Source organism: Protomyctophum parallelum (genome assembly GCF_964188405.1).
Source record: "Protomyctophum parallelum genome assembly, chromosome: 1".
Lineage (NCBI taxonomy): Eukaryota > Metazoa > Chordata > Actinopteri > Myctophiformes > Myctophidae > Protomyctophum > Protomyctophum parallelum.
In genome coordinates this window covers 74511233-74986614 of record NC_139697.1, presented here as the reverse complement: position 1 = coordinate 74986614, position 475382 = coordinate 74511233, and the positions used below count along the sequence as shown (strand labels likewise).

Sequence of the window (475382 nt, the reverse complement as noted above, 5' to 3'; positions counted from 1 at the left end):
CACCGCCGAACGGCAAGCCAGGGCATCACAGGAGCAGGACAACACAGCATAACGTTGATGAGACACTGGAACACAGCTCTGACAATTTAAGCCACTTTTTATTAACCCATTAAAGCCGGGAAAGCATCTGTGTCATTTTAGATTTTTGAAACCAAATGGACTCGGGAGGGTCCATTTTACGTTCTCAAGAGTTAAAAATGTATATAAGGGCCCAATTGGTTATCAACTCTCTATCATTTAGCTGGGGACCACCTGGAACCCCCCCCAAGGCCCACTTCTTGAAAACCTCTGGTCTTTATCACACTGTCAGAGCAGTGCATGTGGACTTCACGTCTGCAATGCAATTACAATACCAGCGCTTCTCAAACGTTTTTATTTTATTTCAGGTTCCACCATAACTCTGAGAGTGTACAAATGGAACCAAATGTCCATTTTGGTTCCATTTGTACACGCTCAGTGTTACAGTCCTGTAATGTTTCATGTGGAACCCCCTCTAGGGATCGTTAAAGGGGGTCGTTAAGGAACCGGAATCACGGCGCAGCGCTCCTAGACATGTTTCTCTCATGCGCACTGCCATTCACTTCCTTGTTTACGGCCCAACTGAACAGTCTCTTTACTCTAAATCTACAGCACACAACTAAATATAAACTATAATAAAAACAAAAACGATGACTAAATTAAACTGTATTGTGTGTTTACAAAACTAACTAAAACAAACTGAAATTATTTAAACAAAATGCTTTAGTTTTTCTCGTTACCAAATAGTAAATTAACTTAAATGGTATATTTTGTTGAGTTTTTATTACACAGTAGGCCTACTTACTGACTTCTTTGAATCCTACACTTGACAAATAATCATTTATTAGGATTATTAAATTATTAAAAACTAGTCCTTACCCGTTGTGGCCGTGGGGGGTACTGCGCCCGGGTGCGTTTGTAATTGACCAATACATTAATTAATAATCATGTATGTGTCAAATCGAAAAAAGGGCTTCGTTACGCCCTCCATATTCATATGGTCAATGCATGTGTGAAAAGTGGGAGCGATTGGTGCAGGCAGTAAGGAGCTACGGCAGTGTTTCTGACAGACACACACACAGACACACACTCAGACATTGTTAGAATTATAGTATGATAAGGCCTAAAAAACAACAACTTTGGTTTCCGTTTGCCGACCGACTCTATTAAATATGCGCGACCCATATTATTTTATTGGCATTTGGTGAAAAAAAAAAAAAAAAAAGCTCAGAATACGACCGAGTCAAGACCAAAAAGGTCTTTGATCATTAAAATTCTCTTTGATGAGACCATCGGGACAAGCAACCTCATCCTACGTTATAAAAAATAAAATCCACGTAGGAACCACTATCGTTTGTAACAACACTGTCAACACAGCGCTCTGTGCGCCGTCATGTTGCTCAGCTCTGACCGCGGAGCGGAGCGCAGCCTCTAGACTAGAGCTGTTTAAAGACAGAGAGTGACGACAATGGACTGATCAATGACGCATGCAGCCCCACGAATAAGCAGTGAACGGAGATGTCGCAACTCTCTCAACTAAACCGCGCTGCCTCCGACAGAAATATTTAGGGGAACATGTTTTAACGTGACATGCAGACCCGGTTCAATGGGAAACACAAACACACGCCGATATTGTTGTGTTTCTGTTGCGTGTGTGTTGTGGTGCCACTGCCACCGCACATTAAAATGCCACCAAAGAAATTGCCAAAGCCAACCGCAGGGCAGCAGAAAATATCAGCAACCCTATTTTCTAAACCTGCTGCCTCTACTCCAGGTATGTCACTGTGTAATGAAAACAATGTAAAGTTGTATTAACCATTAAAACTGCCAGTTATTTCACATAGCCAAAATATGAAATATGTAGAAGCCTATCCATCATTGCCGTAGGATCTATTTTTTTTAATCCTTGCTACCCATCCTTCCCACGAAAAATAATAATAATAAAATAAAATAAATTCCTTGCTACCCATCCTTCCCACGAAAAAATAAAATAAAAAATAAAATAAAATAAATTCCCTACCTACTCAGCCCAAAAATGACAGCCAATCGGAAACCAAAGTTGTTGTTTTTTAGGCCTAATACTAAAACTAACACTAAAACTAATAAAAACCTAAGTCAGCGTCACAAAAATAAAAAACTAATAAAACTAGCAAACCCGCTCTAAAAACAATTAAATTAGGGGGGGGGGGGGGGGAGTCAATACTAACTAAAACTAAACTATAATGAAAAATCCAAAACAATTATATCCTTATCTGTAATACGGTAAATTACCCTGTTCTGCACATGGCAGTCTCTGGAATGCAACAATCTATCAATTGACACAGTGTAGGATCTAGGTACATGGTCATGTGGGAAATTACAGTTACAGTAACTACATCTCATTCATTCTATAGTGGATCTCCTTCTATGAAAATATTGAATGTGTTCATGGCCCATCCATCTGACCACTTAACAACACACTCATTATTTTCAAGGTTTTGAAAAATGCCATGAAATGGAAATGAACCTCAGTATACTAGGATATCTCATGCATTACACTAGAATGTATATCATTTCATTCAGTATACTAGAATGTATCATTTCATTCAGTATACTGCCAGAATATCTCATTCAGTTGCCATTGTCATTCACCACATCGTATTGTGTTTTCAGTGTCTCACTTTTCAAAGGTTCTACAAAGCCACAACAAAGGCCCTTTACACGAGAGAGAGAGCACTTGGGGCGAGGGAGAGAGAGCTGAGAGATTCTCAGACAATCAGCTGTATATTTCTGAATGGATTAAAAGCAGTGCAGTCAGTGCTCCGGATGTGTCTTATCTTATCTTAACTGAACATTAAATTGCCAGAGCACTCTCTCTCTCCTGAGGCTTTTCTTTCCTTCTCGACTTTCCTCTATTAGCCTATAACAATGCAGGGGTAATTACAAAAGCCAAAGGCTACACCATAATATGACCATGCTGGACCTGCTTTGTACGTAAACAACTACTCTGACCGCAGCACTAATTGCTTCCTGCCCAAGCTATTGTTAAACGGGGCCGTTGTGCTGCTAACGAAGTGCTTTTTCCGCAGCAGCGCAAAGTGGATGGACCAGACGGCGGGATGCGTGTAGCCTGTCGGCGAGCAGCAGCATCATGGTGCACATACCTCGGATGATCCCGGACCTCCTCCGGGACTTGGACTGGACCTTGGTGAACCTCCCCTTGAAGTCTCTGGGGTTGAACATGTCCACCGGCAGAGAGGCAAAGTGCTCCAGGGCCACCGTCCCCCTGCCCAGCGTTCCGGCGGCGCTCCTGCCTTCGGGGTCGTCGCCAACGTCGCGCGGATCGGGACGGCCCCTGCTCGGGCAGCGGCCGTCGCATCGGTGGTCCAAGCTCCCCCCATCACCACCGAGGCTCTCGAACCCCAGGCTACTGACACTCCTCACGTCCTCCAGAGACATGGCAGTGCCACCACCACCACAGCCCCCCTGGTCTCCTTCTAAAGACCCCCAGGCTCTCCTCCTCACAGGCCGGTACCATGGAGCATCAACCACTCACATCCCAGCTGGACAGAGGAGTCTCCCAAGATAAAGTGCCAAAATGAATAATGGCTCACGTGAAAGCGGGAGCCGTAAAAGTACAGCCGCAGTACTGTCCTACAAAACGATACGGCACAGTCAAACCCACACAAATGATGCCTTATTTTCAACTGTTTGGTGGGAGTTTTTTTCTCGCTTTTTTCCCTTTCTTCTCTACAAAGCAGTGCACCAGAGGGTTCACTTTTGTTGACTGTCTGGCGAGAGAAGAAAAATAATATCCTCGTTCACTATCAGATTTCTGACGCCGTCACAGAAAATCCTATAATTGTTTTGTTTCTTCAATCTTCACATTTTCAGTTGCAATTTCTTCTTCTTCTTCTTCTTCTCCTCCTCACTGGGAGAGAAGGGGCTGAATGGAAGGGGGCGGGGTCCTGGGGGGGTCTTCCAAAGCAGCGTGTTTGTCCAGTCCAGTCCAGGTACAGTGGACAGTAGAGTCCTTGTTTTGTTGTTCTGAGAGAGAGAGAGAGAGAGAGAGAGAGAGAGAGAGAGAGAGAGAGAGAGACACGCACACAAACACACACACAACTCTACAGAGAGTTCAGCTTCTTCTCTCTTGAGAATCCTTACTTCTCTCTCTCTCTCTCTCAAGCTGAACAAATATCCCTCAATTCTCTCGTTTGTGTGAGAGAAGTTTGGTCTTTGTCTTTGTGCAGGCAAGTTTAACAACTCTTCGTCTCTGTTCTCTCAGGCGGTCTGGGATTTTCTCGTGTCTGCTGGCTGCGTTCTCACCTGTTCTTCCTTTCTGTGTGTTTCTCTGTCTCTCCCTTCGCAGACACACAGCTGTGTGCTCCTCTGTGCTCAGGTGGTGTTGAGGAGCAGGGGGGCGGGATCCCATTACAGCCGTGCTACTTGATTGGGTGGTTTGGGAAGTTTTGGGTGTCTCTCTTTTCTTTATTCTCTCTCTCTCTCTCTCTCTCTCTCTCTCCCCAGCTGCCACTGCCCCCCCACACAAACGTACCCTCCCTCTGCCTTCACCGTGCAGTAATGTGATAATTATTTCTTCCTTTCCTCTTTACACACACACACACACACACACACACACACACACACACACACACACACACACACACACACACACACACACACGTGATTTGACTGGCTGAGCACGCAATGTGTGATGTATTATGATGTTTGATGATAAGAGCACCCCTCACTTCACTTCAGTGTGATTTTGTAATCAATCTCTCTCCATTTCTTTGTCCAACAACTTGGTTATCTGACAACTTAGAATGGCATGCGTTTTCAGTTGGCTGCCACATGGCATGTGGGTGTGTGAGTGAGTCTGTGTGTGTGTGTGTGTGTGTGTGTGTGTGTGTGTGTGTGCTGTGCATATGTGTGCGTGTGTGCGTGCGTGCGTGTGTGTGTGTGTGTGTGTGTGTGTGTGTGTGTGCTGTGCATATGTGTGCGTGCGTGCGTGCGTGCGTGCGTGCGTGTGTGTGTGTGTGTGTGCGTGCGTGTGTGTGTGTGTGTGTGCGCCCCTATAGTAGTCACTGGTTGAGGCTGTTTATCCAGTTACAGTAACCTCACATTGTGTAGATGGTGTAGGGTTACCACAGCCAGCCACGCCTCCCTCTCACACTCACACAGCAAGCAGTGTAAACCACAAACAAACAGGAAACTCTTCACAATATACTGTAGTGTACACGCACGCACGCACACACGCACACACACACACACACACTTAGGTTTAGGCCTCTAATCACTAGACAGATGAGATCAAGTGAGACAACTTTTACACACAGACAATAAGTTATACTGGTCGCAACCCGCACGAGCACGATTCAGTGCCCTATATCTTGTGTGCTTCAAATAGCCAATCTACAAGCTCACAACGTGTCGATGTAGTTCGGGTATTTTCACTATTTTAAAATGTTTTTCAAAATAGTAAAAATGCCTAAAAAGTTTAGGCATGAGGGGAATGATAGCGTCCTCAATGCCAAATGATGTAGCACATCATGTAGCACTAAGCATGGGAGAAATTGTACTGTCAAGATAATGTGTTTTATAAAAACACAAAGATTAAATGCCATTGACAGTGAATGAATGACATGTGCCTGAGCAAATCCACTGTCAGTATGTATGTAGGTATGTCTGTCGGTATGTCAGTGGAGACCCTTGGACAATAAGTGAGCGTCGCAGTCCCGCCCCCTTTCATGACGACGCCAGGCCCAGGAAATAGTTTCCAATGCATTTTTCCCATAGACATTTCAAAACTTATTTATTTAAAGACCTTATAAGCGTCGTACAGAGCCATCTCTTGTTGTGACAAATCATGACAACAAACACAATATTTTGGACCAAACAAATAATTACAAAGAAAAACAACAAAAACATTGTTGTAACCTGCCGTTTTCTCCTTCTTTCTAATTATTTGTTCAGCCACAAAAATTTGGTTTGTTGTCATGATTTGTCACGACAAGAGTTGGCTTTGTCCGCGGCGAAAACGTCTTTAAATAAATACTTTCTGAAAAGTCTATGAGGAAAATGAACGGGGATTTATTTTCCGGGTCTCTTGAGGGGGCGGGACTGCGACGCTCTATTGTTGACGTAACTATGGTATGTTTCAAGGTCGGTATAATAATGGGTTTAAAGGATTTAAACCCATTAAATATGTTCGTATTTTTGTTTTACTTGATGATGTACGATGATAAGAGCGTCCCTCACTTCACACGGGTGTGATTTATTTTATCAGTGCAGCCGCTCCTATGCACAGCATTGTGTGTAGGTGTGTTTGAGCACGGAATGTTCTCTCTCTCTCTCTCTCTCTCTCTCTCTCTCTCTCTCTCTCTCTCTCTCTCTCTCTCTCTCTCTCTCTCTCTCTCTCTCTCTCTCTCTCTCTCTCTCTCGTTAGATCATGATTGTCATGACATCAGGTCTCTCTAGAGTAGCTCAACCAAGGGACAATTCCACAGCCAACAACACAACCAGGCCAACAACAGGGTGATGTAACCCTGAATATAAACCCAAGTTGGAAGATGGAAATAATATAAAGGCATCGGAATCGTGAAACATTCCCTGAATAAGCATTTCCCCCTTCTGTAGTGCGTCGCTGCAATCCTTCAAGTCTGATGCTCATGGCCTCCTAATGATTTATTAACACTAGCATGACTGAAGTAAAATGTGACAGAAGTAGCATGTGCTTAAATTCATATTTAAAATCATATTTAAAATCTCTGAGATGATGGAATGATGGTCATGGAAGGGGAACCTTCTGAAAGCTTCATGGACACACACACACACACACACACACACACACACACACAACACTCTAAAAAAGAGGCGTGTTCCATCCTCACAGCTAAATGATTTGCTGCATGATCTCATATACCAGCCAATCGAAAGCAGAGCCGGCGAGGCGGGCTTAGCCAATCAATCTTCAGGAATGTGTCTGTGGGCACAGAGACAGGAAGTGAGCAGGACAATACAAGGCGGTCTACATTTGTGTTATAATAGCATGGTTGGATTCATCCTCCCATGTAAATTAAAGTCAGTATACTGTATTTATGGCAGCCGTGCGTTACTGTATGTGATATGTGTTATTCTGAGGTTGAGAACCCAGTCCCACTGGGTTATGACGTTGAATGTGTGGTGGTGTCCATGGAACAAAGCAAAATAAAATCTCATGACTGAACATGTAAAGATGATGTTTTAGGTATTATCATTCTAAACCTTATGTTGCTGCTATAGCTATTCTACATACAGCCAACCAGTTGGAAGAAATCACAGGTTGAGGCTTTACACTTTTTCTGAAAGCATTCATGTTTATGGAAGATGCTTCAAAACATGAATTTTATTGTTAGTTAGACCATTTAAAATGCTTAATATATGGTAACTAACAACCTATTTGTGGTGTGCGGCATGCTTCCATGGAAGACATGAATGGCTTCTATGAAATCCAAAAGTCTGAAATAATTTGTGGCTGTGAAGTTTAATCCTTGGGTGTCGTGGAAATCTGTCAGCACAACCTCAGAAACAAAGCTCCAGAAACAAAGACACTGATTAGGGGTTAAAATAAAACTGGGGTTCCAAATGGATCCTTAGAGGTCTGTAATTCTGAGAATGTACAAGTGGAACTGGAACCAAATGTACTCATAGGGTCCAACTATAACTAACTGTAAGTTACAGTTTAGAGTTAGGGTTAAAATGAAAAATGAAAGGAAAAATGGCATTTTTACGGTATATAATTGTCTTGTCTTAAAATTCTAATATCATCATGTGTGTGTGTGTGTGTGTGTGTGTGTGTGTGTGTGTGTGTGTGTGTGTGTGTGTGTGTGTGTGTGTGTGCGTGCGTGCGTGCGTGCGTGCGTGCGTGCGTGCGTGCGTGCGTGCGTGTGTGTGTGTGTGTGCGTGTGTGTGCGTGCGTGCGTGCGTGTTTGTGCATGTGTTTTACCTAATTTCCCTGGTGACAGTGGTGAGTAAACAGACATAAATCGGCTTAGAGTTGAATTATGAGCTTAATGTCACCCGTCCGCCCACGAAGAAGACATGAATCAGTAGGACTACACACACACACACACACACACACACACACACACACACACGGCAGTAGTAATTAGCACTAACTGCTTGTTTGTGTGTTTGATGCAATGTCAGCCCGTCTCAACGCCCTGTTAAATCACGCGTGACTTCCTGTCTCCGTTGATTCCTCTTCCTTCACGCTGTTCGCCTCAGCAGCCCCTCCCCCTCCTCCATCTCCCTCGTCTCTCCACTACTCACTGCACTAGACTCTTTATCCCAGTAGCCTCGGTCCCAGGCTTACTTATCTGCGAAAAGACAGACAAGCCTGGTCACAACGTAAGGCAGAGAAGCTATCGGCGGACGTATCCTCCGGAACATCCGTCAAATGTATTTCCCCCGGATACGATATTTCCCCGACCAATCACAACACTTGTTTCATTTGCGGAGAATGTAAACTGATTTGTAAAGCATCAACGTAATTTCCTCGCCCAGGGTGTTATCCCAGTGGTTCCCAACCCCAAATTGACACTCATTAGCCCGAGGAACCCCAGTTGAAAAGATATGCCAGGGCCCCCCATAAGAGAAGATTTTTACAGCTCTAGCAGTGGCATTTAATGGCATTTCTATCTCTGGGACCCCAATTTATATCGTAAAATCAATGTTAATTTAACTCTAAGAGTGTACAAATGGAATTGGAACCACATGGACCCGTTATGCTGACTGCTGAATTTATACTATTTCTCACTCTCAGAACATTAGACCTATACAAATTACAAAATAAATACAACTCAAATTGGAATGACATTACGCCATCATACCAAGCTAGAAACCTATTTGACTAGTCTAATCAGACTAGAGTCCGAGTGTGACGTCGGACAAACTGATAATAGCACGGGTGCCGTGCTATTATCAGTTTGTCCGACGTAGTGTCACATTTTTGGAATGACACTGGTAAAAGTGGTGAAATTTCTTGTGAGCTTACCTCACTTTTTCAGACATAATTTAACCTTATTAGCTTGATTTTGAATAAGTTGGACATTGTAACTTAAGCACCAACCGGCGGTGTCTGGCTGCCACTTGTACTTGTACTTGTACTGTACTTGTATAAGCATGTTACAAATCGTCTCTGTCTGGTGGAAACCTCATATGTCCAAAGTGGTTACTTTTCATGATTCAAAATCGAAAACAGCAAAAGCACCAGATCTACAAGCTCAGATCTGCTACTTTTGATACCGACGTTGTAGTAAGATCAAGTAGGCCGTTAATTTATTATGGTGGAAAAAAACACATAATATGGAGATAAGAGTTTTCTGCCCGACAACGTCATCATAACACGTCCTGATCTTGAACATTGGGATTTCCTGCTTTACCACACAAGCACAATCTGAGCCAAAAGTCTCAGCCACAAGGAATGAGCCACCGTCACTGTCCTTATTGTTAGTATTTTTAACCAAGTTCTTCATTCCTAGCTCTGTTGGTCTACCACCTGCACAGCATTCTGCTATGTAGACAGGCAGGAAGGTAAGAGTCACTTTCACCACATTAAATCCTGGTGGTTATTAGTGAAATTAGGCCATCTACAAGTTTACAAAACAACAACAAAAATCGCAGATTAGCAAAACATTTGCATCACGCTGTTGTGCAAAGAAGCATGAAATAACACTGAAGTTGTTAATTGATTTGTTTGTAAATTACATAAAAATGTAAAATATTCAAAAACATGATTTGCGTTTAAAAAAATGTTTAAGTAATCGATAAAATAATTGCCCCCCCCACCAAAAAAACCCTATCTGCAACCCTAATTATTATTAGTATTCAAATATTTGTATTGAATTTTCCACAAGTATACAAATAAACACAAACACCAGACACCAGTACTCAACTCAAAATAAAATAAAATGTCAAAAACCAAAAACTGTAGAATAGATGAAAAAGACTATAAGAACCTGCAACTCTAATTAACACACAGTTGAATTGTATGGCTATGAAGTAAAACTTGCTTTGCTGCAGACTAGTGGCATTGTATTTTAAAACCAGCTCAAATGTGACTGATTTCAAAACAGGCCTATTTGTATGTCTCTCTCCATCTCTCTCTTTCTCTTCACCTCCCTCCTTCATCCTCAACCGTTGAACCCCACCCACCCATTCCTTATCCCTCCATTAATTATCTCCCTGTTGCTAATCATCTCGTCTCTCTCACAGACCCCTGCTGCTTAGCGTAGCACCAAGCAGTGTTGATTTCGCAGACGAAAACTATGACAAAAGATGTTCGCCAACTACCTTTTTTTCACTGACGAAAAATAAATAAAAACTAAATAGAAACCAAGTTATGATGACTAAAATTAAGACTAAATATACTGACTGAATTTCATCAACAAATACAAACTAGACTAAAAGGGACTGTCTTGTAGAACTAAAAGACAAGTACATTTATGTTTGGTTGTGCTCGGGTGTTGCGCTCTGACAATAGCAGATCAAGCTCACAACGTGTTGCAGCACGACGTGTTGTGACTGAGCGTGTAGATCTGCTATTTTCAGCATGCAACAAAGATCTGATAATCTACCATTACAACACCATCAAGGCACCGCCAAAATATATTTTTGTCGACAAAATCAACTGCAGATTTAGTACCAAGAACCCGAAAACAACTTACAAGCTGTCAGTCAATAAACCAGGCGGTGTGTTGCCAGGGCGACCGTTGCCCGGGTGACCACCAGGGGGACCTGGCGACGACGTGGCCCGACGGGGGAATCCATGGAGTAAACAAGATGACTTTTGGCTTTTGGTTTTTGTGGAGGCTCTGCCAGCATCAAGGTCACACAAGGCTCAGAGAGAGAGAGTCGCACAGAGCCCCTGGCTGCAGTAAACAATAGCATGGAACAACAGCAAGTTACATAGCGCAGCTTTTTAAGGACGACTTCACCCATTGTCAACATACTGTACCTTCATATAATTATTCCTCCTCACCAATGCTTATGATAAAATGGTACCATTTTCTGTCTATTGATCTGTGTCTCAGAGACATCGATGGGGAATCGAAGTTTATAGAACACACAAGAATCCCAAAGGTCATCGGTAGATATAAAGGATTGGAAAGAAGTCAGAGGATTTAACCTATGTAATGAAGCCAGAATTGGAGATGAGTATCATGTTTTGTTGGCATGTAAGAATACTGGCATTATGAATTTCAGGCAAAAATACCTGCCACTTTATTTCTTTTACCCACCCTTTATGTTTAAATTAATTGCATTACTAAAATCTGAAAAACAAAAAGTAATCTATAAATTGGGTGCTTTTCTAAAAAATGTTCTTCCACTGTACAAATAGGGAAAGCCTTCCGATATGTCTATGTATATTGTGTAATCTGTAATGTATTGTATACTTTCGATTGTATACTTTTATGAATCTGTGCTCCAAACCATGTGATCATGGTCGTGAGTTAAATAAATGATGATGATGATGAGAAACGGCAGACTTTCTATTCCTGGAAAATTTGCATGCTAATGGGAGCCATCATTCTTGCATTAATGACAATAAAAAAAAAGTTTTTTAAAACTTTTAGAAAAAATAAATTGGCCAAATTATGTCACTGGTAGGCGGGTTTCTGAAGTGTCCACAGCCCTCCTATGAGACCCAGACCGAGCAGAATATATTTTTTTTTACATTTTATCATGAGCATTAGTGAGGACCAACTATGATGAAATTGAATCTCATCATCATGATGAATTGAAAATGGTGGAAGTCATTTTTTAACCCAATCCCTCCAGACATAGGCAGGGATCGTGAGGCCAGTTCCAGTCAAATGCACGATATACTAACCTAGAATCTAGAAGAAGAGCCCACTGTGTCCACACACAGTGTAAGCAGCGGAGGAACCGTAATGGAGGAGTTTTCACACGATGTAAGAACAGAGAATAATAACCTTCCAAACACTGGATTTTGGCTCATTTTGAGCAGAAAAAGCAGTAATAAGCATGCACGCTTATTGCACGAGCGCTTATTGCAAGCGAAGCACTCGTGCACGTCGGATCCGTATGTAGGCTGTCTAACATTTGAGTAAAAGCAAAACTAAATAAAAAAATAAAAAAATGTAATTACTCAATTAAATTAAAATATAGAAAGACGAGGTCCCTCGTTTTGGCACAGGCGGGTTGTGGAGAGAAGAACAAGGTCCTGCGTTCTTGGCATTAATACGGTTGAAATATTATGTTCATTCGTTCGTCATTTCTATTGAACTTCATAAAAGGGTTATATAAAAGGATGGGAGTGATTCATCACTGCAGCCTGCAGGTGGAAAAAAAAGAAATAACCGTGTGATCAGGACTAATGTCTGAGCTAATGGAACCCTCCTTACTGTGGACTCAGCTTCTGAGCTCCCATGAAAGAATATCTTTGCACCTCTTATCTCCATATTTAAACATTTTGTTAGTTTTTTTCTCGTAATGAGGTTTCCACCTGACAGAGACGATATGAGAAAACACAAATGGAAGTTGGCTAAATGCTACAATAGTACTAACTAGAAAATAAGTTCCTGCAGAAACTGCATGGGCTCGCCAAAAAAAACGCAATGTATGACGTACAGTAGAAAATGTATTAAAGCTGAAGGAAAAAAATATTTAAATACAAAAAGTTAAAAAGTATAAAAATGCAAACAAAATGTATAGATGTGTAAAGGCCAGCCAATAGGAAGACAGAGGGGGTGGGGCTTAAGCAATGTCGCTATTGGTAGTCTACATCCATGTACCACATTTTGAGGCTGGAGCATGTTGTTACTTGTTGTAAACAAACGTTATAGCTGTATAAAGGCCAGCAAATAGGAAGACAGAGGAGCGGGGCTACAGGCTCACAACACATGTATGGCTGCGTCCGAATTCATTCCCTATGCCCCATATAGTGCACTACTTTGGCGTTCCGCCATTTTGTTGTAGTGTCCGAATGTGTAGTGAGCATTTTTGCACCCTAACATAGTGGACTGAAGTATCCCACAATGCACCGGGAATTGTAGGGAGCATCCGATGGTCACTACAAAAACACAGCGAAGCAAATCTGCCCCATAATGCATTGCTCAAGCTCGCTCTTGAGCGCACATGCACGCGTTTGCGCACGTGCGCTGCTTCTGCATGCATGCGCTCATTGCACTCCAACTCAGAAGAGGCAGAAGTTGAACCAGCGAAAGAACTCAACACAAATGTACTTTTTAAACTTTCGCTTTCCCTTCCCTGGCGGATCTCGAAGCTACAGATCTCGAGACAAATGATCTGTGCATTTATTTGATTTATTTTTATTTTTTTATAATAAATTACTCATTTGCAATAGTATTACTGATCCATTGTATCACCCAGGCCCAGCACATGACGTTAGGAGAGGAATCAGTTGCTTGCTGTAGAATATATTTGTGAGATTCTTTATCACAAACGTAGGCTAAATACATGCATGTGAGACACATTAATTGTGTCCGAACATATGTTATATTAATATTCATTAATTCCTGCCATGAAAAAATATGCTATCTAACATTATTTCATTTAATTGCGATAAATACATTAAAACTTCATTATGTAGGCAGTCATTTATTGGACTGCTGTTTCTGTTAACACCAAACGTCCGTATTATTATTGTGAGCAGAGCTTGTAGATCGGCTACTTTTGGTAATTCTTTACCAAAAGTAGGCCTACCCGATACAAGCTCACAACACGGACGTCGCGTTGCTTATAGATCGGCTATTTTTCATAGGCCTATGTTATTTTAAAATAACCTTTTTATCATAGACATATAGGCCTAAATGCCTGCAAACATATTTTCATTGACCTATTTTTTCTTTATTCATTCATGAATTTAAAACTTTAAGAAAATTGTCCTTGCAGGGAGGTGACAGCCTGCAGTCACTTATTTGATACAGTCTGTTCCTAGCGAAAATTCAGCAGCAGCGTTTTGACTGGTTTCTTGTAGTCAGTTGATCTTTCATATCCAAATGATTGAAACGGCCGGGATGATTTGTTTATTTTTCAAACAGTTCTTTATGAGGCGATCTGAAAAAACCTAATGGGGATTTCATGCAAATAAAAAGTACATGAACCCGCGGACCTACAGCGCCCTCTACCGAAATTGACGTCAGAGTCGGTGCTCCCCATACAGCATATATGTCAAACTCAAGGCCCGGGGGCCAAATCAGGCCCGTGAATGAATTATCTTTGGCCCGCGGGATGATATTTAATTAGTATTAGAACTGGCCCTCTGGTATATTGCACGGACCACAATAATACTACAAGTCCCACAATGCACTGCGAGTGCATTGTCACGTATCGAGGGCCCACAAGCGCAAGCATGCGTCTTCTCTTCACTATTGATCAGCAGTGAAAGTATATCACTTGTGGTCAACTTTCAGCTACCTCTCTCCCCAAAAATGGCCCGTGTGTTGAAACACAGTCCGGCCCTCGACTTGTACCAATTTCTTTATTTTGGCCCACTGTGTATTTGAGTTTGACATCCCTGCCATACAGGGAGTATTGTCCGAAATCATCACTATAGAGTCCACTAGAGTCTGGATCCCCGTATGGGGGGTAGGGAGTAGGGAACAACCCTAGCAATTCGGATGCAGCCTATGTTTTCTCATGACAATCTTGAAGCTCCTTTGAATTGAATTGTGTTGCGAGCTTGTAGAGCTGCCACATTATGAATGAATCGTGTAGACCTCTGAGGTCATCTGGGACAGACAGGTCTGCATTCTGTCAAAACAAAATAAAAACTAAATGGAGAAGCATTGATCGGTTTTCATGCAAACTCCCAGAAAACTGCAGGTCTGCTGCCACTCTCTGTTCTTTAAAATCACTGCTCATCTGACATTGTTCTCCCCAAAATTCTGCTCAAATGGGGGTTCTATACTATGCTGCCACCATAATGTGGAATGACCTACCAAAAGACATCAAGGTTATCGACGCCCTGGAGGCTTCACTTCCACTTTATATTATAATTTTACTAATGACCAGAGCTTCCGTTCTCGCATCTGAAAATTGCGAGAGGTCTGGCCATGTGAGACTATAAAGGCCCGATCACCCATCGAGCTTGAAAAGGAGCCAGCCAGCCTGCTTGATGATCTAAGGTTGTGCACAGGCTCATGTCCAGCATGTCTGAAATGTAACTGGGGGCCTGCAGGCCTCGCAAGTATTCAATCAATCAATCAATTAAAAAGTTGAATATCGGTCAATCTGTTTGCCTGATACTGAGGTTTTGGATTCATTTGTTTTGTGCAACACTGTAACTTTATTCTAGTAGCTTGTTCTTATCTTCAATTCTCTTAACTCTTTAATAAAGACTGTAATTGTTTTCAAATGTTCTGTTAATATATTTTTCTGCACTTTAATGCTCTTCATGTTATGTGTAAAGCTCTTTGAATTGCCCTTTGTTATTGTAATACAAATAAACCTGCATTGTCTTGCCTTGTAAGAATACGTTCAGTTCCATACTTTTATAAAATATGCATACAATCCATCATGTTGGATGGGAATCTGAGCCAATACAGCTGACTAATTATTTAAAGATTACAGCACCCCCATCAGGCCAAACGTGGCCGCACATGGAAGGAAACAACCACCACCACCAACATTATCATAATAACACCAACAGTCAGCATTGTGTCCCTTCTCTGCATCTAATCCTACAGACCAGCTATGCAACATTGCCATCTGTAGGCCATGAGAGAAATGGCAACGATCCATGCTGACCAGATCACTCTTGTTGTTTGCAAAGTTCATTATTGTTGCTGGAAGAGAGGAGAGGAGAGGAGAGGAGAGGAGAGGGGAGGGGAGGGGAGGGGAGGGGACACACGCGCACACACACAGGTCAAAACAAAGACATCGAGGAGAAGCTGACATTCAGGAGAGGATCTGAGGCATAACATAAACATCCGTATCTAAGGCAAAAAATTACCCGAGGCACAGTGAGAGAGGAAGGCAGCGGGGCAGTGTGTGTGAGAGAGAGAGTGAGAGAGAGAGACAGTGTGTGTGTGTGTGTGTGTGTGTGTGTGTGTGTGTGTGTGTGTGTGTGTGTGTGTGTGTGTGCGCGCGCACGCGCGCGCGCGCGCGAGTCAAAACACACACGCACGCACGCAGTTATGTAAGCCAGTATGAAGGAGTTCCTGGACCAGCAAGAGCTGCCTGTTGGTATCTATGGCAACGACAAGGATGTAGGACACAAGGGTCCATGGAAGGACAGAGAAGGAGACGAGGTTTCCCTCCTGTCCTGTCCTGAAATCAGTGTCCTGTCCTGTCCCCTACTCTAGTACTGAACCATAAACACATGTTTATCTTTGGAATATATCTTTGGAAGACACCTTAAAAAGGAAAATGTCAATATATCGATACAGAAATATCATTCTCTAAATTATTATTATTATTATTATTATTATTATATTCATCACATTGGAGATACTGTACATCATAAATCGATATCACCATTTATTTTAAACGTTTGCCTCGAATGCGATAAATGAACGATCTAAAACATATATTGTGAAAATCTGCAAGCTCACAAGACGTGTTGTGCAACTTGTTCTACGCATTGCAGTCAAGCTTAAAACACGTATTGTAAGCTTGTAGATCTGCTATTTCTGGAAAATGTTTGATGTATGAACATTTTTCAACATGGAAACAATTATGAAGATTTATGCAGCAAGATTGCGATTATCTCAAATAATTGCAATTGTGTCGAATAATTGCGAATAGACGATTATGTAATAATTGTGACAGGTCTAGGCCTAGTGTGCAGTGAGTTATCAAGATCAGAACCCCATGAAGTAAAGCCTGCAGTTATAACCAGGCTGAGTGGCTGCAACTCAACATGCATGAAGAACACAGGGACTGTAAAAATAGCACACCACGTCACTAGGAACTAATGTAGCCTGATGCTAGAGATGGGGGGAAGTTGAGAGCAGGCGCACTTCTGCATGCCAACAAAGTAGCTCACTTTCTTTACCTTTTTCAGTTGAAATAATGCGTATCATAATTAGACCAGATGAGGTTGTTTGAATGTTTTTTGTATACAAACGTGGTATTTCCAAGTAGAATGTGTATGCATGTGTGATTAAACATCATTCATACTGAAGTATAGGTTGACAAACCAGACATACGTAGGTAACGTTTTCAGAATGTAAAATAAAGAGACCCAGAACTAACTATGTCTATCTTGTCAACCTGTACATACAGTACTATGAATGATGTTTAATCACACGCTGGTCCATCAAGATGTTTCCATGGAGATGGACTGTCATGTGTCATGTTGTCTCTTAATAGCCTGGCTAATAAGCCAGACTCAAATCACACTGTCGTGTGGTATTTTAGTCTGGAGATGCTGTGTATGGATATTGTTTCCTGGGGGGGCGGGTTCAAACATTTTCTTTTTGACGCAATTGGTCAGAGCTACTGTCAGTCAAAGGTCTCAAGCATCGAACGTCACTGTACCAAAGCCTCACTTTGACTATAAACTACAAATTAGCCTTTAGTCATCCGCTGTGCGCACTATGGTTGTGTTATTATTACATGTGTCCTAAACGCTGCCACACACCTTTTAACAGGAACCTGGAAATGAGAACACATCACCCCCATTCTGGCCTCTCTCCACTGGCCTCCCATTACGTCCCCCAGTACAGATCGATTTTATAAGATTTTATTGTTTGTTTTTTAATCTTTAAATGGATTAGCGCCAGTTTATGTCTCTGATCTTCTTGAATTATATGTTCCATCGAGATCACTGAGGTCATCTGACCAATTGCTGCTTGTCGTCCCTAAGACGGGGCTTAAGCAAAGAGGGCGGTAAGCCTTCTCAGTTGTAGCTCCCAAATTGTGGAACCAGCTACACCTCCTCATGTCAGTGCATTGTATTAATTTGTGTTGCATTATGTTTTTATTGTTGTTATGTGTACTGTGCAGCACTTTTGTCGCAACCTTCTGTCACAATTAAGCCCATATATGGAGATCCCTGATGTCATCAATATCTGTATGATATATGTCAGAACCTGTTCTGACATATATCCCTCCCCATCCATCCTTCCTCTTCGATGTCTCCCTTTTGACTGATACCTGCCCATTTAAACTCTAGACGGGCCTCCCCCAAAGTTATTAGTGCAGCTGCGCACGGCAGCCGGCGAAAACTAGAGTTCTTAACAGGCCTAAAAATTAAGTCCCGGCCATACCTGGGCCCTCATCAAACCCTGTACACGCAATGCCAGATCTCCATACACTGTATGGAGCTGACGTGTTCTGACATCCCATATGTTGATCTGACCTCATCAAACCCTGTACACTCAAGACAGGCTCACATATATGGCCAGTGCACGCGACCAGGGCGAGGTCGCTTCTCGCCCTCAGGCGTCTTACTGTATACTCTAAGGATTCTATTGAGCAGACTGAACTACTGTAGTTGTTTCTGCCACTGCCAGTGTGAACGCAACATTACTCTTATCCATTCTATGTACTAGAGGTTAATGGAACAAATCAATTTAATCGATTATAAAATATAATCATTTATTTAATTATATTTATTTTGTACGGTGAAAACCGTACAAAATAAACCGTATAATAATGAGTGAAAATAGGCGACCTGCTATTTTCACAATATTTGCATGGACCTCAAAGTACAAAATAGCACTCAAGTTGATAATTGATTCGATTCTTTTTTAAGATATTTTAAAAAGAAAGCTTCTCAATTATTCAATGAATGCAAAAAGTATAATTGCTAGAATAATCGATCAACACAAAGATAAACGACAGTTGCAGCCCTACTGTCTAGTCTACATCCTCACAATAGTAGAGTAAGGTTTCATGTCCCTAATATGGAATAATAATATGAAGTAGAAGAACAGTACAACATGGGACAAAATGAGGCTAGTGTAAAACATACAAATGATAATATAAAAGACATAGAGGATAAAAGAGTCTGAATGACAGAGAGGGGATGAGTGAAAGTGTGTTTGCGCGCCTGCGTATTTGTGTTTGCTTGTCACGTAAAGTGCAGACAATGCAGTTAACTGGGTCGCCATTAAGAACCGGCTCCTTAAACAGCTGGCGACATCGAGGGCACGACGAGGTCATGTCAGTGTGTGTGTGTGTGTGTGTGTGTGTGTGTGTGTGTACTAAGGAGTAACACACTCTACAACAAAGTTATTGGCATGATCCCACCTGAAAATTTATTTTATGGTTACGAAAGAGCTGGAGAGACAGGGAGACCACAGTCACTGCACAAATACTCTTATAACAATCAGAATATAGAGGGCCGGACTCTGCCCTTTGACCATCTCAATCTGGACTCTGCCCTTTGACCATCTCAATCTGGACTCTGCCCTTTGACCATCTCAATCTGGACTCTGCCCTTTGACCATCTCAATCTGGACTTTGCCCTTTGACCATCTCAATCTGGACTCTGCCCTTTGACCATCTCAATCTGGACTCTGCCCTTTGACCATCTCAATCTGGACTCTGCCCTTTGACCATCTCAATCTGGACTCTGCCCTTTGACCATCTCAATCTGGACTCTGCCCTTTGACCATCTCAATCTGGACTCTGCCCTTTGACCATCTCAATCTGGACTCTGCCCTTTGACCATCTCAATCTGGACTCTGCCCTTTGACCATCTCAATCTGGACTCTGCCCTTTGACCATCTCAATCTGGACTCTGCCCTTTGACCATCTCAATCTGGACTCTGCCCTTTGACCATCTCAATCTGGCTCAAAGTCCCCAAAGAAAAAACAAAATTACCCTCCAAAAATCTACATCTTAATTGGCAGCATTTTATATTAATGGTTTTGACTTGAGAGAAATGAACTAGACTTCAATCAATTATTAGTAATTAATATGTACCATTTGAATACATAATACCTGCATTCCATATTCCATCCATATGGAATAAAAATGTTAAATGTTTATAATGTGACATGAGAAACAGTCGGCCATGAGTCCATATTTATGGAGTGATATACAGTAGTACAGCTGTAAAAGGTTTGCCCTATTGTAAAATAGTCTGTTGTGTCTACCAAATTCATGCAGTTTCAAGTTTCATTCAAATATATATATATAATATTCATTATCCAATGTGTGACCCTTCCCTGACTTTAAAAAGTTAACTTTTTAACTATAAAGCTTTTGTTTGAACCAAAACAGTGCCCTTTTAACCTACAGTACATCAGTTCTGACTATACATTTGTATTTAGAAATGATAAACACCAGCCTCAACATCAAGTCATTATAGTCAGGATAGGACAGATTCAGACAGCAACTTCACCAGCAGTCACAATATTGACTCAATAACTACAGGTCAAAACAGGCCTAATCAATAAACTATTCTTATATAGAATGCATCACAAGCCAATCAATTTCAAAAGACTATGTTGTCTTTTGGTTTTGTGTGATGCATCAATGATTTTGGACAAATATGGATGATATACCATCATCATATTCATTCATCGAGTCAAACAAAGTTTTCTTAACAGTCTATTTCCGGCTTAGAGGTTTGGTATAGAGAGAAAAAGAGTACTGAGAGTTTAAGTGGTTAAAAGTCTGAAAAATACTCTTAATATGAATCCAACATATAAATAGACAAGATAATCTGTAAACAAAATAAATAAAAAAGCAAAAAACACTGAACTGAACACTGACAAACAAGTCTATGAATCTAATCTGCAACACAATTCCTTACAGTATGTATAGGGGTCCCTGCTCTGTCAGCTATTGGCCTAACAAAAAAAAACTTTGGTTTACAGAGTGGCGCGATACGAGCTTGTAGGTCTGCTATTTTTGAAAAATCGAAGAGCGACTGTGACATTTTTAGAATCTGATCTCAGGTCAGAATGGGTTCATCAGACCAGTGTGTGTCCGGCGGAAACCTCGTATGAATCTGATCTCAGGTCAGAATGGGTTAAAATTAAAATGATCTTTGATGAGACCATTGGGACGCGCAAAGTCAAAATAAAGTTTTCTTTCGTCTAAAATATCACATGCGCAAATGTTTTTGGCATGTGTCATCGCGAGGAGACGCACAACCCAACACAACACAACAGTGACTGTCCACTGCCCGTGCAAAGCACCGCCACAGATCATACGATTGAGTACAAAAACATTTGAAGACATAATTAAGGAGGTGAAACCGTGCCGGTGTCGGTTTAAGTCCGCAGAAGGGAGATACAACCGAGCGGATAAATGGACTATCATCTCAGCCGACATACTCTCCCCCCCCACCCTGGAGCCTCTATAGGCGCCCAGGCTGGGCATGTTTGACTTTCGGTATCTAGCCCTGAGATGCGAGGAGGAGGAGGAAACCCATTCGGCTCATGCTTCTACCCCGTCAGAACGTTAGCTTAGCCCCATATATGTGCCCTCTCCCTACGCTCATTCTGTATCTCCGAGCTACAGAATGAGCGTAGGGAGAGGAGAGGGCACATATGGGGCTAACGTTAGCTATGTTTTTGTCTTTTAATAACTATACTATAGCTAGCTATGTTGATGCCAGCAACACGTTCTAACTTTTTATGTCAAAACATGAGCTGGAAAGCAGAGGTTGTTTTACGTTAGGTGGGTTGTTGCTGACACCAATGTAGCCACCGTTAGCCTACCTAAAACTGGATGACCAATAAATGAAGTACGCGTGATTTCACAATGTTTACAAGCATGAAAGATTCATGCCACCCCAAAACACAGGCGCAACTAAATAAAATAGGGGGCTTGCAAATGTAGTCTTAGACCTGCCATGATTCCACAGTTCAAATGAACTGAGTTGCAGGCAGGAGGAGGCGCAGCAGTTTGACGTGACTGTGCATTTCATTACTGTCAGAGCCTTCTAGTTACTGTAAGACAGTACAATTTACAATTTAGGCATTTATCAGACGCTCTTAATCCAGAGCGATTTACATTAAGCAAGAACAAAAAGCATGGGAATACATCACATAAAAATAATTTATCATGAAACATGCGTATTAAGTATTCAACCAGTGTGTGGACATTCTATTCAAAGTTTTCAAATGTTTAGCTGTAGGCATGTAGTGTTATGTGTACTTGAACCATTCATTATTTAAAAGATGGTATTTCAGGCAAATATTGAAGTTATTAAAAAAGAAGCCTATCCATCATTGCCGTAGGAAAAAAAAGTTAAAAAGAATCCTTGCTACCCATCCTTCCCAAGAAAAAATAAATAAATAAAATAAAATAAAATAAATTCCTTGCTACCCATCTTTCCCACGAAAAATAAAATAAAAAAATAAAATAAATTAAATTCCCTACCTACTCAGCCCAAAAATGACAGCCAATCGGAAACCAAAGTTGTTGTTTTTTAGGCCTAAGGGGACCCTCGTCCCTGCCTCATCTCTCTCAGCTAAGGGGTCCCTGCTTCATCTTTCTCAGCTAAGGGGTCCCTGCTTCATCTTTCTCAGCTAAGGGTCCCTGCTCAGATGAAGCAGGCACCCCTTAGCTGAGAGTCTGCTTAGCAGGGACCCCTTAGCTGAGAAAGACGAAGCAGGGACCCATTAGCTGAGAGAGATGAGGCAGGGACGAGGGGCCCCTTAGCTGACAGAGCAGAGACCCCATACATACTGTAAGGAATTGTGGTCCCTGCTTCATATCTCTCAGCTAAGGGGTCCCTGCTTCATCTCTCTCAACTAAGGGGTCCCTGTTTAATCTCTCTCAACTAAGGGGTCCCTGCTTCATCTCTCTCAGCTAAGGGGTCCTTGCCTGAAAAACATTGAGGAGGAACCCTGCCTAAAGCATTATGTAGTTGAGCGGGGTCCCCCAGAGTTCTATACTAGATAATCTAGGATTTCCCACACTACACCAAATAACTTTGCCAAATAGTCAATCTACAAGCTCAGAGGCTTGCTGTGAGTATGTGTAGATCTTATATTTCTGTCTAATGCATTGCATCCAAATACATAATCAATTTGGGGTTCCATGAATGACAAGAAGAGATTTGAGAACCACCCGTCTGATGTTCAGGGGACACTACTATAGGGTTTAAGTGGTGGAAGAACGGTGCTGCCATCCGGTGTGGTGGTGGTGGTGCTTAAAGACAGAGTGGTGTAGAGGTAAATAATTCATCAGTCATACATCAACACACAGTGTCTGACTCTGAACCCAGAACCTCTCCCCGTCTGGAGTCCCAGAGTATACAAACAGTACTGCACTTTGCACTACTAGACCAGAAGAACCCAGCCATGCACACACAGTTATTAAAATACCAACACATCTTAATAAAACACAATACTGAGTTGACACAAGTCTGTCTATCTAGAGCATGTTATTATTGTTATAAAATGACGCGCGCACGCACACGCACACACACACACACACACACACACACACACACACACACACACACACACACACACACACACACACACACACACACACACACACACACACATTGAGTAGCCAAAATACGATAATGTCTGATATTCTGAGCGTTCAAAGAATATCAAAACCAGGCTTGATATACAGGTTTCTGGAAGCGGCAAGTGTGCCCCATATTGTGGAAACAGACTAAGAGAAATTATATTTATACTTTCTTCATATTTGTATGTTTTTGTACGAGGTGATGATGGTGGCTCAAATGTCTTTATGTGTGTGATAATAATCAATTGTAGCGAGACAATACATGTCCATACACGTGTTATGTTAGTACTGTATATATAATCGTATGCGATACGAAATGCAACAAACATGGCTCTCATGAAATTGGCTAACTAGGACAAGATATAGGCCTAGGATAAGATAATATAATAATATGATATGATAATATAAGATCTCTGTGGGTAGATCAGAAAAATGTGATTTAAAAACAAAGGGTCTGACTCTGCAGCCACCTTTTTACAGTAATTTGTCTGATACTGTCTGATACTGTATATTCTATCAATGGAAAATATAAATATACAAGCCAAGGTTCAATGTAGTGTTATTGTATTGAGCCAGCCAGCCAGCCAGCAGGTACAGTAGATCTAGCTCAAGAGGCTAGTGTCACCACCGGCACCATCATCATTCAGTGCCACCATAGTGTTTACTCTCTGTCTGGGCTGAGCTTCTGTGTGTCTACTCTAAACCTAGCCTACTGTATAAGTATACAGCTATAACTGTTGAGCACCGAGGAGCAATTGAGGCGCGCGTTAAAACGCTCGTTTCATCATAATAATAATAATAATGACAGATACAAGTGTATCAAATTCCCAGACCACGTTCGATTCATAACCTCTTTCACAAACAAACCAAACCGACGAGCTACTAAAACAGCTACAGTAGTTGTAACACACACAGAGCGAGAGAGAGAGAGAGAGAGAGAGAGAGAGAGAGAGAGAGAGAGAGAGAGAGAGAGAGAGAGAGAGAGATGGCTGTTTTTTTTTCTTTGTATTCAACCCAGCCAGGCGGCAGCCTCGCAAACAGCGCGAGCGCCTGATATTCCAACTCACCACACCTTCTCTGCTGGCAGTGCTGGGTCGCTGCTCGGCTGCTTTACAGGCTCATGTTGCCACGGACGGACGCTGTGTTGTTGTATTGTGTTTGTTTTTGCTCTCAATCTGGTACAGCAGACAGAAGTCACCAACCCTCCAACCATCCGCCTCCTCCTCCTCCTGCTGTGGGCTTGACAGCTCCGGGTGCTGCTGATGAACGGCGGGCGAGGACACACCCCTTAGCAACCAATCACGGGCCGAGTCTGACCCGAGACCGAGGAGACGGCCGTCGCCTATTGGCTGAAAGCCCCTGTCCGTCAGCCCCGCTTTTGTCGTCGCCAAGGGGCGCACCTTCTCTTTTGGTTTTTGTGGAGGAGGAAAAAAAGGACACCTGCTTGGCTGCTTCCATGGATGGATGGAGCAGGTGTGTGGACTGGGCAAACAGACAGTGGATTGGTAAGGAGATGAGACTGGGCAGACTGGGAAGACTGGGCAGATGGCCGCCGATCGTCGCTCCTTCTATCATTTGACCAATAATGACCTCCAGATTGATAGGATACAGGTCCAGTGGGCACTTAAACCTTGAGGGCATCCACCTCGTCTTTCTGAAGATTTTTTTTGTTTGTTTTAATAAAGAAAGAAAAAAGAAATAAAGGGAAAAGAAAAGAACAAATGTAGGCTTTGGAATATAATAATAATAGGCCTACAGTGTACATGATTTGAACATGGACTGTCATCATTATCAAAATGACTGGCTATAGTGGCTATCAGGTTTTAGCATTTTGCCTTTTCTTTTAGACATATTGGGCCATAAATGTAATTACATCATGTAATTATATCTATCTATCTATCTTATAGATACGTAGATAGATAGATAGATAGATAGATAGATAGATAGATAGATAGATAGATAGATAGAGTGCCAGCCCTGAGCAATTTGGTGCCCTCAGGATTTTTCCCGGCGCCTAATAGTAAATACACATGTTTTTAAATGGTTCCGGATACTAGATTTATTTATTTGTATCTCTGAGACCCCAGGCCCAATCTAACTAAGCATGCTGAAATAGAATCCATTGTTTTTGCATCAATAAAGAATACAAAAAAAAAGTTTGTATTCTTGTTTGTTTGTATATAACCTGAAACATTTTAGTTTGAGGTTTCTGAATCGTCCACAGCTAGCCCTCCTCTTAGAAACAGAGCGAGTAGACAGAAATGGTATGGCACCTTCTAATGAGCATTAGTGAGGATTATAATGAAGAAGGTTGTAAATGGCTGAAGTGGTCCTTTTAAATTCCCGGTCTGTCAGCTATTGTTGCCAAGGGTGCACCTTCTTTGGCTCTCATGAAAAGGACACCTGCCGTGTATAGACTATGCTTGCCCAGTAAGTGTGGAAGCACTGAATTGATGAAAGAACATGTTTTTTGGAAAGTTGACTTACTGAATGTGGAACAAAGAGAAGTAGGCTAATTAAGAACAAATGGCAATGTCAATAAGGACCCAAGTTATATTCGGCCGCAGACCCATTTCAAAAGTAATGTAAACTAATGTATTTATTTTTTACATTACACAAGAATCAATCAAGAAACAAGAATCAAGATAGTTTGTTTATTTACAGAAGCAACAAAATGCAAAAAATTTGGAGGGAAAAAATGTACGGTCCACTATGCTAACAGCAACATAACAAAATACAAGTTATGTTTGTGAATATGCTATGTTTCTAGATATGTTTTAGTTTGGTTTTAGTTTATTAAAATAGCAGTGTATAGTAGAGAGACACATTGAAGTTGCAGAAGATATTACAGCTTTCAGCCCACACAATACAAAAAGGCCCTGTGAGTGCTATAGTGATCTTTTCAAAGTAACCATAACGATTCCCAGACAAATATCGAACAAATAAATGCTTGCAAATAAAAGTTATGCACATGCATCACTTTTCCACCTGGACACTGGAGTTTGGAAGCGCTCGTTGGAAATCACTCAATGGTCCTTCGTACCAACTGTTACTAAATTGCACATAATACAGGAGGCAGCAGGAAGTTGCATTACAGAAAATGAGCGCTTCCAAACTCTGACACTTTTTGTGACACTGAAGCATTTCTTGACAGAAAGTAGCTATTACTACTTCTGAGCGGTGCAAACGTGTGTACTGTATGTCTGATTGAGTATGACCCATTGACCCCTGCAGCTGGGCCATTCACACTGAGCAGTCAGCTGATTGGGGGTCGCATTCCGTTCACACTCGCGCACGCGCACACACAAACACAATCATATAACATAAACATATAAACTGTTATGTCTGAAAAACAAATGTAAACCAAAATTTTGTTTTCCTTTTATTTATTATACTGTAGCTTCATGATACTTCATTTGTGCGTTTCATATGCTACTGTGATATTTTATTACACACACCCACACGCAGACATGCAGCAAAGGTCGTCATGAACATCAAGTGTGGACAAGGGCGGACACATGCACACTGCACAGACTTAGCCTACAGTCTGGTGAGACGTAGCCTTAGGAGGACCCTAGGCATAGTCCGAGAGACCTCCTAGTGCCTGCAATCCCCCAAGAACACACAAGAAGACAAAATGCTTGCAAAGGCTCAATTTATGTAACTTAGATAGAATGTTATGTAGACATAGCACTATACTATACATGCAGTTTCATTATAATATAGATATTCCACTGTTATTTCTTAGCTTACGTATGATTCATGCTAACACATTTTTTCTTTTCTCTTTTTATGTATAATATGATGTATTGCCATGTGTTTTATTTTCTTCTTGCTTAATGTAAATTGCTCTGGATTAAGAGTGTCTGCTAAATGCCTAAATTGTAAGACAGAGAGAGCCTGTTGGTTTTGGCATAAGAGAAAGTACAATAGCTGGAAGCCTGGATGAGAGCTATAGGGGCAGTGAATTGGCCAATCACTGCTGACCCGCTAACTGGAGAGTGTTGTGGTTAAGGGTCGAAACACTTTAAGAAGGTTGGGGACCTTGATGACCTCTCTTCCAGGCCATGGCACTACCCATTAGATGGATTATAATCACATCTTTGATGTATTTACAAACTGAGGAAGTGCTGCTGACCACGAGGATACACCAATATTTAAAAGGAGGTAGATACGACTCAAAACCATTTTATTTTTTAAAGGACAAACATACATTTCGATAAGAATTGTCTTCCTTTTAGAAATAGGTTAGGATGATATAAGGTTGATACTGAAATGTCTTTGCAGACGTGTTACTATTTTCAGATCGCCACTGCCCACTGTGCATCTCAATGCCTGTCCATCATCTAGATATGTGACTGTCAGGATGCGCTCAGAGGATCCAAAAGCAGTACGACAAACGGCAAGAATTAAAGTTCGAGGGGTTTATTTATTTTCCAGGTAAAACAAGGACTGAATAATAAAAAATGGCTTGCGGCCAAAACACAGTACACTAACACTAAACGACGATCTGACAAGGAACTGAACAAACAGGGCCATCTAAAAAAAATCTAATATTGTGTAAAAGTAAATTTTCTTCCCTAATATAATTCAAAAGTGAAACTTTATTCTCAATTCATTGTGCATAAATGCTTATAAATGCATAAATGCTCAATGCTTCTGCTAGCCAACCAAAATCTGACTGCTGTTCTGTGCAATTACTAGCAATATGAAAAAACAACAAACTACAGACAAAAACATTAAGCAGCTTTCTTCAAACAATAATGATTTTTTTCCTTCACATTTGTGAATCGACTCATAGTTGTTCACGTCCGCATTGCGATGCATCTACGAATAGATACTATCTCTGCTCCTAACTGCGTTTTTATTATTATTATTATGTACTATGTAGACTACTGTACTCATGAATATATTTGACAACATCTCACCTGTTTTTACCATTTCATGAATCCACCTCCTTTCTTTTACTTTCTTGAAAACGGGAATGGGAACTTGTATACGGCAATAATAGATATTTTAAAGGACCTATAACATAAAATTAAACTTTTTCAATTTATTTTGTGTTTTTGGGGCTCCCATATGTGTTTTCTATTCCCACAAATAACCAATTTTGAACAATCAGGCTTTCATATCATATAGGTGTTTAATGGAAATTGCTCTCAGGAACAGCTCAACTGATTTTGGCCTCATCGTGATGTCATCAATGTCACCCTACTTGTATAATTCCTCCTCTTCTTCAGTCTTTAGTTCCAAATTTGTATTTCCACTTTGTTTACAATGTCCACCATTGTTGATTTTCCAAGCTGGCATGGAATGGAAACGAGCCTGGTTTTATCTAGCATCAGTATTAAAATGACTCAAATATTAAATAATGTGCATATCAGCACCCCCACCATCTCAGGACATTGTGGTACTGCAGCCAAAACTGCTTTCAAAGTCCAGAAAGAAATGACAAGGCCTGGTTATATCAGAGTGGTGATTGAGGCTCAAACCATTAGAAATAACTTTGAGGGACATAGACAATATGATATTAAATATTAAAAGCAGTTTTAAAATGCATGTTATTTGCGCTTTAAAATATCTGGTTAAAACTGATATGTGGCTGATTAAAACTGATACATGGCTGGTTAAAACCGATATGTGGCTGTTTAAAACTGATACATGGCTGGTTAACGGAGTTGCCCTGGACCACACCCCGGAATACCTGTATGTGTGTCTCAAATCATAGTGGTCTTCTCTCCTGTTCCTAGGAAAAAAGTCAATTTGGGCCTCCCATTTTTATTTCTTATGTTGCTGCTGTGTTTGCAGTTCCGGACAAAACATAAAATATAACATGTCTGTAGGTTCCGTAATGCAATTCCAATGGTGAGGCTGCGTTCTTTAACCCTAAACAATACGGATTTGGCCACACCCCCAAAATACCTGTATCAATGCATCCAGACAGTGGAGTCAGGAAGATGCGGCAGGCGTCTCTTCCGGGTTTTTAGACAGCTGGTGGATGGAAATTAAGCTCCACCCACGCGGCAATTTGCAGCGTCGGCAAAGAGTTTCGGGTTTTCTGGCCGACGCTGCAAGTTGCCACATGGGTGGAGCTTAATTTCCATCCACCAGCTGTCTAAAAACCGATGCCTACCGCTCGCAGCTTTTTGAATCTTCGTGACTCCACAGCTCCACTGTCTGGAAACACCCTGTGTGTGTCATATATCAGAAGGAAATTGGGCCTCTTCCTACTTCCTACCAGTGATACTAATGGGCTCTAAAGGTTCAAAGAGACAATATTTCTATGGAGAATAACATTGGGTAATCTTAGAATTGTCTCATATAAGAATTGTGGTCCAAAAATAAACAAACTGTCCTGGTAATATTGCCAGGGAGTTGGCTCTGTATTGTTTACGATAGTCAGTCATTTGATACAGTCTGTTTCTGGCAAAATGTTGAAGATGGAGTGCTGTGATTTTTGTATTTTTTTCCAGTTTTTCATGTGTTTATGAGGTGACAGACAATACTTCATAAGACAACTTGGTCTGGTTTGTTATATGCAATCATGTCTTCCCTTTGTATTTAGGGTTTCATCCTGGAGACTGAAACCATGACAGTCAAACGTACCAATGAAAAAACAGTGATATAGTCACCTATCATCCCCTCCCCTCACCCCTCCCCGCCCTTTATCATACAACAACAGCTGTCGGTGCGGCTTCAGTTCAGGTGGATCACCACCCACCAGGCAAACCAGGCATACTTAATGAACTGGTGGGCGTGTCCACATAAAAGCGTAATTTTAACAAATACTGTACACTTTCTTGAAATAAATCTTCCTCCTTATATAATAATAATACCTGATGATCATGTTTTAGGGTGGAGAAAAATCACGGTACTCCATCTTTAACTAATTAAGTCATCAGTGATAATATTACCGTTTTCTCGGTCAGTTGATTCTTCATACTGCCGTGCTCATTTTGTTTATTTTTGGAAAAACAGTTCTTATTTGACACAATATTAATTAAACACATCTATAGGAATTCTGAATGGGGACAAAAACGTGACCCGGGTAGGATGAGTGTCCCTTGGATCCCACTTTGAATATAGCACTGCAGAGTGTTTCCAATGAGTCAACATGCACAAGATCAACACCCCGACTCTGTTTGACCAGAATTGGAACACAACCTTATAATTAGCATCATCAAAATCACCTGTGAAGGAAGTGGCTGGCTGCGGTGCATACAAGTCTATTGAAGTTGAAGTAATCTAAAGGCCTAGGTGATAAAAATGACCACCAAAAACTACAACATGATCATGCCGCACTCATAAGCCACTCACCGCTCACCCCAGCACTTCTATGTTTTTACTAACCACCGTTTCGGTGGTGACTGGTGACCTTATCACCTAAGACTGGTGAATGAATAGGCCTTTAGCCGCTAGGAAAGACACATAGCTTTCAGCTGCAATATCAGCCATAGTAGGGATGTCAATTAGCCATCACTCCTCTCTCCCATCCTACTATAAATGCAACACGTCTCTGCGTACATGCGTGCGTGCATGCGTACGTGTGTGTACGGTTGTAACTCGAGAACCGTTTGACCCACCGACTTCACATTCGACACACGCGTTCCACACCCCCACAGGGAGTGCAGTGCCAGGTATCGAGTTGGTTCTCCAGAACCACCACAAAAGACTCTGGTCAGGCTCTGCCAGTGGGCCTAATGAGGCCAACTCCTTTCACCTGGGCCAGGCTCTGCCAGTGGGCCTAATGAGGCCAACTCCTTTCACCTGGGCCAGGCTCTGCCAGTGGGCCTAATGAGGCCAACTCCTTTCACCTGTGCAATTTCCAGCCTCTGCCTTAGCCAATTGAGGCTCAACCAATCAGGCTCTGTCAGTGGGCCGAATTGATTGCCATGTACACTTTTCAGTTTGCAGTCTTCACACACACATCTCCATGTGGCAGCCGAACACATCTGGTACTCACACTGGCTGACAGTTAAAATGGGTGCTATGACAACGTATCATTAGATTCCCAAGTTGCATCGTTCCCAAGTAGGCTGGTGGCGTACAGGTCTAGTGGGTTAAATAAGGCTAAGTAATGTGATATAATTTTCTCCCAAATGGGAGTGGAACTTTATTTTCTGAGATTTCTTTTGCATCAAATTTGAAAATTTCAGAGTAAATTTTTGGCTGTATGACCGCTTTACCTCGTTAAACATCTTGATTGATTGTGATTGCCTTTATCCAACTTAACAGCAATACAACACGTTATACAAATAAATACATGTATTTGCAGAATATGCAGCATAGTATGGCAGTTCTGTATGAAATGATTTGTTCATGTTCTGATTCATGACTATGTTATTTCATACCCAATTCCTTTAAAATATGTACAACATATTATGTAATATTATTAAAAAACTCACTCCACATTGTTGAGACACGCATTCATGAGCAACCAGGCTATGGGTTGACAACAAACTAGCCAGACGTATACACAATCGATTTGTCCCTTTGTGCATTGGAGAGAGACAAAAGTGATATAAAGCATTTGTACATCCCCTCCCCATGTGGCCAGCTTACATAGTCTACCTACCCAGTCTAGTACAGGTGATGAATTGTACCAAGATAGAAAAAACTCAATAATGGATACACTTATGTATGACTTTTAAAGGTAGAGTAAGGGATTTTTCATTTGTTAAAATAAGTGTTAAATAGCTCTGTATTCTGATAGTACTAGAGTGTTTGTTCAGTATCCAATATCCATGTCTCTCCAGCCCTTTAGTAAACACTTACTTAGTAAACAGAAAATCCATTTTCATTTCAGGATACCAATTTTATCCAATCAGGGGAGAGAACTCACACAGGATACAGGATAAACAAATTTTGAAGTGATGACAGAAAGAAATGAACAGTGAAAATTGGAACTGGAACACTATAAAATTGATGTGTTGAAATGTGGCCACCAACCTGAAAATATATTTTATCTTCAAAAAGAGCTGGAGAAACAGGGAGACTCCTGTTAGTGAACAAACACTCCATAGCAATGAATGATTGCTATCACAATAAAAGTTAGTTTTTACCTTTTAACAAAACCAGAAAATATCACTTGGACCTGTCTAAGATTGATACAGTTCACTTCAGTACCTAAAATGTATACAGTCAGGTCAGTTTGCAATATAATTTGGTTCAAAGAGCTGTTGAGCACATGCAACCAGTGGTTGCTGGAGCAAGGCAAAATAAGTAACATTAAAATAGATGCCAGTTATTGAACAAACAGTACACTATCATAGTGAAATTAACATATATTTTACAATATAAATTGGAGTTCCATGAGATAAAAACTTCATTAAATGGTGGTCCGTAGACTAATGCAGGTCAAACTGGGGTTCTTTGAAATTAAAATGGTTGAGAATCACTGCAGAAAAATCATATTTTATAGGGGTCCCTGGCATATCTTTTCAAATGGGGAACCGCGGGCTAATAAATGTCAATGTGGGTCCTTGACATGAAAAAGTTTGAGAACGATCTATACCAAGTATAGATAGATAGAATCTACACAAAGGATTACTACTATCACAATATATAACTAACCGTTTAACCAAAAACTTCTGTTACTTACCCCTCCTTTAAGGCATTGCCCGAGTGCAAAAAATAGGGCTTTATCTTTTACACAGTGTCCGCAGTCAGTACGATGTAATGCCACAGGAATGACGATGGCCAATGAATGACTTGTTGGTCAAACAGAGGCTGAAATGTACAATTAATAATTATGGCCATTTCAAATGCTTCACAATCACAAATCACTTCGGGTCTAAACTGGAGTGTCTAAGTCCAGCCATCTCTATAAGGATAGATTGAAAAAAATGCAGCCATAATTATACAGAGTACTTGTTTGCTTTTGTTGGTGGGGTCCAGGGACCATCCAGGTTCCTTGAGGGGATTTCAAAAGGCCCCTTACAGGGCTGTAACTCTGAGAGTGTACAAATGGAACTCAATTTGGTTCCATTTCCATACGTAGCTTAGCTACATTTTGCTGTAGCTTGTGGTATTTTAGCTATATTCATATTTGTGTACCTCGTCAAGTAGCTCAGCTACTTTTTGGGTCATTTTTTGTAGCTTAGCTACTCAAGTTACAAGCTACAATTTTGGGGAGCAGGGGTCTCCCAGAGGGGAGGAGGGGTCTCCCAGAGGGGAGCAGGGTGAGGAGGGGTCTCCCAGAGGGGAGCAGGGTGGGGGGGTCTCCCAGAGGGGAGCAGGGGGAGGAGGGGTCTCCCAGAGGGGAGCAGGGTGGGGGGGTCTCCCAGAGGGGAGCAGGGTGGGGGGGGTCTCCCAGAGCAGAGCAGGGTGGGAGGAGGGGTCTCCCAGAGGGGAGCAGGGTGGGAGGAGGGGTCTCCCAGAGGGGAGCAGGGTGAGAGGAGGGGTCTCCCAGAGGGGAGCAGGGGGAGGAGGGGTCTCCCAGAGGGGAGCAGGGTGAGAGGAGGGGTCTCCCAGAGGGGAGCAGGGGGAGGAGGGGTCTCCCAGAGGGGAGCAGGGGTAGAGGGGAGGAGGGGTCTCCCAGAGGGGAGGAGGGGTCTCCCGTATGTACATTCTCAATTTAACGCTGAAAAATAAAAAGTAGCTGAGCTACTTTGAGCTACTTTTTCCATGTAGCTGTAGCTTTACAAGCTACATCTCTCCAGGGGTAGCTATGTAGCTTGATCAAGCTACTGCCATGGTGAGCTACTTGTAGCTTTACAAGCTACGCTTTCAAAGTAACTTCCCCAACACTGACAATTATGGCCATTTCAAATGCTTCACAATCACAAATCACTTCGGGTCTAAACTGGAGTGTCTAAGTCCAGCCATCTCTATAAGGATAGATTGAAAAAAATGCAGCCATAATTATACAGAGTACTTGTTTGCTTTTGTTGGTGGGGTCCAGAGACCATCCAGGTTCCTTGAGGGGATTTCAAAAGGCCCCTTACAGGGCTGTAACTCTGAGAGTGTACAAATGGAACTCAATTTGGTTCCATTTGTATATACTCAGTGTTATGGAGGTCCTTCAAATTAAAACGTTTGAGAAACATACTGTCGTTTTCTCCCAATTCATTCATTGTCAATTCAGCCCATGTATACTGCAGTCTTATCTATCAACCAGTAGAGGTCGGTAGAGTATTGCCAAAGACACTGCCTGCTTCCCACTGGCAGTTGTGTTTGTTGGAGCAGTAAGCACTGCTGTCTTTTCCATCCTCTTTATGATCCACATCATGGTTCATAACCGTAATTTGATTACTGGCATTTTAAGATCACCTACTGTGTGATGACAGTCACATTGGCTGGACTTTAAACAGTCATAACTCCAATTCCCTTCTCACTGTATACAGTATAGTTTTTGTATATTATATTAATACCACTTCAACCCCAGCGACCCCAGTAACTTATGGCAGAGATTTGGTGTACTAGAGGGTAAAAAAGTACAGAGACAAATAAGGGACAGTTGGTAACCCTACCTCCTCCCCCCACCGCGACCTCGCTAGACTTTACTGTAGGACAACTAGTGGTATGCACAGTGGTGTAAAGTACATTTCTTAAGTACTGTACTTAGTACAATTTTGAGGGATTTGTACTTTGCTTGAGTATTTCCAATTTCCAATAATTAAATAACTACTCCACTACATCTCAGATCCAAATATTGTACTTTTACTGTACTATATTCATTTGAAGACTTTAGTTACTAGTTACTTTTTAGATTTTGATTACCTACTTTAAATGGGACATTCTGCACAATGAGTACTTTGTGAGTACTTGGGGGAGGGGATGTCACATCTTCATACATAAGACCCCGATCAGGCATGAGGATGAAAGACACAGTGCCATTATTTTATTTTCTGCTTTTCATTAGTCTTAAATACTCAAGTAAACACTACGTGTTGTGTGAGGATGTCTTTCTTTATCTCTGGCAAAATGAGCGAACAGAAACAGACTGTACATGTGGTCCTAATATGTCAGGAGTTCAGTCAGTACCTTCCATTACACTTATTTAGCATCGAACCGCAGAGTGTAATAGTAGTAGGGTATTATACCCTCACAAAAAAAAGGTAATCTCCCCCCCCCCCCCCCCATATGAAAATAAGCGGCTTGGACTCCTCATGCATTGAAGGAAGCATGAGGTCAGTCCTTGCTCTCCGCAGGTTGTCAGAGGGAGTGTAGTGCCCAGGATGTAACAGTAATAATAGCTCGCTCTCTTTGGTACCTTATCGCATGTGATACTTTGTAGTCCTTGCTCATAAAAACATACATAGTACTCCAGGTGCTACTAGTACACCCTGTTCCCTCATGATTTAAGACATACTGTGAGCAGGTGCTAGATGTGTACTGTAGACCTTAAAGTGCCATTGCATGGCCACCCTCTCGCCAGTACTCCACAAAAAAAGAAAAAAGGTTCTGTGTGCCATATGTACGTTCCACTGTGAGCTTGTGTTGTGTACCCGCCTTTCTGAGGTTAGACCTACAAGGCTACAACATCGTGTATGTTCTGATTGATTGTGTGACTAAGCACTTTGTCCACGAGACTCTATCTCTGTTATGAACGTCACACATCGTTAAAGAGATAGACAAAACAGTATTTTGTCAACTAGGATAACAGATTATTTTTTGCTTGACTTTGCCAGATGAACCACCAGTACCGTGGACTCGCTGGGAACAGTCTGTTGAGACTAATTTAATGGCTCTCCATTTCTTCAGGCTCAGTGCTCAGTTGACCTGAGATCAGATTCTAGAAATGTCAGTCGCTCTTCGATTTTTCAAAAATAGCAGACCTACAAGCTCGTATCGCGCCACTCGGTGGCGCGATATGAGCTTGTAGATCTGCTATTTTTCAATAGCTAAAGCATAACATGATGCCGACACCAAAATGGGTGCCCGGTCAGAATGGGTTAAGGTGTGACATTAAAGTCTTTCTGATTCGGACTCCTGTGACCTGCCTTAACTTGGCCGTGGCGCCGTGGCACTCCCTTTTCTTCATCCTAGTTAAATCCACCTCTGACTGCACACATACACGTCCGGTGCTGGCAGGGCGGTTCCGGCAGCACCTCTGTCAGCCGTAGCGCGGGTCCAATTCGCCGAGCGCCGTCTTGGGGAGGTACAGCGACGTCTGGCCGGAGGCTTTGCGTGACATCTCGATGAAGATGGTGTTGGAGGTGATGCTCTTGCGGTTCTCCTTCTTGGACCAGAGGCTCCTCTGCCAGCGACAGAGCAGCACCTCCATCTGCTCCCTGAAGAAGGTGGTGGTCAGGCTGTACAGGATGGGGTTCAGGGCGCTGTTGATGGGCAGGATGAAGATCACCAACCAGCTGGAGATGGTGCCTGCACGCGCACACGCACGCACGCGCACACACACACACACACACACACACACACACACACACACACACACACACACACACACACACACACACACACACACACACACACACACACACACACACACACACACACACACACACACACACACACACACACACGCCCACGCCCACACACACACACACGTGGAGTCACGTCTCGTTACTCCACTGCTGGTTGCAGACAAATCACCACAACAATCTTTTTAACCCCCTAATGGCCAATGACGTAATCTGCGTATTAAATCAACAAATCCCTCGTGGCCAGGGACGTAATTGACGTAATAGACGTACTGCCCTGTCAGTACGTCTTATTATAACAAAATAATGGAACTTTTAAACTTAGACTTTTAGAAAAACTAATAATTATGTAATCTACCAAAAACCGGACGAAATCCGCGCGATCGTGCACGTGCGCCGTCTCTATGTGAATCGCGGCAAAATATCTGACATTTTGAGATGTTCCTGGCCGTTTTTTAGCTTAATTTGACTAAGTTATGAAAAAGCTAGTGTTAGCTTAGCAATCCGGACAGCCAAGCTATCTGCTTGGGGGAAACTACCATCGGATGTTTACCTCCGTTTGACAGGAAGTGATTTAGCCAGATTTGACTGTTTGGCCAAAATCAGCATAATGGTGCGTTCCCGCGGGTATTACAGTGAAAACTAAAGTGAAAAGGGATCTAAATTATTTAGATCGCTGAGCTTTCTTTTTGCATTAAAATGACGAATTAAGAAATGGTCCTCTGGCCAGCATTGGCCAGCTTTGGCGACTTTTTGAATGGCAATCGAAAAATGTGAGACATGACCACAATGTCACGAAATGTCTCATTTTAAAGCTTCAAGTCTCTAGTTTAGAATGAAAAAAGAATTATGACTCTAGCTTGTTCCAACGTTTACTTATAAGCATTTGAGTACACCTTGGTTTCACTACTCGGTTTCACCAAGGTCTACTAAAAAGCTTATAAGTAAACGATGGAACATGCTAGAATCATAATTCTTTTTTCGGTGTAAACTATAGAATTGGGGCTTTAAAATGAGACATTTCGTGACATTGTGGTCATATCTCACATTTTTCGATTGCCATTCAAAAAGTCTCCAAATCTGGCCCAATGCACAATAAGATGTTATTAAATCTAGCAATAAGAGGGTAACTAATAACTTTAGTAGTGAACGTAAAAAATGACCATGTATGGTGCCGTAATTGAGGACAGAAATGGGAAAAGAATAGATTTGACGGATACAAACGAATGACCCAATGTACTCAACCAAATTAGCAAAAGAGATACGGAGATGCTCAAAGATAGACTCACAAAGACAAATTGGGGCCGTGAAAAGACCTCAAGGTCGGATACAAATAGATAACCCAATGTACTACCAAATTAGACCCATTCAGCAAAATAAATGATCCCTAAAGAACAGAGAGTATGTCGAGCTGGGAACACAAGAGTAAATGCACGTTTTGTGGCATGCCTCAATGATGCACAATATTTGATTGAAAATGTATGATATAACACACACTCACTCGGCCTAGTAGTATTTTCAAGTGCCCTATACCCTTCATGTGCATGGCGCCTATTATTGGCAAGAGGAGAGAAAAGGATTCTAATGGTCGTGTCAATCTTAGTCACGATTCTGATAACCCCACACCAGGATCGATACCTCCACAGCCTCCACAAGCCATCAATGGCCTCTATTGGTATGCATGACATCGAGCCACCGGGAGGTGGGCTGTGATTGGCAGAGCATTGCATAACAGGTGTGCCACAGTGGACACCCGTTAGAGAGACATAAGTGGGAGAGAGATTGAGGAGCCGAGAGTGAAGGGGGAGAGAGAGAGAAGGGACGGGGGAGAGAGAGAGAAAGAGAGAGAGCAGGGGTGTAGCACCAAATTCTGGACCCTCAGAAAGGCAATCACCGTGGGCCCCCCACACATTTGTTTTTTATGTGTAATCCAGGCTTTCGAGGCCCCCCACACCCTGGGGCCCTAAGTGTGTCCCACTTTCCCCCCCAGTCTAACACCCCTGAGAGAGATAGAGAGAGAGAGAGAGAGGGATTGGGTACGTCATATCCCCAAACGGGTATGGACTAGTAGTATTAGTAATAGCTGTAGTAGTATAGGAGGAGGTGGTTAGTAGTACTATCAGTAGCAGTAGTAATAGTATAGTAGTAATCCACACGTGTGTGCTGCGTGTCTATGATATAATAGTGTACTCACCGGGGATCTCCACTTCCAGCAGTGAGAGCACTTTGACCAGGAATATGGGTATCCAGCAGAGGGCGTCAGAGAAGACAATGAAGAAGAACCTCTTGGCTATAGCTACGTCTCTGTGCAGCCTGCTCCTCACGTCTGTCACGTTCATGCCCGTCTTGTAGATGGAGAAGAACATGCTGGAGTAGGACACCACGATCACCAGGAACGCCAGCAGGTTCAGGCCTGCATGATTCAGCAAGAATATATCAATACATATCAATGAAAGTGCATAATGCAAAGTACAGAAGGCACGTTATTGCACATAAATAAATGTGGGAGAATAATTAATTCATAAACATATGATTCAATCATAGACCAATCAGTAGCACTGTGTATTTTTTTTTTTTTTTTTTTTACAATTTTATTTATACATTTTCAGGTTTAAAGACAAGACATACTTTACAAACAATGACATCACACACACACATATACACACACACATAAACCCTTCCCACCCCCCCATTCAAAGGAAAGAAAAATACATTTAGCACAGAAACAAAACATACACAAATGAAAATAATACTATACAATAGATCACAGTTGAGTTTTTTAGAAAATAAAAAATGAAATAAAACATTTATGTGCATACATACTTCAGCCTGTTAATGATAGGTGAGAAAAAAACGGTTGCCACATTCTGTCAAATACTTTCGTTTTAAGAGAAACGTCATATCTTATCTTTTCCATTTGTAGCAGGTTGGTCAATTCTGCTAGCCATACATTAAAAGTGGGTACTTCCACTCCTTTCCAATGGGTCAGAATATTCCTTTTTGCAATAACCATGCCATATTGTATGGCTTTATGTTGGTAGTGATTCAGAAATGACAGGTCTTGAAATCCGCCCAGGATAGCACAGTAGGGGTCTGGGATGATAACACAGTCAAACACGTCTGAGAAAAACTTCAAAATTTTGTTAGTTTAGGGCACGACCAAAATAGATGTCCTAGGGAGCCCTCTGCCGTGTCACACTTTGAGCATAGTGGAGAAACAGAGGGATAAAATGAGTGTAGCTTAGTGCAGGAATAATGCAACCTGTGGATTACCTTAAATTGGATCAATTGATGTCTGGAGTTTATGGAGCAACTGTGTATGGTGTTAAGATATGATTCCCAGGCATCATCATCAATTGTTATAACTAGATCTTCCTCCCAGGCCTCTTTCAGGTGTTGTGTAGAGGGAGATTCATATGATGTGAAAAAGTCTACCATTTGTGAAACCAGACCCTTAGAATCACGCTGTTGGTTCATGATTGCATAGAAATCATGTGAGGGAGGTAGAGTAGATTCAAAATGTGGTATATTTCTGCGCGTATAGTCTCTGACCTGGAGGTATCGGAAGAACTGTGAAGTCGGGAGTGTGTAAAAGAGGCAAAGACATTATCAATATACTGTAGAGGTCAGATAAAGTGTTTATGCCATTATTCTTCCAGAGTGTGAAGCTGTTCTTATCCAGTGAAGGGGTGAAAGCATGATTATAATGTATAGGCGTATAAGCAGATATTTCAGGTAGTTTATATGCTTTCCTTATTTGGTACCAGATTCTCAGAGAATGTTTAACCAAGAAAATATTAGAGATGGAAGCCAGGGATTTTTTTGTTGAAAACAAAAGGGACATTTTATGGATATCCTGTTCTATGGTGAGCCATGAGGGGGTTGAGCTGGTGATTTTGCCTGGATAAGCGTCTATCCAGTACATTAAAGCTCTAGAGTTAGCAGTTAGTTATGTGCTTTTTAGATATGCGGTGAACCTTGAAACCCCATATAAATGGCATTATGGTAGAGTCCAATAATTTAAAAAAGGTTTTGGGTAAAAATATAGCAAGATTTTGGAAAAGATATAGCAGTCTGGGCAGTGTCACCATCTTGATCGCGTTAACACGGCCAATCATGGACAAGGGCAATAGTCTCCAGGTTTCGATGTTGGATTTTAATTTTTCAACCGCTTTCAAATAGTTTGTTTTATATATCAAATTAGGGTCCTTAGGTATCGTAAGACCTAAATACTCAATTTGATCGACAGCAATACGGAATGGTACAGTAGCACCGTGTTAACACTCAGTTAAGTCAGTTTAATCAAGCATTGCCCACTAGACACATCCCTGGTGTTATGACTTGATTGGTGTTAATTGATGGCGCACGCACACACGCACACACACACACACACACACACACACACACCCAGGGGCGGCCTTAGGAATCTGGAGGCCCGTTTCAAGACCAAATATGAGGCCCCCATATACCTATGACATCATTATGTTGTTGATAGCCGTATATTGATACGAATAGTTTGACTGTTCAATATCACACCACCAGCCATTACTCTCCACAATTAGCAACAACACCACCTTTCCTCATTCTGTCGTCCCTTCACAATTAAAGTGTCTCCCCTTTACCTCCCAATGCTGCACATTTTAACATGTTATTTACATAAAATAGGTGTAACTTTACTAACTTAACATTAACATTGTGGGAGAGAGCAAGTGAGTGAGCGAGAGAGAGAGAGGGCCAAGAGTGGCGGGGGGTGACTGACGCCTGACGTTCAGTTGGAGCTTGGTGGGCCCCCTGAGGGTCGAGACCCCCCCTGAGGGTGGAGGCCCCCCTGAGGGTGGAGGCCCCCCCTGAGGGTGGAGGCCCCCCTGAGGGTGGAGCCCCCTCCCCTGAGGGTGGAGGCCCCCCTGAGGGTGGAGGCCCCCCCTGAGGGTGGAGGCCCCCCCTGAGGGTGGAGACCCCCCCCTGAGGGTGGAGGCCCCCCTGAGGGTGGAGGCCCGTTTCAATTGAAACTGGTGAAACATACTTAAGGCCTCCTATGCACACACCTTAAAGGGATAATTCACTGCTGGACGAAACTTCAGTCACTCAACTTCAGTCACTCAATGTTAATACACAATTTGAAATTTGTACTAAAATGATTGATGAAATTGATTCAGGAAGCAATTTATGCTCATATTTTGAGCGTATACGGACATTCCCACGTTAGGTGTGGAATTGATCATTTGAACTTGGCCATGACTTTGGTCGTACAGTCTGATCAAGACATGCGTATATTTATTTAGAATGCTTGAGTCTTCATGTTGAATCAATTAATAGTGCCCAACCCTCAAAAAAGATATGTGCCCAACATTTGTCAACACACAAACGTGAGTATGTATTGCTTAGCTTATGTTATGCAGACATGATGCAAATTCCACTGGTTTTTATTTGTATTTATTCTGTAGGCTATCAGTTGCATTCAGATCTGAATTATTAGGTCGCTCAGCATGTTGACAGATTCAGCCAAAGTTTCACGTAATGATTTAAATAGACTACCGTGCCTTAATGTCACTGCATGGGCACATATCCGCATACATTGTGTCATGGTATTAATTTATAATAATGTAGCTATACTGTGTATTGATCACATGAACGCGCCACACAGAATAGCCTAATAGGTCTTACCATTTAATGAGGAAACAGCTGGATGACTCTAACTCTCAGTCCATTATTGCATTTGCATCCGATGTAGTGGGAGAGTGGAGGGCAGGCAATCAATCACCCCAGTAATCAACTAGTCTGCCCCCGACCACGCTCTGCTTGCACAAGTAATAAAGCTCTGATGTAAAATGATCTGATTATATTACCTCTGCAAAGGTGCAGTGCGCAATTCATCAGTACAATGGGCTTTTATAATATCCTTGCAGAGTTTCAATAGCATTTCGTCGTGAGGTTGAACTGTACAAATTTACTTCCTTCTCATTAAACGTGAAAGTAACTTTATTAACATCAGTTATTAACGTTGAGCAAGGAGTGAAGGAATGGCGTGCCAAAATAAGTTGGCAAGTTGAGGGCTGTCTTACTGAGACATATGTATAGTCCAGGAATAAGTGAGACCAGTGTCTATGACATTGCAGGCACTTTAACATATCTCTAAAACCACATATTACACACATTAAAAACCTCAGGAAAGTGTTCTAAATCTTCTAAACGTCATTAACATGTTTTTCTTGCAAAGGGGTGAAGTGGCCCTTTAACCTAAACTTAACTTTAAAAACACCCGCCTTGGTTCTGGACAATATCTGTCACCAGAACCAACTCAAGAGTGTAACCGGAAACGGTTCCAAACAAAGCTCTGATTTCCCCCAGTTTCTCCACTACCACTGCATTATTCACCAGCAAGTCCTCAAAAATAAGAACATGAAGGACATGACAGGGAAAGGGAGAAAAGAGAGATGATGATATTGTTGCGTCGCATCCAAAGGCAGCACGATCTTGAGGTGTCTTGCATTGAGTGCAGGGTGAGCCCAATTATTGTCTGGGCTGTCTTTGACTCTGGGGTTGGCTACCTTTGATCAGAAGTGATAAAAGGATAGGATAATGATTATCCTATCCTTTTATCACTTCTGATCAATAATCTCCACAGACATGCTGGTTTTCAGTTAAAAAATCACACCCGTGTGAAGTGAGGGGCGCTCTTATCAGCGTACATCATCCAATAAAAAAATCAATATACTTCCTCATGAATTTATTTGTCAAGTTATGTTATTATCTTTTAACCATGATACAATGTTTAAAAAAATATTCATTGTAATAAAAAGTTAATTTAATAGATCTGAACAAATCGGCTTTTTGTGTCAACACAAAAACAGTTGCACTGTGTTTAAAAATGCTGAATTGATCAGACACAACGTAAATTATCATCTCAGTGTCAATGGCATTTAATGTTTGTGTTGACACAAAAAGCTGATTTGCTCGGACACATATGACGTAAATTCACCTTTCATTGTCAATGGCAAAAGATGACGAAAAGCCCCTCAAAATAAAAATCACACCCGTGTGAAGTGAGGACCCTCTTATCATTATACATCATCTCATGAATGTTTGTGATAGGTTAGCCGATTTGCTCGTCTACATATGACGTACATTTTCCCTTCATTGTCAATGGCATTTAATGTTTGTGTTGCCACAAATTGACGTCATATTTGACAGACATTTGACCTAATTTCTCCTTTCATTGTCAAAGGCAAATATGAGACGTGTGGACAAAGAAAAATATGTATAGGAGGGCCCTCAAAAATACACTTGTGTGACGCCTTTTATCATGATGAGCAATGAGCATGCATGATGATGAAGTCTTATGTAATTTGCAATGGCAAATGACTTGGCCATTAACTTTGATGAAGGGAAGAAATTTCATCATAAAAAAGTTCATAGACGTGGCAACACACAACGTCACACAAAGCCAGGCGTTGGAGGGGCTAGCTCCCCTCAAAAAGCAGTGGTGTACACAGTTAGATAGAGGTGTGCCAGTTTGCAAGCATTGACCATAATGTTGACTTGACTACTATTCATGTGGTAAATATCAATCTTTCAAAGCACTTTTTTTTCCCTCAAACTTTTTATCCCATGATTTTATAACCTATTTTTCACCCGGGGCCTAAACTGTAATCCTGGGCGCTACACTCCCTCTGCCAACCTGAGGAGAGCCCCGAACTGAGCTCATGCTTCCTTCAATGCATGAGGAGTGAGCAGGCCACTTCTTATCACCTGACAGGGGGAGTTTCGCCGCTAGGATGTACTGAAGCACGTTTAAGGAACACGTTATTCCAACCAGTTATTTTCTTTTCCCCTCCATCAGGCGCCCCGACTGGCCAGGGGGAGGCACTATAGAGACCAGGATTACTGTATGTTTGTGAGGGTAACTTCCCTAAGGGACACGGGGAGAACATGAAAACTCCACACAGGAAGGCCCTTTCGCCAACCCCATGGGCGCTGATGACCCGGTGTAGAGAACACGCCCCCAGCGGACCACATCAGAAATTTCGATCTCTACTACGGAGGCCTCCCGTGGGCCACGGACAAGGTCAGACAGAGAAGGATCAGATGAGGCTGGCTGGGCACGGTGTCAGGCATCCGGAACTGACAGTGAGCAAACAGAGCCTGTGGGAGCCAAGCCAAGGCACCGCTAGGAGGGGAAAGAGGCCGCATCACCGACGTAGATGCACTGCGGAACGACAGCGAGGCAGAGGTAAACACAGTGCAGAGCTAAACACCCTGAGATTAGACGAGGAGGGCGTGGAGGGCAGCGATTCAGTCCCGAGTTGATGTTGGCTATTCAAACTCTCGCACTGCATGTTGAAATGGTGTGAGCACCACTGGTCGAATAGTCCTTCAGATACGGTGTCTGCCTGTGCTCTGGTTTGGAAAGGGAATGCCAGTATCCGGGTACAGTAAACAAACACCACCGCAAGCTCATAAGAGCCGGTTGTTTTCACACATCCTGGGTTTTCATTTCAGGTCTTGAAGTAAAAACAAACAAAGAAAGTAAGTTTGAGAACCACTGATCCATAGCATTGTAGCAATGACCTTATCTCTTCCTTACAACTTTAACAAAAAACGTCCTCACACCTAGATTAAAAGGTATTTTTAAAAGGATAAATACTGTGAACATAAACATCAAACAGCGTTGATGCGCACACGCACACACACACACACACACACACACACACACACACACACACACACACACACACACACACACACACACACACACACTCTCCTTCTTCAATAACGTATCTCTTCAAATTACCCAGGAATATTCCTATGGTGTAACCCTTGGCAATAGGCTTCTCTTCTCGGTCGGAGTGCAGAGGAAAGCATACCCCGTTGCGTCCGTAGTAGTTCCCAAACAGGTCCTCGTTCAGGAGGGGTACGACAGCAATGACGAAGCCCACCAGCCAGATGGAGAGCAGGACAATCTAATAGGAGTAAAACATTGATTGAATATTCAAAGTTCAGGTTTTTGGGGTGCAATTGAGGTCTGAAAAACAAAACAAAACAATAATAATAACTAGAAATGCACTCTGTCGAGGTGCCAACTTGCTCCTTGCACACAAGTAGGCCATACATGGTAATAATGATCATTACAATCCCTATACAGTGCACCTGTAGCCTGTGTTAAAAGCCTTTGGTTTCCAACACGCCTGGGACTTAAACAAGGAGACCTACAATAATGTTTTACTTTATGGCTGAAAGTGAATCTGATGATGAGATGAATGAAAAGATAAGAAAACAAATGTGATTCAATCAATCAACTTTATTTGTTCAGACTCAGGGTCCAATAAAAAACAGACAACATAAAACACTACAGACAGAGAAGAAACTAACCTGACGCTGCCAGATCCAAGAAGCTTGCTACACAAATTTGTTTCACAGCTTATTGGGATCTGGGATCTCGGAAGCAAATTCGATGACGGGGCTGTTCCTTTTTTTCAAGATACTTGGTAGATGATTGGATGGGACCGTCTGTCTATCACCGTGTGGGCGTGCAAACACAACCAATCATATTGACGTGTCTATATAGCTTAACATCCGGTTTCGCACATATCCCGCCCTTAGCTCACGCTGATTGGTTCGGTACGGAACGGATCAGTGTTAGCTGAACTTTGAGAGATCCCAGATGGAAGCTGTGTTGGGGAACATGGTTACCCAATACCGCCCCCATCTGGCAGCATCAGGTTAAGAAGAAACACCCCTCTCCCATAAAAACATAAATTTTACAATAAACTTTCATACCAGTGCCAAAAAGCAGACTAAAAAAAGCAGGTGCTACTGAAGCTGGGGTTACACAGCAGCATAATTATACAGTTTTGAGACTCATTGAGCCGACACATACATTTGTACATTAAGTTTCTCAGTAAGGCATGAAGAGTGTATACTCCCACACTACAGAATAACCCACTTGCACTGCTCCACCTTGTTTTTTCAATAATATCCGAATGCAATCATTATAGGCAACCTGCAGTTTATACACACTTGCTTTCTTAAATTTAACCCACAAGGGGGCGGTATAGAGGGGAGTGCAGTATCCTCTGAAGAGACTTTTACCTCAAGTGAACATGAATGAAATTTCCTCATGTTCGCTTGAGCATATAGTATACGGTGCTGCCTATACAGATCATTCATCATCAGACAGTCGGTCAGTTGTCCCAGATACTTAGATACTTAGCACTGCGAATGGATAACACCTGATCGGATAAACAAAAGGAAGGAAAGGAGAGGTCTTTATCCCCTTTCGTCCTGCATATCATTACTACGCTCTTTTTGGCATTATATTTAATATCATACGCTACCCATAGTCAGAGCATACATTTAGCAGCTGTTGAAAGTCAGCACTACTGGGAGAAAGTATTACAAAGCGTTTAAAAAAAAAAAAAGCTCTCACCTCCTTCCAAAACCCTGTTGCATTATGGTCAAGGAGCTTTTCGGCCATAGAGTCAGCTCTCATAGTAGCTTCTTGCTTGCCAACAAAGTGTATTGCATATTTATACCTGGCATAGTTTGCTTTTCATGGTCCAGGAGAGGTCCCTGTCTGGGCCGACCTGCTAGGACCCAAGCCTTATAGGCCCTCTTTGCCTCTGCATGATGAGCAGCCACATGCTTATTCCAACCTGGCTTAATATTTTTATTCTTATTATATAAAAAAAAAGGTCTACTAGCCTTGTACATAGTCCCCACAATACATTAATTCATATAGGGTACAAAGGTCCTTGTTGTGAGAGTTTACATTACAATTGACATTAGAACATAAAATTGCGTCGTAATATATATATATGAAGAGTGATTTAAGCAATAAGCCACGAGAGGTCTCAGGTTACCGGGTATTTTACACTGCCTGGGGGCGTAGGCAGACCCGACGCGAAGCGGAGGGTCTTCTACCCCCCAGCCAGTGTAAAATACCCGGTAAGCTGGGGCCTCGAGTGGCTTATTGCTTTTCTAAAACGGTTACAAACATATAGCAATATTATCCTAATAAAACTATTAAATTCACAAAAGTAGCTACGCTTTGCGCCACCAGAGCGAGCGAGCCAGAGCCACAACACTTCCTTGTTTTGCACAAGAAAGCTTAGAGAAGGAAAAGACACCACCGTCATGGTGTCACGTGACTGGACGCCAGGGCTGCGCCATGACACCCCACCACGCCCCCATGTGCAAGAACTCGCAGCGGAAGTTCGATGAATACATTGGAGTGGATGGGAGCCCGCTGGACATCTTGTAAAGAAACATTATTTATGAACGATAGCGACCTTTGTCATATAATCGGTCCAGGAATATAATAGAAGACATATCACAGATTGTTTTCCGACTGGGTGTTTTTCGACTTGCTAACTGTTTCATTTTATTCAGAAATTTAAAGAGCACAGGGTACGTTTCTGGGCTGCATAGGCTTAGCCTGACTCCGCCAGCTGGTGGCAGTATTGGGTTCACATCACAATCCTGCCTTCAAAAGCCTATATTGTTTTTAATTCATCAACATTACAAACTAAATAACGCTTTAAAAATGTTGAGAATAAAGGATTTTGCAATATTACAAGTCAGTGGTGTTTGATGAAATACTTTTTTTCACTAAAGTAAAAGTTGCCTAGCAGTATCACAATGTAATATGCTCTACAAGTGGTTAAGTTTCAGAATAAATACGCAAATTAACAGTAGCCTTGGGACCAACCCACCTAGTATAATACAACAGTAGTTTTAAGTAGTACAATACAACTTAATAGTAGTCCAGTAATAACTAATAATTGTAGTGAAAGTATAATATTTGCATGTGAAATGTAGAGGTAATTAAACGATTTAAGAGTCATGTGTCCCTCAAAATATAGTAGGCATAGGCATACCTTAAAGAAGTTAATGCTTGCTCTATCAACTCCAGACATTGCCTTATTCTGTTTCAAGTTAAATATGAATGAATGACTGGATAAATGAAATTGTACTGGTACCACGGAACGTGACGCGCACGCACGCACGCATCGCGGCATGCACACAGAACAGCTGTAGGCTATAGCCTAAGCCTAAAACACAAAAGTAGACTTAAAATGGTCAGACAAACATCCTTACTGGACACTAGCGAAACTAAAAGGTTTGCTTTGGACGAATATATCTGTAGGCCTAACTGTTATTTGATGGAGGAGAACACCACACAGCAGCAGTAGCCTACTGGAGCCATAGCAGTCACACTCCTGTAACTTAAGTCAAGTGTGCATGGCATGCTTACCGGCTACGTGCGCTCACAGTCAGCTCAGGTATATAAACAGTTAAAGCTGTTGTTATGCAAAGTAGTGGCTATTTGAATTCGGCACGGTACTTTACACGGTGTGAAAATAGGGGGAGGTGGGCGGGTTGGTCCTAAGGCTACTGTTAATATGAAAAAAAGTATTTCATCAAACACCACTGACTTGTAATATTGCAAAATCCTTTATTCTCAACATTTTTAAAGCGTTATTTAGTTTGTAATGTTGATGAATTAAAAACAATATAGGCTTTTGAAGGCAGGATTGTGATGTGAACCCAATACTGCCACCAGCTGGCGGAGTCAGGCTAAGCCTATGCAGCCCAGAAACGTACCCTGTGCTCTTTAAATTTCTGAATAAAATGAAACAGTTAGCAAGTCGAAAAACACCCAGTCGGAAAACAATCTGTGATATGTCTTCTATTATATTCCTGGACCGATTATATGACAAAGGTCGCTATCGTTCATAAATAATGTTTCTTTACAAGATGTCCAGCGGGCTCCCATCCACTCCAATGTATTCATCGAACTTCCGCTGCGAGTTCTTGCACATGGGGGCGTGGTGGGGTGTCATGGCGCAGCCCTGGCGTCCAGTCACGTGACACCATGACGGTGGTGTCTTTTCCTTCTCTAAGCTTTCTTGGTTTTGCACCGCAAGTAGACTATGTGACGGGAGAATAGCGCTTGATATCTTTACGGGGCTGCCTGGAGCCACACATTCACAGTCATATGAGCCGGGCGGTGCTTAGACGCCCGCACGGCATGTGTTTGTAAAGCAATCAAGCGCTCCCCTTCCCCAGTTCAGCTACAAGGCTACAAGGCTGCAGGACAAAGTGATTGAAGGAGTGGGTTATCGGTGAAATTTACACCGGTCACGTGACGGTAACCAGCCAATCAGAATGAAGTATTGGGACTACCCGTTTTAGAATAAGCAATAAGCCACGAGAGGTCTCAGGTTACCGGGTATTTTACACTGCCTGGGAGCGTAGGCAGACCCGAGGCGCAGCCGAGGGTCTTCTACCTCCCAGCCAGTGAATTTTTGTGAATTTCTCAAATTTGAAAGCACTATATTTCTAAAACTATGAAACATTTCAAAGATTTCTTTTCAGGCAAACATGTCCACCGTAAGATGAACCTAAATAGGCTAGAATGGGGTTGCTAGGTGTAAGTATGTAGGACTAGTAGCATGCCAAAGTTTGTGCTATTGCCATAGAGAATGCATTGGGCATATGGGGGGGTCATATTTTGACAGCAGAAACTGCCTGTCATAATTTCACCCCCTCCCTATTCCCAACCCCCCCCCCCCCAGGTACATTATATATTTAAACTATTTTCAGCAATGGTACAATTGTGTTTTCAGTGGGTAGATCTTGTTGAGCTCGTCATTTTGAAAGTAGATCTCACGTCATAAATGTGTGGGCACCCCTGATGTAGGACTAGTAGGATGCCAAAGTTTGTGCTATTGCCATTGAGAATGCATGGGGTGTTAAATAAATAAGTACACTCCATAACTCTGAATCTAAGTTCGCTGTCCATGGTGTTTTTGATGCATCCAAGGTTCGGATGTCAGTTGTGATTTTGTACCGCATCGTTCCCGATATGTAAGCGTTTCTGGCGAAAGATAAACAGCGTGAGCTAATGCTAATGATAGCCGATGGTTACAATGAAGGTCTCCATGCCGGTACCACGGAAATTAAGTCAACCCCAAACAAAGCAGAGGTCTATGGATGGCATTCTAGGGAAGTACCTTTTCTCGCCACATGGTGGCAGACAGAGTTGGACAACGCTGTAGATTTAGAGATAATAGCAACATTTATCTGCCCGTAAATAAGGAAGTGAACGGCTGTTTGAATGCGCAAAACCAACACAGCGTGCCTCACCACAGTCAGTCGTTTGTTGGGACGGAGGTTGCTGAAGGGAAAGACGATGACCAGAAACTTCTCCAAGGTCAGGTAGGTCAGGAGGAGCACGGACACCTGCAGGACAGTGGAACACAACATCACAGACAGTCAGTCACTGGTGGAAAGTAGCTATAAGTACATTTACTCGAGTACTGTACTAAAGTAAAATGGTGAGGTAATTGTACTTTACTTGAGTATTTCCAAGTTCCAATACTTTTACTCCCATGTTTAATAATTGTTGAATAAAAGACCAATCCAATATGCGCTCCTCTCTACTATTTGTATCTTCTGCAGCTATATCGCTGTTTTATTAGGCTATAAGCCTAATTCATTGTGCGTCACTGCTCGCCCTCCCCCCTTTTATTTCTTCAAGAATAGATTATTGCAAGTCTTTGTATATTGGCCTCGACCAGGATTCACTCAGGCGTTTACAGCTAGTGCAGAACGCACAGATGCCCGCCTTCTCACGGGACCACATTACTAGTTCTGGCCTCTCTCCACTGGCTCCCTGTGAAGTTTAGAATTGATTTTAAGTTTATTTAGTTTGTTTTTAAATCACGCCACGGCGTGTTGTATCGTTGCTTTGAATTCCTTTGCCTTTACCAGCACAGCACTTTGGTCGGCCTTTGGCTGGAAATGTGATATAGAAATAAAGTTTGATTTGATTTGATGTTCTAGCGAGGAATTTCTCTCTTTGGGTAACGTTATGGCTTGTAGTTCCCGGCTCTCTTCGGATAGCTGCAAAATGCCTAAATTGTAAATTGGTGCATCATTAGTGTGACCTTCACCTCAGAGGAGAGCATGGCGAGGAAGCCGATGGTTCTGCATTCCATGCTTTCCATCCAGGCCAGAGCGTTCCTGTTGTACTGTCCCCGGAACTTGATATCAGACATGCCCACAAAGAACAGGTACACGCCCATCAGACAGTCTGCACCTGGAACAATATAACAGACCACACCCCCATTAGACAGTCTGCACCTGGAACAATATAACAGACCACACCCCCATTAGACAGTCTGCACCTGGAACAATAGAACAGACCACACCCCCATTAGACAGTCTGCACCTGGAACAGAAAAGTACAAAAAAACAAAGAATGTATATGGGGGTGCCCTACATTATTTAGTTATATACCGGACTAGTGGTGTATATATATATATATATATATATATATATATATATATATATAAACGTTTTGAGCTCTTTGATTGAATTTGAATATGTGATCCATGCACCCGACAGAGACTAGATACAATACAACCCATCAGAAGACTATTGTTCCAAAGGATCAAATGCAGATATTATTTTGTTATTGTTAATAGTTGTGCATTAAATTAAATATTTATACAACCTACACTTTAACATTTATTTTAATTTGTTCTTAAAATGGCTCACAACTGCTCGCAGCTATTTACGCTACTTTTGTGTAGCAAAAGGTTGATGGATGGAGATACAAGGTGTTCTGTCTGATAAATGATAGCAATCATAAAATATATTCAATGATGGATGGTCTGTGAGGTCACGGTGTCTACAGTTCTAAATCAATTGTTACCCTACTGCCTGCATGCACACGTGCACACACACACACACACACACACACCGCTAGAAGGTTGTGTTATCGGCAAATATAAAATCTGAAGTGTGTCCGTCCTTTGAAGTTTTAAAGGACACGCATGCACACCTAATAAGCTAACAAACATTGCAGCAAATATAAACTTTAAAGTGTGTCCGACCTTTGAAGTTTCATGGGGCACGCACGCACGCACGCACACACACACACACACACACACACACACACACACACACACACACACACACACACACACACACACACACACACACACACACACACACACACACACACACACACACACACACACACACACAGTATGCACAACAAACAGTGTATCTGTGTGTGAATTTGTGTGTATGAGCCAGATTAACACTCCTGCAGGCTGTGCAGGCTGATGCAGATGACATCAGCCTGCTCTCTGACAATGTGGAACAAGCACAGGAACTCCTGAACAGAGTGAGAGTTTGTCAAGGTTGGCCTCCGGCTGCATGCCAGGAAACTAAGAAGTTATCACCTCCATCTCACCGGAACATCCACCTCTGACAACAACAGGAAGGAAGTCAAGGACTTCTGGGCTCATGGCCACGTAACAAACTCAACAGAGCAAGATCTGAAAGTGAGGAAGTCACTTGCGTGAAGGGCCCTCCATGGCATGGCCAGTGTGTTGGAACTCCAACCTCCCCAAACAAAACAATGCAATGCTAGAGTCTTTTCTTCTATATAGCAGTGAATGCTGGACCCTGAAGCCAACCCTGCAGAGGTCTCTAGACGGGTGCTACACCAGAATGTTGTGTGCAGTACTTAACATCAGCAACAGTGTACATGTTACAAGATCCTTTATTAGGGAATACCAAGGGTGAGACAAAAAATAGCAGCCAGAGGAATGAGACTAAGGACACTGCTATAGACAATCAATTTACAATTTAGGCATTTAGCAGATGCTCTTAATCCAGAGCGATTTACATTAAGCAAGAACAAAAAAAGCATGGGAATACATCACATAAAAATAATTTATCATGAAACATGCCTAAGCTAAGAAAGTAACAGTGGAATATCTATATAATGAAACTATACATATAAACTATACTATGCTATAACATGCGTAAGCTACTGTAAGAAAGTAACAGTGGAATATCTATATAATGAAACTATACATATAAACTATACATATATACTATACTATGCTATACTATACATAATATGTATAGCATACATAGTACATATTATTATATTATTACATAGTACATAGTACATATTATGTACTATGACGTGCTATGACTACATACAATGCAATTATAGTGCTGTCTACATGACATGGTATAAGTCTGTATCAAATGCTATCTAAGTCTACATAAATGCTATCTAACGGGGTGGGGTAAGTGCTATGGGCCATGATGGAGTCTGAAAAGGTGGGTTTTCAGACTACGGCGGAAGATTGGGAGTGATGCTGCAGTTCTGACTGCAATGGGAAGTGCAGTCAGAACTGCAGCATCACTCCCAATCTTCCGCCGACAAGTACTGCCAGTCATTAAATTGGTGCTGTGGGAACCAACACATGGGCATCGATCAAGAGGACGTCCCACATTAACATACGTGGATGTACTCAAGAAAGACATGATGACTGGAAGCAACGATGAAGGGCTCGACGACCTAGAGGGGGCCCCTGGGCGCACGCACGCACGTGTTTTACCTTTGAGTGCCCGGATCGTCTGTTTTTTCTATGGCTTGATCCTGTTTGATCCGTGTGAGCACCTTCTATATACTTTTTACTATAGTTACCTTTTTATCTCTACGATTGATTATATGTTTTTAACCTTGTAGCACTCTGGGATTCCCTGTGAATGAAAAGTGCAATACAAATAAAATTAATTATTATTATTAGTTCATGTTAATGTTTTCCGTTAAAGGAAAACATTAACATTACAGGATCACAATGGAAACAAGCCCCTAGGGCATTTTGTGTTATCCTTTTAGCATCGTTGTAAAATCCTACCACTGTACTATTTGCAAACTGTTAATAAAGTATACAATCAATCAATCAAAACCTTACATTTACATTTTCCAATTTCTCTCATGTACCCCCTGTACTATACCCGTATTCCCTGTAACCCCTGTATCCCTGTAATACTCGTATCCCCATTTGAGGATCGACCACTGCGCTACACAATTGTTTCCAGAAGAACAAATTTAGAATATGTGTTCCAGTCCTTTAAAGTTTAAAGGACACTCACGCACGCAAGAACAAAAGGCCTAGGGAGCCAAGACAGAAAAACAGCACTTGAGTGTCGACAGGTAGTGTGATGAGTGGCGACAGGTAGTGTAAGGAGATTAAGGTGGAGTGGATAGAATGGTGCAGTGGACGGGAAAATAAATTCAAGAAATCCATGACCATTTCTCCTATGTCCTCCATCCTAAACAAGCCTCCTCGCCTCCAATGTCCTCCATCCTAAACAAGCGCTCCTCCATCTGCCATAACTTTCAGCTTTCGGAAATACAGAAGGGCACAGTGGTAAAGTGCCTGCCCACCACCACAGAAGTTGGGGGTTCGAATCCATCGCGGCGCATTTGTCATCTATCTATCTAGTATACCGGTAGATAGATGCTTGAGAAATGCACTGAGACAGATTCAAACCTACAGTAACGAACACAATTGACCCGTGTTTGGAGGAGGGAAGCGGAGCGGGGAGCTGTGGTGGCGAGTGTAGGACGGAGGCCCATAATCCCCCAGCTTTCAGGAAGAGAGGCACTTTTCTGACTTTTTGCTCATTTGCGCAAATGAGCTTTGCGCTTTCTGGGACAGAACAATCAACCATGTTGGAGTGGGCACCCTCATTCTATAGTTTGTAAGGTAGGCAGTGGTCTGTCTGGGAAGGTCTCCTATACTCAGAAGTACAAGTTGTTGCGTAAGCACATGATTCTTTAAAAAAAACATCATCAAGGTGACATCATGAAGGTTTTCTTTTAATTGAACTGACTTAAGCCCTAAACTCAGCAAGAGGAATTTCCAAAACTTTGGGCTAAATTAAAAGACGTGTGTTTCGTTGTATTGTATAATTTTCTGATGTATTGAGTTCGCTGAAGGGGTTTTTTCCTAGCTAGGGCGCAATATCAACAAGCTGGTGTCAATGCCTTGCATGTTCCCTCCGCGGCCGTGGATAAAAGTGTCTGAACCCGGACAGCGAAGGTGTGTGTAATGTGAACTCACAGCAGAGGACTTTGATGCAGGTGGTGTGCAGGCTGTTCTCGGAGCGTATCAGCGACCTCATGCCGATGACGAACAGGTTGCCGACGCAGGTGAGGACGGCCATGACCCAGACGGACACCCTCAGCACCACGTTGGCCAGCAGGTCCTCGAAGGACGAGATCCCGTCCGTGTTGGGCTTGCAGGAGCGGACGTGGGGCGCGTACGAGCAGTACTGGAACGTCTTGAAATAGCTACAGGGTGATGATAATAATAAGGCTCATGTAAAGTACTTTGTCGCTGTGACAAACAGCAATACAAATACCCCCTACCTCTTTGACGAAATTACACTTTGATACAATGTAAAGTAGTCAGTGTACAGCTTGGATATCAGTGTAGATGTTATTTTCCCCTCAAAATAACAAAAGAAACACAGCCATTAATTCCAAACTGCTGGCAACAAAAGTGAGTACCGTACACCCTTAGGTTCAAATTGGGCCCACATTACTTTCCAGCACTGCCTTCACCCTGGGCCGCAGTATTCCAACATGATAATGACCCCAAACACTCCTCCAAGATGACCACTGCCTTGCTAAAGAAGCTGAGAGTAAAGGTGATGGACTGGCCAAGCATGTCTCTAGACATAAACCCTATTGAGTATCTCTGGGGCATACTCAAACGGAAGGTGGAAGAGCGTAGGGTCTCTAACCTCCACCAGCTCTGTGATGTCATCATGGAGGAGTGGGAGATGATTCCAGTGGCAACCTGTGAAGCTCTGGTGAACTCCATGCCCAGGAGGGTGAAGGCACTTGGGCCCAATTTGGACATTTTCACATAAGGGTGTACTCACTTTTGTTGCCATAGGAGTTTGGAATTAATGGCTGTGTTTTTTGTTATTTTGAGGGGAAAATAAAACCTACACTGATATCCAAGCTGTACACTGACTTTATATTGTATCAAAGTGTAATTTCTTCAGTGTTGTCTCATGAAGAGATATAATGAGATATTTGCAAAAATGCGAGGGGTGTATTCACTTTTGTGAGATACTTTTACTTTAAAGTGATTTGTTCTTTTGAAAACAAAATCGCGCTGTGAGCTTGTAGATCAGCTATTTTCAGAATGCAACCAAGTGTAAAATCTGCCATTACGACGCCATCAAGGCACCGACAAATTACATATTTGCCAACAAAATCAACTGTAGATTTTGTCGACTAAAATCACATGACATTTAGTCAACTAAAACTAGACTAACACCAGAGAATTTCAGGTGACAAAAATATGAAGAAAAATAAAACGTGTCAAAATCAACACTTGAAGCATACCATACGTACATATGAGAGAGGTTCTTCATGGGCAGAAACATCCTAGTCTCAATGTCTGGGACGTCGATTCCCTCCAGGGCTCTGTCGTAAACACAGAACAGATAAACAACAAACGTCAACACTATCAACACATGTCCTTCTGTGTGTGTGTGTGTGTGTGTGTGTGTGTGTGTGTGTGTGTGTGTGTGTGTGTGTGTGTGTGTGTGTGTGTATGTGCGTGGCATGTACTTACAGGGACTGCAAATCGGTTAGATGGACAAAGTGATCACTGTGAACCCGCAGGGAGGGATTGTAGGAAATGTTTCTGTCACAAACAGAATACAGGTGGTGAGAATTTGACAAAGGCTGGATGACAGGTGAATGGTGGATTGTAGAGGCTATGAAATGGATGACAAATTAAAGGAAAAACAGAAAAGAGAACTTGATAAAGGCTGGATGACAGGTGAATGATGGATTGTAGACTGTAACAGCCGTTGGCTGTATTTATTATTATTTTGTTTAGCAAGTGGTATGATAAATATATGTATTTATTGCTATATCCATAAATATATTTATATCAGTGAATTACTGGTAATATATATATATATATATATATATATATATATATATATATATATATATATATATATACACACATGTATATTGACAGCCTACTGAGCACTTGTCTAATGGCGCCTACTATGGCTAGTGTGTGTGTTGTTATTACTTTGCTTCCTCCCTGCTGCAGAAGTATGAAATGTCCCCTCTCGCTCGCCATCTCGGGGGCGGGGCCGTCTCTGATCACTTGGGAGTCTGATTAGCTCGCCAGTGGTCAGCCGGTCACGTGACACGCCTTGGTTACCCGGCGTGTCTAACCATTAAATCTCAGTCCCTGCCGGGACTCCAACGAGGGAACACTGCTCGCCGTTCGTTGTGGGTCTTGTCTCCAGACGACTGTGTTAATTTCGTTATTTTACTTTGTTAAGCTTCTGATTGCTTTACCAATTCTGTTTTCCTTTGAGCTCCCTTCAGGAAGGAGTTGGTAAGCTTAAAGATGGAGTGCCATGATTCTTTTCCACCCTAAAACATGAGGGTCTTCAGGTCTTATTGTTATATAAGTAGGAAGAAGTTTTTTTTTTTTTTTAAGTACAGTATTTTTTTTTTCATTGGCACGTTTGACTGTCAAGGGTTCAGCCTCCAGGAATACAACTCTTAATACACCATTGCACATAAAAATGACTCCAGGGTGTCTGATGAAGTACTGTCACCTCATAGACACATGCAAAACTGGAAAAATACAAAAATTGTGGCACTCCATCTTTAAGTTAGTTATTGTTCCTTTGTTATTGGTTAGGGATTTCAGTTAGTTAAGTTTGTTATTATTATTATTATTATTGCCTTATTTTTCTTTTGTGACCATATACCATTGTAAATAGCCTTGACGCCTATAATCTGAAAAGCCATAACCTACGTATGTACGTTGATTCACTTCCAACATTTGTTATTGAGCCATTCTAAGAGAGAAACTGAACATTGTAACTATTCTTGTTGGTTTTTGTTGTTCTTATTGGATAAGTGGTGTCTGTCCTCCCTTTGATATGTTACGGGCAATTGAGAAGCGCCTAGACTGTGTATCAACTGGTCCGTAACAAGACGCTATGAAATGGATGACAAATGCAGGTGGAGCGAAATCCAGACGCGGCGGAGACGTAAGTCGCGATCTATTATTTTCCGTCCCGGCAGAACGGGACTCGTCGCGGCTATATCTACCCGTTTGCGACGTAATAGGTTGACTATTATTTTCCGTGGCGGCAGAACGGGACTCGTCGCGGCTATATCTACCCGTTTGCGACGTATAGGTAATTCGTTGCAGCGTAAAGAATCCGTTGTGGCGTGAGCTGGACTCGTCGCGGCAGAATGGGACTCGTCGCGGCTATATCTACCCGTTTGCGACGTGCGCCTCGCCGGTCCGATTCCGTGGAGCTCTCCGCCGTCTCCAGGCGAGCCTGAGTGGTTCTCTGGGGTTCCAGCAGGCCTTTTTCCGCGCGCATCGTGCCCGGGGAACGGCCCACGCGCCCGGGCCTGGCACCACCGCGTGCACCTTGCCGGTCCAGTTCCGTGGAGCCCTTCGCCGTCCCCAGGCGACCCTGCGTTCCAGAGCTGTCACCTGTTTTGCCCACCGAAAATAGCAGATCTACCAGCTCCTACATACGGGATGGCCCGACCCGCGTCTGTGGACCCCTGGGGATCACGGTAGTCCACGGGGGTCCGTCTGTGTGTGTGTGTGTGTGTGTGTGTGTGTGTGTGTGTGTGTGTGTGTGTGTGTGTGTCGCATGCGTGCGTGCGAACTTCGTGACAGTGGTGCATTACATTGTATTTTGATTTGAAATAAATAATAAATTATTATTAACGAAAAACATCTAATACTATTTTAAATTGGTCTAGTAAAGTTAGTATCAGAAGCAGCAACCATGCAGAGCTATACCAATCAGATTAAATAGGCTATAAGCCTTAAACGTTTGACAAGCAATATTCAAAATACAACTATAGTTGTATTTTGCATATTGCTTGTCAAACGTTTAATGTTTGCTTCTGATTAGTTACTAACTTTACTTTACAGATCCACAAGCTCGAAAACCACCTGACGGGCCGCCCAAACGGGTCCGGGGACCCCCGGGCGGTACGGGTCCCCGTGGACCCTTGGGGATCAAGGGGGGCCACGGGTGTCCACGTTTGCGGAGACGCTGCCTTCATATTATCCTACTTTAATAACAAGCAGCTGATCTACAATTGACAATTTGACATGTCATTGCGTCGTATTCTGTCTGTCTTTCACGCACGCACGCAGACATGTCACAGACCACCACATAACCATATTTGTATGGCCATATCGTTTATAGGCCTTATAGCTGAATAGCGCCGGCCGTCGGGGGTTCATTTGGTTCCAACCGTCCCATTATGGTCAACACTTATGATATGCTATTGCATTCTTCCAACTAAAGATTTAAATATTAATCTGGCAGCTCCGAAAATAGCAGAAGATGTAATGCAGTAAATGACATGGCACGGACTGGCTCAGAAAATCTCCCTGCATCATTATATCAAAACCAGGCCTATACTGAATGTAGGCAATTGAATTCCATTACTTTTGTTTCAATCAACTGAACTAGACCAATAAAATAGTAGGCTAGTATTTAGGTTTTTCGTTAATAATAATACTGCTAATTATTATTGAACGGTAAGTACGCTGGTATGTACGCTATGGTACACTATAAGCTTGTATATCTGTTTATTTTAAGCATGCCGCCGCATTCTGTCAGAATCTCGTGTGTGTGTGTGTGTGTGTGTGTGTGTGTGTCGCACGCGTGCGTGCGTGCGAACTTCATGACAGTGGTGCAGCATTACATTGTATTTTGATTTGAAATAAATAATGATGAATAGATGTCTATACTGTTGCTTGTGTGTGTGTTATGCTATAGGGTTAGCTGGAACACACGCCCTGTATGATCTGTGGTGCGCATCTACAAGCTCCAAGTGTTGTGTCCACATGCAGTGCGTTGTGAGCTTGCAGATAGTCGGTGCCCCACTATAGAGAGATGGTAGGGTAGTGCCCAAGCCTATTCCTATATGATCTGTGGCTATATTAAAGGCCTTTTATATGTGATCTCACATAATGTGCGAGTCAGAGCTAACGTTACTCAATGATCATTTGCCGACTGATTGATATCACAGCACAGCGTGTGCTGAGAGAGAGAGAGAGAGAGAGAGAGAGAGAGAGAGAGAGAGAGAGAGAGAGAGGGGGGGGGGGGGGGGGGGGAATGTGCTCCGTTCATTGGCTCTATATAGGCTGTGCGAGACAGGATTATTTTAAATAAATATGTCTCTGTCTCTGCGTCTCTAGAGCTATAACATATATAGCACACATGTGCACACATGTGTGCTATATGTTATAGCTGTGCTGTGATATCAATCAGTCGGCAAATGATCATTGAGTAACGTTAGCTCTGACTCGCACATTATGTGAGATCACATATAAAAGGCCTTTAATATAGCCACAGATCATATAGGAATAGGCTTGGGCACTACCCTACCATCTCTCTATAGTGGGGCACTGACTATCTGCAAGCTCACAACGCGCTGCATGTGGACGCAACACTTGGAGGTTGTAGATGCGCACCACAGATCATACAGGGCGTGTGTTCCAGCTAACCCTATAGCATAACACACACACAAGCAACAGTATAGACATCTATTCATCATTATTTATTTCAAATCAAAATACAATGTAATGCTGCACCACTGTCATGAAGTTCGCACGCACGCGTGCGACACACACACACACACACACACACACACACACACACACACACACACACACACACACACACACACACACACACACACACACACACACACACACACACACACACACACGAGATTCTGACAGAATGCGGCGGCATGCTTAAAATAAACAGATATACAAGCTTATAGTGTACCATAGCGTACATACCAGCGTACTTACCGTTCAATAATAATTAGCAGTATTATTATTAACGAAAAACATAAATACTAGCCTACTATTTTATTGGTCTAGTTCAGTTGATTGAAACAAAAGTAATGGAATTCAATTGCCTACATTCAGTATAGGCCTGGTTTTGATATAATGATGCAGGGAGATTTTCTGAGCCAGTCCGTGCCATGTCATTTACTGCATTACATCTTCTGCTATTTTCGGAGCTGCCAGATTAATATTTTAATCTTTAGTTGGAAGAATGCAATAGCATATCATAAGTGTTGACCATAATGGGACGGTTGGAACCGAATGAACCCCCGACGGCCGGCGCTATTCAACTATAAGGCCTATAAACGATATGGCCATACAAATATGGTTATGTGGTGGTCTGTGACATGTCTGCGTGCGTGCGTGAAAGACAGACAGAATACGACGCAATGACATGTGAAATTGTCAATTGTAGATCAGCTGCTTGTTATTAAAGTAGGCTAATATGAAGGCAGCGTCTCCGCAAACATGGACACCCGTGGCCCCCCTTGATCCCCAAGGGTCCACGGGGACCCGTACCGCCCGGGGGTCCCCGGACCCGTTTGGGCAGCCCGTCAGGTGGTTTTCGAGCTTGTGGATCTGTAAAGTAAAGTTAGTAACTAATCAGAAGCAAACGTTAAACGTTTGACAAGCAATATGCAAAATACAACTATAGTTGTATTTTGAATATTGCTTTTAACGTTTAAGGCTTATAGCCTATTTAATCTGATTGGTATAGCTCTGCATGGTTGCTGCTTCTGATACTAACTTTACTAGACCAATTTAAAATAGTATTAGATGTTTTTCGTTAATAATAATTTATTATTTATTTCAAATCAAAATACAATGTAATTCACCACTGTCACGAAGTTCGCACGCACGCATGCGACACACACACACACACACACACACACACACACACACACACACACACACACACACACACACACACACACACACACACACACACACACGGACCCCCGTGGACTACCGTGATCCCCAGGGGTCCACAGACACGGGTCGGGCCATCCCGTATGTAGGAGCTGGTAGATCTGCTATTTTCGGTGGGCAAAAGAGGTGACAGCTCTGGAACGCAGGGTCGCCTGGGGACGGCGAAGGGCTCCACGGAACCGGACCGGCAAGGTGGTGCCAGGCCCGGGCGCGTGGGCCGTTCCCCGGGCACAATGCGCGCGGAAAAAGGCCTGCTGGAACCCCAGAGAACCACTCAGGCTCGCCTGGAGACGGCGGAGAGCTCCACGGAATCGGACCGGCGAGGCGCACGTCGCAAACGGGTAGATATAGCCGCGATGAGTCCCATTCTGCCGCGACGAGTCCAGCTCACGCCACAACGGATTCTTTACGCTGCAACGAATTACCTATACGTCGCAAACGGGTAGATATAGCCGCGACGAGTCCCGTTCTGCCGCGACGGAAAATAATAGTCAACCTATTACGTCGCAAACGGGTAGATATAGCCGCGACGAGTCCCGTTCTGCCGGGACGAATTGATATTTACGCCAGAACGTACTCGAATATACGTCGCGACGGAAAATTATAGGTCGCAACCTACGTCGTCCGTCGTGAATGGATTTCGCTGTCTCTCGACAAATGAAAGGAAAAACCAACAGTCTGTGTCTTAAAGTAAAGGTGGTATTGGGCCACCGCGTGTTGCACTTTCAAAGTTTCAATGTGCCGTGGCATGGTATCAATGGTGGAAAGTACATAAGTACATTTATTAAATTACAATACTTAAAGATGGAGTGCCATGATTTTTCTGTATCTATGGAGTTAACATTTCTCTAATAGACCCCCAAGTGTGGTTAGAATATTCAAATATGTCTTCTCTGCGTATTTTTAGTTTCTTCATGAAAGCTGAAAGCCTTTGAGTCAAAAGGCTCAATCGAAAAGTCACCAGTAGTAACATCATAAGGCATACTTAATGAACTGGTGGGTGTGGCCACATAAAAAACAAATTTTAACATTTTCTGTACAAATCTTCCTCCTAGTATAATCATAGTAGCTGATGATCATGTTTTAGGGGAGAAGAAAATCACGGGACTCCATCTTTAAGGACAATTTTGAGTAACTTTACTTTACCTCGAGTACGTCCATTTTTCAATACATTAACATTTAGGTTAGTTTAGTTCGATCATCATCCACAGTATAACACATCATTACAATATCAGATTACATCAATAATTTCTGTTTTGTTGCTCGAAAAGGCATAGGCCGAAGCTCAGAGTTTATAGCCTATCCTTAATACATGTCAGTTTATACTTATACTCCAGTACGTCTCAGGGGCAAAAACTGTGTACTTCTTACTCCTCTACAATATGGATACAGTATAGTATATATACTGTATGCACATAGGGTTGGGATTCGGAACCGGGTCCATTTCAGACCCGTTTCCGACATTGCGGATCCGGAGCCGGTTCCATCGTTTTTTTTATTAACGGTTCCCCAAACGGTTCTCATCAGTCGTCATTTAGCTCCGCTGTGTCTGTGCATGCATGCAAGCAGAGCCTGGGGTGACGTCACCCCACCTACATGAGTGAGTGGGGTCTGGGAGGATACACCCACTGTTCTGTGCATTCAGCGAGTGGTCACCGCCGCGGAGCAAGTGGGACAGTATGTCGAAGAGATCTCCAAAGTGTGGTTAACAGAGAGGGAAATTACTCTGAGGCTGAGCACGCAGTGCAATACATGCGATGCCATAGTTTCCTGCAAAGGTTGTTGCAACTTGTACCAGTTGCACCACGTCCACATTGAGGAAACATCTCAAAATCAATATGCCTACACGAGTCCACAACTCACGAGATTAATCTAGGCACATCGTGTTTGTGAGCCTGCGGAAAGCCGTGCCTGCACTCCCTGCAGCTCCACCACAGCCGGCGGGGGACGAGGATGATGCAAGGCTGGTTCACTTTCCCCAGGCTAGTAACGTTAGAAAATAAAAACTAGTAACTTCTACAGAGCTTTTCATTAGGCATATTGTACAACTGTTGTTAATGTTGTTACTGTTAATTTAGAACACCAATGACTCGATGTCTTTCTGTCTGATATTTTATGAATTACGTTAACTGTAGAGCCAAATCAATTTGTCTGCACTTTATATTTTTACAACTTATAAGCAACTCAACTGCTTTTGATTTGTCTCTAAATTAATCGCATGACTGTTGAGAGCCCAGCCTTTAGGTGCATTTATACCTCCATAGATTGATTACTTTATAAACAGTTTGCAGAAAAAAGCACAGGAACGTAGCCTACAGTTCAATAGGTCTGCTAAAAGGATTTTATAACCCAAGAAAGCACTGGCTTGTTTTCCATTAGGGTAACTGGAGTCCTTCACATTAAATTAATCTGAACATTAAAGACACAACATTTGTCACCACAACAATATCATTATTGCAATGTGTACTGTATATTTAATTTACAGTACACATTGCAATATACAATACAAATTGCAACAATGATATTGTTGTGGTGGCTAGCTGGTGGTGGTGAAGTTTAAATAATAGTGCCACCTCATAATTGTAAAGTGCATTTTCAATAATTTAATTTGTGTTTATTATGTACTTGGTTAGGTTAGTTATACGTAATATAAGCATAATCTATGTTTGAAAAAAAGGGGGAAATACTATTAGGAACCGTTAAGGGAACTGTTAGGAACTGGAACCGTTAAAGAGGGATCTGGCATGGATCCGGGCTCTGGCTCCGCACCCAGGCAGTGTTAACATTATAAATGACCCGCTGAAAGGTTTCATAAAATTACAGGAACCAAATAAATTCATACACAATCCAAAATAAATTCAGAAGGCTCTAATGGACGATAAATCCGATATTTGGTCCAGGACCAGCTTAGAAGTTGGACGAGATTAGTTTTTCCAAAATAAAAGTGCCCACATTGCACATAATTATGTCAAACAGTAATTAGCCTTGAGCCAGGTATACATTATATAACTCCAATCACTCACAATGGATTTGAGTCTTAGGCAAGAAACATGACTTAATACTCACAGCTTGAGGAGAGATCTTGAGAGACTCTTAAATGTGTTCCTTGGCAGTTCCTTTATCCTGTTGCTGGATAAGTCTCTGAGAGAGAGAGGGGGAGAGGGAGAGGGAGAGAGGCGCGCACGCACACACACACACACACACACACACACACACACACACACACACACACACACACACACACACACACACACACACACACACACACACACACACACACACACACACACACACACACACACACACACACACACACACACACACACACGATTATTCAATCATTATAAATAAATATTTTGGCATTTCAGCGGGTCTCACACAGTGACAGGTGATTATTCAATCATTATCCAATAAAAAAAGCCATCATCAGTGTCATGCGTCATAACATTTGGCAAGTTGTTTTTGCCTTTGCGCTTTGTTATGCCAGCTATTGTTATGGCACTCGTGGTCAGTTTAGGTACATGGCCTTTACTTTCTTTGCCCTCCAGTGCTATGAGAGTTTCTTTAGCTGTGCACCCAAATAGCATGGGAGCTGTGCACGGCTCTACTCTTTATCTTCATGCCTACATTTACAACTAAAATTTTCGCAATTTAAAAAAATTGCAGATTGTGGTTGCCGCAGTGGCATATGCCCCTCCCACTAATATTGCCAGTCAATTACAATTTCAAGTCACACCTTAGATCATGTGTAAGTAATTCAGAGGGGATTTAACCCCCAAAATTCATAGTTTATCAAGGGTGCAGCTTACATATTTTAATTTAGCATCACAACTTCCTTGCAATATCTTCCTCATAAGAATCAAAATTTGTGAAGTGGGACATTTTGTAGTTACAGCAGAGACAGAGAAAGATGAATGGGGCAAGGTTGAAAAAGAACAAGGGGGTGCAGCATGTGCACGAACACGCACGTGAAGTGCATTCATGACATAAAATGAATTTGACACTACCTTCCCTGCACCGTCTGTGCCTCTACTTTTCTACTGTCTGTACTAGTCACAAAGAAAATAACATGTCATGGTGACTGGAGCACCCATACAAACCTTCCAAGCATACAAAGAGGCTAATGGCGTTGCTCTGTGGAGGAGACCTCACGGAGGAATATCTTAGCCTCTTTGTATTCTCGGAAGGCTTGCAAAGACATTGTAAGGCTCTGTCTGGGACATGCATCCATCTGCCTGATGTAGAATAATAAATAGAGGGTCACGGTGACACATGCGGTAGCACTGTCGCCTCACAGCTAGAAGGTCCTGGGTTCGATTCCCGCTGGGGGTGGTGTGGGCGTGTTCTCTCCTCCGAGTCATCAGTGCCTACACCCTAGGTGGGGTTGGAAAAAGGGCCTTTCTGTGTGGAGTTTGCATGTTCTCCCTGTGTACCTTCACAAAAACTGGTTGGAATAATGTGTTCCTTCCAACCGGGGAAACTCCCCCCCTGTCAGGTGAAATGAAGCGACTTGGACTCCTCATGCATTGAAGGAAGCATGGGGTCAGTTCGTTGCTCTCGCCAGGTTGGCTGAGGGAGTGTAGCGCCCAGGTCAGATTACAATATTAGACAATTGACACTGGGTGAAGAAAAATAAAAATGATAATAAAAAGTAGATGTGTCTGAGTCAATCCTTTGTGTTTGGATATATTTTGGGCCCGTGCAGGGCTCTAACACATGGATGGAGCCATGGAGGAGGTTGTTTACTTTACTTACAGTTCCTTCAGGTTCCACAGGGACTGGAAGGTGTTCTCGGGTATGGATGTAATCCTGTTGTCCATCAGTGAGCTGCACAGGACAAGAAGGGAAAGTCAGCAGAAGTCATCAGGGGTGGAAAAAACAGGACTGACGTGGATGTGGCTCAGGAGCGGTTGTTGTCAGGGTTCTTTGGCTTACTGTAAATCGCTCTGGATTAAGAGCGTCTGCTAGATTGTCTACCATGCTAAATGCATCTGCTAAATGCTTAAATTGTAAATTGTAACTGTAAATTGTCAAGGAATGGAAAGGTTATCTTTTGAAAATAGCCGATCTACAAGCTCACAATGCGTCGCAATGCAATGCATTGTGAGCTTGTAGATCGGCTATTTCCAAATGGCCAAAATGTATATAGGGCTGACGTGGTTACTGTATGTTTTGTAATAATAATCAGAATCTACAAAGTAACTAGTAACTAAAGTTTTCAATACATGTAGTGGAGTAGAGTTATATTTGCCTCTGAGATGTAGTGGAGCAGATATAGCAAGTATTGGAAATTGGAAATACTCAAGTAAAGTACAAATACCTATTTTTTTTTGCTTAAGTACAGTACATGTACTTAGTTACATGATATCCACCACAGGTACAGCATAACGGGTACAACGAGTATAAATGGGTAGAACGGGCATTGCGTTCCCTGCGGTCATTGGTCTAAGTATCAATTAATTTAAACATCTCGTTGTTTTCTCTTCACAGGCCTTGTTGCTTTTTCTCTCTCTCCCCTTCAGCTCCACATTTTCTCTTTCTCTTTCTCCCCTTCAGCTCCACGTTTTCTCTTTCTCTCTCTCCCCTTCAGCTCCACATTTTCTCTTTCTCTCTCTCCCCTTCAGCTCCACATTTTCTCTTTCTCTCTCTCCCCTTCAGCTCCACATTTTCTCTTTCTCTCTCTCCCCTTCAGCTCCACGTTGTCTCCTTCTCTTAGTGGGAATGATTGATAATGTAATGTAATTTATTGTCATTGGAAGTGTAGCTGATGGTTTTCCGACGGGCGGTCCGCCTGCCCACACATTTGCTCGCGCCACATTTGTTCTTTTTTTCACAGCAGCACAGGCCTCTGGGCCGGCGGAAAGCAACACAAGCCAAATACACATCTTGATTCATCTCACATCTTGAAGAAAAAAAAACTATAATTACTGACATTTTGAAAAATCGCTATGGGTGGGTGGGTAGTTTATTTCTCCTTTCAGAAAAGTAGAGCCCGCACTCCCAACTGCATGGCAAAGAGCAACTTTAGTTGAAAGCTTTGCTCTTTAGCATACAGTTGGAGTGCGGGGTCTAAATGTTTGTCTTTTTGGCACAGCACCCAATGTCAACGTGGGTCAATTTAAGGTATGCTTTGTATAGTTCTCATCTCACCAATTCAAAACTCGTTTTATTTTGTCCTGCGGTTTGACAGGCCTTTGAATGCAGTGATTACCCCAGCAGGCCATCGGGAAATGAGCTTGGCAGCACATTTTAAAGTTTATAAAGATAGATATTTGAGGGGGGAAAGAAATTGTGCATTTATATAGCGCCTTTATCCAAGGTGCTTTACATAGATTGTGCATTCAATTCACCCACCCGGCGGAAACCATGCAAGGCACCAACCAGCACATCAGGAGTAATTAGGGGTTCAGTGTCTTGCTCAAGGACACTTCGACTCTGGGGGAGCCCGGGTTCGAATGTCAAACCCGATATCACCCAAACACGGTGAACTAGCACAAATTGGCAATTTCGTACATACAATACTAGTGAAAGCCACGCCTCCGTCGCGGTCAAAACAGTAGTAGTATGATATGTACGGATTTGGGGGTTTTCTAGGTGTGTAAATGTATGGATTTTGGGGTTTTCTAGGTGTGTACTGTAGGTACGGAATTGCCAATCCGTGCATGCTATTTCACTGTGTTTTAATGAGATTGGGCTGACATGACGTATAGTAGCTACGCCAACAGAAAACACTAACCCCGCAAATAAAAACGTTTTTAAAAAGTGTTAAAGCGTGTGTGTGTGTGTGTGTGTGTGTGTGTGTGTGTGAGGCTGCGCAACCGTGACACTTGGTTGTGAATACCAACCAAAAGCCATTTTCATGCTCGGACAGACCCAGCTATTTTCGTGCTCGGACAGACCCAGGCAGCCAGGGACAGATGCAGGAATTCAATTCAAATAATAGCAAAAATAGCTGATCTACAAGCTCAAAACGCGTCGGCTATTTTTGCTATGACTGTAATAAGCAATGTGGCCCTCTGGAGTGAGTGTGGAAATATAGTGGCCCTCTCCATCATCAAAGTTGCCCACCCCTGCATTAAAAGATGGAAATCGCTGGTTTCTTTCTAAATTGGCTTGAAACAACATCTATCAGGAGACCACAAGGGGAGGTAAATGCATATTGCCATAGAAAGGAACTGCCGCTGTTTTTCTCCTTATATACTGTAGTAGTGTAGTGTTGAATTAAATACATAGGACCACAATGGAAACAAGTGCCTATGACTTTTCTGCCTTAATGTCTTATACCACGTTTACACATTTCTAAATAAAGTAGTCATTGTTATCCCTTTAGCCTAAATGTCTTGGCTACATTTACACATTTCTAAATATTCAATCAATCAAAAATTTATATTTTTTTTTCCGAGTGCAACAACATGCCAGTGTGGTGAAACTTAATTATCATATTTAAGTTCCATCTTCATTTGTGTCAAACTGTGGCTGAAAATAATGTCAACGCTTTAGATTCCTGCACATGGAAAACTGGGGATCAGCTACACGCAGGGTATGTGGTTGTGTATATGTGTGTGCATGCTTGTGCATGTGTGCATGCTTGTGCATGTGTGCATGTGTGCTACAACAACATAATACCAATGGCTGAGTTTTCCAAAATAAATATGCATAGTGAGTATGCGTGTGGTTCTTCTCAACAACACCCCTTTTCACTGTGAACATAGATATTCCGTGCATAGATGTGCCATGCAATGGTAGGCTTGACCGGTCAATAAAAGAATGCTGAATTAACTAGCTTGTATTGGTAACTTTGACTGCACAATAGCCACCCATTTAACCTCCTTGTATAGCCCTATATGTATATGTATTAACCCACAATTTAATGTTATTCCATTTAATTCACGTGCACAATGGGACAGTACTGTTTTCATATAGGCCTACATTTACCTTGCCGACATCACTCCGTCTCTGAAATTTAATTTAATAATATTTGGACTGCTGGACAGCTGACAGTAGGCTATCTTCACTCTTAAATGTGTGTATATATATATATATATATATATATATATATATATATATAGCAATTTAATTTCGTTGTTGCTGAAGTAGGCCTAAATGTTTGTTTAATTTCAAAGTTTTTATATTTAAATGAGATGAAGAAAGTCACCACTCACATCACACATTTCTCTGTGAATGGTTTTACTACTGCCACATGTGGACAGGTGTGTGTGTGTGTGTGTGTGTGTGTGTGTGTGTGTGTGTGTGTGTGTAGGCTAAAGACGCTTTAGGGAAACGGGTTTGCTTCTAAATGTATTCATGCAGGCCTTACGTGCGCAATGAGGACAGGTATGGCTGTACTCTAGTCTAGGTGGTCTATTTCTATGTTGTTGTGTTTGACAGTGTTTCCCAAAAAAGTTCATAGTGTCTGATTGGCTGCCATGCAGCCAATTAGAGCCTAGAGGGGTGTGTTCAAGCTACGACATTGTCAAGCTACGACATTAGCATTTGTTCACCATGTAATACTTACAGAACTGTAAGTTCACTGCAGTTCTTCAACAAGGAATAGTTGAGCAGCTGAATCTGGTTCCCAACGAGGTCACTGACAGAGAGAGAGAGAGAGAGAGAGAGAGAGAGAGAGAGAGGGGCATAATTATGTGTGCGTGAACGTGACAAAATGGCAAATGGTTGGGGCTCCATTTTCGTCACCGCTAAACCCCATAACCCTAAACTTCTTTGCCTTTTTTACAAAAACATTTTTGAATAGTTCAACTAGCCAATCCACGTAGACTAGCCATTTTAACTATTCAAAAATGTTTAGCAAAATAGTAAAAAAAGGCAAAGAAGTTTAGGGATAAGGGGTTTAGCTGTGACAAAATTGGAGCCCCTATTAAACCCTTGCTTCGAGTTGCTTAGTGCATTGGATGATTGCACTCTCACACAGTAATAAGGGAAAAAACACATATTGGCCATTTACACTTAATTAATTTTACACTCAGTGTTAGAAGAAAGGAGGGACACCCGCACACCCCCACTTGCTAGGTTCAGAGCATTTATTGTTCAGAAGCAACATTTCGGTCTTGCGACCTTCCTCAGGCTTAATTCAGAATGGGCTGACATTGTCACTAAATACATTTGAGAAAGTCTAAACAACACTCAGTTGGGTGGAAGATCTACCCAACTGAGTGGATCTTCAGTTGGAAGATCCAAAAGCAGCCACAACAGCTTGGCACCTCCTCCTCATGCTGGTCACCAAACCTATAGCCACATCTTGTTGTGGAATGGCATCCCATTCCTCAACCATGTTTTGTTGCAAGTCATCCAACGTGGTTCTGTTGGTCACTCTAGCACGTACATCATGTCCAAACTGATCACACAAGTGTTCAAATGGGTTGAGGTCTGGACTCACGGCAAGCCATCGCATCCACTCCACTCTCACATTCTGGAGGTAGGCTACTCTGTAATGATCCTGGCTCTGTAGGGGCGAGCATTGTCATCCTGGAGGATGATTCAGATCATATGATATCGGCCACTGGCTCCAGAATCTCATCCCAATATCTCACTGCATTTGAGATTGCCTTCAATGATGACAACCTCAAGTTCTGTCTTACCTGTGCGAGAGATACTGCCCCATACCATGCCAAGCTGTTGCAGCTGCCCAATAAAGTAAAAATACCTCAAAATTGTACTTAAGTACAGTACTTGAGTAAATGTATTTACTTTATACTCCACTGGTGGGGGACGGTAACTAAGTACGTATAGGCTACTTGAGTACTTTATGACGTAAGGTAAGTACGTAAGAGTGTACATGTGTAGTTCTACCTTTCAAAGACAAACTTCCTACTTTTGACTCCACCACATTTCTAAACCTCGACGGAGAGAACACATTATTACACGCTCCACTGGTTGTCTGTTGGTTTTGGCGCCAAATCTGGTTTTGGGTCACAGACGGTCGGCGTACCACAGATGTCTGGACCGGTCACCACTCGGCCACACGGTCACAGTTTAGCTGCACTCCAGAGACCAAAGACATAAAAGAAGACATTTGGAGTGGAGAGATATTGGATGGCTGTCGAGACCACTTAATATCTTAGTTGATGGGGGATCCCCCATAGGCTCTATTCTCTATAGTCTCTTCAAAGGCAGGCGTGCTCGACTATAATACGGATGAACTGTCTTTGGCCTCTGACTGTCGGCGCAAATTCCAGAGTGATATAGAATATCAGGAGAACGAAGCCATGCACGCACAACTTGTTCAAATGTTTTACCGGTTTAATCTGCCACAGCAGCAGTCTTCTTCGGTTGCTGTTAGCCCACAGTGGCCTGCGACTGAACTGTAAACGCACTCTGTCAAGTGTGTGTGTGACTGTGTGTGTGTGTGTGTGTGTGTGTGTGTGTGTGTGTGACTGTGTCTGTATGCGTGTATGTGTGTGTGTGTGTGTGTGTGTGTGTGTGTGTGTGTGTGTGTGTGTTTATGTGTCTAAAAACAGGGTGGACCAGGGTGGTTTAGGGATACCGAATCTGCTGTTGTACCACTATGGCTTTTTGCCTGCGGCATTTGGCACAGTGGTCACTTCCTCAGAATGTGCACCTCCATGCACCTGCATAGCCGTGGGCGTGGTTTTATGGTACCATAGAGATTTACACAAATATAAGCCTAGAATGAAGACAACTATGGAAATCAGCCCATGTACAATCAATCACAGTGGGGCATAATATATTCCTTCTCTATGCTTAATATGCTTTGTAATGACAGACTTCTGGCTGCCCCTCCATACTGTGAGTAGATCCTTGCTTGCTCAAGTGGTTTCATTTTGTTCATATATTATAGAGACACACGGGGACTACAAATTTCACGCCCCCAAATGAGACAGCATCCCCACTTTTGGTCTGTTAGAACGGTGTACTGCAGGCCAGACCATAGAAGTCCATTGAAATTCAACTGTAGTTAGCCTACTTTTAAAATAATATGAAATGAACTGAAGGCTATATTGAATTTGAATAAAAATATGTTTCCAAATGTATGAAGTGTCTTTGTTAACATATATTGTTGTTTTCTCAATAGAGGATGTATTTCACATTTAATTTACCACTTGAATGAGTTACCCATAATGTTAACAGAGCAGAGGGGAGACGGCAGACAGAGAACCTGTCGTGACTTACAAGTCGATACGAGGCTACGAACGCCGACTTTGAAGAGTGGAATTCTCAATAATACATCCCGATCCTGACTGACTTTGTTATTCATGTCTATATTTTGAACATGTCACAGGCTTACTAATATGTTCTACTAACCGTGGAGCTCCGATGGTGTATTTTACCGTTGTCAACTTGTTGTATAATTAACTTGGCTGAATAGTTGCATGGGTAAATAACCCAACTAAATGAAGGAGTGACATATCCTGACATTTTCAACTACCTAGTGAATTCTCCAGATGAGTATTAATAATTAGTCTTGCAAAATGCTGTTTAGATCCTTTTCAACAAATACAAGCATATAAAACAAAATACAACAAATATATCTGGTTATTGAAAACCTCAAGGGATGCAACCGTGACGTATATACCGTGCGGTCACTTTGACTTACAATGGTAGCACTTTTCACAAACTGATGGAGTATATTATAGTACATTGTGGGATGTATATTGAGATGGCAGGTATGTGACCAACAATGTGACATTGAAAAGGACAAATCAAACATATGGGACACTTTATTGGAACACAAACAAATCGCTACAGCCTCAGTAATGAACGAGTGAAATTAGGGTATTTTCTAATGCCTCTCATAGGGATTGCATTGGCAGCTGCAGTACACGTTGAAACGGAACAGAAGTGGTGCCGCTGTCTCAAATTTGTAGTCAATGCGTGTCTCTATTCAGTATTTTAGCCATGACGTGAGCGCCCCCTCCTGAGATACTTCCGGGTCCCACTTTTGTGTCCCCATAGAGTTATACTGTGACGCTCCGTCAGACTAAATCTGAGACGAAAACAACCACGAAAGTCTCTTTTTACCGCTTTCCTCGCAACAACAAAGCTGCTGCTCTCCCAAATCTGGCTGTGACAGGCCGTCTGCCCCACACGTAATACTATCGCCATTTTATTTCATTGTGTCAACTAAATCCTCATTAATTGCAGACTAGATTCAACATACTCAAGCCTGCACACATTCTAAATATGCCCCCGAAATATTGTACTGAGCAAATGGACTGTTACCACCTTCAATAATAATGATAATAATAGTCTTTATTGTCTCCACATCATATATTTTCTTTGTCATGGACACTAGTACAAAACATTAATAATTCTACTCGAGTTGGAAGCATTAAGACCCATTATAACCCTCAATGGCTTCCTTTCTGAAAAATAACGTCATTGTAAAAAGATTCACACGTTTAGAATGATGTGGGAAAATAACAAATAAAATATTAATCACAAAATAAAATAATGTGAATGATTGACTGAAGCAAGCAGTGATTCATCTTTTCTCAAGCAATGAAATTCAGGTTGCCTTGGACTCGGTGAGCCCGATGATGATCCAATGAGAATTTCAGCTATACTGTCAGATGTGCACCCATTCACACTCTCTCTTTCTCGCTCTGTCACGCACGCACGCACGCGCACGCACACGCACGCACACACACACACACACACGTTAAAATAGGAGGATTCTGCCCCGACAGCAACAAAATGAGTTTCCCCAGAGCTCTATTCGGAGTGGAGTGAGCAGTGGGGTAAAGTACTTTTACTTAACCCACTTAGACCTGAGGACGATTCTCAAACATTTTCATGTCAAGGACCCCCAAAAATATATGTAATTGGCCGCCGACCCAATCTGAAAATATGTTTTCCAGTGACTCCCCAGAAGCGAAGAGTTTAAAAAGTTTGCTCTGAAAGAATATATTACATTTATAGTACAATTGACGTATTTGTACTTTACTTGTGTATTTCCAACACTTTTACTTCTACTCCACTACATCTCAGAGATAAATACTGTACTTTTAATCGACTACAATTATTACTTTAGTTACTAGTTACTTTGAAGATTTGGATTATTATTACACCTTCAGTTCTATATACGGTACATTCCGGCAATTTGAAAATAGCCGATCTACAAGCTCACAATGCGTAACGATTGGATGCATTATGAGCTTGTAGATCTGCTATTTTCAAAAGATTTTTTTTTAAACTTGAAATGGGACATTCTGTATAATGAGTATTTTTACTTTTGGTACTTGAAGTACATTTTGAATTCCGGACTTGTACTTGTAACAGAGTATTTCTACATTGCCGTATTAAGTAAATAATTGTGTACTTTTTCCACCACTGGGAGCGAGAATGGAGGAGCTGGCCATGCGAGACCGACCACCTGCTGCAGGCGCCGTGGAAAGCAAACGCCAAACTGACAGAGAACCGGGTCAATGCGAGCAATTTATATCCATCAGCTAAATTGGAAGAGAAATGTACTAAAACATTGGCTGGGGGGCCGATATATAGTGCACTGCACAATATAAACAAACATGACACGTTCTAATTTAACTGGGCATGATTCCAGTAAACAGACTTCACTTCTCATCTACTATACGTGAGTGGTACATTATCCTCCTCCACACCTCCTCTTCTCTCCTCACTTCTATTTTGTTGTCATTTCCTCATGCTCTCCTGCATTATGCTCGCTGTATCTTATAGTTAACTACAATTACAAAACTAGAATTTTCATTTTAAATGAGGCTTTAAAATGAGGCTTAATTTACAGAAAACGACAACTTCAACCTGTAACCGGTATTTAAAAAGCTTAAATTGAAAATAACTAAACTAGATAATTTCCTTAGTTTTTAGTTTTAGCATTGTAAAGCACGAGAATCGTGCGTGCCTGACACAGGCGTGCAGCCTGTGGCGCGCTCGAGTCTAACGCCATGCGGTCTATGGTGGTGGTGTTTCTCTGCGAATATCGTTTGTCCGAGTGAGACACACACACACACAAAGCGTACATATTGAACAGAGGCCACTGACCGCGTTGTTTCCGTGGTGTTGTTGCTTTCCCTTGTTCAATGCGATACAGAAAAGGGCTCTTTTAGTTTTACTTTGAACACGGAGCAACAGACTGTCTCCTGCTTGTAGGAAAGGCCCACTGTGATTGGCCAGTAGTCACACCCCCCCACCCAACCCGGTTGAAGATTCAGAGGTAACGTGAGTGACGTATCACGGCCAGAAAGCACAGGCGTGAACGTGTTAGGCAGGAGTGTTAAGCCCAACACACACCGGGTGTGCAGCGACGCGGCACAGGCGTTGCCGCGCGGCAACGCCTGGAAAATAGAACGGTGGCGTATCGGAGCGTCAGGCGAGGCGTGAATGCGCGTCGGACGCCGCCGGTGTGTGTGAGGCCCTTTAGAGAGGCAAGCGGCTGACATCCCGTAAGAGGGCACTTTTGGACAAAAATTGCTAAATAGCTCAAAATAGTAGTAAATGCTGCATTTGTGGTCTGGAGAGGGAAGTTGTTTTACAGACGGGTAAAAGGGCAGGGGCTGAAGCCCCCTTTGATGTCTGTGTGTGCACGTCCCTGGGCACCTCCGCAGATCCGCATACATGACAGTCTGGGATTTGTCCACCTGAACGGGCGGACAAAATGGTGTGCTCTGTGGGCACAAAAGTATTGAAAGGTGGCGCGAAACGTTGCACGCAGAGACACATTTTGAACCTTTGATGCATCAGTGTGACAATGTATGAACAAGTAGGGCCTAGGGTGTTAATAAAAATAAAAGAAAAAGAAAAACACTGAAAGTTAAACTATGGCCGACAGGCGACAGCGATATAATAAACCCTGGTCCACCAGCAACAATGGTAATACACTCAAACATACATTATGTAGACACACACAGTTGACTCACAGCCAGCGAAGAACGGGCATGTGATGACAGAAGCTGGGATGGGACAGCTGCTCTAGAGAGGTGTTCACCATGGACCTGCAGAGAGAGAGAGAGAGAGAGAGAGAGAGAGAGAGAGAGAGAGAGAGAGAGAGAGAGAGAGAGAGAGCACTTTTTCTAGTTTCTCTTGTGAGGACCAGGGAAATTGTCCACACACACACACACACACACACACACACAAGGATGAAGGCAAACAGAGCTTGACGTGTGCATCTCTTGTGAAGCGAGGTGTGTTTGCGCTTGAGACGGCACCGCTGTCACTACAGTGAACTGAACAGAAACATCTATTCACCTTCCACAAAAGGAATATATTTCAAGAGATGCAAGAGGGGGTTTATTTGACACTCACTCATACAGGCACACGACGCACAGTGACATGTTGGTGCCATGTTCTGCCCAAACTGTGCTAACAACAACAACAACAACAACAACACAGTGAACCATAAGAGAATTTAAAAAAAAAATCTCTTTGGCAAAAATAGCATTGTGAGCTTGCAGATTTTTTGACTAATGTTCTCCCCAGAATATGGATGCTGGGGTTCAAGTGGTTACATTTTAAATGTATATCGTCTGTCGTGTGCAAACCTCATATATCCAAAACTTCAACAATAGAAGTAGCATATTTACAGGTTCAATTATCGAGCTTGCAGATCTGCAATTTTTGATATTTTTGTGTGATGCTGGAGTATGGGCTCAGGAGGTAGAGAAGGTCGTCCAATGATCCGCAGGACGACGGTTCGAATCCCGGCTACTCCTGTCCACATGTTGAAGTGTCTTTGGGCAAGAGACTGAACACCACATTGCCTCCAATGAGTCAGTCGGTGCCAGCTTGCCACTATAGGTGTGTGAATGTGGGAATGAGGACGCTGGCGTCGACTGTTAGTGTTTTTGCCACTTCACCTCAAAATTTATGAATGAATGAACGTATAGTGCTTTGAGTAATTAAAAATAATTCTAAAAATGCAATTCATACTATGATCTAGTAGGGCTTTCATTTACAAAAAACAAACAAAGCACCAAAAGTTAAAATATCGAGATAAGGTTTCTGCCTGACACGACAGCAACGATATATTTTTTGCAATACTCTTTATTATTATCTCAGACTGAGAGTCACTTCTAAGTGGAGTTCCACAGACAGTAATCTGGTCCTGGGTCTGCCCTGAAGACGTCCCTCTAAGTGGGGTTGAGGAGTTCCACAGACAGTAATCTGGTCCTGGGTCTGCCCTGAAGACCTCCCTCTAAGTGGGGTTGAGGAGTTCCACAGACAGTAATCTGGTCCTGGGTCTGCCCTGAAGACCTCCCTCGCTATAGCAGCGAGACACTCAGGAGGCAACCGTACTACAGATGCCCCAAGTTGGCAATACTATACCGGCAAAACCACTTTAGCAGATAAAAAGTAAAGTTGGCAATTTAGAACAGGTAAAACCACTTTAGGAGAGTGCAGAGTGCAGTGTATGGGGGTGGGGTGGGTGAGAATAATTTATTATCTTGCTTTATAGATTGTGTAAATTACATTTTAACTATTGTATAAGCCAGCTGCAAGGTCGTCAAGGCTACGTCAAGCGCTACGGCAAGTGCTAGAGTAGCTACGGGCTGAGGTGGAGTGTTCAGACTCACCTCGGGAGTGAGTCTGATACTGTAGTGTCATGATCTGAGATAGCAGGAGGATGACAACACTAACCACTTTAAACCCCAGCAGTGTGGCTGATAGTGATCCCCAAAAGCTTGATTCCACCGGCAGAAACTTGTATGACTTAGATTTAGAATGATTTAGAAGGCATTTTTAGAATTGGCCTATTTCTTTGCTGATTAGTGGAGCTTGTAAAATCTGCTATTTTCTGAGAAGGTTTTGCCCAGAATATGTAAGTGGTTAAGAGACTGGAGGCAGATGCGTTTCAAAACATTTAAACCGGGAGAGAGTCTGTCTGTCTGTCTGTCTGTCTGTCTGTCTGTCTGTCTGTGTGTGTGTGGAGCCCTATAAAATATTCCATTGCTCTCCCTCTCCAGATCAGATGATAGCCCCCTTTTGCTTGCTTCCCTCTAGTTCCCTTTGATTAAGTTCACACACTCTACAACACCCCTCACTACATTTAACTACTCATTTCTGACATCGCTGATCATATACGGACTTGCACACCTCATACCTTATTGTACACTGTATTTATTTTCACAGTAGAGCCCTTCACGGGCCCCCCTGCACGTGTCCGATGCGTGTTTTATCGTAATCACTCAGGGCAGGGTCGGAATCGGCCGTATTCCCCGCGGAACTCAGGTCGTTCAATCATTACGTGTAGGCCTAATACCCGAGTGGATCCGATAACTGTACTGTGTGTGTGGGAGTGTGTGTACTTTCTGTGCTTTTATTTTGCAAACGTTAATAAAATATTCAATCCATCAATGTGTGATTGTGTGTGTGTGTGTGACTGTGTGTGTCCGCTGTGCACTATGTTGCGCTGCGGAGGGAAAAACGTAATGAACTGAAATGCTGTTTAACTTGTGTGATAGTAGGCTGGTTTAGGATCAGCTGCATGCGCAAGAGCTACTGTACGCAATGCACATGCGTTCCATGCAAGGCCAGTCAGGACAGCTAGGGGCTGATTTGAAAACACTGGCGTGCAATTCTATGTATCATGGATCCCGACAACAGCGTTGACCTCAACGAGGTGAAAGCAAAGCTCTAAGCAAATAAATATAAGGAGGTTATATGGCAACTGGTAACTCTTGCGTGGGCCCACTTTGGGTAAGTGCACAAGTAGGAGTTGTTAAGTGCATTGAGTGTGGTGCCTTGTTCAAATTCAATTCGGACAGGCACATTGCATCTGCTAAAACTCTGATTGTGTAAAAAAATAATTATCCGCTTGGTTAATTTAAAATGCACGCACACTGACAATTTATCTGCGTTCGAGACAAGCCTCTCTCTAGCTTTAATCATAAAATGGTAATTGGTCAATACGTCCGCTATTATTTCAGTACACTCTCGGAATGTCGGAAATAATTGGATCTCGGATCTATTTAGAATTCCGGACAATTCTTTTGGACCCGTGAACAGCTCTAGGTCACAGCAGTACAACATCCGATTTGATCTATAATAATGATAATATTAGTTCATATTGCAGGAGTCCTTATAGCAGCATATGCGGGGAAAAGGTTAGGGGATATTGCACTTGTTCAAAAATCTACTGGCTTAGGGGAAAAAGCTCTTGGAAAATCTGTCTGTTTTACTTACAATGCTTCGATACCTTCTGCCAGAAGGCAACAGAGTGAAGAGTCCCTAGTGTGGGTGGGTGGGGTCTTTCCTGATGTTGTTGGCCCTAGACAGACAGTGGTTGTGAGCAGTGTCCTTGATGGAAGCCTGCATTATTTTCCAGTCTGCTTCATTCGCAGCTTCCATACCAGTCAGGGATGCAGTTTGTAAGGATGCTCTCTATAGTGCCTCTGTAGAAAGTAGTGAGGATGGGAGCGGGGAGTTTGGCTCTTCTCATGCGGCGCAGAAAGAACAGCCGTTTCTGGGCTCTCTACACAAGAGAGGATGTGTTTGAGGACCATGACAGACTGTCCTGGCACAGCAGTCATGGGTCAGCTAGGTGAACAGCAGTGGACTCAGGACACAGCCCTGGGGAGAGCCAGTGCTCAGGGAGATGACGCTGGAGTTGTTATTTCCTAATAAACAGATTGAGGTCTGTTCATTATAGGAAGTCCAGCAGCCAGACTCAGGGGGAACAGTTTGTCGACCAGTTGCTGGGGTATAATAGTGTTGAATGCTGAACTGAAATCCAGAAACAGCATATTATGCACGCTGGTGTTCTTACCCTCTAGATGGGAACACATGCTTATCAGAAATAGGACCATCAATGATAAAACGCAAGTCATCATAGACTTATTTCCATTGTGCTCCTCCTTAACCGCAGACAAGACTAGACTAGACTAGACTAGACTAGACTAGTTAAAAACACCACATATGTGAACCATTAGATAGAGGGCGTACATGCAGTACTGTATGTCTTAACTTAAGCTGAGTGAGGTTGAATGTGGAAAGACCGTCTGATGTAGTGGGTGTATGTAGCGAATGAGCGAATGAGAAGAAGAAGGGATGAAAAGAGTCTGCACACCTCCTGCCTGCCGTGCTTATCTGAACTGTCACTGTGCACTGAAATTCACTATTCAGTCATTCAAACGCTTAAACCCTACATACTTTGTTTGACTGGGAACCAGGGTCTATACATTATCCCTCAATCCTTTTCCCACCTACACCAAATCTCTTTGTTGAAAATTTCAAAGGAAGGCAACACACTCACAGGTACATGAGAGACCGGAGCCCACGGAAGGTGTAGTGAGATAGCCTTGTTAGAGGGTTGTTATCCAACATCCTGAAAAAACAAACAAACAATTTAATCCAGAGCCATTTACGCAAGGACAAAATAATAAATTAATAATAATAATAATTATTATTATTATAAACTGTATTTATATAGCATCTTTCATACATAAATGCAGCTCAAAATGCTTCACAGAGCAGAACAGAAAAACATAACATACTGTAGCAATAAAACAAGCAAGCAGTTAAAACAATAAAAATCTGTCAAAACAGTGAGTACAAAAATATAACGTTTATTTAATTTTAAAACTCTACTAAAAGCAAGAGCGAAGAGGTGGGTCTTGAGTTGTGCTTTAGAAATGTCTACAGACGCTACCTGTTTGAGCTGTAGTGGGAGGTAATACAACAAATGCATAGAACAGTAGAATATCCCCCCAATAATTAAATAATCTGTACATATACTATACACACTATAGGATGATCTGTCTACATATCACGCTATCTAAATTAAACTTTAGCCATTGCATCCTGCAAGGTCGTCGAGGCTACGGCAAGTGCTACAAACAACCAAGCAAACAAACACAAACTCATTAAAGCATGCAAGACAAAAGCCCTAACCCACACCCAAAGGGTCACCATGCAAGTCCTTGCATGACGACACGCATCAACGTGCAACAGGACATATCACACCACAGGGACAACGCTAAAACCGTCCCGACTCTTTGGGCCGTTGACACGCGTCAACGCGCGTCAACGCGCATCAACGTGCAACAGAACATATCACGCCACAGGGACAACACTAAAACCGTTTCGACCCTTTGGTGTGGCTAGGGCTAAAGGCTCAGTTAGTCATTCTTTATTGGCTAATGTGTTTTGGCAGCAGCCTTCCTCAGAGCAGTTAGCAGAGCAAAAATAATATTAGTGCCGGCATTTCGCCATTGCTTTAGGAACTGGTCGTTCCTGTGGCTGAGCAACCACTGCTCATAAACGAGTTGTAAAGTCTTATAAACACAAGTTTAAACACGCAAAGTGTTGTTTTATTGTTGTCGATGCGACGTGTTGTGAGCTTGTAGCTATGCTATTTTTAAAAGATTTCTATACATTTGAAACCCATTCTGAATGAGTACTTTTGGTACTATATTTTGATGGTGCCAGTACTTTTGTACTTTCACTGAAGTCAACATGTAATGTATTGATAATTTTACGGAATTGAAAATTGTGAGTACTTTTTCCACCACTGACCGTACACAGTAGTAGCCAATCCACTGTATGGGCTCACATCACGATACAAGCGGATGAGAGGCAGTTTTGATTTTGTACTACAAACTCAAGACAGATTCTGCTGTTACCAGAATCTGTCTTGAGAGATGACCTCAAAACAGACAAGGCATCAAGCCCCAGTGTTTTCATGGGTTTGGACATAAGTTATTCCAGAAGGAAAGTCCTCCAGGAATATTGGCTGAACTAAAAATGACATGCAATAAAAAACAACATGCAATAAAAACAACTACAAAGGACATGCAATAAAAACTAATGTCATTCTTGGAAGCGCGTGACTGCTGCTGCTCTGTGTATTGTCAATGTTATGTTATGACATAATGTGATGTTTGATAGTTGGCTAGGGCTTAACTAGGGCTTAATTGATGACTCCTATGTGTATTCACATCGTGACATTTGATATAACTGTTGTACCCTTGGGGCAATGATAATGTGATTCATGCTAATGGGCCGTGTTTCTTCCCAGCTGAAAACAGCAGGCGCTCGCCAAAAACACTTCCAAACACCCAAATTAAACATTTCATAATTCCTTTGGAGGAAAGTTGGACTGGAGAACGCGTGTGTGTGTGTGTGTGTGTGTGTGTGTGTGTGTGTGTGTGTGTGTGTGCCTATGTTTGAGAGACGGCGGTCTAGCATCATTTCTACTTACAGCCACTCTAATTGGTGGAGGTTTCTGAACACACCTGGACTCAGATGGGTTATCAGGTTGTCACTCAGATATCTGGGAGACACACAAAATTATATCAGAAAATATCAGACATCTGTCTGTGCCGTGGGATTTATAAATATTAAGCTAAAAAGCCATGGTGCTGGGCAGGGACAAACACTAAGGAGGTCTGCACACTGGATCCAGCTCCAATGGTATTTTTCTTCATTACCGCCAAAGATTTTCTTTGCAAAGAAAATATATTTGCACATTCACTTCGTTCAGATGCAGGCACAGTGACAAATGAAGCAATCATGAGCAAACCTTCACAAGCAAAAACAGATGCTGCTGAGCAAGAGCACAGTACGGTACTTCTTATTCGTGAATCATTTGTTCGTGATTACTTCATAAATACATAACATGAATGTGAACCAATGAAAAGTATCATATAACTACAGTGGATCCATTGCAACACAGGTTCTTAATACTTTTCTCCATTTCCTTTTCTTTTTGACAAAGTATAAACAAACAGTACTTAATTTGTAAGTCAATAGGTGCCGGAGCGCACATGCACTGAAGAGAAAAAGTTTTTGTCTGTTTTATGCATTTATTTTGGCCTGTTCGCGGCCGCCTCCCCCGCCACAGGAGCTCACATTAATGTATTTTTTGGGGATAGATTGCTCTTGCCTGAATAGAAGAATGTCACTGTAGGATGACGCAAGAGGTGCGGGTCAGTGTATTGTTGTTGGCGGCGTTTTGCCATGTGCGATTTAATTAATGTTACTAAATGGAGTGACCTGTGGTGCTCCAAAGAGAGAACACACACACACACACACACACACACACACACACACACACACACACACACACACACACACACACACACACACTGATAGGGGGAACCGTTCTTACTAGCAGCCATAATATAATATATTATGGCTGCTGATGCTAGAGAGCATCACATAGCCTATTGCCAAAAAGCAGTGAACTCTGATCATTGTCGGTCACGGTCTGAAGCTGCATTCATACCTTGAGAGTACACAGGAGGAACAAATTAACAAGTGACAGCTAGCGAGCAAGCTATGCTGTCGTCTGCCTGCCAGCAAGCTTGCAGATCAGTTTTGTTTTCGCGGAGCCAGTGACACAGTGATGCTGTGTGTGTGTGTGTGTGTGTGTGTGTGTGTGTGTGTGTGTGGAGAGACGAGAGAGATTGATAAAGAGCGGGGGAGACGCGCTGCGCTTTGATCGAGACGGATATCTCAAAGGTTATTTTTTCAAATCAATTAGAAACAAATGGTCCGGATGTTCGCTCGAAAATTCCTGCCGAAGTTCGAGTCCTAAAAAAAGGTCTAGGGTACAGCCTTCACACACACACACACACACACACACACACACACACACACTGATAGGGGGAACCGTTCTTACTAGCAGCCATAATATAATATATTATGGCTGCTGATGCTAGAGAGCATCACATAGCCTATTGCCAAAAAGCAGTGAACTCTGATCATTGTTAAGCAAAACGGTCACGGTCTGAAGCTGCATTCATACCTTGAGAGTACACAGGAGGAACAAATTAACAAGTGACAGCTAGCGAGCAAGCTATGCTGTCGTCTGCTTGCCAGCAAGCTTGCAGATCAGTTTTGTTTTCGCGGAGCCAGTGACACAGTGATGCTGTGTGTGTGTGTGTGTGTGTGTGTGTGTGTGGAGAGACGAGAGAGATTGATAAAGAGCGGGGGAGACGCACTGCGCTTTGATCGAGACGGATATCTCAAAGGTTATTTTTTCAAATCAATTAGAAACAAATGGTCCGGATGTTCGCTCGAAAATTCCTGCCGAAGTTCGAGTCCTAAAAAAAGGTCTAGGGTACAGCCTTCGCACGCACGCACGTGCGTGCGTGCGTGCGTGCGTGCGCGCGTGCGTAGGCTGTACCCTAGACCTTTTTTTAGGACTCGAACACACACACACACACACACACACACACACACACACACACACACACACTTTGGTGAACGAAACCGACCAGGTAACCGACCCGTTCACTTCGATTCTTCCCTCAGTCTCTGAACGATATGCTGTAATATTGTACTTTTACCCCACTGCAATTATTTGAAAACTTTAGCTCACAATTGTGAGTTTGTAGAGTTGCTATTTTGAAAAGATTATACATTTGAAAACTTGAAATGGGACATTCTGCATGATGAGTACTGAGTACTGTGAGTAAGTGATATTTTTTTGATTAAAACATTTTTTTTTATATATATTTATATTTTTTTAGGTTTAACTTTTATTATTTTTTTGTTAAAAGGTTAAATCACTATATTCTGATATTAATCATTGCTATAGAGTGTTAGCCATTTATCAGATTAAAAATCAGTTCCAATTTGTCTGCAATTCCACTTGTTTAATCTGTATCCTGATTGAGTTCTCTATCGTGATTGGATAAAATTGGTATCCCGACCTGAACATTTATTTTCTGTTTAATAAAAAGCTGGAGAGACATGGATACTCCTGTTACTGAACAAACACTCTATAATGAGTACAATCACAATATAGAGCATTTTAACATTTACTTTAACTAAAAAAATCACTAAAGCTGCGTTCAGACTTGGATGGTTAGAGCGGCGAAATTACATACAAAGTCAATGCAAAGACGAGTAGTTGCGTGAGCGCTGCGAACGGGTGCAGTGCGACCTGGCACAGCACAAACAGGACGAAACGAGACGAATATTTAAATTCAAGCCTGAACGCACCTTTAGCCTACATTTAAGTACATTTTATACAAATAATGTAGTACTTTTACGCAAGAACATTTTGAATTCCAGACATTTACTTGTAACGGAGTACTTCTACATTGTAGTATTGATACTTTTACATAAGTGAAACATGTGAGTACTTTTTCCACCACACTACTGAGGGAAGCAGGGTACTCACAACCTCTTGAGCTTGCAGAGTCCACTGAAGACCTGGCTGCTGAGGAGCTGCACTCTGTTGTTCTGAAGAAACCTAAGAGCAGGGAAAACAAGCAGCCATTAATCACCTGGGACATCTATACCTTAGCCTCTGCCAGTGTGTGTGTGTGTGTGTGTGTGTGTGTGTGTGTGTGTGTGTGTGTGTGTGTGTGTCTGTGCGCGTGTGTGTGTGTGTGTGTGTGTGTGTGTGTGTGTGTGTGTGTGTGTGTGTGTGATAAAAAAAAGCTCCCAAATCCGAAATGGATCTGATAACCCATTCTGAAAATATTTTCAAATAAGAAAACGAAACCCAATTGGACCAGTGACAACTTCTTCCAATTCCAACCTGTTCTTTCAAATGGCGGCACCGAGCCTGACCGAAATCCGATTATTTCCAACATTCCGAGACAGGCAGCCGTAAATGTGGACTTAATATAGCGGACGTATTGACCAATTACCATTTTATGATTAAAATTGAGAGACTCGTCTCGAATGCAGATAAATCGTGCATGCATGTAAAATGAACCAAGCGGATAATTTGTTTTTTTACACAATCAGAGTTTTAGCAGATGTGATGTGCCTGTCTTGGCTGAATGGAATTTTAACAAGGCACCGCACTCAATGCACAACAGCTCCTACTTTGCTCTCTTCTTTAACCATGATTTGCACGAAGTGGGCCCACGCAGGAGAGCTGCCAGTTGCTTTAATCTCCTTATATTAATTTGCTTTGAGCTTTGCTTTCACCTCCTTGAGGTCAACACTGTTGCACACTGGGGTTTTCAAATCAGCCTCTGTCCTGGCTTGCCTTGCATGGTACGCATCCTAAACCAACATAAATAATACAATAATAATAATACAACTTATTTATAAGGCGCCTTTCAGGGCATTCAACGTCACCGGTACATCAGGTTAAAAACAGTTAATACAAAACACAGTTAAAAGCTAAAGCATAACTAAGGTATACAGCTTGCAGCATAATCAGTGTTCACACAAGTAACACCGCCATTCATGTCGCTCCGTCATTTAAAGTGAACGCGTATGCTGGCACTGGGAACTGGGGTTTATGCTAACAGCTAGAGATAGAGTTAACATTTGAAAACACACAGTTCTGCGGGGGATACGTCCTCTCTAAAGCGTGGCATGGCAGCTGCTCACCTTTGCTGAGGTAAGAAAACTAAACTAAAACAATGCTGCTGGAATGCAGAACACGCTGGAAAGCCGTTTATGGCGCTATTGACCACTAAGGTCAAATGCATCTTTTCAATGAATACGAATTATGGGAATGGACACAGACTCATCAGATGATAAGACTGGATATTGTGTGGCCGTGTTTGTCGTCAACCAGTTTCATATTGCCATTAGAGATGAATGGGTGTGTCTGCGTGATCTTCTGCAGCGTTATGCATGACAGACTAATCCGTTTTGACTAATTATTCTCCCACAACTGAGGGACAACATAATTAGGTTCAGCAATCGTCTCTGAATGAGTCAACTAGAAGAAATGTCAACTACTGACTGAGCCTGGAACCCATTACTGACTTTGTTCTGTCACTTGTCATTTGATGAGTCAGACGTTATCCCTAGACTCCAGGCTGTCTATGAAGGAACTATCCTCAGCCTGGCCCAGAACATGACTTCAGGCCCCACCCTGAGTCACTGTCAGCGTCTTCCATTAGGCCCAGTGTTGGGCAATATGACTGAGGAGAGTTACTTATTAGATATTACTCCTTAAATATTATATTACTTTGAATCAAGAGTAATACATTTACACATTACTTTTGGCCGATATCGATATCAGATATAATTAATTGCCGTTACGGCCGATTCATTAAAAACAGTGATCAATATAATTATATAAATTATATATAATAATTATAAATATATAATCCACAACCTCAGGTATTAGTCTCATCACCACAGCAGATTCTTTGGTTTGAAGCACCAAAAAACGAATCAATTTGATTGGTTTGTGCTTCGCTGTACCATTGCAGCTACAGTATTTCTATATTGTGGTGTTGATACTTTTACTTAAGTAAACCATTTGAGTACTTCTTCCACCATTGTATTTGCAGAGGAGGGATGAGGGGGATATTGGGGAAAGGATGCTGACGATGGATCCGCTGCCAGGCAAGAGGAGAAGAGGAAGGTGAGAGAGGACATGCAGGTGGCTGGAATGACAGAGAACAGAAGCAAATGGAAACTGATAATCCGCTGTAGTCACCCATGTTGGGAATTAACCGAAATAAGAAGAATGAACTCCTCATTAATTAAAGGGCAGCTAGGCAACATTCAGCCATTAGATGATGTTCTTTCACAACACCTACTGTTAAATGAACTTTGTAATTTCCCCATCCATCACATCCATAAGGCAGCAAGCTGGCCTGCAATAATGTGGTCTGCAACATTGTAATGTGATGGATGCCCCTTACACAAATAGATTTAGGGTAAAAAACACCTTATAGTAGAGGTTGTAGTAGAGGTAAACCATCCAATAACTCTGGCGTTTTGAAATCCTGATGAAATGATCAAAATGATTATAGAAATGATACACACCTACGTACAGCCCTCATGTACCATAACTTAATGATCCCATTTGTATTCCTTTGACGTCATCCAAATGAGTACTAAACCACCTGTTGTCTGTGTTTGTGTGATGCATTCATGAGTACTAAACGACCTGTTGTCTGTGTTTGTGTGATGCATTAATGGTTCATGCAAGAAATATTATGTTCACTAATCTAAGCACAGTGAATAAAACCAAGACATCACAACAGCCTGAGATAAGGTCCCTCCTGACACAAAGCATTTTCAGATGGGGGTCCCCGACCAACTACATCAGTTTAGGGGTCTTCTTTGAAAGATGTTTGAGAACCACTGCCTTAGAGCTTCCTCCACGTTGCCAGATCCTAGACTCTATAATGGTCAGTCACGTTTTTTCCAGCCTGTCATGTTTTCCAGCCAAACCACTGATTTAGGAAGCGGTCAGGATGCTGGTGCTTAGGGCCAGTTCCTTCCTGACCGCAGCCTGTGCCGGCACATCTCCTGCCTTGCCGTGAGGTCTGGGGTCCCCCAGACGTCCTTGGAAGGGTGTCCAGGGTGTCCCCAGTAAAATTACTTAATATAGAATTCAAATCAGTATTTACCACATCAGTGGCGGAAAACAACATTGGGCCGGGCCGGGGTGTGAGACAGCACGACCGGGCCTCACCGAACAACAAAAAAAAACCCATTTACGCTAACAGTTGCTGCTAATTTGAGCAGGCGTGCATGAACGAGAGAGGAGTTGTGTGTGTGAGGAGATGATCACAGTCACAGATAGAGGGAAAGTGTTATATTTTGCCTGTTATTTATGCTATATATTATTGATCGCGTCTGTGTCTGTGACATTGCGCAGCAGTGCACACACACGAGAGAGAGAGAGACGTAGAGAGAGAGAGGTGCTGCGTGTTAAAAAAAAAAATAGGCTGCTACTCATCTTTGTGTTCCGTTTCACCTTTGCTGAGTGATCGCACACAGGGAAAAGCAACAGGAAGGGGTTTAGAATCGAAACAGTCCGTTGTGGAATCACACAGAGTGATTAGCCTACTAATGAGTGACAGGTCTTGCCACTTTTGTAGCCCTGGCTGGACCGCTTACAGCGACTCTCTCTCGGCAGCGCGGTAAATTCTCATCAGACAGACATGATATTTTGTTAAAGTGTAGGCTATTATAGGCTATATAGGCTCTGTATCTGGTTAATTCAAGATTCAAGATTCAAGATTGCTTTATTTGTCATTCTTTAATTCCAACTGCAGCAGCAGAACAAAACTAAATTGCGATGTGCTGAGTGCACGGGCCGCAGCAGCATGGGTCGCGCAGCTCGCGCTGCCACAAACTTCTCTTTACATCAGAGAAAAAAAGAAGAAAGTGACCGGCGACTTCTTCAGAAGCAAGAGTTAGTTAGTTAATTGCGGGAGCCTATGCAGGATTCGCGGGGCCCGCTGGTTTTATCAGTCGTGAGTGACTGTGTAAAAAATCGTCCATCGATCATCTGACAGCCCGGGCCCTCAGGAGGTCCGGGCCGGGGTGTGACCACCCTCCCTACACCCCCGGTAGCTCCGCCGCTGTACCACATGATGGTTAAAACTGCATTGCGACACATTGTGAGCTTGTGTGTGTATACACTAAGGCTGTACCCTAGCCCTTATTTTAGGACTCGAACTTCGGCAGGAATTTTCGAGTGAACATTCGGACCATTTGTTTCTAATTCATTAAAAAAATATCCGTCTCGATCAGAGCGCACCCCCCCGCTCTTCAATCTCTCTCGTCTCTCCCAACACACACACACACACACACACACACACACACACACACACACACACACGGCTCCAGCGTGCGACCTATTAAGTCGCACATGCTACTTAATTTCTTAATGTGAGAGTTAAATTTGAACGAGGTCGCACCGGTGCTACTTATTGCTTTCACTCCCAGCCTCAACCATGAAGCACAGGCGTTAGTGCGATAATAAAATATTACTTTATTCTCGCTCATTCCGTCGAGTCTCGCCTCCTCTCTCTCTCTTTCTCGCTCCCTCTCTCTCTCTGCCTGTCTGTCTACACCGGTCTGCACACGACACACGTGAGTCCAACAGCGGCGGCTCGCTCAAAAACGAAACAAAGATTTCAGCATCAGCTGACAACTGTACATAAGTTTCCCTGGAGCGCACACTTTGCACACATTTTCCAACTGGGATGATGATGCTGTGTATTGCTGTTGCTGAATCCACGGAGACAGCAGACACAGAATATATGGTTGACTGCGCCTCGTCCCCGACCCCAAACATGGTAAACTTGTTGTTTAATAGCTTCCAATAGCTTGTTATTTTGCGTCGAGTAGCGCTGTGTGCAGGCCAGGCTACATACATGATCGCCTCGAACAAAATACATCTCCCACGTGAAACCTGGTATATTCTTCGTCGTACGACGTGGTGTTGCATGCTGAAAATAGCAGATTTACAAGCTCACAACGCGTCGCGTCCACCACACGTTGTGAGCTTGTAGATCAGCTAGTTTCACATGGAACTATGCAGGCTGGTGTGTGTGTGTGTGTGTGTGTGTGTGTGTGTGTGTGTGTGTGTGTGTGTGTTTGTTGCTGATTGGCTGATGGCTGCAGGCCCATCACCAAATTCATGTGCACAGGGGATTTTGGAGAGGGACAGCACAACAAGGAGACATAACTTATGACAGGAATGCACTAGAAACTTACTTTTTTTGACATGCTCATATCACATTCTCGCCGAGATATATTTGATTTAATAAAAAAGGGGAAAAAAATTATTTCTTTTTATAAAAATATATATATAAAAAAAGAATGAATGGTTCAAACCCATTAATTAAGATTCGAGTGCCAACCCTAACGAGCGAAGATTCAAACCTTGAATGTTTGGGGACAGCCTTAGTATACACACACACACACACACACGCACATGCACAGACACACAGTATATAATCTAAATTGTGTCTCCCTGCCCCACAACATATTTTGAGATGGCGGTTATGTTACTATTGCTGCTATAGCGGTCTCATCATTGCACATGCACGCACACATGCACGCCTTTTTAACTGTCCTTATGCTATGCTGATATGGTTACTGTTGAAGGCTTCTTCATTTATTTATTTTGTATTGTTACATTATCTTCGAGCGAAGACGTGTAAGAGCAGTCTTAGTGGAGGTGTCAGGATTGAGTATCCTACGATTTTCATTAAGGACCAAGAACAACAAGAACAACATCAGAAAATACTACAGAAATTACTACATTAGACTTAGGATTACGTGCATCTTATTTTGTCTTTTTTATTATTACTATAGTCCTTGTTGTTGTAGTACAGTGCACAGTAGTATTTAGATGCCAAACAACAAATAAAACGTTGCTTCTTGATGCTTAAGTTGGCCGCCCTTCACATGAAACGTTTTGAGAACAACTAATTCCTACCTCTCCTAATCGCTGTCTCTGTCACCTGGATGTGTGCTACACACCAAGTAGAAAGAATGTGAGTAGCACTGTAGCACACATATGAAGTCAAACATCAGACAAACACTCCCTTTCCTCTTCAGTGTGGCAATGAGGATGGCATGGAGCCAAAATGCATTTGCGTGTTGTTGTTGTTGTTCTTCCCCTAAGTCTTGCTTGTCAAGGCATTTCATTAAATATTTCATTTCAAGTATTTATTTCTCTGAGCCCATTGAGGGAGAGCCGATTCCTATTCTCGGTGGGGCTGAGTGCAGTTTTACCAACTCCGGACTGAACAGTCCGTCCATCTCAGTAATATTGTCTCAGAAAGGCCATTTACTTTCTCCAGAGTTTGTTTTCAAAGCCTCTGTTTTGTCGCAACATTCTCATTGGCAACGAAAGAACGTCCCCCGGCATGTTTATTATTTTCAAGGATTCTATGATTCATACGCCTCCCACTTTCCCTGACCTTACATAGGGACCAAGAAAAACTGGTGAAATAGCAGCCTCTGAGAAATAAAACAAATTAATGCTCTGAGAGTGTTGCAGACAAACCAGCGCATCGTAGGAGAGCTTTCTCACGCTGCAGGAAATAAACACTAAGTGATGCGTAGCCAAGGCTGAGTGTGTCATCAGGGACAGACATCAGCCCGGCCACAGCCTGTTCAAACCACTGCTGTACCCTGCTGTACCCTGGCAAGCCATACCGGAGGATCATGAGCCATGAAAAGAGGGGCAGAGTTATTATCCAGCAGGTGTCAGGCTGCTGAACAAACCCAAGCCTGTCGCCTGTGCTAAACTGTGACAAATGTGACATTTCTGATCAATACTGATATATACACCGATGTCCAATATCTACCTATCTAACTATAAATGCAACAAGTCTCTGTCTGTGTGGGTGTACTGTTGTAATCCACGTAACTCGAGAACTGTTCGCCCCATGACTTAAAATTCGACACACACGTTCCACCCCACAACAGGGAGTGCAGTGCCCGGTTGTCCAGAACCGCCCCAAAAAGGCCTCTGCCCGGGCTCTGGACAGGGCCCCTGCCCAGTGTCCATATATGGAGCTGGCCTGTTCGGACATCATGCTGACGTCTGCATAGACTCCATATTTGGGCATGGCTGACAAAGAACTCCATATATGGGCATAAAAGGGACAGTGACAGACATAATATCTGGGTGGGGAATGCATTTCCAACTTGCATCGTTCCAAGTAGGCCAGTGCCAAACGGGCACCGCTGTAGAGGCTCCAATGGGCAGCGCTTTAGTCTGTATAAAACAGTTAAAATTTAGTCTCTGAAAAAGGCATACGTTTTTTAATTAAAATAATTAAACTAGGAATGCACCATATTGAAATTTTGGCCCATAAACCTTACATTTCATGACTGACTGCCCCCATGCCATATGGAGGCTAGATTTCACTGCTGAAAACCTTGGTGACCTATGACCAAACAATTCCTTTTATATCACTTATTAAAACAAATTAAATGTGTGAACATGGTAATAAAAGAAAGAATTTGATGACGCAGAAACAGAAGTGACCATTTGACAAGTTGAAGCCATAAAAGGCTTTTTCTTTTTCTTTTCAATACCGCCTCTTCTTCTGGAATGATTGGACAGGCAATATCCCAAGTGTGTGAAACTGTGAATGCCATATACTCTGATAAGTGCACTCTGACTGACAAGATAAAAAAAATACAAAAAGGGAGAATATCAGATAAAAAACAGAAGAAACATGACAAGAGCCGCCTGACTTATCTAGGCTTACCATACGTCCTCTTTTGCCCGGACAAGTCCTCTTTTGGGGGGCTGTCCGGGCAGTCCGAGGGGGTTTTATAAATTCCTTCAAATGTCCGGGGTTTTACACGTATCGCCTGTAGTGTAGACCATTCAGACCAATGTGTATTACAATGCACGTTCAATGGTTCGTAGTGGAAAAACACTGTGAGAGGTGGACTTTCAGCCCGAACCCCGGAATGTGTATTATTCATAACTCTGCATGCGCTGCGCGCTGAGTCTGACAGCACTGGTCCCGACCGCAGAGCAGAGCTCTGTCCTGCAAGCCCATGTCATGTCAACAACACAGACAAGGCAGCTGTGCGCAAGGTGAGTCCTGCAAATTGACCCAATATTATTTTGTACAACCTAGCAAAGCATAAGATAATGGTTTGGAGAATAGGCTGGTCTCTCTTTTTACAAGAGATAAGCCATTGCATACAGGTTCTTAAACTTTTTAATTTCAAGGACTCCCATAACTCTAAGAGTAAATTAAGCCAGATGGACCCATAAGAGTCCCATTTCATTCCATTTGTACAGTATCAGAGTTAAAAGTTATAAAAGGGTCCATTTGGTTCCATTTGTACTAGTACACTCTCAGAGTTACAGAACTGTAAGGGTCCATGATTTGGTTCCATTTGTACACTCTCAGAGTTACAGACCTGTAAGGGTCCATTTGTGTCCATGTGTTACACTCTCAGAGTTACAGACCTATAATGGGTCCATTTGGAACCACTTCAAGGAACCATGAGGGTCCCTGGATCACACCTTTGAGAGCCACTGCTTTAAATAAATAAATACATAACTAACTAACTCATCTTGACAGCTTGTTTACAAATATTTGGGATTTGTTTACAAACATTTGTAAACAAGCTGTCAAGATGAGTTAGTTATGTGTAACCGCACATGTCTGCAAACAAATCCCAAATTGTTTGTAAACAAATCCCAAATTGTTTGTAAACAAATCACAAAATGTTTGTAAACAAATGCCCAAATGTTTGTAAACAAATCTCAAATGTTTATAAACAAATACCCAAATATTTGTAAACAAATCCCAAATGTTTGTAAACAAGCCTCAATATGTTTGTAAACAAATCCCAACACCAATATGTTTGTAAACAATCCCAAATGTTTGTAAACAAATCCACAATGTAGGTAAACAAATCACACATGTTTGTAGACAAACCCTAAAATGTTTGTAAACAAACCCTGCAATGTTTTGTAAACACATCCTTGAACGTTGGTGGTAATAACGCGTCCAGGACATGCCTCAGACTTCACCTCAGGAGACGTAGGTCAGATCTGAAGCCATTTTATTTGGCGTTAGGAACCCGTTGTGACAGCATGCCCTTGCTGACGTCCACGATACCCCATCTGAAGATATTTAAGGCCCTATTTTGAAACAAAAACATTTTTGAATAGTTCAACTAGCCGATTTACAAGCTCACGTGTGGATGTAGATCAGCCCCCTCAAGGAACCACGAGGGTCCCTGGATCACACCTTTGAGAGCCACTGCTTTAAATAAATACATAACTAATATAGAGCATATTTGATCAAATTTAGGAGCCAAACCTTTTTGACAAATTAATTTAATTCAAACAGAACCGCGCACGCACAACACATGCACATCCACGACATTCATGCGCACGTGCACACGCACATGCATGCGCACATGCACGCGCGCATGTGTCCTCTTTTTGGTAATTCTGAATATGGTATGCCTAACTTATCACCCAGGGTGAGTTTAATAATGTCACAGAATGAGGGTTAAGACTGATGGCAGATCCAACCACCGGTATTACACAACAATTTATGTTGACTTCATTGTTGAGCTAGAAAGGACATATGAAATAGCAGGAATCTATGTTATTGTCGAGCACCCACTCCTTCAGTTTCTTTCAACTGAGAGTGTTAGGCTCATCTCCGCCGTAAACATCTTGAGTCAGCAAGTCATGCTTTGATCTCACCTAGGCTCCATAATTGCATGAAACTCTTTATATCAATATAAAGAGTTGTCATTGTCAGGTGGAAATGTGGAAAGAATTATTATGACCATAGTTGAATGTGTCACGCCCCACCCCTCTGCCTTTGTATTTGAGCCAAGACTCATGGCTCCAAACCCTGAACTCTTATTATGACATGACCATTTTGTGTTTAGTTCATGTTCTGTAAGACCTTGAATGTTATGCCTTGAATGTTAAAGAAAGCGCTTGTCATGTGTGTTGCTTTGAACACTTGAACCTTGAACCTAAGTAGGTTTTGGACTTATTCTGTATTTGGCCTTGTGGTGTTTGGGTTTTGTTTTCTGTTACTCTGTTGTTGTTTTGGTTGTCTTGTTTTGTAGTATTGTTCTGTGCCTTCCTGCCTCCTCTTGTTTGTGTTTCCTGTTCTGTCTTACCTACCTGATTATTGTATCCTAGTCACCTGTGTCCTCTTTGTCCTGTTAGCCTATCCTGTGTTTGATTGTATTTTGAGTTCACCTGTGTCTAGTTAGTCCTTGTCTATTTGTATACCCCAGTTTGTTCAGTCCCTTGTCAGATCGTCATTTCATGTCAGAGTGTCTACCGTGTTTTGCCTGCCCCATTTTATGGGAAGTTTAAGTTATTGTTTAATAAACATCCTGAACTGTGAATCCTGCCTTTTGGTCGTACTGCTTTTGGGTCCTCTGAACTCACCCTGACAGTACGATCTGACCAGTTATGGACCCAGCGGACGACGTTGCAGGAGCTGGATTAAAGGAGGTACTGCACTACATGATAACTTGCTTGGAGTTAAGTGCACAGCCCTCCACCAGCCTCGAGCAGAAGATTGAGGCCTTGAAGGGGGCCCTCCGGCTGGCTTATTCCAGACCCAGCCTGGCGGAGGAGCTTGCAGGGTCAGTAAAAAATGTTTGGACTGCCTTGTCTGCTTGCGTCCAGTCTTCACGCCTTCAGTCTACTTTGCCACCAGCCAGCCTGTCTAATTCTGACCACCTCCATGCCTGCCCTCAACCTGCTTTCCAGCCTGCACCCCTGCCCGCACCCCAGTCAATCAGGCTGGGGTTTGTGGGTCTCCAGGCTGTCTGTCCTGAACCTGCCCCAGGTCCGTATGTTGGGTCTCGTTTGGCCATAGTCAGGGGAAACCAGGCGAGGGGGCGTCATCGTCGTGGCTTCCGCCACCACCAACGCTCCCAACTGCCCAGCATCCAGGAGCCCCTGCTTCCCAGTGACGGTGAGCCTCCACTGTCGACGAGCGACAGCGAGGCTCTACTTCGGCCCAGCGTTGGAGGTGGCGAGCCTCCACTGCGGCCCAACACCGGAAGTGGCGAGGCCCCACTGCTGCCCAGCCACGTTGAGGCTCCCCTGCTGTCCATCTGCGGCGGCGGCGAATCTCCGCACCTGTTCAGCAACGGTGGGCCTCAACTGCAGCTCAGCGAGCAGTGTGCACAACCGTCCGTTGACCAGCGTGCACCTCTTCATCTGTCCAGCAACGGTGGCGGCGGATCTCCGCTGCTACTACCCAGCTATGCCGAGGTGCTTCTGTGTCCGACCGACATCATGCCCGTATCTGCGTCGGTGGCCCCCACCGACATCATGTCTGTTCCTGCGTCGGTGGCCTCCACCGACATGTTTCCTGGGTCGGTGGCCCCCACCGACATGTTTCCTGCGTCGGTGGCCCCCACCGACATGTTTCCTGGGTCGGTGGCCCCCACCGACATGTTTCCTGGGTCGGTGGCCCCCACCGACATGTTTCCTGCGTCGGTGGCCCCCACCGACATGTTTCCTGGGTCGGTGGCCCCCACCGACATGTTTCCTGGGTCGGTGGCCCCCACCGACATGTTTCCTGGGTCGGTGGCCCCCACCGACATGTTTCCTGCCTCGGTGGCCCCCACCGACATGCTTCCTGCGTCGGCGGCCTCCACCGACATTTTTGTTCCTGCCTCGGCTGTCCCCGCCGACTTCCCACCTGAACCCTTTTCTGCCATCCCCAATGTACTGCCTTTGTCACCTCTCCCTTCGGACACTCCTTGCGAACTTCAAGAACTGTCTGTTTTCACTGCCATTGTTGAGGAGGCCCTCTTGCTGCCGGACCCCGGGCCTGACCTCCAGCGGTCAGAACCTGGGCCTGCACTACAGCAGCAAGACCTCGAGCCTGCACTCCAGCCTCACTGTTCTCAGGTGCCCCAGTCCATGCGTCCTCACTGTCTGTGTCCCCTCTCCAAATCTAGCTCTGTCCCCAGCCATGTCTGCAGCCCGGTCCCCAGCCCTGTCTGTAGCCCTGTCCCCAGCACTGTCCCCAACCCTGTCTGTAGTCACAGCCCCATCCCTGTCTGTAATTCCGCCCCTTTTATAGCTAGTCCTCCATCAGTTCCCCAGTCCAACCCCACTGTTTTCCCTTTCACCAGCCCGTTAGTCCTTCTCCCTGTCTGTCTGTCCGCCTGTCTGTCTGTATGCGTGTCTGCTAGTGTGAATGCCTGTCTCTTTGTCCGTCTTTCGACCCCCCAGTCCTCCTGTCGCCCTTCTGACCCCTTTACCCGCCTATTGTGTCAAACCTCATGTCTGTCTGCCTGCCTTACTGTCTGTCAGTTGATCTGTCTGTCTCTCGGTTTGTCCCATCTTCTGTCTGTGTGCTTGTCTATGTGCTTGTCTGTGTGTTTGCCTGCCTGCCTTTCTGTGTGATTCTGGTTGTATGATTGTGCGTTCTGTTGCCTGTTAGTGTTTTCTTGTTTCTCGGTCCGGTTCTCCGCTGTACAGCTAGCTGCCTGCCGGTAATGGGTGTGTTGTCTGTCCGTATGCTTCTGTCAGTTTTTTCCTGCTTGGCCCCCGTTCTATCTGTTCTGTGTTGCCCTGGCCCTTGCCCAGTTCAGTGTTTTTTGCACGGCCCTGTCCTGGCCAGTTAGTGGCCCTTCCCTAGTAGAGTCCACACCTGCCCTGTTCTACTCAGCTGACTCTATTTTTGCTCTGCCCCTGCCTTTTTTTTCCTGCCTCTGACTCCCTCCTCCGGGCCCCCTCCGCCCGCCCTGGGTGGGTGTCCTTGTAGGACGTCAGGAGCCGTCCGTGGAGGGGGGGGTACTGTCACGCCCCACCCCTCTGCCTTTGTATTTGAGCCAAGACTCATGGCTCCAAACCCTGAACTCTTATTATGACATGACCATTTTGTGTTTAGTTCATGTTCTGTAAGACCTTGAATGTTATGCCTTGAATGTTAAAGAAAGCGCTTGTCATGTGTGTTGCTTTGAACACTTGAACCTTGAACCTAAGTAGGTTTTGGACTTATTCTGTATTTGGCCTTGTGGTGTTTGGGTTTTGTTTTCTGTTACTCTGTTGTTGTTTTGGTTGTCTTGTTTTGTAGTATTGTTCTGTGCCTTCCTGCCTCCTCTTGTTTGTGTTTCCTGTTCTGTCTTACCTACCTGATTATTGTATCCTAGTCACCTGTGTCCTCTTTGTCCTGTTAGCCTATCCTGTGTTTGATTGTATTTTGAGTTCACCTGTGTCTAGTTAGTCCTTGTCTATTTGTATACCCCAGTTTGTTCAGTCCCTTGTCAGATCGTCATTTCATGTCAGAGTGTCTACCGTGTTTTGCCTGCCCCATTTTATGGGAAGTTTAAGTTATTGTTTAATAAACATCCTGAACTGTGAATCCTGCCTTTTGGTCGTACTGCTTTTGGGTCCTCTGAACTCACCCTGACAGAATGCCCTACTCAAGTGTGTCACACAGAAATAACACCATAGACACAGGTTTCCAAGGTTTCAAAATAGTTGAAATCATCAAGCATATAGCAAAACTAGAAAAAGTGGTCTCCACCAGGGCAGGTCAGGTTGTGGCCTCCTGGTGGCGCTATAAGAAGCCAATGTGAAAAGGGTGACATTTCTGCTTACGCCTTGGATGGCAATTGGATGATTTGAGGCATTTTGTTCCAAAAATGTGTTTAGAAAAAATCCACATGTTGGTGGCACTATAACAGGCCAATGTGAGGGTGGGGTATACTCCTCAGCCTAGTAGGAAAGTCAGTGAAAGATTTCACGTAAATTGTTCATGATTTGAGGCTTTTTGTTCAAAACAGGCCAATCCTGCAAACTTAATATCGGACAGATCCGTCTTGAACACATGACTATAGAGATATACTGTGTAACGATTTGCAGGATTTTTGGACAGAATCTGGAGGAGTAATATAATATAATAATATACCAAAGTCGGCCTCCTGATGGCGCTATAACAGGTCATTCTGCAAATTTTGAGGAAGAGGTTCATCGCTGGCATCCAGGGAGTGTGTGTGCAAAATTTGGCATCGACCAGGTTAACGGTGCCGGAGATTAGCTGTACACAAACGGACGGACGGACACACACACTCACACACGGACGGAGTGCAAAACATACTCTCTTCCCATGCCTTCGGCCTGGTGGAGACAATGAGATTAAAAGCATGAATTACTGTCTCAAACTGTTTATGGCGAAGATGAGCCTTTACCTTGGCTAACAGTCTCAGTTGAAAGAAACATGTGGGTGCAATAAACAATAAAATAAATTGCTGCTCCATGTGTGCAATATGCCTTACAGGCATCTAGCAGAACGTTTCACACTAGAGTGTGAAAATAACCCAACACCTTCCAGACATGCAGGCCACAGAGAGAATACATGTCCTCCTCCGATACACTGTCTGCTAGCCTTGAATAGGGCAAAATACATAGCAAATAATAATACAAAAAGCCGCTCGACTTAGGGGAGGCAAAAACGTGAACAAGTAAGGCAAATGCCTTACTTTGCCTACAGTAAATCCACGCCTGCTCCAGACTCGACTCGGACACGAGCTCAATGACTCGTGAAGTACCGACGAATCATTACCGTATTTTTGGACCAACATTAATGAATGAAAAATATCCAATCCCATCCCTTTTCTTTCCCCTCCCGCAGCGCAATTGCGCAGAGCTCATATCTACAGATGGCGAGGCAAGCACAAACTGATACACAATGGAGCCTTTCATCATAACATTTAAATATTAAAATGGCGAAAGTATTCAAATATGTTTGGCTCTGCATCGTCTATCCAACGTCATTTGACTTTGCAATTGTTTAATACTAGAATTTCGCGCCCGCTTCGCGGCCACTCATCCCAGAGTTACGTTGCCGCGCACTATGGGAAGAAGGACATTGCGGGAGTTGACTCCACATGTAGTAACGGATGGGTTATTAGTTATTATTATGTGTCCTTATTAGTGTAGTGTAGTGTAGTCAACACGTTATGGCTCATACACACTGCCCGGTATTTGCTCCGATTATGCTGTCGGGGAGCATTTTTGGCGCTGGCCGACAAAACCCCTGATCTGACGTTAAGCGGTGCCCAAAAGGTAGATCACGATCTACCAGTATAGATCACAAAGGCTTTGCAGGTAGACCACATGACATGGCCCTAAAAATATATATAATTTTAATATAAAAAACGATTTTTACATCTGCCGCTTGAGATGACCTGAGATGACTTGATTGATTGAAATCAAAAAGTAGACTGTCTGAAAGAGGTGAACACACCAAAACACATGCATGACCAACGGAACAGAAAGTGGTTCAGATTTTTGTGCCTTTACACATTCTATATTACAGTAGGAACTGTAGGAACAGACAGCTTGGTGTAAATGTCTCATAAAAGAGGTGAAAAGCGTCAAATGGAGTCTGTACGGCCGAAGATAAATGAACAGCCGACGTCCTCTCCCACCGACGTCAGCTGTTCATTTATCAACTTATTCATACACACTTTGAGCTGAGAGAAGCTATAAAGCGCCTTTTAAATATGACAATGCTGTATATATGTATCAGCTGCACAGTTCAGGCAAGTGTCTGTGGCATATTTAACTTTAACAAAATAGGTTTGACAGCTTAAATCCGCGCGGCAGGCATTACTCTGTCTCGACACGCACCAGTGTTGTGTGTGTGTGTGTGGGAGTTCCTGGTCGCGCAGAATTAAACTGTATGTAATCGCGCCGCCGCTGTCCGTGTGTGTGTGTGTGTGTGTGTGGTACATGGCCCGGGGTAGTGTTGTGTGTGTGTGTGTGTGTGTGTGTGTGTGTGTGTGTGGGGGGGGGGGGGGGGGGGGGGGGGGCGAAATAAACGCGATCTGTCTAATCGTAATAGTTAGGCACAAACCAAGTACTGTCGAAGAACAATGTTGATGTAACTAAGAGATTCGCTGAGTGACCTATATTTTTATATACAGAGATATATAGAAGGATATAGAAGGAATAAGCGAAATGGTGAGGCGACTATTCCTCCTTCCGTGAGGTTTCTTTGCGGAGAGCGAGATCACATGCCAGCAGCGAAAAGGGGGAGGGGCAGATAGCTAGTGACGGGTGCGCACATCTTTTCATTGGCTTGTGGCCACATGCGCACATCTTTTCATTGGCTAGTGCGCACATCTTTTTCGCACGTGACAACTTTAGACTTGTTAATATAGATAGGATTGTCTGTGAGGGAAAGTTTTTTAAACATCGGGTGGTTCTGTGTTTAATGTGCGCTGTGGCTGATGACCTCGTTAAACACTACTATTTAAGTTCACTGCATTAACACAAATTATCAAGTTCCATATGCCCAGCATGCCCACGTAATGTTACAGTACCCACAGGATTATTTGGTTAGGCTACAAAATGCTTAGTTACAGTATACTCCAGGCCGTCGCACATCATTAATTATGTTCCCAAAAGAACAGTTCTGCAAGCTGTCAACACGCCATGAAACGGCGTGTGGATGGAGGTGATGAAGGTCCATATAGTGAGGAAGCTCAATACAAAATCTGCTAAGAGGATAAAAACAGAAAAAGCACCAAGACATGTTCACATAAAGGTCTTCCATTTTCAATTCATCAAAACATTTAAAGACATATAAATAGGCCTATAAACTTCTATGCAAAAAATGGAGAACGTGTGTACAGTATAGAAATAAGAGGGGGGGATATTAACTTTTTTACAGGGGCCAGTTTCGAATTGCAGTCGCCCGTAAGTGCTCTTTGAGAGTGGTTTTGAACGAGTCTAGGGATTCACATTTCTTAAGGGCTGTTGGTAGGCCGTTCCATATTTTAGTGGAACATTTTAACGTAATGAGGCACACGTTATCACTCATCTCGCTCAGCAGTCTAATTGCTTGGAACCAAGCAATATGACTAAGTGGCAAATCATTTAATCTGTTTTTACACATTTAATTGCTACTAAAACATTCCCCATTTAGATGATTATGTAGTGAAGTACTAATGACAACTTGATAACCCAGAAACACTTCAGGGGAAGCTTTGTAGGCTGAATCTGCAAATATCTTCTAAACCAGGGGTGACCAAAAGGTAGACATGACATGCTCCTAAAATATATAATAATAATACAATTCTATTTTTGGTATCTGCCACTTGAATTAAGGTGACTTGATTGATTGACATAAAAAGGACCTGTCAGCTCAAACCCACAAAGCAATATATTGTTTTCAAGAGCGTTGCAGACAAACATTACAAAGTTACAATATATATAAAATCACACCTGTGTGAACCGAGTGGTGCAACTCCCCTCTCTCCCCCCTCCTCTTCCTCTCTCTCTCTCTCTCTCTCTCTCTGGCTCTCTCTTAGCTTTATTATGGATATCAATCCGCGTCGCTGAGAACTATTTTTTAATTATTATTTTGGGTCGGCCTTTCCTTCTTTAGCATACCTAGACCGGATCGTGCATGCGAGCTGCCGTCCACGGGGGTCGGCCTTTCCTTCTTTAGCGTACCTAGACCGGATCGCGCATGCGAGCTGCCGTCCACCTCCCATTATACAGGCAGACTAAAAGCTTCAATAACTCCTAATCTACGGACCTCTCCATGGTTTGGTCAATTAGCCCGATGTTCGGAGGTCTTTGCTGATTATCCGGTGGTCTAGATGGAAACATTGGTGCTTTCTAGAGCAAGGATGGCTATATTTTAGCTCGCTAGCATTGACGCTATTTATTTAGCACAAGATGTGAGGCACGCATTGTACACACACGCGCGGATATTGCTGGCCATTGCTGGTTTCACGCATGCGCACACCACTCGTGCTCATGACGGATACATGATACATACATGATACATACGGACATTCCTGGTTGTAGGAGTGGTTGCACCACTCAAAAATCACACCTGTGTGAGTGGTGCAACTCCTCTCTCTCTCTCTCCCTCTCTTTCTCTCTCTCTCTCATATTAGCAGGCAACAGTGCGAGAGACAGCGAAATCCATTCACGGTGGACGACCTAGGTTGTGACTGAATCATTTTGCGTCGTGGCTTATTGATTAATACGTCGTGGCTTAAATAATAATTCGCCCGCGGTTTAATTTCGTCGGGGCCGTCCCAACGTATTATAAAAAAAATACGTATTCAAATGATCAAACCGCCACGACGGATTTTATAATACCCGACGTATTTTATAATACGTCGACGTATAATTCGCCCCGCGGTTTAATTTCGTCGGGGCCGTCCCGACGTATTATAAAATACGTATTCAAATGATCAAACCGCCACGACGGATTTTATAATACCCAACGTATTTTATAATACGTCGACGTATAGGACTCGTCGCGCTATTGAAAGGGTGCCTTTTCCCCGTGGAGTGGTTCTCTGGGGTTCCAGCAGGCCTTTTTCCGCGCGCATCGTGCCCGGGGATCGGCCCACGTGCCCGGGCCTGGCACCACCGCGTGCACCTTGCCGGTCCGGTTCCGTGGAGCCCTTCGCCGTCCCCAGGCGACCCTGCGTTCCAGAGCTGTCACCTCTTTTGCCCACCGAAAATAGCAGATCTACCAGCTCCCCGGGCGGCCTTCCTACATACGGGATGGCCCGACCCGCGTCTGTGGACCCCGTGGACCCTTGGGTATCATGGTAGTCCACGGGGGTCCGTCTGTGTGTGTGTGTGTGTGTGTGTGTGTGTGTGTGTGTGTGTGTGTGTGATCGTCTGAGCGCTTGTGCTCCTATCCGTGTGCCTTGGCTCTATAGGCAAGGGCAGAAGGTTCCTATAACGACAGTGGGTGCCCACCTTAGAGTAGCCTATATATTTTAAGGCACCCGCCCCGCAACTTATTATTATTGGCTTATTATTTTGCCAGCGGGTGCTTCGGCTCTTGCGCACCCGCGGAGTTGACGCCGTTGTCTATAGGCCTACGTGCCAGGATGATTTTAAATAAATATGTCTCTGCCTCTGCGTCTCTAGCTATAACATATATAGCACACATCATGTGTGACACATGTGTGCACACACACACACACACACACACACACACACACACACACACACACACACACACACACACACACACACACACACACACACACACACACACACACACACACACACACACACACACACACACACACACACACACACACACACACGAGATTCTGACAGAATGCGGTGCATGCTTAAAATAAACAGATATACAAGCTTATAGTGTACCATAGCGTACATACCAGCGTACTTGCGTTCAATAATAATTAGCATGTATTATTATTAACGAAAAACATAAATACTAGCCTACTATTTTATTGGTCTATAGTTGTTTGAAACAAAATGGTTGCTGCTTCTGATTAGTTACTAACTTTATTAGACCAATTTAAAATAGTATTAGATGTTTTTCGTTAATAATAACTTATGCTAATTATTACTGAACCATTTTAGATGTTTATATTTCACCAACAGGCATGATATGCATTTATAGGCATAATAGGCCAGTGGCCACCGGCCGGCGCAGTACAGCGCAATCACAGCTCAGTCCATTTTAATATCATAGCGCAATTCCATGTTTATATACATCTGCTGGTGGGGGGTGCTGCTATATGTTGATTGCCCATTTGTATAACACATTATATAATATAGGTGCTTGTATGGTGCGTGTATATATAATAGGCCTACATTTAAATGACCACATTTAACACACACACACACACACACACACACACACACACTAGAGCCCTGCACGGGCCTAAAATATAGGGGCCCGTGGAGTTAAGGCCCGTCCGGCCCTAAGCCCGTTGGTACAGTCCAGAAACGGCCCGGGCCCGGCCCGGAAGCCCGACATATTTTTATTTAATATTTCAAGCATACGTGCCGCTGCCGCGGTTGCTCTATTGGTGCACGGACGCAGCAGCAGCAGCTACTCACTCACAGCTGCACTATATCGCTCTGATAAACCTGCACATTAAGGAACAAGAAGTCAATAACACACAGACGTCACACTAAAAAGTAGCCTACTTAAATATAATTTTATACAGTAGCTGCTGCACGTGCACTGTCAATCAGCGCAACGCGTTGTGAGCTTGCAGATCGGCTATCGCGGACTCACGCTGCATTATAAAACCCAGACGGACAATAATAAGAACACTTACGTTATGTTACGTTTCTGCAATGTACAAATCCAACTTTGTTTAGTGTGGTAATAAATAATAATGCTCCCGCAGTATTTAATGTTTTTAGAGCCGTACACTAGGCTACTTATACTTAGTACTCGGTGTGTGTGTGTGTGTGTGTGTATGTTGTGGGAGGTCGGGTGGGAAACAGGACTCAGAGTGCAGTATCAGGGGGTTAACCCCCTGACTGCCGTTGTCGTATCGACACGGCCACCCTGTAGATAGAGATAAATCAGAGTATAAATGCTTGTGTACCTACCTGTTGGCCGAGCCTAAGGGGCCCTAGCTACCATACTCACCCGGTCCCCTTACCAAGTACTTTTACTCTGATTACTCACCGATATGTATCCGAGTACTTCTACTCAAAAGTACTTTTCTTAGCCCTGTGGATAGAGAGAGTTACCTACCGTGATACCTACCTCCGGGGGAGCCTCCGGGTCCCTCTGGAACCTGGAAAGGAAGAAGAAAGTTACAGAAAAGACTAGTTGGTAGAATTGCCCAGACCGGAGTCTCAGGCCCCAACTAGACACTTACCTTGTACTCTGACTGCAGGCTAACCACCCCTCTCATCCTCTGCAGTGATAATTCCCGCCTCGGACCCGGGACTTCTTGGAAAAGAATATTGTCTGTATGAAAATTCTGATGTGAAACTGACTTTGTTTGACCTAAACTGAAATAAACCCAGGGGCGCCACCGTGCGTCTAACCCCTGATACTGCACTCTGAGTCCTGTTTCCCACCCGACCTCCCACATATGGTGGAGAATGTGGGTAACAGCTTGATCTCAACCACCGCCTAAACATGGCCATCGAGCTGGCCGCTCTGCTCAGAAGTCAGACTGAACTACAGAACGCTGTGCGTGAGGTTGTCCGCCGTCTAGACCGGCACGGTGATGCCCCTAGACCCCCAACGCCGTCCTCTCCAAGCAGACCCCAGATGACGACATTGAGGCGTACCTCGAGCTGTTTGAGCGCACCGCCACCAGGGAGCAGTGGCCCGCTGCCGACTGGGCCGGCATCTTGGCCCCCTACCTCTCTGGAGAGGCTCAACGCGCTTGCCGGGACCTTCCCGCCAGAGACGCCAGAGACTATGAGACGCTTAAGGCCGCCATCTTGTCGACCCTCGGCTACAGCCTGCCAGCGCGGGCCCAGCGGTACCACATGTGGGCCTATCAGCAGGCCCAGCCGCCCCGCGCTCAGGTTGCCGACCTCTATCGCCTGACCCAGAGCTGTTTGACCACGGGAGGAGAGACCCCGTGGATCGAGAGATTAGTCATAGACCGCTGTGTCCGTGCCCTGCCATCCGACGCCAAGAAATACGTTGCCCGAGTCAGCCCCACCTCCGTGGACGCGCTGATTGCCCTACTAGAGAACCACCACGTCTGCTCGGACATGCTCCGACAGACCAAGAGTGAACCGGCCCCCAAGACCGATGACCACCGAGACCGACGCCGCCCACCGGCGCCGCCGGCCCCGGCCAAGCCCCGTAGCAACGGCCCCCCGACCGCAGCCAGCGGATCCGACGCTGCTACGTCTGCAACCGGGAGGACCACCTGTCCTGGGCCTGCCCGGAGCGGCCCCCCGGCCCTGACGTCTCCATGCCCTCCGCGGACAGCCAGAGGGGCCCCCGACCCTGTCTCCACACCGGAAGCGAGAGCCGACGCCAGACCACCCTCCCAGCCCGTGTCGATGGGACCGACACCCACGCCCTGTTGGACTCAGGCAGCCTGGTCACGCTGGTCCGGGGTGACCTCGCCTCCACCACCGAGGGACCCACGATCCCAGTTACGTGTGTCCACGGAGATGTCAGGCGCTACCCCGTCGCCCAAGTGACGGTGCAGACCCCCCGAGGCGCGGCGGTGGTCTCCGCCGGGGTGGTCCCTGAGCTCCCCGTCCCCCTCCTGATCGGGACGGACTGTCCCCTGTTTGAAAGATATTGGAACCCGGGACGCCGAGGACCCCCCAGGACGCGGCGCCGTCGACGCCGCCAAAGTAGCCCACCCCTCGTCGCCTGCCCCGTCCCGTCCCCAGTCCCGTCCCGTCCCCTTCCCGTCCCCAGCCAGAACCCTGGCCTGAAGAGGCGGAAGCGTCCGACGACGTCGAGACGCCGGCCCTCGGAGAGGACCCCTTCCTCGAGTTTCCTCCCCCCCCCCCCCGGCGGCAGGGATCGTTCGCCACCGCACAGTGGGCCGACCCCAACCTGGCAGGCGCCAGGCGGAACGTCGTGGCCATCGACGGGAAGCTGAACCCTGGGGCCCCGGCCGTGGCCCTCGGTGAGGGCCTGACGCCCCAGCAGACGCAGGACTTGCGAGAGCTCCTCGATCGGAACCGCGACGTGTTCTCAGAACTACCGGGCCACACCTCCGTGTTAAAACATGATATCGACACCCCGAACGGCCAGGTAGTGAGACTACGGCCGTACCGGATTCCGGAGGCACGACGGGGGGCAATAAGAGAAGAGGTCAAGAAGATGCTCGAGCTGGGGGTCATCGAGCCCCACAGCGCCTGGTCGAGCCCGATCGTAATAGTCCCCAAGCCCGACGGCACCCTCCGCTTCTGCAACGACTTCCGGAAGCTGAACGAGATCTCCACCTTCGACGCCTATCCCATGGCACGCGTCGACGAGCTGATAGACCGGCTGGGGCCCGCCAGGTTCATCAGCACCCTCGACCTGACGAAAGGATACTGGCAGGTCCCCCTCACGGAGAGAGCCAAGGAGAAAACCGCCTTTATCACCCCCGACGGCCTCTTCCAGTACAGAGTGATGCCCTTCGGAGTGCACGGAGCCCCGGCCACGTTCCAACGGTTGATGGACCGGATCTTGCGACCCCACCAGGCCTTCGCGGCGGCTTACCTGGATGATGTGATCATCCACAGCGCCACCTGGGGCCAACACTTGGAGCGGGTCGACACCGTCCTAGCCAGCCTTCGGTCAGCCCGCCAACGCCAAGAAGTGCCGCATTGGCTGGACAGAGACCGACTACCTCGGATACACCATTGGCCGTGGGTGTATCCGGCCACAGACGAGGAAGGTGGAGAAGATACAAACCTGGCCACGCCCCGTGACCAAGAAGCAGGTCAAATCCTTCCTGGGCCTAATCGCCTATTACCAAAAATTCGTCAAAGACTTCGCCACGATCGCGGCTCCCCTCCTGTTAACAGAAAACTGAGCACTCTATTTTCTAGCGGTCTTCTTTCACCGCTGCAAGGCGGGCTCTTGACAACTTAAAGTCTCTTCAAAGGGTGAACTAAACATAACACGGCCTGTCTTCGTTCACAGGTTTACCGTGACATTTGAACTAGAATGTACAGTCTTGGATAAACATCAACAAGATCCTCTTCGTTCACATTCTTCAGCGCTAGTGTGACACAGGTAACTATACGTCTTTTCTTCAGTTAACATCAACAAGGTGCTCTTCAGTTAACAACAACGAGGTGCTCTTCATTCACAGTTCTTCTTATCCTTAGCTTCTCAAGCGTCGGTAAGTGCCTCTTCTTAGTCAACGTGTGATAGTGAAAGAACGTTTGTCTTACTGTGACCTTAACGTTCGGTGGTCTGCCGGTGGATACTAGGGTCCCGTCTTCTGCTACTCGTCCCCGATCCGAGTCAGGAGGGTCTCCCGGTATGCACCGCTTTCCAAGCGACACTTGCTCTCATCGCTCCTATGCGGACCTCCGTGATCCCCCAAGGGTCCCCCAGGGACCCCCCCACCCCCCCAGGGGTTCACGGACGAGGGTCGGGCCATCCCTCCACGGAACCGGACCGGCGAGGCGCACGGGTGGTGCGCCGATCGCCGGGCACGATGCGCGCGTAAAAAGGCCTGCTGCCCTGCAGGTTCTCCACGGGGAAAGGCAGCATGCACCCTTTCGACGTATTAATACGGCACGGCGAGTTGTAATACGCCGACGAAAAATACACCGCCGAGGCGGATTATTATCAAACAGCCGCGACCTAATTAATACGGCACGACGAGTTGTAATACGCCGACGAAAAATACACCGCCGAGGCGGATTATTATCAAACAGCCGCAACCTATTATGAAATACGTTGTGAACGGCGACGCAATCAGACATAGCCACGACGAAAATAAAGCGCTGGGGCGAATTATTAAACCGTCTGGACGAATTAATATTTAAGCCACGACCTACTCGAAAATAAGCCAACAACGGAAAATAATAGGTCGGGACTTACGTCTCCGCCGCGAAAGTATTTCGCCCCACCTGGAGAGTGCAGCACGTGCAGCACTATCTCTCTCTCTGTTTCTGGTACAACAGCGCCCCTACTGGTACTAATAGTCATATACTGGTGATCATTAACGACACATAGGTGAACCAACAGGACATTGCTGTTCTTTGGAGTGGTTGCAACACTCAAAAACCCTAATATTTTTTGGGTTGGGTAGATCTTGTTGAGCTGGCCAGTTTAAAAGTAGTTATTGAGTCAAAAAAGTGTGGATACCTCTGTTCTAAACGCTAACAGTTTTCTGAAAAATGCATGTTTGGTTCTCAGTCAAGGACCCCCACAATTATATATTTGGCCCTGGACCCCCACCTCAAATCCTTTTCCTGTCTCAAACAATGAAACCATTACAAAGTATTTGCAAATCCCTCCACACAAAAATTACATGCCTCCACGGCTTGTCAGTGTTAGAGGTGTGTGAAACAAGCAGTTCGGAGTGGTATATGCTTCTGTGTGTTTTTCCCCCTTGCCCTGTGACACGTACCGCCCCCTGAACACACTGCTGTACTACCGTCTTTGGCACTTGAATTCCCCCAGAGGGATCAATAAACGGTCACACAGCATGGAATCTGAAACCGGTGCTTTTCCAGGTGGCAAAGCAATTCCATGAGCCACTGTATATAGTCTTATGAAAGACACACAGCGGGCCAAAAGGATCCTGACCTGCACACCTTCTCAGGGGGTTTACAGAAGCTTATCACTATAGGGCTGTGTCAAAGCACATCCGACACAGCCTCTGAGCAGAAGGCCGTTTGTTATGCCGCACATAGCACGTGTGGGTGGGCATGAATGTAGTCACGAACCATCCCCTGAAGGGTTTCTGGATTGGCAGTTTTCACTATTCCTCAGTCATGTAAAGGGCTAATATTTGAGTTTTTTGAGTAACAATATTAAATGTGTAAAAACTGATTCAATGATTAGCCACTTAGTTAGACAATTATCTTGTTCTTGCCTTTATACTCCCCCCCCCCCCCCCCCCCCCCACCATAGGCACCCCTATACTTTGTTGACAAGTGTCCAACAGAGGTCTAAAGATGGTGCCCTCCATTTTGACCACAATCAACCCACAAACTAGATTGTGGTAAACCTTTTTTACTATGCGATGATGCACAGGGCAATGATTGGACACGGCTGAAGCAGGTGTAGATTGCCTGGCATTTTACTGGCGGATAGTCTGCCTGTGGGGTCATCAATAATGTCTGTACATGGACACGATGAGTCTGCCTGTGAGGTCATCAATATGTCTGTAGTGTACACACGGACAATGAATGTGTTTGTGGCAAATTCTAGATTTCGTTTTTTACTATAGTTATCATTATATTAATGTTCTTATTACAAGACCCCATTATTACTGAATGTCAGTCTCGAGGTTTTCTGCTGAATGACACTGATTTACTATACAGTATATAACACTATGGCACATTAGGAGGCAACTACCGGTAGTAAGCTACCGTGCATGGTTTCTCAAATGTTTTCTATTTATTTTCAAGGACCATGATAACTGAATGTACACCATTATTTTGTACACTCGCACAGTTAAAGACCTGTAATGTTCATTCAGGGCATTGTTTATGGTACTATTATTGTCCGTTCATTTCCATGTCCATGGTAATATAGATATTTTGAACAAATGTATATGTTTCATTAATATGCGGTATCTACAGTATATATATAAATATATTCCATCTAAAGAAAAACAAAATGCCAGCACTCACAAACAAGTCCTTGTACTGTTAATTAAGTGTTCATTGCACAAGCAGTCTGCCCGTGCACATTTAATTAACAGAACCAGAAGGACTTGGACTTGTTATTTTAACACTTTGACCCATGGCAATGTTTTTTTTGCTGTAGGACTTTGTACAGGATTTAAAATTATAAAGCCTTATTGGCCTGCTCTTGTATCCTGCCTAAAGCCTATAGTATGTCATTACAGAATACGATGTCTCAGGCCGTTCCAAATGTGCTCATAGGGTAAACAACAGGTTCAAATTATATTTTGATGAATGAATTTTGCATCCTCCAGAAACATGAGATCCCTGTTACCTTCGGCTGTCCTGTATTCAGAAATAGCACAAAGTACAATGTTTGCCTCCGAGGAGAAGCATAATTATGATTATATATATATATATATATATATATATATATATATATATATATATATATAAAGACTATTCAAGTAAAGGAACAGTACCTCAAACTGTACACTAACTCAAGAGTAACAGCTCAGTGGCCTGTGATCAGAGTGACCGCGCCATGAGACTTGGTTCAATCCCTGGCGGGGTCATACCAAAGGGTATACAAATGATACCTAATGACTCCCTGCTTGGCACTGGATTGGGGGTAAACCCCTGCGATCCCACCGCAGCTCCCGGCAAAAACCCGCCCTCGCTGCTCCGAAGCCCTGATGACGCAATTCAGCAATACTTTGTTCATTCATGTTCTAATCATGTATACAAAGTACTTAACTGCTTAGACGCCAGGGGGCGGTAGGTGGCGAGTGCCAGCTAAATGTGCAACATGAGGCAGGGAAGAAGACGTGTTGTTGTTTTGCCTGAAAGTGAAAGTATTCATACCCCCAGCTCTGCTGAGGCCCACAGAGGCTACTCGCAATGCGATAATTGTTTTGATAGCGGGAGATTGAATTAATGTTTTATAGGCTCCGTTGCATGCCTATTGCCTACTTTATCTCATTACGAGCAATAATGTCAATAAAGACGGCGTGCACGTGCATGCATGCAGAGCTTTTGGCTGTTTCTTACTTTCTTCTTTCTTTCTTGTTATCTCAGCCACGGCTACAGGAGAGTTAAATACATTTTGGACCAAATGGCTATTGCTGAAGGCGAGCGTGAATTACGATTATGAATTTGCCATGTGAATTTAATTCTTCTTCTTCAATGAAAGGTGTGCGTCTTTGCAGTTTTCACAGCTGGGACCTGGGATAAATCAGCTGTCTACACAGGGACACAAGGCCAGAGGAGCAAATTTAATTGCTTTCCACGATTGCATTTATGACACTCTTTCCTTTTGAATGTTCAAACGTCCAGGCATTCCCTTTCACCCCACCTGTCTCAAACAAGGAAACATTAAAAGTATTTCCAAATTCCTACACACTAAAATCAGATTCCTTCACACAAAAAAGAAAATAGTTAATTTATCAACCTGCAACCCAATATTATGTTTGGGAAACAGTAACGCCATAGAACAGCTACTTAGAGGTGAATAATGTGATGACAAATAATTAAATAAATAAAGGATAAATCAAATCAAAATAGATTTGCCAAGGAATAATATAGGGCACGTTTGGAAATACCGCACCAGAGCGCACTCGCCTATTCGTTTAAATTGCACAGTGGCTCAGTGCGCTATTTCCAAACGTGTCTCAGATCAAACGCCCGGCTGCGCTGTATTGTGCCCCCTTTGTGAACTGAGGCTGGTGTTATTTATTTAATTGTGGCCCTTGGACTTGGAGTAACCTTCAGATCAGACTAAATTTGTGGTATTTCATTTCACTAAGGAGTTTTAAATAGATAACAGCAGCGGGAAGCTGTTCCTGCTTTGAGGATTCTTTTTTAAATTGAATCAAATAGAATCGAATTGAATCTCATTGGTATAATGTTCGGCAGTCTGTCTGGGATTTTTGTGGTGGTGTTTTGTCCTGTATCGTCCAGTTGGCCCAAGCATACTTGTAAAAGATAACCAGTGAAGCAGTATAAAGAGCACATGCCCGTTGTGTGGATGGTTCGAACCCGGGCCAGGGGTCGATGTAAGCAAGGGTTCCAACTTCCTAACGCCACATCAAATGGGTTCAGATCTGAGCAAAGTCTCCTGAGGAGGCGCGCCTGAAGCCTGTCCTGGACGGGAATCTCCAGACGTACAAAACGGTCATCCGTTTTGCATGAAATAAATGATATATAAATGTTGTGTGTGTGTGTGTGTGTGTGTGTCTGTATGATGTACTCACAGTTTCTCCAGGGAGGAATATTGTGAGAAGACGTTGTCAGGCAGCGTTCGGATCGTATTGCTCTTTAGGGACCTGGAACGGAAACCAACATAAATGTCCCAGTTACTCCAAAGGCACCTCACACTCACTCACTCACTCACTCACAGGAATCCGATGCATAATGCATAAAAATAGATGAATGAAAGGTTAGAGCAGGACTTGGGTGTTAACGGTCTCTTTTGAAAGCTGCAAATTAGGTCTCCTGCCTCAATATAGCCCAAGGGCTACGGATGAGTTTCGGTTGCCATGCTTTGGTAACTTCTCCGTTCGGGAGTGATTGAACACTCCCGAACGGAGAAGTTACCAAAGCATGGCAACCGAAACAACGCAAAACAGAGTATCGAGTGCCGCGCTATGAGCTTGTAGATCTGCTATTTTTCAACAGCTAAAGTATAACATAATGCTTAAAACACCAAAAGGGGTTGCCGCCGAAAATGCGTTAATATAGCTGAGAACGACTGTACCGTAGGACCAGCCCCAGTCTGCAGCACAGACACACAGATTGAGTGACCTACATATGTACTGTATGTACTGTATTTGGCTCGTAGTTGCAATGACAAATCCATCTGAATACAACTCTCATGTTCAATATATTTTGAGAGGGGGCCAAGCACAGAATAGATTGGACTTCTAATGGCACCTTGGGGAGTTCCATGTTGCCAGAGGGAAATGGCCATAAATGGAACTTCTCAGGCTGAGAAGTATTTTATTATACTACACTATAAACAGATGTGTCGTCTAGTCCAAATAATTGTATTTACATCACGAGGGGTTCCCTAGTACTTTGTTATAACGGGACCTTTCAGAGTAAATCTTAATGGCATGTGATTATATATTCAGTTCCACAAGTACTTACAATTTGCAATTTAGCCATTTAGCAGGCTCTAACTACAATGATCACATGACCCCCCCCAAAAATCTATTCTCTCGTTCTAGGCTGCAAAGAAGTTGGGAAAAGTGTTCATTCATATTTCCAGCCGTAAATTATATAAAAGACATTTTGATAAGATTAGTGAAGTAGTTTGGTCGCTTCTTTTGAATATATATTTTTTAAATGTCGTGGCCCATAAAAATTGGTCCCACAAATGGGTCCCTACCCACTGTTTGGTTAACAGTGAAGTAGAGGGCATGACAGACGGATCTACCTGAACTGCACTGTACTGTGTAATGTTTTTCCCTGTGTACGGGACCCCCTCTAAAATGAGATGCTGCATCTCAAGGGGCTATCCTTTCAATAAAACTCTGACCAAATTCTGACCTGTGAAGAGCTCTATGGAGTTCATCCTTTAAGATATGCAATAATGACATGCACATGACAACTGAGGACAAAGTTAAACTACAGATTTCATCACCAGCTCAGTGGCCTTAGATTGTCCGCCCGGAAACTGGGAGGTAGGGGTTCGTTCCCCGGCCGGGTCATACCAAAGACTGTAAAAATGGGACACAATGCCTCCCTGCTTGGCACTCAGCATCAAGGGTTGGATTGGGGGGTTAGATCAACTGCAAGTGTGCGGCACGGCTGCAGCTTACCGCTCCAAGGGATGGGCAAATGCGGAGAACAAATCTCGGATACAGCAATGTATGTGACAAATAGTATAGGACTTTAACCTTTTCTTTATCAATTTAAAAAGGAGAGAGCCTGCAAAACATTTGGACCAATCTGTATTCTCTTCTGTTGAGAAATGAAGATCCTGTGGAAACGTCGGACCACACTACTGGTTGACAAATGGTCCTGCCGTACTAAACAAGCAATCAGGACAGCTTACAGTGCAATTCTGCTGTGCCATTTACGAGTTCCGGGATATTATTAATATGCTCTGCTGGGGTATTCGCCAGGGGACAAAGTCCCGGTCCTATATGCCTCTCTGGGATTCCACTGGAGCAGTTATCCAACCAAAACCAGGTCTTGAAATTCAACAATGCCTGGGGCTGCAAGGCATTGTGAGCTTGTAGATCAGCTATTTTTTGGGAAAGAGGTGAAGGGTCAAGCTTACTATTAAAGGGATTGTGACATTTAAAACACATTTTTGTAGATTTTTTGGCTTTTTTGGCTTTTCTTGACATCAATGTCACCAAAAAAAAACGAAGTTTGAACATTCAGTGTATTCTCTGCTTTCTGGACTTCTGTGAATAATTATGCAAAAATGTCTCATCTGGTTGGACGGCAGAGATATACGTAGATCTCCGCTAAAGCTCCGCCCCCTCCCCTCTGCTCCCTGCCTAGTGCCTACCCTCTCTTCTCCGCTTCCTCATTGTGATCGCGACTTTGTTTCTTTGTAATACTTACTAATAATGGCTTCTAGAGAAAAATCAATCTGCTCTGTTGTTGGCTGTGTCAATCAACACAAGTCCTTACACTGGATACCAACTGGCCTAGATTACTCTTTTATTTTTGACGATGACTTCCTACCAAGTTGTCAAAGTAGCGCATCTTGGGTTGACAGGAAAGGGGGAATTACCGACATCTACAGGCTAAAATAATGTGTTTTTCCATGGCTTTTCAGGATGAAGATTAGACATACACAAAAACGAGAAAAAAAGAAATACTGGAGTGGAGTTGAGTGTTCAAACTTTTTAGACACGTTTGAAGGACCATGGCCAAGACTTTTAATGTTGTTAAAATTATGTTATAAATCATGTCATAATACCTTTAAGTATTGATGGTTTAAGTGGTTTAATGTCTGCAAATACACATTAACATGAATCCAACATGCACAATGTTGTCAAACAAGTCTATGAAGCTCATCTACGGTAGGGAATCTAACACATTTTTGAGCGGTGCCTCCGCTCCATTACGGAGCTATGTCCGTCCGTCCATCCGTATGACCGCAATTGAATTGCGAGCTGCCCCTCCCCCCGGAACTATTTGGTCTTAATAGTGTGATTGAGAACAAAGACGCATCGCTCCAACGATGTGCTCATGGTGCTGTGATAGAAGTTGGAACAACACTCCTCCTCCTTGATTATTTATTTTATTTTATATACGTATATATATGTATATATGTATAGCTGTAGGTGATGAGGAGGATGAAGAGCAGATGGTGCGTGCGTTGGACGCATATGAAGCTGCTTCAGCTGCTTCAGCTGCAGTTAAAAAAAAACCTCTTCCTCTGTGTAGTGGTGTTGGCGAGGTGTTTCAGCTTTGTGTGTGAGAGAGCTTGTAGATCAGCTATGTTTTTACTACACTACACTGTATCTCTGCATTCTGTTTACTCAGTAAACTATAGGATCATAGAATGCAGAGAGACAGTGTAGTCACTGTAGTGTCTCAGTAAACTATAGGATCATAGAATGCAGAGAGACAGTATAGTGTCTCAGTAAACTATAGGATCATAGAATGCAGAGAGACAGTGTAGTGTCTCAGTAAACTATAGGATCATAGAATGCAGAGACAGTAGTATCTCAGTAATCTATAGGATCATAGAATGCAGAGAGACAGTGTAGTGTCTCAGTAAACTATAGGATCATAGAATGCAGAGAGACAGTGTAGTGTCTCAGTAAACTATAGGATCATAGAATGCAGAGACAGTAGTATCTCAGTAATCTATAGGATCATAGAATGCAGAGACAGTGTAGTGTCTCAGTAAACTATAGGATCATAGAATGCAGAGAGACAGTGTAGTGTCTCAGTAAACTATAGGATCATAGAATGCAGAGACAGTAGTATCTCAGTAATCTATAGGATCATAGAATGCAGAGAGACAGTGTAGTGTCTCAGTAAACTATAGGATCATAGAATGCAGAGAGACAGTGTAGTTTCTCAGTAACCTATAGGATCATAGAATGCAGAGAGACAGTGTAGTGTCTCAGTAAACTATAGGATCATAGAATGCAGAGAGACAGTGTAGTGTCTCAGTAAACTATAGGATAATAGAATGCAGAGAGACAGTGTAGTTTCTCAGTAACCTATAGGATCATAGAATGCAGAGAGACAGTGGTTTCTCAGTAACCTATAGAATAATAGAATGCAGAGAGAGACAGTGGTTTCTCAGTAACCTATAGGATCATAGAATGCAGAGAGAGACTGTGTGTGCTTTCTAATACCGAGCAACTTAAAGTCAAAAGCCTACCGACTCCAAGGCTTACTCTGTGTGTGCACCCACACTGTGTGAAGTCTGTGTTAACAGGCAGGCAGCGTAGCGGCGAGACAGGCAGGCAGATGATTTATTCTAAGTTGTATGCTGGTGTCGCGTGGCAAATATAACTAATCTACAAGGTCACAACGTGTTGCATCAACGACGCATTGGTTGGTTGGTTTGATGATCCTGTTTCTGATGTCTCATCATTATTAGTGCTCGTCTTTGTCACCCGAGGACAGAGTACAGCTGGGGCGAGGTCATTAACACCTCGCCCCAGCTGTACTCTGTCCTCGGGTGACAAAGACATTAGCACAACTAAGCATGTTGTATTTCCTAAGAATTGCGCAATGGTGTAATTTCATTCATCGTGTGTGTGCGTGCGTGTGCGTGTGCGTATGCGTGTGCGTGTGTGTGTGTGTGATATATTTTGTGACAAGCGTCAGAGGTGCAACAATGTTCTTATCAAGGGGGGAAAATAAGACCGACGTATTTCTGACATTATAGATAAATAGACCATAGACCACATAATACAGTATGACAGATATATGATGAGAGAGAGACAGACAGACAGACAGACAGACAGACAGACAGACAGACAGACAGACAGACAGACAGACAGACAGACAGACAGACAGACAGACAGACAGACAGACAGACAGACAGACAGAATGCAGGAGGTAGGGCAAAATAAAGGATAAGGAACAAAAGAGCGAGAGAACCGTGAAGTGAGAACATTGACAGAAATATATTTTTAATATTATTATGAGCGTCACAATACTAATTTCGGGTGTCTTTATAATAATAATAAAATAAATAATATATTTGTATAGCAGCTTTCATGACAAGAAATGCAGCTCAAAGTCCTATACAGAGCAACAGAGAAAAAAAAGAAAGGGAAAGGCATAAAACAACATTAAAAATAATAGAGCACCGAAGTCCTGACGTAACTCGCTCATCCCGACGATTCCCCTGGTTCGCGGAAGTAATTTCTCTATGGAGAATAACATGGGGTGATCTTAATATCATCTACTATAAGCATTGTGGTCCAAAAATAAACAAGCTGTCTCAGCATTATTGTTAGGGAGGTGTCTCTGTATCGTTTGCAACAGTCAGTCACTCATATATGATACAGTCTGCTTCTAGCGAAAATCTAACTAATTCAGCAGCAGTAACATTAGCGTTTTCTCTCAGTCAGTTGATTCTTCATATCCATATGAGTGAAGCGGCCAGGGTGACATGTTTATTTTTCAAACACAGTTATATGAGGCGATCTAAAATCGCTAAACAAATACATGAACCTGGGGACTGACGCCCTCTACTGAAAGTGACGTCAGACTTCGGTGCTCTATAGCAGTGAAAAATTACAAAGTGTGGTTTGAGAACAGAAGCAGGAAGCAGCTGGTCACTTACAGCAAGGTGACGTTGTGGGAGAGATGAGGCACCTCATCCAGGTTCATGTCAACACACCACACCATGGTCTGTTTACAGTCACAGTGCTCTGGATAATCCTGTAAGACTGCACACACACACACACACACACACACACACACACACACACACACACACACACACACACACACACACACACACACACACACACACACACACACACACACACACACACACACACACACACACACACACACACACACACACACACACACACACACACACACACACACACACACACACACACTTTAGCCACTCATTTAAATCTGTTAAATCGTGCACGACTTCCTGTTTGTGTTGATTCCTCTTCCTTCACGCTGTCTAGAATGAATAAAGAGGATGGTGCACGGAGGCGCGGCATAGGCTCCTGCGGGAGGTTTGCACATGCTCAGTGTAAACAGGAACTGCGATGATGGAGTGTTCCAGCAGAGGTGCTAGATTAAAGCTCATAACTTGTGATGTACATAATGAGATCCAGAACAGTTGAGAATTAAACAGCAGCCACCATTCCCTTTTCAAATGTTTTGTATCATCCACAGCACTTGAATGAACAGTATCCAGTATTAACAGTATTAAGGCAGCGGTGGCCGAGTGGATTGCGGAGCGGGCTAGATATCGGAAGGTCGCCAGTTCGAATCAGCGGTCCGACACGTTAAAATTACCACCGTTGAAGTGCCCTTGGACAAGGCATTGAACCACTACCATGAAATGCTCCATGTGGGCCTGGCTGTAAACAAGTATCTGATGCTTAGTCCAGTTACCCTTGGTAAACTTGATTTACCAGAACGCATTTCTTCTTCTTCTTCTTCTTCGCATCCATGTTCCTTTGTCATTTTGTCGTGGAAATTTAGAGATAAACATTTAATAATACTCCAAGTTAGAGTTTGGTGCTGTTCCCTGTGCTGCTTGTTTTATGACGTCACTGTTCCATTTGGTGAATGCCTTGAGGCTATATGTTGGGGGGTTGTCTGTGTGGGAGCAAGCTATATACGCTGTCGTTTCTTGTCACTCTGGGAGCCAGACTGGGGTTTCCATGCACAGGTTCGTGTAAGTCTGACTTCTTACTCGAGTAAAATCCTTATACTCTATAACTCCGAATTCTTGTGTTGCTTCATTATTCAGGGAAATCTGTGGGACATATGCTCAAAAGACAAATCATAATAATGAATAATGAAGCAACACAAGAATTCAGAGTTATAGAGTATAAGGATTTTACTCGAGTAAGAAGTCAGACTTACACGAACCTGTGCATGGAAACCCCAGTCTGGCTCCCAGAGTGACAAGAAACGACAGCTTATATAGCTTGCTCCCACACAGACAACCCCCCAACATATAGCCTCAAGGCATTCACCAAATGGAACAGTGACGTCATAAAACAAGCAAAAGGCTTCCAAACCCCAAAGAAAACTTCAGACCACAGAAAATCCACTGAATGTTCAAAGTTCAGGTTTTTTGGGTGTAATTGAGGTCATAAAATCTAAAATCTAAAAGAAAAAGAAAAATAAATGAAAATGAATGTCATAAAACCTTTAACATTTAGTGAATGTCCTTTATCTTTGTTGTTATACACAACATTTTTTCCACAGTTTCCATGAAATTTATATACTTTTTAAAATAAAAACTAAATCTACTTTGTACTATTCTTTTTATTATTTCAGTTCCGGGTCAGCAACTCTCATGCACCTTCATACTCTATGCTAGCACCTCTGCTGGAACACTCCATCATCGCAGTTCCTGTTTACACTGAGCATGTGCAAACCTCCCGCAGGAGCCTATGCCGCGCCTCCGTGCACCATCCTCTTTATTCATTCAAGCACGCTGTTCGCCTCAGCAGCCCCTCCTCCTCAGCAGCCCCTCCTCCTCCTCAGCAGCCCCTCCTCCTCAGCAGCCCCTCCTCCTCCACCTCCTCAGCAGCCCCTCCTCCTCCTCCTCCTCAGCAGCCCCTCCTCCTCCTCCTCAGCAGCCCCTCCTCCTCCTCCTCCTCCTCCTCAGCAGCCCCTCCACCTCCTCCTCCTCCTCCCTCCTCCCTCCATCACTCACACTGCACTAGTCTCCTTACCCAACCAAGGGCAGAGTTTTGGCTCCGATACCGATAGTGATTTTGGAAAGGCCGAGACCAATGGCTCAAACTAATACATTTCAAGGACCACCACAGTTCTGAGTGTATACAAACGGAACTAAACTGTACACTCCTGTAAGAGTGTTTAGATCTCACTGACATAGTTGTGCATGCACACGCACACACACACACACACACACACACACACACACACACACACACACACACACGGATCAGATTTTGAAATCCTATATTTTGTGATCCAGGATCACACACACATGCACATGCACACCACTTACAGCATTCTTCAGCATTGTCGTCATCCAGAATATGGTTCGTTAGGATTCGACTAAACAGATCATCAGCCCATCCAATGTTGTCCCCTGCAATCACACAAGCACACACCACACCCAGGACTGTTTAATGATAATGAACTTCATTTATACAGAACCTTTCATAGAAATGCAGCTCAAAGTGCTGTAGAGTACAGCAAAAAAAATATTAAAAAGACAGATTAAATTAAAAACAACAGCAGTAGCAGCAAACCGCTGAACAGTGCAGTCTGTGCAAATAACGGAGGAGCACTGAATAAAATGTAGAACAAAATAATGTAATTGTTAGAGACGAGTTGTCAGTTAGAATAGGACCACTTTGTAAGATGCTAATTAAAAGCTAGGTTGAAGAGCTTATTATAGGGATATTTCACTTTAAAAAAAATCTTTTGGTCATTTTATCATCTACTCAGGCTTATGTGAACACCTCAGACAGTTTTTAAGCTGCTTGATTCAGTATTGAGATATTTGATATTCATTTTAGCTGCCCCACCCCCCTTCAAAAACTAAATTTTGTTGTTGGAATGTTAGATTCATCGAAAACACCGTCCTTTTTTATGGTTTTACTGATATTGTCCTTCTAATACGTGACGGGGCCGTGCTTTTTCAATTTCTGTTTTCATTTATTTGTAATAATTATTTTGGAAAAGAAGGAGAAGGCCGGAGGAGACAAAAAATATTAAAAAATACCGGTAAATGAAAACGGTAAAAAAAAAGAAAAAGAAACACGGCCCCCTCACGAATTAGAAGGACAATATTATTCCCTGCAAAAAGGACGGGTGTTTTTGATGAATCTATGATGGTTAAAATGGAGGTTGAAGTTACAATGGGTTTGAATAGGAAGGCGGCGGGGCAGCTAAAATGAATATCAAATATATCAATACTGAATCGAGCAACTTAAAAACCGTCTGGGGTTCGCACAGAATCCTGAGTGGACCATGAAATGACCAAAAGTTTTATTTTGAAAGTGAAATGTTCCTTTTACAGATGTTGAGACTGTGCTGTAATGTTGTCGTTTTCTTCGATGCCTGCGGCACCTCCCCTCCCCCTGTCACGCTGTGTGCGTGACAGTGAACATAAACAAACACCCACCACAGCGGCGCTCGTCGGCTCCGTTGGGACAGTCCTTGTGTCCGTTGCAGTGCATCATCTGAGGCAGACACAGAGCACTGAGGTTTCCACATGGAAACAGACCCAGAGGGCAGGAGGAGTCCTCTCCATCCGCCTGGCTGGACAACATGGACACCGCTGCAGGGTTGGGGGGGGGGGGGGGGGGAAGAGAAAGGATATTCAGGGACAAGAGGGGAGGTTATAGGGATGGTGATGAGAGGAGGGAGGGAGATAGAGAGACAAAGGGACATTAAATATAGGGCAACCGAAGAGTCTAAATGACTTATTTTATAGGTCTTTTCATCATGGTTTCAATGAAACTTAGTATCGTACACCACAAAGGGATTCTTATAGAGGGTATGCGTATGCTTAAAGTGAATGGCACATCGAGTGGCAAATCGAGTGGTAAAGCAACATGCAAAGTGAGTTTAACATTGTTTAACGTTGTTTAATGCAATCAGATAGGACTTTTCTGTTTGGATGTATGGCTTGTCAAGGCCAGAAAGTAGTTTTTTTCCACTCAGTAGGCGTTCCCGCATAACTTCCTGGTTTGATGATGATGTCACACGCATACCCTCTATTACTGGGCCATGTCTGGCAATGTTCACTGGTGTAATTATGTGATTTTAGTAGTCAACGCAAATATATGTATTCAAAAATGTTAAATAATAATAATAAATATACAGGTATATAGGGTTATTATATATAAGATAGGGCCCCGAGTATCTAAACTGTAATGGAATATTCTCAATCGGTACAGCCTACACTTACATGTGGGTGAATAGAAGTCAGTTTTCCGACTTACTGCGTGTGCGTGCGTGCGTGCGTGTGCGTGCGTGCGTGTGCGAATGGCTGTGCCAGGTATCTGAGGTATGTTGGCTCTCTGGTTTCTATTGTTACGTTTAATGACGTGTTAATCAAGGAACAGAGATCAAGTTCAAGGTCACGTTTAATGTGTGTCACATTAAGCATGTGACGCACAGGGGAAACTTGGATGCTGCAGAAAGGATAATACACAGTTAATCACACAGATGTGTGTGTGTGTGTGTGTGTGTGCATGTGTGCGTGTGTGTGTGTGTGTGTCTGGAAAATGACACTACATACCATGGCTGTTTATTTCGAATGAATACATCACGCTGCAAGCTGAGCTGTCTGTCTGGATTGTGACCCAGTGAGTGGCAGGCGGCGCCCTCTGACACGATATCCACCCTAACATGTGCTGTGTGGGTGAACAGTGAACACGTGCGTGCGTAAATGTTTCCATACTGATGTTATGATGTTTAATGTTTCACCAACGTCACAGACACATGCACACATATTTTTGTATGCTCTTGTACACGCAAATGTTTAATCTCACAAAATATTGTGTTGTGCCTGGCAATAATTCCAACTTGAAAAAAATATTTTGAAAAACCATCCTCGCACTGAGTGTGTGTGTGTCCGCCTGTGTGAGTGATAAAAAAAATGTCTATTGTAGATAGGTGTCCCGATACCAGTACGAGTACTTTCTTTTAAGTACTCGCCGATACCGAGTACCGATACGAGTACTTTTTATTTTTGTTGAGTAACCACTTATTTTACCCCCTTTTTTCACCTATTTAATTTCATTTTCATGTCTTGTACTTCTGAAGCCTGAAATGATTTAGAAAGAAATCCAAAATGTTATTTATTTTTCTTATTAGCAATGAAACATTTTGTTCTATTCAAATCATACATTCAAACACAGTAACACACTATTATTATCATCGTTTTGAAAGAAAAATGTTGATCTTGTATAGGTGCCTTTCTTTCATTATGCTCGAGGCAAAATAAATCACCTATGGTCCCTGACTCCCTGCACATGTGCGGGGGAGGGGTGGGGGTGCTGTCGTAAAGAAAACCAACACATGCCAGTTTTCTTTACGGCAAAATAAACTTGGCTGCAGCTTTTATATCTTTATAAGGATTTTAAGGACGTTGTGCTTATAACTACAAGAAGATTCCCCTATACAGTCATGGATTACTTTGTTGGAACTCGTCTGATGGAAATAACCTTTAATGACCTGCGGCTGCATCGAGACGAGTGGAGACTCACAACGTACTGTAGGTTAATTAATGCTCATTTATTAATCTAATAATGCTGCCCGCTGAATATACACAGACACAAATCTACACTTCATGGAGTACTTTTTTGGACCTGGTGGTCTGATATAAATGAAATAAATACTTTTAATGTGCTCCTGCTACAAGTAGAAAGGACAACTATAACTATCAAAATGTTAATTAATTCATCTGATAGTGTCGCCCAGTACCAGTATCGGTATCGGAACACCTCAGGTTTTGCATACTCAGAAGCAACGCGTTAATGCATTTCCAGATGAATACACTGAACTATAAATACAGATTAGGGGGGTGGGACGTGGGACGCTGTGTGTGTTCACTGTTCACCCACACAGCACAGGTTAGGGTGGATATCGTGTCATAGGGCGCCGCCTGCCACTCACTGGGTCACAATCCAGACAGACAGCTCAGCTTGCAGAGTGATGTATTCATTCGAAATAAACAGCCCTGGTATGTAGTGTCATTTTCCGGGGACACACACACACACACGCGCACACACCGCTCTCACTATACTCTTTCACTCTCAAAATAAATGGGCTACTCTTCGACAGCAGAGCCCAGGTAAACAAAACAAAACTGCAAAATACCTGGAAGCAGTTTTGTCTTTTTTTATAGAACTATAAAAAACACTGTTCTCTTTGCTGACTGAGGGTGGAATGCTGTCCGTTAGGTCTCCTGTGCCTCTAAAGACAATAAACAGCGAGCCAATGGTCCAAAAGGAAAGGACTCGATAGTGACTCTATGCATTATCATTCCAGCCCTCATCAGAAATAGCCCGTGTCCCTTTCAACAACAACACACTTAATCACACTCATTCATAGTCGACAAGCCATCCTCACTGCACCTGTCAGTGTCACCTGTGTCACTGTGACTTTGAAATCAGATTACTAGTGTTTAGTAAACATTGTATTTGTCAGGATTTGAATCATGTCAAAGAGAATTGGGCTTTTTTTTTTTTTTTTTTTTAAGATATTTTTTTGCGGCTTACGCCTTTTATTGATTTTTGAAGGGACAGACAGTAGGCTGACAGGAAACGGGAGAGAGATGGGGGGATGACATGCAGTAAAGGCCGTGTCGGGCTCGGGAGTCGAACCCGCGGCACACTGCGACTGGATTACCAGTCAGGTGCCCAGACCGTTACGCCACGGCCTGGGCCAGAATTGGGCTTTTTATGATTAATTAATTAAGCATCTACTGTACAGTAAAAGAAAATAAATAAATAAATAGGCAAGAGTAAGTGAAACAATGAGAGAGCAGTGCTAAGGGGTGAGGTGGAGTCTGAAGGTGAGTTTTTTCTTCTGTGGTAATAATGGGGGGAGTCCGTCTGCAGCCCATTTCATGCTCGAGTAAACCGTCTTTCATTACTAATCTAGTATATTACCAGTGAAACCTGACCTCATGCAGGCTAAGGAATTTTTAATTAGTTTTGATTTGGTTTCCCCCCCCTTTTTTTTGGTGTGGGTGATGTTTTGGTGACCCCAAGGTTTTTGGCTACTTTTTTTTTTTTGAATATTAGTGTCGTTTGGAGGGCCAAAGAGAACGATTTTGGTTTTATTTGCATTGAGCTGGAGTATTTTTGGGACATCCAACTATTGATGTCCAGGAGGCATGCCTTTAGGCCGACTAGACTGTCAGGGGTAGGGGACTTTATTGGGACATATATTTGGGTGTCTTCTGCATAGCAATGGAAAGTGAGGTTATGGATAATGACACCTAATGAGAGCATCTAAACTGACAACAGTAGGGGACCAAGTATCGAGCCCTGGGGGACACCACAGGTGAGCGGGGATATGGAGGAGGCATCGCCTGACGTGACAGCAAAAGTCTTATTTGCCAGTATGGTTTCAGCATATCTGAGATATAACTGGGAGCCAAGCCTCGCAGGGCTTTAAAAGTAATTAATACAATTTTAAAATCAGCTCCTGCCTCCAAGACCTTGTTAGTAGTCTAGCTGCGGCATTTTGTACAAGTTGAAGACGTGCGATAACGTTTTTGCTGAGCCCTGAGTATAGTGAATTGCAGTAGTCTAAGCGAGATGAAATAAAAACATGAATGACTTTTTCAAGGTCTGCAAATGATAAAAATTACCTAATTTTAGAAATATTTCGAAGTTGAAAGAAACATGATTGTACAACCTTCGTTACTTGCACATTAAAAGACAAGTTAGAGTCAAACACACACACACACACACACACACACACACACACACACACACAGCGCCTCAATACATGTGCCAATTGTGTCAAGTAGATTTGCAACAGCCTGATCCTCCCCGAGATATAAAGACAGTTGTAATAAGAGCCAGGATGACTGAAATAACTACACAGCTACTTGTGTGTGTTGTCACTAGCAAAGCCAGACTGATATATTGGTATTTTTAATTGGGCATAAGTGGTTAGAATACTAAATAAGTTAATAAGTTAATCAATAAAAATCACACCCGTGTGAAGTGAGTGGCACCACTATATTAAAGCCTGACTCATGTTGATTAGGTGATGTAAAACAAACAGTGCCAACACAAACATTAGACGCCATTAACAATAAAGAGACAATATGACGTAATGAGTTACATTAAGACGTACATTTTCCCTTCATGTCAATGGCGTTTACAAAACAAACATCGTCGTTCGGGCTCTGCAAGTTTGTGGAATATTTCACTGCGGTGGCTCGGTGGTGAAGTGCAGCCATACTCGCTGTTCACAGGAGAATATGACGCCTTTAGTTCTTTTGCCAAACATATCAAATTAAATCTATTTAGTTTTAACCTACTTCTCATTGTCATAAATAATGTTATGTTATTCAACATAACATTTTCAGTGAACGTAATGGTTGTTGGTGATGCATTACCAACGACCACAGATACTCTAGATAGACATAGATCTCTGTCGGGTGAAAACCGCATGTCCAAAAGTGTTACTTTTCACAATGGAAATAATTGGAATAAATTGCTTTATTTCGTTTCTCAACTGATTCTGACAGGACATTGGGTCTACTAGCCAGGATAAATCTACCCTAAGCCGCTCACTGCAAATATACCCTAAATTTGCCTTAATCCAAGATGCCACCATTGACGACCGGCGATTCAGTCAAAACAGTTCATTTTTCTTTTTTTTTCCCCTCTCCCCTGTACCCCACCCCCCTCCCCCTGTCCAGAGACAGCAACTAGGGGGTTTTCATGATGCTGAATCCATTCCAAGCATTAGTTTTGCACAAAAAACACTCCTTGGGCTAAAAACGGCCATAGCCGTCATCACAAATGTGATGAGGTCAGCACATTTTGGGGACATTTGGGCAAGTGGCTATGGCCAACTTTAGTCCAAGGAGTGTTTTTCATGCAAAACTACTGCTTGGAATGGATTCAGAATCATGAAAACCCCCTGGTCACGTCACATGCTACTGAAAGCATAATGAAATTTAGAAAATATTGCCTTATAATAGGTCGTCAATGGTGGCATCTTGGATTAAGGCAAATTTAGGCTATTAGCAGTGAGCAATAATGTGGTGATAAAATGGCCACCAACGTATTCAAAAAAGTCAACCAAAGAACAAGATTCCTTTACAGGATCTCCTCACTGGTCAACAAAAACACGTTGAAGACCTTAACAGGAGCCCTCGTACAAGGTTTCTTTGACTATGCATGCACCTCCTGGTACCACAGCACCTCAAAGGCCCTTAAAACTAGGCTCCAGACTTCCCAAAACAAACTGGTCAGTCTCCTACTTGGCCTCACCCCTGCCCACTTTGACAGGCTGGAATGGCTTAGGGTCGACGTACAGCATCTTGCAATGGGTCTGGTCCACAAGATTCGATACACCACCAAGATATATACCCATGTACCTGTCTAGATACTTGCATAATGTTAACGAAGTCCACACCCACAACACCAGAGAAAGTGCAACGAACCATGTACAACCCAGATTCGGCACAAACAAGGGACTAAATTATTTTCGCTCCTATGCCACCAAAATGTGGAACGCCCTACAGTCGCCCAACAGTCATTAAGACATGCAAATCCCTTGACTCCTTCAAAAACCGCTCTCAAAGGGCACCTACTGACGGCTGCAATCCGAAACTGGCCCACGTACAATCTGAAACCCCGTCTCTAAATGTTTTGATGAATTGAACAAGGTGTTCCTAGATTTTTTTTAGGAAGAAAGACTCCGGCACAAATGCCCAGATAAAGTTTCAGCTCAGAGACCTTCATCAGGTTATCTTGGAGTTAACCCGATGAACATCGCTGGACCGTTTCCAATACCATCGGAAGACGGTACGTGGGAATCTTTCTTCTATACCGATATTCATTAACTTAACCCATTTTGACCTGTGAACAGATTCTAAAAATGTCTTCTACATCCTGACAGTTTTCTGAAAAAGCTATGTTTCTTGTCAGTCGTTCTTCGATAAAAAAAAATAAAAAAAATCACTCTGTGGTGCGCTATGAGCTTGTAGATCTGCTATTTTTCAATAGCTAAGGCATGACATAATGCAAACACCAACAGGGGTTCCCGCCCAAAATGTGTTAACTTAACTTTCTCTCGATCCACTAATACCCTCCCCACCCCATGCACCACATCCACTAATACCCTCCCCACCCCACCACATCCCATGATTATTCTGGTCCTCTCCGGCTCTAATTGATCCCCTGGGGTTGCTTTTTCCTTTTATCGTCTGGGTTCAGAATACATATTATGATGGATCGTGCTCTCAAAGTGTGGTTCATTAATTACCACCAAGGTGTCTTTCAGGCATGAGCTGCTCTTCACCTCGGCTACTTGAAATGCCATTACCCTTGGTGGAAATTCATTACATTTGGTTTCAGTACCGCATGCGATTGTCTTGTACGTGTTTCGTGAGAACAATACAAAGATTGGTTGTAAGAAGTGCTCTGGGCCTGGGCCATGGCTCAGTGGTCCAGGCACCTTGGCTGGTAATCCAGTCTGGCAGTGTGCCGCGGGTTCGACTCCCGATCCCGACGGCCTTTACTGCATGTCATCCCCCATCTCTCTCCCCATTTCCTGTCAGCCTACTGTCTGTCCCTCCATAAAATATATAAAATAAAGGCAAAAGCCACAAAAAAACCATTAAAAAAATAAAAAATTGTGCTGTACTATACGGTCGTGCGCACGCACACACATACGTGCACACACACACAATGTACAGTATATCTTTAGTCCCCAAATCACAAAGGTTCCTACCCGAACAACCTTCCTTGGCCCACTCCCTCTCCCCATACAGTTTTCTGTATGGGGAGAGGGAGTGTTGAAAAAAAATAGCTGATCTACAAGCTCAGTATGCATCTCCCTCCAGAATAAGGTGTTGAAAGCCAGTCACATTATTTTAATATAACGACAGCTACTGTACCACAGCTGTTCACTGACTACTGGACGCTTTCATGTAATTATGTCCCAATTAGTAATTATCAATTCATTATGTAATTATTGTGTTGTAATTGTTGAAATTGTGCACGACGAGGCCAACGCCAGCCCTAATTCTTCAGCATGATCAACTTATCATTTCAGGACATTTTCTTCTATCAACTTTTATGAAGCCCTGCAGTGTAGCCTGCGATGGCTGTCTGGCAGGGAGGCAGCGCGCCCCCAACAGTTCAGATGGCTGTCTGGCAGGGCGCCCCCAACAGTTCAGATGGCTGTCTGGCAGGGCAGGGCGCCCCCAACAGTTCAGATGGCTGTCTGGCAGGGCAGGGCGCCCCCAACAGTTCAGATGGCTGTCTGGCAGGGCGCCCCCAACAGTTCAGATGGCTGTCTGGCAGCGCGCCCCCAACAGTTCAGATGGCTGTCTGGCAGGGCAGGGCGCCCCCAACAGTTCAGATGGCTGTCTGGCAGGGCAGGGTGCCCCCAACAGTTCAGATGGCTGTCTGGCAGGGCAGGGCGCCCCCAACAGTTCAGATGGCTGTCTGGCAGCGCGCCCCCAACAGTTCAGATGGCTGTCTGGCAGGGTGCCCCCAACAGTTCAGATGGCTGTCTGGCAGGGCGCCCCCAACAGTTCAGATGGCTGTCTGGCAGGGCGCCCCCAACAGTTCAGATGGCTGTCTGGCAGGGCGCCCCCAACAGTTCAGATGGCTGTCTGGCAGGGCAGGGCGCCCCCAACAGTTCAGATGGCTGTCTGGCAGGGCGCCCCCAACAGTTCAGATGGCTGTCTGGCAGGGCAGGGCGCCCCCAACAGTCTGTCTGTCTGTCTGTCTGTCTGTCTGTCTGTCTGGCAGGGCGCCCCCAACAGTTCACAATGCTTGACTGCTAATTAACGGGGGAGTGAGCCAGGCCTTGGCTGCTTGTCAGTGAGCATCCAAGCTCAGGAGAATCTGGCCAGGCCATCAATCCTCATCTTCCTTTAAAGCACTTCCACTTAACAGTCTGCTCCAGTAAAGTATTTTTTTTAAATAATGTTCTCATTTTCTTCATTCATTATTAATAAATTCATATGCTGTCTTGTATTCTCTCTGCACAATGTTATGGCTCCTGGTCCTACAGTATGTCATCACCCCATGCCTGTCCCCATGTCATGACATAATTTAAGCATTTTATCAAGGTATAGCTCGCACAACTCCAAGCAAGAGAAAACCAGCACTCACGGAACTCATGTTTTAAGGCTCTTAATTTATTTAAATGTTGGCATGGTATGCTACAGAGCAGCAGCAACCAGGTTGCTGCTGCTCTGTAGCATACCATAACTCTTTTTTTTTGGATGACATGTGTAACAGATTGTAGAAAAAACGTCTGGGATGGTGTGAGAGTTATTGTTGATTGTTGTGCGATTGTTTCTTGTCATTGTTCGTGCCTCCTGCCTGAAGACCCCCTAGAAAATGAGTTGCTGCAACTCAAGGGGCTTATCCTCTGCAGCACGCTTGGTCTTCAACCAGCCAAAATTCTCACACGTCCCTCCATTGGCTCCAGGTTGCTGCCCGCACAGAGTACAAAACTCTGATGTTGTCCTTGAAAGCAACCAAAGGTATGGCACCCCCATATCTTCAAAGTCTGATCTGACCTACGTTGCTCCCGACATGCGTTGGTCCGACATGCGTTGCGTCGTACTACGGCTAGGGTTAGGTTAGGGTTCGTGGTAGGGTGTCGGACTAATGACTGTTGGACTGTGGTTTAAACAACATTTTAAGATTTGGAAATAAGCCCGAATAAGCAACTACACTTTAGAAACCAGCCCAAAAAACAAACAAAAAACACAACCCACATGCCTGTGTGTATATTATGTATTGGATATTGTATACTGTTTATGGTACCATTTATGAATCTGTGCTCCATGCCATGCAAACATGGTTGTGATTTAAAGTGATGCTGAGAAAGGTCAAGGTGCAAGGTTCAAGGTTCTTTATTATTTGTCTCCCGAGGAAGAAATTTGTCTTAGACAAGGGGCCTGCATGCAAGCGTAGCCATTATGTCCATGTCGCCGCAGTGCAGCGCCACATACATCTTTCTTGCATCAAAGAAAAGAGAGGGGGGGGATGCGGGGAAGGGAGGCAGAGTTGGGGTGGGGGTGTAGACAGAGAGGTCTCTTCCAGAGGGTACAAAAAACTCCCACAGAAGCTGCTTATCAACTTCTACTGCTTCTAACACAAAGAGAATCCTATATAGAGAATCTATAGACAAATTATTTGTTTACAAACATTGAGACTGGTCGCACGGGTGACTGTTTCATATAATCAATTCCCAACAGATCTCCAAACCTGTTGTTTTGGGGAGTGCTGGTTTCAGTTCATTCAACCTACTCGTGTGTTGGCTAGTGAGGTGCACATTTATATTTCATTTATATTTCATTGCGCAACAGTATTGCACGAGCTGATATACGAGCTCACATCACAATGTGGATGCGACTGTTGTGAGCATAGAGGTCTGCGTGTGCGTGTGCGTGCGCGACACCATCGCGGGACTAAGCATACATTATACTTTATGGGCTGCAGGTGCGTGTGCAGCCATGCACAAAAAGGCATGAGCACACCTGCTGTTCTTATGACAGCGACTAGAGGTGTGCTTTTGAGGAAAACTGCTTTGAATTGCTATTATTGTTCACACACACACAACAGAAACCAATGGATAATATATTTCAAGAGTGAGAGATCACAAAATCCACACTGGGAGAATAACAGCATCTGAACGTTTGATGGGGCATTTTGTACACGCGAGTGCAGTTAGAACTTTTCCATTGCATCTTATGAGCGGCAGGGTTCTTGTGCTGCCGGCTTGCGCACACATGCTGGTGCTTGTCTTATCTCCTACACAAATTCTCCCAGACATGGGCCCTGACAGTGATTGATTTAAAAAAAGGCCCAGCCACCAAAACCACCAATTTTTCCTAAATACAATCCCACTAGAACAAACAAAAAACTATACCTAGCTTGGCCTAAACATCAGCAGCACAGGGAACTACAACCAAGCTGTAAAGGACCTGAGAGACAAGGCAAGAAGGGCATTCTATGCCATCAAAAGAAACATCAAAATAGACATCACAATTAAAACCTGGCTTAAAATACTGGACTCTGTGATAGAACCAATTTCCCTCTATGGTTGCGAGATCTGGGGACCATTAGCAAACCATGACCTTGAAAAATGGGATAAACACCAAACCGAGACCCTACACACAGAACTCTGCAAATCCATTCTCCGTACCCAGCGAAAAACACCAAATAATGCATGCAGGGCAGAATTAGGACGATACACACTCATCAAAATAAAAAAGAGAGCACTTAAGTTCTACAACCACCTAAAAGAAAGTGACCTAGATGCACTCCATAACAAGGCACTCACACACAGTGAAACTCTAGAGAGATGCCCCCTCAGCCATCTGGCCCTGGAACTCCGGGCATAAACACAAACAGAGCCACGAGATAGAAAACCCATTGGACTAAACCAAATTATAAAACAGCAAAAGGAAAACTATCTGACACATTGGAAAGAAGCAACACAAAAGCAGAGTAAACTAGAATGCTATCTGGCCCTAAACAGAGAATACACAGTGGCAGAATACCTGAGCACTGTGACCGACCCAAAACAAAGAAAATCTTAACTAGGTACAGACTCAGTGAGCAGTCTCGCGATCGAGAAAGGCCGTCATAGGCAGACCTGTATCCCGAGAGAAGACAGACTATGCACCCACTGCACACAAAATGAAGTGGAAACCGAGCTACACTTCCTAACCATCTGTCCATTGTACCAACTTAAGACATCAGAGACACATACTTCCCACAGATTACAACCACACACAGAGATTTTGAAAACATGACCAATGACAAAAAACTCCCATATCTGCTGGACAATGTGCAAACACAGCAGCAAGATTTGTGAGTTGCTGTGATAGGAGAAGGATATCAAATGGAACACAACCACCCTAAAGACTAATTATTGTGTATATTCCTGCACTATACCTGCACCGAGTGACCTTGGTACATAGAATTTGATCTATTGAAGATTCTGACCTTCAAATGTACATAATTTTCGTTTTGATTGTATTGCTGTATTGTTGTATTGTTCTTCATGCTTTGGCAATGTAAACGTATGTTTTCTCATGCCAATAAAGCCCTTTGAATTTAAATTGAATTCAAATTGCTTGACAGTGTGACGTCGTCTGATAAGGCGTCTATAGCCGTCTCCACGAGGCCGCCAGTGGTCCCCTCACACCCCGAACCCCATCTGTTCACCACCCTCCCATGCAGCAGGCAGGCTGAAAATCATGCGAGGCAGGACTAAAAATAGCTTCTTTCCAAAAGCCGTGAAAGCACTGTTGGATTCACTACTCCATTCCCCACATACAGTGCATGCATATGCCACGCACGCACCCCCCAGCCCTCCCCCTGTTCTGGAATCTTTTGGAGAGCACTTATAACACAGTTAAACAACATAATGAGACGGACACAATTCAGAGTTTCAAAGTATTAGAATCTTGTATTCGAATATGGAGCCAGCAATGAAGCGTTGCAATGGAACACCATGTACTGACTCAACACAACTCAGTCAGACTTCAGCTTAAATACATTCCTACTCCCTAGTAAGTTCTTAACACATGAGACAATGGGAAGACCCTTCCCTCAGACCACACAAGTCACAAAAGATAATAATGGGACAGAAAACAACTTCTCATAGTCAAGTCCCCTCTATAACTAACCACCCCACCCCTGCCAGGCATTACCCATCCAACCAAGAAAATGTCAAGAGGGTATAGAGCCTCTCCCAGGCAATGTTTAACATTCTGGTCACCCACATCCTAAACCCCTTAGCCTATATTGTGCCTGTTCTACTTGCAGTAGCATTTCTTACCCTGCCAAAACTCTCTACAGGAGTATATCGACCATAATGAACACATTCAATTTGACGTTGTGACTCTGCTCCTGTGATACTACAAATCTATCTGTGCAAGCGTGACATGGAATCTGAGATCACCCCTCAAGCAGAGCCTAAGATACAGAGTCATTACAAGGGCTCATTACACGGGCTCATTACACGTTGAATGCTTGATTCCGATTGGTCAATCGCTGAATTCAGCGGTGTGTTATTTATTGATAATGACCGATCAGCTCTATAACAGACTGTATAACAGACTAATCGAAGTCTCAGAGCACCTGCTGCGTTGCTTGGATTTATGCCATATCCCACATGACAGCCATATAAGCACACAATGTCATTTACAACTGAACGTTGCTCTCAAGAATGTTTTTGAAAACTTTCGAAGCACTAAAGAATACACAATCCAGTACCCGAAAATTGCGACTGTGTGCTGAGCTGCGCGGACGGCCAGCGCAGCACTTCGTTTTGTTGAAATAAAGTCCCTTCAGGGTGATTAGGCACCTCCTCCGCCAACGCATCAGTACCTAATCACCCTGCCGGGATTAATTTCTCGATAATGATACTGAACGCCTTCAAGGGCATAACATAAGATAACACAGATGTAACATGATACAATTCCTGACATAGTGAAGATCACTGACACGCTGCATGAGAGGTGCCGACACTTATGCTGTCCGTGTAGTATTAAGAGTGAGCGGAGCTCTGATACAGTAGATTGAGGCTATATGAGATTGGAGGTGACTGAGCGTGGGAAACAGCACGACTGCCATGACTGCCTAGACTAATAATAAACTAATAATAATAAACTTTATTTGTATAGCACTTTTCATACATAAATGCAGCTCAAAGTGCTTCACAGGGCAGGACACAAAAATAAAATACAATAAAACACAAGTAGTTAAAATGATAGAACAATAGCAGAGAACAAAACCGAATATAAGAACATAAAATAAATAAAAACACATAAAAAAATTAAAATAAAACTCAACTAAAAGCAAGGGTGAAGAGGTGAGTCTTGAGTTGAGATTTAAAAATGTCTACAGAGGGTGCGTGTCTGAGCTCGAATGGAAGTTTATTCCAGGCTGTTGGGCCATAGAAGCAAAAAGCTGCCTCACCATACTTTTTTGTGCACATTCTTTTAGGCACTTCAAGTAGGCCAGCATTGGAGGACCTGAGGGGGCGGCTAGGGACATATCTAGGTAGGCAGTCACGGAGGTACGGAGGTGCGAGACCATTGAGAGCTTTATAGACAAGTAACAGAATTTTAAAGTCAATCCTAAAAACAACCGGAAGCCAGTGCAGTGATGCCAAAACTGGAGTAATATGTTCTCTCATCTTAGTTCTAGTTAAAACTCTAGCTGCTGCATTTTGGACAAGTTGTAATCTGTCAGTCGTTTTCTTAGGGAGTCCTGAAAAGAGTGCATTGCAGTAGTCAAGCCGAGAAAAAACAAAGGCGTGGATTAGCGTTTTTGCATCGTCCAAGGACAAATAGGCTCTGATTCGTGCAATATTTCTAAGGTGAAAAAAGGCAATCTTGGTAACATGATTAATGTGTGAATTAAAATTCAATTCAGAATCAATAATAACCCCCAGGTTCTTTACTGTACTGTTACTTTCTACAGTCAGGTTGCCAAGTCTGCTAATTATTGATTCTTTTTGCTCGCTAGAACCGATTATGAGAACTTCTGTCTTATCCTCATTTAGCTTGAGAAAGTTCTCACTCATCCAACATTTGATGCTAGACAGACAGGTCAACAGCGGGTCTAAAGCACAGGGATCATCTGGGGCCACAGAAAGATATAGTTGGGTATCATCAGCATAGAAATGAAAATTGACTCCGTGATTGGTAATGAGTTCACCCAATTGCAGAATGTACAAGGAGAACAGCAGAGGACCAAGAATCGAGCCTTGTGGGACACCAGAACTGATGTCGTGTTTGTCTGAGTCAAACTCGGCTAGATTGACAAAGTAACTTCTGTTTGAAAGGTAGGAGGAGAACCAGGACAGGGCCGTCGTACCAGACAGGCCTATCCAGTGCTCCAGACGCTGTATTAAAATTGAATGATCAATCGTGTCAAATGCAGCCGTTGAATCTAGAAGTAAGATAACGGATACATGTTTCTTGTCAGCAGACACCCTAAGATCATTCATTACTTTTACAAGTGCTGTTTCTGTGCTGTGACTTTTCCTAAAGCCAGATTGGAATTTGTTGTGCACATTATTGTTCTGTAGAAATACATCCAATTGATGAGAGATGCATTTTTCTAAAACCTTGCCCAGAAAGGGTAGATTTGAAATGGGTCGATAGTTACCCAAAACAGAGGGATCCAGATTGTGTTTCTTGAGTAGGGGCCTAACTACGGCCGTCTTCAGTGAGTCTGGGAAGACGCCTGATTGTAGAGAGCTGTTTACAATTTTTAGGATATCTCCAATCACACTGTCTAAGACCTCTTTGAGAAAGGTGGTGGGAATTGTATCCAATGAACAGGAGGAAGATGTCATCTGTGATATGGTTTTGCGGAGTTCGTCTTCATCAATTGCGCAAAATGATAATAGGCTCCCCCTGGAGAGATCTACCCTGGGACCATTAGCTGCTGTTTGAAGGTTTGCACTAGCAACAGCACCATTCATAATATCAGCTCTAATGTTAGACTATTGTAATGCTCACCGACTGCGTCTACATGCACAATATTTATTAATTCAGAATGAACTAATTCCGAACAGGGATTCCAACCCAATCGTTTACATGGAAGCTGAAAAAGAGTATTCCTTGTTTCCTTGTTGATGCAATCGCACCTATCGCAGTTATCACCGCTTTAATGCGGTAGTAGATCTACAAGTTCAGACCAGATTTGTTTAGGTGCTGCCATGTTTCTTTCATGCTGTCCCCTAGCTGCTCCAGCGTGCGTTAGGTGCTGGCCCTTCTTGTTCACGTCACTAAATCGCTAAAGCTGTCAATGAATATTCTATATTCAAATATTCCTTTGAATGTTAAAAAAAGAGCTGATAATTCACCCCCCACCCCCCACTCTCTCTCTCTCTCAATTCAGAGAGAGCTAATCATCCAAACTTCACACGTCATGCCATTGGCAAGACAGTGGAGTGTCAGTAAATTGTCAGTGAGAAAGGAGGGTATTTGCAAAGGTGTTACTATGTAAATGCTATTCAGATTATTTTTTACAATGAGGCTTTCCTCCGAGGTGGAGGAAAGCCTGGTCTGTGTTCCAAAATCACTGTGAGAGTCTGTAGTGGATGGTAAAATAGGTCATGTCTGATGTCTTTATCATGCCTTAAACCATTAAGAACGATTCTGAAAAGGTCTTCTAAATCATAACTTTTTTTCTGAAAATAATGTGTGTTCAAAGGACCCAAAATGAAATGTACAGTATGTGGCCGCAGGTCCTTGAAATTAAAATGTTTGAAAAGCACAGGTGTATGTATGGCACAGTCTGCAAGCGAGCGAGGCAGGGGTGGCTCTGCCAACTCACAGGCACACATCGTAGCCAGCAGGTCCGGTAAATGGGTCAAGGCATTTAGCCACAGACAATGGATGATCAAAGACACCAGCCCAACCACAATCTGTTCACAAAATGCTGCTTTCAGGCATGCAATATCAACAGTATCACATGCCCAATGCACTCACAGAAGGACACTTTCCACTGCCAGGCAATCAGGCCGCTGAAAAGGCACTGATTGTCTTACCTACTCCCATTGCACTCACAGAGGGACACTTTCCACTGCCAGGCAATCAGGCCGCTGAAAAGGCACTGATAGTTCTAGTGTTCTTCATTACAGCATATTATGTTTGTTATTTTCACCTCAACAAAGGTGAGCAATTTGTTCATCCTGCCATGCTTTATTATCCTATAATTACATGGCGTGGTTGAATGCTTGATTCTGATTGGTCAATCGCGGTCAATTCAACGGTGTGTTATTTCAGGATAATGACCTCTCCGCTCTATAACAGACCGCTGCCTAATCAAACCCTCGGAGCATCTGCTGCGCCCCGCTTGATTTAGTGCCATTTCCAACATGACAGCCATGTAAACACACACACATTGTCATTTACAGCTTAAATTAGTTTATGAGCTACTTCCTGTCAAGAAATTCCGTGTTGCAATTTGGAAGTGCTAGTTGAATATCACTCAACGGCCCATGCGTACCACCCGTTGAATTTGCACATAATGCAGGAGGCAGCAGGAGGTTGCTTTACTGATAATGAGCGCTTTCAAACTCTGATATTTAGAAAAATAATAATCTGCAACAAATTTCTTGACAGCAAGTAGCTCATAACATGTCTACGGTGGATTTTTATGAAACAAACACTAGAAAAAGGATAATTCAAGCTTCATCTACAAACTCCAAACGTGCCAGGTTTTGAGCTTTTAGATTGGCTATTTTTGCTACTTTTGTGATGAAATATAGAACTAATTCACGGAAAAAAATATTTAGTTAAGAGATTTGTGCGTGACTGTAACGATGAATAAAGTGACTTATCAGAGGAACACATTCTTGTCTAAATGTCAATGGATAAACAAATGGACACGTGACAAAGGAATACGAATTTAGAAGACCTTTTTCCGACTGTAATTAGACCGACAACCTACTTCAAACCCTAACCTAACGCTAACCGCAAGCATGGGAGCAGCGCATGTCCGACTGTCGGTGCGTCGGTCACTCGGACACATAATATTCATGGAGAAACAATAACACGGACGCCTGGCATTAAGACTTATTTTTCTAGTATAATACACCTGTGTATGCACACAAATACAGGCTGTACACAATACTACACACCCTTTCACAATTCCAACATTAGGAGCACGCCACACTAAATAGGCCCATTGAGAGCGGAGAGAGAATGTTAAACGTGTATTTCGGTTACAGTTACTGTTTGGACAGAGCCAGACGTCCCTTGTTGATTTTTTTCGAGGCATGGCATTGATTAATGCATAAAGCTACTATTCATTGAGCATGTTCTGTCTTTTCTCATTTGTAGTTTGAGGAAAGTTGGTCACATACATCTGTTATGTTTAGCACACCCGAGGATTTGTGGTCCTCTCCAAAAATTGTTTCCTTGCATTCCTTTGACCATTTCGATCTGTAACCGATCTCCATGAGGAAAACGCGACCAGGAGTGGGGAGGGTGGTGTCAGCAGTCAGCACAAACATAATTTATCATGTGTAGGGCAACCAAATAGTAAGCGTCGTCTCCTCCTATTTCCCTCTCCATCAAAGCTCTTCGCTGACTCACAACGCATTTGAGTTGTAGATCAGCTATATTCACCAAGAGTTGCCCAGATGTGTGATTACTATTAGAGTGCCCTGTGGACTTGTAAATAATGCTAATCATGGTATTACAATAAAACAGTCATAACATAAGTAGTGAAACAGCAGCTGCTCAGAGGTTTTATTATGTAGTTAAACTTAAACTACTCTCTGAGGAATGGCTGTGCCCAGGCTGAACAACACTAAGACACTAACGTTGATGTTGGGTGTCCTAAATTGTTACTTTTCAGGATTAAAATAAATAAATAAATAGCAAGCTCCAAACGTGCCAGGTTTTGAGCTTTTAGATTGGCTATTTTTGCTACTTTTGTCAAGTTTTGTGCGACCCTGTGATGACTAATTCACGAAAAAACATAAAAAGTTAAAATATGGAGTGAAGAGATTTGTGCCTGACTGTAACGATGATTAAAGTGACTCATCAGAGGAACACATTATCGTCTAAATGGATAAACAAATGGACACGTGACAAAGGAATAAGAATGCAGACATTATGAGAGTGGCTTGGGATTCACTGGGATTATTTCCCTCCTACTGGAGCTTATCTCTGTTCCACCAAAACAATATGTAAAGCCCTAACCATATGGGACATACAGTTAAGAGTTAACCATTCCCTTCAAACTTCTTCAGATGTGCATAACAAATCATGTATTCCGTGTCTGGAATCATGTCTGGAGTTCGACATTGACATTGAAAAAATTCTGAGTTGCCTGGTCACTGCAGGGTGGCTGGTATTAAGTTGATGCGCCCAACATCTCTGCCTGCATAATTATGTGCAAGGCACCGAACCAGGGGTGCTGCACTGCAGCCATTTAGACATAAAATAGGGATAATAAACTATTATACAAATAAAAGGCAGTAGAGACCATAAAAGTTATTAGCCTGGATTTGGAAAAGTAGACAGAGTCGGTACAAGCCTCAGATCCTCTGAGGCTTGTCAATGGCTTTGTCTATGAGTCACTTGACTAAACACTGCCTCACCATGTTTTGAGCTTAGATTAATGGACTCTTGGACTTCTATAACCTTCATTGCGACCGAAGGTCGCAGTTAACTATGGAATTGTGCATTTCCTGTCAGTGTTTGTGTGTTTGTCACACCCCAGGTGAGAGAGCATGTGACATCACATGACATCATCAGGGATGGGTGCCATATGTCAATAATAAGCCCATTATAGGAATGCCCCATATATGGAGTCACCCAAGCCTCCATATGGCCAGGTATCTTGACAAGACACGCTATATATGGCCATGAACCCTAGCCATGGCCATGAATCTCCTCCCTTTTAAATGATACCTGTCTAAAAGTTATTAGTTGCAGCCGTGCCCGGCAGCCGGCGAAAGTTCTCGACAGGCCGAAAATTAAGATCTTACCCCCCCATGCCAATGTGCCAGCGCTCGCGAAGCAGTCTGCTGTCACCCAGGCGGATATGCTGATCATCTGACCCCCCATTCCAAAGCGCCAGCACTCGCCCAGCAGTCTGCTGTCACCCAGGCAGATGCATGCACGCAACCTCGCCATTTAGGTTGAGGTCGCTTCTCGCCCTCAGGCGTCTTACTGGTATAAATACTATAGTATTCATTCAATTCACACACTGGACTGTGTGTGTATTTCCATGTGACAATGCACTTGAGTACTTTCAACCCGGTGTAATTATCTTGGTTAGTATAGGGAAAACGTGTGGAAACTATCCTTTTGTTTCATTGCAATGAATGAGGAGCTTTGGGATCATCTTGGCGGGACATACTGTACACCAGACTCCCACATCCCAATAAAGCTCAGATTTATACGGCACCCGGCCCGTCATGGCACAAAGAAGACCACTTTCCTGGACAGTGCCCCGGAAGAAAAGGCCAGGAGCAGGTCATTTCAGAGAGACTCCCCTGCCCATCAAGAGGAAGCAGACCACTCACATTTCCAGATTCTCTGAACAGGGACACAGGACAGACTTACTGTGAAAGAACTTGGTGTATCAATGAGCAAAAGAGACCAGTGGAAGCAGCTAGTGTATGTCTCAGATCCCGAGGGTCTCAGATCTCGAGGGGACGAAGGATGAATGTATAACTGTATAATAATATAATTTTAGTAACATAGTTAGTAGTTGTTTATAAATATACAAAATGTGTTCAAAAATCCTTCAATAATAAATGTGCTCTTTGATAATTCAATAAATAAATTTGGATACAAAATAATCGATAGATGGAGAACTTTATATAGCACGTTTTAACAAACATGCAATTTAAAGTACCTTGAAAAAAACATTAGGGGCCATATTTTCGCCAGTGCTATACACTTTATCCTTAAACTTCTTTGCCTTTTGACTATATTGAAAATATTTGTAATAGTTCAAATAAATCACACGACCACATGATCTTACAACGTGTCAATGTAGTTCGGAATTAAAGAACAACTTTACTTTTCTTCAACCAAGGTTCATGTTTTAGGTTGTCAATAGAGAAAGATGTGTTAAATACGTATTAGCCGATTGTTCGATTGCTGTGCTGTGCATTCCCACACACACACACACACACACACACACACACACACACACACACACACACACAAAGTACAAAGGCAAAATTATAGACTGACATTGAATACACCAGCAGTGAATGAGAATCAATGTCACATTACAGGTTCCTGGGTGTAAAACAGTGGGTGAAATAATTAGTTTTGTGCAATAAAGCTCCATTGTTCTTGTTATTTCCTTAAAAAAGAAAGGGAGGAATAATAACAAATTCTGCTGCGTATTGTCGGAAAGTGTGCTTCGTTTGGCAGGTGTGAAGGCTCATTCGAATTCTGGTACGGATCGCTGTCACCGCGTGTGGGGAGTGGGGACTTTGACCTATGTAACTGAAGCTAACATGACATATTATGCATAATATATTAAGTTTATATGATGATTGGATGAGAGTACATATTGTAAACTTCTGATTAATTTTGCACTGCTGTCTCCGCTGTGCCTCCATGTGCCCAAAGGAACTGTGCGTGTGTGCGATGTAATATCATGAGAGGTATAGCGTGGGATATTGTGAGGCAATGCAGAATAAAAAAAGGAAAGTCCAGTAAACAATGAAATTAGGTTTAATTTCCCACAGGTTCATAACTCAGATAAGGCCAACATGAGACAATGAAAAACATCCCAGAGGGAGAATAATGTTCTTAAATTCAAATGTTGACCAAACTGAAATGTTCTTAAGTTCAAAGAATGTCCACACGGTTACTTAAGTTATTTTCTCAGTCCTTTTCAGTCCTTGGGTCCAGCTCCGTCCAGCCCTCAGCCCTTTGTCTCTCTTTTTGCACAGTTTGTTTTCTCTCCCATCTCAATTAACTCACACACCTATACCTGTGTGTGTGCTGAGGCACCCTGTGAGTTGTAGTTGTTGTTCCAATAGCCATTTTGTGTATGTAAGGCTGAACGATTTTGAGAAAAAAATCTAATTGCGATTTTTCTGACCAATATTGCGATTGCGATTAGATTTTTTTAAATCACACCTGTGTGAAGTAAGTGGTGCAACTCTGTGTGGGGGTCCCCGGGGGGGAAACTTCCAGACACACAGGAACGCGCCCAGGGTGCCGGCCCGGTTCAGCAGCGTCCGAAACGGTCGAGAAATGACAGAGTTACCGTGTGGGGGTCCCCAGGGGGTCCCTATACTGTACTGTACTGTACAGTCACTGTACTGTACTGTCACACCCGAAATCATCATATAGGGCCATTTACAGTTAGTATGTGTGTGTGTGTTAGGCTGCGCAACAGTGACACTTGGTTGTGAAAACCAACCAAATGCTATTTTCGTGCTCGGACAGACCCAGCGAGCCAGCCAGCCACCCACCCACAGACACACAAAGCTCCGTAATGAAGAGGTTGCACCACTTAAAAAGTAAAGCTTCAATTTAATATTCACTGTGTCCATTTAAAAAGTAATGGAACATTACCAAATGGCATACCATTAATTTACTTTAACAGGCAGTGATGTCAGGATTCACATGATGTGAGACAGCTCAAAATAATGTAGGCTAACTAAATTGACCTGTGTTTAATTAACTATCCAGCCTTTAGTGTATGTTCAGAAACGTCCTACACAAACATAAAATTCCCATTGACAGTTTTATGTCAGTGTCTGAGCAAAGACATAGGCCCAGTGTCTATTTTACGTCATGATGATGTACGATGATAAGACCACGCCCCTCACTTCACACGGGTGGATTTTTTTTTTTAAGACAAGCTCATCATACTATAATTCTAACAATGTCTGAATGAATGTCAGAAACACCGCCGTATCTCCTCATTGCCTGCACCAATCACTCCCACTTTTTTTCCGATTTGACACATTAATGATTAATAATGAATTTATTAGTGAATTCCTCACACACCTCCGCCCCTTAGCGACACCTGTATCACAGGCCACCGTTCTCACGGTTACCCCACTGGCATGCTTCCTCTAGCTACCGGCGCAACACAACAAAGACTGCCCTATACAATTTGGCGCAGCGTGTGTGTGTGTGTGTGTTGCATCTTTGGCCGTCTTCTCCTACTAGACCACACCGTTTGCACACATCTCACCATGCACAACACCAAAAGATAGCCTGTCCACAGATCAACCACTACTTTGCATTCATATTCATGTCATATTTACAGTACTACGGCCTTCACAGTGACCGGGATATTTCCAACCCCCTATTGTCCAAACTCGCTGATCTGCTCCACACCACCTCAGGCCCCTCCCCCTCGCTCTGGCTGCTGTCGAGGCGAACACTCTACCTTAGTAGGATCCAAGGGTTTTCTTCTTCCTCTTTGTTTGGAGTAGCCTATACCTTCACTGGATTACGTTCGCTACGGGGATGGATTACGTTTATTTTATCACCTTTACTTTGCTTTGGAGGGAGTGTTACGTTGGGAAGGAACTCTGGGGGCAACAGACTTTGTTTGGAAACACGGAACAATACAAAACAATAAGGGAGCTCGCGCATGTGTGCGCGAGACACGGACATTTGTTTCGGATCATTCATTCAACTCTGTGTGTATAACTGTTGATTCCTTCATTTGACTTGAGATAAAAGGTTAACGTGAGTTTTGTTTCCTGTTTTCTGCTTGCTTATTTAGGCTATTTTCATTACATTCCCTTTATCAATCGTATCCTAAGAGGAGATCTTTCACAACCCGTGATTTAAATAATTCGTAGCAGTGATAGCGATAACTGACCGTTACATTATGGTCAGATATTACATACAACAAACAACATGCCACGAAGAAAACGATATCTCCTTGCTGAAGGTAGCAGATATGGTGTACCAGCATACAATAAAGTAACATTCATCTTAATTAAATTAATTTGCGTTAAAATAAAAAACATCTCCCCGCTAATCACGTGTCACCACCAGTGTCACCAGTGAAATGCATGTTGGGACGGACACAGATTAATACTGGGACACATTTTTCTGAGCAACAGACCCACGGCACACGGGGAAAACAACTCGGACCCCGATACTACTAGCTACTCTTGCGTCACGCCAGGGCTCCACTGGGCGCGTCTGTGAATGTTGCTGACGCGCAGTTTTCAAAAGCCCGCGGTGGAGCACCTCTAGCGTGACGTTGTCATGACACGAGCAGGACGCGACGCGCCCAGTGGAGCCCTGGCGTCAGTCGACATAACTTCTTCTTTAGGAAGCATCGCGGCCAGCGCGCGGGTTGCGTGGCACAGGCACCTGAAAGCCAGCTCTGACAGTTCTGACGGGGGCATGTTAACGTGAACGAAAATATTCAATAACTTCCATTTATAGACTGAATATCACCACCAAATTTACATAATTTACATCAATGGTGTACTTATGATTGTACTACAGCATTTCCTTATTAAACTTACGTTTAATTAGCCTACTTTTGTGCCAAACCCAACTTCACAACATCATCTGTAAACAATTCCCCCCCCCCTATCACATTACCCACACTGAACATCATTTGCTGTTCATATATTCAGAACGGGTAAGGACTAGTAACTTTAACTTTAATGTTTATGAGCTTGTTGGCCGGCTATTTCCCCACCACGGGTCCTGGTGTAAGCTCTTTTTTAATGACAGCTCTACTCGGGTGGATCTCGGTACAATTTCGCGGACCTCGCTCAGACAAATCATTGCAAATGTAGCCTACATGCACCACAATGGGGACCGGTTCACCAGAATCGGGGACGACGATAATGTAGCATTAAAATAAACAGGGGACAGGACAGCGCCCGTGCCATTAGAAGGTTTGTGGTGTTGCTGCGACTGTCGCCGTACCATGACAGGTCTTGCACAAAACTCTCTTGTTGGACGTCTGTAACGTCAAAACCAAAATAATGCCATATCCCCGAAGTGCTATGCTTGCATCTGCTCCTCAGCTGCTGCTGACTTCTAGCATGATAGCATTAGCATCAACGCACTGAACACAGAGCAGAGTAGACGTAATGACTTTGTTTTGGGCACTGGGCGAGCATGTACACATGCACTGCAGTCACATGCACTGCAGCGACACTTCTGATTGGTTAGAATAGAGAGCACAGTACAGCCGTGTTGTAAATACTGGATCAGACGCGCTCCGGGTTGAATATTATGATTTTAAAAAATCGCAATTTCGGTTTGAAAACGATTAATCGTTCAGCCTTAGTATGGGAATATAGTACCCATTTACCACCTATCCCCTCGTGATGCAGCAGTGCGTGCGCACGCACATGACACACACACACACACACACACACACGTGAGCTTGTAAATTTGCTATTTTTGGAAGTGAACATTTATAACGCCATTCTTTGCTTCAGGGGGTCCCTGGCACAAAGCCTTTTCAGACGGGGGTCCTTGGCCGAATACTACTCATTTGGGGGTCATTGGCATGAAAAAGTTTGAGAACCACTGGTTTAGAACTTTAGATTAAGACCACAGGACATGAATTTACATGAGATCCTGTTGTGGAGGGCATTTAAATCATCGCTGAAGTTATGCCTCTGGGAGAAGCCATTACTCCGTTGCTGAAAATGGAAGGACCCCGTTGGCGGACAGGCCAGTGGGAGTGACACTGGCGCTGGGCCTGACACAGAACCTGACTGAGAAATGACTTCATGTCATTTAGTAATTAATACAGTAATTAATGTTCCCCATCTCCGGGTTATTTCACCCGCCTGCAACCGACCCGCTATTAATTATGTAAAACTTTATGACCTAATTCTGGGTCATATTAATGGTCAGTGATGGATGGAGTTGAAAGTAATGTTAAGGTATGACCTGCCCAAGACATGAGCTGTGTTGTATTTATAATATAATATTAGTTATATTCACTTAAGCCCTATTTTAGACTTTGTTATAGGATTTTTGAAAACATGTGGGTTTTCTTTAAAGTATTTTTCCAATACTAACCAAAAATAAGGACACCAAGTACTCAAGTACATTGTCACTGGAAAGGATGACTGTGGTTGTCTGGAATTATTATACTTCACTGATATTGTGCTCACCATTTCTCCTGGTATTCCATAGTCAAGCAATATTATCATAGATTTCCTGTTCACGCTTATCGAATGCTTTACATGAGATGCATAGCAAGTGTTACCAAAATGTTTATTATAAGTGTATTCAAAGCATACTTATTTACACGCACCTCGACAGTGGGTGCAGGCCGGGCCAATAAAACAATCACGGAAGGAGGTAACATACCAAAAGAATGTTGCCCCACAACATTTGAAGGATTACTTTATTTTAAAAAATGACAATGTTTCGATCTTAATCAATCTTTGTCAGGTCAGTAGGTCATAGTCACATTCCTCCGACTTTTTACCAATGTACCGAGAGCACTATGGACCTTGATCCACATTCACTTGAGCGTCAAGCTAAAGAGCTGTTGCCAACCTTTAAAGTACACATTTTCTCCTTTCATTTCAAAGCAGACAATTTTTCACCACCGTCTTGAAAACAGTCAGACATATTTTCACGTGTGTGTGTGTGTACACTTCCTTTAGAGCAGTGTTCCGTGTTCCCCAATTAGTTTTCCCCAAGGGCCAACTAATGCCTGGTTCTATGGCGAGAGCCGCAACGTCAGTGACGTAGAGTCTGTGGGGGCCGGAGGGCCAGGGCCCCCATGAGGATTTTCGGGGAATTTCACGCAACCGCACTGAAGACACTGTCCAACACCGCCCTCCCCTGGCTAAACCAGGCACGGGCCCCCATGAGGATTATGAAAACCATTCGTTTCTGCGCGACGTTCATGCGAAATGCATGCACAATTGTTTTTTGAATTATTATTGTGACTGCAGGTCTTATTTACTATGAAAACCTGCATCTCCCGTCCGTCAGTTAGTCAACCCACGCCTCCATATATAGTCATGCCTCGTGACATCATAGCTCCATATATGGTCATGCCTTATATTATAATATATATTATATTATGGGAAATAACATTTTATTTTTTTTATCCCATGATTTTGTAACCCATTTTTCACCCCTGTGTCAATCATCTAATGTGATCCTGGGCTCTACACACCCTCCGCCAACCTGGGGAGAGCAACGGACTTAACTCATGCTTCCTTCATGCTTGAGTGTCCAAGTTGCTCCTTTACACCTGACAGGGGGGAGTTTCCCTGGTTGGACGTAGAGTGTGGAAGGAACACGTTATTCCAACCAGTTCTTTTCCCCTCCATCAGGCACCCCGGCTGGCCAGGGGGAGGCAGTTTAGAGACCAGGATTACTGCATGTTTTTGTCAGGGTACCTACCATAGGGGACACAAGGGAGAACATGCAAACTCCACACAGAAAGGCCCTTTCGCCAACCCCGCCTTCGGGTATTGGCACTGAAACACGCCGCCAGCACCCACAGTCCCCCGAGCGGGAATCGAACCCAGGACCTTCTAGCTGTGAGTCGATGAGTCGGTATACAAGGATGAGGTGCAAAATTTAAGTTAATTGTCACATCACAAGTTTACAGGTGTGAAGGAGTGAGAGAAAAGGAAATGTGTACAAGCTTTCAATGCTTTTCAGTTACAGAAATACTAATAATACATTAAGAGTAGAGCATGGAAACTGGAAGCAAAGTCAGATGAGGTATACACTACAGTTTACAGCCGAAGGAGCGTGGCCGAAATACAAACTAAAAATGAGGCAGAATATCCCAGTCTCTGACTCTCTTGTGCACGTAGAGTCAATAACACATTCAGCAGCAGATACTATATCTGGAGTAGAGTGACAAAGCCAGTGTTTCCTCCCCAAAGACATAGACCATTTTGCATTTGGTCCATAATGTGAAGAGACAAATCACACAGAATTTTAAAGCCTGCAATCTTGCCACATACTGTATGAATTGTTGAATATTGGATTATAAATGAATATGAATGAATACAAAGACTAACAAGAAAAATAACTGCATATGGCCGGAACAGTTTAACCAGGCAGACATAATGTGATTGTCAATGCTGCACATCTCTTGTCTAGCTACATTATATTAGATACATGATGAATGCTTTACAATGTGCATTACATTCACACACTGACGGCGGAGGAAACCATTCAAGGCACAAATCTGCTCATCAGAAGCTGTTTGGGATTGTCTTGCTCCAGGTCACTTTGGTGTAGTGCTGCACAATTCTTGCTCAAATGTGAATCTCGATTTTCTTCAACAAGAATTGAGATCACGATTCTAACATGATTTTAAAATATTTATTGTCTTTAGTCTGTAGTTGCTGAACATTACTACATTCAAAGCCAACTTCTGTGGCTTTAAACAGACAACATCAACGTGCTTGACTTATAGGCCTATACCTCTTAAAGTCTCTCTCTAGCAAAAATAACAAATTAATTGGACTGCCAACTAGTGCTGCACGATTCTTGCTCAAATTTTAAAATGTTCGATTAATTGTGGTGAAACCAACTCAGGGGGAGCACGCAATCAAACTGGAAATTGGACATTCCTTGCTGACGCTGCTCACTTTATTTTGTTACTGTAAGTGCAGTAGTTCATAAACCTTGCTATTATCCCTATATCTCCTTAGTAGCACACACAGATACATGGTACCATGTGTAAATAAATACACGGTGCATGCAGATAAAATGGTGTAATGCAGCACGTTGGAGCTACAGTATATATTTAATTTAACTGAAGTTGTTCTCTCATTTCTCCTAGTATACAAATAGACTGTTACAGGTCCATTTGGTGCAATGTGTATACTATCAGAGTTATGGGGTCTACTGTCATAGACAATTGGTAGATAATGTTGATTAGGAGAGATGTCACATATCTCACTCTGGTTGGCACTGCTTTGAGCTTAGAAACATGGCCAGGTTCATTAGTAAAACAAAACCATGAGAACCCTGCAATTAGACAGAGTTCCTGTCCTACAGGCTTCTCCGTGCTTCTATTAGAGCAGTCACCCATCCACAACCACCCACATCAATGTGTCAGTCCCCAAACACTGGAAACTAAAGTAAACAGAAGAGGTGTTATGAGTCTGAACACCAATGTCACTGTGACAGAAAGAGACAAGGTGGGTCTGGAGTCTGTTCCAAATCGCGAAGAAAGGAAAGAGGAGATCTGCACACCGTTTTAAAAGCTCCCAAAACATTTTATTGACAACAGAGCGGAAAACAACTGACGAAAGCCCTCAGGGGCCTTCGTCAGGTAACGCAACTGTTCCAAATCGCCCCATGAATCCCAATGGAAGTGGGAAAGTTGTGAAATAAAAGGTAATGTTTTCATATCAAGTTTGCAGATGATGCAACTGTCTGACTGTCTGACTTCAACACTTCAATTTCAAGTTTTGGTTGTCAGAATGTACAGAATGCGGTGAAATAGGGTGAGGGTGAAATATATTTTTTGTACAAGCTCCCAAATGCTTTGCAGTTTCAAAAATAGTCGTAAAAATAGAGAAAGAAACGGATGTCAGAAAGATGATAAGACACGTCAGACAAGGTGCATGGATTGTATTGTAGTCTCTTATGCAAGAGACAACACATGCAGCACCAGATATCAAAGTGTTCAAGGTCATAGTATGTACATACTGAACTAGGGCTGTACAATATATGAAAAATCTAAATGTAGTCATTGCTTCATTGCTATGTACCAACATGCAAAATGTACATATCACAAAAGACTTACATATCCGAAAAGAGATTATTTACTCCATCTACTCAGGGTTTTATTCATTTTACCAATCCTCAGATATAAAGGATGTTGTTGTTTAGGTTAGAAGAAAATGTTTTAGGCGGACCAGAGAGGAACTCTATTACTAATTAAGTTGGTCTTAAATATCTATTGTCAAATAGCAGCTGTAGCCAAGTGCAAAGTTGAGCTTCACACTGTGCACAGGTGCATGATGGGAAGCTGAGTTTTACACAGAACAGTACAGAACAGACTACCAGACGCAATAGCATTTGTTGACCACAGTGTTGCACCACTCACTTCAGACAGGTCTGATTTTAATACTTTTAAGACTTAAGGAGTTGCGGTGGTCTCCAAAACATGGAGGAAAACGGTCCGAAAAAGACTTACTAGCTGCATAAGCTATTAAGGAAGACTCCTTAGAGATATGATTTGTTTTATTCTCACAGAGCACTTCATGAGCATGTTATAAAAATAAATACTATTTTCTTAGACTCTGTCTAAGGAATCTTCCTTAATAGTTTATGCAGTTGCCAGTTTTCCTTTATGTCTTCAGTTAAACCATGTTGTTGGAACGGAAATATAATCAAATTATTTCTTCTCCTTTTTTGTGTGCAAACAAAACAGTGGGCTTTTCATTGTCTGGGTTCTATGTTATAGCAGCACACCTAAGACAGAAAGACATTAGAACTGTATGGGCTGGATTTTGAAGGTGTGTTTTACCATGTGGTAATACATAAATTGGCCTCGCTCTGCGCACAATCGTATTATGAAAGCCTTATCGGCCCGTGTTGAACGCACACACATACAGTATGGCATACGACGTTCCTGAATATTTTAGCATTGTGGGAGTGTCCATATGTTAATTACTTTTGCTTTGCGCAATTTGCTATTAAGCCCCTTGACCTAAAAACACTCACGCATAAGGTTTAGACGTGGGTCCACCTCATAAATGCAAAAAGCACTGTTTGATTTTACACTTGAGCGGCTCTGGGAGGCTGCTGGAGTGTTGCCATGTCTGTTTATTATAAGCGGCTTCTTTTTCTGTAAAGTTGCTTGTAAATATTGGTAGTTGTACTAGTTGTGGTTGCTTGTCTTGTTTCTAAAGTGGTTATTTGGGCTTTTCTCCTAATGTTGTTTAAACCAGTGATCCTCACACAGCACATTCCCATGTCAAGGATCCCCAGATGAATGCATTTGCCCAACTAAGGACGGCTAATCCAAAAATTAAATTATTTTTTTCCAAGATTACTTTTGAAAATAGCAGATCTACCAGCTCACAATGTATCACATTCATTCATTAAAACTATGAACTCTGACTGCAGGCGGATATATAATGATCATTATAACAATGTGCAAGAGAATATTTAAAAAGATTGAAGAACTTTATATTTGTGGACAATCAAAATATGTTTTTTATTTTAATGTGGTGTCATTAAAATTAATCTGGATATGGCAGACTCACTATCTAGAAAATAAAAACATGGCACTTCATTTAAAATAGGTTACAGACCCCTGTTATATGCGCTTCTTTTGGGATTATTGTTATAGACCTATTTACTTGTTTCTGTGAGACATGGCAACAGCGCTCTTAGTTGGTAAAAATTTGAGATTCAAGTCTTCTTCAATAAAATGCTACGAGCGAAGACCATATACCATCGGGGCCACAGGCACAGCATTAAGCAGCAGCATTCAACTCATTCCTTCATCGTGACTTGAATGAAATAAAATATAATAAACATTTTACTGGTGTTTTTCAATAGAAACTAATTATTTTGAGGCATAAAGGTGACAGCATGCAGTGCAATAGGAATAATTAACACAAATGTGACAAAGTCATGTCATGTCTTCTATGGTGCCAGCCTGAAGAAATGTAATACCACGATCCCCAAAGTGCGCATTCCGTATGTGACATCAGCTGACTGGTAAAGAGAATAGTACGGACATGTTGATTGGGTACGTCTCAAACACTCCTTAAACACTCCCATGACTAATTCAAGGCCGTTTGCGCAATCCACGGGGTGTCGAAAGCGCTTCTTAACATGCCCAAAATTGCTATATGACATTCCACACGCCCCCAGCTCTAAAAACTGTAATATTATATGTAATATTATTGGAACTGGATAATTGACCTGTATGGGTTCAATGTTAGCAGCACACCTAAGACAGAAAGACATTAGAACTATATGGGTTCTATGTTCGCAGCACACTTAAGACAGAAAGACATTAGAATTGTATACTTATTTGGTATTCGTTTACCTATCGTCATTGCGATATTCAACAATGTTGTTATCGCATATCGAATGTTTCCCCAAACTCCTGCAGCCCTGGCTGACAACTATGCGACAGTGTTTTTCCACAAGACATAGGCCATTTCGCCTTTCGTCCATAATGTGAAGCCAACATTTTACTGCCGGCAATATAGCAACAGCTTGAGTTGATGAACCTTGGATTACAAATGCATGGAAGAAGAAAAAGAACCGCACATGACGGGAAGTTTAACCCAGCAAGACAGAATGTGATTCAATTTGCCAAAGAGAGGGATAATAGATAAATGATAAATGCAATCCAGCCACACACTGAAAGCAGAGGAAACCATCAGTGGTGGAAAAAGTACTCAAATGTTTTTCTAGTAGTAAAAGTACCAATATTGCAACATAAAAATACTCTGTTACAAGCAGGGCTCGACAGTGCGACTAAGTACTCGCATATGCTACAAAAAATAGCACCGTGCGAGTTGTAAATTACAATTTGTAACACCGGTGCGACTACAGAATTTGACAGCAAGTTCACATTCTATAATCACAGTTCTATACCTACATTTATATTTCTATAGTACGGTGGTGTCTTTCGCCAAAAAGAGCAGATCTACAAGCTAACAACGTGTCGAGGCTCAATGCGGCGTTCATTTGAAGATCTGTCCCCTTTGCTCCCACCGTCCCGCCGCTCCATGTGTTGTGTTGCTGCTCAGTTCTCTTCCCTGTCAGCAGCAGCGGAGCGAACGCAGCAGGATAGCATGATAGCACAGAGAGTTGATTGGCACTTTGAATACTAAAGTTATTTGGAAAGTTTGTAATCAATGTTCAAACATCACTCGATATAACTTTTAACCAAACGTGGGTGAAACAGCGTGCAGCCGTGCACACAAAGAGTGCACGCGCGCACACACAATGGTCCTAATTCATAAAAAATGAAATACGCCACCGTTACACTGTGGCGGAAACAGATATCGTATTTATCCGTCCGATCAAGCTGCGTTGAGATGACGTGTTATTCAGAGAGTAGTGTGTACCACAGGTGCACAGGCGTATCGCAGGTCATACTGAAAGCAACGGGTGCAAAGTGATCGGAAAAGCAACCGACAACCTCATCTGCATAGATCCACGCCCCATATCGACCATAAAAGGCTTCAAGCATGACTCAGCAGACAGCAGTTTGTCTGAGATCGTGCACAGCCGCGGTCACTGCTATCCAAGCTTACAACGGTGCGTGCTCCGCTGAAGCAATATAATTATAATTTATTTCATTAAGTTCGGGACCAAGGCGGGTGCTCACTCACACCTTTGCAGAGGTAAAATGCAAAAGTCGTCTTTTCAGAGAGAGCGAGAGAGAGAGAGAGAGAGAGAGAGAGAGAGAGAGAGGGAGGGGGGCTGCATGGGCCCTCGACACTGTTGCGCGATAAAGAACAGTAGCCCATACATTCATAAGTAAATATATTATAGGCCTACCTCGTAGGCCTGGGATCCTCTTGTCTGAAGAAATTATAATCCAGTGAGTTTATCCAGTGAGTTAAACTATTCTGTGTGTGGCATCCATGTGATCAATATCAATATACATTATTATAAATTCTGTCTGTCTGTCCGTCATGTTCACAAGTGGAGGTGAGCTGGTTTAAAACTGATATGACTGGCCGACTTTCAAACACGCTGCATTCATTAGGCTATAAATGTGGTCTTCTATTTTTTATATAGGGCTAATTAGCCCTATTCATTTTCCAATGTGAATCGGATCGGCAGCAATTCTGCCCCCCGCCACACACACACACACACACACACACACACACACACACACACACACACACACACACACACACACACACACACACACACACCGACAGTCAACTGACTCAAGGATCTCCGTAACAAAACAATTTCATTAGGCCTGCCGCCTACTGCAGGCATTATTTACTACACTAAACAATGTTGGATTCGTACAGTGCAGAATGCAGATAAGCCTATGTTCTTATTATAACTGTGAGTTTGTTTTTTAACATGCAGCGCGAGTCCGCGAGATCCGATCTACAAGCTCACAACCGTTGCACTTAGAGTAGAAGGCTGCCGAGTGAGCAGCCCCAATCGCGCATGATAGAAATATCCTAATAAATAAATAAAAAGGTGTCGTGCTTGCGGGGCAGTTTCTGTATGGGACTCTATAGGCTAACTTGCCTAGAATGCATGCATTTAGGCATACAAGTGCACTCTGCTTTTATATATATATATATATCGTTTTCTTATGTGCTGATCGACCAATATGTTGGGGACACATGCCTACATATTTTATCTGAGATTTGGGAACAATTTATTGATTCAGCATGAAGACTAAAGCCTTCTGAATAAATCTATACGCAAGTGTATGCTTCCGCAAATTTCTCCGCCACCTAAAGAGGTCCCGTAGGATTTAGCGGAGTTTCCGACGAACCAACGTCAGCGTCAAGTTCACGGTCATTTCCATGAATTCCAAATTAATGTGGGAAATCCACGTAAATGCCTTTCCGCTATTGTCACGTCAATATATCAGCGGAAACGCGTTGAAGAATCAGGCCCATAGAGTGGACGGATTGATTGGTATCTATACCAAAACAACCCTCGCTCAGCACCTCGCTTATAAAAGCGTGTGCGATGAATGATAATACGAATGACGACTTGTCTGTATACATATTAGTCAGTGGCCTGCATAACGAGCAACGGAAAAAAAGGCAAAGATCCCCCCACCACCTCCTTCCATCACACCGAGGTGTATATGTCCTGTCTGAACTGAAGCAGTCAAAACCAAGGAGAATGGCCCAGGCCGTAGCGTAACGGTCTGGGCACCGGACTGGTAATCCAGTCGCAGTGTGCCGCGGGTTCGACTCCCGGACCCGACACGGCCTTTACTGCATGTCATCCCCCCATCTCTCTCCCGTTTCCTGTCAGCCTACTGTCTGTCCCTTCAAAAATCAATAAAAGGCGTAAGCCGCAAAAAAAAAAATCTAAAAAAAAAAAAAAAAAACCAAGGAGAATGTTACAATACTAATTCACCATCGAGTAGCCTGCGCCCTGCACCGAATCTCACATGATAGAACAGCAGGATAAAAACGGATTGTCTGTCTGTCTGTCTGTCCATCCATCCATATATAAAATGAATTGATTATCTATCTATCTATAGAAGTGTCTATTTGTACAAATGTTTTGATGAATTGAACAAGGTGGACCCTCTTGTAAACAAGTGTAATGCTTAATTGGGTCGTCCACTCACAGTTAACAGTCTTTGTATTGAGTTTGTGCTTGAAATGTACTGTAATTCTGCAAACTGTTAATAAATATTTCAATCAATCTATCTATCTGCATAAAAAACTAATAGTCTATCAGCATAAAAACAAATTGATTATATAGATTATATAAAAACAAACATAAAAATTATATCCAGATGCATATCAATATTGTGATCATTTCTGAAAGATATTGTGATATATTGCCCGCCCCTACCTCATATCACTTTATTAAAGAAGAATCACACCTGCGTGAAGTGAGGGGCACTCTTATCATCATCATGAATCATCTCATACTGGCCAATCAGAATGACTGTTGCCTGTGATTGGTTAGCTGATTTGCTCGCTTACATATGCCGTACATTTTGCTTTCAATGTCAATGGCGTTTAATGTTTTGATGTTTAATTTACGTCATATTTAGCGAAATTTTGACCTAATTTCTACGCTCATTGTCAATGGCAAATATTGAGACGTGTGGGGACTAAAGCTGTATATAGGAGGGGCTAGCGCCCCTCAAAAACGCATTATTTGATAACTTTTCATCTGGCTCCTAAAATAATTTGTGTACTACTAGATTTTTCAACTTAGTAGCACATGTGCCACTTGGAAAAATGCTAAGCGTCGCGCCCTGGTTACAAGTAAAACTACAGAATTCAAAATGTACTTGAGTAAAAGTACAAAAGTATTGGCTTCAAAATGTAGCTAAAGTAAAAGTAATCAATGTGCAGAATGTCCCATTTCAATTGTTCAAAATGTATAATTATCTTTTGAAAATAGCAGATCTACAACTAACAATATGTCGCATTGCGACACATTGTGAGCTTGTAGATCGGCTATTTTCAAATGGCTGAAATGTATACGGGGCTGAAGTCGTTAATGTATGTACATTGTAATAATAATCAAAATCTACAAAGTAACTAAAGTTTTCAAATAAATGTAGTGGAGTAAAAAGTACAATATTTGGATCTGAGATGTAGTAGAGTAGTCTAAGTAAAAGTATTGGAAATTAGAAATACTCAAGTAAAGCACAAGTAAAGCACAAATACACAAATACAAATACCTGTAAAATCTGAATCCCCCCTTCTACTACTACATACTACATGTCATGATGATCGCACGCACGCACGCACACACACACACACACACACACACACACACACACACACACACACACACACACACACACACACACACACACACACACACACACACACACACACACACACACACACACACACACACACACACACACACACACACACACACACACACACACACACACACACACACACACACACACACACACACACACTTACCTTGGATGAAGTTGATCATGAAGAGTATGACAGATTTTTCCAGCCTGGTGCTCCAACTTCTGTCCGCACTCATGATCCGTTTCGACAGTCCTCAGACAGGCAAGTTGTGGGTTCTGGGTTAGATACTCCTAGCAGAGCCTGTAGGTAGACAACCATAACAGGTTAAGACAGAGTTAGTGCGCAACCAGATGTCTGATCTTCATTCTTATATTAGCTAATTAACCAAACATCAATGGACACGAAATTCACACATTACTGTGTGACTGTTCCCAGTGGTGGAAAAAAGTTTTTATTTTATTTTATTAATGCCAGGAACGTGGCAACACTCAACACTGAGCACTATAAAAACTATAAAAATATTGTTTAAAAAATCGTTCTAAGGCTCGATTCATACTCCTATTTTAGAGCCGAATAAAAGTCGGTTCGGCTCTGTAGAGCAGTGTTTCTCAACCTATGTACCGCGGGACTTTACTGTGCCGTTTGATATGTCCAGGTGTGCCGCGAGATTTTGACCGAAAGTAACACTATCCCTCCCCCGAAAGCGGCGATAACAACATGACAACGGAACAATAGACTCTAACGACCATCGGCCATAGAAATGTTAATTCGCTCCCTCCAGAAAGACACCACCAGAACCCGACAGCAGCACAGACAGCGCCGCCGTGTCACCTGCATCTGATGACGGCACAGCAAGCGGTCCCTCGCCGCTGGGGGGAACAACAACGGCGACTACTACCAACGCAAGAAAGCCCCTGCCAGACTGTACCGTGATGATTACATGAAGTTTGGCTTCACGTTTACTGTGGATACAACTTACCCGATTCCGCTGTGTATAGTTTGTGGATTCAAGCTTGCAAAACAGCGGCATGGTTCCGAGTAAACTGAAGCGTCACCTTGATACCAATCATGATGAACTCGCTACAAAGGACAAACACTTTTTCGTGAGTTTGAAAGAAAAAAAGGAGAAAGACACAACAAAGCAGGCAAGTCTCTTGATACGCAGTACCACTAAGACTTGTTGGCAAAGAATATCCAGCCATCACAGCCAGCGCAATGGCAGTGCTGCTCCCCTTTTCCACAACCTACCTGTGTGAGCTTAGCTTTTCTAGCCTGACTTGCATAAAAAACAAACGCAGAGAGAGACTGAGAGCAGTTGATGAGGAGCTCCGTGTCTGTTTCTCCAGCATCCCAGCCAGGATAAAAACTCTTTGTTCAGGAAAACAAGCTCAAGGTTCACACTAAGACAGAACTTGTCAAACATATTTACGGTACTTTTCTTTTTATCAATTATTTTTTACGATTTTCTTTGTACAAAAGTGCTCAAGTTTAAGACCATTGTATTGTGGCAAAAGATTTTTGTTCTTGTTTTTACAACTCCTTTTTTTATTTAGAAGTATTACTTTGCATTGACAAATTGAACATGTGTGTGCTATATTTTGTATGAGTTTTCAAAAATAAATTGGTGAAACTGAGTCACTGTCTCTGTCCTTTTCTTTCCCTTTAAAGTTATTTGACGAGTGCTGTCGTGTGTGTTTTTAAAAGTATATTGGGTTCATATATATATATATATATATATTGTGGAGTGTGTCAGGTCTCGCCACAGTGGGAGGGGCGCGTCTCTATGGCAACCAGACAAGCGCCGGCGCGGCATGCCCACGGCCGTGTCATAGACGCCGTATACTATCCCAGAGAAATCCTAAATCAGCTGCGCCTAATTCCAGCCACTGCCCGGGTTAGCAATTAACGACAGACACAACCTGTCAGCCGCACCCTTTATAAACGACCCTCACGTCTAGCAGTATCACTCGCTGCTACACACCAAGACGCGCAGGCAGCATATGCCGTCCACTTGGCGTTGGATGGTAAGTCCTCACTGCTCACCCTTATGGATCCAGACATATGACCTAAACACATTGTTTGATCGCTTGTACCACCACTCAATGTACGCTTGTATTCTCACCTTATCAGGCTTGTAGGAGTGGGGCTGAAAGCACACACGGGAGTGTGTGCCCCCCATAACCAAGTGTCGCTTGGAAAGCGGTGCATACCTGGAGACCCTCCTGGCTCGGATCGGGGACGAGTAGCAGAAGACGGGACCCTCGTAGCCACCGGCAGACCACCGCACGTTAAGGTCGCAGTAAGACAAACGTTCTTTCACTATCACACGTTGACTAAGAAGAGGCACTTACCGACGCTTGAGAAGCTAACGATAATAAGAAGAACTGTGAATGAAGAGCACCTTGTTGATGTTAACTGAAGAGCACCTTGTTGATGTTAACTGAAGAAAAGACGTATAGTTACCTGTGTCACACTAGCGCTGAAGAATGTGAACGAAGAGGATCTTGTTGATGTTTATCCAAGGCTGTACATTCTAGTTAAAGTGTCACCCTAGCCCTGTGAACGAAGACAGGCCGTTTCTGTTCAGTTAAACCTGTAAAAGACTTTAAGTTGGCGAGAGCCGCCCTTACCCTGGTGAAAGAAGACCAAGGCTGTGATTAGAAATAAAAGTCACTGTTTCTGACACATTGACTGCCGTTGTCGTATCGACCCGGCCACCCAGTAGATAGAGAGAAATCAGAGTATAAATGCTTGTGTACCTACCTGTTGGCCGAGCCTAAGGGGCCCTAGCTACCATACTCACCCGGTCCCCTTACCAAGTACTTTTACTCTGATTACTCACCGATATGTATCCGAGTAATTCTACTCAAAAGTACTCTTCTTAGCCCTGTGGATAGAGGGAGTTACCTACCACCGTCCCTACCTCCGGGGGGAGCCTCCTGGCCCCTCTGGAACCTGGAAAGGAAGAAGAAAGAAAGTTACAGAAAAGACTAGTTGGTAGAATTGCCCAGACCGGAGTCTCAGGCCCCAACTAGACACTTACCTTGTACTCTGACTACATGCTAACCACCCCTCTCATCCTCTGCAGTGATAACTCCCGCCTCGGACCCGGGACTTCTTGGAAAAGAATATTGTCTGTATGAGTTCTGACGTGAAACTGACTTTGTTTGAACTTCTTTGATAAACAAAGCAAGGGGCGCCATCGTGTGTCTAACCCCTGATACTGCATTCCGAGTACCGTTTCCCACCCGACCTCCCACAATATATATATATATATATATATATTTAATATATATGTGTATATATATACTGTATATATACAGTATATACACACACTGTATATCTAGGTGTGCCCCGATATTTGTAGGCTATGAAAAGTGTGCCCTGGGACAAAAAAGGTTGAGAAACACTGCTGTAGAGCCTACAATGTGACGTCATTTGAGGTTCGGGGGGCGGGTACCGTCCTAAAGTCGGCTCATTTCGTCACTACAGCGCCGAAACAGCGGTAAAATAGGAGTATGAATCGGCCCTAATTGTCTCTCAACTCCCACTGCAAACTGGCATTTTTAAAACACAGGGGGGCTCCCCCTGAGTCCCCTGCGCGGGAAAAACAGAACAGCAGTAAAAGTCTGGAAACTAAATATTTTTGCTTAGGAACCCTGAACTACCTTTTCACACATTACACCAACTATAAAAAAATACAATGGTGAACACTAGTTATTATAATTTCTAGTGCTGCTGATTGGCACTTTACCCAGGTAAAGAAGTTGTGCGAAATTACCACCGGCTACGCAAACTACGAAAGGCTGTCGCGGACATGTTGCTGTGGTTGCTGTCCATGGTACTGAAGTGTCTGCTGGGCTGTCGATGTGTAGGGTGACTGGTCAGGGTGACTGGTCAGGGTGACTGGTCAGGGTGACTGTATTGTGAGGGGGATTTGCATTAATCCCATGATTAATCGACCTGAAGCCGATTCTACTAAACAAATGTCTTCTAAAACAGTTTTCTGAAAACCATATATGCTTGGTTCTCAAATTATATGTATTTGACCGTCCGGGGGCCCCCAGAAGTAAGGTTTGAGTTAATAATTGCACGGCACAAAGTTAAGCGATACAAGCTCACCTCAAATCTAAAATGACACAGATGCTTTCCCGGTTATAATGGGCTAACATATTACCAGGTTGTTGTTGTTCTTTATGATAAAGCTCATTGTTTCCGTGCTGTTTCCTTGTATTAATAATAGCTGGGGGCTAACTCACCAAGATTTGGCTTTTGGTCGGGGATAAATCAATCATCTCAGAATTGGCGTAAAAAACAATATTAAAATACGACTACAGCCTTCATCAGTGAGTGAACTATGTGCTATGTGCCAGTAAAATAAGTTTATAAATCATTCCTGCTACCCCCAATGCGGTCTTTGCCATTTGATAGGCACTTAGGCAGTTTAAACTGCCTATAAAACGGTTTTAAAGAGCAAGAAAGCCCAAAGGATATATAAGAATGGACAGACAAATCTGTGCTCTGCCAAGAATGTTTTAACCTCCTGATCTTTTAAATGTCGTACCATTCACCATAGATTGCATTTGATGTCTATAAATAATAAATACAGCCGTTTGGCTGAGCATTGCTTTTTCACAAATGCACTTAAACCCCCCCCCCCCCCCCCCCACACACACACACACACACAAACAAAATAAGAAGAAGAGAGACTTGGGTTTTGCTTTGAGATCAATAAGTCATACCCCAAGAAGCAACAAGGTGAAGGTACACTGCCGTATGCCTTTAATAAATGGGCTTAGGGCCTAGCCCACACACATTGCATCTGTCTTCTTCAGCGCTGCTTAATAGTTGATTTATCTTGCTCTATTGGGCCGGAACATTGGCACTAAACAGCACGCACTATCCGCACTGGCTTGTACTCCAAGTTCCTGAAGGGGAGGGCAATCATTTTTCTCACGGGGCCAAATGAGAAACTGAAAATATTTTGGAGGGCCGGGCCAAAAGACTGAACTCAATTATGCATAATATAAATGGTATTGTTTTGACAAGCTGGTAAGAGTACATGTTATTATTAGGCAATAAAAAGGTGAGGTTGCCTTACAAAAAATTAATTTATTCAAGCAAAATTTGCAAAGCAATGGTAAACAAAATATGACTCAAATTTTAGGCATAGTGACTATTTTACGTCATGATGATGTACGATAAGAGCGCCCCTCACTTCACACAGGTGTGATTGTTTTACTTTCTACTTGCACGCTTGAAACATTTCCTTTCCCAGTTGAAAACTATGTGTTTTCGTTTACATTACAAGTCATTGCGAACGCAGTGAGCCACTTACTATGACAGCAAGGGCTGAATGTCTGTGTGTGTGTGTGTGTCCCGCTGTTACACCACCCGCCCGCCACCAGAGGGCGCAGCTGTAGCACACACACACACACAGGGCGCAGCTGTAGAACACACACACACACACACACACACACACACACACACACACACACACACACACACACAACCACACACACACGAGCTGCGTTCGCTTCCCGCGTTTGCGCGTCTTACTTGTGTAAATACTAGCATTTTATTTTAACAATTTAACATTAGAGGTAGCTCTCTTCATACGTAGTTGTTGGACCCTGGAGGCGGGTTAAATAATGTATAATGGAATTAAACTTGACCTCCTGCGAGGAAGTTTGGTAAACAAATTAAGCGCATGCCGTGTTGTGGAGCTGCGTGCTCAGCTACATGGGCTTCATGGCTGTTTGCATTCACCGACGTTGTCGATTGTTTAGGCTTACCATACGTCCTATTTAGTCCGGACAAGTCCTCTTTTGGGGTGCTGTCCGGGCAGTCCGGGGGGGTTTTATAAATTCCTTAAAATGTCCGGGGTTTTACACGTATCGCCTGTATATGGGCGCGTTCGGAAATACCGCACCGGAGCGCACTCGCCCATTAGTTTGCATTGCACAGTGCGCTCAGTGCGTTATTTCCGAACACGCCCTATGTATCGCTACGCTCACAGACCATTCAGACCAATGTGTATTACAATGCACGTTCAATGGTTCGTAGTGGAAAAACACTGTGAGAGGTGGACTTACAGCCCGAACCCCGGAATGTGTATTATTCATAACTCTAGTCTGCATGCGCTGCGCGCTGACAGCACTTGTCCAGACCGCAGAGCAGAGAAAGGCTCGCTGGCTGCTCTGCCTCTTCGTGAGGAAAGCTTGAAATGCCAATGAACTATCTCATAATCATTGACATGAAGAAAAAGTAGGCTACTGTTTTCTTAGCTTTGTGACTGACCAATGAGAAACAGATTGTATTGTCTGCAAAGGAACTATGTGTCTGTCACAAATAAAAGTTCTGTCCTGCAAGCCCATGTCAACAACACAGACAAGGCAGATGTGCGCGATGTAGCCTACGTCCTGCAAATTAAATTGACCCAATATTATTTTGTACAACCTAGCAAAGCATAAGATAATGGTTTGGAGAATAGGCTGGTCTCTCTTTTTACAAGAGATAAGCCATTGCGAAGGAAAGTGTTCAATTCATAAACTACACAGTGAAATCTATGGTGTTTATATTTTACTTTGAGTAGGCCTAATAGTTAGGATGTAAAATTAGGGTAACGTGTGTCGGGGACTAGACGTCTCTCACTCTCACACTCTTGTGGTGTGTGTGCTTGTGTGCGTGAGCATAATGGTGAAACTCCTCTGCATTTTACCCATCTTATAACAACTAGGTGCAGTGAGCAGCCATTGGATTCTACGCACATGTGTGCTTGTGCGCACACTGTTCTTTTGGGCATGTGGAGGCACAGCACAGACAGGCAGCAGCACAAAATTAATCCGACCTCCGACGTTTACAAGTTTATCGAGATGAAGAAAGTCCCCACTCCCTCCCCACACAGCGACAGCAGTGACAACACTCCATGTTTACGTACAGACGGACTGGATATTCTGTAGGCTACATAGTGTTTTTATGTGTTTCCTTAACCCATTTAGACCTGAGGACAATTCTACAAATGTCTTCTAAATCCTGACAGTTTTCAGAAAAACCCATGTTTCTATTTCAGTCGTTCTCAAACATTTTTATGTCAAGGACGACTGACCCCCATCTGAAAATATGTTGTTCCAGGGACCCCCCCCCCAGAAGCAAAGATTTGAGTAAAAACTCTCTGAAATAATATATATATTCAAAGATTTGTGCCACATTTTCACGATTGAAAAAGAAATAGCAGATCTACAAGCTCACGCCATGAGCTTAAAGATCTGCTATTTTTCAATAGCTAAAGTATAACATAATGTATTCTGTATATAGTAGAATGCGGTTCTTCGATGAGCATTAGGATTCGAATGAGGCTTCACACCTGCCAAATGGAAGTGCACTTTCCGACAATACGCAGCAGGATTCATTTAATCGCAGTAAAGCATTCTGGTGTGAATGCGACCTAAGTCTCTCTGGTGTACGGTGTGGTACAGCACACAGTACATCATGGTAAAATTTTACTTGACAGCAAAGGATGCAACAAACACTTTTCGGGCCTGTTGGCATTCAGCAGCTTATCTACGTTATGAGCTGACGAAGGTCAACAGGCAAAACCGCATTCTTTACTTGCGACGGCTGCTGCAGCTGCAGCATATGAAATGCTTTAAAAGACTTTCAACTTGGCCTGGGCCAGCTAAGCGGTCCAGGCACCTTTGCTGGTAATCCAGCATGACAGTGTGTCGCGGGTTTGAGTCCCGATCCCCATCCCGGCGAACTTTGCTGTGTGTCTTCCCCATCTCTCTCCCCGTTTCCTGTCTACCTACTAAGGATGTGACGGTTTCCGGTTCAACCGGAACGATCCGGTTTCATCTAGTAAACCGGATTCATTTATTTAAACCGACCGAACCGTATTTTTATGTTTGCCGACGGAAGCGGTCGCAACGCTCGCCGCGGTGCTCAGGCTCACTGCTGGCTGCCTGTTGTAGCCTGCAGAGCGGCCAGCAGCCCAGCACACACAAACCAGGTGTCAGGTTTCAAGTTAATGGGGGCAGGGGGGTGGAGCTGGGTGGACCACGCAGTGTTGTTTGTTTACAATAAAGTTTCAATAGTCACTGTACAATAGTTTAAAACAGTTAAACACCGGCGCTGCAAAAACAGACAGATCTACAAGCTCTACAATCTCAACTCTTAAACTCCAGCTAGTCCCACTCCGCTTAACTCCAGGCTGCATGAACAGTGCTCGAGCGCTCAGTTTTCTGCCCCCTCAATGTCGCAAATCTGGGAGTCTTAAACTTCAATGGCTCTTCTGCACAGCGCAGCAGTAGCTTTGCGTTAGTCAAAACTAAACAGACAGCGAGACGAGCATGTCGACCGTAGCAATGAATGGAGAGACCTATTTGGAATGATTAAATCCATTATTGGCCTGGAGAAAGTTACAGCCGCGCCGCCTCCTCCTCCTCCCTGGCACGGGTACAATTAGCCATGTGCTATATGACGTTTTGTTTACCCTGCGACAGGGGAGAGGGGTTTCTCGTCAGCGAAAAGTCAAGCGGCCAGTGGCTTTAAACAGTAGGTACAGTTGCTCACATTTGGACTGGACACTGGACACGACAGCGATATGTTTTGGACTCTCATGGACCCTATATAGCTGGCCTGGTGCAGATGCATCACGATGCGTTAATTGTCTAATACAAATACAATGCTTAAAGAATTGATCCCAAGGCAAGAAAACACTATGGCTTGTTTCCATTTGTGTGAGCATTGAGAAATAAAGACAAATGTGTTAAATCTGTCACTTTGTTGTCCAAATTATGGTCTTTACACCGCTATGGAAAAAAACGAAAATGACTCAAGTGCGCCCTCCAGTGGCCAAAGTCGGTTTTACCGTTTCGGTCGATTTTTTATTCAATATCGACCCGGTTTTGTAATTTTCAAACCGTCACATCCTTACTACCTACTGTGATCTATCAATAAAGGCAAAAATATCGTAAAAAAAAAAAGAAAGCAAGAAAAACTTTCAACTTTCCCCAGGCAGCTGGTGTAGCCGTCTGGGCGCCTAGGCTGCCAGCCTGACAGTGTGTCACGGGTTCAACTCCAGATCCCGATGACCTTTGCTACGTATCACCCCCCCATGTCTCCCCATCTCCTGTCAGATATACTGTAAATCTAGCAATAAAGGCAGAAAAAGAAGATAAAAAGACTTTCAACTTGCGAGTGTGGTTGTTCTTTTCATGTGTAGTATTGCTTTGAATCTGCACCCCATACAGTTTGTTTTAGATCTGCACGCCGAGCCTGTGGAGTGACAAAGTTTTGACGTATGAAATAATTATAGGTTGTTGTTCTCACTCACAGTGGCTGTGAGTGAGAACAACACTGGCTGTCTTTTACTATTGTAATCGAGTGTAGCTTTGATAGACGCAGAAGGGAAGTGACTCAAATACATTTCACATACAGTAGGGCTTTCACTTCTAGTGATTCTTAATAGTTGACTAGTTGACTAGTCAACTAGTACCAACAAGGTGCATTTACTAGTCGACTAGTTGAATTGTCGACTAGTTGCTTAAAGCCCTACGTTGTACACTTTGATTATTAGCTGATGATAAAACCACTACTGGCACAAGGAATCAGCAATCAGACTTTTCATATTACAGAGTTTGAATGACAGAAATCCGTTCAGAATGCATGCGGTGACCAGATACATCATCATCATGCATCACACCGGTACTCTGCGTTCACCATGAGTGCTCGGCACTGCTCAAACTCCCCAACGGGATCAGCGCCTGCCTATGCTGTGACTCATCATTTAACCCATTTTGACCTGAGATCAGATTCTAAAAATGTCTTCTACATCCTGACAGTTTTCTGAAAAAGCTATGTTTCTATGTCAGTCGTTCTTAGATTTTTCTAAAATAGCAGACCTGCAAGCTCGTAGCGCGCCACTCGGTGGCGCGCTATGAGCTTGTAGATCTGCTATTTTTCAATAGCTAAATCATAACATGATGCTAACACCAAAAGGGGTTCCCGCCCAAAATGGGGTAATTACCGCTGACTCTACCAAAGGTCTATCATTCGTGATTATTTTTGCGGCATTTCTACAGCACAAGACAGTTTCAGTTAAGAGTGCTAGACTTTCAGCCGCATCCTCAGGATCGACTGAACTTATTTATTTCATGGGGAAATGCAGGTGTCATGCAGGTACAGGAAAGAGTGGAAAGGACAACAATTGTCCATACAGAATACCAGTCACAAAATACCAGTCAGCTATAGAGAATACAAATTTAAATGCAATATTACTATGTCAGAACAGGTTCCATATATCCATATATGGAGAGTGTTTGAGATTTCAGGTCAGATGTAGAGACACTATAACAGGCCAATGTGAAAAGGGTGGGCTATATTCCTCAGCCTAGTAGGAAAGTCTGTGAAAGATTTCACGTAAATTGCACGCTGCGTTCATGATTTGAGGCTTTTTGTTAAAAACGGGGAAAATCCTGCAAACTTTGAATGCCAATGTTAGCCAATTAGGATGGAATATGTGTGAACAGTGTGTAACGATTTGCGGGAGTTTTGGACAGAATCTGGAGGAGTAATATAAAAAATTTGTTTTTCAAAAGTTGGCCTCCTGGTGGCGCTATCACAGGTCAACAAATACACCAGACATGTTTCAGGAATGGTTTAAAGTTGAATTCCTTGTTTAACACATGAGGAGCCATTGTGTTGAGATAATGTATATAAAACATTTCCCTTTGTAAAAGGCGGCACTCCTAGTTGCCTCCTCTGTCTCCACCTTTTCAATAGATACAGTAAAACAACATATCCCAGCAGTTCAGCAGTGCTCAAATAGGCAACATAATTATTGTTACATTTCTTTGTCTTAAAAGATTATGTCAAGTGGCTATAAGCATCATCTGGAGATTAACAGATAAGTAGCACTTGCAATCTAATACCAACTATGTACTTTACATCACTGTTTTATGTAATAATGTGTGTGTATTCAATTGAACATTATGAAGTGTCAACCTAAGAAATAATGAATAATGTGGACACACAAAATACATCTGACTGCCCTCCTCCTACTGCCAGGCTTCAGTGCTGAGCAATTTAAAAGCTTAGTTTTTTTCTCTCTCTCCAGAAAACAGAAAACATTAACACATATCAATTATGATATACATAAGTATTGTGTCTAAAGGAGCCTAGCCTTGCATTGTGATACTAATATACCACTGCACTGCACGGGGCATATGCATATACATTAGGGGCGGCTGAAGTCTGGCTGAGCCAGGCTTAGAGAAGCCTACGCTTATTCATATAATAGAATCACACCTTATGTGCATAGTGTGATATGACTCACAGGGGTGGAAAAATGAGGGCCAGCATGTATGTTTTAAATATAAATGTGTGTACGTACAACGTGTGTGGGTGGGTGGGTGCGTGCGTGTGTGCGTGCCAGAGAGACATAAACCCCACTGTACTAAACCAAATGAGAAGAGAACAAAACAAAAGAACAATGTCCATAGGACATATAGGAAAGAAACAACTCAAAACCTGAGCAAAATGTAAAGCTATTATTTGGCACTAAACTCAAAACCTGAGCAAAATGTAAAGCTATTATTTGGCACTAAACAGAGCATACACAGTGGCAGAATACCTGAGCACTGTGACTGATCCAAAACAATAACGCTGACGAAGGCCACACAGGCGTTCGTTATCAACGTCAGAGGTAAATAAATTCATATGAAAAGGACATGCTGGCATTTTTTAATTTCAGCTTGTATATTCGAGCCTTGCACCGTAAGGACTTTATTCTAACCTGGAGCGCTGCGGGTTGTCTGCTTCGGCAGCAGTTTCTTACTCTGATCCAAAACAAGACAAGATAAGTGTACGTGCGTGGGTGGGTGGGTGCGTGCCAGAGAGAGATAAACCCCACTGTACTAAACCAAATGAGAAGAGAACAAAACAAAAGAACACTGTTCATCTGACATGTAGGAAAGAAGAAACAACTCAAAACCTGCGCAAAATGTAAAGATATTTATTTGGCACTATAAACAGAGCATACACAGTGGCAGAATACCTGAGCACTGTGACTGATCCAAAAGAGAAGAAGAAAACACAGGCTCAGTGAGAGCTGAAATCTGAGCTACCTGCACACTTTGTACAGTATCTGTATTATAATTCATAACTTTTCCAGAAAGTTGTAAAAAAATAAAAATAAAACTATTAATACAGATAAATTGTATCTGTATTAATAGTTTTATTTTTATTTTTATACAACTTTCTGGAAAAGTTATGAATTATAATGTTACACTGATACCTTGAACTGCCATCCTGTTTTAAATGTTCTATGTGTACTATGTGCCTTTGCTGTGTTTTGTGTCTCATGTTACCTGCCTGTGTTATGCCTTGCTGTAAACCAAATCGCCCCATGGGGACAAACTAATAAATGAACCTGAACCTGAACCTGATCTGTCAGCTGTATAGAAACATAAGATATCAGAGCCAGAGGCGCACATAACTTCACACAAATTACAAACACCAATGAGTTTGAAAACATGACTAGATTTGTAGCTGTTGTGACAGGAAAACCATGTACAATTTAATACAACCACCATTAAGACTAGTTTACTAGTCACATTGGCAGTCTAATGTGACTAGACTTGATTAGACAAGTGAGTGACTTTATTTGCAATTAACTGATAAAAAACAACGATAACTTCTGTAGCTGCATCTCTCTCTCTAGTCTAGTCTCTAGTACTTTTAATTCTCCACTACATCTCAGAGGCTAATATTGTAGGCTACTTTTACTCCACTACAATTAAATGAAAACTTTAGTTGCTACATTAAAGTCTTCAGCTCTATTTAAATTTCAAATGTAATAATTTCATACTATTGGAATGCAGCTGGTAAGTTAAATTACTTTGTGCTACTGCAGTGGTTCTCATCCATGCAGTTATCCGGGACACACCAGGGTCCGTGTATTTTACGGCCAACTGAATTCTAATTTCGTATTTGACAACTAGTATTCAGAATACGGTTTGGTGTTCTGAAAACTGTTTGTCAAATATATAAATGGTAAATTAAAACATAGAATACAGTTCGTTTTCTGAATACTGTTTCAACGAAAATCTAGAATCGGGTTTTAAATACCTAAAACTAAGTTTTTAATTAACCATTTCTAAACGGTATTCAGAAAACGAACTGTATTCTATGTTTTAATTTACCATTTATATATTTGACAAACAGTTTTCAGAACACCAAACCGTATTCTGAATACTAGTCAAATACGAAATTAGAATTCAGTTGGCCGTAAAATACACGGACCCACCAGGGTCCCAGGGAATCCCCAGCTAGATGATGGAGAGTTGCTAACCAAATAGACCCTTTTAGATCTTTAACTCGTGAGTGTAAAATGAAACCAAATGGACCCGTAACTTAAGGGCCATTTTACACTCTCAAGAGTTAAATTATTGATAAACATCCGCATTACTTAAAGGGATATTTCACTTAAAAAAGAACTTTTGGTCATTTCATCGTCTACTCAGGCTTATGTGAACACCCCAGAAAGTTTCTAAGTTGCTTGATTCAGAATTGAGATATTTGATATTCATTTTAGCTTCCCAGTCCCTTTCCTTAAACCCATTGTAACTTCAAACTCCATTAGAAGATAGATTAGTCGAAAATACCCTCCTTTTTTCTGGTGACTGATATCGTCCATGTGAGGGAGCAGAGTTTTTTCATTTAGGCTACTGTTTTTATTTATTTGTAATAATTATTTTTGATTATGTTTTGTCTCCTCCGTCCTCATGATCTTCTTTTCCAAAACAATTATAAAAATACATAATAAAAAAACGCCCCCTCACATATTAGAACAATATCAGTCACCAGAAAAGAGTATGGGTGTTTTTGTTGAATCTATCATGGTTAAAATGATACAATGGGTTTGTATATGATGGGGAAACTAAAATTAATATCAAATAAAAATTAATCGAGCGACTTGTGAACTGTCTGAGGTGTTCGCATAAGCCTGGGTAGATGATAAAATGACCAAAAGTTTTTTTGAAAGTGAAATATCCCTTTAATTTTGCTTACAGGAAGTCTACACAACTAGAGAATGTAGAAGAATTGTTATTTTGATCAATGTTTGCCTGTTATCTCGCCTGCATGGTACCTCATACTGGATGGAATTGTTAACAAAATCGTATCCACATCAATACTGCATGAATTTTTGACAAAATTGTATTGATAACAAAATATTCTACGTTTTGGGTCTGAGAGCCTTTATGTCCTCAGTGGTGGTCCGTGGCTCAAATGCCAAATGAATAATGGACCTTGATATGAAAAGGGTACATAATAATAATAATAATGCACCATCACCATCCTTTATCATTTGATCACTGTCCTGCCCCTTTCAGAACGACGTAAAGTATTTATTGACATTTATAAGCCTCGGGGAAAAAAAACACCCGACGCTGTTAATAAACTAAATCAAAGTAACTGTAAAATAAATGTAAGTAACTTTAGTTTAAACCATATAGCTTAGTTTCCACCACTGTCTCAGGCTCAGCATTATTAAATCCTTTTTACAATGTTGACAGTCCAAATAAACTTGATTGGATCCAAGCTGTTCTCCATCAGTCCAAAGCAACAATAATGACAAGGTCAATAGACAAATTAGACATAAAAGCACCGAAATAGCCATGTAGTAAGCTTTAGAGTCACTATAAACAATTAGGCGTTAAGGTGTGACTGTGTTAATTCGTCAAAACTATAACTTACCTGGGATGAAGTTAATCATGAACAGTATTCTGATTTCTCAATCCTGGTGCGCAAAACCTTCCCGTCAATCATCATGGTCCGTTCCGGTCCGTTCCCAGTACGGTGTTTGGAAAGGCAAGTGCCCCGAACATAAGCTGTCAGTTCTCGGTTAGATATTCCTTGCAGACTCTGCAGAGCAGAGCCTGTCAGTCATGTAGACACTTAACAATCAGGACAGCAGTCACATTAAGTTCGCCGTCAGGTCATAATTAGGCTACTCCGATGCTAAACTGCAAATTAACGCTCGAATGAAGGAAAAACACGTTCAGACTCGACCATCGTCTGCTGTCGCTGTTCCCACACAAACTACAAGCAGCAGAACCAGAAGCTGCCGGAGCTCGCGTGCGTGCACACGTGCACATCATGCACGCACATGCACAAGGGGTTTTCAACCGGTGGTCCGCGGCCCCCTGGTGGTCCGCGGAGCTACTGCTGGTGGTCCGCAGCCAGGCATTCAGAAAAGTTGAATTTTTGCCTTTTTAATATATATATATATATATATAACTTATTTGCACTCTTTTTACTTGTTTGTGAATAATAATTTTTTACTTGTTTGTGAATAATAATAATAACTTAAGTCGAATCTAACATTTAAAAAAGTCAAGTGAGCTTTATGCTCAACGTGTGAAATACGCACAAAAAAAAACACCTCACGATGTAAACATCCAGCACGCACTGAATTAGTTTTGGCAGACACGCGGGTACAACGTATTAATAGATTTTTGCACATTTACACCGTGGTATTGTACCGTGGTAAACTTATAACTTGCTACTGAAGTTGATCCTTGAGTCGGCCTGCAATGAACCACCATGGAGCGTTTCATAATAAGAAAAAAGACGGTTCCGACAGTGGTGGTAGTGGAGGAGGAGGAGGAGTAAGGCAGATGAAACTGTTAAACGTAAAAGGGAATGGGCGACCAAGGCCAAAAGAAAATACAGTGACGATTATGTTCAATTTGGATTTACGTTTTCTACTGAGAAAGGAGAAGAGTTGCCACTGTGTTTCTTATGCTCAACGCGTCTTTCAAATGAAGCAATGAAGCCGTCAAAACTGCAGCGACATATGGGAGACACGTCACAGTATATCATTTTATCTGATGATCTAAACAGCAGCAGACCATCGTTTCTGGCTCCAAAGTATCGCAAGATTTGGCTTCCAGACAGGAAACGGTGGGAAGTCTCACGATACTTGGTGCATTCAGAAAGGCACTTTGTGCTCTTTAGATACCATACCTCTATAAAAATTACACAGTGTACACATCAAATAACACAGCAGACAATAATGTGTTACATGTCTTCTGTGATTACTTTACAAAAGGTCTCAATTGTTCATAAATAATGTTTGATTGTTTGTTCATGAGCTGGTCACTGAGCTCTCATTGACTCCAGTGCATTCCACTTCACTTCCTTCTCAGAGTTGAGACCAGGAAGTTGTACATGCCCAAATGTATGCATGTACAACTTCCTGGTCTCAACTGTGCATGTTTATTTCCTTCCAGGGAGCAACATGGCGTCCACCGTACGGTCTTCGCTCCTCGTCCTCTTTAGATAGTCCTTGCGGTATACAGGGAAGTGAACGACAACGTGCATGCGTGAAGAGCAATTAAGGAATATGGTGCAGAAGGAGAGGCCAACTAAAAAATAATCCGTTGGTTGTAGTCCAGTACCTGCCTGTAGACCCTATCGCAATTTGGTGTTGGGGGAATTTCTCACTTGAACTAAGTCAATGGGTCCCTAGACATGAAAGATCAATGAGGTGCTTGTCCGCCATAGTGCCACGAATGGCGCAATGGCCACATCAAAAATGGCCGCCATCGGCTATGATGAAAATCCAACCTTTTTGTTTTTTAGTGTTTAAGCACATGTAATACATTCATTTTGACTAATTGTGGTGTGTGGAATTCATTTCTGATATTGTTTTGATGATTTGGGGTGATTTTGACCTTGAAAGGTCATAGTCAAGGTCATTTTGCTATTCCACAGACCTTGGCCATAACTTGTCCATTTTTAGGAGTAAGAACAGGAACAATAAGTCTATTTCAACTAAATCTGACTCTTAAAATTAATTTCTGATATTGTTTTGACCATTAGGGATCATCCTGTCATTGAATTATTGATGTTAATGTCATTTTTCAATAATTCGATTATGATTCTTTAGTCGCTTTTACTATATATTTTCATGATTTGTTTTCTTTATATAAACAAAATACATGGGCATGAGCAAAACAACAACAGCACCATATGTGCTGTGTGAATAAGCCCATTGTACAAAAGACTCTGTCCATGGCCCAAATGAGCCAATTCATTGCTATGGCAACCCCATAGTGGAGGTAAGTCAATATATCATAAGAATCGTTCACTTGATGGTACAAGCACCAAATTTGGTACACAAGTGCTTCAGAACCTACTCTCTCAGAAAAGTACGTTGTCCACTTGAAAAAACTAAATGGCCACCATTTTTCAAGATGGCCGCCAAATGAAAAGGGCCTTTTGTGGCAGTTCTGGACAACCGTGGGTCCGACCAACTCGAGACCGGGCACTGCACTCCCTGTGTGTGTGTGGAACGTGTGTGTCGAATTCAGTGAAGTCAGTGGGGCAAACGGTTCTCGGGTTACATGGATTACAGATGTACAGACACACACAGACTTGAATATATGTCAATGGGCAATGCCCATTGGGGTTTTTTTTAGATGATGGGTAAGAAGAGAGAGATGTGATGTCAGGTGGTGTGGGCTAAGAAGTGGTCAGGGCTAAGATAAAGTATATGAGATGTACAGTAAGTGCAAAGAGAGATGGTGAGGGAGGGAGAAAATTATTTGTACCAATTGACCAAACAGTAGACAGTAGTGTAAGGTTAAGGTGAGTATAGAGATGGAAATGTTCTAGCAAGTGAAGCCAGTGTATTGAGAATATGGGACATATGTGTCAGGAGTTATTTGCCGTACGGTTGGAAACGGTGGCACTGATGAAAAGGAGGCACAGCTGGAGGTGGCAGAATTAAGGATGCTATGCTTCTCATTAGGAGTGAAAAGGAAGGACTTGATCAGAAATGACTAAATTAGAGGATCAGCCCAGGTTAGAAGGTTTGGGGATAAAGCAAGAGAGGTGAGGTTGAGATGGTTTAGACATGTGAAAAGGAGGGATGAGGGTACATTGGGAGAAGGATGCTGAAGAGGTAGCCAGGTAAGAGGATGGCCAAAGACGAGGTTTAAGGATGCTGTGAGAGATGACATGAAGGTGGCAGGTCACAGAGGAAGATGTAGAAAACAAAACCAAAAGGGGTCCTCCCCTTTTCCCTGTGCGTGCACACACACACACACACACACGGTACTGTACAGTACACTACAGTATGTTACAGTACAGTATTGTAAAGTACAGTAACGTGCGGTACGGCATGGTACAGTATGATACCATAAGGTATGGTACAGTACAGTATGATGCCGTACAGTACAGTAAGGTACAGTATGATACCATACCGTACCGTACCTTACTGTATGGTATCATACTGTACAATACTGTACTGTACTGTACTGTACCGTACTGCATGGTACCATACTGTACCATACTGTACCTTACTGTATGGTATCATACTGTACAATACTGTACTGTACTGTACTGTACTGTACTGTACCGTACTGCATGGTACCATACTGTACCTTACTGTATGGTATCATACTGTACCTTACTGTACTGTACGGCATCATACTGTACTGTACCATACCTTATGGTATCATACTGTACCATGCCGTACCGCACGTTACTGTACTTTACCATACTGTACTGTAACATACTGTAGTGTACTGTAGAGTACCGTGTGTGTGTGTGTGTGTGTGTGTGTGTGTGTGTGTGTGTGTGTGTGTGTGTGTGTGTGTGTGTGTGTGTGTGTGTGTGTGTGTGTGTGTGTGTGTGTGTGCACGCACAGGGAAAAGGGGAGGACCCCTTTTGGTTTTGTTTTCTACATCTTCCTCTGTGACCTGCCACCTTCATGTCAGCTCTCACAGCATCCTTAAACCTTGTCTTTGGCCATCCTCTTACCTGGCAGCTACATCTTCAGCATCCTTCTCCCAATGTACCCTCATCCCTCCTTTTCACATGTCTAAACCATCTCAACCTCACCTCTCTTGCTTTATCCCCAAACCTTCTAACCTGGGCTGATCCTCTAATTCAGTAATTTCTGATAATGTCCTTCCTTTTCACTCCTAATGAGAACCATAGCATCCTTAATTCTGCCACCTCCAGCTGTGCCTCCTTTTCATCAGTGCCACCGTTTCCAACCGTACGGCATGGCTGGTCTCACTACCATACATCTTCCCTCTCACTGGTAGCCTTCTGTCACAAATAACTCCTGACACATATGTCCCATATTCTCAATACACTGGCTTCACTTGCTAGAACATTTCCATCTCTATACTCACCTTAACGTGATACACTACTGTCTACTGTTTGGTCAATTGGTACAAATCATTTTCTCCCTCCCTCACCATCTCTCTTTGCACTTACTGTACATCTCATATACTTTATCTTAGCCCTGACCACTTCTTAGCCCACACCACCTGACATCACATCTCTCTCTTCTTACCCATCATCTAAAAAAAACCCCAATGGGCATTGCCCATTGACATTATATTCAAGTCTGTGTGTGTCTGTACATCTGTAATCCATGTAACCCGAGAACCGTTTGCCCCACCGACTTCACCGAATTCGACACACACGTTCCACACACACACAGGGAGTGCAGTGCCCGGTCTCGAGTTGGTCGGACCCACGGTTGTCCAGAACTGCCACAAAAGGCCCTTTTCATTTGGCGGCCATCTTGAAAAATGGTGGCCATTTAGTTTTTTCAAGTGGACAACGTACTTTTCTGAGAGAGTAGGTTCTGAAGCACTTGTGTACCAAATTTGGTGCTTGTACCATCAAGTGAACGATTCTTATGATATATTGACTTACCTCCACTATGGGGTTGCCATAGCAATGAATTGGCTCATTTGGGCCATGGACAGAGTATTTTGTACAATGGGCTTATTCACACAGCACATATGGTGCTGTTGTTGTTTTTCTCATGCCCATGTATTTTGTTTATGTAAAGAAAACAAATCATGAAAATATATAGTAAAAGCGACTAAAGAATCATAATCGAATTATTGAAAAATGACATTAACATCAATAATTCAATGACAGGATGATCCCTAATGGTCAAAACAATATCAGAAATTAATTTTAAGAGTCAGATTTAGTTGAAATAGACTTATTGTTCCTGTTCTTACTCCTAAAAATGGACAAGTTATGGCCAAGGTCTGTGGAATAGCAAAATGACCTTGACTATGACCTTTCAAGGTCAAAATCACCCCAAATCATCAAAACAATATCAGAAATGAATTCCACACACCACAATTAGTCAAAATGAATGTATTACATGTGCTTAAACACTAAAAAACTAAAAGGTTGGATTTTCATCATAGCCGATGGCGGCCATTTTTGATGTGGCCATTGCGCCATTCGTGGCACTATGGCGGACAAGCACCTCATTGATCTTTCATGTCTAGGGACCCATTGACTTAGTTCAAGTGAGAAATTCCCCCAACACCAAATTGCGATAGGGTCTACAGGCAGGTACTGGACTATTGGATTAGTTATGACGTTTCCACACGTCCTACGGTCTAAATGGGTTAACAATAAAGATAATTTGTGTTGGCACCGTTTGTTTTACATCATCATTACATCACATAATCAACATGAGTTATACTTTAATATATTAGCGCCCCTCACTTCACACAGGTGTGCTTTTTCTATTGAATAATGCTATTGGGTACTGAAACAAACACAGACAAAAATGTCTGTGATAATGAACACCTTCATTATAGCAGAGTATGAACTCCATGTTTCATCTGTTGTGCACATGTAGTGTGTCTTCCATTTCAGTGGTTCTCAAACTTTGTGATGTCAAGGATCCTACAATTTCGTGCCAGGGACCCCATACAACATTTGCCTTGTTGAGATGTGAAGTTTTCGAAAATGGAAAGAGTCATCAATGTGCAAATATGTCCTTCATTCTAGCAGTATAAGGTATAATCCATTGATCCTTATTCACAGCAGGCCATCATCCAGCCTCGGAAACCCAGATGTTTTATTTCCTGGAAGAAAGAAAAGCCATCATCTGACAAATGTTATTTTTTTATCCTGTCTGGGTTGAAGGGTTCTTAGTGGATATGCAGCCTAGGATTTGTGAAGTGCAATTAGGGTGTACTGGTTGAAGTGATTGGTCCTTTCCTATTCTGTAGCTGTTTTCAGTAACTGAACATTAGAAAATAGCCGATTTGCAAGCTATAGAGTGTGAGCCTGTAGATCCTATAGATAGACCCTGTCAATGCAGTATATAGGGTTTAAGTGGTTATGGTGTTTTAAAGTAAATGCTACAGTAAAAGACCAGCCTTACTTGAAATCTCCAATTATAATTTTTGTCTCCACCAGGCCGAAGGCATGGGGAAAGAGTATGTTTTGCGCTCCGTCCGTGTGTGTGTGTGTGTGTGTGTGTGTGTGTGTGTGTGTGTGTGTGTCCATCCGTCCGTCTGTCCTTCCTTCCGTCCGTCCGTCCGTTACCAGCTAATCTCCGGCACCGTTGTTATAGCGCCACCATGAGGCCGATTTAGGCAAAACACATTTCTGTAGAATACTCGTACACATTTTATCCATACATCACACAATTCGGTATACACTATCTCCATAGTCATGTGATCAACACGGATCTGCACCATTTCCCATCTTCCATCCTGATTGGCTAAGATTGGCTTCCAAAGCTCACATGATTGGTCCGTTTCGAACAAAATGCCACAAATCACAAACGCAGTGTGCAATTTCCGTGAAATTATGCACGCACATTTCCACTAGGCCGAGGATGAAATGCCACTCGCTTTTTTCCAAATCAGCCTCACGGTGGCGCTATAACAGCGCAATTCCTGTTTTTACCTATAACTGCATCGATCTCTATACAACATATGTATGCACACACAAAAAAAAGAGACCTGCTCAGAAGGGCACTTTTTCTAGCTTTAAGATTTGTTTTGGGCCTTTATTGATAGGGAACAGTAGTCAGACAGGAAAGGGGGAGTGATGGGGAGTGACACATTGCACACGGCAAAGGCCATCTGGCTCGGGAGTCAAACCTCCAGCACGCTGTCCGGCTGGTTTGGCAGCCTAGGTGCCCAGACGGTTGAAATAACCGTCCGGGCCCAGTAACCTATTACAAGTTACATTATGAATATACTGTATGTGAGACATAAAACAACAGGGCATCGGTGGTGTACACGTAAGTAGTTTTTGTATTTATAAAGCACCTTTCAAAACATTATAAGGTGCACAATGAACCACAAAATGAAACAAAAACGTTAAAAAAGAGCAACATAAGAGCAATACAATAAGAAAGCATAACAAGATAAGACATCATAAAACGGTAACTGTCATTGGTCCGACGTCCCGTTAGTCAGACCATGTTAACCTAACCCTAACCTCACAGGAAGCCATGGGTGACTTTTAACCCGCAGGACAGCTTCGTTGTAGCCCGCCACAGAAAACAAAGTGTATTTTAAACATTAATTAAACATTAAAAATTAAATAGAAAAAGCTTCTATAGAGAGTACCTCTACATATTTACCTTAGTTTAGAGCAGGGGGGCAGTCAGACAGATATTTTGTGAAGCCACAAGGAAATCGGGATTTCCTGAAAGTTCATATAATGGCCTGTTGTGGCGCTGTTATTGGGCCCAAAAAAACCCATAGCCCCATAGAAGTCCATGTATTTGGGCCCAACTTCACCTAGACTGTATTGTATTACCTTAATAAACATGGTCATGAATACTTGTTTAAAGTCTCATTTGTTCTGAGGGGCGTGGCTACCGTTACAGTCTATGATTGGGATTCCCCACCCACTTGAGTCAAAATAAAAACCAACAGAGAAGAAGGGGGGAAGTCCCGCCTTGTTGTCTGGGCCAGCCAATGGGCCAGCTGGGCCCAAACGGATCTAGAAAGATGGCGACTTACAATTCAAGGACTGACAGGCTTCATTTTACGTTCATATTAGACCCGGGGAACTCTTTGTCCATATTTTTTACAGTCTATGGTTTAGAGTCATGCAGCTCCATGTGTCATAGTTTCCGCCATGTCATATTACATAATTTAAGAAATGGAGGCGTGACCAATATAATTTTGCTATTATGGGTGCGGTAATTTGCGCTCTCCGCCATTGCACTGTGCATGCGTGAAATGTCCCTGAATTAGTCATGGGTGTGTTTTGGGCATCACCTCCATCAACCTAATCAGCGTGGTGGGTGCCATTCCCTTTAAAAGTCAGCTGACCGGCCGAAAAATAAGCTTTGCTTATAATAGCGTGCGTTGGGAAGATTACTTTCCTACAGTTACAAATTACTTGCTAAAAATTTTAGTCAGTAACGTAATCCGAGTACCACAATTTAAAAAGTAACAGGTTACTTTCAGTTACTTTTGGATTACTTTTAAGCGGAACTCTATTTAATTATAGTTTTACTATTGATAACCAGACAAGAATGTTGAGCCTATGAAATTAAGAAAAAGACAACAGAAATATGGTTAAATCAGTGGTTCTCAACCTTTTTACAACAATATTTGGCTCTCAAGTAGGCCTACCACCATTATGATTCATGTTAAAATACAGTCTTATTCAGCTATCTAGGAGGGAGGAGGGAAATTGTGAACTCAATACTGCCGCAATCTGGCAGAGTCAGGTTAGGTCTGACCCATGTCTAAGCTGTATGCGCTGAGTCTTATTAGGTCAAGGCCTCAAGGGGCATAGTAGCAGATAGCACAAAGCGCCCTTAATTAACATATGGACACTCCCCAATGCTAAAATATGCTGGCGAGTGGTAATCCTTGTGTGTGCGCGCTCAGCGCCACTTGCATGATATGGATAGTGCATAAGATGGTCGCGGTATGAGCCAATTATGGCATTCCGCCTGAATTTCCCGCACGTAAAATGGGGCCCATGCGGTCTCGCAAGAAGACCTGAGTGATCTCACTGTTTGAAGTGGATGTAGCAATTCAGCCTGTAATGCTTTATAGGGCACTTATTTGGTTTGTGTGTATTTTGTAATCATCTAAATCTACAAAGTAACTTGTAACTAAAGTTTTCAAATAGTTATAGTGGAGTAAAAAGTAAAATATTTGCCTATGAGAGATCTATGTCGTAAGGTATAAAGTAAGAAACTAGTCGTCAAGACCGGCTCTCTTCTTACCTAAGGCAAGTGGACTGTGTGCCACGTAGCTGTTCTGTTCCCGTACATATTGAATAATATGTAGTGGAGAGCCAGTCTCGAACACGATAGAGAACACTGGTACCATAAAGGCTGGGAAAAAACAACAGAAGACATTTCATAAAGCAAAAACAAAGACAGTATAACAACATTTCATCTAAAGATAATGAAGTGGAACAGTGAAATTACTAAACCAGGTTTGCGGTTCCCCTATAATTTGTTCCTGGTGGTGCACATAATCTAATATCAGATTTCCCGCATTTTACTTAGCCCCAGGCTTCACCTCTTAAAACGGAGGGCAAATTCAGACTATGGTCCCGGGTGTGCAGCACTCGGGACCACTTGGCAGATGCTGCGTACCGTTCCCCGGAGCTGATAACATAACCGTACCCGGGACCACATGGGGAGGTAGTCTCGGCTCTGATTGATGCATACTCGGATACTCAGGGCATCTTCCGCCCCCCCCTTAACCCTTATCCCTTAACAAACCATGGAAAAACAGATATGTGCTTCTTGACCACTCTTTTTCCCAGCTCCACGAAATGTGTTCGCTAATGCGTCACGTTTTGATGCTTTGTGAAGTTTTGTGAGTTTAAGTACGTTTTCATGCCAATACTTTTACTCAAGTACAGTCTGAATAGTAGACTTTTACTTGTGACACAAGTATTTCTACATTGTGGAATTGATACTCTTACTACTGTAAGTAAAACATCTCAGTACTACTTCCACCACTGGTCTGTGTGTGCAGAGTGTTGCTGAAAACTAGCGTCTGTGCTCAGCAACTTTCACTGTTCACCCCCAGAAAAAGGATAATAATCAAGAAAAACTTGATTACAGTTTGGCCCCTTTTTTGAGTGGTGCACACCGTTCCTTTACTTGCCTATTAGGGGAGGGACGATATATTGATATCGCAATATATATCACCGCAATATTGTATCGTCCTCCCAATATCGTGATATTGATTAGTTAGTACGAGTTGTGGACAAGTTGCAAAGTTGCAGTCAGTGTTTTACTGTTTGGAGGAGGCAAGATTCATGTACTTATTGGCCAGTTTGTGACACAAAAAATCTTGTAAGATTTTGGAATAAAGACAGCCTACATACGGATCTGATGTGCATGCGTGCTTATTACTCCTTTTTCTGCTCAAAATTAGTCAAAATCCGGTGTTTGGAAGGTGTGGTGTGTGAAGTTCAATGAATACATGGCAGTGAATGGAGCCGGCTGATGAGAATCAGCTGATGAGTTTGAGAACCACTGCACTATAGTCTCCACAGCCTACTTTACGCCACCTGACCGACCCTGAACTCAAAGACACTCTGAAGTGATGAGTTGAAACTCCCATCAGTGTCACTTGAGTTTCAAAGCTCTCAAAATAGAGAACCATCAAATAGCCAGCTGCTGGGGCATAATGAAGAAGAATCTTTATTATTTTGGATTAAAAGTGAAAAACAAAGGATATGAAGATCCCCAGACTCATCAGCAGAGAGATGCGTAAATGTAGGCCTAATGCAGTGTTCTGTTTCGTTTGTAACTTGGGAGTGTTTCACTTGGGAGTGTATAAACGTAAAATTGATACAAGCTCAGAGTTACCTTGAGTGTGCAACTGTGCATGCAGCCAATATTTCGTTTTAAACGACCAAAGGGGAAGTGAGATCAACCCAAATAAGTCCAGCTATAGGGGCTCTTATCAGAATAAGAAGAATCAGAATAACTTTATTTGTCAATTTCCCTCCTTATGTACATAAATAATATGAAATGCCATTCCCCCTCAGCCACTTGCAGTGCAACATGAAACTAACATCAAACCATCTTAAAAGTATCAAAAAGACCAACTATAAAACACAACATGACAACAAACAGACAAAACATAACTTATGTATGACGTGCAGTTCATCTGAGTTACTAGCACATACAGTATGTATGTAAAGTGCCATTTAAAGTGTCCTTTAAAAGGTTACCAACACAGTATATTAATAAGTGTTGTTGTGCATTTCAAAAGTGCAATTACATCATGTCCATGATCATCATTGTTAATTATTAGGTGCAGATGATCAGCGGTGTGTGATGGAAGTTGTTGGCTCTCCTGAAATTGATCACCATCTCTTTTGTTTTGTCCACATTTAGAGAGATTGTGTGAAGTGCACCATGATGTTAATGGTGTCACTTCCTTCCTGTAAGCAGACTCATAAGCATTGCTAATGAAGTGAATTCGATGTGATTATTGCCAAACTTAGCAGTGCAGTCAGTCGTGGGTCAACAGACTGAACAAAAGGGCACTCAGGATTCATGCTCACTGAGGTGGTTTTTGATGTTTTGAGTTTCAACCCTGACTCTCTGCTGCCTTTGAGACAGGGAGTTAAACAGGGAGTTAAACTGTTTAACCCGGTCTGCTGATTTCTTTTTTACAGGGGCCAGTTCTGAATTGCAGCCAGCTGTAAGTGCTATTTTAGTGCAGTTTTGAGAGTAAGGATTGACACTCCTTATGACTGTTGGCAGGGCATTCCACATTTTTGTGGCACAGCAGGAGAACCAATGTAACCTCTTGTTTGAGCCATTTGTGGAGCTCCCTCTGGTATTGTGATTGTGGACTTCATTGACGTTTTTGAAGTAGTTATAGGCAGGTGGTGCATGGGTGTCAGTGAGTTGTAGTGTCTCTTGTAGAGCATGCTCATTGCAAGTAACATGTACTCTGCCCTCTACGCCAAGCCATATCCCACCCGCAAAATGATCAGGGGTTAATTGAGTTGTACATGTAAGGCCAAGCAGCAGCCTGACCAGTTTGGTCAGCCATGAAGGCCACTCTGTTCAGCCAAGGTTTCTATAATTGTTGGTCCTGATGGTCTTAAAAAACAGTTAGATACATTTATTGATGTGACAGACTCTGTGTATTCCTGTAAGTTGGTGATGCATGTTACTTGTTACAGTATGTTCACGCTGCCTCCTTAAAAATGTCCCACTGTGTATTTTCAAAGCAGTCTTGTAGCAGTGCTCCAGGAATTACCTCCTGTGGACACATTTCGACCTCTTTGAGTGCTGCTCTGCTTTCCCCAGAATAATCAGTTATTCAAGTGGAAAAAGTGGTGGCTAATTGGTCCGTGCTTTGCAGCAGCATGTGAGGCCAGCTGCTGAACTGCCTGGACCGCAGGAAAAACTCATTTGAAATCAGGACACTGCAGTGTGGTTTTTCTTGTTTGAGCCTACTTGCCTTCCATCTGTCACAGCTCCTTCACAAAGAGTTTTGACATTTGGGTTTATTAAATAAGTAAACCTCTTTTATTATGTCCTGACTCTAGAGCAGAAGGTTTTCCAGACCTGAGAGATAAGATGAAGCAGGGACCCACATTTCAATTGTATAAAACTGTGTGTTGCATATTAAACCTTTTCATAGATAGCTTTATAGACTTATTTGACAGCACTATCATAAGTGCTGTGTAAAATGTGTTCAAGTGGATAGTGTAAAATAGGGGGAAAAAAGGAGGGGGGGGGGGGGGGGGGTTACTATCACACAAAGATTTGGCAGCCCTCCTGTAGTAAATGTAGTGATCCCCTAGGGGTCCTGGACATCCTGTTTGCTCAATAGTTTTGTCAATTTTGCTGGCGGGGGGTTTACACAGAGACACCAACAGGGAGTCCCTGCTTGCTCTCAGTGACAGGTGTGAGCTCTTTTATTTTTTCCTTTACTGTGTGGATCACACAACTTTCTTAATTCCGTGAAGAAGGTTTCTGCAACCAGTCCCAGCATCATGGTGCAAGTTCCCCCTCCAGCAACGGTGTTTTTTTTTTACCGAAATGGTAATTCTGTCAATCCTCTACCGTTTTGGACGGGGGTGGGCTCATTTGAATCGTGTGAATCGGGAAATAGCTTGGTTAAATGTCCATATCAAGTGATATCTGAAAAGTGTGTGTGAGAGAGAGCTATAGTAAGAAGAATATGCAGATCAATATAAATGGTTCTCTGTCTCCCTCCCATCAATAAAGATCTATCATGAAAATGTCAAGAGTTACCATAGACCCAGATAATGCGCCCAGAGAGGCAACACGATTCCAACCAACCCCTGTCCAAAACGGTTGAGAATTGATAGTTACCATTTGGGGGTTCCTGGGGGTCCCCGAACCTTGAGACCCCCAAGAAGCCCCCAGGGGGGGCGACACGATTCAAATGAGCCCACCCCCATCCAAAACGGTAGAGAAATGACAGAGTTACCATTTAGGTAAAAAAGAAAAAAGAACACCGGCCGGCCGACCTATCCACGGTCCGGCCGACCTATCCACGGTCCGGCCGACCTATCCACGGACCGGCCGACCTATCCACGGACCGGCCGACATATCAAACGACCGGCCGACCTATCCACGGACCGGCCGACATATCAAACGACCGGCCGACCTATCCACGGACCGGCCGACCTATCGCACCGGCCGGCCCATGGGTCGGTACAAAAAAAAGAAAAAAACGACCGGCCGACCCATCCACGGACCGGCCGACCCATTGCACCGGCCGACAGGCCGGCCGGTACAAATGGATTCTGCCCTCCCTCTCCCCTCCATGGAGGTCTGGAGTTTCATCACAGCTTCCCTCAGCGCTGGAACATTTCCTCCTGACGGTGGTGGATGCCCACTATAGACGAATTCAGAAACGGGTCTCATGGTCGCAGCTTATTTATTTCCTGTAGGCGGGGTAATACGTAAGCTGCGACCATGAGACCCGTTTCTGAATTTGTCTATACGTCAGGGAGACTGGTGAACATGACGGGACCAGTGATGGTGGCAGCGCCCTCTACAGGTGAAGCCTTCAGTGTAACTGCACCCCCCCAGACCTCCCACTAGTACTGTGGGTAAGAGATGAGGCCTGTCCTCTCTTAATGTGACCCATCCTTTTCCTCCCAGTGCCAGTATGTACTGTACCTCCTGTACATACTGTCCCAGTGCCAGTATATGTACTGTACCTCCTGTACATACTGTCCCAGTGCCAGTATGTACTGTACCTCCTGTACATACTGTCCCAGTGCCAGTATATGTACTGTATCTCCTGTACATACTGTCCCAGTGCCAGTATGTACTGTACCTCCTTGACCGTGCCAGGTTGGTTCTTGATAAGAGAGCAGTTAATCGAACACATTGAAAAAAAAACAAGACAATAATTGATTTGATATTACTTTTGTATTAATCTTATAAGGCCCCAGCTGTCCTTCAAGTGTTTTTTGACTGGGGGGGTTATATTTTGACGGCAGTAATTGCCTGTCATAATTTCACCCCCCTCCCTAACTAAGTATTGGACAGTATTAAGATGTTGATATCCCAAATAAGGTAAAGTTTAAATGGGTGATTTGCAAGTTCACAACGTGTCAAGATGTTTGTATATGTAAAATCTCAGAAGAAGAATCGTCAGTTGCAGCCCTAGTTCTCAAAGATGCATTTGGCATTCATCTTTTCCTTAATGAGCGTATACTACATGTAGTCAGGCCTGCTACAGCTGCTCCGTCCATGTGTGCAGGCCATCGGAATGCTTCCCAGCTTCATAAGGCTCACAGGAGCAGAGTCTCTGCATGTGCCAGACAGTGGAGGCTGCTGCATGCAGCTGCTGTTCCCCAAGAGGATGCCAGGATGGCCTCCAGCAACGCCACGCACGGCAGAATCCTGACCCCGTCCATGAGAAATCTTCTGTGTGTGTGTGTGTGTGTGTGTGTGTGTGTGTGTGTGTGTGTGTGTGTGTGTGTGTGTGTGTGTGTGTGTGCGCACATTGTAAAGCGCGTTGGATAAAGGTGATTTACACACCTTTGCCTTAAAGGTGCTGTTTCTTGGCAAGGTGACTGATTTGTGCACTCTAATAGGGCTGCAACTACCTATAAGTGTTACTTTTTTGATTAATTAAATAATCAAGAACCTTTGTTGAGTTTCTACATGAACACAACTGGCCCATGTTCAGGGAAGGGAAGCCGGGCAGGAAGGGTGATAATTGTCACTCATGTATACCGGTAATCCTATGGGCTGGGGTGGCACCTGTCAGCGGGGAGTGTTGGGCGGGAGCTGGAGTACTGCAGGACGAAGGCTCTACTGTATGTCTTCCCGGTAGGGGCTCCTCACTGGTGGTAGGTGAGTCAGTAGGATACAAGTTCAGTGACGACACAGAAATGTGTATGAAGAGGAATCAATTGGAGGAGACTAAATTGGGGAGAAAAGGGGCTAAAAAGTAAACTTAAATAAAATACCCAAGTTACTAACACAGTACTGTGTCTAAAGTGCCACGGTGCAATCATTTAAAAAGTTACCATGCAGTTGTACAGTCTAAGGTGCTGTTTCGCATTTTTCAAAGTACAGTTAGCCTACTGTACATCATGTCCAGTTCAGTTCAATTCATTCAAATATGAGGTGCCGTATCCATGGAGGAAATTCAAAGCTTCATGTTCATAAATCCCAATTCATTACTCTCAGTACCAATCCACCCTTTTCACGAAGGAAATAATTATATTCGGAGTTGTTATGACTAAGATGTTCTAGCGGATGGCGGGTGAAACATATTTTAAAAGCCAGGGGGGAAGGAGTCAAGGATAACAAATTTACAAAGAATATGTAATAACAAACTTAATGACAAAACACATGTTCTTCAGGGCCCTGGCTTCTTTCTCACTAACGTGGATTAACTCTCGGCCACCCCTTTTCTTGTATATGTTTTCTTTACCCTTTTTACCTCCTTTATGATGATTTCCTGTTCTTTGGCTATGTAGAAGTGTATTTTTGTAAGTGTCTAAATGTTATGATCAATCGAACAAGGTGGACCCTCTTGTAAACAAGTGTAGTGCTTTATTAGGTCTGGCAAAGCCAGGCAACTGATAAGAAATGTGCTCAACTATGTACTGTAGTCTGTAGTGTACACCACGACGGCGTGGAAGAAACTCCCTAGTCTATACCTTTTCCAGGCAGCCTCTGTAGACCTATTTCTACACTCTACACTAACCCCTAACCCTAACCCTTTTAGTTGAACTTTTAAAATCCGGTAAAGCACTTTGAGCTGCATTTCATGTCAAGTCACGTCACCTTATTTATATAGCACATTTAAAAATAACATTAGTTCAGTCAGACAACTCACGAATAGATTAAACAATATTTATTGCAGAATGAGTAATGAGTGTGCATATGATATTTGACTTGGCGTTCGGCTCTGCTGGATTTCTCCCTGCTCGGCATGATTAAGCAACATCATAAAACATAAGAGCAGGGAGATAGATATACAATAACCCCCCCATGGGGAGCATAGATAGCAGAGCCCACCGGTGGTGCTGGGGTGGTGGTGGGAGAAAACATCACAACAACCGGGAACCATGAGCAGAGGAAGGCAGGAAGAGCATGGAGTCTAGTGAGCTTAAGTAGCCTGCCCACTTAGTCAGCTGACTGCCGCATCAGCGAATGACGTGAGAGACTTGCACACACGAATACTCCCACATAGTAATGCAGCATGTTAACCCCTTGAGCATAGTATGGGCCTTTGAGCAAGAAAGAACCTCCCTTGAGGTTGACTGACTGAACTGACTCCGCGAGCTGTGTTTGATTTGACCCAAAGTGCTTTCCATTTAAAAATGACATCATAAAAACATAAAATACAGCATAGTAAAAAGAAACAAACACAATACCTCATACTAACAAAATACATACATACATGGATGCACCTGGGACGTATCCTCAGTGATGTATCCCAAGGTCATCGGAGTTTCGGGTCTCCCAACATCATACCCCTCACTCAGGTGACCCAGCCAGGGTGATCAAGTCCCGACTTACGTCCCAGTAGCTACCCTCGATCAGACCCACTAGGGAAAAACCAGGGCCACACAATCCGTTCCTCCTGAACTACTCTGCCAGGACTGGGAGGTACCATTCTGGCGCGTGGAAGGACTAGGCTCTGTGGGTTGACTCCTGTCCTGGCTCCTCCTACGTCTCACCAGGTCCACTCCTGCTCTCACCAGGTCAGGCCCTGTGCGTTGCACCAGACTCCCAGCACCAGGCACTTTATTCAGGAATGGTGGATTCTCAAGCCGCAACGGTTCCGCAGGCTCCACCTTGCCCTTGGTGGTGCCATACAAATTATAACAACATCAAAAGGAACATAAGAGCAGTACAATTTACTTACTTAAAAACATTCAATGACTAGAGAAGGCCATAAGTTTAAATAGGTGGGTTTTTGGGGTGGATTTAAAGCTTCTGATAGCCTATACAGTGGAAGACCAGAGTTAACCTTCGGTCACCTTTGGTTATTATAGGCTCGTTTAGGGGACATCAAGGAGAATTTGGGAGGTTGACCTGAGTACCCTGGAAGCATGGGAGGTGCAGAAACCAAGTACAAAATGTATAGGCCTACTAAGGCCTAGCAGCTTTAAAAACAAAAAAGTTAAATTTGGGTTTGTGGAACATTAAAGTCATAATTGCAAAATGTGCATGTGAGCTTAATGTGATTAAAGTCAGAGGTAGAAAAGTAGTACATTTCTTTACTTAAATAAAAGTATCAATGCTGTAGTTAAAAATGTATAAAAATATTAAAAAAATCTTCAAATCTATGTGACTTATAAGAATAGTAGGCTTACTTGAATAGATGTACAGTAGACTACTAAATTACTTTCCACCACTGCTCAAAGTTATAAACACATACAGTAGTAAAGATAAATTCAAATTAATTTCTGAAATGTTATTCTATGAATAAAAACAAAATGGTATAATGAAATACAATTATTTTTTTACAATTAATTTGCCTTATTCAACTGTATAGTATGCTTTATGTCCTAGGGCCGGCAACACATTCATCTTTTGGGTCTAAAAACAGACTAGCTAAAAACAAAACTGTGGTTAACAGCCAACAGGCATAATGCGTCCCTGTGTGCTGTGGCCTAGCTGTACCATGAATCCTTCCCCTGTCTGCCTGAATGACTTACCGCACGGTTGCACCGCCTCAGTGGTCATGCATGAAGTGCTTTAGGAGGCTAGATACTGTCTCGTGTCCCGTTATTTGTTCTCCCGGGCCCGTCGTCGTACCAAAGGAATAATTCAACTGGATTGTCACACACCACCCAGCCTGCACACACACACTACCGGTCTGCCAGAACCAGACGAGGGTCCAATTAGATTCTACAACACTGACCTTCGCCTAAAGGTCCCAGGGGCCACAAGCAATATAAGTTCTCCTTCGTGCCTGTGTCTATCCAGGCTTTAAATGCCGATAGGAGACTTGCTTATTGTATGAACTATTATACAACTGTTTTTGAAAATGTTATGAATTTCAATGCTACACTAGTACCTTCAACTGCCCTCCTGTTTTATTGTTTCTATGTGTACCATGTGCTTTTTACTGTGTTTTATGTGATTCATGTTATCTGCCTGTTATGCTTTGCTGTACACCAAATTGCCATTCGGGGACAAACAAATAAATGAACCTGAACCTGCAACCCGCAGGTCACCCGCAGGGCGGACTGGGCAGAGTCAAGACATTTTCACTTTATTTGCGGGCCGGGTTGAGGCGGGTCAAATAATGTAAAATGGGATTTTTTGAAATGATTAAATGTTTATTTTTGACAGACTTGAAATAAAACTGTTTATATTATATAATGCTGACATGCTAAGGTAAATGCAAGTAATGTTTATGTCACGTAATCTAACCTGCGACCTGACGTCACAGAAGTGCCAAGCGGGAAAGAGACCAGTGCAGTGCAGCTGAGCGCACCACAAAACAACAAAGTGAACAGAGAGGGGATAGAATGAAATGAATGACAAGTGACAATGGACGTCGACAAGGTGAACAATCAAAAGGTGCGGGATAAATTAAAGTCTGGGGAGTATACACAGTCAAAAGAAAATAAGGCCAGGCTCAAACGTTCTGTGCGGTTGTGAATGCAGAAGACGACAGCAGCATCGGTTACGTTAAGTGCAATTCCTGTGATAAAGCTCTACAAACATGACGGCCACGCCTCTGGTACATCCAACTTGAAGACACATGTTTGTGGTAATGAGAAGGATTCATCACAAAGTGCTATAACCGGGTTTGTACAAAAACAAAATGCAAATATCAGCGCAATCCAAGTCTGAAATAGCCACGCATGCGTTGCAATGTGCTGTGAAGATATACGACCCTTTGATATTGTATCTGGCAATGGATTCCATGGACTTGTCCAGGGTCATATAAAGGTAACAAGAAGACTCACCCCGGTGCGTGCCCGTTTTTCCTCCCAGAATTTTCCCCAGTGAGGGGGATAACTTTGTAATATGCTATTGGCTGTTTGTATTCTTTTTGGAAGAATATAAAAAGATACTCCTGTGGAAAGGCTATATTATATTACTTATATTGACCCTATAAACAATTTTGTATTATTTAGTATATGTAAGGTTTTGCCCCCTCAAATGGTACCTCGTCAGATAATCCCCACATATCCTACAACAACTTCTGTGAACAGACTTCACTGTAGTAGCTTTTCATAAATTATATTTGTACTTAGGCTGTCTGCTGTCATGAAAGTTTATAGTTAGAGAAATTCAAAATCCAGCCGTCTGCTGTTCAGCCTCTCCCACCCCTCACTGGTGAAAATTCTGGGAGGAAAACAGAAACGGGGTGAGTCTTCTTGTATTCCTTATAAATACTAGCCCTTACCCGTTGTGAGACGGGTGCAGTACCCCCTTGTGGCCGCGGGGGGTACTGCGCCCTGGGTGCGTTTTCGCTTTTTTAATTCACCAATAAATTCATTATTAATCATTAATGTGTCAAATCGAAAAAAGGGCTTCGTTACGTCCTCAATATTATTATGGTCAATGCCTGTGTGAAAGGCAGTGCAGGCAGTGAGGAGCTACGGCAGTCACAGTGACACACAGACACAGACATTGACTGAATTATAGTTTGATGATGATGATAGGTGCATGTTATGGACGTGTGGCTACTGTTATACACATTGGATACACATTGGACGTCTCGATTACTGCAACTCCTCTTGTCTCTCCAACAAATCCATGATCCAACGTCTACAACTAGTTCAGAACGCTGCAGCCCGAGTCCTGACCAGTACAAGAAAATACGACCACATCTCACCAATCCAATCCTGGCATCCCTGTATTGGCTCCCAATCACTTTTAGAGTTGATTTTAAAATCCTACTAATAACTTTTTTTATTTATTTTTTTAGATATTTTTTTGCGGCTTACGCCTTTTATTGATTTTTTTTTGAAGGGACAGACAGTAGACTGACAGGAAACGGGAGAGAGATGGGGGATGACATGCAGTAAAGGCCGTGTCGGGTCCGGGAGTCGAACCTGCGGCACACTGCGACTGGATTACCAGTCCGGTGCCCAGACCGTTACGCTACGGCCTGGGCCCTACTAATAACTTTTAAGGCCATCTCTGATCTGGCACCATCCTACATCTCTGACCTACTCAAGCCCTATGTCCCACAGCGCACCAAAAGGTCCTCAGACAAGGCGCTCTTAGAAATCCCAACTTCTAAGTTGAAAACGAAAGGTGACCGGGCCTTTGCTCGAGATAAGGCTTGCAGAATCCGTCCCCCGCTTCAAATACCTCCTGAACTCACTTTTATAAAGCTGCTTTTAACGCCTAAACGTTTTCTAACATTCCTTATTGTTCTAATCTACATTGCCTGTTCTTTATTTTTATTATTGTAAACTGTTGTTTATGGTGTGCACTGCATTTGTTCAAATTCATTGTAAAGCACTTTGTAACCTCGTTTTGAAAGGTGCTATATAAATAAAGGTTTATTATTATTATTATATTTTCTCTACTTTTATGTGACACTGTTAATTTGTGGAGAAACAAGCATTTAAACTATAGAGATAAGGTGTCTGCAGTGACAGCAGTCTTCAGATTTCTTTAGAGATTTACAAAAATATTCAATTATTTTAAGCCTATCAAGCCATGGTGACTACTACTACTACTACTACTAATAATAATAATAATAATAATAAATTATGATACACTACATTTACAACAATATCAAAGGTTTTAGGTCATGGTTCACTAGGATCCTGGATGGCTAGATTCTAGGCTTAACATAATTGATGTAAATATTTGTGTAAATCTCTATGGGAAAAACGAATAGCAGATTTTTCAGTGGTGCCATAAAACCACACCCACTGCTATGCCGTGTCTAGGAAACAGTGTTAATTTTGACAGCTAATTTTGATTTAGTTTTAAGTCATGCTCTTTTGAACACATTTTTGAGGGGCGATATCCCCTCCTATTTCCAGCTTTTGGTGTGTGTAACCCACATTTTGTCCCAACACAAACATTAAATTCCATTGACAATGAATGGTCAATTTTGAGTGTTTGTGTAAACACAAACATTGCGAAGCACAAACATTGATGACGAAGGTGAGGACGCAATTTATAATTGGCCGGAATGATATTATGCTTGATGATGTACGATGATAAGAGCGCCCCTCACTTCACAAGGGTGTGATTTTTTTGTTTTAGTCATATTTTAGTAATCTGTAAAGTATATCATAAGATTTTAGTCAACTATAAATAAGTTGGTTTAGTTAAAGGGACAGATATTATTTTAATGATGTTTGGGAGACAAGCAACACTTTCCTGGGGTTTTATGGGGGTTGTGTTTTTAGATATTTTGGTATTTCAAAGTGTCCATGATGTCATGAATCCAAAAGAAAGTATCTCTAAAAAAACTTTCAGGTGCTGAAAAAAAAGATACGTACAGGAGAAGGAGATGTAGTCCACACACTGCTCTGAACGGGCTGCAACGTTGGAAAAAAACTCTGAAGGAATATGTCTGGAATTGGGGCTGGGATGGACTGCGGGATATTTCTGTGCATCTGTAATATTGTTTTGTTTTGTTATGTGTTTGTTCTGTTATGTATTTCTTTGGTTGTGTTTTGTCTATGTCTATGTCAATGTTTTATATAAGAAAATTAGTAAAAGTACAAATCATAAAAATGAACAAGCCGTTGTTTGCAATGATGATAATTACACACCCACCACATCTATGAAGTCAGGCTGAGTAGTGTCGTAAATATCTTCTTATGGGGGCCCATGGGGGCTCTTTTCAAATGGTGGTCCGCAGGCTAATGCGTGTCAATGTGGGGGTCCTTGACATGAAAAACGTTTGACAACCACACTGTGTTATGGGACTCACACTGTGGAAGTCACACTGTGCACAGGTGCACACTGCAGTTAAAGCTGTGCCAGCCAGTCTGAGGCAGATAGCAGACAGATAAGGATTCACACAGAATTATTGTAAACACGCCCTATTTGATCAGTATCAGATGGCTGGAACCGTAGAGCTAAAACAAACAAACAAACATATCTGCTGTCTGTGGCCCCATGCAGATTTAATAAACAAATGGAGCAAAGCAGCCCGATTAACTTTAACTTTATCTCAAACCCTCACCATCTGCAATAGATCAGACAGACAGACAGACAGACAGACAGACAGACAGACAGACAGACAGACAGACAGACAGACAGACAGACAGACAGACAGACAGACAGACAGACAGACACTTGTAATGCATTACTAAATATGGGCGTATTGGTCAGAGTTGGTGGTTCTGGGCTAGGCCTATATCTGACCGACTCAACGGCGGGTATATAAACGTCCATCAGTTTTGTCGGTAACAGACCGACATACGTAAAGAGATTATTTACGTATGTCTCAATCACATGACACAATGGGGTGAGAGCAAGAGAGATGGACATTTATTTCTCCATACCCCCCAAAAAATATACAGCGAAAATACGCATATTTTGCCAAAAAATATTATTATAAATATTTCACTGTAATAATTTTGATTAATCATCATTCATAACTGGCCAAAATAAATGTAGGCAGTAATTTATGATTAATAACTCAATGATTAATTATTAATGTGATTATTCTGATTAAAAATCATAATCGTTTGACGCACACTCAGTTGTATTTGTCGATACCAATATTGACCAATAATGGCAAATATCGTCAGATACATCACTGCATCCTAGTATCCTCACACACACACACACACACACACACACACACACACACACACACACACACACACACACACACACACACACACACACACACACACACACACACACACACACCCCTTGAGGGAGGGGGAGAGAGAGATGATAATCATGATATGACTAGGGTAGCACCAATTTGTTGTTTGCTAGACGGACATGACCAAGCATATTATGCAGATATAAGCATAATATTATTATGTTCATATCTCCCTCACAAGCTATTAGCATAGAATGACCCATTTGTTTGTTTCATAAACAGGATGCACCGGGAGGAAACCCTGAGGCGAAATGGACATAGTGGCCGAATTTGGTATTGCAGCTCGAGCCAGCGCTGGGCCATTGACTATCATTGCACACGGTCATGTTAATGGCCCATGACACGTGAACGCTATGTTTCATACGTTATTGGGGCAATCCATCCCAGAATGCACTCTGTTCCTACCCGGAAGGAGGAGTGAAATCGCCTCATGCGCTTTTGAGCAACTTAATGCAAGTGGATGGGAGGAGAAATCCGGTGACATCTCTATTAAGATAAAAACACCCTGGCCACATGCCCTGGCCTGACTGGCCCATGTTCGGGGAAGGGCATTGCATCCATGTACTCCTACGTGTTGGGGCAGCACCTCGCACCAGTCTGTGAGTGAGTGTTGAGCTTAGAGTATAATATACTCTAAGCTCAACACTAAGCTCAACATTCATATATTATATGAATAGAGACGGCACCCGGAGGAAACCCTGAGGCAAAATGGACATAGTGGCCGAATTTGGTATTGCAGTTCGAGCCAGCGCTGGTCCGTTGACTATCATTGTGCACGTTCATGTTATTGGGGCCATGACACGTGAACGAATGTTTCATACATGAACGCGCACAAACGGCACAATGATAGTCAACGACCAGCGCGTTCATGTTATTGGGGCAATCCATCCCAGAATGCACTTGTTCCTAGGAGTGAAATCGCCTCATGCGCTTTTGAGCAACTTAATGCAAGTGGATGGGAAGAGGAATCCGGTGCCGTCTCTATTCATATATACTCTAAGGTGTTGAGCAGGAGGAGTAGGTGAAGGCTCTATACTAAGTCTACTTCCTCCCGGTGGAGGCTCCTCATTGGCAAGAGAGTCAGGGGCTGGAATCAATTGGCATAACAAAATTGGGGAGAAAAAAGGGATTAGAAAAAAAAAAACTACATTCATACTCACTCCTCATTTTCCACCCCACTCAACTCTTCAGACTCCAGCGCACACTGCTCTCTCCTTATGCATCTTCTTTTTGATTATCAATTAGGGTGGTATAAAGGTGATCTGTGCCGAATTTCACGGTTGTATCACCAACTGTGGATTACCATCTAATCTATGCAATTTAACGGCAGTCATATTGGAAAACATGCCGCCATATTTGAACCCAATGTTATTTTGTATCTTACTAATTATCAATGAATTATCAATTAGGGTTATATGAAGGTAATCTTTGCCAAATGTCATGCTTTTATCACCAACTGCCAACCGCCTATTTGGTTATATTATGGAAATCTGTGTTGTTTAGAAATATGCTAGATTTGATGTTTACCTGTTATTGTAGTTTGCTTGAAGCACTTTTATGCAAACAATTTACCCCGTTGCTTGTTGACAAGGGTTCACGCCGTTTACTCTGATTTTGCACTTCAACGCTCTAGGTAAGAGTGTTTGCTTACATGCCGAAAATATTCTATGCTACAAATCAATTCATCAGGATCGTGCAGACGTGCAGTTGCTGCCAAAATATCTATAATGGTGAAATTATACTCTAAAAAAAGTTAGAGTTGACCCAAAGGAAGGTTCATGACAAATGTCACGCTTGTATCACCAAGCGAACAACCATTCCAATGATCTGCTATATTGCACGAATTTTGTGTGCTTGTGTACATCTGTAATCCACGTAACTCGAGAACCGTTCGCCCCACCAAATTCGACACACACGTTCCACCAGTGTTGGGCAAGTTACTTTGAAAGCGTAGCTTGTAAAGCTACAAGTAGCTCACCATGGCAGTAGCTTGATCAAGCTACATAGCTACCCCTGGAGAGATGTAGCTTGTAAAGCTACAGCTACATGGAAAAAGTAGCTCAAAGTAGCTCAGCTACTTTTTATTTTTCAGCGTTAAATTGAACATGCGGGAGACCCCTCCTCCCCCTGCTCCCCTCTGGGAGACCCCCCCACCCTGCTCCCCTCTGGGAGACCCCTCCTCCCCCTGCTCCCCTCTGGGAGACCCCCCCACCCTGCTCCCCTCTGGGAGACCCCTCCTCCCCCTGCTCCCCTCTGGGAGACCCCCCCACCCTGCTCCCCTCTGGGAGACCCCTCCTCACCCTGCTCCCCTCTGGGAGACCCCCCCACCCTGCTCCCCTCTGGGAGACCCCTCCTCACCCTGCTCCCCTCTGGGAGACCCCTCCTCACCCTGCTCCCCTCTGGGAGACCCCCCCACCCTGCTCCCCTCTGGGAGACCCCTCCTCCCCCTGCTCCCCTCTGGGAGACCCCCCCACCCTGCTCCCCTCTGGGAGACCCCTCCTCCCCCTGCTCCCCTCTGGGAGACCCCCCCCACCCTGCTCCCCTCTGGGAGACCCCTCCTCCCCCTGCTCCCCTCTGGGAGACCCCTCCTCACCCTGCTCCCCTCTGGGAGACCCCTCCTCCCCTCTAGGAGACCCCTGCTCCCCCCTGGGAGACCCCTCCCACCCTGTGATACCAGGGCCAATCAGAGGCCAATTAGAGGCAGCTGTCAAGTGCTGATATGCCCTCAAAGCAATCAGAAAAAGGAACAGTCCTTGATTTTTCAAAGGGGGTTCTAGTACAAGAATTAACACAGCAACCAATGGTCAAAATTAATATATTTCTTTCATGTTATTGCCCAAAATTGTAGCTTGTAACTTGAGTAGCTAAGCTACAAAAAATGACCCAAAAGGTAGCTGAGCTACTTGACGAGGTACACAAATATGAATGTAGCTAAAATACCACAAGCTACAGCAAAATGTAGCTCAGCTACGTAGCTCAGCTACATGTAGCTTAATACTCCCCAACACTGCGTTCCACACACCCACAGGGAGTGCAGTGTCCGGTCTCGAGTCGGCCGCACCCATGGTTGTCCAGAACCGCCACAAAAGGCCTTTTTTATTTGGCGGCCATCTTGAAAAATGACCGCCATATTGGATTTTTCGTTGGCTCGGTTAAAAAAGTTAAAGAGGTGACCCAGAGGCATGTTCATGCCAAATGTCACGCTTGTATCACCAAGTGAAAGATCGTTCCTATTATCTGCTGTACTAGGCCAGGATATTCCTTGGTATAAAGGACATAACTGAATCGAGACCTTTACTGTACCTTGAGGGAAGGATTTGCGCCAAACCCGACCATTGGGTCAGTGTAGTAGAATAGATTGGGAAAACAGTAAGGGGAAATGGTGGTGGACACTACAAGTAAGACGCGCAAACGCGGGAAGCGAACGCAGTGTGTGTGGTTGTGTGTGTGTGTGTGGTTGTGTGTGTGTGTGAGGTTGTGTGTGTGCGCGCTACAGCTGCGCCCTCTGTTGTGTGTGTGTGTGTGTGTGTGTGTGTGTGTGCTACAGCTGGGCCCTCTGGTGGCGGGCGGGTGGTGTCACAGCGGGACAGACAGACACACAGACAGACATGATCTGCAGGGTCTCATAGTTAGTGCTCACAGCGTTCGCAATAAATAAATTGCATGGGGGAAATAAAATACATGTGGAATAAATAATCTCAACCTGTGGAGGGCAGTAATACGCCTTGCGCAGAGGCGTCTGGGAAAGTGCGAGGCCCTGTGCGAATATTAATTAACTAATTAATTAATGTTTATTTTGGCCTTCAATTTATTAAGTATTAATGATGATTAATGATTAACACCCCGGAATGTAAGAGTAGGCTACATGAAAGCCGGACGGCGATTAGTCGGCTGAAGTTGACTTGAGCCACGAGAAGCACTGCTCAGCAAGATTTATTATATCAACACCCACCCTTCATTTCTGACAAGCCAGAGTATTTCACACCACAGAGTGGTTTCTCTGGACTGAAAATTAAACGTGTGAGTGCCAGGTCCATCCCTGGCAAAGCATTTATATAACCCACATGGTTTCCTTCATGTCCTCTACTTCTATTCTCCTACTACCTCCTCCACAATGTCCTCTGTACCTCCACTATCTCCACCAACCCTTTCTTCCATCGATTCGCCACCCCTCATTCTCATTCTTACAGATCTAGAAACACTTTCACTCTCCTTTCATAATTTGCTCCTTAGCTTTCACAAAAACAAATTGATTTAATATAACCCTGTTTCTAAATAACTGTTGAACAATTAACGCTTTGTGTTGTCTGTTGTGTGCTCTACTAAGCCACCTGTACAAATCATGAGACTATACTGTCTCTGTATGTCATGACAAACTGAAATGAAGTGTAAATGTCAAGTTTTGTTTTGTCAGTTTTGTTTGTAATGTTTGGCAAAAATGGCAAAATTATATTTTTATAACAAACTTTATAGTGTTCTAAACAAAGTTTATAACAAAACGTTAGACAAAACTCAGCTAAGCAAAATAAATGAATTACAAGCAATAACACGAAAAATAACGAGTTGAAATCAAAGTCAACTCGGAAGGCGATTCCAAACAGGTTGGTTTTCAGGGCGGATTTGAAGGTAGGGAGGGAGGGGGCGTCTACAGTCATGTCCATGGTATTTTGCCGCAGTGCGTTTTACAGAGCTGACATGCAGTCAGTACCCAGCAGTTTGAAACAAGAATCTGTCACCAACACATCTTGCAGAGACTTGTGGAAAACAGACAGACAGACATTTGGCAGCATTACCTTCATTACAATAAACGATAATATCGGTATTTTCCTACACAAAGATGAAATTCACATTGACAATGAATGGAGAATTTACGTCGTGTGGATGAGCAAATCGACATGTTTACGTCATGATGATGTATGATGATAAGAGCGCCCCTCACTTCACACGGGTGGGATTTTATTATCTCTGTTCGCTTGTTGACTGTTCCCAATCCGACTTACATTAAACGTATGTTAGGGTGCAGTACCCCCTGGCGACCTTTGGTGGTAGAGAGTAAGAAAAGATTTCCTCTGGTTCTAGACTTGATTTGTCTAGAACAGTTGATTTGTAAAAAAAAACACAGGAACGGGGCGAACGGCATTGGAGATTCACCTCACATAACACTGAACACTAACATGACAACCAATCAATGGAAGAACAGCTTTGCAAACTCTCCGTTGATATCCATAGCTTTATGACTGCACAAGCCCAGAGATATGCAAACTCCCGAGAGTGAAGGAGAAGAAGGCTAGCAATCTAAGGTAAAAAGCAGCTCTCTGTCCATAGAGACAGTCAGAAGGTCAAACACATAAGTCAGCATCTGGACCTGCCGGATTCTGTATACACACACAGGAACAACAGGACATATAAAACCTTGAACTAAGAGAAGGCTATCACACACGTAACATACTGTACCTTAGTAGACATGTACAAAATGGTATACCTTTCATAAATCCTATAGCCTATACAGGATAGGATACACAGAATTATAAACAGAAAGGGAGTTTTTCCCCTTTCTATCCTGGTCATCTTATGATGATTAGGGAATTTAAAATAGCAGGTTACGCCTGTTTCCTTATAGTGTCTTTAATTAAAAAAAAAAATAGCCTAGGAGCCCCTGGAAAATATCTGTAGTATATGATCTAATTGTAAGACCATCAATATCAATTTTTTTAAGTCCATAATAATGGAAGTAAGATGGAAGAGCATCATGGAAGCTACGATGGAAGATGGGTGAAAATCGTATACATTATATTACTTTGACATTATATTTCCAGTACAATTGTAAAGTATTGGCAATATTATGTTTATTGTAAATTATGTTAAAGGAACATGCATCAAACTGTGTATGGAAACGCATCAAACTATACTGGAAAGTATATCATATTTATAATTTCCAATAAGAGTTTACATTTTTCATACCAGGATCAAATTAAAATGAAAACTGTTGCTGTGGTATATCATACCAATATAGCAGCACACTGTAGATTAAATATTAAACAAAAATGTAAAACAACTTTTGTCTTTGGCCAATATCATCATCATTTGTCATCGCACACCCAAGCCCAGCACTGCCTGATATTATAGTGTCTAGCAAGTTTACATGAGACTACACAATGCGAAGTTATAGCCTAACAATTAACATTGCATACCCTTTCCCCTTTCGTACTACAGCCCAGATGGCAGTACGAAAGTGTGTAGTGTACAGTGCACAACACTCCGGATGCGATGCGTGACCGGGTCCTGAGACTGATCGTGACATTTTTGTGGATTATGGCTGTATACCCAGGTGTAGTGCTTGATCCATTGATCCTCTCGGGGATTATGTAATAATTGGGATAATTACAATTTGCATTTAGCAGACGCTCTTAATCCATAGCGAATTACAGTAAGCAAGAACACATGGTAATGCAACATCAAATACATTTAAATAGTCATCAAGAATCATACGGAAGAATCTATCATCTGTCTAACAGTAGAAAATCTGTACAGTAAGGCTATGAGTATACACTATAGAGTGCTAGATGTCTACATTACATGCCATAGCATGCACCACAGACGCACTGTGGGGAGGTCAACTGAGAGACAGAAGATCAATTCATTGTTGAAGTCAATGAGAGCGTGCCAGACCAGCTTATGAATAAACATTTATAGTGATTGCGACAATTGCCAGATAATGGTTTCAGTCAGGTTTCAAGGCTGCTCTATAATAAGATGCAAAGAAACAATGTGCTTTTTAGAAACCTTAATAAAATGATATAGCGAGGCCTGGGCCATGGCTGGTAATCCAGTCTTGCAGTGTGCCGTGGGCTCGACTCCCGTCACACATGAAACAGCATGGCTCTCAAAAGTGATACAAGGAGAGAGGAGTGCTAGTAGGGGGTGATCCTGGAGAGAGGAGTGCTAGTAGGGGGTGATCCTGGTGAGAGGAGTGCTAGTAGGGGGTGATCCTGGTGAGAGGAGTGCTAGTAGGGGGTGATCCTGGTGATGTATTGTACTCTTAAAGTGATACAAGGAGAGAGGAGTGCTAGTAGGGGGTGATCCTGGTGATGTATTGTACTCTTAAAGTGATACAAGGAGAGAGGAGTGCTAGTAGGGGGTGATCCTGGTGATGTATTGTACTCTTAAGTACTGACTATGGGGGGGTGAGGTCATGTAGCAGCCAGGAGGGAGAAGAGAATTGTGCAACATACTAGATGTGACAGCATGTTCCGTTCACTTCAGTATCTGGATTTGCCTGATGCTGAGTGTGCGTGTGTTTTTTAAGATGTCCTCATGACTGATTCTTGTCAACAGGGTGTTGTGTAAAATGAAACAGAGTCCAAAGGGCAACACGCACATCCCAACAGCATTTAATTTAATTTATTGTTTTCAGGTGCTGAACAAAAATACGTAATGTTTCTTAGCTCCCAGTAGAATGTATTAAAGCTGGACAATGTTTCAACCCATTCAGGTCATGTAAAATGAAAACATTTTTTGACAATATTATGCTTTGGCTTGTGAATTTGGCACGCTTATGGAATGAAGACCACAGAGGTTTTATTATGATTATGATGGTGTTGTGTTTTGGCACTCGAACAATGCCAGAGGTTTATAGGGTACACACAGCACACATGACCGATGTAAGTCTTATTTAGTACACACAGTTTATTGCCTGTTAATGTTAGAAATCAAAACACAGATATTCACACCACAGCAAGCCAGACAGGCTAAAAGTCAGGACGTGGACTGATTATCTTGTTGCTTATCTGTGTTAACTGTTCTGGAATGTAGGCTATATTATATACACATTCTACAACTCTATCCAGCAGATACTTTTTATTTTATTTTTAATAAGGTAGATTCAAATTATGCATTTGTGTGGTTGATGACTCGGAGAAACTGAAACGTCTCTTCAACATGACATTTTTTACATTTTGCTTCTTTTCTTGAAAAGGTCTGATCAATGAGTAGGAGGGCCTTTTACACGTGAAATGGCATAGTGTTATTTGTTCTTATTTAGCTGGATGTTTATTTGTGGTATGTTATAATGCAGGACAACAGGAAGGATTGTTAATGTCAGTTATTTTCTTTTTTTATAATGTGTCATATAATCCCATATGAGATGGGCAAAAATGGTAGCATGACACGAAAATCATTCCAAGCATCTACACTCTACAAACACAATTGCCTGTTTTCGGGACAGAGGAGCCAGGCAGGGCCAGCATCTTCTAAATAAAAGATGATGAGAGAAGTGTGGCAGGTCTTTGTTTGCAAAGCCCAGCAGGTGATATGGAAGCTTATAAAAGGCCATATACAGTATAAAAGCTTATAAAACGTCACCTTATAGAAGAGCAATGATGCAGTATTTCTTCAAGAACTTAAGTAGCCGACAATTTTGAAGTACATTTACTTGATCATCTTTTTCTAATACACCACATCTCTACATACAATACAAAATATACATTAACCACGTAAGTCATGTTTTATACTTCGGCCATTAATTGTAAAATAGCTGATATGTAAGCTTGAAGATCAATTATTTTTGAAAAATTATTTTACTTTGGTAAAGTATATTGTAAGTATACTTTGTTGCCAATACGTTTTACTCAAGGCATATTTTGAATACAGGACTTTCACTTGTATCGTGTGTGTGTGTGTGTGTGTGTGTGTGTGTGTGTGTGTGTGTGTGTGTGTGTGTGTGTGTGTGTAATGAAAAGGGATGGGGTCGGTGAATGTGGAAATTGTCACGTAATCACAGCAAAATAAAAGTATGTCATACAAAAGCAATATTTGCACAGTCAATATGACAGTTGCATGAAGTGATGTGTGCTAACGGAATGATTTGGTAGGATAACTTAAGCGGAACGGATAAACGGTCTGTTTTGGCCCCATTTTCAATTAGGGTAGAAGGATTCCCTTTCAGGAGACCCATAAATGTGTGCCAATACCAAAAGCTATCCATAAATCTACAGGCAAGGAGCTGTTTATTGGCCAGGCTGGGACAGAATGATGAAGGGGAGATGAGTATACTGTGCTCAAGTGCAGTTATGTGCTCATCTGCTCACAGGCTGAGAGAGAGAGAGAGCACGTGCATGTGTGTGTACACGAATGCTTGTATAGTGGAAATAGTGGAATAGAAGAATAGAATAATAGAATCATATGAATAGAATAGTAAAATAAGTTTAAGTAACAAAGATTCCTGGGAAAGCAACCCTCCTAAGTCTGTGTCATTCACCGTCTCCAGCACAAAGCGTTATATTGTGACATTTGAGACTTTCAGTATGTTGCATTCTGTGTTGATCACGGCTACAGTTTAGAGTCTAAACTGTAGCCGTGTCGAACTCAACTTGGGGCGAGGGCCGCATTGGTCAAAAGTTCACTTGATGGGGGCCACAACCAGTTGCGCACGCACGCTCGATGTCTCAGTCAGTCACTGCTATAATATCTATCTATCTATCTATCTATCTACAGTATGTATGCTCAGACCCAGCCAGCCAGCAAGCCACACACATAGTGCTCAGACCCAGCCAGCCAGCCAGCCAGCAAGCCACACACAGTGCTCAGACCCAGCCAGCCAGCCAGCCAGCCAGCCAGCCACACACATAGTGCTCAGACCCACCCAGCCAGCCACACACATAGCTCCGTAAGGGAGTGGTTGCACCACTCAAAAAATCTTCAAAAAACTGAAAAGGCTACTGGAGATTGGAGAACCTGATTTGGACATGATCTGATGCAGGACAATGGCTACGTTTACATGAAGGGTGACCATTCCGAATAAATACTTCCGAATAAAATACATCCGATGTAATGTTTTTTGCCGTGAGTTTACATGGGAAATGGTCATTCCGAATGAGTGTTTATATGGAGAAGTGATAGAAGACATGATACATGTTAATTCACGTGAAACTACGCCATCTGTTGGACACATAAAATATAGGCAGTTCATTCATTGTGACTTTCAGACGAAAGACGACACTTTGAAATCCCATCATTTCATTCCACAGTAGTTTTGAGGCTGCTGCTTGGATAGGGACGGACATATTATGTTTACCGTCTTTTTTTTCCCCACCTGCTGCGGCTCCCCTTCTCCGCTGGGAAGGTGATCATCTCGTTTTTATGTGTAGCCTCAACGACGTAGAGTTTGTGGGGGCCACGGGGCCACAGCCCCCATGAAGACTCCCAGGGCCCCTTTAGGCCCCCATGAAGATTTTCGTGGACATTTTACATTTACATTACATATTTTCTGGGAATTCCGAACATTTTCGACCTCTCCGCCGGCAATCTGAGAATCCCATCGTCAAATATTCGGGAAAACAGCGCCTCCCCTGTTGTTCCTCGAGGCAACAGTCTGTCTTGAGAGACACCGGCCGTCCAAGAGGTGTTAAAAAGTATTCAAATGCTAATCGGGTTTCTTTTGTAGTTGTTCTTGAGTCGTGACATAATAACACTGATCAAGAATTCACCAAAGAGACCTAACCCTACACAGACTAGTGAGACTACACACTGACTTGAGAAAAGACCCATATCGTCCAAAATAGGCTGATCAGTCGCTGTCTGTGTATAGGCTAATTCATTGGTAAAAGTATGCTAAATAACTCATTTTTAGACCATTTGGGAAATAAATAAATAAATAAATCCGCGGCGACAGTCCCCCCCCCCAACGCAATTCTGTAGCCTACCCAAAGGTAAAACGCACCCGCCGCCTATTATCTCTCTCTCTCTCATAATAATAATATAGTCCTGAAAGTCCTCACCTTGGCTTGGACATTGGCCTATAGAAGCTGCTTTAAAAGTACCAGTGAAAACAACTTATTTGTTTCCGCGCTGCGGCGGGGGGGGGGGGGGGGGGGGGGGGTTGAACACACACACACACACACACACACACACACACACACACACACACACACACAAAATGCACGAAATAACGCAAACTCCTCGGCGCGCCTTGGATATGAGGCTTATGAGCGCCTTGGAGTTGGAGCGCAATGGAAATGAGCATGCTCAGAAAGACCAGAATGAATTTACATCCGAAGCAGTGTATACATGAGTCCAATTTTCTTTCAATCGCATTGAACATCGGAGTAATCCGGCCAGTGACATCGGAATGGTTTTTAGATCGCATCGAGCGTTTTCATTCGGATGTAAGTTTTTGTAGGTGTTTACATAACAACGTCTAATAGGATTGCACTTCTATTCGGAATGAAAAGGGGATTTAACTGCTCATGTAAACGTAGCCAATGTCACTATGACAGAAAGAGAAGATGGGTCTGGCCACATTCATTCACCCCATAATCTCAGTGGAAATTGGGGAATATGTTGACAACAGTCGACAGCTCTGCCGATTAATAATCGATTCATTGAACCCACCCCCCATATTAATCAATATCAGATTAAATGTATAAGATTTTATATCATGCACATGCCATGGTCACAAAACCATTATATGTTGAGTGCATGCTTTGATGGTTACAGTTTTATAATCAGTTTTGATGAGTAAACCTTTGTGGAGATCTTCTCAGTTCTCATTGTATGCTAGTTACTGCCATTCAGGATGGAAAATGAAATCCATTTGGATTTGGGGAGAAGTAGTTTCATAAGGGGCTGGTATGAAGTACTCGATATAAAGAGAACATGTTCAGTTCACTAGTGTACACTCTACTCTACACCTGCCTTCATTTCATCTGATTGTCTGTCTGGCAGGCACTTAACAAGCGATCGTTAACTGTGTCTGTTAGAGAGAGGGGCAGAGAAGGGTGGCTTTGCTCAACTTGATTTATACTTATATTCTCCACTCTGATGAAGGTATATATCATGCAGCCTTACTTATTAGCCTATATTTTAGCTTTAAAAAAAAAATAGCTTGATGCAGGCGAGCCGCATAAGACGACGTCGCGGGCCGCATGCGGGCCGCATGATGCCACCATCTGAATGATCCTCGGGTGCTAGGAGAACTGTCCACATCCCCTAGTGTTATCTGATCCAGAAAAAGGATTTATCTCAAAAATAAAATAGATAACTCATGAACGTTTCAAACCCCAGATGAATGCTAGATTAAAAATAATAATAAAAAAAACGTTGTTAACCCATTCTGTATTGAAACTTTCTCAGAAAAGATCAGCTCCAATAAGCTTACAATGCGTGAAGATAATGTAGATCGAAAACAGAAAAGTCACTGTACAGAGCCCTGAGGGAACCAAGTATACAGTAGGCTTTAGTTAAAGTTAGTTAAAGTGGTTAAAGGAAAACTGTGGGGGTTTTCAACTTGTGGTTTGCACCTGAGTTGAGCTGCGTCTTAGAAGACTGCCCTATTACGTGCTTCATTTGAGGGCCTTTGGTGTCATTGGTTTTTAGGGGCAAAAAAGCAGGTCAGGAAGGCCAACAAATAAAACAAATATTTTAAGTCGGAATGAATGAATAATGAAGTTTAAGGATGATTACTTAACTAACAAAGTCACCAATTAAGGCTGAGGTGGACATAATAGACAATAATTTGAGTTGGAGTCACATTTTAGTATAAGAGTCTCTCCGCCAGTCAAATTATTGATTTAGGAATGTGACAAAAACTAAACAATCTCCATGAATTCAAAGCTTATCCTCTTCTCTTTTTGCCTCTACGTATGTGTGAAGTACTTTGGTTCGACCTGTCGTTAGAAATGTGTTATACAAATAAAGTTGGATTTTCTTTTATTTTGATTTGAGTACAATTTTTAGGTAGGCCTATTTGTACTTTCCTCGAGTATTTCCAAATTCCAATATGTTTATTTATACTCCACTACATCTCGGATCTAATTAAATGTTAATAGTTACGTTAATAGTTTTGCATTATTAGTCTACAGAACATACATTAATTGTAATCACTTGTCTTCAGCCCTACATTTCGGCCAGTTGAAAATAGCTACAATATCTACAAGCTCACAATACGTGAGCAATACGTGACGCATTGTGAGCTTGTATCTGATACTTTCAAAAGATCTGTATACATTTCAAAACTCATGCTATACCCTGAAATGTTGAAATGTATACTGTATGTAGTATACAGCCATGGAAGTAAAGCAGCATGTGATCACCAGATGTATTGTACATGCATGGTCTCCCTGCCTCTCTCAGACACGAATCCATTGTAACCTGTGTTACTGAAAATGTCATTTTGCCCACTCTCTAGATTATATATATATTTTTTTTAAATGTTTTGTGGCTTATATTTTTTATAGAGGGATAGACAGTAGGCTGACAGGAAAAGGGGGAGAGAGATGGGGGAGTGACATGCAGTAAATGCAGCACACTGCCAGACTTGGGCTACCGGCCAAGGTGCCTGGACGGCTGCCTGATGGCTAAGATCAGCAACAATGGATGATGAGAATGCCATACAAATGTTATCTATTCTGCTGCAAGTTCATGGTTGAAGTTATTCCAGAGCTCTTCAGAGAGAGTGATGGAGGTACGTAAAATACAACAGTCCCAGCATGTGTGTGTGTGTGTGTGTGTGTGTGTGTGTGTGTGTTTATGTGGCTAAAAACAGGGTGGACCAGGGTGGTTTAGGGATACCAAATCTGCTGTTGTACCACTATGCCTTTTTGCCTGAGGCATTTGGCACAGTGGTCACTTCCTCAGAATGTGCACCTTGGCTGGGTCTTATCGCTTACACACAGACATTTCTATGGGTGTGACTGCAGGCCAGTGTCAGAGTCTGCTGAATCAAAGTAAACCATAGAGCTTGACTAAGCAGCCTCAGTCCTCTCAAAGCATGCATTGTCTGTAGTTTAGTCTGGGGAAAAATAATTATGTGTTGTGTGCCGGTGTTTTTCTCCAAGCATGAATGATCCCAATGCAGGGAGACAGGGAGACAGAGAGTTTGTCTTCTTTATGGGGCCTTGGGGAGTGGTAAAGTGGTCCTGACTCTGCAGCTTCACATTGTCAAAGGATACGCCACACTTACTCTTAGACTTAAAGACAGACCGAAACCACAGGAGACATTTTAGACGACAGGATGATGCAAGCAAATGGATAGAAGAAAGTAAAAAAAATCATATCAGGTTGAAACATCAAGACTGACTGATTGTCTGATTTGCAAAAAACGTAGTTTTCGTAATTGCTCTAAAATTACATGAGCGACCATGACCTCTGCACCCTGTTGAAGAAGTCTTTGCACCCCCCCCCCCCCCCCCCCCCCTCAACCCATCTGCAGAGGCATGTTCACAATAAGGCCAGGCCAGGCCGCTGTCTTGCCAAGTCTCGATCTAGCCTCGAAAATCATTCCATTGGCCCCTCGCCCATTCATGGACGTGTCCATTACGTGGCGCAACCCTCCCATAGACATGCAAATGTATATATACACACACCTTTGTGTTCAAGCCAAGGGGAGAAGGTGGGGGATACCTGTTCTACCTTGCTATCAAAGAACAAGGGAGCTACATTTGAGATAATACTGAATGTATCATGTCCAGGGGACTAGGTACCCTGCCAATGACCACATGTAGCCTGTTGAATGCCTGTTTACTAAACTAGTGTACAAAGAGTAAAAAGTGCGCAAAGAAGTACAATGACAACCTGCTCTTCAACACATCTAAGACCCAGGAACTTGTCATCGACGACAGGAGGAAGAAAACCGACATTCCACCATTAATGGGGACTGTGTGGAGACAGAGGGTGTCCTCTTTCCGCTTTCTGGGAGTCCATATCGAAGAGGGATTGACCTGGAATGTGAACACATCTGAGCTACTGAAAAAGGCCCAGCAGAGACTTTACTTCCTGAGGGTGCTCAGAGGGAACAACAACATCACACAGTGACTGCTAGTGTCCTTTTATCAGTGCGCCATAGAGAGCATTCTAACATATTGTATATGCGAGTGGTACACCAGCTCACAGCGGCTCAGAGGAAAAAGCTCCGGAGGGTCATTAACACGTCATTAACACGGAACAAAAGAACATTATAAAGGACACTTCCCACCCCGGTCACTCTGTTTGAACTGTTGCCATAATCTATCACTTCCAGCTATTCTTAGTTCACCGCTTGGCCGCCCCCTGCCTGATTCAATAACTAACCCGGTGGTGCGTCATACGCTGAGAGTGTGGGCCCAGTTCAGGAAAACTTAGAATTATAGAGACCTCTCCCTGGTCAGTCCTGTGGCTTCCAACCACCTTTTTGTTCCATCAATGCAAGATGTGACCTTTCAGAGTTGGCATGGAAAGGGCATCAAATGGTTTAGAGACCCGTTTGTGGGAGAGGGGTTTGCATTGCTTGGTGCAGTTTAAAATAGTCCATAGAGCTGTGTCTAAGGACTATCTAAGGCTAAACTGGCTAGTATTTATCCTGACGTAAGTCCTACCTGTGACAAGTGCAAGAGCGGTGATGCAACTCTGTTCCATCAGTATTGGATGTGTCCAAAATTACAACCATTTTGGGGGAATGTGTTCAAGACTCTGTCCAACATTTTACACCAAAATCTAGACCCAGATCCCTTAATGGCTCTCCTTGGCACTGCTGGAAGGGATGACCTTCCTCTAACACGCATAGAGTGTCGTATGGTCGACTTTGCCTTATTGCTCGCTAGGCGTGCCATTCTGCTCAAATGGAAGGATGCTGCCCTGCCCGTGCTCCGTCAGTGGCTTCGTGATATAATGTCCTGTCTCGAGTTGGAGATGTTAAGGTTTTCAATTGCCGGCTCTGAAAAAAAGTTTTACAAAACCTGGGGTCCGTTTATGACATTCTACCACAACACACAAACGGTATAGTGTGCCGTGCCTATGCCTCGGCCACGCCAACCACAACTGAAACAAATTCTGCTCTGCTATTAAAATCTGCTTTATTATTTTTATTTTATTTTTTGTAATTATGTATGCATGTATTTCGTGTATGTGTATATAGATGTATGTATTTTCCGACTATCCTTGGGATTGTGGGGGGTGGGTGGGTGGGATAGGGGATGGAGTTTTATTTTTTTTATGTCTCTGTTTAATGCTTGCCCCTGGGTTTGTCAAAAAACTTTAATAAAAAGATTTTGAAAAGAAAAGAAAGAACTGTTGCCATCATCCCCAATTCATTTTCCTCAAGGGACATATTTTGATTAGGGTACCAGGTTGGGGGCAGAAAACATTTATTTTTTCATTGCCTTCATCTCATCCCGCCTTGATTATTGCAACAGTATCCTCTACGGCATCACCTCCAAAGTCCTCAATAAACTGCAATATTTCCAGAATTCAGCTGCCCGCCTGCTCACCAGTACCCGTTCCAGAGACCATATTACACCTGTCCTCCGTGACCTTCACTGGCTACCGGTTAAACAAAGAATCCACTTCAAAACACTCCTGACCACCTACAAAGCACTAAATAACCTGGCTCACCATACCTCTGTGACCTCCTCAAACGCCATGTCCCCTCCCGCTCCCTCAGGTCTGGTGATGCAAACCTCCTCGACGTCCCCAAAACCAAACGGCGTACGTGGGGGGACAGAGCTTTCGCCTTTGCTGCCCCAACCCTGTGGAATGCCCTCCCTAAGGCACTCAGAGATGCCCCTACCCTTCAAACCTTCAAATCCACCCTCAAAACCCACCTCTTCAAAATTGCCTTCCCTAGCTAATCCTTTTCACTGTCTTTTAATGTTCTTTAGCTTTTAGTGTTATTTTTCCTTTTTCTATTAAAGTTGTTTTTAATTTGTTGTTACCTCTGTAAAGCCCCCCCATGTAAAGCGTCTTTGGGTACTCAGAAAAGCGCTATATAAGTTTGATATATTATTATTTATTTATTTTTCCCATTAATTAATAAGCTTAGAATAGATGTAGAACAGTGGTTCTCAACCAGTGGTTCGGGACCACCAGTGGTCCTTGAGGGGGTTCCAGGTGGTCCCCAGCTAAATGATGGAGATTTTGTATAACCAAATGGACTCTTATAGATTTTTATCTCTTGATAGTGTAAAATGAATTCCTTTTCAGGGCAAGACTCCATTTGAAAAGATATGGCAGGGCTCTAGCAGTGATTCTCATCATTTTAATTTGAAGGATGCCCAGTTTGACATGCATATAGCTACTGATGCCAATTTAATGCCAATTATATCAGGGACCTCAATTTATTATAACTTTTATTTATTTATTTTTATATTGTAAAATCAATTTAATAGGGATTTGTACAATAACATGAAGTACGGTTATGTGTGTGTTCTTGTTGTATTAGTTTTTATTCTTAGTTTTATGATGCACTGATTGGTTGGCACTTTTAATTCCGTTGTACTTGTTACAATGACAATGAAGATCTATCTATCCATCTACAACCTCTGGTCTAAATGGACTGTGTCTCCTATAGCGTTTGAGAGAGGTTTCACTGAAGGTCTGAACTATACCATTCTGTTTCAAGCGAAAGCCCCGCTGAGTCATGTTCTGACTTCTGAGACATCATTTGATTTAGCTGTTAATGCTGTCAACGAGTCACTAATTTGTGCTGGCGTCATGTTCGCCTTATCTGTAAGGCTGCATACTGTGTCTGCAAACACCCCCCTGGCGGGGGCTGGGTGTCAGCTTTTCGCCTAACTTGTAATTCATGCATATACGCTACTGCCCATCTGTGAGCTACATCGGAGGAGGTAACAGATGCGAATAGATATTTGCCACACTCTCCAATTCTAAGTTCATTGCATTTTATCCAAAGCCATCAGAGCACCTGCTTTTTGTTTTTCAGTATGTGGACCCATGCATGCAGTACGTGCTCCCATCCTGTGTGTATAACAATAATAACTATCTGACAATCACTCACAACAGAATCGTGTCGGTGTTGTGCATTTGTGCACATTGAGACACCAAGAGACAGATACAAGAACAGAGAGAAAAGTTAACTGGTAGGGCCTACAGTACATCTGGCTTCAAAATGTACTTAAATTACCAAAAATAAAAGTACTCATCATGCAGAATGTCTGCATTTCAAGTTTTCAAATATTGTTTTGCAAATAGCAGATCTACAAGCTCACAACACACTGCATCACGACTCACTGTGAGCTTGTAAATCGGCTATTTTCAAATGGCCGAATTGAATATAGGTCTGAAGTGAATAATAATAATTATAATAATATTTTTTTATTTATATCACACTTTACATTTGAAACAAATCTCAAGGTGCTACATCAATAGAATACAAATAAAATAAGTACATTTGGTATGTGTGTTGTAAAATAATAATCAAAACCTGCAAAGTAACTTTAGTAACTAAAGTTTTCAAATAATAGTGGAGATCTGTGTGAGTCCGAGGCCATCCTCCTTAGTATCTGTTATTCAGTGACACAAATTATACCGGTAAATAAAATAGTGTATCAAAACCAGTGTCATGCCTCTTCCTTCTGAGCAGGAATCCACCGGTCCTTACAATATTTATGAAGCTACTGAGGTGATGTTGCATTCATAAGAACAATTTGACAACCTTTCCACCAACACAGTTTGATCTCTGGCCAGCCATGCCCATGAGTGTCTGCCACTCAATCGCTGTGGCAAGAAGACGCAAACAGGCAGCCACCAGGGGCATCATGCAAGCCACAAATCTAGAGAGCATTTTTGAGGGGCGCTGCACATCTTTGTGTGTGTGTGTGTGTGTGTGTGTGTGTGTGTGTGTGTGTGTGTGTGTGTGTGTGTGTGTGTGTGTGTGTGTGTGTGTGTGTGTGTGTGTGTGTGTGTGTGTGTGTGTGTGTGTGTGCGCGCGCGTGCGTGTGTGTGTGTGTGTGGATGAGGAAAGGGACAATGAGTAAACACCGTCCTCATCTTACCCAACTCTTCTCCTCTGTTTTGACTGTGTGATGCAATACCTCCCATTCTTCCGTTAGACTCTCATACATGTGAACATTGTTTTCTAGAGAGGAAACACCCGACCTGCACCCTCAGGTCTTTGATAAAATAGCAGCAGGGTCAGCAGGTACACCAAACTATCAGTAACATAATGTGACCAGATTTGACTGAGAGCCTGCCATCGCGCAAACTCCAGCTTTTCACTAGAGGAGAAAAACATTATTCTTTTTTATCCAAAATGAGTTAATAGCACAGGCAGACTCTTCACATACATACATTACTCTATAAGCATTATCTCTAAAACCGGTGGGTCAAACTGAACAACCAATGTCAATTTGAAGCTATGATTCCCTGCTTCTATATGGAAAAAACGAAATTTAAAAAAAGTCCAATGCAGTCCCTCAGTCATTTTTTTTCATACAGTATGACAGAATACTGTATGACAATACGAATGAGACACAACTCACAGTGAAAATGGGAATTCTGTGGTATTATCCAAGCCAGCAAGCACCAATCTTCATATTGATAATATAGTCCTAGCAGTAACTTCATATTGATGTTAAACACCCAACTGTCAGATACGTCCCCTGATGATAGAAATGATGATGCATCCTCACTCAAGTGTTCTTTCATCTCCAGTTTGACCCATTGCACTACTCAGGGTGGCCAAACCTCTTTTCAAAAGGGGGCCATATATTGAAAATACCCTGGGACATCTCATGTCATACTGTTGTAGGCTATAGCTTTAAGTTTGCATACAAATGCATCGCATTACAACAAATGTTATATACAGTGCGGGGGGAGTCAAAAGCTGTATGGCGTTTTCAATTAATCTATCTCAATTAAAATGGAGGTTAAGTTACATTGGGTTTGTATAGGAAGGGGCGTAATTGCCTGATAGGGGCTTGCCTGATAAAATGAATATCAAATATCTAAACACTGAATTGAGCAACTTAAAAACTGTCTGGGAGCGTTCTACGTTCACAAAAGCCTGTGTAGACTTAGAGTGAAATATCCCTTTAAATGACAGGGTAGGCAAATGTAACCAGTTGTGAAAAAGTCTCCCTACAAAAATAAATAAATCCCTTTCTTTCACATCTTGAGAATGTCAACACCAAAATGCCAATGTATGAAGTTCACATGAATATATTGGCAGGCCATGAATGTCACAGTTTAGGAAGGAAGCCTTGGGCCATTATAAAATCTACCACAATGGGCCACAATTGTCTCCCAAGCAGGCAGGACTTTGGACATGCCTATGATGTGGACTAATGCAGAGGATTTGATGTGTGGATTCATTGGTGCACTGGACCAGACGTAGCGTGAGGTATTTCTACTCTGGTGAACAGCAGTGTTATTTAGTGGTGGATGTGGAGCTGAAAGTACTTGTGCAGACATCATGGGTGAGTGAGTGTACGACACTGTGCTTGTTCATTCATTGTGCGTATCGAAGCATACAGTACGTGCACAGACCACAAATCCACACAATGTTCTTGTGAATGAAAATAATGATTTAGTGAAAATAGTCCTGAGAAAATTATGAAGTGAAGAAGAGTGTCATTCTATGAAAATTAAGATAAGAGTTCTCAACGGGCCTGAAAATTATAAGGGTCATGTAGGGTCGGGTTTGGGCATAATTTGAACTATCACAGAGTAAAAGTGAAACAACTGAAGCAGACAGAACAGAATTATTATTTATATTACTATACAAAACTCTCTATATATTTTTATTTTCAAGGAGCCCGAGGCCCGGCCTGACCCTACTGATTAGCATGTCGGGTTGGGTTCGGGCAGAATTTGAGAACAGTAGGCTAAATTAAGAGACAGGAACAGCAAGAGAGAAAGGATGATGTTTCTTCTTCTGTGAATCATTTTGTGCTGCCCGGCACAAGGTCAGAAAGAACCCAATGCTGCTGCTGCTGATATGCTGCTATACAGACTGCTTCACAAATCACGCCATGGCAAAACAGTGGATTTCAGAACACTGTGAATTGTCAGATCACTGTCAGTGAGAAAGGAGGTATTTGCAAAGGTGTTATGTAAATGGTATTCAGATTCTTAATTTTAATTTTTAACAGTGGAAATGTGTTGGAATGGCACATTTGTACTACTACTACTACTCCTCATCATCGTATTCAAAAACACTTAATCTTATTCTGCTTTTAACAATACATACTCTACAAAAATAAACATGCTCATAAAAAAAACTGATGTTGGGATTTAATAAGTTATTTCACCCGTGGGATATAGATGCATCTTTAATGAAATAATCTCCAGTTTAATCAAATTATGATTATGAGCTGAGATTAAGTGGCAAAAATGTACCGCATCATTATGCTCTTGGGGAATTTAAAATATGTAATAAAAAAAATGTATGCTTTGAATTTTTGTTCAAAGTCAAGTTTGATCAAAATGGAAAATAGGACAGGACCAGAACTTTCACTTTGAAATGGCTGAGGGTGTCTATAGAGGCCATGCGGGGACATATCGGTCATCATACCCGGAAGTTGGCAAAAAACTGCTACTTGCCTGGCCTTGATAGCCAGGCAAGCCAGGATAGTAAATCCAAACAGAAAAGTCCTATCTGATTGCAATGCATTAAACAACGTTAAACGACATTAAACTCACTTTGCCAAGTTGCCACTCGATTTTCCATTCACTTTATGCATGCGAATATCCTCTATTGGACCAATGCTGTTTATTTAGATTTTAATTAAATGTCTGAGACCTGCATCGCAGTGCCAACAAAAGGCTTAAAGAATTTTACATAATTTTATTGACAGCGTTTGGTGGTTTATTATGCTCAATACTATCCTCTGCAAATCCGGGCCAAATACAGAATTTGTGCATGACTTCAAACAGAATACTCTGTACAACCAAGGAGCTATTTACATAATTCTGTACGACCACAAAATGGAAAGTGAAACTCTTGGAAGAGTGTTGAACATTGTTCTGTGCAGCACTTTTACATTTGGTGTAGTATTTTTAGACAGATCACCGGCATTTAAGCATTCGGCCCTCGATCGTTGCCTATAGGACTTGTGAGCATTCCGATGTGACTGCACACATGTTTATACAATGAGCCGATCCACTGCTTCTAATATTGCTAACTTGTATGGAATTGTTTGTCCTAGTCTGGTTGTACACACAAACATATTGGCATATTGGCATAACTTGGCATTACCAAATGCAGCTTAAATGCTGCTAAATTTATTTAATTTTTGTGATCAGGGCCGATCATTTGATTTTGAGTATCTGCCGACACCAATTTTTCCTGATCGGATATGTATATTTTTATAGAACCCTTATGCCATATCACAATAGTACAATAATCAAAATGACCGACAATATATCCAGTCCAGTGGTTTTCAACCTTTTCCATATCAAGGCCCTGCAAAATATTAATTATTTTACATTCTGTAATTGTGTAGACTTCTTGTAAATTAAGTAATGGAGAGTTTCATTTTACACTCTCAAGAGTTAAAGATCTAGATCTGGTTACGAACTTTCCATCATTTAGCTGGGGACCACCTGGAATCCCCTGGAAGACCACTGGTGGTCCCAAGACCACTGGTTGAATTGAAAGATATGGATATAATATTGATACTGTCCCGATCACGTTTTTTTGCTCCTGATCAGATTCCTATCTTTTGAAAATGATGTTTTTGGCCCCGATTTCTGATCACATGATCGGGACGAGAACTTACCAGGTTCACGTGGTTCTGCTGGCGGCCCCGATTAGGACACTTAGCTCGATGTGTTGCGATGGCGTCCTCCTGGCGTCATGCTCAGTCCGTCTGTCGGGACTGGAAAGGAAAGGAAAGGTACTATGTTTACCCAGGGTAACTGGACTACAGCCAGGCCCTGCTCATAGAACATTTCATGGTAGAGATTCAATGCCTTGTCCAAAGGCACTTCAGCAGTGGTAATTTTAACGTGCCGGTCCGGGGATACGAACTAGCGACCTTCCGATATCAAGACCGCTCCGCAAACCGTTCGGCCACCGCTGCCCTGGACAGCAAGGTCTCTCGATGTCTCACTTGGCCGACATGGTCATGGTCATGGTGACTGGTCAAGTTTAGTAAACTAAAATGAACTAAAATAAACTGAACTATAACGGTTGGGACAACTTGGGGGAAGAAGCGTCCTCAATATTGTCCATGTGAGCACATCAGGTATTCCTCAGAAGGTATCCTTGCTGGCATGGCACACTTCCAGTGGGTTCGGGGCTTTACTGAGTTGCCTGCTGCAGGCCGTCTGCAAGGCATTTTATGTGTTGTTGATTATTTTGTGAGCAGAAAGGCCATGAAAACCGGGGCAGGAAGACCGTTAAATAAAACGATTATTTTTAAGTCCACGGAAATCATTAATTAACTTAAAAGTACCTGAAATTCCGGCCCTGGTTGCTCGTGTTCCACAATGTCTGTCAGTGTGCCTCACTAAATTCCTACGGTGAATCTCATCAGGTGATTAATGCATTCAGAGCATGCAGTCTTCCTCACCTCCACCACCAAGCAAGTAAGAAAGTGTGTGTGTGTGTGTGTGTGTGTGTGTGTGTGTGTGTGTGTGTGTGTGTGTGTGTGACTGTGACTGTGACTGTGTGTGTGTGTGTGTGTGTGTGTGTGTGTGTGTGTGTGTGTGTGTGTGTGTGTGTGTGTGTGTGTGTGTGTGTGTGTGTGTGTGTGTGTGTGTGTGTGTTTGTGTGTGTGTGTGTGTGTGTGTGTGTGTGTGTGTGTGTGTGTGTGAGTGATCTGACAAAGCCTACCTATTGAAAATATGGTTACACATGCACGGCTGCCATCTTGCCAGCAAGGTGCTAACTATGTAGGTGCAACTTCCCATAGACAGCCCATTCATCCAAACAGAAAAGTCCTACCTAATTGTATTAAACAACGTAAAACTCACCAACATTGCAGCTGTACGAAAAGCTTGAATTATCCTCTTGCTCTTACTATCTGCAAAGTGTTTGTTTCATAAAAATCCACCGTAGACATTATATGTTATGAGCTACTTCCTGTCAATAAATTCCTTAGATGATTATTTTTCTAAGTGTCAGAGTTTGTAAGCACTCGCTATCAATAAAGCTGCCTCCTGCTTTATGTGCAAATTCAAAACAGGTGGTACGCATGGGCTGTTGAGTGATAGTTGAGTGATAGTCAACAAGCAAGTTGAGTGATAGTCAACAAGCACTTCCAAACACATTGCACAATTCAAGCTTTCTGTACTTCCAGGAGGCCATTGGTATAGTTGACCTTAAAACCGTTTTGTCCCAAGGAGTCCCTAGAATGCTGTAAGCCAATGAAGTAATCTGGTGGCAACCTGCAACTGAATGAAATCACTTTATTGTTAACCTACTAGTGAATGAAATCATCTATTGTTAACCTACTATTGAATGAAATCATCTGCTGTTTCCCCTAGAAAATGTTACACCATAAAACCTTAATTTTGTCACACCATCACTGACCCCAGGTATATTTTAAAATATATTACAAAAATATTATATTAAAGTACAATACATGGCAATTTGAGGTACTCTTCTTTAATATTTCAACATGAAATTTCAAAGCGTATTTCAAAGTATAAAGTTTTCAAATGTATAAAATGTAAAATGTAATAAACATAAATGTTTTACTTCACTGGAGTATATTCAGTATACTAATACCTCAAGTTTGTACTTGAGGAATTGTACTGAGTTAGCCTACTTTACATCACTGGGTGCTGGGATGTACAGTATCAGATCTGGATACATGTACATCTGAGTCAGCTGTTCCTTTACAGACACAGCCTGATCCTATTCAGAGCCATGAGGTATATTGGTGACAAACATCTATCAGGGTTTTTGTCGGTTCCCTGACTGGTGCTCACAGGAGGTGTAAGTTGAGACAGCTGTATATATCCAGGCCTTGACTAAAGTGCAGAATAAAATAGAACAGCGCACATCCTCCGATCTTGGTGCTCAGCCAAACTGTTAAACTAACAGATATCATGAAGAAAAGCAAAGGCTCCCAACTCACTTTTGTGATGCTCCAAGTATTTATTCACAATCACAGCAGGCGTACAACGTTTCGACCGGTATTGGTAGAAGTCTTTTTCAAGTACTTTTCATACTTGAAAAAGACCAATACCAGGGGCACGGTGGCACAGTTGGTAGTGCTGTCGCCTCACAGCTAGAAGGTCCTGGGTTCGTTGGACGTTGTGGGCACTGGCGGCGTGTTCCCTCCTCCGCGTCATCAGTGCCCATACCCGAGGCGGGGGTTGGCGATAGGTCCTTTCTGTGTGGAGTTTGCATGTTCTCCCCGTGTCCCCTAGGGTAGATGCCCTCACAAAAACATGCCGTAATCCTGGTCTCTAAAACTACCTCCCCCTGGCCAGCCGGGGCGCCTGATGGAGGGGAAAGGAACTGGTCGGAATAACGTGTCCCTTCCACGCGCTACGTCCGGCCGGGGAAATTCCCCTCTGTCAGGTGAAAAGAAGCAGCTTGGACGCCTCATGCATAGAAGGAGGCATGAGGTCAGTCCGCTGCCCCCCAAGGTTGGCAGAGGAAGTGTAGTGCCCAGGATTACATTACATAATTGGCACTGGGTGAAAAGAAAACTGGGTTACAAAATCGTGGGATAAAAAAAAGAAAAGAAAAGAAAAAGACCAATACCGGTCGAAACGTTGTATGTCCTGCCTGCTGTACTTGGAGCATTACAAAAGTGAGTTGCGAGCCTTTGCTTTTCTTCTTGACTAAAATGCCCCTATAGACCGATTCACAGAGGGGTGCCCTGGGCGCGGCCATTACTGAGGGGTAATCCATTGAGCAGGTGCTGCATAGGCCAGGTGTAGCTAATCAGTGCTGCTGCACTCAATGGTACACCTCAGTAATGGCCGCACCCAGGAAACCCTCTGTGAATCGGTCTATAGGCAACTGTTTGGTTGTGGTAACTTGGTTAGACTGTGAGATCCGTCGAGAAGATTATCTTGAGGAATTTACCATTAAGCCTGCATTTGTGAGGATGCAGTCAAACACCCCAGGGTCCGGGTACATCTCCTTAAATATCTTGGTAACTTATCTAAGCAGCCTCTTAACAGCTGTGCTGAGAGAACTCTCTTTTAGAGTATAAAAATGTATCTGTGCCTATAATCATCTGGAGTTAAGAATACATTGTAACTTTCACCTTTCATTACATGTGTTCAACAATGTTCTGCTTATTTCATATACCGTAGTACAGGTATTTCATTTGTCTTATTGGTAAAATATATAATATAGTTACAAGAGCCATTTGCTGTGAGATCCTCCTACCCTCACCACTGGTTCCTGTCAAACAAAGGGGCCTTTTGTAGGTTGCTGTCTGCACTCCAGGGGGGTGGAGACGGTCCTTATCTCACATGTAAAATAATGGGTACACTGAAACAGTATGAGGGTGTGTCCTGGGGTTTGGGGAACAGTTAATGCTACTTCTTCTTAACCTAAAGTATAATTGTGTCTAATCAAGTTAATAATACCTTCTGCCCATTTTCATTACTTAGTTTCATATTCTGTTTGTTTAAGATTGAACTATAAAGTTATTTGAATATAGAACATTACAGGGTTATTTTATTAATGGTAAATAGTGTTCTACTCTGTGGTAAACTAATTCAAGCTATTTTCATGTTCCATTGTCTTACATAGTCACCACTGATTGGATAAGTACCGAGGGGACACATTAGACCCACCTCCCGAATCCGAGAGGGGGCTGGGCTATTTGCATGCATATAGGTCTGTGAATTACTCTGTGTTATTTTGTGTTCATTACGTAAAGTTGATTCGAAGAGGCTCTACTTAATGTCAACTCAACTTTTTTGGGGCCTTTGTTTCCTGAAAACTTCTGTTAAGCCGAGAGTGACTTTGATCAATAAAACTTTGATACTACAAGCTTATTTGATGTCCCTCCGTCTGGAGTTCTTTGGGAGAAACACCGCCGCCGCCTGTACCACTACCGCTGAGCCTTGACCGTGAAATATACTTCACATGGCTATAAAGTTTACTAGTCCTCCCAGGAGGAGGCCTCAGGACAGTCCTATAGTTACTATAGCAGACCAGAGGTAGAAAACGGTCGTTCCCTGATGTCATCGCTATAGGGACACATGCATCAGTAAGCAGGAACTGGGGATGGCAATGAAGGACCGGAAAGTCTGGCGTGGCATTGTGAAATCCATGATCTCGACCGCGGTCGAAAAATGATGATGATTATGAATAAACACTGCATATATATAGGGTAGGCCATGGCCAGCGTGATTATGAATAAACACTGCATATATATAGGGTAGGCCATGGCCAGCGTGATTATGAATAAACACTGCATATATATAGGGTAGGCCATGGCCAGCGTGATTATGAATAAACACTGCATATATATAGGGTAGGCCATGGCCAGCGTGATTATGAATAAACACTGCATATATATAGGGTAGGCCATGGCCAGTGTGCTTATTATGAATAAACACTGCATATATATAGGGTAGGCCATGGCCAGCGTGCTCCCTCAGTTTGGTCTTCATATATATAGGGTAGGCCATGATGAGGATTATGAATAAACACTGCATGTATATAGGGTAGGCCATGATGAGGATTATGAATAAACACTGCATATATATAGGGTAGGCCATGATGAGGATTATGAATAAACACTGCATATATATAGGGTAGGCCATGATGATGATTATGAATTCACACTGCATATATATAGGGTAGGCCATGGCCAGCGTGATTATGAATAAACACTGCATATATATAGGGTAGGCCATGGCCAGTGTGCTTATTATGAATAAACACTGCATATATATAGGGTAGGCCATGGCCAGCGTGCTCCCTCAGTTTGGTCTTCATATATATAGGGTAGGCCATGATGAGGATTATGAATAAACACTGCATGTATATAGGGTAGGCCATGATGAGGATTATGAATAAACACTGCATATATATAGGGTAGGCCATGATGAGGATTATGAATAAACACTGCATATATATAGGGTAGGCCATGATGATGATTATGAATTCACACTGCATATATATAGGGTAGGCCATGGCCAGCGTGATTATGAATAAACACTGCATATATATAGGGTAGGCCATGGCCAGCGTGATTATGAATAAACACTGCATATATATAGGGTAGGCCATGGCCAGCGTGATTATGAATAAACACTGCATATATATAGGGTAGGACATGATGATGATTATGAATAAACACTGCATATATATAGGGTAGGCCATGGCCAGCGTGCTCCCTCAGTTTGGTCTTCTAATGACATTTTAGATGCCTTGAGGTCGAGGATACGGTGGCCTTTTTCCCCCTCCGCGCCTGCACACATACACACACACACGTACGTACTGTACAGTACAGTGTGCAGGCCAGCTGTCGTAGTATAAAACAATAGAGTATGACAGGCCCAGGCCGTAGCGTAACGGTCTGGGCACCGGACTGGTAATCCAGTCGCAGTGTGCCGCGGGTTCGACTCCCGGACCCGACACGGCCTTTACTGCATGTCATCCCCCCATCTCTCTCCCGTTTCCTGTCAGCCTACTGTCTGTCCCTTCAAAAATCAATAAAAGGCGTAAGCCGCAAAAAAATATCTAAAAAAAAAAAAAAATAGAGTATGACAGTGCCTTTCCAGTTAATTTATCTGCGATAATTCTATATTGATAAATAGTGACAGCGTGACAGCGTATGACAGCTCTCTCCCTGGAGATCTGCCATGCACTACCCACGACCATGAATGACCTCAGGACTGTTATTTCATCACCACAGCTTGAATAACCAGTCCTCCATCTGTATGTAATATATCCTCATTCTGTTATTTCATCACCACAGCTTAAAGAACCAGTCCTGACTTTGTATGTCATATACTGTTACTTTACAGGAAATGGATCCAATTTATTTAAATGCAAGCTCTTGTGTCTTAGTAATAATAAATAAATGAAAAACCCAAAGAAAAAATTAAAGGGATTCATTAGACAACTCAATTTTAACCCCGTTAGATTAATTGTAAACCACTTTCACAAAGATTTGTTTATTTTTTCCCCAAAGAATTTGCGGATCTACAAGCAACCGGCACTCAACACATCTGGTTTAGGATCATTATTGTTATTGCGATCATATAGTCTGCAGATTACTATGAAAACCTGCAAAACCTGTCAGTCCGTCAGTCGATCTTTTACGCCACCATATATGGCCGTCAGTCCGTTACGCCTCATGACAGGTCACACCACCATAAATGGTCGTCAATCCATCATGCCTCGTGACACGCTCCATACAGTATATGGCCGTCTCCATTATGAAGATCACAAGACCTCATCTAACCCTGGATAGCCATACATAGAGAAGACCTACATCTGCATATATGGAGCCAGCAACTCTACATCTGACCTCAAACCTCAAACCCTTAGATCTCCAGATACGGAGCTGAGGTCGCTTCTCGCCCTCAGGGCGTCTTACTGGTTGTTATTATTATTATAGAAATGGCTATTATTTATTTATTTCGTTATTTATTCCTTGTTTCATTGTGGGGAGGTCCATGAGGACTGTTGAAAGCGGCTATAGTGGTTCCAGAACAAAAAAAGAAATAAAACAAGAACAACTGATCAAAGCCATATGGGCCTAGTTACTGTAGACTTCAACAAGTGTCTCTGGTGTGCCCACATACTGTAGGCTAATGTTATCACACTAATGTAATCACACTAATGTAATCACATACGCAATGTTTTTCTACGATTTTCTACGCAATGTTTTTCTACGGTTGATTCCATTACGACAGATTGAAAATAACTTCAGAGTTGACATTTAACCCCTTGAAACCCAGCATCCCTATTCTGGGGGGCACAGTCACCAAAAATAGCCGAACTAGATCTAGATCTTCTATTTTTGGCGAGAGGGTTTCAGTGGTTAAACTGAAGTTTACTCAATATTATAAAAGTATGCTGCGACACCCCTGGACTTGTGTTCTTCTTTCATGTCAACATTTAAGTTACAGGTATGGTGTGTGCGATATGAAGTGTGAGATTACCATAATAACAGTAATCCTTAATCTTATTCCATCATAGGCTTTTGGAGGGAAATTTGTCACTTTAGACTAGCCTATAGAGCACTGTAGAGGGCGTGCGTGTGTGCGTGTGTGTGTGTGTGTGTGTGTGTGGTGTTTCGTTAATGTCAAGGTAATACTAATTAAGCAATATTACATGAGAGGGGGTGGTTTAACGTCATTAATGCACGCCTGCGATGCTGCAGGAACAAGACCGGAGGGCGAGTTCCGAAAGCAACCACCCCCTCGAGTGTAATATTGCAATTATACAGTCAAATAGGTCTACACCTATTCTAAGGTCGCATATACCTGTATAGACATATTATCCATTACTGTGCAGAAATATACATACATCTTCGTGGTTGAGCACAAAATTCATTTTGAGAACCCACAAATTTCCGTGATTCGCGCGCACGCTGTACGGCCCCCCACACACAATCCTTCTGCAGTTGTGGCCCTCTGCCTTTGAATACCCCTGCCCTAATGCGTCACTCTGAAAAAGACATAAGCATAAACTTTTTTTTAATCATACCATCCATGTTGATTGATACAATGCCATTTAGGTCAATGATATAACATTATGTTGTGATATAATAATATTGCAGCGGGTAGTCTATTAAATAGACTCCATTTGGTACGATGATGCGTGACGTGACGCACCCCATCCCCCACCCACCTGCGCGACTAAAACCTATGCCGCAATTCACCCCCAACCATGCCAGTCCACGAACATTTCATGAACTGTTAGCCGGTGAATTAATTCAGCAGCTTTCAATGAATTATGTAAATTAATTAACATCACAATTTTAAACCCATTAAGTTACAACACAGGTGTGAACATACCCCTATTAGTCTACTGGAATGTTCACTTTTATGATTTAAATGTCATCTATATCCTTAGAAAATGAGATTAAGCTTGGTTGCTAAAAGTAACGCACAAGTGAAGCACATTGAGCAATTTGAGTTATTAGCATATGTACTATTAACATCCTGTATAAGGCAAAAACATCAACATTTCATCATACTTTAAGTAGGGGTTTTCATGATAATGAATCCATTCCAAGCATTATGTTTGCAAAAAAAAAAACACTCCTTGGCCTAAAAATGGCCATCACCGTCTTGACAAATGTGATGAGGTCAGCATATTTGAGGTCAGCATATTTGGGCAAGCGGCTATGGAATTTTTTAGCCCAAGGAGTGTTTGTTTTTGCTTTTAATTGTTTTGTTTTTAATTCCCTTTCCACTGTATCCAGAAGATGCTTCAGATCTGTGTCAGAGCAAAACAACTTTGTGTCATTGGCAAACAATTACAATTTAGGCATTTAGCAGACGCTCTTAATCCAGAGCGACTTACATTTAAGCAAGAACAAAAGCATGGGAATACATCACATAAAAGCATTTATCATGAAACATGCGTAAGCTAAGAAAGTAACAGTGGAATATCTATATAATGAAACTATACATACACTATACATATAAACTATACATATTTACTACTAACCAGACAAACAAGACACAATCCAGCTTCTCAGAGACATTGCATATGTCGTTAATATATAAAATGAAAAGCTTTGGCCCCAGGACGGATCCCTGTGACTGTTGATGATTCAGATCTATCATTATTAATTTGTACGTATTGAGTTCTATTTTCTAGATTTTAGTTTTTAAATTGTAATCCATGCATTTGCAACCCCTCTAATACCATATCCATTTAATTTATCCAGTAGTAATCTATGATTTATAGTATAAAATGCCTTTTTAAAATGTATAAATAGTCCCACAGTGTATTCATTATTTTCAGTGTTGGTATAGATATTTTATCTATAAGTTCCATAACTGCCATGGTTGTGGATCGGTTAGATCTGAAACCATATTGTTGGTATGTTAATTGTTTTGGTCACATATTATGCTAATAACTCAAATTGCTCAACGTGAAACTTTTAACAAATGTGGTTTCCAAATTTCATGATGATATAGGCTATGTTCAAATGTTCAACTATACTTTGTGGTCACCATGCTTATTTGATTTAGGTTAAGTGAGTTAATTGTCTAGTCTGTCTGTCCTGAAGCAATCACTCAGTCAAGTACTCTGCATTGTTCATTACTCCTGTGAAGCTTCTCTCAGGTGTGAATCAAAACACACATAGGCGCCATCCGCTATTCCTATGCAATTTACATCTGCATGTATGTAAAATCAACCACACCCAGAAACCCAACTGTTTGATGGAAAACTGCATATAATGTCCTGTTGTAAATGAAATAGGGAGTCTTTAGCAGTCCGTGTGCTCCCGTGGCACACAGCATGGCCACGGGCCAATGGTCAACTCTACACTTCAATTCACCTCTCTGCGTGCTCCTTCATCTGATCGTCTGAGGCTTTGATACCATTGCCTGGTACTCTTCTACAGTTTGCTGTTCAGTTTTGAGAAGAATCTCATTCAGCCTTTTTGTCTCTAGAGTCTAGTTTTAGTTAATGTGGTGGGTTAAAATTTACCACACAAACCATGCTTAATCTCATTTTCTAAGCCTATAGATGACATTTGAATCATAAAAGTTTATACTAACCAACATTTCTGGGCCTAACATGGGACTTATGGGGGCTTCCAGTAGACTATGGTCTTTCACGGCACAGACATTTTTGCCAAGAAAATATTCACACATGCACTTTGTTAGTTTGTTCAGATGCAGGTGCGACAGTGACACAAGAAGCAGTCATGCACAAACATTCCTGAACAAAAACTCCCCCACTCTGCCCTTGCTCATATCATGTCAAATTGAGTAAAACTGCTGAGCAAGTGCAGAGCCAGAGTCAGTGTGGGAGTTTTGTTCATGATTGCTTCTTCAAACGGCAAGAAAAAAAAAAAGTCTCTTCGGAGCAGAGGCTAGTTTGACCAGAGACAATGGAGTAGGCTATGTTGACTCAACCCAGATGTGCCAGACTTGGGCCTGTTGTACTATAGAACAATGGATAAAAGTGTCCCCACCTTCACTTAATGCGGCCCGCATGTTAATCAGAATACCGATATAATATTGATTTCAGCTGTTATAATTCCAAACCTGCTTTAATTACTTCATGACTATAGTATTAAATGACTCGTACTTAATGTTATTGTCTTTTATTGTGTCCAATGTAGTTATGTTACCAGACCAGTTCATAAAGTTAACATAACTATAACTAAATGCATTTGAAATTCAATAAAAAAGGTTACTTTTCAGGATTCCAATTCAAAAATAGCAAAACATTATTCAGGTTTTCAATTCAAATATAGCAAAAATAGCTGATCTACAAGCTCAAAACGCGTCGCATTGCGGCACTTTTTGAGCTTGTAGATCGGCTATTTTTGCTACGACAGTAATATGCACTGTGGCCCTCTAGAGTGAGTGTGGAAATATATTGGCCCTCACATCGTCAAAGTTGCCCACCTCTGCTATAGAGGGTAATCGCATACATAAAGTGAGTGGCAAAGTGAGTTTAACATCGTTTAACGTTGTTTAATGCAATCAGATTTTTCTGTTTGGATGTATGGGCTGTCAAGGCCATAAAGTAGTTCCCACATAACTTACGGGTATGATGATGATGTCACGTGCATAGCCTCTATTGTACTGAAATCAGAACCCCATCCATTGCAGGGCTCTAGTACTTTGTTGACTGTGGTCCTGTCCATACATGATGGCCCCCTTCAAATTTCCCTCTACACCAAATATTTTCTAGCCAATAGCCAATCCACAAGCTCACAACATTCGCTGGATGTGATATTTAAGCTGAACGTTCGCCCAGAATAGGGAATTAGGGATGCAAGGGTTCATGTGGATAGTGTTTGATTGATTGAAGTATTTAATAGTTTGCAGAATTACAGTAGCCTACATTTCAAGCAAAACTGTTAACCGTTAGTGGACGACCAATAAAGCACTAGACTTGTTCACAAGAGGGTACATCTTGTTCAATTAATCATAACATTTAGAGACATACAAATTATACACTTCTATAGGCCTATAGCCAAAAAAACAGGAAATCATCATCATAAAGGAGGTAAAAGGGAAAAGAAAACATATAATTGCATATAATTACAGCCATCCGTAGGTGCCCTTTCAAAGCGGTTTTGAAGGAGTCAAGGGATTTGCATGCCTTAATGACCGTTGGTAGGGCGTTCCACATTTTGGTGGCATAGGAGCGAAAATATTTTAGTCCCTTGTTTGTGCCAAATCTGGGTTGCACATGGTTTGTTGAGCTCCCTCTGGTGTTGTGGCTTGTGGGTGTGGACTTCGTTGACATTAAGGACATAAAGTGTGCTGTTATCACTGTGTGCAGTTATCTACTTTAAACCTGCCATGCTGTGAGACAGTGGATTTCATCAAATGCAATAGAGCAATATGTCTTCTTGCACTCTGCCACCAATGATCCTCCAAAAAACACGAACTGCAATATACAGTACCAGTTGACATTATCATGGCATTTTGGAAAGCCACCTTTACACAGCAACGGTCTTTAGAGAAAACGTCAAAATAAAATATGATATGTGCCTTCCGTTTATAATCTAAACTTTAGACGGCAACAGCGTTATCAGGGGTTGAAAACATAACAAAGTGAAAACCCCTTCCAGAGTGGAAATCTTGGAAAATGCTCCGCCTCACATCTCCAAGTAAACGGGCAAAACAGTGAATCTGCAAATGTGTGCGTAATCAAAGTCTCACACTCAGCACGGAGAGGGAAGGGGAACTGGGGGAAACATGAGTGAGGCGACCAACACTCTGGGCACAGAGTGTGACATAACGTTGGTCTTTCATGTTGGTCCCAGACCAGTGGACCCAGTTTCTTCCCAGCAAGTAACGTACTTGGTGCCTCATCACATCAGTGACTTTGAGGGGGCTCATTAGCAGCATTCATGCATTTGAGTAGAATTTCTATTGTTCACTAATGTAGACCAGCAGTACAACATTTGGCCTGTGTGTACAGATGCAGAACATTCAGAACCGTCTTATTATGCACAAGTTTACCTCCCAGACAATATCGCCGGCAGTTTTGTTAATTTTTGGACCACCATTTTAATATAAGACGATTCTAAGATGACCCAATGTTATTCTCCACAGAACAATTACTTTTGTGAACCAGCTAGTGATGAACAGGTGATGTCAGGACGTCTTTGACTGTATATCACCAGTTTCTCTCAAACTGTGTCTCATGTGTGAAGCTCCACGGGTGAGACCAATAAGTCATTATGAGCACTCCAACTCATCAAGTGATGACATATACCAGCTGGCTGCTCACACCAGGCTGGATAAATGCCAAGCGACCTACTCCAAATGCTTACTATTCATCAATCAACTGCTCCCTGGGTGCTTCAGAACAACGGCTGCTCACTGCTCCTAGGATGAGTAAAATGCAGGACACATTTTTATACTGTACATTTGCAAATATACAGTATAAAAAGTGAAATTACACACCAACTTATTTTTATTGTTATTAAATATCGTTATGGAATCTGACTCACTGCATGTTTCATAATGTAACACTTTTGAAGGGGTGTATCTTAGTCAAGTGTTTAGTTTACCTTGTCACGATCACTTCCCAATAGCTCAAAACAAGCATTTTACCATTGCTTTACCAATAGTAAATTTTGTTGGTCCAACAGCAGAGAGATTTCTTTTAGCTTTTACTTCAACTCTTAACGAGCTTACACTTAAGACGGAGGGCGGAGGTTGGAGGTGAGATTTATTGCAGATGAATTGATTACAGTTTGGAGCTGGGATTGAGTGAATGACAGAGAAGTGACTGACAGTATGATAACAGAATGATAACGGAATGATGACAGTATGATGAGGAGGTGACAGTGGAAGGGCTTTGGCGCAGGCCCCCTGGAGACGGGCCAGAGCCTCGGCTCGGATCCTGCCTGGCGGAGGCAGGGGGCTCTTGAGCCTGCCCCCCTGGGGCCGACCTGGTGGAGCCTGCTGCTGGGCGGTCGTCGGGGAGGTGGCGGGTACCTGAACGGAAGCACAGATGAGCGAAGGGAAGTGAGGACCGTTTATAAAGGGGTGCGGACAAGGTAACGCAGATCTGATTGGAGCAGACGGATGATGGAGCATTACAGCTCTAAGTTGAACTAACGTTAACAACTAAACTTCAACTCTTAACGAGCTTACACTTAAGACGGAGGGCGGAGGTTGGAGGTGAGATTTATTGCAGATGAATTGATTACAGTTTGGAGCTGGGATTGAGTGAATGGACAGAGAAGTGACTGACAGTATGATAACAGAATGATAACGGAATGATGACAGTATGATGAGGAGGTGACAGTGGAAGGGCTTTGGCGCAGGCCCCCTGGAGACGGGCCAGAGCCTCGGCTCGGATCCTGCCTGGCGGAGGCAGGGGGCTCTTGAGCCTGCCCCCCAAAAGGAATTAAATAGTGCGCGCCTGGAGGAATGGTGCAAACTTCTGGAGGAAGGAGTAAATTAAGGTTTACCTGGAAGGGACTATACAAACGATGTTGGAGAGATTCCCTCGACGAGCCGGGGCCTTTAGCGAGAAGGGATCCGTGGGAGAGTGAGGAAGGCCCCGCGCCATTGGAGCCTCACGACGGCTGGTGCCGCCGACATGGGAGCCTTCGCGGAAGGGGCTTGTGGGAGAATGGTTAGTAGGTATGGTTGGTAGGCGAACAGCCCGATGGTTAGCGAGCCTCTGGATGGTTGGCCGGAAATCGTTTGCCGGCGGAGTCTGTTTGGGATGAGAGTAAGGTTGATTAGCATGGCATGAATGAAACGTGAATGGAATGATTGTTTAGCAGGCGTCCTCTCGACAGAGGGCAGTGAGTGAGAATTTGATTAGCAGGCGTCCTCTCGACAGAGGGCAGTGAGTGAGAATTTGATTCGCCTGGCGGGACAGGGAGACTCCCGACGGAGGAGGCCTGCGTGGCCGGAGGACGGGTCGACCGTCGTTTTGGAGGAAGTGAGTGGGCGTCCTGGAGAGGGAGAACATGTTTAGAAGAGGGCAGAGGAGGAGGTGGTACCCGCCACCCGACACATCCACCAGTCAATGTAGGTACCGCGCTGGAAGACGCCATGGACTTCTGGGCATCGAGCACGGAGGCGGAGGAAGGTCTGACGTAGGAGGAGAAGGCGGAGGACGACCAGTGGCCCGAGGCTTGCAGGATCAGGACGGAGACGCCGCTGGCAGCAGCAGTGGTGGCGGCTCCGATTCTCAGGGAGTGGCTGGAGTATAGCGGTCAGGAGGGAGACCACATCTTAGGAGCAGCGAGCGGAGATGGGAGGCGAACTCTCTACGACGACCTCAGACGAGCCCTCCGACGACGACTCCGGTCATCTCGGTCCTTCGTACATCTGGCCAGCTCCTTTGTGCTTCCGCACCCGTATCTTTCTTTAGTGCGTCTGCCTAGGAAGGTGTGGGACGTCCTCTCGATCGACGCCCAGCGTTGGTTCCCGCGGTGCGGCCTTGGCCGGGAGTTCTCGATGGCGGTGGCAGTGACCAGCTAGTCCCATACTCCTCACTGCTATCTTCTCTGTTATACTTGGTAATGGCCCGTACGGATGCTCGTTGGTGATGTGCTCATCCTGGTTGATGTCAAGTACCATGGAGACATCCTGGTGCAGCACCCGTCCGGGGATTTCCGTGGGGCGGAAGTGTCCGGCATTCACGGCCGAGGAGGAGGACGGTCTCCGCAGTAGCAGGGAAGAAACTGGTCTTAACGTGGAGGGGGAGGAGCACGGAGGAGAGGTACCTGACCACGGTGCCGGACTAGTAGACGCCATGGATCTCTGGGCATCGAGCGAAAACTGGGCGTCGTGATGTTTGACGAACGTGGCAGACCCGAGGGGAAAGGTTTGACGAACATAGGTTCTTGGGCTATGGCTGACGCAGTGGACGTGGAACCGAAATTATTAATAGTGATATGGCCGACTGCGGGAAACTATTCCGCTTGGAATTCCCCCCCAAAACTGAAGTGGGAGCGTAGCACGGTGGCCTGAGCTCTCCGAGCAACGGAGGCTGTGAATAGGTTATGGCTTAATCCATTTGGGCCTAAGGCGGATTCTAAAAACGCCTCTGAATCCTGACCTAAGGTTTCTGAAAAACTTCAAATATTTATAAAGCAGCATCGAAATTTTACATTTGAATACTGTACGTACTGTATGGGTTCCCGGCCTGAGGGGGTAAGATACCGATAGGGGTTCCCGCCCGGAAATGGGTTGAGGTGAGTGGTTTGAGACGTTGAGTGGGTGGTTACCTATGAGTTTAGACATTACGGCGCAGTTGAGACGTTGCGGTGCGTGGCTGTCGCGCTTAGCTGGTGCAGTGCATGGCTGCCAGAGAGTTTAGCTGTTGCAGTGCGTGGCTGCCGACTGAGTTTAGCTGTTGCAGTGCATGGCTGCCGACTGAGTTTAGCTGTCGCGGTGCGTGGCTGCCGGCTGGGTTTAGCTGCTGCAGTGCATGGCTGCTGATGGGATTAGACTGCGGTGGATGGCTGACGAGTTCAGCTCGTTGGGGGTCCGTGTTGAGGCCTAGCCGGGAACCTGGCCTTCCAGGCATGCGTGAACAGAGCTTGTTTCCCTGATGATTGCCGGGCAGGTAGCTGGACAGGAGGAGCACAAGCATGGAGTTAGTATGGTCGGACCGACGTGGCAGTTGGAGTGAGAGTAGAATCTTAAGACTTAATTGGCGGGAGAAACAATGCAGTTGACGGGTGAGTAACGGAAAATCTTAATTAGGTACGGGCTCGGTGAGCACGGTCTCGCCATCGAGAAGGTCGACATAGGCGGACCTGAATCCTGAGAGAAGACAGACTATGCGCCCACTGCGCGTGAATGAAATGGAAAGCGAGCTACGCTTTCTAACCATGTGTTGAACCGAGACATCAGAGACACGTACTTCCATATCTGCTGGGCGAGGTACGACAATGTGCAAACGCGGCAGCAGATTTGATATTTGCTGTGAAAGGAGAGGAATACCAGATGGAACACGACCGCCCTGAAGACAAGCCATTTGTATGTTTGCACTATACCTGCGTCGAGTTAGCGTGACTGACGCGTTGAAAGCGGAAGCGGTCGGGGAGGGTGAGTGGAGTGATGCGTGCTGCGGTTTAGTCATGTCGTGACCATGAGAGATGACTGCCTGCGTGGCATTAACTGAAGCTGGGGTGCGACGGACGAGTGAACGGCAAATCGAATCTCGCGTTTGACTTTCTTTTCCTTTTCTTTCTTTTTCTCTTTTCCTCTTTCTTTCTTATTCCTCTTTTTCTGTGAAACGTGACGAGTCCTAAATGAACGATTTAGGGGGACAGCGGGAAGCCGCTCCGCGCACTTGAGCCGATTCCTGAGCAAACGCAATGTGATAATCACACCCGTGAGAAATGAGGGGCGCTGGTGAAAAGGGGGCTAGCTCAAGTTAACTAGGTGGTGAAAGGTCAAGTGAACGAGCGGTGCTGGCATGAACATTAAATGCCGTGAATGATAGGAACAGAGTGGCGTAAAGAGGGACAATATGGCAAGCATTTTCCCTTCGTTGACAATGTAATAATGGAGCGTTCTTGAGGGTCTAACGTCGATCAGGGGGTTAGACATGGAATGAAAACCCGGGAATAAACCACGGCAAAATGTGACTTATTGAGCTGATAGTGGGAGCTCCGACCTGTGAAGCTCACGGCTTGTAGATCAGCTATTTGAACGTGTTCACACTGACACACGCACGCCTCTCTTTTCTCTCTTCTTCTCCTCTTTTTACTTTGTTTCTTTTCCTCCTCCTTCTCTTTTTTCTCTTTCTCCCTTTCTCTCTTCTCTCTTTTTCTTTTTCCTACGATTACGCTCAACATCTCATCACAATCCACATGATTGAAGCATGAATCTGAAGCACTAGTAGATTGCCAGGGCATGAATGAATGGGGCACCGAGTTGCCATGTTGGAGGAGACAAGCGCCAGGTCCGCGAAAACAAGTCACGAAAACTAACTTGAATCATTATGAAAACGATCCGACAGCGTCAGATAATTTACCAACATGTAACACTGAGGGTGCTTCGAATGAACCGTGGGTTTAAACAACGGCGTCCGCCCGGCAAGTGATTAAATAAAACAAGCCTGAGACGCTTATAATGAGCGGACGTGGCAACCTGACGGCACCGGACATGCTCAGAGTAGTCTAGGAGTCTAAGATACGATAGTGGTGACGCTAGTGTAGCGCCGGCCGCAGCTAGAAGAATATGCAGGCTTTAGACTCTCTTTATAAGGATAGATGACGAGGAGTTTATCATTGGAACGCCACCGGTCGTTCCGTTTATTATTATTCCATCCAACAGCTCATCACAGCCAACACTGGCGCATCACAACACTGCGTCATCAAAGCACGCCAGCCTTCAGGCAAAAGCAAACGATCCTCGAGCCTACACTAGTGTTGACTCCCGTGGCAACAATGGAATGCGGAAGTGCTCGTTCTATCTCGGGGGAAAGTTCCGCCAAAGGAACAAAAAGTTTGGAACTAGACAAAGCGTGTCGCCACTCTACACTGTGGACGAACTAAAACGCTGTGTATGATTTTAGACCTGCAGCCTGATCTATGCTACGTTCACAGGATGACCAGTAGCTTACTGCCGTGAAAGCAACGTTTAATGCATGATCGCCCAGACGCCACCTGAAGCAGTAGCGAGACTGGTGGCATGAGGCATTAGCAGCAGTATACACTATACAGCATAAGCAGCCTGTAACGGCAACGCACGACATACAAAGCACTGAGCAGCAGCAAGCAAGCAGGGTAAAAAGTGGCTAGTGCGGAGGCAGCATCGGAACGGAATCGAAATTAGGCTGTTAGCAGTTACGTTTGTTTTGAAGGTTGAACCATTCAGGTGGATAAATAGCAGTGGCGAGCAATTAGAATGATACTGTATCTGATGGAGGCATGCAGGGCCTGGGACGCTGGCGAAACACCCGACGGTGTGTCCTGGGATGAAAGCTGCGGCCGTGGAGGAGTTTGTTGACTCTTGAACTTGGATGGAAATGACGAATGAAGAAGGTGAGCTGTGAGCTCTCGAACGTGTCTGTGTGCTACCTGAACGGAAGCACAGATGAGCGAAGGGAAGTGAGGACCGTTTATAAAGGGGTGCGGACAAGGTAACGCAGATCTGATTGGAGCAGACGGATGATGGAGCATTACAGCTCTAAGTTGAACTAACGTTAACAACTAAACTTAGCTGCAGGCCATACAGCCTTTTTTAATCTACTTTGTCCTCTCCTTGTGGTAGGTTAACTAGATTAACTAGAGAGACAGCACTCACAGAGAATGCATGAATTATGCAAAATTACCCCCTGAATTTCATCCTTGATTTAACCTTTTTTTTGTTTTGACTAAAACGTTCATCAAGTTGCATAAAAATGTTCAACGATCCATTATGGGTCATTTTGAGCATGACCGTAATGACCGTAGGAAAAGTTGCACATCTGTTGTAGAAATATTCCTCCCATCCTGCATGGTGGCAATCGAAGACCTGCACTTCTATCAAGGATGTATAACTGAGGAATGAGGCAAACTGATGAAGGGATCTGGATTCTAACTGGGTCCGACTCCTATAGGTCAATGGTTCCCAAAGTGGTGTCCGGGGACCCCCAGGGGTCCTTGAGGGAGTTCCAGGGGGTCCCCAGCTAAATGATAGTTAGGAACCAAATGGACCCTTATGGGTCTGTAACTACGAGAGTGTACAAATGTGACCAGATTTGACTGAGAGACTGCCATCGCGCACATTCCAGCTTTTCACCAGAGAAAAACTTTTTTAATTTTTTTTCAAAATGAGTTAACAGTCTGCACAGGCAGACTCTTCACATACTAGAGCATGTCTGAAATAAGTGTCAGACCTGAAATTGACATGTAAATATGAAAAGAATGCTTAAATATGTAGCTATTGTAATGTTAGAGACCACAGAAGTGAACCTTTCAAGCCTGTTTTCAACTCGCTGTTTTCTGCAAGACATCACTCTATAAGCCATATCTCCAAAACTGGTGGGTCAAACTGAACAACCAATATGTCAATTTGAAGCTATGATTCCCTGCTTTGATATGAAATGAAAAAACAAAAATTCAAAAAAATCCAATGGCAGTCTCCCAGTCAAATTTGGTCACAAATGGACATATACTCTCAGAGTTAAATTAACATTGATTTTACAATATAAATTGAGGGTCCCAGAGATAGAAATGCCATTAAATGGGAGTCCGTAACCTGTTGCATATCAAACTGGGGGGTCCTTGAAATGAAAATAGTTGAAAATCATTGCTATAGGCTTCATCCACACCTACATAAACGTAGCTTTTTCGTTTTCGTTTTTTTAAATCTCTCTGTCCATACGACACGTTTTTTTAAATCTCTCTGTCCATATGACCAATGGCAAGACCCATGCAAAACTCCGTTTACATTGTCTACACAGGGAACACACAGGCAGAGTTTTAAAAAAATACACTGTGGCAGGAGTTTTCCAAAAGATGCGTTTATATATTATATGGACCAAAAACGCGTTTGCGTGTGGGCGACCCCCCCAAAACGCATATACTGTGAAAACCTACGTTTATCCGTTTACCCGGATACGTGTGGACAAGGCCATAGAGTTGTAAAGATCCCTGGCATATCTTTTCTAATGGAGGTCTGCGGGCTAATGAGTGTCATTTTCGGGGTCCTTGACATGAAAAAGTTTTGGAACCACGTACTGCTATAGGTGACTCACAACAAAGAACCCACTGTACTACTATAAGGTCAGTATACTGTATAAGGCTGATTCTACAAATGTCTAAATGTATTTATTTAGACAGTTTTCTGAAAAATTTATGTTGCTCTAATTAGTGATTCTCAAAATTATTCAAGGGACTCCCAGAAGCAAAGATTTTAGTCAAAAATGTTTATATTCAAAGATTTGCACACATTTTCATGATTTAAAAAAAGAAATAGCAGATCTACAAGCTCATATAACGCGTCAACCAATATGCTATACTCAAATCTAAGATGACACAGATACGTTGGCAGATTTAATGGGTTAACTGGCTGAGCCAAGGCACCTCAGACCAGGAAATTACTTTTAACATTCATAATGCATGGGGGTCTCTGGCTGTGTCTCTGCCAGCTGGTCTTCACCCTATGCCCCCTTCCTGTCCGTCTCATATCGCTCTATCACTCGCTCACTCACTCATTTCTACCATACCAATTACTCAGCGGATACTGAACCCCATGCTGAGTTTCACAGCAGCGGTGTAAAATATACATTACCATCCATTTTACCCGCGTCAGACATAACACAAACCTCTAATTTATCAGAATATTAGGATTCCGGGACTGATATAATGGTACAAGGAAGCCAGTGAGTAAGTCCATGGGTCCAAATTTGGATTCTACATAATGAAAAATGTATGATTTGACACCAAGCCTTCTGTTGGCATTGTTTCTTTATTGTCTGTGTGATCTGTTTGTTTGTATATGTTTTATGTATATCCTGATGACTGCTTGGCACAAAACAAATTTCCGAAAGGACAAATAAAGTATCTATCAAGATCATTCAAATAGTACAAGTCTATGGGATTTAATTGTGAAATGCAATATTACTGTATATATTCAATGTCGGCCATCTTGAAAAATGGCCGCCATCTTGACATTATTTTGGCCACATGGTTTTATCAAATGAGCAATGTGTATGTGTGCAAAATGTATGTGTGCAAAATGTTGGTGCTTGTATCCGCAAGTGAACAATTATTACAGTTATCTGCACCGCTACATCCGTCTCTCACTTTCTGTCATCACGCACACACGCACACAAAGTATTTCGTTTTGACTTCTCACTGGCTTTAAAAAAGAATTAAAGAAAAAAACAATCTGCCCAGAAAGCATATTTTATGTAATAAAAACACTGGAAGCTACAATTAAAGGGCAGCGACCCATAAATTCCTTTCCCACTCTAATTGTGGACTAAATATTCCAACAGCCACAGGACACACTCCAGTATTCAGTATTCAGTAGCCAGCATCATGTTCCCCAAAAGTTTGGAAAGAGCCGAACAACATTAATTATGTATATGAAAGGTCATTGCAGTTAGGCTCCACAGCTACTGTCATGGAAAATATAAACACAGTACATGTCGTTTTTTCCCATTACTAATGTATTCATATCATTAAAATACTATTTGCTTATAGTTAGGTAACATACTTGCTGCCAGCACATTAATAAGCACCTTAGACTGTTTTCCTATGAGATAATATTAGTCTCCCTCATGTTTGTCTAAGGACCTGCTCCAATGCAGAGCTGGGAATGCAGCTCCCGAATCCATCAGGAATGACACTTTTATATGCAGAAAGTGTTAGCGAAATGTGCACATCCGGTTCTTTTTTGCCGAGAAAGTTTAGACGGCGTACGACTTAAGCAATATTGCACTCAAGGGTGTGATTTACCGTAATTATTGGCACGACAGCATCGCTGCAAGGCTTTAGCAAAGATCCGTAAGCAGTGCTTAAGTGCCAATAACCTATTCTATAGATAAACACATCCTCGAGTATGATGTTGTGTTTATAGCCTACATAACAGTTCAGTTAGGACAATTCATGAATGGAATATATATTGAATATAAAATCAGCAATATATTTATTACGGTTTGCCGATTAATTGGATCTGCTTTTTAGGTACTCTGATCAAGCGCATCAGGCCCATACACACCCACTTACTGTTAATGGAATGATGTGGACATTAAACAGTTTAAACTTTAAACTAACAATTGTGACAAAGCATCACAATTTGGTATGCAATTACAATTGTGTATTTATAAAAGAAGGGACATTGTAAACTAAAGTAGGCTATAACATGAGCAATGTGGGTCAATCGGAACTTTCAGGAAGTCCCGATTTCCTTAGTGGCTTCACAAAATATCTGTCTGACTGCCCCCCCTGGCCCTGACACTACAACCTGAACTGCCTGGTAACAGTGTTTCAGCACCATGGACAGTATATTTAATTTCCACAGACAAAGGCTGTGAGTATACACTTATTGATGATATGCACACGGCTGCCATCTTGCCAGCAAGGTGCTACCTATAGCGTGCAACTTCCCATATACAGCCCATTCATTGCAGCTGTACGGAAAAATTGCAGGTAAATTATCCTCTACCTGCAATGTGTTTGTTTAATAACAATCCACTGTAGACATGTTATGAGCTACGTCCCTGTCAAGAAATTCCTTGCAGATGATTTTTTAATAAGTGCTGGAGTTTGGAAGTGCTCGTTGACTATCACTCAACAGCCCATGCGTACCACCTGTTTAGAATTGGCACATAATGCAGGAGGCAGCAGGATGTTGCTTTACTGATAACGAGTGCTTCCAAACTCTGACACTTTGAAAAATAATCATCTGCAAGGAATTTCTTGACAGGAAGAAGCTCATAACATAAAATTCTATGGTGAATTTTGATGAAACAAACGAACAGATAGACGATAATTCAAGCTTTTCGTACAGCTGCAAGGTTGGTGAGTTTGACGTTATTTAATACAATTAAACAGGACTTTTCTGTTTGGATGAATGGGGGCGTGTGTGTGTGTGTGTGTGTGTGTGTGTGTGTGAGTGCCGAGTGCGAGTGTGAGTGTGAGAGAGAGACACATGTAACAACTGGAAAAGGAGATTTTAAGATGTTTTTTAACTCATGTCATCAGGTCAACATCACCACACAAATAATAAAAAAAGAACCACGACATCAAATAATCAAATTAAATAGTGTGGTTTAGAACTTAATCAGGACCTTTCGGTGACCGAAAGAAAAAAATAATCTGAAAGTCGTCCCCTTTTCTTTTCTGTAGCCTATCAAATTCATCACTAGCTCATTCCAGAGTATTGACAGGCCTGCAGGCCATCTTATCTTTTACACATGATAGCCGAATTGAATTGAATGCCTTCTCCTTTTGCCAAAATTATACTTCGTGCGTGCGGTGTATGCATTCATACTATCTCAACTGTGCACAGTAAATAAACAGATATCATAAATCTGCAATTGCCACCATGCAGGCAGCTGGTGAGAATGTCTTTGAAGCTGATTGATGTTGTTATAGGGTTGTCACCAAATGTTATATTGATGTTCTGCTTCTCTGGTAGTTTTGATGAGCAGAGCAGGGCCCAGGTGGCTGATGGAAGTGGAGGCAAATGTGGTCTTATAAACCAACAGGATGCTTGATGATGAAGCTATAACCATGGGTCAGCCAGGGATTTTAACAGCACTGCACACGCTTAGTAAAATCTCACATTCATTGTTAATTCATTCATTTATGAGGGGTGCTAGTGCCTCCTATGACAAGCTTTGTGTGTACCCATAGTGATGATTTGTGACAAATTTTGAAGGATTGGCCATTGGATTTCTTAGAATTTTCGTTTTTTCACGTCATGAAAGCAGGGTATTATACATGTAGCTTCAAATTGACATATTGGCAGTGTTGTCAAGTAACCAAAGTAATATTACTTTCAGTAATATTATTACTTTTTTTCCAGTAACTAATAACGTAACTAGTTACTTTCACATTTTGAGTAATATTGCATTTATCTTTTTCCAAAAGTGACATTTTCATGAGCCTTGGTGGAACTGTGGGGTTGAGAGTTTATTTATAATGGTAGACTGGGTTGGGGTCGAGTTGCTTTGCAGGCTGCTGATCCGCTCTAGATCTATAGGGCGGATACGGAAACGATGCGCACTGGTCAAACCGGCCTGTTTGCTAGTCATTGTAGTCAATATTGTCCAAACATTTATACAGATATATTTTATCTGTGAATAGTTTTTGCGTTAAAAGACCATACTGCATGCATATTGCATGCATACTGCATTGGGATTGAGGTGTCAGTGCTTGTGGAAGGCGATAGCTTCCTGCTGTGAATCTAATGTGTGTTCTGGATGCGCCTGGCAGTGCAAACAAAACAGTGCACTGCTGTGAAGGCAGAGTGTTGTTCGTACTACTGTGGGCTCATCCAGATCAGACATGTTTCACAGATAAATACCCGATCTACAAGCTCACAACGCCAAACTCCTGCTGCTAGGACAGCACGGATGGAGCAGTTCTCTGGACGAGCCTGCAGAGTACAAACGACAAACTGCTGTGAACTGATCTCTCTGTGTGTGTGTGTGTGTGTGCGTGTTAAAGACAGCGATACAGACAATTTAGCAGACTTTTAAAGGCTTCTGATGTGCGATGTGATCTAGTCGGAGGATGCTTCCAAAGCCTGCTCTGTGCCCACTGGTGTGTGTGAACTGTGAACGTCTTATAGGGATCTTTAACGGTATTACACTTCAGAGCGTTCTGAATGCCACAGACAGCCCTATGTTCGATAAGGGGCTGTGTCCGCAGAAAATGTTTCCACCAGCAGCTTTCTGCCATGCATTTCTATTGCAAAGATGCACTAGGAGAATTCCTCTTCCTCTTCCCACAGTAGAGCCTTTTTTTCCCTTGCTTCCAAAAGCCCAGACATCATGCACACACGCACATCTAAACAATTTGTATTTAGGAGACGCTCTTAATCCAGAGTTTACTTACAGTAAGCAAGAACACATGGTAATACTAATACATCAAATACATATAGAAATTATCTTCAATTAAGGATTATATTAAAGGGATTGTGACATTTAAAAAAAAGTTTGTTATTTTTCTTAATTTTGTTAGGTTTTCTGAGCTCAATTGCACCCAAAAAACCCGAACTTTTAACATTCAGTAGATTTTATGTGGTCTGGGGTTTTCTCTCTCCCTCTCTCTCTCTCTCTCTCTCTCTGCTGACCAATGAGAGCAGCTGTCAGAAGGATGTCACTGTTGTTCGGCTCATCGTCATCGTGTCCCTGGCTGTCAACTTCATTCCGATCACATCACTATAGCAGGTCTCAATATACAACTTAAACACACGTCGTCACAGGTCAGAATAGGGCTCATATTTCATACTATAATGTGTGGGCTGTCATTGTGAAGCCTCCAGCTTTTCACCAGAAGAGAAAAACTGCATTTATTTTATCCAAAATGAGTTAATAGCACAGGCAGACTTTTCACATACTAGAGCATGTCTGAAATAAATGTCAGAGCTGAACTCAACATGTAAATATGAAATAAATGCTTAAACATGTAGCTATAGGTGTAATGTTAGAGACCACATAAGTGAAGCTTTCAAGCCTGTTTTCTCAACTCACCGTTTCTCTGCAAGACATTACTCTATAAGCCATATTTCCAAAACTGGTGGGTCAAACTGAACAACCAATGTCAATTTGAAGCTATGATTCCCTGCTTTCATATGACTCTCAACCCAAACACCATGGATGACAACACACACACTTTAATTTATAACAATTCAGTTATGTGCTGTGCCCCTTATCGCGACAGCAGGTGATTAATTGTTTCGAACCACCTCAAATGTGTGAATACGGCACCATTCAATACAAAACAGACATAGCCTACAGTACATCACCCTCCCCCTCAAGACACATTCTTAGTATAAACAACAACACATTCAAACAACAATTCAACTTTTTTCCATTTCAGAAGTATCGTCTAACAACGTTGTTTCGCTGCCAGAAAAGTGCTTGTCATATTAAATACAACTTTGCTTTGGAATCATGGTGTGGTTGCAGCCGGTTGGGGACCATTTACTTTAATTTGTTTATCTGGATGGGACAATGCACATCAATGGGAGTTAAATCAACTGAACATGATCTGCATATAAACAGGCCAGATGTACTGTAGCTAGAAGCTGATTTCCATCCGTAGTGCATCACAATCCACTGAGTGTGTTCTAGTCCCACGGTGCTCTGTTACCAAAGGTTGAGGGATAGGGGATAGGGACCTCTGCGGACAGTGGGACAAGTTTCCCCAGCGGAAGTGACGCACGCACAGTGTTTGGTAATATTTGCAATGAAGTGTCAAATCTCTAGTTCGTCCAAGTAAATTTACAAATTCACTGTAATCCTTTCTATAGAACTTCCCAATGTGCACCATGTACTGTAGATCGCCACATGAGACTAAGATACAAGATGATAAAGTCATCATGACCTTTTCTCTCTGTGTTGTGCATGGGGAAGGCCGTGTTGTCACACCCATCTCCAAGTGTGATTAGTTTGACTCAGGCCAAGTGTGAGTGACTGCTTACTGTATATCGACAACCATCAGTCTGTATGTACAAATTGCCGCTGTCGGATGGAACCGTGTGTCCGAAACCGTAACTTTTCAAGCAATGAGGAAAATAACCTGTTCCAATGAGTCCAATGTAGTTATTATATTTAGTCACAAGCTCTTGAAGTTTATACTTTTCATTGGTTCAATATTTACAAAACGCACTCAACTACTTTCACTTGAATTTTGAATCTAAAAGTTCACAACTCATTGCATTGTGATGTGTGATGTGTGATGCATTGTAGATTGATTAATTTAAAATGTAACATATTCATCCACTTTTAAGCCTGTTATCCAAGAGATTCAGCTTTTATTTGAGCCAGATCCTCCTGAAAACAAGGTTTTTGTGAGACTGTGCACAGAGAGAGAGAGAGAGAGAGAGAGAGAGAGAGAAGCTTAGCTCATTACGCCATTTATAATTATAATTTTTCGGCTGATCATATTTCTTATACAGTACAGTATTAAGTGCACAATACAATACAAACATTTATACAGTATGTAGTTACAGTGAATGAAGCCCGGGGGTTATGGGCCGTGTGCGGGGAGACGAGACGGGGAGGGTGTTGTTTTTGGCCTAATAACAGAGATTCTGACACTAAGTAATAGTCTGTCAGACTCGGTCAAATCCAATATCCACTGGAAGTGTGAAGTTTTAATGGTCCTACTTCTACACAGCATTTACTAAATGTAATGTTTTTTTGGGGGGATCACGGCACTTATGGTTACTCTACGTCTCCCCCTTCTCTGGTTCTCCAATCTGTCCGATCCAACCATGAAATGGCAAAGGAAAACAAATTTGAGCAAACAGGAGATTGCCATTATGGATAAATTCAAATTGTGCAGATCACAACGAATACACAGCAATCTGTGCAATTATGTTAACTTCTAAATACAATAGTTTGTCTTGTTTAACAGGTTATTTTGATACAGATTTACGTAGACAGCACTAGAATTGCATTTTATGTAGTCATAGCACTTTATAGTATATATAAATAGTATAGTATAGTATGTAGTTTATATGTATAGTTTCATGACTGAAACATTGTATCCCTATTAATACATTTTTCACACAAGTGAAGACCGTGTGCGGGACTCACTTTTTTGTGTTGCTCTTCAGCAACACATCTGCGGGGTGCTGCTGCATAGTAAAGGCACATGATGATGATGTCTGTTTAATTGGCATGGATGACAACTCTGTCAGCATTGTTATTCTGGACACTGTAGGGTGTGGAGCATTCTTGTATAAGCCTCCTGTTGTGTGGATTCTAAGGCCCAGGCCACACTACTCTGGATCTTTTGCAAAACGGATATTTTCGTCCTCAGTTTTAGAAAAAATCCCTGGCCATACGACAGAGATATCTATGTCCACACACAAACGCAGAAACAATATTCCGAGCTTGTCTCAACACTGCTTGTTCAAAGATGAAGGGGGGGTGGACATGTCCATGATCTTCCCATCCATATTTGCTAGCCTACTTATTTGAGATTTGTACAGTTAAATTGCCAAACCAGCTGGACATACCGTATCTTAATATTCTATACTAGTGCTGTAAAAGGTCAACATAATATTTACACTGACTCCGAAAAGCCTAAGTCTTCTGTGAAAGTGTAGACGCTGGTGTATCTTAGAACACAGTGTTGTAACATGCGTGTGCCAGCTCAGGTCCTCATCGATCTGTACTCCCAGGTATTTATACGAGGGGGCCCGTTTGATGTTATGGTCATGGACACTAATCATACTGTGGTCTCCTATGGACCTGGGGTCCACTATGACATGTTTACATTTATTTTCAGATGGTGTAGATCACACCACTCTATAAACTTGTCTACTCCCTCTATATGGCTGAGGATGTTATTATCGCTCAGATTCGCTCTTGAGCAGACTAAGTATGTGTTTTAAAGAATGTAACAATATTTCTCAACTTTGTCAAACTCTGTATCTCAGAACAGCATGGGAAGTGCTTCATATGGTACTGTACGTGTACTGTGTGTGCAAGATTTGCTCCTCACGTAGGCCCTATAGTTCATTTGTGAGCGGTGCCTTCGTGTGTCCTTATGTCCGTATCTGTGTCCGTTTGGAGTAGCGTTTGGAGCTATTTAATTTTCTCTTTTAAATGTAACATTTTTCATTATTACAAAAAATTATAATAATTGATGATGTCATAAATTGAAATGTGAAAATATTTGAAGAAGATGCGATTATTTAAACCTGAAATCTAAGCTGAGAAAAGGGCTCTCAAACCCAGTCAGGTGTCATACCTGGCAATGTATGACATAGAATCTACGTTACATTAGGTTGCATTACAAACAACAATGTCCACAACAATGTCCTTGATTAAGGCTAATCTTACATCAGCAACACACACAAGGCAAGCACCTAAACAATGAAGTCGCTCTGCCCGTTGCTGGTGTCTGTGAATGGCTGCGTTTACTATCGGCCAGGGAGCGGAAGCCTCATAAAAGCGCCGATCTGCTTCCTACTGAAGCTTCCTGAATCCTAATGCATCAATACGTACACTGTCTAAACTTATAATGCCCATGCTGAACTTTTATTTGATTGTACAGTGAGTGAGATACTGGCAACACGGAGAGAGAGAGAGAGAGAACTAGCCTTGAATCAAAGCGGGGGAATCACTCACTGTCAGGCAATAGAGGCTAGAGCCAATGTGGTAGGCCTATGTATCGGGTCGTCCAAGTGTGAAATTGACTTCTGAAGGTGAGATAAGTTTTGAAAAGGCGATGGAGTTAGAGGTGTTCAAATGGAGGAGTGTATAGAGGAGTACTATAATGATTAGGATGGGATGAGGGGAAATGGAGGGGCTTTACCAGTTTGAAACCAGTGGGATGTAGGTTGTAGGCCTGCTGAGGCAAGCAATGTTTTTTGTGCAAAACTATTGCTTGGAATGGATTCAGAATCATGAAAAACCCCTAGTTTGACATGTCACATGCCAGCAAAAGGAAAGTTTGACATTTTTGCCTGCCATAGAATGCTAATGGTAGGGTGACAAGAAAGTGAAGAAACAATTGCCCGTGCCCGTGACAGCCGGTCAGCATGAATGTATGTATAGACAATATTTTAGGCCAATAAAAAAATACTATATAACAAATTTCCCACTTTAAACAAAAGAAGCCTGTCGGCTGCCGGACTATATGGAGAAATCCTGTCATTTTGCATACATCTCAATATGTGAGAAGGAAAGCTTGCATCGACTGTCCGTCGATTGTAAAGAGCATTTGAGTGGTCGGAAGACTGAAGAAAGAGTTTTTTAAATGCAGTCCATTGGGATGATAGCCTCTCTCTCAACGGGTATAAGCGTGATCACACTGATGAAAATGTTGCAAATTGTTTCGTCATCAAATTGTGAAGATAATCAGGAACCTGATCAAAGTTAGACTGTGCACCAGACTCATAAATTACCCAAGACACATAATATCCTGTGACATGAAATCACAAACATTGCGTCAACTGACCTCTTTCAGTGTTGGGCATTCCCAGGTGGATTGTGGGTATGGAGGGATCGGTTACGTCGCTGTAGTATTCCAAAATAAAAAAAGAGAAGAGACGAGATTTTCAATTAACATTGTTCCTGATCGATACAGACAAAGTATATAGGTCTACAGTACATTTTGTAATTTTTGAATTCATTTTCAGAATTTTAGTTCAGTATTTAGAGTATCAGCCTCAGTCCTAAATGGGTACAATTTTGAGGTATTTGTACTTGTAAAGTACAATTACAATATAGGCATAGAGCAGACGTTCTTAATCCAGAGCAATTATAGAGTAAGCAACACAAGGTAATACATCAATTGCAAAGATAGTGTCAAGGATGCAGAGAGTTGAACCCAAGTGCAAAGTCACAACAAACAAGAGTAGATATAAAGTATTTAATAAACAATAAGCAGATCTTACACGGTAGATGCAGGTAGGAATCAGGCAATCGAGAATGACATAAAAGTCAACGCAGGAACAGGCAGGACATCAATGACAACAGGTTATGAACTGACAGTGAGTGTTAGCAAAGAGTCCAGTCTTATAGGCAGCAGGTTGATTAGCAAAGAGTTCACATTGGCTGATGAGAGAGTTGGACACAGGTGTGTAAGTGGGACTGCAGTGTGGCGGAAATGAATGTGGGAGTGGCCATGGTGGAGTCACAGACTGAGGGAGAGAGAGAGACTGCGACAGATAGTCATCTAGGATTATAAGTATAAGAACCTATCAACAGTAGGATAGCCAATAATCTGTACATTGAAACTATAGGACGCCAGGTCAATAATGACTAGCGCTAAGGTGCAGTTTAAATTGCAATGGGGAGTTCATTCCACCGTTTGGAGCCAGGCAGAAGGGAGAAGAGTCTGGGACGTGTGGAGCGTTGTCCTGGATCTTTTAGCCAAAGTTCTTCCAGCTTCCCTGTGTTAGCTGATCTGAGCAAGCGGGAGGGGTACTTACTAGGGATGTTAATAGTTAATTGATTAATCGCCGTTAATTAAACGTAACAGTTAACAATTAATCGAACATTCTGCAGTTCCATCATTCTGTGAATGTAATGCTGTGACTGTCTGTGCACGTGTGTGGCCGAGGAACACACATGTGGGCCGGTTAAAAAAAGTCTCCCCCCCCCACCCGCACTTTTCATTAAATTGTATTCCTCATATACAAAGATCTTAATAATAACTAGAACTGCACTCTGTCGAGTGCATACTTGCTTGTTGCACACTAGTAGGCCATAAATGGCGAACTAGTGCGCAAGCAGAGCGCGCAAGTCCTTTCGACCGCTGTAAACTGTCAAATCTCAGTATCTCTGTGAAGGAACGTTTGAAATGTATAATCTTTAGATGTAACTATTTGCTACCTACCTACTTTATGCATATAAACACCTAGTATTATTAAGTATGATTCAAGTTTCTATCTATATAAGTTTGGGTGAAGAGCTAGTCATACATATGCACACCACGTACTCTGGTCCCAGCAGATCAGGCACAACTTGCTATTTTATTTTTACTGATTATGTATATAGTATACGTATGACTAGCTCTAAATGATGACGTAAGAGATATGGTAATTTGTGGTCGTTTGGTCCCAGCAAAGCAGGCATATACTATATAGGCATATACTATATATAGTATATAGGCATATAGTATATACGTATACATATATACTATATAGAGTGTGTAGTTGTAAGTTGATTAGTGGTATACTGTGGTTACTTTGCGCCAAAAACCGCGACAGCTGTCCCGCCATTTGATGTTTATGCAAGAAAACAGCAAATCTGTGCCTGGTTTGCTGGGACCAAACGACCACAAATGACCATATTTCTTATGTCATCATTAAGAGCTAGTCATACATATACACACCACGTACTCTGGTCCCAGCAGATCAGGCACAATTTGCTATTTTATTTTTACTGATTATGTATATAGTATACGTATGACTAGCTCTAAATGATGACGTAAGAAATATATATAGTATATACATAGTATATAGGCATATACTATATACGTATACATATATACTCTATACTCTATACTGTATAAAGTGTGTAGTTGTAAGTTGATTAGCGGTATACTGTGGTTACTTTGCGCCAAAAACCGTGACAGCTGTCCCGCCATTTGATGTTTATGCAAGAAAACAGCATGTGCCTGGTTTGCTGGGACCAAATGACCACAAATGACCATATTTCTTACGTCATCATTAAGAGCTCGTCATATACACACCACGTACTGTGGTCCCAGCAGATCAGGCACAATTTGCTATTTTATTTTTTACTGATTATGTATATAGTATACGTATGACTAGCCCTAAATTATGACGTAAGAGATATGGTCATTTGTGGTCATTTGTGGTCATTTGGTCCCAGCAAAACAGGCACAGATTTGATGTTTTTTCTGCATAAACATCGAATGGCGGGACAGCTGTCACGGCGGAAGAGACCGGGCGAAAACATTACTTGCGCGCTCTGCTTGTGCAAGTAATAATAGCTCGCACGACTCCAGTTGCTTCTAAACACTCTGAGCATCTTTACCGGGTGAGCGGTCGGGTAAGTAACTTTACAAGAACATTTCTCAAAGAGAAAACCAGCACTCACAGAACTCTGGTTTTAAGGCACATGTTTCGGTGTTCAAGCCTTCATCAGCGTTGTCTAAGATAGACAACGCTGATGAAGGCTTGAACGCCGAAACGCGTTTGTTGTACTGCTGCTCTGCGGCATACTATGTCAACTGATTAAAAGAATAATTAAAAGTGCCTTAAAACGAGAGTTCCGTGAGTGCTGGTTTCTCTTTGAGAAATGTTCTCATATACAAAGATGCCAAGATTGCCCTGTATCTTAAATGTTCAAATAAATATTTGATTAAGGAATATAATATGCCTTTTATATTCTTTCTGTATATCAGCAAAATGTTGATTTCTATGTTAGACATTGAGGGAAATTGAGGTTTTCAAAACATAACAATTAATTAATAATAATGAATTAATCAATTCCCATCGCTAGCACTTACTGAATTTCATTGTCCATCTCAAGCTGGCACAACGAAGGGTTCAGCGTAAAATGTCTGAAACGCACCTCATTATGCAACACATTCATTGAGCTGAATTTCAAGGGCTGCTAGCTGGCGCTGTTAAATTGCAAATAGGATGGGTGACTAGTATTTTCACGATGTTTGCCGTTTTCAAAAAAAGAAAAGAGCCCATAATGGGAGGTTGATCTCAACCCCATTAGAAACAGAACATTAGGCATCATTATGCAGATTGTTGCTATTTGAACAGTATATTTCAACTGTGTGGCTAAGTGGTCTTGAAGAGCCAGCAGAGTAATAACTCCCATGGAAACAAACTCACTTGAATGTTGTTTTGTTTGATGAAGTGACCTCACCTTAACGCACGCACAGGCCCTTTCTGAAACCAGTCCCTTGACTTGAAGTGCTCTCGGGAGGTTCCCTCGTCAGGAAGTGCCTGTTAGATAAAATGGGTCTTAACAGGAGCCCTCGTACAAGGTTTCTTTGACTATGCATCCACCTCTTGGTACCACAGCACCTCAAAGGCCCTTAAAACAAGGCTCCAGACCTCCCAAAACAAACTGGTCAGGCTCCTACTTGGCCTCACCCCCCGAACCCACCTCACCCCTGCCCACTTTGACAGGCTGGGATGGCTTAGGGTCGTCGACAGAGTACAGCATCTTGCAATGGGTCTGGTCCACAAGATTCGATACACCACCAAGATACCCATGTACCTGTCTAAATACTTCCTTAATGTAAACGAAGTCCACACCCACAACACCAGAGGGAGTGCAACAAACCATGTACAACCCAGATTCGGCACAAACAAGGGACTAAATTCTTTTCGCTCCTATGCCACCAAAATGTGGAACGCCCTACCAACAGTCATTAAGACATGTGAATCCCTTGACACCTTCAAAACCGCTCTCAAAGGGCACCTACGGATGGCTGCAATTCGAAACTGGCCTCTGTAAAATCTGAATCCCCCCCACCCCATTTCCCTCACTGTATATTGTATATTTTCCCAGTGCTTGTATATTTTCCCTTTTTTGCTTCCCATATGATGAATTCCTGTTCTGTTCTTTAGCTACATAGAAATGTCTATTTGTATGTCTCTAAATGGTTGTATGTCTTTAAATGTTTTGATGAATTGAACAATGTGGACCCTGTTGTAAACAAGTGTAATGCTTAATTGGGTCGTCCACTCACAGTTGACAGTCTTTGTATTGAGTTTGTGCTTAAAATGTACTGTAAATTCTACAAACTGTTAATAAATATTTAAATCAATCAATCAATCTGTTTACAAACTAATGTCCAGTGGTCAAGGTCTCATATTCTCCTTCTCCTGAACTATGAGCCTGCAGGCCGGATCATTCATATTGTCACCTTATGCTCTAGATCATCATGTTAATCTTAACCTACTGCCTGTTGTTCTCCTTATCACCATTAATGTCAGGTCATCCATGTTTATGTCAAAATACGTTTTCATCTGTCCCATTTAATATCTTGTTGACTCCTTATTCAGTCTCCATGGGGTCTGCCTTCAGGCACAAAACTTTCAATACTGTAGTCGCTGTTTTTAATTTGATATGCAGCTGCTGTGTTATCAGTCTAGTTTGACCTTGGCCTAGTAAACTTGGTGCAGGGAAAGAAGTTATCTACAGGTTGCCTGGCAACGCCTGCCTAGGCACTGCCGCTCTCCAGGCCTCAATGGGCATCAATGACTGAGCCAAGGAAGATGAACTCTGCGTCGCTACGCCAGCCTCATCATCTAGGCGTTGGACTAATAAGAGACGGCCAACACTGGTTTTGTCATCTGACATTGCGGACATGAAAAATCTCCAGCCAATGAACATGATATCAACAAATCTGACGGGATCTGCAGTATTTAGCCTGGAACAAATACTGTGAAGTTCAGTTCAGCTTCGGGTTCTTTTTGTAATCAACAATTGATTATTCTAAATTATATTGATGTAAATAATATTCTGCACCATGTAGCACATTCTCTATGTAAATTGACTTTATACCTACTAAAATAATTGTTAAACCTTAATCTCTCTCCGAAATTTCTTCCACCTGCCTCCAAATCATTTTTTAAGGTATGTTTCTATTTTTGGTACAGTAATGGTCATTTAAAGGGCTATTCACTCATTTTTAAGGTAAATACAGCACGGTATTTAATTGGTCTCCCTGCTGGGTTATTTGAAGGTATTTATTTACAGTATGTATGTTTTCCAAATTATACAGTCCTTGCTTTCATTATAAAAGATGGATCCTATAAATTATATCCATCAGTGCCCCTCCAGCTGAATCAAGTTCCCTTGATTAGGGTGCTGGGTATAAAAAACTGTTTGGAGATACACTCACCCTCCTTGTGAAGAAACAGGAAACAGACACCATTCCTTGCCATGGTTACCATCATGCAATTGTGTTACCTGTTATTTTGTTTGTACAGTTATATTGCATTGCATCGTGTATGTTTGTGTGACATGTGGATTTCATTAATATGGAAAAAGGAAATACAGCATGACTGTCAAAAATGACATATACATCCATGGTGTTTATAAATCATTGTGTTAAAAGTTGTTTTGTTTGTGTGGTTTCATTTATAGTTTTTCACGGTGGGGTAAATAAAGAGCCCTTGTGAACATCAGTTGGAGCGTTGCCTATTCTGCATCAGATGAAGATTGTTTAGGAGGAGTTTATTTATCAATTATTTGTGGTGGTACTTACATTTGTAGGTCGCAGTTTCCATGCGGACAGAGAGCAGATCGGCACAGACTCGCTCTTGAGGGCTTTATAAGCTGCTAGGTATAAAAAACTGTTGTACAGTTATATTGCATTGCACGTGTATTGTGTGACATGTGGATTTCATTAATATGGAAAAAGGAAATACAGCGTGACTGTCAAAAATGACATGTCATAGGCCTATACATCCATGGTGTTTATAAATCATTGTTAAAAGTTGTTTTGTTTGTGTGGTTTCATTTATAGTTTTTCACGGTGGGGTAAATAAAGAGCCCTTGTGAACATCAGTTGGAGCGTTGCCTATTCTGCATCAGATGAAGATTGTTTAGGAGGAGTTTATTTATCAATTATTTGTGGTGGTACATTTGTAGGTCGCGGTTTCCATGCGGACAGAGAGCAGGGCTGCACAAGGCAATCGAGTCAAGATCGGCACAGACTCGCTCTTGAGGGCTTTATAAGCCACTTCCACTCAAGGCTGCTTGGTTTCGGACGACACTTAATATGGCGCAGCCTCGCGTCAACGCGCATATCGAGGGCAAGTGTATAGGGCGAGTGGCGAGGAGCTGGTTTCAGAAAGGGGGTTAATATGGCACAGCCTCGCGTGAACGCGCATATCGAGGGCAAGTGTGTAGGACGAGTGGCGAGGAGCTGGTTTCAGAAAGGGGGACACACACGCACACACCCCGCTCATTCATGTTGTGGTCTCGAATCTTTTTGCTATTATGGTCTCCTCTTGTAGGCAGTATTTTTTATCATTCGCATTGTTTTACTGGTTTGCAGCTTACTATTCATTTTGTCTGCACTTCTATACTTTCCTATTGGGTTCTAAAGAGTTGGCCCTATAGTGCCACTATTTTCAAGTCCTCAGCTTTATGCTGATTGTCAAATGCGGTGGGTGTGTCTTGCTTGATTTCCCTCATTGCAATAGAGCTTGTTCCTTGTTGACCTGCCCATATGCTGTTACGTGTGCGGACATCCCTTCCTTTTCTTTGGTCTCAAAACACCGCATGACAGTGCATGTGTTGGTGATAACGCACACAGTTTAAAGGACCTACAGTATAACATAAAATTAAACTTTTTCAATTTCTTTTGTGTTTTTGGGGCTCCCATGTGTGTTTTCTATCCCCACAAATAACCAATTTTGAACAATCAGGCCTTCATGTCATATGGGTGTTTTAATGGAAATGAAAGAAAACAGCTCGACTGATTTTGGCCTCATCGTGATGTCATCAATGTCACCCTACTTTGTATAATTCCTCCTTTTCTTCAGTTGCAAATTTGCATTTCCACTTTGTTTACAATGTCCACCATTGTTGATTTTCCAAGCTGGCATGGAATGGAAACAAGCCCGGTTTTATCTAGCATAAGTATTATAATGACTCAAATATTAAATAATCTGCATATCAGCACCCTCTCCACCTCAGGACATTTTGGTACTGCAGCTAAAACTGCTTTCAAAGTCCAGAAAGAATTGACAAGGCCTGGTTATATCAGAGTGGTGATTGAGGCTCAAACCATTAGAAATAACTTTGAGGGACATAGACAATAATGATTATTAAATATTAAAAGCAGTTTTTAAATGCATGTTATTTGTGCTTTAAACGTTGCAAATAACTTTGGCATGGTAGGCGACCGTGTTGTTCCGAAATTCCGATGCTGCCTGTTGGGAGTGTAGCCAAATGGACCAGCTCATTCCATGTTGTGGTCTCGAAACACTGCATGACAGTGCATGTGCTGGCGATTAAACGTTGCAAATGACTTTGAATGACATTGAAACATTTATATCAACTATTTGGGGTTATTATTAATACTAGACCTGTACGTGCCCGTCGGCTACTGGCCTACTTGAGAATGATGCAAATGGGAACCTAATAATACCCGTTGTCAACTTGTCATAGCAACCGTTTTAACTGTCTGTCTGTGTCCCACATGGAGATCTCTGTGTCTGAAGAGGGCAAACTGACTGACTGTGCAAAGTGGACTGGTTAACTAGGCTAATCAATTGTCAGGTGTGGTGTTGCCATGGAGAGTGGATTTGAAGGAGTCAAGGGATTTGCATGTCTTAGGCCTGGGCTATACGTCTCTAGGTTTTTATAAAACAGATATTTTCGTACTCCGTTGTCGTATGGGCAGGGACCCATACGACAAAGATATCTGTGTCCACACATACAACCCAAAACGATCATTTTTGACTCCAACAAGCATGCCAGGCCAGTAGGTGGTGATAAGAAATATGTAACGCAATAGAAAAAATTTCTGAGCATGCGCGGTGAGCTGGTTTCCCAATAAATCCCCCCACGTAACCCGGTAGTACTAAAAACAAAACAAACAAGGCATGCAGACAGAACTCCGTCTAGTGAGCAACTTTGGAACTCACCTTCTAATATAAACACAAACCCCATTTTCCCAGCTGACTCGCTAGCCTAGTGGACTACTATGCACACTTCCGCCACTGCCGCCACTGCTTTTACAACCGCAGAGTTTTTGGATTAAGGTTGCATTAAAAAGACTGGATTAAGGTTGGTGAAGGATGTGTTGCTTCCCTGCTTGCATACATAACCGCAAGCAGGGGAGCAACGCATCCTTCACCAACCTTAATCCAAAAACTATTAAAAAGTCTGCGGTTGTTAAAACAGCTGCGGCAGTGGGGTGCGAACCAGCGAAGTGAAGCAAAGCATATATTTTCTTAGTCTGCGTAGTAGTCCACTAGGCTAGCAAGGCTACTGGAAGAACAGGGTTTGTGATTATATTAGATGGTGATGATCCGCCCGCGCGGGTGGCGCTAGCTTCCATCGTGTTTGTTGTCGTTTCTATGGTAACCTCACGTTCACCCCGGAAGTTGTTCGTTTTTCAATCCATGAACTGATGCGCATGCTCAGTGTTAAAAGCAACAACGAACATGCGCGACTAGGGAGGTGACGTCATCCTTCCTCAAAAACTCCGTTTCGCATGACTACACAGCTCCACCATCCGGATCTTTTCGAAAATCTCCACTTATTTATCCGTTGCCAAAAACCTCCGTTTGAGTGGCTGAAAACGCCGTTTGCGTCTGGCTGAAAGGCCCAAACGCACATAGAAATGTGCGTTTGAAAAAACACCCAGAGTCGTATAGCCCAGGCCTTAATGACTGATGGTAGGGCGTTCCACATTGTGGTGGCATAGGAGCGAAAATAATTTAGTCCCAAGTTTGTTTTGGGAAGTCTGGCGCCTTGTTTTTAGGGCCTTTTGAGGTGCTGTGACTGTGGTATCAAGAGGTGCATGCATAGTCGAAGAAACCTTGTACGAGGGCTCCTGTTAGGGTCTTCAAGGTGTTTTTGTTGACCAGTGAGGAGATCCTGTAAAGGAATCTTGTTCTTTGGTTGACTTTTTTTATTACGTTGGTGGCCATTTTATCACCGGATGTATTTTATCCAGGATGTATCATCTTTTTGTGTGATAATATTGTCACCCACTCTAACCAGGGGCCTATTTCACGAAACTTGGATTAGAGATTAAGCCGGGCTTTAACACATATCCTGGTTTAATATATCCTGGATCAGTGCTTAACCGGTTTCATGAAAGCTGGTTGATCTTGCCAGATTAACTTAACCAGTTAACCTGGATATGTTGAGGCTTGATTCGGTTTCATGAAAGTGATGCTACATAAGTTACCATGGAAACTAATGCTTTGGACTTAGCCTGCTCCGGACCAGGCTAACAGCCTGGTTTAACCTAATCCTGATGTCTTTACTGTTCATTAAGCAGTCAAACTGCATGATCACAAACCAATGATGTTTTCCAGATTTATTAAATTATTATGGGTTTATGTTGCCTTATTTGTATCGGTCTGCATTAAAGGACTAATTTAAGCACTATATAAAATCAAATAACCAAAATATATCGGCTGCACAACATCATGACAGCTTGTGAGCTTGTAGATCAGCTGCTTTTGGTGAATGTTCCCCATGAATAGGTTTGCTGTCGTGCAAGTGCACGGTTAAGAAGAATTATTATATTATATTATATTATTATAATTTTTTTTTGTAAAAGTGAAAACCACTAAATATTACCATTACTCATTGTTTTACAACATATTACCATTGTAACGTTTCACCCACTACTAGTCCTACATACTTACACCTAGAAACCCCATTCAAACCTATTTAGGTTCATCCTACGGTGGACATGTGTGCCTGAAAAGGAATCTTTGAAATGTTTCATCGTTTTAGAAATATAGTGCTTTCAAATTTGAGACATTTATAGGCAGATAGTGGCACTTAAAAAAATCACTTTCACCTAGAAACTCCATTCACACTTTGTAAAATTCAGCTTACTGTGGAGACACATGCTGGAACTTTTTACTTTGAAATGTTTTGTAGTTTCTGAGTTATTTAACTTAAACGCCCAATGCATTCTCAATGGCAATAGCACAAACTTTGGCATGCTACATGAACCCATGACCCGGACCTGTCTGGACAACAACCCCCTTCCCCAAAGGTAGCTCCCTCAGAGGAGGGAGTTATGGCCAAATATCACAATGCGACAATATCATTATGCTTACAATATTAAGAATTCTGTTTTAAGTTAATAGTAGTGGTAAAATGTAAACTATATTTTTGGGGTAGTTAATCATTCAGTCTATCCACTATTGAGAGTATGTTCTCTCTTTAATTACAGCAGCAGTATTTATTTTAGAAGCTTAAGTCCTTGTATCAGTAAGTCTTGAATAGATTAGTAAAGATAATGAGATATACAGAAGGGGGCTGTAATGCAACTATTAAGGATGCAAACTGCCTTAATACCCCATGAAGAAGAAGGATCAGTAAATCTGTGATCCACATAAGGGGTCTAGAGACAAAAAGCCAGACTGTCTATTAAGCCAGGCTTGCTGATCCCGGCTCGCCAAATCCACCAATTCTGAGCCTCGCTTGGCTTTAGTGGAACGGAATAAACCAGGCTGTAAAGATAAGGATTTAAAAAGCCTGGCTTTGGCCTAAATCCTGGATTAGTTAATCCAAGTTTCGTGAAATAGGCCCCAGGAAGCCATCTGCCTTGCTGAGATTACTATAATTAACAGACAACATCACACTGATAAGCAACAGCATGCGTGCGCATCACGGCAGCAGAAGAACACCACCTCTCATAAGATGCAAAGGAAAAGTTCTAACTGCATTCACGTGTAAAAAATGCACCATCAAACTTTCAGATGCTGTTTTTATCCCAGTGTGGAGGAAGAATGATTAGGATTTGTATTGTGATCTCTCGCCCTTGAACTATATTAATCCCTGGTTTCTGTTGTGTTTGAACAATAATAGCAATTCAAAACAGTTGTCCTCAAAACCTCACCTCATAACCATGTGTAACCATTTCTTAAAAGGTGACTGCAGCCATGGAAAAGTTTGGGCATATTTCTTCTTGCACAGCAAGAAGCATCTTTCCTGGCTCATGTTATGCATAATGTCATTGTGCCTTCTTGTTATCTGGCTTTGTTTCCCTTGTTTCATTCTCTGCAAATGTTCGGGAGCTGCACGTACAAAAATATAATTGAAGCCCACTTGCTCATAACCAATTTTAGCATAATTAAGGTCCACCATCTGCTACAATTTGCATGCCCCATATACAGTACAGCCAGTCAATTGTTTTCCTTGTATTTGTGTTCAGAGAACCTGGCCAGTTTCTACTTCATCTAGGAGGAGTTTTCTTGAAAACTTTGAATATTTCTGTAAACATTTTAACAAAATAAATCTTGTATGGCGATCCCTGGCACAAAATATGTTCAGATAGCGGCCTGCGGCCAAATATATTATTAATTTAGCCTTGACATGAAAACATTTGAGGATCACTGTAGGCCGGCAGAGACAAGAAAGAGAGACACCATATCTTAGCCTTCACCCCACACAATACAATAAAAAATATTTCCATCTTTTTTTTTTCCCACAGTACTATTGAAAAAGATAGGCAGACAAAGTCCAAACAAAGAGGTAGGAGCGTACACTAAAAGTGAGGAAGTGCTGCTGACCACGGCCCAGGGAGACAAAACTTGTAAAGGAAGGAGAGGTCGCACTGCACAATGCAAAAAAAACTTTTATTAAAGACCAGACAAAGACAAACACCCTACTCCAAACCCTAACCGCATGCCGAAGCTACGGGAGAGTCTTATCCGGCCACGTATGTCAGACTATTGGTAGGCCTATGTCGGACTAATGTACAGTATATGCACCCAGAGAAGGCGTGCACGGAGGACACACATATTTAAAAGCAGGTAGCACATATGGCTTGTAGCTCGTGCAAAGCGGTTGTACTTTTAAAGGATGCAAAAAATGCAAAATTTGGCATCGACCGGGTTAACAGTGCCGGAGATTAGCGGACGCACGCACACACGGACGGAGTGCAAACCATACTCTCTCCCCATGCCTTCGGCCTGGTGGAGACAATAATAACATATAATATAATGTAATATAATAAATGACCATGGCCGTTGGCCGGCTGCCTTATTGCTCTACGATAGCATTATAATTAGCATATTAGTAGTGTAGCGCTGGCCGGGAGGCGGACCCGGAACCTCATATCAGTAAGCAGCGTACGTTACTGTGAGATGGAGGATGACTGATTTAAGCAGTCACACCTGGCCTGGAGTCAAACTCGAACTGGACTCAGAGTAGAGCTGGGTGTGGCTGCAGCTGGAGAACCCACCAACAAGCCACCATCGTTACCCCAATGGTGAGCCTCCTCCCAGCCTGTCCAAGCAGCCCCTGCAGCAGCCTAAGCCTAGAGCCACCTCTGCCAACCTGGTCAGCAGCCCATGCCTCTGGTCTCCGGGAATGACCAATGTTGTTTGAGGGGCTTTAATATTTTAGGTATAGCAACCCTGTTTCAGAGTCTGTTGTTGTTTATATTAGGAATGGTAACCCTGTGTCAGAGTCCGGTGTTAAGATAAGATATATTTTATATGCTTGGTATGGGGGGAGTAGGTTTCGGCCCAGCCTCAGTTTAACGAGGGGGGTATGTGAGATGGAGGACTGATTTAGGCAGTCACACCTGGCCTCTAGAACTGGACTCTGGGTGTGGCTGCGCACCTGTTGTGCATGGACTTGATCAAAGCACAACAGGATCAGTCATCTCAACAAACACTCAAGAGAGAGCCTCTGTCCGGACAGTGGAGAGCTATCGGCTCTCCTGTGTAAAATGTCATATGTTGTGTTATGCCTTTGCACATGGAGGAATAAAACAGTCAACTTAAGAAAGTGTTGTGTCCTTCCTTGCCCCGGGTGGTCACTAGTTGGTCACAGTTACCAATCGGCTAAAGAGCCATGGCCCGACATGTAGTAAAGCCACCTACTACTACTACTACTACGTACATAGTACTACTACAGTAATACTATGTTATTTTGATATTAAATAAAGTAAGACAACATTACAAATACTTTTTTTTTTATCCAACAGCCAGCCTCCCCTCTGCTGCACCTCGCAATAAACACAACACACGAGATAGGCCTACAGATTGTTGCCTGATTTGTGCTTCTTATCACGGTACAAAATTGTGTCAGAGCTGATCTACAAGCTGACAACGCGTCTGATCCGTGTTGTCTTGACTTGTGGTGTTGTACATCCCATAATATTATCTGCACAACACCATCATGCAATGAAAATAATATCAGGCTTTGCTGTGCAGTGCCATTAGATATATTCAGGGGGGGAACACGGTTGTATGTCGGAGCATAAATTGGTCGTTAGATTGATTGCAGCTGCTACGAGACAGATCGCTAAACATTTAATCTGCTGCTAGTTTAGCCAGAGAAATGACTATCCAATTTAAGAGGATATTATATGGATATGCTGAAAACAGGGCATTTAAAGATGAATAATGACAGCAAACTGCCTGGTCTGAGTGCATGGTCTCTCATCGATCAATGCAAACTGCAATGCTGTTGTGTATGGGAAGCCGTTTAGGCCATAAATGCATAGTCAACTCGCACATACATGTATGCTTCTCTTGCACATACATATATATTGGTACTTCACTTGCACATACATGCATATTTCACATACATACATACTTCACTTGCACATACATACATTTAGGTACTTCACTTGCACATACATACATACTTCACTTGTACATACATACATACTTCATTCACACATATATAAATACTTCATTCGCATTTTGCACATACATACATACTTCATTTGCACATACATACATACTTCACTTGCACATACATACATACTTCACTTGTACATACATACATACTGCATTCGCACATATATAAATACTTCACTTGCACATACATACATACTTCATTCACACATATATAAATACTTCATTCGCACGTGTGTGTGTGTGTGTGTGTGTGTGTGTGTGTGTGAGAGAGAGTATGAATGTATATGCACAAAAGTATATAACAGGAAGGCAATTCCTGGAACAGGAAGCTTGCAAGATGGTACATTTTTACCCCTAAAGTGATGACTGCATGTAACCTGTTAATTAATACTATGGTTTATTAATAATAATAATACTAGTAATTATTATTATTGCTATATACACGTGGTACCTTTTTACCCCTAATGTGATGCCTGGAATCAGCTGCGCTATCATGTGACAAAAGCCTTGAGCCTTACCGACAGAACTCGGGGAGAAAGAAAATACCTCGGGACGTTTGTTATGGTGCTGGTGTTGTGTTTATGCTACTTTAGTTTGCAAACTCTGGCTTTGTCTTAAGAATTGCACTACACTTACAATCTGAATCAGTGTTTGAGCTTCTGACAACAATGTCATGGTTTGATAACTGAGCCAATTATATAAAGACGGATATTCTTCATCATCATCATCATCATCACAGCAGCATTTTTTTTTCGATGGCAATAATAAAGTTACAAATATTTAATCACATAGCGCTAAACAGCCAACGGCTTGAGTGTAGTTATTTAGAAGTCTGACATTTCTCTCACGGCTAGCTGTATCTAGCCCTGGCCCAGGGCTTACAGCGAGTCTCTCTCTGTGAGAGAGAGACTCGCTGTAAGCCCTGGACCAGGGCTAGCTGTATCATTCTCTGTAGTGCACTCGATGCATCTCAATAAACTTTGGAAAAAAATAATAACAAAGTCTCTATTGCCATTTAAGACATTGATTTGCAAATAAAAATAAAAATAAAAATAAAATCAAGTGGACAGTCTTCATTTTTGCATTACCTCCAGTTCAGCACTCAGCAATTACAGGCCTGTTCCTGACTGTTGCATTTCCATTAGCTTTTCATTTGAAATTCATTTGTTATGGCAAAAATGGTGTCCTGGCGAATTATGTGACCATCTTGCGAGCTTACTGTTCCAGGAATTGCCTTCCTGTTATATACATACTTTTGTGCATTATACATTCATACTCACACACACACACACACACACACACACACACACACACACACACACACGCAAGTGAAGTATGTATGTATGTGCAAGTGAAGTATGTATGTGCAAATGAAGTATGTATGTATGTGCGAATGAAGTATTTATATATGTGTGAATGAATGTATGTATGTGCAAGTGAAGTATTTAATATTTATATATGTGCGAATGCAGTATACGTATGTACAAGTGAAGTATGTATGTATGTGCAAGTGAAGTACCTAAATGTATGTATGTGCAAGTGAAGTATGCATGTATGTGTATGTGAGATATGCATGTATGTGCAAGTGAAGTACCAATATATATGTATGTGCAAGAGAAGTATACATGTATGTGCGAGTCGACTATGCATTTATGGCCTAAACGGCTTCCCATAGTTGTTTCATCAATCATCAGCTACACATGTTGGGTGCTTGCAATGCAAGGAATATAATTTCAGATGGCACCACAAGATGATCCATGTAATGACAGCCTACCAGGCAAGTTATGTAAACGTTTGAAAGCATCCTTTGAAAGCAACATTTTATAGCGATAATAGCATATTTTTGAGAATGTCAGTCACAGTCCAAAGTGCGTGCGTTTGTGTGTGTGATCAGTGGGCTGCTGCATGCCCCAGCTAGCAAGTCACGTCAACCTTAGGTGATGAAAGCCTTGGTGGAGAGTGATGAACGGGGCAGGGGATGGGTTTCAAGGAGGGAGGAGAAGGGGGAAAGGAGCTTTCTTGGGTTAGAGGCTGAATCTTAACGCAGTAGAAAGAAGACCTGTTTAACCTGTTTTGTGCCACTTTTCAGCTGCTCCAAGACCTGTTCATTCAGCTCTGATAACCAAGGAGCTGGTGAGGTCTGAAAGAGAGACGGCAGTGATGGTCAAACAGATGACATAGTGGAGAGGAAGGAGCAGGTTACAGTTTCAGTTGAGCGTGAGGGTAGGGAATTGCTGCAGTAAGGGAGAGACGTTTAAGGGCCTCACATTACGTTGAGTGGTAATAGTAGTTTGAGGGAGAGTGGAGAGAGAGACGGAAAAGGTTATGAAGTGGTAATCAGAGATATGTAGGGGCAGTATTGGGTATTATTACTTATTACCTTAATTTTAAAGTAATATATTGTATTACATATTACTTTTTTTAAATGCTCAAATTGAACAATTAAATTAGATTTGGAGTAGGCCTATATTTAAATGTAGCAACCAAAGTAAACCTCTTGTTAAACATCTTGGTCGCGATTGTTGACTTTAACTCAACAGCAACATGTTATGAAACATGAATACATGTAATCGCAGCATAATGCAGCATAGCAGTTCAGTAAAAAGGTATAAATAGTAGCAACCACAGATTAAATGATTTGTTCATGTACTGATTCATGACTCATAAAATGGTGACATCCAACATCTAATGACTAATAATTTATTTCGATTTTTACATCTCATATGTTTCAAAATATTTATATTATATACAGTAGGGCAGGCCCATATACAAAATAAAAACATTTCAATATATATTCAAACTCTGTTCCTTCCTACCCATTTGCTTCAAAATATAATCTTTCCATAATGTACAACATATTATATATTATTGAAAATCACACCTGTGTGAAGTGAGGGGCACTCTTACATCATCCCATTCCGGCCAATCACAATTTGCGTCCTCACCTTCGTCTTCAATGTTTGTGTTTACACAAACGCTCAAAGCTGGCCATTCATTGTTAATGGCATTCAATGTTTGTGTTAACACAATGTTTGTGTTTACACAAACCCTCAAAGCTGGACATAATGGCAAAAACATATGCCATATAGACCTATATTTTGGCTGGACCCTTCGAGCCGGCTGATACCAATCCATGCTGCTTATACTGATTGGATTGGATTGGCTGGGTTGACATCAGCCTTAGCCGTCACTAGGAGAGATCTGCTACTGATTGGATTGGTTGGGCTGATCCCAGATCTCTCCCAATCACTGGGAGAGATCTGCTACTGATTGGATTGGCTGGGCTGACCCCAGATCTCTCCCAGTCACTGGGAGAGATCTGCTACTGATTGGATTGGCTGGGCTGACCCCAGATCTCTCCCCGTCACTGGGAGATCTGCTACTGATTGGATTGGCTGGGCTGACCCCAGATCTCTCCCCGTCACTGGGAGATCTGCTACTGATTGGATTGGATTGGCTGGGCTGACCCCAGATCTCTCCCCGTCACTGGGAGAGATCTGCTACTGATTGGATTGGATTGGCTGGGCTGACCCCAGATCTCTCCCCGTCACTAGTAGAGATCTGCTTCCAACCAACCACATAGCATATGACCACCTGGACCTTCATATATTTCATGCAACATGGAACACAGACTGAGATTGTTTCATAAATTATGATAGTTATTATTCATATTAAAAAAGTGATTCTTATTTTTTCTACTGTGTGAGCTTTTTCGTTGACATTTTCCAGTCATTCAATATTGATTTCATCTACTGCAAAGGAATCAAAGTTGTGCCGAATTCCATCACAACAGAAGAAAGTCGAGAGAGAGAGAGAGAGAGAGAGAGAGAGAGAGAGAGAGAGAGAGAAAGCATCAACATTCTATTTGGATGTTAATTTGGTGTGAGATGAACTCGCTGTAGTCAAAATAAATGAATCAACAATATCTCACCAAGGACTCCTGCACCTACACTCCTGTCTTTCGTGAAGATTATCAATCATTGAAAGATGTTGCAGTGGAGATTTACCTGCCACTCTAGGGGTGTGAAGAAAAGTGTTCCAACAGACGACAATTGAGAGACGTACCCCTGTCCATCAAAGGCCTGTTCTCGTCACTTGATGTGTAACGGCAATAGGATGTGTAGGACCATGTCTTCGTCAACTTACTGACAGGGCTCTTTCTTTCCGCCAGGCCGTCACCTATCTGCATCTCTTTCTTTCTCTTTCACAACAATTAGTATGTACTGTACTGAAGGAGGAATATAGGCGGAGGAAGGAGGAGCTCTACCAAGTCTATGCAACACTGGACAACAACAACAGGAGCTAAACCAGAAGATCAAGGAGATCGAGGATGCTCATGTTAACCAGAAGCATGGCATGGGCTGGAAGCTCATCAATGACATCTCTGGCAGAAACTCCTCTCAGACTTCCAAGATCCGGGGAGAAAATGCAGAGGAACGGGTTGAAGCATGGTACCAGCACTTCAAAACACTCCTAGGTAACCCACCTGCAACCGAGGATGAGGATGTTCTGATAGCCCCTGTCTTCCATGACCTTCCCATTCCAGATGGACCATTCACCATGGATGAGTACCAGAAGGCCAAGGCTACGATCAAGTGTGGCAAGAGCTGTGGGGAGGATGGATTGACACCAGAGGTTCTGAAATACGTGCCCATAGACGAGGTGGTGCTAGATTTCATCAACAAAGCACACATGTCTGGAGAGCAGCCGGAGCTATGGCGCACAATGAACATCGTTCCAGTACCAAAGTCAGGTGACCTCACCAAGACGGACAACTACCGTGGCATCAGCCTGAGCTCACAAGTTGCCAAGACCGCTAACAGGATGATCCTCAATCGTCTTAGACCAATCTTAGACCCTCTACTGAGAAACTCACAGAACGGCTTCCGCCCGGAACGAACAAGGGGTAAGGGAGCGCAACCTGTCGGCGGTGATCACATTCATTGACTTCCAAAAGGCTTTCGACACCATCCACCGCGGGAAACTCATGAGAATTCTACGTGCCTACGGAGTACCAGAAAAGTTGGTCCAGATGATAGAGTCAAGCTACAGCCAGACTCGAGCCAAGGTCCAAACCTGCGACGGTGACACCAAAGAATTTGAAATTCTTGCAGGTGTCCTATACAGTCTGACACTCTTGCCCCTTTCCTGTTCGTTGTAGTGATGGACTATGCACTGAGACTTGCAATCAATGGCAGAGAGGAGGCGCTAGGGTTCACTCTGGTCCCGAGGAAGTCAAGGCGAGTACACCCCATCATGGTCACTGACATCGACTACGCAGACGACATCGCCCTAATCTCAGACACAGTCGAGAAAGGAACGGAGCTACTACTGGCAGTAGAAAAGGAGTGCCTCAAGCTCAATGCCAAGAAAACAAAGGTAATGACAGTTAACACCAAGGACAAAACCATTGCCACTGCAGACGGGACGGTGCTTGAGCAAGTCGAGGACTTCAAGTACCTCAGGGCCTGGACTGCCTCAACTGAACAGGATCTGAAGGTTCGGAGAGCACTTGCCTGGAAAGCCTTGCACGGGATGAGGAGAGTGTGGAAATCAGGCATGGGAGAAGACCTTAAGAGGCGGCTGTTCATAGCTACTGTGGAGTCAGTACTGCTGTATGGGGCCCTCACAGTGGACCCTCACAGTACAACAGGAAAAAGCCCTGGATGGAGTCTACACAAGAATGCTACGAATGGCACTAGGTGTCACATGGACGGACCGCATCAGAAATGGGGATCTACCACGCGTCACGGACAAAGTCAGAGAGAGAAGGATGAGGCTGGCAGGGCACTGCGTCAGGCACCCAGAACTTGAGGCAAGTAAATTGACCCTATGGGAGCCAACCCAGGGCAAAGCCAGGAGGGGAAAGAAGCGTACCACCTATGTAGACGTGCTGCAGCGCGAATTTGTGGAGGGCAGCGATCCAGGAATCCCGAGTTGGTGTTGGCTAGACCTCACTCTCGCAGCAAGAAGAAGAAGATGTACTGTACCTTATTTAGCACCTAAAGTTCTAATCAGGAACCACAGCAGAAATTGCATCTTGTTTGGCTGTCTTGTAACATTCATATTGCCTGCCCTATGGCATATACATTTTAGTAAATAAACTTCCTGGATTCGTTTGTCTTTTGTAGATTACTGAATGATCTATTCTATGTCAATAATTCAAAATCATTTAGTGTTTAGTTGAGTTTATGAGACTGATCTGTATTAAAGGACCACTTCACCACTTTTCAACCCATCTTGCATAAAATTGGTCCTCACTAATGTTCATGATAAAATGACACAAATTATTTTCTACTCAGTCTGTGTCTCATAGGAGGGATGCGGGCAGCTCAGAAACCCGTCCACCAGTGGCATCATCAATGGAATGGGGAATCGTTCTCACAATAATACAAATCTAAATATATATATTTTTTAATCTTGTTTAAAATAAATCTGCCTAACGCTGATGTCACTGGTGGACGGGTTCATGAACTGCCCACAGCCCTCCTATGAGTCACCGACTGTGTACAAATAATTGGTGGTATTTTATCAGTGAGGACCAATTATATGAAGACAGGTTGAAAAGTGGTGAAGTGGTTCTTTAACTGGTGATTTCATTCATATCAATTTGCAGCAATAATAATTAATTATAATTAATCACTCAATAACACAAATTAATCACTACTACTCGTGCCCAGCGTAAATAGACTTAAATGGTTTTGTTTCACACGACAGACAGAGAAACATCAATAATATATTAATATCATACAATTATGTATGACTCAAGAAGAGTCAGGTCAGTAATATTGTACGGTGTAACTTTCTTTTTTTGGCCTTTTCTAGGCTTTCTAAGAATTTTCAGGGGTTCTCAACGTTTTTGGCTGGGGACCCCGGAAATGCTTTGGCCATGTCTCAATATTGGTATTCAGAAGAGGAGAGAGCTTGCTCAGCAGCACGCCACGCTCTGATGATGTCTTTCTTGATTTGTTTTTTGGGGGGTGGGGGTGGGGCTGGGATGTCACATCTTCATAAGACCTCAATTAGGCATGAGGATTAAAGATGCAGTGGCATTATTTTGTAACTATTTCCGCTTCTCATTACTTATTGTGTGAGGATCTCTTGCTGGTGTATTATTTCTAGAGATGCACAATATAATCGGTAGCATATCGGAATCGGCCACATATGGGCCATAAACATGCCATATCAAACCCATCTAAAAAGAAAATCCTGATTATTTTCACCGATATTGATGACACAATAATAATGTGATCAATGGCTTTGCACTCGCAGAGCAGCCATTCGGCCTGTCTCTGTCTCTTAAGAGTGTCAGCTGTTGGTGGGGAGGGGCGCTCACCATCTTTCACTATCAAAACAAAAAAATAAGCAATGAGTTCAATATAAATATAATAATATAATATAAACAAACGTATTAGAGCCATGTACGGTAGCTTGATTTAGCACTGAATTGCAAAGTGTGATAGTAGTGATAATCTATGCAATCCACGCATCTTGTTTGGTAATTTGCCTTAATTACAGCAGCATTGTTATTCTGAAGCACAGCAAACAGACGGGTAGAGAAATTAGCACTTTGGGAGATGTTGGGGTGGGTGGGTGCTGGCACGTGGTGGGGTGGGGGGGTGCAAGTGGGTGGTGACAAAGACAAGTCAAAGTCAGTATTTTCAATAAGCTGTTGGATGTCGACAGACATGCAGCTTTTTAACAACTTAAACGTAGCTTATAATAATGGAAGAAATAAAACACCATTATGTAACAGTAATACGCAATGATCATCGTCTCTGTGGAATGAAGCACTTTGTACATGAAACTCTCTGGCATGAATGTCACACATTATTACAGAGATGGATAAGACTGAACAAACTCGCTGTTATTTGCAAAACGGTATATTTGAGGGCGGCGTATTTAATCTCATCTTGATCTCATCAGGATCAGTGTAGCTCGCAAACTACTACTACTACTACTACTAATAATAAATAATAATTATTAAATAATACAAGGCACTAAGGCCACAAATACAGTGTGCGGTTTTAGCCAATCATGATTCACCTGTCACCAACCATTCTTTTTTTTTCTCTCGGATATAGCATGTAGAAACATCTTAACATTGTTTTAACATTTTCGAGTCTGTGTCCGTAGGAGCTGCCCAATCCTAAATGTACACACAGTTAAGTCATTCCACTGCAGAAACGGTGAATGAAAGGTTTCTGCCGGAGTTCAAGCAGGCAGATCTGCTTCTGAATATTCTGCGCAGATCAGATCATCTTTTAAGTAAACCGCAATACGATGATTTTACTTGAAGAAGAGACCAATTTTTGGCTCAGGACCACTTCACTCGTTTTCAACCTATGTTCATATAATTGGTCCTAACAAATGCTCAATATATAATGGCACCATTTCTGTCTACTCTGTGTCTCAGATAAGGGCTGTGGATAATTCAGTCATGTAAGTGGGGTAAAACCCGCTCTTCACTCCAGGTGGCTTTTGTCCCGCTCACACATGTGCTGGTGTTGATTCCCCCACACCCCGCTCCTCCCCACTCAGCGCTCACCTTCGTTTCCTCGGTCCGAAGCAAGCTCTGACACATTTAAAACCCGCTCAGTGCTAAATTAAAAATCTCCCCGTTCCACTCCACACTCGTATCCTCTGTCTTGAAGACCTACTAGACAAAAATGGTACCATCTTTTAATAAGCAGGAGGAGCAAATATACGAAGATATGTTGAAAGTTGATAAAGCGGTCCGTTACATCCACCTCCAGACTGCACAGTGGGTGTTGGGGTTTCACCCTCCGCCATGCAGCCGCAGCGGGGGTCAGAGTCAGTGAGAGACGCTTAGCCGTACAGCGACTGCTGGCCGGAAGCTTTGCGTGACATCTCCGTGAAGATGGTGTTGGAGGTGATGCTCTTGCGGTTCTCCTTCTTGGACCAGAGGCTCCTCTGCCAGCGACAGAGCAGCACCTCCATCTGCTCCCTGAAGAAGGTGGTGGTCAGGCTGTACAGGATGGGGTTCAGGGCGCTGTTGATGGGCAGGATGAAGATCACCAACCAGCTGGAGATGGTGCCTGCATGGCAGGAGAACGGGGAGTGGTCACACTTTACCTGAGCAGGCAAATTCATACACGTAATTAACACTTAATCAATTATGAATGAACACTTCTGATGACTTATAAAAAGACGGTAGCCACATTAGCTTTAGGCGATTTTGCTTCTGGCAAATTTTGGGGTGAATTTTGGGGTCTTCAAAATAAAAGTCCCTGCTGTATCAGGAGGTAGCAGCAGCAGCAGCGTGTCTATGATATAATAGTGTACTCACCGGGGATCTCCACTTCCAGCAGTGAGAGCACTTTGACCAGGAATATGGGTATCCAGCAGAGGGCGTCAGAGAAGACAATGAAGAAGAACCTCTTGGCTATAGCTACGTCTCTGTGCAGCCTGCTCCTCACGTCTGTCACGTTCATGCCCGTCCTATAGATGGAGAAGAACATGCTGGAGTAGGACACCACGATCACCAGGAACGCCAGCAGGTTCAGGCCTGCACGCACGCGCACACGCGCACACACGCACACACACACACACACACACACACACACACACACACACACACACACACACACACACACACACACACACACACACACTTTTTGATTATTTGGATACAGTTCCAGACTAGTGTATATTTATGAATATCAGAATGCTCGCCTCAAAACAGTCGCCTGGGCACAATTCCAATAAAAAAAACATACTCCCTCCCCATGCCTTCAGCCTGGGGTGAACAATAATGAAATTCCCACAGCCATTTTCAATGCATTTTAATGGGGTCACGTAGGATAGAATATATGTGTGGTTCGGCTCGGCCCTCTCCGACGCGGTGGGAGGAATTTCTCTGAATAGTGGCCAAGAGTCAACTCTTCCTTCACACAGCACTGAACATACTGTATAGTTGCATTAGAAAATATGTTCACAGCTTTGTCACAATTTAAGACCACTGGGTGTATGCCATCCGGCCCAGTGCCCTCTCTCACTGTGGATTTCGCTCTGGCAAGCTCACTGGCTGTGAATGGACCATCATTGATGTGCAGGTTCGAGGAATGCTGATTTATTCTCCTCAGCTCCAATCCGCTGTTGTTCCTTTGGAAGTGGTTGAACCAGGTCGTCACCCTCTCTCCAGGGCTGTGTCGCTCAACCCGCCCCTCATTAGTCTTCTTCCGCCCAGTCGTCTCGATGATGACCCTCCAGGCCTCCCCATATAGCTTTTCACCTTGCGCTGCCTGCACTCTTGTTGTTGCATTCTAAGGATAGCGTGATCTGGAGTGTCTTCCGTTGAGCACAGGGGGAGTCCAATTATTTTCTGGGCTGTGCATTTGACACCGGAGAGCTATCTAGTCTACTGCTGAACAGCTGGCATCAAAGTATTTTGATGTTTTAGATTTTGTCTGCACCATTCTGCCAATTAGCTTAGAGTTGACTCATCTCAACAAGCAAAGCAACTGCAGTCTAGGGGATGAAACCTGTTTCAAGTTTTTACAAGTGTGTGGTTTTAAAACATGATTTTTAACATTAACAAAAGAAACATCCACAGTGCAACTCAATAAATAAACACAATCAATCTAAACCTATAATCTTCAGTTTCAAACACTAACCTATCCAACATAATATTAAAGTCCTAATCTTATCTACCTATTAATAATCTACACAAATTGTACTTTTACAACCGCACACCAATGATTATATAGTTTGACAGCTAAATCAAGCTCAACCATTCTGTTTACTGACCAATATAGACCATTACCACAGACTACAGTACATGCCCTCAGAATACAATTCTGCTTTGTCCGGACAGGATCTGTAGGTCTGGAGGGCACTTGGAATGCCTTGCACGGGATGAGGAGTGTGTGGACATCTGAATGAATAGTGACTAAACAAGAATGCCACGAATGGCAGTTATGGCACCACAAATGGACCTCAATGGGTTTCGTGTGTCACAGACAAGGTGAGGTCAGGCAGCCGGAACTGGCAGCGAGCAAACTGGCACTGTTGGAGCCAAGCCAAGGCACAGCTAGGAGGGCAAAGAGGCTCGCCACCTACATATACACGCTGCGGCACCACAGTGGAGTCAATAGACTGCAGTGCCTGCAGATCCTGCTGACAAGAAGTGTGGAGGGCAGCAGGTCCCGAGTCGGTATTGGCTACTCCGCACTCTCGCATTGCATGTTAAAATGGTGTGAGTGCCACAGATCCCTAACGATTCAGACAGCTGGTGCTAGTTTGTTTGTGCACAAGGTGCAGTGGTATATGATCAGAGCAGATTCCAGACAGGTACTGTAGGTACAGTATTCCTGGGACATGCAGGGACAGAATGAAGATGCCAGTAGACATCTCAGCAAGCCAATGATGAGTGCAGCTGCTTATCAAGCATCCTTGGATAGTTTGTCTTATCCCCTGTGTCTGTTTGGTGTGCCTGGTGGTTTGAAGAATATTATATTTATTCAGTGTGGTGCTGTCCTATCAAATAAACTTCTTATCTTGATAACTGAGAATCTGTATTCTTTCTTGTTTTTTAAACCAAGTAGCTTCAGTAGTATTTTAAAAGCCCCATGGAATGTTTTTGCATTGTCTGATGTGAATAAGACTTTATTAAGCCTTCATTACTCATGTAAAACTATTGACTTATTCAATGTTTGTAGTAAGTAAGTTAAAATGGTGGTGGATCTCATGCCTGAGATGGTTGCCCCTGCTGTATTGCCTTAAAGATAGACCCGATTGTGACTGTGAGTGAACACGCACGCACGCACGGGCAGCATAAGGTCAAAGCTCCACCCACTGTGTTGCGTTGCGTTTGGCATCAAAACATTAACCAGGGTGAATTATGAGGTTGGATGCTGCCATCGAACACAAGGCAACGTCGGCAGTGGAGCATCATTCATTGATTAAAAAGGGAACATTCTCTGCATTGACGCCTGGTGGCTGCAGTGGAGCATTCAAGAGGGAGGCAGACTTTTGGTCAGGAAAGGTCTGCAGTGGTGGTTCTCCAAGTGGAGTGCAGGGACACTTACAGGTCTGTAAGGGCTCTCTGCAAGTGTACAAACCAATGGACCCCTCGGGGGTCCTTGGAATTAACATGATGATGATTAATGACTGTTAACATTGAAGCAATGATGGATTTGTATCAATTCAAATTACCCAGGAATATTCCTATGGAGTAACCCTTGGCAATAGGCTTCTCTTCTCGGGCGGAGTGCAGGGGAAAGCACACCCCGTTGCGTCCGTAGTAGTTCCCAAACAGGTCCTCGTTCAGGAGGGGTACGACAGCAATGATGAAGCCCGCCACCCAGATGGAGAGCAGGACAATCTGATAGGAGGATAACAGTAAACTGTTTAGCTCTGGTGGAAGAGGAAAGAGAGCCATATGATAATAGTAGCAATGGTATGTCAACACGCCACTGAGTAGTGGTAGTATAATCTATCTATCTATCTATCTATCTATCTATCTATCTATCTATCTATCTATCTATCTATCTATCTATCTATCTATCTATCTATCTATCTATCTATCTATCTATCTAATGTAAGGGTGGTTCTGGTGTTACAATTAAAAATTATTAACAACACAACTTTGACCATTCATCCATCAAATACCTCAGTAGGTCAGTTTACGTTTTCTTTTTAAACCTGCTATCTGCTGCTATCTGCTGACACCGGTTCACTCAACATCCTCATCCTCCTTGACCTCAGTGCCGCCTTCGACACCATTCACCACTCCATACTCATCTCACGCCTCAAATCCACCCTTGGAATCACTGGCACTGCCCTCTCCTGGTTCCAATCATATCTCACTGACAGACAGCATTTTATTTCCATCAATAACTGCCAATCACTCACGTCACCTGTCACCCACGGCGTCCCCCAAGGTTCAGTACTTGGTCCCCTTCTCTTCATCCTCTACATGCTCCCCCTTGGCCAGATACTCCGCACTCATGGTCTCCGCTTCCACTGCTATACCGATGACACTCAACTGTATCTCCCTGCCAAAACCATCACCGCCATCACCCACTCCACTCTCACCTCCTGCCTGACTGACATCAAAACATGGATGCAAACAAACTTCCTAAAACTCAACTGAAATAAATCTGAAATCCTCATCATTGGCCCTGACTCACTCACCCGCTCCTCCCATGACTTCTCCCTCACCATTGATGGCTCCACTGTCACCCCCTCCACCCGAGTCCGCAACCTTGGTGTCATCCTTGACCCCACCCTCTCCTTCCAGCCCCATGTCAACCAGATCACCAAAACCGCCTTTTTCCACCTCCGTAACATTGCCCGCCTTCGTCCCATGCTATCCCACACGGCCGCTGAAACACTCATTCATGCCTTCATCACATCCAGACTCGACTACTGCAATAGCCTCCTGTATGGCGTCACCACCAAGGTCCTCAAAAAACTACAATATGTTCAAAATTCCGCCGCCCGCCTACTCACCAGAACCAGATCCAGGGACCACATCACACCCATCCTCTGCGAACTCCACTGGCTCCCAGTCAAGTCCAGAATTGAATTCAAAATACTCACCATCACCTACAAAACCCTCAACAACCAGGCCCCCCTCTACCTCTCTGAACTCATCAACCGCCATGTCCCCTCCCGCTCCTTCAGGTCAAGCACTGCCAACCAACTGGAACCCCACAGATCCAACAAACGGACATAGGGAGACAGGGCCTTCGCAGTGGCTGCCCCTTCTCTTTGGAACTCACTCCCAACCCACATCAGAGCTGCCCCCACCTTCGAAATGTTCAAAAGCACACTCAAAACCCACCTTTTCAAACTGGCTTTCCCTACATAACCCCCCCCCCCACACACACACAAACCCTTCTTGTTTGCCCCTCTTTTGATTTTTATTCCTAGTTTTTAACCTTTTTTTTTAAAATAAATATATCGTCCGGCCCTATACGTCCTAGCAAATTGTGCCTGATCTGCTGGGACCAGAGTACGTGGTGTGTATATGTATGACTAGCTCTCAATGATGACGTAAGAAATATGGTCATTTGTGTAATCTGGTCCCAGCAAACCAGGCACAAATCTGCTGTTTTATTTTCATACGCATCAAATGGCGGGTTGGCTGTCACGGTTTTTGGCGCAAAGTAACCACAGTATACCGCTAATCAACTTACAACTACATACTCTATATAGTATATGTATATGTATACGTATGTCTTACGTCATCATTTAGAGCTAGTCATACGCATACTATATACATAATCAGTAAAATAAAATAGCAAATTGTGCCTGATCTGCTGGGACCAGAGTACGTGGTGTGTATATGTATGACTAGCTCTCAATGATGACGTATAAGGCCTAAAAAAAAATAACTTTGGTTTCCGATTGGCTGTCATTTTTGGGCTGAGTAGGTAGGGAATTTTTTTTTTTTTTTTTTTTTTTTTTTTTTTCGTGGGAAAGTTGGGTAGCAAGGAATTTATTTTATTTATTTTATTTTTTCGTGGGAAGGATGGGTAGAGAGGATTTTTTTTAAACTTTTTTTTTTCCTACGGCAATGATGGATAGGCTTCTTTTTTAATAACTTCAATATTTGCCTGAAATACCATATTTTAAATAATGAATGGTTCAAGTACACATAACACTACGTCTACATGCCTACAGCTAAACATTTGAAAACTTTGAGTAGAATGTCCACACACTGGTTGAATACTTAATACGCATGTTTCATGATAAATTATTTTTATGTGATGTATTCCCATGCTTTTTGTTCTTGCTTAATGTAAATCGCTCTGGATTAAGAGCGTCTGATAAATGCCTAAATTGTAAATTGTACTGTCTTACAGTAACTAGAAGGCTCTGACAGTAATGAAATGCACAGTCACGTCAAACTGCTGCCCCTCCTCCTGCCTGCAACTCAGTTCATTTGAACTGTGGAATCATGGCAGGTCTAAGACTACATTTGCAAGCCCCCTATTTTATTTAGTTGCGCCTGTGTTTTGGGGTGGCATGAATCTTTCATGCTTGTAAACATTGTGAAATCACGTGTACTTCATTTATTGGCCATCCAGTTTTAGGTAACGGTGGTGTCAGCAACAACCCACCTAACGTAAAACAACCTCTGCTTTCCAGCTCATGTTTTGACATAAAAAGTTAGAACGTGTTGCTGGCATCAACATAGCTATAGTGCTAGTTATTAAAAGACAAAAACATAGCTAACGTTAGCCCCATATATGATATGTGCCCTCTCCTCTCCCTACGCCCATTCATGTTTTGACATAAAAAGTTAGAACGTGTTGCTGGCATCAACATAGCTATAGTGCTAGTTATTAAAAGACAAAAACATAGCTAACGTTAGCCCCATATGTGCCCTCTCCTCTCCCTACGCTCATTCTGTAGCTCCGAGCACATATATGGGGCTAAGCTAACGTTAGCTAACGTTCTGACGGGGTAGAAGCATGAGCCGAATGGGTTTCCTCCTCCTCGCATCTCAGGGCTATAGATACCGAAAGTCAAACATGCCCAGCACGCACCCAGCCTGGGCGCCTAGAGGCTCCAGGGTGGGGGGGGAGAGTATGTCGGCTGAGATGATAGTCCATTTATCCGCTCGGTCGTGTCTCCCTTCTGCGGACTTAAACCGACACCGGCACGGTTTCACCTCCTTAATTATGTCTTCAAATGTTTTTGTACTCAATCGTATGATCTGTGGCGGTGCTTTGCACGGGCAGTGGACAGTCACAGACACCGTGCACAGGTCCATGCTGTATGTTGTCACTGTTGTGTTGTGCGTCTCCTCGCGATGACGCATTCCAAAACATTTGCGCACGTGATATTTTAGACGAAAGAAAACTTTATTTTGACTTCGCGCATCCCAATGGTCTCATCAAAGATAATTTTAATTTTAATAAAGACCTTTTGGGTCTTACTCGGTCGCATTCTGAGCTTCTTTTTTTTTTCTTCTTTTTTTCCACCAAATGCCAATAAAATAATATTTAATAGAGTCGGTCGGCAACCGGAAACCAAAGTTTTTTTTTATTAGGCCTAAGAAATATGGTCATTTGTGTAATCTGGTCCCAGCAAACCAGGCACAAATCTGCTGTTTTATTTGCATACGCATCAAATGGCGGGTTGGCTGTCACGGTTTTTGGCGCAAAGTAACCACAGTATACCGCTAATCAACTTACAACTACATACTCTATATAGTATATGTATATGTATACGTATGTCTTACGTCATCATTTAGAGTTAGTCATACGTATGTATAATCAGTAAAATAAAATAGCAAATTGTGCCTGATCTGCTGGGACCAGAGTACGTGGTGTGTATATGTATGACTAGCTCTCAATGATGACGTAAGAAATATGGTCATTTATGTAATCTGGTCCCAGCAAACCAGGCACAAATCTGCTGTTTTATTCGCATACGCATCAAATGGCGGGTCGGCTGGCACAGTTTTTGGCGCAAAGTAACCACAGTATACCGCTAATCAACTTACAACTACATACTCTATATAGTATATGTATACGTATGTCTCACGTCATCATTTAGCACTAGTCATACGTATACTATATACATAATAAAATAAAATAGCAAATGTGCCTGATTTGCTGGGACCAGAGTACATGTTGTGTATATATATGACTATATATTATTTCCATTGAAATAATTCAAAATGAAATCAGGATATTAGAAAGAGTAGAACACGTATGTATACATGTAAAAGATAAAGATCTATATCACTGTATTGTATTACTGCTTGTTTTTTAATGTCGTTGCCTTATTTTATCTGTTCTTATCTTTGTACCACTGCCTTCTCCTGATTTAGTATTAATATCACTATAGTCCAAGATGAAATAAATTTAAAACAATTGACAATTTACAATAAATAATAAAATAATTATACTGTATAATATATTTTAATTCAGTTTATATACCTTTTATTTCATCACATATCAATGATCAAAGGGATCTAGAATATATCTACATCGATAAAACTGTATTTCTTATATAGATAGAAACTTGAACCATACTTAATAATACTAGGTGTTTATATGCATAAAGTAGGTAGGTAGCAAATAGTTACACCTAATAATTATACATTTCAAACGTTCCTTCACAGATATACTGAGATTTGACAGTTTACAGCGGTCGAAAGTACTTGCGCGCTCTGCTTGCGCACTAGTTGGCCATTTATGGCCTACTAGTGTGCAACAAGCAAGTATGCACTCGACAGAGTGCAGTTCTAGTTAATATTATTATTAAACCATGTGGGAAGGTCATATTCCATCACTGGTAAACATAATGGTAACATTTCACCTACAGAGCATGGTACCCCAGACTAATATCAAAGTACCGGTAAGTGCACACTATTCTAAGCTTTGTAGTTTGCCAGAGAAGATTGTAGGTTTACGACGAAAAACCAAAAATACACAGGCAAGATACAGCTTCTCTAGCAATTATTTTTTACCACTTACCACTTTACCACAAATTTAGCATTTTGTGTGTCTCAGCTGGTCCCTATTTTGGTCTAGTGGGAGGACTTGTCGCTGCCGGTACACATTAAGTCATCAGCCTCTATATTTTCCCCTGACAGAGAGGAGCTTCACCGCGAGGATGTAACAAATGCAGAGGAACTGTCTGGCCTAGTTCTTCTCCCTGCTGTTCAGGTGACCGGACCAACCAGTACTGTAGACTGGAGTATACCGTAAGTGCAGATACAGAGGTCGCTCTTCCCTCCCCTACCGCCCGATGCGTAGCATTCCAGGGGATGAATGGCTAGTGGACAGCCCACAGCCTGGCATTTGGTGCAATTCGAGTCTGCTGGTACTTGGCTATTAATAAATTAACTTATGAGTAATGTCGTAACATATTGTGATATAATATTAATCACAATATTTAAAATAAATTACGTTCCAAATGTTCACTTTATTGTTATTGTTATGACGTGCTCAGACAAAAGTATGCTTAGGCTAATTTGTCCTAGATTTGTCCGTCCTAAGACTGGGAGGTCAGGGTTCGATACCCGGCCGGGACATAGCAAAGTTAAAATTAAAACAATGCCTCCCTGCTTGACATCAAGGGTTGGATTGGGGGCAAGTCCCTATGATATACTAACGTCATGTCCGGGTGTACTTGTACATCAAGCTGACTCACGCTAAGGAAACAGGAGATAGGCTTCTGCCCTATGGACCTCAGGGCTCGGCAAGACTTACTTATGCTTGTGTGAGGCTGTGAGCCACTTTAGCTTCTTGGTGCTTGGAGTTGGGCTGCAGCACTGGTCGACTAAAGCTAAGCTAGCTAAGTTAAGCTAAATGGCAGGGTGCTCAATATTGAGATATTTTTGTTAATACGACAATATTGTTGCATCCCTACAGCATGACTCACCACAGTCTGTGGTTTGCTGGGACGGAGGTTGCTGAAGGGAAAGACGATGACCAGAAACTTCTCCAAGGTCAGGTAGGTCAGGAGGAGCACGGACACCTGCAGTGGCAGGGAAAGTACTCACATGTTTTTTACTTAAGTAAAAGTATCGATACTGCAATGTAGAAATAAAAGTAAAATGACCAGAATTGTACTTGAGTAAAAGTATTGGTATCGATCACTTTAAGTACCAAAAGTTAAAGTAATAATTATGAAGAATGTCCCATTTCAAGTTTTCAAATGTATAAAAACCTTTTGGAAATTGCATATCTACAAGCTCACAATGCATTGTGAGCTTGTAGATTGGCTATTTTCAAATGGCCTAAATGTATAGGGCTGAAGTGGTTGATGTATGTATTACTTTGTAATAATAATAAAAATCTACAAAGTAACAAAGTAACTAAGTTTTCAAATAAATGTAGTGGATTAAAAGTACAATGTTTGGATCCGAGATGTAGTGTAGTAGATGTAAAAGTATTGGAAATACTCAAGGAAGTACAAATACCTCAAAATTGTACTTACGTACATTACTTAAATACAGTTACTTTCCAACACTGGACAGTGGAACATACACAACATACCTATACCGTTACCGTCAGGCAGAAACCTCTTAACTCCATATTCTAACTTTTGTTAGAATTCTGATAGAAGTCTGTCTTGCAATATTGGCAATTATTTTCTCTCATAAATTAATGCACTACTTGATCATACTGTGAAGCGAATTTGTATCCCGAAAATGCACAGTCTTGGACATAATGAGGTTTCCGCCCGGCAGAGACGGGCTACACTGGGGACAGAATATCTCCGCTCCGTTTGCGGAGGTTACGCAGCCCCATGCCTTGCCTTCAAGTTCAGAGGGAAAAATAAATAAATACAGAACTCCCCGCAGGACGGACGCATTTTCGGTGCAGCCTGAGCCACCTATAGCTGCTTCCGCTCCGCTCCGCCCACGGTACGGTTCCGTTCCGTCCCCAGTGTAGGCTGGCCCTTACAAAATGTAGCCAAGAGGACTCGGAGGAGTACATTTTGTACACAGAGTTCAATGTATTCTTACACACAGGATGGAACAGCTGCAGTAGAATGGATTGTGCTACATACAAGAGTTTTTTATTTATTTACCGCAGTGGTAACTACCTGTCAGTGGGGAGTGTTGCTTGGGAGGAGGAGTAGGACTAAGGCCCTATACGTCCTGAATATCAACGTCCTAATACATCCTAATACTGGGTGGTCAAATTATGACAGGCAATTCCTGCTGTCAAAATACGACACTTTGTTTGAAATAGACACTTATGCTTTCCATGGTGTGATTTGGAGTCCTAAGGATGAATACAAAATGAATATCAACATCTTAAAACCAAAATGTTGAATTGTGGGTTTGAGCTCACATGCCCCTTTGATGTAAATCAAAAGGGCGAGTGTTGGGGGGGGGGGGGGGGGGACTACCTGTGAGTGGGGGGAGTGTTGGCTGATGAATGAATATCAACATCCTAATACATCCTAATACTGGGGGGTCAAATTATGACAGGCAATCCCTGCTGACACCCCAGTAAAAAAAAAACACTTTGTTTGAAATAGACACTCATGCTTTCCACGGTGTGATTTGGGGTCCTAAGGATGAATACAAAATGAATATCAACATCTTAAAACCAAAACCTCTAATTGCTCCTGATGTGCAGGTTGGTGCCTTGCATGGTTTCCCCCTCCATCGGTGTGTGAATGGGTGAATGTAATCTATGTAAAGCACCTTGGATAAAGACGCTATATGCACCATTTACCTCAGAGGAGAGCATGGCGAGAAAGCCGATGGTTCTGCATTCCACGCTTTCCATCCAGACCAGAGCGTTCCTGTTGTACTGTCCCCGGAACTTCACGTCAGACATGCCCAGAAATAACAGGTACACGCCCATCAAACAGTCTGCACCTGGAACAATAGAACAGACCACACCCCCATCAGACAGTCTGCACCTGGAACAATAGAACAGACCACACCCCCATCAGACAGTCTGCACCTGGAACAATAGAACAGACCACACCCCCATCAGACAGTCTGCACCTGGAACAATAGAACAGGTACACGCCCATCAGACAGTCTGCACCTGGAACAATAGAACAGACCACACCCCCATTAGACAGTCTGCACCTGGAACAATAGAACAGACCACACCCCCATTAGACAGTCTGCACCTGGAACAATAGAACAGACCACACCCCCATTAGACAGTCTGCACCTGGAACAATAGAACAGACCACACCACCATCAGACAGTCTGCACCTGGAACAATAGAACAGACCACACCCCCATCAGACAGTCTGCACCTGGAACAATAGAACAGACCACACCCCCATCAGACAGTCTGCACCTGGAACAATAGAACAGACCACACCCCCATCAGACAGTCTGCACCTGGAACAATAGAACAGACCACACCCCCATTAGACAGTCTGCACCTGGAACAATAGAACAGACCACACCCCCATTAGACAGTCTGCACCTGGAACAATAGAACAGACCACACCCGCACGTCTTTTTATTTTGGCTCAACGCACATTGCAGAGGCATATGAACTGATTTTGCTGCTCATAAATGATATAGCCGGAATTACGTTGAACAGCAAATAGTGGATGGCTCTTAACCCTTGGCCTACAATTCACGGAAAAACCGGAATTAATCGAAAAATCTAAACCTCCCGTTAACGGAAAAAACTGAATGACAATCAATATCAGTTATCGCGGGGTCAAAAGAGCAAAAATTAATATTTTTTCGCTAATATCACTAATGTTGGATGTAATTTATCAAAAAACGGCCGAAATCCGCGTGATCGTGCGCTATCGTGCACGCGCGCCGTCTCTATGTGCGTCGCTGTCAAAAATGTGATATTTTGCGATCTTTTGGGGTTGATTTGAGGTTACTTTGACTTAGTTATGAAAAATATAGCATTAGCTTAGCAATCCGGACCAGCCAAGCTATTGACTAGGGTCAAAATACTACAGGATGTTGTTGATCGTTGAACCGGAAGTGACTTAGGAAGATCCGTCTATTTTAGCCAAAATCAGCATAATGGTGCTTTCCCGCCATCTGGTGGCGATTCGAGAGAATACATTTGCAATGAATGAAAAAAAAGAAAACATCTCTTCAATCCACCAGATCTTTCTTGTATGTTAAAACGATGAATTAAAAATATGCCAATTTGTTACCCAAACAAAAAAATTGGGACTGGCAGTCCAAGGGTTAAAAGAGCTGTTTTTTGTTAGTTTTTTTTAACCTTTATTTAACCAGTAAAAACACATTGAGACTGCGTCTCTTTTACAAGTGGGAACTAGCCAAGAGGCAGAAATAAAATTACACTTCCATACTACATCGTCAATGTTACATTTTGGAACGGCAAATAAAACCATAATACACCTCAAAGTACCTATGAATAAATACATACAACACATCACCAAAGTACTAATTATTTTGTAGCAGGGCAAAATACACAATATACAAAAACTGAACAGACATAATAAATAGCTAGGCATGAACATAGGCTAGTACATATCCAAACATGTGCAGATGTTGGACTGTACATCTAAGGTGATCCTTTTGAAACTTCTCAAGGGAACTTTCAAAGCCAAAACAATTTTTAGTCTGGACTGTAGATCGTTCCACGACCAAGGGCCAAAGAAGGCCAGACATTTTCCTCCCCTCGGATTTGAATGCTGAATGCTCCAAGCATTTGACCTGAGGTTGAGACAATTTTGGACCAAGTCGAATTTGGATGAAATGTAAGACGGCAGGTCACCCAGAATGGCTTTATAAATGTTTTGGTTGTTTTGGGTTGTTTTGAGAAGCTGCTTGATTTGTCGGGGGAGATTGAAGTTCCATAAACTGGTCATGCCAGTCAGGGCACTCCATGCAAGTGCCTTCCTCACTTTCAGATCCTGCTCGGCGGTTCGTGCAAAACTAATTAGCAAATACCTCAAAAATACATTGAGGCTCATGCACGTATCCCCATTGGAGAACCACTGTGCTACAAGATTGTTTCACAAGAACAATCACTTTAAACTTAGTTCCCGTCCTTTCAAATTCTCTAGACTAGAGATATAAATCACATTTCTGACTTTGGTGGGTAAGTATAGGATTAGAAGGATAAAATATTGGAGTGGCCAGAGGATGGGATGCAAAATATTGTGTGTGTGTGTGTGTGCATGCATGCTAATTTTACTTTCATTAGGTGTTACCATAAAGGATTTCTGTGATTGAATTGTCAAAGTCCATAGCTCAGAAAGGGGAATCTCCGGGGACACGTGTGTATCATGCTGATATCTGTTGTGATGTATTGCGTGATGTAGAGAAGGGATTCTCAACCCATGGGTCGCGACCCCTCGGGGGTTTGACAGCCACAAATGTTGAGAACCCCTGATGTAGAGTCTGCCTAGAAGGCATATCGTCAAAACTAGACAGTGGCAAGCCTCAATCATGACATACTGTCCAGTGCTTAATTTATTAATGTGCTGGAGCTCATGAACCCGTCAGTTTCAGGTCACATAAAATTATGTATTTCACAATCAGAAAATTCATAAGGATGTAGCAATAGAAGAACACAATTATTAATCTCTCTCCCTCCTCTCTTTTTTTTCTCAATGTATTTTTATTGAGGCTCTGAAATTTCACAGCTGAACAATCATAGGAAACAACCACAATACGGACATTACAATGCACAGACAAAAAACTAAATACAAACTAAACAAGACCAAATGAGTACACCACAGTCTTGACATGATTGTGCATTACAGGTCACCAGAGTCTTTGTTATTCACTTCCCTAACCCATTTTTCACCCCTGTGTCAATTATCTAATGTGATCCTGGGCTCTACACACCCTCCGCCAACCTAGTCCCCATATATGAGGGACATGGGGAGAGCAACGGACTTGAACTCATGCTTCCTTCATGCCTGAGTGTCCAAGTTGCTCCTTTACACCTGACAGGGGGGAGTTTCCCTGGTTGGACGTAGCACGTGGAAGGAACACTTTATTCCAACCAGTTCCTTTCCCCCCCTCCTCCCTCCTCTCTTAATCAACTGTGCATGCCTTCTTCTTTCACGAGCGCAGGAGGCAGATTCTGGAGCCGAGCACCGGCATTAATTGTCTCCACCAGACCGAACGCATGGGGAGAGAGTATGTTTTGCACTCTGTCTGTGTGTGTGTGTGTGTGTGTGTGTGTGTGTGTGTGTGTGTGTGTGTGTGTGTGTGTGTGTGTGTGTGTGTGTGTGTGTGTGTCCATTCGTTCCCTCCACTGGCTCCCAGTCGTTGCCCACACAGAATACAAAACTCTGATGCTGGCATTCAAAGCAACCAAAGGTATGGCTCCCCCATATCTTGCAAGTATGATTGAACCCTACAAACCCTCCCGCACACTCAGATCAGCCAACACAGGGAAACTGGAAGTACCCTCACTAAAAACACTGGGACAACGCTCCACACGTCCCAAACTCTTCTCACTTCTGGCTCCAAAACTGTGGAATGCACTTCCCATTGCAGTCAGAACTGCAGCATCACTCCCAATCTTCCGCCGTAGTCTGAAAACCCACCTTTTCAGACTCCATCATGGCCCATAGCACTTATCCTACCCCCTTAGATAGCATTTCTGTAGACTTAGAAAGCATTTGATACAGACTTATAGCATGTTATGTAGACAGCACTATAATTGCACTGTATGTAGTCATAGCACGTCATAGTACATATGTATAGTATAGTAGAGTACTATGTATAGTTTCATTATATAGATATTCCACTGTTACGTTCTTAGCTTACGCATGTTTCATGATAAATGCTTTTTATGTGATGTATTCCCATGCTTTTTTTGTTCTTGCTTTATGTAAATCTGCCATCTGCTAAATGCCTAAATTGTAAATTGTTCATCTGTGTACAGCTAATCTCCGGAACCGTTAACCCGGTTGATGCCAAATTTTGCACACACACTCCCTGGATGCCAACGATGAACCTCTGCCCAAAATCTTCCAGAACGGCTTGTTATAGCGCCACCAGGAGGCCGACTTTTGAAAAACTTTTTTTTATATTACTCCTCCAGATTCTGTCCAAAAATCCCGCAAATCTTTACACACTATCTCTATAGTCATGTGTTCAAGCCGGATCTGTCCGATATTTCCTATTCCATCCTAAATAGCTAATATTGGCTTTCAAAGTTTGCAGGATTGGTCCGTGACTTTCCTACTAGGCTGAGGAATATATCACACCCTTTTCACATTGGCCTGTTATAGCGCCACCAACAGGTGGATTTTTGCAAAACACATTTTTGTAACAAAATGCCCCAAATCATCTGATTGCCATCCAAGGCGTTAGAAGAAATGGCACCCTTTTCACATTGGCATATTATAGGCAGCGCCACCAGGAGGCCACAACCTGACCTGCCCTGGTGGAGACCTGTGCCCCGAGGGGCACTTTATCTAGTTAAGTCCACCAAAGAGGTGTGGTATGCACAGGCATTAACAAGCTGGTGTCAATGCCTGCATGTTCCCTCCGCGGCCGTGGATAAAAGTGTCTGAACCGGACAGCGAAGGTGTGTGTAATGTGAACTCACAGCAGAGGACTTTGATGCAGGTGGTGTGCAGGCTGTTCTCGGAGCGTATCAGCGACCTCATGCCGATGACGAACAGGTTGCCGACGCAGGTGAGGACGGCCATGACCCAGACGGACACCCTCAGCACCACATTGGCCAGCAGGTCCTCGAAGGAAGAGATCCCGTCCGTGTTGGGCTTGCAGGAGCGGACGTGGGGCGCGTACGAGCAGTACTGGAACGTCTTGAAATAGCTACAGGGTGATTATAATAAGAATCATGTCTGTGACCAAACGCATAAAAAATACGAGGCATTCTTATTATAATTGCTTTTATGTTTTATGATAAGGTATGAAAGGAGACAGCGGGAAAGGAAAAAGGTTGTTACGTACATACAGAGAAGAAATAAGAAAGATAAGTTATGTGAATGTTACAAAAAAAGTCATATCTGTGTTTAGTTTATTTGCACATGTAAAATAATAACAACAATATGGTAAAATAAAATAAAAAATACAGAAAGAAAATATTTCAAATAGGAAACAAGATTCATTACATGCATGTGCTGGAAGTGCCAAAAAAACCCAAAGGGGCTTATCGAGTGGCCTTCCCATATGGAAGCTACACGGTTGAGCTTAAATAACAGAAATTAAGGTATGAATAATATTGGTAAACCTAAGGATTGTAAATAATAATAATGAAAAAACAAAAGATATTCTAAAAATAAAATATCAATTAATAACATGACTAGGGCGTGTTGCCCAAGCTTGTTAATAAAAATAGCAGTAATTGTCTCTTAAAGGAGCAGAGACTAGTACAGATTCTGATATGAGACGGTAAGTTATTCCAAAAGTGTGGTCCTCTGAACTTGATGGAAAATTGGGCCGATGTTGTCCTGAAGAAAGCAGAATGAAGATCAATGGATGCTCTGGTGTAATGATTGTGGATTTCGTTATTAAAATGGAATACATTTTGAAAACAGGCTGGGAGTAGTTTATGAATTGATTGAAATAAAAAAATGCATATTTGGAGTTTGTTTATATCAAAAATGGGAAGTGAAGTGAGCGGTGCAACTATACATGTATTGTTATAGTTACTGTACTGTACTGTGCTCTGTACTGTACATTTTTTGGAAAAACCTGACAAAAAAATGACAGTTACCATGTGGGGGTCCCCGGAACATCCAGACCCCCAGGAACACGCCCAGGGGGCCGGCCCTGTTCCGGCGAGCCTTCCCGCGTCCGAAACGGTTGAGAAATGACAGAGTTACCGCATTGCAGCTTTCCGTGCCCGACACAGAGACGCACATAGCTAAGGTTTAAAAGCAACATCATAGATCAGTGTTCAACCTTAGGTATTTTTGCTATTTTTTAAACCTTTTGAAAGTTAAAATAAAAGCGGTGTTTTTTTGTGTTGGTTTTATAAATATAACCAACTATGTCTTTGTGACTAAATGATAGCTACATTGGAACCAGTGGGAACACAAGTAATGTTTCCAATTTCCTGAGAAGTAATGGTTTTGGACATTAAAAGGATTCTGCCCGACAGCGACAATATGACACTGAAGCATATGAGAGAGGCTGAACATGGTTGAAGGGTACGTACATATGAGAAAGCTTGTCCATGGGCAGAAACATCTGAGGCTGAATGTCTGGAATGTCCATTCCCTCCAGGGCTCTGCAGTAACAATAGAGAACAGTTCATCTACCTACCGTAGGCAGTGTTCTAACACCGTCAACACATGCACTTCTTTGGGAGTAATTGGCTGCATGATGTGCACTCTCCCTTACTAAAAAAATATCCCACCCTCTCCTTTCCATGAATTGCAGCCTGTGGCTGCTTGTTCATATCTCCCCCCACTATATATATATATATATATATATATATATATATTTTTTTTTTAAGTAGGACGTTAATACAAATAAATAAAAAAGTTGAAAAAATAGATTTCTGCCCAACAGTGATGCTAATGTATAGTAAAACTAGTGTTTGTGTGCATGTGCGTGTGCAATAAGTGTGCATGCGCATGCATGTACTTACAGGGACTGCAATTGGGTTAGATGGGCAAAGTGATCGCGGCAAACCCGCAGGGAGGGATTGTAGGAAATGTTTCTGTCACAAACAGGATACAGGTGGTGAGAACTTGACAAAGGCTGGATGACAGGTGAATGATGGATTGTAGAGGCTATGAAATGGATGACAAATTAAAGGAAAAACCAACAGAAAGAGAACTTGACAAAGGCTGGATGACAGGTGAATGATGGATTGTAGAGGCTATTTTCTTGTGGCTTTCACCTTTATTTTAGTATTTTTTTGTAAAGGGATAGAATCACAGTAGGCTGACAGGAAATGGGGAGAGAGATGGGGGGGGGGGGTGACATGCAGTAAAGGCCATCGGGATTGGGAGTCGAACCCGCGGCACACTGCCAGACTGGATTACCAGCCAAGGTGCCTGGACCGCTGAGCCACGGCCCAGGCCGAGGCTATGGAATGGATGACAAATTAAAGGAAAAACCAACTGAAATGTGTCTTAGTAAAGGTGGTGATGGGCCACCGCCAGCTACCAGAACACACTGTTCAATGTGGCTTGGGCCCTTAGCATAGATTGTTTTGGTGTTTATTTATTACCGTATTTGTATCTTTGGATACTTATGCCTTTCACTTCACTACATTTCAAAGACAAATATTCACTCCACTACAATTCTAGGAAGGGGGGGGGGGGGGGGAGTACATAATTTATAGTAGGCCTATACTGAAAATAGTCGATCTACAGTATTTATAATTTGACTAGGGATACTTTGTCCATGATGATGATGATGATGATGGTGGTGGACAGCACTATCTGAACATGTCAGTCCAAAATCTCTATTTTTGGATCGGAACGGGCGACTGCGAAGGCAATGGCATAATTAATTAATTCATGCGTGCACTATGGAGGATGAGAAGGATGGTCATGCTGGAAGAGACCATTTTAATGATGGACTGTCCTTAATTCCCTATTGAGATGTTTTATTTTATTTTATTAATTTATATTCTTTGTCCCACGATTTTTTAACCCATTTTTCACCCCTGTGTCAATCATCCTGTGATGTGATCCTGGGCTCTACACACCCTCCGCCAACCTAGGGAGAGCAACGGACTTAACTCATGCTTCCTTCATGCTTGAGTGTCCAAGTTGCTCCTTTACACCTGACAGGGGGGAGTTTCCCTGGTTGGACGTAGCGCGTGGAAGGAACACGTTATTCCAACCAGTTCCTTTCCCCTCCATCAGGCGTCCCGGCTGGCCAGGGGGAGGTAGTTTAGAGACCAGGATTACTGCATGTTTTTGTGAGGGTACCTACCCTAGGGGACACGGGGAGAATATGCAAACTCCACACAGAAAGGCCCTTTCGCCAACCCCGCCTTCGGGTATGGGCACTGATGACGCGGAGGAGGAAACACGCCGCCAGCACCCACAGCGCCCCGAGCGGGAATCGAACCCAGGACCTTCTAGCTGTGAGGCGACAGCACTACCAACTGTGCCACCGTGCCCCCTATTGAGATGTTGACAGACATTGATGTATGACTTTGAGAACAGAGTTCAGAAATATTCCTTGTAATTGTTGGGAACAAAAATTGAGTAAAAAATAAAACTGCAACATATTTGTGAGCAATAATGGGGATTTGACCAGACTTCACACAATCACACTTGATTGTATTACCTTGGAAATCATTGTGACATATACTTTATGCTTTCAGTTGCTAGTTTTAAAAAACTATGATAAAATAGGGTACGCTTCTATACTGGCTCTACTAAGACATGCCCTCGCTGCCCTTCCAGCCAATAGCATTCGTTTCCGGTTGCTTTTCGGGACCAGATATTCCAAGATGGTGGATTTGAATTAGCCAAAAAGGTGTCTTCAAAGATGGTCTGTGGAAACTAATGTATGTCAATTACTGTTACCTTCGTCCCTATTTATTTATGTATTTATTTAGCCCTTAAAGAAGACATTATGAAAGTGCATTTATTGTTAACCACTAGAATTACAGGAACCAAAGGTGTTGGAAAATAAATCCACGATTATGCTCTAATGGAACTAAATCTGATATGTGGTTCAGACCCGGAACATTCTAGAAGATGAGTCCTTTTCCAAAATAGAAGCGTTATGGTAATTAGTCTGCAGTCAGGCAGTCTGTATAGTCACTCACTAATGCACCTGACTCTTAGGCCAGATACTTGACTTACTAGTCACAGCTTGACGAGTCCTTGAGAGACTCATTTTACAAAATAAAAGTGTGCCTTTCTTTGCAATTTTCTTTTCTAGTAATTAGTCTGCAATCAGGTATAACTTCAATAATTCCATTCACTGATTAATGTACCCGACTCTTGGACCAGATACTTGACTTAATACTCACAGCTTGAGGAGAGATCTTGAGAGACCCTTAAATGTGTTCCTTGGCAGTTCCTTTATCCTGTTGCTGGATAAGTCCCTGAGAGAGAGAGAGAGAGAGAGAGAGAGAGAGAGAGAGAGAGAGAGAAAGAGATGATACGTATCACTAGCCTGGTTAATAAACCAGACCGAATCAGCCGTTGGCAAAAATAAATTGCCTGCCGGCGGATTCCGGTCTGGAGAGGCTCAATTGTACGCCCATTTCCTACACCAGAGAATGTGGGCGGCCAATCGGGACACGGTATGCAATATGGGCGGGCTTTGGTACAGTGACTTTCAATGCTTGAGACCTTTGACTGACAGTAGCTCTGACCAATTGCGTCAAAGAGAAAATGTTTCCCTGGAAATGAAATCCAAGCTGAGCCTCCCCAGACTAATATCCCGCGGTCCGTGCGATATTAGTCTGGTTTATTAACCAGGCTAACGTATCACAGCTTTAAGACAGACAGTATTTACATTCTATTCTAATTCTGGATCAATATTCATTCATATAAATCAGGTCATTCAGAAATCTGGTTGTGCTTCATTCTCAGTGCTCAGTAGAGGAAAAATAACACCAGACAGGGCCATGGTTAATATTAGATACATCTGTCTGAATCCACCCCTTTTAGCTCTCTTTGCAGCGCTGCAGGGAAAGACTTCGCTGCCATTTATGAGCTGAACGCTCAATTAACATAATGCTAGCATCAGTAATGGTTTTCACGTCAGGTATGTTTTATTACGATGTGGCTTTTTTAGGCCAATGCTGTCTAGAACAGGGTCTGTCTGTCTTCCTGCCTTCCTGCCAGTTTGATGGTGCATTTTTTACATGTGAGTGCAGGTAGAACTTTTCCATTGCGCTGCTGGCCTGCGCACGCATTTCCTCCTGTCCTGTATAGAGTGTCATCTGTTCGTTCCTTCCTGTGTTCGACTCCCTTTAACTGTTTTACATCTTGATGTGTTGGAAGGATGCAGGACGATCACACAGGAGCACTGGAAACTGGGCTTTATTTAACTTAAAACAGAATCACAGGATTCGACAGGAATGCCTCACAGGGCTAACAAACACAGGAACAAACACACGCGACGTGTCAAGGAACAATTAAGACTGAACACAGAATAGCACAGGAGCAACACATAAATACCACACGCCTTGATGGCCATATTGTCCGCAGCTGAGTACACAGGTGTCAGTCTAACAGGGGGGCGGGGAAACACACAGGGGGGGAAGGGCAAACATAAGGACGGCGGTCCAGGCGTGGTACGTCCTAGGACAGGACGTGACATACTGTCTACTCCTGGTGAAACCATAGCTGCCTGCAGTACGGACAGTTTCTGAAGTCTGCCCGGTACCGCCCTCCCAATTAACTTCATTCAACCCAATAACATTAACTACACTCTTGGAAACTATCACACACATGAATTCTTCATCATGCCCCCTTGATATAATTCCCACCAAATTTCTGAAGGAGAACATAATGACTGTGGCCCCCGCTATCATGTCTATTATTAATTGTTCTCTGTCAACTGGCATATTCCCCTCGAATTAAAAAAATGCGTTGGTCCAACCTCTTCTAAAAAAAACCTCATTGGACCCCTTAGTTTTAAACAATTTTAGACCAATCTCTAAACTACAATTTTTATCAAAGATTTTAGAAAAAACGGTATCTACTCAATTGATCAATTTTATGAATCTTAATTCTGCGTTCGAAACGTTTCAGTCTGGCTTTAGGGCCTTGCACAGCACGGAAACAGCACTTTTAAAAGTTACGAACGACCTCCTTTTAAATGCAGACTCCGGTGACTGCTCAATTTTATTCCTTTTAGACCTGAGCTCTGCCTTTGACACTGTCGATCACGCCATTTTAATCGAACGCCTGAAGAACCTGGTCGGCATAAACAACGTTGCTTTAGAGTGGTTCCGATCATATTTAACAAACAGAAGCTTCTCAATCGTGATTGGGGAGGCCTCCTCATCACGAGCTCCTTTTAAATGTGGCGTTCCACAAGGTTCTATCCTTGGTCCACTACTTTTTACAATTTACATGCTGCCAATTGGAAACATTATTAGGAACCATGGAATTCATTTCCATAGTTATGCGGACGACACGCAGCTGTATATCCCCCTTAAACCTGGTGTTGCAGGAAACGTACCACGCCTTCTTGCGTGTCTCTCTGACATAAAGAGTTGGATGTCTCATAACTTTCTGCAATTAAATGAATCCAAATCAGAAATTATCATATTTGGCCCCCCAAACTCAACCCAATCATTTAATTCTGAACTTGGCACCCTATCCGCAAACATCACACACTCAGCCCGCAACCTAGGTGTTTTCTTCGATCCGGATATTTCCTTCAACACCCAAATCACCAAAGTAGTCTAGTCATGTTACCATCAAATCAGAAATATCGCTAAAATTAAACCTTTTTTGTCATTTGCAGACCTGGAAACCGTCATACATTCATTCATATCTTCACGACTGGATTACTGTAACTCACTGTACTCTGGTATGAGCAAAAAATATATATCTCGCCTCCAGATGGTGCAGAACTCTGCGGCTCGCCTTCTCACTAACACGAGAAAACGTGAACATATCACACCGATTTTAGCTAGTCTTCACTGGCTTCCTGTAAGCTACAGAATTGATTTTAAGATTTTATTAATTACTTTTAAAGCTCTACATGGCCTAGCTCCCATTTATTTAAGAGATTTGCTGAAACCCCATAACCCTGTGCGCTCCCTTAGGTCATCGGGGAGGGCCCTCATAGTTCCTCCTGCAACGCGTCTGGTCACTCGGGGTGGCCGGGCCTTTGCGGCTCGGGCACCTTTGCTCTGGAACTCCCTGCCTTTGGCTCTTAGATTAGCAGAATCAGTGCCTTATTTTAAAACGCTTTTAAAAACACATCTGTATGCCAAGTGTTTTTCCTAATATTGTTTTTTATTGTTTTTATTGACCTGTTATTTTCTTCTTTGCTTTATTAAATCTGATGTCCTGATGTTTTGTTGTTTTTATGATTACTGTTTTTATAACTTGTCTGTAAAGCACTTTGTAACTATACGTTTGGAAAGGTGCTATACAAATAAAATGCATTCATTCATTCATATCAGCTTGTTGTTCTTCAATGTGTTGCTTATGAAAGGGCGCTTTAGCTTCTGCCTTTTTGACCATTAGAGAAAAGTGCCCTCTCCGTTCTGAGGCTCTGAACATGACCGTCATCAGCGCAATGATCACATCTGCACCAAATCTTTCTTAATTGAGCGCGGTGCTGTGCAGGCGTGCAATTTTGACTGGACTTGCTGGGTGTTGAAAAGCCGGTCATTAGCTACTTTTTGTTTTCGCGGGCCGCGGGGCGGGCGGACCGTTGATTAATATATAATGTTTTGCGGGGCAGGTTGGTGCGGGCTGGCTCCCGTGGCGGGACGGGACGGGCGGGTTATGAAAAAAAGCCGCCCCGCGCATCACTACTATACTGACATGGCCCACAACAGCTACAGTAGGCAAAAACTACTGTGTCCGTCCTGAAGACGGTGACAGTGACATGGATAAAATAATATAATAATAAAGCGTTGCTTTTTACTCTATTTACAGCAGTGGTTCCCAACCTTTTTAGCCCGTCACCCAAAAGAGAAATTTGATACCTCCCCGGGAGGTATGGAATTTATTTTATTTTTATTTTATTTCTTCATTCCTTTTGAAGAAATAATAATTATAAATAGAATGTAGGTAACAATAAATAAAAGGGACCCATTAAAATGTGTCCGCGATCCACAAACCCAGTGTTTGGGAACCAGTGATCTACAGTATTTCCTCTTGCCCTCTAACTGTATCTGAACTGCTGTGCTGCAATGAACTGCTGTATTACCATACATGTGTTGCATGTTCTTGCTTACTGTAAATCACTCTGGATTAAGAGCGTCTGATAAATGCCTAAATTATAAATTGTAATTTGATGGAGGAGATCGTTTACTTCTATCCAGAATGTTCGCCAGAACGCTCAACCTCGTTTTTTTCCTCCAACCTCAAGCTGACTACTCGGTGGGGTGGTTCTTGAATTATTGAATTTATTTAACGGAGAATAAGGTTAGAAATAAGTTTAGGGTTAGGCATACTGGGGCTAAGTTTAGGAATAGGGTCAGGCACCGTTTTTAGAAGGTTAGGAAGGAGGTTAGGTTTAATTGTTTAAGCATAGTTTACTTAGGTTCTGTTTAGGAATACCAGGCTGAGCAGTTCCGCTGGCTCTATGCCCCCCCGGGGTCACTGCGTTTTCAGGGTAGCTTTCCATCCAGTATTTGTTTTCTTTACTTACAGTTCCTGCAGGTTCCACAGGGACTGGAAGGTGTTCTCGGGTATGGATGTAATCCTGTTGCCCATCAGTGAGCTGCACAGGACAAGAAGGGAAAGTCAGGATTAGTCAGGACTGTGGCACACGAGGTAGAGCGGTTGTCAAGTAATCCAAAGTTTACCAATTTGGCCCCCTGCTTCTCTTGGCATTGTGTCAAAGTGTCCTTTTTAAATATATTTTTTATCCCACGATTTTGTAACCCCTTTTTCACCCCTGTGATAGGTTGTTTGTCCAAACTAGAATAGAGACGCTAGGGTCCACATGGTAGACTGACACAACAATTAATTAAATTCAGTCTTTCCATGTTTTGGTCCTGTGATTTAATTAACAGGCCATGACTGCAGACCACATCAGTGATTTCCCCACCCAGTAGACCATTGGGAAATCATAAAGTCAATTTAAAAAAGGACTGTGCGTGCTCCAGTATACTCTTCTCCCAGATGACAGATAAATAAACTGCGTGCCACTGACGTCAGCCCCGTGAGGTCGTCTGTCTGTCTGTCTGTCTGTCCTCTAAGATATTTGATTTGACTGGAGCTCCTAAGCAGAGCGAGGGAAACTGTTCCTTTGAATGACACAAATCACAAATCGGTGCCTCGGGCGCTGAACCATCCAAGAGCCATTTGAAGTAACATTAGCAGTAAAGCTCAACAAGCCCTGCCAGTCTGCCTGGACAATAACCGATTGTTCACGCCTTCCGTGGGTGGACTGGATGTCTCAGAGGTAAACTGGCTGCAGGTTACATCTTGCTGCTCTCAGATGGAAACCATATGTCCAAAACCAAAACCCTTTCCTCATTTTAAAAAAACATTTAAAAATAGTGAGAATAGCCTAAATGCAAGCTTTAGGGGGACACTCTTGAATGATGAAGTAGGGCATGATGTACAAAACACAAAGGTAGGAAACAGGTAGTGGAGGTGGAGGTGCAAGGTTTCTACCCAACAGCAACAATATAGGTAATGGTAAGAGAGAGAGAGAGAGAGAGAGAGAGAGAGAGAGAGAGAGATTTTTTCCCTCTGAATTACTGTGGAATAAGATGTAAACTAGAGATCCTGACCTTATTGAAAGGATATGATGAATTCTGTTTCAGTTAGACTAAAACAGTCAATATTTGGTACAGAGATGATGGACACATCATCATCATGGCGGCCTCGAAAAAAAAGGATCCGTTCTTCTCATCCACCCGAGAGTCTATACTTATAGTGCTTGGAGCTGTCTAGCTCTTTCTTCACAAAAATAACGGGCCACAACACAGCAATAATATTGACGAATGCGATAAATGTGAGAAAAGGTTAAATCACAATTACACCCCGAACTAAATTACCCTCTCTTAGACACAGAGAGAGTGAGAGTGAGAGAGACTGACAGACAGACAGACGTCAGAGAGGAAAGGAGAGAATTAAAGAAATGATAAAAAAATAAAGAAAAAGATGAAAGAATTAATTGCCTGGAGCACTTTCATTCTGTTTAATCCAGACTTAACATAAGACCTGAGACAGACGTTATTTTCCCAAAAAACAACATAGATAAGCCTGGTTCAAAGCCGGAGTGGGATGGAGTGCAGAGATCAAAATCTCCTGGCGGCAGGGATAATCTGTCCATCGCCTTGAAGCCTGTTCCTTCTTTGTGGTACAAAGTACAAACCTATCTGCCTGTGCTTAGACTTCAGGCGATGTGTCAATAGCATAACGGTGAAGAATATTACCCATTGCCTGATTTGCCTCTCATGAACTCTGCCTTTGAATTGCTCCAGGGAGCCACAGCGTTAGAAATAGAATATACGTACAGTAGATGCTTACCTGACATCCTATACTATAGTCTCTGAGTCATTACATCGCTCACTTTGCCCTCCGCTTGTGTGTGACTACCGGTATTTACCCTGTGGTTTGGCGACTGTGTTACATACGGTAATTTACTTTGTTCAGAGCATAACATGGCCTGGTTCTGTGAAAGAGATCAACTAAATATCTTGTGGTGCCATTCACTGCCCCAACCCCCTTCTAGAACTGAGTTTGTTTGTGTTCGTTTAGAACAGGGGTGGGCAATTATTTTTCCCAAGGGGCCAAATGAGAAACAGAAAATATTTTGGAGGGCCGGGCCAAAAGGCTGAACTTAATTATGCATAATATCAATTTTATTTCTATATAAAAAGCAGTAAATGGCATTGTTTTGCAAAGCAATGGTAAACAAAATGTGAAACATTTGACTCAAATTATAGGCATAGTGACTATTTCCTGTAAATAGCCTTTTCTTTTAACAATGAGAACATTAGAGGTAGCGGTCTTAGTTGTTCTTCCATTTGGAGGACCCTGGAGGTGCCACTTTCACAACCTGCTTACTATCAGCAAGAGATGAGTGTTGAGTCTTGAGTTTTAGTCCACCCATAAGGTAATTAGAAAGTATGTTTTATTTTCTGATTATCAAGTAATCTTTCGCGGGCCGGTCAGAGTCAGTCCAACTGAACAATCTTTTATTGCTCCATATGCCTGAATGTTACACCTATTCATTTAAAATATTACATTTTTTGTGAAATATTTGTTGAAATGGTTAATAGGACAACGCACATGAGAGTGGTCAGAGTGGAACAAGCTTGTATTTGACAGAGGCAAAGAAACAACCAGGTGCTCATTGGAAACGTACAAGTAAAAAAATGTTAAAACTTATCACATCTATATACTTTATTAATCCAACATGTTTCGACCTATACCGGTCTTCATCAGGGCTAAAGCTTGTATTTGAGTTTTGCCTTGATTCACAAAAAAAAGTGGCATTAGAAACAGGCTACAGTTGTCACGAGGAAAACAGGATCAGCTAAACACGAGAGTGACGTAATACTTACAGAACTGTAAGTTTACTGCAGTTCTTCAACAAGGAATAGTTGAGCATCTGAATCTGGTTCCCAACGAGGTCACTGACAGAGAGAGAGAGAGAGAGAGAATGGGGCAGTTAGTAAAATAAGTAAGAAGATCGCTAGAGATTCACTGATTTATTTCCTATCCTTTCTCCACAACAACACCATTTCTCCCAGGTTTTCAGGTTGTTGTGGAACCATGGCATGAACCTCATGAACCCTGTTCTCTGTCAACAGACACTGTTGGTCTGATCTGGGGTCACCAGAGTGTTAAAACCTCCCAACATGGGGCAACACGCCCCTGCTGCGCTCCCGTCTGCAAAAGTAAAAGTAGCATTATTATACCACCACTATATAATTACACCTCGAGCTGTTCATGTTTATGTCATTAAAAGTAGAAAGAAAATATACTTAAAGTACCTAAAGTAAGGTAAATAGTTGATCACATCCAGTCCGTGTATTACTCATTTTAAACTTAAGCAGCACACAAATATGTATCTGAAAATATTGTAAGTTAGAAACAAGCAACTTGGTAACAGACATGCTTCACACTGGCCCTCTCCCTCTACCTTGGGCTGCGTGAGCGACAGGTTACACAATCACTAGCCACTCCACTGCACAGCTGCACTGATGGAATGGGACCTTCCGATTGATTGGTCAAAATAAAATGAGTGAAAAAGCCATTTTGCCAGGTCTTTAACTATGAAGCTCGTACAACAGAAGAATGTATCACCATGATCACATGATCAGTCTCACGGCTGATATAATCCTGGCAGATGGGGTGGACGGGTGGGAAATTTGGTTTATAGTCTATTTTATTGGCCTAAAATATTGTCTATATATATATACATTCATGAATCCACTTGCTGTCCGGCTGTCGGTATTGGGCAATTTTTTCATAGGGGTTTCTTGTGACCCTACCATTAACATCCTATGGCAGACAAAAATGTCAAACTTTCCTTATGCTTTAAGTAGCATGATGTGACATGTCAAACCAGGGGGTTTTCATGATTCTGAATACATTCCAAGCATTAGTTTTGCACAAAAAACACTCCTTGGGGTAAAAACGGCGAAAAAGTGGCTATGGCTGTTTTTAGCCCAAGGAGGCCAAGCTTAACCTCAGATTCGAGGCCTTTCTCAGAAAGCTGGGGAATGTTTAAGTGAAAAGTGACATTATGAGTCATGTTTATAGTGTGAGTGGCACATAACCTAGCAATGTTTTAAAATGTTTCTCTTCCGAATTTACTGATGCATATGAATTGCCCGATTTAGTTTTTGGCCACAAGCGGTTGTAATAACACAGATGTACTCTGGTCCTGTCACCACTCACTGTTGTTTAGCCGTGCCCCAGCGAGTCAGCTGCTCCACTCTTTCAAGTGAGTTTCTCCAGACCTCAATTCGGAGTGGGGCAAGAGCCCCAATGCGAGACCAAAACCAAGCTGGAGGCAGCGTGGAACAATCAAACCACAGATTGACAGAAAACGAGGTTTTGCAATTTTATATCCAACAGCAACATAGAAGAGAAATGCATTTAAATATTGCCTGGGGTACGGTACACTGCAAAATATTAACAAACAAACAAGAATTTGGCATTTCAATAAATACACCACATTTTGTTTACCAAGGGGTTTTCCAATTCTCATCTCATCATCATCATCCTTTTTCAACCGCGGTTGAGATCATGGATTTCACAATGCCACGTCAGACTTTCCGGTCCTTCATTGCCATCCCCAGTTCCTCACATCTAGGCATCACAACTTGCAGTGTGTGATGCCTAGTCGGCGACCAATCGTATAGTGTGAAAGCCACACAGATATAAGACAGTGGATTTAAAAAAAGCCTCCTGTAGTGTGAAATACATAACGATCTGATGACTCGCCGACAACTTTAAAACTCCTACAGTGTGTAGGGGCCATTACTGATGCTTGTGTCCCTAGCGATGACATCAGGGAACGACAACTTTCTACTGTAACTATAGAAGGCCATTCTCCTCTGTTCCCACACTTCTCTCTTCCCCATCTCTCCATCTCCACTCTCTTCCACTGTGTCCACTTTCCTCCATCATCATGCTCTCTATTGTTTTAGGCAGATTCTACACGTGCCTTCTAAATCAGTAGTCCTCACACTTTTTTCTTATTCCAAAAATGTTCAAAAATAGCAGATATGCAAGCTCAGAATGTTTCACTTTGTGCCACGCTGCGAGCTTGTACATCTGCTATTTTTGAATAGCCACCGCTAAAATCTAAAATGACACAGATGCTTTCCCGGTTTTAATGGAATAATGTAGTGCGTAGTGCATACAGGTACACAACACACACGCACGCACATACGCACACACAGAATGTCCAACAACAATAGAGATTGTCTGAAATACACTCAAACATATACTGTACAGTATCTAGACATAATTTAAACGTAACACACACAGTTGACTCACAGCCAGACCAGAGCGGGCATGTGATGACAGAAGCTGGGATGGGACAGCTGCTCTAGAGAGGTGTTCACCATGGACCTGCAGAGAAGCGCACACACACACACACACACACACACACACACACACACACACACACACACACACACACACACACACACACACACACACACACACACACACACACACACACACACACACACACACACACACGTATTACTATACATGTGAGGACCAGAGCATACGAGCAGTGCGGAGCAAAATGTCGCCCTTCGCTCCAGGGGCTGTTGTCATGCTCACTATTGGCTCTTGTTGATCCTTGGAGCGGAGGACGGTACTCTGACCCATTTTAAAAACAGCTCCAACCGAAAGGTCAAATCCTGCCCCAACTCATCACCCATTTGACCGAGCAGGTGTGCGAACACGTCCGTTGATCTTATGACGCAATTGACCTATAGCAAAGGCCCTCCCCAAACTGCTATGGTCCAATCACAGCTAAGCATAACATGGGTTATACCATGAAACCAGGGGTTCTCAACCTTTTTGGCTGGGGACCCCCGAAAATGCTTTGGCCATGTCAATCTAAAATGATGCACATGCTTTCCTGGATTTATTGAGTTAACACTTGCAATTTGCATAAGAAAGAAATACACTCACAGGTACCGGAGAGACTGGAGTCCACGGAAGGTGTCGTGAGACAGCCTTGTTAGAGGGTTGTTATCCAATAACCTGATGAAACAAAGAACCACACATTACAAACAAAGCTTAGACGCATATTACAAGGTCATGTTACGCCATCTTTTTACTTATTTTCTTTGTAAGCTATTTTTTGAGAATCTTTAGTATAGTGACTAGTCCTTCCTTACCCAATGAATACCAAATGATGTACAGTGTTTTGAGGTGTAATCAGTCTGGTGTCAGAGGCACTTGCCTGTCGGGCAAGTAGTACAGGAAAGGTGCAATTCTGGGGAAATTGCAAAGTGTGGTTGGCTCAAAGGTACAAACGCCTTCGGAAATATAGGCCCCTGAGCTCCCACTGAAGTCACCCCTGTGATTATGTGGGTGGGTGGGATTTATCCACACTTTGTGGAACAAACATTTGATTATTTTCATGTATTTGCGGCCCCCCTATGGATGAAAATGGAATTGCTTTTGGCTCTCTGTTGTTTCAACGACCCTCGACATGTGATTAAAATTTTGGGTGGATTGGACATTCCGGGCTATATCTATTTGCCATTTTTTACAATAAAAAAAAACCTTTAAAACCTTTTCAAATAGCTGATCTACAGGCTCACAACATGTAGATGTAGATTGGCTAGTTGGAACCATTTAAAAATGATTTTCAAAATGTAAGAAAATGGCAAATAAGTTTAGGGATAAGGGTGGCAAAAGATGGAGCCCTCCGTTCGTGATTTGTGGTATTTTTGCCCCCCCCACTAAATTTGGAAGCCGATAATGGCCAAACGATACGGACTATCAAAATTCTGCCTGTGGTGTTTCGGATTAGACAGGTGCCCAGCTGTAGAGAACCAAGTCGGCAACGATGGAAGTTGGACATCCATGCCCCACCTGGCTATGCAATACCTGTTGTACCCGTGTCAGAGTACCCGTTCAATACCCGTGTCAGAGTACCCGTTCCATCCATCTGTATGTGTCCCTTTTATGCCCATATATGGAGATTTTGTATCTGTCTCTGTGTGTCCCTTCATTGCTATATGGAGTTCTGTGTCAGGCATTCCCAAATATGAAGTGTTGTGATGTCAGAACAGGCCAGCTCCATATATGGAGATATAGGGGTGATCAGGTCCAGAGCCCGGGCAGAGGCTTTTGTGCTGGTTCTGGACAACGGCGTATCCGACCGACTCGACACCGGATGCGTTCCGGAATCCGGATGTCAAACCTTCCTCAGCGTGACAAGGGATGACAGGTTTAAAGTGGATGAAAGCAACAAACTTTCCATTTAGTTGGGCCACTCTTGCTAAACTCTATCAGATGGACAAACATAATACGGGAGACACTTAAAGTGCTCTCCGACGAGCAAGGACTTTAAATAAAAAAATAAGCCTGTATTTGCTAAACAGGGCTAAGCATAAAATCAATTAAAGACTGGGTGAAATGGTTAATTTGGGCATTTTATTTTGAAGTTTCAGCCTCAAACGCCAATCAGAGCATCGCATCCCTTCAGGCTATGGGACATAGCTCTATCTCACGCAGGTATCAAGTGGCGTCTGCAGCTCAGTACCGGGAAGACAGTGTTGGCCGCATACCATCTGTGCAACAGAGAGGCAAAGCGGGAACTGTGGGTGTCCGTCGACAACAAGCGCCTAGAGTACAAACTAGCCCCCAAGTACCTCGGGGTTCGGCTGGACAGGACACTGTCCTACAAACAACATCTGCAGGAAGTAAGAGCCAAAGTGACATCAAGGGTCTCACTTACCCTCCGCCTCGCTGGCACAACTTGGGGAGCCTCTGCCAGGACAATATATGGATCTCCACACAAGCACTGTTGTTCTATGCTACCGAGTACTGTGCTCCAGTCTGGAGTAGAAGCCCACACGTGAAGAAGGTTGATGCTGTCATCAACAATGCCCTTCGGATCGTAACTGGCTGCCTGAAGCCCACACCCACCTGCCAGTCAGGCCGGCCTCCGACGAGAGGCTGCGACCCTTGCACTTGCAAGGAAAGCCCAAGAACAAGACTGGCATATCCTGCATGAAACAACAACTATAGGCAGCGCCCCCATGTAGACTCAAGTCCCACCACCCCTACAACTGGACAGTACAAGAGATGCTTGGTTCCATCCCCGAGGACCTGTCTACAAGGGCATGGCTGGCAACCACCTGGAAGCGGGAATGGGAGTCGGCTGAGCCAACACGTCTGCACCGCTACATCCAAGACCCAGGAGATGGAGTCGAAGGAGAACATCTACCACGCCGGCATTGGACCCTGCTGAACCGCCTCCGTACTGGGGTGTTGGTCGCTTCAAATCGTCCATGAAGGAGTGGGGCCTGGCAGACAGCGCAGCATGCGAGTGTGGCAAGCCTGAGCAGACCTCCGACCACATACTGTAATTACCACCTGTCCTCTGTACAGTCCTCCTTCAGAGGCTGGCCTCTTCCACGTGGGACCAGAGACAAGAGCCGGTCCTCTGTACAGAGCTCCTTCAGAGGCTGGCCTCTTCCACGTGGGACCAGAGACAAGAGCCTGTCCTCTGTACAGAGCTCCTTCAGAGGCTGGCCTCTTCCACGTGGGACCAGAGACAAGAGCCTGTCCTCTGTACAGAGCTCCTTCAGAGGCTGGCCTCTTCCACGTGGGACCAGAGACAAGAGCCTGTCCTCTGTACAGAGCTCCTTCAGAGGCTGGCCTCTTCCACGTGGGACCAGAGACAAGAGCGTGGCTTTGCGACATATGAGCTGGACATATGACTACATTACACGAAAGTAGAAGAAGACGACACAGCTGTGTTGAAACAGAGAGCCTCCCTCTCATCTATGAGTTTGTTTTAACTTTGTGAGCACCACTTAACCATCTGGACTCTTCACCTTTTTTCCCTCTAATATAAGCAGGGATTGGCAATGCCTTCAAATCAAAACAAGTACCAGCGTGTATCCCTCCTCTCTGTCAGAGAGGATAAACCTGAATTATCATGAAGTGCAGTAATCCGTTTTACAAAGCAGAATCATTAACAGCGTCCTCAGACGCTTTAACCCATTTAGACCTGAGGCTGATTTATTAATAGTTTTCTGAAAAACATATGTTTCTATGTTAGTGGTGCTCAACTTTTTTCATGGTTGTGGCCTGATGCAGGTCAGGCCAGCCAGGCAGGCCACTAGGAGGCAGGCCACCGGGAATAGTCCCGGCCCTCCCGACGGCCAAACCGGCCAAACAGCCGCGGCAGTGTTTCCGCCTGCCGGTCCGTGCGGCGGCCACCGGTCCAGACGCATCAACTGCTGATAACAGCCGCAGCAGTTCACTGTGGCTCCCGACATGCGGTGCAGGTACACATGCATGGCTGGTTAAAACTCACCCGTGGATCCCAACATGCGTTGCCGATAGGGTTAGGTTAGGATTTGGGGTAATGATAATGAACTTTATTTATACAGTATAGCACCTTTCAAAACAAAGTGCTGTACAGTACAAGGTTAAAAAACTAAAACAACATATACTGTAGCAAGTCACAATCAAGAGCAGTTTGAAAACGAGAAACACAAAAGGAAAAGAAGACAAATAGCAGCAGTTGAATATGTACAATCTCCTATAGAAAGGGTAAAAAACATTCTGTGTAAAGGTGAGTTTTTAAAAGTGACTTAAACAGATGGTGCTAACCTTACATGCACCGGTAGAGCATTCCATAATCTACAGTAGGTGACTAGGTTCGTCATAGGGACCTCAAGGAGGGCCTTATCCGAAGATCTGAGGATGCGTTCAGATTTAGGTGGGGACAGCATTTCGAGGATGTACTGTAGGTGGGGGCCAGCCCATTTAGGGCTTTATGAGTAAAATCGCTTCTGGCACTCACAGGCAGCCAGTGCAGAGTCGCAAGTACAGGTGTAATATGGTCCCGTTTCTTGGTGTTGGTAAGCAGTCGGGCAGCAGGATTTTGGATTAACTGTAGGCGGGATGTGATTTTCTTACTAAGGCCGGAGTAGAGGGAATTGCAGTAGTCGAGGTGTGATGAAATGAGGGCATGTATGACTATCTAGGAAAGGCTTGATTTTTGCAATATTTCTTAATTGGAATTGGATTGTACGACTGTTGTTATTGGTTTATCGTGTCAGCATGGCAGCGTTAAAAGTCATCCGTGGATTCCCTGTGAGGTTAGGGTCAGGGTTAGCCTGATTATCAGACTGTAGCTTTCTTGAAGCTTCAGTCTGACATTGTCTCCTGTCTGAGCGATTTCAAGGGGGAGGGGATTAGAATTTCCCTCAACCAATAGCCATTGTTGTTGTTTTTCCCTCCTTCCTCATGTGTGTTGCGCTGTGTGATGACGCTGAAAACGGGCCTCGTGCTGATTGGTTGTTTGTTAGACCCACCCCTGCCACCGATTCTCATTGGATAATAAATTTTTGTACCAAAGAAATTATAGGTTCACAGCACAACACCAGACCAAGAGATGCAGTCCACTCAGAGAGTGGGCGGGGTCTTTGGGCTGGATCCAGGCTAGGGCAGGGTAGGGTGTCAGACTAACGCGGAAACATTGCCGCGGCTGCAGTTTGGCGGCTGACGCCGCTGCCGGAAAATGCACTCGCTCTCTCTCTCTCACACAGATAGTTATAAAAGCCATTCTAAAACACGTATATGGTCATTTCTTAGTGTCATCACTTCCAATTTTTGCCTCTGCCCCAGGCTTACTCATCTGCAAAGAGAAAAGCCTGGTCACAAACTCACAACCTAAGGCAGAGACGCTATCGGCGGAAGTGTAGGTCCGGAACATCCGACAAATGTATTTCCCCCGAATACAATATTGTTCCGACCAATCACAAAACTTGTTTCATTCACAGAGAATGTAAACTGATTTGTAAAGCCTCAACGTAATTTCCTTGAGCAGTACTTCCGCAAAAGTCCTGCAACGTCCGAACAAAACAAATGATAGCCTCTACAGGTTGGGTCTTGCCCAGCGTGCTTCTAACTCCTGTGCACGTTCTCTGCAAAATCCTGATTGGATAAAATAGGTATCCCGATCTTGACCTGAAAATATTCGCCCTCAATTTATTTAACAAGATACAGAGGACACCCACTTCATACTGTTTGATTGTGTTTGCACAAATAGCTAAACTGATTTTATTTGCAGCCACTCTGTACTCCTGTTGTTCTTATCACAAGGGCTCGACGGGGGATGATAAATGACGCCCCCGTTTCTCCTAAAGATAGCTGCGCCTCTTATTTTGGAGCAGATTACATATTATTTTCAATCTTTCAATTACATCAAGCTGTTTCCTTTGTATTTTGACATTTTCTTATGTAATCCCACTACATAAGAGAGGTTACAGGTAGCCTCGATACCCAGGCTTTCATTTCGTCTGCGCGAAAGATGAAAGCCTGGAAAAAGCCGTGGGCTGAACCAGTCTAAAAGTGGGAGTCAACCCTTCTGGGTGGGCGTCGCTCTAAATGATGTGACGTAGCGCTGCACTAGGGGGGAGAGGAGGGGCCGGGGGTGACGGACAGATCGATGAGATCCAATCAGGGTGCGCGCATTTCTGAGGCGCGACCCGCCCCTCTAGACCAGAAATGTCTCTGCTTAGGTCAGGCTAGGTTACAGGCAATATTTAGATAAAGATAGTCTAAGTCCTTGAATCACCCATAAATTAAATCAATCGTATTATGATGAATTCCTGTTCTGTTCTTTGACTATATAGAAGTGTCTATTTGTACGTCTCTAAATGTTTTGATGAATTGAACACGGTGGACCCTCTTGTAAACAAGTGTAATGCTTAATTGGATCGTCCACTCACAGTTAACAGTCTTTGTATTGAGTTTGTGCTTGAAATGTACTGTAATTCTGCAAAATAAATATTTAAATCAATCAATCAATAGACTATAGTACAATAACAGCTGTTACTCTTGCTACAACATTATTACTGCTTTAGACCAGTAAGATGCCTGAGGGTGAGAAGCAACCTCGCTCTAAAGGGCGATGTCGCGTTCAAGCATCTGTTCTGCCTATAGGTGACAGCAGACAGGGCCGGGCCTGTTGAGAACACTAGTGTTCGCCGGCTGCCGGGCGCAGCTGCACTGATAACTTTGGGGTCTAGAGTTTAAATGGACAGGTATCAGTCAAAAGGGAGACATCGAAGAGGAAGGATGGATGGGGAAGGATCAACATATGGAATGTCAAAATAGGTCAGCTCCATATGGAGATCTAAGGGTTTGAGGTCAGATTTGCTGGCCAAAATGTATGGCATTCCCATATATGGGCTTAATATTAATGACACCAGGGATCTCCATCCCTGATGATGTCACGCCTCACGTGATGTCACGAGGCATGACCATATATGGTCAGGGGTGACCAACTGACTGACGGGAAATGCACGATTTCATAGTAAATGCGACATGCAGTCACAATAACAAAGCATTGTGCCTCCCTCTTGTGGACTACCTACAGTACAGTAAACCCATAACCTACAATTTACAGAAATTGCATAAGGATTTATAGGTAGGATTAGGGTAATATAGATCTACTGTATAGTGTTCAATCTCCCCATCTCACCTGCTTTAGTAAACAGAATTGAAGCCCTCAATGGGGCCTTGGGTTTTAGTGCTAATTTGCTTATTTTCACCGAAATAAGTAGTAAAGTGTGCCGCTCGGGATACTATTTACATTATGAAGAGAGGATGTAAATAAGCAAATTAGCACTAAAACCCAACGCCCCATTGAGGGCTTATGGTAGGGGAAATAGCCACTAATGCGTTTTTTGCACAAAATAACACCTGGACTACAAATAAAGGTATAAGAAAGCCTTCTAGTCCGAAATTCTTCTTTAAAGGTGAGTTGCTTATCACCTAAAACTGGAGTATGAATGAGCCTTTATTTTCTACTTACAGCCACTGCAATTGGTGGAGGTCTCTGAACACACCTGGTCTCAGATGGGTTATCAGGTTGTCACTCAGACTCCTGGGAGACACATCAAGATGACATCAGATGAACAACACTGTATAAATGCAACGTACACACAAACAAAACATCACCAATGTTATTATAGTTTAGCGTTCAGCATTATTTATTTATTTTTCCTTCTTTCGTTTAGATTTTTTGTTCTCAATTTAATACTTTTTTTCCCCATTGAAAACAAAACGCCTGCTGTTTTTAGAGTTTTCAATTTTAGAAAATAAAAGAGTAAACGGGGGTCTGTTTACTCTAAAAAGTGTGATTAAACTGCATTGGATCGAAGGGGACACAGGTTATGTTTTCCACTTTCTGAGAGTGACAGTAATCAGAAACTGAGAACCCGACAGCAATGCCATGTTCATTCTTGAACGTTCCTTGTGGAGGGAAGCAGGGTATACTCACATGGACTCCAGCATGTAGAGGCCACTGAAGGCGTGCCTGCTGATGAGCTGCACACCGTTGTTCTGAAGATACCTGGCGATAACAAACGAGCACAGCACACAGTCATCACACCTGGCAACATTTGAGATTCCATACCACAGCGAGCCTGTGGGAAGAATATAGAACTTGGACATTTTAACAAATAAATATAATTTACAGCATTCAGGCCTGACGTCGAAATTAAAAAAATAAAATAATCTAAATCATGACAATTTTCTGAAAGATTTGAGGCACAACGATTTTTCAAAAATAGCAGACCTACAAGTTCATAGCGCGCCACTCGGTGACGCGCTATGAGCTTGTAGATCTGCTATTTTTCAATAGCTAAATTATAACATAATGTATATAACCACCAAAAGAGGTTCCCGCTCAAAATGGGTTAAGAAAAGAAAACTCAAGATGTTGACTTAGCAACCGGCTGTACACACACACACACACACACACACACACACACACACACACACACACACACACACACACACACACACACACACACACACGCACACTTTGTCCTTTGGGATTTGATCTAGATTCTAGACTTTACTTTACTGTATGTAAGTGTGTATACTGTTGTCCATGTGTGTCTATATGCAGCCAAATGTGTGCATGCGTGTCTCTGTTCTCATTAGCAAAGCAAAAATGAACGCACCAGAACAAGACAGAACACAATGTGCAGACATTACACTTCCATGTAAATTATCTCATAATACAACATTACAACTTGATTGGTTGAAATAGCCAATCTAGCTGTGCTTAAACGAGCATGATGGAATGCCTAATCAGAACATAAAAGCTTTGCTGAGTGAGGTTTGGTACATGAGAATGAGGCTTCAGGCCTCATTCAAGCAATCAAGCAAATGCAATGAATAAAATGAAATGAAAAGCAATTAATTCATAGTTGGTATAGTACCAACATGAATCGCACAAAGTCATAAACACCACCAAAACCAGCTGGTTTTAGATTGCCTGGTTCTCAAACCCACTGGCTTTGTACCCCACATTCAGCTTCCATCTTTGTCTTTCTAAATTAGTCCTTGATTAAACAGCTCCAGGGAAACCAGTTTAGTTTAATTATCTAATTGCACTCGCAAGTCACTATTAATTATAGCGCCACTAGACCAGTTACTGTACATAAACTCGGTTATTTCTCCATCACCTCAATAAGGCAGCAAAGGCCTGCAACTATATAGTCTGCATCACTGTAATGTGATGGCTGCCTTACAAGAATATATTTAGGGGCGCCCGCTGGCCTAATGGTCTAATGGTCTAATGGTACAGTATAGGCTCTTGCCTGGCAGTGCGTCGTGTGTTCTTGTCCCGTTCATGACAACCTTTGCTTTGTGTCTCTCCCCCTCTTTCCTGTCCATCTTCACTTCAATGATCAAGGCAGAAAAGCCAAAAACAAACTGACGTTGACATTATTGAATGGTTAATCATAATAATAATCAGCCTGCAATAGGTGTCTTCACGGGTGCAATTTGACCGACCCGTACCCAAATTAACGTGCTTTCTTTCTTCTAACAACATTATATGTTTAAGTATGTGTTTTTGCTGTTAGCAGAATATGTCTTGAGAGATGACTACTGTATTTGCATAGTACTGCCATGCACTGACTTCCATATAAGGAGGCCGCCCTGTTGCCAGCTGAGCATGACAGAGAGATAGAGAAGTGGAGAGGAAAAACAAACCATGGCCCCTAAAGTAAAACAAAGAAAGAATTTGACTAATGAGTGATCATTTGACCTGTTAATGCCGCCTCTTCTGGAATGACTGGCTTGAAGAAAGAAGAGGCAATAATAAAATTGAGTCAGAGATTGCATGCTGCCATGTATTTGGATATGTGCACTCTGACTTCAATCTAATAAAAGTGGTTTGATATAAAAGGTCATGACAAAAATTAGAATATTAGATCTAAAACTGAAGAATACATATTGGTGTAGGACAAGAGCCGTATTATCGCCCAGGGTGAGAGGATCAGGGTTATTACTGGTGACACATTTTAAATTTAATAATGTCACGGAACAAGGGAAAGAGTGATAGCAGATCCAACCAGCAAGCACTTACACAGAGAAGCAATTTATTTTAATTTTATTGTTGAGGCAGCAAGGACTTACATAGAGAGCAGCAATATATTTAATTCTTGAGTTCTCCATTACTTTCAATAAGACTCTTAGACAATAAGGCCAGTCTCTCCTGGAAACAGCTAGGCTCATCATCTAGGCCTCACTCCACTCACTGGCTCCCTTTTGGTTTTAGAAACCAACATGAAAAGGACAGGACTTAAAAGGTCTTAATTGTGGGCTCACTACAACAACTCCATTCAAACTGTAAAAAAAATCAAGCTATTGTAGACACATACGCCTCATTCTTTTCGGTTTGATTTTTTTAATAGTTTGTTTAGTATTTTACTTTAAACACCAAAAGTCGATTGGAAAGTCAAAGTTATTTCAACTGTTTTAAAGGTTTTTTATTTTTTTAATATATAAAACAGGTGTGGATGAGAAGTGAAGGCCTGTGGGGTATATGCAAGGGTCCAGTGAGGCGCTCCAACGTTGAAGCACTGGGCCCTAGTGGTAAGAGGAAGGACTGCAGGCATGCCCGTGCAGCTGGGCTTTAACATTGAGCGCTCGGTTGCACTTCTGCATTTTACCACCAAAATGTGGTGGTCAAATGCAGAAGTAGACATTCTGAGGCGGTCCTTCCGGATGCTTCAAAACGCCACTGAGCAACTTTCACTGACATGAATAGCGGGGGGGGGGGGGGGGGGGGCTTTGCGCCAGTTCAGTCTCTATCCTTTACACTCTATGGGTATATGGTGATTGATCCTTTACACTCTGGGTATATGGTGATTGATCCTTTACACTCTATGGGTATATGGTGATTGTTCAGTTCAGTCTCTATCCTTTACACTCTATGGGTATATGGTGATTGATCCTTTACACTATGGGTATATGGTGATTGATCCTTTACACTCTATGGGTATATGGTGATTGATCCTTTACACTATGGGTATATGGTGATTGTTCAGTTCAGTCTCTATCCTTTACACTCTATGGGTATATGGTGATTGATCCTTTACACTATGGGTATATGGTGATTGATCCTTTACACTCTATGGGTATATGGTGATTGATCCTTTACACTATGGGTATATGGTGATTGATACTTTACACTCTATGGGTATATGGTGATTGTCTCCAGTTCAGTCTCTATCCTTTACACTCTATGGGTATATGGTGATTGAAGGATGCTACATTCAGTTCAGTCTCTATCCTTTACACGCTATGGGTATATGGTGATTGTTCAGTTCAGTCTCTATCCTTTACACTCTATGGGTATATGGTGATTGATCCTTTACACTATGGGTATATGGTGATTGATCCTTTACACTCTATGGGTATATGGTGATTGATCCTTTACACTATGGGTATATGGTGATTGTTCAGTTCAGTCTCTATCCTTTACACTCTATGGGTATATGGTGATTGATCCTTTACACTATGGGTATATGGTGATTGATCCTTTACACTCTATGGGTATATGGTGATTGATCCTTTACACTATGGGTATATGGTGATTGTTCAGTTCAGTCTCTATCCTTTACACTCTATGGGTATATGGTGATTGATCCTTTACACTATGGGTATATGGTGATTGATCCATTACACTCTATGGGTATATGGTGATTGTCTCCAGTTCAGTCTCTATCCTTTACACTCTATGGGTATATGGTGATTGATACTTTACACTCTATGGGTATATGGTGATTGTCTCCAGTTCAGTCTCTATCCTTTACACTCTATGGGTATATGGTGATTGAAGGATGCTACATTCAGTTCAGTCTCTATCCTTTACACTCTATGGGTATATGGTGATTGTTCAGTTCAGTCTCTATCCTTTACACTCTATGGGTATATGGTGATTGAAGGATGCTACATTCAGTTCAGTCTCTATCCTTTACACTCTATGGGTATATGGTGATTGTTCAGTTCAGTGATTGATCCTTTACACTATGGGTATATGGTGATTGAAGGATGCTACATTCAGTCTCTATCCTTTACACTCTATGGGCCTGATTCTTCAACGTGTTTCCGCTGATATATTGCCGTGACGCTGGCGGAAAGGCATTTACGTGGATTTCCCACATTAATTTGGAATTCATGGAAATGGCCGTGAACTTGACGCTGCCTTTGGTTCGTCGGAAACTCCGCTAAATCCTCCGCCACCTCTTTAGGTGGCGGAGAAATTTGCGGAAGCATACACTTGCATATAGATTTATTCAGAAGGCTTTAGTCTTCATGCTGAATCAATAAATAGTCCCCAAATCTCAGATAAAATATGTAGGCATGTGCCCCCAACATATTGGTCGATCAGCACATAAAAAAACGATATATATATATATATATATATATATATATATAAAAGCCGAGTGCACTTGTATGCCTAAATGCATTCTAGAGGCAAGTTAGCCTATAGAGTCCCATAAGGAAACTGCCCCTGCAAGCCCCGACACCTTTTTATTTATTTATTAGGATATTTCTATAGCATGCCATGCGCGATTGCGCTGCTCACTTGACAGCCTTCTCTAGGCTACTCGCAGTGCAACGCGTTGTGAGCTTGTAGATCGGCTCTCGCGGACTGCATGTTAAAAAACAAACTCACAATTATAATAAGAACATAGGCCTACACTTATCTGCATTTTGCACTGTACGAATCTAACGTTGTTTCGGTGTGTGTGTGTGTGTGTGTGGGGGGGGGCAGACATGCAGCGTGCTGCCGATCCGATTCACATTGGAAAATGAATAGGGCTAATTAGCCCTATATAAAAAATTGAAGACCACATTTATAGCCTAATGAATGCAGCGTGTTTGAAAGTCGGCCAGTCATATCAGTTTTAAACCAGCTCACCTCCACTCGTGAACATGACGGACAGACAGACAGAATTTATAATAATGTATATTGATATTGATCACATGGATGCCACACACAGAATAGTTTAACTCACTGGATAAACTCACTGGATTATAATTTCTTCAGACAAGAGGATCCCAGGCCTACGAGGTAGGCCTATAATATATTTACTTATGAATGTATGGGGCTATGGGCTACTGTTCTTTATCGCGCAACAGTGTCGAGGGCCCATGCAGCCCCCCTCCCTCTCTCGTCTCTCTCTCGCTCTCTCTGAAAAGACGACTTTTGCATTGACATATCCGATATTTTAAATATCGGATATGTTTTACCTCTGCATATGTGTGAGAGAGCACCCGCCTTGGTCCCGAACTTAATTAAATAAATTATAATTATATTGCTTCAGCGGAGCACGCACCGTTGCAAGCTTCGATAGCAGTGACCGCGGCTGTGATCTCAGACAAACTGCTGTCTGCTGAGTCATGCTTGAAGCCTTTTATGGTATGAAATTGGGCGTGGATCAATGCAGATGAGGTTGTCGGGTGCTTTTCCGATCACTTTGCACCCGCTGCATTCAGTATGACATACACCTGCGATACACCTGCGCACCTGTGGTACACACCACTCTCTGAATAACACGTCATCTCAACGTAGCTTGATCGGACGGATAAATACGATATCTGTTTCCGCCACCGTTACACTCTGGCGCATTTCGTTTTTGAAGAATCAGGACCACTGGGTATATGGTGATTGAAGGATGCTACATCCAGTCTCTATCCTTTACACTCTATGGGTATATGGTGATTGAAGGATGCTACATCCAGTTCAGTCTCTATCCTTTACACTCTATGGGTATATGGTGATTGAAGGATGCTACATCCAGTTCAGTCTCTATCCTTTACACTCTATGGGTATATGCCTATATGGTGATTGAAGGATGCTACATTCAGTCTCTATCCTTTACACTCTATGGGTATATGCCTATATGGTGATTGAAGGATGCTACATCCAGTCTCTATCCTTTACACTCTATGGGTATATGGTGATTGAAGGATCAGTTCAGTCTCTATCCTTTACACTCTATGGGTATATGGTGATTGTTCAGTTCAGTCTCTATCCTTTACACTCTATGCCTATATGGTGATTGAAGGATGCTACATTCAGTTCAGTCTCTATCCTTTACACTCTATGGGTATATGGTGATTGAAGGATGCTACATTCAGTCTCTATCCTTTACACTCTATGGGTATATGCCTATATGGTGATTGAAGGATGCTACATTCAGTCTCTATCCTTTACACTCTATGGGTATATGCCTATATGGTGATTGAAGGATGCTACATTCCAGATTGTTGGCTCCATGGACAGCTGCACACCTACACAGTTGACTCATTAGGCTAGGCTTCTCCAGAGCTAGACTCATACCAATATGATAAAGTTAAAACAGCTCCCTCTGCTGTTTGTTTCCTTTGAATTTACCTCTGGGGGCGGCACCCAATAGAATGTGTGAATAACAGGATGTTCAAGTTTGGTGGCCCTCTTCCTGTGCAGCGCATATGCACTAACAACAACAACACTAACAACAACGTATGCACGTTCTGAATGCCACTGCCGGCAGATTCAGCAGCACAGCTGGGACTTCATTGGGGACATTCTAGCAGGAGAGGAAACGATAGATTCATCATCCCCATTGATCCTTTACACTATGGGTATATGGTGATTGATCCTTTACACTCTATGGGTATATGGTGATTGATCCTTTACACTATGGGTATATGGTGATTGTTCAGTTCAGTCTCTATCCTTTACACTCTATGGGTATATGGTGATTGATCCTTTACACTCTATGGGTATATGGTGATTGATCCTTTACACTATGGGTATATGGTGATTGATACTTTACACTCTATGGGTATATGGTGATTGTCTCCAGTTCAGTCTCTATCCTTTACACTCTATGGGTATATGGTGATTGAAGGATGCTACATTCAGTTCAGTCTCTATCCTTTACACTCTATGGGTATATGGTGATTGAAGGATGCTACATTCAGTTCAGTCTCTATCCTTTACACGCTATGGGTATATGGTGATTGTTCAGTTCAGTCTCTATCCTTTACACTCTATGGGTATATGGTGATTGATCCTTTACACTATGGGTATATGGTGATTGATCCTTTACACTATGGGTATATGGTGATTGATCCTTTACACTCTATGGGTATATGGTGATTGATCCTTTACACTATGGGTATATGGTGATTGTTCAGTTCAGTCTCTATCCTTTACACTCTATGGGTATATGGTGATTGATCCTTTACACTATGGGTATATGGTGATTGATCCTTTACACTCTATGGGTATATGGTGATTGATCCTTTACACTATGGGTATATGGTGATTGATCCTTTACACTCTATGGGTATATGGTGATTGTCTCCAGTTCAGTCTCTATCCTTTACACTCTATGGGTATATGGTGATTGAAGGATGCTACATTCAGTTCAGTCTCTATCCTTTACACTCTATGGGTATATGGTGATTGTTCAGTTCAGTCTCTATCCTTTACACTCTATGGGTATATGGTGATTGAAGGATGCTACATTCAGTTCAGTCTCTATCCTTTACACTCTATGGGTATATGGTGATTGAAGGATGCTACATTCAGTTCAGTCTCTATCCTTTACACTCTATGGGTATATGGTGATTGTTCAGTTCAGTCTCTATCCTTTACACTCTATGGGTATATGGTGATTGATCCTTTACACTATGGGTATATGGTGATTGAAGGATGCTACATTCAGTCTCTATCCTTTACACTCTATGGGTATATGGTGATTGAAGGATGCTACATCCAGTCTCTATCCTTTACACTCTATGGGTATATGGTGATTGAAGGATGCTACATCCAGTTCAGTCTCTATCCTTTACACTCTATGGGTATATGGTGATTGAAGGATGCTACATCCAGTTCAGTCTCTATCCTTTACACTCTATGGGTATATGCCTATATGGTGATTGAAGGATGCTACATTCAGTCTCTATCCTTTACACTCTATGGGTATATGCCTATATGGTGATTGAAGGATGCTACATCCAGTCTCTATCCTTTACACTCTATGGGTATATGGTGATTGAAGGATCAGTTCAGTCTCTATCCTTTACACTCTATGGGTATATGGTGATTGTTCAGTTCAGTCTCTATCCTTTACACTCTATGGGTATATGGTGATTGTTCAGTTCAGTCTCTATCCTTTACACTCTATGCCTATATGGTGATTGAAGGATGCTACATTCAGTTCAGTCTCTATCCTTTACACTCTATGGGTATATGGTGATTGAAGGATGCTACATTCAGTCTCTATCCTTTACACTCTATGGGTATATGCCTATATGGTGATTGAAGGATGCTACATTCAGTCTCTATCCTTTACACTCTATGGGTATATGCCTATATGGTGATTGAAGGATGCTACATTCCAGATTGTTGGCTCCATGGACAGCTGCACACCTACACAGTTGACTCATTAGGCTAGGCTTCTCCAGAGCTAGACTCATACCAATATGATAAAGTTAAAACAGCTCCCTCTGCTGTTTGTTTCCTTTGAATTTACCTCTGGGGGCGGCACCCAATAGAATGTGTGAATAACAGGATGTTCAAGTTTGGTGGCCCTCTTCCTGTGCAGCGCATATGCACTAACAACAACAACACTAACAACAACGTATGCACGTTCTGAATGCCACTGCCGGCAGATTCAGCAGCACAGCTGGGACTTCATTGGGGACATTCTAGCAGGAGAGGAAACGATAGATTCATCATCCCCAAGGGGACTGCATGCAGTAGTCTTTGCAGCTGCACCTAGGCTATAAACCAATGATGTGACAATAAAGATTCTGATTCTGTGTAATGATGCACATGATGACCGGCCACTCTGCTCATTCAATAGAGTAATCAGATCGGAAGTAATAACAGTTAATTACAGTACAGATCTGGCTCAGGGGGCTGGCAGAATGTGTTCATCTACTGTATGTGTGGGTGGAAATGATCGGGATCTGAGAGAGAGAGAGAATCTTAAGTCTTGAATCTCGTTTTATTTTCACAAAGTTTCTGTAGCAAAAGAATGCAAAGCCTCAGTCCACACAATTGCTTTCGATTCTCTCGTTGCTGTGGTCTTCTGGTCTGTAGGCTACAGGAGCGTTTCTTTAGCCCAGGGATATTCAATTTTTTTTTTTTTTTTTTTTTTTTAGAATAATAAGAGGGATAATAAAAGTTACAGGTATGGTGTGTGCGATATTAATTGTTTGATTACCATAATGACGGTAATCATTAAAGGACCACTTTTCAACCTATCTTCATATAATAGGTCCTCACTAATAATCATGATAAAATGACACGTTTTTTTCTACTCTGTCTGTGTCACATAGGAGGGCTGTGGGCAGTTCAGAAACCCACCCAACAGTGACATCAATGGAGAATCCAAGCTAATAGAAACTGCAGGCTTTCTAGTCCTGAAAAGTTGCAATGCGAAAATGGAAGCCATCATTCTCACAATAATAAACCCTGTTAGGGTCCATTTGGTTCCATTTGTACACTCTCAGAGTTACAGACCCATAAGGGTCCATTTGGTTCCAAACCATCATTTCCCTGGGGACCCCCTGGAACTGCCTCCAGGACCCTGGGGGTCCCCGGACCCCGAACCCCACTTTGGGAATCACTGCTCTATGTAATCTGATCTTTATAGTCTGATAAACTATTCTCACGTAAATAAATCTTGTTTAAAAAACAATCTGCCTAACGATGATGTCACTGGTGGTCGTGGACGGGTTTCTGAACTGCCCACAGCAGAGTGAGTGTGTGTGTGTGTTTGTGTGTGTGTGTGTGTGTGTGTGTGTCCGTCCAGTCGTTAATGTCAAAGCAATGCTGTTTATGCACTGTCAAATAGGTCTAGGCCTACATCTATTCTAAGGTGGCATATACCTGTATAGACATATTATCCTGCTCATTACTGTGCGGAAATATACATAAATCTTCGTGTTTGAGCACAAAAAGCATTTTGAGAACCCACAAATTTCCGCGCTTCGCACGCACACTGTGCGGCCCCCCACACACAATAATTCTACAGTTGTGGCCCCCGGCCTAATCTAATTGAATACCCCTTAGCCTATGCTTAACAACAATATTCTCAATAAAAGTTATTGAACGTATTCATTCATTCAGACCGTTCGTAAAGCACAAAAGTGAGCCTATGCCGTTTTCTACAGTAGCCTACAGAATGCAAAGCCTGTCATTAAAACTATACACAGCTAAATAAATAAATAAATATTTGTTGGCCCACTTATAATCCTCCCAGCCTCCCTCGCCTCTGTCACCACCAGCTATGGGATGTTAAAACTGGGCTCCGTTTGGGGGGTGGGAGGGTGGGGTGATGACAAAAAAAAGAATGGGCTCCGTTTACCTCAATTCAAAGCTGGATTTTCAAACCTCCATAATTCGGATTCTACGAGAGCTGTCCTTGGTGGATCTTTAGCCATCCAAAGTTTGGATGTAATTTGTGACTTTTACCACATCGCTCCTGACACATACACGTTTCTGCCGAAAGGTAATCAGTGAGCGCTAATGCTAATGACAGCAAATGTTTACAGTGAGTGTGTGCAGGGGGGTGCTGCCGAGAGGAAATAGATCCTGTTGAAGTGGGCGCAGCCGTGGCACTAACAGCTAGCAGCAATAGAGCACCGAAGTCTGACGTCAATATCGGTAGAGGGCGCAAATCCACGGGTTCATGTACTTTTTAATTGTAATCCCCATAGGGGGATTTTAGACCGCCTCATATAAGAACTGTGTTTGAAAAATAAACATGTCATCCCGGCCGTTACACATATGGAGATGAAGAATCAACTGACTGAGAGAAAACGCTATTGTTACTGCTATATGAATTAGTTACATTTTCGCTAGAAACAGACTGTATCATATATGAGTGACTGACTGTCGCAAACGATACAGAGACACCTCCCTGACAATAACGCAGAGACAGGTTGTTTATTTTTGTACCACAATGCATATATGAAACGATTTTAAGATGACCCCGTGTTATTCTCCATGGAGAAATTACTTCCGTGAACCAGGCAGAACCAGGGGATGAGCGAGTGACGCCAGGACTTTGGCGCTCTATAAAACAGTTAATGAACAAGTTTAAGATTCTTGGCCAGGATATCTTCATACGTCAATGGCAGTGCAATGAGGACCATGGTGGGTGCTCTCACTCAGTGTTATTTTGACTATGCATGTACAATGGTATCTCAAAGTCACTGCACTGAACACTGCAGACCTCCCAAGATTACTTCTAAAACTGAACCCCAGCTGGTCTCATCTAACCTCAGCCCACTTCCGTCGTCATCACCCACTCTTCTGGTTGGTCGATATGTCAGTTTGTATAATTTGCCATAACTTTTGAAAAGTTTGTTGTACAGAGTCATGAGTCACCTCACTGGACTCAGTTGAAAATCCTTGTCCTCCATTAGTTATTTAATTACCGTTCTCAGTTCTGATTGGTCGATATTTGCCCGCAATGTGCACAGATGCGTGAGGGACCGGTCATCGCTTTAGTGATCGCTTGCACCTTTAATTTGATCTTGAATACAAGACAAAATGTATTTTATTATGCAGACACTATTGAGTGGAATGCCCTCCCAGCTAGCCTGAGCACCATTTCATTTAGGGTATATGATCCTGTCGGAGCGGATGATATCGTTACGTCATGTTGTAGTATTGTTATGTAGTCGACAGGCAGGAACAACAGGAACTTCCTTTTCCCTCAAACCGATTTTTCTCAATAAAAGCTACAGGCTACGAGAGCTTTTATTGAGAGGGAAAAGGAAGTTGCCGCCGCCTGTTGTTCCTGCCTGTCGACTACAACAATACTACAACAACATGACGTAACGATATCATCCGCTCCCGACAGGATCATACAGACTTTTGAAACAGAGACCAGGCTTTCCTCCGAGGTGGTGGAAAGCCTGGTGAGGCGAGGTTACCTCCCAGCAGATCTGAAATCAAAAAATTCTCTAGAAAAGCTTAAAATAAATCTTAGGTCATGGCTTCATCTCAACATTAGTTAGTCATTGTTAAATTCTTACCCTGGATAGCCTGCTCCCCTTCTATATTGGATACTGCTCTTAGTATATTTCTGTTTCCAAGCTGTAAAGCATTACATTTATTTGTTTTATGGTTGTTTGTACGGTATGTTCCATGCTTGTCTTGTTATGTATCTCACGTGGACCACAATGAAAACAAGCTTCTACTTTTTTGTGTCTAATCCACGTTGGCGTTTCAAATTGCCAATACAGTATCCTATCCTATAATTACTTTAAAATCTCATGGGCTCTCACTGAAGTATCACATATACAGTAGGTAAAAAAGGGGGAAAAGCAGGTGCACTTCCTCTGGATGCCTTTTAGTTTAGGCCAAAACTAAAGGAGAAAGAGGCGACGCAAGACTGAGAATGAGAACACTTGATGCATTTCGGTCTTCCTCAGAACAGATTAAAAGTTTGGAGTGCCACATAATCAGTATATGATTTGTGTGTGTGTATGTGTGTGTATGTGCGTGCTTGCGTGGTCCTGCATTGTCTATAATGTATGCATGCAATGCTAAATAATATGTCTGCCTCTCTCTTGGCCAGTGCATATTTGTAAAAGAGAATTTGTCTCAATGTACTTACTGGTTGAATAGGTTATCATTATGACAGCGTGTGTGTGTGTTACTGTATGATTTATTTATTGAAATGTGTTGAAAAGATTTCCAGCACAGGATGAAATCCTCTACGCCAGACTCACAACAGACATAAAATGTACAAGTACATACATACATACATACATACATACATACATACATTCGTATTATTTTATTTTTTATACACTTTCAAAGTTCTGTATTCACCAGTCTATGACATTACAAGCCAGCCCTATAGTTATACAAAAAATCTTTTGTTGACCAAAATTTGTCAAGTCTATTCTTAAAAGTGTTGACTGAAGGAGCCTGGACCACTTCCTCCGGAAGTTTATTCCATGCTCTGACAGTGTAAAGAAATTCTCTTTTCTGAATGTCAATTTAGTGGTAAGAGTTTAAGAGAATTCCCTCTCAACTCATACCTGCTGTCCCAGAAATGGACAACAGGCTCGGCTGTAAAGTCATATATCTGGTGAACAAGTTTATAGACCTCGATCATATCTCCTCTGTGCCTCATGTACACTAATGTTGGTAACTGTAAGTGTCTTAACCTTTCTTCATATGACACTTCTTTCAACCCTAGTATTAATTTAGTAGTGATGTACTCACAGTTTCTCCAGGGAGGAATATTGTGAGAAGACGTTGTCAGGCAGCGTTCGGATCATATTGTTCCTTAGGGACCTGAAACGGAAACCACATAAATGTCCCAGTTACTCCAAAGGCATCTCACTTGTCTTCTAAAGGCCAATTCATACTTTTTTGCATGACGTAACTTGTCGCACACATCAAAAGTAGAGTAGACACGAGTAGAAATTAGGCTTATAAAGAGCCCTGACACCCACACGCATGAACGTATGTAATGTATGTGTGTACGCACGCGCGCGCACACACACATGCATGAAAAGAGATGAATGAAAGGTTAGAACAGGACTTGGTGTCCTGTTCTCCTTTGAAACATGATTATGCAAATTAAGCCTCCTGACTTACATTTTGTACATAAGCCTTGGAGCTCTGAGAATGAATTAAACTTCAATCACTCAACGCTCCTCCGGACAATGACTGAGCACCTTGGGGAGTTCCATGTTTCCAGAGGGAAAGGCCATAAATGGAACTTCCCATGCCGATTGAAAACTCTATTACTACACAAACTGCACTATACAAAGATGCAGTGTCCATGAGGTCATGACGTGGCTTATAATATGATCACTGCTCGTATAGCATTTTCTTATGTTTCATGTTCTTGTTTGGGAGCTCCTAACCTAAGAAAAGTACATAATACATTAAACATTGTTGAAGCTTGAAAAACTGCTTGGCTCAGGTGACCCTCAACTTCCTCTTGCTGTTGAGAAGGTTGAAATGGACATGACTATATGGGTTCATGTCCGTGCTTTATTATTATGTTAATTTGGCTCAGTTTCTATTCTCCCGGGCCTCGGGTCTGTATCATTATATGCCTGAGTAGATCAAAGAAGATCTGTTCTCAGCAATAAGCATGAAGCGACGAGAAAAACGATCGGTGAACTACAATATGTCGCCTTAATTAAAGCTCTATTATGTAACTTACTTTAGTCAATACAATGCTATTTTGACTAATCTGTGTGGTAATGTTAATTGAATTTAACCAACACAACTGCGGTGGTTGTATTTGGTCTCCCTGCTCTTCTATAGAGAGATCTTTGTGGTTGGGGTAGGACCACTACTGGCTGACAAGTACTACGCAAAGGGTAAAAAAAAAAAAAAGAAAAAAAAGAATCTCCACTGATGTTACAGCTTAATGGCCTGAACGAGATTAAATACCTCTCTTAAATTAAACAAGTCCTGGCTGTACATACAAACAAGCAACCAGGCCTGCTCAGTGATTATACAGTACAAAATTAGCTGTGCCATTTACAGATAACGCAGCACAGGGATATTAATACCTTGGGGTACAAGGAGAATACAATTAAATCACGGTACCCAAAACTAGGCCTCAAAAATGTATTTTATCCGTCCTGAAACGGCATGTCCCACTTTAAAGTGTCCAAGAGTTAACAACCATTATCCCAACCTGAAGTCGTTTTGTTTTTTGTTTTCATTCTACAGAACAAGTATAGGTTATTAAATAATGAGCTTTAATTGACATAGATCTTGGCCAATAGCTTTGCTTCACTGACTGACTCACTGTGGCCTGTCATGGAAAGTTCAGCTAACTGATGTTTAACCACTTACCGAGTCGGTATCTGCAAGCTCACAGCGCATCGCAATGCAACACATTACGAACTGAACTTGTAGATTTGATAATTTCGGCAAAGAGATTTGACACAGAGGGGAAAATTGAGGGGACAAAGTATAGAGCCAACTATAGACCAACTAAGCATAATAGGGTTTAAGTGGTTAGACCGTTAGAGTGTTTCTATTCATGCCAAACTGTGGGATGGAAATCAGACTTATACAGATGTAGGCAGTTCCAAAATGACTGACACCGAAGCCCAAAAAACACTCCTTGGGCTAAAAGCAGCCATAGCCACTTGTGCCCAAAATGTGCCCAAAATGTGGTGACCTCATCAAATTTGTCATGATGGCTATGACTGTTTTTAGCCCAAGGAGTGCATTTTGTGCAAAACTGTCACATGCTACTTGAAGCAAAAGGAAAGTTTGACATTTGTGCCTGCCATAGGATGTTAATGGTAGGGTCACAAGAAACCCCTATAAAAACAATTGCCCAATAGTGACAGTCGGTCAGCAAGTGGATGTATGTATATAGACAATATTTTAGGCCAATAAGAAAGACTATATACCAAATTTCTCACCCCATAACCCTGACAGCCGGACTAATACAGATTAAAACAATACACAAAGTTGGTAAGGATTAAAAATGGTAAAAATCTGTATAGCACTAAAAAGTTAAGGTATATTTACTACTCATATTATTAAATATTGGAGTAAATAGGTAATCATAAGGGGAAATGTATATTAATCATATATGATGCTAAATAAATACTACACATTCTCACACAATTTAGAATCATTAAACTAGTGAACCTTTGATACTTAGTGCACCAACTTCTTCCTCCTAGCATATCACACACACGTGCACACACGTGCACGCACCTATGGAAGGACCTAGGAAGGAAAGTAAACAAAGGGAACCATCCAGGGTTCACACACACACACACACACACACACACACACACACACACACACACACACACACACACACACACAAGCTGATCTCACAATGGGTTTGCATGGTGGCAAAGGAAACACGTACACACACAGGGAGCCGAGTCCGGAGGAAAGTGCCCACGCAACAGAGGAGACACGTCAAAGATGGGAGATGGACAAGTACACTCCCCTGGAGAATCAACTTGTGATTGGACAGTAAACATCAACGCAGACCCTATAATACTCCGGCTGTTGTTGTGATCATGACTCATTTCGCTACGATGTGACTGGAGGGTCATTGAACTAGCAATTGAGTCCAGAGCTCTGCCGGAGACTGTAATTCGTTAAAGAACTGTCGTAATTTGTCGGTAAACAACCATCTTTGTTCACTCTATTTTGTATTAGTTATAGATTCACAAATATTATGATTAGGTTCAAGAATAATTGTAACTAGGATATAAACTAATTGTGTATTTATTCCTTTATGGAAATAATCATAAACGAACGCGTGCTGATTCAATGTTGTATCTATACCTCTCTGGAGGTTAAAGGTGAAAGACCTAGAGGTGAAATCAGCTTCCAAAGATCAATACATAAAATCAATGGGTAACAAAGAATTAACATGGAATGAACAATTAAAAACATAACAATGGCAGAGGCCACTAAAAAAAGGCTTTAACACACAAATAGGTTTTTAGAAGTGATTTAAAAGACGACACTGATTTAGCCAGCCTCAGCTCCACAGGTAGGGCATTCCATATCCAGGGTGCCCGGACCGCGAAAGCCCGATATCCCTGTTTAGCGAGACGGGTGGCCTTTCAGGAGGGCCATGCCCGAGGATCAAAGGCAGCACCCTGCCCTGGTTCAACGGGGGGCAGCAGGGCTTTGATATAGCTAGGATCGTTTAGTGTATGTTTTTTAATAATAATCAAAATCTACAAAGTAACTAGTAGTAACTAAAGTTTAAAAAAAAAATCCATGTGGAGTAAAATTACAATAGGCCTATTATAGCAACACTGCAAGTATGCTACAATTTATTCCATGAAGTTACTTGTAGTTTTAGACCTGCTTTTATTTGCTAAATGTACAGTAAAGCAGTAATTGTATCTGTATGTGGCATCTGGACAAAATTCCCAAAGAGAAGAATAAGGTAATCTAGAAAACTCTCAGAATAAGAATAAATAGAGCTGAGAATTAGACTAGTTTGTTTATTTTCACAGACTTGAAATTTGCATAGTGTGACAATGACAAATAAGGCTATAGTGAGTGAAAATGAAAACTAATTTAAAAAAATGAAACGCATCATGCTACAATTTCGAAAGCATGTCGTCATAATTTCATATTGCACTTTCCCATGGAACTAAAGATTATACACAATTAAATATATACAGTTTACAAATTGCACTTTGCCTGGGACTAAATTACCGAATATATACACTAGATTACTAGAAGGTCTGAGAGGGAAAGTGTGGAACTTTTGCTTTGCGTTGACTTTCTGCGTGGATAGAGTCATTTCGGAGTTGTTCATACACGTCTTTATAAACCCCAAAATAAGCAGGTCTTTCTGGTCCTTTGAAAAACGCTGCCATGTCCCTTTGGGTCTCCCAGATCATGTCTGGATGGAGTTGATTACTGCAAGACGCATGGTCCTCATCATCATCATCGCCAGATTCGTCTGTGAGCTCTAAATCCGTGTCACTGCCACCATGTATGAAATCTAAGATAAATTGTGTTCCTCCATTTAAAAGCGTTAAGCAAGCGTGCTGATTCAAAGTTACTAGCCATCATCACAAACAACAAGTCACAGTCTGAAACACGTTGCTACTTATTACGAGTGACACTGGAGAATAGCTATTGTAAATATATATATGTAAATATAGGAGCAGGAATGTTCACACCCCCAAAATACGGAGAAACTGTAAAAACAGAGGTATTTTTAATTGTATTGTAATTTAATGACACTAAAACGACTATCTGTTGGAATAAAAACTTTCAAATTTCTTTTTTCATATGGCTTTTTTCATTTTTGTTCATATGGCTTAAAACGAAAAACACAAAAAGAAATGAAATGTATTTTGGTCAATTGTGGAGTTCCATTAGCACCGACTTGTGTCTTCAAACATTGAGACTGGTCACATATACAGGTAGACCATGAGCAGGGGCCCTGTCCAGAGCCCGGGCAGAGGCCTTTTTGGGGCGGTTCTGGACAACCGTGGGTCCGACCGACTCAACACCGGACGCGTGTGTCGAATTTGAAGTCGGTGGGGCGAACGGTTCTCGAGTTACGTGGATTACACATACGTACAGACAGACAGGCATGCAGACAGACAGAGACATGGTGCATTTATAGATAGATTAGAACATATCTTATGATATTTTGGACATTGGTGGCACTAGAAGATCATGGTGTCACTTTTCCAGGGAGCATGAATGCAGCCTGTTTCATGGCAATATGCCCATGATGTTTTGACATACCGTGTGTGGAAATGGAAAGTTTGAAGAGTGGTGCTAGAGCGTATTAAGTTTTTGCGTGCCGCACAACATGAAACAACATGGAAAAGTTTGAGAAGCACTGGTGTAGAATACATGCAGGCATACGTACTGTACTGTACACAATTAAATATATACAGTTTACAAATTGCACTTTGCCTGGGACTAAATTACCGAATATATACACTAGATTACTAGAAGGTCTGAGAGGGAAAGTGTGGAACTTTTGCTTTGCGTTGACTTTCTGCGTGGATAGAGTCATTTCGGAGTTGTTCATACACGTCTTTATAAACCCCAAAATAAGCAGGTCTTTCTGGTCCTTTGAAAAACGCTGCCATGTCCCTTTGGGTCTCCCAGATCATGTCTGGATGGAGTTGATTACTGCAAGACGCATGGTCCTCATCATCATCATCGCCAGATTCGTCTGTGAGCTCTAAATCCGTGTCACTGCCACCATGTATGAAATCTAAGATAAATTGTGTTCCTCCATTTAAAAGCGTTAAGCAAGCGTGCTGATTCAAAGTTACTAGCCATCATCACAAACAACAAGTCACAGTCTGAAACACGTTGCTACTTATTACGAGTGACACTGGAGAATAGCTATTGTAAATATATATATGTAAATATAGGAGCAGGAATGTTCACACCCCCAAAATACGGAGAAACTGTAAAAACAGAGGTATTTTTAATTGTATTGTAATTTAATGACACTAAAACGACTATCTGTTGGAATAAAAACTTTCAAATTTCTTTTTTCATATGGCTTTTTTCATTTTTGTTCATATGGCTTAAAACGAAAAACACAAAAAGAAATGAAATGTATTTTGGTCAATTGTGGAGTTCCATTAGCACCGACTTGTGTCTTCAAACATTGAGACTGGTCACATATACAGGTAGACCATGAGCAGGGGCCCTGTCCAGAGCCCGGGCAGAGGCCTTTTTGGGGCGGTTCTGGACAACCGTGGGTCCGACCGACTCAACACCGGACGCGTGTGTCGAATTTGAAGTCGGTGGGGCGAACGGTTCTCGAGTTACGTGGATTACACATACGTACAGACAGACAGGCATGCAGACAGACAGAGACATGGTGCATTTATAGATAGATTAGAACATATCTTATGATATTTTGGACATTGGTGGCACTAGAAGATCATGGTGTCACTTTTCCAGGGAGCATGAATGCAGCCTGTTTCATGGCAATATGCCCATGATGTTTTGACATACCGTGTGTGGAAATGGAAAGTTTGAAGAGTGGTGCTAGAGCGTATTAAGTTTTTGCGTGCCGCACAACATGAAACAACATGGAAAAGTTTGAGAAGCACTGGTGTAGAATACATGCAGGCATACGTACTGTACTGTACGCACTGTACATACAGTAGAAACCGGAAGCTTGTCACTTACAGCCAGGTGACGTTGTGGGAGAGCTGAGGGACCTCCTCCAGATTAACGTCCACACACCACACCTTGGTCTGGGTACAGTCGCAGCTTTCTGGATACTCCAGCAAGACTACGCACGCACGCACGCACACACGCACACACACACACACACAATTACTATATTTGTGAGGACATCAACATTTTAACCCTAAACCTTTCGGCTCATCACATCCAAGGTATCTAATATTACAAATACAATTGTAATCTTCATGCATCCTAACCACACGGCACTGTCGTCACGGACTTACCCTCCGCGTCGTTCCAGATCTATCTCAATGCTCATTGCACTGCCACCATAGTCAGTTCCCTCCCACACTCACGCCGGCAATAGGTGTTGCCACACTTACCAGAGAGCCGCGGACGTTTTCTCTGTCGGCCAGCTTATTTTCCGGAAAAGAAGCTGGCCGACAGAGAAAACGTCTGTGGCTGTCGGCTCAGGTGTGGAAACCCTCAATGCATTTCTTTACTACACTATCGCCAAAAGCACCCACGCACGCACACACTTACGGTACACACACGGAACACTGTTGCCACGTCTATGACAACAAGCCCACACAAAATGCCATTAACACGCTACTTACTGTACACACACTTTGCTTACATTACATTTGCTTACGGACCTGGCAACACTGCATCCCGTGATTCCCTTCTTTCCATTGTTGCCACGTCTATGCAAACAAGTCCGCAAACCCTGACTTTTGACAGCCTACTTACACACACTACCACTCACTTACAATACGCGGACCTGGCAACACTTCATCCCCTCTTTCCATTGGCTCCGCCGCCACCATGTGCCCCACGAGTTTTCATGTTGCCTTGAGGGCTTCCTACAACACCACCGGAAGTTACACACACACATACACACACAAACACACGCACGCACGCACGCACGCGCACACACACGCACGCATGCACTCGCTGCAACAACGGCTGCTAAACATGTTCAGCATCATTCAGTATAATTGCCATGCCCGCTTTCAGAAACAAAACAGGGCCACTCAGCCAGGTTGCCAACTTTGCGCTTTCCAAGCAAATGCATATATTGAAAACATCATGGATTACCATGTTTGCTTCTCCAAGTAAAAAACAAAACAAATACGCATCACCCTCCCGCTATTGCTTTCTAAATTCTAGTAAACTACAGATGTGTGCTACTCAGAGCACAGGGCTCCGCCTTTCCGGGAAGGCAAATTGCCTATGACCTGGACTTGGCGGAAAGGATACGATTTGAAACAACCATACTCTCCTTGCGAGTCCCGCTTTCTTTCTCTCTCTCTCTCTAGGACATGGTGATTAACCCACACGATTTAATATAATCTGTCTCCTTAAAAAAGAATGCCTACATAGTTGCTGTTCATCTAAGCTCACTAAACTTAACATATTTGTGCCAAAAGAGGAAGTGTTTCGGACCTGCAGAAAATACATTTCTTTTTTGCCTGCTGAGCGGAGCACGACACACACACACACACACACACACACACACACACACACACACACACACACACACACACACACACACACACACACACACACACACACACACACACACACACACACACACACACACTTACAGCAGTCGGTTTCATTGCTGTCGTCCAAGGTGTTGGACGACGGAAACTTAAATAAATCACCCCATCCAACGTTGTCCCCTGCAAGCACAGAACAAAAGCACCCGGATAAAAGCTGTTAACTGTTTGTGGTGTATTTACTTTTCTTCGATTTATGTTCCTCTGTGTGGACTTGACTTTCCCTATGAACCTGCCTTTACATGCCGTCCGTCCGTCCTCTCCCCCGCTCTCTCCCCCCTCTCTCTCTCTCTGAAAGATAGGCTACAATGACTACTTATATATACTTTGTTTAGGTATGTTCAGCAACAACAATACATTCAATGCACATGACAGTGGCCAACTCCTATCCCAAAGTTTCACTAAGCAAATACTGTGTACAGAACTGTACACATAAACCAAAAGTGAGTGTGCACACTCACTTTATGAACTAGTAAGTACTAGTATGAACTAGTACTTCATAACATGCCTGATTTTAAAGCTTTTTGATTTCAAGGACGGACCCCCAGCATGATATACATTAGGCCATGGACCCCCTTTGATATGATATTTTATTTCTGGGACCCCAATCAACAGCAAATATGAGAGGTCCCATTAGATGTTGTTACACTCTCACACTCAGAGAGTGTGAAAATAATATAATAATAATAATAGAAAGTAATAATTCCGAAATGGCAATAAATAAATAAATTGCCAATCTACAAGCCATTCCATCACAACGGAGCATGAAGGTGCACAGGAAATTGTATGACAATCAAGCCAGTCGTTTTGGAGACATCTTGTTTGAAAAATTGACGGACGGATGGATATGAGTAGATCGGTTCTTTTGGGGCAATGATATCTGGTGGAGACGGAAAAAAGCAGTTCAAGTACATTTGTCAGTTTTTACGAAGTATGGAGGGTAATGTTTAAGTTGGAATTGTAGGAGTAGGAAGACATTAAATTGTCACTTTAGAAATATGCAGATACCCTGTATACACCTGCGCTGTATGTTGGTCTGTTTATTGTTGAGTGAGAAAACAGTGTTGCACATTAAGCTAATCATCTGGGGACCCCTCATAAAATCATTCCGACCCCGAGTTTGGAAACCACATGCACTGTACTGACAAACACCCACCACAGCGGCGCTCGTCGGCTCCGTTGGGACAGTCCTGTTGTCCGTTGCATTGCATCATCTGAGGCAGACACAAACTGAGGTTCCCACATGGAAACTCACCCAGAAGGCAGGAGGAGTCCTCTCCATCCGCCTGGCTGGACAACATGGACACCGCTGCAGGGTTGGGGGGGGGGATATTCAGGGACAAAAAAGAGGGAGGTGAGAAGTCAAAAGAGGGAGGGGGAAGCACACACACACACACGATCCCCATTGATCTTACTGAAGCCAGATTCGGCACAAACATGGGGTCAAATTTGTTCTACTGCTATGTCACCAGAATGTGGAATGACATACAGTACCAACAGTCATAGAAAGTAGGCCTCTGTAAACGTCTAAGCTTATTACCTGTAATACTACTCTTACATGATGTTTTGCATATCATATTGTTTGTCTCGATGAATTGACTGTACCACTGTACTGTACCTTTTTTGCAAACTGTTAATAAAGTATTCACTATTCAGTCACCCATTCTTGAGATAAGGGACAAAACTTTTTTCAAACTAGATTTTTTTTTTTTTAAGATACATTCAAATCAAATAGGACACAGGTCTCAACTACCAATCTTGAGAAGGAACAGGTTTTTCGCATAACATTTCTTTCTAAAATGGGACATTTATGCACTTAATACCTGATTCATGTCAACTCCGTCAGACACACTAAAATCCCTTTTAATTGAATTTGATAATTTCAACAATAATATAAAGTCCTCAGTTATCTTATAATGGCTTTCAGTAATCAAGTTAAGTAATACAATTATTTTAATATTGTTTTGTTCCAATATCACACTATTATGAAATATCCAATTTCTCAAATCCGTCATTTCAACTTTTATTTTCAATATTATAACATGAAAACCATGTAAAAAAAAAAAAAAATCATCATTACGTATCATTTCAGTTGGTGTTTCAATACATAAGCACAAAAGATTTAACATCGAATTTTCTATTTCTTTGGAAATTAACAAAAACATCACGGGACGAACGTCTGACGGAGTTGACGAACATCTGACAGTTTTTTTTTTTTTTTAAGATATTTTTTTGCGGCTTTTATTGATTTTTGAAGGGACAGACAGTAGGCTGACAGGAAACGGGAGAGAGATGGGGGGATGACATGCAGTAAAGGCCGTGTCGGGTCCGGGAGTCGAACCCGCGGCACACTGCGACTGGATTACCAGTCCGGTGCCCAGACCGTTACGCTACGGCCTGGGCCACATCTGACAGAGTTGACAAGTTTAACTGATTTAGGTTTTAGACCACCTAGGATCTTGATTCTGGCGACTAATAATACATTTTAAAAGATGAGGAATACAGTGGGACTATTTAGATTTGTCCTGTGACCATGGCAGCCATTGTTTTTCAAAATGATCACCAACCTGCTGTTATTTTACCAATAACTCAAGTTTTAGACCACCAAGGATCTTGATTCTGGTGACTAATCATTACATTTACAAGGATGAACTTACTCTGGGAGGGGTCAGGGCTTATTTCAGGTGCAGGTTGAGTTGCTACTGACAGGACATTAAAAGGAGGTGGGCTTTCTGGCCTTTGACTTGTCCCTTTCAGGTACAGGCGCACAGTTTGACTTCACTGGCCACTGCAGTGTGGCGTTGTATCTTGGTGGCCTCCTGCCAGTGTTTCTCCATCCTTCTCATGAGCTCTGTGTTCTGGGGCTCTGTTATAGTCAACTTACATTGTCTTGGCTGGAGATTGCTTTCCTGCAGGGATTAATTTAAGACTTTTAAAAAACCTGACGGAGTTGACGGGAGACGTGGGACACACATTTGATATGAGATATCTAATGGAAAATATAACTGTGTATATTGTTTGCTATGTTGTTGACAATCTACTTTAATTTAGTATGTATATTTATGTGATTGTGACAGTATTAGACACTTTTTTAGCAGTTTGAAATTGTGACCACTTGCTGGGGACAGGCTAAATACAGGCGTTTTTGGGTACAGTGCCTGCTTTTAACTAATTCAGATGGCATATGAAAACAATTATAATGAAATTAATGGCATAATAATGCACAACTGTATTACATTTAACTTTTCAAGTGCTTTTATTTTTATGACTTAATTTATTTTTAACATAAATAAGGCTCTTATGTGTGGGACATGTTTTTTCCACTTTTGTCCCTCATCTCAAGAATGAGTGCAATAAATACATCAAAAACGTTTGGGTGACACACTGCAGTATGACGAAGTAGGGCATTAATTTGCGGAAAAAACTAATAGTTGAAAAATGGACCTTAAGCAGGAAAACCACTAATATTCAGGACTGTGGTAATATAATGTATAAGTAGGCTAAGTGATTGTGTTACTGTGCAGGTCAATGCAATTTGTGATCATTAGATTAGTAGAAATATATTTGTGGTCTAATCCTATTTTATGGTATATTTAAACTTCCACCAACTCAGTGGAATTGTATCCGCCCTGCTTGGCCCTGATCATCAAGGGCTGGATAGGGCGTTGCAATGTACAGTATGGACTGCATTTATATAGCGCTTTTCCTCAAGAAGCTAGCAGGCAAGTTCCAGCAGGCAGACAAGCCAGTAAAAGATAAACAAGGAAACCCACTCACAACAACTGAGGACCAGCAGAGAAGATGGGCGGAGCACTTAAAAGAGCTGCTGAACCAACCTACTCCAGTGGAAGCACCAGACATTCCACCAGCAGAGACAGTACTTCCAATAAACTGTCACAAGCCCAGCAAAGCAGAGATCAAAAAGGTCATCATGTCCATGAAGGATGGCAAAGCTGCAGGACCGGATGGAAAACCAGCAGAAGCTATTAAGGCGGACATCCATACTGCTGTGAATATGCTCCACAGCCTCTTCACTAAGATCTGGGAGGAAGAGAACATTCCAGAAGAATGGAGAGAGGGAATCCTCATCAAACTCCCAAAAAAGGGAGATCTTACCAACTGCAACAACTACAGAGGAATAATGCTTCTCTCAATACCTGGTAAGGTTCTCAACAGAATCCTACTGGACAGGATGAGTTCAGCAGTTGACCCCCTCCTTCGAGACCAACAGGCAGGATTTCGGAGTAATAGATCATGTACAGACCAGATTGGCACTCTGCGCATCATTATTGATCAATAGAATGGAACTCTCCCTTATACATGAATTTCATAGACTATGAAAAAGCTTTTGACAGCGTAGACAGAGAGACACTGTGGAAACTTCTGCGGCATTACGGCATACCAGAGAAAATAATCAGCCTAATCCAGAAAACCTACCAAGGAATGTCATGCAAGGTACTACATGCAGGCCAAATGTCAGACAGTTTTGAGGTCCAGACTGGAGTCCGGCAGGGATGCCTCCTATCGCCGTTCATGTTCATAATGGTCATTGACTGGATCATGAAGACCACCACGGCAGGTAGGAAAAACGGCATACAGTGGGCCCTATGGACACAACTGGATGATGTAGGAGCAATTATGACTCTCACGATCTCAGCAGAAAGAAGAATATCAGGACACAGGACTCCATCTCTTCATAGTTTCAGGCTCGTTCTTTATTTGTTGTATGTCAGGTCAATGTACAGCATAGCAGACAAATACTTCCATCATCACTCCTCTCTCCTCAATCCTCTCTCCTTCCAATCTCCCTCTCCTCCCCTCTAATCTCTCTCCTTTATTCTCACTCACCCACACTCCAAAATAGCATTGACAGTCAGTCATAGATGATCTAAACCTGTCCTTTCTTGGATCCGGAGCAAAGGTAACAAATGGATATATGTAGCACTAACTACAACATGACAACTGACAGGTGTGGCTTCGACTCTCTCCATGAGCCCATGGAGAGAGTCGAATGACTCTATTTTGGAATAGGTAGGTGCATAGCTACAGTGGCCTAATTAGACATGGTGGCAGCTGGTCACTTGAGATGATGAGGCAGTAACCACATCAAGTGTATCTTTAATTGTATAATTGTTTTCCACGTATGACATTCTAAAATTTCCACCACAATGACCTGGACTTTGCAGATGACCTGGCTCTCTTGTCACACAATCACCAGCAGATGCAGGACAAGAAAACCAGGCTGGCAAATACATCCCTGGGTATAGGCTTAAGAATCAACCAGAAGACGACCAACATAATGTCAATCAACACCCAGAACAATAACCCAATTCCAGTAGGCGACAAACCAATTCAGGCAGTCGACTCCTTCACCTACCTCGGCAGCATTTTAGATATGCAGGACGGAACAGAGAGCGATGTCACAGCTAGAATAGGTAAAGCTAGAGCAGCCTTCATCATCCTGAAGAACATCTGGTCCTCTAAACAGATAGCCTTGACAACCAAAGTGCGGATCTTCAATTCCAACGTCAAATCCATACTGCTCTACGGTTCAGAAACGTGGAGGACGACTAAGAGGACATTGCAAAGGATCCAGACATTTATTAACAGCTGTCTGAAGCGCATTTTCAAGATCTGGTGGCCAAACAAAATCAGAAGTGAAGAACTCTGGAGGAAAGGGAGTCAGGAACCAGTGGAGAAACAGATCCTAAGGAGAAAGTGGGGATGGATTGGCCACACCCTGAGGAAACCGGCAGCTAGTACAACGCGCCAGGCACTGACTTGGAACCCCCAGGGGAAGCGGAAGAGAGGGCGGCCTAGGAACACCTCGAGGTGGGACACTGAGGCGGAGCTGAAGAGACAGGGAATCAGCTGGGGAGAGGCGGAAAGGAAAGCCCAAAACCGTGTTGGATGGAGAAGAGTCGTTGATGGCCTATGCTCCACTAGGAGCGACGGGCCTAAGTAGTAAGTACGTTTTCCTCAAAGCACTTTACATTACAATGTACTTCACATTCACCCATTCACACACCGATGGCGGGGGAAACCATGCAAGGCACCAACCCGCTCATCGGGAGCAGTAGGGGTTCAGTGTCTTGCTCAACTTCGACACTTGACCAGGAGGAGCCAGGAATCAAACCTGGAACCTTCGGATTCCAAGACGGTCTCTGACCGTCTCTCTACCTCCTGAACTGCTTCCACCCTCTAAATGTGCTTTGTTACTGTCAACTATACTGATACCCACCACGGCAGCACACATGGTCTTCGCTGGGACAGTGTCCGTTGTAGTGCATCATCTGAGGCAGACATTGCATAGTAGTGCCATGCCTAGGGGTTGTTCTTGTACTGTACGTCACGCTGCCTCACACTACGGAAACAAGAAATAGGCTCCTGCCCTATGGGCCACATGGCCCGGCAAGGCTTATACCTACTTACTACTGAAACTGCCAACAAAAAATAGAGGCATGCCCCAAAAGAGCACGACTAAAGGTTTATAACCACCAAGGCGTGACGTGTCCTTAAGACTACTCAAACTCCCAAAATAAACAAGGCTTAGTTCATCTCAAATGTCCAAAGTGTAGGCCTACATACACGTTTCAGCATTTAGCATGAATCTGGTGGGGCTTGACGATGGGCAGGAGAGATATGGTAACGTGGGACAATTATCAGCGACTCTACAGCTGGTACAGGACAGATCTGAGTACAATTAGTCATTTTATTTTAACCCATTTAGACCCGAGATCAGATTCTAAAAATGTCTGTTTGAAAATGACAGTTTTCTGAAAAAGCTATGTTCCTGTCAGTTGTTCTTCGATTTTTCAAAAATAGCTAAAGCATAACATAATGCTAACACCAAAAGGGGTTCCCGCCCCAAAATGGGTTAAATGAGTATTCCCGTTTTCAGATACTTTATAATTCTACACCACTATATCTCAAAGGCAAACATTGTAGGCCTACTTTCTATTCCAACACAATTCTTTGAAGACTTGTTTAGTTACTTTGAGATTTTTATTAATAATACAAATAAAACCAATATTCTATACTTTTACAACCTCAAGCTTGTAGATTAAAAAACTAAATGAGGCCAATGCTTGCTTTTACAAAACAAACACTAAAAGTTAGAATATGGAGATATGAGGTTTTTACCCGACGGCAACTAAAAGCCTTCTAAATCCCTATGTTGATATACTATACGTCTAAAATTATTTTAAGTTTACAAGTTCACCATGTCTTTCCTCTTTCCGTATCAGATGGGGCATTTGCCGTATGTGCCAATCTGGGAATCAAACAATTCAAATACATTAATAACGTTTTTGGCTCTTTCCAAGAGCTTTCAAATCTGTCGCAAAATTCCACACAGTATGGGACCCTTTCCTTGCCTATGCAGAGGGAATCACTTTACCGGTCATCCCTGAATGACTCCCCCTCCTACCTTCTGGTACTATGGGCCCAAGTGCTAAAACTATAAACTGCATTAATTGGACGTCAAGTGGTGAAGTACGGTGTGACCAAAATGGCATGGTGTGTGTGTGTGTGTGTGTGCGCTACCTACTTTATGCATATAAACACCTAGTATTATTAAGTATGGTTCAAGTTTCTATCTATATAAGAAATACAGTTTTATCGATGTAGATATATTCTAGATCCCTTTTTAGTTTTTCAAAGAAAAATAAATCATTGATATGTGATGAAAGAAAAAAGGTATATAAACTGAATTAAAATATATTATACTTCTAAATGATGACGTAAGACATACGTATACATATACTATACAGAGTATGTAGTTGTAATTTGATTAGCGGTATACTGTGGTTTGCTGGGACCAGATTACACAAATGACCATATTTCTTACGTCATCATTGAGAGCTAGTCATACATATACACACCATGTACTCTGGTCCCAGCAGATCAGGCACAATTTGCTATTTTATTTTACTGATTATGTATATAGTATACGTATGACTAGCTCTAAATGATGACGTAAGACATACGTATACTATACATATACATATACTATATAGAGTATGTAGTTGTAAGTTGATTAGCGGTATACTGTGGTTACTTTGTGCCAAAAACCGTGACAGCCAACCCGCCATTTGATGCGTATGCAAATAAAACAGCAGATTTATGCCTGGTTTGCTGGGACCAGATTACACAAATGACCATATTTCTTACGTCATCACTGAGAGCTAGTCATACATATACACACCACGTACTCTGGTCCCAGCAGATCAGGGACAATTTGCCATTTTATTTTACTGATTATGTATATAGTATACGTATGACTAGCTCTAAATGATGACGTAAGACATATGGTCATTTATGTAATCTGGTCCCAGCAAACCAGGCACGGATTTGCTTGCGCAAGTAAATCTGATTATTTTGGGGGGTTGCGGCCTGAGGTGAACTACTGCTTCATAAAATGAAGGAACTCCTTTTGAGGGGCACAGTCATCTGATGTCAGATTCGATTGCTTGCCTTAATTGAGACAGTGACTGGCGGTTGAGTGTGATTAGCAGCCAATTTTATCATAATTGCAGCATCCTTCACAGTTGTTAGACATCAAGGGCTCCATCTCGTGCCAGGAGCCCTATTTCCTCAATTTGGGGAATTTGTCTTGCCTTATGGAAGAGCAACGCGTGCTGCCTGGATTACATTTATATTAGATACAGAGGGTTGTTTTGTGTCCAGTATCTGACTATTCTGCCATCCACTCCACGACCAACACAGCTAAGTTGTGCTGCTAATAATAGTGGGTTGTATGGCCGCAAGATAAGATAAAGAAGCTCCTAAATGCTTAATTCACGGAAAATGTTCACTTGCGGATAAAGCATGGCACAAGATCTTTGCCCTACTTGATCATACTATACAGTCTCACACAAAGCATCAAAAGTAGCAGTTATTTGAACTTTCAATCCAATAGTTTTGATGCTAACAAATTTGAATTCTGAAACGTAAGCGTTTTATTATGAGGTTTCCACCTGACATAATCGGCCTCAGGTCTTAGGCCCAGGCATACCGCATTTTAAAAGCCACCTAAATTGTGAGTGGAAGTATATGTTTATTTCATTGTCTGTCAGCATGTCACACTATGTGCGTAAATCTCCAGATCCCGACTCTCGACTTTTCTCTCCATATAATTTCAAAATGATAGACACAAAATACAGCACGGTATAGTTTCACATGCGGCTATATGCACAGACCACTCATAGAGTTTATCTGTAGCGGTCCGCAATTAACCTATTATTCAAGCTTTGCACTCCAATACAAATGAAACTATTTGAATAAATGTTGTACACATCAGTGAAATTAACCTCTGGGAAAATCCCTAATTGAGAGAGTAGGCCTAGCAAGCGCACCACAGATCATATAGGCTGCATGGCTAACAGGGCTTGGGCACTACCCTACCATCTCTCTATATCATTTGATAAAGGCATATTAAAAACATGATTTGTACACCCAATGAAAATATAAACTTCACGGAATATATACCACTTTGAATTATAACAATCGGTTGAAGATTATCTGAATATCGCACAAGTAAAATATCAACTTATTTGCGCAATGGGCCGCCATTGCGCAAACTGGCAGTGTTTTACCTATACTTGTGAGGACCTCTGCTTGGATTCATGGTGAGTGGGGCTCACTTTACCATTTACCATTTGTATGGGGGTTTTTATATATTTTTGAATTTCAAAGTGTCCATGATGTTATGGACACTGGGCTCACTTACTTCCTGGACTACATGTTGTCTCAGTAAGACATCCCTCCCCTTATCCACAAGGAGGAGCAGTGCACCAAAACATTATGGGAATTGTAGTTCAGGAAGGAAGTGAGCCCAGTGTCCATGACATCATGGACACTTTGAAATACTAAAATATCAGTAAAAACACATATTACCCACATAAAAACCCCCAGGAAAGTCTCCCAAACATCATTACAATAAGATCTGGTTGCAAAAGGGGTGAAGTGTCCCTTTAAGAAACCTGATACACACATTAACTCCTTTGTGGCCAAGGCTACGTCAAGCCCATAGACTGCCATGTTAATTGACGTAGTAAATCAACAAATCCCTCCAAGCCAATGACGTTATCTGCGTAGTAGACGTACTGCCCTGTCAGTACGTCTTTTTATAACAAAATATTGCAATTGTTTGACATTTTTTTAATTATTTTTATGTAATCTACCAAAAACCGGCCGAAACCCACGCGATCGTGCACTATCGTGCACGCGCGCCGTCTCTATGTGATCCGCGGCAAAAAATGTGATATTTTGGGATGTTCCTGGCCGTTTTTAAGCTTAATCTGACTAAGTTATGACAAAGCTAATGTTAGTTTAGCAATCCGGACGGACAAGCTATAAACTAGGGGTCAAATTAGCTTCCTTTGTTTACCTCGTTTGACAGGAAGTGATTTAGCCAGATTTAACACTTTTGTCAAAATCAGAATAATGGAACGTTCCTGCCATCAGGTGGAACTTCTGGGTATTACTTTGAAATCGAAAGTAAAACTTGATGTATTGCATTTAGATCGCTGATCCCTCTTATTGCATTAAAATGACGAATTAAGAAATGGGGCATTGGCCAGCATTGGCCAGATTTGGCGACTTTTTGAATGGCAATCGAAAAATGTGAGATATGACCACAATGTCACGAAATGTCTCATTTTATAGCTCCAAGTCACTACTTTACAATGAAAAAATAATTATGATTATAGCTTGTTCCATCGTTTACTTATAAGCTTTTTAGTAGACCTTGGTTTCAGTGATAAGTCAAACCAAGGTGTACTAAAGTGCTTATAAGTAAACGAAGGAACATGCTAGGAACATCTTTTGTTTTTCGGTGTAAACTAGAGATGTGCAGCTTTAAAATGAGATATTTCGTGACATTGTGGTCATATCGCACATTATTCTATTGTCATTCAAAAAGTCAGCCCAAGCTGGCCTAAGGCACAATAAGATGTTATTAAGGTTGGCAACTTGGCCATTAGTGGGTTAAGGCACAGGACACTTGACGAACTGCATTCTACCCTCAGTCAATAAAGAGAGCAGTGCTTGTTTAAATTTCAATAAAAAGAAGAAACTGCTTCCAGGTATTCTTGCAGTGTTTTGTTATCCAGGTCTCCAGCTGTCTAAAAGTAGCCTTTTTATTTGAGAGAGAGAGAGAGAGAGAGAGAGAGAGAGAGAGAGAGAGAGCGTGAGAGAGAGTGAAAGAGAGCAAGGTAGCTTCTGGGTGCACAAATTGTGATTACACACTGGTGTAGTATATTAAAATACCATACAGGAGAGTAAATGTGCACGGCAGACAGACGACGAGATGATGTTCCTTGATGTTTATTTCAGAGTACACAGCACAGCAAACAGCATAGGTCCGACGGCCTTACGCCGTCGGGGAGAATGACCTAGTTACATTGAATGTCATGGAATTAAGTACAGTTTCACAAACTGAGGTGAGAATGTTCCTCTGAAGACCCCTTGATCATGCTCCCATGCAGCTATCAACACCAATTCTATTTTTACACAAATTGCAGCAGGAACAGACAGCAAACCGTAAACAAACCATCGACACCCAAACTTTGAATGTACACAGAAATGTATAGTCTTGACATAGAATATTGCAAATATGGACTAAAATGAATACCACACTGGCATTACCCAAGGCATTAGGCATTATAGCCATAACTGCACGCAGAAATAGAATGGTGGTGCGTCGGAATGCCACTCTGTTCTGTTGTGTGTGCACAACATACCAGTGGCATTTATTTTTGCTTGAATAAATCATGCTTGCAAGCTGAGCTGTATGGATTGTGACCCAGTGTGTGGCAGGCTGTGTGCGAAATGACACAAGATCCCCCGCTCACCTGTGCTGTGGGTGAACATGATCTTTGTTCCTTGACTAATTACAATGACTATTACAACCGGGAAAGCATCCGTGTCATGATAGGTTTTCACCACTTGAACCATGTTTTATACATTGGCGCTATTAGCTAGTAGATCTGCCATTAAAGATTGACAATTTGTGCTAAATCTTTGAATATACAGTATATATTTTTTAAATATTCTCTTTTATTGACATTTAGCAAACACTCTTTTCCAGAGCGCCTTAGAAAAGTGCAAGATCAGAGTAAATGGCATGAACCCAATAGTCACCAAATGACGTTGCAAATGATATTTATCTGGATCGTTAATGCCACAGAGGGGGGCCGAGAGAAAGACAGCCGCTGTTCGAACGCAACCGCAATGCAGAAAGCCCACTGAATGAACACACACACACACACACACACACACACACACACACACACACACGGTTTATGTGCTTCAACTCAATGTGTACTCAATGTTAATTAACACCACAAGGTCACTGAAACAACACTGCACACTCAGACTATCCCTGAGGAAACCACTTACAAACAGGGTCTGAGTCATAATCCTTCTGGGGGACGTTAGAGAAATAAGGGCCAGAGATGCATGAATAAATAATAGCCTAACGTGGGGTCCCTGGAACATCCAGACCCCCAGGAAAGCACCCAGGGGGAGGCAGCTTGCTGTGCTCGGACACGTATACATTACATACATCTACGTAATGGAGCGGAGGCACCGTTCAATAATACTGGCATCGTTCGTGCTCTGCTCAACAGGCATATTGCGGAGTACTCTACTCTACTGCATGACATGGTGGCTTGGTATATGCTCTTGTATTCAAGAAATTAATGATGCCATTAGTTCTTTTGGATGAAAACGAAAAAGACTGTTGGAAATGTATTACCCTTTATATCCTTTCATGGGAGCTTGGAACCCTCTTCATGCGAACCCATCTTCCATTCACTCCGAGCACGACTCTAAACCCCATTCCAGAGTAATTATTTGCCCCTGTAGCATTCGATGAATCACTCCCATCCTTTTATGTAACACTTTTATCAAGTTCAAAGGAAAGGACGAATGAATGAACATCATTTTTGCCAGCCAACTTCAGAGAACGGTTAAAGTTGCACTACAACTTCCCCGTTCTACCCCAGATTTTCTCCGGTGCAAATGCTGAAATTTGGACCACCAACCTAATAGAACCTTGACCTGAAAAACTTTGAAGACCCCTGACTTACACCAATACTTCAATGACTTTGCTCTGTCCTTGGCCCCCTTCTTTATCCCCCATCTATACACCATAAGGGCGCATTTGGAAATAGCGCACTGAGCGCACTGTGAAATGCTAACTATTAGGCGCTCCAACGCAGTATTTCCGAAAGCGCTCCAAATGTCTTTATTGAAATTAGTCAAACCACAAGCTCACAATGTGTCATCCACCTGACTTAGGACACTAGAGTTGTGGTTAAAAGCTTTATTTTAATATAACATTTGCATTTAACAACATTTAACATATTCCCCACCTTTGGCATAAGTGTAGATGTACGCCAATTGAATTAATCTGATCCAGCGCCATTGGTGTAGAATATATGGCAATGGCACTGGGTCAGATTAATTCACGCCAATTGGTCTTTTATAGTGCTATGATCGATCAAGTCGTAATGCTACTAAGTCATAATAATAAATAATTACTGTACACATTGAAAAGCAAGTGATTAGAAAACAATCTGTGATATGTCTTCTTTTATATTCCTGAACCGATGATGACAAAATTGCCGATTTATTTTATATTCACGAGCTGGTCCAGCCGGCTCCATTCACTGCTATGTATTTCAGTGCAAGGTTTGAAACCGTCCATGAAAGTGTCATGGCGTACCATGATGTCAGTGGCATCTCTTCCTTCTGTAACTACCCTTGGGAGTATGAATCCAGTCTAATAAGATGTTGTGCAATGCCTGTACTTGGAGGTAGAGCTCTTCACGGGTCCAGAAAAATGGTTCCGAAGATATTTTCAAATGGTTAAGAGTGGATCCGTGACAATTTTGTCCGATTCCGACCCGTTCCGAGATTTCTTTCAAATGGCAGCGCCGAGCCCGACTGAGATCCGATTATTTCCGACATTCCGAGAGTCCCGACCCAGCCAGGCAAATGTGGACTATATGAAATAATATAGCGGACGTATTGACCAATTACCATTTTATGATTAAAGCGCGCGAGAGAGAAAGAGAGAGACACAGACAGAGGGAGAGGTTCCCTGCAGGCTGCGCGCTGCAGCAGATGGTGAGAGAGACTCTTCTCATCCTCTCAGCGTGTGCGCATTTAAAATTAACCAAACGGATCATTTGTTTTTTTAGGGCCGGGACTAATTGCGATTAATTACGATTAATTAACTACAGAAAAATGAATGCATTAAAAAAAATTACGCATTTTAATCGCACTATTTTTTTCACCGCGGAACGTTGTCACTGGACAGTTTTCAGACGGACCTGCGCACCAAGTGTCCGTGTCCTCTTCAGACAATAACACCACCAGAAACCGCAGACAGTTCACCAGACTGGGGGAAGCCGCTGAGATCACTTTGCTTGCCCCCTGGATTGGAAATAGGATTTAAAAGGCTATCCGATGGTAGCGTGGATTACAGCACAGTTGTGTGCAATTATTCAATAAAGAATTATTACCCCTATTACTATAAAAACAATGTTTTATTGCTTAAACTTATGTGTTCACTATTCATTGATTCACTAGTATACCAAAATCCATTTGAAAAAATTGCTTTCTCACTGTTCTCGGGTCAAAAAATGATATGCGATTAAAATGCGATTAATCTAGATTAATTAATCGCAAAGCCTCTGATTAATTAGATTCATTTTTTTAATCGAGTCCCAGCTCTAGTTTTTTTTACACACAGAGTTTTAGCAGAAGCAGATGCATGTACCGGTCTTGGCTGATTGGAATATTAACAAGGCGCGACACTCAATGCACTTGAAAAAACTTCTTTATCCACGTGTGGGGATACGCACTGTCGCACGAGAGTTGTCATGGTTGCTTTAACCTTCTTATATTAATTTGATTTGAGCTTTGCTAGTTTGCTTTCACCTCGTTGAGGTCAACACTGTTGTCGGGATCCGTGATCGTGATATAAAGTATAATTGCACACCGGTGTTTTCATTCAAATCAGTGCAAGGCAAACTGAGGATGGGGCTTGCATTGCGTGGTATGTCTTGCGCTGCTGATCCTAAACCAGCATAATCAGCACACGTAACACAGCCGTTCATGTCGCTGAAATACTAACCTGATCCTAGGTCAGCCTAAATGATCACACTTCAAACTGAACGTTTTTCTCATCCGCAGCGCTGTGCAGCATGAGCGCACAGTGGACAGAGAGAGAGTATACAGTCAGATTGGCACACAATCACTGATTGAAATTGTATTAACATTTGCAACAACAAAAAAGTACAGGCAGTACACACACAGTCACACACGTTACACACAGTAGCCTACAGGTCTTCTCGGATCCACTTGGACATTACACATAATGATTGACAGACCCGAGATCCGCGGGGGATACGTCCGATTCCGACCCTGCCCGAGTGATTACGATAAAACACGCCGGGGGACCCGGTGAAGAGCTCTACTTAGAGGCCTGCCACTAGCCATGTGGAACTCCATATTTGGGGAAATATTTGATGTTGCGTGTAACTCCACATTTGGGCAGATATAGTTATGATGACATCATCATCACAACCATGTAAGTATTTTAAAGAGATTTGTCAATGAGACCAAATTGAATTCAAGAATGATGTATTTGATGAAGCTTCTCGTGATTATTAGTATAATATTTAGCTCCCTTTAGTTTTGGGTGTATATGCACATAGCATTCCAGTAGCAACAGGAGCAATAGGCAATTAATTATCCTTCGAAACAGCGCCTCGGAGCAGTTTAGGTCAAGTGTGTCTTCCTCGCTCAAGGACGCCTCGACACAAGCAGGGAATCGATTCCCAAGTGGCCACTCTACTGCATATACAGACAGACATTTTAGCATACGCACACCATGGGAGAGTCGTTACGCCATTACTATGGACATGGAGTGGGAGATCGGATGAGGGGTATGATGGCAGATGAGGTGGAACGCTGGAGGTTCCAGCATCAAGGACAGAGATACGTCCCTTACAATTGCCCTATACAGAAGATGAATGACCCTTATAGTCACCCCTTACAGAACAGGGTTATCCCTTCCAGCCGCCTTTCACAGAAATGGGACGGCTTCCAGCAGCGGTTCCCTGTCACCGAGAACAATCAAGGGCCCATCAAAGATTTCTCGCAGCAGCAGTACTGGAGGAGAAACCCGCTTGGAAAGGACCACCTGAGGGAGGACAGGGAACAGGGAAAGAGGTACTCTGCTAATAGCACTGCTTACAGCTCATTCGGAAGACGACGAAGGAACCAAGATTTTGTGGACGAGAACAGGGGTCCAGTGTTTGACGAGTCTCAGCTGCCCTCTGGGCAGGAGCAGATTGGTGCGGTGAGTGCTGCCTTAGAGGCTGTCACCAGGGAAAGAGGCCTGACTGACCAGGATGTAGAAAGGAGAAAGTGCATCGTCTCCACCATGCAAGAGCTTCTCCAGGCTGTCAATCCAGAGATCACTCTCCGTCTATATGGCTCGTCGTGCACCAAGTTCGGTTTTAAGAATTCTGATGTCAACATTGACATTCAGTACCCCCTTAACATGCATCGGTCAAAAGTCTTGTTGATGGTCAAGGACAGCCTCTCTGTGAGCCCTGTCTTTGTTGATGTCAAATGCAATGGCATGGTCCCTGTTGTCACATGCAAAGAGAAAAGCAGTGGTCTAATATGCAAAGTAAGCTCTGGGAATGACAACCCCTGTCTCACAACTGCCTATCTGACTGCCTTAGCTAATCAGGAGCCACTTCTCCTTCCACTGGTCCTGGGCTTCAGAGAGTGGGGCCGGCTCTGTGAGGTGGACCGAGTAGAAGGAGAAGGTCTGCCAACATACGCTTTTGCCCTAATGGTCATCTACTTCTTGCAGAAGCGTAAAGAGCCACTCCTCCCTACCTACCTGAACAATGAAATTGAGGAGTTCTCTCTAAGCAAACTGTCTGACTTTAATATGACACACATGGTGGATGGCTATGTGCACTGGACTTACTCCCCCCCATCCAAACAATGTTCACAGGACTCCCATAAGAGCGGAAAGGCTCCACTGGTGTTCCAAAGGCATCGCACCTCTGCAGAGGTTGGCCTCCTGTGGTTAGAAATGTTTCACTTCTACTCGCTGAAGTTCAATATGGCAGATGCTGTGATCAGTGTGCGCACCAGTGTGGTGCTCCCACGTGATGCAAAGGAGAAATGGCGAAAGGAACTCATCGCTGTAGAAGATCCATTTGCTGTGAAGAGGAATGTGGCTCGTTCAGTATATCGTCAGCAAATGTTTGACCACATCCTCCACTGCCTCAAAACCACATACAGATATTTTGCACTGCCACACACCAGGTCAGCTATCAACCAGAAGAAAGAAGCATTGCAAAGGCCTGTCCAGACAGGGGCACATACCAACACATTGAAAAGAGACACTGTGAACCTGGTAGACACTAATATGTATGCTAATACACCTGTAGGAGAGAGTCCTCAAGACTCTGATTGTATCATTGAACTGAAGGTCGGAGAAGAATGTGACTCAGACAATGAGGGGAGGGAAGAAAAGCCAGAGGAGTTGGACGAAGAAGAGAGGCATGATCACATGGATGGATTTGGCCGAGAGCACATGGAAAGTGTCAACATGGTAGACAAGGTCTCGGGGGCGGCAATACTCTATGAGAAAATGTGTGATTTGGTCACACCTACCTCTACAGTTGAAGAGGAGCTGACTCCTGCCATTATGTCGCACACACCTCTAGAGAGAGACTTGGATAAAGATGAGGGCATTGAAGTCAAGAATGAAAAACAAAGTGGCCTGCACTATGAGTTCACCAGCCAAGTGTTTACTCAAGGCAAGTCCCTCTTGGCTGTGTGCTGCTTATGTAAAAATTACGGCCATCTGCAGAAAGACTGCCCGGAAGATTTCAGGAACATGGCAATGGAACCCTTGCCCCAAATGACACCAGCGTTCTTGGAAACCCTCAACTATGTTTGTGAGCAGTGCTACGAGGACTTTTCCCCTGACAAACGTGAAATGGACAGAGAGAGAGAGAACATTGTTCATGACCTGGAAAACTTTGTCAGAAGGGAGTTTTCAAGGGCGAAGCTGTGGCTATTTGGATCGTCCAAGAATGGCTTTGCCTTTACACAGAGTGACCTTGATATCTGCATGGTGATGGAGGGACAAGCGACCTCAGATGGTCTGGACTGCATTGGGATCATCGATAGCCTGGCAAAACTACTGAGGAAACACCCAGGTCTGAAGAATATTCTGCCTATCACTACAGCCAAGGTGCCCATTGTCAAGTTCATCCATGTCCACACAGGGCTTGAGGGAGACATCAGTCTCTACAACACCCTGGCCCTGCACAACACCCGCCTATTGGCATCATATGCTGCTATCGACAAGAGAGTGAAGATCCTCTGCTATGTAATGAAGGTCTTTGCCAAGGTGTGTGACATCGGAGATGCGTCCCGTGGCAGCCTCTCGTCCTACGCCTACTCGATCATGGTCCTGTTCTTCCTCCAGCAGAGAAACCCACCGGTGATTCCTGTGCTGCAGGAGATTTATGATGGAGCCAAGAAACCAGAAGTTCTGGTTGATGGTTGGAACATCCATTTCTTTGATGATTTGGAAGCACTGCCTAAACAGTGGCCTCAGTACCGATTGAACACTGAAACGGTGGGGGAACTGTGGCTTGGCCTGCTCCGCTTCTACACAGAAGACTTTGACTTCAAGGAGCATGTTATCTGCATCCGGCAGAAAGCCTGTCTCACCAAAAACACAAAACAGTGGACCTCCAAGTACATTGCCATCGAAGATCCATTTAACCAGAATCACAATCTGGGTGCTGGACTGTCATGGAGAATGACTAACTTCATCATGAAGGCTTTCATCAATGGCAGAAGGGTGTTTGGATCACCAGTCAAAGTCTCCCATGACATATATTATTTCTTCGATCCTGAGATTCTCACTCAAGGACAGCTGGCCCCAAACGACCGCTGCTGTCGAATCTGCGGAAAGATAGGTCACTTCCTGAAAGAATGTCCCATGCGTAAGACATCCATGCAGCGGAGGCCCCTGGGGAACAACCTGCGAAAGGCTTGAGTCCACAGGTGGAGCCAAAGAGAGGATGTCACAGAAGAGCGGGCGCTGGAGGAGACCGAACGAGAAGCGACACTGTTCACAATTTCCTAATTCCCAGGGACAGAGGTTGGAGTCTGCGGGCGATGCCAAAGAGCAGACGAGACACAAGTCTCTGCAATTTACTAATTCCTGTGTGGATCACAGGCCCACATTAATAAAGACTGAGTGCAATACTGAGGCACTAGAGGAAATGTCAAAATGGTTAAGTGGCAAAGCCACGTTGCCAGTGGCTTAACTTGAAGCAATTTGGGGCAATTCATTTTTTGACGGAATGTCTCTGTAGGAGGCAAAGTGTCAAAATGAGGGACTGTTTGAATTTCTGTATCCGTTTGTTCATCCAGTGTTTATATCACAAACTGCTGGACTAAAGCACCAAATTTGTTTGTTCATGCTGCCAGAAGGCCAAGGAAGTACATTCAGGCATTTTTCCCACACCTTTTACAATTATTTAAATATTTAAATATAACAATTGTATGATGGAAGTGAAATGGAGTTTGGATGAAATATGGAGTAATACATCATCATATCAGTTACAATGGATGCCACATGAAGGCAAAGAACCACATGGGAGCTACATCATTATTAGATCTCTGTTTTTGACACTAGGGTGCTGGATTTTGAACTCTATTAACTTTGAGCAGGAAGCTTGTAGAAGGCTTCCATGTCATGACATTTCCTAAATGTGTCATGTATACACGTTTCTCATTAATGTTCCAAAACATTTTTTCTGGAAACAAAAGATGACTATATTACACAATGAAAGCAAGGTGATTTTACAGTCAAATTGATCGTCTCCCCCTCTCTTCTGACATTCACATGTCAGACCATCTGCGGAGGCATCAAGTGTCTCTCTCATTTCAACTCACTGAACAACATCCTAAGTGTTTGTTTATCCATTTTTAACTGAAGAGTTTATAAATGTAACCAAATGAAGACATGTTGCTGTGACATGTTTGTGTAAACACTGCCCTTTCACTGTGAAATTGAATGAACATAGTGGATGGACATTCAAATTAAAAGGACAAGACCATGAGGTATAGGGAAGAAGTTATGTCGTCTACATAGGTCTGTTTCTGGGGTGGAGGTGACATCATAGAACTTATCCCTTGGTAAACTTTCAGCTGACAGAAGTAAATCTAGAAAAAAGTACATTCAAAGTGGAATAAACCTACATCAACTTTAAGCACTGCACATCATTTTGGACTTTGTTTTAAAGATACTGTTGCAGGAGCTCAGGTAGGGTAGGCCTATATGTTCCCTCTCTAACCAAATGGAGTATTCCTGTGAGTGGTGAGTATTTCAATCAGACCAGTTGCGGAAATATAGGGATGTGAATCCCCATTAGGTGGGTGAGACCGTGTTTGGCCAGAGGGTGAAGTCAGTAAATAATCAGAAGATGACGATCAACGGTCAGTTTGATAGCAACATGAGGCGCAATATTGTAGGCAAAAGTCACGTTAGGGTTAAATAGTCAGCAAGGAACTGTTACTGTAAGACTTACTATGCCTTAACCTTTTCTCTGCCATCTTCATTTAGAAAAGTAGCTAGGCTAACGGTACCTACTGGTGCTATCTACGCGTATGTTCGTAGACAACCATATACTCCATATATGAAAGCGCCGTCTGTCTGTTTACCTTTTAGCATTGCTCCGGTAAATATGGAGAGCCTCCCCACCAACTATGGGATTTTTAAATCCAGCTCCGTTGAGCCTCCATTATAACATGATTTTCAAAGCGCTGTATCTCCAAAGGTTCGAGAGCTGCCAATGGTCAGCTGCCGTGCACCCGACGATCGTAAATCTTTTGCAAGTTTGTACCGCATCGCTGGGCAAATTTAACTGGTTGTAAGGCTAAAGGCTGTTAGCTAATGCCAGTGGTGATGTACTCGTAAAAAGGCCCCCACCTTCCTGAATAACCCGGAAGGGAAACAAGCTCCGTAGAGTTAAGGTGGACCGCTGGCATTCCTTAGGTGTGCGCATGCTAACACTAGATGGTGCTAAAGGAGTTAAGATACCCATTCATGTGATTCATTCGCATTAATGTAAACTACTATTGGTGTTATGTGAATATAACGCAGACATAAAGTGACATTTATTTTTTGTTCCGAGTAATACCATCTGTAGGTCCCAACAAAGAGATTGGACCAATCACAGTGAACTACTAAAATCAGCTAAAGCTGCTAAACCAATCACAACCCAATCCAATAAAGATTAACTTATAAAGCTCAAATTAGTATATCTGCTCATCAGTGGTGATGTGTAGGCATTGTTCGATATGCATATCGTTGCTGTCGGCCAGAACCGATTATCTCCATATTTCAACTGTATTCGTAAATTAATTCCCTACTTCTACTATTAACAACACAGAGTCACATACCTGACAGAATTGCCAGGCTGATTTGTTTATTTTTTAATTATTATTATGACGCAATGTTCAGATGATCCTATGGTATTTTCGGTAGAACAAAATACTTCTTTGATTCCTGGGGATGGAGTGACGTTGGGACTTCGACACTATGTCACCTGTTTCCCAAACAGTGGGTTGGGAATCCATTTTAGTATCCCTTCTTAAAGTTTTTCATTAATCATATTTATTTCTAAAGAGGTCCACAAAAATTCACACATTTGCATGAGTTGAACAATTGGGAATTTCACGAATTATAAAAAAATAAAAAAATCCCTAAATTAGAAAATAAATTAGAAAATAGCAGATCTGGTATTCTCACTAGTTTATTGGGTCTCCCGGCTAAACATCTAAGTTCTCTTTTGGAACTTGAGCTAATAGGTTTGGGAACCACAGTTGCTCTATGTCAAAAAGACTGGGAAGTCATGTGTTGGTAAAGCCAACTCCACACTGCCCCGACGGTCGGCTGTCGCCAGTCGCAAGCAGGTCGGCAGGAGACTCCCGATGAGATGCTCTCGTCGCTTGCCTTCCATATCGCCTTATCGACGCGTCGAAACCGTCCGGTCGGTTGCTGATTTCGGGAGCGACACTATCCATGTTGTAGTGATGAGGGGGGTAAATTACTCCACTGTAGAGGGGACTTCTATCGGCTCGTCATGTTTCAGGGCTAACTACTGGTGTAGTGTGAATTAGATACCATATTCTCAATATCAACTCTAATAAATAAGTCCCATTTAGTCCCGCACCATCCCGCAATTGTATCGTTTAGTCCCGATAAACCAGCAATATTTGCATTGAGATCACAAAAAGAACACATTCACGATTCACCCAACCCAGCTGCTGAGATTGAGCAGGCGTGGACGAGAGTTGCACACAGTCACAGATAGATGGGAAGCGACATGGACATATATTATAGGTAGGCCTATTATGCTATTATATTATATTGTGTCACGGACACTTCGCACAGTTCGCAGCACTGCGCACATGAACGGTGGGGGGGGGAGTGGGAGAGGGAGAGAGATAGAGAGAGAGCGTGCCAGTGCCTGTGGAGTGCGCCTATGCATGCGCTTTGCTCCGTGTTGCCAGATTCTGTGAGTGAAACAAGCGACCAGGTCTATGAAAACAAATCCAAAAGAAGCAACTAGTTTCACTACTTTACATCAGCTATTTCTTTAAATGAATCATGAAAGCAAGCCAAAATAAGCAACTATACACTTCAGAAATAAGCCGAAACTACAAAGCAACGGGCAACTATATGAATAATAAGCTATGTTACAGGACAACTAGCCCGAAGTCGCTTATAATAAGCAGAACTGGCAACAGTGCAAACCAGCGCTGGTGGCTGCTTTCTGCAATTTTCCTTAAGGTGAGTGATATTTCTTATTTAACACTTACAGCACGTAGGACGCCTGAGAACGTCATAGGATACCGAACGTAGAGTTCTAAGGACGTCTGAGGACGTCCTAGCGACATCCCAGCGATGCGGGGCGAGATATTAATATTCAGAATTTTTCCTATTTATTTTTTTGGCATTTCGCTTTTCGCTTGCCGTATGCTAACGCTCAGTGCAACTATTAGCTTATTATTGACTCCCACGTTAGCGAGACGGAAAGAATGACTCGTAGCTCCTAATCCAGGGCGCTCTCCGTGGTGATGAATAGAGCGATATGCTGGCGCTTATTTTCTGCTCCTCATCCGTCTCTCCCGCAAAATATGAACGCTTTTTGGAGCGTAAAACAATATATTAAGATGATCGGGGATGTTGAGGTCACTTTGTAAAGTCAACTTTTTTAGGAAAGTGTTTCCGGTTCATGGCTTTCAAAGTAAAAGCGATCAGACACCTCCGGTATTCTATAGCCTATATTTTGAAGGCAGTCGGCGTACTCAATGTGTTAAAGGTTAAAGCTGTATTCCGATAGCAATCATTGCTGTGTTCAGTAACCAGGGTCTAGCTGTCTCTCCAGAGTTTTAATAAACAAAAAAAAAACATTTTCAGGTGGACAGACAAAAGAAAAGACAACTTTATTTTTTTTTCAACCAAGGTTCATGTTTTTGGTTTTTATTGGAGAAAGTAAAAGATGAGTATTAAACTTTTCTCTTTCTTTTGTTTTAGCGATTTTAGCAATTTTTGACAGGGGGCAGGGGCATTCGAAACAAGTGGATAAATATATTATTCAATCATCTTTTTTTTTTACAAACTATTATTCAATCATCTTTTTTTTTTACAAACTTTTACTGTGATTTATTTATTAATATTTACTGTAGTCCTATTAGACCCCAGAACATTACATCTGGCCACAAAAGATCACAGGATCTATTGAATGTAAAGGAGGAGGTGACAAACTGACATATTGAGCCTATGACACACAGTATGGCATAACCCCCTAATAGTCAGTTGTTCTTTCAGACATACGGAAAACAAGTACTGTGGCCAGATGTAATTTCCTAGGGTCTAGCAGGACTACAGTAAATAATAAGAAATCACCATAAATGTTTTTTGTAAAAAGAAAGTACATATTTAGCCACTTCGAATGCCCCCATCCGCTGTCAAAAAAGCTTAAATTGTTATAACGAAAGAAAGCAGCAAATGAAACAAAGTTTACGCTGATCTTTTACTTTCTCTAATAACAACTAGAGCTGGGACTCGATTAAAAAATTTTATCTAATTAATCAGAGGCTTTGCGATTAATTAATCTAGATTAATCGCATTTTAATCGCATATCATTATTTGACCCGAGAACAGTGAGAAAGCAATTTTTTCAAATGGATTTTGGTATACTAGTGAATCAATGAATAGTGAATACATAAGTTTAAGCAATAAAACATTGTTTTTGTAGTAATAGGGGTAATAATTCTTTATTGAATAATTGCACACAACTGTGCTGTAATCCACGCTACCATCGGATAGCCTTTTAAATCCTATTTCCAATCCACGGAGACAAGCAAAGTGATCTCAGCGGCTTCCCCCAGTCTGGTGAACTGTCTGCAGTGTCTGGTGGTGTTATTGTCTGAAGAGGACACGGACACTTGGTGCGCAGGTCCGTCTGAAAACTGTCCAGTGACAACGGTCCGCGGTGAAAAAAATTGTGCGATTAAAATGCGTTAATTTTTTTAATGCATACATTTTTCTGTAGTTAATTAATCGTAAAATTAATCGCAATTAGTCCCAGCCCTAATAACAACCTAAAACATAAACCTTGTTTTAAAAAAAACTAAAGTTGTCCTTCAAGCTGAATCCTTGGGCATTCCTAGTGTGCATGTGCAAAATAGAATCAATTCAAACGCAATCTAATCACTGACAATATGAAGGACCATCCTACCGTCTTTGCATTGGTTGCTCAATGCCGTTGTCTTTACACTTAAACTTTATGTCATTCAGTTTTAGCAACTACATTGCATTTAGATATCTTGCATTTAGCTGTCACCAGTAGAACTGACTTTAGGATGGTCCATCGTATTGGGATGAAATTGTAGGTTATCATCCCAGCATAAGTTTGTTTTACTGCTGATCTAGCCCCTACATTGAATTCAGTATCAGTTGGCAGAGATGTTTTATCGTCTGGCTACACAATACTATTGCCACCTCAACTTTAACCAGCCGTCTATCTATGGTGGGTAAAGCACTTTCTTTCCCACTGTGCCACACAGCAGGCTGCAAGCCTGTCCCCTAAACGTTGAAATACCTCTTTGATATTTGTAGGGATTTGGTTTTAAATGAATAGTTGTATGAAAAAAATCACACCCGTGTGAAGTGAGTGTTGCAACTCCGTGTGGGGGTCCCAGACCCACAGGAACGCGCCCAGGGTGCCGGCCCGGTTCCGGCGAGCTGGAAATGGTTGAGAAATGACAGAGTTACCGTGTGGGGGTCCCTCTACTGAACTGTACTGTTACTGTACTGTACTGTCACACCCAAAATCATCATATATACAGTTAATGTGTGTGGGTGTGTGTGTGTGTTAGGCTGCACAACAGTGACACTTGTGTGTTGTGTGTTGAAAACTAACCAACCAAGTGCTATTTTTGTGCTCGTACACAGCCAGCCAGGGACAGACAGACAGACAGACCCAACCAGGGACACACAAAGCTGTCTATAGGAGTGGTTTCACACTCAAAAATATATATTTTATGCATTTTTTATTTCATAGTGTATTTGGTTGATGTTTGGATCCTCACCAAAACTGAAAATAGTGAAAATATAGGACTCACCATCTTCCTCATTGGCCACGTGGGTGTGATTGCAAACCATATACACAAGACTCCAATTCATGATGTAACATAGGAATGTAATACGTCTGACAAAATATCCACCTAAATGTCATCTTATAAATTGCGGCTTTCTTTCACAATAAATTAGTTTTGCAATGATAATGCATTACAATGCAATTCGTTTGGTGACTCTGGTCGTGTGATACTACAGTTGCATCAACGAGGAGGCTGGGGATATGGAGGGAGTTTGTTCACAGGCAAGCTGCAGAGAAGGTGCTGAGACCTTTGCTAAGCGCTCTGCTTAAAAAGACAATTCAACCATTAGGATCGCGGGCATACTGTACGAGTGTGTAGTGAACAACTTAACTGCCATGATTGCCTGAACTATCATGATGCTCGATCACGATGTGTTGAATAGATTCAAAATTCTTTCTAATTGTGATGTGCCATTTAATTCTCCCTATACAGCAAAGCAAAGCAAAGCAAAGTTCTTTGTTTACCCAGGGAAGTGGACTAAGCTCGAGATGCTTGTTTACAGCCACACCCTGCTCATAGAACATTTCATGGTAGGGGTTCAATGCCTTGCTCAAGGGCACTTCAGTGGTGGTAATTTTAACGTGCCGGTCGGGGGATTCGAACTGGCGATCTTCCGGTATCAAGACCGCTCCGCAAAATGTTCGGCCACCGCTGCCCTACAAGCCCTACAGTCCCTCTGTATAGGGCCTACCAAAATCTCCTTGAGGGGCCGTCAACATATGTGTCACGTGGTAGCTGCCGCCATCCTCGTTGGCATGTCTGGTTTGTTTACATTGAGCGACTATCCGGTGTGCTTGTATACGTTCTTTTTTTAAACTGACCTCACAATGGAGCAGACTTTCTCAGTAAATAAGTGCCACAGCAGGTCACGTCGCGGGAATGAGCCAGAAAACGGAATTAGATTTTCAGCTTTCCAGCATGGAGACGGCATCAAGGAATCCAGATTGACGAGTTTACAAAAAGACGTAGAATGGCTTGGATCTCGGCTGTACGGCGCACGGGCGCAGAGACCGAGACGTTCAACAAAGTATCTAAGCACAGCCGTGTTTGTTCACGACATTTGCACATGTAGCCAGGGATGAGATCCCAAAATTTGATAAATTAGCCTTAATCCAGAGTTAAACAATATATATTATTTACCTTAGTTTAGCTTCATTGCTAGCCACCGCTAGCATCCATGTAAGAAGCAGCCAAAATCCCAGGGTGCATATGCATGCACATGTGCACGCCGTCTTTAGTGACACTATGGCTCAGCTCATAATGAGATGAAGTACCATGATCGGAGCCTAATTAAACATTAATTTGAGCTCCCACTAAACCAAACAATGATCGCATCGCTAGTAGGCCTCCGTGGGACTCAGTAGACCATGACACTCTGGTACAGAACAACAAGGGCTCTTCTTCTGTGCTCATGTTGCACATTTAGCTGGCACTCGGCACCTACCGCCCCCTATGGGACCTGGTGTCAAAATAGTTAAAAATAGTTACTGGGTCTGGAAATGAAAACCTTCAAACAGAAGTCATCATGCTGAAGTCATAATGACGCCACGCTGGTGTCCAGTCTCCATCGCAAATTAAGGGAAAGATAATTTAAACTGTGTTGACACTGGTCAGATACGTGTCGTCACATGCAGGCCACATAAAAATAAAAGACAACTGGTCCAACCACCTTCTAGACAGAAACAGGCAAAGTCATCAGTGAGGTTTCATGAACAACTGGTCCCACCACCTTCTAGACGGAAACAGACAAGGGCATCAGTGAGGCTTCATGCTGGCATTTCAACACATGCATACATATAACCCATACAAATACTGACGTTTTAATAGTATACCTGCTCCATGGAAGAGTCAGGAAAGGCTCGCCATGCCAAGGCAGGAGGTCGGAATAGGAGTAATATGGGAAATGAGACAGAAAGCTGGAGGATCCTGGACCAAGGACAGGGATTCTGCCCCCAAACCGACGGAGGTCACCAAGCCAAGAGGAACCGGGGCAAGCCGTACACCACCAGCCCTAAGAGGAGGGGTCGCAGGCTCCGCAGCAGCTCTGCAGGGAGGCCCAGGGGTGGTCATTCACGGAGGGACGGCTTCCAGCATTGCCATGTTGTCGAGAACTGGATAGAGCACTCACAGCAGCACCCAAGGAATAATTCAATTGTAGAGGACTTGAGGGATCATAAAGCGGAGGCAAAGAGGCGCTCTGTTGATGGCACTGCTCACAGCTCAGGCGGTAGACGAAAGAACCAAGAACAAAGGAAAACATTGGACTTGCGTGATGCTCCCACCCAGCATCACGTCAAAGACATGTACCACAAGATAGGGCAGGAGAGGCAAGAGAAGGTCATTCTGACTGAAACCCTGCACCCTGAGCAAGATCAAATCAGTGCGGTGAGTGCTGCCTTAGAGGCTGTCACCAGGGAAAGAGGCCTGACTGACCAGGATGTAGAAAGGAGAAAGTGGATCGTCTCCGCCATGCAAGAGCTCCTCCAGGCTGTGAAGCCTGAGATCAATCTCCGGCTCTATGGTTCGTCATGCTCTAAGCTTGGTTTTAAGGATTCTGATGTCAACATTGACATTCAGTACCCACTTCACACGCATCAGTCAGACATCTTGTTGCTGGTCCAGAACAGCCTCTCAGTGAGCCCTGTGTTTGTCAATGTGAAGGCTGATCTTCGAGTTCCTGTGGTCACATGCATAGAGAAAAACAGTGGTCTGATCTGCAAAATAAGCACAGGGAATGAAAATGCCCGGCTCACAACTGCCTATCTGTCTGCCTTAGCTAATCAGGAGCCACTTCTCCTTCCACTGGTCCTGGGCTTCAGACAATGGGCCCGGCTCTGTCAAGTGGACCGAGCAGAGGAAGGTGGTCTGCCAACTTACATCTTCGCCCTGATGGTCGTCCACTTTTTGCAGAAGCGAAAAGAGCCACTTCTGCCCACCTACCTGAACAATGAGATTAACGGATTTTCTCTCAGCAAACTGTCCGAGTTCAATTTCACAGATGTAAAAGACGGATATGTGCACTGGACTGGCGGAAAGGCTCCACTGGTGTTCCAAAGTCCTCGCACATCTGTAGAAGTGGGCCTCCTGTGGATAGAAATGCTTCGCTTCTACTCGGTTGAGTTCAACATGGCAGAAAGTGTGATCAGCGTGCGCACCAATCTGGTCCTCTCGCATCATGCAAAGGGCTGGACGAAGAAACCGATTGCTGTGGAAGACCCGTTTGCCGTAAAGAGGAACGTGGCTCGCTCAGTGAACAGTCGGCAAATGTACGACTACATCCTCCACTGCTTGAAAACTACGTACGAGTACTTTGCCCTGCCACACAACATGGCAGCTAACAACCACAAGATGAAAGCACAGCAAAGGCCTGTCCAGGGGTGGCCAGATGCTAAGACATTGAGAGAGGAGTCTGTTCACCTGACAGGCACGAGCTTGCCCACGATTAAACCTCATACTGAAGGAGAGGGTCCTCAAGAATATGAATGTATTATGGAAGAGGAGGTTGATAAAGACTGTGAAAATGCAGACAGTCTCTTCTCTGAAGATGAGGATTTTGAGGATGCCTTCAACAACATGGACAGCCTGAGCACAGAAGATGAGGAGATCTTCCTCGTGGACGAGGTCTTGATGGAAGCACCCCACTCTGATGAGGAGGCTCCTCCAAGAAAGCGGGCGTGTCCTGACCCGGACACACATGCTCCCATGGATGCAGAGGATATGTTGGCTCCTGTTCTGCTGTCACACCCACCTGCAGCAAGAGGCATGGGTAAAGATCAGGGCCTCAAATTCAATAATGAAACATGGATTGACTTGTGCTATGAGTTCACCAAACAAGCGTTTACCCAAGGCAAGTCCCACATGGTTGTGTGCAGCTTGTGTAAAAATTCCGGTCATCTGCAGAAAGACTGCCCAGAAGATTTCAAGAGAGTCCAGCTGGAACCCTTGCCACCGATGACACCTAAATTCTTGAAAACTGTCAACTATGTGTGTGAGCAATGCTATGAGGACTTTGCCCCTAAGAAACTGGAAAGGGATGTGAGAGAGTACATCGTTCACGATCTGGAGAACTTTATTAGAAGGGAGTTTCCAAGAGCAAAGCTGCGGTTGTTTGGATCATCTAAGAATGGCTTTGGATTTAGACAGAGTGACCTTGATATCTGCATGGTGATGGAGGGACAAGCAACCTCAGATGGTCTGGACTGCATTGGCATCATTGAGAGCCTGACAAAATTACTGAGGAAACACCCAGGTCTGAGGAACATCTTGCCTATCACTACAGCCAAGGTGCCCATTGTCAAATTCATTCACGTCCACACAGAGCTGGAAGGAGACATCAGTCTCTACAACACCCTGGCCCTGCACAACACGCGCCTATTGGCAACATATTCTGCTATCGACAAGAGAGTGAAGATCCTCTGCTATATCATGAAAGTTTTTGCCAAGATGTGTCACATAGGGGACGCGTCCCGTGGCAGCCTCTCGTCCTATGCCTACTCGATCATGGTCCTGTTCTTCCTCCAGCAGAGAAACCCACCAGTGATTCCTGTGCTGCAGGAGCTTTATGAAGGAGACGAGAAACCAGAAGTGCTGGCTGATGGTTGGAGGAACATCTATTATTTTGATGATTTGGAAGCACTGCCTAAACAGTGGTCTCAGTACAGATTGAACACTGAAACAGTGGGGGATCTGTGGCTTGGCCTGCTCCGCTTTTACACAGAAGACTTTGACTTCAAGGAGCATGTTATCTGCATCCGGCAGAAAGCCTGTCTCACCAAAATTGCAAAACAGTGGACCTCCAAGTACATTGTAATGGAAGATCCATTTGATGTGAGTCACAATCTGGCCACAGGGCTGTCGCGGAGAATGACCAACTTCATTATGAAGGCTTTCATCAATGGCAGAAAGGTGTTTGGGACACCTATCGATGCATATCCTCATCAATACACAGATGAGATGGAGTATTTCTTCGATCCCGATGTTCTCACTGAGGGAGAGCTGGCCCCCAATGGCCGCTGCTGCCGAATCTGTGGGAATGTTGGACACTTCATTAGAGACTGTCCCAAGTACCTCATGCGTAGGAAGTTCAAGCGCATTAAAAAAAAAAAAAAAAAAGATATTAAAATATATTCAAAAGGTAATGGAAAAATCATGGCCGCCTCATCCTTTATATTAGAGCATTCCAATGCATGAGGGGGCTGTGATTTTGCCATAACTTTATTCATTCTTTTTTTATATATATTTTTTAAATGTTTATTTTATATTTTATATGAAATAAATGAAGTGCCCCGACTCACATTATGGGAACCCCTACTGACAGATGATGACGCATGAAGTCCGAGATCGACGTGGGATCCATGCCATTCCTAGACCCCGTGTCTTGTTTTTTGTTAATGAAAGTCTTGATATGATACTGCAACCCTCGGGTCCAGGCATCACCAGCCATGCAATTCAATGGAGCGTGCTGAATCACCACATGACACAAAATGTCCCAGAAAGTCATCACAGTTATTTTGTACTGCTGTGGGTAATAGTATTATTGGGGTACACGAGATTAATGAATATAGAACTAACAGAACAGTATTTAGTGATTTAGTAGACGCCGATTGTGTTTCGGCTTGGATCAATAGAACTAATGTAGTTCTGGATTTTTTTTTAAACATTCTTTTAATGACATACCAGTGCTCACGGCCAGTAGTGTGTTCTACCGTTACGCGCTAGTACTGTATATACGTAGTGAATGTGAACGACCCAGTGTTTTGCGGATAGACGTGTCGACGTGTCTTTTTTTGCTATGCTATGATAATAAAAATCAAGTGAGGGGAGCTCTTATCATCATACATCTCATCTCATTCTCAACCAATGGCACATCTCTCACCCAATCACGCCGGCCAATCACAATTTCTCACTTTTGTCGTCAATGTTTGTGTTTACACACACTTATGTCTTCAATGTTTGACACTCAAAGCTGGACATAGAAGGGGCTATAGCGCCACTAAAGAAATTGACAATTTTGTAACCCCAACACAGAACAGTTGTTTAATCTGTACACTGCAGCAGCCTAACTAACAAAGTTGACGTTTGACAAATTTGAATAATGTCAGACTCCAATTACCAGTGGTTACAAATAATTGCCATTTAAATTTGCAATGCAAATAATTGATTTTACCAATACTAAGTACTTGTGCATTGTATTTAGCAATTTTAAGAAGAAATAAAAAGGCGTTTAATAACTTTTCCATTCCATATACTGTAGGCCTAGCTAAATCGATAAATGTGTGTAATCTCCGTTTTCATGTCAAGGTTTGGGTTTGTCCATATGTGTTCAAATACAATGTCCATGTATTTGCCAGAGAAGTATTGTGTTTACTTATTTATATCCATAATAATAAATATTTCCCGTAGCTCGGTAGTCCAAGCCTGGCAGTGTGCCGTGGGATCGACTCCTTTACTGCATGTCACCCCACCCCCCCCATCTCTGTCCCCCATTTCCTGTCAGCCTACTGTCTGTCCCTCTATAAAAAATATAAAATAAAAGGCGAAAGCCACAAAATAAATCACACCCGTGTGAACTGAGTGGTGCAACTCCCCTCTCACCCCCCCCTCCTCTCTCTCGAACTGATCCCAGTGCAGTACAGTACAAGACAACCCAGTGCAGCCTAACATTACTAACTAAACTCCTGGTTAGAACACACTGACCCAGTCTCACATGGTAATCACCGCGTGCATGCACGCACGCACGCAGCATTCATGTGTGTTGCTACGTGCTAGGCTAACGTTACTACACACACACATACCGCGGTCATGCACACACACACGTGCACTCACACACGCACCATGTACATGCACGCACGCAGCATTCATGTGTGTTGCTACGTGCTAGGCTAACGTTACTACACATACACACACAGACGTGCGTGCACGCATGCGCACACCACTGATGCTCATGGCCACATAGGTAGATAGACACATAGGTAGACACGGACATTGCTGGTTGTAGGAGTGGTTCAAAAAACATAAAAAACCCTGCACTATACAGTTTCACACAAATGTAATTATTATTTGTTTAGTTACCAATATCATCCATGTATTGTATCGTCAACCATGTATCGTGATATGCATCGTATCGCTGTTAAAATGTATCGTTACACCCCTAGTATGATAATGGTACTTTACTAAGAATTATATCTTCTGGGGAGTTAACGGAGAATACCACTTATTTTCAACGTTGAACTGTGACATTCATAATAGAGAACAAAAAAAAGTCCCCCCCCTTTCTAAACAGAAAGGGGGGACTTTCATTATTTCCACTGGCATTCTTTTTTGAAATGGGTGGAATTACCCTTTTATTCCCATATTGAAGGTTGATTCTCAGGCTTTATTCAACCGGGTTTCCATTAGTTCTGACATTGCCTAACATATCCTGATAAACATTAGTGACCATTTAGTTTTTTTTAAGTGTAAAGCCTCATACTAGGGATGTCAGGGGTTAACCGGCTAACCGGTTAGCCGACCGTTAGGAAACATCCGGATATTTTTTATCAGCTTTAACGGTTAATTTGTTTTTTTTGTTAATTTATTTTAGATCGTTTTTAGTAATAGTACAACATAAACATTACAGAGACTGTAGTTGTCACTGTACAATACTTTAAAACAGTTGTCATGTTGCACACATGCCTAAAATTGCTATTTGCGCCGCCCAGCTTGTCACACTCCAGGCTGCATGAACAGCGCTAGTCGGGCTCTGTTTTCTGCCCCCTCAATGTCCCCGTTCTCTGTTGTACTTCAATGGCTAGTTGGCTACAAGTTACAACGGTAGCTTTGCGGTAGTCGAAATGTAAGCGAGTGACAGCGAGACGAGATGAACACATGTTGACCGTATCAATGCAGAGACCTACATTATTAAATCCATTATTGCCCATTTGGCCTGGAGGGAGAACGTTTACAGCCGCCGCTGCCGCTTCCTCCTCCTCCTATCCGAGTCCCCACACTGGCACGGCTTTTACGGCTAGTAAGTTAGCCATGTGCTATCGATGTTTGAGGGTTTTCTCGTCAGCGAAAAGTCAACAAACAGAACACGGTGACATGCATGCTGATCTTCCTTAATAATAATAAAAAGGCTTAGCCCATGCGTCCAGTGGCTTTATAGGTATAGGTTGCTCCGTTGCTCAGATCTGGACTGGATTTATTTATGTTTTGTTGGACTAGAACCGGCGGACCTCTGTACTGTAGACGCGCAGATGCATGCATCATGCAGATGCGATGCGTTGTTTATTGATGATTAAGCCAGAAGCCTACAACAATTTATTTATATTGTTAAATGTTGCTTTTTTTGTTTGTCTTTTATAAAAGGAGCATAAATAAATGTATGCCATTCGTCTACCAACTTTAATTATGTAGCCTATACATGCATATTACATTTGGGGTAGCCTATTAAAAAAAGAAAAAAATCAACCACTATCCGTTAATGAACCGGTTAATCCTATCGGCTAACCGGCTGGGAAACTATCCGTTACTGACATCCCTACCTCATACGCTCATGTGATTACTTTGAGACCAACCCCAAGCGTCACAGTCCCGTCCCCTTTCATGACGACGCCATAGGCCCAGGAAATAATTACACCGGATGGAAAACCTTACCTGACCCAGCAGCATAAATCAATGAGTCGCACGCAGCCATGCACACACACAGTTAAAAAATAGCGGAACAGCAGCAACAACAAAGCAAGAAGGAGACAACAAATGAAGTTGAGAAGAAGCTCAAAGCAGGAGAGTATAAATTAAAAGAAAGGAAAGGAGCCAAGTCTGACATAGGGTCACGTTTCTCCGTTGTTACAGACACAAATGGAAACGAACTGGAGTTTGCTAGTTGCAGCAAATGCGATAAAGTGTTGACCTACAGCAGCCACAAATATGGTACGTCTGGATTAAGGAGGCATACCTGTAGTGTGTAACTCTTCCCGGCCAAACAAAGCTGGTCTTGAAACAACATGTTCTTCCCGCAGCGGCTAAACAAGATGCTACCCAGCAATGTGTTACACTGTGTTGTAAAGATATTCGGCCATATGATATGGTCGCTGGGGCCTTTGTAAACATTGTCCAGCACTTCGTTAATCTCGCTGCTAAACATGGCAAATTCAATGTGAAGGACGTCCTGCCTCATCCAACCACGGTATCCAGACACGTTGTGAAAAACGGCCAAGCCCTGAAGGCGTCCGTGGCAGAGGAAATAAAGCCCATCATTTAAACGTATGGATGTGCCATCACCACCGATATATGGACAGAGGATTACCATAAAACCTCATTAATTTCCAGCACAATCCATTACTCGCTACTTTTGGGATAGACGCATCACTGTTGGTTAGCCGTGTTGTGTTCGTCACTGACCGCAGAGCCAACATTGTTGCTGCCCTGCGCGCCTACACCAGGCTTAACTGCAACACACACATCCTAAATGTCATCCTGTCAAGTGCATTTGCACCAGCTGTGTTGGAGAAGACACCCGCACTGTCTGATCCGATAACTAATTCAAAGAAGTTGGTCAAGTATTTCAAACATTCAGGTCTGCAGAACAGCTTGGACACATCACTTAAGCAATCTATCGAGACCCGGTGGAATTCAAATTATGACATGCTTGATTCCATACTGAAACAGTGATCTGGTCTCTGCATTACTGTTGGCCAACAACCAATATGACAGAATTGCGCAGATCAATGTAAATACTACCGGAGAAGATCACCAGCATCATCAGGAACTCTTACGAAGGGCTGACCTGCAGGGTGATACACGGGCAGCAACTCACCCATGCCTTCCAAGTGAAGACAGGAGTGAGGCAAGGCTGTTTATTGTCCCCTTTTCTGTTCCTGTTGGCCATTGACTCGGTCATGAAGACATCCACAGCGCAGAAAAGAAATGGCATCCAGTGGACACCTTGGTCACAGTTAGATGACCTTGATTTTGCTGATGACCTGGCCCTTCTTTCCCACACTCACCATCAAATGCAAGAGATAGATCTTCCCATGAACACAAAGATCAGGATCTTTAATTCTATGGTGAAGCCGGTCCTGCTAGTACAGCGGCTAACAGCCATATTTTGAGAGAACCTTTCACTTGATGATACAAGCGTGAAATTTGGCATGAACATGCCTCTGGGTCACCTCTTTAACTTTTTTAACCGAGCCAGCAAAAAATCCAATATGGCGGTCATTTTTCAAGATGGCCGCCAAATAAAAAAGGCCGACTCGAGACCGGGCACTGCACTCCCTGTGGGTGTGTGGAACGTGTGTGTTGAATTTGAAGTCGGTGGGGCGAACGGTTCTCGGGTTACGTGGATTACAGATGTACACACACACACAAAATTCGTGCAATATAGCAGATCATTGGAACGATTGTTCGCTTGGTGATACAAGCGTGAAATTTGGCATGAACATGCCTCTGGGTCACCTCTTTAACTTTTTTAACCGAGCCATCCAAGAATCCAATATGGCGGTGCTATTTCAAGATGGCCGCCACATCTAAATGTTAGCCTATGTCTACATTTCTTACAAATTTTAGGAAAGATTTCACCATTATAGATAGATAGATAGATTTTTTTTTTTTTTTTATTTTTTATTATATATTTACAATTTACAATTTACAATTTAGGCATTTAGCAGACGCTCTTAATCCAGAGCGACTTACATTTGAGCAAAAACAAAAGCATGGGAATACATCACATAAAAGTATTTATCATGAAACATGCGTAAGCTAAGAAAGTAACAGTGGAATATCTATATAGTGAAACTATACATACTATACATACAAACTATACATACACTTATACATATAAACTATACATCTTTACTACTATGCTATACATGTGTACTATGGCGTGCTATGACTACATACAATACAATTACAGTGCTGTCTACATAACATGCTATAAGTCTGTATCAAATGCTATATAATCCAACAGAAATGCTATCTAAGGGTTTAGGGTAAGTGCTATGGGCCATGATGGAGTCTGAAAAGGTGGGTCTTCAGGCTACGGCGGAAGATTGGGAGTGATGCTGCAGTTCTGACTGCAATGGGAAGTGCATTCCACAGTTTTGGAGCCAGAAGGGAGAAGAGTTTGGGACGTGTGGAGCGTTGTCCCTGCGTTTTTAGTGAGGGTACTTCCAGCTTCCCTGCGTTGGCTGATCTGAGTGCGCGGGAGGGTTTGTAGGGTTCAATCATACTTGTAAGATATGGGGGAGCCATACCTTTGGTTGCTTTGAATGCCAGCATCAGAGTTTTGTATTCTGTGCGGGCAGCGACCGGGAGCCAGTGGAGGGAGCGGAGCAGGGGGGAGACATGTGAGAATTTTGGCTGGTTGAAGACCAAGCGAGCTGCTGCATTTTGGATCAGCTGGAGAGGCTTAAGTGCACATGCTGGTAGACCAGTAAGGAGGGAGTTACAATAGTCGAGTTTTGACAAGACTGTTGTCTGGATTAGGAGCTGGGCTGATTCCTGGGTGAGGAACGGTCTAATTCGTCGTATGTTATAGAGTGTGAACCTACAGGATCGAGTGACAGCTGTGATGTGAGCTTTGAACGAGAGCTGACTGTCCAGGATAACACCAAGATTCCTGGCTGTTGGGACAGACGTTACCAGGGCGTTGTCTACGGAAATAGTTAGCTCCCGCATAGGGCAGGACTTAGCTGGGAAGAAGAGAAGCTCAGTCTATATATTTTGTATTTTTAGTTTTCATACTGAAAATGGTAGCATGCTAATGCTAACTTAATGCTAACATGGTAGCATGCTAATGCTAACATAATAATGCTAACTTGGTAATATGCTAGCATGCTAACATAGCATGCTAACATGATAATGCTAACATGCTAATGCTAACATGCTAGTGCTAACATGTTAACATGATAATGCTAATGCTAACATGCAACATGCTAACATGCTAGTACTGACATGCTGCTAATGCTAACATGCTAATGCTAACATGCTAATGTTAACATGCTAACCTGCTAGCATGCTAGTGCTAACATGCTGTTAATGCTAACATGCTAATGCTAACATGCTAGTACTAACATGCTAACATGCTGATGTTGATGCATGTTAGCATTAGCATGTTAACATTAGCATGTTGGCATTATCATGTTAGCATGTTAGCACTAGCATGTTAGCATTAGCATGTTAGCATTATCATGTTAGCATGCTATGTTAGCATGCTAGCATATTACCTAAAGGAATTCAAAGAAGCCACCAATGAGCTCGAGGGAAACAACTGCACAACCGCACCGCTTGCCCTGCCATGGTCCATCAAACTCATTGAACATTGCCAAGCGCACACAATGTCACCAAGAACTCATGGGCACATCAACATATACACCAAATAAATCTCTCCACAGCCTGTTTAGGCTGGCAACATTCCTGACGCCTAAACTGCGACTGCTACGGATGCTGGGCCCTGATGCAAGAGATGACAAAAGTAAAAGTATGTATTATATGTAATGTAATATGAATGAATTATGTGAACTAGACAGATATTATAGGCATATGCTAATTTATTGGAGTTATTTTTGTTAACGTGTTGCCCTTTTTACCCATGTTTATATCTAGGCCTATATGAAAAGGCCAGGCCTATTAATAATCAATCATTCTAATCCAAAGGTGCAAAGGAATACATCCTAAAGATGGAGTTTAACCAGGTCCCACAAACGGAGGAGGATGCGCCAAAGCCACCACCAGCGAAAAAGCAGGACAGATTTGCTGATTGGGAAGATAACCCAGCCTTGATCGAGAACAAAACTGTGGACGATGAATTAACGGAATATATCAGCACCCGACTCGCGGAGAAGCCAGACCCAGAGAACGTTCTTCTGTGGTGGGGGTTCAATAAGGATCGCTTGCCAGCGCTCTCAAAACTGGCACGATTTATCCTGTGCATCCCCGCATCCTCTGTGCCCTCAGAGAGGGCTTTTAGTGTCTGTGGACGCATTATGGAGGAAAGAAGCACAGGCCTGGACCCGCAGGCCATCAGCAATATTCTGTTCCTCAACAGCAATAAGATGAGGTAGATTAGATTAGCCTTATTGTGTAACTGGTTTGTCACTATAGGCTACTTTGTTACACTCTTATTTTGTATCGTTTATTTCATGTTCTTGCATTTCATAATTGCATTGTGTGTGAGTGTGCGCTATAGCGGTGGATACTGCATGGATATAGGCTACTGTGATTTGATTTAGATAAGCCTATATTTTGTGTTAAAGTTCGGCCTTATAGGCCTATATTTGGGCCTATATTTGTAGGCTATTTTGGCTGCTGCGCTCAGTGCGCTGCCTTCACTCAGTGCCTTGTTAGGCTACTCGCTACTGTGATTTGTTTTAATTGGCCTTATAGGCCTATTTGTATTTGGCTGCTGCGCTCGTGCGCTGCCTTGTTAGGCTATAATAAAAAGGCCAACGTTATTATTTCATCTGTTTGTGTGGTCATTGGAGAACACTATTTTCAAAAAATTATTGGGGGAAAAAGTGACACATTTTGGGGATCATTGACATGAAAAGGTTTGAGAAGCACTAGTGTAGTAGACAGTAGACAGTAGAGGCAGGAGGCCTCTGCCAACTCACAGGCACTTATTGCAGCCAGCAGGTCAGGTAAATGGGACATGGTATTTATCCACAGACAATGGATCATCAAAGCCGCCATCACACACGCCATCGCATATCACTGAATCACATGCCCAATGCCAATGCACTGACTGAGGGACAGCCAGGCCATCAGGCTGTTAAACAGGCATAGCAGTCCTGTCCATTTCATTGGCAACGTCATTGTATGACTGCAATGCATCCCCACAGGTGTCATATGTGTGCTTATGATCATAGTTACGTTTTCACGAGCATAGCCTGATTCATCATCATCGTTATTATCTTAATTTATTTGCTGGTACATTATATTTAAGATGTTAATCCAAAGAACGCATTTCCACATATCAATGACATTCTGATATCGGATAGCGATGTTCCAGTGTTCTGCATTACAACATCATCATTAATTTAATTTAATTTAATTTAATTTAATCAGCAACGGTGACCAGCAACGGCTTGCCATTATGGCAAGCCGTTTTAACTTTTAATCGAACCACCATCCTAGCTGTAATATATGTTTTAGATATCCAAAACCAAGTTTCTCCTAGTCAAAACTGCATTCTCACTAGTGATAATTGTAATTAAAGATATCCATAGTAACATTCTTACTAGAATTCAGTTCTTCCTAATAACAAGTAAAGTTTTGGATATCTACAATGACATTCCTCCCATCAACAACTGTCATTTCAGATATCCATAACGAATTACAGATATCTGGAATACATATCTATTAAATGTTAAAACGGCTTGCCATAGAGGGTCCTCATCTGGATATGTTTGAGGTCTCAGTCTCTTTGAAGAGATGGATGGATGAGGACAGAAAGTCTGGACACTACATATTAAATTATGGCTCCAGCATATTGAATAGTGATGGCCTACCATGCCTTTTTAACTACTTTCATCATGTTATGTTATTTGTAAACCACACTGTTACATTATTGTTTTTATGAATGTAAGAAATTGATTACATCTATCGTAATTGTTTTCTGGTGCTCCTTAATTTTGAATTTGTAGCACCGGTGCTAGCAAGCAGAAAAGTTAATTTCGAGCCCTGCGATACTCTCTAATTTTCACACGTTCACAGAATAGAAGAGTGAGCTACTGTACATTGTCCACAGCAGGACTGTTGTGGAGTTGAAAATCTACTTTTAGTAGAGTAATAAAACATCCAGAACCACCCACACATTGTCTGGGACAGGTCTGCCTTCCTATACATATTACATAACCTTTTTATGCACCACATACAGCATCTTGAACAAACTCACAGAAATTGTGCTCTCTAAACTCTTTAATACCAGTATGTACCTATTACCTAGTACCTATATCTGTTGGACCCCTTTGTCGTTAGTTTCATTTTTGAGCTACTGTACCTAAACAAACAGTGAAAACACTAAAATACAGCGAGAGGGCAATGCGTTTCTGCACCACACTACATCAGTGGCTGATGACTGCTGGTATAGAGGGATATGATGGCTATAGGCTACTTTTTTGTTTTTGGTGTGCGTTTACATGCGGTACATGCCTTCAAGGCAAATATTGCTGTATTCTCCATGCATTTGCAGATAAACCTCCTCATTAGTGCAGACAGTCACATGCAGGGACTACTTTTATGAATACATTATTTTTGTTGTGCAATTCTTATTATACAGTAATAAACTAGGTTTAATTGGGATACTAGTTGCCATATTTGGAAGTTGATTCATAAAAGCAATATAGCCATACAAGGCCATGTAGCCACTATGAAAGGCTCCATACTAATCCATTGCCTGAGATAACATTGCAATTCTATTCTAAATAAAGCTTGAGGGTTTAGAATGCATCAGTTTCAAGGAATTGAAATTTCTTCTTCCTTGTTTGCTTAATATTACTGTCCAAAATACCTAACCCACATTCAACCTTCTGGCCATTCGATCAATCAGGCTTACATAACCGGCTAAGGTTCTTTAATTTATTGAGAATTAAAAAAATGTTGTAGGTGTAGGCATTGCCCTCGCTGTGTACAAACAAAAACATTAATTGATTTCAAATCCAATATAAACATGCATAAGGAAATCAGGGTAAGTTTGTGTGTACAGAGCAGCAGGGACTTGCCCAGCTCAGCATGGCGCAGACTGCAGATTTATAATTTCATTTTTCCAATTGTTATTCACCCGAGCAAGAAGCAGAATCCCAAACAGCGATCACCACTCAAGTGAATCTGGCAACCTTTCAACTAACATTGAGAGCCGTGCCTAGATCTGTGGTCCATGTCTTGTCATCAATTTCAAAGCAGACAATCAAAACACAGGGGAGGGAGCACACACCAGCGTTGATGTGGTGCTGACCATGGCAGGAAGGCTCTTAGTATTGATGCAAAAAAAAAAGAAAAAAACTTGGACCCCCATCTGAAAATATTTGGTACCATGTGTCTGATTGGCTCGCGGGCAGGCATAGCTTTAGGGTTACGGTTAGGGTTAGGTTTACAGTAGGTACAGTTTTACTGAGGTTAGGTTTAGGCATAGTTTTACTGAGGCTACAGTAGGTTTAGGGTTATGTTTAGGCATAGTTGCAAAAATAACTGTCAATCACAGCGACTACTGGCCAATCACAGCGGGGCTTAAAGGTACAGTAGAGTAGCTAGGCTACTATTGGACAGTATTGGAATAACTACTCACATTTTGTAATAACGAAAAAAGTGCAATATTTGCCTCTGAGATGTAGAAGTACAAACTGTTTTGAAAACAGGAAAAAAAAGTACAGTACTTAAGCACATAGTTCATTTCCACCACTGCCAGGTTTGGATAGCAGTGGTGTAAAGTAATGAAGTACAATTACTTCGTTACTGTACTTAAGTACAAGTTTTGAGAATTTGTACTTCTATTGAGTATTTTTATTTTTCGGTTGTGATGCTATAATGAATACATTTAATTAGCCTTAAGTATTAAATAGGGTTAAAGTGGTGAAACTGGTTGTGATGCTATAATGAATACATTTAAATAGCCTTAAGTATTAAATAGGGTTAAAGTGGTGATACTGGTTGTGATGCTATAATGAATACATTTAAATAGCCTTAAGTATTAAATAGGGTTAAAGTGGTGAAACTGGTTGTGATGCTATAATGAATACATTTAAATAGCCTTAAGTATTAAATAGGGTTAAAGTGGTGATACTGGTTGTGATGCTATAATGAATACATTTAAATAGCCTTAAGTATTAAATAGGGTTAAAGTGGTGATACTGGTTGTGATGCTATAATGAATACATTTAAATAGCCTTAAGTATTAAATAGGGTTAAAGTGGTGAAACTGGTTGTGATGCTATAATGAATACATTTAAATAGCCTTAAGTATTAAATAGGGTTAAAGTGGTGATACTGGTTGTGATGCTATAATGAATACATTTAAATAGCCTTAAGTATTAAATAGGGTTAAAGTGGTGATACTGGTTGTGATGCTATAATGAATACATTTAAATAGCCTTAAGTATTGTGGGGTCTGGTGAGCGACCCCCGCGATGGTAAGTGCGTTGCCAGGGCAACCAGGCACGCTGTCAGACAGAAGACGCCTCGGGGCCGTTAGGAACGCCCTCCTCCGCCAGATTGAGCTGATTGACGGACCGCACCCAAATCAGCAAGCGGCCACACCCGTCAGATACAAGGGAGACTGAGTAGTGCGTCTGACAGCGGCTGGTTCACACACGCTCAAGGAGGCACGCACAAGCACGCCGTCGGGGGGTAAGCAGACACACACACACTTCCACCAAACACGCACGCTCATGTGTATGGCTCTGCATGTCTTAAACTGTCACTCTCCTCTCGTCACAGGCTTTATAGGACCCGTCCGGGGTTATGTCCGAGGGACACAATCCACGGGACTGGATGAAGGACATGCAGGATCGGTCCCGCGGGACTGTATCGAGGAAATGTAGGAACAGGCGTTCCGGTTCTCATGTATAGGGCTCAGGGACGAAGCCAGCCCCGCCCGCAACGGCGACGTGAGAACCACAGAGATTGAGGTCGGAAAGAAACATATTAATTCTTTCTATAACATTGAGTTCGAGTTCTCACGTATCGGGCCACGGGAGGAAGCCAGCCCGCCACAGACGGCGACGTGAGAACTACAGACAGTAAGGTCGGAAAGAAGCCTATTAATTCTTTATATAACTTTGAGTTATGTCAGGCATACAGGACAGAGGATCCAGTTCTCACGTATCGGGCCACGGGAGGAAGCCAGCCCCGCCACAGACGGCGACGTGAGAACTACAGACCGTGAGGTCGGGAAGAAACATATTAATTCTTTATATAATATTGAGTTCTGTCTGGGATACAGAAGAGGAGTCCAGTTTCCACGGACCGTGCTGCGGGAAGGAGGCTACCCCGCCACAGCGACGAGGACGAGGAAACTACAGACAATAAGGTCGGAAAGAAACTTATTATTCTTTATATAATTCTGAGACATGGCATTGAGGCCTGTCTAGCAAACAGGCGCTCATTATAGACGCCGGAGCGGCTTGAAGACTTGCGCTCTTTTGGAGCTAAACCCCGCTACAGATAAAGACTGATGACGTCACGAAGCAAGGCATCGACGTCACCTGTATATCGCTATCTGTTAACCAAGAGCTACAAGAGACTGTATGATCTGAGTTGAAACTAATATTGTATTCTCATCCTTCTCCAGGCTGGAAGACACCTGGGAAGCAAATAATACTGTGTGAAATATAATTTGTGCCGAGAAACCTACGTGGGGTTTCTCCGGTATGCATAATTCTATAATTTGACTGCTCTTGAATAAAGTAAGCCGTTTTGAAGTGCTGCAATACCTTGTCCCGCCTGTTGATGACCACACAGTTCTCACAGTATTAAATAGGGTTAAAGTGGTGATACTGGTTGTGATGCTATAATGAATACATTTAAATAGCCTTAAGTATTAAATAGGGTTAAAGTGGTGATACTGGTTGTGATGCTATAATGAATACATTTAAATAGCCTTAAGTATTAAATAGGGTTAAAGTGGTGAAACTGGTTGTGATGCTATAATGAATACATTTAAATAGCCTTAAGTATTAAATAGGGTTAAAGTGGTGATACTGGTTGTGATGCTATAATGAATACATTTAAATAGCCTTAAGTATTAAATAGGGTTAAAGTGGTGAAACTGGTTGTGATGCTATAATGAATACATTTAAATAGCCTTAAGTATTAAATAGGGTTAAAGTGGTGAAACTGGTTGTGATGCTATAATGAATACATTTAAATAGCCTTAAGTATTAAATAGGGTTAAAGTGGTGAAACTGGTTGTGATGCTATAATGAATACATTTAAATAGCCTTAAGTATTAAATAGGGTTAAAGTGGTGATACTGGTTGTGATGCTATAATGAATACATTTAAATAGCCTTAAGTATTAAATAGGGTTAAAGTGGTGAAACTGGTTGTGATGCTATAATGAATACATTTAAATAGCCTTAAGTATTAAATAGGGTTAAAGTGGTGATACTGGTTGTGATGCTATAATGAATACATTTAAATAGCCTTAAGTATTAAATAGGGTTAAAGTGGTGAAACTGGTTGTGATGCTATAATGAATACATTTAAATAGCCTTAAGTATTAAATAGGGTTAAAGTGGTGAAACTGGTTGTGATGCTATAATGAATACATTTAAATAGCCTTAAGTATTAAATAGGGTTAAAGTGGTGAAACTGGTTGTGATGCTATAATGAATACATTTAAATAGCCTTAAGTATTAAATAGGGTTAAAGTGGTGAAACTGGTTGTGATGCTATAATGAATACATTTTCCGAGGATCCGCAGGAGCCCCTTCAAGGACACGTGATTATGAATCCCATCAACGTTCTGGGATAGACCCGCCTTACCATGTGTCTGATTGGCTCCCGGGCAGGCATAGCTTTAGGGTTACGGTTAAGGTTAGGTTTAGGTACAGTTTTACTGAGGTTAGGTTTAGGCATAGTTTTACTGAGGCTACAGTAGGTTTAGGGTTATGTTTAGGCATAGTTGCAAAAACGAGAACTGTCAATCACAGCGACTACTGGCCAATCACAGCAGGGCTTAAAAACAAACTACTAATGAGAGAATTCAGAAGAAAAAAAACATTGTGCACCATCCAAGCTTGTACCTCTAACTCTAACCTCTAAAAAATATTATTGATTCTCCAGGAGAGACATGTTGCCTAGCTTTAGGGTTACGGTTAAGGGAATTCCAGAACAAAGAAAATATGTTCAACCATCCAATACCCCACAAACACTTAAATCAATTTAAAATTAAGTAAACGGAGGAGTTAAGGGAATACATGAAGATCTAATTAAAATGACCTCTTAAGTAGTACAGCAAAATAGGATAATTAAATCTGGACTCCAGACAACACTAACCCCAGTGTCCCAATTCTGGGCATGGGCAACAAAACAATAGGCTATTTGTAGAGGTACAGTAGAGTAGCTAGGCTACTATTGGACAGTATTGGAATAACTACTCACATTTTGTAATAACGAAAGTCTATTAAATAATTGTAGCAAAAAAAGTGCAATATTTGCCTCTGAGATGTAGAAGTACAAACTGTTTTGAAAACAGGAAAACAAAGTACAGTACTTAAGGCCTATTCATAGTCTGGATTTTCGGTGGTGAGGTGACCACCGCTCCGGTGGTGAGCTGACCACCGGAGCTGAAATAACATTGAGCGGTGGTGAGTAAAAACAGAGAGAAGGGCTGGAGCGGTGGCGGTGGTTTGCTCTTCACCGTGGCTCGTGATGTCATGTTGTAGTTCGGTGGTCACCCCACCACCGAAATTCCAGACTATGTATGAGCCTTTACATGAGCAAACTACTTAAAATTGTACAACAGGTCGTTTCGAGGAAGCAATCTGATTGGTTGAAACAGCATTCTAGCCATGCTTAAACGAGCGTAATGGAACAACTAATCAAAACAAAGAAATCAGCTGCTCTGTTCTCCCAGAGCGCAGCAGACTGGGTTGCTAGGCTAGCGAGTTTCTTGGGACATTTGTGGTCGTCATCTGTCATATATATATTTTTTTTTTGTAATCTTAGTTTTAAGAGTAACTGCTGCCCGTCTACTAACCAACACCCGTTCCAGAGATCATATTACACCAGTCCTCCGTGACCTTCACTGGCTACCGGTTAAACAAAGAATCCACTTCAAAACACTGACCACCTACAAAGCACTAAATAACCTGGCTCACCATACCTCTGACCTCCTCAAATGTCATGTCCCCTCTCGCTCCCTCAGGTCTGGTGATGCAAACCTCCTTGTCGTCCCCAAAACCAAACTCCGTACGTGGGGTGACAGAGCTATTGCCTTTGCTGCCCCAACCCTGTGGAATGCCCTCCCTAAGGCAGTCAGAGATGCCCCCACCCTCCAAACTTTCAAAACCGCCCTCAAGACCCACCTCTTCAATATTGCCTTCCCTAGCTAACCCTTTTCACTGTCTTTTAATGTTTTTTAGCTTTTAGTGTTTTTCTTTTTTTTTTCTAATACGTTTTTTTTTTACCTCTGTAAAGCCCCCCACCCCCCAATATTATTATTATTATTATAATTGCAATATTACACTCAAGGGTGTTCTGTGTCATAATGCACTTCTGCACTGCCTCCTGCAGCACCGCAGGCGTGAATTAATGGCGATAAAGAATATATAATATTATTATAGAATATATAATATTGCTTAACTAAAACACCACAACACAGCCACGACCGCAAACGGTGTTACCGTCTGTGGGAGTGCGAGGTCCATAATTATGCTATACATCTAAATTTACAGCAGAGCAATGCTGAATGGGCTATTTTCCAAAGATAGTAAGTCTTCATCTCCGTGATGTTATAGGCTACACTGTGGTGAAAGTGCCCACCGGGATCCTTGCAGGGGGGCCTCGGGATCCTACTGATTCTAGCATTTGAAAGGAAGGAAACATTTACTGAAGTTGCCGAAAACAGCAGAGCGCTTTCTCAGTCCGCTTGACCACCCTATAGGGGTAAAGACAGCATTGACAAGTTGTACAAGAGAAACAAGCAGCCAGGCATATGAAAACAAAGCCAAAAAGTTAGTTGCACCAAGCAAGGTGGGGGGTAGTGATAAGACTGTGGTTGTATTTGGCAGTTCCCAGATTTTAATACGCAACTCCGTCTGGGTGTGCAGGGCGTTGCTGAATAAAGGCTTTGTGCGCAAAGTGGGTAAATTAAGCTTAAAACGAAAGCAAAACAAAACACTGTACAGTGAGTTTCTCAACAATACTCTTACCTGGGATGAAGTTGATTAGGAAAAGGACGACTGATTTCTCCAGCCTGGTGCTCAAACTTTTTTCGGCACTCATGGTCCGTTCCCACGGTCCAATTGTGCCAAACAAGCTGCTGGTTCTGGTTAGATATTCTTTGCAGAACCTGTCAGTAGACAACAGAACAACCACAAGAGGGGAAGATGATTCAGTCCGCCATCAGATCATCATTCCATTCTAGACGGGAACCCCTTTCCTTTTTGTGTTTTAAGCATTATGTTATACTTTAGCTATTGAAAAATAGCAGATCAAGGTTCCTTTATTTTTGTCTCCCGAAGGACAAATTTGTCTTGGACCCGCCCTGCAGCATACAGATACAGGTACACAGTGACTCGTACAACATTTAAATACACACACACACACCAACATACCTAGTGCAAAAGAGGGGAAGAACATAATCACCTCAAAACCTAGCTCATAGCGCTACGAGCTTGTAGATCTGCTATTTTTGAAAAACCATGAAAATGTGGCAGAACTTTGAATATATATTCTTTCACAGTGAACGTTTTTAACTAAAATCTTTGCTTCTTGGGGGGGTCCCTGGAACAACATATTTTCAGATTTGGGTCCGCAGCCAAAATACAGATAATTCTGGGGGTTCTTGACATGAAAAAGGTTGAGCACCACTGACGTTTTTCCAGACATTTTTAGAATCTGGTCTCAATGGGTTAAGAAGATTTGCCAGTCATCCATGACTGAATTGCACACATTCCTGTTCCACCCATTCCACAGAATGTTCCAGAATGTTTTCGGCTAGTATGATTATGCCCATTATTTGGACGCTGCTGCTGTTTGCAATGGTGTGGGTTGACCTGTTCATAGAGGGCTGGGGTTGACACTAAGGTCTCAGAGGCACTTGCCAGTCGGGGAAGTACAGGTCATGTTCTACTTGCCCTCAGGTCATGGCCACTTTCCCCCTAAAAATATCGTAAAATCTTAATTTCTGTTCACTTTAACGAATACAGTAAACAATCAAGTCATGTCAATACTAGCATTTTATTATTATTTAATAGGAATGTGAGACGTAGCTCTCTTCATAGTTATGTTATGTTATGTTCTCCAAAACATATATAGGTATCACACATCTCCAGATGAAGACCCTGGCCTACACTGATCCCTGATTTATTTTCTCACCTTCATAGCCTATTTGGCAATGTAATGTAACTGTTGCACAGCCTACTCACTTGTAATCAGTAGTGGAAACATTACACACACACACACACACACACACACACACACACACACACACACACACACACACACACACACACACACACACACACACACACACACAAGAGCAGTATTTAACCTCAACTCACTAGCCTCAGAGACTGCAGGCGTTTTGTTTTCAAAAGAAAAGCCCCCCTCCCCCTCCCTCGCCCTCTCCCTCCCTCCATCCCCTGAACATGTGTATAATCTCTCACACATACACGCTCTTCCTTCAATTGGTGAAACAATAGGGCAGCCTCCTTCCATTTCCAGCAGTAGATTTTTGAGTGTTGCAACCGCTCCCTTACGGAGCTATGTGTGTGGGTGGCTGGATGCGTCTGAGCACGAAAACAGCATGGTTGTTTTTCACCACCTGTGCGCAACCTAACACACACACAAACACACACGAACTGTATATATGGGTGATTTCGGGTGTGCCAGTACAGTACAGTTCAGTACAGTACAGTAGAGGGACCCCCACACAGTAAGTGTCATTTCTCAACCGTTTGACGCGTGGCAGCTCGCCGGAATCGGGCCAGCAGCCTGGGTGCATTCCTGTGGGTCTGGACCATCTTAATGATGGTGTTTAATTGTGCCGAGCAGGGAGAAAAATGTAACAGAGCCGAACGGCAAGATAAAATATTATATGCACACTTGTATTCTCATTCGATAATAAAGATTGGTTCAATCTATTGAGTTATCTGACTGAAATGTGCATAATGCTTTTCATGTAAGTCTGTTGCTGCGGTTGCTGTCCATGGTTCTGAAGTGTCTGTTACTGTTGGTTGCTGGGCTGTCGTGATGTGTATAGCCTAGGTGAGTACAGGCTTTAGTTCCGACATACTATTGGTCCGACTGTCGGCTAAACTAGCATCTTTTAATTTTTGAGCTGGAATTGGCATTATGTTATGTTTTGCCACTGCCGAGTGGAGACGTTTTAAGCCTACAGTATATACAAAAAAGTTACTGTTCAGGAAATGGAAAAAATAACTGGTGTTAGAATTAATCCAATCATTCCAATGTCATTATTTTTGAAGGGAAAAAAGAAGACACAGGTTGCTTCTTTTCTCCAGTTTGATCTTAACCTATTCCAACAACTCTACACTCAAATCCGGATGAAACGTCATGTTACATAACATTTTTGATATATAGGCCATACAGTATTTGTAATAAGCAAATCAGAGTGCTCTAGATGGATTTTTTTTAAATAATTTCTTATCCCACGATTTTGTAACCCAGTTTTCTTTTCACCCAGTGCCAATTATCTAATGTAATCCTGGGCGCTACACTTCCTCTGCCAACCTGGGGGGGCAGCGGACTGACCTCATGCCTCCTTCTATGCATGAGGAGTCCAAGCTGCTTCTTTTCACCTGACAGAGGGGAATTTCCCCGGGCGGACGTAGCGCGTGAAAGGGACACGTTATTCCGACCAGTTCCTTTCCCCTCCATCAGGCGCCCCGGCTGGCCAGGGGGAGGTAAGTTTTAGAGACCAGGATTACGGCATGTTTTTGTGATTTTGCTCTAGATGGATTTAATAACAAATATGAGCATTCCAATGTGTTTCTAATGCTCAAAAAGCACAAAATAGACACCAAGTTTGCAAAGTAAAACAAATATCTTAGCCATGTTGTAGACTAAATATACGATGTGTTCTTTGGTCAAGGATAAATGAATAATCCCATTGGCACAGCAGCAGGAAAACTAAGGCAATTACAGTTGCAATCCATTTAGTTGAATGGCATGTGGCATGAATACATAAAAAAAAAGAAAAAAAAAAAAAAAAAAGGTTTTGGCTGCATGGCCTTCGTCAGGGGGTGAACTATTTTCTCAGTCAGTAAAATACGTTTATAAATCACTCCTGCTACCCCCAAATGCACCCTGTGAATCATAACAGTGAGCATTTAACCCATTTAGGCCTAAGGCCGATTCTAAAAATGCCTCTAAATCCTGACCTAAGGTTTCTGAAAGAATTCAAATATTTATATAGCAGCATCAAAAAAATTACATTTTTGAATACTGTACATACTGTACAGAACCCAAATATGGGTTCCCGGCCTGAGGGGGTAAGATACAAATACCCGCCCAGACAGCATCTAGGGAGCTCTCCATGGTTTTGACCAGATGGGCATACTTCTGTCTCATTTCTGACTTCAACATGGCTCTCGTTTAGAATATTAATGCTTCTAGAGACTTTATCGTAATCATCGCGAGGTAAGCAAGCAACATTATGCATCCCGGTTGTTGTACGGAACGGAAGGGGGGGGGGGGGGGGGCTTTCAGAGTAAGAGCTGGCATATCTGCCCGGCACGCCGAGCTCTTATTTTGAAAGAAATCCTGGCACTCATTGTGTTATAGAGCTGGAGAGACAGGGAGACTCATGTTACTGAACAAACACTCTAGTCCAGGGGTTCTCAACCCATGGGTCACGACCCCTCGGGGGGGAGGGGTCACCAAATCTTTTGGGGGGTCCCCAAATTAGAAGAAAAGGGGGGGGGGGGGGGGGGTTGCAACTGAATGGCTGGAAAATGGAATAGTGATATAGTGCACATAGTACATGCATACACTTTCCTTAATGATTATATCTGGTTTCAGTATTCATTTATGATATATTTTCTCTATTATTAAGGTTATTTTTGCAGTCAGTTTGTATTGGGGGGGGGGGGAGCGTGGGTCAAAGGCCAAAGCATTTCCGGGGGTCCCCAGCCAAAAACATTGAGAACCCCTGCTCTATACAGCAATGATTACTATCACAATATAGTGATTTAACCTTTTAACAAAATGCTTTGTTTTAACCCACAAATATTACTTAAATTATTACTTTTTAAGTAATATTACTTAAATTGTCACATCACTGTCATCTGCCCCAAAATCATGTGAGAACCATCAAGTGAATAATTGCCTTTGAAACAACTTATTTTACAAATCGCAATGAAATATAATACCAGTGCGTTGCTGTATTGAGATTTAGACATTTTGATTTTCCCCAAATGATTTCAGATATTTTTCTGGGATTTCTAGAAAATATATGTATTATGTTAAAGAAACAGATCTACAAGCTCACAACCCGTCACAACGTGATTTATAGAAAAATCACTAGTCCTACTGGGTTTGTTTACTCACTTTGACAGCAGTCAATGATATGTTAGCCTGGAACTCACCTATGCTTTCTATGGCATAGGCAGCTCCCGGCAGGATCCGCCGGGAGAAACTATGCGCAGCTGCGCGACATGAGATTAATTACTTAGACTCTTAGAGCGACAGAGAGAGAGAGAGAGAGGAGTGTGTGTGTGTGTGTGTGTGTGTGTGTGTGTGTGTGTGTGTGTGTGTGTGTGTGTGTGTGTGTGTGTGTGTGTGTGTGTGTGTGTGTGTGTGTGTGTGTACATGTGTGCGTGTCAATTTAACAAAGGTGCAGATCAGAAATCAGCAGAGAGTGAGCGATGTTTGCGCTACTCGAATTGAAGTGGACTCGGACCCAGACTTTTTTTTTCTCTCCCTGGAAATAATAACGTCTGGGTTTCCGAGGCTAATGATTATGTTAACTGCAACACAACTGGGAAGTGAACTGATCCACAAAGTCAAGAACACATGCTCAAGTGGACAGCCGGGTTTGTGTTTTGCTCATTCCAACCATAAAGATTCATAGAGAGATCAAATGGAAACAGATTGGCAATTTGGCATATCAAAACAACTCTCATATATCAAAACAACTCTCATATAAGACCAAAGAGGAGGTTAGATTAACAGATTTGGGCTTGGCTTTAAAAATAGTAAAGTAAAAATAACAAGATACCTTGGTGTGCCTTTGGGCCTAGGCCCTAGGGCGGCTATACGTTTCATCTCTAAGTCTTCTTCAGCCCTTCTAAATAATCTGATTTATCTTTCTGTGTTGGACTGGAACCATGGCACTTCTAACCACCTTCTGTCTGCACTGGCTTGTACTCCAAGTTCCTGAGCTAAGACATAGTTACTTTTGTGCCCCAAAATAAATAGAAAAAATATTTTTGAAACAGACATGTGGTTATAAGATTTGGGATCCTTTCGAATTTTAACGATTCCAGTTAGTTCCTGAACGATTCCCTCTTAGCGGTCCGCTTTAAACGGTTCCCTTTAACGATTCCTATATTTCACTAAATCTAGATTGGCCTTACTTATAATTTTTTATAAATAAATCATACACACACACACACACACACACACACACACACACACACACACACACACACACACACACACACACACACACACACACACACACACACACACACACACACACACACACACACACACACACACACACACACACACACACACACACACACTTGCTCTCTCGGTTCTGGAAACCGTTCCAAATGTGATGGAAACGAAACCAATTATGTTCCTCAATGTTGATCCTATCGGTTAAGGTGCATTCCATATAGGCTCTAATGCAGCCTGACATGGAGTTCCATTCCCAAGCCCGACGACCTTTGCTGCATCTCCCCGTTTCACGTCTATCTCAACTGTCGATCCAAATAAAGGCACTAAAGCCGCATTTTCTTTAAACTTATGGTATTGTCAGGAGACTGCAGTGGTTGCTGTGTCATTCACTGTACTGATCCCCGTTGCCACTCTTGGCATTATAGAGTGTAAAAATGTGTACGTCACCAAGAGGGATTTCACTTCCGCATTTCATAGTCGCGGTAGGCATTGAATTGGTCTTGATTAAGAATTAAGAACATACTGGTATAGTCCCCACATGAATCTCAGGATTTCTCGACCATCCGCGGAAAGGAATAGTCGGACGCGTCCCAGTTTTTCCTCCCAGAATACCAGTACCAGTAGGCTAGGTAGTAATGTTCTTGCATTTATGGTGAGGTGTCTGAGGAGTGAGGACACTTTCTTCACAGGGCTGGGGGACTACAGTTAGTGTGGCACATAAGGTCCGTCCTAATATCTGGACGTGAAACTGAATCCTTGTAAATGGTTTCTACTGAATCTGTGCTGAAGCAGAAATAAATATTACACCCACATTAGGTATCCTCTAAAGTCTAAACTGCAGTTACTGTGGGCAGGGTTTGAATGACAATAACCTTTGCAACCAAAACAAATACTTAAAACATGAATAATAATAATTATTATAATTATAACAATTATTATTTTACCCCCAAAATCCCCATTATTGGAATATTTTGATTATTATGACCCATCCATAATTACAATTAATTGTATCTATTTCATAAAAGTTTTTACTTGATTATTTAAACAAAATAAAAACATTGCTTGATAACTGGTCATTTTAGGTTAAATTAGTTCATCTCTGCTGAATATTATCTAAGCTGCGGAATCAAGGATTGTTCTCCACGGAATTAGGAATGTTCTCCGCGGAATCAAGACTTTCTCAGCGGATTCCTGTGGGGACTGATTATAACATTCAAAGCGGGTGCCACAGCTGGAGAATCAGCCTCCAATACGGCCAATTTACAGTAGGAGATTCATCATTAATCTTCATTAATTAGGTTGAATTAGTCAAGCCTGACCTTGGAAAGAGTTAATTTAGCTGCTGCTTTCTCCACTATGGTGCTTTCGCTCAAGTTGGGAGCCTTCATTTATGAGCAGATAACGATCTGTTTATCTGTAATTGGCAGCAGGCAACCGTGCAATTGAAGGAAGCTCAATGGAGGTGATTTACAGTAATGTGCACTATGCAGATATGAGAAGAAGCAGCTTGGTGGAAAGAAATTTGTATAAATTTGAGCCTGTACTATTTCCACATATTTTGAATGTTTAATCTCACAAAAACACACCAAAAGAAATCACACCTGTGTGAACTGAGTGGTGCAACTCCGTGTGGGGGTCCCCGGAGGGTCCCCGCCTCAACAGAACTTCCAGGCCCACAGGAACGTGCCCAGGGTGCCAGCCCAGTTCCGGCGAGCCGCCCCGTGTCCGAAACGGTTGATAAAAGACAGAGTTACTGTGTGGGGGAATTAGCAGACCTCTCTCTCTCGCTCTCTCTGTAATTAGCAGGCAACAGTGCAACACTATATCTCTCTCTTTGTTTCTAGCACACCAGCGCCACTTTTGCCCCTACTGGTACTCTAAACATAGGGACAAGTACGTGGACATAGGGACATTGCTGTTCCTTGGAGTGGTTGCACCACTCAAAAACGAAGGCTTTTGAATAATCTAAAATAGCAAAACCCACTTTAAAAACCAATTAAAATCAACTGACATTTCACTAAACATAATGTTTTCCCTAAATCCAGTTTTAGAATCTGACTTTTTAATTCACAACATATTCCCCCACTTCTACTGGGATTTATGGGGCGAATTAATGAGTGTTTGGAACAGACCCATCTCTTTCCGTCATAGTGACATCCCTCTGCATCAGATCATGTGTCTCTATCCAAATCAGGTTTTCTAATAGCCTCTTCTGTTTTTTTGTTTTTTTCTAATCAGATAAAATCAAAACAAAATCAGAACTTATGAAAATTGCAAAACTATAATAACCTGCGTCATCCAGTTATTGGACTTCCTTGTTGCACCGCGTGGCCGTACCAAAAAAGCATAAATAAGCTGATGTAAGGAGACCACAAACTTAGAAATAGATGGAGAGAGCATGAGTGTGTAGAGAACAGAGATGAAAGACCTCTGCAGGTTCTTCCGCTGTATGACCCAGGCATCCACAAAATGCCAATGAGGCATCTCAAAGTTCATCTGTGATTTAAAACATCATGACAAAAGTTATTGATGTGAAAGATGGTATAAGAGCTTAAAGGGACACTGGACACACAACAAAAATACAAACATATCCGTAGCTGGCATATAACGTCCCATATGGGAGGGTACGGATATTGACGTATTCTTTGCCAATGTAGTTGGCAAAGAATGAAACACCATGGTTAATCCGGGCCTGCATTTAAAGTACCACTTACCCATTTTCAATCTATCTTCATATGGGTTCATATCGATATCCTCACTATTGCTCTTTATAAGATGGCACCATTTCTGTCTACTCGGTCTGCGTCACAGAGGAGGGCTGTGGACAGTTCAGAAAGCTGTCTACCAGTTACAGACATGGCAAGTGAAATAATAATTTTTGTGCTTTGTGCTATTTTGCTTCAAAATGTGTCATTTTGCATGAAAATTCAAAATTGTCTATTTTATAGGGGTGTGCGTGGATATTCAGATAAACTGTTAAACGGGGCTGCCCTATAATGGTTTTTAAAATAAAATGTTGTTTCAGAAAATATAATTGCAGCCTGGGCCATGGCTCAATGGTCCTGCAGGCACCTTGGCTGGTAATCCAGTGTGCCGCGGGTTCGACTCCCGATGTGTGCCGCGGGTTCGACTCCCGATCCCGACGGCCTTTACTGCATGTCTTCCCCCCATCTTTCTCCCCATTTCCTGTCAGCCTACTGTCTGTCCCTCCATAAAAAATTTAAAATAAAGGCGAAAGCGACAAAAACAAACATTTAGAAAATATAATTGTTGGGGAAACTTCTGAGAGAAAACTCAAAATTGGTCTGGAAGACTGCTTGGACAATAGACATGTGAGTGATAAGGGATTTATTGCTCAGCATTAGCATGTATATGGGCTTTGTAGGCTATATGTCCCTTCACCATGACTCATATGCTCCAAACGAGTTTGACCAGATGAAGAGCCTTGGCTCGAAACGTCGTCAATACATTTATCTTTTGGAGCATATGAATGTGTGGGTTCCCTTCTCTTTTCCTATGTCACTTTTTGAACCCAGCACCTCCACTAATTGATGTGCGTATTTTACTATAGTTCCTTCACCATGACTAAAATAAGGATTGTTTGGAGTCCTGTGATTAGACAAACAGGCCCGTTTCCAGACAGTCCCTGATTTCTAAATCCATAACCCCTTACAGTATGTTTTAACAGCGGACGACAGCCAAACGAATTTTCCGAAAGTGCATTATTTGTCTATGGGACCCGGCGACTACCGGCGATAGCAGGCGAATGGCCGATAGTCAAAAAGTGGGCGGAGGAGCGTTGCCCGAAAAGATAAAAATGATTAATCTTTTCGGGCGATACCGGGCGATTAGGCGATGTATCGGCTGATGCTTCTTTTAACCTGTGATAACAAAAATAAACGACAAATATTATACACAGGGACCTTTAAAGCCGAACTGCTCGATAAGAATAGCTCAGTTGTATGCCTGCAGGCATGCGTGATGTGCCTCGCTCTCTCCTGATCTTGGAGAGAGAACTGTATACAGTACATTACTCCATTTCTAGTTTTGATTTACTATAGTTGTTTTGTACTTTACTATTGGCAGCAGGGCCACTTGAGGCATTTTAATTACCTGGGCATTGGCAATCATGAATGATATGAAAGAAAAACAATACTTTTAGTTACTCCACTGCACCCTCTACCGATATTGCCAAGAGAAAACCCACATAGAGAATATTTTTCTGGCCAAAAAGTACCTTTTATACGTGTGGTGGGGGGCTCAGAGTGCTCGCCTTTGTATTGGTGAGAAGCAAAAACGTTATTTTTATTTACGCTAAAGACGAGAGGCTGGTTTGCATTTATGCGAGCCCCGGAAGTCATCGGTAACATAGCTCTAAATGTAACGGCATTGCAACGCATTAGAGCTATGGACCAGAGCTACGCTTTTCCCACATTCTGTGAATAGACATACACAGTTATTATTATTTTTAATTATTAATATTATTAACTATAATAACCTTAAGATGCAGTGAAACTGAGCTATACTTTAACTACCTGCCAACTGTACCGAGACATAGCCTACTTCTCACACATTATCTCACACATTACAAACATGCAAAGTAGAGTTTTAAAACATGAGTTATGACCAATAACTATAAAACTCCCTTATCTATATGCTGTTGGGTGAAGTACAGCCAACGTACAGCAACATTTGAAGATGTTGTATTTGTGGCAGGAAAATAATGTAAATGGTGCTTTTTATAGATTTAAATTAATTTATATAGCACTTTTATCCAAAGCGCTTTGTAGATTGTTCATTACACACACACACACACACACACACACACACACACACACACACACACACACACACACACACACACACACACACACACACACACACACACACACACACACACACACACACACACACACACACACACACACTCTCTCTCTCTCTAATGGCCATTCTACCCCTGAGGCACTGCCTTCTGCCGTCCAATGTAAAACAACCACGTTAAACTACCAATCATTTGTATTTCTGCACAATCTGCACCACCAGCTTCTTCCTTTATTTTATTGTGCTTGTCCACAATAAAGTAGGCTATTAATCAAAAGACATTGACAACATGGGTCGAAGTGGATCTTTTGCACAGGAAACCTAACTTGATTGGATCCCATGCAGCTATATGGCAGCTGTTCTCAGCGGATAACCAAACCAATTGTGCATTTTATGACTAAAGCATGAAACTTTCAGAAAATCATCTACACACCCCAAGGTTTTATTTCAGATGTGGAACCACTTTCTGACTGACCTCTGGTGACCTTGAGGAGTCATTGAACTCAGAATTGCATTTTTGCACGTTTTGCTCCATTATTTTCCACTATAATAATGTATTATGTTTGTTAAATGGAAGTTTTGTTCTAATGAATGACAACTTAAACCCCAATAGTCTACGGAAATGGTGAATCATGTCAACTTTTATGATATAAATGTTATGACATTGTTATAACATTAAAAACATCTAGGAGAGAGAGAGTGCGGAGAGAGAGAGTTATTGTAAGCTCATATATGGAAGGTATTGTGCATGTTATGACACTTTCTACAGTGTTTCTAAATACCATGAAGTTTGTTTTTAGACGTGGAAACACTTCTGAATTTACATCTGGAAATTGTCAGAGGCTGTACACATTTCGGGCTGTCAAACCATGCTGTAAAACGCCATAGGGCCCATAAACCCAGAAATGTTGTTTCCTTTAAACTTTTATGATTAAAATGTCATCTATAGGCTAGCAGATGATGATTGTTTGCTAAAAGTTATATGTTGGACAATTTGAGTAATTAGCATAATGAGCAAATAAATTGCTTAATGAGCAAATTAACTGGAAATGGCTATCATTTTGCATCCATTTAACTTCGAAAGGTGACTTAAGAGTCAAAGTCTATGTTTGTGATATCCAGAAATTCATCTGTTATGGTGAAGTCATACACCCTTTCTTCATTAGCATAATTGGCATACATTATGTAAAACATAGGTACAAATTAGGAATTAGCTATACAGTGTTATTGCTTTTAGTCAACATATCAAGGATGTTTTAGAGTCTACATCTATATTATGTTAGATAAATTAATCTCTTGCCATAACTAAATTATGAAATTGTTCCTCATTCGCATAATTTGCATAAAGTATATAATAATTCGTCTTTCGGCCTATTTTATGACATGTCTAATCCAGTGGAGGGACGGGGCAGCAGTGGCTCATGAGGTAGATCGGACGTCTTGGAATCTGAAAGCACGGCATGATGCACACTCTGATGTCATGCATTGGCTGCATTGGAACACTGATGAACATGTCTGTGATAAAAGCAGGCATCGAGTGTTATCAGATGCTTGTGCTTGTCGTCCTTCCTGTTAGGATGTGAATGTGATACTGTCTCCTTACTCTCCTACCCTGTGAGAAAGTACCATGCCTAGTCTCTCAATACAGTTCCTGTTGGAACTTCTACAACCCATTCACAAGAAGGATGGCCATAGCTGAATGAGCCACCTGGGAAACAGAAGGTCCCAGGTTCAATTCCAGGCCCCGGCAATGTGTCGAGGTATACATAAGCAAGAGTGAAGAGAAGAGCACACAGGAGAAGAGCACACAGGTTTGCTCCAAAGGTGTTTTAGTTTATTCAAAACACCATGAATAAGACACAACGTTTCGGCCGTGAACGGCCTTCATCAGGTGATCACCTGATGAAGGCTGTGAACGGCCTTCATCAGTCTTATTCATGGTGTTTTGAATAAAAGAAAACACCTTTGGAGCAAACCTGTGTGCGGACTCTCTTCTCTTCACTGTACTTACCTTAGTCCAGCACCAGACAGAACTGGATGTGTGCGAGCCACCTGCCTTATATAAGCAAGACCCTTAATACCCAACTACCCCCTGCCCTCAAAGGTCTGGCGGCCTTGAGCAGCAATAACCTAATTGAAGCTGAAAACAGAATTTTCCAATATGATTAATATAAGGTCTAATACACAAAGATGAAGACAAAGAAGATGTAGAGGCTGAAGGGAATGAGGAGAGAGATGATGAAGATAGTGGTAAAAGACCATTGAGTGTGAGGTTGTGGTTCTAAGTGAACTCACTAGTGCTCATTATGGTAAAATTTTTGTCCACTCAGTCTGTGTCTCATGCAGAGTAAGGCTGTGGGCAGTTCAGAGACTTGCCTACTGGTGACATTGTCGGTAGGCAGGTTTGTTCATTTTGAACATTTAAATGTTTTAATTTGATTTTGTATTAATGTGAGAACAATGACTTCTATATAGCTAACTTTCCCAAAATATAAAGTCTTAAGAGTATTCAACAGTTACTTCCCCCAAAACATATGAACCCTGCTCGCCATATACTGCCCCAAAACCAAAATCATGAGATGAATAAGGCGTACAGTAGCATTGGCAGCCATTTTCGGGTTCCATCATTCCAGACCCCATTGTTTTTTTCCCATAGAGATTTCTATTATATGAAAAATGAATAAGCCTATAGAATCAAGCCATGCAGGACCCTACTGAATCATGATGATAAAACATTTGATTCTGTGATTTATTTTTAAATATTTAATTATATAATATACAATAGCTTTTGTTTTGAGATATTTGTTTTTCACATAATTTATGGTCATTAATTACCAGGATCCTGGATGGCTTGATTACATAGGCTTAGAATGATTGATATATATTGTTCTGGATGGATGGAACCGGAAAATGAATGGGGTCTGGATGGATGGAACCGGAAAATGAATGGGGTCTGGATGGATGGAACCAGAAAAAGAATGGAGTCTGGATGGATAGAACCAGAAAAAGAATGGATTCTGGATGGATGGAACCAGAAAATGGCCACCACTGCTATGCCCTATAGCACCTTTGAATATACTGTAACGATATTCATTGGATATAAAAAACCAAACAAACTCATCAACAAAGTCTCTCTATATTTTTTTTCTTCCATAACTTCATTAAAAAAAATTAAGACCAATACAATAATGTTAAAATAACGACAACTATCTGTTCTGTGGTTCTTGTCATTTTTTACTCTTCGCTGCCACAAGCTCCTGTGCAGCTTTCTTGGCTTTGACCATCTCCACCAATGCCTTCATACAGTCCTTTTTGTAGCTGTATGAAGAGCTGCATCTTTATTTTATTTTGCTAGCACTGTAGAAAGTGTCATGCTTTAGTCGTAAAATGCACAATACCTTCCATGAGCTTAACCGCTCTCCTAGATGTTTACAATGTCATAACATTTATATCATAAAAGTTGACATGATTCACCATGCATCTCTGTAGACTATTGGGATTTAAGTTGTCATTCATTAGAACAAAACTTCCATTTAACAAACAAATAATTATTATAGTGGAAAATAATGGAGCAAAACGTGCAAAAATGCAATTCTGAGGTCAATGACCCCTCAAGGTCACCAGAGGTCAGTCAGAAAGTGGTTCCACGTCTGAAATCAAACCTTGGGGTGTGTAGATGATATTCTGAAAGTTTCATGCTTTAGTCATAAAATTCACAACCTTGGCTTCCATGTAGCTTAACCGCCGTACTACTGTCGCAATGCAACACTAATTCACTAAATTACAAGGCAATAGGATTTATCTACGCCCATTAGTGCAGTAAATAAAACAATATACAAGCTTACGTAGGCTATAAAGTAGGCTTATAAAGGGATATGAATTCGCCAAAAGTATGCCATAACGTGTATAAAAGATGTGGTAATTTACCTGGGATGAAGTTAATCATGAAAAGTGTGACCAATTTATCCAGCCTGGTGCGCAAAACTTTCCCACCGGCACTCATGGTCCGTTCCAGTACGGTGTTTGTGCCCCGAACAAGCTAGCGTCGGTTCTCGGTTATATATTCCTCGCAGAGCAGAGCCTGTAAGTCATGAAGACAGACACTAAACAACAACCAGGACAGCCAGTCACAGCCAGTTCGCCGTCAGTCAGAACTCAGGTGTCAGAAGCTGCAAATTAACACTCGAATGAAGGAAAAACGAACAGGTTCGTAAAGACAGCCTCGACTGTCCTCTGCTGTCGCTGCTCCCTATTGTTTTGCCCCGACGAAAATGAAAGCCTGGGTATCGAGGCTACTGTTCCCCCACTCAAACTATATAACCAGCAGAAGCTCTCGCTCGCTCTCTCTCTCTCTCTCTCTCTCTCTCTCTCTCTCTCTCTCTCTCTCTCCCTCTCCCTCCCTCCCCCCCTCTCTCTCTCTCTCTCTCCCTCCCTTCCTCTCTCTCTCTCTGAGAGAGACTCAAATGAGAGATATATGGAGCAGTGTTTGTTTTGGCATGCTTTTGCAAATTGCTCGCAATAAATTAGTATGATTAATTCCATAATTGTAAAATCCAGGAGGAATGACTAATTAATGCTTCAATATAGCATGCATTAAAATGGCAATGGTAACAACTGAGGAGGTACTTAAAAAACTGAGTGCTCTCCAACCCCACAAGGCCACTGGCCATGACAATATTCCCTCCAAATTTCTCAGAGACTCAGCCATTTCCATAGCTCCCGTCATCACCCACATAGTAAACCTCTCCATCAAACAGGGACAGGTCCCCCAAGATTTTAAACTGGCCAAAGTAACCCCCCTGTACAAAAAAGGGAGTAAATTAGAACCCGGCAACTACCACCTTATTTCTATTCTAAGCTCCATCTCAAAAGTGATGGAAAAAATAGTCTATGAACAGGTTGAAAAGTATCTTGCCACTAATAAATTGCTGTACGAGTTCCAATCTGGTTTCAGAACATCCCACTCCACTGACACATGCCTCCTCTATTTGAGCGACCACATCAAACACGAGGTGGACGCTGGAAAATACTGCGGCATGGTCATGCTGGACCTCCAAAAGGCTTTTGACACCGTGAACCACTCCATACTGGTTAACAAGCTTAAAGCTATATATTTGCCATTGAAAATGAAAGGAGAAATTAGGTCAAATGTCCGCCAAATGTGACGTGAATTTAACCAAACAAACACATAAATTCAGTTCATGTGCACCCTAGGAAGACTTACTTCATTGCGCAACAGTATTGCACACAGAGAACAACTTATATACACGCTCACATCGCGTCGCGGATGCTATGCATCGATGCGACTGTTAAAGGCATAGACATATAAAGGTAGACGCCTCTTGGGCTGGGGCGTGTGTTCTCGAGAGGGGGCAACATTTTCCCGAGATTCCATGCGAAGCATAAAGCGGAAGCAGGAGCGGAAGCCGCATGAGTAACAGAAGTCTCGGAAAAGACGCACTGTGATTGTCCAGTAGTCACTTGAGTGGCAGCGAGAGACGCGGAGGAGTCGAATGAGTAGCCTCGGTACCAGTCTTTCATTTTTGTTGGTGCAAAAATTGAAAGCCTGGAGGAACGCATTGGCCGCTCTGGTCTAAAAGTGGGAGTCAACCCTTCCGGGTGGGCGTCGCTCCAAATGATGTGACGTAGCGCTGCACTAGGAGGGGCCGGGGGTGACGGACAGATCGATGAGATCCAATCAGGGCGTGCGCAAATCTGAGCCGCGACCCGCCCCTCTAGACCAGAAACCTAACACGTTAGCTCAGGCTATCGAATGAGTGACTTCACTTGGGCAGCGACGCAGCGTTCCTTCAGCACTTCCTGTGCACTTCTCCCCCTTTTGCACACACATCGCTCCAACGACCTGCAGCGGCCAGTGAGGCATCTATTTATTTAAATATCTATGATTAGAGGTCTGCTAGTCTCTGCGCACGCGACACCTGTGTGGGACGGAGCATAAATTAGGCTTGATGGGCTGCAGCTGCGCGTGCATGAACAGGCTCTGCTGCCATTATCATGAGTGCTCCCTGCATTCTTATGACAGCGACAGAAGGTGTGGTTTGAATGGGTGTTTTGAATTGCTATTATTGTTCACACAACAGAAACCAAGGATTATTATATTTCAAGGGCGAGAGATCACAATAAAAATCAGATATAATGGATGTGCGCATGCTGGTGCTCATCAGTGAGAGAGTCTGTTAAGGCGTCTATTGGTTACTTTTTCTCACTTGTAAACAAACAGTAGCGCTGCGCAAGTGCACTGGCCAATCACAGTGCATTCTTACTCAAACGCGAAGAGGATTCCATGCTAGAGAATACAGGCTTTCATTTCAGACTGAAACTTAAAAGTAAAATGAATAAAAAAAGCCATTGCAGTCTGACTTTAAGTGGTTATGTTTTGAAGAGTTTGAAGTAAAATGCTACAGGAAATTACCAGCAGACTCCAACTGTCAGACTCCAACTGTCCAAACTGTACCTGTAGGCCTACTGTTAACAGTAGGTATGCTGCCTAAGGGCCTTTATGGGGAAATCACCAAGACGGATAGCCTAGATAAAAGGTCAGAATTGATTAAAAGATATATAATCTCTGACCGTCTTGATCCAAGGCTATAGGTGCTTTTTATTTCCCTGCATTTGTCACAAATGTGCTTTTGAGATAGATTTGAAGTGAAGTGCTGAGGGTGTTGTTCATGGTTTTCAATGCGACTCAAGATTTAAGTTGAGTTAGGTAAGTAAAAGAAAAGATGCTTTCTCTCCAGCTATCCAAAGGGCAAAACCATTATTCCATTTCCAACCACTGTATATAGACTATATATATACAATGCGACTCAAGAAAGCTGGCATGGGCCCCAATGTTCTAAAAGCTTTTTACAGAGGCACCACAGAGAGCATCCTGACTGGCTGCTTCACTGCCTGGTATGGCAGCTACACCGACCTCAACCGCAAAGCAATGCAGATGGTTGTGTGGTGTGGACAGCCAAACGCATCAGCGGATGTGATCTCCCCCCTTTGAAGCCCTGTATGACAATCGCTGTGTGTCAGCAAAGCTTGTGGAATTATGAAGGATCCAATCTATCCCAATCTCCAGCAGGAATACGACTATGCAGTCCCAAAGCCACTGGTAATAAAGCTTCTTCCCACGTACAGTCAGGTCAGGTACGTACATTATTTTGGAAAAGATAATAAATGAAAACGGTGAATGAAAAAACACAGATCCTCACATATTAGGAGGGCAGTATCAGTCACCAGATACCAGACACCAGGTATTTGATGAATCTATCGTTAAAATGGAGTTTGAAGTTAAAAAGGGGGCGTGGCAGCTAAAATGAATTTCAAATATCAAATTACTGAATCAAGCAATTTAAAAACTGTCTGGGGTATTCACATAAGCCCGAGTAGACGATAACATTACCAAAAGTGAAATATATCCCTTTAATAAGAGCGTCTACTAAATGCCTAAATGTTACATGTAAAAGTCCTGCACAGCACAGTATTTGTACGTATAAGCACCAAAAGTAAAAGTAATAGTTAACGAACCATCCCGTGTTCTACATGCCGTGAACTAGCTAATGCCCTCTGGGAGATGGTTCACAGTCTCCAGTTGGAAATTAATCATATTTTGTAATTAATTTATCACTATGTTACAGCCCCGCCCTGGGGAACCGACTCCCCTCTCTATCCTCTCATGAGACTTGAGGGTGGGCTGAAGGCAAAATAAGGTACAAAATAAGCTATAACATTATCTAAGCCAAAACAATATAAATAAAGTAAAAGTATGCTCCTTGGAGTGCAGATCTCTGCCTGGCCAAGGTTTGGAGTTTGCAATCAACCAATGTGAATGGAATATGAAATATCAAACTGATACATCTTGACGTGACTCCAAATAAAATGTGTATCGAAAACGCTAAATGGTGGAAAATCTTTTCTGGGGGAAATGGGCGTGAGATGGAGGTTCTTCCTTGGTAAACTGGAGTGTAGTTTGCAAAGATTCACACCTATCGGTAGAGCAAGATCAGATCCCCCTGTCTGGGGGTCTCACTGTGACAGGCCAGACCTACTGCTGTTGTAATACAGACACAGTAGATCAGTGGTTCTCAACCTGTGGGCTGGGGCCCACTGGTGGGCCAAGAGGAGATTGCAAGTAGGCCCCCAAACACTCATATTTTATTGATAACATAACATTCATTCATTTAAAAACAATCATGTAGAAAATATACAGGAACTCAAAAGTACTGCGTTAGTTCCATTGACACAAGCCGGAACACTGCAGACGCCTATAGATAGCATGATGTTATTAAGGCGGTGAAACCAGGGAGAGAATCAGCACCGCGCAGCCAGCACAGTGCATGATGGATACGACACAGACTGTCTGTCTGTAGCTTATCCAAACGTTGTTTTGTGGTCATTTATTTTTTGATAGAGACGGGATTTTAGTGTATTTCTTTTTTTAGTTTGTATTTCAAAATAAACAGGCTGACGTAACAGCACGCACGCAGTTTGTTTCTGAGTTGCCAATGAATATCAAACCCTCAGCAGAAAACATTTAACTGCTCAATATGTTTCAGTAAATTATAATTAATGAAAGGAAACATGCTGACACTTTGACATTTTCACCTGCAGCAGACACATAAAATACAGTGAGTCTTCAAGTTGCCACTGCCTACCTGTACAGTATGTGTGCAAAATAAAAATGAAGTAGGCCTACAGTATACATTTTCCTACCAAGCAACATGCATTAATCCTCATTGCACTACATGAGTCACAAAGAAAAGCATTGAATGGTGCAAAGCAACCATCAATAATTACAATGTGGTGAAACAAGAAATGTGTATAAATGTGTTATTTGTCGTCAAACTGATACAAATAGCATGAACCCATACAATGCAATTATTATGCATTATGCATTTCAACTCAAAACTTAAATTAGCCATTTTCACAGCCAATTAGTAAAAGAAAGAGGACAACTTACCCTCAGCAGAACAAAAACGAATTGCTAGGCAGCTAGGCCGAGACAAAGGCAGCTAGGCCAAGACAAAGGCAGCTAGGCCAAGACAAAGGCAGCTATAGGCCAAGACAAAGGCAGCTAGGCCAAGACAAAGGCAGCTAGGCCAAGACAAAGGCAGCTAGGCCAAGACAAAGGCAGCTAGGCCAAGACAAAGGCAGCTAGGCCAAGACAAAGGCAGCTAGGCCGAGACAAAGGCAGCTAGGCCGAGACAAAGGCAGCTAGGCCAAGACAAAGGCAGCTAGGCCAAGACAAAGGCAGCTAGGCCAAGACAAAGGCAGCTAGGCCAAGACAAAAAAAGTGCAATATATATTTGTGTGTATTATCCCCTATTAGTGACGCCATGTTGTTGGGCTTTGTTGGCATCATCATCGTGTCTTACTTTTGAGGGGCGCTAGCCCCTCCTATGCCCAGCTTTCCAGGTTTGTGTGAACACAAACATGATTGATTGATTATTTATTTAAGTGTCATGCTTCCGAAGAAGCCCAGCCCATATGGACTTACAGGACACTTTTTACAGTTTACATAAACAATTAAAATAAACCGACATGACTGTTTGCAAACAATGATCAAGTGAATACCAAACTGACACTCCAGATCCTTACAAGGCAGATGTCATAATATACACCATAAAATAAAATACACCATTAGCCTACTTGAAGAGCTGGGATTGTCTTCTATTCCAGGCTCTAGAAACAAACTGGGCTGTCCTAAATACTTCATAATTAAATAACCAGTCTAACTTCTGTCCATCATCTTCCCAAAATAGATCAGGATTTCTTTGTTGCATTGCCTCAAACAGTGGAACCCTCAAATCATCATACAGGCCACAGGCGACTGTGGCTCAGGAGGTAGAGCAGGTCGTCCAATGATCCATGGGTCAGCGGTTCGAATCCCGGCTCCTCCTGTCTACATGTCGAAGTGTCCTTGGGCAAGACTCTGAACCCCAAATTGCTCCCGATGTGCTGGTTGGTACCTTGCATGGCTTCCGCCGCAATCGGTGTATGAATGGGTGAATGTAATGCACAATCTATGTAAAGCGCCTTGGATAAAGGCGCTATATAAATTTACCATTTACAATAAAACAGAAAATGAAATTAATTTTCCACATCATTTAGGTCACATACATTACATAATTGTCTCCACCAGGCCGAAGGCATGGGGGGAGAGTATGTTTTGCACTCCGTCCGTCCGTCCGTCCGTCCGTGTGTGTGTGTGTGTGTCCGTGAGCAGCTAATCTCCGGCACCGTTAACCCGGTCGATGCCAAATTTTGCACACACACTCCCTGGATGCCAACGATGAACCTCTGCCCCAAAATTTCCAGAACGGCCTGTTATAGCGCCACCAGGAGGCCGCTTTGTGCAAAACAAGTTTTTGCACAGTACACCTACAGATTTTGTCCAAACATCGCGCAAATTGGTACACAGTCTCTCTAGAGCCATTCAACGAAACGGGTCTTTCAGATTTCTCAGACTCCATCCTGATTGGTTAAGATTGGCTTCCAAAGTTCACAGGAGTGCTCAGTTTCAAACAAAATGCTGCAAATCATGAACACATCGCATGATTTCCGTGAAATTGTGCACGCACATTCCCACTAGGCCGAGGAAGAAATGCCACATGAACAATTTCAACTCAGTTTACTTTTGTTGCCCTTTTATCCAACCACGGCACCAGATGAAGGCAAGCTGCAATGTCCTACATTCCTATCCTGGTGGAGACCTGTGCCCAGAAGGGCACTTTTTCTAGTTCTCTTCTGGCACCGCTGAAAATCGCCCTATACCTCAATAGCCAGAGGCAGGATACCAGTTCTGAGCTGGGCACACTAGGGGCTCCAATTTCGTCTCATCTTTCTAAATAAACTGTTTTGGGATTTAGCAGTGAGGAAGGGGTGTTCCCCCACTAAAGTTGGTACTATTTTGGTTACCTGTCTAAATCCCTAAACACCTCCGTTACCCGTTATATTATGCATAGGTGTGGTTTGGGCGTTACAATAATTAAACCAATCACCGTGCCACATATGCCATTGCCTTTAAGAGATCCCTTATCCATTGCCCGTGGAAGAGTGTTGCGTTGCTGCCCCCCTTTTTTTCTCCACCCTGCACAGAGCCAAGAACACTCGTCTTTTTCAAAGTACTATGTAAACTACGAAATTCGGGCTTTCATTTGGTACAGTATATAGATTGAGCGTGTAGGCCGTCCCTACGAAACGTTATCAAGCGGAAAGGAAAGGTCGGTCAATTGGATTAAACGCCATTTGCTGCGTTATGGGATGATGAAACTGAACGAACAAATGCGTGGAATCGCGCATAGTCTTTGAATATACAATTATAAACACAATGGACACAAGGAAGGCACTCACTTCTGCTGAGTATAGGAAAATTACAAAGAGATGCGTATAGGAGAATGAGAAGAGATGACGCAGCCTTACTCCAAGGACATCTGGCACACAGCCCCCGCCTCTACCAAACTAATTTGGCATACGGTTTACGGGTGCTTTGCTTTGCACTATCGCTTTCCCAAATGTGTTTGACCAAAATAAATTTAGGGGAAAGCGTGCCAGCACGCCCATGACCACACCGGGTGATGCTGGACGAAAATACCATTAAGGGACAGAGAAAGCTCCTAGTACAGCATCTTGCAATGTCTGGTCCACAAGATTCGATACACCACCAAGATACTTATGTACCTGTCTAAATACTTAATGTTAACGAAGTCCACACCCACAACACCAGAGGGAGTGCAACGAGTACAACCCAGATTTGGCACAAACAAGGGACTCAATTATTTTCACTCCTATGCCATCAGTCCATATCATACTGTCTGCACATTAGCACAACTATTGTCTGCATAATATCACCATCTACAACTGAAATATTAATATGAAAACAGTGCAATTCTAAGTCTCAGAGACTATTTCCTCTATTCACTGACTATCTCTCAGATTTATATTATCCATGTACTGTATAGCCAGGGACAACCTGAACTCAATGTGAATGTAGGTGGGGTGGGCTTTCCCCAAACATCACATATGATACATGTCCATGATTAGCTTATTCCCAGCACCCAATTGGCAATTTTATTTGTCAAAAATGGAACGCATATCCACAGAGGAAGAGTTCAAAACTTTGTTCATTATTCAATACTTTCAGTACCAATACACCCTTCTCACAAACTAAATCTATTACAATCAACAGAACTACGGCAAACAGACGACAAACGTGTAACATATTATAAATACCACTACATGAATAACAAAAAGGCATAATTCAGGTGATCTGGCTACAGAATCCCGTTACATCCTCCTCACGTCCAGTTTTGTTCACTGCTCTAATCAAGTGAGGTCAAAAATGTGATGAATGCCTTCTTGGGTCAATTCAAGGAAATTATAGTTTACAACACTTTTGTTTAAGATTGTAACTGCTTTAATACATAATAATGTTTTGGTCTTTTTTAGTTCTTTGAGTATTTTCTGTCTTCTGATTCATATAGGCTATTTAATATTGCTGTGTATAAATGTATATTCCTGGCTGTTCATTGTTGTGTTCTGTATCTCGGCTACATTGAAAATGAGGGCCTGCCTGTACTCCGAGTTGAAAAAAAGGTTATGATGAATAATAAATTTAATATTTTTTTGCTGTTGTTATTGTTGTAACTGTTTCCAATAGAAAACAATTTGAGGCTCTTAGTTTTACGAGGTGCAGCCCGGGGCAAAGTCAAATGAGGGAAATCCGATATTAGAGGAAATGCACCAGGAACAAATTATAGGGAAACCCCAAATCTGATTTATCAATTTCATTGTTCCACTTCAGATCTTCGGATGAAATGCTGTAAACATACTGGCTTTATTTTTGGTTCATGAAATGTCCTTTGTTTTCTGTCGTATTCCCAGATACTATATAAAGTTATGCTGAGACATGGATGAAGGAGGAATTACAAGACCGGCTAGATGGCACATATACAGTACAGTACAAGACTCCTCATGTGTGTTAAAAAAACATCTCCTGGAAAACTCATCCAACCAAAAAGCATATCTATGGTGCCAACAATAACTATAACCGTAGCGCGTTGTAGAGCAATCTACTGGCACACTAGTGAGTATTGAGTACTGAGTATTAGACCTGCTGTAACTTTTAACACATCCTGGAATAGATAGATTAGGCCCTGAGAGCTGCGTACATAGCCTACAGCACTGTACACATACTTTTGCAAATAGTGCATATTTCTTGTTTAAAAAAAATACTGAATAAATGCCTAGCAAAAAGCTGATAAACGAGTATATGAGGATGTGATTAAAAAAAGTCATTATGAACTTTTGAATTGCATGCAAGGAACATTATGCCCTCATTATAGGCTACATTCCCAATCCCACGATGTGTCACTGCCTTCTAACAGTACAGTGTTTGGGGATTAAGTCATATTTGGGGAACATAATATTGAAGTCATCATTTCTAAATTTTTAAACGTGATGAATATTGCATTCCTCTTGTAGCACCTCAGGTCAGTGGAATGGACCCATTCTTGTGGGTCTTGAGTAAATAGCACACACACACACACACACACACGACTGTCATAAACGATACAGAGACACCTCCCCGACAATATCACCGGGACAGTTTGTTTATTTTTGGACCACAATTCTTATGAGACGATTTTAAGATGACCCCATTTTATTCTCCATAGAGGAATACTTGGAACCAGGGGATGAGTGACGTTAGGACTTCGGCGCTCTATTTTGGGTTCCGGGGATCACCTTATCTTTAATAATATATCTTTTGAGCCTCAAAGCTGAAAGAGTTTGGGAAACTCTGGCTTAGGTGACAGCCAACAGACATACTGTATAATAACACCATTGTCACCATTGTAAACACCATTGTCCCCCTAAACTGCCTGCCCGGTTAAAATGACCTAGTGGTAATGAAGTGCTTTGGGGGATATTAAAAGACCATGTCTGCTCCTCGAGTTGGTAATCACTCAACGGCCCTATACACATACGACCCGTATGTGCACATGCAGGAAAGGAAGCAGCAGGAGGTTGTGTAATTGAAAACAAGCACAAATCTCATGTGCATAGGAGGCCTTTTATTTGCTTCCAAAGTTTTATGAAACAAACACTTTGCAGATATAAAGAGGATAATAAAAGCTTTTTGTACAGCTGCAATGTTGGTGAGATGGAAAGAGGATAATTCAACCTTTTCGCACAGTTGCTTGGCTGTTTGTTTGGCTGAATGGGCTGTTATGGCTGGTGTTGCAACTTTGTAGGTCGACCCATTATAAAATATCTAGTGTTGCAAATTGCAACTAGGGCTGTCCTGTGACAGTGCCACTGGATCATAAACTTCTTATCTTGCTGAGCCCAGCAGCTAGCCAGATAGACAGATAATGGTGTGACAATGGATTTCACTTCCACCGTGAAATGCTCTGCTTAGTCACAGTACATGAACAGGATTTAAAGACTGTGATCAATTTGGGACAAGGTATTTTAGGGTTTTCATCTTTTATTCACAAACTCGCAACACATGGCTGATAACATTGTCTGTTCTAAATTTCAATTATCATCTGTTTTTATTGTATACATTTTTGTGTGGACCCCAGGAAGACTAGCGACCACTTTGTGGAAGCTAATGGGGATCCTAATAAAGAAAGAATAAAGAAAGAAAGACCGTGGCACCATGACCTATTGTGAGCTTGTATATGCTATTTCTAAATAACCCAAGTATAAAATAGTGCTTAAAGTTGTTAATGTACACTTTGTAATAATGTGCACATAACTAACATAACTAACAAAACATTGTAGTGGTGTAAAAGTACAATAGATTTAGGGAGTAGAAGTATAACCAAAAAAAGGAAAATTAAGGAAATTATCTCAAATCTGTATTTAAGTGCAGTATTTGTAAAGTAAAGTAAAATGTACTGAGTTAGCTGTGTTGACTGAGTGGAACTTACACTGTGCTGTTACTGTATGGTTGCCTGTGTGACAGCCATAGAGGCAGATAGCAGGCAGGATTCACGCTGAATTATTGAAAACACACCGTATTTGATCAGTGTCAGATGGCTGGAACAGAGCTAAAACACACAAACAAGGATATCTGCCGTCACCCCAGATGTGATTAATGTGAGCGAAAGCAGCCCAAATTATCTCAGGATCAAACCCACACCACCTGCAATGGATCAGAGAGACAGACAGAACATTTTAACAAAAACCCTGAAGCCGAAAAGCATTGCATGTACTGTACGTACTGTATATACATACGACCCCTAATTCCACCCACCCTGCACTGGTTGTTGCTCTGGTATCTGATAGATCCAAACAATGTTCTACATGACAAGGAAAGAGAACTCGGCCTTTACGTGGCCCTATCTGAATGGTGAAAAAACAGAAAAGGCTGCACAATTTATGTAGGCTCAAATCACACAGCATTAAGGAGGCAAGAGACAAAGGCTCAATCCCAATTCCCCCCTTCGTCCTGGCCCTTAGCCCTTGCTTATGCGCGTTCACGTGAGGGGGAAGGGTTATCTCAATTGTCTTTGGATCGAGGGGTAGGGCCGAGGGCGAGGGGTAGAATCCCCTTCGTTTGAAGGGATATCTCGACGGGACTTCAAACGGAGCAACATCACAGATGCTGACACAGGGCTGAAAGGCGGACGAGGGAAGAAGCCTTTTATGTCCTTTATTATGGAAAAATATTATAATAACCAATATTATTTGAATGTATTAACAATCTGCATCGCCAAAAATATCACAATCTCTAGCAAAGGTTAACGTTACCTCACGTGAACTAACGATATGATACGGCTATGCATTCATACAACGTTACCCATTCATTTGGCGCCGCATCAGCGCTTTATTCTTTTTTATTTATCGCCGGTGCGCCGGTGATACAACTCGGATGCAAGCTAGCTTATTAGCAGGCATCAGTCCGACCCCCCAGACCACGATATGTCAACATTCTGCAGTTTTGGAGCTCTTAAAAGCCGTGAAATAGCCTACTGTACCTACATAATGCTGTCGCTGCATAACGTTGGCTACTCGCTGCAGTGATAGCTATGGTTTTATCATGACCAATGTTAAGCCAATCCCCACAAGTTGCAAAAGTTACATAACTAATTAGCAATGGTGTTGTTTTTTCCCCAGGCAAACCAGCTACGGAACAGCAAGCTGCTGTACAGACTGTACATTGGATGGAGATGAATCACGATGGCATTTTCATTGATAGAAAATGACTCTGTTCTTAATGATATTAAAAACAATGAACAGTGACCACAGCCCCTTCTTTCTATACTGTAAATTGTTTTTCCTTTTTCTAACCCTGTATATATATCTGTACCCATGCTATACAAACTGTTAATACAATAATCAATTAAACAGGTAGGGAGAGCGGGGTCGGTTTGTGCGGTAGGACGGTTTCACCTCGGACTGGATACCATGCAACACCTTTTCGTCGCGTATTTCCGGTGACGTCATTCGATCCCACAGCACCCAAGCCTCGCAGACAAAAAAAATCAATTTCCGCCTAAGATTGACCGAGCTACAGACCCTTTTGTGTTTTTGCACGCTTTAAGTAGCGGAGACTGGGGGAGAGACAGGGCGGTCAGCGCGCATTTTACTAATTCCCTCCCTGCACAGAGACTAATTCATTTCAAGTAACCAAACTTTTTTGTGAACAAGATACACTTGTCCTCTCACATTACCCCAAGTGTTTTTTAATTTTGGTGAAACAAGTCGGACGCAATCGGCAAGCAAAGTGATCTCGCGCTCACTTCCTCATCTTTCGTCCTGCGTCCCCCTTTCGTCCTCCTGAGCGCGAGATCACTTTGCTTTGCCGATTGCGTCCGACTCGTTTCACCAAAATTAAAAAACACTCGGGGTAATGGGAGAGGACAAGTGTATCTTGTTAACAAAAAAGTTTGGTTACTTGAAATTAATTAATCTCTGTGTAGGGAGGGATTAGTAAAATGCGCATCAACCGACCCCGCTCTCCCCTACAACTGTTGAGCAGGTGTCAGAATGAGCTATATCTAGCTGAATTACATTCTGCATGGTGGGCTACCAACATGAGACAAAATTACAATATATTTATTTCATCATACCACAGCAATGTTATATTTACGTTCCATCTCTACAGCTTAAATCAAATGGAAAGTAGTTTCCAAAGTGGGTTATGGGCTAAATGATAGTTTGTACACTCTCAGAGTTAATTAACATTGATTTTACAATATAAATTGGGGGTCCTAGAGACAGAAATGCCATCAAAGTTTGGGGACCACTGGCCTGTAGTGAGCTTGCAGATCAGCTATTTTCTGAGAACAGGTTGTATATCAATATCTACAAGGGACGTTCAATATTTAGGGACGTTCCAATTCCTAGGGGGATGATTTATCTCCCTACCCCTTGACACTCATTATGTAGGGACAAGGGCTGAGGGGTAGGGTTAAAAAAGGAATTGGGATTGGGCCAAAGAGTGAGTGCCATTCATCTTTCAGTTCCTACAAAAACACACAGGGTAATGTGCATAGTTAAGAATTGTGATTAATCAATAATCAAGATTATTATTAATTATTAGATTGTAATCTATCTAATAATAATCTAAGTAATAATACTGTAATACTGTACTACTGGTCGCAAGAAATGGTATAGTTAAACTTGGCGAACTCTAAAGTTCAGTTACAGTGTAATGGTGAGAAATGATGCAACGATTGACAAAAATGTATAAAATCAAACAATAAAGACAGTGTGTGCTCTTGTTAAGTGGTGCAACCACTTCAACAATCAAGAATGTCCGTATCCGTTAAGAGCACGAGTGGTGTGCGCATGCGTGAAATTGGAAAGAGAGAAGTATGTGACATGGCTGCCACCTGCTGGACGCAAATCCAACTACTGACTGTCTAGGTTCATTGATATCTATAATAAAGCTAATCTGACGAGCAGAGAGAACCACTTGGTTCACACAGGTGTGATTTAGAGTGCAGTAGGTAATCAGCCGGTTAAGAGGTGCTCACAAAGTCTATACAGCTTCTCGAAGAAGGTGAAGCACTTAGGCTCACTTCCAAAAGACGAGTGCTGACAAGTCAAGGATGAAGTAAAAAATAAAGGTTCAGAGGCATTAAAGGCTTTTTAACTTTATTCATGACATGACAGGGGTGTGTTTGGTTTCAGGGCTTCCCTTTCATCCTAGCCATAAGATGTTTGAATTAAAGATGCTTGAATTATTTGGCAAGGTTCATTCTTTAGTCCCTGCGACACGATCAGAGTTCAGTTGTGCTTGTTTTGATCCAAGTATCAATTCAACTTTCAGTGTGTGCCTGTGTTCTAAACCCTGGTCCTGGTGGATTACTTGAGAATGTAATCTGGTCATCTCTGCAGTATATGCAGTGGAATGACAAAAAAAAACCTCAGCTTTTGGCTAAATAAAGAAATCACACCTGTGTGAAGTGAGGGGCGCTAATATATTAAAGTCTAACTCATGTTGATTAGGTGATGTAATGGTGATGTAAAATAAATGGTGCCAACACAAACATTAAATGCCAATAACAATAAAGAGACAATATGACGTAATGAGGCACAACATGACGTATGTTTTCCCTTCATTGTCAATGGCGTTTATTAAACAAACATTGAACTAAAGACAAACATTAAATTTGTGTCCCTCAAAAATTAGGAAAGCAAAGCCAGAACTTAAAGGGATTGTGAGATTTAAAAAAAGTTATTGTAATTATTTAGGTTTTTAACATTCAGTATATTTTCTGTGGTCTGGGGTTTTCTGGCTCAAACAAGTGCTCTGATTTTCCTGCTGTTTGTGTGGGTCAAATTATGACAGGCAATTCCTGCTGTCAAAATATGACCCCCCAGTCAAAAAACACTTTGTTTGAAATAGACACTCATGCTTTCCAAGGTGTGATTTGGGGTCCTAAGGATGAATACAAAATTAATATCCACATCTTAAAACCAAAATGTTGAATTGTGGGTTTGAGCTCACATGCCCTTTTGATGTAAATTAAAATGCAAACACATCCTGCATTTTATCGGACAGGAGTTCAATGACAGTAGGCTCAGTAAAGAGGAAAGTGTTTGATACAAAAGCGCCGCGGCCTCGACACTCGCCTGGGTCTTCTGTTGGTGGCTCTGACGGAGTTCATTTGGGGAGTTGGTTTGTGGTGGCTGGGAAAAAAAATAGAGCCGATTATTTTTTTCCCCTCGACCGGCCCCGCTTGCTTCGTTCTAATTTTAACCACCCTCCTTCCTTCTCGACCCAAACTGCAACCTCCTCGCCGACTCTCTCTCTCTCTTTTCCTAACGCGACCCCGGTCCCCGATGAGCAAACTGCAGACGGAAAGCCGCTGATATTCGGGTTGTTGTGAGGTGTTGTGTCGCTACTGGCTTCCAGCTCCGTCTCGGTCTGTAGCAGGAGGAGCCAATGAGCCATTAACCAGTGGATGGCCCGAGACATGTCTCGGGCCATCACTGCGCGCTATTCTAAATACAAGTTATACACGTTCTGCTGTGTATTGGCAGTGATGGCTGGCTGCCCGTCAGTCTGACACTTCGGGATCGACTTGAAAGGTTCCCGCTCGCGAACCCCTGGTTGGGTACCCCTGCCCTAGGCCATGGGATGAGTGAGTGAAAGCAACTTAAACTGTATGGGGCGTTCACAGAAGCCTGTGTAGGCGTTAAATTGACCCCAAACATGTTTGAAAGTGAAATATCCCCATAACTATTGTAAACAATAATTTTAGAATAGTGTATAAATTGGCAAACTACATGAGGAACTTAAATATTCTGAACACAAAAAGTAAGAGGAACCTCACGACTTGACACAATCATTTAAAATTGAACACAAAAAGCCAACTGGAGAAAGAGACAGATTAAACTTGAACTCTCAACTTGAACTAAAAGAGGGTTCTTATGAGGAGGTAGTTGTTTGCGTGCGTGCGTGTGTGTGTGTGTGTGTGATACCAAGACTGTGTCAGATGGTGTTTTTTTCTATTGGGGCTGTGCCCCATTGTCCAGTGTGTTCTCAAGTGCTCTCTGAGCTCTTGCAGCCCTATTCCCACCTCAAGCACGAGCTCCTGTGAACCACTTTGACCACTTCTCTCCCTCCTTCTGCTGAATGTCCTGTGTGACTGCCACTGTGTTCTTCTTTAGTGTCCCTAAAAATAAATAACAAGTAGCTGACTTAGTAATGCTAGCTTGATTCTTACATTATGAAACATCATGAGACATGTGTATATTTAAAAATATATAATAGAGTGTGATTAGGGACTAATGGATTGGCCACCACAACCACCTTATTAAAGGCCTATTCATAGTCTGGATTCTCAGTGGTGAGGTGACCACCGGAGCTGTAATAACGCAGAGCGGTGGTGAGTACAACAGCAAGAAGGGCTCTTCACCGCGGCTCTGTGACGTCATGTTGTAGTTGCGGGGTCACCTCACCACCAATAAATCAGACTATGAATAACGCTTAAGAATTTATCATGAAAGTTGTACTACAATCTAATCACACGGCCAAGTGCTACAAGAAAATACATAATGAATTATACATCAAGAATAGCTATGGTCTGTAAAGATATTTTTGCTGCATATTGAGGATTATTTTCTGAACAGAAAATCAAAAACAAACCAAAAAACAGTAATTTGAAATGTCTTGAGCTATGGTGGCAAATTTGTTTTCTATGTGAAATACAAACGGTGGCCTCCTGTTCAGAATTGTGATCCCTTTTCAGCAGCTACAGCTGTAATACTGTGGCATGCTTCTATTGTGTACATCAAACATCAAATGTTTTGCCAAACACCATTTCAAGTTAGAATGACAAGAGGAAAGTTCAAGATAAATTTACAGTGGAGCAACCATTATGTGCATGCAATTAAAGGGCCAGATCGACTATGCATGTGATTGTGATTCAAAACTACATTTTGAAGTGAATATGATATTTCAGGTGCTCACATTCAGGGTTCCAGCAGCTGATCAGGGTTTCAGTTGGGCAGCAATTCCACTGTGACCCAGGGTTCCTGATGTGTGTGTGTGTGTGTGTGTGTGTGTGTGTGTGTGTGTGTGTGTGTGTGTGTGTGTGTGTGTGTGTGTGTGTGTGTGTGTGTGTGTGTGTGTGTGTGTGTGTGTGTGTGTGTGTGTGTGTGTGTGTGTGTGGACTGGACTGGAAATAATGGTCACACATTTCTATTTCAATCTGTACAAATACAGACTCCTCTTATGTGATTTTAGACTAATCATTGTCTTGTGTTCTCTCTCTCTCTCTCTCTCTCTCTCTCTCACTCTCTCTCTCTCTCTCTCTCACGCTGCAATCAAGAATCAATCAAGATGCGGTTTCTTTGCCACACATTACTTGAAGTGAAAGTAGCCTACTGTAGTGGCAAATAACCTTCTTAAAGGACAGGACAGAATTTAAATCAGTGGTCAGTGCACAAATAAAAAATCGAATTCAACTGATTGAGTTGCCTAAAACGAGAATGTTACCATCAATGTTCTTAAGCAAAAAAGAAAATCAATATGTTTTAAAGATCATTATTGTGAAATTTGTGCTCAATCCGGTCATAACAAAGCAGTGTTTTTAGGAACCTGCTTCTGCATGCTGCAAGGCAGCATTACAGTCAGCACAAGAGAAAGGCAAGAAGCATTGTGCAGCGCTATAACCCCAGCCCTTTCGCTTGTATTTTTGTTTTCATGAGCCAACTCTTCAAGTACTGTACTTAAGTACACTTGAGGATTTTGTTTTACTTTGCTGTAGTATTTAAAAATGTCTATACTTTTACTTCTACTCAGAGACTTGTGAAACGGGACATTCAGCATAATGAGTATTTTTATTTTTAGTACTTTAAGTACATGCTGATGCTAATACGTTTGTAAATAAAAGACAAAGAGCCAGTTGTGGGTATATGCTGGGTATGCCATGGGTATATGCCATGGGACGCATAGAATATACATATATGAAAAATACCTGGGAACTTCAAAAGAGGTAGTATAAAATTATTAATAAACTTCTTCTTCTCCAGTTTGCCACCCGAAGGCTGACAAATCTGACATCTTGAATTATCGGAACAAGAAAGTGATCAATTATCTCCTTGTTACACATCATTGGCTCATATATCCTCACTTGAACTAGAAATTCAAGTCTGTTTGCCAACCTGACAGTCACTAGGTCTCTGCTGCACCAAGGGAGCAAGGATTAGGAAGAATGTTTGCGGAGCTAGAAGCAATTATACACAAGTGCATCCTCCCTGGAGTACATGCAAGCTCATTAGCTCAATGACATGTTTAATTACTTGCCAGATGGCATAATTACATTAGATGTGTGTATGTGGGAGTGCGCTCTTACGTCTGTGTCTGTGTATACCAACGTATATAGGGAAAATTAAACTGTGGCTTAACTAAAGATTTTTTTTATAAGGTCATTTTTGTCTTATGTTTGTGTACGTTTAATCTTCTGCAAATAATGTATCAATAAAATTCCGATCAAACTTCCTAACCTCAAATCACATCCTTTCCTATATATTAGCATGGGTATTAGAATATACTAACAGATGCAAAACCCTTACTTGAAATAAAACTACACTATAGCAATGTCAGATTATTTTTCTCCAAAAATTGACCAGGTACTGAAAAAGACAGACCGACAGTTAGATGTACAAAGACAAACAAGACGTATAGAATTAAACACAATACAGGATTTACAGGAAAACTTACATTAATTACAGTGGCCATAAAACAGAGACAGTGCATTGACACGGCAGGAGGGGTGGTTGAATGATGAATTGAACAAGGTGGACCCTCTTGTAAACAAGTGTAATGCTTTATTGGGCCGTCCACTCACAGTTAACAGTCTTTGTATTGAGTTGTGCTTGAAATGTACTGTACTTCTGCAAACTGTTAATAAATATTTCAATCAATCAATCAATCAAAAGCACCGAATATGGGTTAGAGTTACTTTACATGATTATAGATTTGTATTGTGTCAGTTTTTACTAGTGTTACAGTTTATTAGTGTCACAGGATGTCAGGATTTCCTGACATTATTAACCCAGTTAACCCAAGAATACAAAACATAATGGTGTGTTTACTCGATCAACACATTATTACATTAGCCAGAATTTATATTTTACTATCAAAAGACACAGACAGACCAGACCCTCTTGTGGCTATATCCTCTAGCCCAGGGACCACTGGTGGTCCTTGAGGGGGTTCCAGGTGGTCCCCAGCTAAATGATGGAGCTAGTAACCAAATAGACCTTTAAGTCTTGAGAGCATAAAATGAAACCAAATGGGGGGGTCCATTTGTTTTCATTTTACACACAAAAATTCTGGTAAATTAAGTTAATTTGCAATAAGTCTTCACATTTACAGATTGAGAGATCATGTTACAGGATGGGAGTCAGGCGGAAGAAGAGAATGTTATACATGCAAGAGGTGACAGCAGGTTCAAAGAAGTATCTGGACTTGGCTGATGCTGAATGTATGTTTTTAAGATGAACTGATGACCGATACCGTTGTTGATATTAAACTATGGTGTTGTGTAAAATGATAACATTGTTTGACCGCAGAAGTTTTATTATGATCCGACCAAAGCCGGAGGTTTACAGGTAAACACAGCACGCATAACTAAGTCTATTTAGTACACATAGTTTACACAATAACCTCATACCTGCACAACTACTTCTCCAAAGTGAGTGACACCCACAGCCACAATACTAGAGGAAGTGACAAATGTGGAATGCCCTGACACCATCCCTTTAAAAATAATGGAATGAAATAATGGGTATGACAGTAGAACTTTGCCTTAATTAAATGCTTGTAGATTTGTCAGGTCTCGTCAAGTGTGACAGAGAATAAATTGTACTTATGACTCTCACTGACCCTGGGTGTCTTCTGCACAAACAAGATATGGACCCAAGCACGCACCCTCCAAGCATATCCCAATGCAGCGGGAGAGAGAGAGATCATACAGAGACAGATAGATTAACACAGACTATAAGAGTGTGAGAGGGATAGAACTTTGGTTCTTGGGTTCTTCCTCCTGCTTATCGCTACAGTAAATAGAATCCAAGAGTTGTCCTGACTCTGCAGTTTTACATAAACAAGAGGAGACGGAGATGCCATGCTGACTTTACAGGTGGACCGAAACCACAGGGGATATTTTAGACTGGACAGGATGACGAATAGATAAAATAGGAGAGGAGACAGAAGCAGATGGACACAGAGAAAAGAGAGTGGGTGGGTTAGCAGAGAGAGAGAGAGAGAGAGAGAGAGAGAGAGAGAGCAGGAGATATATGATATGGGACAGGATCACGAGAAGATACTGCAAATAGGAGGAGACAGTCACAGAAGCTCTCCTCCTACAGTGGAGGAGAGCAAGGGGTATAGAGAATAGAGTAAGACTGTTACGAACTGCATGGTTAACCTCCCCTCCGCTCCACAAGGAGACTCGACAGTGGTTCAGGAAGTACCTGTGGCAGTGCCTCACTGCCTCTAGTCTCGCGTTACCAGACTGTTGACTCTCACAATTTCCAAATGCTTCATCATACAGTCTGGACCAACGGAAGAGCTATCATGAGTAAGCGATAAAGCGGAAGTGAAGCCTCCTCCCCACTACCGCTTCGTCTTTAGTCGCGCAAATGTATTCTAATATAAATAGAAATCATCTAAGCATATATAGCTTGTTGCTTAGCAGAAAAGAAAATACAACAATAAAATGTAAAGATATTTTAAAATATATTTTTTGTGAACGGAAATGGCAGCTTCCTTACTCAGCTCATGGGGGGCTACAATTCCAGACTCTATATAGCATTCGGAGATTGCACTGCCTGACTACACTGCCTCCCTCACTTCCAGCTCCCTCTCACTTCCTCCCAATAAAGCAGGCCTGGATGCTCACTTGTCCCTTTATCTCCAACCACACAGCCACCTTTGTGTGCTGTATGCATGATGCTGATGTTTGCCTATGCGTCTTTTGAACTAGTTTCAATGTAAGTCAAGTTTTGATTTATATTATGAACTTATGCTAGATATGTGAATAATTATTATTTGAATATGCAATATAAAATGTATAATATGATCTAAAGGCCATACTTTATAATTTAATGTTTATATAGAGAGATATAACTTTTCTTTCTTTATTTGTAGAACCATGGCAATCATCATGTGTCAATGATCAATGATCTTTCTTCATTATCAATAAAACTGGATAATTGAAATCCCTGTTTCCTGGTGGTTTGTGGCTCCAGTTTGAACTTTAAAACCTAGCAGACAGGACTTATTTTGTGTCAAGAGTGTTTTTATTTCCCCTTGTGTTTACTATATATACTATACCAGCTCCAAAAGTATTGATGATAATAATAATATGGTAAATGTTTTCTAAATGCTACCAATTTGTATTGTATGTATTATAAATTAATTATGTATTATTGATTCATTATGTACAATGGATGCAAACAAGTCCCCTGGGGCATTTTGTGCTATACCTTTACCATGACTTTTGACTGTACAGTATGTGAATAAACCTGTTAATAAAGTAATCAATCAATCAATGAATCCCGGTACCAGTGTGAGCAGATTCCATGCCCTGAATAATTGTAGTTTGTTTGTTTGTTTGTTTGTTTGTTTGTTTGTTTTGCTGTCACAGAGCAGCCACTGACAGATTTGGGAAAGATAGACTGATAGACTGACAGATATAAAAACAAACCTACTAGTGTAGGTTTCAAATGTCAGCAGTTGCCACAATTCAGCACAGAACAGTTTGGGAAAAATACAAATTAACAATTGCATGTGTGTGTGTGTGTGTGTGTGTGTGTGTGTGTGTGTGTGTGTGTGTGTGTGTGTGTGTGTGTGTGTGTGTGTGTGTGTGTGTGTGTTTGTGGAGCTCGTTTATTTTATTGATAACGATCACCTAATCGAGCCCACTATCGAGCATTTGCTATTATTTTGAGGAAAGCCTCCCGGCAATAAATTCTGAACAGAAACGTATTCTTTATTGGCCAGTTCAACCCAGTTGTGAGAGTTTGCACGCACACACACAAGCTCACACTGCGTCTGCATGGTTGCACCACGTTGTGAGCTTGTAAATCTGCCTTACGATAGACTGAGAAGTTGCACATTGAATTATTATTAGAACTCTATGGGACTCGGGAGTCCGGAGTTTTGAGTTTAAATGCCGGTTCGTAATGGACCCGATCGGGCTCCATCCATCCATCCATCCATCCATCCATCCATCCATCCATCCATCCACCCACACACACACACACACACACACACACACACACACACACACACACACACACACACACACACACACACACACACACACACACACACACACACACACACACACACACACACACACACACACACACACACCTCCAGTTCCTTTCTCAATGAAATACACACATATAGTCGCATGATATCAGAGCCGAACAACACAAACCTTTGCCAATGGCGACACCCGGCGTGTACACAAACTCGCTCTGTCAGCTTATATAAGATGTTTTGAGGTGTTTGAATAGCACACTTCTGTCGTCGTGACAGACCATAGACAACTTGCCGTTCTTTGCGTTCAGTTGGAATATATTTCTGTTGAGATATCCTTTGATTATATCCTCTTCAATTATATTGTTATATCCATTCATCTTAAAAAAGTGCCAATTAGTAATGGCATAGTGTGATAATATTTTTATTGAATATTATGAGTATATTATGTTATTGTGTGTCTATGCTTGAACACTTGACCCACATTATTAGTTGTAGGTTGTCTTCCCAACAGAATACTACATGAAGCAGTTCATTCAATCAAGGCCAATATGATAACCAGACATACAGTATACTGTGACAATGTATAGTATATCCTCTCACAGGGCAAAAGGCCCCATGCTGTCACACCAGGCCAGAAATAGGCGCCTCTCAGGAAGTAAGCAGAAGTTTCCGAGAAGGGGACGCACAGAAATGATGATTCATTGGAATTTCCCTTGCGTTGTTATAACATATATATGGGCGAGGGATAGATAGAACGAGTCAGCCAGACTTCATGAACTGCCACTCGGTGACTATGTATTGCTGAGAGGGAGAACATTTTGGACGCCCAGAGATCTCTGTAACTCATTATATTATTCAATCAGTATAATATTTTATCTTTATGCAATTTGATTAACTACATGTCACCAATTAGTTTGTTGTCGTCAAGAGGCTATCTCATCAGAACGGCCAGGGTGTCTGGAAGGGCTATTGGGTTGAAGTTGTATAGTTGCTGGAAATTACAGTGAAAGGGACCTTCTGAACAATAATGTCAAATGCTAGACCTCCCCCTCGGTGGAAGAATTGTCCCAGAAAAGGCCAGCATGTAGCAGGTAGATTCCTGCCAATGAAGACTATGCTGGGTCCAAAGTTCCAGAAGACAATCGGTTCCATCCAAGCATGCTGTCAAACTATTTAGAAAGCCTCAAAGTGCGAATGGGCCTGCTCATTGACTTGACAAATACCACTTGTTTATATGACTGCAAGGCCATCGAAAAGCAAGGCATCAAATATGTGAAACTTCCGTGTAAAGGACACAAGGAGTGTCCTTCATCGGAGACCACAGAGAAGTTCATCGGGATGTGTGAAGACTTCCTGGAGAAGAACCCCACGGAATTAAATCGGCATCCACTGCATGCACGGCTTCAACCGGACAGGTTTCCTGGTGTGCGTACCTGGTGGAGAAGATGGACTGGAGGGTGGAGGCGGCTGTGGCCGGCTTTGCCCGGTCCCGCGCCCCAGGGATCAACAAGGGAGACTACCTCGAGGAGCTGTTCCGACGCTATGGCGACGGTGGGCTCGCTATATGTGGGCAGATACAACAAGCTGATGGGGCATATGAAGGCCTCCAAGCAGCTGAAGCAGTACGACAACAAGATCACCTTCAGTGCACCTTCAGGAACAATGCCTGGGTCTTCATGAGACAGAGGACAGACAAGCGTTTCCTCAACTCCTATGCCACGGCTATGGCCGTGTGGAACAGCATCCAGGATCCCGTCAAGGAAGCTCTTAGAAGGAAGTGAAGTGGTCACGTGACTGGGCTGCGCCATGACACTTTCATAGACACTTTCACGGGAGCCAAACTACACCCGGAAGTTCGGCAGAATGCACTGGAGTCAATGAGAGCTCAGTGACCAGCTCATGAACAAACATTATTTATGAATGACTGAGACCTTTTGTAAAGTGATCGCTTCTGGAAAATAAAATAATATATATAACACGTTATTTTAGGCTGTCTTATTTTTTGATGTGCATACTACTTAATGTGATTTATTTTTTCAAAGAGCAGAGAGCAGCCCAGGCAGAAAACGTACTATGTGCTCTTCTATAAATACCTCAATAAAAATAAATAGTTATTAAGTCGAAAAACAACCACTCGGAAAAAACGTGTGATATCACTTATGTCTTCTTTCATATTCCTGAACCAATTATATGACAAAGCTCGCAATCGTTCATGTATAATGTTTGTTATGAGCTGGTCCAGCCGGCTCCATTCACTGCCATGTATTCATTGCACTACTGGTGTGAGTTTGGCTCCCATGAAAGTGTCCATGAAAGTGTCATGGCGCAGCCCAGTCACGTGACCACTTCACTTCCTTCTAAGAGCTTCCTTGGATCCCGTCACAAAGCACATGCTTTTGGAGTTGTTGGACCGCCGTCCCCAGGGAATGCAAATGCAGAAGCGGAAGCACCCGGCAGACCTGAATTTATGCCCCCCCCTCTTCCAAAGAGACCCAACCATGCTATTCTGTAAACATGGGACCCACATGTTCCACATGTCTGTTCATGTGGCACAGGCACGTGCAGAGGGGGAGGGAGGGGGGGGGGGGGGTTGGGGGGCTTGAGCACCCTTTTGCAGAAAGTGCCCTTTCTCTCTCTAAAAAAAAAAATATATATATATATATATATATATATTATTATTTTTTGGCCACATAAAGACATGTGGTGTGGGGGGCCAATACGAGCTTATGTGGGGGCCAATAAAGGCTTGTGGGGGGCCAATAAGGGCTTATGTGGGGGATCAATAAGGGCTAGTGTGGGGGGAAAATAAGGGCTTGTGTGGGGGGCCAATAAGGGCTTATGTGAGGGCCAATAAGGGCTTGTGTGGGGGGGCAATAAGGGCTTATGTGGGGGATCAATAAGGGCTTGTGTGGGGGGCCAATAAGGGCTTATGTGAGGGCCAATAAGGGCTTGTGTGGGGGATCAATAAGGGCTTGTGTGGGGGGAAAATAAGGGCTTGTGTGGGGGGCAATAAGGGCTTGTGTGGGGGGCAATAAGGGCTTATGTGGGGGATCAATAAGGGCTTGTGTGGGGGGAAAATAAGGGCTTGTGTGGGGGGCAATAAGGGCTTGTGTGGGGGGCAATAAGGGCTTGTGTGGGGGGCAATAAGGGCTTATGTGGGGGATCAATAAGGGCTTGTGTGGGGGGAAAATAAGGGCTTGTGTGGGGGGCAATAAGGGCTTGTGTGGGGGGGCAATAAGGGCTTATGTGGGGGCCAAAAAGGGCTTGTGTGGGGGCCAAAAAGGGCTTATGTGGGCTGCAAATAAGGGCTTATGTGGGGGCCAATAAGGGCTTGTGTGGGGGACCAATAAGGGCTTGTGTGGGGGGCCAATAAGGGCTTGTGTGGGGGACCAATAAGGGCTTATGTGGGGTGCAAACAAGGGCTTATGTGGGGGCCAATAACGGCTTATGTGGGGGCCAATAAGGGCTTATGTGGGGTGCAAATAAGGGCTTATGTGGGGGGCCAATAAGGGCTTATGTGAGGGCCAATAAGGGCTTATGTGGGGGGCCAATAAGGGCTTGTGTGGGGGACCAATAAGGGCTTGTGGGGGGGCTAATAAGGGCTTATGTGGGGGCCAATAAGGGCTTGTGTGGGGGACCAATAAGGGCTTGTGTGGGGGGCCAATAAGGGCTTGTGTGGGGGACCAATAAGGGCTTATGTGGGGTGCAAATAAGGGCTTATGTGGGGGCCAATAAGGGCTTATGTGGGGGCCAATAAGGGCTTATGTGGGGTGCAAATAAGGGCTTATGTGGGGGCCAATAAGGGCTTGTGTGGGGGGCCAATAAGGGCTTGTGTGGGGGACCAATAAGGGCTTGTGTGGGGGGCGAATAAGTGCCATTGGCCCTTCAAGACGAACATTTGACAAGTAATGATAAATTCCAGTATCATAATGAATTATCTTTTAATCTGCCATCAGTCAGTTTTAGTTTCAGACTAATGAGAACATATTGCTTATTTTACTGTCCAATGACATGAAATGGCACAAGGGAAGGACTCCACAAAAAGACCACCCTCAAAAATTGGCGCGCTATGCGCTATGCTATGCCCTTTTCTGGAGTTTGAGCCCCTGCCCCCCAATGCCCTTTGCACGGCCCTGAGTGCGTTGCAGAAGGTCCATCTTAGTTTTAGTTTAGCTTTTTTGTTTTTGCTGGCTTGTGGTTATATTCCTCTTTTTTCTGCCTATTAGACTAAAAATCATACTGTGGTGGCTGGTCAAAATTGTGTGGTAGCCCACCGCACATTAATGCATATATGGAAAACACTGAGATGCTTTGATGATGCATCATCATCAATATGATGTCATAGTTTACTGATATATTCTGGCCTCCAAATACTTATATAATTTATACTGACTGCACTACGCTTCTATAGGGATGGACTTGCCCCATCATCATCCATGAAACAATGCAATGTCATTGATATATATATATATATATATATATATATATATATATATATATATATACGCAAACTAACAGACTCAATATAACAACTATTTGAAATGGCCATGCAGATGGTGATTTATACTGTTACACCGAGCACCTATAGGATCCCCTTCTCTCTCTCCCTCCCCCTTCTCTCTCCCCCTTCTGTATCTCTCCACCCTCTGCCGCTGATAACGGGTGTTATCCGTAGTTTGTCGATCACATTTGATGCAGTAATGGTCTTGCCCTGCAGCTTTGTGTGCTTGTGTGTATTAAAAGTCCTTAAATTGCCATTTAGCTGTCATTTGGAACCGCCCTGCCTGACCCACAGGTTGAGAGAACCGCTGCTATAGTGGAGGAGTTATTTTTAGCAGCGCTCCTATCCTTTGTGTACAATTCGAGAACCAGTCTGACATATTTATATGCTGCTGTGCATTTGTTGTGCACAAGAGAGACAGAGAAAAGGAGCGAGCTAGAGGAGATAGATAGATAAAATGCACGTCACCAGGAATAAACTAATATAATTGTATCTTTAATTAACTAGAGGAAGAAATAGAGTCCGCAACACTGGTATGAAAAACTCAGCTCCACTGGTTTATTGATTCAACGTTTCGATCACTGGGAAGAAGATCCCAGTGATCGAAACATTGAGCTGAGTTTTTCATATACCAGTGTTGCGGACTCTATTTCTTCCTCTTGTACTGCCATTTGTCCAGCACATGGGCTAGAGTGGAGGTGCATCCTCTATTACCTTTATCTTTAATTAACTACCCATGCACTCAGTCTCGCACACATGGTTTGTTTTGTTTGTTGGCAAACTGTGATCTAAGCCCATTAAATTAGTTCCCCAGGCAAGGAGGCATACTGTATATCAGTAGGTGGGTTGCATAGCTATGCAAGGCAGGCCTTGCAGGGTAGATAGAACGTCTGCAATAGCCTCACTGATCTCCAAAAGTATTTGGCATTCTGAACACACAACCACATACTGTATGGTTATCTCCAATTCTCCATCTCATCTCTCAGTAAAGGTTCTCAGTATATTAAACGCATGCACAGGCGGGGCACAGGCCAGGTCAGGTTGTGGCCTCCTGGAGGCGCTATACTAGGCCAATGTGAAAAGGGTGCCATTTCTTGGCAATTGGATGATTTGCAAAAATCCACCTGTTGGTGGCACTATAACAGGCCAAGTGAAAAGGGTGGGATATATTCCTCAGCCTAGTAGGAAGGAAAGTCAGTGAAAGATTTCACGTAAATTGCACACATTCATGATTTGAAAATGATTTTTTTTTTTTAATTCAGCCTCCTGGTGGCGCTATAACAGGCCGTTCTGGAAAATGTGGGACAGAGGTTCATCGTTGGCATCCAGGGAGTGTGCGTGCAAAATTTGGCACCGACCAGGTTGCCGGAGTGCACGCACGCGCGCACGCACACACACGCAAACACCAAAACATCCTGTCTCCCCATGCCTTCGGCCTGGTAGAGACAACTACTGTATGCCCCAATTATAACCATTTGAACCCAAATGTAGGGGACCTATTCTTGGGGGCACATTTACCAGGAATTACCGATCTACAAGGTCACAACGTGACTTGTATCCCCGAGTTGGGATAATAAAGAAAACAGACTTTTCATGTACAGAATTCAAAGATCATTTAACCACTAAACTTAGTAATTAGGTTGAAATATTAAGACACATGTATGGCAGTTGTTAGTGTTGATACATACAGTATGATAGCTTCATTGAAGCTACAACAAATCAAAAACTGCTGGAATCAGTGATCGGCAGGAAGGCCCGAGTTGTGGACTATTAAATTGGTCCTGGCTTGGTATGACAGTCACCGTTTCATAACACTGTGCCAATCCTATTACTGTATGAAAGCACTGATTAATTGGCTCACTTGGCTGCTGTGAAAGGGATCTTTTGGACGAGGACTACGATGGTTTGTTGTGATGTTTCAAAAGGCTCACAAAGTGCCAAAATAGTGGGCAGTAGTCTCGTGAACAGAACGGAATGAATAGCTATATTCATATTTTGTCCACTAGTGCAGTGGTTCCCAAACATTTTCATGTCAAGCACCCCCCAAATTGACACTATTAGCCCGCGGACCCCCATAAAAACATATGCCAGGGACCCCCAATGTCCCCCATAGACAACATTTCTATGGCTCTAGCAGTGATTCTTAACGCATTTAATTTAAGGACCCCCCAGTTTGACATGCATTAGACTACGGACCCCCATTGAATGGCATTTTTATTTCTGGGACCCCAATTATATTGTAAAATTAATTAATTAATTAAACTATGAGATTGTACAAATGGAACCAAATGGACCCGTAAGTACAAATGTACAAATTTGTACACTCTCAGAGTTACAGACCCATATAAGGGTCCATTTGGTTCCAAACTATCATTTAGCTGGGGACCCCCTGGAACTCCTTCAAGGACCCCACTTTGGGAACCACTGCACTAGTGGGATCCAAAATGACATGATGACATTGATTCATGGCATGAAATGAAAATGATGGATATGGCCATTATCTTTTAATACCAAATCTCCGACACTCAGATGTTCTGTCAGGCAGTTCGAACACTTGCCGCTTCAGTGACAGTGCACGTATCCAAATTTGCAATGCAGTGTCTGTAGCAAATTACATTATCGACATCTATCGCCCAGCCACCCCCCCACCCCCCCAAACACAGACATACTATGAATTAAAGATAGGAAAAACAACTAAACTGACCTTCACAGCAGCAACACCTTGGTCTAGAGTATAAACAAGAACATAAATCAAGTGACAGACTAATAAATGTTCAATTTATTGCTGCACACGGTGACTTATATCTGCAGAAGAAGCTTGACGTTAGGGTAAACCACGGCCATAAAAATCTGCTACCTCAAAAAGAATGTAAGAGACTGGGTGAACACCTGCGTGGCGTGCCAAGGCTCCAAATTGCATCGCAACACCAAAGCGCCGTTCCCGGTATGTAGGTAGGCCGGCCTACGGTATCATGTTCCTGGTATGTAGGTAGGCCGCCATATGGTATCATGTTCCTGGTATGTAGGTAGGCCGGCCTACGGTATCATGTTCCTGGTATGTAGGTAGGCCGGCCTATGGTATCATGTTCCTGGTATGTAGGTAGGCCGCCCTATGGTATCATGTTCCTGGTATGTAGGTAGGCCGGCCTATGGTATCATGTTCCTGGTATGTAGGTAGGCCGCCCTACGGTATCATGTTCCTGGTATGTAGGTAGGCCGCCATATGGTATCATGTTCCTGGTATGTAGGTAGGCCGCCATATGGTATCATGTTCCTGGTATGTAGGTAGGCCGCCCTACGGTATCATGTTCCTGGTATGTAGGTAGACCGCCCTATGGTATCATGTTCCTGGTATGTAGGTAGGCCGCCCTACGGTATCATGTTCCTGGTATGAAGGTAGACCGCCCTATGGTATCATGTTCCTGGTATGTAGGTAGGCCGCCATATGGTATCATGTTCCTGGTATGTAGGTAGACCGCCCTATGGTATCATGTTCCTGGTATGTAGGTAGGCCGCCATATGGTATCATGTTCCTGGTATGTAGGTAGGCCGCCCTATGGTATCATGTTCCTGGTATGTAGGTAGGCCGCCCTATGGTATCATGTTCCTGGTATGTAGGTAGGCCGCCATATGGTATCATGTTCCTGGTATGTAGGTAGGCCGCCATATGGTATCATGTTCCTGGTATGTAGGTAGGCCGCCCTACGGTATCATGTTCCTGGTATGTAGGTAGACCGCCCTATGGTATCATGTTCCTGGTATGTAGGTAGGCCGCCCTACGGTATCATGTTCCTGGTATGAAGGTAGACCGCCCTATGGTATCATGTTCCTGGTATGTAGGTAGACCGCCATATGGTATCATGTTCCTGGTATGTAGGTAGGCCGCCATATGGTATCATGTTCCTGGTATGTAGGTAGGCCGCCCTACGGTATCATGTTCCTGGTATGTAGGTAGTCCGGCCTATGGTATCATGTTCCTGGTATGTAGGTAGGCCAGCCTACGGTATCATGTTCCTGGTATGTAGGTAGGCCGCCCTACGGTATCATGTTCCTGGTATGTAGGTAGGCCGCCATATGGTATCATGTTCCTGGTATGTAGGTAGGCCGGCCTACGGTATCATGTTCCTGGTATGTAGGTAGGCCGCCCTACGGTATCATGTTCCTGGTATGTAGGTAGGCCGCCCTACGGTATCATGTTCCTGGTATGTAGGTAGGCCGGCCTACGGTATCATGTTCCTGGTATGTAGGTAGGCCGGCCTACGGTATCATGTTCCTGGTATGTAGGTAGGCCGCCCTACGGTATCATGTTCCTGGTATGTAGGTAGGGCGGCCTACGGTATCATGTTCCTGGTATGTAGGTAGGCCGGCCTATGGTATCATGTTCCTGGTATGTAGGTAGGCCGCCCTACGGTATCATGTTCCTGGTATGTAGGTAGGCCGGCCTACGGTATCATGTTCCTGGTATGTAGGTAGGCCGCCCTACGGTATCATGTTCCTGGTATGTAGGTAGGCCGGCCTACGGTATCATGTTCCTGGTATGTAGGTAGGCCGCCATATGGTATCATGTTCCTGGTATGTAGGTAGGCCGGCCTATGGTATCATGTTCCTGGTATGTAGATAGGCCGCCCTATGGTATCATGTTCCTGGTATGTAGGTAGGCCGCCCTATGGTATCATGTTCCTGGTATGTAGGTAGGCCGCCCTATGGTATCATGTTCCTGGTATGTAGGTAGGCCGCCATATGGTATCATGTTCCTGGTATGTAGGTAGGCCGCCCTATGGTATCATGTTCCTGGTATGTAGGTAGGCCGGCCTACGGTATCATGTTCCTGGTATGTAGGTAGGCCGGCCTACGGTATCATGTTCCTGGTATGTAGGTAGACCGCCCTATGGTATCATGTTCCTGGTATGTAGGTAGGCCGCCCTATGGTATCATGTTCCTGGTATGTAGGTAGGCCGGCCTATGGTATCATGTTCCTGGTATGTAGGTAGGCCGCCCTATGGTATCATGTTCCTGGTATGTAGGTAGGCCGCCCTATGGTATCATGTTCCTGGTATGTAGGTAGGCCGCCCTATGGTATCATGTTCCTGGTATGTAGGTAGGCCGCCCTATGGTATCATGGGCATTAGTGAGGAGGACCAATTATATGAAGGTGTGTTGAAAATGGATGAAGCCATCCTTTAACTGAATTTAAAAAATATTTTTTATTTATTTTACTACTACTACTACTACAAAAAAAAACTCTCACTGAAACGGTATTCTGTGTTTACAGAACCAGCTACAATGATAGAAAGAATTTCCCTATAGTTGTAGTCTATACAGTAGGTGTAGTCACAACGCAACGTGATGTGATAGCCTTTTGAATATCACCCTGACTACCCCATTACACTAAAACAACCACACACACACACACACACACACACACACACACACACACACACACACACACACACACACACACACACACACACACACACACACACACACACACACACACACACACACACACACACACACACACGAGTGCCTTGTAAAAAGGACATACAGTGCAGTCAGACAATAGGAGAACAGCCATGAAAGTGCCTAGACAGCAGAACATTGTTTTTCACAGTATAGCTGGCATATGGTCTGACACAGCGGACATAAATCATGCATAAAGGAAACAAGGTCTCGTCCAAATTGAGCCGCTTCCTATAATAGCTGATAACCTTGCAAACTGTTTGGCCCTCCTTTTGGAGAGGCCAGCCATCTGTCCCTCAAAACCAACGTATTAATTTATAATAGGCTACTTTACAGTTTATTGTTCTATACAGTTTGAAGTAAATTCATGCCGTCTAGTAGTTCGCATATCCAGTTGCCGATCCAATTCAATGTCTAGATATATGGGGATTCCAAAATATACTGATGACATCAGGGATCTCCCTACAGTACTGTAAGTGAGCATAAAAGGGACAAGGACCGACATATACAGAGATCTCCATATGGGCACAAAAGGGACAGACAGACAGACAGACAGACAGACATTCTGACAAAGCACTCGGGGTGCTTTGCCACCATGTCTAAGACACTAATGGGTAGATTTTGAAGGTGCGTTTTACCAATGGAAATACATAAATTGGCCTCGCTCTGCCAGCGACGTAGAGTCTGTGGGGGCCACGGGGCCATGGCCCCCATGAAGAATCCTAGGGCCCCTTTCGGCCCCCATGAAGATTTTCGTGGACATTTTACATTTACATTACATATTTTCTGGGAATTCCGAACATTTTGGACCTCTCCGCCGGCAATCTGAGAATCCCATCGTCAAATATTCGGGAAAACAGCGCCTCCCCTGTTGTTCCTCAGGCAACAGTCTGTCTTGAGAGACACCGGCCGTCCAAGAGGTGTTAAAAAGTGCTAATCTGTTTCTTTTGTAGTTGTTCTTGAGGCGTGACATAAAGGGCGCGTTCGGAAATACCACACCGGAGCACACTCGCCTATTAGTTTGCATTGCACAGTGGGCTCAGTGCGCTATTTCCGAACGCGCCCAACACTGATCAAGAATTCACCAAAGAGACCTAACCACAGACTAGTGAGACTACACACTGCAGCGACGTAGAGTCTGTGGGGGCCACGGGGCCATGGCCCCCATGAAGAATCCTAGGGCCCCTTTCGGCCCCCATGAAGATTTTCGTGGACATTTTACATTTACATTACATATTTTCTGGGAATTCCGAACATTTTGGACCTCTCCGCCGGCAATCTGAGAATCCCATCGTCAAATATTCGGGAAAACAGCGCCTCCCCTGTTGTTCCTCAGGCAACAGTCTGTCTTGAGAGACACCGGCCGTCCAAGAGGTGTTAAAAAGTGCTAATCGGGTTTCTTTTGTAGTTGATCTTGAGGCGTGACATAATAACACTGATCAAGAATTCACCAAAGAGACCTAACCACAGACTAGTGAGACTACACACACACTGACTCGAGAAAAGACCCATATCGTCCAAAATAGGCTGATCAGTCGCTGTCTGTGTATAGGCTAATTCATTGGTAAAAGTATGCTAAAGAACTCATTTTTAGACCATTTGGGAAATAAATAAATAAATAAATCCGCGGCGGACAGTCCCCCCCAACGCAATTCTGTAGCCTACCCAAAGGTAAAACGCACCCGCCGCCTATGATCTCTCTCTCTCTCTCTCTCTCCCTCCGTATCTCTCTATATCTCCCTCTCTCTCTCTCCCTCTCTCTCTCTCTCCCTCTCTCTCTCTCTCTCTCTCTCTCTCATAATAATAATAATATAGTCCTGAAAGTCCTCACCTTGGCTTGGACATTGGCCTATAGAAGCTTTAAAAGTACGAGCGAAAACAACTTATTTTTTCCGCGCTGCGGCGGGGGGGGGGGGGGGGGGGGGGTGCGGGGAGGCGGGGAGGCGGGGCTGCGGGGGGGGGGGGACGGGCCCCCTTGAGGATTGATCAAACTCTTCGGCTCTGCTCTGCGCACATTCGTATTATGAAAGGCATATCGGCCCGTGTTGAACGCACTGACCCGTGTTGAACGCACACACATTATGGCTAACCGCGGTCCTGAATATTTTAGCATTGTGGGAGTGTCCATATGTTAATTATTTTCTTGTTTCTAAAGTGGTTATTTGGGCTTTTCTCCTAATGTTGTTTAAACCAGTGATCCTCACACAGCACATTCCCATGTCAAGGATCCCCAGATGAATGCATTTGCCCAACTAAGGACAGCTAATCCAAAAATAAAATAAAAAGATTACTTTTGAAAATAGCAGATCTATACCAGCTCACAATGCATCACATTCATTCATTAAAACTATGAACTCTGACTGCAGGGGGATATATAATGATCATTATAACAATGTGCAAGAACATATTTAAAAAGAAGGAAGAACTTTATATTTGTGGACAATCAAAATATGTTTTTTTATTTTAATGTGGTGTCATTCAAATTAATCTGGATATGGCAGACTCACTATTTAGAAAATAAAAACATGGCACTTCATTTAAAATAGGTTACAGACCCCTGTTATATGCGCTTATTTTTATAGACCTATTTACTTGTTTCTATGAGACATGGCAGTTTTGCGTCTTTTTAAAAAAAATGTTGAGATTAGAAACGGCCATAATTCTTTCATTTCTCAACCTTAAAAATAAATAAAAACATCTCCATAATCCGTGGGAAATGTGCTTTCATATGCTGTATCACACCCGATTCAAGTCTTCTTCAATAAAATGCTACGAGCAAACTCAGCGAAGACCATACCATCGGGGCCACAGCATTACGCAGCACGCATTCAACTCATTCCTTCGTCGTGACTTGAATGAAATAAAATATAATAAACGTTATTTTACTGGTGTTTTTCAATAGAAACAAATAAAGAGCGTGTGTAGGCTACTGTGTGCAAGTGCAACAGTGCATATACATGCATGCACTAGGCTATATTTCTTCCGTGTCGGGATGGTGATTGAGCTCTTCAAGTTCACAGCCCGTTTGGTCTTTCATAAAAAAAACGTTGATATTAGCCTATAAACACTCATGGTTCTCTCATTTCTCAACCGTTTTATTAAATGTAAAAATCTCCATATTCCTTAGGAATCTTGCTTTCATTCGCTGTATGGTACATGGTTCTATCGTTATCGAATTAATTAATTACGCATGGATTGGCAATTTGCCAATATGCTGCTATCTACTCGCAATTCCATTCCGATCTGAAAGGTGGGTCTGTTCTTTTGAGGCATAAAGGTGACAGCATGCAGTGCAATAGGAATAATTAACCCAAATGTGACAAAGGCATGTCATGTCTTCTATGGTGCCAGCCTGAAGAAATGTCATACCACGACCCCCAAAGTGCGCATTCCGTATGTGACATCAGCTGACTGGTAAAGAGAATAGTACGGACATGTTGATTGGGTACGTCTCAAACACGCCTTAAACACACCCATGACTAATTCAAGGCCGTTTTGCGCACTCCGCGGGGTGTCAAAAGCGCTTCTTAACATGCCCAAAATTGCAATATGACATACTACACGCCCCCAGATCATAATACTGTAATTAGATTAGTAATATAGAAGTAAGTAAAATAGAAGTCCTAAATCGACCCCTAAGACTGATTGGTCCCCATTAAAGAGACACCGGCAGACAGACAGTTACAGTGATCAGGTATAACGGGTATTGTATAACAGGGCGGGGCATGCATCTGCTATTTGCTACGCGTTCCGAACTTCGGACATCATTCCCGAGTGGGCTGGTGCCCATGACGGTGCAGTGGACACCACCTCTCCCCAACGGTGCAGTGGACACCACCTCTCCCCAACGGTGCAGTGGACACCACCTCTCCCCAACGGTGCAGTGGACACCACCTCTCCCCTGGTGCCCAACGGTGCAGTGGACACCACCTCTCCCCAACGGTGCAGTGGACACCACCTCTTCCCAACGGTGCAGTGGACACCACCTCTCCCCAACGGTGCAGTGGACACCACCTCTCCCCTGGTGCCCAACGGTGCAGTGGACACCACCTCTCTCCAACGGTGCAGTGGACACCACCTCTCCCCAACGGTGCAGTGGACACCACCTCTCCCCAACGGTGCAGTGGACACCACCTCTCCCCAACGGTGCAGTGGACACCACCTCTCCCCTGGTGCCCAACGGTGCAGTGGACACCACCTCTCCCCTGGTGCCCAACGGTGCAGTGGACACCACCTCTCCCCTTTCTTATTTGGGTTAGCTTGGTATTAAGTGAGTTATAAATAGTTATAAAATAGTGTTCCTATCAAAAATTCAGCATCATGCTTCCTTTCCTTCTGAGCAAGGATCCAACAGTTAATATTTATGAAGCAAGATACTGAGTTAATTATGAGAACAATGTGTGTGTGTGTGTGTGTGTGTGTGTGTGTGTGTGTGTGTGTGTGTGTGTGTGTGTGTGTGTGTGTGTGTGTGTGTGTGTGTGTGTGTGTCTGACCCCAATTAGCTGACTGCTCAAAAGAGCTGCAGGGGCCAATAGGTCATACTTGGACGGACATAGGGACCGATAGACTTGGCACTGCTAAAACAAGTGCCATTAACAGTACTTCATAAACTGCATGGGTAGCTTTCATCGGCTGACCGTTGTCATGGTTCACAGGTGTTAGGACCCAAGTGCAGAACTCAAACAAAGGCAGGACAAGAAGATCACATACACTTGACTTTACTAGGGAAATGACATAGGAAAACAGAAATACATACACATGTTACACTGAACATAAAACCTGACACTAACTTAAGATCCAGCACTGAACAAACACAAAGCAGAGTTTAAATAGTCACTGGAGCTCATCACCCAACCTGGCTCAGCTGGTCCCCACAGGTGATGGCACTCAGGGTAATCAGAGTCAGAGGAGCAGGACTTGGGAGAGACAGAGGAAAATCATGGACAAACGCTCAGGACGTGACCATGACAACCTTGCTGGTCAGCTGATGTAGCAGTTGGCTAGCCTATAGAGAGAACCCATTCCAGTATTGTATTCCAGAACCACTTGATGTTTAAATTAAGCAGGAACAATCCCCTGCTGAGGGATGCATTGCTGGGATTATTGCACGGACAAGCACAATAACAGCGTATTACGGTTCCAGCACCCACACTGACAAGTGACAAGGTGATAACCTTCTTATTTAACTAAATTTTTGTATGTTGACAATTGTCTTATAATCTATGTTGATGACACCCCAGGGCATATTGTGCATTATTATTGAGTTAGTAGTTACAGTAGGTCTACAGTTGTATTATTGCATAATTATCTGTCATGCCTAACCATAGTAAATATATAGAGCACCGAAGTCTGACGTCACTTTCAGTAGAGGGCGTCTGTCCCCAGGTTCATGTATTTTTTTAGTTGCATTGTAATCCCCATAGGGGGGATTTTAGATCGCCTCATATAAGAACTGTGTTTGAAAAATAAACATGTCACCCCGGCCGCTTCACTCATATGGACATGAAGAATCAACTGACTGAGAGAAAACGCTAATGTTACTGCTGCTGAATTAGTTAGATTTTCGCTAGAAGCAGACTGTATCATATATGAGTGACTGACTGTTGCAAACGATACAGAGACACCTCCCTGACAATAACGCCGAGACAGCTTGTTTATTTTTGGACCACAACGCTTATAGTAGACGATATTAAGATCACCCCATGTTATTCTCCATAGAGAAATTACTTCCGCGAACCAGGGGAATCGAAGGGATGAGCGAGTTACGTCAGGACTTTGGTGCTCTATTGGAAGGTGCAATACTAAAGGTGTAGTGAAATGGAAATGGTGGGCATTTTATTTTGAAGTTTTAGCTTGAAACTGAAGTTTCTGAACCAATCAGAGCGTCGCATGCCTCCAGGCTATGGGTCCTATAGGTCCTGTCATGCACGCACATATGCACAGGGGTTTGTTTACAAAGTGACAGAGAGACGGCAGCAAAACCAGGGGATTTTTGAGTGGTGCAACCAATCAAAGGAACAGCAATGTCCCTATGGGACTATGTCCCAATGTTTAGAGTACCAGTAGGGGCAAAAGTGGCGCTGTTGTGCCAGAAACAGAGAGAGAGAGAGAGATAGTGTTGCACTGTTGCCTGCTAATGAGAGAGAGAGGGGGGGAGAGTTGCACCACTCAGTTCACACAGGTGTGATTTATTCTAACCGGCACATAACCTATATACATATTTTAGCGTGTTTATTAGGTTGAAAACGAGTAATACACTGTCTGGATGTCATCTTGAATTGGATTAAAAACTGAGGATTTCTGTAATTAGTAGCACCTGTTTTTGGACGGAAGCTCTAATATGGGAATCAAACTGGTGAGCTTCGTTTTTATTGATGTGGGCCTCGACACGTCATCACGCAGCACGTTTTCGTTTCCAGGAAGTAATTAAAATAATATATATATATATATATATTTTTTTTTAAGATATATTTTTGCGGCTTACGCCTTTTATTGATTTTTGAAGGGACAGACAGTAGGCTGACAGGAAACGGGAGAGAGATGGGGGGATGACATGCAGTAAAGGCCGTGTCGGGTCCGGGAGTCGAACCCGCGGCACACTGCGACTGGATTACCAGTCCGGTGCCCAGACCGTTACGCTACGGCCTGGGCCTAAAATAATATTTTTAAGGTATGTAGGTTGTAAGGTATGTCCATATATGATGAGATAATAATATAATAATAATAAGTGTGAATGTATTTTTTATTTTTCATTTCACTACACCTTTAATACATATTTGACTACACAGTGGTTAAGGTACAATAAGGCACCTATAGATAAGTGTATCCTCCATGTTTTTCTTTTCACTTTTCTTTTTGAGGAAATAAGTATTCTTAAACCTTCTTGGCTAAGCATTCTCTACTGAAGCCATCTGCTCCATCTCTTCTTGTCCAGTAAAGAGTCAGTACCCTCCTCTCCCCCTGCACTTCCTTTGTGGATGAGGAAGGGAGAGTATTCAGAGTGTGAGTGAGTATAAACACCACACGTCCTCATCTTGCCCAACTCCTCTGTTTTGACTTTGTGGCGCAATACCTCCCTTTCACGTGAACATTGTTTTCTAGAGAGGAAACACTCGACCGTGTCAACATAGAACTCTCATATCGTTGCTATCGGGCAGAAACCTTGTATCTCCATTTTATTTATCCATAAATTAATGCCCATATTGCCAATGGCGTATGCATTTGAGTTCATAAACTTCCTTGGTTTGTATATTACTGGATGATCTATGACCCTGCCTCAGCCAATAATTTAAAATAATCCAGAGTTTATATATCACCAGTTAATACAGATTATTTTTCATTAACATTAATTTAATGATAAGTAATCCCTAAATTACACCTACTATGCTGATCTACGATCTCACAACGCGTTCAAGCTCACAATGTGTGGAATCTTTACCAATATAACCATGCCAAAATTCTTTACCAATGTAAACCCTTGATGTGACAATAAAGTAGCTGTGGTATTATCTGTCTAATACATCTTCATTCCTAACAGTAACTTTATATTGATCATACATCTTCAGTCCTTAAGTTACAGTAATTTTAAATTGAATGTTCATTGTTCAGATAAATATCTCCTCTGAGATAGCTCTCAGGATTTGGCTCTGTGGAATCTGTTGGATGTATCGGTGCAGCTGGACCGACGTACCATGAGGTACTACTACATCATTGGTGTATGCAACACTGTAGTACATTCATGGTGTGTACTGTGTATCGAAGCGTATATAGCCTGCGGCTACGTGCCAAAACCTCTAATCCATGTGGAGGAAAGGTTTTAGTGGAAATGCAAATGTGAGAGAGAGAGAGAGATCTCCTCTCATGCAGAGAGACTGCATGAGAGGAGAAGAGACACCAAGAAAGAGAAAAGACAGAAGAATAGAGGGTATGCGCATGCATAAATCGAGTGGCAAGTTTGTGGCCTTTGAGTTTAACGTTGTTTAATGCAATCAGATAGAACTTCCCAGTTTTGATGTATGGGCTGTCAAGGCCAGAAAGTAGTTTTTTGCCACTCAGTAGGCGTTCCCGCATAACTTCCGGGTATGATGTTGATGTCATGTGCATGCACTCTATAGAAAAGAAAAAGGTGGGAGAGTAGAATTCTATGAAAATTAAAACAGAGACCGCAAGAGAGAAAAGATGATGTTTCTCCAGTCTCTCCTCCTGTTGATCATGTTGTGCTGCTCGACACAAGGTAAGAATCCCAATACTATTACTACTAATCATCATCCTCATCATAATAATATGTAAATAATTAATCATATTCTGCATTAAAATAATAAGAAACATATTCCTGAAACAAACTAAATGATATAAGTTGGATTTCATTAAAATTTCCTATGAAACTGGTCCACTGTAAAGCATCTCACGTTATTTTATCCAGGATAGGTGCATGAAATTATCTCAGGAACAACACAAATTCTGATATGAGCTCAGATTCAGCAATAATTTACCTCATCATATTCTGCTCTTTAAGAACTGGAAATATGTCTGATAGAATATTATTGCTATGGAATTGCTTAAAGGCAAGTTTGATCAAAATGGAAAATATCTTCTGACATTCAACATGATTAGTTGGGAGATGGGACAGATGGTGTCTTTGATCAGAATTCTCGGAGGGAAAAAGGCGACATCTTTCACTTTGAAACAGTGAAATTTAGATTCTTATGATGTGGCTCTGCAGGATATCAATGTAGGCCTAATTCATGGCGGCTAGATTGGTGCAATATAGTGATCCACATATAATTTATTAGAGACCTGCACAGCAGTGACGGCAAAAAGCTTTTGAGGAGTTTATCAGTTTCTTAACAGTGTCTAGATTCAGATTAGCTGTCACTATAAGATGCACTGTTCAGGTACATACATGTGACAATTTTACTTTGGGAAGTTTAACTCAAAGAATACAAATGAAAAAGACCACCTAAAAGCATAAAAAAAGAAAAGAAACAGGACAAAAAGAGAGAGAGCAGTCATTATTTCCTTTCATTTAAAAGTCAAGCCACTTATTAAAAGCTCACTACTATCCTCTGCAGTTCCCTAACAGTTTCATGACATGATATGTAGCCTACTGCACGTTTACTGGGGGTTCTGGGTCAGTTTTAGACTGCTTTCATTAGGAGAGTACAACAGTAAAAGAATGTTGATTGGTCATCAGCTGCATTGTCCATTGGTGAACATCTAATGGGAATCCCAGATCTCAGCATGCTGCATTCTGTGCGTTGATCACGGCTACTGTTTTGACAGCGACAATGTGCATTGTCCGACATTACTAATCCAACACTAAATCTTACCCTAACCACCTCATAATCAGTTTTAACCAGCCACGCAAGTCCCATAACCTCATATCAGTCTTAACCAGCCACGTACGTCAGTTGACAACGCACGTCGTCACTGTCAAAACAGTAGTCGTGATCAACACACAGAACGCAGCCTACTGAGGTCTTGGTAGGTCAGTAGACGGCTATTGAGAGCATTCTTCAATGCTCTGATTAAACGCCATTTTGTGCCTTTCAATGCATTGATGGCATTTGAAGGCAGAGGAAGATACAATGTAATTGGCATGGTCACGTAATGCACAATTATATATATATATATTCATTCATCTAATATTACATTTAACTAGGGATGTGCCGATGAGACATGTACTGTAACAGCGTATCTGCACTGCAGGTTTAGGCAAGTCAGATTTAACTTAAATACCTTTATATTTACAGTATATTGTGAGCTTGTAGATTTGTTCAAGCTCTTACTTTGGGCTTGTTTATCTGTAAAGACAGACCGATTAATCAGACCGATTAATTAATCGGTCTGATTGATTAATCAAACCGCTGCTGATTAATCTAAAAACGACTCAAATCGGCCGATACCGATGTGTTTGCAGATTAATCTCCCATCACTACATTTAACCTAAACTTACTAACTGTTATTACTAGCGCGGCCCATACTGGCATTACGGTTTCTTTGCGCGCATCGTGGACATCCTAGATCAGGGTTCCCTAATAGTTTTCACCATGGGCCAAATATCTCAAGAAGACCAAGCCGAAGGCCAAAATGTCACAATGTCAAGTATTTGCTGCATATCTGCATAAACTACTGATGTAGTTTATAGATGGCAAAAAAAGAAAAGGAGAAATAGGGGCAAAAGTCCCTAAAATCCATCTTAATTGCTTCCTGGCAACCTCATTAAAAAGATGCTGTTGATTCGGCTAGCCTGTGCATTATAAAATGCCCTCTGAAAGTTAAACAGTACACTAAAATATGTATCTGAATCACAAACAGCACTCTATGTACAACCAAAGAGCTCTAGCCCATAACATGTTGCTATTGTAATCTCTAAGAACCAATCCAAAATAGCAGATCTACAAGGTCATATCGCAGCACAAAGTAACACGCTATAAGCTTGAATATCTGCCATATTGCTAACTTGTATTGCTGTACACAGACAGACATATTCACTTAGCATTTCCAAAATAAAATGCAATGGTGGGAACCTACCAGATTCTCACTGCTTTGCTGTCAGCCCCGGACGGACTTCTCCAGGTCTTGCGATGGCATCCTCCTGGCATCCTCAGTCCATCTCTCGGGCATGGACAGTGTTGCAGTCTCTCGATGGCACACGGCCACAGGCCGTGGTTGCTCTTGTTGTGAGTGATCAGGTTTTAGCAAACTAAACTAGACTAAACTATAAACTAAAACGCTTAGGGGAAGAAATGTTTTTAATGTTGCCCATGTGTGCACAATGCACTGCGTATATAATCCTCAGCAAGTATCCCCTCACTACCATGATATGCCACACACACTTCCAGTGTCGGGCCTTGCTGAGTTGCCTGTGTGTTCCATGCAGTGTCTCCCCCAGGTGAATCTCATCAGGTGATTATGAGTTTTCCTGTCCAACAATGTCATGTCACAACACAGTCAACTCACTGACTGCGTCTGCTTGAGACGCCAACTTCTAATCGACATGATTGAACACAGTTATTGTTGTAGTATACAACATGCTGTGTAGCTCTTACTTTTCACAGGGCAGGCTATCTTAAATTTTAACTCTAATAAAACATTAGATTACTATATTAGCCTACTGCCGTACAAGGTCGTTTAGCCACATAATTCTCCATTTGTAGTTAATTTATATAAACACCATATATAGCAGCTTCTGCTGCCTTCTAACTAATAGGCTGGAGATCTTTCTTAACACTCAGGTTTTGGCTATTTGAGAGCTTGTAGATCGGCTATTTTGCACACTCATTTAAGTGAATGAAACAGAACCTACAACTGTTCCGCTGAATACTGATTAATATTTATCTTATTCAATCCATCAGCCCCCTTAGGTTAGAGGTTGTTTTAGCGCGTTGTAATAACATCAGATTGAATACATTATGTGCATTTCACTGCATTAATTCACAAACCGCTTGCTACTGTATTAAACTCATTTCCCAGGCTGTAGCTCAGCAGATGCCAATGCATTGTGAAAACACCAGAGATATTATTACCACACATATTATACAGAGATATATTACCACACTTATAGGGTCTGCCAAAGTCTCCCGGAGGGGGCGTTAACATATGTGTCACGTGGTAGCGGCCGCCATGTTGGCAGGCATTTCTGCTTTGTTTACAGTCAGCGACCATCCGTGTGCGTTCTAATTTTTAAACACCAGAGGGAGTTCAACGAGCTCGTTCCTGGCGACAACACAGTGAGCCAACACCAGGATGGAAAGAAAAGACGTCGGCCTCGACATACCTTGCTTACAAGGACAAGCTTAACTTTGAGGAAAAGGATCGTTACCTCAACAAAATCAAGGATATTGACGGTCTCGACCCCTATGAACACACTGACTGAACAGAGGATTCGATCTTCTACCACCACTAATGGGACTACATTTAATGCTTGTCCTTGTAAGGTATGTCGAGGCCGACGTTTTTTCTTTCCATCCCGGTGTTAGCTCACTGTGTTGTCGCCAGGAACGAGCTCGTTGAACTCCCTCTGGTGTTTAAAAATTAGAACGCACACGGATGGTCGCTGACTGTAAACAAAGCAGAAATGCCTGCCAACATGGCGGCCGCTACCACGTGACACATATGTTAACGCCCCCTCCGGGAGATTTTGGCAGACCCTATATGCCCACATCAGTATCATCCTGGCATAATGGATCTCCGTGTCCTAATGACACAGAACACAATAGCCTACATCTCAAGTACACTGCATATTCACGTACAAGTACCTTGTATGAGTACACAGCATGTTGTATACTACAACAGTTATTACGGGCAGAATCTACATATACTGTATAGAACGTAGTGCATGCTAATTGCAGTAACTTCTTCTAACCCCTCCTCTTCCACCTCAACCCTCCAGCAAGCAGGAGGAAGTAGAACTGAGAGGAGAGCAAGGTTAATTAAATTAGGTTAGGAAGCGAAAGTAATCACTTCTGGAAAATAACAGAAGACATGTAACACATTATTGTCTGCTGTGTCGCTTTTCTATGTGTACACTGTGTAATCTTTTATAGAGGTAGATGGTATCTAAAGAGCACAAAGTACAGTACCTACCTTTCTGAACGTACCAAGTATCGCGAGACTTCCCACCGTTTCCGTCTGTCAGCCAAATCTTGCGATACTTCGGAGCCAGAAACGATACCTGCTGCTGTTTAGATCCTCAGATAAAATTATATACTGTGCACTCTGTGCACATCGAAAAGTAAGTGATTAGAAAACAACCTGTCTTCTTTTATATTCCTGAACCGATTATATGACAAAGGTCTCAATTGTTCATAAATAATGTTTGTTATGAGCTGGTCGAGCCGGCTCCATTCACTGCCATGTATTCATTGCACTGCCGGTGTGAGTTTGGCTCCCATGAAAGTGTCATGGCACAGCCCAGTCACATGACCACTTCTCTTCCTTCTCAAAGCTTCCTTGTTGAGACCAAGGAAGTTCTACATGCCCACATTTGGTCATGTACAACTTCCTAGTCTCAACCAAGGACTGTATAAAGAGGACGGGAAGCGAAGACCGTAAGGGCGCCGCCATGGTGCTCCATGGAAGGAAAGAAACATGCGCAATGGGCTATATGCAGCCAACACTTCCGCGTTCAGCTTCCTTGGTCTGCAACTGCGCATGTTTTTTTCCTTCCATGGAGCACCATGTGAGCAACATGGCGGCACCCTTACGGTCTTCGCTTCTTGTCCTCTTTAGACAGTCCTTGGTCTCAACTGCGCATGTTTCTTTCCTTCCAGGGAACAACATGGAGTCCACCATAATGGTCTTCGCTTCTAAGATGAGAATATGTGATATTTGAATATTATAACATGAAATTAATGGACATATTAAAAGTGAAATAAAATGTGTGTTCCAATGCTTAATAATATATTTTTCCATAACTGTCTTAGACTCTTGGTTGGGGCTGATTTGGGAAATAGGAATCACGCCTACTTTATTTAGGAGACATTTGTAGGTTTTGTGTACCATTTCGCCTCTAGTGGCTCCACGCACGCACGCACACACACACACACACACACACACACACACACACACACACACACACACACACACACACACACACACACACACACACACACACACACACACACACACACACACACACAATGACAGCAGTATACGTGCCGTGGGAGTTGTTGTAAGGGCCGGGCTTCTGTCTGTACTTGAGATGTGAGTCATGGCTGTGTGTGTGTGTGTGTGTGTGTGTGTGTGTGTGTGTGTGTGTGTGTGTGTGTGTGTGTGTGTGAGTGCGTGCGTGCATGTTTATTATTCTCTAGTTATTCTTTTCATTATCATTTATATTTAGTTTAGGCTTTGTATCCTTATCCTGTATATTTGTACTCCTAAACATAACTCATTTCTAATAACTTGCATCTTTATTCTTTACTAAATACATTTCTTCTCTATTTGTTGACATTGACCAATTTGCATACAGTTAATTGACGTTTTGAGAGATCCTGTCGCAAACCCCCCATATTGAATATCACTGCTATGAACTGTGGGTAATTCCTTCAGGAAGTCTGCAGAAATACACACTGATAAAAGAGCCGTCGTACACTTGGACTGATGGAGTGGATTTGAAATGGATTTGACAGTTGTCTGTAAACAGAACTGGGACTGGAGGTGGGCCAGAGAGACACATTCAACTGGAAAGGAATTACAGTCAAGTCATTGACTGCAAAGGACAATGGTACAAAATATACTGGGGAACTCAACAGAACATGAAATATGGAACGTAACCAGAAAGTACTACAAAGTACAACGCAAGAGTGAAATTATCTTACAAAAATTAAGCCAGCAAACAGCAAAAAGTCAACGAAAGTGCAACAAAATAAACAGAGAGATATTCCACAGAGAACCACAAACCATTTGGATCAACAAGAAAAGCAATTGATCATGTTGGATACAGCAGACAATTGTATGCAATTTGCCTAATTGGGACAAAGAAGCATTTGCATTTTTTTTCAAAAGAATAATATAATTTCTGATCTGTGAAAGCGGCTGAGAAAAATTGTAACCAAACCATAGAAAGATTAATTATAACAAATGAATTCTCCAGAATGAAAATAAAATCCTCCATCCTTGGTGTTGACGGTTGAGCCAAACTTTTATAACAGACAACGTAGAAAAAAGCATATAGTTGCGAGCCCCTTCTTTTTCTTCTCCAGAATGAACCATCAGTGAATGTTAATTGGTATTAATTATGTACTTGTTTTGTTTTTTTCTTCAACACATATTTAGCTGCAACAACGATGAGACCCAACACATATTTAGCTGCAACAACGATGAGACCTGACCAACCTGGCCCGTCTACTGAGACGTGTGCCTGCTCCCCGCTTGACCTGCAGCCCCTGCTGTCAGCGATGGGCATCGACCACAGCCAAGCTGCCCAGTGGAGGGTAGACGTTCTAGCTCTCCTCTCTCAGCTGCTCTCAGTTCAGAAGGAGATCTCAGGAGGCCAGGCGGAGGTGTCCAAGTTGCTGGGAACGCTGGGAGCTCAGGTGGGTCTGCCACTTACAGTATAGAGCAGTGGTTCCTTCTCAAACATTTTCATGGCAAGGACCCCCAAGCTGATGTATTTGGCCACAGACCCCATCTGAAAATATATTGTGCCAGGTGGAATTATTCTAAAACATTCATAGATTCTGAAAAAAAAAACCCATCTACAACCTGTAGCATCGCAACTATGAAGTAGGGCTAGGCACTGGCGTAGCGTCGGGGGAAAGTTGATTAAGCAGTCTCCTCATAGAGCTTTTCAGTTCAAGTGGTAGTCTAAGTCCATCATTTATTCTGACTCCTCCCCGAAAAGGCCTACAGTAGCTGTCCTGACCCCGTATCCATCATTTATACATTATGGATAATATGGACTTAGACTGTTATTCGTCTCAACTGCTCATTTAACGTACATGTGACCATCTCTATGGTTAATGTTGTCTTTCATCTGCACGTGACATGACCTCGCAATAGTGTGGATAGCAGTTGTGAAGAGTCTAGGCATCCGTGCTGGATGTTTCATCTTCAAATGCGTGTGCATTTGTGTTAATTTATGATCGGACAACTTCCCACCTGCACTCCATCTTGCTTGTATATCTTGCCCTCTTGTTTGAAAGTCCGGATACTGCAGTTTCTGATGGGCACCGTGAAGGGCCCTTCACAATAAAGTGTCTCCCTTTTACCTATGAATCTCATTCTTATTAGTTCGAGCCTAGCATGTGACATACTGCCCAAATAATCTAATCTCATTAAAAAATGTATAATGACATATATCTAAATGTCATTATAAATGAACTAATTCTGGCTGAACTTCCAGGGGACCCAGCAGATTCTGGACACCCAGAATCTGGCTCGTCACCAAAGCCTTTTGGTAGAAAACCACCAGGCCTTACTGCTGCAGCTCTCTCGCATCACCACACAGCTACAGGACATGGCTAAGAATGCTGTCAGTGTCAGCCAATGAAGTCATCTGATGTTAACCTGCAACTGAATGAAATCTGATGTAATCATGTAACCTACCTACTAGTGAATGAAATCATCTGATGTAATCTATCTACTAGTGAATGAAATCATCTGATGTAACCTACCTACTAGTGAATGAAATCATCTGATGTAACCTACCTACAGTACTAGTGAATGAAATCATCTGATGTAACCTACCTACTAGTGAATGAAATCATCTGATGTAACCTACCTACTAGTGAATGAAATCATCTGATGTAACCTACCTACTAGTGAATGAAATCATATATTGATAATCTACTAGTGAATGAATTCATCTCTTGTTAATCTACTAGTAAATTAAATCATCTATTGTTAACAAGGGCATAACAGTGGCAGACATTTTCTGGTTCCATCGTTCCAGACCCCATAATTCTTTGAATGAATGAATGAATGAATAGTTTATTTCGATCTTTCAGAGGGAGACATTACACAAAAACAGTTTACTTTTTCTTTTGTGATCAAAAGGGCATAGGCAGAAGCTTAAAGCTTATAAGTGCCTATCCTTATCTCAACGTGCTCCAACATACTGTTGAAGACATGCATAACAATCAACACAAAAAAACAAATGACATTTATAGAAGAATAGAAAATTAAACAAACCAAAAGCAAAAACAGAAAAATAAAAACAGACAACGAGAAAGACAAAGGAAAAAAAAAGAAGAATAGAAAATTAAACAAACCAAAAGGAAAAAAAGACCAAAAAACAGACAAAGCCAAATGTTATACTAAGTCCAACTCTACATGGCATAAACATAGCTCAGCTCCCTACTCATTCCAGGTTATATCCATGCAATAATTCCTGTTTGAGCCTCTTTTTAAATTGTTTAAGGTTGTTGCTTTGCTTAATTGTCTCAGACAAGCTATTCCACAGCTTAACCCCATGGACAGAAACACACATGCTCTTTAAGGTTGATTCAACACTTATTTGTTTGAAGTTTAGTTCCCCTCTCAGCTCATACCTCCCATCCCTATCCCTAAACCTTTTTTGGATATTTCCAGGAAGCAGATTATGTCTTGCTTTAAATAATAATTGTGCTGTTTTAAAATCAACTAAATCAAAAAACTTTAGTGTTTGTGAATTTAGAAACAGTGGATTTGTATGTTCATAGTAATTTACTTTATTTACTATTCTTATTGCTTTTTTCTGCAGTAAATATATTGGCTGAAGGTTGCTTTTGTAAGTGTTACCCCACACTTCCACACAGTAGGTGAGATATGGTGTTATAAGGGTGCAATAGAGAGTGTATAGTGATTTAGACTCAAGGACATTTCTTGTTTTGCCCATGACACCAATATTTCTCGCTAATTTAGACCGGATATAATTAATGTGGGGTTTCCAAGAGAACTTATGATCTATTATTACTCCTAAAAACAGATTATCAAAAACTCTTTCTAGTATGATATTATCAATTTTGACCTCAATGTTTGTGTTCATCAGTGTTTTTTGTTTGCCAAAGACCATATATTTAGTTTTTTTCAGATTAAGTGATAATTTATTTTGATCAAACCATACCTTTAATTTGTCCAATTCAGTTTTTACCACCTCCAGCAGCTGCTGAATGTCTTTTCCAGAGCAAAATATATTGGTGTCATCGGCAAAGATAACAAATTTCATGATACTGGATGTCTTACATATATCATTAATATATAATATGAATAATTTCGGTCCTAGTATTGAGCCCTGCGGCACTCCGCACGTGATATGTGAACAGTTTGATTTATACTCACCCATCTGCACATACTGTTGTCTATTAGTGATGTAACTTTTTAACCAGTTTAAACCTACCCCTCTAACACCATATCTCTCCATCTTTTTCAGCATAATATCATGATCTATTGTGTCAAAAGCTTTCTTTAAGTCTATGAACACCCCCACTGCATAATTGTTATTATCAACTGAAGTTGTTAGTTCCTCTATTAAATCAATAAGTGCCATCGATGTGGATCGTTTTGCTCGAAAACCATATTGACTGTCTGTCAGTAACTGGTGTTTTTCAAGGAAGCCACCTAGCCTTGCGTCAAATAGTTTTTCAAGAATTTTTGAAAATTGTGGCAACAAGGACACTGGCCTGTAGTTAGTGTAAAGATGTTTGTCTCCTGCTTTGTAAATGGGAATTACCTTTGCTATTTTCATTTGGTTAGGAAAAGAACCAGTCACAAATGATAGATTACATATATATGTTAATGGCTCTGCAATAGCAGTTATAACTCTTTTTATGAGTGTCATGTCTATGTCATTGCAGTCATAGGAGATTTTATTTTTGAACTTATTAACTATGTCTATGATTTCATTTTTATCTGTACTTGTTAAGAAAATTGTAGCTGGGTTTCTATCTATTACATTATGTTCCACATCCACACCCCCTTGTGGAGGGTTTATTTCTTTTGCCAAATTTGGTCCTACATTCACAAAAAAGTTATTAAAGCCATTAGCCACCTTATTCATATTAGAAATGGTCATTTCATTCTCCATAAAGTAATCTACATAGTTATTATTAGTTCTCTTCCTAATCAAATTATTTAATATTTTCCACGTGCCCTTGATATTGTTTATATTTTTTTCTAACTCTTTATTATAGTATTCTTTCTTGCATTTTCTAGTAATGTCTATTAATTTATTTTTATATTTTTTATATTTGATTTCCGATTCGCTGGTCCTGTATTTTATGAATTCTCTATATAAATTATTCTTTTTTTTGCTAGCATTTTGCAGTCCTCTTGACATCCAGGGCTTATTCTGGTGTTTTGGTTTATTCCTACATTGTTGAAGTGGACAATGTCTATCATATAATTGTATGAATATATTTAGAAATGAATTATAGGCTGAGTCTACATCTTCTGCCTCATAAACCTTGTTCCAATCCTGTAATAACAAGTTACTTTGAAATTCATTGAGAGCACCTTCTGTTTGTACTCTTTTATATCTAATAGGGGATTCCTCTTTCAACATCATATAATTACAATCATATATTGCAAATACTGGCAGATGATCACTTATATCATTAATAATTAATCCGCTCACTATGTTATTTTCCATGTTGTTAGTATATATATTATCTATTATAGTGGCTGAATGTGATGTTATTCTACTAGGCTTATTAATAAGAGGATATAGACTCATGCCAAACATTACATCAATAAATTCATCAATCAAAGCATTCTTATTAGGATTATTAATATCAATATTATAGTCACCAGCTATGTACGTGACCTTCTGTCCGGTGTTTCTAAATGTTCTTTCCATAAAGTTGGTAAATAGCTCAATACTGGAGTCTGGGGCTCTATAAACACAGCTGACAATAGTATTTTTCTTTTTTCCCATATCAATTTCTATAGTAATACATTCACAAACATCATCAATGGCGATAGTCATTGTATCTATAACCTTATGTTTGAGTCTCCTGTCCACATACAGAGCAGTCCCTCCTCCAGTTCTAGTATTTCTGTTCATGAGGTTCAGCTCATAGCCCTCTAGCTCAAAATCCAACCCCCTCTCCGGGTTAAGCCACGTTTCAGATATTGCTATTACACTGAATGGTGTAGTGTGCTGTCTAAGGTACATACTGATTTTTTCAAAGTTGGCATACATACTTCTGGCGTTAAAGTGTATAATTGATATGGTATTATGTATTTTAATATTATTTTTAAACTGTTCTTCAGTGTAGTAACAGGAGTTATTTAAATTTGCAAAGAAATTTATATCTGGGTCAATATCCTGATTTATGTCATTCATGTTCTGAGCCTAGAGTCCTTAGTATAGCCATATATGATGTGAACTTAACATTTCCAAAAAAATAAATACCATGCCCGCTCCGTATACACACCCACGCACGCACGCACACACAAGCACGAACACACGCACTCACACACACGCTCGCTACGTAGCCCGAGAGAGAGAGAGAGAAAGAGAGAGAGAGCAAGAGAGAGAACGGGGGAGAGAGAGAGAGAGAGAGAGAAAGAGAGAGAGACTCAGATGTAAACACAGCCATGCTAGAAGACCAGTCCATAACAAACGCACCAGTCCACGGGGAGGACAAAAGTTCAGTAGATAAAAACACTAGAAAAGAGCACAGTTCCTCCAGACAGATGGGCGAGTTGTTTTTCAATAGCAAATAAAAAAGCAAGTGTTGCATCCATGAAGTAGGTTCGGGAAAGTCAAAACAAAAAGTCTGCAGTAGGATTGCCAGCCGAAAAGATAGTTCATTTAAATAAATGCCATTTGGGCTCGTGCAATGTCCCTGCAGTATATTAAAGGATATAATGTCAAAGGGGAAAATTTGAACCCATTGGCGGAAACACAAAGTCGCAAAACACCAAGCAAAAAATGAAAAAAATGACAGGAAAAAAGATTGGATATATTCCTTGGGATTTATCTTCACCAGAGAGAGGTAGTTAGTTGGCGTGGCGGGCCAGTCAAAGCAGCTACGGTAAGGTTTATCAAAGAATGAAAAAGTTAATAAGAAAAAAAATAGGATATATTCCTTGGGGTTTATCTTCACCAGAGAGAAGTAGCTAGTTGGCGTGGCGGGCCAGCCAAGGCAGCTGCGGTAAGGCTTATCAAAGAATGAAAAAGTTAATAAGAAAAAAAAATAGGATATATTCCTTGGGATTTATCTTCACCAGAGAGAAGTAGTTATACGTGGGCCAGCCAAAGCAGCTACCCATAGAGATTTGGATTTCCAAAAATATTAATATCAATTATTGTAAGCCTAGACTCAAGCCATCCCGGATCCTGGTGAATCATGACCATAACATTTTTTATTAAAAATAAAATTGTATTTTTATATAAATATAGTATATAATATAGTATATTTTACTATAGTATAGTTTTATATGGTTTTATATGGTCACGATTCACCAGAATCCTTGGTGGCTTGATTCTAGGCTTACAAATTTGATAAATATTTACTGCTATGAATGAAATGATCTACTGTTAACATGAAAGTGAATTAAATGATCTATTGTTAACATAAAAGTGAATGAAATGAATTATCTATTGTTAACCTACTAGTGAATGAAATTGTCTTCCTATACTATAGTAATCTCTCAAGAACAGATTTCGAGCTGTGATGAAACAAACAGCTGGGTGCAGGGTTTTCTTTCCCATTTTTTTGCCAATGGGTTCCCAGATTGACCTACTAGTGAATGAAATCATCTATTATTAACCTGCTGAAAGTGAATGCAATCACATGATGTGAACCAGCAAGTAGTCTCTTGGGCCAGAACCGCCAGACTGTCGACTAACCTAATTTCTTCCATAATACAGTCTGTGTACAGACACAGAAAATTATTCAGGGGTAGACTTTATTTTTTTGGTCCCCAGTACCGCCTCACTTCCATTTACTCTAGATGCAGTCGGGCAAATTTGTCCTAATGTAAATCAAAATAATCTAAGCATATACAGTATAGCTTGCTGCTTAGCAGAAAGAAAAATGGAAAAACATGTTTTAAAGATGTTTAAAAACATCATGAAATCAGCTTTCAGGGGTCTCTCCAGTCTCTATAGCATTCAGAGATTGCGTAATAATTTAGGCTATAGTTGTCTGGCTACAAGAGACGAGACTAACATGCAAGTGAATGAAATCATCCGATGTTAACCTGAAAGTGAATTAAATCATATGATGTTAACCTGAAAGTGAATGTTGTTTTCTTATTTTCATTAGATTTTCCTTTTTTCCTTTTTTTTCAAATCTTTTGAAATAATTGTAAAATCAAAATGAAGGAAATGAGTAGTACATCTGATTAATGTATGTTTTAATTAATAGTCTTAAATTAGGTGTCAAATAAATGTTAAAGGTACAATTATTTGCCTCTGGGATGTAGTGGAGTAGAAAAATAGAATTGTCTTAAAGTACTCAAGTATACCTTAAAATTGCTCTCTATCCAAAAGTTGGATAGATAGAAAAATCACACCTGTGTGAACTGGACCCGGGGGGTCCCCGGAACACCCAGGCCCCAGGAACGCGGCCAGAGCTCGTACTGTACAGTGTACTCTGTGCTGTACAGTGTACTCTGTGCTGTACAGTGTACTCTGTGCTGTACAGTGTACTCTGTGCTGTACAGTGTACTCTGTGCTGTACAGTGTACTCTGTGCTGTACGGCCACTTTAGGTGTTCCAGCTTTCTGTGCTCAGACACAGAGACAGACACACATGCATGTATACACACACAATGCTGGTTAACAAACTGCCCTCCCACTCTGGGCGTTTTGGTGTAGAGCACATCAAAGCCTTCTACAAAAACCTAGGTGTTTGTGTTTTGATGAATTGAACAAGGTGGACCCTGTTGTAAACAAGTGTAATGCTTAATTGGGTCGTCCACTCACAGTTAACAGTCTTTGTATTGAGTTTGTGCTTGAAATGTACTGTAATTCTGCTGTTAATAAATATTTCAATCAATCAATCAAAAACAGGAACAGAGCTGTGTAATGGAGCGGAGGCACCGCCCCTGAGTACAGCAGCAGATGAAACACGGCCACTCCATACAGAATGCACCACAAATAACTGCGTTCTACAAACACCCAATCATTTACATTTCATTAACTTGGACATAAGCACTGATAGCTTCAACCTGTGTGCTAAGAACTGCACGAGCCCAATTGGCTTCAGCGGATGTAAATGATTCCCTTGGGACAAGAAATATCCATGGAATTAAAAGCTAGCACACAATGCTCTGCTACGTCTGAGCTCTCATCAAACAGATTTCTAAAACAGTTTCCACAACGCACGCCAAGTTTGTAGATCAGTTGTTTTCACTATTTGTATATCACCATTGTTTAAGGTCCAATGTTCTCTTTTAACACGGGGGACTTGTGTCTTGATTATTCGGTTATTGGTTCTAAATGTCAGTTTCGATATATAGTATTTTCTTGGTGACGTACTTGCCTAGCCCTAATCGGACCCATTAACATGTAGACTCAGGAAGAAACAGGCCTGTGTTGGCAACCCTGAGAAATGTCTTTCCGATTGCTTCTCCTCAGAGTTCTCTGCTAGATGAAGACCAATGAGCAGGGGGCAGGCCTGCTATATAGTCGTTTTAAGGGCAAGGGCACGTGGCTTTTGGCGTTGTCATTTATTTTTGAAGGGACTAAATGCCAGGGCAGCAAGGTCTTCAAATCAAATGATTCTGTGGAAGAGAGATATGGATAAATCGTTTTTTCTTTTGCTTACCCAATCTCTGAACTTTCTTTCTAGGGGCGTGTTTGGAAATACCGCACAGGAGGGCACACTCCGGTGCGGTATTTCCGAACTCGCCCAATGTCGTCAGCACTCAGCAGAACCTCATCAATACTGGTGTGCAGGTCCTTCTCCTGTTTGTTTTGCCCGCTTACTCATATTACAAAAATGTTTTAATAATATAGATATATATTTGCTTGCTCAGAAAACAAGTCCACAAGTTAACTAAACAGGCGGGAACAAACCGCACCACAAACCACACTATACGTGCTCTTCAATACCTTTATGAAATCCTGACTGAAAGATCTCAAAGGAGTTGTTTATTGTGTAAAAATCACAGATTTTTGGAGGCATATTGATGCTCATGTATTACAAGATGAATTAATATCAATGAGATAACTTTGTCATTTAATGCCCTAAACAAACATCAGAGTCCATAGACTTGCGGCTGGCACGAATTACATCTAATTTACCCTAAACAAACATTAAAGTACTTTGACTTTGCTTGTACGAACCATTGGAAAAAGTAAATTGTCTCTTGAAATGTCCTTTCTTTGACTGTCTGAACATTTTCTCTCAATGAGCAATAGCATGGATGATGATTTTCCACATGAAAGGCATGTCTGAAGAAGGAATTATTAAATGCGAACACTGGGATTTGGAGACAAAAGAGTGAAATATAAAAGCATCCTTTCTCTTCACATCTTATATTTCAACGCTTTATATAAGATTGTTACTACAGTACAAAGGTTATGTGTCCTTGAGCAGAATTGAATGAGTCTTCTCTGTCATGCCATACTTAAGTACAAAATAAATTATTGATTGAAACATTATGTTAATTAACCACTTTCACTTTCAAACTGGTGTCGTTGTTGGTGGGCATGTCATTATGGGTGAAGATTTTCAAAACATAAAAAAATAGCTAGAATAGGTGTGTAGTGTGAGCATTGTGAGCTTTATCTGCAATTAACGCTTTGTACATATGTACGGCAGGGATTATCAAAACTACATCATACAGGTAACAAAACATTCTGTACAAGTCATCGCTTATTCAGAACAAAAATGCTCCTACTGCTGATTATATGCTAAGTATAGTCACTGCCCACATGGTCTATGAGTCTAGACCGATCCCAGATGTCCTTGAGGTGGTTCCACCTCTGCCAGGCAAGCTATTAAGAATTATCATTATTATAGAATTATGGAATAGCCAAATCTCAAATTTAATAATATTTCATGATCATAACTCTCTAAGGGCCACTGTGTTCATCATAGATGAATATCACTTCAGATATGAATAAATAATTATTGATTCCAACACCGAAATGTGTGGCCGATTACAACTAACCTGTGGCCGTGTTAGAACTCACCCATGGCTCCCGACATGTGCGGCAGGTTAAAATTAACCTGTGGTAGGTTAAAACTAACCCCTTGGCTCCCGACACGAGCGGCAGGTTAAAATTAACCTGTGGTAGGTTAAAACTAACCCCTTGGCTCCCGACACGGGCGGCAGGTTCAAACTAACCCGTGGTAGGTTAAAACTAACCTGTGGCTCCCAACATGCATGGCAGGTTACAACTAACCTGTGGCAGGATAAAACTAACCCGTGGCTTCTTTTGAGTAACTTTGTGTGTTAAAAAAACCACTGCCTGTTCATATATAAGTTAAATAGAAATACCTATGTCCTATCAGACCCCTGTGAGTTGCCTGTGAAGATGGAAATCATTTGGTGTTTGGGAAAAGCTTCCTGGCAGCCAATTATACAGCAGTGTGGAATATTACCACGAGGACATTCGCTTTCTGACTGCACTCAATGTGAACGGACAAGCAAATACTGAACACTATGTGCACGTTTGCAATTACAGAGAGAGAGAGAGAGAGAGAGAGAGAGAGAGTGTGTGTGTGTTATTTTTCTTCAATTGAACATATGAATTGTCCTGTCCAATTCAATGAAAATTCAATGATCACATTTTCATTATGTTTTATCCTTGGGATGATACTTTCGGCTGATTCATTTTATTTCAGTTCCATTAGACATGCAGGCCGGCAGACAATAAAACAAAAATTGTTGAAAGCCAGCAAGGGAAATAAGTATAGACTTCCATTCACTATCAGTAAACACCCTGACAAGGGCATCATGATTTAATAAAGGGCATTTTAACTTTTGTTACACCTGAGCTTTTGAGTGCTTTGGGACTTTTACATATTTAAGCTGCTTCATAGATTCAGTGTATAGACTAGGGTATGTGCATGCATAAAGTGAGTGGCAAATCGAGTGGCAAAGTGAGTTTAACGTTGTTTAATGTTGTTTATTGCAATCAGATAGGACTTTTATGTTTGCATGTATGTGCTGTCAAGGCCAGAAAGTCGTTTTTTGCCACTCAGTAGGCGTTCCTGCATAACTTCCTGGTATAATGATGATGTCACAAGCATACCCTCGTTTAAAACAAGGACGCAATCAAACATATGTATTCATAAAATTGCTGTCGGGGAGAAACCTCATATATCATTATCTACGTCAACTTATTTTACACTTGTAAATTAATTCCCTATATAATACAGTGTCACACAAAAGTAACCGGCAAGACGGAGAGGGAAGATGTATAAGAAGATGTGTAAGACCATCCATGCTGCCATGCTTGGAAAAGTCATGAGGCAGAGCTGGAGGTGATTGTCATTAGGAGTGACAAGATCATAAATTATACATTATAGATATAAGATGTACATTATATCAGCCCAGGTTAGAGTGGATAAAACTGGAGGATGGTGGATAAAAGGAGAGACGAGCAGTACATTAGATGGATCATCATGGATGGCTGCTCAAGATGGAGCTGCCAGGGAAGAGGAGAAGAGGAAGGCCAAAGAAGAGTTTTACAGGTTCAGTGAGCGAGGGCATGCAGGTGGCAGTCCAATAAACACAACACAGTTCAGTCTGATCAACTCATGAATGGAATATATATATTGAATATAAAATTAGCAATATTATGTGGTGAATATGGTTTGGCGATGAATTGGATCACATCCCAAGTCCCAACCACAGGGATGCCGAATCCCCCGTACCTAAACAGCACATCCAAAATGACAGGTGGTAGCTGGGGTGGAGGAGGGTGAGCAGCAAAAGTTTAGCAGAACACACATTTTCCCATGCAGACTGAGTTTTTGGTCAAAACAAGCTTTTTTCAACAGCCCACAAATCCAGCAAACTGGTGCTCTGGGAACCAACACGTCGATCACGAGGACGTCCCACACTAACATACGTGGATGTACTCAAGAACGATGCAGGAGCGTACCAACGAACTAGATGTATGGATAACCGGGATGACTGAGGTTGTAAATGGCAGCCATTGTATCTAAAGAGCATAAAGTACGTTTCTGAACGTACCAAGTATCGCGAGACTTCCCACCGTTTCCTATCTGGCAGCCAAATATCGCGATACCTCCGAGCCAGAAACGATACCGGCTGCCTTTTACATCCTCAAATTATTAATCTGAGTTCCCAGAAGTTAAATTTTTCGCCACTAGGGGGGCATCAAATTATATACTGTGCACTCTGTGGACATCAAAAAGCAAGTGATTAGAAAACAACCTTATTGCCATGTATTCATTGAACTTGAGTTGGCTCCCATGAAAGTGTACATGAAAGTGTCATGGCACAGCCCAGTCACGTGACCATTTCCTTTCCTTCTCAGAGGTTCCTTGGGTTGCCCAAGGAATGTCTAAAGAGGACGAGACGCGAAGACCGTACGGGCGATGCCATGTTGCTCCATGGAAGGAAAGAAACATGCAGTTGAGACCAGGAAGTTGTACATGCCCAAATTTGTGCATGTACAACTTCCTGGTCTCAACTGCGCATGTTTCTTTCCTTCCATGGAGCAACATGGCATCGCCCGTACGGTATTCGCGTCTCGTCCTCTTTAGACAGTCCTTGGGGTTGCCCAGGATCTCTTCTTCTACTTTAGTATTTCAAGCATTTGACTGGCACTGCATGACCTCACGATCCCGCCTAGTGTAACAGGAGCTCAAGGTGTTCATTTTGGTCAGTAAACTGCATGTCCAATGAAAAATAGAGTCCACATACTGGGTCATGCTACAAATTGAATTTGTATTATAACCTCTTGTAAGGTTTTGAGCCTAGTGACTTTTCTTCTACTAGGTGGTAATACAACTTTTATATTCCGGAGCATAACCCAGTGTGCAGACTCTATTAATCATTGATGTTTGCTTCTGCCCTGCAATAGGGCATGCAAACCTCGCACCTTTGTTGCAAATTCGGGATTGAAGGTGATAAGTCACTAACTCACTATACCTGGCCAAAAGATAGGCATATAGAACAGTGCATCAAAAGTATTAATGGATCGGCCCGCTAATGTGAATGTATAATGTACGACGTGTGTGAGATATGAGAGAGAGAGAGAGAGCGAGAGAGAGAGAGAGTCACACTCAGAGGAGGCTGCAGTGAGAGGAATGCGGTGAAACGCTACGTTAGTCCATTATCTATTTTATACTCTTTATTCTGACCTTGTTGATGGTGAAAAGCCTACTTGTTGTATTTCACACAGCAAGTAAGCTTAACTGAAAGAGCTCTAGCACTGTGCACTAAACACTCAAACACAACTTGATGCAGATCTAATATGTATATCACATCCAAGATGGTGCCGGTAGGCGTGACTTCCATGATTTATTTCTATTTGTTAAGAGATGGGAAGTGCTCATTGTACGAGGGAGGGCAGAATCCATTTCTTGCGACCGACGGCCGTCGCGACGGACCTGTCCGTCGGGGGGTCCGCCGGTCCGTCGGGGGGTCCGTCGGTCCGTCGGGGGGTCCGTCGGTCCGTCGGGGGGTCCGTCGGTCCGTCGGGGGGTCCGTCGGTCCGTCGGGAGGTCCGTCGGTCCGTCGGGGGGTCCGTCGGTCGGTCGGTCGGTCCGTTTTTGCGTCGCGACGGACCGTCGGTCGCAGGGTTAGGGTGGATGGATTCTGCCCTTGCTGCCCAAATGGTAACTCTGTCATTTCTCTACCGTTTTGGACGGGGGTGGTCTCTTTGGAATCGTGTGGCCCCCCTGGAGGTTTCTATGGGGGTCTCGAGGTTCGGGGACCCCTGGGGACCCCCAGATGGTAATGTCACCTGTGGACACTAACTGTAATTGTCTCGCTGTCTCGCTGCTGCGCTGCGCCGCACAGACAGCAGCTTGTGTCAGTTGTGTGTAACATGTGCGTTCGTGCCGTGTTGCTGGTATATTATTATTATTATATTTTTTGCGCCGCCACGTTGTCTCGCTGCTGCGCTGCACAGACAGCAGCTTGTGTGTAACATGTGCGTTCGTGTTGCTGGTATAGATATTATTATTATTATTATATATCATATCCTCCTTCCCAGCCTCCCCGTCCTGGACGGCGCAGAACAGCGTTGGATCGCCGGCCGCCTATCGTTGATCGCCCGCCGTCTCCTCGAGGACCGCCGACGCAGATGGTTTACTGCTATATGCCATAGTGTTTATTATAGCTACTATTATTATTGGGCATTTGCTAACTTAACGGTGTGGCACGTATTATTGTAGTGTACAGTACATTGGGTACAGCGGTCATTCAGGCTTCAGAGGGCTGCTTACAGGGGTGGAATATTCTCAGGGTTGGCTTCACCTGTCTCTTAGCGCCCCTATATTGGTGAACACGCATGTTTGTATTTTACTGCTGTGATTTTCGATAGAAGTGTTATCCTATTTTGATATAGGCTTATTGCAGTGATCGTTGGTGTGCACTTGATTTGCCGTGGCATCTTTTGTGGTCGTGTGTACTAATGTGTATACGATAATATATGTGCACTAATCAATCTTTGGGCTGCTTAGGAGATTGGGTGGGAACAAACACTGTGCTATTATCCAGATTCCTGAGGTGGACATTTCAAGAGGAGCTTGTGATTATTGCTTGCCTAGGAATAGGATACAGTGTGTTAAGTTATGAGAAGTTCTGCAGCTTACACGTTGCATTCGGAGAAAAGATTAGATCCATTTAGCCAAGCATGGCATATTTATTATTATATTAAGGGCTCCCTGTCACGCATCATTCTCACGGTGACAGACCCAATACAATACAATCACTGAATGAAAAAACACCGGTCCGCTCCACACACAGGCAGTGGTCATGTGACCCGAGTTACCTGATCACGCCATAGGAGACAAACATGCATCCCATACCTTGCGCCTTGGCGCCTCACAGTGGCACAAGCACAACACTGCATATCACACAGAACAGCAGTACAGAATTACACACAATACACAAGTGAGGACATACATCCCGTCAAATCTCAACACAGTGCCTATTTATATTGCTATTTGCTACGTTTTAATAATTGCCAGTCATACAGTATAAATTGCCACATTGTTATACCTATACATTTACGTATTTTACTTGTATAGTGTTATATTTGATATCCTGCTACATGATTTTATACTTACCTGTTTTATCTCCGAGCTTATAATAAACTTTGTTACTTTTCTATACGACCTGCCTGCTGCTGAATATATTCAGAGTATACTCTTCATTAGCAAACTGTAAATAAAGTACTAAACGAAGGAAAAACCCCCGCGGGGATAACTGACGTTATAAGAAGATAACGCCCCTGCATGACACCTCCCTGGCCACCGTATAGCGCATTGACAGGTCTGTTTGTCTGTCTGTCGTAGCATGCAGATAGACAGATAGGGGGGGGGGGGGCAGTTTGACAACAGCGGCTGACACATGTTCATTGATTATGATTAATAGGCCTACTGTATACAGCTACTGTGCTGCTGGATCGTCGATAAATGGACTATAGGCCTACTGGACTTTGACGTTAACGTTAAAACAGAGGCCAGCCAGCGGTACCGTGACCACACCGTTCGTTGTGTGTGTGTGTGTGTGTGTGTGTGTGTGTGTGTGTGTGTGTGTGTGCGCGAACTTCGAGACGAGTTGGTGACAGTGGTTTGTATTTTGATTTGAAATAAATAATGATGAATAGATGTCTACTGTTCATGCTTGTGTGTGTTTTTTTTAGACAATAGACCACTTAGCAATTGCTTTAACTATGAAAGAAATGAAGACGATGAAGGATATCGATGAAATGTATGTTTCACTATATATAAAATATATACCTTGACTCTCCCTCTGAATGAAATTAAAAATCGGGTCCTAATAATTAACCCTAAAAATCTATAGACCTACCCTTAGTTTTAGCTGGAACACACGCTCAGCATCGCGGGGTTAATGGTAGGCCTACTTGGTAACTATACTTAAAAGGTCTACTTTATCCCATCACAACTATAGTGATTTTGCAGCTATTTTCAATGAACAGTATGGTCTATTGTTGATTAATGTGGTCATTTCAATCTAGGCGCCGTAATGCGCAAAATGGAGTCGACCGGTGGCCACTGATGGCCTATTATTCCTATAAATTCATATCATGCCTGTTGGTGAAATATAAACATCTAAAATGGTTCAGTAATAATTAGCATAAGTTATTATTAACGAAAAACATCTAATACTATTTTAAATTGGTCTAGTAAAGTTAGTAACTAATCAGAAGTTGTTTCAAACAACTGTTTGAAAAAACTGTTTGTTTTTCGTTAATAATAATACATGCTAATTATTATTGAACGGTAAGTATGCTGGTATGTACGCTATGGTACACTATAAGCTTGTATATCTGTTTATTTTAAGAATGCGCCGCTGCATTCTGTCAGAATCTCGTGTGTGTGTGTGTGTGTGTGTGTGTGTGTGTGTGTGTGTGTGTGTGTGTGTGTGTGTGTGTGTGTGTGTGTGTGTGTGTATGTGCACACATGTGTCACACATGATGTGTGCTATATATTTTATAGCTCTAGAGACGCAGAGACAGAGACATATATATTTAAAATCATCCTGGCACGTAGGCCTATAGACAACGGCGTCAACTCCGCGCAAGAGCCAAAGCACCCGCTGGCAAAATAATAATAAGTTAATATATATAGGCTACTCTAAGGTGGGCACCTGTCGTTATAAACCTTCTGCACTTGCCTATAAAGCCAATGAACGGAGCTCATTTCTCTCTCTCTCTCTCTCTCTCTCTCTCTCTTTCTCTCTCTCTCTCTCTCCATCTGCCGTGCACATGCAAAGAGCGCATGCAGGTATCCAACTATCCAACATTGATAAACTGGTTCGCTTATATCCGTGCAGTATAACATCAAAGTCCAGTAGGCCTATAGTCCATTTATCGACGATCCAGCAGCACAGTAGCATATACAGTAGGCCTATTAATCATCATCAATGAACATGTGTCAGCCGCTGTTGTCAAACTGCCCCCCCCCCCCCCCCCTATCTGTCTATCTGCATGCTACGACAGACAGACAGACAGACCTGTCAATGCGCTATACGGTGGCCAGGGAGGTGTCATGCAGGGGCGTTATCTTCTTATAACGTCAGTTATCCCCGCGGGGGTTTTTCCTTCGTTTGGTACAGTTTGCTAATGAAGAGTATACTCTGAATATATTCTTTCAAATGAGGTTTGGCCTTATATCAAACATACATGCTCAGTATTTTTATTAATACATTTGCAACTATTTGAATAAAGGTTGTATATCAGTGAAGCCACCACAGCTCATGAAACAGAATAGGCTGCATGGCTAACAGGGCTTAATGCTTCCCTATACCATATCTCTCCTTTCTCTGGCTCTATGACTTATACGCCCATGAAAAATGGAAAATATAAATTTCATTGAGTGTATACCATTTGGAATTATACCAATCGGTTGAGATTTGGCAGATTATAGCCAATGTTAAATATCAACTTTTTGCGCACGGGCCATTGGGACTGTGGCGGCGGTGTTTTACCTATAGGCCTACTTGTGAGGACCTCTGCTTGGATTCATGGTGAGTGCGCACCGAAAAGTAATTGGAATATATTTTTCTTGCCACATTATAAACAAGTTTACTTTACCTCCTCACTGTCCTCAGTGTTTGGGACGGGATGTAGGCCTGTATCATGTGCTGTCTGCGTGCATATAGCGCTGCGCTCCAGTGAAATTGTCATTGCTTGAGAAAAACGGATAAGGGCAGCAGGCAGGTCGTATATAGAAAAGTAACAAAGTTTATTATAAGCTCGGAGATAAAACAGGTAAGTATAAAATCATGTAGCAGGATATCAAATATAACACTATACAAGTAAAATACGTAAATGTATAGGTATAACAATGTGGCAATTTATACTGTATGACTGGCAATTATTAAAACGTAGCAAATAGCAATATAAATAGGCACTGTATCCTATAGGCAAGCAATAATCACAAGCTCCTCTTGAAATGTCCACATGTTACACACAAGCTGCTGTCTGTGCAGCGCAGCAGCGAGACAACGCGGCGGCGCAAAAAATATAATAATAATAATATACCAGCAACACGGCACGAACGCACATGTTACACACAACTGACACAAGCTGCTGTCTGTGCGGCGCAGCGCAGCAGCGAGACAGCGAGACAATTACAGTTAGTGTCCACAGGTGACATTACCATTTGGGGGTCCCTGGGGGTCCCCAGGGGTCCCCGAACCTCGAGACCCCCATAGAAACCTCCAGGGGGGCCACACGATTCCAAAGAGACCACCCCCGTCCAAAACGGTAGAGAAATGACAGAGTTACCATTTGGGCAGCAAGGGCAGAATCAATCCATCCACCCTAACCCTGCGACCGACGGTCCGTCGCGACGCAAAAACGGACCCCCCGACGGACCGACGGACCCCCCGACGGACCGACGGACCCCCCGACGGACCGACGGACCCCCCGACGGACCGACGGACCCCCCGACGGACCGACGGACCCCCCGACGGACCGACGGACCTCCCGACGGACCGACGGACCCCCCGACGGACCGGCGGACCCCCCGACGGACCGGCGGACCCCCCGACGGACCGGCGGACCCCCCGACGGACAGGTCCGTCGCGACGGCCGTCGGTCGCAAGAAATGGATTCTGCCCTTGCTGGATTGTACTGTGGTTGAATGATTTTACAACAAGCACGTCCCAACTCGAAAACCATAGCTGTGTTAGGAAATTTCAATTCAATTCAATTTTATTATAGTGTCAAATCACAACAAGTTGTCTCAAGACACTTTACAACCAACAAAGTGTGCTCTATTACTAAATTGGATTGGATTTGATTTAGCTGGCCGTGGTATTTTTTTTTCTCTGCCTGCGGCAGGTTAACTCGATTAACTAGAGACACTGATCTCAGCAGAGTGCAGTGTCAGAATTTAAATTTGGTCCATGATTTTAACCTTTTGTTTTGACTAAAAAGTTAATCTCCCACCAACTTTCATGAATCCCTCGTCCATTATCCATTTTGACTTTTATCAAATTCAAGCAGCAGCTTACTGATGATTCCACAATGTCATTTTGTTCATTCATATTTAGACTACTAGCCTTTGTATGGATGTATGCAAATAGATTGAATGAATCACAAAAGTAAAAATGATGTCTTACTTCATGGTGTTGTTGTTTTTTGGAACATATTGTAGTGGTAGAACTCGGCTTACACAATAGAGTAAAAAGTGCTCATGGGCTTGAAGGCCCTATTGTGCGTGTCTTATGTACCAGGTCTTATTACATAAGTTAAGACCAAGGGCCTAAGGGATGGCCTATTTTGAGTGGCCAAACAGCATTGGTCACACCTAGTCATAAGACCTGGTACTTAAGACACAAAAAAGGGCCCATTGGCTCTAATGCAGCGTGACAGTGAGTCGCAGGTTCGATTCCCGAGACCCGACGAGCTTTGTCGTTCCCAGTCTCTCTCCCCTTTCCTGTCACTCTTCTAGTTTAAAAGGCCAGCGAGCATCCCACAGTCACAGAGCATCCCACAGTCACAGAGATGTCGTTGTGACACAATGTGCTTCACGCCGCGTTCTGCGGGATGGTTAATAAAAAAACGATTTGAAAAGAGCTAACATAACAAACAGATGCTGATTGTTGAGATCAACTGCATCACTGCAAAGTTTTGGGAAGCCTGCAAAGTTTTAATGTGTTTCTTATCAATGCCAGTGACCGTGTTGCATCTGCTGAATGCTGCCTTTCTAAACTGAAGATGATTACATGTTATCTCAGTATCTCTGGAGTGGGTTAATGTCAACATTATTATTAAACCCTCTGATTCTGCAGAGAGAGAGAGAGAGAGAGAGAGAGGAGAGAGCGAAAGAGGGTGGAGATAATCTTTTTTCCCTTTGCCAAAATATTTTGTAAAAACATTGGTTTTGATCCAAACGGACATGAATAATTCAGCAACATGCAAGCACGCATAATCACGGCCACACACACACATGCAGGCACGCACACATATACTGTATTGTTAAACAGAATAAAATTTCTTCTAGATTAATAAAGTATACAGTATATATACTGTATCAATCAAATGGCTATGCAGGCCGATATATCAACCAGGGCAATATATCCACCTGGCCCTATATGGCCCTCATCATCCAAGAGGGAGAGATAACTCCTGTGGACATAATGTACCGTTGGGTGAGGTGAGGACAGTTTGCTGAACTCTGACAGTGGTTTCCAGCGGTACAGACTAGAGACTAGACAACCCAGATGGTGGAGCAGAAATTACTTACCCCCCCCCCCCCCCCCCTGCTCTAGGCAAGTGTGTCGAGACAGAACAGTAGGGCAGAGAGGTATGCAAGACTTGATGGGAGCTGGATGCTAACTGGGGTCCTGCATGGTGAAGCCTGCAAAGAGACCTACAGTTTCTGGGCATGGAGGGGCTGGTCAATCTACCGCTTTGAAAACAAAACGCCTGCGGTCTCCGAGGTATGGCTCACAAGGAGCACATACTGCAGGTCAGTGTATTAACTGGCTGAGCCAAGGTACCTCAGATAAATCAATAACGGTGACTTTTAAAACTAACATCCAGGGTCTCTGCAAGCTCCACGTACCTTCACCCCACGCCCCCTCACGTCAGTCTGTCTCATATCGCTCGCGCGCATTTTCTCTTGCTCATTTCTCTCGTCTCTCTCACTCACCATCCCTTAGAATCTCTTAAAACATTTAAGATGACTAAAATATAAGTAAAACTAAACAACAAAACTAAAATCAAGATTTGCATATCAAGGCCCATAATTCATTCAGCATTTGAGCCACGGACCACCATTTGATGAGATTTAATAATGTAACTCTTGAGCGTGTAAAACTAAACCAAATGGACCCGTTTAAGGGTCCATTTGGTTACCAATTACTCTCCATCATTTAGCTGGGGACCACCTGGAACCCCCTCAAGGACCACTGGTGGTCCCCGCACCACTGGTTGAATCTACATATTTACATAATGCGTAATATGTGGATGAAAACGTTATTTACAGCAGGGCTCTGAGACAAAAAGGTTTGAGAGCCAGAAAGAAAGTAACGTCTGTACAAAAACATAGAAAGAATGAAAGGTCACCACTGTCCCATTCAGAATCCTTAGACAATCAAATTATTCTTTTTTTTTATCTCCGGTGTGATTCTGGACCCAATATTTATTCAACAGCCACAGGACACACGCCAGTTGGAATGCATCATTCGAAGCATCTTCAGAACATTTGTCACAAGTGGCCGAACACTAATATTTCTGAAAGGTCAGTCCAACAAATACAGTGGGGGTGGGTTCAGACCCACTGCAGATAGACCCCACGGCTACAACGAGGCTTAAAGGGCCACTTCACCAGATCTCATTTTAATTATGTTCAGGACACAAGAAACACTTTCCTGGCGTTTTTTATGTGTGTAATAATTATGTGTTTTTAAATATTTTACTCGTGACAATATCTTCATGACGAAAATTGTCATGAGAATGTGGTCTCACTTCCTTCCTGGACTACATGTTGTCTCAGTAAGACAGCACACATGGGGTGTCTCGCCTCCACACGTGCACCAAAGCACTATGGTCATTGTAGGAATTCAATAATCCAGTCAAACTCTATAGTCAAACACACAGACTTCATTATCTTTCTGGCCATAGAGTGCAACTTTCAAATTGTGCTACTGTTATCTACTACAAATACTATTAACGTTGAGTTATTGCAGTTTGAAATAGCCCTTTTGCATGGCCACAAGAAGCTGGAAACAGTGGTTCAGCACCATGGACAGCACCTCTCATTTACACAGACACAGACGAGAGTTACATTATTGTTAAACATCTGCATTACTCAATTTACAAGAAGCCTACACAATTAGAGAATGTAGAATAATTGTCTTGACAGTTATCTCTCCTATGGTACTACATCAATACAGCATGGAATTGTGGACAAAATCTTATCCAACGATAACAACATTCTTTAGTTTTGCGTCTGAGAGGCTAAATCTCATCAAAGGGTGGTCCGTGGCTCAAATGCCAAAAGAATAATGGTCCATGACATGAAAAAAGGTTGAAAACCAATGGGCTACATTAAAGGCACAGGCACAATGTAGCACAGCCAGTGTTTGATCTGAGGTTAAATGAGCATTGACGTAGCAATGTCCACCAAAGCCTTTCATCGATGTGACTTAGAGTCATTGGAATACCATCTGAGGGCAGCATTTAATTGCATTGGTTCTCCCGCACAATGACACAACTGCCAGTCAAAGTGACTGCTGGCCATCGCCCCCCTTTTCGCTCTCACTGGTTGGACGGGCGGGAGAACCAATGAAATGAAATACTACCCTCAGAAGGCATATCTGATGAATATAAGTCATGTCTGCAAAAAATTTCAGTACCAATGCCCATCCTTTCAACGCACACATGCACGCGCACACGCACAGGAAAAGACTGTCACAACTGTAAAGATTTATATTATTTGGTGCTTGTGCAACCTCAGGCCTGCATTAATCAATTAGTCTTGTGTAACGCGTCCGTTGTCTGTCCGTCAGAGTTAATACAATACATGAAGGACATTCATTGTGTGCTGGCGATTCCTTTGTTTCCAATGTTACCTAGAGACATTGCTGCAAGGCATTTATCTCCCAATATAACATCTGACGTCATCTTGATTGCCATTTTCTTTTTAGGCATTAGTCTGACATCCGGTGGCGCAAGCACTGCTGCGACCCGGGCTGCTCCAGCTCGCCACTTTTATGGTGTTTTCTGTTGTTTTGTCTGTCTCAAGTTTTGTTTTGTTTTTGTGCACTGACTGTGTTTTTGATACCTGACGATGGGGCCGCTGAGATGGCTGTTCGTAATAATCGTCCGGGTTATCATTGCGGAATGTTACTCACCGGCGTGTCAGGACTCCACGCCGACAACGGCGACATATCTGCGCTATACCTCCGACCAGCTACGGCTGCTCCGACCCAGTGGCAACAGCCCTGTCAACCTAGCCCCAGTGCTCCCAAGTGAACTGTTGGCAACACCGCCGAGGAGCGACAACAACAGGCGAAGGAGGAGGAGAGGCAGACGCGGAGGGGTGAAACAGAGGCTAAGGAGAAGGATGTACAGACCACCTCTTCCATCCGTGATTCTCTGCAACGCCCGTTCACTGAGGTACAAGGCAGATACGCTACGATTAAACACCAGAGTTCTACACGAGTACCGGGAGTCGTGTCTGCAAGTGATCACCGAGACGTGGTTGGACGAGTCGGTTCCGGACTCACTAGTTTCCCTGGACGGATTCGCTCTGGTACGCTGTGACAGGACAGCTGACTCGGCTAAGAGCCATGGAGGAGGGATCGCGGTTTACATAAACAACAAATGGTGCTCCCAATTCACTGTGAGGGAGTCGTTGTGTAACCAGGACATTGAATTACTATGTCTAAGTATGCGACCCTTTTATCTACCGCGCGAATTCGGTAACATTGTGTTGTGTGCTGTTTACATCGCACCTAGCGCGAATGCTGCTAGGGCAGCCACCGCTGTAGCTGACTGTGTTCACAGGCAATTGAAACGCACCCCCGAAGCACCGTGTTTTGTCTTGGGTGACGTTAACCACTGTAAACTCGAATCTGTGCTACCTGGATTTCAGCAGTATGTTGACTGTAAGACAAGAGGGAACAACATCTTAGACAAATGCTATGGCAATATTAAGAACGCCTATAGAGCCAAGGCTAAACCTCCTCTGGCCAATGCAGATCACAATGTTGTTAATTTAATCCCCACATACAAGTCACTGCTTAAGAGCAGTAAACCACAGGTTAAAACCATTTATGTGTGGGACAATGATGGCATTGAAACGTTGAAGGGATGCTTTTGTTGTACTGACTGGAGCCTCTTCCATAGCCTAGACCTGGAGGAGGCTACAGATACCATAACAGAGTACATTAAGTTCTGTAAAGACAATGTGTTGACAAAAAAGACCATAACAATGTACCCCAATAATAAACCCTTCATTTCAAGGGAAATCAAAGAATGCATAGTTAGGAAACAAAGGGCATTCAACAGCGGGGATTTGGTAACCATGAAGAATATTCAGAAGGAGATTAACCTTAAAATAAGGGAGGCTAAACAGAAGGAGAAGGAGAAGTTTGAGGCCTACTGCTCCTCTTCTAATTCCAAAAGAATGTGGGAATCTATGAAGGCCATGACCAACATGGCTCCAGCTAAGAAGGGCCTTTGTGTTGCTAATGAAAAGGAAAAGGCAGATGAATTAAATAACTTTTATGCAAGGTTTGAAACAGCTGACTTTTCGCATGAACAAAATGCTGCCCTAGAGTCTGTATTCACACACAGTGATCTGGGAATTACTGTAGATGAACGTGAAGTCCAGAGGTTGTTTTCCCACACATGTCCCCGGAAGGCTTCAGGTCCAGACGGGATATGTGGCCGGCTGCTGCATTCATGCAGTCAGGAGCTAGCTGAGGCTTGGTGTCCCATCTACCAGAAATCACTGGACTCATGTACTGTTCCCCCCACCTGGAAAGACTCTATCATAATTCCTGTTCCCAAAAGGGCAGGCTGCAAAGAAAATAATGACTACCGTCCTGTCGCCTTGACTTCAGTAGTCATGAAATGCTTTGAGAAGATCATTGTCAGTCTGCTGAAGGCAGCGGTAGGCTGCTCATTGGACATTTTTCAGTTTGCCTATAGGAGCAACAGGGGTATAGAGGACGCAGTCTTGACCTTGGACCATTTTCTTTTGAAACACTTGGACAATAACAAAGCCTATGCACGCCTTCTTCTTGTAGATTTCAGCTCAGCGTTTAACACAATACAGCCACACTTATTAATTAAGCGGTTGAGGGACCTAAGTGTCCATCCGCTTATTATTAGATGGTACCATTCATTCCTAACTAAACGCACACAAAGGGTCAGTGTCAATGGCACTATGTCAGAGAGCAGAACCATGAGTACTGGAGCACCCCAGGGCTGCGTTAGCTCACCTGTCCTTTTTACCCTGTACACTAATGAGTGTAGAAGTGGCAACCCGAACAATTACATCATAAAATTCTCGGATGATACTGCCATCTTAGCCCTTCTGGATAAGGATAGGGATGTAGCTGACTACTTTTCAGAGGTACAGAACTTTGTTAAGTGGTGTGATGACAACCACCTAACTCTTAATGTTAAGAAGACACAGGAGATGGTATTTGACCCCAAGAGTATTGGTGACCACAGGCCTGTGGTCATCCATGACTCGACCATCTCACAGGTCTCCTCATATAAATACCTGGGGATCTGTATTGACAACTCAATGACTTGGAATACACATGTTGACAGTCTCTGTAGTAAACTACAGCAAAGACTGCACTTCCTTCGGCGTCTCAGGGTTCATGGTGTTGACCAAAGATTTATGTTAGTGTTCTATCGAGCAGTCTTGGAAAGCCTGGTCAGGTTTGGCATCACAGTTTGGTTCGGTAATCTCTCAGTGCAACTGAGGTCCAAATTGTTCAGATTGGTGCAGACTGCAGGGAAGATCATAGGGGTAAGACAACTCCCCTCTCTTCAGTCTATTTATGAGCAGGCTACATTAAAACAGGCTCAAAAAATTGTCAGTGATGTTACCCATGTTCTATATGGCGAGTTTGTACTTCTGCCCTCTGGGAGAAGATACAAAGAACCAAAGTGGAAGTACATTAGATTTAAAAAATCGTTTGTATCAGCATCAACTAAGATGCTGAACGAGGCTCTGAAACAGCGGTAACTACGTGAGGCCTGATTATCCACATCATGTGTGCAATTGTGTAATGTTGTGTCTTCCTCTGTAATGTATGTTTGTTGTCATTGATGTTTTATGTGTGGCTGTAGCTGGGGTGAAAGCCCAAGACAAATTTCCCTTGTGGACAATAAAGTTTACCTTGACCTTGACCTTGTATCACTGATGCAGAAAAGATATGACTTCCCTAATATAAAAGCTTCTCAGAAAGTCCTCCTCTCTCTACACTGCATCTGATTCATCACTAGCTCATTTCCAGAGTCAATGTGCAGTGCCGATAGGCCTCGCTGTTATCTGTTACACACAGATTGTATTCCGGCGCCGTTCCCACATGAGACAACAATGAACGCTGAAGGTCATCAAGCATGCTGGACCTGATGCACTACGGACAATCACATTAATATTTCAGCAACACGTACGCATTCACTGATGCCGTCGCATGCACGAACAGCACAGGGTGAAGCTCTCATATTAATAATACTTCTGGGGAGTGGCCCGAGCGATATACATCTGGCTCTATTGATCATCCTGCACCCGGAGATAACTCCTGTGGACATTGTGTCTCAGAATGATGTTCAGTAGGCGAGGTCTGGTGACAGTTGGCTGAACTCTGACAGTGGTGGTCAGAGGTACAGACTGGAGACTGAGCAATATATCCATCTGGCTCTATTCATAATCCCGCACCTGGAGGGAGAGATAACTCCTGTGGACATTGGGCCAGATTCACTAGGGAAATTCACACCCAGGTATAAATTAAATGACTAAATGAGTGTATTTACCGTACGCCCAATCTCACATGCTTCATCAAAGGTACTGAAGGCTGTAGCTCATTTTGCCTCTTTCCCAAGCGTTTCACCCGGTATCGCCTGGTGTAATAGAACATCCACAGCCATTTTAGCTCCATATAAGGTAACCGGGCATTCTAACGTGATGACGTTTATGGTCTCACGACATCATGGTTAAAAAATTAAAATAGACAGATCTAGAAGCAATACAGCGCGTCAGCAGCCAGCACGTCGCGATGCACCGCAGATAAGCTTGTTTCGGCATATATATGGATCCAATGCACGTTAATAATAATAAGGTTACTCTCACGTGTATAATGAGAAAGAAGTGAATTTATACAGTTCAATCTCACGATCAAATGCTAATAAAACTTGGCGAGGATATTATAAAAGCAATTTCCAATGAACAGAGCTGTATCAGAGCTTATTGTGAGGAGAAATCCGTCAACCCATTTTGGGCGGGAACCCCTTTTGGTGTTAGCATTATGTTATGCTTTAGCTATTGAAAAATAGCAGATCTACAAGTTCATAGCGCGCCACCGAGTGGCGCACTACAAGCTTGTAGGTCTGCTATTTTTGAAAAATCGAAGAACGACTTACATAGAAACATAGCTTTTTCAGAAAACTGTCAGGATCTAGAAGACATTTTTAGAATCTGATCTCAGGTCAGAATGGGTTAATATCATATCGTATGTCAGACATTTTTAGAATCTGATCTCAGGTCAGAATGGGTTAATATCATATCGTATGTCATATGTCAGAATGCCTGGGGAAATGAATATTCTGGACACACAATACAGATATTTTCTCATAAGTATAGGCTACAGGTGCGCTCATGTGATGTCCATCGTCAATAAATAATAGCCAATTAAATGAATCACGGGACATTTGGAGTTGCCGAGGCATGCATTTGTGGCGTTCATGATGTGATCAATAGCTTATTATAAATGAATACCACAACAAAATGGTTCTGTTCCCAATGAGGCAGCTCATGTCACCATATATATCACTCAGCTTTGAATTGAGCAGATTGGACAGATTGGACAAAACATCTTTAAAACGGCCACTTTCCTGATTTTCGAGCGCTAAATATAAAAATGGGTACCGTATACGTTCACAAGTCACGGTAAAAAATAATGATGAATGGTCGGAAATCTCCGTCAGGGCAGCAAGGCCATCACAGGAAACAATGGTTTAGTCCACATTAGGGAGTGGAAAAGAAAAGTTGTTTATTTCACAAAATTTTCACAATTAATTTACAAATGATCAACATTTGTATACAAACTCAAACGTTCATACACACTCAACCCTATAGGCCAGGGGTATTCAACTGGCGGACCGCGGTCCGCGACCGGACCGCGGACCACCTCTTTGCGGACCACCCAAAAAAAAAAAAAAAAAAAAGATTTTCTTTTTTTTAAGTTAATAATATAAATAACATCAGATGGTACATTTCTCATGTGAAATTGCTGCAAAGGCCCCCAAAATGTCCCCCAAGGGCCCCCAAAATTCTGGCGCGCGCTATGCGCGCGCGCAGTGTGATTTGCACTCTGAGATGCACTCTGCACCCCATTATTGGTTGGTTGGAAGGGGATCTGATTTGTATAAGCTTGACCATACTAAACGGGCATAGAGCCCCGCTCTCCGATGGACGCCGCGCATGGGACCGGACCTCGGTCTTATTCAAAAAAATATTTGTGGACCTTCATCATTTCTAGTTGAGGACCCCTGCTATAGGCTAATCAGTCACTGGACTCACGGCATGGAGATGTAAGGGGGATTTAAGTATTCACAATATCAACGTGACACTGGTTTCTAAAAACTGTAATGACAGGAAAGAAGCAGTGAACTCGACATGAAGGCCACTGTAGCCTAGGGTGATATCCTTTTGTTATATATCTTTTTGTTTAAGGTCATCAGGCCAAACTGAGGGCCATGGCCTCATAAAAGTCTCCATAAAAGCCATGCCCTGCTTTGCATACATACAGTCAGTCAAGGGACAAGCAGTCTCCTGCCAGTGGCTACATGGAGCAATTAGTTAACGACTAGAATCAGAATCAGCTTTATTAGGCCTACTGATTAATGCCTAATTACTGACTAATGCCCTTCATCAGTAAACGACCCAGAGGGGGAGATAGAGAGACAGAGAGAGAGAGAGAGAGAGAGAGTGACAGAGAGAGAGAGACAGAGAGAGAGAGAGAGAGAGAGTGACAGAGAGAGAGAGACAGAGAGACAGAGTGAGTGAGCATAATTTGTGTCCTTTTCTAAACTGTTAAGCTGCTTAAAAGTTACACGAGGGTCTCAATTGCTTCTCTGGAGTTGCCATACTTTCCATCGAGAATGTCGACGTGCGCAGGCTGAAAGCTCAGACAGCTCAAATGATTGAAGATTATTGAAAGACAGAGCAGCAGGCATGACCCCGCACGGTTGTTGCACACAAATTGTATTCTGACATTTTCTCACAGTACTGTAGCTGATGAGCTATCACTATTTGGACCTTAGTGCCGTTTTCGACACGATTGATCACCCCACACTAATAAATAGGCTCAGGGATCGGGTAGGGGTCACTGGGAAGGCCCTTGACTGGTTCACTTCCTATGTTTCAGATAGGACATTTTCAGTGGCATTAGGTCCCCATATCTCAGACTATGTTCCCCTCTCCTGTGGGGTCCCCCAAGGTTCGGTCCTGGGACCAACCTTATTTGCACTTTATATGCTACCCTTAGGTCACCTTATTAGCACTTTTAATAACATTTCTTATCATTTTTATGCAGATGCTATCCACCTTTACTATTCTTTTAACACTAAGTGTCCTGCTGATTTTAATTTTGATATTTTACTTGAATGCATATCAGCCATTAAAGCCTGGATGGCAAATAATTACCTCCAGCTAAATAACGACAAAAGTGAGGTACTTATTGTGGCCCCTGACAATATTGTGCCTAAAGTTTTGGACTGCATCGGTCCCCTCAAACACAATGTGCGTCCAAACATCAGGAACCTTGGCGTCAATTTTGACCAATCCATGCACTTTGACACTCATATTAAATCAGTTACCCGGACATGCTTTTTTCACCTCAGAAACATCGCCAAGCTTAGAGCAATAGTCTCACACACGGAACTGGAACAAATTATCCATGCATTTGTTTCCTCAAGGCTTGATTATTGTAACTCTCTTTTCACCTGCTTAAATAAAACCACCATGGACCGCCTTCAAATGATCCAAAATGCTGCAGCCAGACTACTCACTAGGTCCAGCAAATTCTGCCACATCACCCCAATCCTGGCCTCCTTGCATTGGCTTCCGGTGAACTTCAGGGTTCAGTTCAAGGTACTTGTGCTCACCTTCAGAGCGATGCATGATCAGGCCCCTGGCTACTTGATTGACCTAGCTGGTACCTCGTTATGTGCCCAGAAGGGCCCTTAGGTCTGCAAATCAGGGTCTATTAGACCCACCCTCCACCAAACTAAAAACTAAAGGTGACAAATCATTTCAGGCCGTAGCAGGCAAACTTTGGAATGCTCTCCCACTAGCACTGAGATTTTCCTCCTCTGTGGGCATTTTTAAAAATAGCCTCAAAACGTTTATTTTTAAACAAGCATTTGTGGATGGTTCAACCTGATTTTAATTAACCTACCTTTTGTTTTATGATGTACGTATGATGATCATATTGTTGTCCTGTTGAGCTGATTTGTACAGCACATGTTTTATTCTGCATTGTTTTGCTTGTTTACCTTGTTCTGTATTTTTATTGTATGTAAAGCACTTTGTGAGTCCTCTCTGTGAAAGGTGCTATATAAATAAAATGTACTTACTTACTTACTTACTTACTATTAACCCCATTAAGACGTGGAAAGCATCTGTGTCACCTTAGCTTTTAACCACTTTAACCATCTAATTCTAAATGCACCACGTCTCTGTCTGTGTGGGTTCTGACATCATTCTGATGTCTGCATAGACTCCATATTTGGGCAATGCCTGACAAAGAACTCCATATATGGGCATAAAAGGGACACAGACATAATATCTGGATGGGGCATTCATTTCCAAATTGCATCGTTCCAAGTAGGCCAGTGCCCAACGGGCACCTGTTAAAAAAATAGCAGATATGCAAGCTCAATAGCAAAAAAAACATTTTGAAAAATTGTGGAAACGTGCAAATCTTTGAATAAATATTATTTCAGAGCAAACATTTTAAGTTTGCCTGGAAGAGTACCTGGAACAACATATTTTCAGATTGGGGTCGGCGGCCAATGAAATAGTTTGAGGACCACTGACAGAAACATAGTTTTTTTTCCAGAAAACTGTCATGATTTAGAAGACAATTGTAGAATCTCAGGTCTTAATGGGTTAAACCCATGCTGGAACTTTGAGTGTGCTGCACACACTCTGATTCTGGAGAGGGAGGGAGGGAGGGAGGGGGTGATATTTGGGCAGTTTAGATATTATGTGTTCCATTTTTATTAAATACGTGTCCTTCCGCTCGCGAGCTCCATTGTTAATATGCATTAGTTTTTGCTGAACTTTTCTATATATCTATAGTTAATCAAACTCAAGTCAACAGACCATTTGAAATGTGTCTGATTTGCAGAGATAATATAGATAGATTGCCTCGTTGTTCTTTAATTATTCACCGGCCCGATGTCGGGGGACTAATTGTAATTTTCCGGGCAATTACCATCCTAACACGACCTTTGACACAAAGACAGTAACAGAAATGTGACGTCTAGAGGGGCAGAAATCTACAGGCTGGGGCAGGTTCCAGTGCTTGTTGGAAGGCGACGATGGATGGGCTTCCCACTGGGAAACTAATCTGACAGCCTGACAGTAACAACAACACCCTGGCTGTGACACAGCAGAGTGGGCTCAACCACATCACACTGTGACACAGCAGAGTGGGCTCAACCACATCACACTGTGACACAGCAGAGTGGGCTCAACCACATCACACTGTGACACAGCAGAGTGGGCTCAACCACATCACACTGTGACACAGCAGAGTGGGCTCAACCACATCACACTGTGACACAGCAGAGTGGGCTCAACCACATCACACTGTGACACAGCAGAGTGGGCTCAACCACATCACACTGTGACACAGCAGAGTGGGCTCAACCACATCACACTGTGACACAGCAGAGTGGGCTCAACCACATCACACTGTGACACAGCAGAGTGGGCTCAACCCACTGACTCACTCAACCCAGTGGAACCAAATGGACCATTATGGGTCTGTAAATCTGAGAGTGTACAAATGGTGTACACTCTCAGAGTTAAATTAACATTGATTTTACAATATAAATTGGGGTCCCAGAGATAGAAATGCCATTAAATGGGCGTCCGTAGACTAATGCATGTCAAACTGGGGGTCCTTGAAATTAAACTGTGCGCGCGCTAGGGCATTAACCAAACGTCAATTTTGGTAGTCGACTCGACTACATTGATAGCCGATTAGTAATCGATTATTCGCCAGTGATATATATATTTTTTTTATCCAATAAAACCGAGCAATTCTAGACTTCTCATTGAAACAGCGCATTCGGGAAAAACCTGCGTTACGATTGGCTCCGCACCGCACCGTGGCTGCGTATAGGGGTTCCCCGTGGAATTCCCCTCGTAATAAAACAAAGAGCAGCATTTGACTGTCACTACTCAATACATGATCGCACCAACGGCAACATTAACATTTATCATTTTTTACATGTCACTTACAGGCGGCTGCAATTCGAAACTGGCCCTGTAAAAAAGTTTAAGGGCCTACACGTTTTACCCCCTTTTTACTTTAACTGTAGGATATGCAATTCAGCACACATGATGGTAGTTGCCTTTGCAAGGGGGCCAAGTATAGGCAGGAGCTGCGCGATCACCTCCCACTGCGAAGGTTTAATTTGACATTTCTTTTTCACGCTGGGTTTGGTGACTTTCTCGTCTTCCAGTACGGCTTGGACAGGGATGCGCTGCTGGTTAAGCCGCTCCAGCATTGTGAAGGTTGAATTCCAACGCGTGGGGCAGTCATTCTGGAGCCGGTTATCTTTGACATTTAACTGGTCCTGTCGTGTCTTCAGTGCACATGTTGCTATAGACGAGTGTCGGAAATGACTAACCACTCGCCTCGCCGCATCGATGGTTTTGGCTACTATCCTCTTTCTCCTCCATCTTGGCTGATTTGTGTGGTTTTTTCGTTTCAGTTTCGTTTCGTTTCGTTTCCAATACATATAAGCTATATCAATTCACCCACCAGAGGGCAACGACGACCAATCTTTCTGGCATGAATTCTGGGCGAATCTCAGTACAGTTACCCTTTTCAGTAGGACATAAGTTATTAGAGCAGTATGAGACATAATACACAATCAACCATGAATGGATTAGGCGAACTACCAACACCACAGCACACAGACAGTTGTGTTGTCAAGCTTTAGGCAAAAAAAATAATAATAATAATATTAATATTATTTTTTTTTAATTAAAAATATTAGCGAATAATCGGATGTCAATTAACAGTGTCGACTAGTGGTTTGCTAGTCGACTAGTCGACTAATCGATTATTATGTTAATGCCCTAGCGCGCGCGCACGCACGCACGCACGCACGCACACACACACACACACACACACACACACACACACACACACTCTAAGGCTGTCCCTGAACATTCGGGGTTCGAACATTCGCTCGTTAGGGTTGGCACTGAATCTTAATGGGCTTGAACCATTCCCGTGTCATTCAGCAAAGGTGGTGTAATCACTTCATCTATGCGGATCGCCCGGTGTACCTTTTCCGCCTCTTTCCCAAGAGATTTGCCTGGTGTCGTCTGATTTAATGGAACATCCACGCCCATTCCACGCCATATAAGACAACAGGAAATATCTGAATATCTGAAATAGGTCATCATTACAGCAAAATGCACTGATCCAGTGAACGCGGTGCTCCGCGATGCATGAGTTGACGGCAATGTCAACGGACTGAACATTATAAAGTAGGCCTATAGGCTACTCTCATAACAAATTTCGGTAAATATTGATTTCATTTCATGCTCAAGGCCTATAGGCCTACTTGGCAAATACCTATAAAGAGCCATTTCTATTGAACAATTGCACACTTGCCTGCAGACGTAAAATAGATATCCGATTTTAATCAGAGCTGCATTGATTAATTAGTGGGAGTGGGAGGACGGCAGTTGCCTATATCCTCTTTGTCAGATGTAAGTGCAGGTTAATTTCACGATGTCGTCATATTAAAATGATTCACGAGACATTTGGCTTTAGTTGGCACCAAACTTGATTGATCTCATGATGAGATCAATGTAGTAGCCTACAGCCTACACAGCTACAGTTGCCGATATTATAATTAATTAAGGTGAGCTGGCTTAAAACTATGACTGGCCGAATTGCACGTGCTGATGCCATAATGTGGACTTCTATTTTTGATATAGGGCTAATTAGCCCTAGTGACTCCGTCTGCTGTCTGTCTGTCAGTCAGACCGGCATGTCAGTGAACCATAGAATGCATTAGAGCCAAAATTATATTAATTTTCCAATGTGAATTTCCGTCCGTCTCTCTGTCCCCTCCCTCTCCCCTGATAGCTGATAGGGGGAATTCTTAGCAGCCATAATATATTAGCATGCTCTCTAGCATCACACATATTGCCAAACAGCACTGAACTCTGATCATTGTTAAGCAAAACGGTCACGGAGGTTCTGCTTTTGCCCTGTGCCCCCAATGCTTTTCTGAGAGTACACAGGTGGAACAAATGAATTAACGATTGGCAGCTAACGAGCAAGCTACACTGTCGTCTTAGCTGCCTGCCAGCAAGCTCACAGAGACATTGGGAAGCATTTTTGGTCATACGACAAAACATATGGACAGTCGTACAGGTAGGCCTACTCACAATTACCAAGTTTTGGGGGCTTGAGAACTCATGGCTCATTTTGCAACCTGGTGATGAGCTCGCAGATCAGCTGTTTTCGCAGAGCACGTCACAGCCACTTGACGCTCTGTGCGTGCGTGCGTGTGTT

At 42.6% G+C, this 475382-nt stretch overlaps 6 protein-coding genes across 15 annotated transcripts in view; 3 read left to right on the top strand and 3 right to left on the bottom strand.

Moving 5' to 3' along the window:
• fryb (furry homolog b) overlaps positions 1–8060 on the bottom strand; it is a 120880-nt gene extending 112820 nt beyond the window's left edge. For 6 of the 7 annotated variants that reach the window (XM_083786047.1, XM_083786041.1, XM_083786043.1 and 3 more), the window contains exon 1: positions 3162–4396. In XM_083786047.1, coding sequence (XP_083642173.1) covers positions 3162–3456 — 295 coding nt within the window. In that variant the 5' untranslated portion in view covers positions 3457–4396. Of the gene's footprint in view, positions 1–3161; positions 4397–7984 lie in introns of those variants that run through there. The other variant, XM_083786046.1, reaches the window with a different exon arrangement.
• A 28290-nt stretch (positions 8061–36350) lies between these two features.
• On the bottom strand, positions 36351–174589 carry LOC310863168 (relaxin receptor 2-like). The gene is made up of 21 exons (XM_083771330.1): positions 174256–174589; positions 159661–159798; positions 123995–124150; positions 122870–122953; positions 120473–120578; positions 114945–115016; positions 86596–86667; positions 83665–83736; positions 81718–81789; positions 77387–77461; positions 71032–71103; positions 67272–67343; positions 65583–65657; positions 57279–57350; positions 57056–57127; positions 55749–55978; positions 51759–51904; positions 50950–51045; positions 45593–45761; positions 38996–39214; positions 36351–36745 (listed from the first exon to the last, which is right to left on the bottom strand). The coding sequence occupies exons 2-21, from the start codon at positions 159731–159733 to the stop codon at positions 36477–36479; spliced, it is 2274 nt and encodes a 757-aa protein (XP_083627456.1). The 5' UTR covers positions 159734–159798; positions 174256–174589; the 3' UTR covers positions 36351–36476.
• Positions 119941–442337, top strand: LOC310863201 (uncharacterized protein). Its single transcript, XM_083771378.1, has 4 exons — positions 119941–119947; positions 434466–434518; positions 441097–441323; positions 442133–442337. The coding sequence occupies exons 2-4, from the start codon at positions 434467–434469 to the stop codon at positions 442277–442279; spliced, it is 426 nt and encodes a 141-aa protein (XP_083627504.1). The 5' UTR covers positions 119941–119947; position 434466; the 3' UTR covers positions 442280–442337.
• On the bottom strand, positions 272425–394322 carry LOC310863175 (relaxin receptor 1-like). Of its 4 annotated transcripts, none has more exons than XM_083771342.1 (21): positions 393998–394322; positions 379810–379949; positions 333310–333462; positions 332199–332276; positions 330592–330697; positions 324166–324237; positions 310888–310959; positions 310420–310491; positions 303537–303608; positions 302886–302960; positions 300437–300508; positions 297562–297633; positions 293240–293314; positions 290885–290956; positions 290450–290521; positions 288872–289101; positions 284066–284211; positions 282255–282350; positions 276060–276228; positions 273193–273411; positions 272425–272941 (listed from the first exon to the last, which is right to left on the bottom strand). In XM_083771342.1, exons 2-21 carry the CDS (start codon positions 379880–379882, stop codon positions 272712–272714), a joined length of 2226 nt encoding a protein of 741 aa, XP_083627468.1. In that variant the 5' UTR covers positions 379883–379949; positions 393998–394322; the 3' UTR covers positions 272425–272711. The 4 variants fall into 4 exon arrangements, with proteins under 4 accessions (XP_083627468.1, XP_083627469.1, XP_083627471.1 ...); XM_083771343.1 differs by having other exon boundaries at positions 282258–282350; XM_083771344.1 differs by having other exon boundaries at positions 272941–272978.
• On the top strand, positions 348061–351273 carry LOC310869705 (terminal uridylyltransferase 7-like; the record flags this gene model as incomplete). Its single annotated transcript, XM_083780563.1, has 1 exon — positions 348061–351273. One exon carries the CDS (start codon positions 348061–348063, stop codon positions 351271–351273), a length of 3213 nt encoding a protein of 1070 aa, XP_083636689.1.
• LOC310869694 (terminal uridylyltransferase 7-like) lies at positions 359796–363146 on the top strand (the record flags this gene model as incomplete). The annotated part of the gene is made up of 1 exon (XM_083780535.1): positions 359796–363146. One exon carries the CDS (start codon positions 359796–359798, stop codon positions 363144–363146), a length of 3351 nt encoding a protein of 1116 aa, XP_083636661.1.
• Positions 442338–475382: the final 33045 nt, after the last annotated feature.

Coding starts and splice junctions, on each gene's coding strand:
- LOC310863168 (XM_083771330.1), bottom strand. CDS start 159,733: ATGAGTGCGGACAGAAGTTGGAGCACCAGGCTGGAAAAATCTGTCATA. Junction 55,979..57,055: donor ATGAAGAACCTCTCTCATAT/GTACGTATGGTA, acceptor ATCACCCTGTAG/CTATTTCAAGACGTTCCAGT. Junction 51,046..51,758: donor TCGCCATGCTCTCCTCTGAG/GTGAAGGTCACA, acceptor ACTGTCCTGCAG/GTGTCCGTGCTCCTCCTGAC.
- LOC310863175 (XM_083771342.1), bottom strand. CDS start 379,882: ATGAGTGCCGAAAAAAGTTTGAGCACCAGGCTGGAGAAATCAGTCGTC. Junction 330,698..332,198: donor CAGCAATGAAACCGACTGCT/GTAAGTGTGTGT, acceptor GTGCGTGCGTAG/TCTTGCTGGAGTATCCAGAA. Junction 310,492..310,887: donor CTCTACATGCTGGAGTCCAT/GTGAGTATACCC, acceptor TGTGTCTCCCAG/GAGTCTGAGTGACAACCTGA.
- LOC310863201 (XM_083771378.1), top strand. CDS start 434,467: ATGTTTCTCCAGTCTCTCCTCCTGTTGATCATGTTGTGCTGCTCGACA. Junction 434,519..441,096: donor GTTGTGCTGCTCGACACAAG/GTAAGAATCCCA, acceptor ACACATATTTAG/CTGCAACAACGATGAGACCT. Junction 441,324..442,132: donor TGGGAACGCTGGGAGCTCAG/GTGGGTCTGCCA, acceptor CTGAACTTCCAG/GGGACCCAGCAGATTCTGGA.